Raw genomic sequence first — 576,716 nt, 5'->3', positions numbered from 1 at the left:
AGGTCTATGACTCTAAAAATAACCCACGCCACCTGCCATTCTTACTTCCCTAAATGAGTGAGGTTTTTAGTTTTTTTTTTCTTCTTCTTCTTTATTCTTTAAATGAAATAAGCCTGAAAACAACTGATATTATAGACACCAGATGGACAAACCTTGAAGGTAATGGTTCAGAGCAGGGGCTGGAGAATCATGAAGGCCTGGTAGAAATCTCACCTCCACTCCTCTCTATCTGAGGGAACCAAGGACAACCTACCCTCTCTATTCCTCAGTTTCCATTGCAAAATGGGACTAATGCTACCTCCCTACAACCATAATCCCCATTTTACTGATGAAACATTAACTTACCAGGACAGTATAAGTAGTCAGTGCTGGAAGCAGGTCTCAGATTCACTTTCCTACTTCTTAACCCTGCACCATATTGTTCCCTAAGTGTCGGCATACCCAGCACTCCATTCAAACCAGAACCTGGAAAGTCACCCTGGCCTCATCCTACTCCCTCATCCCTAGATCCACTCATGACTGAGTTCTGTCAACCCCACCCTCTCAATGTCCTCCAGACCCATTCCCTCCCCTAGAGTCCTTTTGTCTTAGCTTCTCTACCCGTCCCCTGCCTCCAGTTCACCTCAATGGAATTCTCTTTCTAAAACCCATCATAATAAATATAATCATAAACATGGCACTCTCTTAATAGTGTTCAGTGGCTTCCCATCATGTAATTGCTGGTTCTCAAACTTTACTGTGCATAAAAATCACCTGGAGAACAGGTTAAAATGCATATTTTGATTCAAAAAGCTGGAAGCAGGTTCAGGAATGGGCATGATTAACAAGCATTACAGGTGACTGCTACAAGTAATCAGTAGATTCTTGTCACTCAAAACTGCCCGTGGACCAGTGTCCTTAATATCACATGGCAGCTTGTTAGACAGTCTCTGGCTGGCCCTAAAGAGACCTACTGAGTCAGGACCTGAATTTTAACAAAATTCCCAGCTAATTCATATGTATGTTAAAGACACAGACCTCATTTTGATCTCAAGAATAAAATAGAAAATCTTTTCCATGGTATAGGAGGCTGGTCATAACTCATCATCTATTTATCCCTTTCCCCCTGATCTCTCTCTGTGATCTAAGTTTGACAAACTAAGGAAATTGAGGTACCAAAAAGCTCAAGAGACAACCCCTGTCTTCTCCATCTTGGTCATCCTAGAGCCTTGCACAGTCCCTACCACATAAGACAGGCTGCTTTATTGACACGTATTGAATCAAACTGAATGGGATCAATGTATATTTTAAAACACAGGTTTTTGAAATACAATATGACATTCTTGTTGTGGCTTTCATCCAGGGACATTAGAATTGGGATGAAAAAGAACGCATAGAGAAAAGACTGTCTATGTCAGGAGCCACATTTTATTCCTTCAAACATGGAACATGTCCTCCAGGGAGGTGGGTATTTAGTCCTGCCTGTGAGTCCTTGCTGTTCTTAGTTGATTAACTGCCTAAAGTCAAACCCATGTTCTCAATATTAAAGCACAACTCCCACCTTATTTTTGGTTTTGTTTAAGAAGAGCAAACTTTTGCCACAAAGATACAAGAACAGTAAATATTGATCTTCTTGACGGATGGTGCACCTCACGCCACAGGCCATTCAAGCATCTGCTCATTACCACCCAGCCCTCCCCTTTGTGGGGAAATAATGCCAAGTGGCCTCCTGTGCTATCGACTGCAGATCGCAAATATTTAAAAGAAATAAATTTCTCTGAGTGAAAGCACCTTTCTTTGTTCTCCAACCCCCTTTCCTCCCAAGTCATGTTGATTTTGGGGCTGTGCACACTGCCAGCACCTGTACTTTCAATTGTTTGCTTGCCAAGATCGCTGTGGTTTTCTTGCTTGGTTTTAGGGACCATTATAAGTACAGTAGCCAATGAAGGTGTGTTTTCTTTCTCTCTTGGCAATCTGTAAGGGAAGCATCAGCTTCAGGACACCTAGCAGCAACAGTAATTAGAGGGCACAGGAAGAGAGGAACAGAAATTGGAACTCCTCTATCTGAGTACTTGTCCCCTAAGATGATGAAAAGTGGACCACTGCCACAGACCAAAAAGAAAGGTCTGGATTTCCTCAACAGCCTTATTACCTGGTAGAAAGTTTTAAACTTGGTTTTGCTGCATTCTTTGAGCATGATGACTTGCAATAAGAAATAAGAACGGGATTTCAGCAAGCAGAAATTTGAATTGTGCTCGAGAATTGGCCACTCAGAATATTACTCCAAGGGTCTAAATACAAATATTGAATAAAACTTCTAGTTCTTCAACATAAAACATCACCCACCATTCAAATGGTCTGTGTAAAGCTTCAGCCCTTCCTCTTATCAGAAGCTGACATCTCATTCAAAGGAAGTGTTGCAGCCTCTACCACCACCCCTGGGGAGGGTATTTGTTACTTTTCATTCCCCACATTATCTTTATTCTACTTTTAGGGAACAACCATTTGGGGGTCCACACAACTCAAAATCTTGATCCATGTGGTTTAAGTGAGTGATTCCCCCGAACTTCAGGGATAAAGCAAATGCTCAGATCTGACACAGCACATGAACATGCTGTTGGCTGCAGGGATTGAAGTTCAGACCCAACGGAATATAATGAGATTTCACTGGGACGTCCGGGATCCAGGTTTGACAGTGAAAGACTGCAGAGTCTGGAGCTGCCGCGGCCATCTCGCAAACATAAGGCAAGCGTCTGCCGGCTCTGAATTACTTTTCTGGTAAGACAGCTGGAGTTGGGTGAGCTGTGCTATGTTGCTGATCTGCCTGGTTTCCAGAGATCTGTATATGATCTGTATCTGCAGTCTCAGGTCATGGAACATGGTTATTTTTCACTCTGGGTAAAACTGATCAGTTCTGATAAAGGATGGTATTGATCAGGAAGATGCCCACTTTACCTGTGTTGTCAACATTTCCTAACCAGCTGATCCAAAAAATCCTGGGTAATTTACTTATTCCAAAAGTGAAAAAGATGATACTTACTACAAACCCTTACAGCTAAAATAAAGAGGTATTTTGGTTTTGTCAATGTATGCGGCGAGCCATGGAGTAAGAGCTGAAACCAGCCTCCCTTTTTGCACTGAATGGTGAAGATATCCATGGAATCACGTAAGTGTGCTGAACTATATGAAAATCATGAAGCCACCTTCCATTTCTTATAAAACCTCCACAAATTATAAGAGATGTCAGAGGAAACATGAAAATACTCTTGGATAAATTTAACCTTAAAATGAAATTCAGACTTACACAAAACAGATTTGTACAAAGAGTCAAATATGTTTAGGAAAATAGTTCTGTGAAAATTACCAACTCTGGATGTAATAAAATTTATATTTTGAAATAATTTCTCAGAAATGCATCCCATAAAATACTCAATAGTTTTAATAACAGCTGCATCAGCAGAAGGAGTTTTCTGAAAATTAAAAAATTATCAAAAATGGTTTGTGATCTCGACTATCCATTTGTACGTAACAGTAGGGCACTAAAAGGCTGACTGCAGACTCTGGACCACTTCAGCAGGACTTGCTTATCACTGGACTTCACTGTGGCGTGAAGCAGTGAGCCTGCCCTTCCCGCAACAGATTCCTCAATGTCTGAACGTGAAGGGTTTTTTCTCTGGTTTCTCCAGAGAAGACTACTCCAAACAGCAGCCCAGGAAATATTTGCTTGGCTGATGGCATTCTGGGAACAGAATAGGAGAAAGGGCCACTATCTAAAATTTCAAGAAACCCATTTGGAGATCCTAATTCATCTCTGAGCCCAGTGCCCTGAGGTTGGGAGCTTCTCTAACTTAATTTTGCTGGAGAATAAATCCTTATCCTGACTCTACAGGGTAAGCCAAGAAAAATGGAGCTCTGTAACCAGACCATTACCAGCCCTTGGTTTTAGCCCTGGGCCTGGTCCCTGCTTTAGAAGATATGTGAAATTTTTGAGTTCCAGGTTTCTTGGGGGTAGAGTGAGTTGACTCACTTTTTCTTGTAGGACCCCTGTATAGACTTGCACTGGGAATCATTCCTTCTGAGAAGTGAGTGGCCACTTTTTAAGCAACTTGACAGCTTCCAAAAAAATGTTGAAATTGCTCACTTGACGCAACCTCCTTTGTCTTTGTTTTTCATCCTTGTGGGTGGATGCATTTAAGGCAGTGCTTCCCAATTCTTTCAAAGTCATGAGAGACAAAAAAGCATTTGTAGGGAACACTGGGGTAAATGGATGACACTATTCAAGGCCAAGGACTACTTATCTGACCTTACCTGCTATCCCAGCCCCACAGCACCACCAAAAGAACTGAATAGCTTAACATCTCTGCCTACCTGCAACTCAATTGTAGCACAACATTCGGGAGGCTCTGTTCTACTATTAATTTTGAGGGATTTAGGGAGACAGAGAGGAGATAAATAGGTGTAGTCAGTCTACCATGTTTAACAAGCTACCCCTCACTGCTCACTCCTCTATACTGTCCAGTTTAGATGATTTTCCCCCCTGTGGACAATCCATCTCATGGTCCTGGAGTATCCATGTAGCTCTTCTAAATGGCATCTCCTTGAGAGGTCTCACCAGGAACATCATTGGGGCCAACTACTTCTCTGTGATGTTCTCCCCGGAAGCAGTGAAGGTGATTTCTCTTACCCCAATCCCCCCACCCCAGGGCAAATATCTCGCTCCATAATGAGTCACTTAAGTCACAGGAGCCTGAACCCCAGACAGATTCAGCCTGGTCCCTGGTGATTGGAGGAAGAGGGGCATCTACCCAGCCAATGAAGTAGAACCACAGTGAAGGCAAAGGGAATAATGTAAAAGAAGCTAACGTGCAGCTTGGCAGGACAGCATAACATAGTACTCCAGACCACGGGATTTGGAATTAATAATACCTGAGCTGGAATCCTGCCTCCACTATTTACCAGATATGTGTTCCTAGGAAAATTATTCTATCTCTTTAAGCTTCAACATCCCTATCTGAAAAACAGGATTTCAGAGACATTCCCATTGCTATGAATGTTTAAGTGAGAAAGTAACTGCAAAGTGCCTCGCACAGAGGTGGTGAGGGAATGGGTGGAAAGAAAATATTGATGAAGGGTGAAAATGAAAAAGATAATGTCCACAAAGAAAGAAAGAGAGGGTCTTATAAAAAAAATTAAACACAGAATAAAAGGGACTGAGGCTACAGTTTACAAACACGCAGATACTTAGGCCCCCACCATCCACATAGAAACAGAACATAGATATAGATATATAACATATAAAACAGGATACATAAAAACATGCATTTATCAGTAGTATCTGAGGTCCTTCTATGTGACAGTGGTTCCAGGAAGTAGCTTCCTGATGTTGTTTTCCAGGAGAGGAACAAAGTTACTATCTCCAGTTAGTTATTAATTAGTCCTTCCAATGAGGTTGGGCATCCTCGTCTATTGTTAGTCCTCTTTTTACAAGACCAGAAATAAAAATACAACCAATCTCCCATCTTATCGTCTGTGTCACTCAGATGCCAGCCCATGTATTATTTTATGTAGCAAAAAGAGCCCAAGGTGAGTATTTAAGACTAATGCGTTGAGGGATGTATATGTGTGCAGGACCCAACCAGCACACACTTGTAACTATGTACCCTGAAGTGTCAAAGGGAAAAAAATGACTAAAGTGGGAGAAAACATAAAAGGTCAATGCCTTCTTGACAACTATGGGGGATATATGTTATTAAACCTACAGATGTTGCTTCTCAAGAAAATATAAACTCAAGTTCCTACCAGGGTCTCCTTACTGTTGGGGTTTAGCCTGTACTCGAACAAAGGAATCATAATTCAATTATCCAATGATTTATTACAAAACACTTTGCCCACACTGGCTATTTCGATGTGTAAACATCGGAGTATTACACTCCCTCTGTCCCAGGCTTCGCATTTCAGATTTCATTAGCCAATAAAGCCAGGTTTATTTATAATAAAGTTAAGCCCTTCAAACCACTGACCATGGAAACCAGATTTTGAAATAATTCAGATTTGTGTTTCTGTTCTTTCTAATTAAGGGTAATATCGGGAAGCACAGACAGTGGGTAGCATTGTTCGAGCACCATGGATTTAAGCAAGAAAATCTGATTATCAGCTCATGTCAGAAGCCAAGCGATAATGCAGCTCAGCATTTGTTTGGGTTTTTTCTTTGGCCAAAGATAATTACTGTTCGTGAGGCCTTACGTAAGTGTATCTAATATCTAAGGCCGTAAATTTATGAATAGCAAAGGCACACAATAGGCAAAGAAGAATTACTGTATTTATTATTTCTATGGCTTGTTCCACCATGATAATTTCATTATCTAGCAGTCAAACCTCTAAAATCAAAGTATAATTTCTTAAAGGACCAGAAGTTAAATATGCTGGCAAGATTTTCTGCCCAGTTTCCTCTGGTGAGAGTTATTTCTAACAAATTAGGAGTAGAACAGCCAGAACTTTAATAGGAAATTCACCAAAGGGGACTCAAGAGTTACGTACTGAGGTGACTGCACAAACAGATGCTACGCTTCTGCAGTGAGGTTTTTTTTTTTTCCATAAAATGTAATTTCTTCAACCTGCGCTGTTGATAATAAATGCAGTGCTTCCTACCAAACAACACCAAAAAACGTGAAAGTTGAAAAACACTTCTTGGCAAAGATGATCGTGTCAGAGTGAGTGTTGCTGAAATACAAACAACCCAAGTATGTATTACACAGAATAAATTCTGGGAACCCAGAAGGGAAAAATTTCTGGAACTAGGGGTTAGAAGTTTGATAAAATCAGATCTAATTATGAGGACGAGAAAAAGATCAAGTTGTGCAATTGCCAAAATAAGAATGCTGAGGTCCTCCAAAATATAAAGAAACAACTGCTTTTGGAAGAGAAAGCATGATTGTCCTTAATTGTAGATTTTCTTTTTAGGAATAAGTTGTATTATTTATGTACACTCATTATATTCCAGCAGTAACTAACACTTAATTATTGAGTACCTACTACAGTGCTCTAAACACTTTAGGCATGTTAACTCCTCAAAGCCTTATAGTAAAGTAACCCTATAAAATTGTTACTTTACTCTCCCCATTTTACAGAAGAGAAAACTGAGTCACAGAGAGGCTAAGTAACTTGCCCAGTTGGCTCCCACTACTCTAAACTTGATACAAAACTTTGTTAATTGTATCCATCCTCATAATTAGATTTGGCTTATATATCAAAACTTCTAACCTCTAGTTCAAGAAATTGTTCCCCTTTGGGTTCCCAGAATTCACTCTGTGTGATAGGTACTCAGGCTGCTTGTGTTCCAGCAATGCTCATTCTGACACCAATATGAAGCAAAAGGAAACGACCTATCAGGACCCATCAGACTAATCCCACTTCTGGCTCAGGCACCAACAACCAGCTCTCCAACCTTGGGCAAATCACTCAACTCAGTTGAATGGAAGTCAGATGGGAGCAACGTTCCCTTCCCTGTCTGTTTCCCACAGTCCCTGGGACAGGATGGAAAGTCTGAACGAGTTTTGAGAAGTGTGAAGAGTATACTGACAGGACAACGCCACTGGCGAAGGCTGGTAGCAGAGGGTGAAAGGTCCAAGGCAAAGCTCTTACAGTCTGAGTCTAGCACATTACCGTCATGACCCTGCTCTGCTCCTGAGCTCTTACTTGCAGCCGAGGTTTATTTGAGGGAGGGAAAAGAAAGGGGGAAGATCATCAGGGTAACAACAATGATGACAATGACAACAGGCACAACAGTAATAAACAAGTGCTCATCAGGACAAAGCAGCAGTGTGTGCTGTGGGTCACAGCACAGAGCCTGGAGCCAGACTGCCCAAGTTGGATCCTGGACCTACCGCTTGGGCAAGTTGCTTTGGTTTCCTCACCTGCAAAATGAGAGTAATAGTAGTTCCTATCCGGTAAGATATTTATGACAATTCAGTGACAATATTCATAGAGAAGAACATCCAGGTAGACACACACACACATATATACACACACATATATATACACACACATACATACACACACACACACACACACATTGGAGAGTTGTGAGTAGTAATATAACTAATCGTTTAGTGACAGGTGCCATCAACTCATTGGTTATTGTACTAGGAAGTTAAAAGATGGAATCACAGTTTTTCTTTGTTTCCACTTTTTGTCCTGATGAAAATGAGTGATTGTTTTCTACCTTGGCCAGAGAACGAGAGCAGGAACCTGTGTTTCACAATTTCTGTGGCTGATTTCATCTAGTTCTGTTTTTACACTTTAGTAACAAAAGGCTCTCTTGAGAACTGGAGAATCACCTTAGACTAGTGAGACTATAAAATTCCTAGAGGAAAACATAGGCAGCACACTCTCGGACATACATTACAGCAAGATATTTTTTGAACCAGCTCCTGGAGTAATGGAAATAAAAGAAAAAATAAACAAATGGATCTAATTAAACTTAAAAGCTTCAGCACAGCTAAGGATACCACCAACAAAACAAAAAGGCAACCTACAGAATGGGAGAAAATACTTGCAAATGATACAAATGACAAGGGACTAGTTTCCAAAATATACAAACAGCTTATACACCTTAATATCAAAAAACAAGCAACCCAATCCAAAAATGGGCAGAAAACCTAAACAAGCAATTTTCCAGTGAAGACATACAAATAGCCAACAGGTACATGAAAAAATGCTTGCCACTGCTAATTGTCAGACAAATGCAGATCAAAACTACAATGAGACATCACCTCACACCAGCCAGAATGGGCATCACTAAAAAATGATAGATGCTAGAGGGAGACTGTTCGTGGGAGTGTAAATTGGTGCAGCCACTATGGAGGACAGTATGTAGGTTCCTTAAAAAACTAAAAATAGACTTAACAAATGATCCAGCAATCCCACTCCTGGGCATATATCCAGGGAAAAATAAAATTCAAAAGGCACATGCACCTCAACGTTCATAGCAGTACTGTTTACAATAGCCAAGACATGGAAACAACCCAAATGTCCATCAACAAAAGACTGGATAAAGGAGATGTGGTATATTTATACAGTGGAATACTACTCAGCCAGAAAAAAGAATAAAATATAGCCATTTGCAGCAACATGGATGGACAAGGAGATCGTCATTCTAAGTGAAATGGGTCAGAAAGAGAAAGAAAAATGCCGTATGATATCACTTATATGTGGAATCTAAAAAATAGGACACAAATGAACTACTTATTATTTATAACTTAGATGATTGATTTCTTGAATATATATAAGCACATTTGACTGTCCTTTATGATTGTATTACTGCATTCTGTTGATTCTTATTTTGTGGTTGGCTTTATTCCTTTGATAACTATGTAAGTTTAAAAAGCTAAAGCTCTAATCTGTTCTTAAAAACAATGATCAGCACATATATGTAAACTAAAAAAAAAATCCCAATGGCATTTTTTGAAAAAATAGAAAAATTCATTCTAAAATTTTATGGATTCTCAAGGGAACTTAAGTAGCCAAAATAACCTTGAAAAAGAAGAACAAATTTGAAAGGTTCACACTTTAGAACATATTACATAGCTTAATAATCAAAACAGTGTGGTACTGGCATAAAGACAGACATATAGACTAATGGAATAGAATAGAGAGCCCAGAAATAAGCCCTTATATATATTGTCAAATGATCTTCAAAAAGAGTTCCAAGAGCACTCAATGGGGAAAGGACAGTCTCTAAAATCTGGTGTTGGAAAACTGGATATTCACAAGCAAAAGAATGAAGTTGGATCCTTATCCTGTACCATAGACCAAAATTCACTTTAAATGAACTAAAGAACTAACTATATGACTGAAAGCTGTAAAACTTCTAGAAGAAAGCATACAAAGAAATCTTCATGATATTAGATTTGGCAATCATTTCTTGGATATGACACCAAAGCATAGGCAAAAATAGACAAGACTACATCAAACTTAAAACTTCTGTGCATCAAAGAAGTAATCAACAGGGTAAAAGGCAACCTATGGAATGGAGAAAATATTAACAAATCATATATTTGATAAGAGGTTAATATCCAGAATTTGTAAAGAACTCTTACAATTCAATAACATTAAAACAAATGACCCAATTTTTTATTTGGGCAAATAGACATTGCCCAATTGAATAGATATTTCTCCAAAGATGATATACAAATGTCCAATAAGCATATGAAGAGATGCTAAACATTACTGATAATTAGACAAATACAAATCAAAGCCTCAAGAGATATTACATCAAACCCATTAGAATGGCTACTAATTAAAAAAAACTGAAAATAACAGGTGTTGGTAAAGATAGAGAGACATTAGAACCTTTGTGAACTATTCGTAGGATTATAAAATGCAATTGCTATTGAAACAGTATGGAAGTTCTTCATAAAATTAAAAATAGAACTACCATAGTATCTAGCATTTCTACTTCTGGATATAAATCCAAAAGAACTGAAATCAAGGTCTTAAAGAGAGATTTGCACATCCATGTTCATAGCAGCACTATTCATAATAACCAAGAGAAGGGAACAACCTGAATGTCCATCAACAAACGAATGGATAAACAAAATGTGTTATATATATAATGGAATATTATTTGGCCTTAAGAAAGGAGGAAATCCTGTCAATGCTACAATGTAGGTGAACGTTGAAGACATTATGCTAAGTGAAATAAACCAATCACAAGAAGACAAATACTGTATGATTCCACATACAGGAGGTATATAAAGTAGTCAAATTCATAGAAACAGAAAGTAGAATGGTGGTTACCAGGAGCAGGGGAGAGGAGGAAATGGGAAGTCATTGTTTAATGGGTATGGAGTTTCACTTTTGCAAGATGAATACATCTGGAGATCTGGTACACAACAATGTGAATATACTGAACACTGCTGAACTGTACACTCGAAGTGGTTGCGATGGTAAATATTATGTTATGTATTTTTACCACAACTAATAATGTAAAAATGAATAAGTAGAAGCTACTACAGAGGGGGTGGAAACTGAGCTGCCCAAAATGAATCCTGTGGCAATACACAGGTGCATGGGATGGAAAAGTAGATGAGACGGTGACTCACGCTCAGTGATGGAAGAAGCAGAGGACCAGGATCAGTGCCCAGGCACGGTGGTCCCTTCAGGCTCCTGCTGGGGGCATCACGGATGCACCAGTGAGGCACTGCCAGGGCTTCAGGGCAAATTCACCTGTACTGAATTTTATGTTTGCTCAGATTACTTTTTTTGATTGGTTCCCCAGGCATTAACTTTCCTCTGGCTTGTTTTTCTTGTTTTTACCATTTTGCTTTAAACTCTAGAAGGTTTTCCACAATTTTTTCTTGCAATCTTCTATTGAATCATTTACTGTCAGCAAGCATATTATTTGATTCCATGAATTCTTTCTGTTTGCTGGTTGCTTATTTTTTGAGGACACAGATGTTTCTTATTTTATGGATTTTCTCAGATTTTCCCAGAGGACACTAATTAGATTATATTTTTAGAGTGAAAATTTCCTTCTGGTTTCTGCATTATGCCTGTTTCCCGTGATGCCAGTATTTCTGTTGGATCTTCTGGCCCTTCTGTGCAGCTGGCTTTCCTTAAAATCTGGCAGTCCTTGATACGGTGGATAAAACCCTAGTTGGTGAATTTCCTCTCTCCTTGTGTAGATGTTCTTTTCTCATTAGAGAATTCTGGGCTTTGCTAAAGGCTGTGAGCTTGGTAGACATGGTCAAGGCATACGAACTGACTGGCTTCGCTGTAGGTGTGGGCGAGCTGCCTGGGGCTCTTCCAAATGTGAGAGTGAGAGGGCTTCGACCTAAGGCACCAATTCCCATACTAACAGTCCTAGTCCTCCCCTAAAAACTCTCACATTCCTTTTTTTTGTTTCTGTCCTGGAGAGAAAAACCTTGCCTGCAAATCACTCTTGTCTTCTCATCAATACCTAGCAGTGGAGTGACCTACCTGATTGGAGAGTTTGGAGAAAAAGAACTGAGCATTCCTGGCTTAGTGAACTCTCCTCCTTTATCTTTGGGTCCACAGAAAGCAGGTTGCTCCCCTATGCCTTTAGTCATGAGGTAAACTTATCGGGAAGTGTCTGTGGTCCCCCACCCCACGAGGGAAGTCGGCCACTTCCAGGAGCTGCCATGGTGGCTCAGGGAAGCCTGCTTTCTGGGGGGTCAGAAGAGAAAGTCCATTTTTGCCACACGCTTAAATCATATTCCTAACCTGCTGCTTTAATTTCTTTCAGCAAATGCCCCCATCTCTCTCACTAGTTCAAAGTTCATGCAAAGAAAAAAGGAGTGTTATGTATTGATTCTTTAGATCCCCAATAGGTACATTTGTCTGGGTTTTGTGTGTTTGCTTGTTTTTGCTTCTTTGTTTTATTTTGTTTGGTTTTATTTTTGTTTTTGTTTTCTGGTCCATTCAGTAACAAACCCATTCTTCGTTTTGTGGGGAGGAAATTCTCCACTGGGAGGCAGCACCCAGTAGAAACTGGAGGGGAAAAAACCCTGTGGTGTCTCCCCAACCACTGGCATCAGGCACATGTCTGAACGTCTGTTTCTTAACCTATAGGGATACTTTAGTTGCTGTTTTCCAAACCCAGCTCTCTAGATTCATACAGACACTATGGACCCCTAATGTCCTGCCTGCAATCTGAAAATGGAAAGGTCCTCCCTGATTCACTCCCCAGGTTTATTTTGAGGAATTAAACCACTCAGTGATTTAACTTTGATCTGCTCTTTGGTCTGTGCACTGTTCCCCTCCGAACAGCTTTCGTGCAATTATTTAGAAGCTGTTTTCTCCACAATCTTATATTTCTAAAGCTTGTTGAGGCAAGAAACATAACTGCTCCTTGGGACAGTTCTTCCACTTAAGAGAAACTTTGCTATTTCATTTATGAGAAAGACAAATGATATCACTAAATACATCTGTTTTTTTAAACTATAAAAATAATGAGTGCTCACTCTAAAAATCTTAAACAGTATAGAAGAGCATGCGACTTTTACCGCTCTCAAGAGGTAATTAACATTACAAAAATGTTCCAGTGTTGCTTTCAGAAAGTTTTGACACATATATATAGTGCCATTATACACACACACTTTTATTTTTACACAAGTGAGATCACAATGTAACCTAGATAAAGCTGTTTCCTCCTGGTCCACTTCAGTACGAGTGTCACAAGAAAGCAAGCCCAAGCCCTACATCCAAAAACGAGTTAGAAGCTAACTAAAATCTTTACATTGGTCATTCAAAACAAACAAACAAACCAGAAGTATTGCCTCGCATGGCAAATAGCAATGTGTTCTGAAATCTCTTCTCACCTCTTCCCCTTTTCCTTGAAGTCTCACACATCACAGCACAGTGACCTCTCTTCCACTCTCTTTCTCCCCTTTTTCTTGCTCTCACCCACTTTCTTCTCCCTACCAAAAAACATCCCCTCAAAACTCAATCCAAGATCCCCCCAGTCTTTCCCCGTTGTTCCTGCCTCTCCTGTATAATTTTTTTGTTTTATCCCTTAGGAGCTTCTGTCCATTCGAAAATTACTTGTCTTCCTAGGATTCTTTCTGTTCTTTTCTATACCCATTACTGGTTTAGCCCAACAGAACGTCAGCCATGGTGGGTGGGTCTAAGCAACACACGAGCGTCTCTCTTCCAAGGCCAGTGGAGAGGTCAAGATTATGAATACACACATGCACCTTGTCCTTGTCACAAAATGATACTCACTGTCTTCCATTTGCTGCTCCTACTTGTAAATTCACCCTGGCCATGTTTGCTCATCAACACACAGCATTTGGAATCATTCATTTTAAAAGGACATAGTATTTTACAGTATATTCTTAATAAAATATGCATGTAGCCAGTCCCTGCTGATAAATATATAGGTTGTTTCTCGATTTTTGGCTGTCACAAGGAATGCTGTAAGGAATTAGCCTTGTAAACCTATTTCTTTACACGTGAGGAAGTGTGATGTGCACTTGGCAAACACTGAATTGCGTCTCTCTGGCTTAGCTTCACATAACGTAATAACAATGAATACATATTCTTTAAATCTGAATGAATGAATGAGTGAGTGAGTGAATGAATGAGTGAAAAAGTTACCAAGTAACTGAGAGGGTGACAATTAAACCACAACCAAGGCAAATGATGTAGCAGTTAGACCTGTGTTATAGAATTTAACCTCTACTTAGCCACTCTTGAATTCAACTTTCCTCACCTGTACAATGGAGAAGTTGAAGGATTAGATGAGATAGTATCAAAAAGGTGCCTACCCCAGGGCAATGTAAGCTATTATTGTACTAAAATCATGCACGCCTGTAAACCATTCAAATACGTAGAGTTTGGGTGCTGTGAGCTTTTTGTGGACAGAAGTGCTTGAGAACCACAGTGCAGAAGAACTACCTCAAACCCTGGAGGGTGTCTCCACGACTCCAGTAGTTTGGGTAGTATTCACAGCACCACTGTGGGGATCGTTATTTGCCTTGATCTTCCAGTGACAACTTCAGACATTAATTTTGCAGGTACATATTTTCTTGTTCCTAAAAAAAAAACCTTACAATGACAGCTATGTAAACACTCTAAGCCTTAAGGAGTTTTTACATCATCTTAAGCAAAAGGTATTATTAAACAATTGCTTACATGCTAAATGATACCCAAAGAAAGCCAGTGGGAAGATCTTTGGAACCACATAGCCCTAAGTGTAAAGCCCAGCATTCATTCATTTATTTATTTGACACAAAATTTAAATGGCTTGAATGCCAGGCACCGTGTTCCTGTGGGTGAACAAATCTCCCACATTGTCACTTAAAAGAATTTAAGCCTTATCAAATGATTTAACTCTCTTTGTCTAGGGTGCAGTGCCACCTTTGTAAGACTCTCAGAAGGGTAATACATGTAAAGTGCACCGCAGTATTTAGTAAACGATGGTTTCTTCCTACTTTCCAACTAAGGGGTGAAGGTTGAAGGCAATCCACAAATATATTAACACACTCACAGAATTTAATGAAGGAAGCATTAACCCACAGGAGAATAAAGAGCAGAATAGCTACATCCCAAATTAAAGCTGGGAATTTCAGAGATCCTGGGACCTAGAACAGGCATATAGTAGATACTCAAAAATGTCTGTCGACTGAATTATTAATCAAGAATTCAAGTAAGGGGAGTCTCACATTTGACTGGAGGCATCTGGAAAACTAGAATTTTGAGCTACGTCCTTTCTGGGGTGCCAATCATTTCAGGTACAAATACTCATTAAAGTTTCAGGTCACCACTTTGTAGTTTATTTGCCCAGTCTTGAACTGCAGGTAGTTTCTTCTAATCTTCCATCATCTTCCAGAGATGGTTTGAAGGAACGGCCGAGTTAGGTGGATTTTATCAATATAGCTCTGTTGTGTTTTTTACTCTAAAGTATAATGTATAGACTAGCAAGTTAAGAAACACATATCACTGCCCAAAAAAATCCATTTTAAAATCTAAAGACTAAAAATTAACCAGTCACTTCATGTTTTTAGCAAACACACTTACCATTGTGTAGGGCTTTATTGTCCTCCCTAGTGAATAGAAGCTTTTAAAAATGTATACGCCTAGAACTGAATACCGTGTCAAATCTATTGGCACTGTGTGTTTAAACACCTGCATCTCATCATCGGCCCTTCATAATATTGTTAAACAATAATTATACTTATGATGAGTAATGAATCCAAATGTAATCTTCCTTGAGATGTGCTCGTTCCTGTGTTATAAGTAACCCATTAATAGTATATGAAAGCCACTCAGGTAAAACAGGATTCATAAATAAATTCATATAATACTCAACAACGTTTTTAAATGATTATAATAAACTGTAATGAGTTCACCTTCTGTATTAGAGAATTATGACCTTATTTTTCTGAGGATGATTGATTTCATCATTTTTGTTTACTAGGGTTCTAAATTTCACTTGCCTAATCAGATTTAAGCCAAAAAAAAGAGTTTTACTTTGAAAATTGACCAAGTTTAGTTTGATTTTTTTTCTCATATTGAAGTGAAAATGACTGCTTGAGATAAATGGTAAACTGGACTTTAAAACCAACGGAGATTATCATATTAAGTAAGTCATACAGAGAAAGACAAGTATATGACATCACTTATATACGGAATCTAAAAAGAAAAATGATACAAATTCTATCTACAAACCAGAAATAGATTCACAAACATAGAAAATAAACCATGGTTTATTGATACAAACTTAGCCCTCCTTTCTCATGACTCTAAGCCCTAAAACTCATCTGATCGATGTCACATCCACCATAAGTAAAGGAGGCTACTCGAACCCTGGTTAAGTACTCAAAGTCCCTGCCACTTACAATCTTCCTGAACCTGTCATTAATGTGAGCCTTTGATCCTCAGGCATCAAGTTTATCACAAGAGAGGGATAGCATAATCCAAAATATAGCAACTGCTCCTGCAGTGTGTGACTGCTTAAAAGACACTGAGTAGGCTGAAGTCACACCTTCTCTTTTCAACTATTTTTGCTGCAGCCATCATGAAGCAAACCAGCTTTGAAGGGGTTTGAACATTCACACACACTGGAGTGTTGACAGAGCCTCCAGGTGTCAGACCTGGGAGGGCATCCTGAGAACCAGGCCAGGCTGCCCAGACACCCCTCCTTCAGAACCCTGATCTCCTGGGGGAAATCCACACCTGCTAGCTCTTCTCTCACCTCCAAGAAGTCAGCAGGAATGGTCCTGTTAAATCCAAGTCATATCCAGCCACTCACAGCCCTCCAGTGGCTCCTCATCTCATACATAGTACAGGAAGCCTGGTAAACTGAACAGAATAGGGGCCCTCGTAACTGTAATTATTCTGGAACAACAAAGAGAGTAAACCTGGACTGTTAAGCAAACACAGGGTGTCCCTATACCTTCTCATACTTCATCTACTACTCACTCTACTCCAGCCCCTCTGCTATTCCTTCAATATCCCAGGCTTGTTATTGTCTCAGGACATTTGCACTTGCTACTGCCCCTGCCTGGAACACGCCTGCTCTTATATCTTCATGGTTTGGTCCTTCATCTCCTTCCCTCTTTACAAAATAGTATTATTAGTGTCCCAGGACCACCGTATATTAAAAGAGGGGAGTCCTTTGATTCCCCTCCCACACACACACACTTATCCCACTTGGGTTCTTTATCACTATCAAACTATCATACATTCTATTGATTTGTGTATTGTCTATCTTCCTTAGGGCCTCCAGACAATTGTGCAGGTTATCCTCAAGCCCACATTCCACTTGTGAAGCCTGACATAAGGGCTTGGGTTAATCAGCCTGGAGAAGGCAGACCCTTCCATCCATAATGGGTACCATTCTCCAATTTGTAAAAAGGTCTATAGATCCTAACAGTGGCCCTGGTCTCCCCCCACTTACAGAGGGATTATGCTTTCCTTCCCATCTCCATACAGCAAACCTCCCAGCCCAGAACTGTGGCACAGCATAGAGGATGGGTTAGGGGGTCAGGGTGAATTAAGAAGGAGTGCCAGGAAGACTACTGTAGATTCCCTTTTCCTTCTGTGTTTGGGAGTAGGGAATGAGATTTGGCTCTATGTGAAATGCCATACCAGTGTCAGATCCACCATGACTGTTCTCCATCCCAAGATAGATCTCAGGATCTGCCCTCCCCTGAGGAAGAAGCCCAGAGGAGAGGAGGAGGGAATGGATCTCTCCCTTCTAACACGCAAGTTCCAGGTGAATTCCTGCTTTATATTCTTTTTGCTACATATCTCTTTTTGAGGGTCTGGAAGCATTTGATGTCTTTCTTCTGAATTTTCTTAACTTGATTGTCAAAGGACCTGTATGCCAGCTCCATCCTTTCTCTTTCAAGAAATGAAAAACACAGCCCTTCCCTTGAGAGCCCTTCTATTTTCTACCCAATGTTCGTGTATTCATTCAACAAGCCATCCTACTAGTTTCAACAGAAGAGGTTGTCCTCAGGATAGGAAGACACAAAGGCAGGGAATTTGCCGAGGAATCCACTGTCCATGAAGATAAGGGGCCCAGAGAAGTCATGAGGCTCAGTCTAAAACCAGGCAGCATGTGCTGACCTCAGCTGCACTCCCAGGTGCTGTTTTCAAGTCTTCATGCATCTCAGATCTCTCTGGAGTCATACTGCTCCTTCTTGAAACACAGTCTTTAGAAATTCCTTTCATCATGATCTGTTGGTGGTGAAATATCTCAGTTTGCACTTATCTTAAAATATCTTTTGTTCATCCCCATCCTTGAAAGATCATTTTGCTAGTTACACAATGTTAGTTTACTCTCAACACACTAAAGATGTTATTTCACTGTCTTTGGCCTCCAGCATTGCTGATGGAAATTCCACTTCTGGTCCGATTTTCTTTCCTCTGTATGTGTCTTTTCTCTCCACTTTCTTACAATTGCATCCCCAGTATCTGGCACAAAATTTTTAATAGCACCACTTACAGAGCATTTACTATGTTCCACGCACAGTTGTAAGTGTTTTACATCATTTCATCTCTATTTTTATAGTTTTAATATACAAAACAGAAAATTTAACTTTGTAAGCATTTTTGAGTATATAATTTAGTGGCATTAAGTATATTCACAATATTGTGCAGTAGTCATCATCACTATTTCCAGAATTTTTTCATCATCCCAAACAGAAACTCTGTGTCCCTTAAGTGGTAACTCCCTTTTAGCCCCTTCCCTCAGTCCCAGGTAACCTCCATTCTACTTTCTGTCTCTATGAATTTGACTATTTTGGATACCATATATGAATGGAATCATACAATATTTTTTACCTAGAATGTTTCCAAGGTTTATCCATGTTATAGCAAATATCAAAACTTCATTCTTTTTATAGCTGAATAATATCCTATTATATGGATATACCACATTATGATTATTTGTTCATCCACTGATGACACTAGGTTGTTTCTACATTCTGGCTATTGTGATTAATGCTGCTATAAACACTGGCATACTCACATCTGTTTGAGTCTCTGATTTCAGCTCTTTGGGGTATACAACCACAGAGGTGACTACATTACTTTATATTCCCACTAGCAAGGCACAAGGGTTCCAATTTCTCCACGTCCTTGCCAAAACTTGTCCTTTTTTATTTTTTTAATAAAAGCTATCCTAGTGAGTGTAAAGAATTATCTTATTGTGGTTTTAATTTGCATTTCCCCAGTGGCTAATGATTTTGAGTATATTTTCATATGCTTGTTGGCCATTGGTATATATTCTTAGGACACATGTCTATTCAAGTCATTTTCCCATTTTTAATCCAATTATTTGTTTTTTGTTGTTGAGTTGTAGAGTTCGTTTTATGTTCTGGATATTAACCCCTTATCAGATATGATTTGAGAATACGTTCTCCCATTCTGTGGTTGTCTTTTCGCTGTCTTGATAGTGTACTTTGATGTACAAAAGTGTTTAATTTTGGTAAAGTCCAATCTATTATTTCTTTTATTACCCTGTGTCATATTTAAGAAATCACTGCCAAATCTATGGCAATGGTCAAAGATTTTTCTATATGAAGATTTTCCCCTATGTTTTCTTGTAAGAGTTTTAAGTTTTAGCTTTTACATTTAGGCTTTTGATCCACTCTGAGTTAATTTTTCATATCGTGTAGATCCAGTTTCATTCTTTGGCATATGAATATACAGTTCTCCCAGCAAAGTTTATTGAAAAGACTGTCTTTTCTCCATTGAATTGTCTTAACACCTTTGTCAAAAATCAACTGACCATACGTGTGAGAGTTTATTTTGGGGCTTTCAGTTATGGTCTATATGGTCAATATGTTTATCCTTATGACAGTACCATACTGTTTAGATAACTGAATCTTTGTAGTAAGTTTTAAAATCAGGAAGTGTGAGCCCTTCATATTTGTAACTCTTTTTCAAGATTGTTTTGGTTATTTGGGGTTCCTTGAGATTCCATGTGAATTTAGGATGAATTTTTCTATTTCTTAAAAAAATGGGATTTTGATAGGGATTTGCATTAAATTTGTAGGTCACTTTGAGTAGTATTACCACATTAGTAATGCCTAGTCTTCCAATCTGTGAACACAGGATGTCTTTGCATTTATTTAGGTCTCCTTTAATTTCCTTCATCATTGTTTTTAGTTTTCAACATACAAATCCTTCACTTCCTTGGTTAAATTTATTCATAAGTATTTTATCCTTTTTTATGCTATTGTAAATAGAATTATTTTCTCAATTTCCCTTCCAGATTGTACATTGCTAGTGTACAGAAATACAACTGATTTTTACATGTTGATTTTGTATGCTCAACTTTTCTGAGTGTGCTTATTAGCTCTTACTCATTTAGTCTTGAAATAAATCTGTGGATACTATCAATGCCCAGGCACTTGTATCAGGAGCCAGAGTCATAAATGAGTAACAAGTGAGGAAAGGGCAGGAAGCACTTTGCCAGGAGAAGAAACTCCAACTTCGAGTCTCTGGCACAGAAGTAGCTCCAGTGCAAGCTATGGCATCCCATTCTCAGTGGTGGGGGTGGAGGCAGGTGGTAGCAGGGATCACATCAGTTCTGCAGTGTCCTTTAGGCTGTTCTAAGAAGCCTACCCTTGGGTCTGGTTCCCTAACCCTCCAGATGATCCTGTGAACCACTCAGTTTTCTCTCATTCAATCCATTTACTGATCAGTCAACCAGAGTCAGCTTCTGTTGTCTGCAAATAAGAATCCTATTGATACTGTATCAACAACAGCACACACCACCATTCTCTTATCCAACGTTTTCTTTATATTATTTACCTCTACTGACCTATTTGTTTGTTATCTGGCTCTGACATGGGACTGAAAGCTCTATGAGGACAGGGTCTTTCATTTGTCCACTGCTGTATGACTAAAACAATGCCTGGTATGTGTACATTGCATTTAACACAATTTGTTGAATGAATGAAACATCTAACTCATTTAACCCTGACAACAACCCAGGTCTGTCAAAAGCCAAAACCTATGATGTTTATCCACAGCCTATGATGCCACTTCTGAAATATAACCCTTTCCAGATCTACACTCTATGATTCTAGGCAGAGCAAGTTCCTAGACATCAGCAGAGTCCCTAGAGGGACCTCCTCCAGGTGTGCAGATATGTGCCTTGTATCATTTCTGCAGGACACTGATTTGCCAGCTATCATCTGGGACAATTATTATTTTTCTTCCAAAGTGAATGGACATTCCTCTATTTTTCTTTCAGACTTTCATAATGGGTATCAGAAAAGCCAAACTTAAATGTCTGCAGAAGCACTGAGTTGAATATAAAAGTTGTCCCCAGCCCATCTCAGTCACAGCTGGATTACTCCCCTGCTGAAATCACAGAGACAGAGAATGAGCTCACCATCGTGGCATGCTGAGATGAAGACACTCCACCTTACAAATTACTTACTCAGAAAAGATCTGAAAAATGCCTTCCTCTCCAAATCTAACTCCTTTATACACCTGCTGAGAAAATGATGCTCTTTTCCAGAACACAAGTTCCATGACCTGCCCTACATTTACCTACTTCTTACAGCCCTCAGTTCACCCGCAGCACGGCTGCCTCCTGGTTCATTCTTTCAAACACCCATTTCAACACTTGCTGTGGAAAGGATGCATGCCAAGGTTACTACCTGTTTATGACGAACTCTCTTAAAGCTTTGTCTATGCTAAACCACCACAGCTTGTATGCAAACCTTGAGTGGCATATAACTTTACAATACATGTTTAATGTATGATCCCTGATTTGGCTATGATTTGAAACCTGGAACCAATTGAAAGCATACTTTCCAGAAAGCAGTGTATTTTTCTCCACAAATGTTGGCAATTGTGTCCCAACAATGCTGCCAGGAAAAGCTGTAGCAGAGCAAAGGGAAAGCAAGCACTGGAGAGGTGGAATTAGCACACCCACTGCTCATTGTGAGGTACAGATGGAATCCCCCCTTCCATCTCTGTGCCTTGAGGTGGGGCCCAACTACTGAGGCTGACTCCTCACCACAGCAGAGCAAATTTCATCCAGTGTGGGGCTGTGTGCTGGGAAAGACTGGTGGCAGCAGTGGTACTGATGTGGGAGCTTCAAGACCAAAGCAAGGTCATTCCAAGAACCAAAGCTAAACACAGCAATAGAAAAGGAGGACAGAGGCTCACCTGGGTATTTCCAGCACCTGAAGAATGCTCAGCTCATTCCTTCATTTATTCAACAAATACCAAGTTGATATTCAACAAATATCAAGCATCTACCCATGCACCAGATATCCTGCCGGGAGCTGAGAATCTGACCCAAAGTAAGACAGACAGCCTAGGTCCCACCCTTATGGAGCTCACATTTAGCACATAGCAGGCACTGAATCAACATTGCTGAATTAACCAATTGAGAAAATGACTGAATTGACACTTCTCTATTTTCTAGTATGGTATCTTCACCTGCCGCATTACAAGATAAAAAGAATGATGATTTCAAATGAGTTGCCAAAAAGTTGGTCAACTGTATAGCACAGAGAATTCTATTCAGTACCTTGTAACAGCCTATGATGAAAAATATGAAAAGGAATATATATACACACACACACATATACATATAAATGTATAACTGAACCAATATGCTGTATACCAGAAATTAACACAACCTTGTTAAGTCGACTATACTTCAATTAAAAAAAAGAAGTTGGCCAAGATATTTTAAATTTAGTAGGAAGACTTCTAAAGACTTTATATATATAAAGGCTTTATATCCACTATAATTAATGATAACTGTTGTGTATAGTGTTTCTTTACATATTAATTAAAGATAGTATGAAATCATGATTAGACTTGAAAAAATAATATTCACTTCCTTGTCTCATTTGTTTTTAAATTTGATGGGATATGTATTTTATAATATATTTATAATTTATAAATACATTAGGATATAGTTCATAACACTCTAATGGAGTTGTACATCTACATAAATAAATGTAAGTAGATTGCAGACAGGCACTCAATTTTTTTTTTCATTACTAGGAGTTTGCAATTAAAATTTGGACAGTGTTGTTTTACATCTTTAGACACAGACTAGCTGGTGAGTAATTCCAAATCAGATTACTTAGGAAAGCTCCAATCCCACCAAACCAGGTTTCACTAGTTCTGAGGCAAGTCGGGCTGTGATGTGAAAGAAGGGAGGGAGCGAAGTGCATTGCTGGGAGACAGAACGGGACGTGCAGAGGACAGAGGGAGGAGTGAAGGTGCTTGGAGAGCTGGAGCAGAGAGACTGCAGAGAAATGGATGAGTGACGAGGCCAGGAAAGGAGAGGGGCTCAGATTGCATAAGGTCTTAGAGCCATAATGAAGACTTTTGGATTTTATTGGAAGTTACATCAAAGCCCATTGGAAGTTTGTGAGTAGAAGAATGGTATGATCTATTCATATTTTTGGAAACATTACCAAGTCCTTCAATCCAGCTTTGACCTGGAATATATTTTCACCACCAATGGTCTGATTTGTCTGTCTGTGTCTCAAACGGCTGCAAACTGGGAAGGGAAAACAAAGGTATGTAGATTTATCCCCTAAGTGACACTATCTATCACACTGAACACATAATTCATTCTATGACTTAATTTACCCACACAGCATCAAGTTATTGAGATTTATCCTTGATGGTATGTGTAGTTTTAACTCATTCCTTTAAACTACTTGCAAGTCCCTTATAAATATGCCGCAATGTATTTATTTCCTCTCCTGTTAATGGACTAAGTATGTGTTTTAAGTTTTTCATTATCGAAAATCAGCACAACAAAAAACTTTCTTCTGTATGTTTCCTTGAGTACACGTAGTCTCTATATTTGTAACTGGTGGGAAATTGTTGGGTCAAAGGTGTTTGCATTCTACAGTTGTGGTAAATCATGAAAATGCTCTCCAAAGTGATTCTGCAGCAGTGCAAGACTGCTCATTTCTCTACACATTTGCCATCAGTTGTTGTTATAAGATTTTTTAAATTTATATCCACCAATGGATATAAGTAAGCCTGAACATCAATTAAAACATTTATCAGATAATCAGCTTTCCTCCTTGTGAATTGCCAGTTCATATCTTTTGCTGTTCTTCTACCCCGTAACTTATCTTTTTCTTACCAACTGGTATGAATTCTCTGTAAATTTTAGATGTCAATCCCTTGTTAATGTTTGCTTTCCAAATATCTATTGTTAATTCATCTTTTCCCTTTTGTTACAAATCTTGGTGAACAAAACGTTCTAATTTTAAAATTTATGAACATACTCTTAAAAGTTTGTGATTTATATTTCTTGTTTAAGAAAACCTTCCTAAGCATTAACATCAAAAAATATTTTTTATTTTCTTCTAAATGCTATTCCTTTCATGTATAGGTCTTAAAATCACCCAAAGTTTACTTTTCTATATGCTGTGAAGGAGGCATAAAACTTCACCTTTTTTCTTTAGGGATAGCCAGTTGTTTAAGGCACTGTACTAGAGAATTCTTCCTTTCCCCATCAGGGTCTAATGCCCCTTCTCACACATCAGATTTTATATATTCTATTCTGTTCCACTGTCCTATACTTGAGCCAATAGCTCACTGTCTCATTACTATAGCTTTATGAAAGTCTTGCTATCTAATACAAGTTCCCATACTTTGTTCTTCATAACGCTTTAAGTCCTTGACCTTCCATACAACTTGTAGGTTCAGCTCTTTAACCTCATCAAAAACACTATAATTATTTCTCATTTGTCAGCACAGAGTCTCTTCCTTTATTCAGGCCCTTCTTTATGTTCTTAAGTAGTGTTCTGTACTTTTCTTCATAAATGTCTTACAAATGTTTTGTTAGATTTAGTCTGAGCTAACTAATAGTTTTGGTTTCAATAATTTATAAGTTTTAATAATTTGGAGATAGTTTTCAAGGTAAATCATCAATATTGTCCTTTTCCCCCAATTCTTGTGGTTCTTCTTTTTTTTCCTTATATTTCATTGCTTTGTACCCCCAGGACACTATTGAACAGAAGCAACAATAGTAGACATTCTGGTTTTCCCTACTTTAATAGAAATGTGTTCAAAGGCTCACTCTTAAGTCTGATTCTTTTTTCTGTAAGATTTTTACACATTTTTTTTTCAGGTTAAGGAAGTTTCTTTCTATTCCCAGTTTTCTAAAATGTTTTGCTCTCCCATGAATTACTGTTGAAATGTTTATTGGGATGCTTGTATGATTTTACTCCCTTAATCTATTAATGTACATTTCATGAATTGATTTCTTTTATATTAAGCTATTCTTGCATCCCTAGAATAAGCCCTACTGGATTATGATGCATTTTATTGTCTACATTGCTGAATTTTATTTTGCTTGTAGTTAATTTAATATTTTCCATAAATGAAATTGATCCATAGTTTGTCCCACTTTATTCTCAGAGTTTTACTAACTTCAGAAAATGACTTCGGTAGCTTTTTCTCTTTCTCTATAGAAGGATTATCTGACATTCAAAGTTTTGCTAAAGCTCAGCTACAACACTCCCCAGGCATGCTATTTTTGAGGAAGTGAAAATTTCTGAATGTTGATTCAATAGTGTTTTTAATTTGTTCATATAAGTTACTCATAGTATTGACTCTTAATATTCTAAGTGTCCATTGTATTTGTAGTTACAATTCTTTTTTCATTCATAATGTTGTTTCTCCTTTATTTTTCTTAATCACCGTTGTTAGGCTTGACTATTTTATTCACTCCTTCCAATAATAAGCTTTTGGCTTTGTTGATTTTCACTAATTTCGCTATTTTTGTTTTCTATTTTGAAGATTTCTTATCTTAATATGATGAATTCCTTCTTTTTGCTTCCTTTGAATTTATTCTGTGTCTTGAATAATTCACCATGTTGAATGCTTAGCTCTTTAATTTTTGACCTTTATTTTTCTCTAATATGAGATTCAGGCATAAATTCACCTCCAGTAACCACATTAGGTGCATCTTTGTTGCTGTTTTTGTCATTTAATTCTGAGTATTTTTTTCCTTTTTATCATTAATTCTACTTTGACCCAGTAGTCAGTTTGAAGTAATTTTCTGGCAACTATACTTTGGATAATATTTTTGCTAATGATTTCTGTGGCAGAGATGTTTAGTCCCCTACCCCAACCTCCTCCATTCTCTTCATTCTTTATCAGAGAACCCTGAGTTTGAGGTCACAATGTGCCCAGGTAATGGACATTTCCCAGCCTCTCCTGCAGCTGGGTCTGATTGTAAGACCAAGTTCTGACTAATGAGATGTTAAGTATAAAGCGTTTCAAACTTAACATTCTCTCAACACAACTGTTAATGATCGCCACCAAAATCTATCCTCAAAGTCCCCACCAACTCCACCATTATCCATTCTAGTTGTTTTTTAAGCCAAAACCTTCTTGATTGCGTTTTTCTTCATACATCACATCCAATCCATTACCATGTCCTATCAGCTCTGTCTCCGAGATGTTTCTGAAATCTGACCACCTCCCACTCACTCAACTGCTATGAACCTAGTCTTAGCACCATCTTCCCTCATTGGAATATTCTAATAACTTTTTAAAGGGACTCAAGGCCTCTCAACTTCCCCCAAAATTCATCCTGCATAAGCAGCCAGTGAACCTCTTACAGAGTAAATCAGATCACTGCACCCCCTGCCATAAAATAAACTGTCGTACGGCCTCTGCCTTGCAACCAGAACAAAAGACAAACTCCTTTCATTGTCTGCCACTGGTCACCCAAGGCCCTGTTTGATCTGGCCCCTGTCCACTGCTCTGTCCAGTCCTGTGCTCTCCATTCCCGCTGCGCCTACCTTCTGTCAGTTCGCAGACCTGCAAAGCCCAGCCTGCCTCAGGATGCTCTTTCTGCTTGGAGCAGTCTGCCTCCTAGAACGTTCTGCCAACCAGAACTTTACTTGGGTGCTTCCTCACAGTTATGGACTTAAATGTCACCTCTTCAGAAAGGTCTTCCCGGGACACCCCACTCTAGCTAAAGCAGCAACCTCCTCACCACTCCCTGTCACCCTCAACCTCACTACCCCAATTTACCATCTTTACAACACTGCAGTTCTCATTAACTGCCATCACTTTTTTTTTTCCCTTATTTTCCACTATTTATTTTCCTCCCTATATGACAGGCTCCTAGAAGGCAAAGATTTTTTTCTTTTCAGTTGCTTTTGAAACAGCCCTCTGGCCACCACTGTTGGTCAGTTAATACAATATATAATGTCTAATATTGGAATATACACACACACCATATGATTTTGATGTATAATACATGGTCACATATTATATATGATGTCTAACATATAAAATATATTCTATATAATATATAATGTACCATGTATAATATACAATGTAAAATATATACTATGTAACAAAGTGTATAGTAGTAAATAAACTATAAACAATGACAATAATACAAAAGTCTCTCAAAGACACACATCTTAACATTTTTTAGTCCTACTTCTGTAACTCCACCAGCCATACAAACACACAGAGAAATAGACAGAAAGAAGAAGAAAGGGGGAAACATGAAAAAGGAGATGGGGGAAACATGAAAAAGAAGAAAGGGGGAAACATGAAAAAGGAGATAAAACCATTTGAAAGAGGATCCAGCTGATGCCAAGGAGTGGCAGGTACCCAAGTGGCACTCGTCTGTAAGTCTGAGAGGCATTATATGGCTGTAGCACAAGCTAATTAGCATCGTATGATTCTCACCATCACCTGCATCACTCTTGCCAAGTGAATGGACCTGTCGTCCCCCATCAAGAAGCATCGTGTTACTATATATAGAAAACCCTAAAAGGTCCACACAAAAGCTACTAGAGCTGATTGAAGAATTCAGCAAGGTAGCAGGTTACAAAATTAACATTCAAAAATCAGTTGCATTTCTTTACACTAACGATAAATCAACAGAAGAAGAAGGTAAAGAAACAATCCCCTTTAAAATAGCACCCAAAGTAATAAAATATCTGGGAATAAATCTAACCAAGGAGGTGAAAGAATTATACACAGAAAACTGTAAACCATTGATGAAGGAAATTAAAGAAGACTTTAAAAAATGGAAAGCTATTCCATGCTCTTGGATTGGAAGAATCAATATTGTTAAAATGGTCACACTGCCCAAGGCAATCTACAGATTTAATGCAATCCCTATCCAATTACCCAGGACATATTTCACAGAACTAGAAAAAATCATAATAAAATTCATATGGAACCATCAAAGACCTAGAATTGCCAAAGCATTACTGAAGAGAAAGAAAGAGGCTGGAGGAATAACTCTCCCAGACTTCAGACAATACTATAGAGCTACAGTCATCAAGACAGCATGGTATTGGTACCAAAACAGACATATAGACCAATGGAACAGAATAGAGAGCCCAGAAATGAACCCACAAACTTTTGGTCAACTCATCTTTGACAAAGGAGGCAAGAATATACATTGGAATAAAGACAGTCTCTTCAGCAAATGGTGTTGGGAAAACTGGACAGCAGCATGTAAAACAATGAAGCTAGAACACTCCCTTACACCATATACAAAAATCAACTCAAAATGGATTAAAGACTTAAACATAAGACAAGATACAATAAACCTCCTAGAGGAAAACATAGGCAAAACATTATCTGACATACATCTCAAAAATTTTCTCCTAGAAGAAATAAAAGCAAGAATAAACAAATGGGACCTAATGAAACTTACAAGCTTCTGCACAGCAAAGGAAACCAGAAATAAAACAAGAAGAAAACCTACAGAATGGGAGAAAATTTTTGCAAGTGAAACCGACAAAGGCTTGATCTCCAGAATATATAAGCAGCTCATACGACTCAATAAGAAAAAAATAAACAACCCAATCCAAAAATGGGCAGAAGACCTAAACAAGCAATTCTCCAAGGAAGACATACAAATGATCAAAAAGCACATGAAAAAATGCTCAATATCACTAATTATCAGAGAATTGCAAATCAAAACTACAATGAGGTATCACCTCACACCAGTCAGAATGGCCGTCATTCAAATTCCACAAATGACAAATGCTGGAGAGGCTGTGGAGAAAGGGGAACCCTCCTACACTGCTGGTGGGAATGCAGTTTGGTACAGCCACTATGGAAAACAGTGTGGAGATTCCTCAAAAGACTAGGAATAGACTTACCATATGACCCAGGAATCCCACTCCTGGGCTTGTATCCAGAAGGAAATCTACTTCAGGATGACACCTGCACCCCAATGTTCATAGCAGCACTATTTACAATAGCCAAAACATAGAAACAGCCTAAATGTCCATCAACAGGTGACTGGATAAAGAAGAGGTGGTATATTTATACAATGGAATACTACTCAGCCATAAAAACCAACAACATAACGCCATTTGCAGCAACATGGATGCTCCTGGAGAATGTCATTCTAAATGAAGTAAGCCAGAAAGAGAAAGAAAAATACCATATGAGATCGCTCATATGTGGAATCTAAACAAAAACAAAAACAAACAAACAAACAAAAACAAAGCGTAAATAAAGGACAGAAATAGACTCACGGACAGAGAATACAGACTTGTGGTTACCAGGGGGGTGGAGGGTGGGAAGGGATAGACTGGGATTTCAAAATTGTAGAACAGACTACACTGTATAGCACAGGGAAATATACACAAAATGTTATGATAACTCACAGAGAAAAAATTGTGACAATGAGTGTGTATATGTCCATGAATAACTGAAAAATTGTGCTGAACACTGGAATTTGACACAACATTGTAAAATGATTATAAATCAATAAAAAATGTTAAAAAAATAAATAAATAAAATAAAATAAATACCTTAATAGAAAAAAAAAAAAAAAAGAAGCATCAGCTTCTCAGGGCCTTCGTGTACGAATGGTGGAACAGCAGCAACAAGGGGACTTGGTTGGAGTCTGTTTCCTCCACAACACAATCCATGCTGGGAGTCATGGAATCCCTTAGTTGCAAGGATTCTTAAGAGATCAATTACTTGAAGTCCAAATGGAAAAATAACTAATGGAACAGTATATCATAGATGCCTTATTTAGACATATTTCGGGGCTTTAGTGATATAAGAACAGCTAGAAAACCAGGTCATCATTTTCATCTTCCCACAGTGGCCTTTTTCTTTCATCTTAACATGTGATTTTCTGCATCTCTTGATTTCTACTCTTGAATTCTATTTCCAGTCACCATATGCTACTTTTCAGTAAGCAGCAATCTGAAGCAATTCTGCCCACCAATTTTGGAAAGTCAAGACTATAGAAGAGAAAATGAGAAGTGCCCCCTCCCCGTGTGCTTGGGACTTTCTGATTTCATCAGTGTCACTGAGCTCTGTGGTCCTCTCTAAAGGACAGTGCCATTCTCTTCATGGTAAATAGGAAGGAAATGAAGGCAGTTAGAGCCCTTAGGATGTAAATTTCAGTGTTGGCTGAAAGATTCTTTTTTTCCAAATCCTGCTTCTTAAACAAAGCCCTGGTGGGACTAAACCTGGGAAGCTACCACAGCTCCATGACAACCGGATGGGCCAGCCATGGCGACCATCTCCATGTGCACATCACAATCATTCACAGACATGCATACGCGCTGCAGGATAAACATCCACTTCGGCTCTCACAAACAGGAGAGTATTAACAATCAGTGAGTAGAAAGGTGGGCAGGGGAAGAATATCACTAACACATCAGCCTTTCACTTGATGAACTCAATTGTTTGTTTTTATTGATTATACTAGGATGAAATTATTGTCCTCTTTTCTGTATACTGGGCCACATATAAGCACTGCCCTTCTATTCTTGCTCACCAGATTAATAATATATTTTTCCCAGTGTACATATCTGTGTGTAAAGGAGAAGAGGGAAGTATGATTCTCAAGCAGGGGTCCTAAAGTTCTTCTAGCATTCTCCTTATTTTGAAATTTAAAAAATAAATCTACCAGTTATAAATTTTTTAAAATGAGGGGGAAATCTTCTATTAAGCAACTGACCCCAAAATTACACAATGGACCCAGTCCTACACAGTCACACTCTGCTTACTCACATTTGCATGGGATATCCTTCTCTCCCACAGGGATGCACTTTTCACAATGGGAATATAGCAGGAGGACTTCTGAAAGATTTGAAACAAGGCATTTAGTATCACTTCAATAATTCTCACAAAGATGTATTTCCATTCCTGAGATGATCTGGGGGCAGATCCGAATCTAATTTCCTTCTTTTTTATGGAATATTACTCAGTCATAAAAAAGAATGAACTTCTTACATTTGTAGCAACATGGATGGACCTACAGAATATTACGCTTAATGAAACAAGTCCTACAGACAAAGGCAAATACTGTATGATATCACTTGTATGTGGGATCTAAAAAATAATACAAATGAATGTATATAGCAAAACAGAAATAGATTCACAGATATAGAAAACAAACTAGTGGTTACTATGAGAAGGGGGAGGGGTAAATTATGGGTAGGAGGTCAAGAAATACAACCTACTATGTATAAAATAGATAAGCAACAAGGATATACTGTATAGCATAGGGAATTATAGCCATCCGCTTGTAATAACTTTAAATGAAGTATAATCTGTAAACACACTGAATCACTGTGCTGTATAATATAGTATTGTAAATCAATTATTCTTCAATTTAAAAATTTTTCAAACAATGGCTGTTCATTCACTGAGTGCCTGATATTGTCAGGACACTGTCCCAGGTGCTAGGGGAAAAATAATAAGGCCAGACATATACAGTTCCTACCATCAAGAGTCCAGAGAAAGACACGGGTAGCAACTATAGAATTATACAAATAAACGTAAAATTTCAACTGTGACAAAAGTTACAAATGACAAAGACAAAGATTTTGAGAACACTGTGATATATTAGAATGAAATGGAATTAAACATTTATACTCTGAAAAGTGCCTTTGAGGTATCATTCACTGGAGTAAATGAAGTTTGTTTCTTTGTCCCACTGATGCTAAGCCAGGCTCCATGATTTGCTCTGACCAATGACATGTTCGCAGACATGACATGAGCAGAGGTTTCAAATGTATATGAAAAGTCTGGCTTTGAGACAGGAGGGAAGGGGGCAGGGCACAACCATTAAAAGAATGACACAGCAACTAGCACCAAGATGGCAAAAGATTCAACTCCCAGTAGAGCTTGAGTTTCATTATATGCTCACTGTAATACATTAACATGCTAAATGGCACTCCAACAGGTGCCATGACAGTTCCTAGGCTGGCCATAAAAGGTTAAAAAAAGTGGGTGATGGCCCAACTCCTGAGAATCCAAGCCGCTTCCCCAAAGTAGTTGGCATAATCCTACCATTTGTTAGCAAGTGAAGTTACCATTATCGAGCCCATAAAAACTAACAACCCCACACCCCACAGCCTCTCTCTCACTCACTCTCTCACCCTCAGAGATAGCCCAAGCTCTGTCTATGGAGTGTGTATCTCTCTTAGTAAATCTACCTTCAACCTACTATGGCTCGCTCTTGAATTCTTTCCTGCGTGAAGCCAAGGACCCTCACTTGATGGGGTGTGTCCCTGGGACTCGCCTGGGACCTGGGACATGGACACCCTCTCACGCCCCATTTTCCTGTATCAGCTTGACCTCTTGCATTTCTGTCTTAGAAAAAAAAATGCCCGAGGCAGCTACTGGTCCTAAAATGAAGAGACACATATAACAGACAAACCTAACCCACAGCCTCAAGCCAACCCAGCAGAGCCCAGCAGACTCATAGGCAATCCAAAGACTTCAGAAAAAGAATAAAAAATGAATACTGCTGGTGGAAAGCCACTGATTTTGAAATTGTTTGTTACACAGAACTATGAAAGAATCTTGACTGACTCAAATATATAATATATACAGTAGATCCATTCAGGGAGGACAGGAAAGGCACCCCTGAGGATGTGACAATGGTAGGGAGCCTTGTAATTTTACTTAAAATAGCAAACCTTAATAAGACAGCATCAGGATTTATTTTCATACTTTTGCTTTTCAATTTGATGGTTTTTATTTGTTTGCTTAGTCATGGTCCTCAAGGTCCCTGACTTTTTGTTGGTCAATATTTGCTAATATAGAGCCTCAACATTTATTAGCCTGGCTAGCCTGGTGTCAAGAAGGAGGGACCCCAGAAGGGCTATGACCAGGACTTGAGCATATGTCTACATACCTAAGAAACAATGTGAGTCCACTACTTTCTTTCCTTAAAGTGATCAGAATCCAAAGCAGGAGATAGTAATCAAAGAATCACACAAACAAAGGCAACATTTCAATGATAGTAAATGTTATGTAAAAGAGATCCATAGGGTCCAGGAATACGCAGAGACAGGTGTATGCATTATGTAGACTTGGCCAGAACTGGAAGAAGGGACAACTGGCATCTCTGAAATCAAAGCACCAAGACTGAAGGAAGGTGACAAGAGACATAGAAGGAAATTACAGGTGGAAGAAGAAAGGTAAAATTACTGGAATCTGGAGGAAACCACTGGGGGGCCTAAAACCTTTCAGAGCACTGAAATTGAGTGGTGCTGTAAATGTAGCACACTGGTACTGCCTGGCAGGCACAGCTGGGGGCACGTGGGCCACACCTCTTCATCTTCCCATGAAGTCGGGAAATGTGTCTTTTACACAGTTGAAAAGAGAAGCTACTTTTTACAAAGCAAAAGAAGAATCAGGGATTGGAGTTTTCTGATCCCTGACATCAGCTTTGTGGCGGGCACCTGGTAAGCATCCAGTCAATGTGTTTAAGGAATATAGATGGACTCTGCCAGGATCCTAAAAGGAGTCACACAGTATAAGAACTGAAAGGAATCCTAAATCACCAACATTCTCATTGAGCAGATGAGGAATCGGCTCAAGATCACACAAGCATATAATGACAAGCCAGTCATCAGATTTCAGAGTCTGGACTCCAAGGTCCACCCCATAACCCTATATCCAGTTATCAGCATACATGGTCTTCAAAAATCTAGCTATCAGGTTTGCTTGGAAAAGCAAGCCATGTCTTCAAGGAGGAGAAGGAGTCTCATTTACAAAGCAAGAATCACCAGATGGAGAGTCAGGCTCACCTCCAAAACCTGCATCTCAGTTCTCCTCAGTGGACTTCCTGCCACTTACTCCAACAATGTCACCTCACACATGTGCCTGTCTTTTGAGCAGGTAACCCTTGCCTAGCATGGTCAGCACCAAGCAGTGAACGCTGTCCTGAACCCAAAATGCTCTGACACATTTCTTATTTCACTGGGGATTTCTCAGCACCACTGCTCAGAGTTATGCTTGATGTGGATGGAACAACTGGATGATATCAGTCACAGAATGCAAGACCAACAATGCCCCCTAAGGTTGTTCAGTGAGTCACTCAAACATCTGTAAGCAGCAGTCTTGAGATTTCTGCTCTCCAAACAACAAGCCGTCATGGTAGGCAGTAGTCTGAGGGACTCATGTGCTTTCTGACTGTTTCATCTTAATAGGAGACGCTTTCTAAAGGGTAAAGGCTCCTGCAAGAAGAAAGAAGAATCAGGGTTGGGGTTATCTGACACCTTAGGAAAGCTCTATCTTGAACTTTTAAAGCAAGCATAGAATGCAGGTAGACTTTTTTTTTTGTAACAAAAAAGCTATTGTAATCAACAAGCAAAAAAAAAAAAGGCTTGAAAGAATAAAGTAGCTGGGATATTCATTGCCAGTCATTAACCTGATTTTCTGATGAATATGGCATTAGGCATTCATTAACAATCATTTGTGTTTATGTTGAACAGTGGATGTATAATGAAGGTTGGTAAATGAAAGCAAAATTAAACCAGGGAATTTTGGACACTTATAAAGCAAGTAACTTGTTTGGCAGTAATTACACATTGAAAGCTAAATCAAGTGCATTTAGAAAGCCACAAGAGTCGCCACATAAACCAGAGGTGCTTTGCTCTAAAATAATGGAAGAACCTCTCTTTCTTTCAAAATGAAAGAGAAAGGCAAAAGTATGGTGTAAATGACAAATAATGCCCAGGTCTAATGAAAAGAAATACGGTTCCAGCCCATTCGTAAGAGAAGAGGCAAGTTACTGAAAAATAGGACAGCTCAGCTAAATTAAAAAAAGAAAGAATTAAAAAAAAAAAAACCTTTTGTAACCACAATGATGTGAAAACAGGTGGTTTGTGGCCGAGAGTTCAAGTTTTTGTTCGTTTGTGCACACAGGCATGCACACATGTGCACACACACACAGGCTACATACTTGAACTACCTCTTAGATGTTGAAGAGTAAAAACTGAATCCACAATCAGGTCCTTGGCCAGCCGCTGCTGCATCCCAGTATGTAGTTACCAGGTCTCTGTCACCGACAATTCTGTAACTTGATTCTGTAAACCAGTGATTGACTACAGCCTTTTTCACTCAAGTCAGCACATGGCATGGACGTCGGTCGTGAAATGCATTCATGGGCTCCTTTGGAAAAGGAGGAGGGAGAGAAATGCGGTGGCAGGGAAAACGGAACTGGTGAGAGAGCAAAGGGAAGGCAACCCAACATTCCATGCAGCCCCAGCCTTTGTAAACAAAAACTTGGCTCCAAAAATACATTCAAAATCCAATGAAGCTTTCAAAATGAGAGGTGAATTTTTTTTTTCAGAATTTTCAATCCAACAACAGTCATCCAAGAAATATTACAGAGGTGCTGGTTGGGTGTATTTCTTTTATTGTTTTGCTTTCCTTGGGCTGCAGTAGGATGCCTGAGTCTTCAGATGAACCCAAAGGTCTGAGCAGGGAACAAAGTTTTCCAAACAAGAGTCTTGAGCATCCTCCTCAAGAAGGATTGAAGACCCACGAGCCCTCCCCACCCGACAAATAGCTCTGCAAACAGAGGCTGTCGGTGCTTGAGGGTTGGTAACCAAAAGAAAGGTTCCCAAGGGGACCCCGGAAAGGGCAGCTGGCTTTGTGGAAACATTTGCGAAGTGCTTGGGTATCCACTATGGTAAAAGCAAATACTTGCTTTGCCTCAGGATTGGAACAGAAAACAGAAACCAGGAGATGGCTTTTGAAATCCTTACACAGGTCATTTATCTGCGACCAAATAAAAAATCTGTTTGCCACGACAGGGTGTGTGAGTTTCTTTCGAGACATGCGGTCTTTTAAGATGATAAATATTTTATTTCCAAGCAGAGGATCAAGACATGAAGCTGAAAAACTCATTTCTAACTTGTTTGAAACCATTTTAAATATGTAGGTCATCTATCTAGTTCTAATCCAACATGGACTGTTTCACTTGAGATTTTTCTCGGTAAGAAAATTACTCCCTGATTTTGACCAAGAACTCATCAATATTTCATTCTCTTTGCAACAGTCTCAACACTGTTTTCTGAGTCTTCATAGACAAATACATTTATATATCAAGAAATTCAGGGAATACAGTATTCTTAAAGGCACCTGCTACCAATTCAGTACTTCTTACATTTTATAGTGCATTTGAATCACCAGGGAAACTAGTTAGAATGCAGAGCCTGATTCCGAAGGTCTGGAGTGGGGCCTGAGATTTAGCTATTATATAACCAGCTCCCAGTCAACACGCTGATTTCCATACAGCAATGTTGTGATCTACTGATCCTTGTAGTAGGCAGCTGGTTTTAAAATTTGTAAGATCAGGACTAGAGGTACAAGGAAGTCTTGGAAATAGATCAGCTCCTCTCCAAAAAGAAACCTGGAGAGTGTGACGGGCCAGAAATTAAGCAATAGAGGAATGAATGCCCATTAGAAATGAAATATAAAAGGGAAGTGGTGTCATCACTACTACTCTTTAATGTGCACTTCCCAGAGGCCAGAGCTCTTTGTCCCTTTCTCCAATTGTTGAAATCTAGACAATTCAGTTTACCAAATAATTACTGATGTGCCATGGGCTATGTTAGGCATCGAGGATGTAAAAACAAATGTTACAATCCCCACAATGCTCCCCCGGTATGGTTACAAGACAGCAGGATAAAAGGACGCATAAGGTACCAGGGGTTGCTCCTGACCCAGAGCTAAGGAGAAGAATGCTCACACGAATTAAAAGTTATCAGGAAACACTTCTTGGAAGAGATGCCAGCTGAGCTGAATATGGAAGCAAGAGCAAAAAAAAATATCCATTTGAAGAAGACTAAGTGTCCTGAGCAGAGGATCAGCATGGAAAAAAATGTCTAGACTGGCAAGACACAGGACATTCTGACCCCAAATAAAACAGTAGGTGTGTCCTGGCAGTAACTCCCTGAATCCTCTACCAAAGGACTCCTGAGAAGCAACTGGTTCTATCATAATTTTGCAGATGAGAAATCTGAAGCCCGGAGAATTCAGTGGCAGCCCAAGGCGAAATCACCAAATAAGTGGTGCAGTTGAGATTCTAGCATGAACCTGCCTAGTTGCAAAGCCTGTGTTAGTTCACTATGTTCTGGGTTCTGACCTAAGTATGTCAGTGTGACTGGACTGTGGGATGTGAGGCTGCGAGTGATCAGAGACTGATACTGCATTTTCCATAAGGATTCCAGCCTTGATTTTTCCTTCCCTCAACTAATATTTTGCTAAATAAACCAAAAAGTAATTCATACCAATCCTATGGTGCTTTAAGATTTTAACAGCCTTGGGTAGACACAGGCTGGCAAAGAATTGTGGACCCTTAAAACACTAATGATTCCACTCTTGATCGCATGCTTATCTATTGTCTTTTAAAAGGTCAAGATTTTGAAGAATAAGATAGGATAGCAAAGGCTGAGACTGGATCAAGGAAACTGTTGACAAAGCCACAGCTAGCCCTATGAAGCCTTTGGGCAAAGTACAAAAAACAAACAAGCAAAAAAGCCGCCCCTCTCTAGACAGATGCAGCCCCAAGACAGGGCTTGGTTTGAGCAGCAAATGAGTCTGAAGTTCAGCTTCCACTTACCCTCTCTGTCTGGAGCCCTTGTGCAGGGTACACCCTTCCAACCTGACATGGTGACCCTGATGCTGATAACTTCAGCTGGGGTACACAGCACATGGCACAGGGGTGGACACAAAAACTAGATTCCAGAAAGACAGTGAAGTGGAGACAAAAGCTGTGTAGTACACATGCTACTTTTAGGAGTTTAACCGTGAATAGAAAACAAGAGCTGAGACAGAAGCCAGACAGGGCAACAGGGTCAAGTGTTGACTTTTTTTGTCCCCCTAAATAATTAGAGAAACCTGGGAAAGCTTAGAAACAGAGGAAGGGGGTGTGGAGGTGAGGAAGAAGGCTTAACACACACAATAGTTAACTTTGAATTCAAAAGCATCAATTCCTTATTCTAATCCTCTCTTCAAGGAAAACAGAGTCATCTCAGGATTAAATGATTCTTTGAACTAAGAAGATGTAAACCTAATTCCCTCCAAAAACAAGCACTAAGACTCAGGCTTGAATAAAATAACTTATTCTTTCTGTGTGTCATGACTATAAAATTGATTCCTCAATTTCTAATGGTCAGCTGCTGATTTCAGAAGCCCAAGAGTAACAATAGGAAAATGGGTTTCTAATCCACTTATTTATGCAGTGATTGCTTTTTATTAAAGTGTAACTTATAGGCCAGCTTCTTATTTAACAATTAACAGACATAATAATAAACTGTCCATAACCCAAAACTGTATATTCTTTGTCAACACCTGTTGTAACAGTTTCCTGACACATAGCACTAAAAATAAATCTGCTGGCAGTTCTCTTCCTCTGCTGAGCAGTGAATCCAGGAGATGGACAAGCTGTATTTTGTGTGGCCAAATACTAGTCACCTCATTCTAAATCTATGATGAGAATTTTTATTTGAGTATAAGTAAAAGTAGTAAACGGTTTAAAATATGAGCCTAAACAGGAACAAGAAGAATTAGGGTTGTAGTTAGTCACATGTTTCATCTTTCATTGTCGTCACCATTTCAGAAGGCTCATTGAATTTTTAGGAACCTGCCAGTCTAGCCAAAAGAAATCACAAATCCTTAACTAACGTATGCTAACTTTTCTTTGAGGAACAAAAGAAGCATCTTTGTTTGTTCCTCACCAGCAAACACCAAGCCGTCTAAAAGGAGTCCTTTCAGTGGCAATGTTAGCAGGGAAATTCAATTGTATTTAATTAAGTTCTTCCCCCCAAAACTGCACACAGAAGCACCAAAGAGGTTATCAGAGGTCAGATGCCTGTCATGACTTTCTGACCCTCCCAAAATGCAAAATAAAAGATAATGGTATCCCTGCTGGTAAGATGGGCTTCCACATTTGTGTCTCTCCCTTTCTGCTTTAATTTAATAGCAATCAGCACAATATATCTGCTTTTTTCAGAACAATAGGACAGGCAGAAGTTAGATTTACAGCACGTCAAGGGGAAGGTGGGAGGCAAGAGAGGCTTACTATGGCTTTTAAGCTTCAATGAGAACATCACTTTGATACCCATAAAAAAAACTTGAAAATCTACTTAACATTCATTGTTGTCAGAAGTAAACATATGTGCACTCTCGAAATTTTGTATTCTAGAATTATTTCAAATTGTTAATTTTCTTATAGAGCCTTTTAAAAAGGATATTCAGATGAATAAGATTTCTTTCCTACCAAAAAATATATACATGATTATCTGTCCAAGCATTTAGGAGTGCCCTGACTTTTTAAATATTAGGTATTTAAGTAGCAATCCTTATTTTCCAAATTTCACAATTTTCACAAGTCTACTAATAACCTTATAATGAGCACATGTACTGAAATGGTCAGAAGTATTGAACCAGACAAAAGTTGCTTAACCAAAATGTTATCTACAGTCTTGAATGTCTAATTACAAATGAGCACCAGACATGGAATTTACTTCCTGAGACATTTGACGTTTTAGAAATTGCATCCTTAAGTGACACTGTGAGGAGAATCTTAGAATCAGAAGCCCAGAAGACATCGTAAGGATGACTGACTCCAACATCCCAGCTGATGTTTGAATGCCCTGGTAACACTCCACCCCACTGTCATCCAAGCTGCGGTTGGGTAATTCCACAAAGGCTTCAAACTCACTGTTACCTGCAGCCAACCCATTTCCAGAGAGACAACCCTTTAATGAGCAAAAACTGAAAACCAGATGAAAAAGAGCCTTAAATTTGAGGTCAAGAGCCCCAGATTTTAATCCTGGTCCTACAACCAAATTAGGATCTTGAGCAACTTATTTAATGTCTCTGTGCTTACGTGAAAAAGAAGGTAAAAATATCTGTATAAGCCTCTTTAAGTCAAGATCTTTGTCTTGAAATTTGTATGTTGTGAATTTTTTTCCTGCAGGGCTCTTAGATCAGGATAGAGAATCAGCTTCAACTTGAACACCAGCTCAGATCCATTGGTAGTGGCTACCTGGATGCTACATTTAAAAGGACATTGAGACTTCCAGGCTTCCTGGGAAAAAGCAGCATGACTGACTGCATGACCATCACAGGAACAAGCAAGTATCAGAGTAGAAGGGAAACACACGTCTGTATTTACCATCTTTGCTGTAGGTAATGCCTAGGAAAGAACTAGAAGAAGGACACTTGGGACTGTCCCAACTTTGTTCCAGCAAGAACAGCTGGGAGACAGGGATGGGTAAGGACACAGGAGTTATTTCCAGAGTGGTTCTGGTCTTGGGGATCAGAGCAGCCAAATCTCTGTGCTTTCAGCAAATTAGGTTAAAAGTAGAAGACACTGTATGTTCAGGTTCACTCACTCTCTTGAAAGTCAAGCACCAGGGTCAGGAGAAAGAGGGATCAGCATTGTCGAGCACGTCTCATCACCTCTGGAAAGTAGGTTGTGTTGGTCTCTAGTCAGATGAGAAACGCTGCCTGGAAGATTAGACGACAGTCCCAAGGACACTCAGCTACTAAACAACGGGGACTGGAATTCAGGTCTGTCCCCAAATGCCTCCAAATACACCCCAATAATTTTTTCTACTGTTCTAGTTGCCTTCAAAACAGGAGTACAGAAAAAAAGGCTATGCTGCAGTGGTTTCCATTCTCCCCTGTCCGTTCTAGTGCCATGCACACCTGCGAGTCACTTAGCTTCACCCATCATAGCAAGCCAACAGGCAGCTGATTAATTTGACATATATACATATATATATATGTATATATATATATAAACTAATTAATCTTTTATAGTAATAACACTATTCTAATAGGGTTATATATTTAATCCTATTAACCTTTCCTAATATGTGAAAGTTTTAAAAGAAATAAAGATCACAGAGGACTTGGTGTCAATTTTATTATGAAAAACTATACCAACCTATTCTTTCCAGAACCCTTTCTCTTTCTTCCATTTGCTATAGTATCATTGGGTATTATAAAATATAGTTATTATCCAAAAGTAAAAGCACAGGAAGTAAATTTGTAATAGGGACAATTAGAGAGAGAGAGACTTAAAACCGATCATTTGAATTCTGCACCCCATTCCTACTCTAAATATAAATCATAAGGAGCCCAGTGTTGTTTCCCTGGTAACACTGAGTGATGGATGCAGTGAGCACTTGCAACTAACTCCCGCACTCAGAGTTTGTAGACATAATTAAATAGACTCTGCATACACACAGGTGCCACATCTGGACTTGTTACCAAGGCAGCGCAACACCATCTGATACCCCGGCATTAAGCATATGTTCTGGAACTCTTCCTGCTAACTAACATTTTAACTGGGTCCAAAGTTTTAACCTTTGAATCAGCACAAGTGAAATGTCAGATTTCAGAATCGAAACGAGAAATACGTTGAACACCCGGCCCTTTTTTATTGAACAGCCTTTCAACTAAACACTAAGATAATTTTGCCTCACCTAAACAGTAATAACCAAATAGTATTGTAATACAAAGGCACACTGCAGTGTTTATGGGATGAACTGGAATAAAATTTGAGAGCAACTTGTCCCCCATATCAGAGAGTGAACTTGGATTTCCTTTTCACGTGGAAGGATGTGCTGTGCAAGGCGGTTAACACATGGGCTCTGGAGCCTGAGCTGCTGCATTCATCTCTTCCTCCCTCTGCTAAATAATAACAAGAGTAATCACTTATCAAACATGCACGTGTTTACCTGCCAGGCATCTTACACGTGTTAGCTCTTTTAACTGCAGTCCGATTACGTAGATATTAGAGATGTAGATATTACCACTTGAATTAGTAGTAAGTAAAATGTACAATGATATATATAAATAGGATCAAGTTAAAGTTGTATTTTGCAAATAAACCATTTTAACCATCGGAGGAAAAGCCAACCTTCTCCAAACATGAGAACAAAATATACAAGGACAGTGGAAACCTATGACTGTCAGTTTACCACCAAATGGGCCTTTTAAGGTGTAATGGAATTAAGTGAACGATGGTTGCATGATTCTGACCACAGAAAACATGCATAACAGAGCTGTGTGTTCTTGGTTACAGCCAAGACAGGACTGTGTGGCCAGCGATGAAGATGTCGTAGGGTACCAAGATGATACAGGTATAAAGGTGGCAATGGATATGCCCACTTTGGCCAAAGAGTTAAACAGCCCTGCGAGCTTCCCCTGAATGTGTGGCAGGGCTCCCCAAAGAAAAGTACCTCGTGGGAATCAAAAAAAAGCAATAAAGGAAGTAAACATTTAAAGGGGAGTAACTTGTTTGAACTGTCAATGTGAGCACGTGTGTGTGAACACTTCTAGGTATCAGAGACCTCTTTCTTTTCTTGTGGATTCTGGTCAAGTCAATGAAATTAATAAATCATATAACTACACTTCGCACCATCTCACCTGTCCATCCAACTACTCAACCCTCAAACTGCTACTGGGAGAAAGCCATAGCCTGACACACCAGAGCCCTACAAAAGGCAGCCTGCTCTTAATGGTCTCCCCTTCTCCCAGCACCGTCCAAGAGTGGGGGGCCTGCCAGAGGAGGCCCAGCCAAAGCAGCTCTTGCTTGCATTTTCTGGACAGTGACACAGGTCCTCCATCAGGTCAGCTCTGGCATCTGGTAAGAGGTGATGCCATGGGTTCTAATCCTCGACCCCTTGAATACAAAGCGCATGCCTCTCCCACCGCAATCCCCTAATGCTGTCCCACAGATCAGCCAATACAGCCTCCACCACCTGATAAGCATTTAGTAGCTGGAGCCCTCTGCTTCTTAATTTTTAAGACAGCTGCTGAATAATCTGCCAAATACCATGACAGTCTGCGACGCAGGCTTTACAATAACATATGCTTTCGGAGTTTCATTTGATTTTGAACAGAACTGAAAGTACTGAAAGTCAGGCTGCAAGATATTCCTAATGAGGGACAGAACACAATAGTCACCTTACGTGAAGAGCAATTATTTAACATGAATTCACGAATTGCTTCATGGTGTTTTCTTGTGGAGACGGGCACAGCTGCCACGCTGAGAAAGTGCCAAATTGTATGCATTTTCTCCCCCTGTATCCAGGAAGAGAACTCCTTTGCCTTCTTTTGCACCTCCTCATTCTCCTGACATGCGACAACATCAGTTAGCAGTGATGGCTGAGGCACCTTTGTCTGGGTTTCAAACTGTTTCTTACTGGCCTTTCCTCAACTGAATGTGTGTGCTGGTGTGGAGTGAGGTGTCATTTTGGTTGCTTGTCTTTATTATAATTAAAATGGATGTTATTCAATGGGGGCATCTGCATTTATATAAAATAATACAGACGTTGATTGAAAAGAAATGTAGAAAACAAGAGTTTTGACTCCCAGAGTTGTTCAGTTGACCTGAAGAAGTGAAGCCCTCAGAAACTGAGAAAGGAGCCGAGACTCAAAAAGTTTACTGCATTACAGGGGATGGGGAGACATGGGTGGCATGTGGCACTGGGCAGAGCTCAACATACTGGGAAAACAGGCACATTTTCTTGGGCGATCAGAAATCCAGTGGTAGCTAGAGAACATTTCTCTAACGAAGTTTTAGGTTGGTTGTTTTCAACAGGGCACCGCAGGAATGATACATTGCTAGGGACGAGACATTCCCTTGACACTGAAGAAATCATCAAAGCAGCACACTCCTCCAAAAGGAGTGAGTTTATTCACATCTGTGCTCTGTTTACTGCTGTACACAGGCAGTGAAAACAGAGATTGCTTCAGAAACAGCAAAGCTATTTTTGCCCTGAAGTAACAACTTAACACTCTATCTACTCAGTAAAAAAAGACTCTACTGGTCCATACTTTGCATGATTCTCATTTTGTTTTCTTTGAAATCGGGAACCTTGAGAATTGAACCGGAATTTTTCACCTCTATTTTAGCCTTTCATACCCCAAGCATTGGTTTCAAAGCAGGCTACATCACTAATGAGTCAAATACTTGTTTTCACAGTAGTTACACAAAAGATACTACAACCAGTATGTGTAAGACAAAGGAGTGGTTCTCATGTTGCTGTTATTTTACCAAGAGAAAGGGCCTCTTTTTCTCCTCGCTCTCAAACTTGGACTTTGATAACTGTGTCTTTCCCCTAAGCTTTCATATGTCACTACAACAAAAGCTATCTGAATGTTCTGCTTAAGAACTGTTCTTTTGAATGTACAAATCACCCTCCTCAATGTTTAGAAGAAAATCAGCATTGAGCATAAACCAAAAAGAGTAACATAAACGTAACTTCTTTCTTCTATTCCTGAAACACGACCAGTGCCTGAGTAGTTTTAATAGGAAAGTCCCCTAACTTAACTGTGGCCCCGTCCCTGTGTTGTAAGTGACCCAAATCAGAGTACACCTAATTATCTTGAAGCACTAACCGGTCTTCTCTGCTTCTTCTCTCTCTCTTATCCTTCTCCTCCAATCAATCTCCCAAATTGACCTGGATTGAGCTCCCTAAAGAATAGTTAATTTTATGCTATTTTCCCTGATCAGAAATCACCAAAAGTTCTCTACACTCCTTTGTATGAAATGTAAGAACTTCTGCTCCTTTATCCAAACCACCTCTCTAGCCAGAGCCACCAATCTCCCCCAGACAAATCTCAGCACCCATACCACGAACCTCACACTGTCCCGGCTGCACGGGATCATCATGTTCTGTCTTCTTCCTTGGCACTCTTCTCTTCTTATCCGTATCTGGCTCTCAGTTTTAATGATCTAAGAGACAGCTGGTAACCTTTAAGGACTTTGAGAAGAGAGATGTCCTGCTTATTTTTGAAGCCCTTCAGCAACTAAGAATGCCTTGTACTGGGGAGATGCTTACACAAGATTTACTGGGTAGATAAGTGGATGGATGGATGCACAGATAGGTAGGAGAAGAAATGTTTGGATTGATGGGTGGTTGAGAGGAAGATGAATGAATAGGTAAGTGGATAAAATGGATGGATGATTCAATGGCTGGATGAATGAACTACTGAAGTGTATCTTATTACACTAGATTCAAGTAGAGAAACAACAACTCAGTTGACACTAAAAAATTTCTGGAAAGGATCACCAGTTAAACTCCGATTCTAATCTAATTCAACTGCATTCACAAAGACATTTTTAAAGGCTAACATTGGGACTCAGTCCTACAGCCAAGACCTATTTAGAATAGCTGTTTATTTCTTGTGTGTGTGTGTGTGTGTGTATATATATATATTTTTATTGAAGTATAGTCATTTTACAATGTTGTGTCAATTTCTGGTGTACAGCACAATGCTTCAGTCATACACGAACATTTAATTTCATTTTCATTAGTTACTGCAAGATATTGAATATAGTTCCCTGTGCTATACAGTATGAACTTGTTTATCTATTTTATACATATATTACTATCTGCAAATCTCAAACTCTCAATTTATCTTTTCCCATCCCCTTCCCCCACTGGTAACCACAGTTTGTTTTCTATGTTTGTCGGTCTGTTTCTGTTTTTTAAATAAGTAAGTTTGTCTTTTTTTTAGATTCCACATATAAGTAATATATGGTATTTTTCTTTCTCTTCCTGGTTTACTTCACTTAGAATGACAGTCTCCAGGAACATCCATGTTGCTGCAAATGGCATTATTTTATTCTTTTTTTATAGTATTCTACTGTATAAATATACCACAACTTCTTTATCTAGTCATGTCAATGAACATTTTGGTTGTTTCCATGTCTTGGCTATTTATTGTAAATAGTGCTGCTATGAATATTGGGGTGCATGTATCTTTTTGAATTAAGGTTACTTCTGGATGTATGCCCAAAAATGGGATTGCTAGATCATATGGTAAGTCTATTTTTAGTTTTTTGAGGAATCTCCATACTGTTTTCCACAGTGGCTGCACCAAACTATATTCCTACCAGCAGTGTAGGGAGGCTTCCTTTTCTCTACACCCTCTCCAGCATTTATCATTTGTGGACTTTTGAATTATGGCCATTCTGGCTGGTGTGAGGTGATACTTCATTGTAGTTTTGATTTGCATTTCTCTGATAATTAGCGATCTTGAGCATTTTTTCATGTGTCATTGGCCATTTGTATGTCTTCATTGGAGAATTGCTTGTTTAGGGCTTCTGCCCATTTTTGGATTGAGTTGTTTACTTTTTTATTATTAAGTTGTATGAGCTGTTTATATATTCTGGAAGTTAAGCCCTTGTCAGTCTCGTCTTTTGCAAATATTTTCTCCCATTCCGTAGGTTGTCATTCTGTTTTGCTTATGATTTCCTTTGCTGTGCAAAAGCTTTTAAGTTTAATTAGGTCCCATTTGTTTATTTTTGCTTTTATTTCTATTGCCTGGGTAGACTGCCCTAGGAGAACACTGCTGAGATTTATGGCAGATAGTGTTTTCCCTATGTTTTCTTCGAAGAGGTTTATAGTGTCTTATCTTATGTTTAACTCTTTAAGCCATTTTGAGTTAATTTTTGTGCATGATGTGAGGGAGTATTCTAACTTCACTGATTTACATGCAGCTGTCCAATTTTCCCAACACCATTTGCTGAAGAGACTGTCTTTACTCCATTGTATGTTCTTGCCTCCTTTGTCAAAGATTAATTGATCAAAAGTTTGTGGGTTTATTTCTGGGCTCTCTATTCTATTCCATTGGTATATATGTGTGTTTTTGTACCAATACCATGCTGTTTTGATTACTGTAGCTCTGTAGTATTTTCTGGAGTCTGGGAGGGTTATTCCTCTAGTTTCATTCTTTTTCTTCACTATCGCTTTGGCAATTTTGGATCTTTTGGTGATTCCATATACATTTTAAGATTATTTGTTTTATTTCTGTGAAAAATGTCCTTGGTAATTTGATAGGGATTACATTAAATCTGTAGATTGCTTTGGGTAGTATGGCCATTTTAACAATATTAATTCTTCCAGTCAAAGAGCATGGGATATCTTTCCATTTATTTAAGTCACCTTTAATTTCCTTAGTCCATGTTTTGTAATTATAAGCCTTTTACTTCCTTGGTCAGATTTATTCCTAAGTTTTGGTTTTTTTTTTTTTTTTTTTTTTTTGGATGCAACTTTAAAAGGGATTGTTTCCTTACTTTCTTTTTCTGGTATTTCATTGTTAGTGTAGAGAAATGAAACTGATTTTTGTATGTTAATCTTGTATCCTGCTACCTTTCCAAATTCTTTTATCAGCTCTAGTAGTTTTTGTGTGGAGCCTTTAGGATTTTCTATATATAGTATCATGTCATCCTCAATATAATGACAATTTTACCTCTTCTTTTCCAATTTGGATCCCTTTTATTTCTTTTTCTTGTCTAATACTATGGCTAGGACTTCCAATACTATATTGAATAGAAGTGGTGAGAGTCGGCATCCTTGTCTTGTTCCAGATTTTAGGGGAAGGCTTTCAACTTTTTACTTTTGAGTATTTGCTGGTTATAGGTTTGTGATAAGCAGCTTTTATTATGTTGAGACATGTTCCCTCTATACCCACTTTGGTTAGAGTTTTTATCATAAATGGGTGTTGAATTTTATCCAATGTTTTTTCTGCATCTATTGAGATGATTATGTGATTTTTGCCCTTTTCCCTGTTTGATGTGGTGTATCCCATTGATTGATTTACATATGTTGAACCATAGAATAGCTGTTTACTTCTACAGCAAGCATGGGAATGGTATTTAAATTAATCTCAACCCAGATCTATTTCTAAAATACTACCTAACCAAATCTTCCAGTCACTGACTGGGAAAATATCTTGTTTTCTCAATAATCATCACATCTGAAAAATTCAGGTTTCTGGATCCATCAACATCTAGACACAGGTCTCTGAGATTTCAAAACAAGGACAAAGCCCGATACCAGCAGCCATATGCTTCTCCTAGTGTGCAGTCATCTCTGAAAACCTACAGATTCTTATATAATACACAGTGCTACCAAGATAACCTGAGCTCCAACCAGCAGCAGATTGCAAGCAGCTACTTGGATACAGTAAGATGGTCTGGCATAGACCAGTGTGTTTACTGCAATAAATGCTAACAATGAGTAGACAATTGCTAAGCAGGGCACAGGAAAACTGTCTTAATAAGCTCATTTTTCACACGCAAAAGTCCATTAAGTTTTTTGTTTTCTATTGTGTGTGTTTGGGGGCATGCTTTTGTTTGTTTGTTTGTTTGTTTTGGTAGCCATATTCTACAGCTTACTTATATTTTCTCAACTATCAACAAAAGTCTGGTGTCCTTTCCACACGTGCTTCCAGTTCTCTGAGGCAATCAGTGAATCAGAGAATTAAACAGGTGAGTCCCAAACAGTTACACTAGAAAAAGCCATCTAATGCAGTCCTGGGTTATCACGGGAAGCTTCCGAATAAAAATGCTGTCCAAACTTAGCCCTGAATGGAGGATGAGAAAGAAGGTAGCACATACAACAGACAGAAAGATGGTGCCATATTCAGAGAACTGCACGTAGTTTAGAGAGATGGCAGCAGAGGGAAGAAAGGAAGTTGAGTGGCAGATAAAAGCTGGAGAGGAAACAGGGTTTAGATGGCAAAGAGCCTTATAAATTTGTAAAGGAATTTGGAATTTGTTCTGGAGGCAATGGAGAGAGAGGTGTTAGGAGGTTTTAAGCCAAGGTGTGACTTTTCCAGCAAAGATACATTTTAGAAAGGTCACCTTGGCTCCGAGTTGGAGGTCATATGGGTTAAAATAGACCAGAAGCAGAGTGCTGACAGGGGACCACACCACTGACAGCAGTAAGGATCCCAGAAAAGTCCAAATGACCCCTGCCAGGAGTCCTCCAGGCTGGACTCCCAAACCCTCAATTCTGCTCAGTGCACACACCAGTCCTTCATGCCTGCCCGTGTCCATTCCTTTAAGTGAACTTGGGCTCTCCAATTTGGCCTTTGCACTTTCAGGGAAACTTAGCCAAGACCCACTCTTTGGTTCTTTCCATTCCTGGCCCTCTCTGGGGACACCTTGCTCTGCCTCCTGGGACCCAAACCTGCTATCAGTTCCCTCCAGTGTCCCCTGAGCAGAGGTTTTCTGCCACAAAAGTGAATTTGTACAGAGAGTTTTCTCCAACAGAAATTTCTATAATTATTATTAATTGTACAAAATTATACATATATATATATATATGTCATACAATACTGCATTTTTAGAATCCAAAGGAAATATAAGAAAGGGGGCAAATTGCACTGTTCTTCCCATGCATACCTTTTGCATGGTCGTTATCACCGTAAACATACACTTAGAGGCACAGAGGGAAAAATCCCCAGAGACTTAGAAGAAATGAGAAAAAGAGAGAAGGAAGAAAGAGAATGCAGAAGCGAGATAAAGAGACAAGAAGAGTGAGACCGAATAAATGTAAACTTAGAAATACTGCAGCAAATAAAATGTACTGCTAATCAACATGACCTGTGAGCCAGAAGTAGCAAAAAATCTAACTGAACAAAACTTGATGGAACTAATTTTACGCCATCTCAACACTGTTGCTGGAAAACCACTGTTCCAGTACACACCCTTGGCTCTAACTCACTCTAATAACCGAAGGGTGCAGTACTGCCTGAGGTCTACAAAAGCATTTCTGCAAAAGGTACAAATGAATTGCTAAAACTGTCATGATAACAGCCTTCCAGAAGGAATGATCAATTGCAAAATCCCTTCAGTCCCATTCTCTGGCCCCATACACCTGGTCCATTCATCTGCCAAAAAGGGCAATAAGGTGGTCAGAAATTATGCCATTTGTATCTGAAATATATTCATTGGAGCCAGAGGAATAAATTTATGTATAATGAAGTATTGCACTTGATTAGATTTGGTGTTGAATTATTAAATCATTTCTTAAATAAAGCAAAAAAAAAAAAACAGAGGTGTTGCTGTGAAGGGCAAGAATGGAACAAATCTGAGTGAAAGCTCTGTTTTTGAACAACCCCTTGTTCTATTCAAATCTCTTTAAATTCACTGAAATGAATTTGAGGCCGGTAAAGGTCATGACTCAAAAAAGAAAAACCCAAAATTGATTTAAAGGGGCTAATCAAGACGGAGATTTGCAGTACTTTCAAGAAACAACCTTCTGAAATGGAAGAGAATTGGCCAACAATTCCATTTACTGAGCCACATGTTAATATAACAGCATTTTATTGTTCAACAAAAGCAATATCCCAATTCATTCTCTTTCACAAGGTAACAACTCTGGTCTGTGAGTTGAGAAAATAAAATGATGAACTAGACACACGCCACAGAGGAAAAGTGTGGGGTAGGATTTGGAGCTTTTTACTGGATGCAGTACATTTCATTAGAGTTTCTGAGTCTCCCGCTGGGCTCTTATTTCTAAGCCTTTTGTGTGGGATTTTCCTTTTAAAATGATACCTCAATGCAAACGTCCACATTAGTGTAAGAAAGCACTTAGCACACGCCTAAGAAACCTGTAGAATGGTCATGGAAAGCACGGACATTTTTTAAAGCAAAAATAAAGGGAATAAAGTGGAATATTTTAGGACATCCTGGCAGGTGGGTATTTGGTGGTTATAAAACCTGCTCCAAAACAAGAAGGACTGTAACTGCAGCAAGAGAAAAAAGGACACTTGTTCCAATAATCCCAACAAAACTAAATTGCAGACCTGGGAACATTTTAAACACACACACACACACACACACACACACACACACACACACACACAACACCCTTCAAAAGGAAAATAAAACAATGCTCCCAAAATAGGCCCGATTACGTGGGTCACTGCATACTGTGTATTTCCCCTGTAGCATTTTATCGTGGTTACTGTTGCCAGGGGACACTTGATGTTCTCATTATATATGTTTGTCTTTCACATCAGAGCCAGGCTTTTCCTTTGGATGCTCCCAGAACTGTAACAAAAATAAAAATAAGGAATGGACTCCATTATTACACAAATACCTACAAAGCAGAGGGAGTGACCCCTGTGGGTCACCATGCTGTCCCTAGCAGCATTGATGCCCTTGCCCCAGGGGCCCCCAGCCTTTTGTCACCAGGTCAAAGCCAGGACCTCGGCTGAGTATCCTCTGTGAAGAATTAACAAGTGTGACAATTTGTGGGCCCTCCCCCCTCGGCCCCTGGTCCGGCCTGCCTGAATGCTGTAAATAGAGACATCTGGATAGAGCCCTTTCACTGCAGTAATTGAAAATGAACACGGATCAAGTTCTGGCCTGTTGTATTCATAAATCTTGAGGCTTAATTACATTAAAGGAAAATCTAGGGCCCAGCGCTATGGAAACTGCAGATTCTATCAGGCGTCTGAATCATGAATCTTTAAGATAAGTGGGTTTTCTCTCCCCACCCTACCCCCCAACTCTTTAGTAGGGCTGAATGGGAAATTTTCAAATCAAGCCTTCCAGTATTAATGCACCCAGAAAGTTCTGGGAAGATTTTGTGCTCCACGATTTGTACATGTGCTTCTGCTGCGGGCTCACTGGGTGACATGTGTGGCATCCCTCCGAGAGGATCAGCATTTTGAGGCTTACAATTAGGCACATTTCCATGAGTAATGATGATGGACTTGACAGATATTTAAACTATGTCTTTCCCCCAAGTTGAGCAGAAAGAGTGTGCATCTAGTTAAAAGTTAATGAGTTTCAAAAAAAGCATTACAGCAAGTGAACATTACAAACAAAGTCAAAACTCTCAGCATCCCTTTTAAAGAAACAAGTTGAAAAGTTGAAAATTATGTTCCTGCGTAATTCTACTGAAATATACATATATATGTAAAATATGAAATTTTGTATATGCTAAATATAAAAGTTCACTTAACTTTATTCACTGAGGATTCTGAAAGGAAGGGCATGGCACTGGTAGGTTTGTTTGGATTACGTTTTCGTTATCATTTTATGGATTGTATGACCTTTGGGCCACTTTGGCAAATGGATGGCTGGAAAGCACTGGCACTTAACTTAGTAGAAATACATCTACCCCACATGTGACTCCGGCTTGCCCTGCAGACAGTGCCTTTCCCGGTTTCTCACACACAGTGGGCACAAAATAAATGTTGTTGGGACGGGCTTCTAAATGAATCTACAAACTGAATCTGTATGTCTCAGGTCAGCTGGGATGATGGAACCTGTTACTGCGCCCTCTTTGTCTTCATTCCTTTGTGGTAGCCTCAAATAAGAAAAATCACTGAGTATAAAAACATGTGAAGGGCCGTGAGGACAATGGAATAGTAGCTATCATTTATCTAGAATCTGATCTTTCAATTGTGCTAGGGTCTCCATATACAGTCTCTCAAATGTTCATAATAATCCATCAAGTCACATATCATTATTTCCATTTTCTAGGTTGGGAAGCTGTGGCTCAGAGGAACTAGAAGCCCAAGACCACACAGCTAGGAGTGATGGAGTTGAAAATTAAAAGGCCATTTTGACCCTAGAGTCCAAGCTATAGCCACCAAAGTGCATTAATATCTAACCTTTTATGGTAACCTATCATTTATAAAACACTTTCCCAAATATGGTGGGCAGCATAATATTGTGGTAAAATGCTGAGCTCTGGGTTCAAATCCTGCATCCTACATTTAGTTGTAGAAATGCTTTATCCTTCTTTTCCTGTGTTCCAGGGTAACCAAATAGTTGATGAAAGAAAGTTCTTCTTTATAGGAATATTATAGCTAACAAATATAACAGGAGTGATAAAATTAGGCTTTGCCATCTTGTTATCCTTTAATGCAAAAATCAATCTATGCTGATTACCTTAATACTTAATTCTAAAATTATTAAAAATGGATGTTAAAATTATTAGTGAACGGTTGATGGGGAATTTGTAATGAAAGGATCATGCTGACACCATCTGTGTTCACTGATCAATCTTAAGATACCTAAAAATAGGATGGCTAGATACCTCACGATGTGATACAACAAGAAGGACATAGTACCAGCTTTGAACGATCCTCCCTAAAAAAACTGTACCAGTGTCAAACTGAATCTCTAGATCTAACTACCTACTTACAAAAATATAGGGGTTAGAATAACAAGTTAAAAGACACATCAATGAAGCAATCTGCAAAATCCAGAATGTGGGACATTTTACAAAGAAATGACCTACTTTCTCTAACAAAACAGTAGCACGGGTTGGGGAAAAGAGGAGAGAAAGAATGTCACAAAATTAAAGTGAACTTTAAAAAGGACACAAATGAACTTACTGACAAAACAGAAAGAGACTCACAGACAGAAAACAATCTTATGGTTATGGGGGGAAGGGAAGGAAGGAATAAACTGGGAGTTTGGGATTGGCAGATACAAACTACTATGTACAGAACAGATAAACAACAAGGTCCTACTGTACAGCACAGGGAATTATATTCAATGACTTGTAATAACTTGTAATGAAAAAGGATATGAAAAAGGATATGCATATATAGGTATAAGTGAATCACTGTGCTGTGGACCAGAAACTAATACAATATTGTAAATCAACTATACTGCAATAAAAAAAAATGGGGGAAAAGGAAAAAAATATGACAACATATGCAGAATGTCCAATTTGTTTGAATCTTGATTCAATCCTATCAAACCTAAAAGTGGCATTTTCGAGACAATCTGGGGGAGAGTAACGTGGACTAACATTCCACTGTGTTGATGAATGTTAAGTTTGTTATGTATAATAATAGCATGGTCTATATGTGCAAATATAGAGAGATGTAAATTTAGGTGTGGATATAGACACCCTTATCAATTAACAAGGCACACTGAAGAATTTGTGGATGAAATAGCATGATGCTCGAGGATTTCCATACTAACTCGATTCTCATAATGCTCCATGAAAGAGGGTAGATTTTGTTGTTGCTATTGTTTTTTAAGGTGAAGACACTGGGAGCTCAATTCTCTTGGTTAAGAGGTTTGCCAAGGTTACTCAGTCAGGAAGTGGCAGGACCTGCTTCTTTTAAGTCCTACTCGGGTGTGTATATTTCACTATAGATCCCCAACTACAAAATAAGGAATAAAGGTGTAAATTTTAAATTCACATTTATTCTTCTGCAATAACCTTGCTGGGTGTTTTATTTGCATTATCTCATTGACATTCACCACAAAACCAATGAGTGTGTGCTATTCGACCCATTTGGCAGATAAGCTCAAAGAAGTTATGTGATTTGCACAGAGTGGCCCAGGATTCCAACCCAGGTCTGTGTGACTCCACATCAAATGAGGAATGCAGGTCCTAGGCCTTAAGGTCAAATTAGTGTGGCAATCACCACACACCACAGCTTCCTTCTTTGTGAGCTGCAACCAGACGTGGAACAGAGAAACTTTTTTACGCTGAGCATCTGTTAGCCTCACATGTGTCCACAGAACACACCTTGAGAAGCACTCCATTACTCCATGTTACCAACATGGGAAATCTTACTATATTGCCAGCATTTTTGAATTTAAGAATATAGATGCATACTATTAAATGGGAAAGGAATAAACCCATCTATTTAGCAAGTAGTCAATTGTATGTGACCAGCATCATTTTTCACTGATAAGCAACTATCTTTACTCTGTCAAAAGCAATATTATTTCCTTCCAAGTGTTTAGGCTCCAAAGTATCATACTTTCTAAAAAGCTCATGAGGTCTAGGATCCCTTCCTTAACCCAAGATCATTTCCTAGAATAGTGAACAGAAGAGGGAGAGGAAATTCCCATTTTTCAAGATGCCCTCACATCTTGATGTCACTTAATACAAGTTGAAGGCTTTTGGCTAAGTTTTACCGAAATGTGTTTGCTAATTTTTTTTCTTCACATGTGAAACCTTTGATCTAAAACTTGATCATGAAAAGAAAAAGGAAAAGTGGGGCAATGACTTCAAACCAGGCTGTTTTAAGAAATGCTTTCTACACATAACCAAAAATGTATCACCTCTTCCTCCCCCATCTCTATGTCCCAGGTTTTCATATATCTCAGTACTCAGACATCCATGCAGACCTGCCACTTGGGAGCACCAGCTTCTGAGGCTGTGAGCAGCCCCTGATGGTGCCTCAGTCAGGTGTAAATATTGACGCCTATCATGGAAAAGTCCTCAGAAGCAATAGCTGTGGGGTGAGGGCTGGGCGCTATGTAAAGTACACCATCTTCAGGGTGTGCACAGCAGTATCCTTTATCTTTCAGGCCTGATACAATTTTCAGATGGGCAACTGTGAACTAGGAAAGTCTTCTCTAAAGAAAAACAGAAGCTTCTGTTGAGAAAGGCAGAAATGTCATTCCACTTTAAAGGAAATCCAATCATTAAAGATAAATTCTTCCCTCTCGAAAATCAAGAATCTGCATCGTAAATTTTAAAACTGCCACTCAAATTTTCACATGTTGATTTTCGTCCACTTTCACAACTTTCCTCTCACTTCTTTTCATATTATAAAATCTGGTGTATATCTATTCCCTAGATTTTTACAAGAAGATAATGCAGCCACTAGCCATAACAAATGTGCACACACACTGCCATTTCTTCAAAAAAGCAAAGAGGAAAGTGACTGATGGTCTCATATCTGCTTTTTCAGTCTCAGAGTCACTCAGGATGACAGCTGTGGGAGCAATGACGTTTGCGAGCACTGGACAGCACAGGGGGGGCAAGTCAACAGATTGCTGGTTTGGGCACCCAAGACCTTCAGCAGACTGAAGATAAGGTGGTTCCCCTTGGGAAGCCCTACTGTTGACATTCCACCCTGGTGGATGGTGCCCTAGACTGCTCCAACCCAGCTCCTCCCTGCTGGAATCTAAATCAGCCCTCCATTCAGCCAGTAACCGCATTTCCAGGTGAAAACTTTTCCATTCCCATCCTTATGTATACTGAATTTTCATTTCTTAACAAATCATCAAATCACAGTTTTCTGTGATTAGAACAATAAAGATCAATTTCTTGAATGAACAAATAAATTAAATACCTTCTGTGTGCCAGAGACTTTTCTATAGGCTTTCCATGTGTTACAAATGATATTTTTAAAAGAAAAAGAGAAATGAATTAAAGAATACTGGATATATTCAAGAGTGAAAAACAAATTTTTCATACTATTTGAAATGGAGATTGCCTTGGAAATTATATGTACACTGTTTCTCTCTCATATATATTTATATAATTATATATTTAATTATATATTTAGATTATATATAACATATAGTATAAATATATGGTATATATTATATTGAAAATTTACCTAATTATAGATGTTTGATTATATATTATAGTTATATACGTATAATTATCTATCTATATATAATTAGCACCTTCTCTCATATAATTTTTCATTCAACAAATATGTACTTACTGCCATGTAGATGCCATGAGGTGCTCTAGGTGCTGAGAACAGAGGAGTAAACAGGGCAGGTGTTAAACCTGCCTAAAAGGAGTTAGTCTGACGGAGAGAGCTGCCAAGAAAAGATGGGAGGCTGTAAAAAGAAACTGAAGTTTTGAGTTTGCAGGGTAGAGAGGAGGGGCTGGCTAGCAACTTCTGCACGTTAGAATGAGCTGACAGCACAAGGTTCATTTTTCAAATACGTAAGCAGAGGAGGTTAGGCATCACTGAATATTTTGTCAGGATAATTGGATTGCTCCTCTTGTTTCTATGACTAAGTAACAGGAGTCTATTTTATACAACAGAAAAAAAAGAACAACAGAAGCTAAAAGAGGAAGCTGGTACGTTACTGAGCACCTCAACTCTGCTAGAAGTTTCCACGTTCATTATTTTAGTCAATGCCCGCTAACCTTATCACTTTATAACCTTAATATCTTCTCTACTCTGCAAATAGAGAAGACCGACAAGCTCTGGAGTTTAGGTAATTTTCTCAAAACAACCCTGCTGGTGATGCAGAGTTGGGGTAAGAGTGAGGACTGCAGGAAATGGAAGAGCACAGGCCCCATCTAATCCTGAACCATATCAGAAATCTGGGTTTTTAACTGAAATCTCTTGATTTTTTTTAATTGGCAAAAATTCAAAAAAAAAACGTAACACATACACAGGCACACAAAATGCATCTGTAATTAAATGTTGATGTCCATTTGAAATCATCCATTAGGAACCCCTGCTCACCAACATTTTGCTCAGCTGAAATTACCCAGCTGACCTGGGGACAGAGATGCCATAAAGACCACTAAGGCAGCATAAGAAGAAGTCACATTAACTCCTACAGGGAAATACGGGCAGCCATAAAAAAAAGAATGAAATTTTGCCATCTGCAACAACATGGATGGACTTGGAGGGTATTATGCTAAATGAAATAAGTCAGACAGAGAAAGACAAATACTGTATGCTATCACTTATATGTGAAATCTAAAAAGTACAACAAACTAGTGAATATAACAAAAAAGAAACAGACTCTCAGATACAGAGAACAAACTAGTGATTACCAATGGGGAGAGGGAAGAGGTGAGGAAATATAGGGATAGGGGATTAAGAGGTACAAACTTTCAAGCATAGAATAAGCTACAAGGATAAATTGTATAACACGGGAGTATAGCCAATATTTTATAATAACTATAAATGGAGTATAACCTTTAAAAATTGTGAATCACTATACTGTACACCTGTAACTTATATAACATTGTACAGCAACTATATTTCAAGAAAGAAAGAAAGATGGGGAGAGAGAGACAGAGGAATGAAGGAAGGAAGGAAGGAAGGAAGGAAGGAAGGACGGACATCATGTTGAGTTGGCATCAGTCCAAGCTTATTCTCTTCAGTGGGTTAGAATGGGACAAAGAGATGCTACACACTTCATAGGCAATATCAAATTAAGGAGGTGTGGCTAAGTCCCTGAAATGTAAGACTGAAATGTCAATTACCTATTTACAGATTTAATGTTGCACATCTTTTTAACATTTTAGTATTTCCAAATCTGTGTATTTTACAATGTCAAACCAAAAACTCTTTATCTATGCCATTTCTCTTTTGCCTTTATTATATATGCCAAAGGTTTATTTTACTGTTCATTGCAGAAGTTTTGGTTTTATGGTTCAACTTTACTAATTTTTTGTTTCCCACTGGAATAATTTCTACTTTTATCTTCACTAACTGTAATTATTAGGGTTGACATTGTTATTCATTGGCTAGCTTCTTAAGTTGAAAGCTTGATCCTTTTTTTTTTAATAAAATGCCATTCAAAGCTACACATTTTTCCCTCGGTGATCATCAATAGGTTTCGACATAAGGGTTGTCATTCATTAATATCTCTTAGTTTATAACTTACAAATTAAAAATTTAGAGTAAAATTAGAAGCATTGTCTAAATTTCTATTGCATAATTTTTGTCATCAGTCAATGTGGCCTCTGATATTAAATTTCTGAAATTTTGTTGAGCATTCCTATGTTCCTTAAATACACAAGCATTAAGTACTTTGTAAATTTTCCAAATATGTTTTAAAATGCTGTTAACTATTTGTATTCATATATGCACACAAACACATATATGTATGCATATATTTGTCAGTTGTGACTCATATCCTCTAGGGACATACTCATTTCTGTTTACTTGATTCATTTATTTCTCTCCTGAATACCCATCTACATTTTATATTGGTCAGTTCCTCCTTATGGGTGTTTCAATTACACAAATAATGTACCAATTTTCTCCTCTATCAGTTTTTGGTGTGCACATACACACATATAGATTACGTTGGTTATCTTGTTATGTTGATTATAATACATCTTAAGTGACTGATCCTTTTATTAATATCCAAATTCTTCTCCTTCTCCTTTTAAATGTCTTTTGCACTGAAATCTGTTTTGTCTGAAATTAATAATTAGTACCCATGCTTCCTCTGTTATGTTACCAAATATATTCTTTTCTACCATTTAAATATTTTTGAAATGTATATATACGATATATAGAGAACATATATAGTCATGCATTAAATCAGCAGGCACACAATAAATACATGTGAATCACAATTCTCATTATAAATTTACCAATAATTTTGACACTTCTAGTCTGTTCCTTGCCGATCCCAGCTCATCTCCTATACCACCCACCCAAGGGAAAAACATTCTGTGAATTTAGTGTTTATCATTCTCTTGATGCTAAAAAAAAAAAAAAAAAAAAAGTCTTACCAAGTGTATCTATAACCCTTACAATATGTTGTTTGGTTCCACTTTGTGCTTTATGTTAGTGGACTAATACTTCATGTTCTTCCATGACTTGTTCTGTTTCAATCTCATGTAACATATTTTTAAGAATCATTAAATGTTGTTTTATGTGGCTGTAATTAATTCACTTTACTGTGATACAATATTCTGTTGTGTGAATATTTCACAATTTTTAATACATTTCCTTAAAGTGCATATCTGGACTCTTCCCAGTTCTTAGTTGTTTTGTTTGTTCACTTTTGCAATTACAAGCAATGCTACAATAAGCATTCATAAACATAATCTCCTCATATGTATGTGCAAGTTTCTCATCTAGGGCATATAGTTGGGAGTAGAACTGATGGGTCATAAAGTCTGCATATATTCAAACTTACCAGAGAATACAAAATTGTGTTTTTCAAACTCGTTGTAGAAATTTGTATTGTTTCTGATTGCTTCAGGTTCTCACCAACATTCTAAATCTTTTCCTTTCAGGGGGAGGTGGGAGAAGGGGGGGACCACTGTATTAGTTTGCTAGGACCGCCATAAAAAGTACCACAGAATGGGTGGCTTAAATAATAGGAATTTATTTTCCCAGTTCTGGAGGCTAGAAGTCCAAAATCAAGGTGTCAGCAGGGTTGAGTTTCTTCCGAGGCCTCTCTTGGCTTGCAGACCACTGTTTCTCGTGTCTTTGTATGGTCTTTCCTCTGTGCACACACATCCTGGATGTCTATGCATCCAAATTTTTTCTTCTTCTAAGTACACCAGTCAGACTGGATTAGGACCCAACCATATGACCTCTTTACCTTAATTTCCTCCTTGAAAGTCCTATCTCCAAATACAGTCACATTCTGAGGTACAAGGGGTCAGGATTTCAACGTATGATCTTGGGGGAACACAATTCAGCCCATAATGTTCAACTACTGCAATCTCATTTTGAACTTAATTTGCATTTTCTTGATTTACTGATGAGAATGGGCCCCTTCATATTCTGACTGGCCATTAACATAGGCCAGTAGGTAAAAATGCTTGTGCAAGTTTTTTGCCCACTTTTCTATTGTAGTGTTTGCTCTTTAAAATCAAATGCTTATAAAGAGTTACTTACATATCCTGGCTATTACTACTTAGATTCTGGATTATGTATATTGCAAATAAACTTCCCCCATTTTGCAGGTTATTTCATTTTCTTTACGGTGCCTAAATGAACAGAAAAATTTTACATGTATTTTGCTTATCAAGACTTTCCTTTTATGGCTAATACTGTTTTGTCTTCTTTATGAAAGTGTTCCCTAGCTCAGGGTCATGAAGGTGTTCTTCCATACTGTTTAAGTTTATAGGTTTGCCTTTTATATTTAGGTCTCTAATATGTCTGTAATTGATTCTTGTATATGAGTCAAATTTCTTTTTTTTCTCTAGGGATAATCAGTTGTCCCAGCATCATCTGTTGACAAGTCCATAGTTTCATTACCAAATGCAGTAATAATAATAACCATCCCAATCTGTTTTCCTTCTTTCTGGAACTCCTCCCTGCAGTTAGGACAGCACTTGAATACAACTATTATTAGTAATAGTTGTAGAAGTATAGGTATTAACATGTAAGTCTTTCTTGTCCTGTGTCATTAGCTCTCAGAGGGAAGGACTCTGTCTGTCTCATCTCTGCATCCTTCAGGCTGCACAGCAAAGAGGCTAGGTAGAGAACAGTGTAAAAGGAAGTCATGGAGACGTCCCTTTCAAGATGATGAACCGAGTACCTGCTGCAGTCTCCCACACCTACAAATGTTTCTTGAATTGACTTCATCTGAATTACTTGTATAAAGCTTATAGAGCAATGGCTCTTAAATTCCAGCTCCAGAGTGACATACATTTTACAAAAAGGTGGCATAAGCAGAAATGTCTATATTTATAACCCTTTCCAAATTTTAAGAGAGTACAAAAATGTGGCCCAAAACAATGTTTATTAAAGATGTCCTACCTTCAGATATAGAGAGCAAACTAGTGGTTACCTGTGGGGAGAGTGGAGGGAAGTAAGAGGTACAAACTATTACGTGTAACGTAAGGTGCAAGGACACCATACAGCACAGGGAATACAGCCGACGTTTTATAGTAACTAGAAGTGCAGGGTAAACTTTAAAAATTGTGAATCCCTGTATTGCACACCTGTAACTTATATAATATTGTACATCAATTATACTTCAATAAAAAATTTTTTTAATATCCTACCTTTTCTAGTCTCCTAGAAGTCTTCTGTACTCCTTCAGATAAGCTCTCATCTGCACCGGCCTGGTCTGCCACTTCCTCTGCTCCTCCCAACACTGAGAAGTGTCATCTCTCTACCACATGTTCCCTAAAGGTGTGAGGTTCCTCTTCTACTTTCACTGATTTTCCTCGTAAAAATAAACCCTTCTTTGTCCTTTTCTCTCCTTAGAGAGGAGAAGATGTGAGCCCACATGTTAATTTTGACCCTGTCAGGCTCAGAATTAGTATTTATGAGTTAAATTGGAGACATTTAAAACACTTACTTGTACAATATTCCTTCTTGCTCTATCCAGGATAATTTCACTTACTAAGAATCCCAGGCCTACATATTCTTCTTTGTCTGCTTGATGTTGGTTGTCAGTGATGTTTCTAGAACAGACCCCTTTGACTATGAAGGCTTTTGACATTTATAGGACACTTTCTGGAAACAAAAGGGGTTTTTCAAACCTTGTCAAAGGTCGGTATAAAGATCTTTCATCCCTGCCTTAGTTCACTAATGTTTGGACTCAAAACTCCAGTTTCAGAACTGCTATATTCATTATGCCAGGAAAAGTGGACTTTCAACTCAGTAGCCTCCATTCTTGTTATGCAAATAACAGAAACATAGCACACATGAGAAAAGAACCAAGAGCAAAACATAAAATAAGCATTTGGAAATTGAACATTGAGTATTTCCTCTGATGTCTGCTTGGTTACACAGTACAGCATACATTTTCATAAAAATCAATTGTAGCTTAAAGGCTGAGGTTTATCAGGAGACCTTTGAAATTTGGTTGTATTTTCCCTCTTCAATCTGAATCCACCCACACTCTTTCTTTTAGAAACTCCTCCCAATTCAAGGCTGTTTCTTACGTATTATTTTATCAGGTAAATTAACAATCTAGGAAAAATCTTTTATGCAGTCATTTGTTATTTATGTTTTCTTTGTCTGATTTTCAAAGTGAAATAATCTGCTTTGAAAAGTTCATCAGAATGATGAAAAGACTTTGCAAAGAGAGAGATTATCTGGTCCAACTATCTGGTCCTGAAAATGCAATTTCTAAAAAGCCTAAATAGTCCATGTGTAACACAGAGGGAAAGAACACCTGAGCCTGATGCTTCCTCTCCCATTTGTGACCTTCCCTCCATCAACTTGTTCACCCGTATGTACTGAAGAACTACTATCGATGCTCACAGAATCTCAGCCTCGTGGCTTTAAGTCACTAGGAACTTGTATTTATTTTCTACTGTGAAACTAATGCATATAATGACAGGGGAATGATTCTGGGAGTCTGCAGTTCTAAATGAATGTATAGATCAGACTGAATCTCTACATCATTTTCCCTCCCAAAAGGTCACTTTTAAAATAGTTGGTAAAAGAAGCCACTGGCAGGGGATATCCTGGTGTTTCTCTAAGGACATTCACTTTTCTCGTTTCAGTGTTTGTGCCCCAGAAATGGTTCCTACATCTGTGGCTTACAGGCACAGAAAAGATGAAGCCAGTGGTACCGTTGTGCTTGTGCAGCAGGAGGGCTGTAAGCTTCACCCAGCTGACCATCTCCCTGAAAGCAATGAGAAAATGACAGCGTGGCGCGAAGGCTGCTCTCCTGGCTGAAGCTATGGTTTCTTAACTACATTCCTTTCTGTAATCCCTCCAGTTGTCACAGCAATGTCTTACTCTGGTGTCAGTCAGGTCAGCTGAATGGGGATCTACATGTGTCTGTTTTTGAAATATTTTTAGTTCCCATACTTAGAAAAACATCTAGTTAAGTTGCCTAAATAGCTTGGTCTTTCAAGCTTTTAAATCAGTTGCCATGGTAACTGATGTTCCAGACAGAAACCCACAATTTTATATGAAACTACGTTTTCCTCAACTTGCCACAAGATTCACATTTACATGCTCTACCTTGGGAGGGGGGTGGGGGTGGGGGTCTGTAGGGTGGAAAAGGCACAAGGAAAATTCAACCTTTGTTTCCCTCTTACAGTATACTTTTTTTAAATAAAAAATTTCATGTTGCACTCAAAAAATTGGCCATAACATAATGGTATTTCATACCACTCTTGGTGTTCAATAAGATCTGAAAACATTAAATATTAGTCATAGTAACTAAGAAGGAGAAGGGGGGAAAAGCATTAGGCTCTGTTGCCTGTTCTCCAACTACACTTCAGATAAAATTAAAACTACACAACTCCATTGACTGGTCATCTTGAAACAAAGAACAAAAGCTTAATCACAGATCTAGACAGGGCAATTAAAGTCAAGACCACAGAAATCTAATTCTCCAAGCACATCCATGCATAATAACCACTTTTGGAAATGTGGTCTATACTGAAAAGCCTCTGTGTCTGTATAGATTCTGTAATTCTAAATTATGAGACATTTCACATAACGAAGACATTGTGGGTGGGGTAGGCAAATCCAATAAACCAAGGAAGGAGGCTTTTCCTTCTCTACAGACTCTGAAACTAGTAGGTTTCTAGCACCAGCTTGTAAGGAAAAAAAAAGGAAAAAGAAAGAAACCAGACAGTGCTTTTCCAAGAATTCACTGCAAAACTGCTCTCTGAAAAGGTCTGTGGCCAAGTAGTGAGAATATGATGGTTATGGAACAGAGAAGATCTGGGTTCAAACATCAGCTCTGCCTCTTATCACATGCGTGATGCTGGGCAGATTACTTTCTCTCTCTGAACCTTACCTCACCTTTGGGATAAATATATCTACCTGAAATGGATTTTCATTTAATAATCCAATGAGAGCCCAAATGGAAAACATCCAGTTTAGCAAGCTCTTAGTGAAACCTTTAGTTCATCCTTTTCTCTTTAACTATGTCCATCAGGAATCCTTGAGTTTAAAAGCAAGAAATTATCTTTCCCAGTGGCTCTTGCAACTTGATTATCTCATGTCTTGGATGGACCACAGGGCTCTCTGGAGCCACAGCTTACCCAAGATGCCATGTACAGCCCAAGGGCAAAGGCTCATGTTCTGCAGTGGAATCTCACCTAGTCAAGGAACTAGATGAGATCACCACGGGTCCCTCACCTTTTAAGAGAACTGATCCCTTTTTACACTTCCAACAGAAAGATTAGAATGATTTCAAGGTTAAGGTCAGATCCTCTGAGTAGGGAACATCACAACAGATTAGACATGCAAGATATTTATTTAAGGAAGTATCTGTGGGGGGGGAAATGGATAGGGACAAGTCTGACCCTGAGGGAAAGAGAGAGAAAAGGGAAGAAAGAAGTTCAAGCAGAAGCTTTCTAGACTGTCATGCAATCAAGTAAAGTGTATTCAGAACTTTAGGGAGTCCTCAAGCCAAAGTCATCCTTTGGAGAGGAATCTTATCCCTGAGGGTGGGCCTCCATAATCCTACCAAGCATGGCATCATGACAGATCTGAGAAGTGAATTCTTACAGCTGCCACAGCTTCCTAATTAGGTTTCACATTTTCTCCAGCTGTAGACACAGCCTTAAATTAAAACTTGGATGTTTCCAAAAGGATCACTTAGATATATAAAGCCAATCTCCCAATTAATAAGATAGTTATATGCACAAGCAGAAATGTGGATGACACTGCCTTCTGTCTGCCTGGAGCCCTTCCCATGGCTGGAAGACACTCTTTAATGGCTGAACCAACATCTACTACTAGGACCCTCATACTCCTGCCCTTCTCCATATCGGTGCTGTAAAGCCTTCCTCCTCAGCTACCTTCAGAGCTCCCTGTACCCTGATCCTCCTCCCTGGTTGCCATCCCATCTTTCTGAAAAGTTTAGACCAAAGTGGCTTAAGCCCAAAGACACAAAACTTATAAGGAGTGTAAGTTCATGCTTGCTGATATGATAGATCAATTCCCTAAGCTCAGTAGCTTCACATACTTCAAATTTATTTTTTGTATATCCAACAACCCATACACGTATGTAGCAGGCAGCTTTCGACACAATGAGTCAGGGATATCTGCTTGGTCAGGCCCTAGGGACTGAGGATCTTCTCTTCCAAACAGTGGACAGAAAATAATAGAATGTAGGAATCCCTGGGGGAGATTTTCATGGGCAAAGGCTGGACAGGGAATCTATCACTTCCATACATGTTTGTTGACAAGAACAAACTCCAGGGTTACATCCAGCTGCAAAGGAGGCTGGGAATTGTGGTCCAGCTGTACCCTCCAGAGCAAGAATAATAAGATCTGGTTAGCACCTAGCCATTTCTGGCTAAGAAGGGTCCAGTTCTGGGGCCTGAGAACTGGGTTCTCAGTTAACTGACTTACTATCTCTCTGTGCAGTGTGAGCTGTTTTAAAAGGTTTTGCTTTGAAAGGTTTGTGAAGTTGGCTTCAGCACCTAACCAAAAGACTGTGAACTGCTTGAAGGTTCAGCTTTAGACACTTATTAAATGGTTTTGGGTGGAAATTTTCTACAAGGAAAATGTATTTTGAGTTATAAAAAACCTACTTATAGACAGGCTTCAGTAAGAAAGTCCATCTGTAAATTTGGAGCTAAATGTGTGAGAATAAGTGTATATGTCAAATGTGAATTTGGGTATCAGATCACTGACAACTGGTTCCCATCCTCTAACAAGCTTAAATTCTTATCATCAGATGAGTGGATCAGAGACATGATAGGAAATGACTGTCTGAGATCATTTGGGGATTTTCTCGTGCAATATACAGTCTGTTGAAAACACCACTATGTTGATCTTTACCTCTGTGGTCTTTGGGACACAGCAGACTGACTAAAAATACTGTCTTCCATGAACTTCCAATGAAGCAACATGTTTTATGAGGATAAAATGCTTGGACCTCATTTATTGCATTATGGTGAGATTTTTACATTCTTACACATATGTAAATATGCCTTTCTGAACATATGCATGGAGAGAATGCAAAAGACTTCTGGCAATCTAGCCACTTAGACAATGAACAATAGTATCTTTTTTTAAAGCTGCATCAGAGCTTCCTCTTACTTTGAAGATGACAAATAGCTCTTCATAATCCCCTAACAACCTAATCCTGCATGGCATTGCCCATTTTAGAGGACAGACAATATCGTGTGCTTACAAATTAAAGTCAGGAAATTTTAGATCTGCTAAGAAGTTGAACAATACATTCCTGATTAAAGAAATATGCAAAGACTCCCTTCCAGATGCACTTTGCATTTATAAAATATTTCCATAACACTTACAGACACGTGGACATAAATGATATCATATTTGCCATGTCTGCATTTATGCTCATGAAACTGGATCAGATACCAGAGTGTGGTAGGAAGAGCTCTGATACAGGAGTCCAGAGACTTGAATTCTTGACTCAGCTCTGATTTACTAGCTGTGTAACCTTGAGAAAGTCATCTAACGTCTCTAGGCTTTGGTTCCCTCCTGTGTAAAGGCTTTGGTTCCCTCCTGTGTAAAACTGATATTTTGATCAAACGACTACACCCACAACCAGTATGCTATATATCTTTCAACTTTCTGAGTCTCCATTTCCACAAACAGAAAAACTCTTCATAAAACTATCTACCCCTTTTTCATGCTACGGGTCTCTCAAGGATCAGATGAAAAAACATATGGAAAAGAGCTTTGGAAATTAAAAAGAGCTATGAAAATGTAGGATGTTTTAAAGAAAAATAATCACATTCATATGTCCAAATCTTTTGCATGTTTATTTAGTCTGTACCTAAGGGTAGATACAGTGGAATTTAAGATTCAGCTATGGTGATCCATCTAAACGTCATGTAGAAACTGAAAGTTATTTCCATTTTTGACAAGCTGTGGAAGATAGACTAAAGTTCAGACAAAGAAACATTGTTCACAGCCAGAAAGTGAAGCATCCTCATGTCACAATATATAATCAGTTGCTGCTATTAAGCTGCCTTCTTTAGCAGCTCAAACTCAAATGTCCCCTAAAAGCCACACACAAAACATGTGCATACAAAGACTAAAACTACAGGACGGTAAACTCTTTATGTAAAAGTAAAGCAGTAATGCTGTTAAAAAACACATTAATTACTATGAGACAACTGGTATGGCATTTTTCACATAACTAGAACAAAGAACCCTAAAATCGGTGGAGAACCACAAAAAAAATTCCCAAATACACAAAGCAATCTTAGGAAAGAAGAACAAAGTTCAAGGTATTACATGCCCTGATTTCAAACTATAATACAAAGCTACAGTAATCAAAACAATGGTACTGGCAAAAAACATACACACAGATCAATGGAATACAATAAAGTGCCCACAAAGACATGCTTATATGGTCAACTAATCTACAACAATGGAAGAATATACAATGGGTAAAAGCCAGCCTCTTCAAAAAATGGGAAAACTGTAGAGCTACATACGAGGAAGGAAGGAAGGAAGGAAGGAAGGAAGGGAGGGAGGGAGGGAGGGAGGGAGGGAGGGAGGGAGGAAGGAAGGAAGGAAGGAAGGAAGGAAGGGAAGGAAGGAAGGAAGAAAGAAAGAAAGAAAGAAAGAAAGAAAGAAAGAAAGAAAGAAAGAAAGAAAGAAAGAAAGAAACTGGACCACTTTCTCACACTATATACAAAACAAACTCAAAACAGGTTAAAGACTTAAATGGAAGACCTAAAACCATAAAACTTCTGGAAGAAAACATAGGCAGTACGTTCTTTGACATCAGTCTTAGCAATATACTTTTGGATCTGAAATCTTAGGCAAGAGAAACAAAAGCAGAATGAAACAAATGGGACCACATCAAACTAAAAAAGCTTTTGCACAGTGAAGGAAACCATCAACAAAACAAAAAGGCAGCCTACTGAATGGGAGAAGATATTTGCAAACAACGTATCCAATGAAGGATTAATATCCAAAATATACAAAGAATTCATATAACTGAATATCAAAAAAAAATCTGATTTAAAAATGGGCAGAGGACCTGACCAGGCATTTTTCCAAAGAAGACATACAGATGGCCAACAGACACATGAAAAGATGCTCGACATCACTTATCATCAGGGAAATGCAAATCAAAAACCACAATGAGATATCATCTCACAACTGTCAGAATGGCTATAACAAATAACAATTGTTTGTGAAGATGCATAGAAAGGGGGAAGCCTTGTGCACTATTGGTGAGAATGTAAATTGGTGCAGCCACTTTGGAAAAACAGTATGGAGGCTCCTCAAATAAATCAAAAATAGAACTATTATATGATCCAGCAATTCCACTTCTGGATATTTACCTGAAGAAAATAAAAACACTAATTCAGAAAGATATAACACCCCAATGTTTATTGCTGCATCATTTACTATAGTCAAGATATGGAAGCAACCCAAGCATCCATTGATAGATGGATAAAACGGTGTGATATATATATATATATATATATATATATATATATATATATATATATATATATATATATATATACACAATGGCATATTTCTCAGTCATAAAAAAGAATGAAATCCTGCCATTTCCAACATAAATGGACCTAGAGGGTATTATGCTAAGTGAAATAAATCAGACAAAGACAAATACCATATGATCTCACTTATATGTGGAATATAAAAAACATAACAAACTAACAAAATGGAATGAAATCAGATTCATAGTTACAGAGAACAGACGGGTGGCTGCCAGACAGGAGTGGGTGGGGGAATGGGAAAAGTAGTTGAAGGGAATTAGGTACAGACTTCCAGTTAGAAAGTAAATAAGTCATGAGGATATATTATACAGCATAAGGAATATCATCAATAATACTGTAATAATTTTGTATGGGGACAGATGGTTACTAGACTTATCGTTACTAGACTTACTAGTAATCATTCATAATGTATTTAAATGTTAAATTACCACATTATAGACTTGAAACTAACATAATATTGTATATCGACTATACGTCAATAAAAACGAAACTAAAATAATGGAATTCTAACTCAGCCTCAAGGAGAAAAAATGTGTAGAAAAACAATTAATTCTCAAAAACGCAAAATAAATCATATGACATTTCAAAATGTTGCCCCATGTGGTAGGCTGCATTAACAGCCTGTTATTCACCCTTCCCTGTATCCACTCCCCTCTGACATACCATTTTGTCATAACTCCCACTCTGAATCTGGGCTCAGCCATGTGATTTGCTTTGGCTAATGAGATGCTAGCAAATACAAACACAAGCATAGCCTTTAAGGGGTCACACTTTTGGACTTGCCCACTCTTGCCCTCTGTCGTTACCATGAGGGTATGTCCAGGCTATGCTGCTGCAGGTCAAAAGACACATGGGCCAGAGCCAAGTCACCCAGTCAAGGCCATTCTAGATCAGCCAACAGCCAACCCTCAGTCAAAATCAGCAGAGTTGCCTCGCTGACTCACAGCTGACCAGATATGTGAGGGAGCCATGCTGAGATCAGCCAGACCAAGACCACATCAGATGAACCCCTCAAACACCCAAGCAAAATAAATATTTACTATGGTCAATCATTTGTTAAATATTAAATAAAATGATGTTAGGAAGTATTTTCCCTTTAAATGTATATCACTAATGAGATCCTATATATTTACTAGAATTTTATTTATAAAATTAAGTAGAATTTATTATTTACTAGAATTATGAAATATGCACATATAAACCTAATCATTATGTAACCACTGTATACTACAACCTGGAATAGCCATCACTGTATTATTGGGGAGGGTGGGGGTGGAGACACTCCCTAAAAGGAGATTTCTGCTAAATGATCTGATGTATACAAATTTCTGCACCACACAGTGCATTCCAAGACTGCGCTTCATCTCTGAATATAATCAGAGGAAGGCACTAACATCTCCAAGTCAAGCAGCTGGGATCACCATGGAGGATTTCTCCCTATTCTCCAAAGACACTGGCTTGTCCTGGCTGAGAAGTAAACGTGCTTTGCCCTTCTTCCCTCGGAAGGAGTAGTTATGGGGGCCCCCCTCCCATGATCAAGGGGCAAAGACTGGATTGAGAAAGCATCTTTCAGCACAGCTGCTCTTTTCTGCAACCAAGGGACCATAAGCCTGCAGAGTTCCAGTGGTAGGAGATCCACTGTATTTCCTTTGGGCCACTGCACCTCAATAAATGGCCTCTGTTCTAAGAGTCCAGATGTCAAAAGGACTTAAGCTCACCTGCCTTACTTGGGCAAGACCAAACATCTATTTTTGTGGATTTCTGTTTATTTGGGGGAGAACAGGGAAGATTGCTGTTTTTCTGTCTACTTTGCTGGTTTTCAAAGCATGTATTTAACCCACATGTGAGGTAAGCTATCTATACACAGATTAGAAAAAACCCAAGGAAAGCTAGATTTTTTTTTTCTACCTGGGCCTCTCGGACTGCCCTAGCCAGGTTCATCTATTTTAAAATGGAAACAATCTATACCAACAGCAAACTTTAATTAATAAAATCAAAATAGGTAAAGTTTCATACAATGTGCCTTAGAAAAATAAGTTATTTCTGAATGTGACTGCATTACAAGAACAAACCTCTCAACTGGTAATACAAGTTCAGCCTATAAATATTTATGTTGAATACTATTATTATTTAATAAACTTGCTAACCACCCTTCTGATTTTATTTAGCCTGCTTTTAAAGTTTAACTAGGCATAGTGTTCAAACAGAAAATGCTAGACTTCAAAGAGCTGTCAATGGATAAAGTATAGTATTCTTCCTCACAAAGGGGGCCTGCGCTTCTGAATCCCAAACTCAGCCTGTATGCAGTTTCTCAGGAATCACTGGGTTAAGAAAGGTATTTGTTGTCCAAGGAACTACAAACACAATGCATGTGATAGTTATATTCATAGTTTTGTTATGTCATTTTATTAACCAGAAGCTTGAACATCAGAATGCAAACTGCATACAAATTGTAACCTGCGGTTGCTTCCTGTATCAGACTTTTAAAGGTGAAATCCTCATTATTCTTAATTCAGACCTCTTTCACTCTTGACTGAGAGGCAATCTCAGTGTTTAACAGGAGGCAGCAATTTAGGAATTCCCTCCCATTTCAAGTGCCCACAGAACTGCGCCTGCCGTTTACAAAAGTTGTACATGAGCCTGGATACAAAACAAACTCTATGGGAAAAACAGGTCCAGTGAATTCACCCAAAGTGCAAATTACCTCGAGATTCAGTCTTTCCTTTTCTGCACAACTAACAAGTGAATCTTAGGAGTCTGGACAAAAAAAAATACCCCAGTGAAGTGAGCCTTTGAGAGACATTTGTGCTGATCATGACAGCATTTTCATGGTAATTTGTCAATGTCCTTGCAAAGCTGTGGTAATTTACTCCAGGAAAATCCAGCTAATAGCCTTGTAGAGTTGAGGCCTTCTTCAAGGAGGCCACATGCGTGCCAGCCTGCTGCCTAGTGCTTGCAGGTCCCCATAGCCACTCAAAGATCCCAAGCTAGCCTCTGTTCTGGCTGGACCCCTGGATCCTCCCTGCCTGCTTTCCCCATGGTCACAATCTCAAAGCCAGTGACAGGTATGGGAGGCCCAACTTGTATTAGGGGGAGTGGGGATTTGGGGAAGCATGGGGCAGAAGGCACAGTATCAATGGGAGTCAAACTTCGAGAGGCCTTAATCTGACAGCTTTCTCTTCCTGGGCAGTCTATGAGAAACAAGACCAAAAACAAAAACAATGTGTAGAAGGCATTTCCCTTTCTGATTATAAAGAAAATACATATTCAGTACAGATTTCGGAAGAACAGAAAGACCCCAAAAGAGATAAAATCATCAATAATTTTACCCAGATACCATGATTCAGTTCTTTCCAGTTTTTCTCTACATAGATTATAATTACTGCATGCAACATTATTCTGTATGAACACTTTTTTTGAAAATACAATTCTTGTAGCCATATATTATAATTCATTGTCTTTATGCACCTGTAAGTTACAGAATGGTCCTATATCTGGACAACATAATTGGCTTCAATTACTGTATACATAAACATAACATTGGAGCGACCATCTTTGTATAGAAATATTGGCCTCACACTCTCATTATTTTTCTAAGGTAGATTCTCAGAAGGGATGAGTGGTATCGACAGATACAGATGTTTCAGCATACTTGATACATAAAATCGAGTTAAACTGCTTTCCAGAAAAGCTACAGCAGTTTGACAGGACGTTCTGCAGCAAAATAAGAGTCTCACATTAATGTACTTTCACCAACGAGTTTTTAATCTGTGCTAATTAAAGATGGAAAGTCACTCTTGTAGTTCATGCATACAAAATGGCTTGGCTTGCTATAAAATTAACATATTTGGCCCATTTGGAAAGCCACAGAATCAGTCATTGGAAACTGAAAGTGACCTCAAAGAGCATATGATATACCGAAAGCGAAGGAGTTTGTCCCGGGTCATCCGACCCTCTAATGATGAATTCAGAACAAAAAAACCAAAAATTCTTCCAATTCCCAACCCAGTTCCTAAGTAGTAGGGATTTTCAGTAAAAATATAACCCATTTTAAAATGTGGAGAGAATAGAGGGACTGGGGAGACTTTTAACTGTTGTTTGGTAAATAAACATTTTCCCCAATAATTTTTCACATCTTTACAGCACTGTCCCAGGCTAGCACTCCTGCCACCCTCCAGTTCATAAATTATTACCTTCCATCTCTCAGAGGGGATCATTTGGGAGAAGAAGAGTCACAAATGCAAATACTTATTAGGATTCAGAATTAACCAGAGTAGTGTTATTAGGAAGCCCAGTCCATCCTTAAGATGTCTCAAGTGACAAACTAAAATCAAATACAAGTAAGTCCTCCCTGCCTCTCTGTACCTAATCCCAAATTGTCTGTGTCTCATGTATGCTGAGAACATGACAGCAAAGGCCACAACTGAAGACCTTCTTTGATATCTCCCTTCACATCTCAAACCTCCCTCTAATTTTTGCATTCAAACCTCTTCTCCATGTGACCCTGTTGTGGCTTTAGAATATAGCCACAAATTCTTCCTGATGAGAAGTCTGTGTCCCCTTCTTCTGAATCTGGATGGGCTTGTGACTGCTTCAACCAACAGAGTGCAAGAGAATTGATACTATGTGACTCACAGGCTTAGTGATAAAAGACTATGCAGCCTCCTTCTTGCCCCTGGGAACACCTGTTCTTCGAGCCACAAGCCATCAGGTAAGAAGTCTGACCACACTGAGCCCAGCATATGATAAGGAGGTCCACATCACGTGCAAAGTCCCCAGGTAGATGCCCTGACTGACAGTTCCAGATGAACCCAGACTACAAGTCAGCCCAGGCACCAGACATGTGAGTGAGGAAACCTCCAGACCATTCCAGTCCCCAACGATGTAAGTCAACTGCAGCCTTCAGGACTTCCCACTAACGCTCCACACGTTGTGGAGCAGAAGCAAGCCATCCCTGCTGTGCTCCAACTGGATTCCTGACTCTAACAATTCACAAGCATGATAAAATGATTGCTGCTTTGTTCACTCTGTTCACAGCATTCACTGTGCAACAATAAGTAGCTGGAATACCCCTCCTCCGTCCCATCCCACTGCATTACTGCTGTGGTCTGATTGCTTGTGTCCCCCACCCACCCACCCCTGGCCCCAGTTCATATATTAAAAATCCTAATGCCCAATATGTTGGTTTGAGGAGGTGAGGTCTTTGGGGCTGGTTAGGTCACAAGGACAGAGCCTCATGAACAGCATTACTGCTCTTATAAAAGAGGCCCCAGAGAGGTCCCCTTCCACCATGTGGGGACACAGCAAGAAGTCAGCAGTCAACAACCTGGAAGAGGGTCTTCACCAGAACCTGGCCATGATGGCACCCTCATCTCAGACCTTCAGCCTTTAGGACTGTGAGAAGTAAGTTTCTGTTGTTTACAAGCCTCTCAGTCTGTGGGACTCTGTTTAGCACCCCAAATGCACTAAGACAATTAGTCTCCATCTTTTCCTTCTGCAGCCCATAATCTATCAGTTTTCTCATCTTCCTTTCAAAAATCTCTGAGGATTGGATCAGGGCACTCATATCAATATTGAATATTAATATTTTTGCTGGTTGCACTGAAAAAGAGACTTGAAAGTCACCTGGGGTACATGGGACGACCTAGAAAAGGACTTTCCAGTTGACATTAAAATGTCCACGATGTTTTCTCTGCTCTTCACTACTTGTCATCTATTTCCTATCCCAGTTGCTGATGTCTATCCACATCCTGAATGTAAAGAATGTTCAGAAACTGTCATTACTCCATCAAGTAAAAGGTTAACAGATGTCAATGTGACTTAAAGTAATAAAATAAGCTACCGTTTGTTGAGTGCTGTGCTAAGAACTTTCTCCACATTATCTGAGCATCATAATTATATGTCTTATTAAACCCATTTTATTGAAGGGTAAACTACGGCTTAAATTAATTCAGCCAGGATTTGAATCCAGGGTCATAAGACCGCAAACCCAGTTCTTAACCACAACATCAATAGCTTTCAAGCCTTTTGGCCACATCACACAGTAAGAAATGCATCTCACATCATGGTCAATGAACACCCACACACATAACTGAAATAAAATTGTCAAGAAACAATAAATACCTTACCAGGTACATGGCACATTGCTCTTCTCTATTCTTTTTGGGCTAGCCCTCATTTTTCAAATGTAGTTAGTAATCCATTCGAGTGATTGCACTAGCTTCTGCTAACCAATCATAACACAGAGACTAAGAAAATCACTGCACCACCTTCTCCAATTTGACTTGAAATCATTACCCCAAGACCCTGTTCTACTTTTAAACTAAAGATTACTACCCACAGGGCTAAAAACAAAAAGTTTTAATACAATCTTTTTTTTTAATTAGAAACAAACCTTAAAATTTCTATCAACTTCGTCTCTTTTTAATGTGAAACTAGGTAACAGAAAGCCCTATTTGGTAAATTTAACAAAGAGTAAAATTGATCCCTCAGTTAACATACCTGCCTAGTTGCTGGACAGGATTCAAGATATAGAAAGATGTTCATCCTGAGTTTGCCCTACTTTACTCAAATACCTTCCTGGGAGAGCAGCTGGCCACAACCCCTACCAGACCCCATGGCATAGGACACATGGCTTCCCTTCCTCACTCCAGCTGTTTGGAACGTCAGTGGACTAGAGAATGGTGATGCATCGTGGCATGAGGAAATTGGCTGGGCCAATGTCAGCAATCAGAATGAGAATGATGGGGAAGGAACCCAAAGAATCAGGAGAGTAGACGCTAAAGGTCATGAGGCAGCACTGGGATTGGAGAGGCCACGCTGACCACGGACAAGCCACACAATAAAGAAACTGAAGAGGCCCCCCTGTAGGGAGAGGAGGATGGAGGGCACATGAAGAGAAGTGGGGAGAGGCTCTGCGCCCCTAGACAGAGTCAAAGAGAAGCTGGTCCCTCTAATGGCGGCAAGTCCCACTGGCTTTCTGGTTCCAACTCCAGTAGAATGTACACTCAACATAAAGGTCTTTCTTTCTGGAGATGTGAAAAGCTTTTAATTCTTTATAATCCAAAGGTCCTTAATCAAAATGAATTCCCCAAATATTCTCATAGCAAGAATCTAAGAGAAAGGCAGGGTGGGACAGACAGAGTCACAGATAAGAGACAACTTCATAGAGGACCATTCCTATGCATTTGCCTCTTGGAATATTAAAAATATTCATTACATGCCTTTTATTTGAATAATATAGTACTTTATAGTCCCCGAAAAAAGTTGATTACACATAATGATTACAAATAATAATTGTACCTGCTTCAAATTTTTGTTGTGGAGGTGAAATGAGAAAACACATGTAAAATCTTTAAACTAGTACCTCCGACATAGTAGATGCTCAATAAACAGGACTTGAGCCTATGATAATACTATGGCATGGGCAGGTGTTATATCTGATAGGTGAAGACACAGGCACTCAGAGAAACCCCAGCCCATGCTAAAGGTTACACAGCCAATAAGTGGTAACAAAGGTCTTTGGACTTGGTGTCATCCATAAATATTCCACAGACGTTTATAGAGTCCAGGATCAGTGCCAGGTTCACATCATATCCAGTGACTAGAACCGATGCAATTCGTGCATCCACCACACATATAGTGGAATGTTTCTTCCCCAAGTCTTACCACATTTGTAAAATACAGGCAACAACTAGATAGCTGTTCTTTTTTTATGTCCTGCAAATGGGATTAAATTAAGCCATAATAAAAAGACCAAGACCAGAAAGGCATGCATCTTCTGGTATCTAGAGAAATTAAAGTTGGTGCCTCCTCTGTGGCTGTGGCTGGCTGTACAGCTTCATAGAGCCACCGCACCATGGCGCTGGGCACACTGTACTGTATTTCTTTGCATCATTATCTGTCCCCATCCTTCCACCCAAGACTATCAGCTCCCTGAGGACAGGAACTATCCTCAGAGTAACAAGAGTAGGTGCTAAATAAATATTGCTTGATTTTAATTGAATAAGAGGGCTCTTATCATATCAGTGCAGGTGCCTTGATTTTTCTTAATACTCAAGTTGGTCCTCATTTTTAGTGTCACTGAGAAGTTTCTATTCCTTGGGTTTTTTAAAGTGTTTGTTTGTTTGTTTGTTTGTGTTTTTTCCTCCCAGGGTAGTTTTTCAGGTTAGGAAGTGCATGAGGCTCAATGAGACCTGGAGGAAGTACCCAGGAACTAAAATGGTTTCCACCACAACTACCAATAACAAATCAGTACATTTTCTAATTAATTATATATTTATTTATTAATACAATACACTATTTGTTTTATATATTAGAGAAACAGAGAGAGATCAAGAAAGATTTGTAAAATCTTAGTGTAGGACCCTTTGAAGTCTTCTATTAGAGGTAAATCCCATTCTAAAAGAACTAGGATAACTGCAAATATAAAGTCCATGGTGTTCAAAGAAATTGCGGTCAAGGAAAATTATCCACCAAAAAACAGACAGTTCTCACTTTTAAACCACTTTGAGTTGATTAAACCTTCCCCAAAGTGGGCTTATCTTCATTATTAGCATATTTCATTCCTATCAATTCAGAGTACAGCAATTTTGAGATCAAAATAGCTTCCCACTAAAGCCAGAGTTTACAAAATCAACAGTGCTAAATGTTAATGGATTCCAACCTCATGAATCAGGGGTATGGGAATGTGGCTAGACCATTTTGAAAGGTCATAAAAACTTCATAAATATCAAATACTGGGAATTAGCTATGAAGAGGTGAAGGTTTAGAGACCCTCAAGATAAACTTCCCAAAGTTAGGCTTCTCTCCTGGTTCGCCTAAGTCAATGGAGTCTCTGGGGAATACAGTAAATTTGAACTTTTGTGTGGCCTTTGTATTTGTATGTGTGTGTTTTAGCAAGCACCCTGGAATGGCAAAGGCTTCCTCGTCAGTGGAACCACGTAGGTTCAGAAAATGCCATCTTCCATTGAGAAAACAATTGTTTTCTATAGAGACAAGAAACAAATGCCTGTGACCCAGGTCACCCCGTCCCAGCAGGCTTTTGCTGCGGCTTCCTCTGAGCAAACACAACAAAGTCCGGGGCAGTCAATCCTGCTGCCCCACACTGGGCCCCTGCAGTTGTGCTCTGCTATTTACCCTTCCTATTAATCTGTCAATGTTCTAGTCAAACATGCAAAACAATATGGTAGGCGCATAGTTTGATTGACCATTGCTAAGTAACTTGGGCCAAAGATGAAGAAATGGAACTTCCAACCAACAAAATGTGAGGCCCAATTTGATTGTTAGAAAATGTTCAACAATACTGGCGCATGACAATTTTTCAGGGTGGCTGTGATTTAGCATCCCTCTCACCAGAAGAGAGTGGTCCCATTAATGACATTCAGTTCTAGAATCTAAATTCAAGTCATGTCACTGTTCCTATCATTGTGGGACAGGACTGTCTGGGTATTTTGTAGAGGAAGGTGTTCCATGTAAGATCCCATCATCCTGTTAATGAAGGGACTATTGGATTTGGTTTGGCACACAGGTAAGCCCCTAGCTAAGAAATGAAACAATCTTTGAACGAAAAACCATTGTCCTTTGATTCATTGATTGAAACCATTGATTCAACACTCCTTGAATGATAAAATGTTATAGGCTCCCCAACTCCAAAATGTAAAACAAATTATCAAACCTTTTGAGCAAATTTAGTAGCTTGTTTCCTCACTCCATTTTTCTCCTCTTCTGCTAGCCCAGAGTAAACTTCAGAATCCTTCTCAATACAAAGATCTAGTAGCCATTTCTAATCATCTGGAATTAGAACAAAAGATAGAGCCCTGGAGTCATTCTAGCCCTGGAGTCTCAAGTAAACAAATTCATTGGAATTTAAGATGAATAGATGATCAAGAACTGTCCAAGACATTTCCTGCTAGTGATACAGAGCATGAATTTCCCTGCTGTGTTTTTAGAAATCACGCACAATGGGACGAATAGGTAGAGCTAATAGATGAATCTGAGAGGCCAGGACATAGTACAACAAAGTAAAAGAAAATATGGATACTGAAGTCAGGCTGACTTGGGGCTCAAATTCCCCCCTTTACTATTTACTAGCCACTCAACCTCTGGCAAGTAAAGAAGTCTGTTCTAAGTTTTTTCATTTGTAAAATGGAGAGAACAAGACAGTATAATGTATAAATCAGCACTTTTTGACTCCTGTCCCTGGTCCATTGTTTCCAGCTATATACTTCTCCATAGACCTTATGCAGTTTTGGGTTCATATCCTTGCAGTTTTTGACCCAAGAGGAAAAGGAACCTTCTCTTCCCAGCTTGAGTTTAAAAATGGAGAAAAAGAATTCTGATTGGCTTAACTGAGGTTGTGTCACTCACTGGACTCCCCCGAGGGAGGCAGGCTCTGATTGGTCCACACTGGGTCACATGCCCATTCACAGCTAAGGTGCTGTGCCCAGTCCCCAGAACCACCTGGTGGGAGTAAATAGGAGTGATTTCCCAAAAGAGGTGCTAAGCTGAGGGGAATACTTTCCTAGGATAGACAAAACAGTAAATTTGGGCTCTATAACCACATGGAGTGGGAATAATAAGATAATACATGTTTAAACCCTTTAGGGCTTAGCAACTGGCACATAGTAAGTATTTCATAGATGGTAGCAAAGATTATGGTAATTATTATTATCATTATTATCATCAATCTCTAGTCTTAAAAGTTACAATCAATAGGAGGGGTAGTCACAGAAAGATACTTGATGCTTCACATTGAGTTCATCACTTCCTGATGTCAGTTTTAAATCTGGCTACTCAGATTATAGCACTCTCAGTGAAATAACTAAGTGCAATGCTCATACTTTTCATACTTCAATTAAAATTCAGCTCAAAAGTCAAATCATAAAGATTTCACTTTGGCCCAGATTGCTAAAGAAAATGTAATGCTAAAGGACACAATTAAGGATTTGATTGATTTGTGCATTTACTTCAGCTCCTATGTGCCAGGCACTGGGCTAGATGCTGGGTGACACAAGGGAGCAAAACTGACCAAGTCTCTGCCCTTAGGGAGCTTACTTTCCAGCAGGAGAGCCAGAGAGTAGTGAGAAGCACCATGGAGAAAAAACAAGCATGGTAAAAGGTTAAAAAGTACAGAATGGATTTTAAATAGAGGCAGGCTTTCTGAAAAGCAGCATCTGGGCAGAGATATGAATAAAGTAAAGGAGCCATGAAAATCCCTGGGGGATGGCATTCTACACTGAGGGAACAGTGAGTCCTGAGTCTGGAATGGAGCAGTGTGGCCAGAGCAGAGCGAGCAGGGTGAAGGGACAGGAAGTGATGGTAGACAGCTTACCCACCCTCCAAGTTGTCCATGTCCTGATGCCCAGACCCATGTTACCTTACATGGCCAAGGGACTTTGCAGACGTGATTAACTTAAAGACCTTGAGTTGAGGGCATTATCCTAGATTATCTAGGTGGGCCCAGTGTAATTACAGGGGCCCTTAAAAATTGAAGAGGGAGGTAGAAGAGGAGGTCAAAGGGATGCACTATGAGAAACAGTCAACCTGAGGTTGCTGGCTTTGAAGATGGATTAAAGGTGACAGGAGCCAAGGAAAGCAGGCAGTTCCAGTGTCTGGAAAAGTCAAGGAAACAGAACCTCCTCTAAAGTCTCCAGAAATGAATGCAACCCTGCCAAGACCTTGATTTTAATCCAATGAGACCCATGTCAGACTTATGATCTGCAGAACTGAAAAATAATAAATTTGTGTTGTTTTAAGCCACTAAGTTTGTGGTAATTTGATAAAGCAGCAATAGAAAACTAATACAGTATCATTCTTAAAATTACTAAACGTGATGTGTCAGTGAAAAGTCTCTGTCTTCCATTGAAAGCCTTGACTCATGCAACTTCTCAGGAATACCACCAGCTGCTTTAAAGTAAGGACATAAGTCCCACCCTAAGTGTCAGGAGTCACCTTATAAACACACAAAAGAATGGCAAAGGAAACTGGGGCTGTGTCTGCAGGTTTTCCTAGCAGAGATGTAATGTGTCCCCAGGGTGGCAAAAAATTTATTTTATGAAGGCATATAGAAATATGCTATAATTTACAATGATGTGGATAAATACAGAAACTAAGAGGACGTTCCAAAATATAAGACCAACAGCACTGAATCAAGTATCAAAATTATTGGCTGAAATGGAGCAAACCTACTGACCTAAAAAATATGTAAGAAATTGCATTATCGGAGTGGGGAAGGTATAGCTCAAATAGTAGAGCATATGCTTATTTAGCATGCACAAAGTCCTGGGTTCAATCCTCAGTGCCACCATTAAAAATAATAATTTAAATAAAGAAACCTAATTATCTTCCCCCAAGAAAAAACATTTTTTCAAAAGAAGATGCATTATCTCTCATACACTACCTGCATCCTAATTGCAAAGAGTCTGATTTGTAGCCAGTGAAAATGCTGCTTCTCCCATTGCTCCATACAAATCACGTTAGACATCCACCAGATGAGTTCAACTCCCTGTAAACGGTGGTTGGAGAAAGAAGAGCAGATTTACAATGCAACAATGCAGGGAAAAGGCATTTTTAAGATACTGAATCATCCTAACTATGAACATACTGCTTTCCAAGGTTTGGCAATAAAATTTTATACTTTTCTACATAAAGTTTTGACCATCTTTTGTTAAGATGTAATCCTAGGTAGTGCTGGGGGGTTTTGTTTGGTTGCTTTTGGTTGTTTTGCATTATAACTGGTATCTTTTTAAATTACATTTTTTTCTAACTATGTACAGAGTATAAAAATGTGATTTAATTTTATACATTGTTTTAAAACAGCAAGTTAGCTAGATTCTCATATTAATTTTGAAATATACATCTATAGATTATTTGGGATTTTGATGTGAATAATTGTACCACCTGCTAATAGTGTTCCTTCCTTTTAATTTTTTGTCTAATGCACTAGCTTACCTTTCTAAAATAGCACTAAACAGTTGTGGTGGTAGTGGGCATCCATGTTTTTCCCCCAAACGTATTTACTGTTCATACTACACTGAAGAAAATTAGGCTTGCTTGCACACTCCCCTGTGAATTCTAGGAATTACTAGGATTTGCACAGCATTCTAGGTAGAGAGGGGAAACCTAGAGAAATTGGAAAGCACTTCTGATAAACTGCTTTAAAAAGTCTCAAAATGACAAAACTAAACACACTATTACCGTAAGACCCAGCAACCGCGCTCCTTGGTATTCACCCAAAGGAGTTGAAAACATGTCCATACAAAAAAACCCTGCACATCAATGGATGCTTAAAGCAGCTTTATTCATAATTACCAAAACTTAGAAGCAGGCATCAATTACAACATTTGCTGCTTGTTGTTTATTTATTCTTTGTAGGTTGCTCTAAACAAGATTTCAAGTTAAACAAGTTCTATTTCTAGTTTGTAAAAGTTTTGGGGTTTTGGTGGGGGGATGTTTTTAATTAGGAAGAGATATGAATTCTATTGAATATCTTCTCTACATCTATCAATATGATCAAAATATGATCCCTTCTAATCTGTTAAAACCGATGTTACATTATTCAAATTTCCAATATTAAACCAACCAGGCATTCGTGGAATGAAAACAATTTGGTCATAATGTATTTTCTTTTTAGTATATTGCTGGATTTCATTTGCTAATATTTTGTTTAGTCTTATTTCTTCAATGATCATGATCGAAACTGACTTTTTCCCCTTTATAATGTTCTTGCCTTGCTTTGGTACCAAATTATTCAGGCCTCATTAAATGACTTGGAGAATATTCTCTTTCTCTAATTGCTGATAAAGTTTGTATAGGATTGAAATTAGCTGTTCCTTAAATATTTTAATGACTGTTTTGGTAAAACTATCTTACTCTGATGCTTCCTTTGTGGGAAAATTTTTAACTACTGATTCAATTTATCTAATGGTTATGGGGCTATTTATGTTTTCTATTTGTTTTGAGTCATTTTTTAATTGTGTTTTTCTAGGAAATTATTACTTTATTTTCCAGTTTTCTAAATTTGCCATTAAAGTTTATGCTATCCACTTACATTTTTAATTTATTCATATGAGTATCTGTTCCTGTTTTAATTCTTAATATATTTCTATTGCATTTCTCTCGTCTTTTTTGACAAATCTTGCCAAAGGCTTATAAATTTTATTAAGTCTTTTCAAAGAACCAACTTTTACCTTTGTTAATCCTTTTCATATGTTCTTTTGCTTATTTATTAGTTTTTATTGTATGCTTTTTTAATTATTGTTTTTCTTATACATTTTTGGAGTTTATTCTGCTGTTCTCAACTCACTGATACTCAGTTTTTGAAATATTTTATCCAGCATTATTGTTTTGTCAATTTAGAGTCATATAGGAGAATTAGTCTGCAAATCCCTTAGAAATAGAAAAATCCCCATTGTAGTTTCTAATTTATCTTTATTAATATTTTTAAATTATTAAATTTTGCACTTGTATTGAGCATCAATTAACTTACTCAACATGATCATTTTTCCATTGATTTTTCTCGGATTTTATTGGTGAGCAATAGGTTATCTGCAATGAGTGATCTTTTTCTTCTTTTCAACTAACTATTCTTATTTCTGCTTCATGTTCTATTTAATTTCCTAGAACATTCGGAATAATCTAAAATAATAGTAACACTGTAGGTATCCTTGTCTTATTTGCAATTTAAAAGTCCTCCAGTGTTTTTTATTCAGAACAATAATGACTCCTACATTAAGATGGGTTCTTTATATTAAATTAGTATCTGTCTCTAATTTATAAAAATTATACAAAGAATACTTGTATGTTATCAAAATGTCTAAATGTCTAGCATTTAAAAACATTCTCATATGATTCTTCTTGTCCAATCAACTATTGTGATATATTTGGTTCCCATAATTCCTAATGCTAAAATTACCCTCAAATAACTGGCACATTGTAAACTGACTATACTTCAATAAAAAAATACAGAAAAAAACCTATCATGAAAAAATATTTACTGGGTACATAAGATATGATGTTGATATTAACTATATATTTATATAAAATAATAAATTTTATGTACAGTGATGAATTCAATGTGTTCACAGGGATTTTAGGATACTGGCATCCATTATTCACAAGTAAAATATTTTGCTCACTTTGTTTTATTTCACTACCTTTGTCTAATTGGCTATCAAATGCATTTTTTAAATTTCACTAGTTTTTATGTCTGATAACAATTTCTGCAATGTGGAGCTCTAGTTCTTTAAAACATTGAAAGAACTTAACTTGTAAAACTGCCTGGCTTTGGAGCCTTTTTTGGAGTTAATTATTTGAAAGCATCTTTCATCTTTGTCATGACTACTGTTCTAGTTAGGTCTTCCATCTCTCTTTGAGTTAATTTCAACTATTTTTGCACATTAATATGATCATTTTGTTGAGGCTCTTAAATGTTTCATCATAAAATCCTACACAGTGGTTTCTTATATTTTAAATATATGTACTAAAGCAAGAGGAAACTGATTCATTCTTTCTATTTCCTTGAAATTATAGGTATAGTAGCTTCTGTTCCACTCCTCAGGAGAAAATATTTAAACAAACACATCTCCCCCCAAGAGGTAACTGGTGAGACTGGAGAAAGGCTTATATCTATTGAGCTAAATTTACCAGGAGTTACACTACTAAAAAGGTAATAAGGGTATATCTCTCACTCTGTTTTTATCTTGCTGCTTCTTCTGCCTTCCTGTGCCCAGACACAGCAGGCCTGGTTTCTACATGGCAAGTCCTGGTGTCTACATGACAAGAAGACCTCACAGACCTTGCAATAGGCCTGCCAATCACTATTTTATGTACTTAGCTTCTCCACTGTGACTTTTAAGTTCTCTTCAGTCAATTCAGATTGGAGAGAGTGGGAAATTCATTCTGGCTTAAGAGTCAAGCCTCAATCCCCAATTTATCTCTATCAGGGAGCCCTTTACTAAGAGAGTAATTTGGCCTACATTAGTACAGTTGCTCAGTCAATGCAAAACAGAGCTTTATTCTATGAAGCAGGACTCTGAAAAGGATGAAGAAATTATTCACTTTCCAAACATCATCCCTAACTTAATTAGACACACTTCTTCTCATTCTCAATTTTATTTCATTTATATTTTTTGATTTATATTTTTTCTTAAATCAACTTTCCAGCATTTTGCATGTCACTGTTATTTCACAGTCTAAAATAGGAAATTCAGTCTGTGTCAAAAGTGACTGTAAAGACCCCAACTGCACAACTTTACACATTTTCACTCTAATGTGACTCTTGGAACATGGCACCATTTCCTTAGAGAAACTTACTTCTCTCTGCCACTTTCTCTTCTCTCTAACCAGTAATTTCCTCCCCTTTGACTATGTTTCATACCTTCTGCTTATTCATGTCATTCATTTGATCATGATCTTTAATGGTTCTTTCTCCAGCTCATGACTTTTCAGTACCTCCTCTGATGCTCAGGATTTCCAGTTCAGATTCAGGAAGTAGGGAATCTTCCTAGCCCAGCTCATGCCTTCATGCCAAACCACATTACAGAGCCCAAGGAACCTAGGGAATGACTAGATCCTAGTGCCTGTAAAGTATCTGTCCCATCAAGTCTGTCCCTAAGCCTACCATCTTCAACTGACATCAACAATAGCTCCAAATTAACATGTTGAAACAGAAATCTCGATTCACATCCTTATTCAAACCCATCTCCCATCTTTGTTCTCATTTCCACCCCCATAATGTGACCACTCTCTGCCAGACCATCAGACCTACACCCTCTCCTTAGTTCCTCCTTTTCTCTCTTCCACTCACTCATGTGTTCCCATTCATCAAGTCTCATCATTCTTTGTCTAAAGTAGATCTCAAAGTCATCCATTCTCTTCATTTCCATCAACATTAGTTTAATCCAGGACACCATTATTTCTAATCTCTATTATTACAACAGCCTCCCAAGCAGGTCCCTAACCAGTCACTATACTCCCGACTCTTTCCATCATTCTCTCCATACTCCACACAGCAGCAGTAATGACCTTCTTAAAATATAAATTCAATCATGTAGCTCCTTCAGTAGCTCCCTATTTCTCTTAGAATCAAATAACAGTCTTTTCCCATGCCTGACACAGCTTTCCATGATCTGATCCTGGCTAATCTCTCCACCTTATCTCACAGTATGCTCCCCCAACTTACAGTGCTCCAGCCATACTACCTTCTTCCAGTGACCCAGGATCCTCAAAGCTCTTTCCTGCCCTAGGGCCTCTACACACACACACACACACACACACACACACACATACACACACACACGTCTGCTTGCTTGATCTTTCTTTTCTCCTTCACTTGCTTTAGATATCCAGTCTTCTCCAAGTGTCTCTACTTGGTCACCCTATCCAAAGGAATTTTCTCCCAACTTGTCATTCTTTATTTTATTGCCTTACTTTTTTTTGTTTGTTTGTTTGTTTGCCTTTCTTCCTAAATTATTGGGAAAGAAACTACAAAGAGCAGAGAAAAAGCAAAGCCAAAAAGGGAAGCAAAAAACTTTTTTCAAAAGAAAAATGGGGAAAAGGAAAGAAATTAAAAGGAAATAAGTGTAAAATTAGTAATCTTCCTGGAGAAAAAAGTTGATAGAATGTTTAGATAAATGCAAAGACTGTATGTGCCTCAAGTGAACATTCTAACCACTTTTTCCCTAAGTCTTCTGTAATAGTTTCTAACTTTCCTTCCTTCAAAATTTATGTAAGTTGATTTTCCTTGAATTCTGGCAACTATAATATTCTCTAGTTGGAGAATTTATCAAAATGAAGGCTCAGAATGAGTTAGAGGCATTTGAAAAAGTCATTATGAGCCACTAGAAAAGTCTAATGCTTCTTTTCTCATTGTAAGTTTGCATAGCAAGCATCCAAGACAAGTTTTAAAATAAAACAACCCTCTCTTAGGGCCCTGGGTACATGAGGCATCATTCCCCAACAATAGACTGACTCTCTCGCCTCCCTTTTTCCTTTGCAACGCCTCTTTGTAAATCACAGGTGTTTGTGGGCATAAAGCCCATCAGAAGTGAGTTTATTGTGAAGAGTTCTTTCTTTGCCACTTGTTCTGAACCTGTTCAGAAAGTGCTTCATGCCTTAGACCAAAGCTCCATAAAAATCAAGAAACAAGAAGTTTTCTGTACTCCTGCCCAACAGCCGCACTATGACATCGGTCCGACAGTTCTGTGACCCTGCATTGTCCCAATTTTATTCACTACCGTTTTTTTCTTTCTCCCTCCGTTCCTCTTTTTAAGCTTTTAGTGGCATTTTTTAATCTACTGTAAAATGAAAAGGAGGAGGATGGTTTTTTGTTGTTTTTTAAGCACCCTATGGTGGCAGCTAGAAAAAGCTATCTGCAGTTACTGTAGTAATCGTTTCAAAAAACACCTGCAAATCAAAGAAAGACACCGTAACACTGTCTTCAGATTTTTTTTCTTCCCCCTAAGTTCCTTCTTGGCCATTATAGAGTAGGCTTGGGAATGAATTTATGTGACAGCTATGAAGTTACTATTAAAATTGTGAATAGTGCCTAGCAGTTTTCATGCCCTTACTATAAGATCGCCTCAATTTGCCACACAGCAGTGAATAGGGTAAAGGGGAGGGGGGTGTCAAATGAATGGGAGGAGGAGGGTCTGTGAATGGGAGGGTTTCCCTTGAGGGAGCAGCACGGTAATCACAGGAGAAGAGTGATTTATTTTTGAAATTTCAGAAAGAAAGGCCTAAAAGTCCTGAAGCACGGGGCTGAGGGATGTGAGATAAATAATACCTCTGTATGCATTTAGCAAGTGTCAACGCCAACTCAAGAAGCAGGGACTGGGCGCGGGGTTGGGAGTGGGGGTTGAGATGGTAAATCCATTCCTCTGGTCCTCCAAGACTGAATATTAAATGCCAGCAGGGAGCAGATGTGGGTAGGGGCTGCAGAATGGGGGTAAGGGGCATGGAAGGAGGGGGTTAAGCGTTTATCTCAATGGAAATTAACCACTTGGAGAGAATTAGAAGTGAGCTGGAGCGGGCTGGGCGGGAGAGAATGTCTCTTCTGGTGCGGGCATTGGGGAAGGCATTCAGAAAAATGAGGTGAGCCGGGCTGCGAAGAGCAAGGCAGGGCGTGCCCTCCGTCGCCCCCGTGGCCCCGCCCCCGCTGGCACCCCCACTCCCCCCACCCAACCATTAGCATGCGAGCCGCAGCGGGCAGGCCAGGCGGGGGAGGGCGGCAGTGGGATCGCCGCGCGGGGCTCATTGTGGGCCGCGCTCGCCTCCGCTGGGGACCATCTGCTCGCTGTCAATGCATCACCTGCTCGTCTGGGCCGTCGCCGGGGCAACGGGGGGCGGGGGATTAAGGAGCGTGTGCGTCCCGGTTCCTGGCTGCGGCAGCAGCGGCGGGGGCGAGGGCGGGGCAGAGCGCTCCGCGGCCGCCCCCAGCCCCGGGACAGGTCCGCCGGGCTAAGGGGCCCGGCGACTACCGTGCCGGTCGCCGCGGATCGCGGCTGCCCCTCTGGCTTTGAAAAGGCACCAAAGCCGCCTTCACTCGCTGCGGTGGAGGGAAACCCGAGGAGGAGCAGAGAGCAAAATGACCCGCCCCTCGAGCCCACCCGGAGGGCGAGAACTGCGACCCCCGCGTCTACCTGGAGCTGCGTGGGCCAGGTCCCAGGCGCGCGGCCCGCAGCCTCCTGCAGGAGAGCTGGCCCTCACAGCCCGGGCCCTGGGGCTCGGCGCAGCGTGGTTCTGAGCGCCCGCAGTCACTGGGCAACCACAGTGGGGTCAGCATTGCGCGTAGAACCTCCCCAGCTCCTGCGTGCCATCCGAGTCGCAGATAATTTCCACACCTATCCGCTGACATTCTGATCTGCCGCCCATCGCCAAGACTAGAGAAGCCTTGGACATCAGAATATGAATGACACCTGCTCTTTGAGTTTATCCAACCGGGTTGATTTTCCACAGAGGGTGTAGTTCTGGGGATAAAAACCCCCGAAATCCTGAAATCCCCCTCCCACCTATTTCTCTTCCTTGCACTCCACGTAATTTTGAACGGAGAAGAGCAGTGAGTGATGCAGCCAACAGCAGGGGGCAGAGCTAGGCTGCAATGGGAGCGTGTCCACTTTGGGATTACATTTGATCTAAAGTCATGCTCTCTGGTTAGAAATTTCCAGGAAAATGTCTTCTGCCCTTGCCCATCTCCACCCCAGCCCCCAATTGGCCAAGGACACTAGCTGCATCAACAGAGGTTAGTCATATCTGTCAGAGGAGTCCATACCCCTAAACAAAGAGGGAAGAGTTAACGCCCCCACAGAAACTCCAAAGACTACACAGAACCAAGGAGTTGTTCAGCTTTAATAACAACTCATAATATATCTTTTTTTCTTTCTGGGCTGGTTAATTACATTTATTCCTTTCCAGAATAATAGAAGCCACCGAAAGTTGAGATTCACTGAGTTCCAGGCTGGACCCACTTTCCCGGCCCCGACCCTAGACCCACATCTAAAACATTTCCAGCCCAGTAAAGTCCCAGCTTGTTTCTAAAGATCTCTGAGTCAAGAAAGCCCCAATCTTTTCTTGTTAGATCTCATTCCAGGGTCTGGCAACTCTTGAGGAACCAACAGTCTTTCTTTGACTAACTTATTACTGAAACCCATTTTCTGCAGTTCTACTCTCTGAAGAAATGAAATCAGCCATTTGTTTTGAGGAAATTATTAAATTATCCATTAATCATCTCAAATTTTCTCCTTTTACTACATTTTTCTTTTCTTTAACAAAACCTTTAAAGTTACACCAAATCAAATTTGTGATACTGACCCTATGTGTCCTCTCCAACAAAAATCTCATAATCATCAAATAATTTCTCCCATACTTTTATGATTTCTAGATATGAGCTCCATGAATTGGACTAATTATATGACTAAAATGAAAATTTTTAAATTCACTATTATCATCACTTTAGTTTCCTCTCACTTAATGCAAGAGAAAAAAGTCAACTATAAAAATAGTAGCTATGTGCTCTGACATAAGAGATGAAGGGGGAAAAAAAGTGTGTAATGTATATATTTGCTCAAAAGATAAAGAAAATTTTACCCATCCAAAATTGCTTTTCTGATTTTCAAGAATTAACGTTGGGAGTTCTCAGAAAGCATGCTGATTCACAAGGAACTTCCAAATACAGTCATGGCATCATTCCCACTTAAAGGGGATGAGTGTGAGTCCAACCATCCTGTCTCTAGAAAACGTAACTGAAACCGAAAGACAGACTAGACCAAGACCGCTATAGACAGTGGCTGGGGATGCTCAAGGCATCTTCGAGCCCACTAACCTCCCAGAGGAGCAGCTTTCAACACCACGAACACCTCAAAATGCCCTTAATCCAGTCTATTCCCCCTCCTATAGCTACAGGCTTCACAGCAGAGATGAGACCTCTTCACCAATTCAACACAGTCTTTGAACACCTGTCACATGTAAGGCAAACTAGAGAAAGATCCTACCCTCATGGTGCTTACTGTTCAGTAAGGGCAAATAGATTTTTTTAACTCTTTAGTCATTTACCCAATAAAATTTTCCTGAGCACTGAATCAACAACTATAATGGGGGAGATATATTCACAAATAAGATATGGGTATCATCCTCAAAAAAAGAAAAATACCACACCAAAAATCATAGCCTAATGTAGTTAATTAGAAAATAATATCACCACAACAAAGTACCATGGAAATATAGAGGAGGCATCAGATGATTTTGTCTGGGTGGTGCCACAGAGAGTGTCATCAACTGGGCTGTGAAGAATTCATAGGAGTCCCCAGCCCCTAAAACAGGGCCTGGAAAGTAGCATATGCTCAACAAACAATTGTTAAATGAATGATGTATTTTCCAAGTGGTCAAAGGAAAGACATTCCAGGTAAAGAAATCACAGTATGAGCAAAGGCTCCAGGACATATTGTTTAAGGAATGATGAATGAGCAATTCACTGGGAGCAAAACAATACAAAGAAGAGGAAAGAGGAAGATGGAATGCTGGTGTGGAGGCATGTGGAGAAGGGAGTTAAATGTCAAGCCAAGAATGTGGACTTTGTCTTGAAGACCAATAGTTTTTCAAGAGCAGAATACTTGTCTTAAACAGAATCTTCCAAGAAACTCAAATATAATAAAACTGATCAAAATAGAACAGCCTACAAATGCTAAATGCTGGAGAGGTTGTGGAGAAAAGGGAACCCTCCTACACTGCTGGTGGGAATGTAGTTTTGTGCAGCCATTATGGAAAACAGTATGGAGATTCCTCAAAAAACTAAAAACAGACTTAGCATATGATCCAGCAGCCCCACTCCTGGGCATATATACAGAGGGAACTCTAATTAGAAAAGATACATGCACCACAATGTTCACAGCAGCAGTATATACAATAGTCAAGACATGGAAGCAACCTAAATGTCTATCAACAGATGACTGGATAAAGAAATTTTGGGATGTTTATACAATGGAATACTACTAGGCCATAAAAAAAGAATAAAATAATGCCATTTGCCGCAAAATGCACAGACCTGGAGATTGTCATTCTAAGTGAAGTAAGCCAGAAAGAGAAAGAAAAATACCATATGATATCACTCATATGTGAAATCTAAAAAAAAAGAAAGACAAAAAACAAGAGGACACAAATGAACTCATCTACAAAACAGAAACAGACTAACAGACATAGTAAACAATTTTATGGTTACACGGGGAAAGGGGGTGGGAAGGGATAAATTTGGGAGTTTGAGATTTGCAAATGTTAACCACTATATATAAAAATAGGTAACACATTTGTTCTGTATAGCACAGGGAACTTTATTCAATATCTTATAATAACATTTCATGAAAATGAATATATGTATACATATGCATGACTGGGACATTGTGCTGTACACCAGAAATTGACACATTGTAACTGACTGTACTTCAATTAAAAAAAAAAAAAACAAGGAAACAAAAAAAATAGACTGGCCTTAGTTGAAACAGGAATAGGGTCTGATACTCTGCTCCCTGGCTACAACCTCACCCTCTAGACACTCCTGGGGAACGCTACTATTCCCCTTGGGACCCTGTTTAAAAACCAGGGCCATGGGCAATGAGCTATCACTGAACACCATTAGACATGAGTGTGTGAGTCTGGGTGGGAAAGAGTCTAGGAAAGCAGTTAGGTTGCTACTGAGATTGTCCAGGCACAAAATAATGAGTATTTAAACTAGATCAGTGACACAGTGAAATGGAAAATAAAGAGATTTTGAAAATGGACTCCTTAATATGTGTGGTCTTTCTGCTTCAGGGAAAATAATTTCACCTGTAGTACATCTGAATTTGGATATTTTAAAATGATAATATATAACAAACTGTGCATCCTAACCGTTACTGTAGCCAACACATTCCCACACTTGCAAAAGTTTTGGAAACAAAACAAATTCCTTTGTAGTAACAGCTGAAAATGTGGCTCATATGTCAGAATATAGATTTTGGGATCCTAAGATGAACAAATGGAAGATTTGTAAATATAACCAAAAGAGGGCATAGATGAGAGATATCTAATGCTCCTTTAATTTAGTAATCAGAGGAACCAATTTCTAAGCAATGATCAAGGTTACAGAGCATGGTGACCCCTCCCTGCACCCCTTCAAATGTAAGCATTCAAGTGTTTTTCTTAAAAGCCACATAAAATTCATCACTGTTCACTTACATCTAGATACAATTACCCATTAAAAGCCCCTCATGGGTAGAAAGCTTGTGATTTAAGGAATCCACAACACTCTTGGACTGGCTAAAACAAAAATGTGTGTTCATGCAAATCAACTAATGGAAGAGAGGCAGCAAAGGGGAGCTGGGAAGCCAAAGAAATTCACAGGATGAAGATAGCTGGCATTTGGCCAAAAGTGAAAACTATAAATATTAATCAGATGAGAATCAGTGTCACTTTACTGCAAGAATGTTCTGTAATTAAAAGGGTGGGTATTGTGTTGTGCATGTTAGCACAATTGCCGCCAATAATATTGGATGCCAGCAGCTCCTGAGTGCTGGAGAGAACACGGATTCCTAAGGATGTCACCTAGCAGAAAGTTTACTACATAAGCATCAGCCATTTGCACCAAATTCAAATAATACCCTAAAATAAAGGGAGAAGAAATACCAGGGTTTCAAAATTGTGTTTCCATCTGTAAGAGAAAAGGCCAGGAAAGAAACACTTGTTGGGCACCTATGCCAGGCATTTACTATGCGCTTTCCGTACATCACTTAATCCTTACTTCAAACCTGCAGAAAAGGTGTCATAATCACATTTCAAAGACAACAGTTCCTACACTGGCATTGCAGTCCAGGGTGTGGCTGTGGGTGAGTGTGTCTGAAGTGGAGCAGAGGTGAAGTGGGGCTAACGTTGGTGAAGTTGCAAGATCTAACTTAAGAATGCTCAGTGGATCATCCACATAAGCGTCGAGTCTCCTGGGAAGCTGATAACCCTAGAGGGTTGGGAAGGGTGGGAGGGAGGCACCAAAGCTCTCATTTGGGGAAATCAACAGTAACTCAACTCAACTGTCACACAAAGGATGTTTGAGCAGTATACCAAGTGTGTCAAAGAAGAAGGGATTGTTGGAGATCAGAAGAGGAATGGCTGAAAGAGGCAAAGGGGGACAAAAGTATCTTGTTCCTTTCTTTCTTCTGTGTCTGGACGTGGATAAGTGAGCATGAACAGCTTCCACTCCAGAGGGTGCAAAGGAAGTCACTTTTTCACAGGAAAACAGTTTTAGTCAGGTCAGAAGTGGCGGGACCTTTGAATAAAGAAGCCAGGAATGCAGAAGAGTTCTGACTAGGTCACTCTCGTCCCCCTTGCCTACAGTCTAAATTCAAATCCTTAAAGGTTATTGAAGTCCTCCATGATATGACCTTGTCCAGTGGTGCCCTGGTTAATGTTTAACAATCATCTCTTTGGGAGTTTGAGAAAGTCCTGATTTGTAGCATTTGCCAGTTTCCCTGGTGTCAATACTCCTATCATGATTGATTTCAAGCTTCCAATGTGACATTAGTGAGGGCAGAGTTGGGAAAGATGTGCACAATCAGCTTTAATGAATCAGTGTTAGTTGACTCAAACACACCACTGCCCTTGACTATTTCATATTTTCCTGTCACTTCTTCCCACCCTGTATTCTTGTACTAAGAGAGGGCTGCTAATGTAGAAACTCGGCATTGCACAGCTCCAGTAGTGCCATGTTCATCACAGTCCTTGCTGATGTGTCTATGTAATATGACAGTTTTCCTTCAGATGACTGGACGCCTTTCCATACTTTTCACAAAGGCATCATTTGGTGGTTGTGCTGCTCAAAGATCACATACAAGTCACAAGCCAAATCCAGCCTACCAACATGAGGGGCTTAAAAATGTTTTTTTTTTTAACTACCTTGCCAACATTTAAACATAAGGAAAGAAAAACCCAAATTTCTAGGAACTCTTGGAAAAATCAGAGCAGGCTACATTATTAACATATGGAAAGTGCCAATGCCTACAGCAAGATCATCACTCAAAAGATGTCAGTATCCTTCAGTCCACCCTGGCTGATGTTTTATACTCCATAATTCATGCAATCCATGCTACCTGAACTCCACCTGCCTCTGCAGCTCCTCTCTCACCTTCTATCAGTTTCTAGAATAGTCTTTCTACCTCAACATCTTGTACCAGCCATTCTTCCTGAAACACTTCGCTCTCCACCCCTTTCACTTGGCCAACTCCTACTCAACCTTCCAGAGGCAGAGGGTACAGCTCAGTGGATAGAGTGCATGCCTAGCATTCATAAGGTCCTGGGTTCAATCCCCAGTACCTCCCAGCAAAAGTAAGTAAATAAATAAATCTAATTACCCCCTACCCCCGCCCAAAAAAAACCTATTCATCCTTTCATTCCAACTTAGACATAATCTCCACCATCAGTTCCCACCATGACTCCCTAATAGCCTCCAAATTGTTCATACGCATGCCCTGAGCCACAGAGCCCTCAGAGTGACGTTTTTAAACTGTAAATCATGGCACAGGGCAATTATGGTGAAACACAAACTCCTTAAAATGACCTTAAAAGAGCTCTGTGATGTGGACGCTCTCTTCATTCCGCAGCCACACTGCTTCCCTTTCTCCTTCACAAACACACCACAGTTATGCTCTTGTTCCTTCTGCCTGGAATTCTCCTTCCCAGGTCTTCATAGAGCCCACACCTTTGTGTCATTCAAGTCGAGCGCAAATCGACTGCACAGCCTCAGAGATGCCTTCCCCGGCCATCGGTGTAAAATAGCAGCCCTTCTCCCCACCAGCCTCCCTGCAACCACTATCACACCCCTTTGTGACATATCCTGGATTCCCCCGCCTCACCCCTATGCCTCCAAGCCAGAATTCCTGGTGGTGGGACTGTCAATCTGTACTCTATTAAGCTACCCTTGAGGATTCTGATGTGCACCAACTTAGGATGCCCGGGCTATAGCACAATGGGTGAGGAGAGAATAGTACACATGGTAAGGAGTGCCGTGGTTCATCGTCAGTGTTTTGTTCCTTCTGCGTTTTTGTAGTTCACTACTGCGGTGATAGTGTATGATACCGCAAACCTGCCATAATTTTGAAGCAATCAATTACTAGCAGTTCCCTGCCTGTTTATTAGTGATTCCTTAAAGCCTTAGACATCAAAATTCTAGAGAACCTGTTAGAAATAAAACTAAAAATTCCTCAAATCCCCATGAAGAACAGTTGTGATCATACTAATGAAAGGCTGAGTGAAGGATAGACACGTAGAGGTGAATCCAGCCAACTCACAGAATGAAAAAAAAAAAAAAGAACACAGACACATATTAAAAAGAAAGCTGGAATATTTATGGCTTAAGAATCGTTGGGAAAATAACGTCATGAAGAACTGTAAGATTAAAATCTTACTTAATGGTGATGAAAATACAAAGAATAAAGGAAAATAAATGGAAAGTGGCCACACAATCAGCAAAGGTTAATAAATCTTGTGAGAAGAGGGATTGTTTTCCAGCCAGGGTGAATCTGAGAATCATGGAGAAATTACTTCTCAGCAGCTTTGCAAGCTTTTGAATTTGTCTTGGCAAAATTGAAGCCATTTGGGATGTCATTTCCATGGTAGGCTTCCAATTTTTACACTTAAATTGGAAAAGTGTCCCAAGTCAAATGTGAAAGCCCACAACCAATAACTGGAAATGCAATTCAGTAAATACAAGACTGACAGTATTGCTGCTGTGCATACCCCTGCTAAGAAGAAATATCACTCATCTCCGAAACATCCCTCGTCTCCCCATTTGACAGAATCTCTCCTAGGACTTTTTTTTCCTGGAAATTACAGTTTTTTATATATATATAGATAGAGATATAATCTTCCCTTCTCCACTGTAAGTCCCTGTAGGGCAACATGATATAAAGTAATAAGCCTAAGCATTGGAGATAGAGACACCTGATGTCAAATCCTGGCATGGCCACTTGCCAACTACATGACCTTTCACAAATTATTTGACCTCTCCAAGTGTCAATTCCCTCCTCTATAAGAAGGGGGTCATCATTTAAGAAATAACCATAATAAATAATATTTATAAATGCTTATGTGCCAGGTAAGTGCTAAGTGTTCTAAGCGTTTGACATGCAATATTTTAGTCAATCCTCACAAGAACCCTTGGAGGTAGCTACAGTATTTTCCCCATTTTATATATGAGGCGAACTGAGGCTTAAGGATGTTAAATAACTTGCTCAAGGTCACACAGTCTACAAGGGATTGAGTTGCTAATTAAACATAGCCCATCGGATGCCAGAAAGACATAGCTCCTATAAAGCACTCGGCACAGCAGTTGTATGCTTAAGAGTGATCTTTTCACACCAGGGTTTCCTCATGCCCCTTTCCTTCTGTGCCATTTGGTAGGTAGGTATTAATCCTAAACTACCTTACGTTTCAGTCATGCAATGTTTGTTGCTAAAGAATTGGGAGGAGGGGATGGAAATATAAGAGTAAGTATATCAAGTATCTCACTCCTTCTGAAGTTAATCACCACCCAACCAAGAAGCTCAAGGAAGAACCATTTTCCCGGAACATTTCCAAATCTATCATTTTCAAAAGAAAAAAATAAATAAATCTCAGCCCCTCAGCCAAGACTGAACACAGATAGACAAGCCTTGAACATGCAATTTAAACAACAACCAAAAAAGCATCCCTGTATAAAATACAGATGATACTGCCAAAGAAAAGAAAATGGTAAATCAAAGTGGGTTTCCAAGCCTGAACCAATTTAGCATCACTTCTGAGCAGAGCAAGTACTGGATATTATACATTGGCAACACTGACCCTAACCAACTCACGTTTTTATTCTAAATTTCTGTTTTGAGCAGTACAACCCAGCTAGCTTTCAGAGGTCACACCCGTATACAGTATATAATAAATCCTAACAGAGAAGCTTTCTCTTTTCTTCCCTAAACACATAACAACAATTTCCATGACCTGTTTCATCTTAGACCTTTAGACTTTCTGAACCCAGGCAGTTCTCATATGGAGATATAGTTTTCTTTAAATCCCCCTGAAGCAACTTTTCATTTGTGATAAAATTATAGTATCACAATCCCACTCTGGGCTCCCTTCGTCTGTGCTGTCGGCTCAAGAGAAGCCAGGTCATAGGCATTCAAAACGTGAAATCAATAATGTGATGTTTTGCCCCTTCTCTAATGGCTGCAGCTTGATTCCTGGCCCATCCTTGATCCCAGTTGCACTTCTCACACAGCAATTCTCTTCCGTATCCTGTCTGTGCACATCAGGTCCAGCCTCCTCTTCTACCAGGAGACTGCACATTGTTGGATGTTCCCAAGCCAGTAAGTGCAAGATATTACCCGGCCACTTCAGAGAGTTGTCAAGGGTCCCTTCCATGAGGCCGGGGGACAGGACTGACCACCCTAGCTCTCAAGAGGCTCCCAGATGAAGCTCTAATTTTTAAAGCCCCCAAAGAAATGGAGGTGGATAGGAACACCTTTGAGAAGAGAACAGAATTTCATTCACCCAAGACACTAGTCTCATTATGACCTTCAGCTAGATCTGAGTGATGTTTAAAAAGTATAAATAAAAGAGCCCCAAAATAAATGTTACATATATTTAATGTATATTGAGTAGAATTATATTTTATATAATTCATATTATAATAGTATACATTTATATAACACATACATAATAAAATCATGTCTGTATATATAATATATGTGTGTATATATTCATATATATATATATGAAATATATCAAATATTGTCACACTATAAAAACACCTTTTAACCCTCACTTGGGGGTATAAAGTATTTCAAGATGGTTCACTCCATCACTCAACTCTCCTTTTTCTTCTTTCTCCTAAACTGACTCTCACACTTTCTAGAGACATATATAAATACATTCAATTACTCAAAAGAGCCAATGACATGTTAATGCATCTTCAAAACGTTAGTACAACTAAAAGCAGGCACAAGTAGACATCCATTCCTTGGCCTCCAAACTGGACAATAAAGTAACATCCTTGGTAAGATTGGTAATGCTCTGATGCCTTTCCAGCTACTGTTCTTTAAATATTTAAATGTCTTACACTCCTTTACATTACAATAAGTCTTTAAACGTATAAATATACTTTTTAAACTTAGATGTTTAAAGCCCTCACTTCACTGTATGACTTGGAAAGTTACACTCTTGCCTCAAATGTGCTTTAATCTACTCTGCAAAACAGAAGCCATGGAGGCACCCTGACTGGTCTCCTTTGACAGCAGTGTGGGAAATGAGTGCTCAGATTTAAGCCCGCTCCTTGGGAGTCCTGGCCCCTTCCCAAGTGGACTAGCCATATTTCCATTCATATCATTACCATCCTCTCCATGAAAGGAACCAAAATATCACTCAAACTTTGGGAACCTTTACAGATGGTTGCTGTTGGGGGTGAGGGAAAGCTAGTCTCAACAGCGTGGCAGACACCTATTGCTCTGTCTGCTCAGCATTCACTCCTGTTTCTTCAAGTAAGAGTTTGCTAATATTCCTTTGGGAAGCTTGTGTAGAATTGCCAAGGGACAACATCTCTCAGCTTCTGTCCTTGCCCCCCACTACCTCCTACCTATTTCCTGTAGAGCAACTATTTGATTGCTCCTCCACTCTCAGTTCATGTGTCCAGTGGGCACATGTCTCAGAAATGGCACAGGAACCAGTTCAGAGGACATATGACCCCAACCAGGCCAAGGAGAGTCAGGATGTTTGCATGAAGCTTAAGGAAACAGGAACTCTCTTTCCATGGAGCTTGGTAAGACAGTAGAGGAAAAACACTGGGCCACTTCCTGCTGTCATATGAAAAGGAGAATGAAGTCACAGGGAGGGAGACAGATCCAAAAAAGAAAATTCCTGAGGACAAGATTTCAACTTCATAACTGATGTAGCCATACCTAAAGCCAGTTATGACCCTGAATTTCAATTACATGAGCAAATACCTTCTCCTCCTTGCTTAAGCCTATCTGTATTAGGTTTTTGTTTTGTTTGTTTTGTTTTGTTTATCCTTTGCAACTGAAAAAGTCCTGATTATAAAATCGGGTTCTATCATCAGCCTTTCCCTCAATAACAATAACAAAAAAAAATTTTTTTTAAGGTTTTACCTTGAGATTAGGAAATGAGCTCTTCATCTGAGGATGGATGGTAGTTCATCACTGGATCTGGAGGACTCTAATTTGGGAAGAAACCAAAACCCATTTAAACTAACTTTATTAATAGAAAGAACCTTCAATCTTTTAACAAGCATTTACTGAGCACCACGTGCATGCTGGACGAATCACTGTGCCAGGCAGCATCTGCCTCCTGAGGCTTACACTCTGGCAGAGGAAACCAGCAAATAAGCAGGTAAGTACTGTGCCATGTGGTGACCCATGTTTTGGAGAAAAATAAAGCAGGATGAGGGGGATAGGGAATAGGGGAATGGGTTGATAGGAAAGGCTGCTCATCTGAGCAGAAACCAGAAGTATGAGAGGGACCCATACAGCTCCCAGAGGGAAAGGTGTTCCCAGCAGTGGGCAGGGCACATGCAAAAGCCCTGAGGTGGGAATTTCTGGGCAGGGCCAAGGAACGCCCAGGAGACTGGTGGGGCTGGGGCCAGTGAGGAAGGATCCAGAGGAGGGAAAATCAGAGTCAGGAGAGAGGCAAGATCCTAGAGGGCTCCCCAGGCATTGTAAGGACTTGACTTTGACGCTGAGTGAGGCGGGAACCATCAGAGGGTTTTGAAAACAGGAGAGATCCAATCTGACATCATTTAAGGGACCAAATAGTTGCTCTATAAGAAACAGGTAGGAGGTAGTGGGGGGCAAGGACAGAAGCTGAGAGATGTTGTCCCTTGGCAATTCTACACAAGTTTTTGGATGGAAATAGTATAAAAATCTGTAAATCCGAATAGTCTGTTGGAAGTCTACTGTATGCTCTAAAAGGAAGAACTGGGTACTATCGAAAACAACTGTCAATTATACCTGTAGAGAAAGAGTTGAAAACCATAGTGCATAAGTAATTATCATTTGAGTCCCTCATATTTCTAGACCAGTGGTCTTCAATCAGGGGACATTTGGCAGTATCTGGAGACCTTTGGAGCTGTGACGACTGACAGCAGGGAAGGAAGGGAGAGAGTACTCCTGTCTCGTGGATAGAGGCCAGGGAGGCTGCTAAACACGTACAATGCACAAACAGCTCCCCACAACAAAGAACCATCCATCCCTGAATATAAATAGAGCCGAGGTTGAAAAACCCACATCTAGAGAACGCAAAGACTCATTGTTCTTAGTTTTTGTGTGAGTGACTCTTAAACTTGCAATAAATATAAAATCAGAGAAGCACAAAATGAATTTGACTATTTTCCTCATTGGATGATCATTTGAAAGGCAAAGACTGTCATTGCTGTTTTACATTTAAGAACCACTAATTGGGGGAAAAAATGAATAGTGGCCTATGTTCTCGAATAGATCATCACAGGAAAAGTGACATAAGAATATTCCTAAGTTTACAATGGAAGAAAACTTAATTTTTAAAAATATGAAAATGTCATTGCAGGGAAACAAAAGTACCTGGCACAGATTTTGCTTTGGGGAGGAAAATGCCTTTGAAAACCCAACTCGTTGTATAATTAAGTGATAATGAATGCAGAGCTGTACTTTGTATTCCATTCCAGCACACTGGAGTTGAATCTGAGCTTGAAAAGCTAAATCCCTCAGTGTTCTGGCCCCTCATCAGTGAAGTGCAAATCAAGGCAGGCCTTTAACTGCTACAGAAAGGGTGGCTCCAAAAAAAGTGTGAACTACAAATATTATGTTTTCAAACTGCCTGCTTTCTAATGATATGCTAACTGTATTTAATAAAAAGAAATGTTTCATTGGAATAAGAAAGCAAACCATCATATGTGATGTTTTATGCACAATGGAGCAAGGATCTATTTTAAAAAAAAGAGAAAAAGGCTATTAATTTCCATTTTATATGGAGAATAGAAATACTTTCTGGATTTTTAACTTACGGATGACTTCGCTTAGAGAAAAATGAAGTAATATTTTATGTGTGCTCTAGCTAACATCATGTATAAGACATGTGTGAGAGTGTTGGAATGAGCTTTTTGCTTAGTTATAAACACACAATATAGTACAGTTAGTCAGTTCTTGGAAATTTGTTTAAAAGAAAGTTGGAGAAACTTTAATAAAGGACCTGCAAACATAAGAAATTTGCAACTTGATGAACTATTTCATATTCTTTCACTATAATTAAAGATCGTAATATACCGACCTGTGGATAGGTAATCATTCAAAGAAGCCACTATCATTTGATGTTTTTATCTTTATGTTTAAAAGACAAACAAAAAGAAAGTTGGAAGAGATGGCAATTTGGTTTTGTTTCTATACAAACTGGTATTTTCACAAAGAGAGACGATAAAAAAAAATTCCACATACAAAGAATTTAGGAGGTAAGCCTGACAGGTAGCCAAACAGACAACCTAATGCATATTCAAGTTCAAGTAGAGTTTTTTTAAATAGGTAAGCTTAAACACCGGAAGAGAAACAGGGCTCTACAACAGGAGGGTAAACAAATGACAAAGGCTGTGAGAATACATACTTATCAGTTTAACAACAACTGGTATCTACCAGATTTAGTAGAGAACCCAGGTTCTCACTTAACTTTGGAGCACGCCATGGGGCATGCTCCCTTGGAGGAGAACCAACCAGCCACAGGTCTGCTAAGGGGGCCAGGCCAGCAGGTAGACAAAGCTGCCCAGACCATGCTGTCCAATCAGTCCATTCCCTGCAGTGGTGACGTGATAACAGAAGGAAGAAGTTTGGGAAAACCAGGTTGGTGACACAGTAAGACAGATCCAATAGATGTTCCCCTTCTGTAAATATACATCCATCTAAGTCTGTCTGCTCGAGAACTTTCTGGATGAGACAAGCAAGTAGCTTCTTCTGCTGGCTCTGGTCAAGCCAGTAGAATTAATTAATGATGGAGCTGCATATGCACGCTGCCCTGCCTTCACTGCAAGTCGACATCCCTGAACCAACAGAACTGTGGACTGGGAAGCTGGCAGCCTGCAGCAAGAGATTCTGGTAGAAGCAGTCAAGGCCACAGCCCCGAGAGCAGGGTGTGAAGGAGGTCTTTGGGATGCCTTTGCTGATGCTGAACACGAAATGTAGTCAGCCTGAATGAAGTTCCAGAGTTGCACCATCCACCGATGGATGGCTTACAGATTAAACAGACCATTTCAGGTGAGTAGTTGGAGAGTTAGATGAGCTAAAACTTATTTTCTGATTAAAAGGTGCCCACAAGACAGCCCAGTGGCACAAGAGAGGCTGGTCACTGGGAAATGTATTACTTGAGCTATGTTTCGAATCATTGATTTTAATAAGGGTATCTTTTCTCTCAAACTGCATTATATATTTCTTACATTTCTCTGTTATCAATCTCCCATCCCTACCATTTAGCTTTTAAAGATAGTCTTTAGCAAGGCCCTGGTCAGAATAAAGAATAAAGAATAAATAGAGGACATTTTTAAAATTTGAAAGAAAATTCGTTGAAAATAATTTTAAATAGTTTCTTGTGAAAGAAGATGTAAAATAATGGTGTGTTTGTGGATTATACTTTCATATTTTTTCCTTTTTTATCATTATAAATCAGAAAGAAAAAAAATGTTTGAGCAATATTCCAAAGGCAATAGAAATACTTCAATGTCTTTGAAGGCCCAGCAGAAATTAGAACACTTCTGTCAGGATATAAAGGTTAAAGAAGCTGTGACTTACGAGAAAGATGCACAGATGTTTCTTAGGACTCTCCCAGTCATAAATCGGCTCACAGGCTTGCCGCAGTCCAATGCTGTATCCATCAGAGTTCTTAGTGACAAACAACAGAATCCACTTCAGCTGGTTCAGCAGAGAGGGGTTTATTAGAAGTTACATAAAGTAGCTCACAGAATCTTCGAGAGGAGCAAGGCTTTAGCACCAAAGCCATTTGGTCAGGAATCCCAGCCACTGCATGAGATTCTCTAGCAAATCGTCACTGCCACCTCTGTTCAGCATCCTTTGCTTGGGAACAGACACCAGAAGCTTGCACTGCTGCCCTAAATGAATTGGACACCACTGGCCCATCACACCCAGAAGACTGACCTTCCCCCGCGTGGGGCCAATTCCTCCCACTACTGTCCTCTGAATACAGTCTCGAGTCTAGTATAGAAGGGCTCAACTGACAGAACCTGTCACACACAGGCATCCCAGGTGCCAGAGAGCCCAGGGACATGGACTTACAAGGTGAGAAAGTATCAAAATGTACAGAGAATGTTCAAAGACAGCAGGCAACCGCAAATGACAGAAGTCCAATATGAATCCCAACCTACCTTTTTCATCCATAGTTCTCCTCCCCAAGCCCCTCGTCCTAGGCACCCTGATCTCTTCATTATTCCCTGTACATCCTACTTCCCAGCTTTACAATATGAGGCGTCTTTTAGTAGCTTACTCAAGAGTGCACAACTACAAAGAAGTAAAAATTTGGATTTGAACCCAAGTCTATTCTGACTAATCTAGAGTCTGCATCTCAGTCATGTGTTGAGAGTAAATTTAAAGCCTACCCTTCACACTGTCCCCAAGCACCAAGTTCTCTGTACTAGCTACTTAGTACCAGGTACTAAGCAGACAGTAATTTAATTCACTTCCACAGTTGCTGTTTTTTAATGCTTAGAATGGAGTCTTAGATCAGCCACCCAGAAATCATGTAATGTTGGGCAAATTACTTAACCCTCTGAGTCTGTTTCCTCATCCACAAAATGTAAATGATGAGTTTCTCAGAGTTGATGTGATGACATTTTTGGAAATGGGCCACAAGCCTGGGCTGGAAGAGACACACAATAACCATCAGGTCCACACATCAAGGAGCACAAGAATAGGCCTTAGGCTTTAATGGAGTGAGCAGGTGCCTAGCAAGGTCCCAGGAAGCCCTCCCAGCCCTCCCAGCCCTCACCCAGGTCTCCTCCCCACCACACACACAGACTGTTCACTGATGACTGAAGTCGGGGAGATGCTGGGATCCAGTCATGGGAAATGAGGTCGACGAGATCATGGGTTTGAATAACCCACTTTTAGAAACAGAAGTGAGGGTTAACAGGTCCCATTCTGAGAGCAGTTCTACAGGAAGAGGAGGGAAGAAGGGGAAGGATGCTGGACCGTCTAGGGGTGGCAGGAGATGGGTACCACAGAGGGCCAACCAGAAGTGAAAAGGGATGAGGCGGCCACCAGTGTGGAGAGTGAGCAGTGAATATCAAGGATCCACAAGACCCAGGATAGGGATCCCAGAAGACCAGAAAACTATGGATTCTGACATGCCTTTATTGCCCTATAAGGGGAACAAACTACCCACAACTCCTGGGCACAGGTAGTGCTAAGTAGAGGCTGGGGGAGCAGAAGAGATTTCACTCTATTTGGACCTCAGGGGCAGAGAGTTGAGTTCATCATCTCTGGCCTATGCAAACCCATCCTATGTGTACTCCCTGATATCCTATGTGTCACCTTACAATAAACACCCCTCCACAAGAACCCTCTATTTCTTCTGATCAAAAGCAAAACAACCAATAAAACCTAACTAAAATAGTGGCCTGAGCCAGGAATCCTTGAGAGAAAGAATGGGGCTTTCCCAAACCACACAGGCTCTTCCATCTCTCTCCGTCCTTGTGTGAATGCCCTTCATCTCTGCCACCACCAGGGAGACTCCTACGTATCCTTCAAGACACAGCTTCATTACTTATTGCCTTCTCTATGAAGCCTTCCCCCAGGACCACAGAGGAAATAGTCACTCCCTTCCCAGTTGCAAGAGGCTTTTATGCTTCCATCTGCTCCATGCTTGCCTGTCTCCCATTCTAAGCAGGAAACTCTTCATTTTACCATGTCATATTTCTCTATGTCCCATGGATTGTAGGCTATGACATGCACTGTGCTCCATTAAACTTTCTAACTCCAGTAGCAAACACAACATATGGTACAAAGACAATGCCCAACAGGCGCTGGTGGAGTGACCAGCACTGACCTCGGTTCTGTTTCCCTCTTTGTTGTGCCTTGTCTCATGGGTTGGGTATCTCTTGAGCTCCACCTCCCACTTTCTTGGTTCATTTTTGTTGACCCAGCCTTTGCTGTGGTGCCAGCTGTGTCCAGGAATTACATGGCAATCTTGTACATCATACACACTCACATCTCTCACATTTCTCCATCACATCCCCATCCAGCCATCTTGACACAAGAGCAAACATAAAAGAAAAAGGGAATGAACACCCCATGGGGCAACCCTTGACCATCAACCATCAGAAGATGGGAGCTGGTAAAAAAAAAATGTCCCACTCTTCTGTGTCTCAGGGGATTTCAAGGTGCCTTCTACACAGTTCTTCAAAGGTCCCAACTTGCGTTACAGTTGCCCTCATCAGTAACCAGCTAATAATTCACCCTTCCATTGGCTTTCCAACCTTCCCAATTTCACTGTCTCACCACCATCCTCCACATCCCTTACTTCCTGGACCACGTCACCTTTGATTTATTTGAAATACGTTATTCGCTGAGTACATGTATTTGTCACAATGGCTCTGGTTGTTTCCTGACAGGATGTCTTGTGATGAATGGCTGCTCAGGAGAAGGACGAACAGAAGTGCTATTCCCAGATCCATCAACAGATAGAACGTGGGTGAAAAGTAAGTGCCAAGAGAGTTGTAGGACATCTCCAGGAAATATTTCAGGGACACCTAGGATGGCACAGTGACGAGAAGCTCAGCACTGCAGTATCTGCATCTGGTTTTGATCAGTGTTGTTTCCTCCTGAGTCCAAGGAATGACAAAACACACCTGATCCAGTTGCTCAACTAACTTAACTACTGGATCTATTAGATTGGGGTTCTTGAGTCTTAAAGGAGCTATGTGGCAAATGCTCTTTGACCTAGCAATTCAGCTCCTTGAGGAGTTTATCTTAATGCATGCAAAGATTTGGCTGCAAAGATGTTCATCACAGTGTGATGATGGTGATGATGATAATGATGGAAGAACAAGCCTGGCACTAGTCTACACACTTCACATCTATTAACTCAGTTTATTTTCATAACAACCCCATCAGGTAAGTGCTATTATTGTTACCACTTTACAAATGAGGAAACTGAAACATCAGTTAATTAATTTCTCAATATCACACAGCCAGTAAAAGGCATGTGGCCTTGGCAGTCTGACCTTAGAGACTGCTCTCTTAACCATGCTACTTGCCAGATGCTGGGCACTCTAGTGTGTTTCATCTTTGAACTATGCAGAACTTTTCATTTTACACCTTATAGTCCTCAACAAAGAACGACAGAGAATCCATAATAATATTCTTGTAACAGAATTACCAAGGTACCTTTGAGAAGAAATAATATATTATCTTCAGGTAGAATAAAACGCAATTTGCTTTTTTTTTTCTTTTCAAGTATATTTAAGCTACTCTGGCTTCCTGGCTTGCAGTAGCCACCTTCGTGCTGTATGTTCACATGGTGGAGGGGCATATCAACACTTTCATGTCTCTTCTTCTAAGCGCACTAATTCCATTCTCAAGAGCGTCACACTCATGACCTAATCACCTCCCAAAAGCCCCACCTCTCCAACTACTACTGCATAAAGATTTAGGTCTTCAATATATGAATGTTAAGGGGACACAACATTCAGTCCATAGCAACAGGACTCAGAGAAGTTAAGAAATGTGTTCAAAGCTACATGCTAATGAGTGGTAGAGCCAAAATTCAAATGTTGTGAACCCCAAACTCAACATTCCTCCTAGCATGTATGTTTCTAAAAAAGATTATGAGAGTTTGTACCTTAAAAAAAATAAAGCACCAATGCAAACTAAATTTAATATTTCATCCCATGGTCTTATGAAGACCAATAAATGTCTATCCTCCAAGTACCTGAGAGTTTCCATGAAGGACATGACTTAAAAAGAGAGATGATTCATGTCCCTTACCTGCATCTCATCTCAACTAATCCCAATAAAAAGTAGCTTGAGATCCCAAACTTTGCATCCACTTATTTCACTCTTCTCTTTACCACTATTCATGGCCACAAATATTAAGTTCTAGTGAATCCCCCATGATTTCTTTTGCTAAACAAGGACATAACTCATAGGTGGATTTTCTCAGAATGTAAAATCTGTAATGCTAGATGTTGTTGATGTATTCATGGAAATGCTGTGATGACTTTCGCGGTTAATGAACTGTTTCAAATGTGCCTCAGTGCACCCTCCATTCTCGGGATATTCATTGCCAGGCAAACACTCCATTCTGGAACAATACCACCTCATAAACAAACCGCACTGAGTTAGCACCGTAACCCACGGGTCTGGGCTGGTGGCAGGAGACAGGCAGGGATGGGGGATTTGAGAATGTGAGCTCTACAGACTGTTCTCTACAGTGCTGAGTGGCATGAATTCTGCTCTTCAGAACCCTAGCAGCTGTAATAAGTGCATGTCCACTGAATATTCCAACCTGCAGTTTGCAAAAATCCAACTCCCTTTAGGATGTTTGGCTATTTCAGCGGTGGGGCAATAACAGCCCTCCACTTGGACACTAAAGTCCCATCTCTTTTAAACTTCTGCTTTCCACCCCCACCCTCACACACACCCTGAAAAGCTATTACCCAAATTTTCCTTCATGGTCACCTTTTGTCCTCATTCTTCATTTGATCGCATTACCCCTCTGACACTGTCAAAATTCTCCCCAGAGACCCAGAGAATGGGTCTTAGAAATGTATTTGTACAACCACCCTGTATTGGTTTTGCTGCAATCAGTATGCTGAGGGCAACAAGTTACTCAAAAGTGTATTACTGACTTGACTTTAGGCTTTGAAAGTACAAAGAAGGCTTCTCTTGACACAGCCAGTACAGACGCTGAAAATAATAAAGCCAGGGATGGGAAAATGTCTATCATCCTTTTCAGAGCTTCAGAAGGTAAACGGTGCCAGGCAATCCAAGTAATCGGGCCGTGTGTGCGCAGTTTTCCTGGAGGCCATTCCCTTCTGGAATCCAAACTGTCACCAGCACATGGAGGCCGGCTGACTTATGAAGGGTGGGATGTGGCGGGCGCGTCTGGTATTCTGCAAAGGCAGTGGTGTGCGTTGGGGGCCCCGGGCGTGCTGGCGACTCTGGGGTCTGCCAGGCTTTCACTCTCTCCAGATCGCCCCTGCCTCCCAGCGGGGGCGACCCAGGCTTGGAAGAGGTTAACTAGCACAAACAGCCATCATTTGTGCCGAGTGGGAAAGCCCCATGTGTTGCCCCAGCTTCTCTTTATGTGGCATGCGGGGTGGGTTTTCTCTGTTGTTCAGCCGCTTGGCACAAGGTAGGTACACAGCGTGCTTCTGCTTTAGGAACGGGAAGGGCCTGTCTCCAGGCGAGTGTGCGGGAGGCAGAGAAAGGAAGCCGTCGGAAACCCTCCCACTTCTAAACCCGGGGGAGGTGAGGGGTGAAGGGGGTCGGGAGAGAAGTTGGGGTGGGGTGGGGGGCGGTGCAGAATAGCTCTTTAGTGTGCGCTGAATAAATGCGTTCACCTCGACCTAATCGGTTCAAACGCTCTGTTTTCAGACCCCATCTGCTTATCTCAAGGAAAGTTTGGGGAGCAGCTCCCGTCCCATTGTGATCCCATCATTTTGCAAATCTATTCCCATTATCACAGATGTCAGCGGAGGAATCTGAGCTGTCGGGACCGCCAACCACGAAAAGGAGGGGCCCGGCGCGGAGGAGCCGACAAACAAAACAGACCACCACTCCCCGCCCCAATGTAAACAGGCCTGTTTGTCACAATATTTTCCCACATTGCCCAACAATTCCAGGGGACTTATTTTGAAAAGAAAAGGGAAAAAACATAATCACTGTAACACTGAAGAGGCAGAATACCTCAAGTTCATGTCCTCCAAGTGGAAGGATTTGTAGCCTATTCCAGAAATCATCTTTCTCTGGGACACAAAATTGACACTATGTTTATTTCCTACAGGAGAGTTTCTTGCTAAAGTTAAAAATGGTGCACTGGCTAACTCTTAGCCTGGGCAGCCATCGATGTAAAGAGTTTAAATTCTTTTTTTTTTCTTTTTTTTTTTTTTAAATAAACCTTGCCTCACCCCGGGTTGTGATTAGCAGGAGCCCTAACATTCTGCACATTGTAGGAAGAAGGGTACAGTTTCTTGCCAGCCCTGCCGTCCTGTCCAAACGTCAGGACAACCCCGTGGGATAACCCAGGAGGCTGCCTGTAGCAGGAGGGCATGGTTAAGGGCTGCTTACCTTGGGACTAGTTTGCCTAAACAGGGTCTCCCGTTATCAAAGGAAAAGCAAAGTTGGATTTTCAACTAGAAATACTGAGGGATCTAGGTTTCCCCACTGTGCACGATTTCAGTGGTTAGAGAGCCAAATTTTTCTCACTACATTTTAGGTTATAAGAATATTAACCTGGGAACTATTAAACATTAGCATTCATTAAAACTTACTAATTTCTGGACCCTGAGAGACTTCCTGAATTCCCACCCAATATCAAAGTCCACCCGTGATTTTGTTGGAAGACTGAAGCCCTCACCGTATCTGCAAACAAGCGCTTGAGTCAGTCACACCAGTTCTTTGTTGAAAAGAAGACAAATCCATAAAAAGCAATGGTTCCTTAAACGTTTGATTTTAATCAAAACTTTAGAAGCTACATTAGGAGGAACTGTGGGATTAATATCTTGACACAACTTCAGTTGTGACGTTTGATTGGCTTGTTTTTCTATTTTTAAGACCAAGTTATTAAGGCAGACTCCAGGGCTCAGACCCACCTGGGAAGCGTTACCCGCACGTCCCACAAACCGGCCTGTAGAGAGGAAGCCTGCACCCTCCAACCCCGTCCTGTGCTTCACAGCAACTCACTTCACTGCCATGGCAACATTCCAAGGCAGCCAGGCACACGCTAGCACTCCCATTTTGCACCTGCGGAAACTGAGGCCCTCGAAGAGCGAAGGTTTAAATATGTGTTTAAACCTCTACACCCTATGTGTGAAAAGCCCCAGCAATTTCCACACCCATCTGCATCATGGAGTACCAGACAGACAGAAAAGACACACACACACACACACACAAAACAGGTAAGAGGTGACTATTTATCAAGATAATAAAATATTTACAACAAAGTGAGAAAAAGCCTGATGCCAAAAGTGTATATAATATGATGCCAATTTGTTTTATAAATGGATTGATACCTAGGTTAGAAACATGTACCAAAACATTCCTGTGGTTGTCACTAAATGGTAGAGAATTTTACTTTCTTTTCCACAGTCACTTTGCATTTAAAACATTTTCTATCATAATTGTGTAAAATAGCTATTTTGTCTGTTGGGGGGGTGCAAAGTACATATTTGTTCTCAATGAGAGAAAATTTGACAGGAAGGGAAAATAGCTCTGTTTTATTTTGTTCAATTCTCCACGAACTCCTGACACAATGACACAGAAACTTCTTGACTTTCAGATCTACGACCTCCATGGCAAAATCAAAGATTGTCATCTGCCGTTTGACTGATATGCTTATTAAATTATCATTAGTATGTGTGACCTACTAACTATGTGACAGAATGCAGAAAAATGAGGACGACCGCTGTCACTGTTCCAGTGGTCTCCAGGCTTGCCAGCCTCCTCTTAACAACAGGGTGAGGCACGGCATTGAGTCTTCAAAGGGGCCACATCAAACCACTCTTGCCCCACAGGCAAGGTGAAGCACAGATCACAGGGACAACAGGGAATTGTGTGTCTGCTGGCAGGACTGGAACCAATGCCAACCAAACAGAAGCTCAACCTACAGTTCAGTCCCCAACAAGATGCGATTCCTTTCAGACTGACTCAACCAACAGAGTGAGCTTCTGAATATTCTCTGGCTGCATTTCATAACGCTAATGATGTAAATGAATATTTAGCCTCGGATATTAACTTGGAGCAACAACGCTGGTTATGTCCTCTAACTCAGTAATTACTGGGCTTATTGAATACGACTGGTGATTTGTCATTGCTGAAAATGGCAAATTCGTTTTGGGGAACTTGAATTTTCTTAAATTGTGCCTTCAGATTTCTAGTCAGGAATTCATTCTGACAGTGCAAAGTTTAATATTTGTAATAGCCCAGAAGATGATTTGGCTAATCTGATGTTCACTAGCTCAGTGTTTTCAACGGCTGCTGTCTTCTTCATTAGTGCTCTTTTCCACTGTGCTTTTTGGTCCTTATAGGTCTTAGTGAAGAAACATCCTCTCCCTGGTCCCCATTTTCTATGAAAAAGTCCCCTGGATGACCTCAGGATCAAGGTGAATAATAAAAATGTGGTGCCAGTGGTCTGGGGAACCAAAGCACATCCTGTACTTAGAATATTGAATGATTCTGAAGCTACTTTTTGAAAACAACATTTTCTGAGATGTTTACAACACATAGTTGAGGTGGAAATGTATGAAAGTGACATTTTTTGTAGGGCAAAAAGGCTCAAAGATCAGCAATTTGATTTTATTCAAGCACACAATACTTGTCAAGCTACAAATTTTCAAGTCATAGGATGAGATAATGATCCACTGAAACACATAAAATAGGCTAATATTCTACCACTCTCCTCAGTAAATGATAACCCTCCAACACTAGCACTTTATGGCCAGAGAGATGCTTTGCGTGGAGTCACGCCTAGGTCTGAACACTAGCCCAGCACCTGCTAACAGCAATGGTCACAGGCGAGTCTTAATCTCTCTAAGGCCTCAGTTTCCTAGTCAGCTTACTGGGGTTAATATAGGGTTACTGTGCAAATTAAATGAAGTATATTAAGTGCTTCACTTCATGCCTAGTCCCTTGCCTGGGCATAGAGTGAGCACTCAATACATTTAATTCTTTAATTCAATCAGCAAAAATGTATTAAGAACCTATTATCTCCAAAAACATCCTCATGGAGCTTCCATTCTGGGGGATGTTACTGTTTTATAAACATTATTTGGGGACTATTTAAAGATTCTTCTTGTACCAGAAATATCTGCCAGTCACCAGCCTTGAGATAGCGTTAAATTTCAAATAAATATCACAGCAATTATCCTGAGACTCTGTATACCAAACTTACATGCTCTGGAAGAGGAAAAAGGAGGAGAAGAGGAGAACTCATAATCACCATCATCTTTCTATTCCTAAAATTATGCTCCCAAATACTTGCCCAAATGTGACCCAGAGAATCCTTGACCCATTAGGAGAACCCTCAGCGTAGCTTCCCAGGTACTGCTCTAGCCTTAGCTAAGAAGAGCTGGACATGGAGCATCAGTTCCAAGTTTGTGTCACAAGTAGAACTGAGGGTGTTCATTCATTCATTCATTCCACAAACATTTACTTCACATATACTATGCTCTAGTCTCTGTCCCAGGGATAAAGCAATGGAAAGAAACTGTAGTCTCCCCTCAAGAAACTTTTAGTACAGCTAGAGAAAATGTCAAATCAGCAAGCAATTACAGTAAGCTGTAATAAATGGTATGAGACAAATTCTCCATAGCTCTCTCAAATTTCTGAATGTCTTATGAGCAGAAACATTAACTGCCCTTTTGTTCAGACTATCTTTTCAAGAATGTTTGCAGAGCAAACAGCCTGGGAAGATAGAAATAGTATTTCCCTCCAAAGAAAGGGCAAGGTTTTTTACCGTCCAGTATAATTAAGATAAAGGCTCTCCTTGGGGTGAATTTCAATCAGGTTTGCTTGCAACCCATTATAGAAGATTCAGGCTGTCTGAGTCCAGGGTTCCCCCCCTATAATACAACCCACTGCACGTGCTAGTGTCACCCAGCCCCCGTTACCTCACCCTGTGGAACCTGAACTCAGGGAACCAGTGCAAGAAAATGATGATATTCTGGCAGCTGCTGTTTCTGTGAGTGATCAGCCCTCCTTTGTCTTTGACCCAGGAGTCTTGCGTCCTCTGCCAGAAGTTAGGATACTGGGGCAGGCTAACATTTTAGAGAAACCTTCCCAGGAGTAGGGATTGAAAAGTCAAATCCTGAAGGCTTCGTAGAGTTCACTTATCAAAGGGGAAGGAAAGTTGCCTCAGATGGAAAGAATGGATGTGGATACTCTGTTTTCCTGAAAGCTCTAAATAGCTTTCCTGACCTTCACCCATCCCCACACCCAGCCCTTCAAACAGTTCTGTGAGCCTCCAATTCCCTGTAATCTTTCCCTCATTGCTTGAAATACCTATAGTGGTTTCTGTTTTCCTGGCCCAAACCTTACTGATACAAAGAGATTGGAGAAGCAAGAGAGGACAGGCCAGTTTATGGAATGAGGACATGGAGATAGTGGGTATGAGGATGGGATCCAGAGTTTGAGTGAAGGAGTCGGCGTCAAAGAGGTAGAGGAATCCTTCATTAATTATCTCTGAAGGGAAAGAAACAAGGATGAGCATGAATAAATCAAAGTGAAAGGACAGGGCACCAAAAGGTCTTTTCTGTCTCAGAAGCAATAATAATAATTGCTAACATGTATTGATCCCCTAGTACATGTCAAACAATGATCTAAGGACTGTCAATGTATTAGCTCCTTCAGTGTTCACCATGATGTAATAAGATACATGTAATGTATTAGCTCCTTCAGTGTTCACCATGATGTAATAAGATACGTGCAATTATTATATCTCCATATTACACAGTAGGGAACTGAGGTGCAGCCAGATTGAGTGCAGAGCCAGCATTTTAATTTGGGCAGTCCATCTCCAGACACATACACATAAAGAGAGAGAAATACAGGTATCGATACAGTTACACAGAACTGAATTTAAATTACCCTTGGTTCTTGTTTATTTATTACTTTAATAAGGAAAAATCACTTGTCTACCCATCACCCAATACATGAACTAGAATATGGACAAGTTACATTTACCTATGTGCTTCCCCAGTTCTGTTCTCCTGCCTCTCCCCATCTGAAATGATCATTACACTGAATCTTGTCATCATCACACCTTTACTTTTCTTTGTGTTATTGAACTATAGTTGATTTACAATATCATGTTAGTTTCAAGTATACAGCAAAGGGATTCAGTTATATACATATATTCTTTTCTATATATTTTATTCTATATGTATACAAAGGATATATATTCTTTTTCAGATTATTTTCCATTATAGGTTATGAGAAGATATTGAATAGAATTCCTGTGTTACACCTTTACTTCCTGAATATAGTATTAAGACATACATGTGCATTCATAAAAATTGTAGGATTAATTTTTCTTAACTTTAATAAAAAGGTGACATGCTAAACATAATCTGAAACAATTTTTCAGTTTATACTTCATTAAACATGAGATCATGTATATTCTTTTCACTTTTCCAACTCTTTTGTACTAATTATTGATAGTTTTATCTACTTCATCTATCGACTACTGAGGAAGACTTGTTAAAATCTCCCTAGTTTGCTGTTAGATTTGTCAGTTGTTCTTTGTAGTTAATTTTGGTTTTATGCATTTTGAGAGTGGGTTGCTAGGCAAAGGCATCTTCAAAAATTTTATATCTTTTTAATAAATTGAACCTTTTCTTATTATGTAGTAACCTTCATTATTCTCATAGTGTCCTTTGCCTTAAAGTCTAAAGTTATTAATATTGCTACACCAGCTTTCTTATGACTATCATTTACCAGCTGTAACATTTTCCATTATTCTAATTTTTCTGTATCTAATGTTTTAAATTTGTCTCTTTTAAACAGCATATGGCTATATTTCTCAAAGCCCAGTCTGACAATTTTTGTTTTTTAAGTGGAATATTTATAATTTTTAATTTTTTTGCAATGACAAATACACTTGGGTTTACTTTTACCAACTTATTTTGTACTTTCTTTTTAACCTCACTTTTGTGCTTAATTTTTCTTCTTTCTTGCCTTCTTTTGGATTGATTTTTTCTTATTCCACTGTCTCTTCTAATGATTTAGAATTTATCCTCAATCAGCCACTTCCAATTTGCACAGTATTGTTGTTCCATGTATTTAATTCTGTCTTGGCTCATCACCATCAGTGTATTATACAATTGACGTTTGTTTTGGATTTATACACAGATTTCCAACTTTTTCACTAGTCTCTCCTTCCTGCATCTAATAACCTTCCATCTGGGAATACTTTTATTATTCTTAAAGCATATCCTTTTAGAATTCTCCATAGTAAGAGTCTGTCGGTAGCAAACTTTCTCAGTTTTTATTCTTCCTGAAAATGTCTTTATTTCACCTTGACTATTAGATATTTTGCTGGGTTATACAAGGTTGACAGTTGTTTTCTCTGTACATTCACAAAATTCTGCTTTCTTCTGGCTTTCCTTGTTGCTGTTTAGAAGTCAGTTGTATTCAACTGCCATTCTTTTGTTTAGGTAGTCTTTTTTTTCTCATCAGTAATAGCTTTAAAAATATTATCTTTCTTTGGGGATTCTAAAGTTTGACTGTGAAGTTTCCAGGTATGTGTTTCTTATTATTTGGCCTGAATGAAATGGATTAGATTCCTAAACATGAAGACTGATGCTCTTCATTGGTTCTGAAAAACACTTAGCCATTATCTCTTCAAACATTTCCTCTCCCTCATATATCACTTTTCTTCTTTTGAGACCCCAAATATTAGACCATCTCACTCTGTCCTTGTGTCTCCTCTTTAAACTGTTTTTCATAGCTTTATTTCTTTGTGCTTCATCCTGGGTATTATCTTCAGATTTAGTATTCAAGTCATTAATTCTCTTTTTCATTATGTTTAATCTACTGTTAAAATCCATCCATTGATTATTTTATCTAGTACCAAGTTTCAAGGCAGACCATTTTCCTTGCTGTTCCCTACTGGTGGGGGGTGCTGGCAGCTTTATTTTGTTTACTCTTACATACTCAGCCTGTATGGGCTTATGGGATTCCAGCTATAGTGGGGGTCTCCCTTATGCTTCCCACTTTGGGTGGAATCTAGTTTTTCCCCTTTCTCCCATCCATGAGGTCATTACAATCAAAACCCAACTTCACCGGGGTTTCAGCAAGTGTCCTCAGAATTAAAGTGTCTTAGTAATCTGTTTACCTCTTTGGATTGGTTTCTTCCTAACAGATTGTAAATGCATTTTAGGATTTTTTTAAATTTTATTCTGCATTTGAGGATTTCACTGGGAGGGTAAGTCAGAGTGTATTATCTACTATTCTTCCAGAAATAAAAAACTTGTTGTTTTCAACTGGGAATAAGAACAGACACCAAATCTAGCATATATTCTAAGTTTTTTCCTGAGTGATTCAAGCAGATGTTGGATACACATGATGTGTGAAAAGCAAGTGGTAAGTAAACATGAAGAGTATAACACAATTTTTAATTAAAAATAAATTTTAAGTAAAAATAAATATTTTAAATCCTTCAAATATATATATATATATATATATATATATATATTTGCATATGTGTATGAGCACGGAGAAAGAAAGGGCTACACACAAATTGTTTTGATTAATTCAGAATGGCTAAGATAGGGTGTGAGAAAATAAGGGAAAATATCCAAGTCTTTAAAATATACAACAAAATATCTTCCAAATATGTAAAAATTAATAAGCCTAAGAACAAGGACTGAAAGGTAACATGGACAAATGTCTCAATGATGTAGACATTATTTTGGCCAACCATAAAGGGATTGACCAGATGATCTTGACATAATCCTTTGAAATGCCACTTAAGCAGTCCTGAATTAAAATGGACCCACAGAATTCTCTTCTCTTCCCCAGATTCAGTTCTGGACTACTTCCCTTGCCTTTTTCTATACTTAAATTCCAGACCATCCAGAGTACCCACCATGGCCTACTTGTGACCTTGTAATTATTTTGTCTGTTTACAATTTTGCCTTGATTCTTAAACTCAAAGCTCAATATTAATGAATTTCACTATGGCTTAGATTCTCCATCTGGATAGAGTGCCTCTGGATAGGTGTCCCTCTAGGGACAATTAGTATTTCTTGAGCACTTACTATGCGTCAGGCACTAAATACGTCTTACTGCACATTACTTTAATTGTCTTTACAACAACCCTGTGAGGAGAGGTGCAAATGCTGAAAGAAAGCATCCTAGGGAAATATGATTATTGAGGGAGATTAGCAAAGTCATTCTGAGAAGGTAATGATGAAGCTAAGTCCTAAAGAATGGGTAGGAGTCAGACCAGTGACTGCATATCCAAGAAACTGAATCCACGAAACTCAGCATGTAATGACTCCATACTAACCTTTTAACTGGCAAAGGAAACTATATAGATTTTTTTTAAGACCAAATTACAATTTTGCCCCTAAAGAGAAGCCAACACTTGAAGTCCCAATGAACTTGAGGTTTTGACCAAAGAGTGGTGTCAGTGCCCTGACTTCCTCTGGAAGGACCCAGGGCACATCTTCCCTAAGGGAATGATAAGATCAATTCTATTTCTAAATGACCACTGTTTTCCTGGTTGCTTTTAGGATCTTTGTAAGTTTGTTGTTTAGATGATGGGTTGAACAAAATAAACACTTGAGGGAAGGAATACTTCCCAGAGATCTTAAGGGATACAGGAGAATGGGGAAAAAAATGGAACAGTCACCTGATGGTGAGGTAGTACGGAACGGCAAGGTGTTTTGAAGGAGATCACGACAGGAGAAATGAAGAATGTTGAAGTTTGAAGCTACTACGTGTAATAAGTTATCATCTAGGTTTTCAGTGCTGTCCAATGTGTAGCTGCTAGCCACATACAGCTATTTAAACTTAAATTAAATTAAATTAAAGATTAAATTCCTCAGTCTCACTAGCCATATTTCAAGAGTTCAGTAGATATTTGTGGCCAACAGCTAGTACATTGGAAAGCTCAGATATAGAACATTTCTATTATTGTAGAAAGTTCTATTTGAAGTAAGAACGGTAGTTCAGAAAGGGACATCTCTCTCTAGTGCCCTAGTACACATTTACAGATACAATTTTCAGTGCAGGTTGTGATTGTCTAAAGTTAAATGTCTTATGTGGAAATTCTATCAACCTCAGTAAACATTTATTAAGCACCTTCTAGATACAAGACACTGAACCAACCACTTGGAGTGGAGGGAATTTTAAAAAAAAGCAAATTAGATACGGCCACCGTCTTCAAGAAGTTCATTACCTAGAGAGGAAGAAAGATATGCAACCTGCTTCAGGGGCTGGAAGAACTCAGGAAATTTTTCCTTAAGCACAACTTTTCCTAAAGCTGGAATTGCCAAAAGTACCACATTCCAAATTCCCCAATTTTAGTGTTCAAATGAAGGTTTCTGGACCTTTGGGGACAATGGAACAAGATTTGCACACTGTGAAAACAAAGGTCTCTAACAGAGAATCCAAGATCGAGACTTTTTAAAGCTTTCTCCCCTGCCCACTTTCAAGGTAGCATGAAACTTGTCAGGACAGTATCACCTGGTGCAGTGTAGTTTGCTGCTGTGTGATACTAAATTTTCACGTTCCTCCAAAGAAGGAATGTAAATAGGCTTGTCTCCACCTATTTCCTCATCTGTGAAATGAGCAAGCTGGATGAGACCATCCATTGCAGCCACAAAAAGACCATGTTCAAACGACTAATATTTATGTTCATCTGAAAATACGAGAAAGACGGTTTCACTAACCTGGACTGACACAAGGCCCTCACGTGAGGGCTGTGCCAGAAGGTCTGTGACACATAGAGTATATGAGGAATCCCGAGGGGAAAGCTAGAGCTCCACAGCCTGGCGGCCCTGCAGCCCTCTGCCTTGAACATATGGTGGCATTTTGCAGTTCAGGACCCAGTTTGTAGACTTAAATGCGACATTAACCAGATAATCAATTCTTCCAAGGGGGACAGGTAGTTAAAATTCTGCCAAAGAAAATGCAGACTGAAGATAATGCAAATGATCCAGCTATAGGTTAAACCACATGAAATTGCCGATATCTGCTCCGTTTTCACATAAGAAAAATGCAATTTAATGCCTGAAAACAACAAGGAAATGGCACTATTCCTGGTGCCAGCCAATCAGCCACATTATTAGGCAAAAACAATGACCATCTAATGAGACTTTACAGAATGTGAACTCAAAGGTGAAATTATCAAGATCATTTGAAATATGAACATATATTTACTCGCCTTAATTATGAACTTCCCTGTAAATATATACTCTGCCTTAAGATATTAACTAACAATAGAATGACGATATCAAAGTGGCTTATTTATTTCACCTTTACATCATTTTTAAATTCTCTTTGGTGGTACATTTTATAATGTATATAATATGTCAGTGTAACAGTACAGGTTGGGCTACACAATTAAAACCACATGGAAATGACTCCATGACCACCAACCACAGGGCCTCAGCAGGAACTCTGTTGGGGATGGCTTATGTTCTACTGCCATCTCGTGGCAAGCAAACTGGGAACATGCCTTTGGGAACAATGGGGAGAAATGGTTTGGACTAGTGAACTCCAAACTTCTGGGGATCTTAGAGCCCAAAGAAAAGAATCTCATGCATGTCACTGCCACAACACATGGAAAATTTCACAACCTAAACCAATCTTACATGGGGATCCTGCAACCTTAGCAGGTAACCTCACTTCTTTGGACCCCGCTTTCTTTATCTGTAACATTGACAGTTTTCTAACTCTGGATGAACAGCAGAAACACCTCCAGTTCTAAAATGTCTATGATATTTATCGTGTCATATGCCATATTTTTATTTTACTAGCTTCCAAATTATTTCTTTACTTTCATTCTTTACTCCATAAAGAGCTGTACAAACTCATAGTTGGTGCCTCTTTTCTGTTTCTGCCACATTATGTATGCATCTGTCTCTCACAGTACTTACTAGTTTTTTTGTTTGTTTTGGTGGAGGTGGTGGTTGGGTTTGGTTCAATTTTACTTTCTATTTTGATATACCTGTAGAGTCACAGGAAGGTGGGCGGGGGTGTACGGGGAGGACCTGTGCATACTTCTCAACCTCCACCAATGGTAACATTTTACAACTATCACACATGAGCAAAACCAGGAAACTGACTTTAGTGCAATCCACAGAATTTTATTCAAATTTCACCAGTTTTATATGCACTTATGTGTGTATGTGTGTGTGTGTGTGTGTGTGTGTGTGTGTGAGTTGTTTTTATGTAGTCTGTTATTTTAGAGTTTCTGGCTCCTAGTACACTGCCTGACAGATAGATGACTCTCCTATGTGGGTGAAGGGAGGCAGAGAGGAAGAAAGGAAAGAAGGATGAGGGGAAGGAAGGGAAGAAGGGACTCCTGTCAATTAATAAAGTAAATTAAGCAATCCATAAAGAAATAGCAGTGCTTAACTAAATTTTTCTGACATAACATGGTAGATTAATGTTAAAACCCAGCTTCTCACTCAGAATTTTCTTTTTCTACAAATATTAACTAACAGATCATTTGATAATCCAATCCGCAAGACAACCACGCAAATTACAGACTCTCTTGGCGCTTTCAGTGGCTGTTCAGGTGGCTAATAAGGCCCTAACATGCACCTTCTCTTGTTCTTTTCTTTTTTTTTAAGCCATTTCTAAAAATGCTGCTGAAGGCTTGTTTTGCTGTAGACAGCGACTTCACTCTGAAACTCAGTTTTTACATCTGAACAGTGGCAAGTGTCCCTCTCAGAAATGATATCCAAGTAATTCTGTGGTTCCAAGAGATCAGGCTTTCTTTTTAGAACTACTCTTTTTATTACATAAAGAATGTAATAAATATTTGCTTGTAACAAAAATGCCCCAAAAAAGTACTGAAAAAGAAAATCAAATCCCCTATAATCTCATCCACTGATGATACAGTATTAATATTTTTATTGGTTATCTTTGATATCAGTCCTTTCTATACCGGCATTTCATTTTATGTATATATGTGTGTATACACACACACACAAACACACACACACACACACACACACACACACACACACACGAATACCTACAGAAAAAGAATATATTTATTTAACTGGGAATCAAGCTGCACTTGGAAGTTCTGGGGCTCCAGGATCCCCAGAAGTTTTAAGCCGTGTGTCTCTATTTATCCTGAAGGTACTGCCTCAGATCATGAAAGTCTTCCAAGTATTTGTAGAGGATTCCCTGATTCTGACATATTGTTAATATATTTAATCCATTTCCATATTGTTATTTATTCCCCCCTTTTTTCCTATTATGAATAAACCTGATATGAACATGCTTGTATGATTATATAAGGTGTATTAATTTCTTTAAGACTCTTGATACAAGACTATACTGAATAATTATATTCCAAAAAGGTAGTTACAACTTACATTTTGCTAAGTACAAGTTCATACATTCATTACGCCTTTGCTAAAATAAATATTTTTAAAACTTTGCCTAAAATTTTATATATAGAAAATTCTCTCCTTGTTTTTACTTATATTTCTTTAATAGCTAATAAAGTCAAACTTCTGTGTGTTTATCAAATAACATCATATTTGTCAAATAGCATAATTTGTCAAATACCATGCTATTTGCAAATTCTCTGTTTTTTGCCTCACATTTCTATTAGGTTAGTATTTTCTTATTAATATCATATTAATATATACATTGTAAACATTTGTTACATTTGTTGTTCAATCTTTGCCCTTAATATTTATGACAACTATCTACAATTTTCTTAACATTTCTTTCATTTTCTTAGTCTCAAAAATCCATTCTCTAGAACTACTTAAATATTTATGTACATTTTTTTCTTTCACTTACGGTTTTATTTTTTATATTCAAATTTTAATACCCAAGAACTTATTATGGTATGAGGTGAGCTGCTATAGTTTTTTTTTTTTTCCAAACAGTTCCTCTTCTCAAGAATTTAGGAATCCATCTCTTGTTTCTTTCTGTCATTGTGGCCTGGAACGACACCAATGACCTTCCTGGGCCTCCAGCGGACAGCAGATTATGGGACTTCTCAGCCTCCGTAACTGCATGAGCCAATCCCTCACAATCAGTCTCCTTCTATATATCTATATAGATTCTGTTAGTTCTGTGCCTTCTCTGGAGAACGCGGACTAGTAAAGTAGAGAAGACAAATAATTGCCCTAGAGTGTGATCAGTGCCACAAAAGAGGGAAGTACTTGTTATAAGAGAAGAGTGAGAAGATGTCTCTACAGGGATCAGATGAGATTGGGGAAGGTATCACAGAAGACACAGTGCTCGAGGTAGGAATCCTGGGCATTCAGTACAAAATACTGGGTCCACTCACACCCTCAAAAATGTTGCTAGTTAGCACCTGGGTCTCGACCAGGGTTTCTCAACCTCAGCACTTCTGCTACTGGAGGCTGTGTAACTCCATGGTGGGTGCTGTCCTGTGCATCGCAAGGTGTTCAGCAGCATCCCCGGCCCCCACCCACTAGGTGCTAGTAGCACCTGCTCCCATACACAGCTATGACAACCAAACGTGTCTCCAGACCCTGCCAGACATCCCTAACGGTGGGGGGGGGGGCACAAAGCACCCCAGATTGACAACGACTCATCTAATCTCTCTCTTCACTTTCTGAGAGCAAAAATGAACATTTAGATAATGTAAGAAAGCACAGGACTCCCAGGCTTTGATTGCTAATCCCTCCTCCCTAGAAAGAGTATAAACAACTGCAGTCCTTAAAACAAAGAAAAGCTTCTTTAATCAACACAGCCTGCAAGGAAGAATTGCATGAAGGAAGGGTTGTCCCATACTCCTGAAAGATTCAGAAACAATTACAATATCAGCTCCTTCACCAGAAGCACAACATAAATAAAAAATGTCTGCACAAAATGTGTGTATCCATAGAAGAAATCCATTTTGTTGAGTTATTTGTAGCATCATGGTGTTCTACTACCAAAAGTTCGTTGGAAATTGATTTGGTCAGTGGTTCCTAAGCTCCCGTGCAGCTTTGGGAATCTGTTTTTGGTAAGTGCCCCCGGTGGCTCTTCTGATCAGGGAAATTTAAACAACACTGATCTAGGGCAGCCCTTCATTTCCCCAGAGGAGACAGCTGAACTGTAAGGAAGTGATTTTCCCAGGATCCCCCAGGTGGCAAGTGACAGACCCAGGACTCTGAGTCCAGAGCTCTTTCCCTAACACCAACCTGAGGCCAGCAGGTCAAATTCCTCAGGAAGAAGGCATAGAAAAGGGCTATCTCAGGTGGGGGTGGCAGGAGGGTTGAGACGTAAGTTAAGCAAATCACCTGTTTTTATGTAGGTTGGGGGTTGGCAAACTTTCCCTACAAAGGACCTGAGAGGAAAGAGTTTCGACTTTACAGGTCATGGGATCTCTGTCTCTTAGTGGATGTCGGTCAAAAGCAGTATAGACAATACGTAGACAAACGGGCATGTCTGGGTTCCCAAAAACACTGTGTTTATCAAAACATAGGGTACCACGGTTTTTGCACGCCTGATATAAATGACATTAGGCCAAGAAAGGAAAACACACACACATCAAGAGTAGCCTTGAAAGGAAAGGGAGGAAAAGGAATAGTAAGGAAGGAATGAACGGCTGAAGTCTGTCCAGTAGTCCAAGAATTGCAAAAAAAAAAAAAAAAAAGTTTGGTGCTACTCAGCTAAAGGTATCTTAAATGATCTTCAACAGGATAAAAAGTCAGTAATTGAGCAAACTAGATAAACTGCTAGCCTTCTTTGAGTTCTCCAGAAGGCAACCCTGAGACCAGGACTGAAGTGCAAACAGTCCATTGGGGAGGTAGTGGGAAATACCCTTAGGGAATTAGGGACATGAGACAGAGAAGGGCCATCAGGTACTGCTGGGCTCCTTTCAAGCTACCACCGTAGGCTTAACCCTGCTGGGAAACAGAAAAGTAGTGCAAAGCAGTGCTTCTCACACTTCAGTGGGCATCAGAATTACCTGGCAGGCTTCATAAACTATGAGTAGCTGGGTCCCACCCCTCAGAGATCCTAATTCAGTAGGTCTGTGGTGGGAGCCCAGGAATCAGCATTTTTAGCAAGCCCTCAGGACCTGCCAATGCTGCAGGTGGCGGGACCACACTTTGAGCAGCTCTGATGGAAAGCAGACTAGTAGCACTGACATCACCTGGGAGCAGGTTAGAACCATCCAATCTTAGGTCCCACCTCGAAGAGCAGAGCAGCCTTTGGCAAAGTGATGCAGGCAAGGGCCACTGGAAGTCAGCCCTCACCACTGAAGTAGTGAGGTCCAGAGATGTGGGTGGGGTACCAGCAGGAATTGCCACTTCCCTTGAAAGACACTAACACAGTGTCCTGTACTGCCCTGAGACACAGCATGTACTGGCAGGAAGAACGAAGCTTTGGAGTCAATCAGGTCTGAGTTCAAGCCTGTGTCACATATCAGAATGCTATGTTAGAGTTTACTTGACCTGAGTTTTTTTTTCCCCATGAAATAAAATGATAGATAGATAGATATCTCACATCTTCTTTATTCACTCATCAATGGACACAGGCTGTTCCCACAGCTTAGGTATAAATAATTCTGCAGTGAACATAGGGGTATGTGTGTATATATATATATATATATATATGTACACACATATATATATATACACACACACATATATATACATATCTTTTCAAGTTAGTGTTTTTGTTTTCTTCAGGTAAATATACAGGAGTAGACTTTGCTGGAACATGTGGTAGTTCTATTTTTAATTTTTGTGAGGAAACATCATACAGTTTTCCTTAGTGGCTGCATCAATTTACATTCCCACTAACAATGCACAAGGGTTTCCTTTATTCCACATCCTCACCAACACTTGTTTCTTGTCTTTTTGATGATAGCCATTCTGATTTTGTGTGTGTGATTTTGATTATTCATTGTAGTTTTGTGAAAAAATGCCATTGGTATTTTGATGTGGATTGCATTGAATCTGTAGATTGCCTTGGGCAGCACGAACATTCCAATATTAATTCTTCCAGTCCGTAAGCATGCTGTACCATTCCATTTAGTTGTGTCTTCTTCAATTTCTTTTATCAATGTCATCGTTTTCAGAGTACAGCTCTTTCACCTCCTTGGTTAAATTTATTCCTAGGTATTTTTTTTAATCATCAGTATATAAAAATGCAACCCACTTGGTATATTAATTTTGTATCCTGCAACATTACTGAATAAATTGCACTTAATTATGGTGTATGATCCTTTTAATGTATTATTAAACTGGTTTGCTAGTATTTTGTTAAGGACTTTTGCATCTATATTCACCAGTGATACTTGGTCTGTAATTTTCTCTCTTTTTTTTTTTTCTGGCATCTTTGTCTGGTTTTGGTGTCAGGGTGATCCTGTCTTTGTAGAACGAATTTGGAAGCATTCCTTCCTCTTCGATTTTTTGGATTAATTTGAGAAGGATAGGCATTTGCTAGAATTTACCTGTGAAGCTGTCTGGTCCTGGACTTTTGTTTGTTGTGAGTCTTTAAATTACTGATTTAATTTCATTACTAGTAATCAGTCTATTCAAATTTCTATTTCCTCATGATTCAGACTGTGTGTTTCTAGAAATTTATCAGTTTCTTCTAAGTTTTCCTATTTGTTGGTATATAATTTTTTCATAGTAGTTTCTTATGACCTTTTGTATTTTTGTGGTACAAGTTGTAACTTCTCTTTCATTCCTCATTTTATTTATTTGGGCCCTCTTTTTTTGATGAGTATGGCTAAAGTTTTATCAGTTTTGTTTATCTTTTCAAACAATCAGCTCTTAGTCTCATTGATCTTCTCAATTGCTTTTTAACCTCCATTTATTTCCACTCTGATTTTTATTATTTCCACTCTGATTTTTATTATTTCTCTTATTTTACTAACTCTAGGTTTTGTTTGTTCTTGTTTTTATAGTTCCTTTAGGTATAGAGCTAGATTGAGGTTTTTCTAGTTTCTTGAGCTAGGCCTGTATTGTTATAAACTTCCCTCTTAGAATTGTTTTTGCTGCATCCCATGGATTTTGGAAAGTTGTGTTTCCATTTTTTTGTCTCAAAATATATTTTATTTCCTCTTTCTTTGTTGACTAATTGACTGTTTAGTAGCATATTGTTTAGTCTTCACATGATTGGGATTTTTCCAGTTTTCTTCTTATAATTGATTCTCTAGTGTCATACCACTGTAGATGGAAAAGACACTTGATATGATTTAAATCTTCTTAAATTTATTGAAACTTGTTTTGTGGCCTAACATGTGATCTATCCTGGAGAATGTTTATGTGCATGTGAAAAGAATGTGTATGTTGCAGTTTGGGGATGGAATAGTCTGTATATATCTATTAAAACTACCCACTCTAATGTGTGATTTAAGACCAATGTTTCCTTATTGATTTTCTGTCTGGATGATCTATCCATTGATGTATGTCATGTATTAAAGTCCCTTTACTGTTGTATTATTGTCAATATCTCCCTAATGCCTATTAATATTTGCTTTACATATTTAGGTGCTCCTATGTTGAGTGCACAAATATTTACAAATGAGATATCTTCTTGTTGGATTGACCCCTTTATCATTATGCAATACTCTTCTTTGTCTTTTGTTACAATCATTGTTTTAAAGTCTATTTTATCTGATATAATATTGCTACTCGAGCTTTCTTTTTGTCTCCATGTGCATGGAATCTTTTTCCATCCCTTCACTTTACATCTGAAGTGAGTCTTTTATAGGCAGTATATAGGTAGGTCTTCTTTCTTTATCCATTCAGCCACTCTATGTCTTTTGATTGAAGAATCTCATTTAGCACCTAATCTCAAGCTGACTGGAAGCCAGACCCTTGGGTAGCCACTGTTGAAGTATGCATATATATAGAGTCCTGTGGGGCCACACTTGTAATGCCTGCTGGCCTCCATACCAGGAGATCTGGAGGTGTTTCCTAGATCACAGCTGCAAAAATTGAACCTCCTGATGAGGTTGTATTATCCTTTCTGGGGAGTCTCACTGCACTGTGCTAAGGTCAAGGCGGTGCACAAAGATAGTGTTTCCCTTCTTCTTTCATTCCCTGGGGGCACCTCCTTAGCCTTAGATGTGTGGAAAACATGAAGCCTGTCTCTCAAGGTGAAGCTGCAGGCTAATTAAATAGGATTTTTTTTCATTAAAAGACTGGGATTGTGTTTCAATCTGCTGTTAATGCAGTGCTTTGGGGATGATGACCTGCCAAGAATCATCTTCCTGAGTATTACAACCCCATGCTCAGAAAGGTCAGCCTCCTTGACCACAAAGTTCAAGCAATCAAGGGGTGTACCCTGGGTGGACTGCACATAACCACTGGCTTTAGCCAGGCACCTGGGGAGTCCAGCACATAGGACTGGCTCTCTTGCTTCAGAAAGGCATCAGGAAATGACTTGACTGCATGCACCCATGGGTTTCAGCAATGCAGCACTCTCAGAAGAGTGCCTTGTCTGCACATGTATAGGCTTTAACACCAGCCCCAGCTAGGGAGTTGGGGAATACTACAACCAACAGAGATTTCTGGCTTTAGCAAGGCAGCAGATTAATGCTGCAACTGCTCACCCACGTCAGAGCTCTCTCACCTGTGCTAGCAGGTTAGATGAGAACAGTGGTGTCCACCAGTGCCCCCATCTCCAGGGACCATCTCTACCATTTCCCTCCCATCCAGCCAATGCTTTTAGCTTCACAAAAGACTCTCCTTCATGTACTGTCTCGGCACTTTTCAGACTGCTGCTTTTAAGCTGGGTCTCTGGGTGAGTGAGACTGCAGACAAACCCTTGAAGAGTGAAGTCTCAGTTTTCTGTAGCACCTTGGGATCCTTGGCTATCAGCCTCATTGGTTTTCTAAGCCAGATGTTTTGAGGGCTCATCTCTCCAGTGTAGATTCCAGAGGACAGGGTCCCTGAAGTGGAATGCCAACCCCTCAGTCATCCAGGAGAAGCACCTGTCTGGTGAGATCCCCCTCTATCATGTGCCATCACATCAGGGGTGGGATTTTGGTGAGAGCACTTCTCTGATCTCCTACCTGTCTCAATATGGTCCTTTTGATCCTTTGTTGTGGAACAGGTGTTTAGTTAGTTCTCAGGTTCTTTTCAGAGGGAACTGATCCATATGTAGCTGTATATTTGTTGTATTCATGGGAGGGGGAAGTTCAGATTCATCCTGTGCCTCCATCTTGAACTGCCCCCCTCTAAGGTTTAGTCTTCATCTGTAAATGGGGATATTTAAATCTTCCTTGATTCCTTACTGTCAGGAACATCATAAGCACTCAAAAACAATATCTATTATTATCATTTTATTAATTCTGCCAAGCTATGAACCTCTCAACACTGAAATCACATAGACTGAAAATCAGGACTTAGTCATAATGAATATCTGGGGTAAGAACTCAGAAAACCATGAGTATTAGTCAGGTATCTCAAGGGAAACAGAATTAGCTAGATAAAGAGATATAAAAACAGGTTGATAGGGAGGGATTGGTTCATATGATTATCGAGGCTGAGAAGTCCCACAGTCTGTAAGCTGGAGGTATAGTCCCAGCTCAAACTGAAGGCCTAGGAACCAGGAGAGCTGATTGTGTGAGTCCCAGCCCAAGTTCAAAGGGCCCAAGAACCAGCACCACTGATGTCCAAGGGCAGGAGATAGATGTCCCAGCTCAAGTAGAAAGCAAATTTGCCCTTCCTCCACCTTTTTGTTCTATTCTAGCCCTTAACAGATTGGATGGTTCCCACCCACATTGGTGAGAGCGATTTACTCAGTCTATCAATTCAAATGCTAGTATCTTCCAGAAACATTCTCACAGAGATTTCCAGAAATAATATTTCACCAGCTATCTGGGCATCCCTTAGCCCAGTCAAGTTGACACATAAAGTTAACATCACACCAACCTCCAAGAGGTTAGTTTTGAGTGTTACTTTACCAGAGGCTTCCTCTTCTGCTGGGAAAGCGCCCACCTACATTTTGAGGAAGAGCAAAGGAGCAGTAGCCTAACGGAGTTAAACTGGTGTTGGAGAGGTTATGCAAACGCATCTTGAAAAATATGCATTACCTACCTGTAGGTGAGAACTTTTGGCCCATGTGAACATCAGAGAGTTTAAACTAACAAACCTCACAGGGTCTGTAGGAGGTTATACAGCAGCCTCCCAAAAGAAGTATCCATGTCCTAATCCTCAGAGCCTGTGAACGAGACCTTGTTTGGACAAAGAGTCTTTGCAGATGTAATTAATCTAATGGTCTTAAGACGAAATCATTCTTGATTATCCAGATGGGTCCTCAATCCAACGACAAGTGTTGTTCTAAGAGGCACAGGGAGGAGAGACAGGGAGATCAGAGGAGACAGCCAGGTAAAGATGGGGCAGAGATTGGAGTTATACAGCTATAAGCAGAGGAATGCCTGGAAGAAATAAAGAAGGAATCCCCCCACCCCACCCACAGCCTTCTTAGGGAGTGTGGCCTCAAGAACTAAGAGAAGATAAATTTGTATGGCTATAAGTTACCCAGTTGGTGGCAATCTGTTATGACAATCCTAGGAAACTAATACAGCATCCAAGAGCAAAAGAAACAGTATTTAATTCCAAGAAACCATCTCAATCCTCAAGCTTGCTCAATCAGATGTAATCACTTGGATAATACAATTACAGCAAGACAGTCAAAACACGAGGGGAAAAAATTATCCTAAAGTATTTCAAGCTTCAACTGAAGTTTGCAGATAATTTCCCAAAAGTATTGCCGTAACACATGAAAAATGTAGAATTTATCCTCAGGATGGACTTTGAACTTGCACAATAATTAAAGTCTTTTGTAACTTTCTACTGATTTAAGTAGCATTGGTCACTACTGTCCCCATTTTATAGATGAGAAACTAAAGGTTTCTACTTTGTCCACAATCACAGGCAAATTAGTGGCAGAGCAAAGATTATCCTTCTGGACTCCTAAGTGCTCTTGAAACTGAATTTATTACCTTCGGAGAAGAGGAGGCTGGAGGAGAAGAAAGAAGCTGAGGCCTTGGGTAAGGTGAGGCTCTGACACTCACCAGCTGAGCAACACAAGACAGGTCCATTAACCTTGCCAAGCCTCATGTCCTCCTCTATTAAATAGGAATATTCAAATCTATCCTAAAGCTTCAGTCCTTACTCTGGGGGTTATAGACTTCTAGGGGTCCTTGGATGAACTTCCAGACCCCATGAAACTGTAAGCAAAATTGAAGTTCAAGCTCATGCATACATTTTACTGGTGCTAGGAGGCATACATAGCTTTCATTAGACTCTCAGAGCAGTCTCTGACTCCAAACTGGTGAAGAACATCCAGGATCTGTTTGCATGGTCAGTCACCAACAGGACAAGGAATGGTTGTGTGCAGGTTCTGGAGTGTGACTGGCTTGGAATTCAGCTGAGCTATTACTAGTTATTTCCTGAAGTCTGTGGCTCAGTTTTCTCATCTTTAAAATGGGGGTGAAAGAGGAAAGGCCTCACGGAGTCACCGTGAGGATTCGACAAGATAATGCCTGTAAAGTGGACGGCATACGGCACCATCTCAATGAATGTTAGCTCCTGTCAGACAAGATGAGGTTACCAAAGGGGAAAGGGGTGGGGGGAGGGATAGATCAGGAGTTTGGGATTAACAGATACATACTAGCATATATAAAATAGATGAACAAGGACCTACTGTATAGCACAGGGAACTATAGTCAATATCTTGTAATAACCTAGAATAGAAAAGAATCTGAAAAAGTATGTATATATAACTAAATCACTTTGCTGTACACCTAAAACTAACACAACATTGTAAATCAATTATACTTTGAAAAAAAAAAAATGTTAGCTCCTGTCACTGTTCCCACAAGTTATCCAACATAGAAATCTGGGGGGTCATTGTGATCACCTTTCTCCCTCACCCACAGCGTTCAGTCAACAACTATGACTGATTTTCAGTCTGAAACTCCTCAATTCATTCACCTCATTTTCATCCCAAACTTCATTTCTTTAATGCAGGCCCCAGCCTGTCTTCCTTGCCCTTGAATCCTCCCTCCACTGGGGTGATCAGGAGGCATGAAAATTCTAACATGACTTAAGACCCTAAGACCTTGGCCTGAAGCAGGCTCCTCACACCGTGCTTCAATGGGGCCTCTTGAGTGGCCGTGGGGAGGTGAGGCCCCTGCCATCCTTACTTGAGCCAAGCAAGCCAAGTGCATGGGTTCTGTATGCTGGGCTTCCTTCCAGTGTGAAGAAAGGGCTGCACTGCTTAAAACTCACAAAACAAAGAGACAAAATAAAAGACAAAAACAAATAACCAAACCCACCCTCTTTTGAAAAATGGAATACAAGGCCCTAGACACTACTGTAGCATGGCCCCGCTGCATCTCTGCCTTTATCTTTATTTCCACATCACCCCCTACCGCCCACATCATTGATCTAGATGATCCAGGACAGTACTTTTCTAGTTTTCGGGCCTCAGGACCCCTTTCTACTTTTTTAAAAGTGTTGAACCTCAGGATTAGTTTCCTATTAATACTGAAATTACCACAAATTCAGTGCCTTTAAAGCAACATGAATTTATTATCTTATAGTTCTAGCCATCAGAAGTCCAAAATGGGCCAGCAGGGCTGCATTCTTTCTGAAGGCTCTAAAGCAAGTAATTATGGTGTGTTCTGATGCAGGAGATCCCTGAGTCAGGCTTTGCAAAACCAATTTATTAAACTAAAAGCCCCATTTTGCATTTTCTGATATAAATCTTAGCAATGCTCTCCTAGAGCAGTCTACCCAGGCAATAGAAATAAAAGTAAAAATAAACAAATGGGACCTAATTAAACTTATAAGCTTTTACACAGCAAAGGAAACCATAAGCAAAACAAAAAGACAACCTACAGAATGGGAGAAAATATTTGCAAAAGGTGAGACTGACAAGGGCTTAAGTTCCAGAATATAGAAACAGCTTCACACAACTTAATAACAAAACAACAAACAACCCAATCAAAAAATGGGCAGAAGACCTAAACAAGCAATTCTCCAATGAAGACATACCAATGGTCAAAAGGCACATGAAAAAAACATTCAATGTCGCTAATTATCAGAGAAATGCAAATCAAAACTACAGTGAGGTGTCACCTCACACCAGGCAGAATGGCCATCATTAAAAAGTCCGTAAGTGATAAATACTAGAGAGGGTATGGAGAAAAGGGAATCCTCCTACGCTGTTGGTGGGAATGTAGTTTGGTGCAGCCACTGTGGAAAACAGTATGGAGATTTCTCAAAAAACTAAAAATAGACTTACCATATGATCCAGCAATCCCACTCCTGGGCATATATCTGGAAGGAACTCTAATTCAAAAAGATACATGCACCCAGTGTTCATAGCAGCACTACATATAATAATAGCCAAGACATGGAAACAACCTCAATGTCCATCAACAGATGACTGGATAAAGAAGTTGTGATATATTTATACAATGGAATACTACTCAGCCATAAAAAATAATAAAATAATGGCATTTGCAGCAACATGGATGGACCTGGAGATTATCATTCTAAGTGAAGTAAGTCAGAAGGGAAAGAAAAGTACCATATGATATAACTTCTATGTGGAATCTAAAAAAAGACACAAATGAACTTATTTTCAAAACAGAAAGAGACTCACAGACACAGAAAACAAACTTATGGTTACTGGGAGAAAGGGGATGGGAAAGGATAAACTGGGACTTTGAGATTAGCAGATACTAACTAGTATATAAAAAATAGATAAACAAGTTTCTACTGTATAGCACAGGGAACTATATTCAATATCTTGTAGTAACCTATAACGAAAAAGAATATGAAAAGGAATGTATGTATGTATGTATATGTATGACTGAAACATTATGCTGTATACCAGAAGTTGACACAACATTATAAACTGATTATACCTCAATTTTTTTAAAATATGGGAGAAAAGCCCCCGTTTCGGGGAGTTCTAAGTACTTAATATTAATTTTCACCTTTTTCAACTTACCCAAGTATCTCACTGCCACTGATACTCAACTGCTGACACTAGAGTATCCGTCCCAAGTAGGGCTGCTGTATTCTCTCCCCTTTCTCACTCTGGCTGTTGGATGTACCAAAATCTTACACCTCAGAACTGACGCTAAAGTCATTAGATTTTCTGGCAGTTGGAATCTGGAAATGATTTCCATCTGTCAAGCATTTCCTGTGTACCCAGCATTGTTTTAGGCATCCTGTGCTTTATCTCCTTCAGTCTTCACCACAACACTTTGCCAGAGGAATGCTCATTTGTCCTCATTGGACCAGAGAAAGGGGACATTCAGAGGAGTCATGTGACTTTCCCGCTTATAGTGAGATCACAGGTTTCACTGATTTGGACAACAGAACCTGTTCACCACCACGCAGCTGACTGTCTCTACCAGCGTGACTCAATCCCACCACACTGGGCACCAACATGACTTCACTTGTTCAGAGATGTCTTGTCCAGGAAGGTGAAGACCCAAATCACTCTACTGTTTGTTCCAGGAACTTTCTGAAAATTTGCTATCCAAACTATAAACTCCTTACCTAGCCCACAGCGGGATGAACAGGCTCTTTCTCAGAACTCTCAACTGGGGCCATCAAACCACGGCTGACTCTTCAAAGCTCACTTCCAAACCTCACCACACAAATGTGCAGCAATCCCACAACGTTACATTTCAAAGTGTGTCCCTTCTCAGTCAAGCCCCTGTTTTGAAAGACCCACGTGAACCAGACCTCTAAAACACTATAAGTTCCCTGCCTTTGACACACCACTCCCTCTTCTGTGATGTTACTACCACTGGCAATGAAGTGGTCCCCCTGCAGCAATAAGCAAAGCATTTGCCTGATTAACAAGTTATTCTGACAGTCTCTTCTGAGAGTCAGCAGTCAATCCTTGGTTTCCACGTATCATCTGTGTGTTCCCAATGTGTATCTGTATTCTCTTCAGGTCCGTCAAGCAAGTAAACCTTCATAGGCACCTCGTCCAAAAAAGCAGTTAAGTCACTGACAACACATCTCTGGGAATCCTGCCTCCAGGTCAGTCTGGCTCTGGCCCAGCCCTAGAAGTGTATGTCCTAAACTAATCCCAGTTATCCTCTGGTCCCCTTGTCAATTTCCATAGTACACTACAGCCAGTTAGAATCTATCCAAGAAAAGATCCAGAATTGCCTCAGAGTTTCCCGTTACACTAAGAACAGAACTGGAATTTAAGGGCTGGGACAGAAATGAAATTCCCTGGGTCCGTATGTCAGTAAGTTTTCACTGCATAACAAATAACCACAATACTTCATTGTCTTACAACAGTAGGCATTTGCGTTTGAGCTCAGCTGGGGTCTGGCCTGGGGGCTCTCCTACCTGTTTCAACTCACACATCCACGAGTCGGCTGACTGACAGCTGATCTAGACTGGCTGAGGCTACTGGGGAGACTCAGCTCTGCTCTACAAGTCCCTCCCCCTCCAGCAGGCCACCCCTAGCATGGTGTCAGGGCCAAGGCAGAGAATCAGGAGATCAAGACCTAGTGTTCAGGGCAATTTCAGGCCTCTGTTTATGTCACATCTGCTAACATCCCATTGGCCAAGGCAAGTCTCAGGCCTGAGCTCGGAATCAAGCAGGGAGGGTACTACAGAGTTCCCTGGCAAAAGGCACAGGTATGACAGGTGAAGAGCAGGCACCAGATGGGGGCTTCTCCTCCAGACTTCCACCTCACAACACCTGCTTCTGTACAGCTCCCCATGAGTTTTAATCCCTGGGTTCTGATTTTATAAACAATTTGTATAACAAATCAGTACAAGAGAGCAGATCCTCTTGCATCGTTCAAGATTTCTTACTCCTGCCAAATGGGTTCCATATTGTTTTTGTCCCTTACTTACCACTTGTTTGTCCTCTCTACAAGAACCATAAGATATAAAAACACAGAACGGGGCCCTGCAGGGGGAAGACACACTGGCAGGAGTCTTCCTTAGCACATGTGATGTTATTCTCCCCTTCTAAGTCATTACCTTGGAGAGCACCCCTCTGATTTCCCCTAGCATGCCCCTAGCTCTTTCTCCCAACACTGGCTCCTCTCAAGTACGAGTTCTCTTCAACATGCCCTGTGGGATTCCAAGCTCACCCCTCACAACCCCCAGGCTACTAGACATCCTTTCACCCAAAGCAGGTGGACTCAGAATGGGAAAGGCCTGCTTCTCTAGAGGTAGGCTTGCCAGATAAAAGAGAAGCTTCCCAGTTAAATGTACATTTCACATAAACAACAATTAGTTTTTTAGTATAAGTACATCCTAAATATTGCGTGATATGAACTTATACTAAAAAAACTATTTGCTGTTTACCTGAAATTTATTTTTTAATTGAAATAGAGCTGATGTGCAGCATTATGTTAGTTTCAGGTGTACTGCATAGTGATTTGACATTTGTGTACATTGTGAAGTGATCACCATGATAAGTCTAGTAACCATCTGTCCCCATACAAATTTATTACCATGTTACTGACCATTATTTCCTATGCTGTATATTACACCCCTGTGGCTTATTTATTTTATAACTAGAGGTTTGTACCTCTTAATCCCCTTCACTTCTTTTGCCCAATTCCCCACTCACCTCCCCTCTGACAACCACCCATTTGTTCTCTGAGCCTGTTTTTGTTGAGTTTGTTCATCTGTTTTGTTTTCTATATTCTGCATGATCATATGGCATTTGTCTTCTCTGTCTGACTTGTTTCACTTAGCATCATGCAAAAGAATGAAACTGGATTACTTTCTCACACCATACACAAAAATAAACTCAAAATGGAAAAAAAAATACAAGACCTGAAACCATAAAATTCTTAGAAGAAAACATAGGCAGTGTGCTCTTTGATATCAGTCTTAGCAATAGTCTTTTAATCTGTCTCCTCAGGCAAAGCAAACAAAAGCAAAAATAAGCAAATGGGACTATATTAAACCTTTGCACAGTGAAGGAAACCATCAACAAAATGAAAAGGCAGCCTACTGAGTGGGAGAAGATATTTGCAAACAATATATCTTATAAGGGGTTAATCTCCAAAATATACAAAGAACTCAAATAACTCAACATCAAAAACAAAAACAACCCAATTAAAAAATGGATAGAGAACCTGAATATACATTTTTCCAGAGAATTTGTGCAGACGGCCAGCAGACACATGAAAAGATGCTCAGCATCACTGATCATCAGGGAAACGCAAGTCAAAACCACAATGGGAAATCACTTCATACCTGTCAGAATGGTTATTATCAAAAAGATAACAAATGACATGTGTTAGCCAGGATGTGGAGACAAGGAGAACCCTGGTGCACTGTTGGTGGGAAAGTAAACTGGTGCAGCCACTATGGAAAATATTATGAAGGTTCCTCAAAAAATTAAAAATAAAGCTACCATAAGAGCCAACAATCCAACTTCTGGGTATTTACTGGAAGGAAACAAAAAAATTTGAAAAGACATATGCACTCTACTGTTTACTGCAGCATTATTTACAATAGCCAAAATACGGAAGCAACCTAAGTGTTTATCAAGATGACTGGATGAAGAAGATGTAGTATATGTACATAACAGAATATTAGTTAGCCATAAAAAAGAATGGAACTTTGCCATTGGCAGCAACATGGATGAACCTAGGGAGTATTATGCTCAGTGAAATAAGTCAGACTGAGAAAGACAAATACCATATGATCTCACTTACATGTGGAAATTTTAATGTAACTGGGTGTCCTGTATTTTTATTTGCTAAATATGGCTACTGTAACCTGAGGAAAAATGAAAATACTCTTCATAAGAGAAGGAGAATGCACACTGGACTACACACACACACACACACAAAAGAAACAGATCCACTACTGAGAAAAATTGGTTTTAGTTCCATCTCACGTTCCCACTCCTATCCTGAGATTTACAGGCATTTTCAATCCACAGATCTCGCTAGGCATAGGGAGGTATGCTTTCTTTTCCTCTCCCATTCTGATTGCTCTGTGGCAATACATAAAACAATAAAGAATTTTTCCAAGGTTATTTACATGGAGCCATCACATTTTCGAACCAGGAGGGAATTTAAAAGGCATCTCTGTCAACCCCATTATGTGACAGATAAAGGTGCCAGGACCCAAACAGCTGAAAAGACTGATCCAAGGTTACACAGTTCTGTGGAACAGAACTGAGTCCCAAGTTCAGATTTTCTAAAACCTAGGTATTGTAATTTCCACTATTTCTCTGATAACCTTTGCCATAGCACCCAGAAAAAAAGTCATGTGGGACTGACACAGGAACACATTAAATTGAGTTGAGAGAGAAATCTTTCTCATCACACCTAATACAAGCTCTGTGCTCCCCTAGAAAGAGGCACTGCAGCCCAAAAGCAATTTGCTACCCTAGAAGCCAGGGATTTCCTCCAAACATGCACATGACCCAGGGCAACCCTAATTTGCAAAATCAAGGAGAATGTGACCTCTCAAATTCACACTCAGCATCCATCTTAGGTCTAGCCCACTTGGTTCAGCGTGCCTTCCGAGGCAGCCTGCCCAGCTCCTGTTCCTTTTGTTGACAGCAGTCGCACCAGCTGAGCAACTCTTTTGAGCTACACAGCAAAAAGATGCCAAAAGAGGCAGCTTTCAAGATCTAATCTACGGGTAAGACCACCCCTCCCCAGACCAGCGGGGTGGCTGTCAGCTGTCAGGAGCAGGGCCACATTCCAGGGTGGAGTGGCAGCCTGTGTGCCCTCTGCCCAGAGCCACCCCAGCTTGGCCTGATAAACGCCTGGCTCATCACAAGCAACATTCCTCCACAGAGCAGCTGCACTGAGGCTGTAACACGTCCCATTGTGCTGTCGATGTAATGGGGCCTCCTGGGCGCTGTGTTTGTAAATGACAATCATCATAAGGCTAAAGCCAAGGGGACACAAACCATCCTGTGTTCTGCCGTCTCAAAGCTTGCACCAAGAAAGGAAAATGTTTTTAATTCAAAAATAAAACGCAATCATAGTAAAATCCACATGACTGTCTGGAATTTATTAATTTATTAATTCTCCTCTAGTCCAAGCAAGTCGTTATAGCAACATGGTGAAGAACATAAGCTTTGGAGATGGAAACGAGCCCCACTCAATTCATACTTGCTCGATGGCACAAGTTGTTAAACCACATGGAGCTCCAATTTTCTCGGTTGTGAATGGATGTCAAAATTCTACCTTCCTCCCCTCCTGCTGGTGGGAATGTAAATTGGTGCAGCCATTATGGAGGACAGTATGGAGGTTCCTTAAAAAACTAAAAATAGAGTTACCATATGACACAGCAATCCCACTCCTGGGCATGTATCTGGAGAAAACTGTAATTTGAAAAGACACATGCACCCCAATGTTCATAGCAGCACTATATATAATAGCCAAGACATGAAAGCAACCTAAATGTCCATCGACAGCTGACTCGATTAAGAAGATGTGGTATATTTATGCAATGGAATATTATTCAGCCATAAAAAAGAATGAACTAATGCCATTTGCAGCAACATGGATGGACCTAGAGATTATCATACTAAGAGAAGTAAGTCAGAGAAAGACAAATATATGATATCACTTATATGTAGAATCTGAAACAAAAAAGATACAAAATCTATTTACAAGCCCAAAACAGACTCACATACCTAGAAAACAAACTATGGTTACCAAAGGGGAAAGGGCAGGGAGGGACAAATTAGGGGTTGGGTATTAACAGACTCATATTATATATATATAAAATAGATAAGCAACAAGGACCTACTGTATAGCACAGGGAACTGTATTCAATTTCTTGTAATAATATATAATGGAAAAAAATATATATATATATAATGGAAAAGAACCTGAAAAGAAAAAATATGTATGTATGCATATGTATAACTGAATTACTTTGCTGTATACCTGAAACTAACATTATAAATCAACTACACTTCAATAAAAAAAACTTTTTTTAATTCTACCTTCCACAAAGGGCTACTAGGAGGCTGAGGGAGATAATTCATGGATGACACTTAGCCTGACATCTAGTGTTTTATAAGATCTCAACAAGTATTTACACTATATATATACACACACACACATAAACATAAGTGTATATAATGTATCTCACCAAAATACACATGATATTGGAAAACAAGAGCCAAAAATAAGTATACGTGCATACGTATACATACCACTATCAACTAAACCTCCTCCTTACGACGTCTTGATCCCTTTCTCTACCAAATTAGAGAAAATGAATTACTATTCAAAAAGTGATCACAAAGTGACTACAAGCAATGATAAGTGCTGTGGTAACTGTCAGCTGTTACCGCTGTTGTTGTTGATTACATTGTTATTATTATGAACAAGAAATAAACTACAGAGCCCTGGAACTGGAACTCAACCTGACCCACTGATTAACTAATGGGTTTCTTTGCTCTACAGTTTTGGGAGACAAAGGAAGATGAACTCTTATAAAGGATGGAGATGGTCGATGGGTAGAATTAGCCTAGAGCAGGGGCCAAAAAACCACAAGGCAAATCCAGGCCACTGACTGCTTTGGTGAATAAAGTTTTATTGAAACACAGCCCCATTAGTTTATATATTGTCTACGGCTGCTTTTGCATTACAATGGAAGAGGTGAGTAGTTGCCAGAGAGATCTGATGATGTACAAAGCCTAAAATATTTACTCTCTGGCCCTTTACATAGAAAATTTGCTGACCCCTGGGCTAGAAAGAAGGGACCAGGCCTACAAGAGCATTTGGCATATAGTAGGTCATCAGTACATATATTTGTTGGGAAAAAATGAACTGAATAAATGAAAGGCAGGAAGCAGATGATCTATTGTTGGTCTTGACCTATGAAGGTCTTTGTGAAGTCACAACCACTTCATATTGATGTGTCAGCTCTATTCCCATACCGGGGAACTGCTTGAGCCATTGTTGGGAATGAAGAGGGCATAAATATCACTTGTAAATCAGACACAACAGTCCTGGGTCCCTGCCAGTGGGCTCCAAGTGTTCTACCCTCTATTAAAGCAGGAGGGGAGAGGAAGCTGGTAATAGCAGACAATTGAACTTACACTTAGATAACGTAGAGGACAGAGAGCAAAGGGGACAGACTCTGTAACAGGGCATTTTCTCTCTAGTTGTAGCAAAGGAAAAGGATGCAGCTGACTCCCAAACCTGCTAAACTCTACAGAGAGCAGTAAGCTAAGGAGACCTCGATATTCAGAGAGACCCACGAGCAAAGTCATTTTCAAAACAAAAACAACATAAAAACCTGAGTTTAGATTTGGCTAAGGCTTGGGCTGGACTCGATTATTTGGACACAATTGTCTGCTCAAACTTCTATTAAAGTTCCTAGCTGAAATGTGAGCACCAGGTCTTCCCCCTCCTCTGGAATAGGGGCTCTGCACAGGCCCAGGCTCACCTTTGATCTCTGTTTCCACCCACAGAGCTCAGCACCTTGCCCCGTGCAGAGGGGCCTCACCTGTGGGGCCTGAGCAACACCAGAGGAATGAAGAACTGAAGCAGGTCCTTGAAGAAGTGGTAGATCAGCTGTTCCAGAGGGCTGCTGGACAGTAAGATCAACCTCTGAGGACACCCTTGCTTAAGAGATCTGGAGTTGGACTTCTGGCTCCAGAGTTTGTCCCAAGATTTTGTCATTGGCTCAGCATCTCCCTCACCTTCAAGTATCCGTAACCTGAATTTCCTCGAGGAAACTACTCCTTCCCCATTCTCAGCCCTGTAGTTTACCTGCTGACCCCTTTCCCAATCCCAGGGATGGATCCTAATTTATTTATATATATCACATCCCTCTAGCCATGTTGGCAAGCTATTTTATAAGAAAAACACCAAAATCTCCATGGCTTTAATATAATAGGGGTTTATTTTTTGCTCATATGAATAGAGTCCTAATTGGTGGGTGACCTTCCTCCACGCAGTGCTTCAGGGACCCAGGCTCTTTATGTTTGGTTGATCAGCCCACCTTAACCACATGGCTCCAAGGTCACCCTGAGGGTCATCTCCACTCCATCAGCCAGAAAGGAAAGAAAAGTATCAGGATCACATCACTCTAGCCACCTGTATCAGCCAGAATTCTGTCATGCAGCCACATCTAACTAGGAAGGAGGTTGGGAAATGGAGTCTAGCTGTTTACACAAAGAGAAGTTCTATTTGGTAAACAGTGAGTTTGTCTCTGCCACAGATGCACTTGATCAGAGGCAATGAGGTATGAGAATAGGTTTTCTGGGAATTTGGGGGGAGGGGAAGATACTCTCCTTTCCCATTGCTTGGATGGAGGTAGGAGGAGTGTGCCTGAAATCCTGGGACTATTAAGCTGTCCCTGAGAACGGAGCCAGCCTGGAAAAAGCAGAGCGGAGACAAGGGTACTAAGTCATCATTTGAATCCCGAATCAAGCAATGCCTGAAGCCAAGTCTGTCTTTAGGCTTTTCACCTGTGAGAACCAATACACTCCTTTTTGGTTTAAGCAGTTTGATTTGGATTTTCTTTCACTTGCTACTAAAATTATCTAAGTTTTACCATTATTGTTGGCTATCAACAGACTCTGCCTCTTCTTCTCAGTTCTGGGGAAGGCAAAGAGGCAGCAAAAATAGAGGTTAAGAGTTCAGAATCTGTAGCCAACTGCCTGGATTTGAACCCCAAACTTGCCCTTGGGCACATTACATCTTTGTGCCTCAGTGACCTCACCAATAAATGACAGGTAACAGTACATACCTCGTAACACTGAAGATTCGTGAGGTATTTTATGTGAATGTTGAGAATACATGATAATGCTTGATAAGACTGTTATAAGACTTGGATTATTACGTGGCGATGTGCCAGACCTCTGCTGTTCCCTTTGCCCTCACCTCCAAAAAGCCATCACCCTCCCAGCTATCTGATGCTTCCCCCAGCCTCTCCCCTCCTTCTCTCTTCCCTCCACAGCCCTCTCTTCCCCACCCTCACCTCTCCTACTCTCTTAATTGGCATGGATTGGGGGGGGGGGGATTATTTTACCACCCCAAACAGATCCCACTAGCTCACCCTGCATGAAATAGACTCTCTGGACCCTACAGGTGTCATATATTAGTAACTAGTGATACACAGAAGCCAAAACTATCAAAGATAAAAATCTGTATGTGACTGAAAATCCTTCCTTGGAAGGTGGCAGGAAGGGACCCAAGTACAAAGTTCAAAATGCCACTTTTACTCTTCAAACGTAAGGGACATGAACTGCTTCATGAACCAGAGGCGACAGTTTATTTTCTCAAGTTATTTGAGAGCTTTATTCTACATGAAATCTAGGAACTCTTTCTAGAAGATTCCACCCCACCCCATCTCCCCCTAGTGCACAAACACCAGGGGATTGCACCGTCCTAAATTGCGGCTCACAGGGCTCCCACATCCAGACCTGGAGAAGATTGGCGTCTCGGGACCTGTCATTGCGCCGTGCCGCCACACGGGGTCACTGTTAAAGACCGAGGCAGCCGCGGCGCGCTCCCCGCCCCGACTGTCCTGAACTGACTCCCGAGGGAAGTATGTCCTCACCCCTGTTTCAAGTGCAGCAAACGGGCCTGCGGCGCTGCCCGAATTACCGCTTTTAGGGATCGGCTCTTTCAGTTCACACGCCGAGCCGCCTTCTAGAACATCAGCTAACTCCAAGCTCGCAGAATCAGGATCCCTTCTAGCATCGTTCTCAAGGACAGAGTCTCCTTCCGCCGTTTCCAATACAACTCAACTATTTTTTCAAAGCGGTCACATTACGCCTCTTTTCTTTCTGAGACCTTCCTGCGTGGCTCCCAGGTGCCGTGCGTTTAGAAGGGGAACTGCCCGCTGGGATTCCAGGAGACACCTCCCTCATGACAGAAACGGGCACCCGACACATTTAAAACCAGGGAGCGCATCCTGCGAAGGGACAAAGTCGGTCTCTTGCAGACTCCTCTTGGGCAGGAAGGGAAGCGCCAAGGAAGGGAACTTGAGTTACGTGCAGGTCCACCTCTGCCCCTCAACCTCGCCAGGGTTTTTGTGGGCTCTCACTTTAAGAGATTGCTTGCCCTGCGTCTCCTTCCGTTATTTTTATTAAATCTACATGACACGGAAGAAAACATAAATGTTGTGTTTATCTTGGCTAAAATCCTTTTGACTCTCCTTTTTGGACCGTTTTGGATTGTGGACTATCGCGGGGTGGCTCATATGCCTTTAGAGCAGACCCACAAGGGACCACAAAGTAAGCTACGACTGAAGGACATGAGATTTTTTTTAACTTTTGCTTTTTTACCTAATCTGCATCCCAAAGCATGTAGCGATTTTTTCATTATAATGTTTTCAGTAACCTCGATGCATACAAAATTTAATCATTAAAATATACACTGTAATATAACAAATGCTAGTAGTGGGTGTGTTTTTTAAGAACAAGATTAATAAATCAGATCTTTGGTTTTTCAACTACCCGAGGTTTCTTTTACTTGTTTTCCCTTCACCTTCTCCTCTGTCTTCCTCATTGTCTCACACTTTTGCCCTCTTGATATTTCAATTTTTCGCTCCCATGACTGTTGGCCATATCCAACTGAAATGTTTTAATCAATGTATTTACTGAATAAAATGTAATATTCCCTGTTCTTTAAGAAATAGCTTTAGTGAAACTTATTTTCCTATGTCCAAGACACAAACATACTAAATTATGAAAATGTTAAGGGCTAAAACTATAAGAAGCTTTCTGAAAAAAAACATAGGGGAAAAGTTTCATGACTGATTTTGCAATGATTTGTTGGGTATTACCCAAAGCAGAGCCAACAAGAGAAAAAAAAAGACAAATTGGACTTCATCAAAATTTAAAACCATCTGTGCCTCAACGGACACTATCAACAGAGTGAAAAGGCTACCTATGGAATTGGGAGAAAATGTTTTTAAGTTGTATATACGACAAGGGATTAATATCCAGAATATGTAAAAAGCTACAACTAGAATCAACCCCCCAAAAAACAACTGGATTTAAAAGTAAAGGACTTGCACAGACATTTCTCTACACAAATGTTCAATAAGCACATAAAGAGATGTTCAACATCATTAATCATTAGGAAAATGCAAATCAAAATCACAATGAGATACCACTTCACACCCATTAGGATGGTTTCTATGAAAAATTTAAAAATAACAAGTATTGGCAAGGATGTGGAGAAACTGAAACACTTGCGCGTGCTCTGGGAAATACAAAATGGTATACAGCTGCTGTGGAAAACAGTATAGTAGCTCCTGAAAAAATTAAATGGAATTACCAGATGACCCAACAGTAGGAGGAGGTCATCCAGAGGATGTTGACCACTCAGTGACCTGGGAGCTGGACCTTGGAGATCGGAAGCTGCTCACCCTCTCCCCTGTCCTTGGAAAGTGCATTCCGCTTGCCTTCCCAGAACTCGAAGCTGCCCCAAGGACACAGCCTTGAGATAGCAAGATGTTGCCGAGACAATCTGGACAGTATAAGTGACTGAACCCTGTTAAGGCTTCTATATAAACTTTTAAGATTCTGGCAGGCAGGCGTAGAGATCTATTCATCTTGCAGCCTCTGTGACAAGCCTCATAGGTAAGTTCCCATGCTTATTAAAACTGCCACTTACCAATCTGGCATGATCTGCCTCTTTCTTTGGTCTCTCTTTGCCCTTCATGTACAGAGGCGGGTTTCAGATTACACCTGCAGAAGCTCTCGAAGTTATGAGTCTACACCAACAGTTCGACTCTCAAGAATGTGAGAGGATTTTGATCTAAAATGGACCCGGAGGACACAAAATGGAGAATCTCACGCATGTGTCCTTGGAAGACGAGAACTTGAGAACTGAGACTGATTTCCAAGAGACTGACCAGTCAACATCCGCCAAGAATCTCTCCCCATCTTCAAGCCACCAAACTCGCTGCTTGGACTCTGGCTGGACTCCCCACTCTTTGCACTCTTTGCTGGTAAATACAACCCGCCCCAAATCCTCAACAGACTCACCTGTGGCTTGTACAGCATGCATTTCCCGAATTGCAATTCCTCTGCTATTCCTGAAAAAACAATTTCTGCTCATTTGAGCTTGCCTCAGTTTACCTCTTTATTTAAGTTGATAGATGTATATCCAAAAGAATTGACAACAGGGACTCAAACAGGTATCTGTAGACCCATTATTCTTCACAATAGCCAACAATCAACCCAAGTGCCCATCAGAGGATGAATCGATAAACAGAATGTGCTATCTACATACAATGGATAATTATTCAGCCTTAAAAAGGAAGGAATCTCTGTCACATTCTTCTACAGGGAAGAACCTCGAAGACATTCTGTTCAGTGAAATAATCCAGACACAAAAGGACAAGTATTGTGATTCCATTTATATTCAGCCCCTAGAAGAGTCAAATTCACAGAGGCAGATAGTAGGATGGTAGTTGCCAGGGGCTGGGGGATGGAGGGAAGGGGGAATTAATATTTAATGGGTATGGAGTTTTGCTTTAGGTTGAAATGAGGAAAAAGTTCTGGAGATGAATAATGATGCCCAGGCCTCCCTCTCTGGAAGTCCAGGCTTATTTATTCATTTGTTCCTTAACATCTCCAATTGGATATCTAATAGTCATCTTAAACGTACAATATCCAAAACTGAATTCCTCAATAGTCCCTTGCAAAATCCTGCTTTACTCACCGCACCCCCCACCCTGCCTCAGAGCATAGCAACTTTAATCTTTGAATTTCTCAGGCCAAAAACATCGGAGTCATCCTTGACTCCTTCCTTTCTCACTCACCATCCCCATGCAAACTACTGACAAGTTTTGCTGGCCCTCTTTGTGAAACAGATCAAGAATCTGACTCCTTCCTCACCACTTCCATGCTCTCACCATGGTTCTAGCCTGGTTTGTTGCAATAGCCTGTTGAGAAGTCCTTTCACTTACTCCTCCAAGGTCTGTTAGCACAGCAGCTGGGATGATGGTTTCCCAATAAAAGCCAGATCACATCTTTCCTCTACTCAGAACCCTCCAATATTTCCCAGAATCCTCACCAAGGCTCTTTACCATCCATCTCCCATTACCACTCCCACCGAAGGGCCTTTGCTCTTTCTGTTCCCTCTGCTGGAAATACTTCTCTTGGATGCCACTCAGCAAATCCCCTCGCCAACTTTGAGACTTTCTCGTATTTCACCTCTGCAGGAAGGATTACCTTGACTGCCCTACTCAGCCTGCCTCTCCTCGCTCTCCAAACCTCTTCACTCAGCCCTGCCATCTCTGTCTTAAAATTCTTAACAATTTTTTTCACAAAGGGCCCTGCATTTTTGTTTTGCACTAGGCCCTGCAAGTTATGTAGCCAGCCTTCCTTAAAGATCTCCACTTGCCTCTGTCTTTTTGATTTGTAAAACAAGGAAAATAATAGTAACTTTCCCATAAGAATTTTGAGAGGATTAGATAATACATGTCAAGTACCTGGCACATTAATGCTTATAAATTCATTCAACATAATCTACTGTTTATTGACTGGAGATCAGACACTGTTCTGGGCAGTGGAGGAATGCCTAGGAAAAATTGCTCTCACAGAACTTGCATTCCAGGGTGGGAAGAAAGCCAGTAACAAACAAGATACTATCATATGGGATAAGCACCACGTGGAGAACTAAAACGGGGTGTGTGATGGTGGCTGGAGGACCACATTTGCTTACGTGATCGGGGCAGCTTCTCTCTGAAGTGACATTTAAGTGAGAACTGATGGCAAGAAAAAAAAAATCAACTGTGCAAAAATCAGAGGGGAGAGCATTCCAGACAGGGGGAAAGAGCCAAAGATGGAAACTAACTTGAGGTGTGGGAGACACAGTAGAGAGGGAGGATGGGATCTGAGTGCCTTAGGGAGTGCTTCAGGATGAGGCCAGAGAGGAGACCAGAGCCCACATCAGGTGGTACCCAGAGCCACAGAGACGAGTTGGTGCTTGGTTAAAAGTGTGACGGCAAATCATTCAAGAGTTTTAGGCTGGGAACACGTGGTCTCATTCGTATGTTTAAAAAGTAACTCTGCTGTTTGAAAAACAGTTTTGGGGGGCAAAGGTGGAAGGAGGGAAGTCAAGCAGAACACTACGATGTTACTATAATAATAAGCAAGAGATGATGGTGGCTTGAATCAAGGTGATGGTAGTAGGGATGGAGATAGTGGTCAGATTCTTGACAGGATTCTTCCCAAAGGGGGAATCAATAGGATTTGCTGGTGCTACTGGTGGAGGAAAAGAAAAGAAACAAAAATGACTCGAGCAACTGGGTGGATAAACGTTCAGGATGATAAAGTAAATACCAAAAAGCATTATGTAAATACCAGACAACTACTACCAGCTATTAATTAGTTGATTCATAATTAATCCTAATTAAGAATTAGGATGTTATCCGGAAATAACAGCTTAACCAGAAAGGTGCCCTGAGGATGATGAGTGCCCAGGAAAGGTTGGTTGATGGAATGAATGAACTGGGTAGGAGGGAGATTGCGGATAGGGAGGTAGAGAGAGAAGCAAATAGAAACTGTGCCTACTTGACAATTTTGCCTAAAGCAGGACCTGCTGACTGGTCTCCACAAAAAGGAAAAACAAAATCACAAAAAAAGAAAGTTCGCTGCATGGAAAGATTTAACCTAACAAAGGAAAAGGAAAGGGCCAGGAGGACAGGAATACATGTGTTTGGATACATCCCCTGCTTGGGAGAGCTGACTCCTGAAAGGGCCAGGATCTGATGAGTATGCAGGAAACCCTTTTGCCCTGTCAGTTCCTAGTAACAACCGGGTGCATTCATTTACTCCCTCAAAGCACGACAAAGAGGAACCAGGACGGGTGTTCAGGGCCAGGTGAAGGCATGGACGTTTATTTATCCGTTTGTTCAGCAGAATGGAGAGGCAATGCTGTGACCCTGGGGTATGTGCTACCTGGACACACAGCATTTCAACAAAACTGACAGTCTCTTGAACCCTGGTATCTTATAATCACAAGAATAAACCTTCCTGTAAATTCAGCCCCTGAGGAATAGTAATGGACTAAGAGGGTGCCTCTCAATGAAGATTAAAGTTTAAAATATTTTCTAATCATAATTAGTGCTAGCCAAGTACATGTAGGGCACACTAGGTGAAGTTGCCAGTATTAGTCCATTTTTGACCTAAAAGAGTGGCATTTCATATAGCTCATCCTGATATTTGCCTCTGTAAGCTGATGAGATAGTTTAGGCAAAATACCACCATGACAATAAATATTTGCCTAATTATATCCCCACTCCCCTCTCCTCAAAATCCTTGAATGCTTCTTTTTCCTTTGAGAAAGTAATGTTGAGGGATTTAAGCAATTACAGATTACTTGGAGGAGAAAGTAATTTACCTATATTCCCATGAGATGCAGCCAGAATTCAAGTCAAGCACCAAACATGTTCAAGACTTAAAGAAATTTGGAGGGAGAGATATCTCCTCAGGGTGAGAAATGTGAAAAGAAATACTTCACAATCCTGTAAATGTGGAGAAGCAGAGTGAATACCCTGTCATCCAACCCCCTTGTTTTATCGTAGAAGCTAAAGGGCTTGCTCAAGGTCAGGGTGAGTGGCCTGGGGCAGGACTGGAACAGGATCCTTGTATGTACTGAACCAACCCTCTTTTCTTAACCAATACTCATAACATATGGTAAAAGTCTGGGACTTTGTGGATGAAAACCACTTTGTTTGTAAGAAATACAAAGCTATTTAACCCAAGTTACAAGCATTTGATTTCCCAGATATTCAAGTAATAATCCAACAGAGTAAGATGTGGAAAAACTCACCAAGACACAGGACATTTTAGAATAACTCCTTCAGAGGAGGATGCGATAGCAGAGCTGAGTGTGGCATCAGGAGCAGAAATAACTGACTTGGGCTCAGGGAATGTAAAGAAAGAAGAGTATGTTTAATAACGGTTTTCAGGGGTGTGGTACTTTACTTGAATTATCCAGCCTGTTTATCTCTGCAGCTGAGAAACTTTCACTTCCGGGAGTTATTCTGCCAGGTAACTGCACTGAGTGCTCACTCATGTTAAGCACTCCTTCAGATGTTTGAGATACATCAGTTTAGTAAACAGACAATAGTCCCTGCCCTAAATGAGCATATATTTAAATCAGGGAGATAGGCAGCAAACAATAAACATAACAGAGAATTGTATGGTGATGTGGAAAGTGATATGTGCAGGGGAAAAGAAAGAGATCAGGGTAAGAAGAAACAGGAGGGCTGGGGTGGGAGTTTTCAGCAGAGTAGTCTGCACAGGTCTCAGGAGAGGGTGGATTTGAACAAGGGCTGGAAGGAAATGGAGTTAATCAAATGGCTCTTTAGGAAAAGATCGTTCCAGGCCTAGACTAAGTCACTAAGGTAGAGGCGTGCCTGGCAGATGTGTGCTTCATCATGTGCCCTGTAGAGCTTGTGTGATACCTGTTCCTGGAGCATGGCTAAGTCCTTCATACACAAGAGGAAGCCTCCATCCATTCAATTTGTCCATGTCATGCTATGCCATGGACAACAAGACCAGTAGATCATGCAATGGACCATTGGAAATTGGTGACAATTTCGATTCTGGCCCAAGTGTGCCTGGGGTTGTATGCATCTCAACCATATTCTTTATATTTTCTCTTCAGAACTTCTGTGGTCATGGCCTTGTCTCATGTGACAACAAACAGGACTCAATTCAGTTCAGCATTTTAATGATCAAATTAGATGAACCACAGATAATCCATTCATTAGCTTAAGCATCAGATACCAGAATGGTGGTCTATCTTAAGAGGCAAAGCATATTATTAGAGGAGGATTACCTGGCATCTACTAGCTCATGCTAACTTACTGACACTGAACAAATCCCTCAACTCCTTTATACCTCCATTTTCACATCTACCAAATCAAGACAGTACATTTTTCCCAGTCTTATTTCACAAGGTTGTAATAAAGTTTAACCAAGATAAGTGCAAAAGTATGATAAAAGTTATAATGCACAATGCAAGGTGACTTACCCACTCCCATGTCCTCAGAGCCCAGTACAGTGCTTGACATTCCATAAATGTCTGTTGAATGAATGAATAAGTGTGAGGGCAACCAAAAAAAAAATTAATCATCCTATTAGATGTGACTTATGTCTACACATCAAGGTATGTGGGAGTATTTGGGACAACTAGCTACCTAAATCAGGCCAAATAAAATAATATTTACACTTGAAGACTTTCTATACAGAACTTATTTCAAAATGTGATATTAAACTATAGACTACTCCCAGTTTAGCTTGTTAAGTCCTTTGACTTAGAAAAGTGAAAGATATTTTTATCCAAAGCAGGGAAGAAAGAAGGGCAAAGAAAAAAAGAATTCAGTATTTCTCAGCAGATGGGTACAAGAAAGAGTTTTTTAAAAAATCAAGAGGAATCTGGCTTTCTTTCTAACAATTTCTATATGTGGAGTTAAATAGCTGTTGAATTGTTTCATTATTGCACTAACACGTGAAAGAGAGAAGAAAATATTTTGTACTCTGGCCAAGATGTTTCACATGCCAAGAATTCTACCCAGTAAGAGTAAGTACACACACAAAAATATCCAGCAGAATCAACAGCAAGCCATTCACCTAATAAAATTGGGTTTCACTGAAAATGCCTACTCAGTATTAAATCCACGAGCTAAGGCAAAAAAATACATCTCTTCTCCTGGGAGACTACCTTTAATACTACTTGACATTGTGAACTGAGATTTTTAAAGTCTGCTTTGTTAGTTCTGTTGGCTCCACCTAGGCCAGAATTTAAATTTTATTAAGGACTACATTAGGCTTAGAGGGGTCTGAGTAGGGGGTGAGAGGCATTTCCAAATAGTTCCCACTGATTTTGAGACCACCAGTAATCATTAGTTAAATCCATTTCACTTATAACCTACCTTCACGGTACTTTTAACTGGGGCTACAAAAGACTCACCTGTCCTCCAAGCCGCAGATACCCTAAATAATAAGAAGTTCGCCCTGGTTGTTTTCCATCAACTTGGAGTCAGCTGCCTCTAGTATGAGCTAAACTGGATAAGACCGGATAGGACCGCCAACCCTCCAATTGGGCATGCGCGAGCGTCCACCTCGTGACCTTTCCTGCGTGCAGAAGCTGCGTAGCTGAGTTACACCTGCGCAGAAGGACGATTATTACACTTTTCTCCAATCACGTTTCCCCACGCCCGCCACGCCCTGCCACGCCCGCCACGCCCGCCAGGGCTCAGATTACCTTGCTGCTTTAGGCGTTATCCTATAAACACCCGGGGCCCGTTGCCTTCCAAGAGGTGGAGTTGAGGTTTGTTCCCCGGTTTTCTTGCTTGGTTGCCTTGCGAATAAACTTTTTTTTTTTTCCCTGCAAAACTCAGCATCTCAGCATTTTGGCTTGCTGTGGGTCGGGCAAAATGAACCTGGTTCGGTAACGACTTCTCATATCGGAAGTTTTCAGGGGTTTATTGTTTTCCCTTTTCTATGTGTTTACTTCCCAAAGTACCGCTTTTAATTTGGGAAAATTCTAGGACTTCTGGGATTTGTTGAAACTACATGAAGCAAATTTTTCAATTTTCTAGATAGCTGCTCAGGAAAAACCAACACCTAGCTGGTGTTCTGAGATCTTTTCTTCAGTCTAGCAGAAACTGCAGAAGAAATCTTAACCCGAAAACTAACCTCAGATCCCCGTTTCTAGCCTTTCTCTCTTTAAACAGGTTTGTTCTACTTCAGAAGCATAGGCTCTAACCCTGTTGGCATCTTACAAGGTCTGCAAAGGAGGTGAGTATCAATCGAGGAGGACATGAGGAAGCAGTGAGAGGGAAGAGGAAAGCCATTCCAAGGTCATAGTAACTGCCAACAGCACGGGAGGGGTTATTGCAGTGAACAAACCACCTGCAAATGTTGTTGATTAAAAACTTGTCTTAAAAGAACTTTGAATGGTTATAGACAATACCTGAAGAGAAATACGGACCACAGTAAAGAAAATGGTATCTCAGCCCATGAGGGACACACAGATCAGCAAAATTGGCTTAACGCACGACAGAGGAAATCCAGACCCTCCTCACAGCTACACTGCACTAAGAGTAGAGATTTGTGTAGCTGTTGTATATGACATTAGCATAGTTTAATGATATAATGGTTAAGAATGAGCACCCATGATGTGCTAGGCACATTTTAGACACATGTTCATTGCAGCTGCATTGCGGGGAGGCAGAGGTAGGGATTTGGAATAACTTGAAGGACCTTTGTTCATAGTAATCAAACAAGTCTAACAGAAATTTATAGAACTATTAAATTTCTAAACAAAGACATGTTTAAAAATGTGTTTCTAATGCAAATAATTGATAAAGTGTATGAACAGGTCCTGGACCACAGAATCCCCATGGCCTCTGGTAAGCTAGCTTATGCATCCTACCAATTTAAAAATAATCAACCTGCTAAAGTCTAGAAAGGGCAATAGAACATAGATCTGGAGGTGCTGAGGTTAGTTTGCAAAGGGAAAGTATCTCGTGGCCTAAAAATTTTGGAAATTACTGCTTTAAGCAAAGTTGAACTGTTTTTGTTTGGTTATGTTCCCTAATATTTTACTACAGGACTTCTCAGAACCTTTAATGAGCTAATAAGTATAGTCAATTCATAAGAAAGAGACATTAGAGACAAGGTTTTTCCAAATTATCTACTAGAATTCTTCCCCAGCAGCCCCTGCAGCATCTTCCACAGCTATTTAGGAAGTGCAAATAGGGGTTCACTTTTTTCCCCCAGGAATCTAACCCATTCCAAGGCCCAGATATCATCCATGTTCTTCAGAGAGAAAAGAATCAGCTTCCAACTTCTTTCACTTGTGTATTAGTTAAGGTAACACAGCTGCTATAACAGATAAGCCTCAAAGTCTCATTGACTCCACAGAATAATTTTCCCTTAAGCAACGGTCATCCATGAAAGTGGAATCACCTAGGAAGCTTAGAAAAATAGTACTTCTGTGCCTCACACCCCAGATGTTCTGACTCATTGTTCTGGAGTAGGGCAGACATTGGAAAAAATTTTTAAGCTCCTCCAAGATTCCAAATCAGATTGAAATCCACTGAACCAAAGGATTATAAGAATTTAATCATCTGGCATCTTCTCATTCAGGCCTCTGGGTTAGCCTCTGAAAAACATATCTGTACTAGAAGCTTCTTAGGTTATTGGTCAATGTTATGTAATGTTTCAAAAATTCAAAGAGAAAGATGTTTCAGAGAAAGGATTATTTAACCAAAGCAAGCCACTGTAACTGCATGAGTCTCCCAGTGTCATGAGATGTACCCTTATAATCCTGTCTTGTTGATAAGCCCAGACTTCATCCCTTGTGGTGCTCGGCCTGACACTTTTCCATCATGTCAATGGGGCCAGAGAGCCACCTGCTACTTACTAAATATTGTTTAGGGTAGTGAAGGTAGTGGTTAACAGTACTGGCTCTGGAGCCCTCCAGTTTAAAAACTAGATTCCCCACCTACTAGCTGTGTGACCTTAGAAAAGTTGCCTAACCTCTCTGATGCAGTTTCTGCATCTATAAAATGGGGAAAACAATCCTATTTCACCAAGCATTATGAGAATTATGCAAGTTAATCCATGGAGAAGTCTAGAATAGTGACTAGCACATAGTAAGTTTTCAACAAAGGTTAGCTATTGTTATTTTTCTTATTTTCAAATGTAAGTCTCTGCTCTAGGCTGCCGAGAGTACAGAGAAGATGAAGGCTAGCCCACCCCCTCCTCAAGATATGCACAATTGGATATGAGACAGATAAACATTACCAGCGAATAATGATAGATGTGACTTTTGTAGCATGGTGTGCTGCGGGGGGGGGGGGGTCCTCCAAGGAGTAGAATAGGAAGCCTTCCTGGAAGAGGTGCTATTAGATCTGAGCTTTGAAGGGTAGGACAGGAATCCTTCCTGGAAGAGGTGCCATTAGATCCAAGCCTTGAAGGATAAGGTAAGACCTTTAGACTGTTATTTGCTGGTGAAGTGACCTGGAAGAGGGCAAAGGATGAGTTGAAAACCCAACTATTAGCATCTGCAAAGAAACATTTCTTTGTGGTAGGGTTTGCCACCACCCTCCTCCAAGTCATGACCCAGGCATTCTACAACATCCTCTCCCTGTGTGGAATTATGCCCATTCCTGGGCATGCTCACATATACTGCTGGATGGCAAGCTTGGACCTTTGCTTTCAGAGAAAGAGGCCTGTGCTTTTCCTTGGTATGGTTGTGTAAATGTTGGCAGGGCCTGGGTCCGGGGGTAGGCAGGACCAGAGGCGGGATGGGCAGAGCACTGGGAGGCAGGAGCTTTTTCTTGGGAGTTTCACAAGGCACAAAAATTCCAGACCGTGCCTCAGCCTCTTCAGGATATCCTGTCATTCAGTGAGCACATGTATACGGTTGAGAGTGGCCAATTTCACCACGACCCCTAGGTGGGCCATTTTTCCTGTCTAGAGGCAGCTCTCACATATCATCTGCCTCAGTCTAGGAAAAGAAGGGGAAAAGATTTAAAAGCAAACACTGAAATGAGAAAGAATTCACTGGTAATTCATCAAACTAAGTTAAAGTAGCTAAATAGTTCTGACAGGTGCCTGACGTGGAGAAGGAGAAAATATTTCCTCACCATGCTACAAAATTTTATGCTCTTCTTTTTCGGATTGGTGGTACAAAATCTCTGTTCCCCGCCTGAAACTACGGAGCAGGTAAGATGAAACTTGCATTTAAAAAAAAAAAAAATGTGTTAATTTTCATGATTGTGTTCAAAAGCTTTTTGCTTTCCTATGCTGTCATGGGCAAAGAGCTATCTGGGCTTCACAAAATAAAGCAAGCTTGTGGGAGTAGGGTCCTAATGGTGATCTGTCTGAAGATGGCCCAGTGGTTTCTATTCCTGTGTTAAAACGCCAATGCTGGGATGTCTGATTTAGTGCTAACTTTCCTCTATCCGTTGCGGATTTTGCTATGCCTTTTTTTTTTTTTTTTTTTGGTGTGTTTTAATAGTCTCATCACTCTGAATACCTCCTGCTGCATCACTGTAAATGTAGAAAACAACAATGGCTGTAGAGCAGAGTGGGGAGACACTCTAGGGAATTCCAGGTTGGGTGATGCCTGACTGAGAAACACCGTGTTACAAAGTGCAGGAGGAATTCACCCCTCTACCTACCACAAGCCATAGTAAGAGCGCCAGGTGCAGCCGAATCGGTAGCCCTTGTCAAGTACACCAGCACACCTGCCTGTCCAGCAGGCTCACATGAGTTGTCATCATGGAGCAAGTTCAGTACCAGCTCAGCAGCAAGTCCAGACTAAAGGACGGTAGGTGAGCAGCAATGTGGGTAGTTTATTTAAAACGCATTTCACAGTGTAGGATTTCTGCCCCACTAGTACTAACATGTAGGTATGATTCTGCATCTGTGCCAGGCCAGTTTTTATCAATGCTAGTTTTACTCCAGTTGGCTGTCCTCCGATAATGTTTTTCACTAAAACTTTGGAAGATGGTATAACAATTAACTGCTCCTGCTCTGAGGTTAGATAGGGGTGAGTCTAAACTGGGGCTTTTCCTTAACAGCTATCTCTGAGGACCAGTCACTGGGCTCCACAGTCCCTCTGAGCTTCAGTTTCTCCCCTCCCGGTGCTCCACAAACAGCAGTAATCCTCATCCTTATCATCACCACTGAGTGCTCGCTCTAGTACAGAAGTCAGGCCTTGACTGATGTTTAGAGCTGAGTTTACTTTTCAAGTGAGACTGTATGAGAGAGACACTGAGCTGTCCCATTTGAAAAGGATAATTTTAAAGGTCAAGGGGATTTCCTGAAAGGAGAGAATTCTGACCTAAGAAAGAAAACACAAAGCAATGTCACTCCATATACATATCCAAATGGGAAATCCTGCTTTTAAAAAAGGTAGAGGTGCCCTGACCATTACAGGGAGTTAATTCAAATTCTATCTAAGAATGGCTTTTATTATATCACAAATAACATTCCAGTGCTATTTTGATTCATAACGATCACCCAATGAAAACTGCCAGAAAAGACAGATTTTATTTTCTACATACCACACTGTACAGGGTGCAGGGAAGAGCAATAGCTGACCAAGGAATCAGAAGGCCACTAACTTACAGGTGACCTTGGGCAAGTCACCAAACCTCCCCTCACCTCAGTTTTCTCCCCCTAAAATGAGGATAATGGAAAAAAAATAAGGAATTCATTCGAGATTGTGCACTTAGCAAGATACAGAGCTTGATTCCAAGCTCAGGTCTTTTTGAGTCCCAAGTTCAATGTTTCTTCATGATGCAAAGCTGCTGCTTGGTGGGAGAGGAAGGAAACTTGGGAGAAAAATCCATGAAGGATCAGTGCCAGCATCATGAACAGAGGGATCCCAAGACAAGGCCAAAGTGTGTCTGCATTATTCATTTTAGCAGCTAATTCTCTGCTACCTGATGTTGCTAAGTGACTATTTCTAGTGTGTCTGTGTGATTTCCCACCAGTCATTCATTCAATCAGCAAATATTTACTAAGTACTACTATGTGCTAGACACTATTCCAAGTACTTAGGGAAATGCAGTGGACAAGACAGAAGATCGCTGCCCTCATGCCCACATTCTAACTGGATTGTAATCAAAAGATTGCAAACATCTTTGGAGCAGGAACTGTATGTTCCATGGCATTTAGCACCCAGACTAGACTATTCCTATGGAATCAATGCTGAAAGAATATTCCTGAGACCTAATGACCTATGAGCAATTGATGTCAAACAACCTGTTTACAGTTTACCAATTTGAAAAGTGTACCCTGCAGTAGACCTCAGGTTTCCCATTTGGATATGTGTAGTGACGTGACCTTACTTTGCTGGACTTCAGAGTTTGGACCAGTATGGCAAACAGGTGTTACGAGCAGCTCCTTTCCTCAGCCCACCCCCCACAGACATTGCTTGTTGATCCCAGCACTCTTTGCAGATAATTTGGAAAGATGCACCAGTCATTGCCAGTCAGCCTCATTGCCATCCCTGTCGTTTCATTGGTGTGAAGCCAATGGAGAAGTTTAGTCAATTCAGGCTCTGCTAATGGGACTTGATTTCTTTTTTTAATGTTTTCACAGGCAAAAAGATGTGATAAGAAGTCTCTCCTTACAATTAGGACTGAGTGCCAATCCTGCTCACTCAACTTTGGAATTAAGTGCCCAGATGGTTACACCAAGATTACCAATGGCACCGTAGGGATCCGAGACTGCAGGTACTCATTATGAGAAGATATGTGTGCTACTCAAAGGATTGTGAATCCAAATTGAAACTTCTCAACTCTAAAACTACAAAGCATTTCCATGGTTTTCTCTTACGCTAAGGTCACATTGAGCCCAAACTTCAATAACTCACAACTATGACCTTGAGCCTACAAAATATATTATGATTCACATTTTAATACAAAATTGATTACTTTGCATTGCACAAAAATACTCTCCCTTCATCTTCCCCTTTATTTTGAAAAATCTGGGTTTTGTTTCTTTTGGTTCTAGTCCAAGCATGTTAAAAAGCCTCGGATCTGATAGTCACCTTACTAACTAGCTATGCACCCTGATGCTAATTAGAACCCGAATTAAGGAGACAAATGAATTACAGCTTTGCATTTTATGTGAGTTGTTGCATTCTTGAAGATCTCTTATGATTCAAAGCTCTCATAGTATAAGGCTAATCCTTGCAGAGGGTAACAAGCAGTTCTGCCCACCAGCTCGTGGGTTCAACTATGCAGCTCAAATGCAAACACAATTTTTAACTTGCTTAGTCTAATTTAAGAATTAGACAGTACTCAATAACTTTGTTTTTAATTCGGAGATGGAAGATTAGAAGACGCGTATAAGATGAAAATTTAAATACTGCTATATCACACTATTTTAAATTCACATTTGCTTCATGCAACTGCATGGTATTTTAAAACCCAAAATTATCATTTTTAATAGAAGTTTCCCATCCATTAACTGGACTGTAATTAGGAACCACATGCAGCAGTTGGCCACTCAGTTACACATATTTGCAACCAGATTCTCTGAGAAAGTGCATCAGAAAGCTTTAGGGTTCAAGGTTAAAATTATATAGGGACTTTACTGAGAACTTTTTTATACTGCTTTCTTGTTTTCACAGCCAGGTAGGCACTTGGTTATGTGTCCCCCACCCCACTGTGCCCCTTCCAACACACACACACAGGATAAGATAATTGCCCTCATGCTGTTTGTTTTAGAATTGAAGACTTTGATCTGTTATTCAATGATGCTGAAATAAACCCAAGACTGTTTCTCGATGGGACATTTGGTTCTGTCTTTGGCTCTCCCTTAACTTTTGTTTGTGAAGAGATGCCCCTGCCTGTATGCTCAACCTTTCAAAGCAATCATCAACTCTATCTCCAGCTCGACTGCCCATAAAGCCAGCAGCCCTGCAGTTAATCAGCTACATTCCAGGGACTGGTTTAGGAGTACAAACCTGAACTTACCATCTCACTCTTCTTAACAGCCTGATTGAAAAATGATATTCTTGGAGGAATGGCTCTAGATACACTGGAGCCAAATCCTGGAATAAGCCATCCATACAGAGATCCTTATAAATAGAAAAGGGTTTAACCTCCATAGAATAGCTATTCCAGAATTTTTCCTCAGCTGGTGCAAAAATTGTTCTAAGGAACTTATTGTATCTTGAGGAAACCATGACAAATATTGCTCACTACTTCATAGCACTTCTCACAGAAATTTTCTCTCTATGGTATCTGCCAAAAAAAAAAAAATGCACAAATCCTGAACAGTTTATTTTAAATGTACAGATACTGTGCATCACATAACTCTTGATCTTTCCCTTCTTGCATCGGCTGCTAGGACACTCATTGGCAAGTTTGAAGCCCATCTCTAGCATGTACCTAACATCATTTCTTTCATCTACTAACTTCACTTCTAACGTTTTAGGTATTTCACCATTATTTTCATTGTTCCCTGGTTTTTTTCCATCCATTTCTTACAGTTAAAGGTGATTCATGACTAAGCTTTATTTTTACCTAGAAGACAAAATGTGTCCTATCTATGCATTTTTTAATTATAGGCAAGTATAAAGACCTAAATAAAAATCTGGGGCAACCTCACTGCCCAGAGTTAACTGCATTGCTCTAATCATGTGTTAACATCTCTTTACCCTCCAAGGTACACCTTTGAGGTAAGAACATACTCGCTGTCTCTCCCTGGATGCCGCCATATCTGCAGGAAGGACTATCTCCAGCCTCAGTGCTGTCCCGGCCACTGGGGCCCAGACTGCATGGGTAAGTGGCACAACACTTTTCCTAACTTTAATATTTGCTTCTCAGTGTCTCATTTTACAGAAAATTGAAAGGAAGGAGGCCTGATAAGAGAATGTTAACATCTTTTTCAGCTGAAATTTCCATTTCAGTCTATGTGTAGAAAATCTTTCTTCCCTGTCAGCTTTTATATAGATATCTGCTTTCTTCCATTTAGAGATCTATCTTTAAGAGAATTCCTTTACAAGTCAGAAAAAGGGACAATTGAAAGGATATCTATTTTTATTTTTTAAAAAAAAAAGGTTATTGACAATAGAGAGGAAGAATGCTGGGCTATTGCAACCCCAATACAATTTTCGTTAAGAAGACACTTTATTACAATATCTCAGAGACTGTAGTTCCTGTTTGGCAAACAGAATAATCATTAGCTCTTCTAAAAATTTAAGTCTTAGGATGCAACATCAAACTCTATAATGACTAGGTTCCAATGTAAGAAAAACCACTATCCAAATCTCAGTCAGTGATATAGACTCCTGTGGTCAAGTGTAGTATTTGTTAGCTGAAACTGAACGTCTATCATGGTTAAAGATGTTAACAGTCAAGTAGTGACTAAGTCCTTGACATGACATGCAAGTAATGTCAGAGCCACCCACCCTTTTTTTTTTTTTGACAGTGAAAATCGGGCATTTTAATTCATGAATTTACCATTTGTGTTCCATCTTCTACGATGTAATGCAAATATCTCCTTAAGGATCTACTTAAAGAGATTTGTTCTCTTTGGCTTTGTTTTTTCTCATTAAAATAATATAAGCACATTATACACAGCTTGGAAACTTTAGAAAGGTATAAAGAAAGAAAAAAATAGCAACTAGTATTCTGTCACACAGAGGAAATTCTAAGTAGTTTGGCTGATTTCCTTGGTCTTTTTTTTTTTTTTTTCTCCCCATATGGCTTCTAAATAGTTGAGCTCATATTACATGCATAACGTTCCCTCCTCTTTTTTAAACTACTGATTAAATGAATAATAGCTTCCATTTACTCCAAATGGCTGACATTAGGTACTAGAGAAGTAGTTGGCCTATATAATCTGAATTAATTCTTAAATCTTGAGTTAGACATTTTAACCCCATTTTGCCTATGAGGAATCAGCTTTGAGTGTTATCTCTTGCCTGCCTCCTTTGGGGTGGTAAGTGATGAAGCAAGTTCAAGTTCAGGGCTGCCTGGCACCAAAGCCTTCTCTCTTTCTATGCTGTCCCACTGCCTGAAGCAGAACTTGTCAAAAGGAAAAAAGAGAGATGTCCCCAATGTGTTTCTAATTTCTCTTTTTTTTTCTATAAATATTTTTTTATTTTATTTTTCCCATGTTTTTCTTTAATTGAAGTATAGTTGATGTACAATAGTATGTTACAAGTATACAATACAATATAGTGATTCACAATTTTTAAAGATTATGCTCCCTTTATAGTTATAAAATGCTGGCTATACTCCCTGTATTGTACAGTATATCCTTGTGGCTATCCTTGTAGCTTATTTTAAACCTAATAGTTTGTATCTCCTACCCCTATCTGGCCCCTTCCCCATTCCCTCTCCCCACTGGTAACCACTAATTTGTTCTCTGCATCTGTGAGGTTGCTTCTTTTTTTGTTGCATTCACTAGTTTGTTGTATTTTTTTAAATTCTACATATAAGTGACATCATACTGTAGTCATCTTTCTCTGACTTATTTCATTTAGTATAATATCCTCCAAGTTCATCCATGTTGTTGCAAATGGCAAAATTTCATTCTTTTTTATGTCTGAGTAGTATTCCATTGTATGTATGTATGTGTGTGTGTGTGTGTGTGTGTGTGTGTGTGTATACACACACACATGCATATATATGTTTTCTTTATCTGGTCACCTGTTGATGGACCCTTAGGTTGCTTCCATATCTTGTAAATAATGCTGCTATGAACATTAGGGTGTATATATCTTTTTGAATTAGTGTTTATGTTTTTTTCGATTATATATCCAGTAGTGGAATTGCTGAATTATATGGTAGCTCTATTTTTAGTTTTTTGAGGAATCTCCATACTGTTTTCCACAATGGCCGCACCAATTCACATTCCCACCAATAGTATAGGAGGGTTCCCTTTTCTCCACATCCTCGCCAAAATTTGTTATTTGTGTTCTTTTGATAATAGCCATTCTGATATGTATGAGGTGTGAGGTGGTATCTCATTGTGGTTTTGATTTGCATTTCCCTGATGATTAGTGACATTGAGCATGCTAATTTCTCTTTTGATTGGTAGGTCCCTTCAGCCCTCCCAGTCAATGCCTGAATCATTCTCCTTACCCTGGAAAGGTCAAGGTTTGGACCTTAGGATACCCTCTTTATAAACTGCTCTCCTCTGTTTCACCCCAGCATGTCAGCACTGTGTGTTTCTGAGTTTTTCAAATCAGAATCAAGCAAATAGCCTAGACTTCCAGATTTCAAGAACTTGTTTTTTAGCACCAAATAGGGTCATGGTCACATCTAGTTCACGTAGCCATCCTGATTAAATTAATTTGCTGTTCTCTTTCTAACCCACGAAAGCTAATGTGATTCTAAGCTAATTAATCAGACACACCACAGGGAAAGAAAAGGCTTTGTCTAAGATGCAGTAGCGAAGATTAGCAGGTCTAACATAATGACAGACCACAGCCCAGAAAGCAAAAGAACATTGAGTCAGCTACCAGAAAGTTTTAGATTTGAGCCTATTTCCACCATCACTGGTTTGGGCAAATGACTTGCCTCTTCTCCCCCAGTCTTTCTAGCTGTCAAATGTAGAGGTAAAAAGTCTTACTTTACAAAACTCTAGTAGGGATTTTAAAACATCCATACAGAGGAAAGTACCTGGCAGAGTCTATGACACAAAGAAGTCACTTTGTAAACATTTTAGAGATAAATGAATGAGCAAAACAGGCAAAACAGACTTCTGATAATGAAAGGCAAATAAAATGACTCCCTTTCTCTGGGCCCTTTTTAAATAGCAGGTAGGTAATTAAACAGACCCAGCCAACAGGATTCAGTATCTTCTGTGGGTTTCATGTATCCCACTGGGCTATGCGAAAACTGGCAATACTCAAACACCCACAGTCAAAGGAGTCTGAAGGCTCCACTGAATGTTCCTCCTTTCCCTGTGATCAGTCTCAAGGCCAGAGCAGCCAAATGTGAAAACCAGGACATTTCTTTCTGCTGTCTTCTCACTGGGGCAAAAGGGCACTTCCCCTTAACTTTGTCTTCCAAACATACGAAATGTCTCAAAAGGCTTCCTTCCTTTGGCTCAGGAAAGAGATAAGTTCTCTACGTGGCTGTGTATTTCACCTTTCCCAGTTTGTGGTGATGACAAGCAAGATCTTGACAATCCCTTCACACTTCTGCCAAGATAAGACCATTTCAGAGCTGCTGACATGTGTGCATCCTTCTTTTTGAGGAAGCACAAGCCTTCCTCAATAGCCTTCTTTCCAAGGCAAGCGTGGCACCCACTTCCACAGGTACATTCACACTCATCACCTCTGGTTGCCTTTTAAAATTATTTTAATAGTACCTTATTCAAATTTAGAAAATGCTATAATCGATTCTGAAAACTTAGACAACATAGGAAAACACAGTGAAAAAAAAGACTCATCATCTTCCAAAATTAGGAATATGGCACGAATTCTCACCTGGGGGAAAATATGTCCTTGTGACATAAGGAAGGTGGGTCTACCCACATGTAACTTGCTTCTCCCTCGTTAAAACTTGCACTGCTTTATCAAATCTGTGTATGGGAGTCTCTTCTCACTAGCGCAAAAACATATTTTTACCTTGAAACTTAATCACATTTGAACACCCAATAATCTATTGAGAGGAAAGAGGTTTTTTGATTTGAACATCCCAGCTCTTTTTTATCCCACTGTGAACATGAATGGATTTGCCCAGAAACTCTGAGTAATGGAAAAATATTGTGGGCATAGGGTTGCACAGAAACTCAGCTATGGCCAAAGCAGTCCAATTATTTCAAAGGGAAGTGGTCTTGATTCTTTGTGAGGTCAATGTCATCAAATTATGCACGGTTTTTTTTTGTATCGAGTTATTTGCATCTTCAGACCTCTTTCTGTTTCCTGTTATATGTTCCCTGCCATTTGCTGCACAGGTTGCAAATAATGGACTATGTGGATTTGAAACCACTCTGTTAGGCATGCCCTTTTAGCTCTGAGTGACTAACACTGAGTTCACATGAGGATCCTATTTCACATCAGTTTCTCAGGCCGACCATTCCAGCTGGAGCTATAAATGGAATATTTACCATTTATAAAAACCAGGACATATTCTCTGCCTAGCACTATACATCAAGCTTTTAAACAAAAGTAGTGGCATGAGTGGCCACCTCTGGAGTTCCTCCAGAGATAAAGTTACAGGGAGGTCCCTGGCCTCTTGCTGGGCAGGAAGTTCATTATCTTCCTTTAAAGAACAGAATAGCTGATGATTTGCTGACAGCTTGTCATGGGTACGCCTTCTGCGTGAGCAAAGTCACAATGCAAGAGACCACCAGAGTAGCAGCGAGCAAAGGGAAATGTGATAATGACTGAAAATAGCCTTATCACTGCTTGGCCCTCCACAAGGCCTCAGTAATGTGCCCTTAGAGCACACTCTGTAATAGTTCTTTCAAGCGTTGACTGCTGAGAATGTGATTTTTACCATCTCTTTTCCTTAATGGGGGCCTGAGGTGATAGAAAATGATTTGAGAAACAGGAAGAAGTTTTCCACTTTTACCCTAAAAAATTTTATTTTAGAAGGGAACAAGTTGTGTTCATAAATTGGTAAACTTAAAGCGTTTGATTTAGGACATAAAATGTGGACTCTGTATACTCTCACACACCTGCTATCTTTTTTCCAAAGTTCCTTCCAGGGTTGGCCAACTCCTAAAAATCAAGCATTTTTTGAGACATTCTATATGCTACACATAGTCACTTCCATAATAAGCCACTCCCTACCCCAAGGGTCTCACCAATTGATGAAGGCGAGGGACACAAAAGCAGATAAGGAAAAGCAATCATGCCTGAGAGTCCAGGTGAGGGCCCTGGGGCTTTGAGGGGGTTTGCAGCTCAACCAAAGAGAGCAGCTCAGAAGTGCAGAGCAGACTAGGAAACGAGCTGTCTCACTGCAGAGCCCCAGCTCCCATCCACTGCTGTCTCCTTACCCAAATGCCTGCTATGTTGGCAAGTCAACTGCTGGGAAGGCAGCCTGCCCCCCCCCCCCCCCACTAGCCTGCTGCTGGGAAATCTTGCTTCCACCATTACCTGAGTGCCTGTCACTGCCTGGAGTTGATTCCATGAACTGAGTTCCCCCTAGTTCCCACACATGCAGAGAGGCAGTGTGGCTTTACAATAAGATTATCAACTCTGAAGTTAGCCTGCCTGGCTTCCATTCCCAGCTTTACCCCCTTCTCCTTCGGAGACCTTCCAAGTGACTTACCCTCCCTGTAGGGCTGCCAGATTTAGCAAATACCAATAGAGGACCCCTTGTTAAATCAATTGCAGATAAACAACAAATTGCATACAATACTTGGGACACACTTATTCTAAAAAATTATCCATTGTTTATCTGCAGTTGAAATTGAACTGGCATCCTATATTTTATCTGGGAAACTGATCCTTCAGCCTCAGTTTTCTCATTTATAAAATGGAGATGGTGATGCTAACATGTCTACCTCCAAAGGTGATGCTGGGAGTTAAGTGAGCTGGTACATATAAAGTCCCTAGGATGTGCCTAGCAGATGTAGGCATTCAGAATATGCTAGTTATCTTTTCTGTCTTTTATGGTTCTCAGATTAGTGGCTGGCCTCTTTATTTCAGGAGGTGTGTTTTGGTTTGATTTTCTATTCTAAGGTACTGATCTGTGTACTTTGGCTTAGTGGTTAAGCACTCAATCTTGAATCAAGCCTGATTGTAATGCCAGTTCCAACACTTACTAACCATGTAATCTCCAAGTTACTTACCTCTGTGAGCTTCAGTTTTCTTATCTATAACCTGGGGAGAAAGAGGAGGAAAAGGATGATAACATTCTATACACCTGTTGCAAGAATGAGACCATGTGTATAAAGTACTTAGCAATTAAATGCTTAACAAATTCTATTCATCTATTATTGAGCGATAACTATTTTCCTGCTCACATTTTATGTGGCTTATGGTCCCTTGAGTTTATTATTTTTCTTCCCACCATTGTCATCCTTTCTGTGGAACCCATGAATCACCCTGATGTCTCAGGTCAAAGGAAAGGCCTGCCCTTCAGGAATGTGGGCACAGTAGGTGGCTTTGTCTACGCAAGCTGCTGTAACAGAACACTGTTAACAACAGATGTCTATTTCCCATAGTTCTGAGGGCTGGGAAGTCCAAGATCAAGGAGCCAGCAGATTTGATGAGGGCCTTCTCCCTGGCTTGCAGGCAGCCTCCTTCTCTCTGTGTCCTTGCGTGGCAGAGTGGGAGCTCTCGTCCCTCTTTCTCTTTTTATAAGGGTACTAATCCAATCATGGGATCCTCACTCTCATGATCTCATTTAAACCTGATGATCTCCCAGAGGCCTCACCTCCAGATGTCATCACGTGGGAGGTTAGGTCTTTAACCTACGAAGTTGGAGGGCACAGATATTCATTTTGCCCTTTATCCCTCTGAGTCACAAGCCACTGGCAGAGAGGGCTGACCAGGATGACAAATGTGCTACAGAGAAAGCCTCGTGTCCCCTGCAGAATATGTGATGTTGAGGCTCAGGAAGACCCCAGGAGACAGCAAATTCCCAACTAGCAGATGCCCTCACCCTTAGCGCAGCCATAAGCAGACACTTGATGGGCCCTGAATGGAGCAGCTGCTCATTTCCGAGAAGGAGGCATTGGGGCCCCTCTTCAGAAATAAGCCGGCAGCACAGAGGCTGCCTCAGCGGCCCCTTCCTGTCCACAGCAAGAGGCACACGGGCCCCTCTCTGCCCCGACTAAACCTCCTTCCCTTTCTTGTGAAGACACAGAGAAAACATTACCAGCTTTGAAGATAATTGTAGGCAATTAATGAATGTTGAATTAATTAATTAAATGAATAGCTGGTAAAAACATTTATGCCATGTAAAATAATTATAAGCAATCCATACACAGAAGCCCAACTACAGCCTTTAAGGTCAGATGGGACGGGGTGGGAATCATTCTCTCTGACCTAATGGCCGTGTAACCTCATTACCCATCCTCTGCCTCAGTATCCTTGTAGATAAAATGCTGCAAATAACCACTTTCCAGGGTGAAGATTCACAGTTCAGAGCTGTAAAGATTAAATACACTGAGATAATACACATAATGCGCTTGGCATTCCACCCTGGTCCTAGGCTGCTAATAACAAGAAGAAGAAGAAACAAGGATAAACACAAAAAGGAAACATGGTCAAGTTGGTCTTTCTTAGACCAACCTCTGGCCCAGTGGCTTGCTAAATGGTTCTCTGGAGCTGAAGAAATGCTTCCTGGACATTGATTTTCTTACAACTACACTAAAGTATTCAAATGAAAAGATTTAGAGACTGAAGGTAGGAGATTGTAAACGCACTATGTGTTTAAAAATAGCCCTTTCTGATTCTAGTGCCTTGGTTTGTTTTCCTTTCCAGTGAGTATAAACTATAGTAAGGACACCTCTGAGATCTAAATAGAAATAAAGATTCATTAATTAATTTTAGGGACATTGTTTGAAATCTATCATTAAGGCATGTGATCTGCTTATGGATTTTTTCTTTTTTTTTGTTTTTTAACATTTTTTATTGATTTATAATCATTTTACAGTGTTGTGTCAAATTCCAATGTAGAGCACAATTTTTCAGTTATACATGAACATATATATGCTTATGGATTTTTTCATTTACTCCCAAGTCATAAATTATATGCAGTAAAATTCGCCCTTTTTTGGTACACGGTTCTATGAGCTTTGACAAACCTCAGTAGTTGTGTGACAAGCACCATGATTAAGATGGAGAACAGTTAGGTCATCCTCCAAATTTCCTTTGTGGTCAAGTCCTCCCCCAACTCCTAATCTTTGGCAAATACTGATCTATTTTCTGTGCCTCTAATTGTGCCTTTATGTTGTATAATTGAAATCATAGTGTAAGTACCTCTGTGAGACTGGCTTCTCTCACTTAGCATGATGCTTTCGAGGTTTGTCCATGTTGTTATGAATATCAGCAGTTCGTTCCTTTATAATATTTCATAGTCTGCTGTTAGATGTCTCTACTCAAGTTTATCTCTTTACCAGCTAAAAGATATTTGGGCTTCCAGTTCTGTGCAACTAAGGATAAAGCTGATGTGAACATTCATGTACAGGTTTTCATGTGAGTGTAAGTTTTCATTTCACTTGAGTAAATACTTGGAAGTGGGAGTCCTGGATTGTACATTGAATGTATTTTAACCTTATATGAAACTTTGAAACTGTTTTCAAAAATGTCTGCATCATCTTTTTTCATGCCTACCAACAATGTATGAAAGTTCCAATTGCTTGGTAGCAATTAGTGTAATCAGATTTTTTTTTTCTTTTAGCTATTCTCATAGGTGCATGGTGAGTGGCATTTCACTGCAGCCCATTTTAATTTGCATGATTCATGTGTTTATTTGCTATTCGTATATTGTTCAGGTTGTTTTCTTACTATTGAGAGTTCTTTATAAACAGTTGAGAATACATGTCCTTGATTTGATACGTGAATCAAATATTTGTAAATATTTTCTCACAGTCTGTGGCTTGTCTTTTCACTCTCAACTGCCTTTTGAAGAGCAAACATTCTTAATTTTAGTGAGGCCAAATATTTCCGTTATTCTTTTGTAGATATTGCTTTTGAATCATATCTAGAACTCTTTGCCTAACCTAATGTCACAAAGATTTTCTTCTGTACTTTCTTCTAGCAGCTTTATAGTTTTAGGCATTATTTTTAGGTCTCACCATCAAGCTAATTTTTGTATGTGACTCGGTGTGGATCAAGATTCATTTCTTTACATTCAGGTCCAATTCCAGTCTCATTTCATGAAAAGACTGTGCTTTCTCCATTGAGTTGCCCTTGGATCATTGTAGAAAATAAATTGACAGTTGATTTGTGGGTCTATTTCTGGACTCTATTCTGTTCCAATTGATCTGTATGCCTGTCCCTTCACACTGACAGTACCACACTATCACGATTACTGTAGCTTTATAGTAAGTCTTGAAATCGGGTAGTCTAAGTCCTCCAACTTGGTCATTTTCAAAATGATCTTGGTTAATCTAGTTCTTTAGCTTTACACTCTGCGAGGGGCATTTCATGGCTTCTGTTCCTGGCAAAGAGAACCTTAGGAATCTGCCCCTTCCAGGTGATTAGAAACAGCTAGTCCAGTGAATCACCCTTAAGGGACCTCTTGCCTAAATTTTTAAAAAGAAAGGATTGCTGATTATCCCCTGCAGAAAAAGGAGGCCCAGACTTTCTGGACACAGTGTCACAGTCTTGGGAGCTAGGATGGGGAAAATCTCCCCAATTCCTCTGTGATCAGCCTGTAGCTAGAATCTGGCTGTATTTACAATAGATGACTCTGCCCCATTTTCTGCTCTGTATGTTATTACAAGGCATGAGCCCAGTGGAGGGGACACCCAGAGGATGATAGAGTTGACTCTACCTCAAAGACAGGGTCCAGGAGAGTAACTCTGAGGGTAGGAAAGGCATAGGCCAGGTGTGACAGGGAGGGCACTCTGGGGCAGCATGTGGTGGTCTTCTGGGGCTGGACAGAATGGATGGGAGGGGAGTTGGCTCAGTGCATGGAGGAGACCATTTGGTGGAATATGAGTGTGGGAGCCTGGGACTCTGGCATCATTGCTGGCAAAAGTGAAAATGCCTGGGAGAGCACTTCTGCAAGGTGGCACTGATGGGCAGCACTCTCGGTGTAGAGGAGGCCAGGTGCACTTCTGAGCCAGCCCAGGAGGCAAGCTGGGGTCATCCAGAGAGCAGGTTGCAACCTAACTCCAGGGAGAGGCACAAGGTCAAGAGAGGGAAATGGTGATGGAGCTGTCATTTCTACAGTGGTTCTGCCCAGAGTCAGGCCTGACCCCCAAAATACCATCTTCTTCCAAGAAGGGCCTCATATCAAAAGGAAATGGGAGAAGAACTATTTGATAGCCCATGATCTCAGGAAACCCTCTCTTGGCTCCCCTTGCTTGGTATTGTGAACTCAGGTGGTTCAGTTGGTTTTCAGATGAGCTTCAAAGGCATATCTGGTACCTGCTTGATTAGACCCTCTCCCTCCTCTTCATCCTTGCCTCCTACTGCTTTTTTTAAGATAAAGAACACACTCTTTAACCAGGCCCTTCCTTAATGATCTAGTTGTTGCCCTGCTGAGAGCAGATCTAAGTGACCTGGTCTCTGCAGGATTAGTAGTTTGGGGTCAGTCTTGGTGACCTCCAGTAGGTGGAGTGATCAGAGCTCTAGGTTTCTTCCCTGGACAACCTCTATCACAGTCTGTAAACCAGTATTTACCTGATTGTCTGTCAATCCATGACTCTTTCCACATGGGACTGGCAGGACCGTGGAAATAGAGACCAGGTCTGTGTGCTCACCTTGTACACTCAGGACTTTCTGTGGTCCTGATTCAAACAAGTGCCCAATAATTTCTCTCCTGAGTGTTGTTACCTATTACATTGCCAATCTGAAAGAACAGAAACTGGAGAGGTTGCAGAGAAGCCACTCCAACAATAACCACCACCACTTATTGGGCACCTAATATTTCCAGTCCCTACCACAACCTGCCAGGAAGACAACTGAGCCAAGTCTCAGAGCCAGGCATTGATTTTCTCAAAGGGATACAGCTAGCAAAGAGTTGGGCTGGAGTTCGAACATTCTGCTTGCAAAGTCTGGGCTTTCTCATGACACCACTGCATCCTGTGTAGCCACTGCCCTAGCTGGTGAGAGCAGCCCAAACCAATGAACTGGTTTTCAAGATGATTTGCAAGCAGTAGCTACTTGTGCGTCTTCTCCTTTGCTCACCTCATGGACATACCTGTTATTGGTGCTGCGACTCTGGTACAGAGCAGTCCTGGATGAGTGAAGAGCTCAGCAATGACAGTGTAGCCGACTCTGGAGCACCTGCCAGGGTTTGAAGCCACGCTTGGCCACTGTTGTGGCAAGAAAGACCACAGGTTCAAACTGTGTGATGTGGACCCTGGAGCTAAGATTCTGCACGCAGGAAAGAAACAGAGGAGCCAGAAAGAACACAGTCTACAGGTGTGCATCTTGACCTTCTCACCTTCCCGTTCCTGCCAGTTATAAATGTTCTTTTAAAGAACTAGCCTCTTAACTCAGGTGAGCCATCAGGGTCTCCTTGGTAGAACTGCTGCTCCCCGAGGTTAGACGTCTCTTTTTCCAAGAACTGCTTTTTCATTTTCTACGGATGCTGATTTCTTGGAGGATATATGAGCAGAGCAAGCTTGTGGCCCAGGAGAGCTTTGGACAAGGTCTTTGTCAATAGGGGTAGAGGAGGAGGAAGGGCAGGAAGGTGGAGACATCCAGTAGAGCAAGGGTAAGTGAGTCTGTCATTATCCTTGCTGGCTGGATGACCTTGGGCAAGTCTCTCTGCTACTCTGTGCATCGGTTTGCTCATCTGGAAAATGGAACTAAAAATAGGACTAAACTTCAGGGTATCGCTTTGAATTCTTCATTATTACCTAGAACTCCATATCATTATTTTGTGGAAGGCATTTGCCTTACTAACTTTAATTTGGGGTAACATTTGATCCTGCCTCAGTCATCCTGCCTCACAATTCATGGCCAGTGCATGATTTCTGCTTAGTGTTTGCTAGTCCAGATCCCTCATTTTAACAGTCAAAACTCACCCAAATTGGCTTTAAATCCATTCAACTAGCACTCCAAGTGTAGAACAGCAAATATAAAAAGTTAACATTTTTCCATCCTCATTATATCAGTACCTGAGCATCTATTACTTACCATTATTTTAAATCTTGTATTTGTTGGACATTTAATATCTAGCTAGCTAAATGTCCCTCCACCCCAACATGTAATATAATGCTTGGCATGTAGTACATACTCCCTGAATGTATAGTGAATGACTGTGAAATCCTCTAATAAATGTCTGTAAAAGCTCTGATTCAGGGTTTCACAGCCCAGAAGTGCAAAATGCATGCTTGTGTGGAATCTAAATTCCTTTGCTTTGCATACAAAGCACTTCATTAATTGGCCCCAACCATCCTACTATTCCTCATCAACTACCACTTTTCCTATACCCCAGCTTCCAAGTTCCAGCCTCACCAAACTTCCTATCATTCCCTTTTACAACTCTCAGACTTTGTACTTGCCCTTCCATTTTAAGCATAACCAACTCCTACTGAACCCTTAAAACCCCAGCTTTAGTGACTCCTCTTGGGGGATGTCTCCCCAAAAAAGCATAAGTAGCTCCCTTCCCTGGGCTCCCTCAATACCCTGTCTAGCACACTGATTAAGAAGCCTGGTTTTGAAGTCATGCTAAGGGCTGAGCTAAATTCCCAGCTTTGCAACTTATAACGTGTAAGACCTTGGGTGAGTTCTGTGACCTCTCTGAACCTGTCTCGTCATTTGCCAACCAGCACCAATAGCAACCTCTGAGAGTTGTAATGGGAATGTTCTAATGAGATGGTTGTGAAGTGTATAGAAAATGCTCAAGAAATGGTAGTCTGATGCATCCTAGTGGAGCCGCTGACTGCATTGTGATTCACTTGCCTCCCCTGTGTAAGCCTAGATGACACCAGCAGGGTCTTCAGTTATTTCTCATCCCTTGCAACTAGCACACTACGTGGCACGCAGTAGATAGTTAATGCATCCTTGCAGAAAGCTTGCAAGCTGTCACCAACGAGTGAATTTACCCTTTGATCTTAGAGTGCCCCGGAGGAGCGAGGTCCCCCTGCAGCGGCAGGGGCAGTTGTGCTGAAGGCATGGATGGAAACGGAAGCTGCTCCTGCCAAGTGAGTTCAAAAATGTCTTCTCCTCCCTGACTCTGTTCTTTGTCCTTATGTGTTGTCCCTCTACACACACTGGGTAGAGACTCCCAAAAGTAGCGATATTAGTAAGAAGAGTATGTCGTCTACAACAAAATGACCTCTTAGAGGCTGTGGACCTTGAGTGAGTCAGTTAACTGCTCAGCTTTAAGCGTATCCACCTGTAAAATGGGTTTGATAATAATACCTATGCAGTTACACTTGTTGAAAAAGTGAGATGAGATCATATATTAAAAATACTTTGTGAAACGATGCCGGACTATAGAAATTGTGTCATTGTTACTGTTAAAAATCACCACGATTAGCAGACTAGTCTTTGGTGCTGTCCTCAACCCCCATACTCAAGCACTGGGCCTGCCAATTAAGGAATTTCTTTGTAATCCCATGAAAGAGACTCTTTGCAAGCTTCAAGCCTTAGATGATTAAAATACAAAGAAATCCTTCTGAAGAGGATGGAGCACAACTGTCTTCAGAAATGCAAAACAGAGAGAGTTTGCATTTCACCCTTGGGTGAAATTAGATATGGCTGTTAGTACTTGCTCCCTGTTTATATCCTCTGACTGACAAAGCAGCTTGCTTCTGAAGGGCTCCAGACTCTTAGTAAAAACTGATGCAGGGATGAATGTCCAAATTATAACACAAAAACAGCCAAGAAAGAGAAAGAAGGAGCTTCAGGATGGGCACAGAGGGAAGACACATTTGAGAACAAATGCTGCCCAGGCTGTCAGGTACAAATGCGAGGGCTTCCCGGGTAGCGGATATCACCTGGGTCTAATGTCATATCCCTGGGTATTCCGCAGGAGGGGTTTGGTGGAACAGCCTGTGAAGCCTGTGCTGATGACAACTTATTTGGACCCAGCTGTTCAGCAGGTATGTCTGATTTTTGTGTAATCAAATGGATTTGTAAAGGTTGAAAGTCAGACATGGTTTATATAGCTCAAGACCCCAGAAAGAAAGTTCTTTGAGGGGAAAAGCATGAAACATTTACATGTAACAAATCTACACAGGCAAAGCAAAGAGCTGACAACAAATCTGGTAAAATGCAGTCTTTGAAAGGAGAAATAGCCTTTCTGTGGTTTTCACACTTACCAGAAATGCTGTCTGGCAAACTCAGGGGTGTGGAATTCCCTCTCTCCAGGCTCCCAACATCCACCCGTTCCTTAACTGTTCAGCTTCTCCCTCATGTCCTTCCAAACCCTGGTCTCAGCACTGATCTTCTCCCCAGGGGCCTCTCCTTCCCCAACAGGTCCCACCACATTCTAATCTGTCCTTGCCTTTTGGGAATTCACAAGTAAGTACCTGAGGTGATCAGAGGTTTTTGGTTCCATTTTGCAGATTAAACAAACCAACCAACCTGACACAGGCTTATCCAGATTTTTGTTTTTAGTTCAACTCAGAAGTAGACCCTGAAACAAGGATTCTAGTACAAATAGCAAGTTTGAGAGGTGACCCAGGGAAACAGTAAGAAAATGGCACAGAAGAAGTAAAGGGTGTATTATCAAGCCAGAAACCATGTGGATGACCGAGCTTAATCCCCTGGGGAACTCTGGAGCCCATGTAGAACACTCACCATGGGGTTATCTTACCTGAGGGGAGAGGGAGCCGTGGCAGAATAATGGCCCACAAAATGTCCACATTCTACTCCCATGGACCTAGGAATATGTTGCCTTCCATGGCAAGAGAGAATTAAAGTAACAGGTGGAATTAAGTTTGCTAATCATCTGACCTTCCAATAAGGAGAGTACCCAGGATTATCCAAGTGACCCAATGTAAACTCAAAGGTCCTTAAATGTGAAGGCATTAGGCAGAGGCAGAAGATGCAGTGTCAGAGTGATGAGATGGGAGAAAGATGGAAGTCCTTACTGGCTTTGAAGATGGAAGGAGGCCACAAGAAAAGCAACATAGTCAGCTTCTAGAGGTCAGAAGAGGCAGTAAAAGGGATTCTCCGTCCAGTAATGAACACAGCCACCAGCACCTTGGTCTTGGTAAAGTAATGTTGGATTTCTGACCTCTAGAAATGTAAGACCAAAATTGGTGTTGTTTTAAGATGCTAGGTTTGTGGCAATTTGTTACTGCAGCAATGGGAAACTAACACATGCAGTCATCCCAGGGAGTTGTTCATTTCCTGGTACTTCCAGTCCCCAATGAGCACCTAAGCGAAGCAGCCTTCCTATGAAGTGTTTACAGGCTACTGGAAGTAGCTGAATGCATGGGATTGGTAGGGGCTTGAGAACATGGACATGATGGGGACAGTGTCTGCCAGATACACAGTCTCCCAAAAAGGGTAGGTGAGGTGTCCTTTCTCCAGCACCACTTCAGATCTGGCTTTCATGGAAGAATCACATTTGGTAGGCGCTGCATTGATTCAAATATTTTTTGCAAGAAAAACACGCACACACAGACATCCTACCCACCTAAGTTTGCACACTCTGTAATAGGTTTCACCCATAACAGCAAAGACATTATCTCATTCTAATCCATGGGGTCCTTGATGGCAGATGCTGTTATGCCTCTTTATCTCCAGTACCTGCCACAGTGCTGCCTGCACGGTAGACGCACACTACACTTTTGTTGGCTGGATGAATACATGAGTGAATGAGTGAATGATCTAATTCACTCCAGCCCTATCGTCCTAACCTAGAAGCATGGTATTGGGAGGCACTGTGTAGACGTGGTTAGAGCTCCAGCTCTACACTCAGACTGGGTTTCAGCCACAGGGCTGCTACAGATTGTGGGAACCCTAAGTTTACTGAGCACACGCTCTGTCTGTCTTCATCTGTAATAACAGAAATAATACTGCCTCCTTTAGAATTACTATGAAGACCTAATGAGGTAATCAGTGCACAACGAATGTTAGCAATTATTATTGTTATTATTAATACTTGTTATTCCTTAGTATCCCCCAATCTTAGGTTTTTCTTCATTCACCACTTTATGAAAGATTATTTCAAAAGAGTGTTAGCAAAAGCAAATTTAAAACAAATGTTAGTATTCTAAGTGTTTTTAACATTATACATTGTGTTAAAGGACAGTAAACTAAAATATAATTAATTGTTCATAAAGAACATCTCTCTCATATTGGCCCTTCCCTACCGTAATACTAGAATTTAAGTCACATTTTAAATAAATATTGAAATGGGGAGGGAAGATAGCATCCAACATTGCTTACTTACTAAGAAAGAATCTGCAGGTAATTGCAGATGAAAATTTAGAAAGATGAGCTCGTGTTGCCCCCAAGAAACTGATGTTGGTTGCCAATGAGCACAGATGTACTTGGAAATTCCAAACATTTCTAAATAAAGTGGCCTCCCTTCACATTTGTTTGTGCCATGGAGAAAGGGCAAGTGAAAGGCCGAGAGATGTTTTGGAAACCTAAATTTTTAAGTTAAGAAAATTGGAGACCTAAACTGAGGCTTGGGAGAAAAAGTTCCCAGTTCTAGGCTCCAACAGAACTTTGTGAGATGATGGAATGTCCTATAGTGCACCATGTAACATGGCAGCCACTATGTACATGTGGCCACTGAGCATCTGAAATGTGGCTTGTCCAAATGAGAAACTGAATTTTAAATTTTAGTTTGTTACTTACTTTAAACTTAAATAGCCCCACGTGGCTAGTGGCTACCGTATTGGATAGCACAGCTGTAGAACACAGTGGCTAAGAGAGAGCAGGCTTCAAGTCAGACTGGCCTGAGTTTTAAACCAAGCCCAGTTGCTGTGTGACCTGGGGCAAGCTATTAACATCTCTAAGCCCTCTTCATCTATAAAACAGGAATAATAGTATTCCTTGTGGGTCTGACTCATAGCAAAACTCCTAGCAGCAAGTCAAAAGCACTCAAGGGAAGCAAGTATTAAGCGAGGATAAAAGTTAAGTGAACGTTCATTCACCTGTGAAGGAATGATGGCTCAGTGATGGCTGGTCACTTCCCATTGGCAAAAACTAGGGGAACTTGGAAGCCTTTTCAGCCGGGCATCCACTGGGTGCCAGTGTTGTTTCACCCAGGAAGGCTCTGGTTGTTCGTGGTGGCAATTCTGTAAGTAGGACAACACTATGGGTTGCAGTTATTTTTAACACTGACTTTAACCTGCTGCTGGAGCATTCTCCCACCTGACTCTTGATTCCTTTAGAGATGATTTAGTGCTGCATTGGCCAAGGCCAATGGTTCATCTCAGCTGCCAAGGCCCTGGCCCACTTGGTGCCTCGCACCCAGAGAGGGCAAAAGGCAAAGCCCATTTTCTCAAACATGACCCCAAATCAATCCCACAATCATGTCTTGTTAATAACAGTAGCTAGCTTTTGCTGAGTTCCTCCTGGGCACCAGGCAGTGCACGAGGCTTGGCATGTAGAATCTCCTTGGGACAATTCTGCAAGCTGGGTTCCTCGTTTTATGGGTGAAGAAGCAGAGAGGTTACTCAAGGTCACGCAGCCATTACGGGGACAGAGGCAGGATTTGACCCCAAGTGTCTGACTTCAGAACCTGGTCACCCAACCACTGCACCCTTCAGCCCCTGGTGGGCATCCATCCACCATGCATTAGATGGGTAATGGGCATCCAAAGGGGAGAGATTAGGTCCCCACCCCAAGGAGCTGGAAACTGGGTGACAAATATGATCCAGTGTGCACAGCACACATAGGATGCTACATGAGCACGAGAGAGGGCAGCTCACTCTGCCAAGGGGCACGGCACAGGGGGCTTTATGCTCTGTCCCTCTGACCTGGATGGACCTGGCTTTGGCCACTTTGAAGTCATACATCCCAAGTTTCACATATCTCTGGAGATTTGCTGAGGCTGCTTCAACAAATACCCGGGGCTCTTTAAATGACATTTGGGAATCCCTCTGCCACTCACGTCTCCTTCCCAAGGACACTTTCTTGGCAGTGCTTGGTGGCCCTGCAATGTATTTCAGAGGCTCCCAGAAGCTCTCCATGCCAGATCAGTTAATCCAGTACAGAGGCTGTGCTGGAAGACAGGACACAGGGAGAGGCTCGTGCCTGGGAGGGAAGCTTAGCGGGAGGATAGCCCTTGCAGTTAGCATCTAAGCTGGGAACAGGGGCCTAGCCACAGTCGACTGCCTGCTCCCACTCCCTCAGCCTCTTCCTTGGTTGCATGACAACACTTAGGACACCCACGGTCATTGTATCTCTTAGAATCTGGCTGCCCCACTACACTGTAAGCAACTTGAATTTAGGTATCGTGAATAACTCATTTGTATACCTAATCCAGTGCCTGCCATTAGGTAGGGGCTGGGTAGATATTTTTCAGTCGAGTTAAATTGAGCCTTCTCTGCTGAGCACATTTGGAACTTGACTGTTTCAAAAGCTACAGCCACAGGTGGCTGTCGAAGTGCTTTGTTAACATAGAAACAACAGCAGATCAGTTTCTGAAGGGAGGATGAAAATTGCAAATCCACTTGAATTCAGTTATTTAAGTGAGGACTGGAGCTATTTTTCATTGTAACGTTGGAGAGGGCTTTGTTCGCCAAACAGAGGAATTTAGATTTCATTTGGTTAGCCATTGGGAGTCTCTGAGACATTTGAGGGGAAGATCATCTTGATGCCATTACTGATCAGAGGAACCTCAGCGCATGCGATACGCCTAGTGTGCCTTATATACATTATCGCATGTAACTGTATAGAAATCCCAAGGGATAGGCATCATTATTCATTATAGATAAATGAATTGAAGCTCATAAAAGGAAACAGAAGCCAAGATTCAAACTAGGGTCTCTAGGACTTCAAGCCCATAATCTTCCCCCTTCATCACGCAGAATCTCAGTAAACACTGCCTGAAAACAGTGTCCTTCCAGAATCTTCAGAAGACGTTTATATCAGGTAATGAAGAAGCCCCATTTTCTGTCTACAGTGTGCACCTGTGTGCATGGCGTGTGCCGCAGTGGAATTGATGGTGACGGGACCTGTGAGTGCTACTCTGCATACACCGGCCCCAATTGTGACAAACGTGAGTACTTCTAGTTTCCTTAATGCCGCACTCAACCAGTGCACTTGTATGCATTTCAGTTGTGTATTCACATACTGGGGCTGTACATGGGTGAGGTGCCATCAGATGTTTTGCTGGAAGCTTTGCAAAAATTGAAAGGAGAAGGGGGGAACAGAGAGGAGGGGGAAGGGGAGAAGCGAGGGGAAGAAAGGATAATATAGAGGACTGAAAGTCACAGAAGATTTGGGAACAATGCAGTGACATGGCTTCAGTTATATTTTAGAAAGGTCAAGCTGGTGGCAGTACGAGGGCATGATGGAGAGGAAGACATTGGGGCTGGGAAACCAGTTGTCACTGCAATGAGTTAGCCACCTGGTAAGGGAGATGAGGTATGTTCTCAATTACAGGTCTCAAAAACAGCATATTAACAGGAAATGGAGGCTCAGCAAGGCAAAATGACTCACCAAAGTCCACAAAATAGTAAATGGGAGAGCTGGGACTCAGTTCATTGGCTTTCCTCACACGGTCTATCACACTGAGTTCAATCAAGAGATAGAAACCACAGGGTGATTGCAACAAGAGAAGTTTAATGTAAAGAATTAGTAAGCTATGATAGGAGAGCGGTTATAAAAATGCCAAGTGAAGTTTGGGGCCAGTGGAGCATAACAAAGGACAGACAAAGTTGGAAGGGGATGGCTGCCCCCAAGGCTGGGTTCAGATCTTGTTGGAGAAAGGTGGTGTGGCAGCCCACTTAATAGAGGAGAGGTTTGTTGGTTTGTCCAAGTCACCAAGGGGGCACAGTGACCTAGCAGGCAGGCTACAACCCTCTAGGGCACAGATTAGCTGATGCTGAGGGGCAAGAGCACAGAGGGAGCTGGGGCACTGTGGATGCTAAATCTGGAACCTACAGTGTCTGTGTATGGGGAGGGCTGTTGGAAGGAGGACACTGGGTCCAGGCCAAGGATGCAAGGTTACTAATGGACTGTGCACTCTTAAGTGCACAGGTTTGGCAAAACATCACTGTGTCCTCACACACCCACACCACTGACAGACCATGCAGCAGCAGTAGCAAACACAGCAGAAGCACAACAGAGCCAGGAAGAGGCTCCCCTTCCTCCTGCAGCGGCCCTCCAACACCCTCTACTGGCCAACCGTAACATCACTATAAAGGAGAAATGTTCAGAGTCCTGCACATTATCACAGAGCAGGTGCGGAAGGGTGAATTGGAGCTTCACTGTTAAGAAATTGGACATTCTGCCTGTAACAGTAGCCTAATTTATCCTCCTGGTCTGTAAAGTGAAGGGATTACACAAGGTTCAAATTTCACAAATTCAGACTCACTTTATTCAAAGTCACTGAGGAGCTATGAGTAGTGGTAGTAAGGAGGGTGAATGAAAAAGGAGACAGACATGCAAACACCAATCTGGATCAACAGCAGAATGAAACTCAGGTGGAGAGGACAACCTCTTCAGACCTCAGTCAGCCTCATTCCCCGGCCACTCCTGTCACCGCCAAATGGATTCAGGAGCAAAACAAAACAAAAAACTTCTTAATAAGATAGGAGACCCACTCAGAAGCCAGAAGCCAGCCTAATGGAGAACATGGATAAATTTGCCTCCAAAAGACAAAATAATTCTGTTGAGTCAAAAGATAACCAGTAGACTGGGACAAAAATACTTGGCAATCCACATGGCAGAAATGTTTTTATAATAATATAAAGTCCATGAACCCACTTTTAAAATTGGCCAAGGAGCAGCTAATTCTCAGGAGAAGAAATGAAGACTGCCACCACCAAGCATAGAAAAGGTGCTTAACCCCACGAGGAATCACAGGAAAGCAAATTAAAACCATAATGAAGTAGCATTTTGGAGTTTGGGAAGTTTTGGTTTGGTTGTGGTTTTTTGCCTGCTAGTTACACAGATTGAAAAGCTAGATAATATCTGTCTGTAAGTGAGAAAAATTACAGTCCTGTCCATGGGGATATGAATTGCTATAACCTGTGAGGGAAATGTATCTATTAAATGTTAAGGGAGGCTCAGCATTTGCTGCTGCAGCCCCAATTATAGGAATTTACCTGGAGTAGGTAAGAATATATGTACAGAGAAATTCTTGATAGTATTGTCTGTAAGAACAAAACAAGCTGGGAACAACTTGAATGTCCATCAGTAAGAGGTGTTGAGTAAAGAGTGGTATATCCTGTTCTAGTTGGAAGAATGCTAGCTGCTGAAAGAAATCAACACAAAAATCCAAGGACTGAACACTGTTGTTCCAAAACTGCCCTAAGATATCCCAAAGTACCCTCATTGACCTCACAGGGCTGCTATGGGATATTTTAAATATTTGAGGGAAACAGTGATACATCTGTAGAATATGGTACAAAATGCTAACGAGTTAGTACACAATTTCAACATTAGGTAGCACTTTTTTTTTTTCGATGACATATCTTTACAAAGCTGCATTTCCAGTGGTTGCTGTGATGAAAAGCAATTCAGGTACAAAAATAATTTTGACTGGACCAAGGGTGGTGGTTTCCAATCTGATTCCAAGGTTTAAGAAGTTGTGAAGCCTCCAGCAAGCTCACAGTTCCCCTTAATAAGTAAATGTGGTTGTTCAAGAATGAAATAAAGTACGTTTCTACTAATCCCATTACTTTTCAAATGGCTACTAGGGTATCATGACATAGTTACTGGATTCTTTGGTTCTAACGACTAAATAAATGGACCTAGTAGATAATTTCTTTTGGACTGGGGCATCTTGAAAAAAAAATTGAGACACTTAAATTACCTGAGAATTTGGGGAATCTCTGGCTTAACACAGCAGAGGTGTACTTCTTACTCGTGTAACAATCTGGTGCGGGTGTTCCTGGCTGACACCAGCTTCCCACCAAGTGGAAGTCCTAAGGTTTGGCACCTCCATGTGGATGATCCTCCCTTGAGTCCGAGAGGAAAGATTTTCAGCAAGTCTCACCACTGAACCCTTCAGCAACTTCGCCACCATATAGTGACCAAGACCCTGTCCTTTCCAGTGACATCTGGATCTCAGCTCTAGAGGGAGGAGGACTGACTCTTATCTTAACCCTAGGGTAGTGGTTGCTCTTTATTTTTCTTCTGTTCCTTCATTCTTTAGAATTTTTTTTAACTCACAGGGGCCAATTCCCTGTCATTCCAAATCGCTGTTCATGATTCTTTACACTAGAACTCTCCCTGTTCAAATTCAAATAACTGTGTGGTTTCGTCTCTTGCCTGGGCCCTAACTAATATATAGCCTATTATTTTTTAAAAAAAGAAAAAGAAAACCCTTAGTTTCCCTATACCTGGGGCTCCTCTTCTGCAATGACCTCCGCTGCCTGCTCAGGTCTCAATCTGGCCCTCTTTACATTGCGCCCAGGGAGCTGGAGCTGGAGGAACTGGTACAAAAGTGCCAGCCCTCTGGCCACTGCTCCTGATGTGAGTGATGAACTCTCCTTTACCTCTGACCCAGGCATCTCGTATCTCCTAGCAGCGCCTGTGACATTGTTTCAGCCCAGCTTGTTGGCTTTGCAAGTTGGCTAATACGTCAGACACTACAGTTTTTAACAGCCATCTTAAGCCCCATCTATATTATAAAATATAGTGGTTATTAGAGATTAAAGTACATCCATAAATACCTCCATAATAATATTGTTAAATTAAATCAAGTTCCTACAGATTTTAACTGGATTCCATTTTGTGTTAAAAAAAAAGATCTTGTACATAAATGTATTATATTGGTTGTTGACACTGGTTATTTTGAGAGTGGGATGGGAGAGTGAGAATAAAAAGACAGCTAATTTTTGCTTTACCCAGTCTGTATTTGTTGAATTGTTACAGTGAAACTTTTTACTTTTTTAATAATAGGAAATACTACGTTTGTTGAGTTTTGTAGAACTGGTTGTTCTACTAATGCAGTTACCTCCACCATCTTCCTTTGCAGCCATCCCTGAATGTGCAACCTTGCTCTGCCCAGAAAATTCCAGATGCTCCCCTTCCAGCGAAGATGAAACGAAACTAGAATGCAAATGCCTCCCCGATTACAAAAGTGATGGCAGATACTGCGAGCGTGAGTACACCTTAGATCCTGCTGGTTTATTCATTAAAATACTTAGATTACTCAACAGAAAAAAAACAAAACAAAACAAAACTCACAAGCTTCCTAATATTAACACAATGACCATGTCTGTTTCTCTCCATGAAGCTGAATGAAATCTATAAAAATTTCTAAACAAAGTGCTCATCATGTGGTGGCTCTTCAATAAATGTCAGTTTCTCTGGTTATCAGAGCATGTATGTAGGTTTTTACACATTTTTGTTTTATATCACCCAAATCAATGTTAAGGTGAGATGTAATTCCTTCCTTCCTCCCTTTCACATTCATTCACTTCAGGAGGTTGTGTATTGGTTGTGAACATGATATTGGAGCCAGACTGCCTGGGAGTAAATCCCAGATCTGCTGGTTATTAACTACATGATCTTGGACAAATTCTTTAACTTGCCTTTGCTTCCATTTATGAAATGGGGATAATAGTGGTAACTACCTTAGAGGAGTGAGGATTTACTGAGTTCATGTGTGGCAAATGCTTAGAACAGGATCCAGGACACATAAATTCTATAAACATCAGTGCTTTCTCTCATGCTGTTTTATATTTAAATCCATACATAGCAAGACATAATAATATCTCAACCCAGTATTTGTGGTTATAATTTCTGATGGCTGTGTACAAGTCTGGTAGGTGTGGGTGATCAGGTAGGGTAAGACACAGTGTTTCTTTCTCTCTCTCCTGAAACTTGAATTGCCTTTGTGGCTTTGATGGGCTATAATTTGCAGTCCCTTCACAGTAGGTTCTCCTTCCCTGAGTGTGATAATTGCCCTTTTTTTTGGTCATTGCTTCTCAAGCCATCAATCCATGTTTGCAAAATATCTGCCACCCTCACGCTCGGTGCACATACCTGGGACCAAATCGGCACAGCTGCACATGCCAAGAAGGCTACCGCGGGGACGGCCAAGTGTGCTTACCCGTGGACCCCTGCCAGGTGAACTTCGGGAACTGCCCTACAGCGTCTACAGTGTGCAGATATGATGGGCCTGGACAGGTGAGCTAAGGGTGCCTTAGAACCAAAAATACTCTGTCCCAAAGGGGAGATAAGATGCCAGGCAGCACGGACAGATTTATTCAGAGCAGTGAAGATATTCTGGAGTGAGACACATGTGATTCTTTAAATCACATCATGACCTTGACCGGTAAAATTCAGCCTGATCAGGAGACCTTTGCTGTGGAGTCCAGGTGAAAGAGCCCTCTCCCCCAGTATCTCACTCACCCACCAAAAATTCCATGAGTCCCAACTGCATCCATAACTGCTTGTCAAGTGTCCAGCGGAGGGAAATACATCCGTGCAGAAGGCTGCTGCTGCCTTGGGAGGAGGAAAGTCTTCAGCACTTGACCAGACAGAGTCATGGGTCCCTGGTAGTCTAGTCAGCACCCATGGGAACGCTCCTGGAGTTCACTGCAGAGAATCCACCTGATCTCGTCTCCAAGAAAAACAGTACATCATATGACATTTCTCCTATTAATTTCTGAGGCAGGTTTGAAAGAAATTCAAAGGGCTGCCTTCCCATCCTCTAAGTGAGGTCCCTTATGGGAAAAGTCATGTTACACCATGAAATGAGGTCCCAGGACCTTGGGAGTGAGGTAAAAAATATACTTTGTCCCTTAAAAAAATAGGTCGCAGGGCATATTTTTAAGTCCTAGAAAGCCTCCACTGTTCACACAAAAGCAGTGCATTCATTATCAAAAGAGGGTTCCTTAACCTGACGTGATTAACACGTTAGACCTGATCGATTATTCTTTGTTGTAGGGGGTGTTCTGTATGTTATAGGATGTTTAGCAGCATCCCTGGCCTCTCGTGGCACTGTCCCCCTCTCCTATCATGACAATCAAAAGTGTCTCCAGACACTGCTCAGTGTCCATTAAGCATCACGGTTGAAAATCACTCTTCTGGAGAAATAATACCTCCCATCTGGACCTCAGTCTTCTCTCACATGTAGACATTCTAGAATCAGGAGGTGTGGTGCCAGGGAGGCCCCAGGTCAGCAAACAAGAAAACTGAAAAGGTGGACTACCAATAAGGTATATGAGTTTCCAAACAGACAAGATGTAAACATGATTTCCAATTCTAGATAAGTTCACAAATTTTAATTTTAGATCACTTTAGATCTCCCCAAGTTAATTTTTTGTGGCAGAATAAAGATGCGAGTTTAAGAAGAATGTCAGGCTGACTAACAAGAGCCCTCTTTTTCCCTTCCTATCTGCTGAAGTCACACTGCGAGTGCAAGGAACATTACCGCAACTTCGTACCTGGGGTGGGGTGCAGTATGACCGACGTCTGTGAATCTCACAACCCCTGTCACAGGAATGCAGGCTGCACCACCATTGCACCAGGCCAAACCAAGTAAGTCTTTGCAGTTCCACCACCATCCTTCCAAGTGGCGGCCAGTCAATGCTGAAAGTTCTTGAAGGGCAGGAAATGCATCTTATTCAGCCTTGCAACCTTCCTCACCCCCACATAGCACAGTGCAAGGAACAAAGTAGGGGGAACTCTATACATCTTTGTAGAATCAATGAATCATTCAATAATTGCTTCCTTTATAATTGACCTTGCCTGAAAGCATGGTGTTAAGTGGCCAGAGCATGGGGAAAGGAAACCACTGTCGCTGGGAAAACAAATGTCTGTTATGATTACAGGGGTTTGACCTCTGTAATGTATATGCCTGTTTCCTCATCTATGACATACTGCTTGTTAGTGGTGCAAAACAAGACCTGGGGAAAGTGAATGCATACTAGGCGGTGTTTCCTGGATTCCAGGTTTCAAAAGAAGGGATTTACCATGAGTGAAAATATTTATGTGACAATTCCTGAGGCAGAGGCAGCTTGCATGGTGGGAAGATGGTATTCAGAGTTTAAAGACTTGGGTTTGAGTCTTAGTACAGGTATCTGTCAGATTCATGACCTTGAGAAAGTGACTCCATCCCTCTGGCCTCAGTTTCTTCATGATTCAAACGAGTACAGTGAAGTCTACTTCATACTGCTGTGGTGAGGACTCATCAGAGAATGTTCCTGAAAGTGCTCTACAGATGTGTTACGTTTTTATTAGTGGGTGGACCAAGGCTGGAACCCAAGTCTTTTGGCTCCCAAATCAAGGCTTCCATCTCAATGCCGCTTTCCTTGTCACAGCATCTACAAAGAACCTATTCTGCTGTTACGCGCTGTGCGTCTGCCTTAGCCCAGCCAAGTCGGAAAATGGTCTCACCAAGTCTCAGACTTTGGACCAAGATTTCAAATTTAAAAAAAGATTTTTTAATTAGGGGGAAGGGTATAGCTCAGTGGTAGAGCACATGCTTAGCATGCACAAAGTCCTGGGTTCAATCCCCAGTACCTCCATTTAAAAAAACAAAAAGAAAAAAAAATTGTTGAAAAACAACAATAACAACAAAATGTATGTCTCGTATATTCCATTCAGCACTGAGGCCATTAAAATACAATTCTCCTGTATCGTTAGGAAAGACAAGTCAAGTCTCTTTACACAAAACAGATCATTGTCTTCATAACAACTTAGGGAACTTTTAGAGAGAGACATAAAAAGTAACGTATAAAAGTTAATTGTCTTGCTGTTAACTTCAAATGAAACTTACATAATTTAGAGTTGGATTGATTTCCAACAATGACTATTATATCACTTCCAAGGATTACCAGCCTCCCTCTTTGCCTTCTTAAATACACTGTCTTGAGCACAGTACTTATAGAGGAGGTTGATGTTTAAGTAGGAAACTGTTATTTGATTGCATTAAGTAAGCTATTGCTTCATGGTTGGATCTACTGTAGTGATTCCTTATAACAAGGTTTCTCAGTCCCGGCGTGGTTGGCCTTTGGGGCCAGATCACTCTTTGTTGTAGGATCTCTCCTGTGCATTGTAGGATGGTCAGCAGCATGCCTGGCCTCTACCCACTAGATTCCAGTAGCACCTTCACCCCAACCGTGACAACCAAAAATGTCTCCAGACGTTGCCCAGTGTCCCCTAGGGGGCAAAATTGCCCCTGGTTGAGAGCAACTGCTCTGTAAAAGCCTTGAAAGCTGAACCCGTAAATGATCTCCCAATCATTGGTCTTTCTGGGAAACTTACATGCATCCTTCTATAATTAGCGTAAATGTCACTTTCTCCTAGAACCTGTTCCATACTTCTCCAGGCAGAGTTAGTCCCTCCATACCCCCTCTCATCCTGTTCAATCTTCTGTCACGGTGCTTCCTATGGAATGTAAATCATCTGTTTATGGACATGTCCTGCTCCATCCCAGCCCCTCCTTATTACCGTTGTTGTTACCATCACCGTCTCCATCATCATCATCATCTGCCAAGTGTTGAGCTTTTTCTATGTGTCTGTCACTGTGCCAGCTGTTTTTCATGCATTGTCTCTTCCAACAACAACCCTAAAGGTATTGGTAAACCCATTTCATAGATGAGGAGACTGGAATTCAAAGAGGTTAAGTGGCCTTATCATGTTGCCATAAATTATTTGTTTCAGGTCTTTCTCCAGTATGTGAGATGCTAAAAGTGAAGAGTATCTGTTATCATCCTTTTTATAGGCCTCTTATGTAGCTCAGTTCCTAGAATTAAGCAGGTATTTAGAAAATAATCAACTCAACAATGAGGCACTGACCCAAGTGCTGGGTGGGATAGAATGAGAAATAAGATGAGATACAGGTTCTACGAGAGCTTCCCAGCGAGCAGAAGGGACAACACATCAGGAGGTCATTTTGGTGAGAAGGGTTGTGGTGGAGGTGCCGACAGAATGCTCCTGTCGGGGTTGAGTGAGGAGGTCAAATAAGGCTGCCTAGAGCAGGTCACATGGCCAGAGGAGTGCACAGCAATCTAGAAAAAATCAGTTTGGTGTTGCTGGAATTTGCAAGGAAGGAGACATAAGTGAGAACCCCCCACTTTGAAGCCTTGCACGTATGCTAAGCCCTTACACTGTATCCTGTAGACAAAAGGGATTCCTGAGAGTCTTAAGCACACGTCAGATTTCTCTTTGGGAGAGACCATTCAGGGCTTGTGTGATAGACTGATCTGAGGGGAGGAAAACTAAGGGCAGAAAAACCAGTTAGGGAGTCATCGCAGCGATCCAAGCAAGGGGTGAGGAGACCCTAAAACATTTGTTCAACCAACTTGTTGAAAATATATCTGTTTGCAATGGGACTGGTTTAGAAACACAAGTGAATTAGTGAGTGTAGAATTGTTCTTTGGAATCTTCTCCTAAACATGAGCCCTGCTTGTAGTATGCATGACCACAGCATCCCTTCATCTCTCCTCTCTGAAATGCTTTCCTCCTGTCTCATGTTTGGTTCTTCACTTATCTCCAGGGTGCTGGTGAATGTCACCTTCCTAAGCATCTTGCCAGTTTCAGCCAGCTGTCAACCAGTCTTTTCCAGGTAGCTGTGGTTTGACAGGCGCCAGGGCTTACCGATTCGTAAGAGTTAATGATTAAATTTTCAGGAATTTCGTCGACTGATTAGTGTCATGGTAGTTTGTAATTGGCCAAGGTGGGAATATGAGCCATGGAAGTTGGCAAATACTGCAAATTAGGGCTATTTTTCCCCCCTGATTCTTTAACATCTACCAGCACATCACTGCTAGTGCATCTTAACTACCTCTTTAACACTCTTTGTCTTTTATGAACCTAAACTATTACATAGGATTCTGTTGTTTTCATTGTTTGTATAGTTCTTTTAACTCAGTTACTACTTATTTTACAACTATTAAGTAGCTACTGTGGACCAAGCCCTGTACCAGATCTTGAGGTTATAAGAATGAATGAATACACACACAGCCCTTGTCCTCATACTTCTCAAATTAGATGGGGAAGCAACTCTTAATCAAATAACCACACAGGTTGGGATAAAATTACAACCGGGACCGGTGCTGCAGAGAAGAGCTACAGGGTCCCGTGAGCTACAAGCACACCAAGGGGGGCCCGATCTAGTGTTGGAGAGGGTGGAAAATCAAGGAAGGTTTCCCTAAAGAGGGGACAGTTAAGCAGAGATCTCAGGAAGGAAGGGGAGGAATCTTCCAAGCAGATCCATGGCTCTGAATCTTTGCTTGAGGCTGGCTGCAGCAGTTTATGCTGACTCAGTGGTTCTGCAGTGGGAGCCGAGACCGAACATGTGCAGTAAGTGCTCCGAGGGCTTCTGATATACATGGTCTCTTGCTCATACTTTGAAAAAGTACTGAGACAAAGAGCATATGGAGATATCCAGTGTTCACATATACACATGTCATTTATTGAATATCCATTTCTTTGGGGCTGCTCTGTGTCGGGCACTGCACTGGGCATGTTCACTGGGTTTGTGCCTCTCCTCTCCTGGCCTTGTTCCATTCCGCTCTGGGCAGCGTTTTTCCCATCTGCACAATGAGGGATTTGGACTGTGTGATCTCAACATTCTGTATGGCTTTGAGACCCTGAAAATGTGCTCTCACTCTCTCTGTAGATGCACTTGCAGGAAAGGTTACACAGGCGATGGCTCAACGTGTTACGGAAACATCATGGAGCGACTCAGAGAATTAAACACTGAACCCAGAGGAAAATGGCAAGGAAGGTTGACCTCTTTCATCTCGCTCCTGGGTATGCAGCCACGGGTGCAGACTTCCACAGAGAGGGCTGCCCTCTTACAGGCAAGGGCATCAGCAAGACACAATCATTCAGAAAGGGGTGTGCAGGCTAGGCAAGTTTTGTCTCTGGGGATCAGCCCTTTGAGAAGGGGCCGTGCAGATGGGAGGAAAAGGACAGGCAGCTGTTCCAAGGAGACAGGACTTAGTGCCAAGAGATCCACCAGTGCAACAGCTGAGGATAGGGTTCTGGGCAGAGAAGTGCTCTGCATGGGTCAGTGCTGTGTTTTCAGCATAAATCTTAATGTGTATCCAACACAGATGTCCTGCTCTTTGCAAGACACCCCGCAGGGGATCAGGCATTACTGGCATGCCTCAGGGCTCTCCTGCCTTCTTCTACGTGCTGTTAAAATAGCAAGTGAGAGCAGACAGGGGTGACAATGTCCTTCACAGGCTGGACCCTCGAAGGTTTCCCTAGACAAATTCCAGTCACCCTTTCATCTGCCTAATTTATGAGATGCTGGGATACATTGCCTCTTGTGTGATAGCACAGAGCCCATCCAGCTGTCTCATCCTCACAAGGGGCATGGAAACAAGACCAGCTACAAAACTTGCAGGGCCCATTGCAAAATGAAAAAGGCAAGAGTCCTTTGTTCAGAAATGATTAAGCATTTCATAAAGGCCACAGCAGAGTGTTAAACCAAGCGTGAGGCTCTTCTGGCCTTCGATGGAGCAAAGGCTGCATCTTTGCTCACGGAGGTGGTGACAGCTTGGAAAGTTGGGCACAGGGGCAGGGACTGTCTGAGGATTTTGTCACATGACCCTCACGGAACCTCTCATCCCAGGGTATCTTTGAGCTAAGACTGTGGCTGCAGGGGGAAATCACACAGTTGTGAGGGATGTTTGGGGGCCATATGTCATGGTGCCTCATGTTCTTAGCTTCCCTGTTTGCTGAGGCTTGCACATAGCAGTTACAACAGAGAAGCTTGGGAGTCAGAGGATCTAAATGGACCACAAGGGCCATTGCTTGATTTTGCTCCTCATGTACCACTGACCGATTTGGTGTTTTCTTTCTTTGTGTATTTTGACTCCTAAGACAAAGTATATGCCTGGCCACTAAGTAACCTGGGAACGTTTACCATGCTGTTGCCAACAGACAAGGGACTGAAAGGATTCAATGTAAGTATTTAAAATAACATTATTTATTTTATGAATAGGGACTAATGCAAAAAATAAAAAACCTTAGTAGACAGTATCCTCTTTATTTAAAGTGGGAAACTCCCATTAAAAATAAACCTACTGATGATAAGGATGGCAAATTTTTGTAAATGTTTTTTAGCAAAATATAACATCCTTACAGATAGTATACAGACTGTAAGTCCACAACTCAATGAACTGTCACAAAGTGCATGTACTTGTGTATCTGGCAAGACCATTTCTAGCTCCTTACAACACCCCCAGGGTCCCCTTCCGGTCACTACCCCTCACGGGTTTAGTAGTCTTAGCCTCAGTAGTCTTCATTGTGAGCAGATATTGTCCAAGATAATGTCAGCCAATAGAAATGAAATACATATGCCCAGTGGAGGTGTCCCATCATGATGGTATCAGTGCAATAATTAGATTTAGTTTAATGTAGGTGGTAGACACATTGCTTTGTATGTAATTGGTTTATCTAAATCCAAGATATTTTGTGATCATAATTTTTGCTGCATTAAATTAACACCCAGTAAGTTTCAGACTGTCTCACCCTAATAGGCCACTACCATTCATCTGTCCAAGACTAATCTGTCATTAATCTTCAGAGATGCATTCACATCTCTCCTGTTAAGAAGGAGAACTGATAAGTATTGAAGGCTTCTGGGCTGGACACCTTGCCTGTGGTCTCTTGATTAATATACAGATTGAATTTACACAGAGTTAAAAAAAAGTTTCTGTTGATGACAATAGAATATTGACACAATGTAGATTTGGTCTGATGGATTTCAAAAATCTTAATTTTGCTATTCAAAACTCCATCGGTCCACTCTACCGGCTCTTTTCACGTAACTTCATATTTCATTCCCATCTGCTTCCTGGGCTTGAGATGATTGATTCCTCAGCACCCGCTACCTTCCTTAGTCCTCCTGGTCCCAGCGTTCTGCTCTCCCCAGGATGACCTGTCCCCTGCTAGAGCACCTCCCGTGGTTTGCGAGTACACTGTGCCTCATGTCCCACTCCCCAGATTTCTGCCCACTTTAAGGCCTTGTCATCTGTGCTCCAGGAAAGCCATCTGTGTCCCAAAGAGCCCAAACTCAACTTAGGATGTACTAGCTTTGATGTCTTTGATGCTGAACAAGTCATGAATCACGAACCTCATTTTCCCTGTCAAATGATGGCAGACACAGAAGGAACCAGCTTTCTTTTCTCAGATTAAAGAGCTGTTGATGGATAACGAAGCTGCTCAGTACTTTGTGAAACTCCACATAATTGCTGGGCAGATGAACACTGAGCAAATGAGTAACACAGACACATTCTACACCTTGACTGGAAAGGCAGGGGAAATCTTCAGTGGTGATAAGGTAAGGGTTTCTGACTTTCCCTCCCATGAGTCAGTGGCCACAGCAGGCTCTCTCTTGGTGTCGCGGGTTGTGAAAGGTTATGAAGCACTTCTTTGCTCCTTTGTCAGAGCACTTGCCTATGTAGGGAAAAGTGGAGAGAGCAACATGGGACAGGGTCAGGTAGGCGGGGGCGGACTGTTACGGAAGGGGGATTATAAAGTGATTCTGCTACAGTCTGAATTAGTTTTCAAGGCAACCATCATTCAGCTGCCAGCCAGCAGGAAAGAGGAATTTTACAGTAAACCTGTTTCCTGGAAGCATCAGCACAAAAGCCACATCAGCACTCCTTGTAGGAAAGGAAATGGATTGTTTATGCATCCTCCCCAACTCAACATTCCATCTCTCCTAATGCCATGAATTCTGTTTTGTTTTTAAATAAAACTGTCTTCCTCTTCTTCCTCAAATTAACTCTTTTTAAGACTTTACGGGGCTGAAGGGCACATAATCAACAGAATGGGAGAGAGTGGGAGGGCTATACTGTTGCATTTCACCAAATATCAGTAGTTGATAGATTAATGAGTACTTACCACGTGCAAAGTACTGGGGTAAATCTGCATTTATAGTATATAAAGCTCACAACAACTCGTGAAGGTTTTTCCTGTGGGAAAACAGAGGTCACAAAGTAAGGACCAGAGCCAGGATTCAAAAGCAGATCTGCCTGCTGGAGAGGCTATGGAGAAAAGGGAACCCTCCTTCACTGCTGGTGGGAATGCAGTTTGGTTCAGCCACTGTGGAAAACAGTATGGAGATTCCTCAAAAGACTAGGAATAGACTTACCATATGACCCAGGAATCCCGCTCCTGGGCATACATTCAGAAGGAACCCTACTTCAGGATGACACCTGCACCCCAATGTTCATAGCAGCACTATTTACAATAGCCAAGACATGGAAATGGCCTAAATGTCCATCAACAGACGACTGGATAAAGAAGATGTGGTATATTTATACAATGGAATACTACTCAGCCATAAAAACCGACAACATAACGCCATTTGCAGCAACGTGGATGCTCTTGGAGAATGTCATTCTAAGTGAAATAAGCCAGAAAGAGAAAGAAAAATACCATATGAGATCGCTCATATGTGGAATCTGAAAAAAAAAAAAAAGCATAAATACAAAACAGAAATAGACTCACAGACATAGAATATAAACTTGTGATTGCCAAGGGGGCAGGGGGTGGGAAGAGATAGACTGGGATTTCAAAATTGTAGAATAGATAAACAATATTATACTGTATAGCACAGGGAAATATATACAAGATCTTGTAGTAGCTCACAGAGAAAAAAATGTGACAATGAATATATATACATGTTCATGTATAACTGAAAAATTGTGCTCTACACTGGAATTTGACACGACATTGTAAAATTATAAATCAATAAAAAAAAAAAAGTTAAAAAAAAAAAAAAAAGCAGGTCTGCCTGATCCCAAAGCCTGTATCCTTAACCACTGTGTTGTACTGTGTGTGAGGATGAATAGATGGACAGAGGAAGAGGTGGCTTCCTTTCTTACAAGGACATGCATTCATTCATTTATCTGTTTATTCAACAAATATTTTCTATTGTGTGACTTTTCTGTATAAAACACTGAAGTAGGTGATAAATTTACAATAAATTGAATAGTGTTTGGCCTTTCTGTAGCTTGCAGTCTATTGGGAGAGACTTATGCCTGATTCACATTTAGCAATCACTGATAGTCGGTAGTGATTTCATCTGTTATCTCATTTGATTGTAATGAAAGGCCTGTGAACTCAATTGAGCAGATAGTATCATTGTCCCTGTTTTAGGTTAAGTGACTTATCTAAGATTACATGGCCAATACATGGCAGAACCCAAGGATTCAGGACTTCTAAGCCAGTGCTCCATTTTTCAAGGGCACACATTAACTTGGTTTTGTTTTTCCTTGGTGTTTTAGGACAATCAACTAAAGCTTAAACTCTATGGAGGCAAAAAGAAGGTAAAAATTATACAGGGGAACATAGTCGCTTCCAACGGGCTCCTGCACATTCTCGACAGAGCCATGGACAGGGTGGCACCCACATTTGAGAGCAATACTGAGGTGAGATATTTCAGTGAAAATGCGGTCAACTCAAATCCATCCTCCTCTGTCCCCCACAGAGAGTCACGCCCAAGAAGAAAACACATGCTGGCACTATGTGCTCGTCTTTCATTTGTCCTAGGTCTCCAACCATAGGGAAGACAGGATAATTTCTGTTTTCAGTAGAATTCTGGGCACCTCTGCACAGAGAAAGAAAAGCATGCAGTAGGGTTAGGAAGGATGTTGATGACGTGACCTCTTTTATAGCCACACCTGACAACTCAGACCAGTGCCTAGTTGTCAAGAAAATTTCTCCCTCATGCTTTATGGAAGAGGGCAGTCCTCACTGCAAGAAAGTTCATTCCGTCTGCTCTGTTTGAGGGCCAAAGACTATATCAGAACATGCAGATCTCAGCTACTGTTTAAATAATGGCAGGAAACTTCTGTACAATGTCTTGTGGTCCACCAGTTCCTTTTATTGCTCTCTACACATACGTGTAAACTCAGTCATCAGTCTTTTAATATTAGCATGTTTATTTCCTAAACCATGTTTTTTTAATGATTTTTAAGCAAAGTATCTCTTTTTAGCAAACCATAATGACAATGCTACAACCAAGATACAGCAAGTTCAGATCTTTGTTAGAGGTATGTACTGTTCCTGAAAAATGTTTTATGTCTAAGCCTTTATAAAACTGGCAGGCAGAGGTACTGATTATATATATGTTACTTCAGATAGCTTCAGATAGAAATTTTCATTTCTCCAATGCAGGAAACCAATGTGGGACATGTCTTAGATGAGGATGCTGTTGGTGGCCCACACACCATTTTTGTTCCAAGTAATGAAGCACTGAATAATATGAAGGATGGCACTCTCGATTATCTCCTTTCTTCAGAGGTATTGTACCCTACTTACTCTAATTGTGTCCTATCAGCATCACTCCTTCAGTCTGTGTCCATATAGTCTTTTCTAAACTAGGGATGACAAATAAGTAGCACATGTATCACCACCTTCCCTTCCACAACCAAGGCAGACATCATTAATCAATCACAGTACTCTGGAACTAAGCCTAGATGTGGCTCCGATCTCTTCAGTAGAGTTCCAAGCAGCTATAAGGCCAGTCAATCAGACTGGGCACAGGAAATAAAATCTACTTGCAACCCCAGATCTAAATGGTGGGCTTGATTTGTCTGGGCTCTTCTAATATTTCCCAACAGCAAAATCACTGTCTTAAGTGTCCTACAACTCTAAAACCATCCAGAAAACGAAGCCTAACATAGGCCGTTCTGGGCCAGGTCTAAGCTAAACTTAAAAGGAATAAAAGTTAGTTTTAGGCACTCCAGACTTTCCTTTCTGTAGCTTTCATCTGTCTCCACAATAACCCTCTCCTTGTATACCATTAGACTTCAATTCTCTCACATTCTTCTTGAGGAAGGAGATTTTGTATTCCTTCACACTAGGGTATAAATGACTGAAACCATTTAATGTGTTTCCTCTCCCAAAAATAACAAACTTAAACTGAAAAGGATAGCTAATTATGGGTTTTGTTTTGTTTTGTTTTTTCATTAGAAACTCAAATAGTGGAACTGGCCACAAGCTTTCTTCCAGCACCCTGAGGTCATGCCACCATCTTGGCAATGAGGCAAGACTGCCTATGACCTCATGTAGACCAGTATGGATTATACAGAATTGGGAGTCTGAATCTCTTAGAGTGGGATTCCCAAACTTTAGTATACATAAGAATTACGCATGGAGCTTGTTAAGCACACAGATTCCAGAAGCTCATTCCAAACATTCTGACTTAATGGTACTGGAATGAGGCCTGAAGATAGACATTTTGGTAAGCACCAACTTTCTAACTCAGCGATCCCAGGTCATGCTGCTTTTGACACTCAGAAACGTTTCCTAAATGATTTAGAGGTTCACATGGATCATCCCTTTCTAGAATACCTTCAGGCACCTACAAGGATATCTTTCATTCAGAATACTTGGGATTAAAAATTTAGGTATCGAGGAGATAAGTCAGAAGGTAATCTCTTACACTACAGATCGATTTTATTAAAAGATTTGCTACAGGTTTCCATTTAAAAAGCCAGATCTCCCAGTGCTTTTAAAATAGGATGTTATTTTACAAATATGATTCACATTCAAGGTTCCTGAAACCTAGTTATTGCAGAAAAAGTAGTATTCCTCTCTTCTGAACTCACACTCACAATTTTAAAGCCAAAGAAGTAGTGTTGCTCCCCTAGGAAATCATTAAGATTCTGAGGTTATATGGCCTCTCTGAGCATATAGATTCTAATTTGATTCAGGTATTTTAAAAATGATAACAAAGGACTTCTCAACAGATTACTAGAAGAGTAGTTTGGGAATGCCATGTTTCTTTCCAGTGTATCTTTGCTTCTCCCTGAAGCGAAATTTCAGTACTGAACCATCCCATCCCTGCAAAGACCGTGGCTGCTGACTACAAGCCCCAGTTTATGACTTCATTACTGAACTAGATAGAAATCAAAGCAGAGGGAGCAACAGACTCACAAAGACCTTGCAAGTAAAATGGAACAAAGGGAGGTGAATTTACAGAGTTCAAGGTCATAGTCACAATTTGGTCGAAAAACTCCCTTTCTGTCTCTGGCACCAAAAGGCTCGGTTTTTGTTGTTGTTGTTTGTTTTCACCTAAAACAGCAGGTAGGAAGTGAGTGTCCTCAGTGGAAAGAATGCACTACACTGAAAGGCTTATCAACAGCCGCACCTGTGAGCTCATCCTGTTGATCTGAGCGGTACTGGATTAAGTCTAACTGAATGATGGCCCCTGGCCAGAGAAGGTGGCAGGCACATGCAGTGGCAGAGGGATGCTGATCAATTCCTTTATCCCTTTCATTCTTCTGTTTCTTAGAAAAAGGATCCAACACCAGTTAATTCTTGAGGCTTTAGAAGTGGATTATCCTGTTGATAAAGTCTTTGCTAGAGAATCAGAGGGCTGGAAGGAGTCCATATCAAGCTGACTACAGGGGCTAAGTGGCTTGCTTAGCAGAAGCAGAACCAGCGTTAAACTCAGGTTCCCAAGGTCCAGCTCGGTGTCCTTCCCAGGACTCCTCCCCTCATCCTTTTAACTTACTGGCACAAATATTTATGCAGGGCCTGCCATGTGCCCCATACTATGCTGAGTGGGGACACAATGATTAATAAGGCAGACAGACCCAGTTCCTGCCTTCTAGGAGTTTGCAGTCTACTTTGATCTGACATTTTCCAGTGGTTCACAGTTTTTCCCACCCCTTCTGCCATTGAGCATCCAAGGTTATAATGGCATTGGTTCTACCTGCACGTCCTTACTTCTGGGTACCATAAAGGAGCTGCAAAGAGGAGTTAATGCACAGAGACTAAGTGACTTGCTCAAGGTGACCTAGTAACAGAACCAGGGCTTCAGATAGCATCACTTCCAGGGCTGGCCACCTGGCAGTCAACTTCAGTGTTCTGATTGGTAACCCTGCCCTGCACATAATGCCATTGACTTATAGTCATGGGGCCTTAACAATTTGTTGTCCACACCAGGACACTTTTAAGATGAATGGGGCTTCCAGGATGATAGGAATAAACCAGGGTTGTACTTGACAAACTAGGATATGTGGTCACTGTTTGCAGGTAATTCCCTGGGCTTGGGGACCAACGCCAAATGCAGAGAAGGGTCTGGTTGAAAGGGACTCAGTTTTGGCAGGGCTTTCTTTCAGCCTGGGACTTCGTGCTGTTGGAACACGTCCTTAGAATGGCCAGTCTCTTGGAGGTTATTATTATCTCGATTTGTGATCCTTTACCTTTCCAAGACAAAGCGCCTATGGCTATGCCACTTAAGTAGCAGAACTTAAGGGCTTCGCAGCTCGTGAGCCCCAGTTCTGACTCAACTGGGAGACTGCAGACACGCTGCAGCAGACCCCGCTGCTTCTTTCCACAAAGAGGGTGGTCCTTGTACTCCACCCCGATAGCTTCTCTCCAAGGCTCCCCTGTGGGTTCCCATCCTGCTTCAAGTCCCAAGACTTTGTTTTTCCCTCCACTGCTGCTTCAGTTTTCTGAAGCATGAGAAATCTGGGAAAGGACCTTGAAGGAGAGATGAGCGTGTACCATGAGAATGCAGGAGAAAAGATCCTGGCCAGATACTCCAAACAAGGACTGACTGCATAGTCCTAAATAACCAGTACATGGTCTGACGAGCACACGGTTATTTATAGACAGAGTGAAACAGAATCATAAACTGAGGCTGTCTTAGAAAATCCAGGATGTAGCCTTAGCCATTCAGAGAGGTGTGGAGCAGAGACCAAGAGCCTGCGTTAATTCTTCGGCTTCTATCTTCAGTTAATGTCATGACCTTGGACATGGCTTTAAAACTCAGTGTTATCACACATAAAATGAGTCAATAGCATCCCTAGCTCACAGGGTTGTTGGAGGATTAAAAGAGATGGGCATACAGTGTTTTCCAAACATCTCCTGGCACAAAGTAAAAATTCAGTGAATGTTAGCTATTTGGAGGATGGGGTTTTTCTCACTCTGGACTTCCAATAAGGAGATTAGGGGTCACTTATTTTCCTTGGCTAAGTGTCCAGAGTCATTTGAGGAAGTTTGCATAAGAGAGGGAAATCAGTCTTTTCCTCAATGACTGAAGAAGTATTTTGATTTCTTTGCAGGGATCTCGGAAACTTCTGGAACTCGTCAGATACCACATTGTCCCATTTACCCAGGTCAGCCTCAGTTTCCTGCCCTATTTTTTCCCCTGCTTTCAAGGTATCTGAAATGTGCTAGAGAATGTGTGACAGTTGTTCCTTATCTGTAGCTTCGAGCACAAGCTTAGCAGTAAATGAGCCCAATATCAAAGAAATCTTCAAGGCCACAAAAACTCATGACATCAAAGCTCCCATCATTCATTTCATAAGCTTTCAGACCATTTTTTTTCCGGGGGGACTTTGTGTGTTGCTGTCTGTCACTTGTCCTCTTGTCCTTGCAGCTTGAAGTGGCCACCCTCATTTCAACCCCTCACATTAGGAGCATGGCCAACCAGATTATACAGTTTAACACAACCGACAACGTAAGTGAAAATTCTACCACTGGTGTCATTGCTCATATGCATTTTTTCCTCTGCTTGTGATTGGGTTACCCGACCTTGACACTCACCTACAGGTTTAAAATCTTTGATTATTTCATTCCTTTGTTATGTCTTTCAGCAAATATTTGCTGAGCAACTACATGTGTGAGACCCTGAACTAGAAGCTGAGGATAAAGCAGTGAAAAAGACAGGCTTGCATCCCAGCAAGGAAAACAGACTTTAAACAACTACTTAGCGACCAGTTAATTATTTAATTACAATAATAAGAAGTGCCACCAAGAGGAAGTTAAGAGGGCTGTGAGAGCTCACAGCAGGAGGAGACTGAGCAAGTCTGGGGATCTAGAAGTCCTCATTCAGGAGATGATGCTTTGGCCAAGCTTCAGAGGATAAGTAGATTGAACTTGTGCAGAGATGAGTAGGAGAGGGTTCTAGACAAAAGAGAGAGCAAGTGCAAAGGCCCTGAGATGGGAGGGAACATGACTTACTTAAGAAACTCAAAGAAGGCAATACTATTTAGCTAACTCCCCAGAGTTGTAATATCAACAGAAATCTGGCAGCATAGAGATTATATCTCCTGTTGATTCACTGTTAATAGTGGTGACAGTGCCCCCTCATCCTTTGAACAAATTTCTATTGAGTGCCAAGTATGTGCCAGACACCATTGTAGGTCCTGAAGGTAGATCAGTGAGCAAACAGACTGAAGTCCCTGGTTGCACAGAACTTTCATTCTAGTAAATAGGAGGATAGACAATAAAACAAATAAGTAAAATAAATCATATATTAGAGAGTAGTAAGTGCTAAAGTAAAAAATAGCCAAGCAAGGCAGTGGAATAGGAAGTGGGTATGGGGGCTGATGTCTGAGATAAAGGTCTGAGAGATCCTCACAGAGAAGAAAATATACGAACAAAGACCTGATGGAAATGAAGGAGCAAGCAATGTAACTACCTGGGGAAAGAGCATTCCAGGGAGTGGCGAAAGCTTAGCGGTAGAGCACATGCTTAGCATGCACGAGGTCCTGGGTTCAAGTCTCAGTACTTCCATTTAAACAAAACAAGCAGAGAACATTCCAGAGAGAGGAAACGGCAACTGCAAAGGCAGGAAGCAGAGAGCGTGCTGACCTGGTTGAGGCACAGCAAGGGCCTCGTGGCCAGAACAGAGGAGAAAAGGGGGAGAGAGGCGAGGAGGTCAGGGTGATAAGAAGGAGAAGCAGAGGTGTGGTCAAGTCACATGTGGCCAAGAACTCAGGGCAAGGATGTTGCCTCTTACTTTGAATGAGAGAAAAAGCCATTAGAGGATTTTGAGCAGTGGAATGGCATGATCAGTTGTGCGTTTGGGGAGACTGGTTAGGGGACAATTGCAATAACTCAGAGTGATGGTGACTGGTGGGGGGAGGGGCAACATGGGGTGAAGGAATAGGAGAGGAGGTATAAACTGTTGGGTGTAAGATAAGCTAAAAGGATGTATTGGACAACATGGGAAATATAGCCAATATTTTGTAACAACTATAATTGGAAAGTAACCTTTAAAAATTGTATAAAAATTTTTTAATTAAAAAAAAAAGAATGTTGGTGACTCAGAGCAGGGTAGTAGCAGAGACATGGTAAGAAGTGGTTGAATTCTAAATATATTTTAAGTAGATCAACAGAATTTGCTGATGGATTGGATAGGGAGTGAAGAGACAGGAAGCCAAAGGTGACTCTTGAGCTTCTGACTGGGGCCACCAGAAGGATGGAGCTGCCATTGACACTGCAGGTGGAAGAGGTCTGGGGGCAGAGCAGAGCTCGGAATTCTCTGCTAATTTGTTCATCTTCTGCTCCCTCCCCTACAACATAAGCAGGAACTTGTATGGGGTTGTTCACTGATGTCTCCCCAGGAACTAATGTAGAGTCTAACATGAGGCCAATAAATGTATGTGGGATCCCCATTTCCCCACAGAGAGGTAAAACCATTTGCCCAAGGTCTCATAGCAATATATATCACTGAGCTAGAATAGTTACACCTGTTCCCTGGACTGGCACCTGTAAGGATATCCTTGCCTGGAATCAGTCAAGAATTCAATCAACAGATTTATCTTTCCCTGTCAGCCAAGCCCTTCTAATAGCAATCTTCCACTCAGGCGAAGGTTCAGTGAAGTTGAAGCCTCTTTTAAGAGGTCGCCATCATTCAGATCTGCCTGGGGCTTGGCTGGCGTTCCCACTGTGCAGAAAGATGAAACATGTCATTGCTTCCTTTCAGGGACGAATTCTAGCAAATGATGTGGCAATGGAAGAAATTGAGGTTGTTGCCAAAAATGGTCGAATTTACACACTGACTGGGGTCCTCATTCCTCCTTCCATTGTCCCAATCCTGCCCCACCGATGTGATGAAGCAAAGAGAGAACTGAAATTGGTAAGAAAACTAGGAAAATAAATAAGGACACTGGAGAGCCCCTGCAGAGCAGACGCTACTCTCCTCATTTCTGAGGGAGCTGAGTTTCACCACAGGAGCCTGCTTCTGAAGGCATTTCTCCCTTCTTGAAGAGGCTGGGGGGCCTGAGGTCCTGTCTCATCAGATGTGAACCCAAGTTCCTGGGGGAGTTTCCACATTGATAGATGCTACCCTGGTATATCAGTTTCTAGAGCTGCCAATATAAGTTATCACAAACTAAGTGGCTTAAAGCACCAAAAATTTATCTGCTCACTGTTGTGGAGGCCAGAAGTCCAAAACCAAGGTCTCATGTTTCCACTGCAGCTTTTTGGCTCAGCCACTTTTCATCGGAGCACCCCAAATTTCAACAAGCTTTCAAACAACCTGGAACAGAGCAACCCTGAAACAAGGCAGAGAGTTAGGACCACCCTCGTCCCTCCACAGACTTCCCTCCCTTAACCCGAACGGCAGCTGCTTGGGGTGAACAAGTCTAATTACTGACTCCTATTGAGTCTTTTCTGCAAGTTGTTCAAGAACTTACTCCCCGTCTTCCCAAGCAATCAAGATGTGGGTTGGAGCTGCATCACAAAGAATTTTAATTAAATAAGGAAAAGGACTTCCCAATAGCTGCCTTAGAATGAAGTCTTTTACTGTTTTCTCTGGGTTTAAAGTCAAATGAGTCTGCTCTGTGTGGTTTACAGTGATTTTTGATTAGGCCTATTAAAAGTATAAATGCATTGTCTGGAAAATACGGAGGGCCAGTAAACAACGGGAGCAGATGGTACCTTCTAGAAGCCTCAGTTTTCACCAGGCTGAACCCATAGCAGCCTTTGGGCATGTATGTTTGGATTTTAGAGGCTTAATTAATAACAGTCTGTACTAGTTAACATCCCTGCAGGAAACAGAATTTATCCCAATGGTTCACACAAAGAGACTTGAATGAAGAAGCTACTACAGCGGGGGCGGGCAGGGCTGAGGATACAAGCAAGTGATGCTGGGGCATCCAAGAAGAGGCAATGGCAGGAAACCATTACCACCACAGTCAAGGGTGGAGAGGGGTTGGAGTTATCTGAGCCCAGTGAGAGTGGGAGGAATGGAAAAAGAGATATCCATCAGGAGCTGCAGGGATGGTGCCCGAGCAGAGAGGGAGCAGGGAAGAAACACCTTGACCTTGCTCTCCTCCTACCCACCAGTATCCTGCTGGTGCCTCACATTGGCCAGGTGGGAACTGGTGAGGGAGCCCAAGAGACCAACCTTCAAGGTTTAGCTGCTGGAGCACAGAGCCCAGTGGAGAAGGTCAGAGAATGGATCTGGAGAGATTTGGAGAAACACACTCCTTCCTTCCTCCTGAACTCAGAACTGATGGAGGAAGAAGCCCAGGAGACTGAAAGGCAGAGATTCAGTGTTCAGCCTCGTTACTGCTAAGTGAATTGGAGAACAGGGACTTAAGTGTGTAGCTAGCGCTAATACTTCCTCCCTGGCACAGGTGAGCAACTGTAGTGTATTCTCAAGGGAAGATGCCTCTCTACACAGCAGAGGGTCAACCAGAAGCCTGTGGCTAGTCTGACCCTGAAAGAGGATGAAGAAGGGGCTGCTCTGAGCAGGCTTGGCTCCTTCTAAACCGCCCCTCCACCTCACAGGGACTTCACTCCATCTCTCTGGGGAGGAGGCAGCAGGGGGCGGGGAGAGAGGCCAAGAGGGTTATGCTAGTGGAGCCCCCTTCACAGGGAGGAGCATGAACCAGACAGGGGGTCTGTGCTCCCTCTTATAGCAACGCCTGTACTAACCCATGGTCCGTCCTTCTAGGGCACTTGTGTGAGCTGTTCCCTTGTGTATTTGAGCAAATGTCCTGCCAACTCCGAGCCCACGGTGAGTGTGACAGCTTCTGGGAACCACACATCTCCCGAGCAACCCCACTGGTGTGGTTTCTCATCCTTTCTACCTTCCTTCTTAAAAGATACTCACTCTAACTGGGATAATATCAGGTTAGCTCTTAGCCTCCAATCTACGGGGGGAGGTAAAAGACAACCCACTGATCTGTATTTGAATCCTTGCGCGTTTATCCAAGGTAAGTTGCTTGACATTTTTACTCTAATTTTCTTACCTGCAAATAATAGCAACAGCAGGATTAGCATAGATAAAAACCCAAGCACAATGCCTAAATCAAATAGCCACTCAGTGAACATTGCCTCTCTACTTTCCCTCTTAAGTAAAACCCAGTGTTTATGTGAGAGAGGGAACACTTGACCTCCACCCTGTTGGGGTCTCTGGCTGATCCTGAGAATTAAGTTGACATAAGACAAATTAACAGGAGAAAAACATACAGATTTTTACACGTACACAGGAGCCTCTCTTGGAGAATGAAGACCCAGAGAAATAGCAAAACCCAAGTGTGTATGTAGTAGATTGAACAAAGACAGATAACTGTGGAAAAGTAACTAAAGTGTTTAGGGAAGTGATGGTGTGTTGACTAAACTGACTGATCATCATTTCACAATATACACCTACATCAAATCATTATCACCGTGTTGTACGTCTTAAACTTACAGTGTTACCTCTGTAAGTTTCATCTAAGATGAAATTACATCAGTAAAGCTGAAAAAAGTAAAAATTAAAATGTACAGGGAAGGTAAATTTCCTATATTCTTCTAAAGGAAGAAAAGAGTTATTTTAACAAGGTCTGTTTGTACAGATTTTTCTCTGCTTCAGCTCCTGTCTCTGGTGACAAGATGTCTCTTTTCTCTTGGTACAGGGAGGGCACCTTTCACATGGGGGTTTTACGCCCTGTTTTCAGAAAGAAAAGGGGAGCTCAGAGTGTTACGGGTTTTTTTGTATCTGTATTTTTCAAGTGCCTTTACTCAAAATAATCCATATGCCTGGGGCGGGGGTAAGGGATATTCTGCTGCCCTTCATTCGTATCTGCTCTTCCCAAGCATCATTCTGGAGAGAAATATAAGACATACCAAGAAAGTGACCCTAGGGACCATCAAAACCTTGTCAAGTTTGAATTCTGAGCACATCTGTTGAGAATTACAGGGCTGGTTCAGGGGGCATACAATGAGTAAGATTTTGTTTTATTTTGTTCTTGTCTTGAGAAGCTCTAATCTAAAAAAGAACAGACTGTTGTACAACAATCCGTAACTCATATGCCGAGTAAGTACTCCACTGGTAGCAAAAGCAAAATGTTCTCAGATAAAATAGATGATAGAAATTTCTGCCTCTAACTTCGTCCTAAGAAAGAACTTCCCAGATAGAAAGTTCATTCTGCACTAGAATAGATCACATGGGAAGGTGATGAGCTCTTTAATTCAGTCCTATTGTGGAGCATTTCATAAAGAAAAGCATGAAAATGAAACAAGCACAGGTGTTCCAATACTTATTTTGCGCAATGAAGCCACCCGCCTGAGCCCTGCAGGATGCTGTCAGCTAGGGGATGCAGAGAGGGAGGAGGCAAGAGGAGAACATGGAGACTAGCACCAGTCGTTGCTGTGTGCCAGACATTGTCCTGAATGCTTCATGCGTCAAATCTCTGAAGGAGACACGTTATCATTATAACCACAGTGTAATCTGGAAACTGAGGTGAGGAAATATAAAATCCCTCACACAAGGTTCGCCTGGTACCCGGCAGACCGTGATCCTACATCGCCTCAACCCAAGGGAGGAGGTGGAGGGAGAAAGGAAAGAAAGAATTGAGACACATGGGTCAGGGCCAAGACAGCTCCCAAACTGACCCTCCCAGGCTCCCATGGTCTATACTTGGTTAATTCTCCTGAAGCCAACAAGAGGGTTGAATATTCCTTCCTCAGTGACCTCAGAATTCCTTTATACATCTAAGGTTTTAGGATTTCACTGCCTGTGAAGCATTTTCATTGCTCTCTTCTTGAGTAAGAGCCTAAGACGAAGGGGTGCCTCAGCATCAACTTGCATCTAACATGAAATTTGAGCCGGGGACCAAATGTTCAGGATGAAACTTGAGATCAGCATTATTGTCCCATTTCACAGGTAGGGCAGCTGAGCCCCACAGAGGCTACATGACTTGCCCCTGAGATCCTAAAGTTAGTAGACGTTAGGACCCATTCTCTCGATCTGCCACTTACTAGCAGTATTCCTCTGAAAACTGATTTAACATGTCTGGGCCTCCGTTTCCTCACCTGTAAAAAAAGGAATAAGAAATATCCACATGGAATTGAAGATTGATGGCCTCATATGAGTGCTGTGTCTGGCCCCAGTAGGTTCTCAGTAAATGGTAGTTATCAATAATTGGGCATCAGGGATTAGAGAATGGAAGGAAATCTGCCTCTCCCCCGACACCACACCTTAAAGAAAAACTCAGACTATTGCTCTTTTGTTTGGTGGATCTTTCCACAAAGTAGAGAAAACTCTCTACTAGCTCCAGAATTTCTATATAGGAGGAGGTTAGGGATGACTACTAATTGGAGGGGGAGGCTAAGCCAGTCCTGGAGTGAACAGGACCCTGTTCCCTGATCAGTGAGCAGTGTCTGCCATGGCCTGAGGGGAGGGAGGGAGACATGTGCCCTATGTCATGTAAACCCTGCTCTGTGTTCTTCCAACAAGGACACGGGGCCTAACGAGGGTGTGCTGTGTGCTCTAGTGCTCTCTCCTGGCTCTGATGACAGAACGGAAGTAGACTGTCTAGTATGTACAGAAGCCCGGTCATGCCCAGAGGACCCCAGGATGCAGACTGCAATGCCTTTTCTCCTCGGCTTTCTTCCAGACACTCTTCACACACAAGTGCGTCTACACGGGCAGAACCAGAAGCCTGAAGAGCGGCTGTGCCAGATACTGTAACGCCACCGTGAAGGTGAGGCATGTGCGTGGCCAGGGTCCTCATCCAGGCCACCAGGTCCCAAACAGAAGCCAGCAGGCTGGGCAGCTCTTGGGCCCCAGAGTCCGTGTGGTCACAGGTTGCCTGTGGGGCCTTGGCAGTGTCTTCCTGCCGGGGGCTCCTCTGCCTGGCAGCCAGGTCACCCCTCCCTGTGTCCATCCATCCCATGGTTCCCTATTGCTCTTAGTATAGAGCTCACCCTCTGCAGTGTCTCCAGCTGGTCTCTTGCCCTCATGCCCACCTCAGAGTGTACTCCTTGGCCATTCCCTACTTGGAATTTTCTTCCAGGTTTGCTGGGGGCTGATTCATCTTTCAAGTCTCCATACAGCTGTCACCGCCTCAAGTGGCCTCCCCATCTCCCCTGCCTCTGCCCCCACGTTTGTCTTCCCAGCACTTACCACTCTCAGAAATCTTCGTATTTTTGTCTAGTTCATTGTCTCTTCCCTGACTAGACAGAACACAGGCTCCATGGGCACAAGCCTTTGTCTGTCTTGCTTTCATGGTCCCACAGCTGGCTGCCGGGGTCGGCCCTCAGGAGATCTGTGGTGAGCAGCAGGCTGCGCACAGCCCTGCCGGCGTCTGCAGAGGAGAAGTCACGCTTGTGAGGGAGGGAGGGGGCTGATGCTGTTTATGATCATAATGGGAGGTGGAATGTCTTTCCTTTGAGGAACTGGCACTCTGCTTGGGATTTCAAAAGGTGACATGTGTTTTGTTTCTCAGATACCAAAGTGCTGCAAAGGCTTCTATGGGCCCGACTGCAACCAGTGTCCAGGAGGCTTCTCAGACCCGTGCTCCGGGAACGGACAGGTGATAAGGACTGAGGCTTTTCCACCAATGCCAAAGTTGACCTGTTTAAGTTGAAAAAATAATTTAAAACCACTAAACCAAGAAATGATACACTGCCAATCACTGATCCCAAGGAGTGAAAGAAACAGATCAGTTGCTAAAAGAGCAGAAGGTGTTTGCAGGAGAAGGAGTCTTGCCTGGTGGAGTGGCAGGGGGCTGGGTGTCCAGTGATGTTGCTTCTGATTTCCCTTCCTAGTGCTGACTGCATGACCTTGAGCAACTCAGCAAGGCTCCCACATTCCTCCTATGGGAGATAGCAGGGTTGGCCTGCATTGATCTCCAAGATTTTTTTAGGGGCCAAAATTTTGATTCTTTAAAAAAGAAAAAAATAAAACTGCTCAGTGAATGCTTTTTTTTTTTTAACCCATCTGCAAAACCTAGTGAAGTCTAAGGGCCAAAACTTAACTGTCCCAGCTTGGAGGCCAGAGCTAAACAAACAATGGTAAAAGTGGCTGTAATTCCTAGAGGAAATTGTAGATCTGCACATTTAAGAAATCCACATTGAAAATATGCCTCTTTCAAGGGGAAGGAAAAACTGTGTGACCACCAGGTGGGGACACCACACAGGCAAGGGGAACAGAGCGAAGCTGGTACAAATTAACTACTGTAGCAGGTGGTCAGGTCAGGACCCATGCCCAATTCTGATGTATGTCAATCAATACAAATCTACCCTTGAAATAGCCAAGGGACCTGCGGGGCAAGATGCTCACACTGAAGAGAGAAACACTGCAGCTTGGAGTCCCAGAGCCTGAGCACGTGAGCATCTGGAGAGAAAGGTGGCCTTCATTTTGAAGGCCAGTGGCTGATCAGGCCATCCCTTAAGCATTGTTTAGACATTTTAGTTCACCATTGTGACCCCCGCCCCCATGACTTCCTGTAAAGCTCTGAATCCTGGCTCAGGACCCCCGTATGTCACTGTCTTAGCTTCCTACCTGATGCCCATGACTCCATTTTCCACAAGGGGTCCCAAAGAGTCATTTAAGGCAGAATTAAATTTGAGGCAAAGAAGCAGGCCAGGAAAGGAAAGCATCTGGGACTCCTTTCCAGGGCCTGTGTTGGCCTAATGGACAGGTCCCGTCCTTTGCTCACAGTGCGCTGACGGCCACGACGGCAACGGGACTTGCATCTGCCAGGAGGGCTTCCAAGGCTCCCAGTGTCAGTTCTGCTCGGACCCCGATAAATACGGACCTCAGTGTGACAAAAGTAAGTGTCGCTTTCCAGACCCACCTTCTGCTGCTTAGTGGAGGTCCCTGTAGCAAGCCGGCGGGGCAGGCCTGCATCGGGTGCCCCTCAGCTTGGTGGATGCGCTCATCACCAGGCGTTTCTTAAGCACTTGGGTCCCAGATGGGAGCACGTGTCACACTGCTGGGCCCCACTCATAGAGTTTGTGCCACAGCAGACCTGGGTGGTAGCTGAGGATTTGCATTTCTAACAAGTCCCCTGGGGTGCCTACGCTGCTGGCCCAGACCATGCTTTGAAAACCAGTCCCATAAGGTTTCCCCACATACCTGAAGTGAGCATGGGTTCTATACCAAGAAACAGACTCACTCCCCATCTTTCAAGCAGTCCTTTTCCATCAGCTCCTCCCTTTGTAAAATGTGTGACCTTGGGCTGGTTACTACACCTCCCTAGGCCTCAATTTCCTCATCTATAAAATGGGGTAACAGTAGTAACTACCCCCTAAGGTTAATACAAGTTTTAAGTGGAAAGCACTTGCCTAGAACAGCGCCAGTCACCTAGTATGTGCTCCCAGTATGCTGGCCGCTGTCACTATTATTTTTACTGTTGCTATTATTCTAAGTTCAGTGACATAAATGTCAAGAAGCTCATAGAACATGTAGAAAGTTCCACAACACTAGGCCCTGAAAAACATGCAGTTATATAATCTTAGAAAATACATTATGTTCTTAAAAATAACATCGTGTGAATGTTTAAGTGTTTCGATAGACATATACATCTGTTTCTTTATCTAAGCTTAGAATTTGATAGGAAAAAAAAATTAATAGATCAGAGCTTGCTGTAGAGTCAGACCAACCTGGAGTTAAATTCCTACTCTGCAAGTTACTGGCTGTATGACCTTAGAAAGTCTCTCATTGAAACTCAGTTTCCCCATTTATAGAATGAAGACAATACTGGTACCCACTTCACAGGCTGTTGATTAAGTTAGATTATAATTTAGAACTTTAGCCCAGAGAAGACACCTAGCAAGTAATCAGTAAATGAAGTCATTCTGATTACTATCACTGCTAACTCCTCTCATAACACACCATGCCTCTCCTCTCTGACTTCGTCTGATCTGCACAACTACCTCTCAAGACAGATGGGACACCAGAGCCCAGCAGAATCAAGGCTGCCGATCCTAGTCCAGTGCGCTTTTCACCAAATAAGGTTTCCCAGGAAAAAAAAAATAGGGGTTTATTCCAAAGCCGGATGACATTGGCATTTTTGCGAGGCCAGAGTGCCACGGCGAGGGCCAGAGAGGTAGGCTTCCTGCTCCAGCACCTCTGGTCTGGGTCTGGGGCTGCCCACGTCTCATGCAGGGGATCCTCTGCTTTGTTCTGGGGTCGTCTTCCTTGCAAACTGACTTGCTTTAAAGTCTATGAAAGGTCTTTTTTGTTTTAAATCTAGCTGTGCTTTTCCAGCCCCACCCTCCCTCACTGTTTCTCTTTCCTGGATGTTGGCTCCAAGCCCCCCACCCCACTAATTCCTCTCTTGTCAGCTCTTTCTGGGGCAAAACCAGATTCTGTTGTTTCCAGTCATACTCTAGCCCCCAACTCCTTACCACCTGCCTTTGAAAATCTCCAGAGTGTTGTTTTTACTCCTGTGTACAGAGGAACCTGCCTCTGATAAGCTGGCTCACGTTGCAGTTTTTAAATACTTGTAATCAAAAGCAAAGTTAGCAGCTGAAGTTTGAGATGGTTAACAGGCCGGTGGAAATGCCAGTGTTACTTGTGGTCACTAACAAAAAGGAATTTGAAGGCCTGAGTTCAAGTCCCTGTTTGGGAACTTACCAGTTTGACAAGTTAGGCAATTTGCTTCACCTCTCTGGGCCTCAGTTTCCTACTCTGGAAAATGGGGGTGATAAAAGAACCTTCCTCTGAGGCTGGTGACTGTTAATAAGAGGATAGAAGTTAAAGGCTGGCCCAAGGCTAGAGCAAGGTCAGTGTGCAGATACTGGCCATGGGTTATCACTGGTTTGCTGTGTTATAGTGAAGAACAAGTATGTAAGCCACACAACAGAGGCTGTGCTGGCAGGAGAAATCACTTCTGTTTATTCCAGAATGTCTTCATGAAAAGGTGAGAAGTTTCCAGACTAAACTCTCCTACCACGAAGTAGATGAAAATTGAGCCCCTTGGCCTCCTTCACACCACCACAAGCCACCCTCGCCCCTGCACCCCACGTACAGACCTGTGAAGCAGCCCAGAGACCAAGCTCTTCTCACTGAGGGTTGTCCCCAACACACGGGGAAAGGTGCTGAGATATAGCGTCCAGAGCCTTCCCGGGCTCAGCTCCAGATTATCCTCTGACAGGAGTGAATAGGGGGGAGGACCCTGTCCTCCATGACTCCTGAGCCCCACTGCTGAGCTTGTCCCCCATGCCCTGAATGTCCCTCGTCCTTCCCTTTCAGAATGTCTGTGCATTTTTGGAACCTGTGACAACAGGATTGACAGTGACGGGACCTGCCTCGCCGGCACTTGCAGGGGCGGCTCCACTGGGAGGTTCTGCCACAAGCAGACCTCAGCCTGCGGGCCCTACATGCAGTTCTGTCACATTCACGCCACCTGTGAATTCAGCAATGGGACAGCAAGGTAGGCTTTTGGGGATGGGGGGGTGCCGCCCTTAACCACCCATGGCCACTTTGTTACCTATAGACAGACCTAACCCATATCTGTAGTCTTTGTCAATTGAGGCTGCCAACGTGGCTTTTGTGGAGAAAACTTCAGACTGAGCTGGGGCCAAGTTGCATCACTCCCTGCTTTGAGACATACCAGCTGTGTGACCTTGGGCAGTTACTGAACCTCTCTGAGCCTCACTCTCCTCATCAGTACAGTAAAGACAATGCTGCCTACCTAGCAGGGCAGTAATGGAGATTAGAAAAACTGAATACCAATGTACCCAGCACCGGGGCAAGCACATCATAGGTATTCAGTCGTGGAAACTACAATTATTATCATCACTCACGTGAAGGAAATGAAAGTTTGCCCGCCAACTTTCCAACTGTTTAAAAGTGGCTTTACCTTCAAGGCCATGAATAATAACTGCCCTGTTAAAGGCATCTTACAGGAAATTGGGTCTCTGCTCCCTGGATCGCCATTTGTTTTCTTAATCCTGTCTAACATATGCAGTGGGCTTGGAGGGGAAATGTCAGAGGAGATTTTCTTCTCTAGAAATATCTAGTTCAAAGGCAGTAACCATGCAAAAAAAAAAAAAATCCTGGGAAATGCAGGTAAACATGTGGAATTCTTGGCCTTATTTTTGCAGCACTTTTCTTAATGTGTCATTCCCTGCTTATTTGCTTACCTGTTCAAGGTCTGTCTCCCCCTCTGGTCTGCAGGTGGCATGCAGCAGAGACTGACTGTGCCCTTCTGTGGTGGTACAATAGAAATGCATCTTCCCAGGGAGTTAGTATATACATCAGTGCATAAGGCAAAGTCACAGGTCGTCAAAATTGCCCTTAAAACCTCTTAGATCACCCACAAAGGACTATCAACAAGGGTCTTATTTACTATATAAACTTAAGTAAATCATTGTTGGAACAGAGCAGTCTGTTTCTTCATTTGGGGACCAGCTGAAGTACTTAGTTCCTCTAGGATTCTTGATACATGAAAAATAATTTTATTTAGATTTTTGTGAAGCCCACATGACTGAATTTCCAGTGAGAGTGACGTGGGATTATGATGGAACCACAGGGTGTCCCCGCACAGTCACAAGGCACTCAGTAAATATTGGTTGAATGAGCCTGCAGACTCTGTGGGCGCATGGCATCAGGCACCTGAGAATGTTGGGCTCTGAAAAGAAGACATCTGAGGGACCAGAAAAGGGACAGAGGGGAGGTCTCACTTGATTGGCACATTCAAATAGTTAGAAAACTTGCACAAAACAGTAGAGTCGTTCTCTGCTGAACCAAAGATAGTAACGTGAGGTATAAAGGGCAACCCAACAAGAGCAGAGAAGCCACCTGATGTCCAGCCCTAGAAGATGCAGGTGGGAGCAAGGGCCCTGCTGACCGCTCCTCATGTGTTAGCTCATCACGATGTACCACAGCTGCAGGAAGGAGACATTAGACCCATTTTCCAGATGAGGAAACAGTCTCCCAGAGGTTAAGGAACTCACCCAGGTCACACAGCTGCTAAGAGACAGGGACTAGATTCTCACCCACGTGTTTCTGACCGCAGAGCCAGACGTGCCTGTGACCACCATGGCACCTGGTTCCCGCAACGAGGGCAAAACATCCAGCCACCTGTCCATGAACCCATTCATCCCTAGCTGGCTGGTCTTGGGAGGGAGGGGTCTCGGTGCTTGCATTTCTGGGGCTGACTTTGTGTACTCACTGTTCTTTGCAGGTGTGTTTGCAAAGCAGGATATGAAGGGGACGGAATCCTCTGTTCAGAGATGGACCCTTGTTTGGGATTAACCTCGGGGGGCTGTAGCCGAAATGTGAGTGTTGGTCTTTTGTTTCCAAACTGCCAGGTATTTTAGGGAATCCTGAACCCTTCTGAAGTGTCAGGTGACTTTTCACCACATGAGGCACATTTGCTTCAACCCTGTGTCTTAAAGGCGGCGCCAGGTGCCTTCTGTGAGCCTCCGCTCCCTAAATCCACATGTCTGAGGGAAGTGGTGGGTCCACGTTTACAAAGGCCTTGGGCTTTCAGAAGCACAGCCTGAGAGTCAGATACTGGAGATCATTAGTAATAAACTTTTGGTTCAGACGTTACGGCTTACAGGCAGCTTGAATGTGCATGATCTCATTTGATCCTCTCACCTCCCAAAGAAGCAGATGTTTAATCCTATTTTACCAATTAGAAAACTGAGGCTCAGGATGTTAAGTGACTTGCCCTGAGTTCTTTTAGTGTCAGGTATAGCCCAAACCTACCTTTGCTTTCACTAATGTCTTTTAAATGCCACCACCACCACCTGGCCAAGGTCACCTCCGTTCCTTACTCAGCTTAATAGCTGCTCTCCCTGCTACTTCTCTTGCCTATACTCACAGCCAGAGTGGCTTGAAATGGATCAGGTCATGTTTCCCCCATGCTGAAACCCCTTCTGGAACTCCCCCTGGCTCTGAGAATGAAATCAGATGCACGTGCCTTGCCCTGCCCACCAGACCCCCCCCCCCTCATCCTTGGGCCAGCCCCACCCATGCAGTCTCATCTCAACAACTTATCTTGCATTTCACTCCCTACCAACCTGTCCTGCAGCCTCCCACTGTGATCATCCTGAGAGGCCTGGAGCTAGCACAGTTAGGAGCTTGGGCTTCAGCATCATCTAGACCTGGGTTCATGCCTTCTTGTAGCTGTGTGAACTTGGGCAAGTTACTTAACTCCTTTGAGCCTCAGTTTCCTTACCTGTAAAATAGAAATAATAAGAGTACCATCCTCAGGATGATGGCTTAACACCTACACAACATTAAGTACAGTCCCTGGATCAGTAAATGTCAGTAATGTTAGTGGTGGTGGCCAGTAGCTGGCCAGCAACAAGCAAATTTGCTCTTAAAATCACCTCCCCTCGTTTCCCATTGATCTCAATGCAATTGTGCATTTTAATCCCTTCCATTGCATTCCATGCAAATTTATGTTTCTATAATGTGCTTCTGGAACCCTTTTTTTGCATTTGGAATCATGTGGCTGGATTAAGGTTTCAGAAGTTACACTGCTTCTTTCCTGCTGCAGGCAGAATGCATCAGAACTGGCAGGGGGACCCACACCTGCGTGTGCCATCAGGGGTGGACCGGGGATGGAAGAGATTGCTCAGAGATCAACAACTGCCTTCTGCCCCGAGCTGGCGGCTGCCACCGCAACGCAACCTGCCTGTACATCGGCCCCGGGCAGGTAGGTGCACCGAGGTGGAGAGCACAGAGGAAGCAGGAATGCTGCAGTGACTTCTCCCCTCTAGACACAGAAGTGCTTTGGCTAGAACTTACTGCAGCTTTTTTTATCATTTGTAGTAATGGGAAGGGGTTAATTGTCATAGCAAACCTCTGACATTGCTACTATTTTTTTTTCACCTTTTGACCCCATTCACCCTCATCCCTGCCTCTGGCAACCACCAATCTGCTCTCTGCATCTATAAGCTTGATTTTGTTTGTTTGTTTTTAGATTCCCCATATAAGTGAGGTTATATAGTATTTGTCTTTCTCTGACCTCATTCTCTTAACATATTGCCCTCAAGGTCCATCCATGTTGTTGCCAATGGCAAGATTTCATTCTTTTTATGACTGAATAATATTCTAATGCATATATCCACCACATCTTCTTTATCCACTCATCTGTTGATGAGCACTTAGGTTGCTTCCACATCTTGGCTATTGTAAATAATGCTGTGATGAACATGGGAGTGCATATATCTTTTCAAGTTACTGTTTTTATTTTCTTCAGATAAGTACCCAGAAGCAGAATAGCTGGATCACATGGTAGTTCTATTATTAGTTTTTTCAGGAACCTGTATACTATTTTCCATAAGGGTTGTACCAATTTACATTCACACCAACAGTGCACAGGTGTTCCCTTTTCTCTACATCCTTCCCAAAACATTTCGTGCCTTTTTGATGATTGCCATTCTAACAGGTGTGGGGTGATATCGCATTGTGGTTTTGATTTGCATTTCCCTGATGATTAGTGATGTTGAGCATCTTTTCATGTACCTGTTGGTTATATGTATGTCTTTGGAAAAGTGTCTATTCAGATCTTCTGCCTATTTTTAAAGTTGGACTGTTTGGTTTTGTGCTGTGAGTTGTGGGTCCTTTATGTATTTTGGATATTAACCCCTTATCATATACATGATTTATAAGTATTTTCTCCCATTCCTTAGGTTGCCTTTTATTTTGTTGATGGTTTCCTTTGCTATACAGAAGCTTTTCAGTTTGATGTAGTCCCACTTGTTTGTTTCTGCTTTTGTTGCCACTTAGGTACTATTATTATTCCATCTTATAAAAGAGGAAATTGAGGCATGGAGAGGCTAAATACTTCACTTGTATTGCACAGAACCCAAGTCATGATGTGAGATTCACCAGTCTGGAGTCAGACTGTCTCCAGAACTGCCCTCTTGGTCACCACCCTTGACCACACTCTATATTTCTGTGCCACTCTACCATTTGTTGATCACTTTCACTTAACCTCATTTAAAGGAGACTGAGGCAGAGAACACTTTCTAAGGAATTAATGAGCTCCAGAGGAGGTGATGACAGCTGTATTAGGATTGTAGCCATGTAAAAGTCCTAATCATGAAAGAACTCCCTGCATTCTTATGTCTCGCCAAGCATTTGGCCAACAATTCCATTAATTTTTGACTCACCTGAGTTGCCAGCTTGCATTTGAGAAAGAAAAACAATTTCTTGGTCCAGTGTTAGTTTGCTAAGGCTGCTGTCAACAAAGTGTCACCATCTGGGTGTCATGGAACCACACAGCACTGTATCGTCTCACAGTACTGAAAGCTAGAGGTCCAAGCTCAAGTGTCAGCAGGTTTGGTTCCTTCTAAGGGCTGTGATGACACATCTGTTCCATGCCTCTCTCCCAGCTCTGGGTGGTTTGCTGACAGTCCTGGGCATTCTTTGGCTTATGCATGCATCACCCTGATCTCTGCCTTCATGTTTGCACAACATTCTCCCTGTGTGTATGTCTGTGTCCAAATCTTCCCTTTTTATCAGGACACCAGTCATATTGGATTAGGGACCCACCCTACTGCAGTTTGACCTTAACTTATTACATGTTAACAATCCTATTTCCAAATAAGGTCACGTTCTGAGGTACTGGGGGTCAGGACTTCAGCATGTGAAAGAGATGGGCACAATTCAACCCGTAATAGCATCTATTCCCTCTCTGCTCTAACTTCCTTTCTGCAGACAAATTTGAAAAGCCTTCTGATGGGGGAGATGGAGGAAGAGCAAGGCCTTTTATATAGTGTTATATGAGAAATAAAACAGACCACATCTAGGATTGCCCTTAGTAGTTACCAGTTAGCTTGAAAACTTGTAGATATTCCAAATAGGCACAAATTCTAATTACCATGAATACTTACCTTAAAAGACAGACCAGGTTTGGGTTAGTATGGCAGGAAGTTGTCAAGGTTGCGGGTGCAGGGAGGTGCTACCCCATCCAAGTAGAGAAGATTAAACATCCTGGTTTATAAGGTCTTGCCCTCCCACATAAAGATGTATACATGTGCTTCAGTATGCATGTATTTGTATATAAGATACCCAATTTACCTTATAAGGCATACATAGCAAATAATACTTATACTCTTAAAGATAAAAATTCATAAATAGAAGTTCTGTTCACTTTTTCCCACAACTTAATGGGTTGTCTTATATCACTTGGATCCACTCTCTAGACCAGTCCCTCAGTAATCCTCCTCCAATCAAATGCTCCTGCTTTCCCACCTCTGTTCATGTCTCTGACAAATGCCCTCAGCTTGCATGAATTCCCCACTCCTCCTGCCCTCTGTCAGGGTCCAGCCATGTCCCACTTCCCAGAAGAACATGCCCAGCTCATCCCCGCCTCCTCTGAAAAGGCGCATCCTTTCAGAGATTTTTCCATCATTCTTCCTCATCACAGAAGCATCTCATGTTCCAGTTCATCCATAAGACTTACAACAACTCTTGTTTTCCAGTGTTTCTTAACATTGGACTCTTCTTATTTACTTTGTATGCTTTGTCTTCCTCTCCTGAGTGAAAACAGCTTAAAGGTTCATCACTGTTTCTGTAATAGTTACTCAATTCCTTTGTTATCTGTTGAAGAGATTACTCCTTTCTAAATTATGTTTTGCATTTCAAAATAATGTTTAATAATGGAAGACATTTTGGAAAATAAAAAAGTAGAGAAAAAATTTAAACCATTCGCAGTGTCCCCCACAATTACCATTTGATATATTTTTTCCTTCTGCTCTTTTTCATACATAAGTTCTTATTTGCTGCTACATTGTTGCAGTTCACTGCAGTTTTGTTTGGTTCCTATACTATACTTAGCACAAACATTTCCCCATTTTGTCATATAACCCATCATCATCATCATATTTAATAGCTGCATGACCAAGGCCACTGCTTCTGGGGTGTAGTTTGTGATCCACATGAAGGACCCAGCCTGTGGGGCAAGCAGGGCCAGAAACCCAGCCTGCACCCTGCTCACCAAGGTATGTACCCCAGAAGGAGGACGTTTTTGTTGTGTGATGTTAACGTCTACCTGCTGAGCCACATGCCATGGGTTGTCCATGGCATCTCAACATGAATTGAGGTGGTTCCTTACTCAGATTTGTTTGCTCAGAGGGGATGCCTGTTCTAAATTACACAATGCACCTTATAGACTCGCAGTGGTCCTGTGCTTGGATCTCCACCAAGTGGATGCCCCATGACTTACTTAATCTTCCCCTCTTAGATGGATGGGCCAGTTTTTAAATGTGATGCTCTTTAGGGTCTAAGTTCTCTCTGAGACAAATCCCCATATGGCCCCTCTAGGGTAATGAATTCAAAAATTAAGTACCGAGGAAACTATCAGACTGGGAAATGCAATGTAGGATGTGGAGACCAGTAGCTTTGGAATCCGAAGTGTAACAAAAGAAAGACATTAACGGTGTTCTCTGCAAGGAACAAACAGCTATGTTTTCCATAGTTCATTTCTCAGTGCCATGTGAGGGCAAGACATGGAAGGCAGTCATTTTCAATAATCCCTTTGACTTTGCTCTTGGAATTACAGAATGAGTGTGAGTGCAAGAAAGGATTTCGAGGCAATGGGATTGACTGTGAACCAATAACTTCATGTTTGGAACAAACTGGGAAATGTCATCCACTGGTGAGTTACTTGAGTTTTTTTTCAGCCCTAAAAAAAAAAATACTTAGAAGGATGGGCTATTTTAACTCTGGGCTTAACAATGAACAAAACCTCTCTTACCCGCAAAGGGAATCCCTAAGCAGAATGTGAATAATTATTGCAACTTTTTCACCCCATTCCAAAGCTGGGAAGAATCAACATACAATTGCCAGATAAAATACTAGATTTCCAGGTAAATCTGTATTTCAGATAAATGACAATCCTTCAGCACAAGTTTGTCCCAAATATTACACAGGACAAATTTATACTAAAAATTATTCATAACATATCTAAAATTCATATTTAACCTGGTATTTTTATTTGCTAAATCTGGCGATTCTAAATCAACTGGATGGTTTAAAGGGTAACTAGACTCCCATTGTGAATGTCACGGCACAGTTTTACCCAAGGTATTGCCCATTCAAGGGTAGATTGAGCCTTGTGTCTAAATTGTGGAGGAGCTGGTCATGTCCATGTATGTAAAGGAACACCGTTAAGCATGCAGCATCAGAACCAGTGAAGACGACACCTTACTCACAGCGCTCCTGGTTATAGGTAACAGGATCCACGCAAATCAACTTAAGCAAAAAGGGAATTTGTTGGATGTACACCTTCCCCCACCCCAGCATAGCTCCATTGGCAGGAATTACAACGACCTCCCAAGGGCTTAGAATCCAGATCAAGGCAGCTTCTTCCCTCAATCCTCTGAGAACATGTAACTTCTCACTTTACTTCTCCCTGTGCTTTTACTTTCTTTCTATCTGCCTCTCTGTCTCCCAACTTTAAATGCCGTTCTGTGCATCTTGGGACACGTGACTCCTTGTTCTTAGAGGGACATCAACCCCCACTACCAGTGATGCCCACTAACTTACCGGCAGCCCATGTCCCAGTTCCAACTCATAGGAGAAAGAATCTGACCAGCCCAGCTGGGTCCAGGTGTCCACATAGCCTGTCAGTGATGGCCAGGGGATGGGGTGGCATATGAACAGGACTTCCAGGCCCACCCCTCGTATGTGTTGGGGGCAGTAATTTTCAAAGAAAAGTGGGGGCACATGCTCCTAAAGTATCTGTCATCCAAGAATCAGGCAGGAGAGTACTTCATAAAGCTGAAAAAGCTCCAACACTCTTGCTTCATTTAAGCCTAACCAAGCCCTGACATTCCAAATGTGAGAGGAATTATTACAACTTTCACTTCTTTCCGAAGTGTGGAAGAACCAACATAGAGTTGTCAGATAAAGTGCAGGCCACCCAGTTACATTTGAGTTTCAGATTACAGTGAATCCTTTTCCAGCACAAGTGTGCCCCCAAATATTCCATGAGACATACTCATACAAAAACCTCTTCATTCATCTGAAATTCACATTAACTGGTGTCCTGATTTCTGCTTGCTAAATATGGCAGGAATGAAAAGAAAGAATTTAATTGTGATTACGTAAGAGCTGCACTAAACCTGCAGACAGGACTGCCAGTTAACCTCCACCATCTTTCAGCCCCGAATTTGCAGCTCTCACTGTAGACGGACCCTGAGGCCTCACGGATGTACCTCATATCTAATGCTTTAGTTAGGAAAGCAAACCATACCTTTCATCTTCTTTGTATCAGGCAACCTGTCAGTTTACTTCTTCTGGCGTCTGGAGCTGTGTTTGCCAAGAGGGCTATGAAGGAGACGGCCTTCTTTGCTATGGAAATGCTGCAGTGGTAAGTCCTCTGAGTGGAACTCCAGTATAGAATAATAAAGGCAAAACTCTTTCAGTTAAAAAAAAAAAAAAGCTCTTAGTTAGGATGCTGTTAAAGTGCTCTACCAATCATTTGCTCCAGGAGACTATCTGAAAAAAAGCTGTAAATGGCCTTTGTGCGCTGTGGGTCACAAATTTTCTACAGGTTGAAGGAAAGTAACCTTTATTTTGAAAGTAACCTTTATTCTGTGTACCAAGCAGTCTTGGCTTTCCTTTCTTTCCATTCTGCCTCTTTCCAGTCCCACGTTTCCCAAATAAGCAAATAACTGGCACCTCCTGAGCTCTCTGAGTGATCTTGTCTGGGTTGTGTGGCCACTATAGGTACCCAGGCACCCCGGGTTACCCCGTCTGTGTGTGTGTGTGTGCGCATACATCTTCTGTGTACCAGGCATCTTACTAAGTCCTTAACATGCAAAACCTCATTTAAACCTCAGCCCAACCCTCTGGGCTGTGCTATTATTATGCCCATTTTATAGAGGAGGAAACTGAGAGCTAAGCAGACTTCACCCAAGGTTACTCAGCTGTCTATGTGCAGAGCCCGAGCACTTGGTGGCCAGGATGTTCGTCAGCAGAGCACGTGTCCCACCCAGTTGTCTGTCTCCCCACTGTCACCTGGGACTGTCAGCTCTCGATGACAGGTCTTGGTCTGGCTTCCTACTTCACTGCTACTGTTTATAAAGATGTGTTGAAATGAGAGATGAAATAAATTGGTGATTTTTCTCATTGCTTACTTTTTGTTCAACTCACTGGAGTTTGGTTCCTGCCCCTCCTCTCAATGGCAACCACTAGCCTAACAATCCCAGGACAACCCCTGCCCTCATGTGCTCCTTGGTGGCTGCAGCCCCTGACCTTGGCCTCCCTGCCTGTCAGAGTCCTCCCCACCCTTCACCACGCACCGTTTTTTCTACTCATCCCATCCAGCCCATCTCCTGACACCCAGACCATGGAGCGTGCGCCAAACATTCTCTCTGAAATGTCCAGGCCACATTTCCTAAAACCCTAAAACCCTGCTTTCACGGGGTCCCTCTCTTGCAACAGAAAAAAGGTAAAGTCCAAACTGTCAGTCTGGTGCTCCAACATCTTCACAGGAACTCAACTCACTTTCCTCCCAACCATCTTGGCTGAGCTGTCACCTGCCCAGCTCAGAGCTGGCTCCATTCCCCTCCCCGCCAGCCTCAGGTCTTTCTACCCAGCTGTACCCTCCTCTCCTTTAAAGCAGCCCCGTGAAGGGATTTACCAAGTGTCTCAGCTCTTGTACTCATCCATTTACTAACTTATTTACTTTCCTGTTGTTGTTGAAAAATAGTTGATTTACAATGTTGTGTTAGCTTCTGGTGTGCACATAGTGATTCAGTTACACATATATACTGTGTATATTTATATTCTTTTTCATTCTAGGTTATTACAATATATTGAATATAGGTCCCTGTGCTATACAGTTGGGCCTTGTTATTTATCTGTTTTACATGTAGTAGTTAGTATCTGCTAATCCTAAACTCCTGATTTATCCCTCCTCCTCTTTCCCCTTTGGTAACCATAAGTTAGTTTTCTATGTCTGTGAGTCTGTTTTTGTTCTGTAAATAAGTTCATCTGTGTCCATTTTTAGATTCTACATATAAGAGATATCATATGGTTTTTTTCTTTCTCTTTCTGCCTTACTTCACTTAGAGTGACGATCTCCAGGTCCATCCATGTTACAGTAAATGGCATTATTTCATTTCATGGCTGAATAGTATTCGATTGTGTAAATATACCACATCTTCTTGTCATCTGTCAATGGACATTTAGGTTGTTTCCATGTCTTGGCTATTGTAAATAGTGCTGCTGTGAACATTGGGTGCATGTATCTTTTTGAATTAGAGTTTTCTCCGGGTATTAATTGACTTTTTAACCAGTATTTACTAACTTACTCAGTAACCTCAACTACTCCCAAAAAGGAATTGAAACAGCTCTGAGATTTATTGCCTTTTGGTAAATTTGCACATAATAATTGTTACTGCCATTTTCATGGTGTTTAATAGTTTTACAAATGTTTTTATTTACATTAATGAATGTAATACTCATAATCCCAGGAGCAAGGCATCATCATTTTCATTTTTCAGGTGAGCACTTGGGTTCTCAGAGATTTTAAGTGACTTTCCTAAAATCACACAGCTGGTAAATGGCAGACCCAGGAATTGAACCCAGTCTTTTTTAACTCAAAGTCTAGAGCTTTGTTTACTCTATCACCCCTTCAGACATCACTGATCTACTGGCACTGTTGGCTATCTTTTCGAATATTAACTTCCCCAAAATAACCATAAATTGCATGAGATCAGGGGCCATCTTTTCTTTTTCATATCTGATATCCTCCTTCACTCCAACCTGGTGCCAGCTGTGGTGGTTCAATATATATGTTCATTAATAAATCCCATGATGGATAAATTTAAAATATCAGTGGCTGATACTTACTGAGCATGTCATGCACTCCAGCCTCTATTTTGAGCACTTTAAAAACATTAACTCCTCTAATTTCCACCTCAGCCCTATCAGTTGGAGCTTTTATCATCCCCATTTTACAGCTGGGAACCATGAAACCCAGAGAGATTAAGTAACTTGCCTGAAGAACTAGGAAATGGCTGAACTAGAAAGGAAACCCAGGTGGTTTAGGCTGAGTCCCAAGCCCTTGCTCAACACTGGCTCTGAGAGCAGGCAGTTTACCGAGCTCTGTGACCCTCTGTAGGGTTGGATGGCCATGGTCTTACAACCTAAATTCTAATTTGGAAGAACTTCAAGTTGTTGTTTGTTTCGCTTGAAGTTTCTGGAATTATTTCCTTACCTTGAATATAGAGGCTAATTCGAGCCATTAAGCAGGAAGTAAATGCATGGGTCTGGCTACGTGGGGATTCATCTGGCCCGGGGACCGTTCATGTTGGCGGGAGGCTGGCAGGGAAGACAAGCTGTTCCTGGGGAGGCTAAGTGCGGCTGCCCCGAGATGTGCTGTGGTTATACTTCTCACTGATCCTCCTCTGTGTTCTTTCCTCTCTTCTCCCTCCCTTGCACTAAATGAATAAGGAATTGTCCTTCCTCTCTGCAGCAGCTGTATTTAACGAGTGGATAAATGTGAGTACCTTTGTTGGAATTAGTTAGGATTGGGAATGTATGTCATTTTAGAAATTTGGAATGCATATTATAGAAAACGCAGCTGGTGAGGGGAAGGGCACATGTCTAAAGCAGTGGTTCTCAGCCCTGACTCCACTTTAGAACCCTTTGGAACACATTGTTTTCAATGGCCGTGCCTAGGTTCCTACCCCTAGACCCTCTGATGTGATTGAGCAGAGGTTTGACCCAGGTATCAGTGTATTTTAAAACTTTACCAGCTGGTTCTAACACACAACCAGGGCTAAGAACTTCTGGCCTAGGATAAGCTGGGGGAGCCAATTCTTCAATTAATCCAAATATACAAGGATAGCTCATTCACCACAGAGGTCTTTTTTAAAAATCAGCGTAGTTCATCATCATAATTCACCAAGTTAGATTTGGGATTCATAGTTGTAATACTATAATATTTCATGTGTGTTTCGCTCTCAGCCCAATGTGTCCAGAGGAACTCTTCCCTCTCCCTTGGAGAGTTCTGTAACAAAGAATCCAGTCCCCACCCTCCCCAATTGTCTGAATCTCTGTCATCTTTGCCCAAGTGACCCCAGGTGGCAGGTTCAGCCAGCCATCATGACAGATGGTTTGTCCCCTTCAAGAAGACAGGTGCCCAGATATGTGGTGTCTGGCCAGCACCCACTCCAGGACAGCTTCCTGTTGCTTCTGTGTGGGACCTCTCTGACCCCACCACAAGGAAGAGCAGGGAGGGTCCTGTTTTGTGTGCTGATTTCCATATGAGCTGACCCCACACGCATCAGCTTGCTCAGTGGTGTGCTGGACCCAGTTCATTCTAGCTCATGAGAGCACGTCTTTCCCAGCCCCACTCTCAACACTGTCGTGGTGGTACTTGATCAGCCATGGTGGGAGTACTTACACCACAGGAATCAGTGAAACTACAAACCAGTTGCTAAGTATAAGCCCATCACTTCTTTTACCCAGAACTAGCTGTGGGTGAGTAGATAAAGTTTGATTTCAGGCCTCCAGTCTCTGTTTTATGCGGAAACTGTTCTGTAATCATCTATCATCCTTATTCCAAAAGCATCCAAAGATTCTCAAGATTCTCTGCACATATGCACACATACATATGCACACACATGCATGATTCTATCAAAACTGTTCTCTGCCTTTTCATTTAGACTAAAGGGTAAATGATAATGACTCGAAGTGTGACCTGATCAGGAAAATTTGCCTTTTGACAAGGTTCACACATTTAAATAAAAGGAGTGAGTCTCAGAAGGGAGAATGAGGCATCAGCCGGTAGGTGGGATGCATTTGGGAAAGGGGTCCCTGGGACCTTTCCAGTATCTGTGAAACTGTATCACATGGGAAATTATCATCTCTGTGTTGTCAGCCCTATTTGTCCTCTAACATGAGTCAGGCCACTTTGTTTTCCTTCTGTGATTCAGAATGCTTCCCTCCAACCCATGCTATCAGCTGCCTCAAACCTCACTGTCCTGGTGCCTTCCCAGCAAGCTATTGAGGACATGGACCAAGATGAGAAAGCCTTTTGGTTGACCAAGAGCAACATTCCCACCCTAATAAAGTAGGCATCATGTATTTTATTTCTCATGGTAACTTAATGGCATCAATGTGAATGAAGTTCAGTGGAAGGAAGCCACGTGGTCCTTCAGGTCTGTGGGACTGAACATATTCTAGGATCTTTCACCTCCGTCCCCCATTATGGAAGCAGTCAATTTTATTGACAGCCAGCTCTGTGCTAACTGCTTTACAGACAACTTAGTGAATCCTCCCAACCACCCCATGAAATAGATATTATAATTATTCCCATTTTACAGATGTGGAAACTGAGGCACAGGGTAATTAACTCACCCAAGGTGCCATGGCTGATCATTGCAGGGGGAGATTTTGAATCTGGTGTTCTGGCTTCAGAACCTATTCTCTTAATTCAAAATGCCACTGCCTCAAGCACTGATATCTCACGAGAGCCCTCATGGACTGTTGTTTTAGATACCACACGCTACTAGGCACATACGGAGTGGCAGACCTGCAGGCCTTGTCACCTTTGGACATGCTGGCAACGTCTTTGCAGGGCAACTTCCTCCACTTGGCAAAGTCAGATGGGGTAAGAGACCACCATATTTTTTTTTGTTTTGTGGAAACGTGACCTATGTTCACATTGTACTTTTAAATTTTTTCTGTTATGGACATTTCCAAACCTGAGCAAAAATAGACCTAGAATAAAACCTCCATGTAGGTATCAACAATTATCAACATGGGAAAAAAATGAAATAAAAAGAAGAGGAATAGATCAAACAGAGGCCCCTTTACCTGTATAAATATGGAAGAATATGTAAAGAATTTTGATTGTTCCAACACAAATCTAGAGTGACTTTTAAAAATCTGTATCCCCAGATAACTTGTATACAGAAATTTTAAAGTTCACAAATAAAATTAGAAACCGGAGACTTTGAAAATAAAAAAAAAAAACAATATCAACATGTATTGATACACACACACACAGTTACTCTGTAGCAGGGATCCTATAAAATCTGGCTCTCTGCCCACTGGTTGGCCACAGGCTCTTCATGACAGACCACAGACTGATCCAGAAAGGCAAATCTTTCAGTTCTTCTGGGTGAAAGCTGTGCAGTTTCACAACGTTGATTTTTGTGGTTTCCTCTCCTCTTCTCCCACCACTGCCCTTTATTTGAAATTCCTCCAGGAACCCTGGGTGCAGAGGGGGACTTGCATCACCCTGAACATTGTGGTTGGGAGCTGGTTACTGGCAACCTTCTAACTAAGTTGTTACAGATTACTACAGTTTCATATTAAGTTAGAGTCGGTCAACATATATCCTTTGAACACCTACTATGCGCCAGGAACTGATCTGAGTGCTGGAGACAGGACAATGCACAAGGAGGAGCAGGGTACAGAAGCTCACCTTGTGGCACTTACTTCAGTGTGTCAGGGACTTGGATTCGGTCTTCCGGGAGGAAGCTGGCTGCCCTGCTGCATGTGGTGGTGTTTCACAGCTCCTTCTCTGAATCTCACAAGATGAAAATGAAGACTGCTGGGAAGGGAGAACTGCCACTTCAGTGGAGCATGTGCCACAGTCAGAATGTTTTAGAATTGCTGCTCTGAAGCATTTCTGCCTTCCTCCTCATCAGTGATGGCGCTGTGAAAAGGCTTGATGCCTAGACTTACCCAAATGTATGTGCTTTATCAGAGCATTCCTTTTAGAAAGCGGAAAAGAGTTACATACAGTTGCAGGGACTTGTGACATCTTATGATCATTCTAGAGCATCGCATACATATATCAGACAATGGCTGGTTTTCCACTGGTGTTTTAAATCATTGATTCTATTAGCAAGCATTAACCGAACACCCACCCTGGTCAGGCTCATCCCAACTTCTGTAGTTTCAAAGGTAAGTCAACCAAGACCTCTGACCTGGAGGAGCTAACCGTCAAAGACACAGTTGTAATGAGTCCTTTTTTTTTTTAATTCTTATTTTTTATTGAAGCATAGTTGATTTACAATGTTAGTTTCAGGTGTACAGCCAAGCGATTCAGTTATACATATATGTACATTTTTTTTTCGGATTTGTCCCATTACATCTTATAATGAGTCTTTTATTATGCCTGATATAAATGTCCCCTGTAACCAAAAGAGATGGGCAAGGTGGCCAGGAATGTTTGCTTCAGAGCTTCTGCTGATGTGCTCAGGGTGAGGCAAGTCCCCTCTGCACCCAGGGTTCCCAGGAGGAATTCCAAACAAAGGGCAGTGGTGGGAGAAGAGGAGAGGAGACCAGAGAGAGTGGAGCCCAGTTTTGTCATGGTTGGTGGGTGGCTGTGCGAGTGGGCAGGTTAGGTGTTCTTAGCTCCATTCCCTCATGTAATTAATATTCCTGAAAAGTCAGTAACTGTCTGTATTAGTTTGCTAATGCTGCTATAACAAAGAATGACAGACTGGGTGGCTTAAACAGCAGAAATTTTTGTCTCACCATTCTGAAGGCTGGAAGGCCAAGGACAAGGTGTGGGCAGGGTTGGTTGGGTCTGAAGGCTGTGGGGGCAGCAGCTTTCCCAGGCTCTCATCTTGCCTTGTAAGTGGCTGTCCTCGTATTCACAGGGTGTTCTCCCACAGAGCTGTCTGTGTCCACATGTCCTCTTCTTATAAGGACACCAGTTTTACAGGACTAGGGCTCACCCTGCTGACCTCATTTTAACTTGATGGCCTCTGTAAAGCCCTTGTTTCAAATAAGGTCCCATTCTGAGGCTCTAGTGGTTAGGGCCCCAACATATGAAGCCGGGGGACACAATTCAACCCACAACACTATCTACAGTGTTTTTCCAACTGCAGGGTCACCTTAGTGAGCCTCAGCCACCACTTTTTTTAATGAGGTAGAGTGAAGTGGAAGAGAATCAATGACCAGGTATCTCCCACATGGTGGAGGAAAGTATTGTTTCATTTCAATTTTGTATGTGTATGTGTGTGTAATGTCAAATGGCTCACAATTTTAAAATATTTCTGTGTGTCATGGTCCAAAAGTGTGACGGTCACTACTGCTCAAAAAGTGGAACACCCAGAAATAATTTCAGTCCCTAGGTATGCCCTATAAGAACTCACCTTCCCACTGTGGTTTGCATTTACAGAACATCACAATTGAGGGAGCGTCCGTCATTGATGGTGACAACGCAGCCACAAACGGAGTGATACACATCATCAACAAGGTACAGAATCACACCCTCCCACACAGATAGCCCGTCCCCTCCCTGTGTTACTTATCCTCCTGCACAGCATCTTTTGGGGGAAGAAATACTCAGCCTCAATATAAAAGTAACCTGTATTATACTTTATTACTTTTATTTTAAAACCATTTAGAGGCTCTACTCAGTAAGACTCAGTTACTGTTTACTTAGCCTGTATCCTCCAATGGGTCCTATTTAAAGTGTGGCCACATGCATTATATTACTTATTTATGAGAACATCTTACAAGAACCTTAGTATAGGGAAGTCATACATCCTGATGGGATATAATCAAGAACTAGAGGAGAGGTCGCTGGTTATGCATCACTTCTCCTCTCCCCCATCTGCATTAGTGTGCCCTAGAAAAAAATGGGAAAGGGTAGAAAAAGTATTGAGAAATTTGTAAATTTCTTCTAAGATGTGATTCAATAGTATGCAAAGGTATGAAATAGGATAAAAGTTTAATGGGAAGTGAGATTTTAAACTACCCTATAATTTTCAGTTACTATATTAAGATCTTCATTTAAAATTAAAGGAGAATTTAGGATAAATTGGGAAATTCTGAAAAGTGGAAGAATAAAAAAGATAATTAACTAATTTCATTTTAAATAAAATTATTCTCACTTGGCACTTATATACTCACTTTTTTAAGTTACAGAAAACATTAACTATTTCTGTCCAGAAAAGAGGCTTTTTGTAAGACTTCTGAGTGCAATACTTTGTAAAGACATTGCGATTCTCTTGTCTTACCGAAAGGCTCTAGAGAATACAACACTTTTTTGAGTAAGTTATATGTCACTTGCAGGGAACTATGCTGGGCTTATAGCTTCATTTATCAAAAGGCAACAATCCTTATCAGTACTTTTCTCCTCCAATACTGGCTTTCCAAAATACTAAAAAAAAAATAAATTAAAAAAAAAAGCTTTTTTTTTTTCCTTTTTCAATCTAAAAAAAAAACTTTTTAGAAAAAACATAAAGTTATGTTTTCTTCTTCTTACATTTACATTTTTGATGATCACAACCTCATTAGTAAAATGGTACCTCAACCCATCTCCTATACGGAGCGTTACTATCACGGGAGCCAGCCCCAGACCCATCTCCTCCAGGAAGCCTTCCCTGATCCCCACAGCCCCTATCACCAAGGTTGACATAGTGCCAAGAGGGTAAGTTCTAGGATCATACAGAATGTGGGTTCAGGCACAGCTGTGTAACTTCGGGCAAGTTACATAAGTTCTCTGAACCTCATTTTTCTTCCCCTGTGAGGATGAAACAACACCTTCTCTCTGAATGTCTACTGCCTAGTGAGACCTCAGTAAATGTTGTTTTTATTCCCTCTTCCTTCCTCTGAAATCCTGTGGGATTTCTTGATCTGGAACTCATTTGGCTGGCATAACTGTGCTCGTTTGGACAGTTGCTCTTTATGGACTGGGTGGTGAGCCCCTGTATGATGGCATGTCCTAGAGGGGTGGAGCCGCATCTTCTCCGAGTCCCTCAGCAGCATTACCACCTCGCCTTGTGTACGGTAATATTGGAACGATTGACAGCCTGCTAGGGCCAGGCATTGTGCCAAGTACCATGCATCGCATTATCTCATTTGATTTTTACAACAGCCCTAATAAAGTACGTGCCATTCTCCTCACTTCTCAACTGAGGGTCCTCTTGGTTAAGTAACTGGATTGAGGAAGAAGTTTATGTGAACACAGAGATTCATGGATGTGTGTCAACTGCTCTGGGTTGCACTGGCTCCCTAAGCAACTCCTTCTGTACCTGTCCATTGGACATTGTGTTCACCCTCATCAGGGCCACCATGAACAGTTGTGCGGGGTTTGCCCTGCCTAGAGGTGTCTGGTCTAAGGGTGGTGTGGGGCTGAAGTCCAACCCACTTCATTCCCCAAGCTACACACCCCTGTTTGGTCTTGCAAACTATCAGAGAAAAGGGTATGATTTGTAAATTTTCAGAGACCCTCATAATCGCATATTGTGATGTGACTTGAACCTGTGTGTTGGAGAGCAGCAAATCCTACCAACATAGGCTAACAGAATTTTGGGGTTTTCTCTCCCAGGTCCTAGTTCCCCAGAGAGGTCTAACTGGCTCCTTACCAAACCTGCTAACACGGCTGGACCAGATGCCTGACTATTCCATCTTCCGGGGCTACATCATTGCAAGTATCATGTTCTCTGCATGGCCCTCTGCTCAGGTTACCTGGGAACGGGAGTCCCTCACACAGTCCTGCCTCTTTCCTTCACAGCAATACAACCTGGCAAGTGTGATCGAGGCTGCTGACGCTTACACAGTGTTTGCTCCAAACAATGATGCCATTGAGAGTTACATTCAGGAGAAGAAGGTCGCAACTCTGGTAGGTATTAGCAACAATACCCTGGGAAATTATTTCCTAGAAATTCAAACACGTAACATTTTTCAGTCGATCAACCATGTACATTTTACTCTTTCATCAAAACTTCTTTGTCAAATCCAGATATTTAACATAAACTTGTGCAGAGACTCTGTGTACGCAAACCTTCCCCAGGCTAGAGCTGCTCATATATTTAGTTCGTACCCCTGGAAGCACACACTCAGGCTGTATACACAAGGAGGCAGGTGTCCCAGGGACCTAGAAGCATCTTCATGGCTGCCCCTCCTCCCGTCCCTGGCTTCTCCCTGGTCTCGCGCAGCAAGCTGTCAGCAGCTGGGACCTAGTGGGAGTGGACTGTCTCTGTCGTCCTCCTATTCTGCCCTTCTCTATCTTCCCTGGTTCCTAACATCTGGGGGTAAACGTCAAAATTTATCAAAGGATTTTGTGAAATAATAAAAAGCTCAGTCCTGCCACTCTGGTTCAGAACCCTTGGAGGGATCTCCATTTTCTGAATGACTAAGTCTAAACTACCTCCCCAGGTACTTAGGGCCTCCAAAGCTCGCCATAATTACCTTCTATTCAGTGCTGACTCCAGAATTTCCATTTAGAAGGATCCCAGGGGTTGTCCCACCCCTAGCCCATAGTGAGAGGACAAGTTTCAAACTGTGTTTGCACAGCTCTATTTAGGGTGACTGAGATGAGGATGCTAAAAAGATGTGGGCTGATACTTGAAGTCCCCCTAAGCCACCCTTGGGCTCACTGATGTCTCCCACCCATTCTCTGCAGAAACCATATGGTCTAACCAGAGTGATATATAGACCCTAAAGAAGGCAAAGGTGTGTTTGGTGCCTTTGCTCCTATGTACACACACATGCACACACATATAGACACACACACCCTCAGGAAGGCTGCCCTTCCTCCTCCTCCACCTCCTGACTCCTCCCTACCCATTCTTCCAGTCCAGTCTCACCTCCTCCGGGAAGCAGGCTCTAGACACTGGAGCTGCAGACAGTCTCTCCTGACTCTGACTTCAGACTGTTGGTACACCTTTCAGCACGTAGACACCCTGGTGTAAGGAATTGTCTTTTCAGCTGGGTGGGTCTTAGCTCTCTAATTAGATTACAAGTCTTTGAAGGGAGGAACGGTCTCTTCGATTTCTGTAACTGGCATGTTGAACAAGCAGAACTCCTGGGATGGAATTGAAAATCGTCTTTACTGTGTCTCCCCATCCCTTTGAACCTGTTCTGTGGGGAATATTCTTTTCCTGCCCTGGGATAAAACCTCAGGCAATCCCACAGTCTTTCTGTTTCCCCCAAAAGTTGCAAACACACTCTCACTTAAGTTAAAAAAAAAAAATCCAGCTCCTTGTATTAGTCAACATTTTGAATTAGATTTAAAATTAAATCTTCTTCCCTCACTGTTCCATGCTCAGGCTTTATCCAGACAGTAAACTAGAGGGGGCTTGGTCCTTGAATCGATCAGGGTCCATCAGGAGACAGAAAATGTACCAGGGAGAGTTTAATATTATGAATTGTTTATTGGGTATAAAGCTATATAAGTATAGTTGAAAGGTTAAAAAAAAAGAGATATCACGGAACCATCTATGACCCCAAAGGCTGGGAGATCAGAGGGAAGAGGTCAGGATAACTAAAGCTTAGAAACATAGGGGAGCCCCCAAGGAGCTGTAACTCAGACCTCAGAGGACGGGGTGCCATTCAGCTGGTGTCTCTGACCTTGGAGGAGGGTCCAAGACCCAGGCCTCTAGGATGGGGCATTGCCCAGCGAGTGCTGGCATCTTGGAAGAGGGAGGGACATGATAAATCCAGTCTGGGAGTGACAGGCATCAGCTACCACTGCCTTGGTGAAGAAGTAGGCTGGGGGATGCCCATAGGACCAGAAAGCACAGAGGAAGCAGAAATCCTGCTCCCCACTTCTGCTCCAATGGGCCTCACAGTCTCCTCTAGCACTTAGCGCTGGCAGAACCTAGCAGGAGCACTGGCAAATGGGGAGGGCAGACTGTGGTCCCAGCCCCAGCCGCAGAAACGAGGTAAAGGGTAGCTTGGAGCTGAGAGACAGTAACTTAATTTACCTTCTCTCTTTCCCCATGAGATGAGGCTTCTAGTCCCTTTCCTGATCTCACTGAACTCAGTTTTAGCCTCACCAGGTTTGCAGTGGAGGGGCAGGACCTGTTAGTGATCAGGAGTAGACATTAAGAGGGTAGGAAGGTTGTTACCTCACTGGTACCATCTTGAGATGCCATTGCTCTCTGGGCCTGGTAAGTGTCTCAAAGCTCCCTCGCTCGCTCTCTCTCTCAGGTTCTTTGGAGGCCACCACCATCCCTGGTGGTCTCATACTGTACCTGAGTGCCTGCATCTGTTCCTTCAGCCACTTATTTCCTTTCTTCTGGGGAGGCCTGTCTGCCCTCCTAGACAGCCATCTATAGGATAAGACCTAAGGCACCAGCTGTCTCAGACACAGCCACCCATCTGGTCCATGCACGCCCTCATCCCAGGTCAATGCTGGGGCTGCAGGGCTGTCCCAGGGTGGTGACAGCCTTCCTGCTCCACTGGGGATCAACCCACCGGGAGTCCCTGGCCCAAGACTGCTCAGGCCTGAGCAAGACCCCACAGACCACCCTCTCTGCAGGGGACACAGCTCTAGCCCTTGGCATCATCCCATCAACCCTCCTCTCATGACCCCTGAGATGAAAGGCAGGATGGGGTGGAGACTCTTCACAGCAGTTCTCACCAGAGAAACCAACTTTAAAATCCTGTCCTCGGTCTGGGTTTTAGGGTCACATAATTAGTTCTTCACCATCCGACATGGAAAGTTTGCGAGTCCTGCAAGGTGCTCTGTCTCAGGTTTAGTATTTATTATCCATTGTGCCCTGATGCCTCAGTCAGAACTTCCAGATCAACTGGCTACTGCTCTTGCAACCCCCACAGTGCCCAGCACAGCGGCGTAGCCCAGCTAGTGCCCGGGGCCTGGCCTGTGGTTGACTTTCTATCCTATGTGTCGTCCAGGAGGAGGATGTACTCAGGTACCACGTGGTCTTGGAGGAGAAACTGCTGAAGAATGACCTGCATAATGGCATGCACCGGAACACTATGCTGGGCTCCTCCTACCCGCTCGGCTTCTTCCTCCGGAACGACCAGGTGCGGTCCTCTCCCTGAAACCGGGCGTGGGTGTCTCCCGTCATTTGCACTCACTTCTGAATCGGGCACTCCCACCAGCACTTCTTAAGCCTTGTCAAGGGAAGATAGTTGTCTGTGTCTCGCTGGAAAGCACTGACTCAGCCAGGCCGTGAGGCTCCCCCCAACTCCCCCTGTCGCCAGCCCCCGGATAATCAGTGTGGCCCGACAGATGGCAGAAATGGATCCCAGCAGTCACAGGTGCCCTTCTCATACCAATTCCCAGCAAACCGACAGACAGTCCCCTAGCAGTCTCCCAGATGGACGGGAGCCTGGCAGCAAAGGTTACCTCCCAGGAAGTGCCATTGACTCCAGGGTCTGAGGAGAATGACATACAAACGACCCAACAGCCAGATGGATGAATGTTGTTCTCTCTGCTTTATACATTTGACACCACGTCAATGCAGCACAGACTGCAGTCCTAGGGCCAAACGACCCCCACACCTGTACGCCAGCACTTCTCTCACACGGCCGCTTAGCGCTTAAGATGTTCAGAACCCATAAAAAGGAAGTAGGGAGATTATATAAAAGTCTATTTAATTATTTCAGACATCATGTGGGAGGATCAATCTATGAAAACCCAACAAGAAACAATGTAAATCTAGTAAATTCTTATAAGAAAAATTAATAAAAACTGTTTAATGTAAACTAAATGCTAGATGAAAGTGAATAAAATTTAATTACACATTTTCAAGCAATAATATTCTTTATAAAAATGCAGTTTAAAAACCAATTTTCTCAGTGGTATCGTCATTGAATCACAAGTAAATTTTGTGTACAGTTTTTTTTTAACATGCTTGAGTTAAAAATAAGTCTGGTTCTTCATTACTTAGGGAATAATCTAACTCCAAATATTTTCCTCTGATGCCTGCAAATATCTTACCTATTGTGTCATAATTTTGAGAAGATCCTTTTAAATACATTTTATTATTTTTCCAGGTAAGGCAGGTTTTTGTTTATAAAGATCTTACATTTTTGTTTTGTTTTTATGTGTATCATCTTTAATTTCACCATGTAGAAATGAATATTCCCATGCAGATACTTGAATCAATTTCAATTCTATCATGTTTATTTTCCATTTGTTTGGAAAGCCTTTGATCTAGAGTTTGTTGGTTTTTTTTTTTTTTTTAACAACAGAGGCTTTATCTTACAATAGACAAGTAGTTCAAAGTTACAATATACAGACGACAATAGAAGTTTAGCTTTTACTGATACTCATTTACTCTCTCTTAGGACAATGGAGATATAGAAAAATGCTCTCTAAATGAGTGGACTTGTGTTCAGTTCAAACTTTTAATGCAGCTCGTAATTCTCCAGATACATCTTGCAATAAGAACAATTCAGACTTTTTTTTTAATGCCAAGTTAATAGTATTACTGCATCAGAAGTTCTGCTATTTTGATATTTTGAAATAGCTCAGCATATTGGAATTCTACAGATTTGTGTTGCACTTACCATTTGACACCAGGAATGGCTCCCTGCTTCTTGTCCAAATCTACACAGACCCTGGACCCTTCTGTGGACCTGAGCCATGATTTATCCCAACATCCAATGGAAGTTCATTTGACTCCAAGTAAATCATAAGGGACTTTAACATTCAGTGGAAGTTCAAGTTTAAAACACTTAGGAAGAGTCACTTTAATCTTGATGCAGTGGGGAGTTTGGGGGATGTTGTTAATTATTTTTAAACCCTTGTTAGATATAAACTTGACATCGGTTTAGTACCATAAAGAATACCCCTGTCTCCCAACCTCAGCCCTGGCTGCACCTACACATGCACACACAGCCCCAATTTTTCAAAGAACCATATGTTTTCAGTTATATTAGTTACATTAATGAATTAGTGGCTTTAATAATTTTGCATTAAGCAATCATTAAGACATCCTCCCACGAAAAATCAAAACAAAACAAATTACAACTCAAAGTTGATTTTGAGTTAGCAGCATTTAGATACTGACTTAGTCCCTGTGTCTTGGATGCTTACAGACACAATAGGTAGAGACAATACAAACATACCATGAACCTCAAAGAAGCCCGAAGGGAAACATGGGGTAATTGTGACCTCTGAGCAGTCTCCACACACAGGAAAATGATGCGAGCTGGTGGAACACTTTTTACAAACCCTGAAACACTTCAATATGCTAGTTATTTTTATTCTGATGTAACAATCACTTCACCTTACTGAGTGGTGCTTGCCAGTTAACCAAGAAGTAGAGAGATGCTGAAAGGACACTGAGTTTCATTCTCCACGTCTTGGTTTTGGGAGGCTTCCACACCTCCAGGACCGCCAGTGACCAGCGCCGTCAAGCACATCCATGGAGCCATTTTTCCAAGGGCACTCACATCATGATCATGAGTCAGAATTTCTTAACAAAAACCAATCATCTGAAGGAGAGAGAGAAACCTTAGAGATTACCTGGAACAATCTCTTCCTTTTGCAAAAGAGGAAATTGAGATTCAGAGAGGAAAAGCAGCTGGCGCAAGCTCACACAGCTAGAAGGCGCCAGATGCAGGGCTGTTACTCAGACTCCCTTCTCCTGGGCCAGAGCTCTTCCCACTGCAGTATGCCACCTTCCAGGTGAATACTAGAGTACCTCCTAGGCTGTTGTCATACTGATACCCATCCCCATCTTCCCTATTTCCCTTAAAATGACTATAAGAAAAACTTAGAATTAATCCTCTTGTTCACAGCTCTACGTAAATGAGGCCCCGATAAACTACACCAATGCAGCCACTGACAAGGGAGTGATCCATGGCTTGGGGAAAGTTCTGGAAATTCAGAAGAACAGATGTGATATTAATGACACAACTGTCATCCGAGTAAGTTATAGCCAAGGCCAATGATGCAACTGAAGAGTGCTGGCTTCTTGTTTTATAATTTTGAAAGCACAGGACTCATGTCATAGAGTGTCATAGGGTGAATATCCTTGAAAGCTGAGGTGTGTATTCAGCCGTGGCTCTGCAAAAATAAGTGAGACTAGTGCCCTGCATGTCTGGGAAAGGCTGCCCGCAGGGCTGTGTTGAGCAGGATTCTGAAGCTGTGGTCTTCCTCGAAGGAAAGTATGCCAGGCCTGGCAGGAAGGGGGCACGGTGCACCCATGGAAGGTTTTAGCCAAGCCTAGTCTAGTTGGAGTGAAAAGATGGAAATGGATCCTTTCAGTATAATACAGGATGCAGTAATGGAGACTTTTATCTCCATGGGATAGTGTAGGATCTTTCAGTGACATTTATTGGGCACTGTTTACATGCCAAGCACTGCTCTAAGCATTTTACGAGTATTAACCCATATAGTCCTCACAACACCCTACAGAGAAGGTACTATTACTATACCCATTTTGCAGATGGGGAAAATGAGCCACAGAGAAGTTAAGTAACATACCCAGGATCACAGAGCTAGCAAGTGTCAGAGAAGGAGTTTAAGTTCAGGCAGTCTGGCCCCAAAGCCAGAACTGTGAATGACCACACTCTCCCGTCCCATAGGTGCCAAGCTAAGAACTAGTCACATTGGCTTCCCCCTGTTTTAGGAGCAGGTCACACTCGAAAATGTCTGTCATTCTCATCTTGTGCTCTTTGTTTTATAATAGTGTATGTTATCTCCACGCTGAACCCTCAGCTGGACCATGTGCTCCCAAGGCTGAGCACTGTGTGTGATGCATCATTTACTCTCAGAATCTGGCCCGATTCACTAAAAAGTGGGTTTTCAGTAAATGAGGATTGTTGTTAAAGGGATTAGGACTTAAATGAGAGAAGACCTTGACAGATTACAGGATTATTAGCATCAGAAGTATATAGTGGAAGGGGAGGAGGGAACAATTAGGAGTTTGGGATTAGCAGATACAAACTGCTATATATAAAATGAACAACAAAGTCCTACTGTATAGCACAGGGAACTATATTCAATATCTTATAATAACCTATATTGAAAAAGAATATGAAAAAGAATATTTGTGTGTATAGATATGTATGACTGAATCACTATGCTGTACAATGTAAATCGGCTATACTTCAGATTTTTACAAAAGTGTATAGTGAAGACAGCAACGTGCCAACATCCAGGACTGGGAGTAGTTGAAGTGCTTGTCTCAAAGGACATTAAAAGAATTGATCAGATGGGCTTCTGATTTTCAATTCTATACCTTAAAACCTTCAGCTTGGAGGTCTGGAAAATATTTACAGCCTTGTTTGGAATAATGATAATAACTATGAAATGTTCACTTTGCCTCTGTTTTAACAAGGGAAAGTGTGGGAAGTGTCCTCAGCCAATCTGCCCATTTGGAACTAAACCACTAGTAAGTATTTTGCCTGCTTCAATGTAATAGTTTACAGATCCCAGGGAGGTCCAAATTAGAAAATAAATCTCAAGCATATCTCATTTCTTTGCCCTCATTCCTTCACTGGGTTTTAATTTAATTTTACTTTCTATATTGTATGCATCTTTCTGAAGTCTTGAATCCATTTTTTTGGACCAAAGTAAAATTTTCATTAATAAATAAACAGAAACAGCATTCATTTCAACCAATGCACACGCAGGAAGGGATTTTTCACCCTCTATGTCTTTCATATCTCAGTAGCCAGTTGAGCACTGGAGCAGGAGATCTTATCAGAGGAGGCAGACTTCACATCCACACCATATTCAGCCAGGATGAATTCCACCAGCCTGACTCCCTTTTACAGTGGAAGTTACAACTAACTTGCTCTAAGAAACACGTGACAGACTTGGGGGGAGGTATATGTCTTTGAATTAATTACCCAAGAATAGTGTTTTTTGTAGCTATTTATTGTGAAAGCTACTTCTTTTACATGAATTTACTGGACGATGCCCCAACCATTACAAAGAATAAACGCTCACGCACCCTCCACAGCATGACAGTAATTTACAACAGTAAAAACACTGTCTCTCACTTGAGTTTTCATTTAATCTTGAATATTGTGAGTCTTTGTAAACAGCCTTAATCTTTTCTGAGGCCAAGGCAGAATATCAATCAATCAATCAATAGAAACCAAGCCTCAGCTCAATCAATGTGTGGTGTTAGAAGGACATTTTTATCAGGTTTACACTAGGATTCTATCTGGCTTGAGTTCATCTTCTAGAGAAAAGTTCTTTTTACAGATTACCCCCCAAAGGTATAATTATCTTATATTTTGCCACCTGGTGTTCTGGCAGCCAACATTGTGTTTTGTGTTTTCTGTCTTATGAAGCAACTCCAAGAAGCCAGCCCCCTCCCTTCCCAGAACATTAGCTAACATCAGTTAGTGAGACAGCCCCCTCCCTTCCCAGAACATTAGCTAACATCAGTTAGCGAGACAGCAATGTATCACCCACCTACTTGCTTTTAGAAACTGAAAAACTTTTTCCTAACTGAGGAATATAATAAATAATATAATCATTCTTATTTCACAGGGTGAAGAGACAAGGAGATGTCTGTATACCATTTATTTCATGGGCAAGCGATCCCTGTTCATTGGGTGCCAGCCAAAATGTGTGAAAACTGTCATCGTGAGTATAATGATTTAGTCAGCCTTGTAATTATTGCGGCAGCATTGAGAAATTTAATGTTGTACTTTGCAAAGTGCCTTTGCCCGTATCCTTTCTGCCATCTCCTCTTCTTCCTCCTCATTATCTTCATTACCATTGTCATTCAAAGTAGCAGTAGTGGTAGCACTGAAAGTCAGGACAGCTCTCTAAGTCAGCACATTGGTGAAAGCTGCAGTATTCCATTGCGTGATGAGGAGATCGAGGGACTGAGAGGCTAAGAGGATTTCCCTGTTCTTACAGCAGGGTGAAATGCCCTGTGTGCATGCTTGTAAGCAAAAGAGAAAAGAAATGGGCAACTCCTTAAGGAAAGAGAACATGCATTTAGAAAGTGGGACCCCAGAGCTAGGTACCTCTGAGCTGTTGCTTTGCAATCTGCAGGAAAATTCCTTATGACATCCTGCCCTTCTTTCCCAGATTAGACATAGCCCCTGCTTACCATATAGAGGCAAGGTGGTTTGGCTCTTAAGGTGTGGATCTTGGGGCTGACAGGAGATTTTGCCTGTTAATCCACTCAAGGATAAAGGCAGGCTCCCAGAGCTACCTAGGGGGATGACAGACAGTAAACAAGGAAGTAAACAAGGGTTTTATTTCAAATCAAGGTGAGATCCATGAAAGTAACGTTCTTTAGGTTGAGGGGAATCTAAAGGAATGTTTCTCCAAAGAAGCTGAGATCTGGAGAGGGAGAAGGAATTAGCCTGTTAAGCACAGGGAAGAGAGTCCCAGGAAGAAGGGGAGCTGTATGAAGACCCAAACAGCTGGACGTGTTCAGGGCTGGAGGACCAGTGTGGCAGGAACCTGGTGAGCAGTGAAGCCTTCCTTGATGGGAGACATAGGCAGGCTCATGCCATATAATACCGGGGAGACCATTTGCTTTTGAGAGGTGTAGCAATTATGAGGATGACTATGCTTTAGATAGATACTACCAAGTTGAGAATTCCTTTAAATAAAAATGGAGTATTCGTGGAAGCATTTTTAAATAGGCCATCTAGCATCGTGCTAAACAGGATCTTCGTTAAATACACTTACACATATTAAGATTATGGACCAAGTGGATGTTGCTAGTATCTCTGGGAAATGAGAATATTTTTTATACCTTGCTGTATCGAGTAAATCTTTTATAACTAGTATTTACTGATTTTTAATCAGAAACGCAATAAAACCTGGTTTTCCTTTTGAAAGAAAAAAAAAAAAAAAGAACAAAGGCAGGCCCAAGGGCTTCCCTGAACTACAAGAAAGTCATTCACAGAATGTCAGAGGGCTCACCCACCTGGGCCTCCCACCTTCAGCACCAGATGAAATAACATACAACGCAAAGGGTCCGAGTTTGGGGACGGCGAGGGCCCCTCTGGCATTTCTTGGCTTACTCTTTACTTTGTTCCTGCTGCCTCTCCTTTCTCACTTTTCTTCATCCTCTACTCCTGCTTGCCTTTTTCCTTCCCCTCCTTCCCACCTCCTCGGCAGAAGCCTCCATGCTGTTCCTGGCACCCTTGGGAATTGCATAGCCTCACCTGGTTCTCAGGGGACTCTGTCCCCGGTCCTCACAATCCCCTCCATGTGGGGTCAAAGCTACAGGCACACATCTAGTCCCACCTGCTGGAGTTGTGCACCTCAGCTGGATGAAACCAGAGGGTGGAAGGGTAGCCCTGTCCCAGTCCAGCCCGGTCCTTCCGTTCCAGACGAGAGAATGCTGTGCGGGCTACTTTGGCCCCCAGTGCCAGCCCTGCCCAGGGAGAGCTGAGAACGTCTGCTTTGGGAACGGGATCTGCTTGGATGGAATCAATGGCACGGGCGTGTGTGAGTGTGGAGAGGGCTTCAACGGGACGGCCTGCGAGACCTGCGCGGAGGGCAAGTACGGCATCCACTGCGACCAAGGTGTGATCCCTCGCCCCACCCACCCAGGCGGGCTCCCACAACCAGCCAGATGTGCAGGAGAAAAGAGTGACTCTGCATGCGCTCCCTAACCGCTGGCCTCCAGGGAAGGCTGGGATCCCCTGTTATCACATGAATCACAGGAGCTTCTGTGTTGTGTAATCTGCATTGGCAGGGATTCCACACAGTTTCAGCCACTAACCTGGACCTGCCAACCCACCCACATTTCTGCATTTGCCTGCCTGCACTGGTCCTCATGGGTATACTCTCAGTTTTGGACATCACTCGATAGTTTGAAAAGCAGCTCTGTGCACATTAATTCATCTAATACACACAGAAACTGTATATACTTGAGTAGTCTGATCTCTGTTTTACAGATGAGGATCTTAAGGCAAAGAGGTTGAATGGCTTCCCCCAGGGTCACACCTGATGAAATGTGAATGCATGCTTGCTTCACTCAAAGCCTTGTTCTTGAATCATGTTCTTTGCATGAAGATCAATCTGTTGATTCATCCTCAGCCAGCCACATGCTCTAAGTTTGTTTTCACAAAAATCGTGATCTAGTTTAGCTGAGTCATCTGCATTCTCTCATCCTGACTTTTTTGTGCCCAGGGACAAACACCTATGAGAGGGTTGACTTGGGAGAAGGGGTTTCGTAATCCATGAGAAAACAAAGTATTTTTTCTACCTTATAGTAAAAACCATACCATTAACCTGGCTATCACTGTTTTCTCATTAGTTAGTCAAAGCCAGACAAAGTCAGTATGTAACTGAATCATTGTAATCAGGCCCTATATTATATAATTGGCATTGTAGTGCTGATTTTTTCTATGTTATATGGAAGAATTATCTACCTACACTTATGCAGGATTTCCTCACCTAGGATCCATAGATGACCCTCACAGGGTCCAGCAAACCCCCAAGGCTGAATGCTTTTTCCTAAGGAAGGTGTCCTTCGCTTTCACTCATGACACTGCTGAGTAACAAAAATCAGCATTTCTGTGTTGAAGAAGGCAGTGCCATGCCGGGTTTATAGAAACTACTAGACATTTTTCTGAAGTCTACTCTTAGGGAACAAACATGGTTCCATCCCCAGGGGTCCCACATAACCTCAGCCAAGGATACAATCACACTGCTTGGGTCATTGCCCCACAGTGCTATATGTTCCCCAAGTGGTGGTTTTGGTTGAAGCATGACCTGGTTCACATATTAGCCCTCTCTATTCTGCCTCCTATGCCCCTGCCCTTCCTGAGAATCCAGCCCTCCCAGTAACAACAGCGACCACCTGGGAGCAGATTGAAGAATTAAGTGCACCAAAGTGAACCTTTGTATTAAGTGATAAATGAGTTGTTGAACACAGGTCAGAAGTCTGACAATGTGTGGGTGTTTTTCCATTTAGCATGTACTTGTGTCCATGGGAGATGCAATCAAGGACCCTCCGGGGATGGCTCCTGTGACTGTGACGTGGGCTGGCGAGGAGTGAAATGTGATAGTGGTAAGAGCCAGCCTTTCGACACTTACGATCTGTTCTTAGCCTCCCTTCTCAGCAGCTACATATTCTTCCTCTAAAATAGAAATGACATCCTTATGTCTTCCTTTGGCAATAAAGTAATTCCTGCTTGCAGCAAAAAAGTTTATAAAATAGAAGCAGAAAGAAGAAAACAAAAATTACTCATACTCCCAAGACAGGGAAAAAACTAGTCTTAGTGTTTTGTTTTAGCCTTGCAACCTTTTTCTAGGCATATAGATGTGTGCGTGGGGCTGTATTCTACACAGTTTTGTAACCTACTTTTTCGCTTCACAATATAAAATCAATATCTTTCCATGTGAATAAAAATAGAGAAATATTTTTTCTTAATTTCTGCATAATATCCCATTATCTGACTACCATACTGCTTAAAATCAATTTTCTGCTATCGCAAACAGTGCTGCAATGAGCATCATATATACGTGTATGTGTGTGTGTGTGTGTGTGTATAAATATACATGTATATATTTGTATTTGTCTTATTAAATAATTTTGTTAAATTCCTTCAGATGGGATTTCTGAGTTAGAAGTTTGCACTTTGGGGGAAAAGTTTGCTGCTTATTGCCAAGTTTTCCAAAGATTATATCAATTTGTTTTTTCACCATTGGGGTCTGAGCAGGCCCATTTCCCCCACCCCCACTTCTCTGATGGTTCCTAATGTGCTCCAGGTTAGAGTGATGAGAAGGAAGAGAGTTTTAGGCTGAAAGGAACTCCTGGAATAGTACAAAGAAGTGGGAAAGCTCTGCACATTTACAGAATCCAAAGACTGCAGAGTGAGAGGAATATAGGGAAAAAGAGGGAAGTCAGATGAGGACAGGCTAGAGGTATAGGTGAGAGTCAGATCCCCAAAGGCTAAGGATGGTGGACCTTCTGCTAAAGCCAACGAAAAGCCTGTCAAGGGTTTTGAACAGGGCAGCAATCTGATCTGATCTGTTCTGCATTTTAGAAACATCATTCTGACACTAGTTGGAGAGAGTACCGTCTGGAAGCAGGTATCAGAGTCCCCCTCTTCCGGAGTAGGGGCTGGGGATGAGTCTCAGATGCCTGCCAGCCCAATGAGGGCTCCAGGGATGTGGGGTTGTCAGAGGGAGTGCTTTTGCCCAAAGCTCAAGGTGATGCTAAAATCAAGGGAACACAGATTTGACTGAAACACTCAAGTCAGAGATGCAAATGGCCCCAAGACAAGGAGACATTCTGGAGCAGATATCAAATGCTGGGGTGCAGAGCCAGGGTTTAAGAGGGCCTGGGAAAGGGGATTAGGAAGCAATGGGCTCACATAAACAGGAAGACAGCCTGGGAGAATCCCTAGAATAGATCAACGCATCAGTGACAGCCAGGGATAATCTGGAATAATGTATCATAAATTACCCTTGGCTATCATTTATATGCTGATAAAAGCATGGTGCATGGGAGAACCAACCACATTTAAAGGGACAGGGAACAGCCTGGAGGCTGTGACAGGTTTTCAGGAGGCAGTTAATCAGTCTGAACTAACACAGTGGCCTGACCATGGCAGGGAAAATGAAGGCACTTCATTGTCAGATGAAGTAGAATCAGGAGCACATGGCGACTGGAGCTGCAGAAGAAAGGAAGAGGGAGGGAGGGGTCAACTGTGTGGATGGTGGATCGATTTAGGAAGAGAAAGTTGGGAGGTAGTGCTGTTTGGGGGTGGTTGGGTTTGAGGTGCCAGAGAACATCTGGGTGGAGATGCCCAGGAGGTGTTAGCTCATTCATTCATTCATACATCAGGTACTTGCTGAGCTGGCATTCATCAGAGGCTGGCGGTACACTAAGGACTCTGCACTGAGCAGGGTGTGGTCCCTGCCCCAGTAGTTTGGAGTCTGGGGAAGATGCTGACAGGTCCCAAATGCTGTCGCTGTACAGCAGGCAGTTGGATTTGTGGGTGTAAGACTCAGGAGTGAGGTTGAGGCTAGAGATATAAATGTCAGTAAGGAGACAGACATGTATAACTTTGCACCATGAAGGGGAAGAAAGCAGGGCCAAGGACAGGCCACCAGACTGCCTCCCCTTCCTGTTTTCTCTATTGTGAAAGCAGACCCCAGCCCGCCCCCAGCTGCTCACCCTCTCAGCCTCCCCCTCCCTCTCCCTACTACCAGATGTAAATTATTCCAGCCCTCCGCACCCCCACTCCTGCTGCTCCCCTCACCAGTAGCCTTGTGATCCATCTCTTCCACCTGTCCTATTTCCCTCCATTCCAAACTCCATGTTGCTGCCAGACAGAACTTTCTAAAACATAGGCATCTTAGTCCGTTATGGCTGCTATAACAGAGGACCACAGACAGGGTGGCTTATAAACAATGGGAAGTCATTTCTTACAGTTCTGAGGCTAGAAGTCTGAGATCAGGGTGCCAGTGTGGCTGGATTCTGGTGAGGTCTCTTCTGGGTTGCAGACAGTCATGTTCTCATGTTCTGGCAGGAGTGATAAGGGCACTCTCCAGGGTCCCTTTTCTAAGGGCACTAATCCCATTTGTGAGGACTCCACCCTCGTGATCTAATCACCTATCTAAGTCCCCAGCTCCTAATACCAGCACATGCAGTTTCAACAGATGGATTGGGGGGTGAAGGGGTGGAACACAACCATTTGGACTATAGCAGTATTGTTTTCCACCCTCTCCCCAGGACTTGACAACCTGCTATGAGTCTTCATTGCCTCCAGGAGAAATACCTTAGCAGGGTGCAGTACAAAGCAATTCACCAGCTGGCACTCACCCAGTTTTCTAGCCTGGTCTCCAGTGCACACCCTGTACTAGGAGCTTCTGCTCTAGTAATGGAAGTAAATGTTCAGTTGTGTTCCAGAAATTGTGGTATAGGAGTGCAAAGCAAAGTGCTTCTAGACCAGACTAGACAAACTTGTCCACTTACAAACTCAGTCCCAAGCCATGTCAGACATCACTAATTAATCATTGCACTCCTCCGTCTGAGGCCAGCCTAGGGCCACCAACTCCATCCTTCTCAAAAGAGTGTATTACATAGTTACTATCAATTAACTGAAGTTGGCTCACAGGTTTAGAGCAGGTTTCAGAGAGGAGAATCTAAAAAATGACTGGAATTTCAGAGACAGAGAATGGAGAGAGGTTTCCAGTTTCAAGGACTAGCACACATAAAAGCAGAGAATTGCTTTGCACCTACTCTAGCCCATTGGAGCCTGTAAATGTTCCCTCTGACACAAAACAGACCACTTTTGCAGCCAGGTCTCTGTTTTTGGACTTGCTCTGCAACTTGGCCAGACCTAATATTTCTTTTTCAAAAGCTCTTAGCCTGAGCAACCTGTCCAAAGGGTGCTTTTTCCTCATCTCTTAACTATTTCTTTCTGGATCCTTCCCTGCCAGGAAGTATCCATTAGCTGGGCATCCAAGAGCAAGAACCTAATGCTGCTCCAGGAAACTTAGGAATTAATTCAGCAGATAGGTAGTGAATACTTGCTGTATGCCAGGCTCTGAGCTATTTCTGCACATGTAAAAAAATTTTTTTCATATTATAATTAGGTGTTTGCTTATTTGTATCACTTCATAACAAAATGATGACAGACTAGAAAGGAAAAAGAACATAGAAAGTATAAATAAAATAGAAAATCAAGCCCGAGAATGGGTGGTGCATCCTCACCACCTAGCATGGGTCCTGGTACACAGAGGACACTCCATCGGACATTTGACCTACACATTTGGTTCTGAGCTTCCTGGAAGCCCAGGTTAAAAAAGGTTGACGTGGTCACATACATAGTTTTACATAGTTCACATGATGCATGACCTTCTGAGGAAGTAAATCTTTTTCTAGCACCAAGTACTAAAAGAAAGCTCTCTAGTGGGGTTTAGTAAAGGAGGGCTGACACACTACCTGGTTCTCTTTCTCAGAGATCACAAAAGACGACTGCAAGGGGACCTGCCACACCAGCGCCAAGTAGGTACCTTCTGGGCCCCCTTTGGGGGTGATGCAAAGGGGATTTTTTCCTGAGTGTCCACTCAGGCCCTGTCCTTAAGGGAGTTGTTTCCTGAGACCATTTCTGAGGATTTATGGTATATTTAAGTACGAAATGAATAATAAGGCCACTGTCAGCTTGCTAGATCCAGGCTTTTGAGCAAGTTGCCACCTGAATTGCCTGGCATGTTGGCCAAGTACCAATTGTTACTCAAGCTCAAGCCAGAAGGACTCTCTCACAGAAGCACAGGGAGCCCAGTGGGCCTTAATTTTATCAAACCTTACTCGTGATTCACAGCCTAGCCTTATTTCTTTATACTTCAACTGCGTACTCCTGACTCCCAGAGAGGCTTAGTGGACTAATTAATTATGAGCCCAGCAGCTGGAGTTAGACCTGAATTCAGATCAGCCTCTGTTATGTCCATAGACTGCATGACCTTGAGTCAAGTATTTAATGCCTCTAAGCCTTGGCTGCTTCATCTGTAAAATGGGAATAATGATAATACCTACTTGTTAGGGCTATGGGGTATTGTGTGGGTTACATGAAGGAATGTGTGAAGCACAGCTCAGAGCACATAGGAAGCTCTCTAAAGATGGGTAACTACTGTCCTTACACTTGGGCAGGTGCCCACCTACAAACACACGCTCTGCATTTTGCCTGATCGATGACTGCAGCTTTAGCTGCCCTTGGCGGGGCTGTGCTAGGTATAGATTCTCCTCCTAAGCCTTCAGTGAGACCTGTGAGTGCGTCCCAGGGGCAGGAGCTGGGATGCTGGGGATGATGGGGTATTGTGAGCCCCATGGTGGGGTGGGGTGCATTTTTGTACAAACACCACCTGCCCTTTATCATTGCAGCTGCCTTCTCAATCCGGATGGCACAACCTCATGTAAATGCGCAGCAGGGTTCCAAGGGAACGGGACAGTCTGCACAGGCAAGTGAAGAAGGAATTTGCTGGGAGAAGTGTAGCGTGAGCTGTTGAGAGATCTGTGCTCCTGCAGGCTGCATGGGCAGCTGCTGCCAACAGTTGATACGAAACTGGATGTAGCAGGGCAGCTGCTGGTCTTTCCATTGTTTGGGTCAGCTTTTATTTCTTTCAACGTTTGTAGTTTCCAGATTGTAAGTTTTATACTTTGTTAAATGTATTCCACAGCATTTTATTCTTTTTGATGCTATTGCACTGGGAATTGTTTTCTTAATTTCATTTTCAGTTTGCTTGTTGCTGCTGTATAGAAATACAATTGATTTTTGTCTGTTGATCCTAAATCTTGCAACCTTGTTGAACTTGTGTATTAGTTCTAATTGTTTTTAGTGGATTCCTCAGGATTTTCCATGGCAAGATCATATCGTCTGCAAATAGAAATTGTTTTACTTCTTTTTCAACCTGGATGCCTTTTATCTCTTTCTTGCCTAATTGCCCTGGCCAGAACCTTTAGTGCAGTGTAGAACAGAAGTGGCAAGAGCAGGCATCCTTGTCTTATTCTTGATCCTGGGAGAAAGCATTTGGTCTTTCACCATTAAGTATGATTTTAGCTGTGGATTTTTCACAAATGTCCTTTATCAGGTGAAGGAAGTTCCCTTCTACTCCTAGTCTGTTGAGTGTTCTTATGATTAATGGTCTTGAACTTTGTCAAATGCTTTTGCTCCCTCTATAGAGATGATTATGTTTTTGTCTCTAATTCTGTTGATTTACTATATTACATTAATGATTTGGGGATATTAAATCACCTTGTGTTCCTGATAAATCCCACTTGGTTATGGTGTATAATCCTATTTATATATTGCTTAGTTTGATTTGCAAGTATTTTCTTGAGCATTTTGCATCTATATCCATAAAGGATATTAGTCTGTAGTTTGCTTGTAATGGCTTTGTCTGGTTTTGGTATCAGGATAATATTGGTCTCAGAATAAACTGGGAAATCTTCCCTTCTCTTCCACTTGTTAGAAGAGTTAGTGAAATTTTGGTATTTATTCTTCGTTAAGTATTTGGTATAATTCACCAATGGAGACATCTGGTGCTTTGCATTCTTTTGAATTGTCCATATTTAATCCAATCCCTGCCATTTTGAAATATCTTCCATTTCTCAATGATTCAAGTAAAAATGCATCAATTTTTCCCCCTCTTCCCCCATCCTGTGCTCTGAATCATCTCTCTCTTCTGTAGCGATCAATGCCTGTGAGATCAGCAATGGAGGCTGCTCTGCCAAGGCTGTCTGTAAAAGAACCACCCCAGGAAGACGGGTGTGTGTGTGCAAGGCAGGCTATGCCGGCGATGGCATCGTGTGCCGAGGTAAGGACCATCCCTCACCCGTCAAGAGCCGTGATTTAAGAGTAGGAGCCCTGTTAAATGATCCTAATACTTGGGCGCTTATTATTAGGACATGTCACTGCTGGGATCATTGTCTGGGTGCGAAGGTTGGAAGGTGTGGAAATGTGATGTGTGATGGTGTGTGATATCCAAAAATCACTTTGAAAGGAAAGAAAGGGGAAACTTTTTCCAATTAATTACGGTGGTGACTGAACTTCTAAGTATTTATTTAGTTCTTCTTTTATACAAGTAGCACATTTTCACTAGAAAAATTACAGAATACATATATACTGGGGAGGGGGGTTCTGGAAATACCACTCACCTATTGTTTTATCTCATTTTGCTATATATACATACGTATTTTTTTTAAACAAAAAATTGTATCTCATGCTGCGTAGTGTTTACTGTGCTTAGCAACATAAAAGAACAACTCTACCTAAAAACGTGTACTTCCAGATCATGATTTTAATGGCTATATACTGTTCTAATGTAAAGATATGCCATAGTAAGTTATCTGAATTATAACTTTCTGGTTGTGAAAAAAAATTTACACAGATGTGCAAGAATAGTACAAAAAAAGACCACTTGCTCTTCACCCAGATTCCCTTACTGTTAACTTTTTGCCTCATTTGCTTTTATCATTTTCTGTCTTTAATATGTATATATACACACATTTTTCCTAACTATTTGGGAGTAAGCCATACATATATATGTGTGTGTATGTGTGTGTGTGTGTGTGTATCTCACATTCCCTTTATCCTTAAGTACTTGAGTGTATTTGAGAATAAGGATAGATTCTTACATAACCACAGCACAGTTATCAACTTCAGGAAATTTATTATTGGTATAATAGTTTTATCTAATTACCATTTGCATTCTAATTTTGTCAGTTGACCCAATAATGTCCTTTTTTGACAGTTTTTCCTCCAGTGCAGGATCCAGTTTGGGGCTGGCTGTTGCATTTAGATGCCATGCCTCTTTAGTTTCCCTAAATCTGGGGTGGTTCCTCAGCCTTATTTTGTCCTTTATGATGCTGATGTCTTAGAATAGTATAGTCCACACCCCAATTTGTTTTTATTGAAGCACAGTCAGTTGCGATGTGTCAGTTTCTGGTGCACAGCACAGTGTCTCAATCATGAATATACATACATATTTTCATTTTCATATTCTTCGCCCCAATTTTTTTTGATAGCATGTCCTTCATTCTGAGTTTGTCTGATGTTTTTTTTTTCATGATTACACCCAGATTTTGCATTCCAAGTCACATGAATGATACTGCACCCTTCCCAGGCTGTCACACTGGAGGCTCGGGATTTCCAGGTGCCTCCGTGTGTAGTGTGAAGTTTGACCATTGGTCAAGGTGCTGTCTGATTTCTCCACTGTACAGTTACTTTTTTCCTTTTAGCTACTAATAAAGAGTCAGCCAGGAGGCACTTTAATAGCAAGCCAACATCCTGCTCCTCATCAAAATATCCTCTTAAATTTAGTATCTACTGATGAATCTTCTCTGAACCAATTACATTGTGATGTTACAAATGCTTTTTTTTTAATTCCTACATATCTTCATTCATAGCATGTTGGATTGGACTCCAAAATTCTATTCAAGTCCTTAACTGCAAAAACGTATTTTCATTCAGTAGAGGGACAGAGTCAAGCCCGCAGACATGCTTCTGCTGACACAGTCTTGTCCCAGATGAGTCGATTTTGAGAAACCATATCTGGTACCCACCTGTCAGGTTATTTCTGCTTCAGAGTTGTCAGAAAACTGAATCACACCTGACATCTGCTCCCCTCGGTCAGTTAGCCATCCTGGCTGGTCCCTCAAGATGTCTTTATTTGAAAATGAGGTTTGGTTCTCATGCCACGTGTTGGCTTTTTGTTTTAAAGAGATCAACCCATGTTTGGAGAACAATGGTGGTTGTCACAAGTACGCAGAGTGCACGCAGACGGGACCCAACCAGGTGAGCTCTGCCTCCCCGGGGACCTCAGCTTTCCTAAGAGCAAATTCCTGGGTGTTTAGACCCAGGCCTGAGGGAGAGGAGCTGAGAACAGACCTCTAGGGAACACCAGCATGAAATCAATACATTAGAGGAAATTATGGAAGAATTCCCCTAGAGGCTATTCTTTGGGAATGAAGAGAAATGGCAGGAAGGGGAGGCAGGGGGTAGATGGGGGTGCGGGACAAAAGGTTCTTAGGAGAAGGGACTTCCCTAGAGTGAGGAGAAGTGGGCATCTGCAAATACCACATGGTTCTAGAAGCCCCGAGGCCTCCAGCAATATCTCGTTCCTTTCAGCTTTCTGATGCCCAGAATCTTACAATTTTTCTTTGGCTTGAGGCTCTGAAATGTGTGCAGCACAGCAGCAGATAATGTTTTTTAAGCTGCTGTCATATATTCCCTTGTTGTGGAAAAACGTGTTACAGCTCAGTTGTGACAGCAACCTGGATCCAGGTGAGAAGACCAAGCAGCACTCGGATAGTTGGAGAACTCAGGTTTATTACTCCAGCAGGCCCAAAGGAGTTAACACTCCAAGCTCTGGACTCTGTCTGTAGGTCTACACAGGCCTTTATAGGCTGCCAGTTTTACACTTTGCAACATCATATGCAAATAAAGTATAACAAGTTGACCAATCAGGAACAAGCTTTGTAGAAATAGACCAATCAGGAGTGAGAGAAATAACTAATCAGGAGTGAGCTCCATGCAAATACAGTACTACAAATGGACCAATCATAAGTTAGGGAAGTGGACCAATCCGAAGTGAGAGTAATAACCAATCAGGAGTGAAGGAAATAACCAATCAGAAGTGAGCTCAGGGAGCCAATAGAATTTTAGGGGTAAGCAAGCTGTTTCAGAGGGGAAAAGTGAGATAGAGCCTCTGGGCCAGGGAACCGGATGGTGCGGGCAGGAGAGTAGTGGCTCTGCTTGGGGGCCCTGCCGGTTTTTTTATGGGGCTTCCCGCCTCACCCTAACTGTGGCCCTTGCAGCGCCTCCCTGGGGAGCATGTCTGGGGAGGTGGGAGACACGTGAGGGCTTCAGCACAAGGGAGGGAGAGCTCGAGGGGTGAAAAGACTCAGGTGGGGAAGCTGGAGGCTCAGGGACCCAGGCTTTGCCTCCCTCACTCTCTGTCATGTTGTGAACAAGCAGGAAATTACAAACATCAGAAACTGGGTGATGATGTAAAGCTCCCAGTGAATGTTCTGTTGACTTTGTTGAGCCATTCGGAGACCTCAGTGCCAGGTCTCTGGACAGCAAGTACCTAAGGAGTGCTCCCCCCCCCCCAAAAAAATGTGTTTTGAAATAATTGTCTCTATGTGTTTACAGACACAGTCATGGGGAAAACCAGAACAGTTGATGTTGGGCTAACTTATACAGATTTGGGGGTTCAGGAGAGTCCTTACTGCAAAGTGCATATGCAGTGGGGGAAACCTGTAAGCTTTCTGGTGCTCAGAGCCTCTAGATTTGGAAGGCAGTGGGTTGGAGTCAATCTCTGAGACAGGACCTTAACCCAGAAAGGACAGCTAGTGGGTGTCCTGTGGGCGACTTGGTAAAGGGTTGAGCAGATATCTGGACCCATAACGAAGGGAGAGGAAGTGGAAACCTGTCGCTTGGCCCTGGCTGACCCTGCCCTGCCCACAAGCTCAGGTTCTTACAGGTAGACATCAGAGCAGAGCCACGGCTTCTGTGTAGGGGGCTTTGGTGTGGGTTAGAAAAACCGCCCCTTGGGTGGACACATCAGGAGCAGGTGCCCCTTATCTGGGCACCTGGCTTGGTGACTAGAGCATAGCTGGGTTTCAGCCCTGCTCATCCTCACGCCCAGGTGGTCCTGAGTAGAGTGCATGTGATGCAGGGGTGAACTAGACAGTCCCCAGCTTCTTCCAGACAGTGTTCCCTCCTTCAACGTGAAGCCCCCCCACTCACTTTCTCAGCCAAACAGTGGGTTTTTTGATTGTTTTCATGGCTGATTCAGCTCCAAAGCCGCCTCCTAGCTTCTCAGAGCACTGGGGCCTCTGGGCTGAGCACAGGCGGAGTGGGAGTGGACCATGGCTTAGCTTCCTTGCACCTGGACCTTTACCAACCAAAGAGAGAAAAGAGGTGGGTGCACAAGAAGGCAAGGGACCAAATAAGGTGACCAAGTTAAAAAATAAAATTAAGTCCCTTGGCAGCAAATGTGGGGTGTGTAGGTGAACCCAGTGCGAGTGTAAAGCGGGCCTAATGTGCTAAAATAAGATAACGATTCTCAGTTCTAGAGCAGGTATTACCAATACCAAATAGAGGACCTTCTAACATGAGTTACAGAGTTACCATTGTAGAATTCCAGCAGGAGAGCCAGCAGAATGTATCTGTGAAATGACTCATTTTCCTCTCCTCCTGGACAGGCCGTCTGTAACTGTTTATTGAAATACACTGGAGACGGGAAGGTCTGCACACTCATCGACGTCTGCTTAACTGTGAGTGCTCCCTTCACCGCGTCTAGCGTGTGGGGTGTTGAGGTGGCCTCTGGCAGAGCTGCTTCTGGGCCACTTCTCCCTCACATCCCAGTTGCAATGTTGGAGAAACTCCAGTCTCTGCCTTCAGGTGGCCCTCACCTCTGTGTCTGTCTTCTCTTCTAGTGAGTACATTTACCAACCTAAGTTCCCCCAGGTTAGCCTAGGATGATCTCATCTTGAGATCCTTAATTGCATCAGCAAAGACTCTTTCTCTAAACAAGGTGACATTCACAGATACCAGGGCTTATGACTTGGACCTTTAGGGGCTGGGTGGGCACAATTCTACCTACCACAGACCAGGAGGAGTTCAGGTCCCTGACCAAGACCACAGCTCAAGCACACGGTGTGGCCCACATCTGTCTGACTCAGAGGCTGGGCCCTTGACCACTTCTTGTGGTGCTGGTTCCTCCCACAAGGCACTGGTCCCCAGCAGAGGCCGTGTCCACACACCTTCCTTCCTTGTTCATGTCACTGCCCGCCCCGAGCCTCCTGCTGTGAGTACAAAGACGACACAGACACCCCAGAAGTAAAGCCCTTCCTCTTCAAGTGAGGTCCCTACCATCCCCCGTGTTGTCTCCCAGGTTTCTCAGGGGAATGTATCCCGTGTGACATGTCTGTGTAGGAAGAACGAGGAAGAAGCTACAGGGCAGGGAGCTGTGGTGGAGAGCTGAGGAGAGAGGTGAAGGTGGGAAGCATCTTCTCCAGAGAGAAATGAAATGTCCTGGAAGAGTAGAGAAGCGTTGATGTTTGTGTGCAGAACTTTGAAGGGGTCCAGACAGCACACAATCATGAATTTCTCCAGCAATGCTCCGCCGGTCAGGGTGAGCCCAGGGGCTGCAGAGTCTAGCCCAGGTGGGCTGAGGGGAGAAAGGAGCGAGGTGGGGTTTGCAGTGTGCTGCCCGCTGTCTGGGCTGTGCTGAGACAGAGGGCAAGGAGGTGAGCAGGACTGTGGGTGAGAAAGGAGGAGGTGGCCCAGAGGGAGGGGAGGTCCCTGCAGGTCAAAGGAGATTGGAGCCACAGTGTTATAAAAGGTGAGTGGAAAGGATAGAAATTGGTGGTCAGAGAGAGCAGGAGGCTTGAAATAGAGCTTTCAGGAGCAGTCCACTTTAATGTGGAACCAAGTCAAGGATGGGTAAGGAGGTGATGACAGGGATAGAGCAGGGGTAGGTTGGCAGGGAATAGGGGCAGGTGCAGAAGACGTCAGAGACAGAGATGTTGGTGCCACCAAGGATGACAACAGGCATGGAGAGAAAGCCAGTGATCCAGGCGCACTGCGCAGACAGAGGAAGAGGAATGGGAGCGTATAGATTCCACGTGCTCTGAGGGAGCTGGCATTTGTAGAAGACGAGGGAATAGAAGTGGTTGGAAGGGACGATGTGCAGTAAGAAAGATGCTATCCCAGCCCCAGCCACGAAGTGCAGGGTAAGGGAGGAAGAGCTTCGCTTGAGGGGCGTAGGGGAGCAGCAGTTTGCAGCAGATGGGCACCTCTTAAGTAAGAGGCAAAGAGGGCTTTCTGGGGACAGGAGGAGACAGTGGGAGTTTGCTACCTGTGAGTCTCAGAAGGCACAAGGTAGGGCCTGTGAGGGCAGGAAGGGTGGGATATGAGGTCAGATCAAAAGTGTATAGAGCAACATGCTGGGGAGAGTCCGAGCAGTGGGAGGGAACCCTGGCCGCCTGAACCCCCGCTTTGACTGAGATGAACTGGACGGTGGGACAGAGGGGATTCATCCTGATGGTCTTAGAGCAGGCTGGGCATCGAGACAGTAAAATCTAGGGTATTTAGCTGCAACATCCAGGGCCCCTAGGAGATGGTTAATGGTTGTGCAGGACTCAGCTTTTTTGCACAGCTAACTGAGCTGCGTCAGCTTGAGGCAGGAATCTGGTGCAGTAAGTCTCTCCTGGGCCGAAATACCATGTTCCATCAATACTTTTGGAGTTGGGGCTGGGAAGGAGGGGAGACTGTACAACTGGCCTTTAAGACTGCTGACCTCCTTCTCTGCTCAACCCCACTGGATTCCTTTTTCCTGAGCTTTATATCCTTTCCCCACTCAGGAACTTGGCTTAGGCTACAGAGCCCTTCTCGGTGTTCTGGTGGGTGTTGGCTTTGAACTATACTTTGCTTTGTTTATATTTTAGGGCTCTGCTCCATCTCCCACAGTTTATAAACTTTCTGCAGATGGTAACAAAGTTCTGCTTTATACTGACTGCCTTCTAGATGATGACTGTTGCCTTTGCTATGTTGGGATTAGAGTTTAGCCTAAAGCTGGGAAATGTCCAACGAGATTGGTGCCTTACTAGCTAACTCCCAGGTGCCAAGACATTCCCCATTTGGCAGCTCTGGGCTGATCTGTATGGGGCTGGAGATCTTCTGGGATGGACCTGCCATCTCAGGATACGGGCATACCTTGGAGATATTGTAGGTTTGGTTCCAGACCATTGAAATAAAGCGAGTATCGCAGTAAAACAAGTCACAAGAATTTTTTGGTTTCCCAGTGCATATAAAAGTTATGTTTACACTATATTGTGGTCTATTAAGTGTACAATAACATAATGTCTTAAAAACATATATACCTTAATTTAAAAAATACTTTATTGCTAAAAAAAAATTGCTAACCATCATCGGACAATGCAGGGTTGCCACAAACTTCCAATTTATAAAAAAACACAATATCTGCACAGCGCAGTGAAATGAGGTATGCCCGTGTAAGGCTGAGTGAGTCAGATGGCCCTTACAATTGTAAGGAATTGGGGAAGGGCAAATAATGCAAACCAGCCAAGCAGAGAGTGAGACCAAAAGTAAACTTCAGTACAGAATTGCTTTGTGAACATTGGCAGAGCTGGAAACGAACTGGTCTGACTCCTACCCCCCCACTCCTTGGGAATTTTACCAGAAAAACGGCGGCTGTAGTGAATTTGCTGTCTGCAGTCACACTGGACAAGGCGAAAGGACGTGTACTTGCAAACCCAACTACGTCGGGGATGGGTTTACCTGCCGTGGCAACATTCATCAGGTAACGCGAGGCATTTTTCAGTAAAGTAAACTCCACTTTCCTCCCTGTGCAGAATCCAGGAAGCTAAGGAATGTGCAAGAGTTCTCTTATGCACAGAACTCTAGAAAAATGCGAAAGACTGCTTTCATATAAATCAGCAACGAAAAGAAATGTTATCTACCCATGGGAATTCACTTGACCTGGAACGCAGTGATTCCAATCAACAGTTCTAGAGTCAGAAACATCGGGGTTTGAATTCAGGTGTGCCAATTAGTAATGTGACTTTGGGCAGATTACATCACCTCTTGGTGCATCAGTTTTCCAGCCTGTAAAAGAAAATAATAATGGTACCAACCCCAGCAGGTTGTTATAAGGTTTAAATGAGATGATGTGTCTCAGGCACAGAGCACACAGAAACTCGGAGGCATTATCATGATGTGGATTGTTGTTGGAGTGTGTGTTTGCATGACTGCCCATGAGAATCTGTACTGGACGTAGAGGATGAGGCATCGTGATACTTGTTGATTTCTCCTATTAGAAAGTGAACATTGTGTTATTTGGTTTAAAGAAGAACTTAGAGCATACTGGCTGATCAAATACTCTTGTTACTAGAGAAACTAAATCTACCATAAACTTGTAACTGATAATTGATTTTTTTTTTTAATATTTGAACTACTAAAAATTCTCTTAAAGCTCAGGTGCTTCTGGAAATGGCTGAACCTTTCTGTGGTAAATCAGATGGTGACTCCAGCAAGGTTTTGGAACTCACAGTATGTCCCTGTAGTCATTCTGAACATCAGTTTTAAGCCTATAAATGGGGCTTGAAATTAGCCCAGATTTCCAGCTGAAATCATGGTAGATACTCTAGATCTTAGAGACATCTTCATGCGGTAACCCTGCATTGTTCTTGTGTATAATTCCCAGGCATTAAGTGAACCTTCCCTGTCTTTGTTTCCAGGAGCTTCCCAAGAACCCAAAAACGTCACAATATTATTTCCAGTTGCTGGTAAGAATGTGTGTGTCTGTCTAGCTAGAAGAGTTGGGTCTCAAGCCAGATAGGAGATAAATCTGTAACCCCCGGAGTAGGTGAGGGTAGAAGACAGCCTGGGAGCCTTGATTTCTGAAACAGTCTCTGTGTTGGTCATTTGTGCACATCTCAGGCCTCAGGTAAGCAGCATAGCAGAGTGGCATAAATGCTGCTCTGTTCTGCTGTACACGTGAGAATGTAGTATATGAAACACTGCTTTCAGACAGTGGACGCAAGAAGCATTACTGGGGCCATCGGCTAACTCTTTGGGTGAACATATTAAGTTGGATCTTTCTGCACCTCATACATCTGAATAAGTTCCAGAGATGATACTGAAGAATAAAAAAGTCCAGAAGAATAAAATCATAAACTCTAGAAGGAAATATAAGTAACCGTAGGCTCTTAGCATTGGCAAGAAGACAATTGGAACAGTTAAGTAAATCATCTTATTACTTGTATTTGTATTATTGTCCCAATCATGTAAAACCCATAGTATGTGGAAGAGACACTGGAAAAAAATTTATCTGGAAATAATGGGTTTCTCTGAGGTGTGGGTTATTTTCTTTATGCTGTATTTTTAAATCTTTAATACAGTCAGCATAATGTTATTTTTATAACCAGATAAAAATAAACATTATTTCAATGACAAAAAATCTGAATGAATTTGAATCTGACTAAATAAACCCAGATGTCCCTATCCGGTTTTCACTCCCTCTGCCACTATGTGCTCTCTCTGCTGTTTGTTTGAGCCCCTGCCTGTATTAAGTATGTCAATCTGACCCTCCCCCTCTTTCCACAGGAGCATTCTGTACAAGACCTGATTGGCCCAGGCCCTTTCACTGTTCTTGCACCTTTATCTGCAGCCTTTGATGAGGAACCCAGGGTAAGCATGAAGTGAGAGGCATGTGGAAGAGGTTTGGGACTGGAACACAGTCTTTGGGCATCACCCTGAACCAGCACTAGAGACGTTTCTGGGCAGAAGATTTAGGATCAGTTGGAGCAGACCAGCAATGGAAGGGGCTGCCTCTCAGCATAGGAACCTCTGTCAGGGGAAGCGAATTAGTGGGTTTGGGGTAACCACTGGCCAGAGACTTTCTAAAGGACATTCCTGAATAGGGTAGGAGGTTGGAAAAGAACAACAATTCTTAAAATAATTCTAGCATCATGTAGACCCCACTCCCCGAAAAAGGAATGAAGAGGAATATTGGATTAACAGTATATGAATAGGTTCTTTTCATGCAGGACTTATCAGAGCCTTTACCATCTAACATTCACTCCGACTCTTCATGCTGGATTATTCATTAATATATAATAATGTAGCAAACATTTATTGAATGTGCCAGACATTGTTTCTAGTGCCTGGCTTAGATTAACTCGTTTAGTCTTCATGACAACCCTGTGAGCTGAATGCTATTATCATCCCCATTTTACAGTTGAAGACGTTAAGAAAAGTAACTTCCCCCAGGTCACATGACTTGCAAAATGTGGAGCAAGGACTCAAACATGACTCCAGAACCTGTATTCCTAACCACTGCACATGCTGCTTCTCTCTACATTTATTTTGGACACTAGTAAAGCAGGAACACAAAAATTTTTGAAAAACTTTGACATCTGATGTTTTTTAAAAAGCATCAAAAGAGTTATCATGAAATATTGATAACTTTGTGGGCTTTCTTATGACACTGACTTTGTGGTTAATGTTTTTGTTTTGACCTACAAGTGAAGAAGCATGGTGGTCTCTTCCATACTAAAGTTATAAATCAGCCCAGGCACCCCTGCAAGAGAGGGGCATACTGTGCGGTGTCATCCAGCATTTTGCACAAGAAAACACTTTTTTCAAGTAGCAGCTCGCAGGACTTGGGTGGGGTCCTTGACATGTGTGCTGTGAAATGCTGGACCAGAGGGACTCCAGGTTCCTTCCATGCTGAGATCCTACAGTGGAAGCAGAAGAGGAGCTATAACCACTTTCTCCCTCTTGCCTATACAGTCTCCATCCTGTGTCCCTGACTCCAAGCCAACCCTGACTGCCTGCTCCCCAGGGTCTGGGTGGGGACAGACGTGCGGGAGGGAGTCTGGAGGAGGGGACAGCAAAAGGAAAAGTTGGAGCAGAAGGCTTCTGGCTCTGGGTACAACCCTCTGACCTATTACAGGTTAAAGCCTGGGACGAACAGGGGCTAATGGCCCAGGTTCTTCGGTATCATGTAATTGCCTGCCACCAGCTGCTTCTGGAAAACCTGAAACTGACCCCAAATGCTACTTCTCTCCAAGGGGAGTCAATTGCTATCTCTGTCTCTCAGGTAAGAGAGGCCACTTCAGACTCCCCTCTTCCTTAGAGTGATAATAATGATAACGACTAATGCATGTGGAGGGATTTCTCTGTGCCGGGTACTAGCCTAAGTATCTGATGTGCACTAACTGATTCAATCCTCAAAATAATCCCATAATATACTGTTATTTTTCTCCAATTTGCAAATTAGGAAACTGCGCTCAGAGAGGTTTAGTAACTTGTCCACGGTCGCACAGCAAGTAAATATTAGAGCTCAAATTTTGAAACTCAGGGGGCAAAGCAGCTGCAGGTGGTCAGCAGAACAGCAGCATTGGTCAGAAGCTGAAGGGGGATGAAAGTTTTTGATCAAAGCCACTTGATCATGCTCATCTCCCTCCCCACAAAGAGAAACCAATGGTGTCTGTAGAATTCATTGCATAGGGGAAATACATGCAGTGGGGTCAAAAAGCAGAGGGGTGGTGGGTGGTGTGGAGAACACATGTGAAAAAGAAGCCAATTTGGATCTGCTTGCTGTTTCATTTTTGAGAATCATGGTGAAATGACTGTTTTGGTTGATTATTTGCTATTAACTTCTCCGTGAAAATGACATTCTTTTCTGTTTTCTTTTTATAATCATCATTAAAAATGTGCTCAAGTAACTTGGATCTTCAGAATTTGCCCACAGCTCCACTTAAACATTTACCCTCATGATGATTTAACATGACGGCAGGGCATTCTGAAGGAAGTGATTTTTGTGTCTATTTCTCTTTGTGCTTATTTCTTTTTTCCTTTTTTGGTTAATTTCAGGACACAGTGTTTATAAATAACAAAGCTAAGATCATATCCAGTGACATCATCAGTACCAACGGAATCATCCACATCATAGACAAACTGCTGTCTCCCCAAAACTTGCTTATCACCCCTAAAGATGCTTCTGGAAGGATTCTGGTGGGTACTCACTGTTAGACTCAGCACAGAGTGACTCATAGTACCCATAACTGATTATCTCAATTCTGATTCTGAGGCATTGTTCCAAGACATTTTAATTTTACTGCTTCAGTCTCAAGCTACTATTAAAAGCTTAGTGAATGTTATTCTTAGTAAGAAGTAAGTAGGTAAAAGTCTATTTTAAATAGTCAAGTGGATTTTTATAAGTTTTTCTTCAGTGTCCACAAAGGCAGGTGGTCTTGGATAGATTTGGAAGGTGCAGAAATTACATAGATGGATGATAGATAGATAGGAAGGGAGGAAGAAAGATCTGATGGATAGATTGATGATAGATGATGGATAGATAGACAGGTGATAGATAAATGATAGATAGACAATTATCACTAAAACTAAATCGGGGGTAAAACACCTCAATTGACAGAAAAGACAGTTTCAACTTTGTTGTTATTTATTAGCATTGGGTTCTTAGCTGGAGACAACAGAATCCACTCTATCTCACTTAAAGAAAAAGGAGTTTAAGATATTATGTATATCACCAAATCTCTTGGAAAGCTAGAGAGCCTAATTCAGATTCTGCACAGCTGGGAATAAAATAAAGCAGCCTGGGGATACCCGCAAAGGAAGGACCCCTGACTTCACCACAGGGCTGCTCTGTGCCAGCTCTGCCAGTGCTGCCTGTCTCCATCACCTAGGACATCAGGGTCTGGACACCAGATGTCTCCACCCTTGTGCTTGTCAGGAGATCTGATATCCCTGCTGGCAGCCACTGCCACCTCATGTTGTTTCTTTCCACCAGTGTCTTGCACAAGCCCTTCTGCTTGGGGGATCCCATATCGCATATGGGGCTCTAGCTGCAGGGCAGTCTGGGAAAATGCAGAGTTTAGCCACCCAACTTCTGTAAAGCAGAAAGACTCGGGTACAAGGGAACTGGGGTGGGTTCTGACAAGCCAGTCTACAGCACCTGCCACGTTATCTTCCTCTCATTTGAGTGACCAAGCTTCTGTGAAAGTGCTTTGTGGGCTGTATAAGGAACAGCTTCATTCCTATTCTTATTATCTTTGCAGCAAAATCTTACGACAGTGGCAATAAACCATGGCTACATCAAATTTAGCAACTTAATACAGGTAAAAACCTAGAAGAAACGTTGCTTCAGGGGAATGTATATCTCAAGGGTTATAACCTACCTAAAGAGGCTTATTTTTTGACAGGTTTTTTGTTTGTTGTGTGGTTTTGTTTGTTTCACTAGCCAGCTGTTGTGGGATCTTTAAGGAAGTCCTAACTTTCTGGATAACAGTCATTCTCTGCCTCTCCGTTCCCAAAATCTTGCATGGCTTATTCCTTGGCTGAGTTAGGAATTGAAGTATTTGAGGCCAGAGCTAGGGAAAGGAATTAGTATGTGCCAGTTCCTGAACTAGGTGCTTCATACCTGGAATTATCACCCCCACAACAGAGATGGGGTAGCCAAAAGGCAGACCTGGGGAATCTCTGCCCATGAGACAGGCAGAAATTGTACCTAAAATCACATCCTTCTTGCTTCAGAGACAGCTCCCACAAATTGAGTAGAGAAACTTCCTGTTAAAACAGAGATTCCAGAGGAGAATCAGGGAGGAGCAGGGTCCTCCAAGGCCCCCCTCTCCTCCATGTATCACAAGCAGTAGGGAAATTTTCTTAGGAAAATTACAAGAAAAAAATGTATATGATGCACCCAGGCTGTAGAAAGTTCTCAAAATGATTCTTCCCCATTCATCTGGCTTTTTTTTTTTTACGTCTTTGTGATCTCAAAATCTTCTAAATATACAGGAGTATCTTAATATTGTATAGGTTTCACTTTTTAAATGAAATATGAAAAAAAAGATGCCAAGTGGGCCTTCCAGAAATTAAAATACTTGCTTTCTGAGAAAATGAGGATCAGAACGGCTGGAGTGTGATGAGCCTCGAGTTTCGAGCTGTGTCACCCTTGAACCAGCCAGAGTCCCAGTGAGCCCTGGGGTGGGCCTGGAGGGGACCCCTGACTGGCTGGTGTTGGTCCTCCGAGAGACTCTGTACCTCTTGGCTGGACTGTACCTGTGCATGTGACCGGTTCCCTGCATTTCAGGACACGGGCTTGCTGAGCGTTATCACTGACCCAATCCACACTCCAGTCACTCTCTTCTGGCCTAGCGACCAAGCCCTCCAAGCCCTACCTCCTGAACAACAGGCTTTCCTGTTCAACGAGGACAACAAGGACAAGTTGAAGGAGTATTTGAAGTTCCACTGTGATTCGAGATTCCAAGGTATTTTGTTTTCGCACAAACGTGAGATGCAGGGATGCCCCGGGGTGATGGTATCCAGGAATTGTCGGTGTGTCTCCACCTCCCAGCACCAAGGAGGCCTGACCATCCCTGTCCCGCTGTGCCCTCCTCTGACTGGCTGTGGTGAACTGGCCCCTGCAGCTTAGCATATCTGGTTCTGTTTCTCCCACCTGCCATCGGTTTTTTTTCTTGGTTTTGTCCTAACTTTAACCGACACCCAAGAGCATTCTTCCCCTCTTTTTACTTAGAAGGGATACAGTCCAGCCCATAACAGCACCCTATGCCATTTCCCACGGGCTGCATACACCAACACAGCATCCTCCATGGACTGCCAAGTATAGATGGGTACGGACGGGTGATTGACACCAGCTGGAAGAGACTTTCCCCACAGAAAAAACTTCCACTTTCCTAGAGACCCCATGGTTATTCTTCCTTTTGATTACATCTACTGTCATTTTAAAGCTGGAATTAATAGGACTCTTAGAGGAACTTGTATCTGGATTTGGTTTGATGGCAGAGCGCCTTTGGGCCCTTCTTCAGCCCAGACTTGGGGTATTCATGTGGCGCCATCACTCCTACAGATTTTGGCCGTGGATCTCCCCAGATCTGCTACCTGGAAGACCCTGCAAGGCTCTGAGCTGAGTGTGAAGTGTGGAGCTGGCAGTGACATCGTGAGTGTTGTCACCACGTGGGGGTTGGGAGCATATTAACGCACTCCCCAGCCACTGCCCCTTCAAGGAGATGTTCAGTTTTTTCCACATTGAGGAGAAGCTCTTTTCTCTCATTGCCTTCATCGCTATTTCCCCTGAGTAAGTGGATATGAAAAGCCTGATAAATCCTGGCTAGCCCAAACCCTTACCAGGTATCAGCCCCATTGCACTTGTGGAGAGCAGCTTTGGATTGATTTTTTTAGAACTTATTTTCCAGTGTGAGACCCTTACCTGAAGCAAGAAAGTACACTGTCATTCCTTTCCCTTCCTTCCCAGCCCCACTGCAGCCTCACCTCCAGCCCTCTCTCAGCAGTCAGAGCCAGCTCTGGGCTATACCCACCTAGATCAACCCACAGAGAGAAAGTTTGTGATTTTCACCTTCCTTGGCTAGTTCCTGAACAACATTACCTTCCTGTAATTCCATGTGATGAATGGGTCTGATGGGATAATAGTAGCTACATCCTGGGGTTGTTGTGAGGATTAAAAGAATTTGCGCAGATAAAGCACGTAGGACATTACTTGGCACATAATACATACTGAGTGTTTGAGATATCAATATAGACATTGATATCGATATTTATCAGTTCTTTCTGACTAGCAGGTGCTGGTCACATTACATGACCTGGAAAAAGGAGTCTGAGGATTGCTGACTGTTCTCTCCCTCCCTCTCTCTCTGTCTTCCTCCCATTCCCCCTTCTCTCACAGGGCGAGCTCTTCCTGAATGGCCAAACTTGTAGAATTGTGCAGCGGGAGCTTTTATTTGACCTGGGTGTGGCCTATGGCATCGACTGTCTTCTAATTGATCCCACCCTGGGGGGCCGCTGTGACGCTTTTACAGCTTTCGATGTCTCGGTCAGTCTTAAAAATGCTACTCTAGTAAGAGAACCTTGGGCCAGTGAACAGCCCTCATGATCCAGCGTGGACCCTACTGTGAAGCCACTGAGGACTGGTCCTCAGTGAACACAGGACCCGAGCGATCAGAGAACCACAGGACAGCATTCTTTGGGTTCAGAATCAACAGGCATCTACTTCATCCTAGACAAGCCTCACACTATCTCATTTATCCACCCCTTCCCCAATCCATTCATTCCCTCGCGATTAAGGAAACAGTTGATGGAGACAATCTATGTGCCAGCTTTCTGCCAGTCACTTTTAAACCCATCTGTCCATTCAGTCACTCGTTTATTCATTCAACAAACATTTTTTGAGCTTCTGACAGATTAAACTGTTTGAAACTGCCATTTTGACAGGGTATAACTATAAAAATAGCAGTTTCATATGGTTCAATCTAATATATGTCACCCATACCTCCAGTCATGTGCTCACTCATTAATACTTGTTGCACTTCTGTCCTGGGGCCTGCACAATGTGAGGCTTTTGCACATTTCACACTCATTCCTCCATCCAGTACCACTTACTGAGTATGACCTTTGAGCCTGCTATTTGGCTCAATGCTCACATTACCCTTACAATTATCTGATAATAGAAGTAGCTATCATCAACTCTATTATGTAGATTTGGAAACTTGAGTCTCAAAGAGGTGAAGTGACTTACTCAGCAAAGTCTGTCACCAGTTGATTTTAGTACCTGGCAACTTATAGGCATTCACTAAACATCCCAAATTATTAGGATGCCAGTCAGCCAAAGTAGGAGGTGAAAAAACAGTTGTTCTTTCTGCTGCAGAGGTCGTGGCCTTCTTAACTTCCAAAGTACATATACACACATTTTTTCCAGTTGAGCGTTTTCCCTCACCAATCCCCTGAAGATCAAACCGCACCGAGAATTACCATCCCTATTTTATAGATCAGAAAACTGAGAATCAAAGAATGTGATTGGCTAAATTATCACAGTGGATATGTAACAGAACTGAACGTGCACCCACGTTTCCCATGACCACCGCATCATGTGCCTGTGTGACCCTGTCCTGCTCCACCTCCATCTAACAGGGAAATTTTCATCTCAGAGAACTAACCCCAGGAGTTGAGGTACAAGACAGACCTTTGGAATTCTCCATGGCAAAATTGCAGGTGTTTGCTTTTATGTTCCTGATTGTGGCCAGAATCTTAATCAAGATTAATTAAGTTTGAGATCAGCTAATCAAGGCATTAACCAGGGTCATTTTCTTGTGTTTCTTAATACTCTTGACTTACAAGTGCTTCTTTTCTTGCGTACTAGGGGAATTGTGGGAGCTGTGTCAATACGCCCAGCTGCCCCACGTGGACCAAACCAAAGGTAATTATGCACACAGTGATAATGTTTGGAGAGCGGTAGGTTTGTTTCCCTATCAGACCCCAGTCTTCTGTTCGGGGTGAGTATGTATGCATAAGCGTGCATCTGTGGGTATGTTATAACTCTGTGTAACCGTAATTTATGTCTGTCTGTCAACAATCAGGCCAAGGGGTTGAGATGAACATTCTTATCCCAGGCAACCTGTCAACCCACTATCCGTCTTCTAGGAACAGTCTAGAAAATCATGGGATTATGGGCCTAGACAGGGTGGCAAAGAAAATTATAATTATAAAAAATAATAGTTGCATTTTGTTGGCTGCTATGTCCCTGGCTCTGTGCTGGACCCTTTATTTATACATTATCCCTATTCCTCATTATAATACTCATAGGAAGCTATATTACCTCCACTTATGAAAAATGAGTCTCAGAGAGGGTAGGCAGGCAGCCCAAGGCCACACAGCTAGTAAGAAGCAAAGCTAAGATTACAGCCCAAAATGCAACATAAGAGTGATGGTTTAGCCAATGAAATTTGGAGTCCAAGGATATGGGGTCAAATTCTAATGGGTGATCTTTGGCAAGTTACTTAACCTATACGTTTTTGCCTCCATAAAATGGAGCTAATAACAATTCTGTTTGTGGTAATTAGAAAAAGTAAGTTTTAAAATGTGGGTATTTATTCCAAAGCCAGTTTCTTTCTGCTCTACTCTACTAGTAACCCCTCTAACAAAACAGAACAAAATGTAACTCTGTACCTTCTCCTCTGATGATCTTGGCACCTTGCCACAGAACCCTCCCCTGACAGAAAGCTGCTTCTTCCCCACCTCCTCCCCAGGCAGCCAGACCTTTTGCAAACAGCTCTAAGGGTCAGAAAGTCCTTCCTCTTAAGACTGGAGAGAAATCTTTCTGTTGACCAGCTCTGCCCCCTGCCCCATTCATTTGCCACCCTACGCCCCTAAGAATTCCCCATCCAGGGGTCATGGCCCTTGAGTCCCACTTTCGACTTGGGCAGTACCCGAGATCCTCCACTGGAGGCAGACTAGAGCCCACGAGCCCAAGTATGGGTGGTGGAAGGCAGAGGGATGATTTGATCTCTTCCTTTAGGGCAAGAAGCAGAAGTGTCTGTACGACTTGCCCTACAGGAGGAACCTGGAAGGCTGCAAGCAGCAGTGCACCCTGGTGATACAGCTCCCCAAGTGCTGCAAGGGCTACTTCTGGCCAGACTGTCAGGGTGAGGGCACCTCTTACTGCCTCGCAATTCTGAAAGGATTGTACAATCACTGTGGAGCATCTAGAAGTATTGAAAGTATAAAGTGTGTGTGTGTGTGTGTGTGTGTGTGTGTGGTTGGGGAGGGGAAGGCGGTACATCGTGCCTAATGACTCCGGTTGTGTAGTTTCTTTCTCCTTTTTTTTCATTACCATGTTTTGTTTTTTACAGAGTTGATTCTATCGTGCAAAGATTGTAAATTGTGTACCATGCTTTTGTGCTTAACAATATAGCATTAGACTTTTCCCTATAGTGCTAAAAACACCATATTTCCCTGCTGATGCCAGTCCATGACAGTGCTAAGCACTCTAGTTTAAATGCATCTAATTGAATTCTGCCTTGGCAGGTGCTATACCAATATGATATGTGTGAGCCTTTATTTCCTGGGGGGAGAGGGGACCTGCTATAGGATGTGTAACATCACCTTCCCTCCCTTCAGAGGAGGGCTCCTGAAACCCCTGGTTCTTGACACAACTTCTAGCCAATAATGCAGCAGCAACAGCATCACAGATACCGTGGCACTTCCCGTCTGCCATGCATTAAGCAAGCACATTTACTGAGTGCTACTTCGCATGTATGGTAATACATTTAAACCTCAAAACAACCCCTAAGAAGTAGTTCCATTGTCATGCCCATTTCACAGGTAAGGAAATGGAGGCACAGACTGGATAAGAAGCAAAGCCCAAGGTCTCACATTGTGTCTCCAGAAGCCATGGTTTTAAGTACCATGCATACTTCATCACAGTCCAGCTGAGAAAAATCTGGGCTGGGAGTCCGTACAATCACTCAGCCTCCATTCCACTCCTTATCACTAAAGGGTAGACCATTCACAAGTCAGTGCCATCCCTTGTATTTGTTTGGTTTAGTGCTTCATACTCTCAAACGCTCTGTTACAGTACTTCATTTGATCCTCATAGTCACAATGTGGTACAGGCCCACTGGGCACCAGGTCCTCCCCCTCCCCCCCCTCCCCCCCCTCCTCCCCCCCTCCTCCCCGAGAACTGAAGATCAGAGCAAGTTGCTCAGCCCAGGTCAACACAAATCCAGGTCTCCTGACCCCTAAGTACAATGCACAGTGCAGTGTAACGCCCTGACAATCCTATCAGATACGTCTACATTCACTTCCCATAGGCCAGTGGCTTGCCCTAAACATCCAGTGACACTATGTGGGTGTGTCCCCAGGGCCACGGGCCCCTGGGCTAATGGAGTGGAAACCCACAGCTGCGGACGGGCTAGCAGCATGTTCACAAAGGTGCTGAGCTGCTCTGGGTCTGGGGAGACTTGAGTCGCTGCTGTTTTATCTCTTCCAGCCTGCCCTGGAGGACCAGATACCCCGTGTAATAACCGGGGTGTCTGCCTCGATTACTACTCAGCCACGGGACAGTGTAAATGCAACAACGGCTTCAACGGGACAGCGTGTGAGCTGTGTTGGCCAGGGAGATTCGGGCCTGATTGTCAGCGTACGTGGCACCCACTCCCCTGTGCTTTTGCCCGTCATTCGGCTTGTGTGCTCCCTGTCCTCATCCACACCATCTGCCTGACCTGGAAGCATCCTTCCCCTTTTTCCTGGCCACCCACCTCCCATCTGCCTGCCCTCACATGCTTGTTTCCTCTTTGGATATACTCCCAGTTTCCATCCACTGAAAGAGCTTCATCTCTAGAAGTGAAACTCACATCCCTGGCAGCCACTAAGGTAAGCTGTGGCCGGCCAACACTCACTCATTCAGTTGTTCAGCTACCATGTATATACCGAGTCCTTACTAACAGTGATAGCTAACGTGTATGGAGTGCCTACTATGTGCCAGGCAGGTATGTTGTACCATTTAATCCTCACAAGAACCCTTTGAGGTAGGGACTGTTATCATCCCCACTTAGCAAATGAGGAAACTGAGGCTCTAAGAGGCTAAGTGACTTGCTCAAAAGCCAGGAACTATTCTAAGTGATAGGGATACAGTGTGGGGAGGGAGGCAAAATCCCTGCTCTCAAGAAGTGTACATTCAAAGGGAGGAAACAAAAATGACATAAACAAAAATAGACATAAAGGTACAAAGAAAAAGCAGCAGGTGAAAGGGAACAGGAAGGAAAGGAGGCACTGTTCTAGAAGCCATCTCACGAAATATTTGAGTAGAGACCTCACAGAGGTGAGGGGGCTGGGCAAGGGGATATCAGCATCTCTGTCCAGTCGAATTTCAGTGATGCTGGAAATGTGCTATAATTCTGCCATCAGGAATGGTAGCCACTAGCCACATGTGGATGTTGAGTACTCAAAATCTATGACTAAGGAACTGATTTTTTAAAATTAGTTTACTTTTAAATAGCCACGTGTGGTGCGAACCTGCTCTACTGGACAGTGCAGACTAGAGGACTGGCTTTCCTGGAAGAGAGATGTGCAAGTGCAGAGGCCCTGAGGCAGGAGTGGGTTTGGCAGGCAAGGAACAACAAAGATGGCTGAGCAGAGTGAGCAAAGAGGAAGAGAGGGAGGAAATGAAATCTGCAGGTCACTAGAGGCCAGATAACACATGAGCTTCTTGGCAGAGACAAGTCTTCCAGCATCTAGTCTAAGTGTGATGGCAGCCAGTGGAGGATTGTGAATGGAGCGGTGTCCTGAGGAGATTAGAAAGGACCACCCCAGCTGCCTTGTGGGGGGTACACTGTGGGGCAGCACAAGCAGAAGCAGCGGCAACTTTGGGGTGAGAGTTGGGGTGCCTTGGGCCAGGGTGTTGGTGCTGGAGGTGGCAAGCGGCGTGAGGGTTGGTACACGTCTTGAAGGTTTTACTGTTAAATAGATTTCTCTGTTAGGAGACTTGGATAAGGATTCCCTCCCCCTTTTATTCTAGTACATACTCCATGACACCCTCTGCTCCTGTGTTACAACACGCAGCGTATTTATAATATTCTATTGCCAGTTACTCCTAGGCTGTAAGCTCCACGAGAAAAGGCACCTGGGTCTAAAGTTTCCCCTGTAATCTCGTTGCCTAGTAGTGCCTGCATCATGATAGCCACTGAGTATGTTATTTTTTTTAAAGAATAATGAATAATGAATGAATGAATGAGTGACTGTCACATCAGCATAGTGCCTCCCATGCTGGCAACGCAGCCAGTGGGTGTCCAGTGAGCTGACTGATTGGATTTCAGTCCCTGATCTCTGATCACACTCCAACTTGCTTTCCAGCCTGTGGCTGCTCGGACCACGGACACTGCGATGACGGGATCACGGGCTCCGGGCAGTGCAGTCTGTGAATTGGGGTGGACGGGCCGCCTCTGTGACAAGCAGACAGGTCTGTCGTGGGAGTAGGTCAGTCACCGGCAACCCCGTGCTACCACAGACCCTGCCAGGAGCACCCAACTGGGGGTGGGGGGTCTGAGCAACACCTGGAAAAAACCAACAAAGCAGAGGTTCCCTTTTCCATAAGGAAAATACAACGCCCCAGGCCCCAGGAGGACTGGTGACTTGAAGGAAACTTGATGAAAAGATTTAACTCAAGCTCATGAAACCAGCACACAATCCTATCAATCATGGAAAGTCCCACCTCAAGCAGAGGATACAGGATTGGGCAGGAATGATCTCCGGGGATCATGGTCATGGTCCGGGCCCAGATGTGTGCAGACACGGAGGTGGAGGGTTTCACAGAAAACGCACAGTTCTGTGGAGTCCAGGGTCTGAACTCTGACTCCGCTCCTTACTAGACAAACGCCCTCAGCTGAGCCACCCTCCTGAGTCCTGATGCGCTCGTCCCTGAAAAGAGCCTTTGCTCTGTTTGTAGGAGAGGATTGTTATGAGGGTTGGGGTCATATTTTTGAAGCGCCCAGCACTCAGTAGCTGCCATTGTCAATCATCCATCCACTGTCGTCGTCATGACCTTGATCCTCGTGGAGATGTCAGTTTTCTGAGGCCTCCCTAAAACCCCAAGCCCTATGTTCCTGTCAAAGGTCTGAGGTGTGAAGGATGAATTAGCCCATGTGCATCACTGTGACTTCATCTTCCCCGAGGGCAGAAGGGCAGGACCAAGCTCTTCCTCTGGGCGTCAGCAACCTGATGTTCCAGAATTCCATCAGTCCCCTAACTTCAGTTCTTCCTCCTCCTCACCCCGCCCCTCCCCCCCACCCCATGGCTTCATGCTGCCTCTTGATAACTGCAGTCCCTTCCAATCACCAAAGCTCCAGACTTCTCCCACGCTTAGCAGAGTCCTCAGAAGGCCGTGGAATTTCTCCTCCAATTTAATTAACCACCTCCTTCTGGAACCCCATATTCTTTGGTCAAAGAGCTAATCTGCCAGATTCAGCCTTGCTAGCAAATTTTGAGGTATAAAGTTTTAATTGGTTCCCCTAAAGGTAACATTATTCACATTTTAATCTGGATAATGTTCCAGAGAGAGTGTCTAGATACAAAGGAATGATTCTGGAATCTCAGAATCTCCAGGCTGGGAGGGACCTGAGCAAATCACCCCATCCTCCTGCTGTGAGGGGTCACTTTTGAAACACAGTGACAGGCCAGATCGAGTCTGGGGAAGACGCCTTAGGTGGGGCCCAACACCTCACACCACAGTGCAGGATGAATGGTGGCCTCTTTCTTTACAGTTTTGCCCCCAGTGTGCACACCTCCTTGTTCTGCTCATGCCACCTGTAAGGAAAACAACACGTGTGAGTGTAACCTGAATTATGAAGGGGACGGAATAACGTGTACAGGTAGGTCCCGTTGGTGCATGTGCGAGAGAGCAGCGAGGGGCCTTCTGCTCCGTCCCGGCCCTTCTGCTTCCTGCCTGGGCTGCTTTGGCAATACCTCCCCTCTTTGCGACTCAGTTTCCTCAGTGGGTTTGCTCATCCCTGACCGGCCCACTTCCCAGGGCATGGTGCTGAAATTGCTTTGCAAACTGTGATGCACTTTGTTTTATAATATGTTTATAACTTCACAGACAACTCAGTCTTCAAAAATTCAGAAAATACAATACTTTAAAAACAACAGTTAAACCTACATATACTCTCAGCACTTGGTGAGAACCACTTTGAACACTGCAATGTCTCTGTCATTAGTAGTGAGAATATGGGTTCAGCTACAGAGACCCAAATGAACACTGGCATAAACAAAGCAGATGTTTAGATGTTCATTTCTGTCTCATGTAGCAGTTTGGATGGAGGGATCCAGGGCTAACCTAGGGTTTCGCTCTGAGAGGTCATCTAGGGGCCCAGACTCCTGTCTTGTTGCTTTGCCGTCACTCACTTGCCTGGCCCGAGGTGGCCACTATCATAAGCATATCCCAGGCCGCAGGATGGAGAGGAAGTAGGCAGACCTCCTTCCCTTTAAGGACACACCTAGAAGTGGCTAAAGTCCTTTCTGCTCTGATCCCATTGGCTGGAACCTCATTATTGGTCACACAGGGAGCCTGGGAAATGTACTCTTCAGTTGGGCAACCACGAGCCCGCTAAGACTCTGCTTCTATGGAGAAAGGAAACAATAGGTTCAGGGAGAGCTCCCCATCTCAGACACGTGGACTCACTCATTTTTTCACTCAATATTCACATAGAGATGCAGAGCTTCCTTCCAGAAATGAGACCACGTTGTGCCTGCTGCTCTGAATCTGCCACAAGGCAGTGCAGAGGTGGGCCAGCAGCAGTGGTGGCGAAGACCCATGCTACTTCTGCTCCACCATTCTTGGGGTGAGGCCTTTTGTCCTCATGTTCCTCCTCTCTGGGTCTCAAGCAGCTGCCACGACTCCAGCCAGGAAATCAGGCGGGAGAAATCTGAGGGCTTTTCAGCTACTCCAGAGGCTAGAGCTAATCTCTTATTATGTTGAAATTTGGGGGGTTGTGAAAACAAAGGTCCTTTAGAAGCAGCACAACACAGTGGGGAAATTACGGGCTTTGGAGTCAACCCAACCTGGGTTTAAATCCCAGCCCCACCACCAGCTGGAGCTGGTTTGCCTTTGTCAAGTTCAGTTTGTTCATCTGTAGAGTGAGGGTAATGATGTCTGTCTCACAAGGTGCTCAGTAGTGCACTAACTCTCCACACACAAAACACTGTCCTAACATTAAAGACCTGAACTCATTCAGAAAGCTACCAAAATGGAACCTAGAGGTATGTGACAAGGGAGGGCAGAGGTGGACAGAGGTCACCAGGCCTGGTCTATGAGGGTACTAGCCATAGGACACTAGTGTTGGCGAAGGCCAGCACAGAGGCCACCGGGGATGGGAAGGGAAGGGCATGTTGGGACCCATTTTCTCCCCCCACATCACTGGTCCTGGGGAGACCCACATCCCTGATCTGAAGCCCCCTTTACACAGATGGTGGTTCACTGAGCCCCCCTCTTCTGCTCTTGCAGTTGTGGATTTCTGCAAACAGAACAATGGGGGGTGTGCGAAGGTCGCCAAGTGCTCCCAGAAGGGCACAGAGGTCTCTTGTAGCTGTCAGAAGGGCTACCAGGGGGACGGCCACAGTTGCACGGAGATAGACCTTTGTGCGGACGGCCTCAACGGCAGGTGTCATGAGCACGCCACCTGCCAGATGACTGGCCCGGTGAGTCTCTCCTCTCCAAGGAAGTGGGGAGCAGCTATGGTGCCTCGCTCATCCTTGCTTCTCCACTCTGGCCTCTTCTAAGCTTTCTTCCCGCCTGAGTCTATTTCTTGTTAAGTCAGCAGGCTAAATGCAAAGTGGTATCTTAAGCAGAAAAAGACCTTACTGGAAAAAGTGGTGAAATCCACAGAAAGTCTCATTCAGTTGATAGTAAGGCATCAACACTTAATTTTTTAGTTTTGACCATGAACTCTGGTTGTGTAAGATGTTAACATTCAGGAGAACTGGGTGGAGAATATATGGGGACTCTCTCTGCTATCTTTGCAACTTTTCTATAAATCTAAAATTATTCAAAATAAAATGCTTATTAAAACAAAAACATTGGTGAGAAGTGGCAGGAGAAGTGCTGTCTGCACACTCACTCAGGTCTTTCTAGAGTGGAATCTGTGCCCTGTGGCCCCATGTCTCTGGGGGGAAGAGAAGACGATGATGTCCATTACGGTTATAAACTTGAACTTAGGGTCAGGTGGCCTTTGAGTCTTGAATCCTGGACTGATGCACTGGGTGTTTTGGGTCTGGTTGCTTAATCTCTCTGAGCCTTATTTTCCTTATTCACAAAGTGGGCCTGATAATACAGACCTCATAGAATTGTTGTGGTGATTAAATGAGATCATTTATTGGTTCAACAAATGTTCGTCAAGCACCTGCTATGTGCTGTTACAGGTGCCAGGGATGTAGCAGTCAAGAGCTTACATATGAATAGAGGGGGAAGGCAACGCCCAGTACAGAAAGGAATGCACAAGATACTTCTAGAGAATGCCAAGAGTCAGGAAGAACAAAAATCAGGCCAATAGAAGGGACTGGAGTCAGGGAGGGTCTCTCCGAGGAAGTGGCATTTGATCTGAGATGTAAAGGAGGATAAGCCTGTACAAAAACAAGCTGGAGCAGCAACTCAGTGACCAGCAGACAGGAAAGGCATGCTTCTTGGTCCTTCTGAGCCTCTCCTACCCCGGAGGGCGACCTGCAGAGCACGTGGGGATCTGGGGACTTAGAGAGGGGCTTTTCCTTCTTTCCCACCCTCCCTGCAGGGCAAGCACAAGTGTAAATGTAAAGCTCACTACGTGGGAGACGGGCTGGACTGTGAGCCAGAGCAGCTGCCCCTTGACCGCTGCCTACAGGACAACTGGGCAGTGCCACGCCAACGCCGACTGTGTCGACCTCCACTTCCAAGGTCAGTGTTGCCCAACACATCTGCCCTTCTGGCTTGGGGCAGGGACTGCTGCAAGAGCAAAAGGCAAAAATACTTAAAACCGGGACCAAGCTGCCCGTGCATTGCCCTGGAGCCAGTGGAGGCAGTGGGCCCCTGCAGTCGAGGGGTGAGGGGTGAGGGGTGAGGGGCGGGGGAAACTCAGAACTGGACTCTGAGCTTAGAACCCAGAGGGAGCTCCAACGTCAGCTATCATAGATTTTCCTGGCACTTGCTCTTCCCCGGTTGCTTGGTAACACTTGCAGTTGAATTGAATCGGAACCGAATCTGAGGAGCACAGTTTAGGGCACTAAATAACAAAGAGCAAGCGCCTGCCACCAGCAGAAGCAATTTCTTAGCAGTTGTTTTAATAATAGCACATTGATTGGCATACATTCCGTTCACTTCCAAGGATGATTTGAGTGGCTTATCATACACCCACAGGTATAATAAAACTAAGAATTATACCACACAATAAAGTAAAGCCCAAGAGAAGGGCAGAGCTGCAGGTGGTAGGGCATCTTGAAACCTGACGGAGGAAGACCATGGAGGACCCACAAATGCAGTTCTGAGCCAGGACAAAGGAGGACTTCAGTTGGTCAGAAGGCAATTCAGGGCACCGAGCATTATGGACAATCAGAACTTATTGGCTGTCTTTGGCTAGGCTGAGTTTGTTTAGCAGACATGGTAATTTTATTATTTTTTATTATTTTTTTAATTGAAATATGTTGATTTACAATGTTGTGTTCCTGGTGTACAGCATAGTGATTCACTCATGCATATACGTATACATTGTTTTTCCTGTTGTTTCATTATAGGCTATTACAAGCTATTGAAATAGTTCCCTGTGCTATACAGTAGGACCTTGCTGGTTATCTGTTTTATATATAGTAGTTTACATCTGCTACTCTCAAACTTCCAATTTACCCCTACACCTCCCCCATTTCCCCGTAACCGTAAATTTGTTTTCTGTGTCTTTGAGTCTGTTTCTGTTTTGTGAATAAGTTCATTTGTCTCATTTTTTTTAGATTCCACATGTAAGTGATACATGGTATTTGTCTTTCTCCATCTGACTGACTTCACTTAGTATGATAATCTCTAGGTCCATCCATGTTGCTGTAAATGACATTATATTAATTTTTATGTCTGAATAGTATTCCATTGTTTTATATATAGATATATATCTCACATCTTCTTTATCCAGTCATCTGTTGATGGACATTTAGGCTGTTTCCATGTCTTGGCTATTGTAAATAGTGCTGCTGTGAACACTGGGGTGCAGGTGTCTTTTCAAATTGGAGTTTTCTCCAGATGTATGCCCAGGAGTGGGATTGTTGGATCATAGGGTAAGTCTTTTTTTAAGGAATCTCCACACTGTTTTCCATGGTGGCTGCACAGACATGGTGATTTCAGTGAGGCGGTCTGTATACATCTCGATGATAACTATTTGACACCTGCTACTTACTGGCCTAGTCTGTCCAGGTGGCTGCAACACAGACTGTGTGGCTTAGGAATGTCAGGAGTTTCTCACAGCTCTGGAGGCTGGAAGCCCGAGATCAGGGTGCCAGCCTGGTCGGGCTCTGATGAGGACTGTCTTCCGGGTGGCAGACACCAACTTCTTGTGTCCTCACACAGTGGAAGGAACAAGGGAGCTCGCTGGGTCCTGTTCATAAGGGCTCTGCCCATTCGTGGTGGCTCCAACCTCGTGACCTACTTACCTCCCAAAGGCCTGCCTCCTGATATCATCACATTGGTGGGGGTTGGGATTTCAACACACAAGTTGAGGGGGGAAACACAAATATTCAGTCCATAACATGATGTCCTAAGACACCTCAAATCCATTTGAGGGATGAAGCAGGATATATAAACAGGGAAAATACATTGGATATATGACTATATGTGACACTGTCTCTTCTTGGAAGAAGATTCCCAGTGTAGTTGAGGAAATTTTTTTAATTCATAAGGCCAAGGGGAAAAAAGTACTAAGACAGAAGACAGCAATTTATCTCATGCTGTTGGTGCAGCTGAAGTGAGAGAGCGAAACTAGTCAGAGAAAACTTGAAGGCAGGGACTCAAAACAGATGTTTGTACACCCATGTTCACAGCAGCAGCATTCTCAACAGCCAAAGGGTGGAAACAACTGAATCCAACAAACGAGTGGACAAAGCATAGCATATCTGTACGGCGGGGTATCATTCAGCCTATGAAAGGGAGGAAATTCTGACACATGCTACTGCATGAATGAACCCCGAACACGTTATGCTACGTGAAAGAAGCCAGACCCAGGACAGATACTGTACCACTCCACACGTTTAAGGTACCTGTAAGAGGCAAACTCAGAGACTGAAAAAAGAACAGAGGTTACTAGGGGCTGGGGAGAGGGAGTCATTCTTTAATGTGTACAAAGTTTCTGTTTGGGCTGATGTCTTTTATGTATGGCCCAGATTTCTACAGTGAGCACATGCTACTTTCATAGATAGAAAAGAAACAAGTATTTTAAAGGATAGGCTTCCACACATCTCGAAGGGGAGAGGCATCCCAGGAAACCCTGGGATACAACTGGCTTTCCACTTTGAAAGTCCTCCGATGGAGGCGCTGCCAAACGGGGTCTGACCTGGGTGCTCCCTTTCCTTCCCTTCCAGATACCACTGTAGGAGTGTTCCACCTGCGCTCCCCACTGGGCCAGTACAAGCTGACCTTTGACAAAGCCAAAGAGGCCTGTGCCAAGGAAGCTGCCACCATTGCAACCTACAACCAGCTCTCCTACGCCCAGAAGGTGGGTCCCCAGTGAGTGGGCACCATGCAGGCAGGGTCTTCAGGGGAGGAGGTGCAGCTTCCTCTTACAACAGGGGAGGCTGAGGCTGTTGCCTTCCTGGAGAGGAGTGCAGGGAGCTCCAGGAGCAGTAACAGTTTGTCATGTCCATTGGGCGTCTGCTGTGTGTCAGGCACAGTGTGGGGTGTGTCACTGACGTTACTGTCCTTTCTTACATCCCTGGAGGTGGGTGTTCCTACTGCCATTTTACACACAGGGCGACTGAGGCTCTGAAAGGGAATGTGCCCTAAGTCATTGCCCTAACCAAGACGTGGCAGATCCAGTGTTGAAATGTACCCTGACTCCCAAAGTCTGTTCTCAGTTATGACGTTCAACCACCAAGGCAGAGGCACAAGCTGGGAGTGTGCACCTCTCGGCTGGAAACCAGAAAGAGATGGACAACTGCAAGCCCAGGATCTCCCTGAACCCACAGAGCAGTTGAGTGTCTCCGGAATAGCTCAGGCTCTCTGTGTCTGGAGGGGCTGTGAAGGGAGTCAGTGGGAATGGTCCCAGCTCTCAGCCACCAGCAGGTAGGGAATGGAGCTCTGGCCTGGGCTACTTTCTTGGCCTCTAAAGCCAGAGCCTTGCCCATTTGTTACCTGCCAGTGATTGCTTGCTGGGAATAGGGGCGATCACTGCCTACCAGTGTAATTCTACAGCTCCGACTTCCATCACAGCCAGACCTTCAGACCTGAAATTTCTTTACCAAGGAGCAAAAGCCTTTCGTGCCAGGACCCAGCAACTGGGAGGGTCGGAATTTTTCTCTCCTGCTGGCTGGTTGTATGGCCTGGAACAGGCCATTGAAACCTCCGTCCTATCTGGCATGTTTGTATAGCACTAAAGGTAATACAGCACAGTGACTGGCACACAGTAGGAACTCAGTTTTTAAGATTAAGAGCTCTGGAGTAGACTGTATGGGTTTGAATCTCAGCTCTGCTATTTGCTGGCTATATGACTTTGAGCAAGTTCCTTAACCCCTCTTTGCCTCAATTTTCTCAATTGTATGGTAGAGTTTTTTTTTTTAATGTTTCTATCTCAAAGGGTTGATGTGTTAGAGGTGTTGATACATGAAAAGCCCTTGCAACAGAACCCTGCCCCAGAATAAGCTCTCAGTAAGTGTCACAGTGAGGGTGGCAATGGTGATATCTGATGATGGTGCTGATGGTGCTGATGGTAGCAAAGACTGTGATGATGATGGGGAGGATTATGATGGTTATGATGATATTGGTTACAATGGTAATGATGAGGATGGTGTCTTGGCGATGATGTTGAGGATTATGATGGTAGTGATGATAGTGATGGTGATGGTAATAATAGTGTGGTAATGATGGTAAGGATGGTGATGATGATCAATTGGAGTTCTATTAAACCATCAGCAGAAGAATTTGCACCCAAGGGTAAATAACTGACAGCAAATCCTTTCTCAAGAGCAAAAGGAAGAGAAGAGAGTGTGAAGGACTTGGGCACCTAAAAGAAAGACACCACTTTCATCCATCCAGTGGTTCAGTCAACAGAATCTGGTGAACACCTACTGTGTTCCACGCACAGGGATATGATGGGCAAGATGAGCCATAACCCCGAATTCCATGGAGTTTACAGTCTGATGGGGGAATCAGACATTTGCCAAAGAACCTCACAACAAATGTGAAGTTACAGCTGACCCATGTCCATGTCTGTCCCCACAGGCCAAGTACCACCTCTGCTCAGCAGGCTGGCTGGACAGTGGGCGAGTAGCCTACCCCACATCCTACGCCTCCCAGAGCTGTGGCTCTGGGGTTGTTGGGATAGTGGACTACGGGACGAGAAGCAACAAGAATGAAATGTGGGATGTCTTCTGCTACCGGATGAAAGGTAACGGCCCCAACTCCACGTCAGATTCCAGGCTGTGCGGCTGCTGAGCGGTCCTCAGCCTGGCCAGCCAGTCTCCAAGGGTGAGACGGGGCAGCCCAGGCCCCTGCCTCACTGGCGTGGGACCTGGTGTGCTCCTGCCTTCCAGATGTGAACTGCACCTGCAAGGTGGGCTACGTGGGAGATGGCTTCTCATGCAGTGGGAATCTGTTGCAGGTCCTGATGTCCTTCCCCTCACTCACAAACTTCCTGACGGTATGTACCACATCTGCTTGCTTTCACCCGGGGGAGGAGGGGATGCCTCAGAGCAGGTATTAGAGGTGAGTCCTTGAAAGAAGGCAGAGAGGGGCTCACAATCGCGGTTAAGAGCATGGACGCTGAACTGCATTGCCTGAATTTGAAGCTGGGGCTTCCCCCTTACTTGTTGCATCACCTTGAATGAATTACTTTCCCCTCTGAGCCTCAGTTTCCTCCTCTGTAAAATGGGGATGATGATAGCACCCAACTCACAGGGTCATTTTGATAAATAGATGAGTTCATATTTGTAAAGTACTTAGACCTGTAGCCAGCAGATAGAAAACTCTGTGTTGGTGCTGGCTAGGTGGTCTTATCTCTGTTGACAACTATAGTAGCTGAACAGTCCGATCTGCGGGAATGAGCTGCTCGTTGTCTTCACAGACAGGGTCGGGCACAGTTAGCTAAGTGGTGATCACCCAGTGAGCCAAATGATCAACATAGAGTCAGCTTGCATTTTACACTGCACATAAAGTCACTTTAATATTCCATAAGTCATGTCCAATGAAGAGAAAGCCCCAATTGGAGAAAGAATTGGTGTTGACTGAGCAAAGAACTGAGCTAATAATAACAACAAGAATAAGAATAGCTAACATTTCTTGAGCATTTCCTTTGCACTAGCTGTTTCACAGCACTTTTCACACTCACTCAGTCCACAGAACATAAGCTCCATGAGGGATCGGATGCTCTCTGCCTTGTGCTAGCATACAGTAGGTGCTCAACAAATACTTGTTAGAAGGAATAAATCCTTATGCAACCTGCTGAAGTCACTTCTGCTGTTATTCCCATTTTGTAGATAAGGAAACTGAGGCTTAGCAATGTCAGGGACACAGCGAAGGAGGGGAGACCGAGCATAAGTATGGGGCTTACAGGATCAGGGCAGAAGCTAGACTAAGGACCCCAAAGTGGTGAGTCTTTGTCCACAGACCAAAGTAGCCACCCAACTGGTCTAAAAATCAGGGTTACTGTAAATACTCTAAAGAACTTAAGAGTATCTACACCCAAACCAGTGTTTCTGCTGCATGGGAGCTTGGCTTGTGACAGCAGTGTCAGAACAAAACCCACTGGCCGTGTGCCCTTCAGCAAAGTAATGAACTTCTCTGGGCATCAGCAGTCCTGTATGCCCAAGGATAAAGTTGAACTGGGTAGTGTGATTTCTTAAAATTTGTTCCATGAGTATTTACTGAGCACTTTCAGTGTGCTTTAAGATGTGTCAATGAACAAAACAGACAAACAACAGAATAAACAAGTAAACAGTATTAAATGCTAGGTGATCTATACCATGGGGGGAAAAGGAGAGCGGTGGGGAGGGGAAGCACCGGGTTCCCATTTTGCACAGAGTGATGAGGGAAGGCCTCAGTGAGAAGGTAACATTTGAGTCATGTGTGAACAGAGGAGAGGGAGTTGGCCATGCAGATTCAGAGGAAGAATATTCCAGGTGGAAGGAATAGCCAAGCAAAGGCTGACAGGCAGGAGCGTGCTGGGCAAGCTGGCGGAACATCCAGGAGGCCCGTGTGGCCAGAGACTCGGGAGCGAGAGGACAGCTGGGCGTGGGCTCAGAGGAGCAGCAGCGCCAGACGGTTTGGGCCTGACGGGCCATTGTAAGGACTTTGGCTTTTCCTCTGAGTGAAGTGGGGGCCCTTGCAGGGTTTTGACAAGAGGAAACTCAAGATTTCACTTCACATTTTAAAGAACTGTGCAGCCTACCATGTTGAGAATGGTCTGTGATGTGGCTGTGACTTGGGACAGTAGGGTTCATTAAGGAAAGGAAAAATCCTAAGGCTTTCCCAAGGAGCAGTCAGGAAAAAGAGCAGATGCATGGCAGCCTGAGTTAGGGCTCCCATCAGGGATACTCCCAGAGGAGTGATGCCACCCTCTCCCTGCCACCCCGGTGCCTGCACCCCAGGGCTGACCCATCTGACCACCTCCGTCCTCTCCCCAGGAAGTGCTGGCCTATTCCAACAGCTCAGCCAGAGGCCGAGCGTTTCTGAAACATCTGACTGACCTGTCAATCCGAAGCACCCTCTTTGTGCCACAGAACAGCGGGCTGGGGGAAAATGAGGTGAGTTGGGTTCCTGGTGTCTGTGCCTCAGACTAGTGCTTCTAGATAGTATCAGTTATCTACCACCACAGTAATACCACAATAATGCACTGCCGCAGAGTGCAGGGGCTACACATTTATTTGGCTTACACATCTGCAGATCAGCTGGCGGTTCTTCTGGGCTTGGCCCGGCATGCTCACATGTCTGAGCTGGGCTGGCCTGGCTGGGGCTCTGCTCCACAGGGCTCTCCTCCTCTAGCAGGCTAGCCTGGGCATGTTCCTACAACGATGGCGGAAAGTGGTGAGAGCAAGCCCAGGCCTGCCAGCACTTTTCAAGCCCCTGTCCCGTCATTTGTTATGCCACTGCCCCAGCAGGTCACATGGTTGAGCCCCAAGTCAGAGGAGGCGGCCCTCAGACTTACATGGCAAAGGGCAAGGATACAGGGAGGGGTGAAGAACCAGGGCCACTGATGCAACTGATCCACATCAAATTTCTTCCTGTCACGGCACACACAGGAGCTCGCAGTGTTTGTTCAGCACCCCCACAAGCTCTGACAGCCCCAGGAGCTACCCCTCCTCAGGGCTGAGAGGAGCAATCCCTCTGCTCACATGTTACCCACTCAAGACCCGCTCTTCCCAGGACACCACTGGGAAGCTCTACTTAGACCATAAAAATGACTTTCAAAGTGGAGGCAGAAAAGGCAGGTCCTTGAGAGGTGATTTTTTTTTCAGTGTCATTCTTATTGTTAAAAAGAAAAAATACTGCTTGGCCTTTAAAGACCGTTCTTGTGTCTCTCCCTTCCTCTCAGACTCTGTCTGGGCAGGACATCGAGCACCACCTCTCCAATGTCAGCATCTTTTTTTACAATGACCTTGTCAACGGCACCATCCTGAACACCAGGCTGGGAAGCCGGCTGCTCATCACCTCCAGCCAGGACCAGCACCAAGTGGTATGAAAAGTCTTCTGGGCTAACTGGGAGGACTGGAGATAACACATGGAAAGCTCCTAGCAGACAGTAGGTGCTTAATAGATAGAAACTCAAAATGTGAAAGTAAACGCTAAACCTACAATCAGGGGATGGTATTAGCTGTGCACCCTAACACATCGCACTGACCGTTAGGCAGCCCCTAGCCCTTGGGAAATAAGCCATTAATGACCTCCAGCCTCAGAAGCTGGTAATGAGGAACTGTAAGTGAAACTATTTTAAAACAGTCTGATTCTAGGCCTTTATTTCTGTCAGATTGTCAGCCTATCCTAGGTCTTAACACGTGAGCCTTGAAGTCAAATGACCCTAGTATGAAATCCTGTTCTGCCACTTGCTAGCTCTGGAAACTCAGAGAAGTCATCCAGCCTCTTTGTGTCCTCATTTCCTCCTCTGAAAAATAGGGATGACGACAGTCATGGTGGCGGTGGCGGTGATGGTGGTAGTAACAGTGACATTATTTTTGATGATGATAATGGTGGTGGGGATGGCAGGGATGATGATGGCAGTTGTGTTATTAGAAGTGGTGGTAGTGGTGGTGGTAATGTGACCATGACAACCACAATGATCAAATCATAGGCTTTTATGGAGATTCAGTGAGATTCAAGGCTTGTGATGTGGAGTAACAGGGCCTGTCATATAGCAAGGGCTAAATGAATGTTTTTAATTTTTACCTAATAAATGATCTTTGTTAATGAAGATCAGTAGTTTAGACCACTGCTTCTCAAACTTTAACAGGCACTTGAATCACCTGCAGGTTTGCTAAAATGCACCTTGTAATTCAGCAGGTGCTTTGTGGGACCAGGTTCTGCATTTCTAATGATCTCTCAGGTGACTGCCCACACAAGCCAGTGGCTCACAAGATTAGCAAGGAATTACATCACTTAAAATCCCTTTCTAACAGTGTGGTGTGATGTTCCCAGCAGTGGATCTGGAGTCCAGAGGCATGGGGTTTGCCACTTACGACCTGGGTGATCTTGGACACACTGTTTTCCTTTTGAACCCTCATCTGTTAAACAAGGGGCAGGACAGAAGGACCCCTTAGGTTCTCTGCAGCTCTTAGATCAGCTTGTTGGCCCAAGGGCTACTAATGTGTTCCGAGCTGTCCGGACAGTGAACAGCTGTGAGGATTGGCCTAAAACTCAGGCTCCAGGACCTTGGGGAAATGGAACAACTTTCCTCCATGAAGGGGTTGCCTACATGGAGAAAAAGAGTCAGATGGTCAGAGATCCCCACCAGCCCTCTTTTCATTTCCCTAGGAGACCAGGTTTGTCAATGGAAGAGCCATTCTGCAGTGGGACATCTTTGCCTCCAATGGGATCATTCATGTCATTTCCAGGCCTTTAAAAGCACCTTCCACCCCAGTGGTAAGTATCCAGGGGTCCTGGTGAGGGGCCAGGAGGAGCCCCAATGTTCACCCGCCATGAAGCAAACTACTACTGGAAGCCAGGTCCACCCCCTCCCTCCTCTTGAATACTGGAGGAGCCTTTCCATCTGTGGCATCTGACCTCAGGGATGCCTGGCCCTGCTATATCCCACCCCTGCTCCAGTGCATTAGCAACAGAACACCTGTCATCATCAGTATTTGTTGAACGAAAGGGGCAGGCTGGGCCAATGGAGAAACCACTGGAAGGGGAGAGAGCAATCCTGAGCCCCTCCACTTCATAACCGTGTGACCTTAGACAAGTCCCAGAACGTCACCAAGCCATTTTTCTCATCTGCAAAACAGGTCAGAATGCCTTCCTCCCTGAGTTCTTGGGGGACTACTGAGTTAATGTAAAATAATGAAGATGGTCTCCGGCACATAGTATATGCTGTATGAGAGTTGGTTGCTGGTGGTAGTGTTAGTATTCTTTGTTCTGAAAGTGTGAGCGAGAGATGAGCACAGTTGGCTGCTGAGCGGTTCCACAGCACAGGGGTTGAGCACAGAAGCTCCAAAGCCAGGCTGTGTGATCTTGGGCAAGTGCTTAGCCTCTCTGTGTCTCCACTCCCCCATATAAAAATGGAAACAATAAAAACTGCCCTTATCTCTTTGTGTTACTATGCATTTAAGTGGATTATTTCATGTAAGGGAGCTTAGAACAGACCCTGGAAGTAGTAAGGGCTAGATGTATGTTTTTATCCCAACTGGCACCAGGATGCCTCAAGCCAGCAAGGATGGGGCAGGCTCCAGAAAGTAAACCTCTTTGGGGAAGTCACTAGTTTTGAGTACCAACCCCTCTCCTTTCTATGTTCAGGCTTCAAGCCACACTGGCTTGGGAACAGGGGTCTCCTTTGCCATCATCCTGGTCATTGGAGCCATCATTTTGGCAGCATATTCTTACTTGCGACTAAACCGGAGAACAACTGGCTTCCAGCGTTTTGAGGTAAGACAGGGGAAAAGGGGAACCTGGTGATGAGGGTCCTCTCTGAAATGCAGCTCCTGGCTCTGGGCTACTGTACCAGCTGAGTGGCTGCTTCAGAGAGCTGGCCAGCACTTGGATGCTCGGCACATACTTCCTGTCTCCTGGGTGGGGTCTGTACCCGAGATGAACAGCAGCAGCAGCTCCAAGGCCCTCTTCCTGGCAGGTGGGGTGTGGTGAGGACTGCGGTGGTGGCCAGTAGCCCTTTGTACCAGGGGTTTGGCTTGGAGGCCGTTCACCTGGGAGGAGTCACAAGACAAACACCCAGCATGATTGATTTGGGCTTCCAGTCTGACTCTAAGAGTGGGGGAACAGGGTGGGGGACCTGCAAAGCCAGAGGCCTCACGCCAAAGCCTGCATAACGCATTTGGCCCTATCTGAACCGATGAGCCCACATCCAGGTCAGCGGGTCTTGGCTGACCATGGGGTGACCCTGCAGAGGCACTGGGGCCCGGGTTCGGCAGCAGCACAGCAGCCGAGCACCCTCCCTTCTGTGCTTCCTACTCCTCCCTAGCCCACCCTCTCCTGCTGCTGCCTCTCCCAGACATGTCTGGTGGAGATGTACAGAGCCTCAAGCAGTATGTCACTGCCTTCTGGCAGATAACCTGCAAATTCCTAAGCACCATGTACATGTGATCTAGAAGAGATCGCATTGAGCAAAAGTGCACATGCTGTACGATGCCTTTCATATTAAGTTCAAGGACAGGCAAAACCACTCCTGGTGATCAAAGTCAGAAGAGCAGTTACCTACATGGGACTGCATATGGTGGTCAAGGAGCATGAGGGCACTTTTTCCAGGGGGATGGAAATGCTATATGCTGATCACACCGGGGTGGACATATTAAGAAGTCATTGGGCAGAACACTTAAGACTGGTGCATGATATTATATGTAAATCAGATCCCAATAAAATAAAAAGGATAAGCTCCCGGAGGTGGGGGCAGGGCTTGCTTTACCTGCCAACTTGGATGAGATGCTCTGCTCCCACCTTGGGGACATCGTGGTGCTCAGCCCTGCACTTGTCTTTCTGAGCAGTCGGATGAGGATATTGACGTTGCAGCTCTTGGCAAGCAGCAGCCTGAGGATATCTCGAACCCCATGTACGAGAGCACGACTTCGGCAACCCCAGAACCTTCCTACAACCCCTTCACGGTGAGTTTGCATTTTTATCTAGGAACAGGTTCAGTCAGGGTGCAAGGGAATGATGTCTTTTAGCAAATCTCAGTGGAAACCTTTGTATCAAGAAATCTCACTTCTAGAACGTGTCTCCAGGCAGCAAGCCTAAAAATGAGTGACACAAGCTGGGTGAAACTGTGCGGTTGTTCAATGCTCCTGCGCTCTTTGGGGTGGATGGCATCCAACAGAGGTAGAAGAGAATTAGGGATTGCCCAGCCCCAACCTCGTGACCAGGTGAGAGGTCACAAGGAGAAGAAATCTGGGGCTGAATTCTGCCACAAACATCGATGAGGTAGCAGGTGCAAAGTAGGACATACAACTGCTTTAACTTGTATCCACACTGTTGCCCAGGATTCCACCGCATTTAGTCAGAGCTGCTTCTTGCTTTAGGAGCTACGTTTCTTTGATGAGGTCTTTATGTTTTGCTCTGGTCTTCCAGGAAAGGACCATTTATTTGTTTCTAGAGTTAGTGACCCTTGGGCTTAGATGGAGCCTCCACTGGGGTGAGGAGGAGGACCCCGTGGCAGGGCAGGCACCTATTGACACTGAATGTGGAAGATACACCCTGCCTGTCATTTAGTACCAGGTCTGGACTGAGAAGCTGGACGTGAGATAATAGAAAATACACAGTGGTCTCTGCCCAGGTTCCTGGCACAGAGCTCCCAAAACCCTTAGAATTTCCTAAGTGATAAGAACACCAGGAGCATCTTTTGTTCTAATGGGGAGATTCTGGGTGGGCTCCCTGAGTGTCTCCTGGTCACCAGAAAGGCCAAGCCATTACTATCCTGTGGTTCTCAGTGCCTGTGGTAGCAGATTTCATGTTTGCAACAGACTAAAAATTAACTGGATCATAAATCCTGTTTTGTTTTTTAATCAAACCCAGGTAACAGTTTCCAGTCCAGATGGCAAGGGCAAGTTCAGCTAAACTGCATTTACTGATAGTCTGCTTCTGTAAGCATCGTTATGTTGAAATCAACCTCATTTAAAAAGCAGGGGGGTAGGAAATGACACATCCAGTTCAAGGCTCTCCATGCCTTCCCAGCTTTCTGACCTCTTCTCAGGGCTCCATCAGCACTGTGCATGAAAGACTCATCTGAGGCAGGTCACAGTATCCTAGATGCAGGATTCAGCTAAAGCCTTCTAATTGGACCAGATGGCAAACGTGTTCCAGTCACAGGAATCCTAAGCTGAGAGTGCCAGCCCAAAATGTGCTAGATTCTTATGCTTTTGATATGAAAGGTGCAGGTGTTGCTTTCAGACTGTCTGGAGCCACCCTAGACCTCTTGAATAGCCGTTATGCTAATTAACAAAGCTTTGGTGCTGATCAGAGCCAAAGACAGTGAGAAGGGTCGGGGTGGCTGCCTCTAGAGCGTGGCTTCTGGTTAGACCTTCTCAAATGCTCGGGCGTCTCTCCCAGTTAGTATGAATTTTCAAACTGAAAGGACCCTTTCGTAGTCATAGGAAAAGCCACCTTTAGTAAGGTACTTTTACCTTAATGTTGTGTCTGATTTAATCCTTGCACCTCCCCGTCAAGTAAATATCATCAGGACCCTTTACAGATGAGGAAATTACAGCAAAGTTGAAAAGACTTGTCCGGGGCCACACACCTTCAAACAGCAGCGACTGCACCCAGAATGGGGGCCCCAACCTCCATACCGCCCCACCGCCCAGCGTGAGACACGGGACAGCAGCAGACAGAAGCCACACATGTAGTTCACAGGGCACTCGGGGAAGAACTGTGTTTTAGGCTATAGGGAAGGAAAAGGTTTTCCTCAGCTCTCATAGGATGCTGGGCTGAGTCTGAAAAGTAAACTGACCGAGACAGACACAAGAGAAAATATTCATCTTACTGAATGTTGACATGTACGTGGGAGTCTTCACGAGAGAACACAGACCCCAAGAGGTGACCAGAGCAGGAAGCTTTTGTACCTTTTAGACAATAAATTTAAGAATTGACAAGCGAAAGAGGTTTGGGCCTAGGGGTACTGACTAGTGAAGAAATAACTAGGAAGATAACAGTTAGTTAACAAGGTTGGTACAGATTTCCTGGCCCCCGAACTCCCCACCTCTGGTGCTAAGTGTCCTCTTTCCTCCTGGTACAGGGAGGGCACCTTGCCCGTAGGAATGTTATTACCTGTTTTAGGGAGGAAGGGCAAGGGGGCAGCGTGGGTCAGAGTGACCTTCCTGCTTCTGCCATTTTTTAAAAATTCCTTCAGCTGAAGATATTTAATGCACCAAGGTGTCATATTTGAGGGTAGCGCATCCAAACTCCACCAAGGCCTCAGACCAGTAGCCAAAAAGAACGCGAATCGTGGCAGGATTCCCAAGCAGAACGTCCTGGCCTCTGCGCATTTCACAGACCTCTCTTTTCAGGACCCTGATGACCAGCCGCTGGGGAGCAGTGACCCCCTTGGGGCGCTGTGAGGCCGGACCTGCCCCCACCCGATGGCACCGCGGCCCTCTGGGCCCCTAGAACCTGAGGGGCTCTCAGCTGTGAATCCTCAGCCCGGCGCCTACTGGGAGCGTAAGATCCTTTAACATTTCACAGTGTGAAACCCTCAAGCCATACCTCACCTTTTGGGTTGATCCTGGAGATTATTTTGTTCCTGTGGGTGAGAGACCGTGTGTTAAGTCCACCCACCAACCAGGAGGTCTGCTCCCCTCTCTGACCCTCTGCTGTCCTTCTTTCAAGTGGCTCTTACCACTTCCCACCCCCCAACTCTAGCGGCCCTGTCTTACTTCCCTGTTAGACTGCAAGCTCCTGAGGGCAAGACCTTCCCTCGTTCGTCTTTGTATCTCTGCACCCAGCACAGGGTCTGGCCCGTGAAATGTGCTCAACTATTGGTTATGGAACAGAAATAAAGTCAGTGGAACAAATTCAGTGTTTTGGGAAACAAAACTACTGTTCACCGCCAGAGGGGTCAAACGTTGACGGTAAGGTCAGCTTACCAGGGCCTTTTCAAATCACCAACATCTGCCTTTTAAGTGCCTCTTTCTTAATTCTGTTTTGTTTGCTTGTCTGTGCATTTAAGACAGGAGAACCACAATGGGACACCACTTCACATCCCCTAGGTTGGTTACCATCAAAGGCAGACAATAGCAAGTACTGGCGAGGATACAGGAAAACCGGAGCCCTACTTCTCTGTGGGTAGGATTGTAAAATGGTGCCACCACAGCATGGCGGGTCTTCTAAAAGCTAGACATACAGCTACCATACGATCCAGAAATTCCACTCCTAGGGATAGACCCGAGAGAAATGAAACAATGTCCAGACAAAAACTTACAGATGTAGGTTCACAGCAGCATTACTCATAACGGCCAAAATGTCAAAACCACTCCAAATGTCCACCACTTACAGATGCATAACCAAAGCGTCTGTCCATACAGTGAAGTATCACTCACCTTACAAGGGACGGAAGGACTGATACCTGCAACATCATGGATGAACCTTGCAAACATGCTCAGTGAAAGCAGCCAGACACAAAAGACCATGTACTGTATGATTCCATTTATATGAAATGTCCAGAATAGGCAAATTCATAGAGACCAAAAGATTAGTGGCTGCCAGGGAGGAACTGGGGAAGGGCAGAATGGAGTTACTGCTAAGAGACACGAGGCTTCTTTTAGGTGATAAAAATGTTCTGGAACTTTACATTGGTGATGTGTAGGGCCAGTTCTCCACTGTGCAGGACTCCCCAAGCAAGGCAGGATGCCCACCACACCCTCAAAAGGCCCGCAGGGGCCTCTGCATCACTGACAGCTGGGCACCCTCCAGCCCGCCCACCACCATTTCCAAACTGTCCCCAGGGGTGCACTGGCCAGGCTTGGGAGTCCCTGCTGCGGACAGAGGAGTGAAAGGCTGAGTGGAGCACATCTCAGCCTCTCCTCTCTGTCACTCTCATGGCCCAAATAACTTTGCTCCACATCATCAGAGTTTCTGCTCCCCCAAGTCCAAAGTTCTAGAAGCCTGAGTCTCATAAGTTTCCTCACCACTCCAGGAAAGGAAGGAAGCCCAGTTTCAGGCAGAAGAACAACTTACCACCTCCGCTCAGATGACGTGCCACGATGGCAGCAATACCAGGTTTCCAGGAAATTGCTCCCCAGAAGGAAGGCGGACAGATTCACTAGAGAGCCCACCCACGCCACCACCGCAGGCACAAAAAGGCGAGCGACTCAGAGGAGGGCCAGCAGGCCACCCGCAGGAGAAGTGAATGAGATGACATTCCTGGCACAGTGAGAGGTCAAGGATTAAGTTTAAACACACACACAATTAAACAGTTAAAATAGCTCTTCAAAATATTCACAGATTTATCCAAAACCCAGCAGTCACTTGACATCAAAACATGCACTCCTAATTCAGTATTATTTTCCCTTCAAACGCTTCCAGTTTCCAACTTACCTGGTAATTTGACTGCAAACAGGTCACTGTCTTCCTCCTTGTTCTCGAAGAAGGAACTGTCTGTGAGGGATGGAAGTTCCAGGTGGGTTACTGGCTGCCCGCCTAAGACCACGTTCACACCAGTTTTCTGTCCGTGGCTTAACTTCACGGTCTTCAAGCTCTGAAAACAGGCGGCAGTGCTTTGCTGGGGGTGTGGGGACGAGGGCAGTGAGGAGTACACCATAAATCTTTTGCTGCCTCCTCTCAGGGATGTGCATTTTGGGGTGCATTAGAATGTGGTATTTTGCCACTAAAGCACATAAAACAGATGACTTAAAATAAACTGGACAATTCAAAATTTTATTTGGCAATAAGTTCAACGTCGTATGACATAAAATCAACAATTAGAATAAATAGCAAATTCACATTCAGAATAAATAGCAAGTCTACCTAATTTGCATTCATTGTGTCTGAAATTAAACGATCTGTCATTCTACTAAATAATTAGAAAACGGTTTCCTAGGAGTTGAAGCCTGCAGTATAGAAAAGTACAGAGCACAGTTGTGGGTCGGGTTCCCCAGAAAGCAAACACAGATATGGAGGTTCTCATGCAGGACGTTTTCAGGGGATTGTTCTTGGGATCAACACCTGGGAAGGGGAGCAGGGGTGAAAAGGGAAGGAAGCCAGGCCGGTGGGGCAGGAGCTGGGCGGCAGTACAGACACGAGGAGGCCCCAGCTGCGCACCTGCCCCCCAGCTCTGGGGCTGGATGGGCCTTTGAGGCTCCAGGAAGGGAGCCGGGCCACACGCTCGCCCGAGGCAGGACTTTTCAGCAAGGGAAGCTCCCACAGAGGATGGGCAGCTGCAGACTGTGAGCCAGCAGTCAGGAGAGTAAGTCCTTGGGTCCTGAAGGGGATCCTGGGCAGCCAAGCCCACCACACACTACAAGCACAATCACAGACTACTGCGATGAGAGGTATATTCAGTGAGTGCCGAGCCTGGCAGCTCAATTACACAACGAGAGTCATGCCATGTGCTGGAAACACAGTACTTTACCACTGGCCACATGAGGAAATATGCCCAGAGAGGAGCTCATGGGGGAATCTGGCACACTTGCCTACGGACCTCCTAGCTGCACCTGACCGTGAGCGGGTTTGTCTGCACGCCTCCAGCAAGGTGACCTTGCCCCTGCCACCAACACATCCATCAGAGCAGGGGCCAGCACACCGTGCACGGCCCAAGGGCCAAATCCAGACTGCAGGTGGTTCTCATAGACCAAGCTGTAATGGAACACAGGCGTGCCCAGTCGTACAGGAAGGGCCACAGAAGAGGCCCACAAAGTAGACAGTATTTATTGTCTGGCCCTTTATAGAAAAAGCTTGTTGGGCCCTGCATTAGAGAAATTTCACTCTTTCTTTTCCTTAACCCATCAGGGTATTAAAAGTTAGCTGAACTTGGGACCAACCTCCCATATGCTAACAGAAAAAAAGGAGGTTGGGAGGAAATTGGTACTAAAGGAAATCAGTATTAAGCAGGCAAACCATAGGCTTCCTAACACTTGAATAGAGCAATCAAGGGACTGTGCCTCTGGCCAAATTTACTCTGAGAGCATATTTGAGACAAGGGCCCCAGAGTGGGTCTTTGGCAGCTCATGAACATTCTGCAGAGTGGAAACCAATTCCAGTATTTACCGCACACACTACTGCTTCAAAGGCCTTTGGGGAGGAAAAGAAAGGGAAAGCGATTTAGTTCACCCAAAGCTAAATTAGCTCGGAGGAAAAATTATTTTTCATTTCTCCTTTGCAGTAATTAAGAGGACCAGTGCATTCAGAGCAACAAGAAATTCGGTCTGAAATGTGCCTGAATCAGAAACAGGTGGTTTATGTTACGTGGCTTCAAGGGAGCTGAAGAGAATTTTAAAAAGGAAAAAGAAGGCCATATACGTTAGGAGGAAAGTGGGAGCTGTAAGCCAAACTCCTAAAATATTTTAAAAGCCAGATTTTATCTACAGAAGCAACTCTGGAAAAACCAGCTGTGCAGGTCCCCTCCAGAACAACCTGCTACAGGTACGGTGAGCCTCGCTCAACCGTCACACCTGGCAGGGACTGCCCCGGACCATGAATTTTTGTTCACGTCATTCTGAGAAAATCTGTCTAATGGATGCTAAAAAGAGAAAATACTTTTCAGAGTGCAAACTAATTTTATTCTGTGCACTTCCCAAATCGATGTTTTACATGGTAGAGAATAGACTCCCTTCCTCTGTAACCAATACACATTCATCAGCTTGCACCCCAGGGAACGCACCAGAAAGAACAAAACACAGTGCAGCCTGCTGAATCCCAGCCGAGTCATGACAGTGGCAAGTTAAAATCGATCCCAACTGAGCATAGACAAGGAGCAGGCCTGTCCTTCCTACAGAGACGGCTGCCCAGATCTGTGCGCCCGCCCCGGCATGGGCTTGCAGCCCGCCAGGCGTACGCTCGGTGGGCTCTGCTCAGACAGAGGCCAGGTGCTGCTGCCCGGCAGATCTCAACACCGCCATGTTCAACAGCCTAGAGACTGAAACCTTAATTGGTAGTAAATCATAAAATTCACTTTTCATACCCAGAAAATGTATTTCTTCCCCTAGGCTTGGGTCACCTAACCTAGACATACATAAAAGCGGGTTTTAAAAATAGTTGTACTTCATTCTGGAGTAAACAAAACACTCTATAACTGGCACATAAGAGCCATCCAATGAATACTTGATGAGATAAAAACTAAGACAAAGTTTTAAAATAACACTTAACTTCCTTACTCAGCTTCTCAAAAGCAGAAACTATCAGCCAAAGGTACCAGCACATCCTTGGAGAACCCCAACACCAAGCGGTTCTGGGCATCTACCTGTACCCCTTCAATGCCAGCCTCCAACACTCTGATGCTCAGAAGTCCCAGGTACTGACAAACAGCGAACCAAATGCCTACTGCATTCCGAGAAAGGAATGGACTAACTGTGTTTATAATAAAATTTAGAAGAAAAAAAGGGGCTAATTGGGCCTAGGAGGTCTAGAGTCCCCTTCACTATTTTAAACATATTGAAAACATCACAAGTACACGCCAATTACAACAGGCAGCATGAGAGCATGCTACAGAACCCATCTAATTTCTGCATCCAGGCAGGTAGCCTGGGAAGGCCAAGCCAGCATCTCATCAACAACTGGCTCCCATACATGAAAAAATTAAAAATACTGAATAAGCAAGTACTCTCTCCACAAGCCCCTCCTGTCCCAGCATCCCTTCGGTTTAAGGATGCATGTCACTTGCCTTGTTCTCGGAAAGAAATGAGAACACTCAGTAGCTAGGTCATTGCCAGCTGTTTCTCTTAGCTTCAATGGTCTTGATCCTCTCCCACATTAAACACAGACACCTAAAGAAAACCACCCAAACTCCCAAAACAGCCACACAAACGTGGCAGGAAAGCAGTCTAAGGGGAGGAGGGGGTGGGAGATGGTAAGCAGTGAGGCCACCTCCCTCCCCTCCTGCTGGATTCAAGCCCCTTTCCTTGGCTGACCAGTCAGGACAGAGACAGGCACCTGCTCACTGCCCTCCAGACAAGGAGGGTTTCTGGAAATGCACACGTTCGCGACAAGACACACACCTGGTGGGGGTCACGGCATGGCGCCTCTGTACAAGGACATTTTCTGGTTTCATTTTTCTCCAGTAAGCACATTCAACCAACACTTGGGGGAGTGAGGGTTCAGGTGTAACGGGCGCCTGGGAGATCCACTGCAGATGCACTGGCTATTCTCACCTGTTTGTTTCTCGCTGCCTTATTCAACCAACCTGTTCTGTTGTCTGGAAATTTAACCAGAAGCTCTTTTCTCCTCACCCTTCTCTTCTGGGAAAATGAAAGACTGCTCGTCACTTGGGGCACCATTTGTCCCTCCCCTGCACAGGGCAGGACACAGGAAACGGGTGCGGAGGACAACCAAAGCCAAGGACTTGCGACTTCTCTCATTCTTTCTCACATCAGGCTTCCGGGGAGGCCAAGTCTGCTTTCAGGTGACGCACCAGAGCACTGAAGCCGTGGAACCAAGGGATTCAGGGAGCGGCTGCTGTCCAGGGCCCGTCCCTGCCGCTGACTGCCGTGTGTGCCACCGCGGGGCTCACGGATACCCAGCATTCTGCCAGCAGTTCACCCCGGCACCACCTGTGAACGTCCAGTGCATTCTTGGTGCAAGAGTCAAGAGGAGTTTCACAACATCACCTGCTGGAATACAGAGGGGGCATGGAGAAGCCCCGCTCCCAGGAAGGCTGGCATGGGCTACAGGACCTCGGTAAACAAGGCCGATCTCCGAGGGTCAACAGGAAGCAGCTGCCGTCCCCACGTGTCCAGGAGGGCAGCCCCAAGAGCTACGCGCTTCCGTCTTCACGAGTGGGGGTACTGTCCATAATGTATAAAAGAAACATCACAAGGCATACCTTATGGTTTCTGAGAGGGACACTCACTCAGATCCACGCCAAGTCTTCCCAGTGTAGGGCCATTGCTGGTTCCAGCCTTGTTTCTTTCTGGGCCGGGGCGGGCCCCTGGCTACTTAGCCTGGGCCTCCTGTAGGAGGGGGAGCCTGGAGAAGGGGGGCTGGGCGGCCCAGGCGGGGAGCTCATGCTGCAGCGGGGTCCTCCGGGGGTAGAACGTGTGGCTGACGTCATAGTTGAGGAGGCAGCTCAGGGACGCCATGTAGATGTCAGCAAATCGTGACAGGCGTCTCAGGAAGTACGTCGGGTTCTGGTCTGTGCGGAACAAGCTTCCAAACTGGGCATTGAAGAAGCCTTTGGTCATTTCTCTGAAGCAGCAAAAGAAGCAACAGAGGATGATTCCAAAAAGGTCTGTCTTTTAAGTTACTGAAATCCACATCGCCGTTTCTTATTTATAGGACTCAAATTAGCCTAGAGCAGCCCCGACTTCTAATTGGGAAAACCAGTCTGTCTGTCCATCCATCAAAACAACTCTGACCACATTCCCCACACAGGCCAGCTGGAGACGGCACTGCTGGAGGCTCCCCTAAATGTGCAACCCCACCATTTCCCAAACACAAAGGGTGCGGGAGCTTCTGAAGGTCCACAGACATGCAGAATGTTCTCAGAGTCTCCAAACGCCCCTTGTCTGCAGAATGGGATCAAGGCCCCGTTTTTATGAGGTTATAGAGAGAAGTAAGAGAAATTAAAAAGCATATTGCAAACTTGAAAGTACTTTATGTCTAAGAGATTAAGGCATAGTTTATAGAGATGAAAATACATCTCCACCATCCATTACAGGGCTTCAAACGCCTCCTCAGAGCTTGGGTTACAGGCAGATACCTGTAATCTTGCAAGGCTGTTCACTCCACCCCAGGCTCTAAGGCCCTCAATACCCGCCTCTGTGCATAAATCCACACCCCATCACACATTCACAGGATATGCACACCATCCAGTCTGGTAGCTGGGACCCCTACACAGAGACCGTTCCAGCAGAATGGATAAACACCTATTTGACTGTTAGTAAATCAGTTATAAACACAGCAGAAAACATAATCTTTTATACAAATGTGTGATAAAAGCTACTAGTCTGTCTTCATAAGGTGACAGATGCTACAAGTAGAAGAAAATTAAAAGACCTCAATTAAGTCTGCAGGTGGAGCAACATAAATGGCTTTTAAACTTTTACTGAAAAATCTCATTGAGATGTGAGGTTGTTAGAGATTTGAATTCAAAACAAAATCTCTGACAGGTGAAATAAATCCATTCTCTAATAGTGTGAGGTCCCTGGAGTGTAGGGCTCAGATTTGGCCTTCAGCGGGGAGGGGCCCAGAGTCTAACAGATCATATGCCCATCACCCTCTCACCAATATTTTTATACCCACATGAGAGCAACAACCATGTCAGAATAAGCTCCCAAGAGACACACTGAGAGGGAGAGGGAGGACTGATTCAATACAGCAGAGGCTTCCGCAGCCCCGGGGGATGGACTCTGCTCCCTCTGCACGCACATCGCCCACGTCAGGTGGCCATCTTCTGCTTAGAGGCCAGAACCCAGGCAGTCAGCGCTACTTCCAGACCTTAACACAGCTGCGCCCGTGGCGGGGGAGGGAGGGGACACGGCAGCCACAAGAGCAGAAACAGTCACGTCCACAGTGTCCACAGACACAGCATCCTCTGAGGGATGCACGCCTGTCCACGCGGCCTCTGATGAATAACCGTTCCCTCAGATGCACACCCACTGAACTCCCCTGACAGCAGAAGGGCTTTCTGCGCCAATAAACACAGTGATGCTGATGCACACACGCTCCTGAAACAGCCGTGGCTACAAATAAGCACCGGGGTGGTAGGAGCCCCAAGAGTTCACTGTGGTTCAGAGCTGCCTCCAGTGCTGCCCGCATTACCAACAACTGGGCCACCAGCCACCCAAACGGGAAAGTTAAGTGGCCTGGGAGGAGGGAAGGGAGAGAGGTGTGAGGGGCTCACCGCTGCCTCGAAGAGATGACATTCATCACTAATGGCAGACGGCTGGGTCTGGGTACTGGGGGTCACAGTGACCCCTGGCAGCTAAAACCGGCTGTTCTGAGTCAGCCTCAGGCAGGCCCTGGGGAAGGTGTGCGGCTGAGTGAGCGCAGCCTGGGGCCCGATTCGTGATATTCGAAACAGGCCACTCTTACCTCATCTCCTTCCTCTCCTTCTTCCACTCCTGCAAAACCAGCTGGGACTCCGCGTCTCTGTGAACCTGCAGGACACAAGCTAGTTATTGAGCCGGTTCTCGTTGTGAATAAACTCACCCGGCCGTGAGAATTTTTTAACGGGCAGCTTTTCTTGGAGGAATTTTAGTCAACCCTGAGACAGACACTTGCATGAAATAAAACATTTTCAAACTTCCCAGCTGCAAACTGCCCTTAATCAAATTAACATGGAATATTATGAAGCTATTAAGTAAGGCCCCTATAAACTCAAGATATTAAAGTGTTATTAAAGGCTGTGTATAATGCATATGTATCCACATAAAATACACATGTATATTGTGTGTGTAATGTATCCATCACATGCATGCAACACCCATATAAACATACTTAATACATTCCTATTATACAAGTAAACATGTATACACATTAAAATGGCAGTTAAGTGGAAACAGCCAGTATAACAGCACACCCACGAACTACAAAAATGTAAAAATATGTGCATGTATTTGGAAACTAACATGGAAATTTTTCTTTAATTTGTGCAAGAGTAGTAGAATTATAATTGGCTTTAATTTTTTTCCCTTAGTATTATATTAACTTTTAAAGTGTTTAAAAGGGAAAACAGTTGTTTTTGTAAAACACAAGAAGGCAGAGCACCTCAACCAGATGGAAAAGCAGAGAATTTTCTGGGTGGGCTGAAATGAGAGCAAAAGGCAAAGAGAAAATGACCACTGCCCAGCCCTAACCAATGGAATCCCTCAAGTCTGTCTCCAAGGCTCTTGTGACTAAACAGGAACTCTGGCCAGAGTCAGAGGTGCACATGACCGCAGGGGGACAGGTGGGGCTCCCCGCAATTCGCGGTCACAGGAGCAGCCTCAGATCCTGGAGGAAAATACCAAACAGGCAGACCATCTGCTTCGATGAGGCAGCCAAGGCCCCTCTGTTGATCACATCTGCCCAGATCAAGGGATTGACTGAGTCACCCGCTTAGGGTCTCGGCCACCAGACAAAACCCTGAGCTTGTAACGTGGAGTTCCTGCCCGGCGCCGCTGCCTACCCCACCAGGAAGCAGCCACCACTGCGCGACCCCCGGCTGTGTGTTACCAGAGCACCCGAAGACTGACCGGCCCAGCACTGCTGCGGACGCTGATGTAGGTTCTAGGAACATGTTTCAGTTAACTTCCACACTTTAACAAATTACTCGCTACAGAATTTAGGCTTACAAAGTATGTGACTAGATCAAAGCTCTGTAGGATGCCACAAGGAACTGATTCATATCTGTAGATACACACATACACACAAGCACACACACATATACAAGCACATACACACGCGTATGCACATACACACATACAGCTGTGCACACACACACATACACACATATGCGTATTTATATTCAGCACCTACCATGTGGCAAGCACAGTGCTAGATGCTGAAGACACGAGAGCAGACAGACAGAGGCCCAGGTGAGTGAGGGCAGAGCCAGGGAACCAGACCACGAAAACACGATGTGCTACTGCCCAGAATGCGCTCCAAATGACACTGCTGGCCCCAAAAAGAGCACACCCAACCTCAGGAGACAAATCTCTCTCCTCAGAGAATAGTCTATGTGCTCTAAAAGGGGAGAGTTCTAGGAACATGTGACACAGGATCACTGGAATAATGTAGAGCTTTCCAGGCAAACATGGGGGCAGGAGAATGGGAAGGAAACGGAGAGGACAGTGAGAAATGACACTCATCTGGATATTTTTTAAAGTATCAGCCACCCTCCTCTGTGTCCTAGTGAACCCACCCGGACAGCCTGCCATAAAGTGGCCAAAGCCGAGGCGATACGGCACAGAGGTGGGGGTTCTGGGGCCGGTCGTCCCGGTTTGCGGCCCAGCACCACCCCTTACTATGAGCAAGATGGTTTCTCTCTGTGCCTCAGGCTCTTTGTCTGTAAAATGGGGATGATGCCACTGCCCACTTCAAAGAGTTGTTGTGAGAATGAAACGAACGTAAAGCCCCTGGTGCCTGGACCATAGTAAGCTCTTGTTTCTAAATAGCTTGATTCTGCTGTTCACTAACTTTTCTGGAACAGTTACTTACCTCTCAGCCACAGTTTCCACTCCTATAAAATGGGACAGCAATGTCAATGTCAACTCCCTTATCTTCCTTCCCTAACCACACACCTTACAGAATTAACTCTATAAGTCACAGAAATCTTTCCAGCACTTCTATTCTCTAAAACACACACCCCTTATTCACTGAACTTTTTATACAGGTCAGAGAGAGGAAGACAAAAAAACAAAACACTAAACAAAAACCGTCCTCAAAGCTAAAATGCAGTGACATCATCTACACGCAGGTTGCATTTCTGTATCTGACAGCTGCCCACATCACAGAGACCGCACCCAAGGCAAGAGGTCCGGCTACCCTCGAGCTCTTGAAACTGCACAGCCAGGAAACACGTCAGTGCAGCGCTTAACAGCACAGACTTGGGCACCACACAGCCCAGGTTCACGTTCTTGCTTTGTCATTTTATGACCCAGGACACATTACCTAACCTCTTAAATACCCCGTTTCCTTCTTCTAAAGCGGCCTAAGCTACCCACACAGGACAGCCGGGACGATGAGTGAACGATGCGGAGCAAGCACTCAGCACAACGCCCGGCGCGTAACGAGTAACCATCAGTACTGCCGCGACCTATGCACAGACTCGAAACTACATTAACCCAGAACTGATGCCTTTTATTTTTAGACAATTATTTCACCAACAAGCACAGTAAGGGAAACAGAACCAGTCCTCGCCAGAGATGAGCCAAAGAGCACTGGAGCCAGAATGCACTGGAAGCAAGGCCTGGGGGACGTGCAGGGCCCCATGTTCTGGAATGTGTGCGCCCTGGAGGAAGGACCTGGCCTGCCACTCCCCACAGCCCTGCCTGAGCTCGCTGCCAGCTGGGCCAGGCAAGACAGCTCCCTGCCCATTTCCAAAGCAGGCTGGCAGGCCGTGGGCAGCAGGCCACGGCCAGAGGCTGCAGGTGTGTCAGCCAAGAGGGCAGCCATCCACGCCCCTTATCCTAAAAGAGTCGGCACGCACGCTGAGACGGCCGTGGGCCAGGCCAGCAGAACCAGCGAGATGCCCCATGAGATAGGGGAGAAGGTCCCAGCTGCAACCAGGGGCAGCTGCCACAGGCCAGGAGATCACCACCAGAACAACATTCCTCACTAACTGCCCCCAACAGTCTATACAACTGACAGAAAAAACTGCCACAGAACTCCAGTGAACCAGCAAACTGCAGGTATTATCTTCAAAATCAGATGGAGGCTGTACACGAGGATCTTGACTCTTACCTTGAGACTCTTTCCAGTAAGCTGTGGTGCCCAGCCTGAAGTGTTGATCCCATTTTACAGATGGGGAAACTGAGACCCAGAATGGAGCAGTCCCACAGCAAGTTAAAGGCAGAAGCAGGATTGGACCCAAACACTGACAGAGGTTCTCAAATCCCACTACCCACAGAATCTCCCGATGGGCTTCAGTGGGGAAGTGAGGACACTGCATTTCAACAGACACGGGGACATAAGCAAACACTCGTGCTGACACGGGCCCCACAAAGCTCTTTCTCTAGACGGCTTTGTTGGGGAAGGGGGAGACATTTTTAAAGTTCTCTTCAGGGAAAATGGCAGAACTCTTTCAGGGGCAAAATAACCCCAGTAGTTATTCTACAGGATGACTTATACCTCATAGCTTAGAACCACAATTAAACCACAATTAAAATAACTGTGACCAGTGGACTAATCTCAAGCTTAAAGGAAAAAGTAGGAGAGAAAAAAATCCCAAACCTGCATCTGCTCCAATAACCCGGTCAGGGTTTGCAGCCAGGTCATAGTTTGAACATACTGCTCTGTGTTCATGATTTTGAGCTCAGATCTTAATTCTGGGATAATTGCACCAGTTCGCCAGCCGTGCTTCAGAGTCAAGTCCTGATTGCAAAGATCACAAAAAGTCAACATTAATCTCAACAGAACTTAAACCATTTCACTACCTTTCCCAGATGCAACAGGCATTCATTGGATTACTCTTTAATTGTAATGGTTAGTTATTAACCAAGCTGAATTCAACAAATTACATCTAACTAAAGCCAATTTAGCCCCAGGCTTTGACCATTTCACCCTAAGAAAGTTTCTGTAACAGAAATAACTGCTATGAATCCCAGCCCCTACAGAAACACAGGATCTGGCATCGTTAACCATAGTCTGTAAAACTACATTAGGTCAGGGACAGAAAAAAGCTCAGCTGAGATGTTCCTGAAGGTCTTCACTCAGTTCGTCCACAGAGCGCTGGGGGACACCCACTGCGTGCCAGGCCTTGTGAGTTATGGGGAACCACAGAATCTCAGACTTGGAATGGTCACACAATGTCAACATACATGATCGTGTTTTCATTCCAAACATGGCAATCCCACGATTTGACAATAGGCCAGTATACCCAATATCAGTGATGTCCCAGGAAATCTAAGCTATACAATCATCATACTAAATGGTCATTAATGTTCTCACTTGGCAAACATTTACCAAATATTACAACTTGCCAGGCCCTGGCCAAATACTGAGGATAAAATAGTGAACAAAACTAACAAATCCCTGCTCTCATGGGAAATACAGACAAAAAATAAGCAAGTAAATACACAGTGCAGGTGGTGATAAACACAATGGACAAAAATCCAGCAGAATAAGAGGGAAAGGAGTTACCATTTTATACAGCGTGGTTAGGAAGACCAGGCTGATAAAGAGAGATGGGATTAGAGACCTGAAGGGAAGGAAAGTAAAAGTATGCAAATACATGGGAGGAGAAAAATTTTGGCTGGAAAAACAGCAAGTACAAAGGCCCTGGGGCAGGAACATGCTGGGAGTGGGATGGGTTAAGAAATAGCAAGGCCCAGGGGTTGGGGGGGGCAGAGTAGGAGAGAGGGCAGAGGCAGGAGGTGCCTTCAGAGGGAGGCTGGGGAAAGAGATCAAGCAGAGCCTTGAGGACAGCTGTAAGAAATTAAGCTTTTACTCTGAGGGAGAAAGGGATGTTTTTAAGAAAAGAGATTTTAAGGGTTTTAAGGAGAAGACTGGTATATGGTTTACTATTTTGAAAGTTCACTCTGGCTACTCACCTCAAGCTAGAATCCCGGCTCTGTAAGTCCTAAGAGTGTCTACCTTCTCCAGTGGTTGAATTTCTTTAAACCTTTCAATAGTTCTCTCTGTCCTATAATATATGAAACCCTACACACAGCACACTCTTTTAAATAGTCCCAATGGTGGCAAACTTTTGAAGGTGGACCTTATTTCTGAAAATAAGTACAAAGTCCTCTGGAGCATTCCTAAGACTAAAGTACATGGTAATAAATTAATAATAATAAAACTCATTTTCTCCTTTGCCCCAAACCGGCTCTCAAATCTATTCCAAAGAGGGCACCAAAATGCATTTTGAGAAACAGCAGCAACACTGAATGTAGCAACATTCCTAAGGTCATCCCCTTGAAGGGTAACAATCTTCACTGTCCACATAATTTCTGACAAGTTGATGAATTAGTCTTACCACTTTAAAACAGTGGTTTCCAAACTTTAGCATGGCATCCAACTATATGCTGTCTACAAGACACTTATTTTAGATCTAAGGACACACACAAGCTGAAAGTGAAAAGATTAGAAAAGAAATTCCACGCACAGAGTAACCAAAAGAAAACAGAGGTGGCTATACTGATATCAGACGAAACAGATTTTAGGTCAAAAACTTACAAGACACAAAGAATGACATTATACAATGATAAAGGGGTCAGTTCACCAAAACTATATAACAACTATATGTGCACCGAACAGCAGAGTTCCAAAATATATGAAGCAAACATTAACAGAACTGAAGGGAGAATAGACTGCTCTACGGTAACAGCAGGAGACTTCAATACCCACTTTATATAGTGAATAAAACCACCAGACAGAAGATCAAACGGGAAGTACAGGACTCAAGCAACACTAAAACCCAATCAGACCTAACAGACACAGAGAACTCCACCGAACAAAAGCAGGATACACATTTTTCTCAAGTGCTCACAGAACATTCTCCAGGATAGACTGTATGTTAGGCCACAAAACAAGTCTTAATTTTAAAAGACTAAAATCATACAAAGTATCTTTTCTGATCACTAGGAATGAAACTAGACATCAACAGCTGAAGAAAAAACCGAAAAATTCAGAAACGTGGAACTTAAACACCACATTCTTAAACAACCAGTGGGTCAAAGAAGAAATTAGGAAATACCTTGAGACAAATTAAAGTGCAAACACAACCTACCCAAACTTCTGGGATGCAACAAAAGCAGTGCTAAGAGGGAAATTTATAGGTACACCAACAATAAAAATAGAAGAAAGCTCTCAAATCAAAAACTTAACTTTATACTTCAAAGGATCTAGAAAAAGAGGAATAAACTAAACTGAAAGCTAGCAGGACAAAGGAAATAACAGAGACCAGAGCAGAGATAAATAAAATAGAGAATACAAAAACAACAAAGAAAATCAACAAAACCAACAGTTGGTTCTTCAAAAAGATCAACAAAATTAAGCTTGACTAAGAAAAAAAGAAGACTCAAATTATTAAAATCAGAAATGTAAGTGGTGACACTACCAATTCGACAGAAATAAAAAGGATTACTAAAGAAAAGTACTGTGAACTATTGTATGCTAACAGCCTGGATAAAATAGATGAAATGGAAAAATTCTCATGAACACACAACCTACCAAGACTAAATCATGAAGAAACAGAAAATCTGAACAGACCTCTAACTAGTAAGGAGATTGAATCAGCAAGCAAAACCTTTCCATCAATGAAATGCTGAGGACCAGATGGCTTCACCAATGAACTCTACCAAACATATAAAGAAGAATTAACACCAATCCTTCTCAAAGTCTTCCAAAAACTAAAGAAGGAGGAACACTTCCTAACTCATCCTATGAGGCCAGCATTACCTGATATCAAACGTAAGTGTGAAAGACTGCTGAGAAAAGACAGCTCGACCCCACCCCGAGAGCTCCTCAGCAGGTCTGGGGTGAGGCTGACCATTTGCGTTTCCAACTAGTTCCCAGGTGATGCTGATGTCACCGGGACCGCACTTGACGAACTACTGCTTTGTGAGCACTTCTCACAGTGCTAAGACCTGTATGTGCGTGTCACCTCAGGGCCACGTACCCATGTGCCTCAAGGGTGGCACACAGTGAGCCACCCCCTCAGAGCCTGCAGACCACACAGCAAGAGGTCAATGCTTGTGATGTTGCATTGCCTGGCTGGACTCTGGGGGTGCCAACATCCTAAGAGGAGCACTTTATATTCCTACTTTACTACGCACTTTTGTATACATTACCTTATTTCACTCTCCTTACAAACGAGGACATCAGGGCTTGAGGGAGGTGCCCAAGGTCACAGAGATAATGACCAGCAGAGATGGGATGAAAACCTCAGTTTCCTAAGTCTGAGCCCACGATTCCTCCCACTAGGCCTCCAGCCACTGGACAGACAGGATTTTGCGGCGTGTGTGCCAGAGTCCCCTGGGAAGAAGGTCACTAGACACAGGCACTGGGATCGCCCTCTACCTCCACCACCTTTGCAAATTCGGGCTCCGTGGCCCTCAGAGGGGCTCGGGCACGTGTGCTCTGGCCGACAGTCAGCAGAACCAGAGGAACACAGACGTGCACAGATGGGGCAGGTCCTGTGTGCACCAAAATTCTCGGAAATATCAACAGTGGAGTCTGACAGCCAGACACAACCTGACCCCTGTCACTCCCGTGACACTGAGCTTCACTCAGACTTTGCGAGACGTGTCCTGTGCAAGCTTGCTTGGAATCATTTACAAACATAAATTCGTTCCATAAGGAACCAAGTGTGGTTAGAAATGTGACTAACTCAATCTTGCTCCAGTTACAGACTAAATCATAATTCAAGTCCTGAGACACTCGTCATTCCAAGGGGCATGAAAAGCCTTGTTTTCACATAATAGCTATTTCCTGGAAATGCCATTTTGTGCTCTTTCAAAATGACTGGCTGGAAAAACCCTGAATGATGTTTATGAGCTTTTATGGTGCATTTGTATGTTTCTGAAGCTTAATAATAAAAGGAAAAGGAAAGAACATTGGCATTATTTCTTACCATTACTCAAATGGAAAGATTTTTTTTTCTGATAAACTCAGTAAATTGCTAATGTCACCATTTCCAAAAAAGTTTATCTTTTTCATGACTGATCAGTAAAATATGAGACATTAAAAAAAAAAAAAGTGGCCCACTCCTTGGCTTTTTTGAAAGCATGAAAATGGTCTTAAACAAAAGATAATTTCCTAATAAGTGGGCCTAACAGTATCTGTCCCCAGTAAAGAAACAGGAAGAGAAGTTCCTCACCGCCAGGTCACTGTATATATGGTCACCAAAATACAAGACTTTAGATCCCCTCCATCCAGTAAGCTTCAAAAATTCATATAAATTGCCCTGCAATAACAGAAAAAATATAGGTATATGATAGTAAGACAGAGACTTGTATAATCCATGGCCCAGAACATCTACTTTTTTAAACTTAAAAAAAAAAAAAAGGTTTTTGCTTTTAATTTCAAATATCAAAATATTAACATAAAAAACACCTTTATGTGAAATATTTCAGACCTTTCTTCTAAGTCAAATGTCCTTTTCAAAAAGAATTCATACTATATATACCTCTTTGTAACTAACTTTTTTTTACATTTAACATTCTGTGACCATGTCAATATTCACCTGCTACCTAAATTTAGCAGCTGAGAACCACCATGATTCATTTTACCAATTCTCTGATGTTGGACACTTACCTGGTTATCTATTTTGTAACTTCATGATAAATATTCTTACAGCAAAGTTTTAGCTACATCTTAATAATTTTGTGAGGCTCACTTCCCAGAAGTGGAGTGGCTGTATCAAAGCTGATCTTTCAAGGCTAAGAAAGAACACTTTGTGCCAAATCCAGAAATGTATCAGTATTAAAAAAAAAATTGTACAGTATTGAATAGTACTGTTTTCTATAATTTTATGTTATAAATATTACACAAATATAACAATTTTTAAAGAATGAGATAAAAAAAACAGTAACTTCAGTAACACAATAATGGTCCGCAATTCAATCATTTACTCAAACAATGAGAGCATTCTATGATACCAAAATATATCAAAACTGAACATAAAACACAACTATCAGGAAATTATTACTAATTTGAATGAAATGCCATGTGATCAAATGCTTCTAAAGAGAAATTTTCAAGGCTTACTACTGGCATCTTAAATTTTATATCTTATGGAAAAAATGCATTGAATTTTGTTTTTAAAAACTGTTCCATTCTGAGTTAATTCAGACAAAGCCCACTGAAAATACATTGACTTAAGCTTAAATTCCGCCACCAAGCTATAACCAGTCAGTTCCGGCAGAGCACTGAGAACCACACCTGGCACAGCACTGAGAACCACGCCTGGCACACAGACAGCCTCAGCCAACGCCAGCTGTTACCATCGTAACTGATCACCGAGCACAGCGACAAAAGGACAGATTGGTCATGAGATACCTGTTTGTAAATCTGGCCTTTCTGCAACTTGTGGATTTTATCCCAGAGTAAGACGCCTTTCTCATTCACCTTTCGGAAAGGTCTACCAACAGAAACAGGAAACATTAAGACATGCAGGAGCTGTGCAGGCTGTGGGCTGTATGAGAAACTACACAGTTACCCCCCAAAAACGGAAAGGAGCATCACAAACCAAAACCAAAACCAAAACCCTGCCACCCGTTCCCTGGCCTAATGCAATACACCCCAAACTGTGGACCCCGCTATACAAAGGAGTTTAGTGAAAAAAGAACTCCAGGGTCAAATAAATTTGGAAAACACTACGCACTATACATGTCCCTCTTTAAAAGTTACTGATGGTTCCAAAAAGCCTGCTTATAAAGAAACTTCCTTTAACCCAGAGTTCCCAAGCTGGTTTGACCATGCACAAAAAAAGCTTATGGAAATAAAGCTTAGTACATTTATCTAGCTTTGCACTTGAAATTCAAGCATTCTAGATATAAACCACATCAGAGAACCGGGCATTTTATTTTACGATGGGGTGTAAGACTAAAGGCCTCGTTTCTCACCCTGGAGGTACTAATCCAAAAAAACAAGGTTTGTTTGTCCTTTTTCATTTTAAGGCAACATTTATTTGGATTGCATTTCTGGTTAGAAAAATACAAACTCACTGCAAAAAATTCTGGAAAATACAGAAAAATAAGATGAAGAAAAGGAAAATCACCCATAATTCCAGTACCCAGGTAGAAACACCATTTCCGTGGCTTTCAGTCTTTATGTATCTGTTATCTTTCTCTTTTCTATGAATTAAAATGAGGATCAGTTGTGACATATATCTTCTTTCCTCCAATGCTGTGAGCAACTTCCCCTGTGATTAGGGGGTCTTCATACATCACTTTTTACAGTCATAAAACAATTCCGTTGCATTTTTTTTCAAATACCATACTCTTAATAACTGCATAATATCCCCTCATTAGGAAGTTCCTTTAAGTTGTCTCCACCCTTCATCATTATAAATAACACCAGGATGAACACAGGTGGAGGATTCTTAACCCAGGCACCTCGAGTGAGGGAGAGAGCTGTGCTGGGACCCCCGGGGAAAATAATCTAGGACACTGCTCTGCCACTGTTACAAACATGACAAAGTGGAGGAGGTTGTGGTGAAAGGAGAGATGTGGCCCTTCCCCTGACCACCCCCTGGAATCTAACAAGAAAACGCAGCAGAGCGTTTTATCAGTGACCAAGCAGCAAGCCAGTGTTCACAGCTGGTTTTGATCAACACTCTAGCTTTCCCTGCATTCTCTTGAATTCTCAGTCTCTGCACACAGTTCTTGGGTTTGCCTCCTCTTCCAGGAGTAACTGTGACACTTGGAAAAGTGGAATTTAGCATCACAAGAGGAATTTAGCCCACTCAACACTAACTACAAGGCACCAAATTATGATGCTTTTAATCACCTAGCAAAGAGGAGGGGAAAGCTGCATGACTACCAACTGCAAAATAGAGAAATGAGAGGCAAAAGCGTTTCAAAAGCAGGCCATTATTAAACAAATACGAATTATTCTTATAATTCTAGTGCAGTAACTCTCAATACTATTGACATTTGGCGGGGATGAACTCTTGGTGAACTGGTCTGTCCCACAGGTTAAAAGACATTTTAGGACCCCTGACCCCAAGTCACTGTACGCTAAGAGCACACCCAGTTACCATCACAACCCAAACTTCCCCATTCCTCTATTTCCCAAGGCTACTATGGCAGAAAGACTTCATCAAAGTTTTGGAGAGTACTTGATGCAAAACCTGTGTTGCAGAGAAGTTTTGCAAAATCCAACCGCAATCGTCAATGAACCATTCAGAGCTCTATTTAAAGAGATACGCACGGGGGGGGGGGGGGTGCTTGTTGCTGTTGTTTTGTTATGCTTCACAGTGTGTCTGCATCATGAGATCTAATTTACTGTGTTGGTAATTAAGTTTGGATTTTTCATTGCTGTCGATCGTTTTCTTAAAGCTGAACTCCCTGAAGCAGCCTGTGTTGAATTACACCATTTCAATAGGCACAAGCTGTCTGCTATGTACTAATCCCACCTTCCTTGCAATTACTTGCTCGAAGGGTTAAAAATCAAAAGCTATAATGTTAGGTGCTTGTGATTTTCCAGTTGGATTTCATCTAGACAAATAAGTATTCACAGCAGCAAATGAAGAAAATCTAGACCCTAGAAAGACAGACACTTACCTCCGCTTATCATTAAAGAAGTTTGGCTTCTCGGCCTGCACAATGACCACATCAAACAGGTCCCTCCAGTCTTTTCCAACAATATACCTCATCCCTTTGTCCCTAGAACAACATGCCAGCCGGTTAGTCTAAGGTTAAAGGGGTTAACCATTCTTGTGACTTTTTCTTCCAAATTTCTAGCTTCTAAAATACACAGAATATAGGAAGTGAGCCCGAAGCCAGTAAGTAAACGCAGAAGAACTTACACAAAGCTGCTGGGGCTATTGGTGATGAGAAACATCTTCTTGCCGTGATCAGCCAGCTTGGCCAACACCGCGCGGGTCTGCTCGGCATAGCAGACGTACTTATCTAAGAGCAAGAGAAAAATGAACACTCAGATCCAGGGTGAAATCAGTCCGTGTGCAAGTGCTTCCTAAGTGGGGCAGGCGGGTCCAGCACCGTCTGCGGCAGCTGGGGGAAGAAAAGCCTTCAGGAACTTGATTCAGAGCGGTGTATTGGTACCCAGTGCATCCGTAACCAAGACCCTGTTCTCCTTACTCTAAGTGGAAAAACCTAAGTGGCTGCAGCTGCCAGCTCCTCTCCTTTTGAGTTGGGATTATGTCAAGTTCTGAGACAAAGGGGAGGGAGACAACTGAGATACAAGGATGCAAAGTCCTTGCACTGTACTCAGAAGAGGTCCTGCAGCCCCTGCTCAGCGCGTGGAGTGAGAGTAAAATGCCTGCAGGATGACCCAGCAAAGGGAAAGGCTGGTCTTCACGATAACGTCGGGTACATACCAATGTCTGCTTCGATTGCCCTGTACATGATTCCTTTGATGTGCACGTCCCGAATTGCATCCTGTCAAGAGAGACATTTTCAATCAGTCAGAGAACAGCTAAGATCGCCTGAGTGCAAGTGAAACGGCATTTGGGATAACGTCTGTCGGCTGAAGGCAGACAATCTGAGCACTAAATGAAATCCAAATTCCGGTCCATTTATCAGAGGCAGCCCCTTGGGAAGAAACTTAAGTTTCCATGGTGATAGCAGCAGTTTCCAAAGCAACTTTCAAGAGTCACTTAGAGGAGAATTGGTGTGAACAATTCTGAAAAGAGCCCCACAGGATAAACAGTAATTTATATGCAGTATCACAAACAAATGATTCCAGGTCATGCGGACAAAGGGAATTATTGCTCTTTGCATCTTTGCACCCTTCTCTAGACCCCAACAGCAGGTTCTGTGATCTAGAAAAAGAGGCAGAGGCCAATGATGGGAGCCTCCTCTCACTGCTACCAGAGAGGCAAGGAACTGTTAAGGAGCTTTCAAGTCAGGCTGAGATGCGGTCCAGCTGGCAGACGCAGGGAAGTGCCCAGGGATGCAGCAGCCAGACGCCTGGCAGATATCAGAGCACAGCCCCTCTCAGGTGGCTCTGAGAAGGCGGGAACTCCTGGAGGCCCAAGGAAACTTTCTGGCGCCTGTAGCAAAGGACAGGGCTGCAGGAAAATCTGGGCCATAAGCCTTCAGAAATTAGCAGAAGCTTACTGTCAGGAATGAGCACCTTTGCACTGGAAGCTCACCCTCCATTACCTGCCAGCACAGGCCTGTTTCAACTTCACATCAGCAGAAGGCAGAGGTTAAGAGCAAGCCAGAGCCCAACTTTCAGGTCTGGAATCCAAGCTCTGCTCTGTACTAGCTTGTATGCTCTTGGGCAAGTTACTCAACCTCTCTGTGCCTCAATTTCTTTATCTGTGTAAAATGAGCATGACACTACCTCAGGGCATGATTGTGAGAATTTCATTAGTTAGTATGGATAAACGATTCAGAAAAGTTGTGCCAGGAACACAGGAAACTACATGAGTTCGCTATTAGTGGTAATAATACTTAAAGTAAAAACTGAACTTTCTAGGAAACGTCTTTCCTCATGAATGCAAAGGGTTATTACATAACTACAAGTGATTCTTAGAGACGAAGTATTTGTGTGAGCAAAAAGAACAGAAACTAAATATTTAAATAGAGTTCAAATAACAACAGACTGATATTGAGAAACTATAATTCATCCTATATCTTCCTAAAACCCATGATTCAGGGCAGTCAATATTTAAAATGAGTCTTAAATACATAATAAAAACATTGTAGTTTGTAAATATGGATCTTTTTATATTACATGTAAATAGATGCTTAAATATATATATATATTAGAAATAAATGAGAATATCCACAAACACATGTGAACATGAATGCAAATTTTAAAACATACACAAAGTTGTATAAGTGGTGTGTGTATATATGCACATGGAAATTCAGATGACAGTACAAGTAACCTCTTCTTTTAACAACAAATTTGACTGATGTCCAGTTCTCCTAACATAACACAGCATCACGACCCCCACTGTCGACCCCACCTTGACATCTTTGTACAGGTGAACAGGCTCGTAGTCAATGTTGTTCTTGAGAAAGTACTCGTTCACACAGGACAGCAGGGTCATCTCGGGCAGGGAGAAGATGTCCATGAACTGCTTCATGGTATTCCCATGAGAACTCTGCGGGCAGGGCGGGACACGTCAGCACCAGAGGCAACTCCGCAGCAGGTGGAGGTGGCGACTGAACCTGCACCCGGGGTGCTGGTTGTCAACCCGGCTCCCTCCCCCAAGAATGGGAAAATTCTAGCAATAAAAAGCTAACAGTGTTCGCCTTGTTTCTTGTCATTCACGGCAGAGCTGACTCTCTCCAGGCATAGCTGAAATAGCCAAGCCCTGACTCTCCCCAGAGTCTAACCACCCTTCGTTTCCACACTCCTCCATCCCACTTCCAGACCACACTCTTTCATCAAGCACAGAGGAAAGCTGGCACATTGATTCTTGGACATGGAATGGCATAAAAAGCCACTGAACTCTCCTGAATGTGAGCCCTCCACAGACAGCCCACATGGGAGCTTAGAAAAGAGTCTTTCTCTGAATGCCTTCGACTTACACTGAGTTTACCAGCTGACTAGGCATCTTCCTTGCTATCTGACAATGCAAACAAGACAGCACATCTAATAGGATAAGAAACAAAAATTCTGAGAGCAAAGAGGACCACAGAATTTAGAAAGGGAGAGTATAGCACAGGGAAATATATACGAGATCTTATGGTAGCTCACAGTGAAAAAAAATGTGACAATGAATATATATATGTTCATGTATAACTGAAAAATTGCGCTCTAAACTGGAATTTGACACAACATTGTAAAATGACTATAACACAATAAAAAGATGTTTAAAAAAAAAATTAGAAAGGGAGAGGTTTCCCTGAGGCACAGGGTACCTGCCGCCCTTAATCTCAGGAGAGGCGACAGCTGCCAAGCTGACGACCCCCAGTGACTTAATCCAGAAGGTGGAGACACACCAAGGGAGGTGGCAGCAAACGGGTGGGTCTGATGAAGGTGTGAGAAGCCTTCATCAGTTAGGGACAAAGGGCTGCAAAACAAGCACTTTCATGAATGAACCCAGAGGCGACCAACAGACTAATTTCTCCCAAATCGAGGGTCTCTCAAAACACAGTCCCAAATTCTCTTGTCAATTCCCTATGAGCAGCCAGAGAGTCAAGCAGTTCAAGATCCAAAAGCTCCCAGGCCAAGTTTTGAGAAGGAAAAAGACAGGCTGCTTTAAATAAATAAGTAACGTCTCAGTACCTTTCCGTAGAAGTCGCTCATCTGCTCCAGAGGCACGTGGGAGCCCTCGTACATCTCAATGACTTCTTCATCGGGGACCACACTCAGGCCTCTGGGAAAACCACAGGCGGGGCGGTTAGCGTCAACCAGAGAGAGCAATGGTGAGACTTCCAGCAACGGCTGGGATTTCTCAACTGGGGTGCGAGACACTGTTGTCACAAGGAGGTGGGATGTGCCACCATGGTACCTGCTACGAATAGCAGGTGAGGTGCTGCTATGATGATTACTACCATTCTGCGGGTAAGCCAAGCAGGGGAAAGGGTAGCTGATGCCGCGCGGCACCTGCCGGTGCAGACAGGAAGGCCACACAGTCATTCACGTCACTCTCGGCAGTCCTTGGAGGGAGCCACTATCATTCTTCCCATTTTCCAGCAGAAGCAACCGAGGCACAGAAAGGTCATGACCTTGCCTGCGGTCACCGAAGCAGAAAGTGGTGGGTCAGGACTGGATCCCAGGCCTCCTGGCTCTTCAAAATCCCCACATCACACTGTCTCCTTCCGCAAGGTGCAAGGCCTCCTAACGCCTTGCCTTGGGTGGGTTTTTGAGGGGTTTTTTTTGATGTTTTTAATACATCAGGGAGAGAAAGGCTTTTTCTGTCTCCATCATCCTCCTGCTTCTGACACTCTACTCTAAGGTCAGTAATGAGGTAGAAAAGGTCATGCACCAGGCTCAGGTGGACTAAACCCCGTGACGCAGGCAGGACGCCTGCCACCGCCTCTGGGATGAATGGCCGCACGTGCATGGAAGGCCAGTTTCCCCGTCCGTAAGGAGTCAGGGTAACATCCACCACCTGCCTGCCTCCAGGAGCTGCAGCAGAATCCACAGCAGAACCTGCAAATGAATCCAGCTCCTCCACACACAGGGAAAAAAAGAAGGCTGGAGTCTGAGTGGCCTGGCTTCTACCCTTGCCTCTGCCACCAGCGCTGTGAGCAGGTACTTCCACCTGGACCTTGACGGTCTCGGATTTCCTCACCTGGAACCGCCCCTCTAGAATCTTATGAAGGGAGATGTCTGTTCCCCCACTCACTTCTCTAGAGGAGAAGGCACCTAAGAAACAGGCACCAGGGGTGAGGGAACCACAAAACGAATAGTGGGAACACCATGCTGTACTACGGCAGGACTGTAAATAATACAAACAGGCTGCTTATACAAAATCTCTTGGCCAAGATTAAAATACATATAAAATAAAATTTATGTTTGACACGTAGCTTTAATGAAAGTATCATTTCAGCCTTCTCCTTCTCCACCCTTATCTTACTTTGAAAACTATCTAAGGGGATTCACTGAGGTTTTGCCCCCGACCTTGATTAACCTGTAACAACTACTGGCCTTTGAAAACAACACAGCACTGAACTTCCCTTTGTCTCTGCTCCAGAAATCAGACACCAAGACTAAACCAGATCATTCAAGACAGTGACCTTGGAAAAAAGCTCTTGCTACAGTAGCAGCAGTCAGGGGTGAACACCCCTACGACTCTAACCCTTAGAAAGAGGATATAAAAATCAAAGGGATTCTGCTGGGTGAGTTACTTTTCTGCCCCCAGACTAGGCACTGCCTAGTCCTTGGGAAGCCATGCTACCTCTAAGACATATCCACAGGCACGTGGCCACAAGAGCTGCGTCGTTAAGACCGAAGTAAACAAATGTCAGCAGCTCAAGAGACACGGTGAGCTCAGTGGGTCACAGTCAGCTGAATTCTGCAAGAGGCTGTGCCCACAGCACACGGAACTGCTAGAGACAGGCTCGGGCAGACAACGCATCTGAATGCAGCCTCAACCAGCGCTGAAATCAAAACAAAAATTATCTTACACGACCCTGTGTGCTTATGAGGGATAGCACTAAGCAGGCTGGCCATCACCTCCAGAGCCGAGAGCCCTCCAGAGAGCTCCCTTACGGTCTGGGCACACGTCCATCGTCTCCTGGGTCACTCTGCAAGGCGCTTACTGATGAGTTTACTTGGGTGGCTTCCCACCTACACCCCAAGTTCCTTGAGGACATCCGTACAAGCCAAAGCATTAGCATCTAACATGGTAATAGGCCTGATAAATACTCTTGAAAGAGGGAAGAATGGGTAAATGAATGAATGATTCACAGATACAAACACTGCAACCCTCCCCCATCCCTAAACAGTCAGTGGGTTTTGAAACTCAAAGCCACTTGGTTACTTTGGGTGAATCAAATTTACCTCCTCTTACTCTTACCTGTAAACAGTTCCTAGCTGGATGTAATGAAAAGCATCGATCTTCATCAACACCGCCTTCAAAGACATAAGCACATCCACAGATAAATAATGCACAACAATTCGCATATTTAATGAGAATTCCAGGTGTCACTGTAAATCCTACCAACATTAAGTTGTCGTAAACAAAGAAGCTCACTGTATGATTCTGAAAGGTTTGCTTGCTGATTTAAGAACTGTGCAACTCATTAAGGAAATGGCTTGTCTGCAAAAAAAAGATATGACAACCAGCTCCTCCTCAAAACATCAAAAATGGCTACTGGGAATAAGCCGTATTTCCCAGGGGCTAAACGCCTTCATGCTCTTCCAGTACAGTCTCTCAAAAAAGACTTCACCCAAAGATGTTTTGGATAATTTAGTTCTGCAGCCCCAAAGAACATAATTTAAAATCCATTACATGTTCAGCAAGGAAAAGCACCAGAGTACATTTTATTCCCAAACAAGTGAAACTGTAGAAAAACATGAGAATCAAACCTACCCGCTGCACGTCATAATGAAGTCCACGAATTGCAAAGTTTGGGTCATACTCATACTTCCTGATTTCCACGGGATACTAGGAAGGAAGAAAGGAAGGAACACGTTGCAGCTAACGATGTACTAAGTTCAAGACAGCGTCCACATCTGGCCCTTGTATGAAGGCCGAGGTGGCTGGTGCACTCTGATGGAAGCTGGGGTCAGAAGGGACAGACCACAGCTCGCCCCTCTACTTCCAGACCAAGTGCCTCCTGGCCGCAGAGCCCTCCCTCCTGCCCACCCCACTCCTTGTTTATCTGCCCCTGCACAGGTGAGGCCTCACCCCCCCAACTTTTCCAGCCTTAACTGCCCCCTGCCCTCAGCAATCAGTACAGCCTCCCTCCCACTCAGGTCTAGAGACACCCTCTCTCAGTGCATGGCTCCCAGTTACAGCTCCAAGGCTGTTTCAGAACACAGCTTGGCTTCCCCGCTATTTTCTAGTCCTGTCCCTCTTCCTACACAAAAATCCCAGCCTCCTCCTTATTCACTGCAGCAGGCATCAAAGTCCTTCCCTTTCTCCCCAAATCCCAGAATTAGAACACCAGTAACCCACTGATAGCACCAGTGTACCGAGCTGCACAGCAGGACCCACCAAGCCCATTTTACAGATGGGACACCAGAGGCTCCAGACGAAACAACCTGGCCTGGGCCACACAGCGCGGGTGCAGTGGGGCAGGCAGTCAGGTCCCCCCACCCCCCTCTGTCCTCAGAGCACAGACCTGAGGACAGAACATCCACTCCTGAGTCTGGGGAGGCTGCATCCCCGGGATCTTCCAGTCACGATGTAAACTGCTCACCTAAAATCCTAGACAACTAACCACTGATGCAGGAAACCTCTCCGTGTGGCTGCCCTGCTAACTCCTCAGGCACGGCCAGGGTCACGTGTGTGCCAGAACACTTCCTGGGCCCACCAGGCTGAACCACACGCAGCAAGTTTTCAAGCTAAGCTGCAGGAAGCACTGAGTCAAATGTCACATTTGGGCTCTTTTATCTATCACCTGCCATGTGTGCCAAGAAATCATTCAGTGCTATTTTCACTCCTGGGTACTTCCAAGAATTCTGCACACTGTGGATGGTCCTGCATTTTTACCAACATACATCACACACACACACCACCAACACACAGCACCACAGTCCTGTTTCCTTGAGTGAGGTTAAGGAACTTCCCACCTCTAGAATCTCCTTTTAAACTCAGGAGTGATGAATAAGGGGTAGGACAGGAGGAAGAAATTTAAAATGAGGCGCGAGAGAGAGGCATTCTGCCTGAGCCATGGCCACGTGCCACATACTGTCCCAGGTGCATTACGGGACTTTACTTCCTGCTCACAACAGCAACACGAAGCCGAATGATCACAGGAGTCGAGTCGAGGAATTTGCCTGGGCTCACAAAGATAAATAATGGTCGGGTCAGTACTTGAGCCCAGGTCCATATCACACCCACATCCACCTCTAACCACCCTGTAATTAATTCTGAACACATCCCGAGCCCCACACAACATGCTCTTCGCTTCTGCGACAGCAGGTGCTGAGTTTGCGGGAAGGATTCCCAGGCACCGGGGAGCTGGCTGGTTCAGCTGAGAGACGGGGCGTGAATACGAGGAACAGCACCCATCTCTGCACGGGGACCGCTAGGAAGTCTGGCAGCTCCTTTCCAAACAAGGCTCATCCGGACTCCCCAGCAGGACACAGATGACACAAGGAGATATGGCCCCGCTCCCACTCACGTACCCTGCCTGTCACTCTCCCTGTGTGTTCTCAGGGGGCCACTCCTGACGGATCCACCATGTTTTTCAAACAGTCCAGAGACTAGAGAGGACGACCCGGAGAACTGACAGAAGCAGCCAGAAGAGCCTTGACAGGACAAAGTGGTGATGAAGAAACAGGCGCCGGTGCTGAAGGACCAGGTGTCAAATTCTAGTCCTACCATGTGCTGGCCAGGTGATCTTGGGCAAGGTCATCTGTCTCTCTGAGCCCCGGTTTTCTCATCTCCAAAGTAAGGACAACAAGAGCCCTAACGATGTGGACGCTGAGAGGATTAAGGCAAAAGACGCACCCGAGGAGTCGGGCAGCGCCCAGCACACGGCAAACGCCCCACAAGGCCGAGCTGCTCTGCTGGACCGGGAACTGGGAGGCCTGGGCTTTGGACCCACTCTCCCGCCTTTGCTCCTCCCCTGGTGGGCTTCGTGAGAGTCACTGAACCTCCAGGCCTCTTCCTTCATATGGAAAGTAAAATGGTCGGACTGGAGTGATTTCTATGCACCACTCCCGCCCGTAAGTTGTGATTCTCCATCACACACCCAGTCCTCATGATGGCCCCTTCCCAGCGCGCACACACGGCAACTCTGGTCGGAATACCGCCAACAGCACCATCCGGTCAAGGAAGCCACAGGCTCCCACATCAGCCAGGAGGTAACATGTGTCTCCAATGACCTATGGCTAGACTTTCTGGACTCCTCATAGTTTAGAAACTTCCCACCAGCCAGAAGAACATGACTCACCCAATGTGTCACGAAAATACCAGTGTCTCTAAAAGCAGGAAGAAATATAAACAATAAAAGACCTTTACTCGGGATTTGTATTAAAAATCTGATTTAGGCGTAGTCTGGTTTCCTTCAGTACCTGGATCTGTTCCAGTTCCAAGTGCAATCTGGACAGGCTAGTGTGTGTAGGCAAAGAAAAATCAAGGTTTCTCCCTTAAATTGCTACAGACATGTTCTTTACAGCTTCAAGCAAAGTTAATACTTAAATACTGCAGAGAACCAAGGAATTCCCCGAGAATTCTGCAGCTTGGCCACATGGCCCCTTCCCAGATAACTACAGAGCTCTGGATAGAGCTCGTAACCTCTACATTACAACACTGCCCGTGAGTTCCCAGGGGCCAGATGCCTGTAAATATATCCATTTTTCAGAGGTCTCAGCTGGACATTGAAAGTAACCTAAATTATGACTCTAACTAGAGGCAGGTCAGAAGGGTATAAAAACAAAGCTCTCCAAAACCCACACAAAATATGAAGCCAGGGCAAAATGGCCTGCATCAGAGTGGCAAGTCCCCAAGAACGATACTCTAACTCATGGTGGAACGCAATGAATATGTCAAGTATTTACTGAGCATGTACTTGTGACCAGGCCTGGGCACATGGCAGTGAACAAAACTGACACTGTCTCTACCCCTAAGAAGTCCCATTCTATGGTGGGCAGGCCAACCATAAAGAAATAAACATGTGGTACAGTGGCACACAGTGACAAGTCCTACAGAAAGAATGCAGCACAGGGGTCCAGAGAGCTGGAAAAAAAAAAGAGGAGCAAGGCTTCGGGCTGCCCGGAGCCAGGCGGGATGTTCCACACCAGAGGAACTGGCAAGTGCACGGGCCGGAAGGCAGGAGCATGCACGGCGGTTCACGGAGAACAAGGCGGCTGGTGTGGCCGGAGCAGAGCGAGGGCAGGTGGCAGGAGGCTGGGAGACCGGAGCACAGGAGGCCATCTACGTCACCCAGGTGTGATGGGAAGGCCGGAGGGGGCTCTGGGTCCAGGAGTGAGATGACTCATGTTTAAATAAAGGTTCCCTGTTGCTGCCAAATGGAGAATGGATGAAGGGGCAAGAAGAGAAGCCAGGGGACCAGCCAGGAGGCTCCTGCACCATCAGTGGCAGGTGATGGTGGCTTGGAGCAGGGTGGTGGCAGCAGGGGAGGTGAGAAGTGGATGGAGACAGGACACATTTCGAATGAGTGAAAAGAGAGCTCGCAGCTGTGCAGTGACTTCCCCCCCAGAAAGTCCAGCACAGACAGGAAGAAAAGCCTAACCTCACAGTGGAGAGACCTGGCGAACACCACCTCTGCCAGATGATCACGGCCAGCATTGTGGGGGAAAGCCGGGCCAGGGGTTGCACCCTTGGTACCACGTGGTGACGATGACACCCCACGTCGGTGCTCCTCCTCCCCAAGTCCACAACCCCAGCCTCAACATGAGAGAACATCAGAAGAATCCCAAGAAAGCAGCAGCCTAAGAAGCACCCAACTAGTTAGTACTCCTCAAACCTATCAAGCGTGCCAAAAATAAGGAGCTTGTGAGAAACTCTCACAGCCCAGAGAAGCCCAAGGAGACAGGACATCTAAGTGCAGTGTGATGTCCGGGATGGGATCCTGGAAACAGACATTAGGTTAAAAACTAAAAAAACCTGAATCAAGTACAGGCTTTAGGCAGTAACAATTTATTAATATTGGTCCTTCAGTGGTGATAAAGGCACCACAGTAATGTAAAATGTTACCATTCGGGGAAACCAGGCGTGGGGTATACTCTCTGCATTACCTTCGCAACTTCTCTGTAAACCTGACCCTCTTCTAAAAGGAAAGGTTTATTTTAAAAAAGAGAGAAAGAATCCGTAGCATTTGCTGAGAGATCAGAGGTAGAACAGAGGAGAGCGGGAAGGGTCAGAGCTGGTTGCTAGGCTTTGGATTTGAAAACCTGGGTGAACATCAGTGCCCACTAACAATTAGGAACGCTGATGAGTGTGAGAATCCAGGCGATAAAATCAAGAACTCCCCTAACACCCCCTTTCTACCCCTTGCTAGACGTATGAAGTGAATACACAGATACAGTTATTACCCGATACTTATTTCCATTTTTGTAAACACTTGTTCTTGTGGAAAAAAAAAGAGAAAGGGTAATTATGAAGGGGTTGGAACTTTTACATTTCCTTTTGGGGAAGATGCTAAATTGGAAACTTACTGCTCTATTACTGTGCATCTCAAAAGCAGATGCCTTTCATCTCTACAAGTACTTGCAGTCTTTGGCAGGAAAAAATGGCACTAGACTCAATGCTTCCAACAGCGTCTTGGAAGAATTATTTTCAAATCCAAAACAAGAGAAAAATCGCATAAGCATAATTGCTTCCATTTATATGCCTGATATAATTAGTGTTATGACATATTTCTTTCATCAAAGCAACAGACATAATGGGAATGAAATTTCAATGACCTTAAATATAGAAGCTTTTCTAATCATAGAGATTGCACCTTTTTTCCATCTATTTCAACTCTTTCCTCCCAAATTTCATAAACTTTTCATCTTCATGAATATTTTATCTTCATATGAATAATAAACCCATAGGGTAGGAAGAAAAGGTGTTATTAATCCCACAAGCGGCAACGCAATTAAAGGAGAAAGCATCTCTGCCATGGAAATAGACAAATCTAAGTCAAATCCTGGTTCTGCCTCCTACTGGGCTTGTGGCCTTGACCTACCAGCTGAACTCCATAAGCCTCAGTTTGCTCAGCTATAAAACAGACAATATCTATTTGCAGGGTTGCCACACAGATTAGAAATAATAGTAGCAATAGCTAACATTTTGAGTGTCTTCTACATGCCAGGCAATTCACATAAATTAACTCCTTTAATTATCACAATAACATTGTCAGAAAAGTACTATTACTGTGCCCATTTCACGGAGGAAGAAACCGAGGCCCAGAGCCATCAGGTCAGTTGCTCAAGACTACCTAAGAAATAAGAGGTGAAAGCCAGGACTCAAACACCTGCAGTCAGGCCCTAGAACCTGAGCTTTTGGCACCGAGCAGACAACCAACCTACGGTGCTATTAGTACAATAAGCTTCATTTTACAAGTGATTGTCAGTCACAGCAAATGCTGCCAACAACCTGGGACTAGAATGCCAGCACGAGTGACACACCCCTTCAGCTGACGCTCTGGGGGGAGATGGGGTACACCGGCGTACAGGAGAGCAAGGGCAGGACCACCTCACTCTTCCTAACTGTTTCCACCCTCAAAGTCCAGGGGAAAGACTGTGTGTTGCCTGGAAGAGAAGAGGCTCTTGAACACAAATGGACAAGCGCAGCTGGATGGCAAGCGGCTAGATGGGTTTACCTCTTATAAAGCGGTCATAACTAAAGAAAGTTTGGTGGCTGAAGGCAATGTTATTTTTGGCAAATTTCTGCATTTTTGAATAAGGACAAATGAGTTTCTTATTAAATCCACTGATAACCAAAAGCTGAGGGGATCAGGAGATAATACTGCATCAAACAGTGAGGATCAAAACTTGTGAAACTTTAGCAGCATTAATAAAAGAATGACACCCAGAACCAGGGAGATGATGGTTTCCCTCTCATCTAAACTAGTCAGACCCCACCTTCAGGAACATCTTCAGTCCAAAGCCTCACATTTGAGAGGGATAAGCCAGAGCACACACAAAGGAAGGTGACCAAGACAATGAAAAGACTAGGAGAGAGGCCGAATGAGGACCGTTGGAAAAACCAGGAATGATCCAACTGGGGAAAGAGAAGTCTTAGAGCGCATAACAGCTGGTCCATATAATACCCAGCCAGTAGCTCAAATAGTCAAGTATAAAACATCAGTTTCCATGATTTAGGTTTCTAGGTGACAACTGCCCCCTTGCCCACCCGCACTGATAAACTCCTTCAAGATTCCTCTGAAATATCACCCTCTTCTTGCTTCCTCAATTCCCCCAGGCAGAGAAAGTTGTTCCAACCATCCTCTGCACACATAGAGCTCTCTGTTCAGATGTCCATGAGGCCTCCAGCAGGTGGCTTCATAATTTACCTGCCTATAGGGTGGAGTCCCCCCTGGACTGTTGGTTCTCCAAGGCCAGCACCTGTGTCCTACTCACCTCCATCCTCCCTGCCTCTGCTCTAGGGCTCAGCACAGAGGAAGCACTCAGTAAAGGGTGAAGGAATGTGTGAAGGAATAAATGAAGAAAAGAGAAGGTATCAGTAGTAAAAGCTGCATGAGGGCAGAACTGTTCAGCCCATGGAAGAATCTCCCCACATCAGAGCACCGCTTGGAGTGATGCCCTCTGGTCACACATCTCAGGACTCCTGTCGGCGGCACTCAAAGGGCACTGGTCCAGGTGACCTCTGAGGAGGCGTCTCATCCTAGTTCCTGGGATACGTACTCAAATTAGACTAGGAAAAACCATGTTTGGTTTTGAGTGTTTCTTTTTTTTACCTCCTTATTATAAGCTCTCAATAATACTACACATCAGAAGATATTAGAATATTCTTTAACTAAGAACACAATTCAGCTCAGTGATGAGGGTAAAATACTGCCTATGTCTTGAAGAATTCTACCAGAACTCAGCAGGCTGCCACTTCACCTGGCTTTGGGAGAAATCATGTCACTGCTCTGTGAGAAAGACAAACGTCAAAAGCTGAATCTCCTCTAACAAGTACACTGGGACAGGTCTTTTGTCAAAGAGACATCTAAAGTTTTTTTTAAACAACTATCTTCCAGGTACAAAGTTTCAGTTAGACAAGATAAGTAAGTTTTGGAGACCTACTATAGAGCCTTGTACCTATAGCTAATAATATCATACTGTATGCTTAAACTTTGATTAAGTGGGTAGATCTTATGTTAAGCGTTCTTACTATACACACACACATCATCCACACAAATAACAATAATGATAATAAAAGAGGCAGGGGGAACCTTTGGGAGGTGATGGATAGTTTATGACCTTGATGGTGGTAATGGTTTCATATACTTGTCCCCAAACTCGCTGAGTTATATACATTAAATATGTACAGCTTTTCACATGTTAACCATACCTCACCAAAGTGTTATTTTAAAAAACTACCTTCCAGATAGAGTCATTTGGAATGGAACCAAATCTACTCATTCATTCAGCAACACTTTACTAAGCGACGCCTACTGCGCCAGGCAGGCGCCAGGTCAGCCCAAGGCTGGTCCCCAAACGCCGACAGGGGTGGGGGGACTGTGCCGTCCCCGCGCTCTTACCCGGTGTTCGTTGATGAGAAGGTCCCGAGCAGCATTAAATATCAGTGTGTGGAGGTGCTTTGAATAAAACACCAAGGTGTAATCATAATCAAAGCCGTAGATTTCAATGTCCGACAGGCTCATCTCATTGTTTGAGAAGATGGCATCTGGATTCAACAAGTTACTCATAATCGAAGGAACTAATTCTAGAAGTAAAGGGAAAAAATACATTATACCACATGACAAATAAAGGTTAGTATGATTCCTGAAAAAAATGAGTAAAGTGCAAGAGTGATGAGCTCTATCTACCTTGACAACACTGTGCAAAATGAAAGACGCCAGTCACAAAGGACTACGTGTTGTATCATTTGGTTTATATGCAATGTCTAGAATAAGCAAATCCATAGAGATGTAAAGTAGACTGATGGTTGCCTAGAACTGGGGGGGACAGGGAGAAACGGAGTGACTGCTAAGGGGCACAGAATTTCTTTTTGAGGTGACGAAAATGTTCTAAAATTGATTAGTGATGGTTGAACAGCTATTCTGAATAATAAAAACCACTGGGAAACTTTAAAGGGGTAAAGATATACACATACAATATCTTAATAAAAATATATTTTATTTATATGTTACAAAAAATATATTTGCTTTGACATCATAAAGATTTGTTTTGTTTAAGAAAGAATACATGCCAGTTACAGATTTTAGAAGATAAACACGTAGATAATTAAATTTAAATATCACCCATCATGTCATCACCTAGGAAAAAAACTATTAACATTCTATGTGTTTACTGCCAATAATGTACTATGTATATAGTGTACACGGTTGACTTCACACTGTATATACAGCTTTGTATGACACTCTAAATATAATGATCTACCATAATGTATTCTATCATTATATACTTTCTGAGGATATGACTTTAAACCATTCTATAAAATTCTGGTATATAATAGGTACATCAATCTGTAACCTACTCTACGTTACCCATTTAGGTTTTTTCCTATTTAAAAAAAAACACTGCAATAAGTATCTTCAGATATCAGTCTTTGTCTTTCAGATTATTTCCTTCAGATGGTTTATAAGAAGCGTGACTAATCCCAGCACACCGTCCAATGTTAGTTTGAGTTTCTTTTTTGAGTTCTATTTATAAGGATTGCTATTTCATGAATTTTATTTTTTTTTCCTTGGAGGTTTTCCAAAACTCATTCTACCTTACAACTTCCATGAGTCCACTGGACTCTTTCAAAACTCTAAGATGCAGTACAGGATGTTAGTGATCTTATTTTCCCAACATCTTGAAACATTTTGCTATTTTATCACTGCAGAAATTATTTCATCGTTACCTATCAATTATTCCCACCTATGATAAAAAAAAAAAAAAGGCTAAGTTAAGAAAGCAGGAGAATGACAGAAGATTGCCCAAGAGCTTAACAACAGTGAAATAAATCATCAGTGCACTGCTCTTCAGTTTCCTCACTGCACTGCCCAAATACATCATTTTCAGGAGGGCATTTAAAGAAGTCTGAAGATACCATTCTTGCAGTCATATTTTTACTTTCATGGAACATAGTTGAAAATTTGTAACTTTCTATTTTCCACCCATAATGGCAAAAAGCATAAAACTGACAGAATAAATTTCACAATTACTAGATGAGTCAGAAGATGAATGCAAAGAGAGAGAAAGCAGCTCACTAGAGTCTAGTATCCAGAGAAATTGATCACATGAGAGAAATCTCAGACTATGGGTCTTCAATGACCATATTATCCCAGATGAAAATTAGAATCAAAGAGGGCACAATATATTTCTAAAGAGAAAAAGGAAATACGATATTCTCATCCAGTCATTGCACAGGAAGTCATTTAACACAAAGAACCTCATCATGCAGCATTTTGTGACAAGAACACAGACCTTCCCATTTTGATAAAAGGATATGTGACAGCATTCTTTCACCTTTTATGATGTTTAGGTACCAAAATTGACCCAAAACAGCTCATCAGTAGACAAATGCTGAAGGCAGTCAAAACCACCAACACACACACACACACACACACACACACACACACACACACAAAGTGAGCTGTCCATATCTTACTACTAATATTGAACTGTCTCTATTTTACTACTCTTTACATTACTAAGGACACCTCCTGGCTCCATCGTCAGAGCTAATGTTTATTAAGCCCTGGCTACGCACTACGTGCTCAGAAGTACTTTGTATCACCCCGTTCGATCCTCACGACAACCTAATGAGGCAAATGCTCTATTATCCCCATTTTAGGTATGAGGATGCTAGAGGCACACGGAAATGATGTAATTTGCTGAAGGACACACAACCACTAACTGGCAGAGCTGGGATTTGAACCTGGGAAGTCTGGCTTCAGAATCTATGCTCTTAACAGTCCTCCTGAGGATTATGGGAATGAACAAGCATTTCAGAAGGGTGCGGTTATTTTCTAAATAAAAGGGAGTCAATCCTTCCACATTCCAACACTTAACAGAGTCTACAGGGCTTCTCCTTCCCTCCTGCCCACTTCTCTCTCACTAGGCCCACATTAGCCACTTCTAAGGGGCCACCTGACATATTCCAAAAGTACTACATCTCACAGGGTGACAGCTCCAGGCAGAGGACTGTGCCAGCCACAACGAGGTGTTCTGAGCGTTTCAGAAGGCTCCTTACAGCTCTGGAGCATGGATCCGTTTGAGAAGTTCACAGAGGCCATGAAGAATCCTCTCCCCTCCCCAAAATATACATACAAATTTTGAAGAAAACTTCAGGGAGGTTGACCCCTGAAACCTATTCATAGTCAGCAGGCAAGATGCCATGTTACACTAACTTAAAACCAAGCCTTTACATCCCCACACAGAACGTCCAGAGGAGGCAAATGTATGCATGTATGTATGAATGAATGAATGAATTTCTCTCTCCCACTGACAACCTAGGTATGACTTGAGTCCACTGAAAATCCAAATAGTTGAGATTCACCAAATATTCCATTTCACTAGTTTCTTTCTGTCAAAATCAATGAGATAATAACCTTGGCTTTCATTTGTTTGTTTTGCAAACAACCTCCATCTGAGAATAGGAAATACAGCAGCATTCTAAGAAACTTGAAGGCAGACAGTCACAAGAACTAGCCATGAGGAAGGAAGAACCCGGCAGTCCTGAGCTCTTCAGCACCCACCACCGAAGTCCTTGGGGCCTTACATCATCAATGGGCCAATGCGGATGATGTCATTGTCCAGACAGGACCACAGAGCATTGTCCGTATGAAGTAAGCAAGGCAGGATCACTTACAGGGTGACCAAAAGCTCCACTTTCACAGATGACCTTTCCAAGCGAAGCTCTCACAAGCTGTTCACATGAGAACTTCCATTTAGAAACAGTGCTGGCAATCAAGTGTATCTCCCTTTCTGCTATCTGAGAATATGCGAAGCCCTCAAGGAAACATGACCCTGAAGGCACATGGTGCTAACAGTCAGCACATCTCCAAAAGCTGCCCAGGAATTAATACCCCACTGGAATGAAAGCTCAAGGTGTATCTATCACATGAACATCACTACCGGAAAGCTCAGATGTTTAATTTGTCATCACTCAAAATACACACGAGGAACACCAGCAGCTTAAAAGGATCTCGGCACCCCATGCAACCACTTTAAAAAAGTGCTAAGGATAAAAGCAAGTCATTACAAGGCAAAAGAAAAGAATGCCAACCACTCAGAGAGAGAAACGGTCTGTCTAAACCATGGACTCTAGAGTGTAAACAGAAGGGCCCTTGACCAGTCAGTTACATACTGACCCAAAGCAGAGACAAGAGTGGGTTCGAATGTGGAGAGCAATTCCTTTTGCGCCTAATGGATGATGACAGCAAGACTACACAAGGAGGACAGAGACGCGGAGAGACAGCTCTGCTGCTCTACCCAAAGCTCTGACCAGAGCCGGGCTGCAGGGCAGCCACCCTGAGCCGGGAGGTGCACGCCCTCCCTGGGACAGCGTGGCAGACTGGGCACCACGGCACACACACCAGCGTCCGGTCACCCACCTGCTTACCCCACGGAGTGCTGGGGACCAGGCGGAGACCACTCACAGAAATAATCTGGAAGCATTCTGGGGTTTTGTGTTTATTTCTCTTGTGGTAGGTAAAACATGCAAAACATAAAATTTACCATCTTGACCATTTTAAGTGTACGGTGCAGTGGCATTAAAGTTATTCACATTGCTGTGTCACGGTCATCACCATCCATCTCCAGAATGCTTTTCATCTTGCAAAACTGCAACTCTGTACCCAATAAACACTAGCTCCCCATTCCCTTTCCACCAGCCCCTGGCAACCATCATTCTACTTTCTGTCTCTATGAATCTGACTCATACAAGGAGAATCATACAGTACTGGTCTTTTATGAATGGTTTTATTTAGCACAATGTCTTCAGGGTTCACCCAAGTTGCAGCATATGCCAGAATTTCCTTCCTTTTTAAGACTAAATAATATTCCATTGTATGTATATCCACACTTGGTTTACCCACTCACCTGTGATGACATATGGATACCTGGGTTGCTTTCACCTGTGGGCTCCTGTGAGCGACGCTGCTAAGCACGTGGGTGAGCCCCTCTCCCACTTCTTCGGGGCACACACCCAGGAGTGGGATTCCTGGGTCATACGCTAACCTGATTTTTAATTCTTTGAGGACCCACCATACTGTTTTCTATAGCTGCTGCACCACTTTCTGTTCTTTGGGGCTTTTTTCTTTTTTTCTTTTTTTGTGAGGTCGCCACAGAACTCCTTCCTTGCCTTAATTTTATCTTTACTACCGACAGAGACTATGAATGAAATCAGAACTTAGGTATGGAAGTCAGATAGTTTCCACTTATTTAAGGAAAGATTTTTAGACCATGTAAAGCTCTGAGTTTGGGAAATACAACTCTTGCCAAATACTTCATGCCCCATAATGTTCAGAAAAGCACAACTCTCCCTTAATGAAGGCCTGAAGCCTCAAAGAGCAGCGTGTGGGGACAGTGCTGGTAGAAATCCACGGCCTGGATCGTGTCGAGGAATATTCCTAACGTCCTCAGAAAGGCAACATGACTGTCACTCAGCCCCTGGGGACACAGCACTGGGAAGCTCTAAAGGAACACATCCCTTGCTTGCAGCACTGCCCCAGGAGCAAGTCAGACAAAGACAGGAGGGGCGAGAGGGATGGGCCCGACCAACCGGGGGCCTCGGGGAGCCTGTGGTAAACGGTGACTGTGCGCACCAGCTGCTCACCTTCTCTCCTTCCCGGCACCCACGAAGGATTACAACTCTCCCTTCACCCCCACTCCGGCTCAGACTGTGGGCCGAAGTGACACGCGTCACCTCCAGACCAAACCAGAGCACACTCCCTTTCCCTGCGGTGTCTGTCACAGAAACCTGTGCTATGGGGACACCGCAACATGGAGAAGCCTGGAAGGCTAGGCCACCACACAGAGGGCAACTGCCCCGGAGAGCTGCCTGAGGCCCCAGCAGACTTTGCATGAGTGAGAAATAAACTGTGGTATAGTTGCTATACTAAGCCACTGAGATGGGGGGTGGGGGTGGGCTGGCACTGCCGCATAACCTAGCCTAACCTGACTGATACTCCTTCTGCTTCTCCAGTGTGCTGAACTTCTCTGGGAGACCTCTCCTCCCCAAAACTCAGACTGTACAGTCCTGGGGAAGTTCCATCCCTAACTCCAGGAGGAGAGCACGTGACACAGACTTGGCCGGAGAGAACCCCTGAATTCCCTCACCAACCCAGGTCAGTCTGGGGGTGGGCACGTGCCACCCTCCCGATAATCACCACCACATGTCCCTGCAGCCACAGTGAACTGGTGAGTCCAATCAAGGAAATGTATGGATTTGTAGGAGAATTTCAAGGAGGAGACATTCTTTTCTTCTAAACTTGGACCTAAGAGGATACAAATCTGGAGACATGAGGGGCCACCTCTAAGAACCTGAAAAAGAGGCTGTGGGGAAGAGAGCAAGGTTAAGAGACAGAGAGAAGCCACCCAGCGACACCATCTGAACTTGGGTCAAGTCCTGCCGGAAGCTGGTACCACTTCTGGGTCTCTCAACTGCACAAGTCCATAACATTTCTTTTAAATTTTTTGCTTAAATTAAATCAGTTTGACTTGGGTTTTCTATTTTTATTGCTTGCAGCTAAAGGACTCCTAACTAAAATGAACTAAAGGTTCATTTCAAGGATATCCAACCACTCAAAATTCTTACTGTCTACAAATTTCAACTTTTAACATGCATCAAAGGCAGTCCCCACTTAGACTCTATTCTATCTTCTCAATGTTAAATTCTCCTTCATATGCCCTAATTTCAACAAGACGGGCAATGTGCTACTCTGTGTTCTTCAGAATATACTGTAGTTGAATAATGACGAATAAAAGTCGATTGGAATATTCTCTTTCCTTGTTTAAGTAAATAAACACTGCTTAGCTATGTGGAAGGAATGTAAGTATAACTGAATCGCTTTGCTATACACTTGAAACTAATATTGTAAATCAACTACACTTCAATAGAAAATAAAATTTAAATAAAAGCATAGAATAAATCACAAAAGAAAAATATCAACAGGTTTATAATATAAAAATTCTAAACATCTGTGTATCAAAAACTCATGAATTTTGGAGGGAAGAGTTATATTAGACAAAGGATAAACAGCAAAAGTTTAATATCCTTAACATTAAAAAAAAGCCATACAAATCCAACAAATAAAAAGATAAAGGCTATATCTCACAAGAAAGGAAATTAAATGGATAAAAAAAATAAATGTTCAACCATTCTAATTATTTTTTAAAAAGTAAATTAAAACAATTAGACAGTTAAGAGTAGCTTTCGCTGAAAGGTGGGAGTACAAATGGTTTTACTGGCTTTACTTCACTTACATTTTTTTCTATGATAAGCATGTGTCACTTGGCTAAGAAGCCATTTTTCTCCTGAGACTGCAGTGGTATTTTTGTTGCTATTGTTGTTATTTGTAAGAGGCTTTTTAGGGGGTGGGGTTTCCCCCCTTTCTGTTGTTAATGGCAGAACACAGAGCTGGTGCTGCTGTTGGGACCGGGCAGCTCTTGGCTGTTTAAGAGTACAAATCAGTTTTGACGTTTCTGTAGAGCAGGTTGGCCATAGGAAACAAGGGCCTTTTAAAAATATTCATGCCTTTTGACCTAGTAATTCTCCTAGGAATGTATACTAAGGAAATATTCAGAGATGTGGATAAAGATTTATATACAAAGATTTCACTACAGTTATATTAAAAAGCAAAACCTGGGGGACAACCTACTCCAACTGGATGCCCAAACACATCTCAGATATGTGAACTCAGGGACCAAACATGGTAAAAGGAAAATGATCAAATGGAAAAGCTGGAATGCACCTGAAAATCCTTGAAGTTCAATTTTTTGAACTTAATCCCAGAGACATTAAGATGACATTTTTCTTTATTTAACTAGCTAGAATTTTTCTTTTCGGCATATGCCCTAGACTTCAAGCTCTTGTCCTAGATAAAAAAGAATATGAAGGTACGAAGCCCCTGAAGAAGAAAAGAGGAGAAAAATGGGGAAAAGAAACTTTTTTTCCCAGAGAATTTCAGAGCTTCAAAAACAGAATAAAAGCCTCCATTTTTCCCCATCTACAGTCAGTCCTCCATATCTGTGGTTTACACATCCACATCTACAAATTTAACCAACTGCAGACTGAAAATATTTTTTAAAAATAGATTTTCCATAAAGTTCCAAAAAGCAAAGCTTGAATTTGCCGCATACAAGCAACTATTTATACAGCACTTACACTGTATTTACAGTTATTTACACAGCATTTACATTTATTAAGTACTGTAAGTAATCTAGAGATGACTTAAAGGGTACAGGAGGATGTGCTTAGGTTAGATGCAAACACTACACCATTTTACATAAATGACTTGAGCATCCGGTGTTCTCGGGCTCCTGGAGCCAATCCCCTGCAGACCAAGGAATGCCTGTACCAATCACCACCAACCCTTCTGTGAATCTTCCCAGCACTCAGTGGACCAACATGCATTTTAGTGGCTAGGAAGTATGTGCATGTGCTGTGTGCCAGGCACCGTACAAAGCGATGCACATGGACCCCACTTAACATGAGACACCAGTTACTATCCACCTTTACAGGAGGAAAATGAAGATGAGGCAAGCCTACCAGCTCGGGGTCACCTTCCTTTGCTCAAAGCATGTTTCTATGTTCCTACATCAACAAAAGTTAGAGCAGATTTTAAATATTTATTTCCCCTAATTTGACCAAATCTTAACTCCTGTTTCTATTTCATAATATTCATGTATTTCATATTGATGAAATATTCATGTATTTCATGAATATTCATAAATATTCAAAATACTTTATGAACTAGTTCATATTTACTTAACATGGCTTCAAATTCTCTTTTTAAAGTCAATATGGATAAGTTTCAATACATAGACTGAAAACAATATTTCAAAATTTCTTTTAAAAGTATACCTATAGACTGAAAATACATGAGAAAATAAAAGTGTAAGGACCTTTTGTTTCTAAGGTAAAGCAGTGTTTGCATCTCCCCCACTGTTTCCACAAGTGAACTCAAGGCTCCATATCTAAGTTTTAAACCCTTAAACTGCTCATCTAAAACTGCCAATTCAAACAACAACAACAACAACAAAGACAACCCCCACTACAGATGATTTTCTCTTAGCAAACTGCACCCCATTACAACTTTCTTCTGTCAAGTAAGACCCGGGCAAAGTCCAGTCACTTACTGCTACTGATAATTCCACATTCTCTGAAAAAAACGTGAATTTGCTCTGGTGCAACTGACATGCTAAGGAGCAATCTGACCATAACACAGGTTTCACATGTATCTTTAGAATGTTGTTTGGTGCCAACAAGTGTTACTTGATGTGATTGTGTCCACTTAATATCCTTTCAGCTGATAATTAGTTACAGTCAGGGAAATAAAATTGAGTAGCAAGTGTGACTTAGAATCAAACAATTCATAAGAGCATGCTACTGTTAGACCTTAGAGATTTTAAAACAACTATTTTTAGCCAGAAACTGTTTTCTCCAGTATCTCCAAGAACGATTCACTTGTAAATCACTTTTACAACAGCCCAATAAAAGATGCCAAGGTGAAACAAAGTGTCCTAGGCATCCTTTTCCCTACAAAGTGAACGTCTATGGGGCTACCTGCCCAGCAACCCCAACCCTTAGATAAGAAATGACCTTTCCCCATGGGTAAACACACACATTCTGGGCTCTTCCAGGACTCCACCCGACCTTCCCACCACAGCTGTTTCAGACGAGAACACCGGACTTGCACTGGGCCACCTCCAGTGTCCCACCTCCACGGGTGGGGACCAGCCTCAAGCCAGGCTAAATCGTAGCCCTTCCCTTATTTCTTTGTCTTTACGATGTAAGATTTATTCACATACAAATGATATATAATAAATTGCACATAGAGCATACAGGTGGATGAGGTTTGACATACACACACACCTATGAAGCCATCCTCAAAATAAAGACACTGAGCACATCTAACATCTCCAAATAGTTCCTCACAATTCTTTGAATCCCACCCGTCTCCGTCCCTCCATCCCTGCCCATCCCCACGCAACTGCTGTTCTTTGGGTCAGAATCATTTACATTTTATAGAATTTTATATAAACGGGATCATACAACAAGCAATATTTTTGTAAGTTGGTCTTCCCACTCACTAAAGTCTCAGGAATTTTTTCAGTAAGCACTTACTGCACACCCACTATGTGCCAGACACTGTACAGGACATTGTGCAAGGATTACGAAAAAAATAAGTAATAAAGCACAGGCCCTGCAGTGAGCAACATCACAAGCAGTGGGCGAGATCAAGAAACACTACACCACCAGGTGGGCGTGCCCCCAGAGGGGGACAATTCAGAAGTCACTTTATTGCATCTATTCATCTCAAAAGCAGCTTTCACTTTTCCATTACTTTAGATATTTTGCACCCTCTCCAGGGAAAAGCAATCCATGACAAATAGAATTACTCATCTGAATAATTAATAATACAGATGACATTTATACTACTCCAGCTAGAAGTTAAAATTATCTCTCTTATTACTTTGTAAGTAATAGCTGTAATTCTGACGGCTCCACAGAAATCCATCATACTTCCTAAAGTTCCAAAAATAAAATTATATGCAATTACATTTGAAATAAAATTATATGTAGTAATGGTTTAATGATAACCTAATCTTTAAGTCATTTAATAAAGAAACAAACAACTGCTCAAGAGACGTACATTTGTTTCAAGGGAAAAAATCTTAGAAAATTTAGTCACATCAAAGGATCAAGTACTAGGCAAACTATCAAGAAATCTTCATCAAATATCATAGAAGAATATTATGAAAAACTATATGGAGCCAAAATGGATAACCTAGAGGAGATGGACAAATTTCTGGAAACACACAGTCCACCAAGACTGAACCAAGAAGAAACTGACCACCTTAACAAACTGATCACTAGAAATGAAATCGAATCAGCAATAAAAAACTTCCCTACAAATAAAAGTCCAGGACCGGACGGCTTCACTGGGGAATTCTACCAAACATGCAAAGAACTCATATTAGTCCTTCTGAAACTCTTCCAGAAGACTGAGAAGGAGGGCATACTTCCAAACTCATTCTATGAAGCCACCATCACCCTGATACCAAAACCAGGCAAAGACACTACAAAAAAAGAGAATTATAGGCCAATATCACTGATGAACATAGATGCAAAAATCCTCACCAAAATATTAACAAATAGAATCCAACAGCACATAAAAAAGATTATATACACCATGACCAAGTGGCGTTCATCCCAGGGACACAAGGGTGGTTCAACATACACAAATCAATCAATGTAATACATCACATCAACAAGAGAAAGGACAAAAACCACATGATCTCAATCGATGCAGAAAAAGAATCTGATAAAATTCAATACCCATTTATGATAAAAAAAACTCTCACCAAAGTGGGTATAGAGGGAAACATATCTCAAATCATAAAAGCTATATATGACAAACCTACAGCCAGCATAGTACTCAATGGTGAAAAACTCAAGTTTCCCACTAAAATCTGGGACAAGACAAGGATGCCTACTATCACCACTCCTATTCAACATAGTCTTGGAAGTCCTAGCCACAGCAATCAGGCAAGAGAGAAATAAAAGGGATCCAAATTGGAAAAGAAGAGGTAAAAGTGTCACTATATGCCCACAACATGTTACTATATATAGAAAACCCTATAAGGTCCACACAAAAACTACTAGAGCTGATTGAAGAATTCAGCAAGGTAGCAGGTTACAAAATTAACGTTCAAAAATCAGTTGCATTTCTTTACACTAATGATGAATCAACAGAAAAAGAAAGTAAAGAAACAATCCCCTTTAAAATAGCATCCAAAGTAATAAAATACCTAGGAATAAATCTAACCAAGGAGGTGAAAGACTTATACACAGAAAACTATAAACCATTGATGAACGAAATTAAAGACGACTTTAAAAAATGGAAAGATATCCCATGCTCTTGGAATGGAAGAATCAATATTGTTAAAACAGTCACACTGCCCAAGGCAATCTACAGACTTAATGCAATCCCTATCAAATTACCCAGAACATATTTCACAGAACTAGAACAAATCATAATAAAATTTATATGGAACCATCAAAGACCTAGAATTGCCAAAGCATTACTGAAGAAAAGAAAGAGGCTGGAGGAATAACTCTCCCAGACTCCAGACAATACTACAGAGCTACAGCCATCAAGACAGCATGGTATTGGTACAAAAACAGACATATAGATCAATGGAACAGAATAGAGAGCCCAGAAATGAACCCACAAACTTTTGGTCAACTAATCTTCGACAAAGGAGGCAAGAACGTACAATGGAATAAAGACAGTCTCTTCAGCAAATGGTGTTGGGAAAACTGGACAGCAGCATGTAAAGCAATGAAACTAGAACACTCCCTTACACCATACACAAAAATAAACTCAAAATGGATCAAAGACTTAAACATAAGACAAAATACAATAAACCTCCTAAGAGAAAATATAGGCAAAACATTATCTGACATACATCTCAAAAATTTTCTCCTAGAACAGTCTACTCAAGCAATAGAAATAAAAGCAAGAATAAACAAATGGGACCTAATGAAACTTACAAGCTTCTGCACAGCAAAGGAAACCATAGGTCAAACAAAAAGACAACCTATGGAATGGGAGGAAATTTTTGCAAATGAAATCAACAAAGGCTTGATCTCCAGAATATATAAGCACCTCATACGACTTAATAAGAAAAAAACAAACAACCCAATCCAAAAATGGGCAGAAGACCTAAACAAGCAATTCTCCAAGGAAGACATACAAATGATCAATAGGCACATGAAAAAATGCTCAATATCACTAATTATCAGAGAAATGCAAATCAAAACTACAATGAGGTATCACCTCACACCAGTCAGAATGGCCATCATTCAAAAATCCACAAATGACAAATGCTGGAGAGGCTGTGGAGAAAAGGGAACCTTCCTACACTGCTGGTGGGAATGTTGTTTGGTGCAGCCACTGTGGAAAACAGTATGGAGATACCTCAAAAGACTAGAAATAGACTTACCATATGACCCAGGAATCCTGCTCCTAGGTGTATATCCAGAAGGAACCCTACTCCAAAATGACACCTGCACCCCAATGTTCATAGCAGCACTATTTACAATAGCCAAGACATGGAAACAGCCTAAATGTCCATCAACAGATGACTGGATAAAGATGTGGTATATTTATACCATGGAATACTATTCAGCCATAAAAACCGACAACATAACGCCATTTGCAGCAACATGGATGCTCCTGGAGAATGTCATTCTAAGTGAAGTAAGCCAGAAAGAGAAAGAAAAATATCATATGAGATCACTCATATGTGGAATCTAAAATTAAAAACAAAGAAACAAACAAAACATAAATACAAAACAGAAATAGACATAGAACACAAACTTGTGGTTGCTAAGGGGGCGGGGGGTAGGAAGGGATAGACTGGGATTTCAAAATGTAGAATAGATAAACAAGATTATACTGTATAGCAAAGGGAAATATATATAAGATCTTATGGTAGCTCACAGAGAAAAAAATGTGACAATGAATATATATATGTTCATGTATAACTGAAAAATTGTGTTCCACACTGGAATTTGACACAACATTGTAAAATGATTATAAATCAATAAAAAATGTTTAAAAAAAATTCTTCATCAAAGTATAGAGGAAGTAGAAAAGAATAAATATGCCTTCCATATGCTATGCATGGGGCACCTCTCATTCGTTATCTCAATTAACGACATGAGAGCTCCATGAGATAAATACTGCTGCCCCCAGTTTGCAGATAAGAAAATAAAGCTGAGAAGTTAAGTAACTGGCCCAAAGTTGCACGATTAACAAACAATAAAATATAAGTCGAAGGCCTGGCAGAGCACTCAGCACACAGTACGTGCTCCATAAATGTCGATCCCTTCTCCTTTTTTCTACTCATCCATTCAATGAATATTCCTCCCAGATCAGCATCATCTGGAAACTCACCCCCACACATGGCTCTTGCAGGGAATCTCAGATCAAACCTATTTTTTATAATAATACTTAAATGTGGTAAGCAGAATAGTGGCTTTCAAAGACCTCTACATCCAAACCCCTGGAAGCTATGAATGTGTGTTACCCAACATGACAAGGGGGAATTAAGGCTGCAGACAAAATTAGGGCTATTTATCAGTAACTCTGAGATAAAGAATATCCTGGATTGTCCTGTTGGACCCCATGTAATCACAAGGGTCCTTACGTGAAGGCAGACAGTCTCAGTGTCAAAGTGATGTGATGTGGGAAAGACGGACAGCCACTGCTGGCTTTGAAACTGGAAGGGGCCATAAACCAGAGAAATGAGGGAAGCCTCTAGAGACTGGAAGGGCAAGGAAAACTCCTCCACTAGCTGTCCTGCCAACACCTTGATTTTAGCCCAGTGAGACCCGTTTCAGACTGCTGACCCCTAGAGCTGTAAGATAATAAATCCGTGCTCTTTTAAGTCACTAATCTGTGGTGCTTTGGTACAGGACAGATAAGAATTTAATACAGAGATTGGCTGTCTTTTTCACTCCTGTTCTCTCTCCAATGTACAGGGGAGCTTCCTGGAGGCTACGTGACGTCTGATAGTGCAGAAAAATGAACGCCGAATCAGATCTGAGAAGCTGTCTTCTATCAATCCAGACATTACGAAGTTTTGCAAAATTGTGAAACCATCACATTCTTTTGGTTTTATTTTGGAAAATAGTCACTTTTCATAAAAAGTATGTCACTTATGTTAACAAGGAACAGATGTATTGCTGTTATTTTAAATTAATCAATAAGTGCATATTTTTTAAATCTCTCGGTTTTGACTTCTAATACTCACCACCAGTATAACCTATATAAACAAAAGCTTTGGGATCTTCAATAATTTTAAGTGTGTAAAAGAGATCTGAGAGCAAGAACTTTGAAAACTGTAACCCTAGCTATACGCCTGCTTGTTCACTAACAGCTAAAGTAACCAGCACATTGATGGTGCTCAAAAAATACTTGTTAAATAAATGGATACTCAAACAACATTCTGATATTCTGGTATTAATCATGTTTTTCAAGTAGATTTTCCTGCTCCAAAGAGAGCAGAAAAAAAACACTCCAATCTACTTGGAGAGTTACATTTCTAAATACAAATTAAAAATTTATCCAGGTTTACATAACAGTATCTTGTAAGTTCACTTACTATAAAACAATTCCTCAGAACCCTAGCAAACCGAAAGACGAGTTTCTCAATGTTAAGGTCCAACCCATTATAGGACAAAAATTTCCTAAAGAGTCCAGCCTGAGCAATCAGCTAGCCTCCCTCTGCACCATCTCAACTACATAACATGCAGTACCTAACTTTGAAAAGGAGTTTAAAAAAAAAAAAGAAAAAAAAAAAAGAGGTGAAAGACTTATACATGGAGAACTATAAAACACTAATTAAGGAAATTAAAAGTGATTTAAAGAAATGAAAAGGGATTCCTTCTTCCAGCAGAGGACTGGACTCCATGACCTCTAGGGGCCCCTGAGGTTCTCTCCTATTTTAGGAATTTCTTTTCCTATCTGAAAATCTCAAAATTATTGTGTGGCATGTTTCTCCCTTAAGGCCTTTTGCTGTTTTATTTCCTGTGGCCACAGAATTACCAATATCACACACCTAAACAAAAAAAAAAAAAATGATTTCTAAAGAATGTGTCATGACACCCACGTCCCCACCATGCAGCTTAGCAGTTACACCCTGTAAGCCCTCACCTGCATTCTCCTCCTGCCAAGGAGGTAACCACCTCCCCAGTGTTGGTGTTTATCATTCTTCCTGCATTTCTTTACTTTGACCACATACATGTGTATCCCTACAAGTGATCTATAGCATCTTTTACGTGTTTTCAAATCTTTTACAATCGGTTTACGTCTGCAACTTGCTTTTTTTCCCACTCAGTATTATTTTTGCAAGAATCATCCATGTTGATACATAAGCAGAGCTTTAGTTCAGGAGTCAACATACACTTTCTACCAAGGACCAGTCAGTAAGCGTGGTGGGCTGTACAACATGGTCTCTGTTGCACCTGCTCAACTGATGTCACAGCACAGAAGGACACAAAATATACATACATGGAAATAGACGGATGAGGTTCTGTTCCAACAAAACTTAATAAAACAGACAGGAGGCTAGATCCGGCCCATGAACAGTAATTTATGACTCTTGCTATATAATCATCATTTCCTTTCAATGCCATTTCAGCAGCTGTCTGATATTCATACCTGCTGATATTCTTTGGTTAGCATTTGCCCAAGACATCATCTCCCATTCCATTAACTTCAACCTTTTCTACCTCTTTGTTCTGGAGTGTATCTCTTATTAACCGCATCTAGCTAGACTGTGTTTCTTATATCTGATCTGATGATCTTTTAATCTGAGTTTATCATGATCACTGATCTGTTTGGAATTATTTCCACCATCATCTTTTATGGTATTTCCTGCTTTTTTCTATTTTTCACCTCCTCGCCTGCTCTCCTTCCGACTGATTCCTATATGGTCAATATGTTTAGATTTACTCAAACTCCTACCAATTTCTTTCAAATTCTTCCTTTGGGCCTGGGTCAAAGGTCTATTCATCCAGGAAGAATGTGCATTTGCTTCTGTCAGGAAACCCAGGATGCTATCACCCTGGGACCACTTCTGGTTCACTTCTCATCTTGAGATTACAGAAGCAGACCATGCAAGCAGAATAAATTCAAGCCCAAACCCCTGTGAGAACTAGCCTACGATTACAAGGTCATGGGGAGACTTCTTCCAACCTCCCCAATCTTACAGGAAAAAGTCTAGAGCAGAGACCAAGAGTGACACACTGTCCTGTTGTCCCTGCATGGAAGGCAGCCCTCTGTAGGTCCCAGATATACAGGGTAGTCTCAGACTGTGTGTGTGTGGCCCCTCCCAGGAGGCAGCAGGCACCGCCAATAAGACCCAGCAAATGCTCCCAAGACCATAGAGCCTTCAGGGCTGCTCACCAGTCTTGATTTTTAGTCCCTGAGATTTCTCTTCAGTTTCTCAGAGCTCAGCTACACATGCAAATAATGTCTGTATTTTTCATCCACACGTAGAGTGTCCTTAACAAAAAGGTTTCCTGACTATCTACCAAACTGCTGGAAGCCAAAATCCAAAAGAACTTTAAAATACAGAGCATGTCTGTGTTTCCACATGTCTTCAAGAGTTCAACAAAGTACTGGTTTCCAAACCCAGCGTTACTGAGTGTTGTAAAACGCAGCCTGTAGAAGCCTGTAAAAATACAGATTCCTAGGCCCTGGCTCCATGCCTCATGAACCAAAATCTCCAGAGTTAGGGCCTCAAAATCACTTTTAAACAAGCTCCCAGGTGATTCCGACGTGCTCAAGTTTCAGAACTCTCGAAAAAATATATACTTTTAATTCTACTTACCTTCAAAGACTGGCAACAAAATCATCTTTTAATCTCCTTTCTGTATCTCCTTTCACTTCCTCTTTATGCTACTCAGGATACACAGCAAAAGAGGAAAAAAATTCTAGATTTCAACCTCTCACTCTCTGCCGGTAGGTCACCCCACAACCTCCACAGCAGTTACAGAAAACCTCAAACATGCCATTATTCCAGACAGACTGCTGGATGTTACATGCAAATTTTGATCTCGAAAACAGTCCGCATGCTGAGTTCTGCCTCCATAAGCACCCCAACCCAGTCAGTCATTCACACTTTTCTTGCAGGATAACAAAGGGAATAAAGGAGCTCCGAGTTCACCAGATAAGACAGACGCTCCTGAATTATATCCAAAATAGTCTGTGTGTGCTGTGTGTGTGCCTGTGTTATGTATAATGATGCAAATGTTTGTGTTTTTCTAAAAACAGAATACACAGCTTTCTCCAGATTCTCAAAGGGTCCCTATTACTCTCTCTGCTGCACAGAAAAAGCACATTTCTGGTTATACAGTTAAGTATCTTTGGGCATTATTAATATACATTCTTATTATACATATTCTTAGAACCTCCCGAAGTATTCTTCAGAATCTCTGTTTTGAGCTATTACCTCAAAAAAAGGGGCTCCATGGTCAAATTTCTTTGGGAAGTACCATGCCTACATCCTCCCTCTCAGAGAGTCGTGTATTTTACTAGCTCTAATAAGCCTATCTGTAAAGAAGCTTCTTTAACATATATTTTCCATATTTCTTTAACCAAATCTCTCACAAGATAGAACACAGTCCTGAGAAACGCTAGTCTAATTCTTAAATTATCTCACAGGTATCCCTCGGACTGAGGGAAGGGTTTGCATCTTACCCTTATTCTCTGCACACTACGTTGTGTACACACAGCCCTTACTGAACATCAGTCGAGAACTCTAAGTAAATCCGTCACCACCCTATAAAAGCTGTTTCTAACAATTCGCACTAAACCCCATACTTCCTTCCACAACTCAATTTACTTCAGAGCTCCAGCCAAGGAGTCAAATGTTCTAAAAGGACCAGGCTCTGAGACGACTTCTGAAGTGGGGGGAATCCACCAGGCTACCCAAGTGTGTGACTGGAGCAACTTCTCCTGAAGAGACAGGAATGTTCCACTCTGCATGTAACAGGACAGGATGATTATCTGATGAGCACACAGGGAAGGCCAGGGATTAAGTGCAAAGAAGATGTGCACAAAGATAAAGCACAACAGAGAATACAGACCCCACACAAATACATCCAGCCCTTAAAATTATAATCACTCACTGTCCCAGCCAAGAGGAGCCCGAGGAGACATGACAACTAAGTAAATGCAGTGCGCTATTCTGGATGGGATCCAGGAGTAGAAAAGACACCAGGTTAAAAACTAAGGAATTCTGAATTAAATATGGGCTTTGGTTAATACTGACACTTGTTATCAATATTGGTTAATTGTGACAAATGTATCTAAAGGGTTCTGTATCCAATTCCAAAGTGAGTTCTTCCCCACATAGACAATTCCTGGACACAGCAGGGTGTCCTTCGATACAATTCAATTCTGACACCTCCTGGGAAGAGCATCAGACCCTACAGGTTAAGGGCTTGGTCCTACAAGACTGTCCCCAGCCCAACTTCAATTTCAAGTCCAGGTTGTCACCTGTGCCTCTGACAGACCGGCTACAGATTGCAGGTTCCAATAACCCCCTCCTCAGGTTCAATTAATTTACTAGAGTGGCTCACAGAACTCAGAGAAACACTTCACTTTCTAGATCACGAGTTTACCATAAAAGGAGGTAACTCAGGAACAGCCAGAAGAAATGCATAAAGCAAGGAGTTTCCGTGTCCTCCCAGGGCGCACCACTCTCCCAGAATCAATCTCCACATGTTCAGAAGATTGGAAGCACTTGGAACCCCACCCTTCTGGGTTTTTACGGAGGCATTTATAGGACCTTCATCACACAGGCATTTATGAAGCCCCCATTACGCAAGCAATGATTAAATCATTGGTGGCTGGCAACTGATTCCATCTCCAGCCCCTCTCCACACTCCAGAGCGGGTTGGGGTGCGAAGACACAAAGTTCTAACTCTCTAATCAAAAGATTGGGTCTCCAGCACCCAGGCCCCAACCTTTGGTTGCCTAGGGCTACTCCAAAAGTCACCTAATTAACATAACCAAAGACACTCTATCCATCTTAGGAAATTCTAAGGGTCTCAGGATCTCTGTGCCATATTTCTTATTGTAAATCACTACCACCATCCCATCATCACGTGGGAGGTTAGTAATAGGAGAAATTGCATATAGGGTTTATAGAAGAATGCAATTTTCCTGAAATCTAAAAATGATCTAAAAAATACAATTTTTTTAAGTTTTAAAAAGTTAAAAAAAAAAAAAAAGGTGGAAGAGAAAGGGTAAAACAAAGAGTAAAAATCATCTCTTGCCTGAGCTGGCTTCCTTCTGGTAGCCTCTTCAAAGAGAAAACACCTGAACGGATTGTTTGGTTTAAGGCAAGAGATAAAACACCAGAAAGCAATTATCAGGGAGATTACAAAATTCTTTTGTTCTCTTGTAAACTGGGGGGAAAATTAAAACTGTATGTTTTGGTATGAATATCAGTATTTCTTCTGAGCTCTCACTCCTACAGACACAGTTCGAGGGTCAGCCTCCAGCCTCCGAGAGCCTTTCTGCATCCCCAGCACTTCCCAGCAGTGATCTGCTCTGGTGTCAGCATCCCCGTCTCCAGTCCCAGGGGCTGATGTTTATCTACCCTAAGCTGAACTGTCACTTCTCTGTTTAGCCACCTCCCTCCCCATCTGGTCAACTGGGGTCTCACGCTTGGCAGGGGCAGGTGCTCAACGACTGTGGGCCCTTCCTTCTCAGACACATCCATCTGTGAATCAACAGCCTTCAAGCCTGCTGCAAGGTGCTTCATAAATGCTTGGTGAACGAATGCAAGTTGGGCATGTGTACTCACATAGACTTCAGCTAAAGGACGGTAGGGGTGGTGCAGCCCCAGGCAGGGTGGAGGAGGAAAGTCCCTGTGTTCTCAGGGGTGAAACAGGAACCACGTGGGTAAGTGCTGGGGGCGTGAAGATGGCATGGGGTACCCCGAATACTGATTCACAGACATGCAACACTTGAAAAGGCTCACACAGTTAGTCCAGTGGCTTCATTCTACAGAGAGAACCCAAAGCCTCGAGAGGCTAGGTGGCTTATTCAAAAGCCACATATGGTGCTGCCCTAAGCTAAAGGAGACCCAGACCCTAGAGCTAACTACCCCATCTCCACTGCTTACTAAGCCTGTCTAAGACCGGAAGAGTTATTTAATAACCAGCCACAATAGCTACTAGCAGCTGAGCACCTGTGCCTGGCGCCAAGCCCACACTAGAAATCCTCACTTCATCCCCACATTACAGTTGAGAAAACTGAGGTCAGAGACAAAAGCAACTTGCCACCAAAGTCGCAGTGCTAATAAGTTCAAAATCTCTCTCAAGCTGTCCTACTCCAAGACCCCTCTGGCATTATCCCACACCAAAGCCCAACTCGGGCCCAAAGCTGATCTTTATTACCCAACCCTTCAGCTGTCTCATCTGCCAGGCACTATTCTAAACACCTTTCGTGGATGGACTCACTCAGTCCTTGCCACAACCCCACGACGCTGGTACCACAAGCATCCATCTGCATTTTACAGATGAGGATACTGGGGCTTTGTGACATCCCCAGAGTCTCACAAACTGCAGCAGCAAATCTGGCCCATAAAATTGAAATGGCAAAAATTTTGCCTGTAAACTAAACACACAATTACCATTCAGCCAAGCAATGGCATTCAGGGAAATGAAAAAACATGTTCACACAAAACCTGTACACAAATGTTTATAGCAGCTTTATTTGTAACGGTCAAAAACTGGGGAGCAACCAAGACGTCCTTCCACAAGTGAAGTATGATTGATCATTTCACTGTGGTTAAACAGTGGTTAAACTTTGATATATATGAGCCATGGAATACTAAGCAATAGAAAGGAATGCACTATTGATATACAATGCATGCAACAATTTGGATAAATCTCCAGGAAATCATGCCAGTTCCAATAAAGCCAATTCCAAAAGGTCACATATTGTATGAGTCCATACATATAACATTTTGAAGTGACAAAACCTGGAGAACAGATAGTGCCCCAGGACTCAGGGAGAGCATCAGGAAGGAGGTGGTTGTGGTTATAAAGATAATATGAGGAGTCTTTGCAGTGAATTGTTCAGTATCTTGACTGTGGTGCTGGACACACAAACCAACATGTAATAAAACTGTACAGAGCTAAACACACACATAAGTAAAACCAGGGGATTCTGAGTAAGATCTGTGGGTTGTGCCAATGTCAGTATACTGTTTGTGATACTGTACTACTGCTTTCCAAAATGCTGCCATTGAGAGAAACTGGTAAAAGGTTATGCTGTACCTCCCTGTATCAATTCTTACAACTGCATGTCATACAATTATCTCAATTTAAAATTTCATCTAAAAAAAAAAGGCTTGCCAGCCCAAAAGCTGAGCTAGATGATCTTTTACATTTCTTTCACCTGAGATCTGCAATTCCCAAAGTCTCCAAAGCCAATCCTCTTGCCACCACACAGTACTTCAAACACCGATGCAAAGTTTAACTCTGAGCAACAGAAAACTACGACACCAACCCCTATTTCACAGAATTCTGCACAGCTAGCCATTTTGAGTTCCCTTAGAAAATTATTCCAATTACCGAAAATAAGCCTCCTGCATTCTTTCATTAAACTGACTTCTGGTCAAAAGATGGAAAATGTGATTCTACAGGATGTTCTCTCCACCAAATAGTCTCTCCCTATCTCTCTGTGCCATCCCCTCCCCCCAAATAAAGTCTGTGTGAAAATTTCTGTTCTAAATCTTCCCTGAAAGAAGCAGCACCAATGAATTATCACTGGCTCTTTACTCCAGTTCCCAAATGGCCAGCTGCTACCGCAAGGCAATGAGGAAATAAGATAATGGGTTAGGGGCTGAGACAGACCCCAGGTCAAGCTGTGACCTTGGCCAGGTTCCTTAAACTTGAGTCTGGCTTCTCTTACTCATAGGATGGGGATGTGGCACCTCTTTCATAGGTATGGGGAAGAATTCAGGGAGACAATTTATGTGTCTGACATTAGTATTTACTCGGTGCTCTTTCGTCCCTCTCCGTTTCCCTTACCAACAACCAAAACAAGCTGATTTTATGTTCATCTGGCCACAAAGCGATCACTCCCTGGAATCCCTTCCGCGCTGAGGTTAGTGGATAACTCGGAACACTCCCAAAATGGACCCATCCTATTCCAAGCACAGCAAATCCTACCCTATCCCCTAAGACAAAGAAGGAAAATAAATCAGCCTCCAAACGCTGCCACCTGCCCCGCAGCCGGAATCCAAGGTAACCCGCCGCCTGCCGGACTCCGGCTGTTACTATTATATCGCTCATTAATAACAATACCTAACGGTGCGTGGGGGTGACCATCTCCCAAACGATGTCTGTGGAACCCTCGGGAGAGCCTAAATCTCATCCAATTCAGATTTCTGGCTAAAAATCTCAAGAATTTACAAAACGGCTTTCCCGATAGGAGAAAAGCAAGAGTTGTAAAGTTTCTGGAGGCGCATTTTTCTGCGTTTCCCGGAATCGCACTGCAGAGGCGATGCCGCCCGCGGTTGGGGTTGAGGACCACCGAGGGTCACGATGGGGGCGGGGGGAGCGGCTCTGGAGGTCACCAGCGGACCCGCGTGGGTCCGACGGTGCCGCCTTCCCCGCTGACCGCGTGGCAGGGGGCCTGGTGCCCCAGTCCGGGGGGAGGAGACCCCCAAGTACTGGAGGTTCAGGGTGGGGGGCGCCGCCGCACTCACCGTCCGTGCTCCTCTTCGCCTCCCGGTAGCGCTCCCACAGGTAGTGCTTCATGCCCGGGGCGGTCCCAGGTGCTGTGCACAAGGGCCGCGCGGAAGCCGCGCGCGACCGGCCCCGGGCCGCAGTTTCGCAGCCGCCCCGCAGGGCCGCCGCCGCCGCCCTCGCACCGGCCCCACGAGCCGCCGCCGCCGCCGCCGCCGCCGCCGCCGCCGCCGCCGCCGCCGCCGTGGCCATGCCTGCCACCGCCCCGCTGCGAGTGGCAGCGCCAGGGCCGGTGCTCTGCCCGCGCTCTGCCCGCGCTCTGCCCGGTGGGCGGGCGGGTCCCTGCGTCGGAGCACGTGGCGGCGCGGCCCGCCCCTCCGGCCGCCGCGGGGGCGGGGCCTGGCCCGCCCCGAGTATGGGCGGGGCCGCGGGAGCCAAGAGAGGAGTCTGCAGCAACCGCTTCTTGACCGTGTGACTGTGCGAAAGCGAACGTCTCATGGAATAAAATGACTCCTCGCGGGCCCTGGTCCACGAGACATGACTCCGGCGCCGCCCGCCGAGCTCCACAGCACATTCCTCCGGCAGCCTGTGACTGCCCCCCAACTCTGGCTGCACGGACAGTGTGCTTCTGGCCCCACCTCCAGGAATTGACCTCTCCACACTAATGGCCTCTGACGTCTGGACCTCCCCTGGATCGCGGGGGCGGGTCTAGGACGTCCCCGCCCCACGCCGCCCCTATCTTGGATCCTTCTAGTCCCACCGGTGAGCGGGCAGCTGGACCCGGCGTCCACACGTGGGCTGATATGCCTGAAGGGCACCCCCATTGCACAGCCTGGAAGGCCAGTGCCCTCCCGAGATTTCTGCCTCGAGAGGAAGGTCTCTGGGGACAGCACTCCGCCTGCTCCTGCCCATAGTGCACCTTTCTTCTTTCAGACCTGCGAGGCTGCACCGGTGCGGTGCATTGTGGTCCCACCAAAGCCAAATAAACAGTAAACGTCACCACGCGACATTTCTGTGTGGACTGAGTCAGACTTAGCTCCTGCAGGAAAGGTCTGATGCGGCCCACCCAGAACCTTTGCCAGTGCACCTCAAGGACTTGCCAAGCTACCCAGTGGTTAGGGTTGAGCAGAGGCCGAAGTGCAAATAACCCTCAAGGCTGACACTCTGCCTGGGAAACTACGCTGCCATGTGTGAAACAGGTGGAGCACGATTTAAGACTAATCAGCCAAAGCATTAGTGTACGCTTAAGTTGTGGGCTGGAGGGGTCCGGAGATGTTTTCATGGGGAAAGGTGGCCTCGGGATTTGACCATGACAGACAACAGCTACTATTTATTGAAAGCTTGCTGTGTGCGTTTTCTCAGACAATCCTTTCAGTAATCCTGAAAAGTAGGCACCACAGTTTCTCCCATTTTACAAATAATGAAACTAAGACTAAGAGAAATAAAATAGCAGTCTTAAAGTCACACAGCTGAGCCCATTTTTCCATTTGGATTCCTAATGTAGTAGATAGGATTTGGTTGGGTGATGAGGAAGAAGGAAGCCAAGAAGTAATCCTTAACAGTGAATAGGTAATATCTTACAGATCACTGATAAAATGAAAGGCAATTAAACTGTTTACAACTGATATCAAATCCATGGACTCTAATACTTTAAAATTACTTTATGGTTTTAGTTTATTCCAATTTATATCTTTTTCTTATTCATGCTACCTAAAAAAGATTTGATGATAGCAAATGCAAGTTTTGTTTATATGAGCATTAATAAGTTCATAGATACACAATAGCAATATAAAATAACACGATTAGAACTTTAATAACATTGGTTCAGTGTACTTTTAGATAAGGAACCCTGTGAGATCAGCATTTTTCTACCTACCATAGAAATGTGAATCACTTAAAAATTGTTCTTTTTAGCTACAATCTGTTACAATATTTTAAGGGGCTAAAAAAAATAAAATCCCCAGAACTTGATCATCACCACTCCTAAGAGTTTTACAAGAAAATATCTCGTCAGAGTTCTAAATAAAGACAAGTAGAAAAAAATTACAGACACAAAAGAGCCCATGATAATTTTTATTCTTTCTTAGTATCATTTGAGGTCTTCATCAGTTTTGTTTCAAACTGAGATCTTCTCTGAGAAAAACACTTCTGAGAAATTGAACTGTAATCTAGGCTATGAAAAAGCCACTTTTCTGAGATGATCTCAGATACAGATTCCCAGGGGCTATTTGTGCTAAGAGACTCTAGCGGGAGATGCTGGTAAATTGTGGTAATTTGGCCTTTTTCACTTCCACTTTTAGCTGACAAAATCCTTTGCCATGAAAGCTTTACTATGCCATCCGTTTTACCCAAAGATAAAATCTAAGAGGAATAATCTTTCTTTTTCTTTGTTGCTTCTTTTTCTGGGTGATTCCGTATTTTAACATTACTTTGTCTCTTCTGTCGGGTCTTTTCCTCAGGAAAAATGGAAATAATGGGTCTCAAGACCTTTTTCCCTCTTCCAGATGCACATTTTGATTTATCTGAAATTGTATGAAGTGCCTTTTAGCTCCCTGCAGCTTATCTGCATCTGGGCACATTGCAGAGCTCACTGTGTTAGAATTCTGAGCGCTATGGTAGTTTAATTTAAGTAAGTGCTCCCATAATGAGGCACCATTCCTAAGACCCTCAGAATATTGCTGGCTCATGAATTGAGGCCAACATCTCCTACCCCGGATACGCTCAATTTCCCTTAGGAGGCTGAAAAAGATCAAAAGTTGCCAAGAGGTCATTTATATAACATGAATAGCCTGCAGCATATATATATATATTTGAGACATAAAACAGAAACTTACTGCAGGATTCCATGGATCGATGAATGAGAAGATGTCAGGTAGGTTGCCCTTAAATCAAGTGACCTGTACAAATAGTCCACAGCCTCCATCATAACTTGATGACAGGAGTCACTTATCAACAATTGACCTGCTGGATATTTGAAAATAAGAATATTAGAATTTTTAAAGGACTTCTGGCTTCACACATTTAAAAAAGAAAGATGAAAATATAAAAGGCAGCATTGGAACATCACCTATTGCAGTATTCCTGCCAAAGATGTTTAACCTGAGTCTAATTATCAGAAAACAATCAGATACAAATTGAAGGACATTGGGGCAGGAAGGGTAGGGCAGAACCTGACGTAGGCTCTTCAAAAATGGCAGTGTCATGAAAGGCAAAATAAGCCTACTTAAATGTTCTAGACCAAAGGAGGCAACCAAGTGCGCTGGAAGAGCCTCAACAGGACTCTGGATCCAAAAGTAAACACCTGGAAAGAACATTTACTAGGACACCTGGGGATATTTGCATGTGGATTGTACATTAATCGTCTTTCATAATGGGTAAACTTCCTGAGTTTGATCATTGTACTGTGGTTATGTAGGGGAATGTCCTTGTTCTCATATGATACATGCTGAAATATTTAGAGATAGAAGTGTCCTATCTACAATTTTCAAATAGTCAAAAAAAAAACCTATATATGTGTGTGTGTGTGTGTGTGTGTGTGTATACACACATGTATATATATGTATATGAATCTGTTGTGTTTGTGTGTGAAATTGAACTGTAATCTGGGCTATGAAAAAGCCACTTTTCTGTGATGAGCTCAGATGGATTTCCAGGGATTATTTATGCTAAGAGACCCTAGCAGGGGATGCTGGTAAATTGTGGTAATTTGGCCTTTGGTAATTTGGTTTGAAAGAGAGAAAGAACACAAATGTGACCAAAATGTTAACAACTGGTGACTATAGAGGAAAGGTACACAGGTGTCCATAATATAACACCAGGTGCCATTGTCAACAATGCAATTCTCTAAAATATATGAAAAGTGAAAAAAAAATATTACAGTCAACTTATAAGTGGTACTCGTTTAATTCATTTTACCCACTTATAAGGCTGCTTTTAAGGGGCTGAATTTAGACCATTGATTATAAACATAATGGAAGGCTGGTGCATGTAGAGAGTAATCTGGGTATGTGATAAGAGACTGCTGGGTATTTAAGGTTTAAAAAAAAAAAACTTGACAGATGACCCAACCAGCATCCCCAAATTAATATTAATAATAAAAACTGCAATTATGTAAGTAATTACCATCTATCAGGCCTGTGTAATCCTGTAAGGTATAAACTATCATCACTTGTCTCTGTCTTTGTAATTTGTTCTTTTTAATAAGACATACATCCACATGGTTCAAAAATGAAAATGGATAAAGACATGAAGTAAAAAGTATCCTCCCATCCTAGTACCTATCTGTGCCGTCTTCTCCTAAAACAAGTGCCCTTTCAGACAATTTTTTGTGCATGTCCATTGACTTTTAAAAACGGGAAACCCGAAGGAGGTTAAGTAACTTGCTCCAGTTTGTGGTGGAACGATCTTGGGTCGCGTCACCCACAAGCCCTTGTCCTTGACTGCTACACTAGGCTGCTTCTTTCCCTGTGCTGGGTTGTCCTGAGTGTCCACCATGGCTTCTATCTGCAGAGATGTTCTCTCTGAGCTCCATTTCATGGGTCATGTCCCAGATCTCATATTGCCCGCAGGTTGTGCTGAAAATCTGATAGGGATTTTCAGCTGTTGGCTCTGCTTAGCAATCTATGGCTGTTTTCCTTCTTTTTGAATTATTTCCATGACTCCCTATGAGGTTCCCAGTTGCCCCAGTCGAGCTCAGCAGAAGGCACTTGTGAAATACCCTGCTCAGGATGGCCACGTTGCATTGGCCTCAACAGGCTTTAAAAAGTAAAGTGGAGAATAGAGCCAGAATGTCTCATGTGGTGGCTGAGCAAGAACTCATTCTGAGATCCTCTGGATGCTGATAACCAGATCCCACAGACTGTTCATCCTGCCTGAGGCCCTTTAAGAGGTTCTGACTTGCTGGGGGATTAAGATGTCACACACACCCGCTGCTGGTGGCCCTGACACACACCACTGCATGCTTGTGCCCCCTACTCCTTGTTGGCCACCACATTGGCTCCTTAGGTCCCTTTACTCTCATGACCCCTTCTGGACCTGTACCTATAGCTTTGACCTCATAACTTTCTTGAACACAATCTGATTATCTCTTTCTAGCAGCAAATATAGTAGTTGTCGGGAAAAGACATGGGGCCAACCCCAGTCCACGCCATCCTCCCTCAGGCTCGGGACTACCTGGGCCGTACTATCCAGCCTGGTCAGTTCTTTCAGCTGAGGCAAGAGGAAAGACCTGGATGGGTTCATTCAAATTAAAGCGAGGAGCCTCCTCCCACTTCAAATCTTCATTCCAGATGAGGAAGGAACTTAACACTTAATTGTAGACTCTGTTTGTAGTTTTAAATACAGCATCTCATTAAATCCTCAGGATAACCGTATAGGTAGAGATTCCTATCCTCTTTTGGTTGATAAGAAAATTGAGACTCAGAGAGTTTATGTCCATAAGCCAGAAAATAGCAGAACTGGGATTTAACTCCAGGTGCCTAGATCCTAGGACCGTAACTTCCAGAAGTGGAAAAAGAGAACACCATTCTCCCTTTTGCATTGGTTCCTTAAGAGATTTTCCATGGAATAGGAACCATCAGTTACCTTTTCCATTTTGTACATCTGGACAGCCACATTCACCTTAAGTCTGATAGAGTTTGAACTGGGGGTGGGAATGAGGAGAGGTCACACTAACTTGCTTGAAAATCTGTTCTCAGATTTTAAATGGTACATTTTCCTATTCCCCCCCAACCCCCTTTTTTTTTTCAGTGCTTAGGATTAAAAATAAAGTGGTATCTTTATTATTTCCTCTGGAAAAAGAAAGATATTTTATCAAAGATAGTCCTCTGTCCTCTTAAGTAATCTAAAGTACAACTTTTTTTAGTCTTTATTCTACTGAAATTTAAGCCTATTACTCTTGCTTCATATAATATTTACTGTTACCTAATGGGTAGATTTTTACAATGCCAGTCCTGTGTTTACTTCCTCCCCAGACCCACACCTGTAATTCAGGTGGTTGTCACCAGGTATCAAGGAAAATCACAGGTGTTGGTGGAGAGCCTCAGGAAGTTTCTCTGAATGAGCCCAGACTCTGCGGACACTGCCCAACAGATAATGAGCTTCCCCACTGTGCTGGGTTAAAAAGTGGAGACAATTACAGGCTGTCCTCTCCAGCCAGGAGACAGGCTGAAAATGTGTCATGAGATAGGGGAATATGCAGTATTTACAGGTTCTTTGTTGAAAGTTTCTTTTTGTTTGATAAGTATGCTATGTCTAAAGTTTCCTTGTCAGGAGTCTTTCAGTTTGAGAAATTGAACTTGTTGGCTCATTCTTTCAATAACTGTCTGTTTATAAACAGATTGGGGAGGGAGATAGCTGTTCATCACTGTCCCAAAAGAAGCAAAAGGTTACAACTGGATATCTCCTTTGGCCTTTGATTTCTACCCTAAAGAAAACAATAAAAACCAGGGGGAATGGCTTTTTACTCCATTGCCTCCACTGAGACCACTGGCTATTCTGCTCAGAGGGACTGGCTGCAGATGGCAGGCAGCCAGCTCTGTCTTCTGCCCCCAGTGCGGCAGGAGCTCACTCGACCAACTCAAGGGGCTGAGCCTCTGCAGAGGCCTTTTTTTGGGCAGAGGGAACAGATTCATCGTTCTCTTACACAGGCCTTTGTCCCTACCATTCCACCTAAATTGATGGTTCCCCATGATCATTTGTTGCTAAATGCAATGGTCTGTTCTCCATCTGGTGGTCAGTTCTCAGCCCTTTCCTTTCTTGGCTTGCATGATTTTACTGATTCTCAGCCTACTTCTAGAGTTATTCTTCATCTTTTGCTACAACTCTTTCCTCTGCTCACCCCTTACAGCATTCTCCCAAGTTCTGTCTCCTGCCATCTTCTTGTCTTGTATTCTTCTTGGCTGTTTGAACTGTTCTACAGGGTTGGGCCACCAATTGTACACTAAGGACTCTCAAATATTCTTCTCCAGCTCAGTCTTCTAGCTACTAAGCATATATTCTTCTGCCTACTGAGTGTCTCCACTTAGGTGAGAAATTCAAACTCAACACGCCCCCAGTTAGCTCATCATGGTTCCCACCCCAACCACTTAACGTGTGCTTCCTACCTTGGAATCCACCCTGTTGCCCTGGCCTTGGGTATAGCCATAAACTGAGGAATGCCTCTGACTCATCCCTTTCCCCCACCTTCCATACTCAGTCAAGCACCAAACCCCGTTGGATTTAACTACTAACTCGCAAATACTACCCCTTTCTCTCTATTTCTGCTGTCCCTATCTTAGTTAACACAGGAGAGTCTCCAGTCTCCCCTCAACCAATTCCATCCTCTATTCAGCCACGAGAGTGTTGTATCCAAAATACAAATCTACCTGTGACCCTCCGTGCTAGAAATCCTACAGCATCTCCAATGCCGAACTCTTTAACGTGGTAGACAAGATTTTCCATGCCCTAAATCTTGCTGATTTGTCCAACATCAGCTCCCAAGCCTCCCCATTCCAGAGGTTCCACCACCCTGATTCACTCTTTCTGGCCTTTGCTCATGCTAGTCTTTTTGCTTGAAGTGCTCTTCCTCACGTTCTTCACCAGACAAACACCTGCCAGGACACACAGCCAGCTCACTTTCTCTGGAATGTCTTACTTGTTGCCCCTTTCCGGTGCTTCCCCACACCCTCTGCCCACGTCTGTCACTGCACATATCACAGTAGATCTCAGTTCTTTTTTATGTGCTTATCTTCCCAACAAGACCACAAACTCCGGGAGCCCACAAACAGTAGAGTGAGTGCAGGATTTAGGGTCAGAGGACTGGATTCCAGATCCTAAATCTACCACTTAGTCTCGGTCTTTCTGAGCCTCAGTGATTCCCATATTTAATTGATAGAATTGAGGTAAGTCATATGGCATATCTGCTATTTCCTCAGCTTGAAAATAGCTGGGTACTGTAGACAAAAACAAACAAACAAACAAACATTGCCTGCCATTTCAGTAAAAAAAAAAGAATGTTGCCCACGCATTGAGCCATTGGCCACTGCAGCCGCCCTGGATGATGTTCCCCGAAGAAAATTCAGGAGGGAGAAAAACAGGATACTGGCCCTAGATAGTCAAGACACATATTAAAGGAATAATTTCAATGAGCCCGGTCTCTTCTACCTACCTATACATAGAAAAGCCCTAAATTCACTAACTTGAGAAGTCAGTTTTTGTAATTAGCAGTAATCTTTTGACATTCAACTACATGGTTTGTTTTTTGGTTTGTTTTGTTTCAGCAAAAACTCCTATATATCCTGGCTCCTCCGTTACTTCTTTGAAACAGTTCCTCAGAGCTATCAGAAAGGCTGTATCCGGGGATATATAGTCCTCAATAATGTCCCCAAAATAAAACTTAATCCTTAACTTTTAGGTTATGCTTTTTCCTTTTTTCAGTCGACAGTCATTTCGAGTCCCTTCCAGGCTTAAAAGTTTTCTAAGCTTATGAGGGCTATTTGACATTCCTGCAACCAAGAGCATTTACAAATTTATAACCTATTAAAAAGTATTAAACATACACAACAAGTGAAAAGGAAGCTCTGCTAACAGACAGAGTTGGATTGCTCAGTTAACCAGGGCCCTCTCTTTCCTCTGCAGAACTTTCCACCTGATGCCCAGGGCAAACTAAATGCCTGCAGCTACCACACTCATCTCCCCACTGTGCTGGCATGCTTCTGTTCCTAACCATTGGGTTCTAGCCTGACCAAGAGTCAAATGGTTTCGTTTAGTCTAATTTTGGTCATTAAATTAAGTATATACAAACTGATATAAGAGTGCAAGGAAAAAGTTGTTTTCTATGAAAAATAGGCTGAATGCTTTGGAATTCTTTCAAATGATGAGTGGACAAGAAAACGGTAAAAGACTGACGGGGAGGCAGAAGGATCTTGTCCAGAAGCATCACAATTGTCTAAGTTCTTGCCCTACAGACATCAAAACTAGAAAGTGGGTGATGCATTTTGAAAAAGTTGACATCTAATTCCAATCAGAAGATTCATTAAAAAAAAAAAGACCTTGACTCTAAATGTTAAAGTTCAGGTAAAGGGTTACATTTACATGTTGAGGTTAAAATTAAAATGTAAAGTTTGTATCACTTACCTGACTTTGTGGATTAAGGGACCTCCTGCCACAGACAGGAGGACTCTGGGTAAATCAAGCATTTAAAAAAAAAGACTGACTCACCCACTGAAAGTCACCCACTTGAGCCTTTGTTTAATTTCTTCCTTCTAAATGTGACTGAGATGCTTGGCGTTTCTTCTGTAAAAGAATCCCAGGGAGAGGGAAGTATCATAACGTTCACCTACCATACTTCATCCAAAATAAACACTTCAGTATAGAACACTCAGCTTGACATCGTGGAATATGAGAAACCATATTTCTGTTTTTTCCTCCCACTGAAATGACTTCTCAATAGGCGGATTTAAACACTTATCAGGGAAGGAGAACAAAAAAAATTGGACTGTTCCAGAGGCAGCATGGAACATAAATCACAAAAACCCTCTTTTTATATCAGGATTAGTACTAAAATCTCTATAGTTTTGTTAGGTTAAGATTTGATTTTGAAGCTGGATTGAAGTTGAGAGGAGAAGAGCTGCAAAGGAAATATTGAATCGAAAGAGATCTCATTTTTTATTAAGTGCCTCACAAAAATGTGATCAGAAGAAACAAACTTTAAGACTATCTCCCTCTCACAAATCCATCATTTTAATACATATTTACCATAATCTCCTGCAAAAAAAAATGTTGTGAGTATAACCAAAATCTGAATGATCATTACTGGAAGCCCACTATTTTCATGCCCCTTGGAAGATGACACCTTTCCCCTATTGCAATAGTCCCGAATAAAACCTGTTTTTAATGCTTTAAGGTGTAGTAAAAATTTGTTGAATGAATTTATAAACAAATGACTGTAATTAAGATTAAAATACCCTTAATAATCAATACTTGCTTTTCTAAAGTGGAAGGGTAAATCTGAACCAGCAAAGACATTTCCTCCATCCTACATTCATTCACTCAGCAACGTTTTATGGAGCACCTACTATGTGCCAGCCACTGTTCTAGGAGCTGGGCATACAATGGTGGAGAAGACAGATCAAGTCCCTTCTTTTAACAAGAAAGCATGTTTTTAAAAAAATGAATACACAAATACATAATTTTAGGTAGTGCCAAGTGCTATGAAAAAAAAGAGAGTTGAGTGAAGAGGTAATGAGGATGGGGGTTAATTTTACACAGGATGGACAGGGAATTCACTTCACCCCAAAATTGTAGACAGAATTTAGACAGCCTTGATGAGTTCTAAATAATTCTAAACAGTTTCCAAAAAAAATCTTCTAAATAGAATAAGCCCATCAGAGGATCACTGCAGCCTTCAGTCTTAAACCTCCACTTGCCCACAGGCAGGACTGCCTTCAAATCAGTGCACCGCCCAGGTTCTCCCACCACTGCCTGTTTTCTTACTTCTTCACTTATTGTCTCACCCTTTCTCATAGCCCTTCTGACAGCTCCTGGTCAGTCTCTTTCACATCTTTGTTTATTCCTACCTTTGTCCATGCAGATCCCCTGCCCAGACATGCCCTCTTCTCTGCCAATTCACACCCTCCATCTTCCTTAAGCGTCCCTCCAAAGAGGCTCTCCCTGGGAAACCTCCGGCTACTGGTCACTGCCTCCCTTAAAAGTAGACATGGAGTAGTAACCCTGCAGAGGGCCTCCCAGAGTGCTACACCCTTATGTCACATATGGGGCCCAGAGACACACCTGGGCCAGAGCACGTGTGACTTGGCAAAGGTCACATAACTGATTACAGCCAGGCTAAAACTAAAACCCAGTTCAATCTCCTCCAACCAGGCTATGCTTTAAATCTTTCATGTGCTCTATATTTTATTGTAGGTTTGTTTTGCCTCCTAACAAAATAAGAATTTGCTCAAAGGCAGAAGTTGTCTTCTTTTGTTTTTGTACCCCCCAGCTACAAAACCTAGGGCAGTGCTTCCAGCACAGGGAATCTAGTTCCCATCTATGTGCTTGTCTGTTACCACATTCAGAAAAGATCAAGACAGATTGTCATTTGAATTGAAATGGCCATATGGCATTCATAAAGTTCATCTTGAGGGACCTCGGGGACCATTTCAAAGTGGTAAGCAGCCCATGCAGACCACACAAGGGAGACAAACTGCAGACAAAGGAAGCAGTTTCCTACAAGAGCCTCCAATCCAGAGTCACAAACACAGATGCAAACAATGACTTGCAATTGAGCTGCCACTCACACAGGCAGCTTTATGCTGAATGCTCCAGGGGGAGCTCCAAGGTAGGAGGCTTGTCTGTCTTAACACAGTGAATGACTCTCCCAGACCACCCCAGATCTACAAACTAGTCAGGTTAAGATAACACATCCTTACGATTCTGTCATGCATTACAGTGTATAAAGCACTTAAACCCTTACTGAGTAGATGCAGTGTAAGCTTCACATCCCATAGTCCTTTTTCTTCCTCAGTGCAGCAATACATAGTGTAGACTTTTAAGAGGATGGCTTTGATGACCAGTGCTTGGTAATGCTTTCACTACAGAGGCCCCAAGACTTCCTTAAAAATGACTAACGATCAGTCCCAACTCCATGTTGCTGTAGCTCCCTTCACAGTGCGTGGAGTCCACGCGGGCACACTCCATCTAGAGAGACATTTTCCATCACAGGCAGGTAAAGGGGATCATGACACGTCACCCCGAAGCAGGCCACACTGACATGAGGATTACTATGAGCTGAGGCATTTGAGTTCCTGAAACCCCTTCTGTGCCTAATAGCAGAGCCTCCCTCAAAGGATTCAAGTGTTATAAATCCCCTCCCTGGGAGGACAGGGAGCCAGCACCACACCCAGACACTGTCACAAACTATCATATCATCTTTTCTCCTAAGGGCCTATCTATCCTTCCAAAAAGTCACGTGCTTCTCCATGAACACCTGTCCTCCCCCTCCCTTTCCCCTGCTGAGTTAGTATCCAGACCCCAAGTTCAAGCCGCCCCTTGGTGTTGCTCCTCACTAAGTAAGTGTGAAGCACATGCTAATAAACCTCTGTTTGGTTTTTCTCTTGTTAATCAGTCTTTTCTTAGGCTAACTTTATAGGGCCCCAGCAGGACAACCGAGGAGGAGGGGGGGTGATTTTTTTTTCTCCCCAACAGTTTTGGTGACAAAAGTGGGAATTCCATCATCAAGGACACCTTGCTTGGTCCAGAAGCTGCAGTTAAGAGATCCTGGGCCTCAGACAAAAAGCCACAGAAGATCAAACTTCTTGCCAAAGTCAGCCTCCGGGATTTCTGCCCACAGGGTCAGGTGGAATGAGGGTGGTGAAAGGCTGTCTTTTCAATTTAATTTTCAGGCTCAGCAAGGGACCCCAAGAGGACAGAGGACAAGTTTTTCCATCCCTATGCAGGAAAACTGAAAACATTTCTTACATGTTGAGGAATACTGACCCGGAGGTCTCCATAAACGTAGCCTACTTCCCCTGACACGCTCGTCCTCCTGCGCTGACGTCCTAGCCCCACATGGCTCTGGCAGCCACGTCGCACACCGACGCCTGGGCCGTGCTTGTTACTCTCCCGCCACAGCCCTTACAGCTGTCTACAGCACTTGCATTTACTATAGCGTTCGCATTTTGAAGATAGCCGTCAGCTCTCACCACCATGGGCTGAAACAAAAGCACAAGCATCCTGCCTTGACAGCTGCACTAACCATCCACAATGTTCCTGTGAGCCTGGAGCGGGCCTTCTGTTACAGGAACCAGCGTCAATCACCAGCAGGACAGAAAAGCAATAAAGCGGTGGCAAGAAGGTGCTTCTTACAGAAAAATACTTGATCATAACCACTTCGAAAATTGACTGCAAAATTGAACTGTACCACAAAGACTTCTTTAAGAAGTCACAACACACTGCCGTGGCCGTTACAGATGCCTTCTTACTGGAAAAAAAATGAATATGTTACACTTGCATCATGTATTAGACAATTCACCAGAACTGGTAACAAAAAATTAATATGAAGCAACCAGATCAGGGGTACTAGTTCCTTTTCCATAAATGTTCTCTAGATTTGCATCTGCGTTTTCTGTTTATAAACAAAATCTTTCATGCATTTAGCCTGGAAACGCTTACTGAAAATAAATGTACACGTGTACACACACAAACACACTCCTAAATCTAGAGTGAAAATGGAAAATACCTTTTCCCCGCAGTTATCAAGTATTTTAAACCTTTTTCCTCAGCAAATAACTAGGCTGAAAGCAATTATGTTTCATTGTAAAAAGGACAACAAGCATACATGCTGGAAAGAGTGGTTGCTTTGGGTCAGGATTTCTCAGCCTTGGCACTACTGACATTTAGGGATGGACAATTTTCTCCTGTGAGGAGGGGGTGCTTTCCTGGACATTGTTAGGTGTTTGGTAGACTCCCAGGTCTCCACCCCCACCCCCAGCCATCATAATCAAATGTTTCTCCAGACTTTTTGTCCTGAGGGCCAAAATCATCCTGGGTTGAAAACAACTCTTTGAGGTTGAAGTAGATTATGCCCTATGGCAATGAGACTTCAGGAACCCTTACCGGGTTTTTTTCCCCCAAATTTTTCTAGTTGTGGTATTTACAAAAAATGACATTTCTAGGTAGCCTACTGGAAGAAATAAACAAAGCTGCCCAAGGGCTGAGAGCTCTCTGTTTGACACATTGGGTGGGAACCCAGTTACTGGAGGCGCAAAGGTTGGGAAGTGGTGTCCGTGGGAATCATGTCCCTGACTGTCCCCACCCCACCTTCCAGCTGAAGCCTGTCTCTGGCTCATGGATCAAGCATTACTTGCAATCTTCAATTCTCATCAATTCCCGAGCTTGGCAGCAACGCTCCGGGCAAATGACAGAACCCATTGTAGGGCTGCTATTTGCAGAACAAGCTATTGGGCTGCTGAGAACTGAGGCAGTGAAAGGTGAGGTCCTGTCACCTTGGTCCTTGGAAATAGCACAGCCTTGAAAGCAGAACCTTCTCTCAGGAGGCCTCTGAGCGCTTCAGGGGTGACCCTGCAGCACCGCCCTTAAAACATGAGTAAATTCCACCTGGCTGGGATAGTGCCAAGGACAAAGAGACTCAATAGTCGCTAGAAGCCACAGGTAATAATATCGACATTCTGGTGGAAGAAACGCAGAGAAAGTATCGGAACTCACCCCATGAAGGGGAGCAAAAGAATCACAGCAGAAGCAACAAGAGACACCGGCGGGCCCAACCCCATCCCTCCTGGTAAGATTTAAGGCCAAATTTTTAATTTCAACTTGTAAGTTTTATTTCAAGTTTTAAATGTTTCTCTTTAATCAGAAAATGCCTACAAACCCCTGGGCCAGATCTGGGACACTGAGTTCTATGCCCTACAAGTAAAACCAAAAGCAGGCCTATGTGAAAAACCATCTTGCTATTTCTGGTTACGTGTTACTTTCGTATCACAGGAATAGGAAAGAATGAAAATGCTCTTCTATACAAACAGCATCTTAAAACAGAGTTGGAAGGAAGAAGGGAACCTACACTGATGGGACAGGGGTGTGGTTGGGCGTGGTGCTCTGCCTACGGAAGAATGAGAAATGGGATGGAAAAGACTTCTTAAAATTATCTTCCTGTTATGGACTGAAGTTTGTATCACCCCTAAAACTCTTCTGTTGAAACCCTAACCCCCAAGATGATGGTACCAGGAGGTAGGGCCTTTGAGAGGTGATAAGGCCATGAAGGTGGAGCCCTCTTGAATGGGATTAATGCCCTTACAAGTGAGAACCCAGAGAGCTCCCAGCCCCTTTCCTCCACCATGTGAGACACAGTGAGAAAACCACTGTCTTTAAACCAGGAGATGGGCCCTCCCCAGACACTGGCACCTTGACCTTGGACTTCCCAGCCTCAGAACTGTGAGAAATAAAATTCTGTTGTTTCAGCCACCCAGTCTACGGTATTCTGTTATAGCAGCCCGAACAGACTAAGACGCTTACTTAATGAGGGAAGATAAACAAGCAGCAAAAAAAGTTGAATGTACATGGAATAGGAGTCGCTTGCTTCAAAAATGAAGATTGTTTTTAAAATAAGCAAAGTATGCAGGTGAAACAGAGAAAAGTCATCTGCTTCTAATAGAAATACATCAAAGCAGTTACCTAATTTATACAAGGTATCGCTTAGGCTGAAGCTCAGCTCCTTCCAGGCGAGGGAGGAATTGGCCAGAGTGCCTGCATTTTCCTTTATTTTTATCACTTGTTTGTAATATTCAATTGCTTGCTTCCTTTGGAATCTAGAAAAGAGAAATTTAGTTAAAGTTTTGCATCAAAGAAGCATGGCATTCATTTATTTATTCAACAAACATTCACTGAATGCTGCTAGGGCTCAGGTGCAAAGATGGATAGGACTAATCCTTGTCCTTGGAGAATTCCCCGAGGTAGGAGGGGAGGCTGGAGAGTGAAGTGGAGGACCGACCACTCATGAAGGGCATTGAGTGCAAACCCCAGAGTTCTGACTTTAATACTGAAGGGTTTTCCTTAGGAGAATGATGTGATCCAATTTGCATTTTAGAAAGTTCACCCGGGTGCAAGTGCAGAGGATAAACTGAAGCGGGAGAGGCTATAGGTGGGGAGATCAGTTAGTCTAGGGAAGAATGATGAGGGTCTGAGCTAATGCAGTGGCTACAGATGTAAAAGGAGACCTGCTAAGTCTTGGCATTACATTGAATGTTGTGGTTCCAGTGCTGGGAGCGCTGGGCTTCCACACATGCAGTTGAATGACGAGATTTGGGGCTGGAGCTCTGAAATCAGACTCCCCGGGTGCTAATCCTGGCTCTACCACTTAAAAGCTCGGCAAGCATCCTAATCTCCTAAACCTCGGTTTTTTCATGTTCAAAATGAGGATAACAATTTTGCCTTAAGGATTAAACAACAACAACAACAAAAAACGTATGGATTGGATTTAGAATGGTGACTGATAATAAATATCATAACCATATCATGTATTGTTAAGATGATGCCATGGTTGGGGAGGGTATAGTTCAGTGGTAGAATGCCTGCTTATTGTGCAAAAGGTCCTGGGTTCAATTCCCAGTACTTCCATTAAAAATAATAATAATTTTTAAATAATTAAATAAACCTAATTATCTCCCCCCAAAACAAAAACAAACAAAAGCAAAAACAGAAAAAAAAAAAAGATGATGTGATGGTGTTTGCACTGGGAGAGACAGGAGGAAATGTATTTTGTCAGGGAGAGGGGTGGATGTTCTCATTCTTGGAACGTTGACTCTGAACCGCCCGAATACCTTGAATACCCACACAGAGACGCCCCATAGGCAGGCGGGGCACATGTGTGCAGCTGATGAGAGAAGCCTGAGAAGGCGACGAAGACGAGAAGCCATCACCTCAGAGAATGATGACTGAAGCCCTAGGCACCGGCGAGGTTGGGGCACTGAGGCTAAGATGAGCAGGGAGTCCAAGAACTGAATGCAAGAGAACACCACTGTTTGGAAAAGAGTCAGGGAGAGAAAGAGGAAACTCACGAAAGAAACTGAGAAGGCATAATCAGAGAAGACAGCCACAATGGAGTATCTGGGACGCCAGGAGAGTATGGTTTCAGGAAGGGAGCCATCGGCAGTGTCGCATTCTCCAGTAGGAGAGGACCAGTAAGACCAAAGTGCAAAGAGACACGGTTAGGATGGTGTTCATAGGAGGAGCTGAAGTGGAGCTGACGTCGAATGAGGTCAGTGGGAAGTGAGGCAGCAGAGAGACACGTCTGTGGGGGAGACACTGACGACAGGACAGCTGCTGATGAATGGATACGAAGTTGAGAAAGAGCGATGACATTTATTTCACTGAGAACATACCACTGTTCCTCTTAAGACAGTTTGTTGGTTCTTTTCTGTCCCGGGGAGAGGGAGGGAGGTTTACTTTTACTTTTGCAACTTGACCTCATGTATCCATCCCTACCTATCCCCACTCTCCAAAGCCCTCAGGATCCCCTCGGATTGTTTCTGGAGTGCATGAGAGCTGTCTGAGGGCCCCTGGCCACCAGGACAAAGGATTGCCACAGGTTTGAGAGGTGAGGTGAATTGCACAGCAAAATAGCTCCTGGTCTCAACCAGCGTGGAGGATGTGGTCACCTCAGGACAAACTTTAACAAGGAAAAAGTCTTCCCTGGTCTTTCAGAAGTTGACTGTTGACAGTGAGGTCTGAGGAAAAGGCATCCGCGTACAGTCAGGTCCTCTGACATAGAGGCCACGTTGTGGAACGAACGGCTGCAAGATTGTGTCTCGTGAGTCACACCCTGCCGGCTCTGGATTTGTGGAGGGGCAGCCAGGGCCCAGAGATGACTCAGTCAGTGGGCTGTGTGTTTAGATTTCTCTCTTACAAGGCAATGGTTCTACTGTCAAGCTTTCTGCTCCCCTAAAGAAAGTCCTGTTCTCTGCTCACAGTGCTGGTCTTAAGAGGAACAAAGGGAGGTTTATATGGCGTCAAGGGCCTCAAAAATTACCTTCTGGGGAGCAAAGTAATCACACTAAGAACTCAATTTACCAGCTCTGCCAGTGCGCCAGGCATTCTGCTTAGCACTGTAAACACAGGCGCTCCAGTCCTCACAGTCACCCTGTGAGGAAGATACCATTACCGCACTCATTCTCCCAGCCAGGACATGAATGAGATGCCAACATGTTAAGTATGTGCCCAGGTTCTCACTGTTACCAAGTGGCAGTAACAAAATTTGAACCCAGGCCATTGGACCCCAGAGCCCACCATCTCGGCACTATATAGCACCAGTAATTTTACCCTTAGATGCTCCTTTATTTGGGTGACTCTTTTAAAGGTACATATTCTTGGAAAGGTTTGATATTGATCTGCAGTTAAGTGTTAGAAATGATCCACATCACGTTCTTCCTGGGAGCAAAAGCCGGAAGAGGTCACCTTCCCGATGAGAGGAAAGTTCTCTCAAGGACAGTGGAAAGCAGAAAGTGAAGGGCAGTACGGGGAGCAGGGGGGGAAGGGAGAGGAGCTGCAAAAGTAAAGCCTCACAACCTTAGAGTCTCACCTAGAGCGTCCCCGGCCCTTCAGGCAGCTGAACTGGCTGTGAAAGGCTGCAGGCCAGGCCCAAGGAAGGGGGTGGTGGACTCTCTGTGTGTGTGGACCCACAGAGAACCTTCTCCCATAGCAACCCATCAAGAGAAGCAGGCGAGCTTGGCAGACCCAACACTGATGCAATCCGGAGGGTAATACCTACAACCATCTTTAAAACGCAGGCGCTGACAAGAGTCCCTCCTTTACCAAACTCTCCTCAGGTTCTTCTGAGCAATTTTCAACTATTCCTCAACTTTTGGACATCCGTGTTCATCTCTGCATTGTCCAATTTCAGCAAGAATCTGGCTAAGTCAGTTTATCCATCCTTGGTATCTGATCACCCTTCATACCTACTCCGATTGCCCAACCCCCACCCCCCAGGTGATGTCTGATCACCCTGGCCTGCCTTCAGCAAGAAGCCTGTTAGGTCCGTTTAGCCAGAATCCCCGCAGACCCCTGATGTTTCCTCTTAGTAATTTTCCATCCACTCACCCCCACACCTCGCCTTTCCTTATATTCGGACCTGAGTCCAATCTGTCTCTCCCACCGCAGACCCCACTGCCGTGGTCCCTACACCTAACACGAGGGCCTGAATAAAGTCTGTCTTACCTTTCTTTAACAAGTGTCACAAATACCTTTTTCTTTAACAGCTTTAGCAATGCTTTGTGCAGGAGGCTGAGAAAAGCCCCACGTATAGCAAGAGAGCGAGAGGACTTCCCCAGCGAGGAGCAGGGGCAGGAAAGCACGGCCGAGGCACTGCAGGCTCGGGCCTAGGTCTTGCAGAAGACAGACCAGTGGGGTGTGCACTGCAGACACACGCTCCACAGAGGCCTGAAGTACGTACATCTTCCTCACACAACCTGTGATGCTGAGAGACACTCACGAAGGTGTCGTACTCCTTTGTCACTTTCCTCCTGCCAAAACCTCTACACAGCTTGTGGGCCAAGAGCTCCTGTCAAATATATTATGTTCGGTGTCCTGACAGATAGATCAGGACAGAACTTGCAGGCATGGTGAGTCCCTCCAGTATCTGGACAAGGCTGCAGCCAAAAAGTAAGATGCCCCGATAAGTGACCCCCAATCTCCCTGCCACTGGTGGGGTTTTTTGGGGGAGGGTGGGGGGTGGGGAAACGAGACACCCTACTTGAAACATTTCCTAAAACTAACCTTTCACTATGTCTCAGTGGAAAAAATTGTAAATCTGCTAAAAATTCCAGAATTTCTCTAACTAGGATGCTTTTCTCACCAAACTTCTCCTGATATTTAAGCATTCTTGAAATTTCATTTTTGCAAGAGAAGCATTTCCAGCAGCAAATCTGAAAATAAAATGCTTGTGTGCTACTTACAGGGCACTATACATGTTGGCACCTTCATGGTACTATCGAAAGTAATTCTCATAAACATCCTTTTTCTATACAGGAAGATACAAAACAGCAGAGCAGTTTATATTAGCAGAGATTCAAGACCTTCAAAGTGATTTATAAGATGCATGTACATCTTTAGAAGAAACTCAGGCACTATTCCCAACCTCAGCACTGCTGACATTGGGGGCTGGACAGTTTGTTGTGGAGGGTCCTGTGCAGTAGGTAATGTTTAGCATCATCCCTGACCCCTCCCCACTGCATGCCAATAGCAAAGCCCCTAGGTACCATAGGCAAACATATCTCCAGACATCACCAGAAGTCCCATGGGGGGAAGAGTGTCCCCGCTTGAGAACCACTGGACCAAAGAACGGAAAGGCTAAAATTCAGCATTTCTTAACCCTATCAGTGAGGCAGGAAATGGATGAATGAGTACGGGTTAAGTATAGTAATCATAACAATAACAGTGAGTACAAAAAACAAAAAATTTTCAAGAAGAAAGTACTTGTTTACATCAGAACACCTTCTGTGTATTTCATGGTAGCCTGGTTGCAAAGGTTGTTGTCCAGTAAGCTGGAAATTTCAGCAGCACATGGTAAAATGTGATTTTCTTTCAAGTACTCATCAGATGTTGACTTGGCCAGGTTGCTCAGCACTCTGCCTGGAGGGAATAAACGTTGGCAAAGAAGAGGACGCTCAAGGCTTTTTTTCCACCGAAGAATTAAGACATCAGTAGGCAGAGCATTTAGTGTCATTTCTTCATCACTGCCCAAAGCTGGGTTTTTTCTTAGAAAATCAGTTACTGACCTACATTGCGTGGGAGTTGGTTTTCATATGACAAATTTGTGTGTGTACCACAGTTACAGGGCCAAGGAGCTAAGACAATAGATTGAAACCAAATTCAAGTCTGCTTTGCAAATGAATGGGGTCAGAAACAGAGTGAGAATACCGCTGTAGTGAAACCAGCTGTCACTGTGGTAGCTGAGCCCTGCAGAGGGCAGCCAGTACAGTCTTGCAACGAGAAACAATAAAATGATACAGCCTTACAACAGGAGACATGTGAATAAGCCCCATAAACCTAATTAGCAAATTATGGGCTGTACCTGGATACACACCGCCTTGGGAATGTATCCTTCTCAAAGGCCTAACATTTCGCTAGTTTATTGAGACTTAGATATCCTAACGGTAGCAAGTGTTTTCTAAACCATACTTTGTTACGTGAAGAGAAAAAACCATAATGATGATCCCAGAAGGCACTATTAGAGTATTGCTGGTAGTAAACAAAGCAGATTTAACTACCTGTGCCATGGAATTCCATCTTGGTTATAAAGGATTACATTAAATTATCAAAAAGCATCTTTCCCACCATCAGTAGCATCCATTCATTACCTAGTGCCCACTGCACTGCCCCCCGACTCCCATCCAGAGCCTCATGCCTTGCATCTGGACATCAGGGATGGCCAGCCACGTACCTGATCTCCCTACGTCCACACTTACCCACCACACAATCCATTCTCTATACAGCAGCAAACGTGATCTGAAATAGAGATCAGGTGATGTCATCCCCAGCCCAATTTACAAAAGGCTTCCCCTCGCACTGAAAATAAAATCCAAATGCCTCCCGAGGCCCTGCAGGATCTGAGCCCAGCTGCCTCCTGTCCTTTGCTTACAAAGGCTTCTTTCCACTGCTAGGATACGCCAAGCCCTTTCGCACCTCAGGCTCTGAATGTGCTGTTCCCTCTGCCAGGACTGGCCCCTCCTCACACCATATGTAGCTCCTGTATCTGTCAAGTCTCAGCTTAAATGTCCCCTCCTGGGAGGCCCCCTGACCATCCTTTTGCAAGTGGTCCCTCCCTGGCTTATGCTCTTCCTCCATCTCTTTGTGTCTCTGCCTGCGTTTAGCACAACCTGTAATTATTGCATTTGTCAGCTTCCTTGTGTGTTGTGGGTCACCTCCCTTAGTAGGCAGCATTGGCGACTCTGTCCTGTCCACCCTGCGGGACGCAGCACAGTGCCTGATACGCAGCAGGTGCTCAGTAAACAGTCTTTGAATGTGTGAGCCTTGGTCAGCCTGGAATCCTCGCCCCGCCCCCTTGATATGTCTGCCTGGGCCCTGAATCCCCACCTGACCCTTGTCAGGAGACCGGAAATAGTGTGCTCCCATCAAAGCTGTTGCTAATGACATTTATCTACCTCTGATCCTCTCTGTTCACCCAGACTCCACTCCACCTGCTGGTTTTGCATTTGGAGAACCACCCTTGTCTGTACCAAGCCAAGGTCTGCCAAACTCCTTGGAACTCTGCACTTTGGCCTGCCCAGCTGGCGCTAGAGGACCAGTCCCAGAACCTACAGAAGTGTCCCTGGTTCCCACAGTGGCTTCTTCTGCTCGCCAAGGCCCCAGCATGTCCATGACCAGCCCTGCATTAGGACGATGACTTGGAAGCTAGACTCTCTGTATGGAGGGTTAGGGCTTCATATGTACCAACACTAGAAGAGATTCTGCACAGCAGGGAGTTATGCGGACAGGCGTTAGGATCAGGTGAACCTGGCTTGGACTCCCAGCTCCAGACGTGCTAGTTGTGGGTGCTGACATAGTTTATTTAATCTCTCTGACCTTCAGTTTCCTCATCTGTCGGGGGGGGGGTAACAATAACACACCATATGAGGTGTCTCTCACAGTAAAAGACATTGCGAGTATAAAGGGCCTTGTACATAGTAAGTGTATGGCGAATGATAACTGTGACAATAAAAGTGGATTTATAGATGGAATGTATAAGGAGCTTGCCCAAGATGACCTTTGATCTCATAGCCATGGTGGTGGACTGTAAAAACAGCTGTAATTCTCCACGCCAAGCTGTACCCAACTCTCCTTTGCAATGCCACTCTCCACCTCCTCCCATCCAGAGGTCAGAGTCTCTTTCTCCACCCTCAAATGGAGCCTAGTTACTTGTTTTGACCAATCGAATGCAGCGGAAGGGGGTGTTATGTCAGTTCTGAGCCTAGGCGTAACCTTCTGCTCTCTCTCTTGGAATTCTGTGAGCCACCAAGTGAACAGGCCTGGGCTATCTTCCTGAAAGAGGAGGAACACGTGCCCAGCCTCCTCAGTCACCCAGCCAGACAACCACCAGACATCTGAGTGGAGCCCTCTTAGACCAGCCAGCCCCACTGGCCCTGCCAGCTGGTCACAGATGCCTGCATGAGCCCGTCCCAAATCTGCTGAGCCCTCCCCGGACCAGGGAGATCCCCTAGCCAGCCTGTAGACCCATGGGCAATAATAAGTGGCTGTTGGTTTTAATCTGTTGAGTTTTGGGGTGGTTTGTCATGCAACGAAAGCTAATTGATACAGCCATTTAAATATGAAGAAGGCTAGTGTCCTTAATTTAGTCTTAGTGTAAATCAGTGGGTCAAAAATGCTTAGTAGCTGCATTTACTGAACATTCTTTGTCTCTGTTCTATTAGTGGTACCAGAGCAGACTCGGGCATCAGATGTCGGAGAATAAAATAACGGCTGCACTCATGAGCCCTTAACTACGTGCCAGGCCCCGTTCTGTGTGCTTTATGGTCCCCCAAGAACGCTTGTAGTCTCACAACAATGTGCAATGTAGACACTATTTTTACTTCTCTCTTACAAACATGAAGACTGTGACGCAGAAAGGCTGTCACGTGTCTGAATGCAAAGAGCCAGTAAGCGGAGAGGCAGGATTTGAACCCAGAAAGTCTGGCCTCGGAGTCAAGCTCTGAATGCCCCCCTAACTGCTCAAAGCCTCCTTTTTGGAGGCACATCGCAACAGCCTTCAACATTCTGAAAGGGTGGTCTGTCACAGGAGGAGTGCTCACGGTCAACCTTCTCACATCTGCCAGCCCACCAAAAACATCAAGCTAACAAAACACACATATCCATTTCCCGTTCTTCATGGGTGGGAACAGGAGTCTGGCTCTGAAACACAGAGGTCATGCCCCTTCACATGCCCACCATACCTTTTTGCTTCACTAAGGCCTGGCTGTCTTTTAAGTCGCTGGGTGAAAATTCCATCAGGTTTGACCACGCTCTCTGGAAATACTGGAGCCCTTCCTGAGTCATCCGTATCTCAAGACGGAGCTCTCCGACTGCATTCTGGACTTTGAAAAGCACTTCCATCATGGACTGACTCTATACAAAATGAAAGAGAACGCTCTCTCGATGGGACACAGCACTACCTCAGGCACAGCTACCAGACACCTGCCCAAGAAAGGTTCATTTCATAATGGTCTTGCAAAAGATTGCATGCTGTATAGCATTTCTCTGAGAATTCTAAATACTTATAAAATAATGGTTATGGTGAAACATTTATTGAGAGACACTGCAAACTAAAAATAAATTTTGGAAACTGTTTTTCACAGGTTATTAGTTAATGACAATAAAACTTTTTGAAGACAAGAGTAACATGACGATGTCTTGCATCTGGTAAAGTTCCCTGAGGAGGTTATTATCTAAAATCCAAATGAACACCTAAAAGCACTGTCTATGTGGCCCCTGAATTCAAGTGTGGCTAGAGATCTGCTAGCTTAACGTTTTACACATTTTTGCTTAGAGACTTGGATTTCAATTTCCTTTCCTGGTTTAGCATACTAATTTCAAAGGTGCTTAAACTTCATTACCTTAAAAACCTTATCAATGCATAAGAATACACTAGTTGGTTATACACTTTTAAATGTCCAGTGCAAGAAATGAGAGCTAGTGACGAGGTGTCTTACAATTACTATCTCATCTCAGAAAACTTAAATATTAACAAGCATGCATGTGAACATGTTTGGTAACTAATAAAGCTTATTCAATGGACACCATTACCATCATCATTGGTCATGTAATACTTGACGTGGTACCGAACTTTTGCCCAGGACAGGACCGACTGAGCCTGGCTCCCTGGTGTGAACTCTTTCTGCTCTCCTGCACCTACTGAAAGCGCTCTTCCATGTCAAACTGACCTTCCGCTTGAGCCAGAGCTTTCCAATAAGTGTCCTGCAAACAGGTTACACCTACTCTGAGACACTGATCTCAGTCCGGGAGGCAGCTGGGTGTGGTGTGGAATCCCTGGGCCCATAGGCCTTTCACAGCTCACAGGTGTCTTTAAAAGTGCCCCCTTCCCAGCAGTTATCCCAGACCTCACCCCGAGTACTCACCCTGCCTATCTCCACTGCGAGATGGCCTCTGTCTAGACTTCCCGGAAACCAAACCTACTCTGAAAGATTACCTTCTGATGTTGGTTAGGATCGTGATTAGCTTCAAGTAACAGAAAACCCAAATTAACACTGGGTGATTTCTCTCTCGTGCAAAAGTCAGGAAGTGGGTGGCCCAGGGCTATAGACACAATGTCAGAGGCTCTGGTTCTTTTATCTTGTTTTGAACCTTGTCTGACCTCCATTCCCAAGGATAACTCTTGGTCTAAAATGGCTGTTCCACCTCCAGCCATCACATTCACAATCCAACCAGTAGGAAAGGATGAAAGAGAAGAGGGAGGGCACACCCTTCACTTCGTGGAAGCTTCTCAGACGTTAGCCACATCACCTCCATCTACATCCCATCAGCCAAAACTTAGGCATGAGCTCAGATCTGGCTTCATGGAAAGTGGGGGGCTCTAGTCTTCTTTCCAAACAGTCACTACTTACCATGAAAGGGGTAACAGATACTGGGAAAGCACGGTCTCTGGTACACCTCACTTACCCTTTCCTTTAAATTTAAAATTGGTAGTGTTCTCACCCATTTTCTTCCCTTCTGCTTATCCCAAAGAAAGAGATGCCCAAACTCCTTACCAAGGATCCACCCCTTCCCAATCTTAGAGTCCTGTCTTCCTCACAGAGTCCCCACCAGCATCTCCAACCTGCCCCTCTCCCTGGCTCGTTTCCTGCTCCACACAAACACATAGATCCTGGCTCGAACCTGACCTGAACCTGACACTATCCTGACTTTTCTTCTTTCTCCTTTTATTGACACATTTCTCAAACAGGTACCAACACATGCACTTCTCTGTTTCATTATCACACACTCACCTCTTAAAGCCCTGCAGTTTGGCTCCTCCTACACACACTCCCTTCCATCTCAGGGGTTACCACTGACCTCCGCTCACCAGACCCAGGAGCCTCCTTTCAGTCCCCATCTGTCCAGACCTCTAGGCAGCAATCGATGCTGTTAGCCCCTCCCTCCTTGATTTAGGGAAACTAGGACATCCTGATTCTATTCTAATCTCTCACTTCTGTACAAGCTCTTTTCCTTCCCTCGTTTTCAGGGGAAGTAATTTCCCAATAATCAGTTCTAGCTGTCATTCAGAGATCCTGTTTCCTCTTGTGGCTTCAGCATCATATGTAGGTAGATGTTTCCCCGCTCTGTCTCCAGAGTCTCAGTCCTGCATTTCCCTACCTGGCTGGATACTCCACTTGGATGTTTTTCCTGAGTTGCAAATTCAGCAGTTTAAATGTTAAAAATTCATCAGCCTCCCTCCAACTCCAGCTTCCTCTTTGAATTTCCCCACTTCCATCAATCAGACTCAAATCCTCAGGGATGCCTTGCTTTCTCCCCATATCACTGCCATGTTTCCAGTCAGTCTGAGTGGGACAGAATCCCCTTTAATGGGGAGGCTGACAGCTCCCAACCCACCACTGGGCCATAGTGGTCCTTCCACACTTGAGTCTCATTGCTGGAAATACTAATCGACATGTCAAATGCAATCATATAGTGTCAGCTTCCTCTTTACAAAGACACATCTTTTATTCTCCTCTTACTCCAGACTATCTGCTTCTTGAGGGCAGAGCCCACCACCAAGATCCAAGCATTGAGCTTTGTGCTCCGTGGGTATTCAGTAAATAATGGTCGATATGCACAGTGATTGTGAAGCATGGATACACTTTCATTTTTAGGTCACGGTCTGAGCTGACCACCAACTATGGAGCTAACCTCCTGCCATGCGTGACCTCAGTGAATATTTACAGGAACCCCAGGAAATAGGGATTATCATTCCTCTATTTCAGGTGGGAAAACTGAGGCTTGACAGTGTAAATTAAATCACCCAAGCTCACATAGCTATCAAGTAGGAGAACAAGACTGTCCAGCCGGACCGGCCTGTCTCTAGCGCTCTGCTCTGCACACTGTCTTAACAAGTGAGCCTCTGATGCACAAACAGAGGCCCCTTCACAAAAGTATCCTTGGGTCTTCCTGCTGCCTGGCGCACCTGCTGTGAAATACAGAGAGTCATGAGACTTACTTTTTTTCAACAAGCATACTACTTTAAATCCGGGACTCCCAGCCTCAGCGCTGTTGACTCCTGTGCCATATAACATTTGATGTGGGGGCTGCCCTGTGCAGTATAGGATGTTTCCAGCATCCCTGGCCTCTGCCGACTAGATGCCACTAGCAACCTCCCCCCACCCCAAGTTGAGACAAACCAAAATGTCCCTCTAACATTGCTAAATGTTCCTTGAGAAACAAAATTGCCTCCCAGTTGAAAACCACTGCAACGAAAATTTAAATAACCTAATCTGAAGAAATTGTAAAAGTGGTTTGGTGCAGAAAGCATACAGCATGAACAACAAGCTCTTTCCCCTCAAGAGCATTAGGCACATAGTTCAAAGGCGTTGTTATTGCCCAAAATAGCGTTAGAACTTCTCTTTTGGCAGTGCCTTCAGAGCCCAAAGAAAATTCTTTTAATAGTCTCCATGGTGGCTAGCCCCAAAGAACTGTGGCAAAAATATTTTGAGAATAAATAAAATCATAAGATTGGTACCTCCAGGAGTGCTCTGAAGTGGGAATCCTCTCTAACGGCCCAGTTTGCGCACACCTCCTGCGCAGCCACCTTCTCCCTTCACCCCACCGGCCCCACAGGGTACGCTTCATCACTGACGGAGACGTTGGCAGTGACTTCAAGCTAGACTTGGAGCTTCATGAGGGCAGAAACTGTGCTGAGAGAATGAGTGAATGGCTGAGTAAGTGATGAATGAATGAACGCAAGAATGACTGAGTGGATGGCTGCGATCAGGCGCTCAGTGATTACCTAACAAATGCTTGGTGCTTCCTAGAGACACACATCAGTGATGGAAATCTGGACCCCTTGGGTGCAGGGGGAAATTCCACAATCAAAATAAGATATCAGAGAGTCACTGGGCTCTAGGAAGATGAAAGAGAGGTCAAAATAGTTTAAATCAAACTCCTATTATTTCTACTTTATAACTCACCGGCAGTAATAACACAATGGCTGAGGCTTTCAATATGTGCCACTCGTTGTGTGAAGTGCCCTGTGCACCTCCTCACGTCACCCTGTTAACAGCCCCATGAGAGACAGACATCAGAATCCTCAACAATGAGAACTCACTGAGTCAGAGGTTCAAATTCTTGCCAAAGGCTCACAGCAGTCAGTGCCAAAGCACTTTAAATCTGGGTCAGCCTGTAAATAGCCCAGGCCCCATGCACTGCTCCACACTACCTTCTAAGGACACAGAGTATTTGCGAATTCAAACTGATTCATTGATTCATTCATCACACTTATTAAGGACCCAAGGGTTGCCATGAAGGATACAAAAAATGGTAAATGAGCATATTCTCTGCCATAAAGGGACATGCAAATCTTGAGTCTTGCAAATCTCTTTAGACAGAATTCTTTCTAGAAAGATCTATGCTGATGGGGCAGAGACAGAGTCTTACAAAAATCTGAAGGTTTTTGTTTTACAACAAAAACAGCTTTGTCTTGGATTATACTAGGTCCACAAACTCTACTGAAACTGGGAAAAATGCATGATTTTTTAAAGGGTAGTTAAATGCCATCCTAAGAATAGTTACAGTTATATGTTAAGAGTGAAAGTTTCATTGTATTCAACAATCCCAAAAGTTCATATTTCAAAAAAATGTTTATATTTCAGGAAAGTAAGATAATCTGTCAACCTTTCCCAACATCTTTATGAAAATTATAACCAAGTCTTCAACCAGTCTGTGTTAGTTTACTTCACTCCACAACTCTCTTTCCCATTTTGTTTTATGAACATTCTTTTCCCCCAAAATGACATCTACTGATATTCAGTCATTCAGTCATAACCCCCGTCTACTTACTGCTCGTCATCTCTAATACACAGATTGGGGCATGGATTAAAGTCAAAGCTTCCTCACTGATGGACATAAGCAATGATTGTTTACTATTCATTATGCATTAGTTCCTCTGCTTGTGGACTAAATTACTCATTAACAAAGGTAAATGATATCTGAAAATACCTTACACAAATTGAATAACGTGTGAAGGATTTAAAATTATTTCCCAATGTACCTGCACTAACATGTTCTCAACAGTCAAGAAAAACTCTTCTGCTTCACTGGTCTTTTCCAGAAGCTTCAGAAATCTCGCAATTAAAAACACTCATCGGCATTTGTCCGCTGCGGTAACCTCAAAAAGCCTGCACTCCAGCACTAGAATGGAAAGAAAAGTAAATAATCCTAAAGTGTATTTGGAAAGAAACAAAGAGTGTCCTATCACTTCATCTTGATACAGGAGTTAAATATTAAATATATTACCTATACTTCACTGTTTCTCTCTTAAGGGATCAACACTTTGCTTTTATTAAACTTTACATATATTACCAAGTATCTTAAACTACAACATGAAATTAACTCTAAGACTTTTAAATAATCTTGGTATGTAAATGTTGAAAACCAGAGAGTCAAAAAAAAAAAAGAGTATTTCTATACTCAATCCCTATATTGCTGTAATTTATATTAGGGGGTGATTTTCAGGCAAGACATAAAAGGTATTTAAATTTCTTACACAGTTCTGCCCTCTGTAGCAACTGTCTTGAATTACTGGCTTTAAGAGAAAGAATAAAATGTTAAAAGAACAAAACAGGGAGCATTTTTACGTGTGTGTGTGTGTGTGTGTGTGTGTGTGTGTGTGTGTGTAGTTATACCTTACCATACACAAATGAAAATATATAGAATTTTTGAACTTGAAGACTCAAATACATGGTACCTCAAAGTCATCATTTCCAGAATTTCTCTTTCCAAACATTCCAGTATCTACACATCTACATTTGTCCATTTGTTACGTTTCAAACAGTTACACCTACTATGCCCGACACAAATATCTTCCCTGTTCCTCATCTGTCCCTTTATGCATGCTGTAGGCTACCCAGACCTTGGACACCCTCCTGCTTTCTTTCTGCCGACTTTCCATGGATCACCATTCATGAATGGAAGAAATGTTTATTGAGCATCGATATGTCAGGCAGCATTCCAGGCTCTGAACACCAAGCACAGCAGAGAAGGGTGCAGCCCCCAGATCAGGGAGGCTGCTGGGAGCCTCTGAACCATAGCTACGGTGCCTCAGGTTGGAGAGCAAGATCTAAACAGAGCTGGGAGGGAGCGTGCTGAAGGTCAGAGTCCAACATGTGTGTCCACAGTGGCCGTCTGAGCAAAGAGGCCTGAGGTGTGTAAGAGAACTGAGGGGGTCGAACCAAGCAATGGGCTACCCTAAGAACCAGATGCAGCTGCTCAGAGCACGCGAACAAGGGCAATCTGGACACACAGCCAAGGAATGGGCTCCTGCCCAGAGGTGGGGCTTTTGCACATTCCAAGGGGAATACTGAGTCCAGATTCCTGTCAAGAGCTCAGGTTTGGACGGATGGTGTCCACCACCAAGGGGCCATTCAGCACCCACACCATGCCTGTGCTGTTCCAGGCACCAGGGATGCAGCAGTGAACACGAGAGGCAGGGTCCTGCTCTCAAGGAGCTTATTTTCTAGCAGCTGGGAGGGTGGGAGGCAGGGGCGAGGGGAGCAGAGGTGGACAATTTTTTTAAGAAAGGAAACAAGACAAAGTCGGGTAGCAGGAAGAGCTATGCAAAGAAATAAAACACACAGACAGGACAGAGAATGACTACATACAATGTTGGATTGGGGAGGCCACCCTGAGAGAGAAGCACTTGGGCTGAGACCTAAACAACCAGGAAAGAGCCGGTACTGCAATGAGCGGGAAGAACATTCCTGGCAGAGGGAACAGCTGGCACCAAGGCTCAAAGGCAAAGTGTACTCATACATGTTCCTACGGTTTTCTTAATATAAAATTTCACTTTCTTATATTTAACTCTAATCCCTCTGGAATTTATTTTGGTGTAATGTTTCAGGTAACTTCAATAACTTTACCAAATAGTACATCATTACCACTATTTATTCCATAGTGCATCTAATTTGAAAAGCTTCTATCATTTACTAATTTCTTATACCTGTACCTGGGTCTGTCTGAGCTTTCTATTTTGTTCCTCTGAGCTATTTTTGCTCCCAGCAGTACTTTTTAAATTATTATTATTGCGTCATAATATGTGTAAATAACTTGACATTCAAATTGCCCTCGTTATCTGAAACTCTTATTGTCACATAGTTTTTTTCTCAAAGAACCCTGGAATCATTCTGAAAATTTAGAAATGTTTTCATCCCTTTGGGATTCCAGTTAGAATTGTCTGTGTCTAGCAATCAACTGGAGAAGAACTGATAGCTTTACAACACTTAGTTGCCCATCCTGGAATACAGTATGTAGCCCTACGTGCTGCAATTTTATTTTCTGTAATTCTCAGTATTTTTTCAAATAAAAATAAAGCTTCTGCACATTTCTTGTTAAATCTATTCTTAGATATTTCATATTTTCTGTGGCCATAGCAAATTGTATCTTCTATTCTCTTAATTTTTCTGTAGGGCTGTTTTTTTTTACTTTTTAATGAAACACTTCGTCCCATTTATCCAAAATACTTAGAAGTTCTGAAGGTATCAAGGGCAAAGCTTCATACATTAGTCATGAAAAGCTGGTATTGTCCCATTTACTGCAACCTTCTGACAAGATCCTGTAATGTAATGCATTTACCCTTTGCCCCAGTAAGAAAGCCTGCTCCTTAAACACAAGATGGTTCTCCCCACCCTACAATGTCCACCACTGGGAAGTGGTCAAGATGGAGGCACGCTGGGGCCCAGTTTTCTACCACATCTTCCTCTCACCTTTGACACAGTCCAAAAATGCGACTGCAGCCACATCTTCACCTTGATGTGACCCAGGGCTCCAGCCAAAAACAAGAGTATCATGTTGATAAACAGATGGAAAGATATACCATGTTTTTGGATGGGAAGAATCAATATTGTTAAAGTAGCCTTAATACCCAAGGCAATATACAGGTTCAATGCAATCCCTATCAAAGTACCAATGACATTTTTCACAGAGCTGGAACAAAAAATGTTGAAGTTTGTATGGAAACACAAAAGACCCCAAATAGCAAAAACAGTCTTGAAAGGAGGAATCATGCTCCCTGACTTCAGGCTATATTACAAATCTACAGTAATGAAAACAATATGGCACAAAAACAGATCAATGGAACAGGACAGAAAGTCCAGAAATAAACCCATGAACTTATGGTCAATTAATCTTCAACAAAGGAGGCAAGAATATACAGTGCTGAGAAAACTGGACAGCTACCTGTAAAAGACTGAAATTAGAACGTTCTCTAATACCATATACAAAAATAAACTCAAAATAGGTTAAAGACCTAAACATAAGACCAGATACTATAGAACTCCTGGCGGAAAATATAGGCAGAACATTCATTGATATAAATCACAGCAATATTTTTGAACCAGCTCCTAGAGTAATGGAAGTAAAAGCAAAAATAAACAAATTGGACCTAATTAAACTCAAAAGCTTTTGCACAGCTAAGGATACCATCAACAAAACAAAAAAACAACCTACAGAATGGGAGAAAATATTTGCAAATGATGTGACTGACAAGGAACTAATTTCCAAAATATACAAACAGCTCATACAGCTTTATATCAAAAAAACGAAGTAACCCAATCAAAAGATGGGCAGAAGACCTATATAGACATCTCTCCAAAGAAGACATCCAAATGGCCAACAAGCACATGAAAAGATGCTCAGCATCACTAATTGTTAGAGAAATGCAAATCAAAACTACAATGACCTATCATCTCACATCAGTCAGAATGGCCATCATTAAAAAGTCCACAAATGATAAATGCTAGAGACAGTGTGGGGGAAAAGGAACCCTCCTACACTGTTGGTGGGAATGTAATTTGGTGCAGCCACTGTGGAGGACAGTATGGAAGTTCCTTAAAAAGCTAAAAATAAACTTACCACATGATCCAGAAATCCCACTCCTGGGCATTTATCCAGAGAAAACTATAATTCAAAAAGATACATGCACCCCAATGTTCACAGCAGCACTATTTACAACAGCCAGGACATGGAAACAACCTAAATTTCCATCGACAGGTGACTGGATAAAGAAGATGTGGTATATTTATACAATGGAATACTACTCAGCCATAAAAAGAACAAAATAATGTCATTTGCAGCAACATGGATGGACCTGGAGATCGTCATTCTAAGTGAAGCCAGAAAGAGAAAGAAAAACACCATATGATATCATTTATATGTGGAATCTTTAAAAAAGACACAAATGAACTTATTTACAGAAACAGACTTATAGACATAGAGAACAGATTTATGGCTACCCGGGGGTGAAGAGGGTGGGAAGGGATAAATTGGGAGTTAGAAATTTGCACCTCTTGAGTGATGGAAATGTTAGCTATCTTGATTGTGATAATGGTTTCGTAAGTGTAAACAGCTATCAAAATTAATCAAATCGTACATCTGAAATATGTGTAGTTTACTCTACAGAAATTATACCACAATAAAATGTTTTTTTTAAAAAGAGTATCATGTCAAAGAGAATCTATAAAAACTGACCCGACCATAAAAGTTATCTTCTTGACTCAAAGACCTCTCTAGTGGCCTATCAGAGATGCAGCTTCCCCAGCCCAGCGCTGCTGGGTAGGAAGGCAAGTCAGGAAGCACCGGGGAGAAGCGAGTCCCAAACACAGAATTGCTCACCATTCCATCAATCCAAGAAGTTAGGCATGTTGTTCTCATCACAGCCACCAGAGGGAGCCAAACCACACCAGAAGGAGAACTAAGACGCTGGGCGTCCACGCCTTCCTTACCAGAGCAACAGCCTGGAGGAGCCAGGGGAGAGAGAGTCTCTTCCACTTTCACTCCTCAATCAAACGAATGACACTGGGCACCCTTAGATAACTCTCCATTTTAAAGGAATCTTCCAGAAACAGGTAGAAATCAAAAGTATAAGTAGACTATTTACCTTTCAGAACAGAATGGAGATAATGAAGAATGAGCCTCAAAAAGATAATTCCTTTTTTGTGGGGGGTAAATAGGTCTATTTATTTAATTAATTTATTTATTATTTTAATAAAGGTACTGGGAATTGAACCCAGGATCCCGTGCATGCTAAGCATGCACTCTACCCCTGAGCTATACCCTCCCCAACAAAAAGAGAATTCTTAATCACCTCCGGGATGGGAAGGGAGGCAGGCACTGTGGTTGGGAGGATGCTCTGGTGGTCCCCAGGAGTCAGGGCTTTCTTTCTACTTGAAATGTGCTTATCTGGAAAGCTCCCCTCCACCCACCTGGCCCTCCGCTCTTAAAGTCACTTCTCCCTGCTAGTGGATTTGGGGAAAGGAATTTCTGTCTTATATCCACTTCCCAACTGAGCCAGTCCTGCTTATCCAGTGACTCCTGGCTCCACCTGTGCTCTAGGCCCTAAACTCCTGTGCCTGCCTGGGCCCCTCATCCCACCTGGGCTTGTGCTTCCGGAAGGTGGTGGCTTCCTGAGGCTACTTGTCGTGCCCTGACCCACACTGCCTTAAATGTGGAACATGATGGAGTCTCCCTCGTGCTCCTGAACAACTTGTAACAGGGGCATCGGAGGAGGGTTTCAACACAGCACAGAGAAGAAAATCATTTAAAATGGAATATTAGACATTTAATAAAGTGCATTTAATTGATGTCCAACCTCACTTTGGAAATTTCTAACTCTTTAGTTTCCTCCAACCTCTCTAACCCCACCTTCTTGTCTCCTTGCTGCATCCTCTTCCTCTGCTCACCCTCAGAGCTTTGTCCTAGGGCTGCCTCTCTTCTTCCTGTCCCTGGATGCTCTCATTCCCTCTCCTGGCTTCAATCCCCACCATATGCATGTACCCCTGGCCCGGCTCTCTTTCTCTGAGCCCAGAGAATATCTCCTCCCGGCATTCCACAGTCATTCCAAACTCAACACGGCTTCCATCTCCTAAAGCTGCTCCTTTGGGCATGTTTCCTGCTTTGGTGGATGGTAATGTCACCCACCTAATCGATCCAGTCAGAACCACGGGAGTCACCTTTGACAGCTCCATCTCCTGGACACCCCTGATGAGCAAATCCTGTGGATTCTAAGTCCCAACCTTCCCCTGTGTCCCCATTGCCACCCCTTCATTGGAGCCAATACTGCCTGTCATCTGCTGCCAGCAGATGTCCGGGAAGCCATGCTTGTACCTTTTCATTTCATTCTTCACACCACACCCAGAATGACCTTTTAAAACCAAACCTGTCACCATCTTGCTTAAATCCTTGATGGCTTCCTACCGCTCTTAGGATCAGTGCCAGGGCCTTAGCTTGACCTTCCGTACTTAGACTCCTGCCTCTGCAGCCGTGGGACTCCCCCCTCGCCCACCCTCTCCTGTGCCCATACTGGCCTTTCTCAGTCCTTTGGGCTTACCACTCTCCCTCTCAACTCTGGCTCTCCAACCACGCTGCTCCCTCTGCCCTTCATCTGATTAGCTCTCACTCATCCTCCAAGTCTCAGATGAAATGTCATTACTACGGGTGATGCCCATGGTTCCCGAGACCAGGCCACACCTCCCCGATCCAGGCTCTGTGCCACCCCACGTACCACTCCTCTCAGCCAAACGGCAACACAGCTGCTTATCTTTTACAACCCACCATACGCTCCACGCAGGCAGGAACCATGTTTGTCCTATCCATCGCTCTATCCCTGGCATCCAGCACCCTGCTTGGTACAACGCAGGCACTCAGTAAATTCTGCTGAATTAACTCAGAGGAGTGGCAGCATTTGCCCAGACCTCTTAGTAAAGAGGGCAGCTCTCCTGAGAGCACAGACCATAAAACAGGATTTCTGGAAAAACTCTTTGAAAGACTATTCCAGTTAAGGGACTTTCCTTCAGCAGCACCCAGACTGTCGCAGGGCTACATGAGGCTGTAAAACCATGGCAGAAAAAGAAATGTTTGAGGAGACCCAGCCAGCCAGCCAGGCCACTGCAACGCCTTCTATGGCCATTACGCAGGATTCCTGCTATAACTAAGCCTTGTTCTGATGAATCTAAGACATCTTCTTATTGCACAGGTGACGAGTACTTGGCCTTGGGGAAGATGACAAAGAGGGGTCATCTCAAATTTACCAGTGACATTGCCTGTCTTCAGAAATCATTGGTTCCAGTTATGGGGAGGAAGACGCAGCAGCAAGGGTTGCTGGATCAACCAGATGACGTGTGGAAAGAGAACAGCAACACCCTGGCCACTCTATATCCAGCAAAATGGACGGCGGGAACGTCACGGCTCACGGTTCCTGAGAGTGTGCATCTCCTCCTCATCTTCTGTCTTTGATCTTGGCCACTGTGAGCAGATAGGCCCCGCAGCATCATATCCAGCCTCTGATAAGACATTCCAGTAGTGGATGAGGCGCAGCCTCGTCCAGAAGCTCAGGCTTTGGGTCTTTGATATGAAGTCTGTGATACTTGTAACACAATGTATTGTTGGTGGTCATTTTAGCATTTTATGCCTTGACAATAGCTATTCAGTTTACCACATCCCATTAGCCTCTTCATAAACTTCTTCTTCGCTAACATGACTTTAGAAGGTCGTCAAATAAATACTGAGTCTGTCACTCTTCCGCAGTGGAAAGCCCATGCCACTCCTCTGTCCCAGAGGCCCCTCCTCTGAGCAGCCTCCCTGAATCTGCAAGCTCCTCCCTCTTGCTATCTGAGCTAGGTCTGTGTCGTTGCTCTAGTGAAGCATTTACCACCGTGGATAGCAACTCTGGCTCCACCATTCCCCACTAGATGGCAGGCACCTAAGGCTTGGGGCCATACCTCATTCACTCCTGCATCCCCAGGGCCCAGAACAGGGCAGGAGACAGAGTAGGTCAAGAAGAGATGTTTTTCTGAATGAATGCACAAGAGACAAGACGGAGGGGGAAGGAAGGGCAGGGAGAGAGGAGGGGGAGAAGAAAAGGAAAAAGGGAAGGAAAAAGGGAAGGAGGCAGGAGTCTCTACTAGGAGAACATGGCCACTCCTGTATCCCTGCACAAATGCAAGTTCTCCTCTCTCCAGAAGGCCTCTTGACTTTGAGAGGACTCTGTGGGGAGTCAGGAAAGGAAAAGAACACTCTGCAGAGCCAGATGATCCAACGGAACTACCTGGGGATCCATTGGCCATTGAAGCCGATGCCAAATGATGGTCCCCATCCAAATGAATGAACTGAATGGATGTGTCTTGTTCAAGGGAACCACGGGTACCTAAATGCAGCACTCAGCAAAAGGAAAAGCAAAATCTGCCAACACGATATAAAAATGATGAGACTGACCTAGGACTTGAGAGAAAGCTGCACAGATCCTCCCAGCAGCCGCTCATCTTCATGTGCCAAGGCAGTTCCTCATACACTCTCTGGAAAGCCGTTTGCCGTTGGAAGAATCTGATCAAGATTCGGTGGAAATGTGTTTTCTTTTGATTCATGGGGTCCTGAGAGGCATATGCACCGATTTCTCTGACGGGAGTGATTACACCTATTTAAAAATCAGTTACAGCTGAATGCATCTGACTTTTTAGTCTATGGAAACACTATAGCAAACAGACAACAGCTCCGTGGCCATAGAGACAATAAAGTCAAGGTAGCTTGAAAAAAAACCCAGAAATATTAAAAATGTATCTTTTTTACCAGTAAAATAAAATTTTATTTTGTAGTTATTTCCAAAGTTGACAGAGAAAAAAATGTATCTTCTTATAAGGCAGTCTGAATTTACCAAAGAATTAATTACAGCTATGATCACTGACCTATATTTTGAGAAACTTGTGAGCATGTTGATTTTTCATGTTAAGTCCTCTCCTTCCCCCAAGGAAATGTTTGTAACCTACTTTTCCGTTTCAAATTTACACCACGGTTACTGCTTAAATAAGCACTTTGAAACAGTTGAGGGCAAGCATTTTGGAGAAGTTAATCATCTGCCTGCATCTCATATGGGGCAAGGGGGAGCCGAGGAAATTGATGGTTTCGACTGAAATAAAATCACACAACGTGAAAGTTGTGGGTTAAGTTTTATTTGGGGCAAAATGAGGACTATAGCCCAGGAGACAGCATCCCAGAAAGCTCTGAGAAACTGTTCCAAGGAGGCAGGGGACAACTCAGTATTACATGTGATTTCAGTGAAGGGGTTTGTAATGTGCAGTCAAGCACACACCTAGGCAGAGGCTTGCTGCCAGTCGTGAGTAGCAGTTGTCACCGTTGATGAATTTAGTGTTTTTCTAGATAGGAGGAGACACAAGAATCTGGGCTCATAAAATCTTCTCCTGAAATTATCTAACTGTCTGAAGGCCTGTTCAGCCAGTTTTCCCACAGCACAGAGCGCCTCATTCCTGACCTCCATCGTGAACTCCTTTCAGGGCATGCTGGAGGTCAGTGGCTGCAGCAGCTTATGATTTAATCCACGCAGAGTTAGATGGCAAGTACCAATGTGTTCCAATCCTTGTAGAGGCAGAAGGCAAGTGCTGATTTTTAGTTAGCAATGGCGAATTGGATGTTGGAGCCAAGATTACTATATGGGATTTCCAAGAGACATGGAAAGAGACATGGTTCCAGTAGATCACACTATCCAGAAACCAGCTTATCAGAAACAAAAGGGTTTGGTTTAACTCAGTCTTGGTGATATATATCCTTGAAAAGTGAAATAGAAGTTTGTTTCTTTTTAAAGGGGTTTCTTTTTTAATTTTACTGAAGTATAGTTGATTTATAATGTTGTGTTAGTTTCTGGTGTACGCCAAAGTGATTCAGTTTTATATATATATATATATATATTTAATATTTTAATATTTTCATTTTAGGGTATTACAAGTATTTTTAATTTCCTGCTTGACACTTTTTCTTGCAAGATGAATGGGATGCACAGCTGGATAACACACCAAGCCCAGCTCTTCATAAGAACAGTAACAAAAAGAGAGTACACTGTTCAAATTACCATTCTGCATTTCTGCTCAAATGGTTTGCAGGTCATCTGCCCATTTGGAGAGATGCCGTGCTAGCTGGTCTGAAGTGTGCAGATTTGCCCAGATGGCATGTGTGGTGCCTGAGACCCCAGGAAAAAAAAGACAAGTCCCCACCCCTGCTATGTGTGGTAAAGGCATTTTGGTGGGCAGTAAAATTGGGAAAGTGGGGTGGAGAATGAGAGAAAAAGAGAACTGGGACAAACATCACCTTGAGTCCAAGATGTGGAGGGTTAAATGCAATGCTTAAAGGGTAAAAAAACATTTTCATATCAAACACTGCATTTACTTTTTATCTTTTTAGAAAATAACTTCTTGAAGAGGATATGGAAAACCCTGTGGTGGTTAATTTTACATGTTCATTGCCTGCTCAAAATTCTCTCTGGGTGTGTCTGTGAGGGTGTATCTGGAAGAGATTAGCATTTGAGCATTAGCATTGGCCGACTGAATAAAAAAGATTGCCAGCCCTCACCAAAGCAAGTGGGCTGAGGGCCTGAAGAGAAAAAAAAAAAAAAAAGGCAGAGGACATTTGCTCTCTACTCAAGCTGGAACATTTATCTCCTCCTGTCCTTAGACAGCAACACTCTGGTTCTCAGACTTTCAGCCTCAGACTGGGACTTACACCACTGACTTCTCTGGTTCTCAGGGCTTTGGACTTGGACTAGAACTGTATGCACTACGGGCTTTCTTGGGCTTCCAGCTTGCAAGTGGTAGATCCCAGGACTCCTCAGTCTTCATAATTGCGTGAGCCAACCCCTCATATAAATCTCTTTCTATAAACCTCTCTCTCTCTCTCTCTTCCCCCTATTGGTTCTGTTTCTCTGGAGAACCCTGGCTAATAAAATCCCCCTATGACAAATAAAATCTACTTAAAATCAGAGCGACCAAGTGGCTTGTCCCTGGCCAGCACATGACCTGTAAGTGTAGAAGCAGGAGTCAGACTTTCTGTCTTAATTCCAGTGCTCCTGCACTTACACGTGGGGTGTGAGGAGTGGCTCGGGCACGGCATCATCTGTGCACACAAAGCTCAGCACAGTTCTCATGGACAGACTTACTGACCCTAATATAGTGCTATTACCTCTCATGACAGGCAAGACTAGGCCGTGGGGACAAACAACCCCCAAATCTCAGTGTCTTAAAATAACCGAGGTGTATCATGTTCATCACATGCTGGCCAGACCTCCAAATCCAGGTCTCCTCACTCCCGGACTGATGGGGCAGCCATCACCCTGAAAGACACCACCTTGAATGCTACCGTGTTAGTCACCACTCACAACTCATTGGACAGAGTCAAAAGGCACCACCCAACAAGGGAACAGAGTATTAATTTCAAAGGGAAGAAGCATGCAGATGAATGTGGCTAAGAGACCAGTGTGCCTCAAAATGACTGATATGACATCTGGACAAAAGATGTCAAAGGTAGCCCTTAACCAAAAAATGTCACAGAAGCCTTGAAGTCCTCTAGCCCTAGCTTTGGCATCTTTTTCATTCTTGTGAGATGGGCTCACTTCTCATGCCCAGGCCACGTGGAAGTGAATTACCGTATTTACAATTCCTGCTGCCTCTAGCAAGGACTGGGATTCACAACTTGATTCTGCAGCATGGATTTTTTTTTTCTGACAATAGTGAATAATGCCAGCAGCATTTTATCTGGGGGCTCACAGTACAGAGAAAAGGTGCAACATGAACTCAGAATTTTAATAGCCACAGGGACCCTTTAGTCCCTGCACCTCCAAGAGTGTGATTGTTCTTTGACAAGTGGAGAAACTGAGTGCAGTGCAAACCATCATAGACCAAGTGAACAGAAGAGCGAACATTATATCTAAGAACGTTCTCATTCCTCACCCTGTTCTTCTCTGCATTATTTAAGAGGTGGTGGGAATGATTGTGATGTGGGAGGGAAATAGTAAAAAGGATTTATCCTTAAAAAAAAAAAAAGAAGTAAAAGGGAACATAGTAAACTTACAAGGACATTTGCACAGAGTTTAGATTCTCCCCAGAGGCTATGATTTAAAGATTTTTAAAGTCCTTAGACCTGAAGTCCTCTGTGTAAGTAACTGTCAGAGAGAGTTCTGTTTCCAGGTTGGGTGCCTGTGATTGTCATTTCTCTGATTCAGACCTGCAGTCATTTTCAGAAAGGGGTAAGAATTTGATTTTAGAACTAGAGCAGAGACTTCCAATTCCTACCCAATATCCATTTCCTTCATCTTTGTTAGTGACAGATCCCCACCTTGGTTTAGGGAAGCAACACACCCAGGTGAAACCTCTAGTCCCCAAATTCCCTTGTAACTAGCTGTGGCCAAAAGATGAAATTCTAGGTCAAAGAGACATAAGTGGAAATGTTGGTAGAAAACTTCTGGGAAAACTCCTTAAAAGGAAGTGCAAGCCCTTCTTCCTCTCTTCTTCCTTCTTCTTGCCTGAAATGTGATGGCTGGAGCACCAGCAGCCATGCTATTTCCAGTAGTCATGAACATGAGATAACCTTGAGAATGCAAACCAGTGGAGCAGACATAGAAGGAGATGGGTCCCAGATGACTTTGTGGAACCAACAGAGCAGCCCTGGAGTGTCAACCTCCAGAAGTCTTTCATATGAGAGAATAAACCCTGGGATATTGAGCACTTGAAGTCAAGTCTCCATTATAGCCAAGTATAAGTCTTACTTACATAACCATTTTAATACATGTTAATAGACTCATTACTACTTGAGAAATCCCAGCTACAAGCTTTCCCTTGGATGGGCCTCTCACCTCCCCTTAACCAGCACGTGTCTGCACAGAGTCACGCCTTACCAAGAAGCTTGGCTCCACAGCACTTTGCAGGGATTGGTGCCAAAAGTACAGGAGGCTGTCAGGCTCCTCCTGGACCCACTGTTTGGTGGCATTGCAGAAAGCAGCCCAGTGCGACGTGGTCACTTTGTAATGGTCCTTGTAGCCCAGCATGTCCAGAAGCTGGATTATCTCATCTACTCAGCCAAACGACAAAGTGAGGCGCTCAACAAGCACACGGTGTCGGCCACCCAACTGTCCAGCCCTGTGCAGACAACAGAATGACGATGACAACAACGGAGAGCTCACATGTGCCAGGCAGCATTCGAGATGTTTTATATGACTAACCAATTATTTCTTTCAGTCATCCTATAGGTAGATCATATTACTGCTCTTGCCTCACAAATGAGAAAACGAAGCACAGAGAAGTTAAATGACTCACCCCAGGTCACACAGAAATCAGTGCAGAATTGGGATTTGGAATGCAGACAGCCTGGTTTCAGAACCCATACTCTTAACTGTTATCACCTACATTGTCACAACATCCACGTCACTTGTGCTTACAAACTAGCAAGCTTGCCGATTATTACACTGAGCATTTCTGCTGAACGTTTTTACTAAGATTTCCAAACATCCAATTTGCACAGATGGGTGTGAGTGGGTTTCCTGTATGACGGCTGTCCTGCCTCACCTTCACAGGCACCATATGAACCAGCTACTCATTACTCACCCAGCACTTAGGTGTCTCCACCGTAGCTGGATTTCCCACTGGCTTTATGATCAACCAACTCTAAAGAGATGCTTAAGACCACAGAGAGAAATGGCAGCAAGGTCTCCCATTCTAAATGGATTTCTTATGCTAGGATTGGGCAATGAGCCCCAAATACTTACAACCTTCAAGCAGAGGCAGCTGTTCAGACCCAGCTATACAAGCTTCCTCTGAGGTTTACCCCAGTTTAACCAAGCTCTTCCTGTACCTGTGGTTGAGCCTGAGTGGGGCAGCGCTGGGAGCAGGAAAATCACCTGGAAAAGGAGCAGTCCCTGGGAGGGGAGGACCTGGGCTTCCCTGCACAGTCCTGGAGATGTGGGGATAGCCAAGGGCATGGCCATGGGAGTTTTTGCCTGAGTGATTCTTTATGGGGCACAGAGACCTTGTTTCCACCTCCTTGCAGGTGGGGGAGGACATACTAAATTTGAGGTTAATTTTCTTTGAAGAAATGTAAACTCTCAAGCAAAAAACGGGACAGAACACTATGTTGCAGGACCAAACAATGTGTCTTTCATTCCTAGTATTCTCTGCTTCTCTCTCCATACACTCACTTCCCCATCCCTGCTCCATTTTAAATTCACTGCCCTTAAGAGATGGTTGTTACAGCAGAAATGAAGAGAGAAAAATTCAAGTTTCAAGAGACTTTTGAAGCTCGTCATTAGCAGAGCCAACGGCTTTTGAGAACAACTTTGACTCTCATAAGCCTGATTGTTGCGTATCAGAAGACAAATTCCTAGACAACTCCTGAAAAAACATTTTTTTCACCACAAATAACAGACTCAGACAATTACAGGATGATATAAAGAGAACGTTTTCTTTTCCACCCAGGAAGTAAAGCGATTTTGCTGAACTGAGAAAGGTGGAGGAGTGAGTTGAGAAAAGAGCAATGAAGATGCTCAAGTGGGTTTCTGAAAAAGGGCCTATGTCCTCCCCCAAACCCAAGCGAGCTTGGGGCCGGGAGACATCGACCTCCAGATGCACCCGGGGGCCCAACAGTAGGCAGGACCTGAGCTTGGCTTCCCACTGGAAGCCTGGAAGGCAGCAGCTTTGCAGATTTTGCAATGCCACCAGGAAGAGAAATGGCGGTGGGGACAACAAGGGGGACCTCTAGGGCCTGGGCCTCCAAGTGGCGCAGTGAGAGGTGACATTCTCTATGGGGAATGGGGAATGCCTACAGGGCTGTGGGCTCAAAAAGAGTGCAGAAGTTAACTGAGGGATGCACGTTAGGATGAAGGAATGTGGCAGCAGATGGTGGCATAGATGGAACAACCCAAGAACAGATGGGAACACAGGCATCCTAGAGGATGCCAAAAATGGGGAGCATCAGTGTCTGTGGACCATCTGGGGCCATGACCACCTCAGTGGAAGCTAGCAGGGACAGATGACAACCAAGGACACCCAGCACCAAGGCCCTCAGATCTAAGCTCAACCCAACAGGGACACAGCAAGGACACAAATCCTCACTTGACTGAAAGAAATCCCAAATCGACTGAAAACAAACTACACTGATGAGATTAACCTGGATTAACCTAGTTTCCATCATCAGTGGGACTGTAGGCTCAAAAGAGAGATTAAAATTAATTCTAGAAATAACGAAGGCTCATTTCTTAGATCCCTAAGAAATGTGACTGCAATTTGTGCCTAAAACATTTCCTGTTACAGTCAACACACAGAGTTCCCCAGGTACAGGGTTGCCAGATTTAGCAAATAAAAATATAGAGCATCCAACTAAATCTGAATTTCAGATAAACAAGAAATTAATTTTTGGTTTAAGGATGTCCCATGCAATATTTGGGATATATTTATACAAAAAATTATCTGTTATTTATCTGTAGTTTAATATCTGAGATACGCATGCTAAAAGATTACTTGTCATTTACTGAAATTCAGATTTAACTGGGCATCTTGTACTTTCTCTGACAATCATTTCTCTAGGCCCTCCTCCCTGGGGTGGGGTCCACCACACATCTTTCTCCCTGCGGACTTGTACCAGGTAGTCAATACTAGCCAAAGCCTACCTTCTTCTAAAGCCACAGTGTCTGAATTTGCCTTTTTTTGTTTAAAAGTCCAACTATAGTCTTCAATCCAGCGTTTCAGAATCAATTCCCAGAGCTCCTGAACAGAGGCCACTCCCAAGTACTGCTTCAGACACTGAAACTCGTTTCAGTAGATTCTGCATTCTCTCAATTCGTTTGCCAAGATTGTGAGTTTTAAAGGACTCAAGTTTGTTTTTTTCCTCAAAGTATGTCTGCTCTGTCGGAAGGGATCTTTGTGGGGAAGGGAGAGACACTGTCTAAAGATGTATAGTTTCACCTCTTCATCTCCGGTGCTAACGAGTTCCACCATCCTCACATCGGGGCGGGCACACAGCAACTTGTAGGACCGGCTGGAGGAGATGGTGCCCATGATAAATTTGCAACGAGGAGACAGCGAGCCTGGCAGCCAAAAGTCTCTTGCCTGATGGAGAGAGTCAAAGACAATTGAAAACTTTATCGACTTTAAAGATACTTTGCGGATGGTTTTTAAACTTAGAGTAGGTGGAATATAGGGAGTAAGTATACGGTAAGTGTTGGGGTTACAGTTAGCAGCTTGGATTGTAAGCAACACGGTGGTAAGAACCAACCAGTTCACACTTCGTAGAACCATACTGATTGACATACTTATCCGTCATGAATGTGACAGTACAAATGTGGACTAGAGGCTCCTACAAGCAGGTACTTGAACGAAATCATCACCAAAGAATGACCTACAGTGATAGACAGAGTAAAACTAAGAGAGAGCAAATCGAAACATTCAACTGAAAACAAAGACACTGTTTTAGGCTGGAGAACTGTCACTCTGGGCAGCAATCCCATCACAAGTTAAATGGTTTTATTTTGAATAAAATAGATACCTAGTAAGCTCTCTCTAGATTCCTTTCACAGCCTCTCCCAGCCCTCCATGCTAACAGCAGCAGCTACCATAGTCCGACTGCCTAGGCCGAGCCACGCACTGCATTGTGGATTGTCAGGTACTAACTGTATTAGTTATGTATTTTTATTTTCTGTATCTTACATTATTTTGACATCTCTTGGGGGGCCTTACAGATCTGGAGACAGACTACTTCTCCTAAGCTGATTCCTAGGACACACTAGCCAATCCACGGCCACACCCAACCCCCACCTTCTTATCTAACTCTCACTCACTATGCCAGTACTTGCCCTGCCCTAAATCATCTACCTCAGGGCCAGGTACCAGACAACTAGGGAGAGCCCCTGTGCCCCAAAGCCCACCGGAGTTATTCACCAAGGGTCCGGCTCCAGAGGCAGGCTCCCAACCACTGCACTGATGCCTCTGGTCCCCCCTCCTCCTGCAGAGCTCCGCTTCTGGCCCTTCTTCCAGGAAGCCTTCCCCTAAGGCAACATGACTTCATTAGAGGCCCTCCCAACACTACCTACTGATCCTTGGCAGCACTCATCACAGTTGTAATTTTATACTTATTTGTGTGATGATATTAATATCTGCCATTCCCTGCTAGAGTGAAAGCTCCATTTTCTTTGCAGGGACCACATCTGTCTCTGCTTACAGCAATTTTCTCATAGTAAGTGATTGACAATTATTTGTTGAATGTATGGAGGTTATCATGTATTAGATTAAAAAGCAGTTTACAAAATAGTATGACATGTTACTTCATTTATATAAGCACATATATGTGTATATAGATATCTACAAGGAAAAAGAAAGCTTAACAGTAGTCAGGCTGTGAGTATATCTAATTTTCTGTTTTATTCTTCTTTATCATATTTTGTGTGAGAAATATACATTACATACATGATGTATAATTCTGCATGTATAAATTCCAGAGAAAATGCTTCACAAAGTAAGGGCTGATACTAAGAGATATTAGAGGTTTGTTCCACTGATCCTTTATCACTTCAAACAGGAGAAAAACTAAAGAAAGCAATCCATCAATGGGATTTGGTATGTGCAAAATCAGTGTAGATAAGGCAGGTCAAAATAAACAACATAAAAAACATAGTAGGGGCCCAGTAAATGCCTGCTCCAAGTATAAAATAGGGGGGCAGAACCACACAGGAATAAAGGCCACCGTCTCTAGAACCAGGCTGCCCACGTCTGAACTCCGAGTCCAGCACCATCTTAGGACCTTCACCAAGCCATCTAGCATCTCCAGCTTCAGTCCCTCTGGGTGAACAGGGGGAAGATCACAGTCTCTCTTTTACAGGGTTATTGTGAGAATTAAATGTTAATATTTCTAAAGTTCCTAGAATGGTGCCTGTCCCATTGTAAGTATTATATAAGTATTTGTTCAACAAAATATTCAGCAGTAACTACAAGCAATGCTGGCTGTCACTGTAGATATACAATGCCATGGAAAGGTGTTATGTACATCCTAAATAATGGGGGTTTCTTTTATTAAATAGTAACAAAATGGGTATTATTTTAAAAAGAGATTACCTTCTGTCCTGAAATCCCATAAATGCCAACCAATTCTTCAGTTTCATCTAGTGCAAGTATACATGGCTTTAAACTGCTGGAAGCAATGAACACTTCTACAACAAGTGAAAAGGCCAAGACATTTGAGTCTTCGTCGAGAATACCAGTTTCAAGCTGAGTACCTACAGTTCAGAAATGTGCTCAAATTAGGTGAAAATGTTCCCATTATTGCTAAAATATGTTAACGGGCTGGGGAAGCAGAAGGGATTGGGAACACTGACTGAGTGCTACTCACAGCTGTACAGCTGACACATATATTGTATATGTGTGATTAGCAGCCTCAGAATATTCACCCCAAAAGGGGTAATGACTTTTCCCACCAGATGCCTCTCATCCTGTTTTCAGGATTTTATATAAAAAAATTTTGTATGAACCAAAACATTACTCTCATTTTCCAAAATGCAAAAATTGATCATGTTACAAAGAGTTGGATGGGAAGAAAGAGAAGTCAGGCTATGTGATCTGTGAAGTTTCTGCATCTCCTTAATAACAGGTGCCTGTTAGGGGTCACGGCCACCACCCTGGGTCGGTGGTCTTACAGTGCATACATACAGCATCTCCCACCCACTGCCCAGTTTCTTTGGCTCTAGCCCATATTAAATCTAACATATATGATCCTAGATTACTCTACTCACAGTATTGGAACTCAGCCCTCAGATTCTGGAAATTACAAGGGAGAATTACGTTATGAACCAGCAGAAGGAAAAAGAAAGTAATCTGAGAGGACCAACTTGCAGACTACGATTAAGTGACACAGTTGCAGCAACCCAAGATTGTAATCAACTACCTAATATTCTCAGAGCATTTTAGTACATGCAACTTCTGTCTTGCTTTTATTTTTCAAAAGCAGTATTTTCTGTAGAAATTTAGGCATGTTAGGATCTAGAAAATCAAGTTATGCAAAGAAGCTTTAATGGATTACGTATCTCAGAGGCATGAAGATTCTGTCAAAGTCATCAAGAATAATTATGTTTAACAAATATTTATTGGTTGCCTGATATGTACAAGGTTCTGTGCTAGATGCCTGGGAGATAGAGGAGATAAAATTATCTATAATATAAAGTCAAGGAGTTAAGGGGAGTGGAAGTGGGTTCTGAACACAAATAATTATATTTCAAGGCCAAATATGAGTCTGAAGGCTACAGGAGTTTGAGGCAGATTCATCACAATAAAGAAAAGCTTCATAGAGAAGACATTTGGGGTGAGCCTTGGAGAATGCACAGACAGAGCTGAGGGCAAGGGCCTATCAAACAAGATGAGGCACAAGTGAAGGCCTGGAGGTAGGAAAGCCCACGGACATTCGAAAACCAGTTGTTTAGGAAAGTGGTACTCAACAGGGGTGTTCAGGGATTCCAGACTTCCAGCAGCACAGGACAGTCACACACAGTGATGCTCTTTCCCTGGGGTCTACCTGACTTTCAAATGTTCTGTCAGATAGTCCACAGAAACGGGGTTGGGGGGGTACTTTATAATTACTAACCAAGAAACCAACTCCATTGTACACGTAAATGCAAAGTACTTCTCACATGGGTTTAAAACATGTTGAATCCTCTAAGAATGCAACTACCATGTAAACTGACGGAAGATTATACATTGTTTCATCTAAAATGATACCAAGATTTGTTCACCATTTCAGAAAATCACAACCCTGAGAGCAATATTGCTGGTGATGTTTGTACCTCGAAATACAACACACTCACGTCAGTCTAGGCCATAGCAATTGCTTTCATCCACGAAGAGGTAGGCACTGGCCTTCTCCACTGAGTCTTCTGTTGGAATCACATCTGAGCATTTACATGTTGAAATCATATTATTTTTATAATAAATCATTTTATCTTTGTCTTTTGTATTATAGTAGCAGGTCATATTGATATTTTTATTGAGGTATAATTGACATATAACATTATATCAGTTTCAGGTGTACAACCTAGTGATTCAACATTTATATTCATTGGGAAATTGTCACCACATCCATCACCATACATAGTTACAAACATCTTTTTCTTACGATGAGAACTTTTAAGATCCATTCTCTTAGTAATTTTCAAACAGGCACTACAACACAATTAACTATAGTCACCACACTTTACATGACATCTCCAGGACTTATAATTGTTGTACTGATTTTTAAAGATATTTTTGTATCAGAAAATGCCCATAAAATCAATGACTTGAAAGCTCTATATAAATGTAAGACACTAAGAAGGAGAAGATATAAAAAAAGAGTTTGAGCTTGTGCCACACAGTAAAAAATATTTTTCAATGATGGTAAGAGAAAAATTAATCTTTTAAAAAATATTTTTATTGAAGTATAGTCAGTTTACAATATTGTGTCAATTTCTGGTGTACAATACTTCAGTCATATAGGAACAAATATTCATTTTCATATTCCTTTTTATATAAGCTACTACAAGATACTGAATATAGTTACCTGTGCTATACAGTATAAACTTGTTTATCTATTTTATATATAGTAGTTAATATCTGCAAATCTCGAACTCCCAATTTATCCCTTCCGAACCTCTCCTCCCCCCACCCCCACCCCGGTAACCATAAGTTTGTTTTCTATGTCTGTGAGTTTGTCTCTATTTTGTAAATGTTTGCTTTTTTTTTTTTTTTTTTTTAAGATTCCACATATAAGTGATATCATATGGTATTTTCCTCTTTCTGGCTTACTTCACTTAGTAAGACAATCTCCAGTTCCATCCATGTTACTGCAAATAGCATGATTTTATTATTTTTTATGGCTGAGTGGTATTCCTATTGTATATATATACCACATCTTCTTTATCCAGTCATCTGTTGATGGACATTTAGGTCGTTTCCATGTCTTGGCTATTGTAAATAGTGCTGCTGTGAACATTGAGGTGCATGTATCTTTTTGAATTAAGGTTCCCTCTGGATACATGTCCAGGAGTGGGATTGTTGGATCATATATTGTTTCTTTTTGGTCTTTTGAGGACTCCATACTGTTTTCCATAATGGCTGCACCAAACTACATTCCCACCAACAGTGCAGGAGGGTTCCCTTTTCCTCACATCCTCTCCAGCATTTATTGTTTGTGGACCTTTGAATGATGGCCATTCTGACTGGTGTGAGGTGATACCTCATTGTAGTTTTGATTCGCATTTCTCTGATAATTAGCGATACTGAGCATTTTTTCATGTGCCTATTGGCCATTTGTATGTCTTTATTGGAGAATTTCTTGTTTAGGTCTTCTGCCCATTTTTGGATTGGGTTGTTTGTTTTTTTCTTATTAAGTTGTACGAGCTGTTTGTATATTCTGGAAATTAAGCCCTTGTCAATCTCATCTTTTGCAAATATTTTCTCCCATTCTGTAGGTTGTCTTTTGTTTTGCTTATGGATTCCTCTGCTGTGCAAAAGCTTGTAAGTTTAATTAGGTCCCATTTGTTTATTTTTGCTTTTGTTTCCATTGCTTGGGTAGACTGCCCTAGGAGAACACTGCTGAGATTTATGTTGGATAATGTTTTGCCTAGGTGAGAAAAATTAATCTTGATACTACATCCTTTGAGGCTTTTTCTTAAATCTTGAAAATATGGACAATGTTGAGATTCCAGGCCTCACTGACAGAATTTTAGAACAGAAGGGGTTCTTGGAGGTCATCCAGTCTCATCCAAACCCCTCATGTTACAGATGAGGACACTGAGGCCTGGACAGGTGAAGGGCCTTGAACACACAGATCATCAGGAGCCTTGGAATCATTTACTTTTCCTAACCGTTTTTCTTCAAATAACAAGCAATCATGTAAAGACTACTCCATTTGAATTTTCAAGCTGTGTAGTTCATTAGCAGTCATGTATGGATGGCATGGATTGACCATCTCTTTCACAAGGCTGGTGTAGAAGTTAAATGGCCAAATGGAGGCAAATGAACCTCAAAAAGTACACACAGCCTGACAATCATAATATCACCAATAATCAGCAAAAAAAGGGGGGGGTGAGTATAGCTCAGTGGTAGAGCACATGAGGTCCTGGTAGCATACATGAGGTCCTGGGTTCAATCCCCAGTACCTACATTTAAAAAAAAATCAATATTTAAGAAAAAACTTTAAAATATAATCAGCAAATATATAATCTAAGGAAAAAAAATACTCAAGGATGATGCTTGTGGATTTATATCCTTGTATATGAAGGAAAGCATCTGGTTAGTGTTTATAAAATCATTCTTTGGGTAATTAGAATTATTTTCCCTTAAAATGATGTTGAAGGTAAAGTCAGCGTTACTAATATTGGGAAATGACCCTAAATATTTCTCTTTATTCTGATAGGACCAAATTATCCCTACTAGATGACAACAGCCTTTCACCTAATTTACATCTCAAGTGTTTACTCAGTGGGGCTAAGTAGACTTATGGGGAGAGAAAAACACTAACTGATACAATTCCATGATATTTTGTAACAAAATGGCTTAGTGGTTGACTAACTTTTTCACTTTGGGGTGGTATTGTCTCTCATGATTCAACACAGATTTACTGAGAACCTTCAATGTGTCAGGCTGTGTCAGGAGTAAGCGTGACAAGAGCCAAATAAAATAGACAGGGTCCCTGCACTCACAGGACCATAGAGGGAGACAATAAAATGTATAATGACAGGACCATGCGTGAGTCACCTGAGGGCCCAGGAAGGCAAGCGCAGTACTGGCAGGGAGACACCCACGTAAACTAGAACACACTGGGACTGGGGCTATCCTTGTCACCTGGCCAGAGTTGGGGGTGAGGGAGAGAGGCAGCCATCAGCCCCCCTTCTGGAGAGGGTGACCTTTAAACAGGGCCTTAATGGATGAGAAGGAATTCTCTGACCTGAGAAAAGGGAGGGGCATTCCAGAAGGGAACTGAGTGAACAGACATGGAGGGAAGATGTGACTGGCTTTTCCAAGGAGGCCATCTCCTTGGAGTAAAGGGCAAGAGATGAGGTTGGAGAAGTAAGCTGGGCCCAGGGTGCGAGGCTAGGCAAGTATAGCTGAGGATTCCTGCCAGTATTCCCACCTGTCCCACATCACTGACTTGAGTGCAGACTTTTCTTGATAACCGATGCTGGGAGAGGACCCCTGATGGAAATCATCCAAAAGGGAGAAGTGTCCCTCTTTGGGCTCAAAGGGGCAAGAGAGTGCAGTAATGAGGACTCAGGCTTTGAACTCAACAAAGAACAGAGTCTGATCTCCCCGCTCTGCCCACATGCTGCTGTGTGACCCAGCCATCCTGAGCCTCGGTCTTCTTATCTGGGACGATAATGCTATTGAGGACTCGCTGAGAGCATTAAATGAGATGTCAATATTTTATGGTATGGGACACTTGACAGTACAGTAAACTTCACTGACTAGCATTTTTCCTCTTAAAAATTAAGAGCCTGGCTATGGACTATATATATAGCATGGCTTGCAATGTTATGCCTGCGTGATAATTTAGAATGGGAAATTTACACTTTGCTCTCCAAAAGCTTAGTTGGAATTTTTTTTCTTGATCTGGTTTGTGTAATGCAGAATAATGATGTTAGTTTTATAGCCTCATAGATCCTCACATTTATGTATTTTTATTTTCATATGGTTCAGTAATACTACTTTCAATTATTAAATAGGCTGTTTTATCAAACACAGTTGAGTTGGCTCTAATTATTGAATTGTCCGTGCACTGCCTGTAGAAAGCTTTTTTAATCTATTGTGTGAAAGCAGAACGGGTAACTATTACACAGAAATCTAATAGTGCTATTATTTCAAGAAAGACCTCTTGGGAAAAAAATGAGATGCTGATGAAGCCCTTAGCACAGCACTTGGCACTCAGAAAACTTTTAATAAATGGAACTCCTTGTGAGGCAGGGCTACCACCAGGGTCGGGGTAGCAGAGCGAGGAAACATGGAAGTCGGAACAGGGAAGTCAGAAAGGCAGGGGTGCTACCCGCCTGTGAAGCCTGTCGCTGGAGGGCATCAGCAGGGCAGGCGAGGGCGTGGGAATGGCGAGAGCTGGTCACGGGCAGGCGGTCAGCTCTCCTCTGCTAGATCCATTTATTCTGGTGCGCAGAGGAGAGGAGCAGAAGTGTTAGCTTTACACGGAGGCGTTTTGGTGTCTCCACTGGGGAGGACCCCGGGCTCACGGCCCACGCAGGAGATGCAGCTGCGGACAGTTGAGACGGGCACAGGAAAATGCTCTCTGCTAAGAAGCTGACTCTGCTTTTGACCTCTCAAACCCAGCTGTGCTCTCAGCAGCAGCTCCTCCTCCTCTGCCCACATCCACCTCCCCCAAGGTGAAACCCAGCTTCCCTGCCGACCTGGGGCCAGCCAGCCATGCTCTCCTCAGCTTCCTCCTGGGCTGCAGTATAGCTACAGCTGCAAACTCCCTTGCGTTGCCGTCCTTGCCGCCCTAGTCTAACTAATGAATAGGAGTTTCTTGTTTCCCTCTGTAGACCCCTATTCCTGCCTCTTTCTCCAGCTCAGTGAGGGATAAGAACAGCAACAATAATAATAATGGCAACTGTGTGCCAGGTACTCTTTTAAGTTTTTTACATGTATTATCTGTTAACCTTCATACGGTGTCATGGAGGTACTGTTAATCCTGTCCCCACTTTAAAGATGAGAAACTGAGGCACAGATTGCTCAAGTAAACTGTCAGAGATCACACAGCTAATAAGTAGTGGAGCCAGAACTGAAAATGCAGACAGGCCAAGTCCAGAACCACAGCCCGTCCCCTCCTCCTCCTGCTATTAACAAGGAGAGGGATCACCTAGCTGTCAAGTTCTCACAAGCCGTTCCTGAATTTATTCTGTTTCGTCAGCTTAAATATGTTTGGAAGAAAGCAGCTGTTTTTATTAGGAGCTTTCAGCACCTAAAAAAGACTCATTAAAATAATAATTCACTTTGGGAATAAAATCATAATTGGGCATGTGCAACTGAATTTGTATCATTAGCCTGGCCAGACTGAACACCACTGGGACATGCCTGAGTGGGATTAGTCACTTTCTTTTAGAACCTGTCACACCTGCTGCTACTGATTTTTTTAAAGGATTTTTTTTTTTATTGAAGTATAGTTGATTTACAATGCTGTGTTAGTTTCTGGTATACAGCATAGTGATTCAGTTATACGAATATATTTTCTTTTTTATTATGTGTTATAAGATATTAAATGTAGTTCCCTGTGCTCTACAGAAGGACCTTGTTGTTTGCTGCTATTGATTTTGATATTACCCACTTTATATATGCTTTGGGAAATGCAACCATTGAGAACTCAGCCCACATGTTCACTTTATTTACTCACAGGCAACCCCCCTCCCCAACACACACAGAAGGAAGCTCAAATATCTGTCCGTTCATAAAGAGATGATATACATCAAAACTCACCCGGGCCCCACACATTCACTCAATACCCAGAGGCACACATGGGTTCAAGCCCCAGGTGAGAAGGGATGAATTCCCAAAAGCAGGCAGTCAGACACATACAAACATTTAAAAACACAGAAGCCACCTAATAATAATAATAATAATATCTAATATTTATTGGTGCTTAACATATGCCAAGCACTTAAGTGACTTTTTTATACTTTATTTCTCAACTACCTATAAGACGTGCTTTTTTTTCTTATTATCCACATTTTACAAATGGGAAAACTGAGCCACAGAGAGTTAAAATAACTTGCCCAAGGTCATACAGCTAAGAAATGGTAGGGCTCCCCAACTGCTCCTAGGAAAGAAGTAGATCCCACAGGATTGTTCTCTCCCCATACATACCTTGTACCTTAAACACCTCATGTCCAAAGCAGAACTCTTGATTCCCCTCAAAGCCTGCTGCCCCACCCCACCAATGTTGTCCCACTTCAGTGTACAGCCCTCACCGTCCATCTAGTTTCCTTAAGCCAAAGACCAGAAGGCATCCTCAGTCCCTCCCTTTCCTTCACTGGCTCATTCAATTCCTCAGCAAATTCTCAATCCATCCAGAGCCCTCCCCTTCTGCTGCTACTGCCCTCCTCCAAGCCACCACCTCTTGCTTGGACCATTGCGATAGCCTCTAACAAGTGTCACCGCCTCCGTGCTTACTTCTCCACCTCTATTTTCCACACATTAGACCGATTTTGATCTTTGAAAAATATCAATCAAATCACATCAGTCCCTGCTTAAAATCCTCCACTGGACTCCCTCTGCACTCAGTAGGATCCAAGGAAGGAAGGAAGGAAGGAAGGAAGGAAGGAAGGAAGGAAGGAAGGAAGGAGGACTGAATTCTGTGAAGGGAAGAGGTGAGTAGATAGGTAGGTGAGACAACACAGGGTTTAGACTGGAACAAGAGAAAAATGACCCAAAATGAGCAAAAGACAGAATGATTACTTTCTAACAAAATTTTCCTGAATGAAGGTAACAGTTTGATTCTATTACCATAGTTTCTGGACTGTAATTCTGTGGTGAAGTAATGTATCATGGACATAATGTCACTGCTCTCACAGGTGCTGCCCACAAAATGAGGGATCATCATGTTCAGATGTTTCTTTCTGAAATAGCTCACCCAGCTGGCAATCAGAGTGGACTTCCCACAACCACGTTCCCCAGATAAGAGCAGAATAGACTTGTAAGTTGGAAGAGGATTTATTCTGAAAAATAAAGGAGGGGAATGTAGTCAAGAGTAATTACAAAGGAAGGGAGGGAGGGAAATTTTTCCTGCAGACATTTGTCTCTAAGAGAGGTGAAATTCTAGTCTCTTAACTGTGACCCCAGTTGGCTCCAAACAAACCATTTGCCCTCTGGGCTTAGGCTTTGTCCTGTGTAAAATTAGGAGAGTGGAAAGATGGTAACCTTGGAAGGCTCTTCCAGCTGCCACAGACTCTAGGGTCCAACATGAACCTGGGGTTACATCAAGAGCCCAACCTGCCCAAAGGCCCAGAAGGGAGACTCTACCTCAGACTCACCAGGAGAGAAGAAAAAACTGAGACACTCATGTGCCAAGGATGCCCAGCAATCCTAATGGCCGTGACGTTAGAGAATCAACAAAATGACCGTAACTGTCAGTGGCTCAGAAGTAGCCTGCTGCTCTACGGGGGTGTCATGGCTTATAGTAATGCAGAAATATGATTTCTGTGAACTGGTGTAAGCACAGTATACCCTTTCCCATTGCTTACTTTAGTGAAAAGCTTCTGGAAATGCAGAGGATTCCCAGGTCCATAAGTGTCACTGCATTTAGAGTCTAGCCCTATTCCTCACACATACATAATTTAATAAACATGTGTCTACTGATTTTACATTGATGGAAGTCCCAGGTAGTTACCAGGCTTATCCTAATCACTCCTGGATAGTTAGTGACTGGCATAGTACCTGATCGTGAATTGCTGATTGACTGAATGAAATAAATAAACCTGACATTCAGGTTCAGCAAAGCAAGAGGATCAGCCTGAAAATCCATTAAAATAGAAAACCTAAAGCAGGATCATTAAATAGTAGTTATTCCATAAGAATTCCGTCTCCATTGATATGAGTTAGGAATCAATGCCCTATTGCTTTAGTCATTTCACCATCAAATTAGAACGGATTTGATTTTATGTCCCATTTCCACCTTTGCCCTCTTTCAGTCTATCCTCAGCCAAGCCGCCAGAGTGAGCTTGTCAAATACGTCATATAGGTCATTGCTCTGCTTAAAAGCAGTAAAAGCCCAAGTCCTTACAATGATGCAAGAGACCAACGAAGACCCACACACACACCCTCCTTTAATCCATTACATCTCCAACCTCACCACTGCCACCCTCCCAACAGCTCTGACTTCCTTCCAGCTGCCTGCCATTCCTCCAGCCTCGCGACCTCTGTATTTGCGGTTCCTTCTGTCTAGAATGCTCTCCCAACTCATATTTGCATAGCTTGCTCCCTCATCTACTCCCAGCAGTTATCCAAATGCCATGTTCTCTCCTACCCGATAGCCTATTCCCTTTCAAGCTTTCACTGTGCTCCACAGCACTTAAAGGCATCTAACCTACTACATATTTTCCATATCATGTTGGTTGCCTGTCTCATTAGTGTAAGCTCCACAGAGGCAGGATCCTTGTCTCTTTTGTCTCAGCTGTATCCCCTGTGTCTAGAACACTTCTTAGCACTTAGCAGGTAAAATCAATGAAGGAAAAATACCAATATAACACACCTACATAATTAAGCTAGGGTCTTAATGACTTCTTTTCAAGAACAAATAGAAAATGAAAACATTGCCAAGCAATCTGTGGCTCCCTTCAAAAGAGAAAGAGAAAAAAAGAATGCTATTGGTCTAGGTGGTTGGTTATTAAGACAATGCTTTGAACTTCAAAAGAATACCTTTTTCTGTTACTTGCACACACCATTCAGGAACTTATAGTGCAAAGCACTGTTTCCAGATGGCAAAGCCCTGTTTCCACACAGCTAAGCTCAAAGGACTTAATTGCTGTGTTTTCACTGGACACAATTGGCATTGTTTAATTGCAATAAAATTCCAGACCATTTTCAAGAACCCAGAAAGAAACTCCAGACCTATTAGGGAACATTTTCCTGGTTCCCCTCTTCTCTCATCCCCCCACAGCCCCTAACTTATGTTTGTATCTCTATGGGTTTGCCTATTCAAACCTAAGATAGCCTATATATTTCACACTCTTCTAGTTTTAAAAACATTGACTGAGCACCATGTTGTTTTAACCCAATAAATTATGTTCTTCTTAGCATGGGTTCCCAGAACCACAAGAATACTGGTAGATCTGTACCTGGTGGTGGATGCTGACACTGGGGCAGAGATGGTGGAGGACAGCCCTGAGCCATCCCAGCCACTGTGGGTTTATTTCCAATCCCCAACTCTACCAGAATAAATGAGATCTGTGGTAAGAACTGGAGGATGAAGATGGAAAAAATACAATGATCCCAAGAACCTCCTATTTCTAAGGTTGATATTGGGAAGGACCACAGATAAACCTAGTTCTTTCTTCACAGCCCTGCCTCTTCATGCCTGTGGGTGGTGAACACAGTACATCACCCCCCAGAGAGGGGAAAGATATGGGGGTCTGAATGCAGAAGAACTGGACAAAACAGTGAAGGAGTGCAAACTTTGGGTAAGGTAACTCGATTCCTTACACACAAACACAAATAATGATATGGCCCATGGTAAGCATTTAATAAGTGTCAGCTGAATATCTTAATGTAATTAATAATGAGCTGATGATGTATGTGGAAATTCTTTGTAAAATATACAGTTCCGTACAGATGCATTATTCTTATTTCCTAATCCAATTTCTTCTCAAAATCATTCCATCACTGTCAAGAATTACTTAGACCAACTTTGATCTTGGGGAGAAAAAAAGAAGGCAAGCCCTCTGCCCTCCAGGGCTTACAATCTTCTTGAGGATACTGGAAAAAATAGTGAAATAGTCAGGAAAACTTGGCAGTTTCAAAGTGATATCTGATAAGGAAATTTTAACTCAGGGGTGGCTTTTAGGGAGCCTCTCTTGCAGGAAGGGGTGCACAGGAAGGGAAGACATTCCAAATTTGGGGGATCATATTCACTGAAGGCAGGTTGTTTTGCTTGGTATTTCTTGACATCTGACATGAGAACACAGTCTAACCTGGAACCTGCTGCAGTGTTGTTAACATCAAATTTCACATCCTTTAAGGCAAATCTTTCCAAGATTGCAAAGGTTCTATTTGACTCCTTGGAAATGACAAACACTTCCTCGTACTTTTCAGTGAACTCTTCATGATAAAAACGTTCAAAGTTGTGCTTGTAGTCTTTACAGACAAAGAGAGATGTTTCACTGTCTTAGATTTGCAGTTTCCATTACACTCGGTTATTGTAAATGCCCAAGAAAGTACCTCCCCTTCTGTATCTGTATCACCTTCTTTCCATGTTAGTGCCATATTTCATGGCCCATTCTAAAATCTAATGAAAGGAAACTAGGCAAGCAATTTAATCTTCTTAATGCTATTCATACATGAAATCCTACTTAGGATTCCAAGTTATTTCATGACCTCAGAATGATGAGGGTAAAAAAAAAAAATTGCATTTGCTACACTTGTCCTTTCATCTTTTTAGATTTTTAGGTAAGTATGAAGTTCCCTAATTGAATCTCGTGGCATATGTGTGTGTTTCTAAGCATTGCAATGGTTTGGAGAGCGGGGTGTGTTTCCAGGATAAGATGCCATAATACAATGACAACCATGGGTACAGTTGCAACTCTGCCATTTTGTCCCTTAAACACTCAGGTAAAATAAGTGGCAAGGCCAGACAACTGGATCTCTGAGATTCCTTCCAGTTTCAATTTACTGTGGTACTAAACTCATTGCCTAATTAAAGTCAGGGTGTTCTGGACGGCCAAAATATCCTCCTGTCTCTGGTGACACCTATATCTCCCCGTTTTGGGGGGTTTGTTGTTTTTTCTAATGGGGTAGGGAAGGAAAATGAACATCAGATAGTTTAACCTGGTAAGATCACAGGGTAAGGCTGCCCTGTGATTCAGGTTAGGGCCAGAATAGAGCTGGACCAACAGATCAGGCTAGGTCAGCCTCAAATTTCAAGATCTTAGACAACAGACTTAGAGATGATCCCACTTGAACCTCTCCCACTAGTCTTAGGTATCTCCAAGGACCTCAGAAGTGCTTCTAAAAGTCAGGAGTATGAACTGACAGCTCTACATTGCCTTATGATAACCATTAGCTACCCAAATGGCTGATTGCTACCCCAGCTGTGAGATTTTGGAACTACCTAGGTGATAAAGGTTATTGAAGATCCAAAAGAAAAATAATTTAGCCCTTCTTTCTGAAGTTTTTTTAAAATAATAATCCATACTGTCTCTAATGCAGACATGTAGTCCATATATTATATATCCAAAACTAAAGTCTAACACAAGCTAATCTTTCAATAATAACCAAAATCAAAGACTAAAGAGAATATTTTGGAGAAATGATCTGTCTCTAACCCAAATACACAGAAAGGCTTGATCCTTGAACATGTTAGTAAATTTTAATCAATGGATGCAGTTCAGATTGAGATCAGTCAAAGAATACCACTATTAACCATATTTCAGGCTTTAGCCAAATATATACTATATTTTCTCAGGACTCATTTTTTGTTATTTATTCTCATTAGCTTACTATGTGTCAGGCACTGTTTTTACGTGCTTTACATGCATTATTACTCTCAAAGTGATTATTGTTAACCCATTATATAGAAGAAGAAAGCTAGGCTTACCAATATGTCATTTTCTCAAGGTCACATAGTTAGGAACTGAAAAATCTGGGCTCTGAGAACATATCTGTCCTTAGATATTCTAAAACTCCAAGCCTGTAGCAAATATTCAAGATATTCTGGGACTGCTCAATATCCATTCATCCTACCTTAATTTCAGTAACAATCCCAGATTATTTTTGGGGATCCCACCTCGTCCCAACTTTCAGTTCATGTTACTGTGGTGGATATGACTTCCTCTAGGCTCCAGAGGTGTGATACAACGCAGGATTAGCCAATCAGAGCATCACACTCTCTTGGCTCCAGTGATTGAGTCATATACAAGTTTATGGTCCAAGTCTGGCTAATCAGAGACAGAAAGACTCAGTGCCAGGGCTTCGAGCCATGTCTGCAGAACTTGAACCTGGAGCTGCTATAGCCATTTTCCTTCCATAATGGAGGAACCAAGGAGTTGAGGTAACATCAGGACAGCAGAACCACGCAGAAAAACAATGAGAAACCAGGGCCTGGTAACATCATTTGAACCACAATATAAAGTCTGACCTGAAAGTTATATTAACTTATATATCCCCTTTTTGTTGAAGCCAGTTTGAGTCATTTGCAACTCAAAGAGTAATGATTGATACAATATTCTTTTCTAGGACTCCAAAATGATTTGGCTTGTAGGCAGAGTTTTGTTTGACCAGCACAGGTGGGATTTCATGCCCCACCAGAAACAATGAATGTGAATGATTTTTGGTGGGTCAACTCCCTCCCGTTCAGTTGACCACAGATCCATCTGCTCCCTATCATATTACAAGGACTATGCCTGCCTAGTCCCTGAAAGCATTTGAGAATGCACCACCTGCATTTTGCATTCCCACATTAATTGGACCCTTAAAATAGTAATTCATAGTCTTTTTGGGGTCACTGAACCTTTTGAGTCTGATCAAAGACAGAGGCCAGCTTCCCATTTCCCAAAACACACATATGCATGTAAACATCCTATTTTTCATATAATTTGAAGGGCGCCATAGATCCCTCCCAAAGTCTGTCCAGGTAAAGAATCTCTGCCCTGTTCTGATATTTTCTTCCCTTTTTAATCCATACATATTCACGAGACACTATTTTCAAAATAAACGTAATCATTTCATTTAGAGGCAAGATGATGTCAGGTGATACTTCTCAAACTTCCATGCATGCAACTCATCTGGTCTTTATTAAAATGCAAATTCTAATTCACTAGACCTGGACTGCATTTCCAGCAAGTTCCTAGGTGATGCCAAGCCTACTGGTCCATAGATTACTCTTTCAGTAGTAAGGATGAAGGCAAAAGAGCATGGATTTTGGAGTCAAAAGGACCTGGGTTCAGTCCTGGAACGATCTCTCACTGATGATGTGACATTAGATTAAGTCACTTAATTGCTATACAGCAGCTTTCATTTGTTTATCTGTGAAATAGGAATTACAGCACTTACCTTGCAGGGCTAAACCTTGAAGATTACATGTGACAAGACACAAAAAGGACTTGACGATTAAGAAAAGTTCTCTTCCCTTTAGATCAGAGTTTCTCAACCTTGGCATTATTGACATTTGGGGTTGGAAAACTCCTTATTATGGGGGGGCAGTCTGTGCAATGTAGGATGTTTAGCCATATCCCTCACCTCCACCTGTTAGATGCCAGAAGCATACCCCCAACTGTGGCACCAAAAATATCTTCAAACGTGGCCAAAAGTCCCTTGGGGCCAAAAATCAGCCCTGGTTGAGAACCTCTGCTCTGGATCTACATGTTAGCTGCCAGATATTTTATCTTCTCAGAGCTCCTTGACTTCCTAAATCATATTCCATAACTCACTATTTGCTCTTATTCTCAGTTTCAAAAATCTTCAAATGAAGAAGTGCATGTTACAAGCATATGGTAACCATTTTAAATGCTTCAGGAATATTTTCAGTCATTTAAAATTTTCTTTCACAAGAAGACATACAGAACACTTGAGCCTATGACAACAGACAGCTATCTCCATATGTACTCACCTATATTTTCCATCATTAAAGTGGCTGGTGAAAGTGTTTCTATCACAACCGACCAGTCCTGGAGAGCCAGCTCACCCAACTCATGGAGATCTCTATAAAATCTGACAGGGAGCCCTTTGCTAATAATCTTGGCCTTAAGCTTCCCCATCTTTAATTTTAACTCGTCGTTTGTCAGAAAACCTGAGGATATTATCTCCTCCTTTTCCTCATCCAAAGTCTTCAGCAGCATGATTTCTGTCTTAAAGTAAAAATACTGAAATTGAGGCTCATTCAGAAATGCTGCTTGGATGATCTCTAATTCCATCAGACTGCAGTTGGCATTCTCCAGGACCCAAGGATAACTGTTTTTTGCAGCAACATAGAGATTCTGTTCCACTATGGATAAAGTTGACAAGTCAGTTGCCTCGGAGAACAGGACTGGCGAGTAGTCAGGGACAAAGTCCCCATATGTCTGACCCAGCAAGTAGATAAAAAAGGGAAAGCAGCTGTTCATGTAGTCGAGACAGAGCTTCAGACGTTGCAAGTGGAGACAAAAATGCTGTCTAAACAGGCTGGAGGGTAAGGGTGCCTGGGCCTTCAACGCTGACCACCTCAGGTCCACAGCTTTGAAGTACGTGCCCCAGGAATTGCAGAGTTCATTCAGCTGAGGGAAGATGTAGTTTGCCAAAAAGTTTCTCTCTTCTTGAAAATCATTCAGAGTCGAGCAGAGGTAAGGCTGAACGGGTTTCTGGGGCTGTAAAAGGAATTGGGCATTCCTGTCTACATTCTCATTTGCCTTCTGGCTCATTTCACTTTGCTCAGAGATGACATCACCCTTAAAACAAAACAATTTTCATCCTGGTGCAGCCACTGACCTCTACTGCTTCTGGGACTTCCTCCTAATTATGTCTGCTATAAACAGACTGGAATCCTTGTCCAAAATTTCTTCCCTATAGATATTTGAAGGTGAGTGATGCCAACCAAGGGACAGATCAGAGTTGAAAAACAATCTAGTTTAAGTAAGGACTGAAAAAGAAAAAAACACATTCTTTTTAGGATTACAGGAAGTCCACATCTCCCCGGTTTCCCCAAAGCTTTTGCTGAAGAGCTGAGAACCACAGATGGTGAACAGGCACTGGACACAAGGCCCTCCCTCTTTTCCTCAGCCCCCCATTCCACCTTCCCAGTGTTCCTTCAGCCACCTGCTACTTCTGCCTCCCTGTGAATTTGGAAACTAGGCAAGGGGACTTGCTGAGAGTGTGAAAAGGAAGACTAATGCAGGAAAGGAGCCTAATAAATCTAGGAGCAGAATAAGCCAAGGCCCATGACTGTGACTGGAAGCAAAACTGAAAATAGGTACGAAGTTGAAGTCAGGACAAGAGGAACAAATCAAAATATAATAAGACCCAAGACCAGTAATGCACCTGCCATCTGAGAGGCAAGGAAGTTTGGATCTAAGAACTTGATGGAGTTCTGTGATTATTTTTATCTTAAGCTGTGCAAGCTCATACAACATTCCATTCACCTACACGTGCTGGGAATTCAGTTCCACTGAGCTAGTGGAAAAACACATGCCCTGCAACAATGAGGTAGATATGTTTGCATCTTGTTCAGAAGCAAAAAATCAAATGGAAACTACGTAGTTTTATGAACTTTATCTTAGATGCAACTCATTTCTGTATCAGATGTTGCTTTTTTGATTCTGTTTGTTGCTTTCATCTATGGAGAAACATACCACGTTGTCATGAATAGGGCAATTTTTCATCAAGAGCACCTGACAAGAATATAATGATGCAGTACCTTTTTAAAAAGTGTTAACCCTTTTGCATTTCACTGTCACAATAATCCTATGATAGATAGATAATATCACCACCCTACTTTATTGCTGAAGAAACAAAAGTTCAGACGGGATAAGCAACGCATCCAAAGTCACTTGGCTAGTAAGTGAAGAGCCAGGATCTGAACACAGGTCAGCCTGACTCTAGAACACGTACATTCTACTACCTCCATATCATAGAGATAAGACCCTAGGTCTTGAAGATACCGCAAGTCAACAGGTAGGAAACACAAAGCAGTACATGACATTACAATAAATAGGTGACAGTTTGAAAAAATTAATTCAAACCATAATCTCACACCACTGTACCAAAAATAAAATCCAGAAGATGACAGAATAGGTATCATGGGCACTTTATTAATGGACTTTTCACCTATCATGTAGAAGGTGAGAATTAGATTATCAGCCCTTGAAAATATCCACTTTCTCCTATTCCCAAGTGATCAGAGGTAATTTCTATCTTGGTCTATTTCATGTCCCCAACACTTAGTATAAGGACTGGCTCAAAGTAGGTGATAGGTGAATATTTGCTTAATGAAAGAATTTAATATAATTTTTAAATGAAAATAAAACATAATTAAATATTTATCAAACTTGGAAAGGACTTCTAAAACTTATAAGCTGTAGAAGAAATCACAAAAGAGAAGATGGACAGATAATAATTACATTTTTAAAAGACTTAACGGCAAACAACAGACTGTAAAAAATATTTGCCACAAATAAATTTATCTTTATTCTAAGAAAAATACTGACATCCTAGTAGACACATAAGCAAAAGATACAAATAAATAAAAAGAAAAATAACAAGCACAGTAATACACATAAAAGCATATTTACCTTTTCTAGAATTCAAGGAAATTTAAAAGTAAGAAATAATATAGTTTTTTTTAAGTATAGTTTTCTAAATATTGGCACAACTTATATCTCACATATAGCTATGGAATTTTAAATTGGTAATTTTGGAAAGCTATATCTGGAGAGTAAATGGCAATATACTTCAAAATATATTAAAGTGCTTTTAAATTTTGACTCAATGATTCTACTTTCTGGGAATCATTCCAAGGAACTATTCAAAAGAGTGAAAAACTAGAACCATTAAGATCTTCATTGCATTGTTTATGATAAAAAAAAAATAATAAAAGAAAGAAAGCAAACTAAATGGTCTCCATGAAAGATATAATTAAGAGGATAAAAGCATAGCCACTGATGGCAGGTGGTATACATATTAAAAAAACACTTATGGACTTCTGCTTTGAGCCATGATAAAATAACAGGGAACAGACCTACCTACCCTCTTCAAAAAACCAGAAAACTGGACAAAATATATGAATTACCTATTTTCAGATATTATACATCAGGCAGCACAGAAGTGTGATCCCTGAGAGAAGTAAACTAGAGGAGTTATATTATTATCAGAAAAAGGAGACTTTAGAACAAGTGTCACTAGGAATAGAAAGTGACATTACATAATGACAAAGTAGTCAATCCACCAAGAAGACATAATAGTTCTAAGTGTATATGTACCTAACAACAGAGCTGCAAAATACACAAAGCAACACTGGTAGAAATGAAAGGAGAAACAGATAAATCCTTAATATGGTTAGAGATTTCAACATTCCTCTCTTAGTGATTGATTAAGTAGACAGATAATCAGCAAAGAAATAGAAGATCTGAAACAACTGATTTTTGAACATTCTACCCAATAATAGCAGAAAACAGATTCTTCTCATCTGCACACATAATACCAAGATATACTGTGTTCTAGGCCAGGGGTCAACAAGCTACAACCTAAAGGCTAAGACCCAGCTATTGCCTGTTTTTATAAAGAACATTTCCTTGGAACACAGCCACTTCTATTCATATTAAATATTTCATATTACAACAGCAGAGTTGAGTTGTGACAGAGATCATGTGGCCCACAAAGCCGGAAAGATTTTCTATCTGGCCCTTTAAGTAACAAGTTTGCTGACCTCAATTCTAGGCCTTAAACCAAAACTCAACAAATCAGAAAGAACTGAAATCATATAAAGTATGTTCTCTAACTACATACAGTTAAATTTGAAACTGATAGCAGAAAGATACCTGAAAAATTCACAAATTTTAGAAATTAAATATTACATTTCCAAATAACTCATGGGACGAAGAGGAAGGCAAAAAAAAATTGAAAGGTGACAGAAAGCAGATCATTAGTTGCCTGGTAGAGGGTGAGAAGGAAAAAACTGGGAAGGATCACAAGGGAACTCTTTAGGGCAAGAGGAAAGTTTTATATCATAATCATAGTGATAGTGAGGGGTAGTTATTCATCAAAACCTACCACCTGAACACTTAAAATGGGTGCATTTTATTATATGTAAAGTAGACCAAAATTAAGCTGATTTTTTTAAAGCTGAGAACTTCACAGCAAGAGGAAAAGGTTTATAAGAAAGACTTAACGAAAAAGGAAAAAAGTAAGTATAAATCATAATAACAACAGTGGTAATAAAACATGGCTAAATACGGGAAACAGCACATACAGAGGTGAAAGGTCCTGACTAGAGACACTATGTGAGATAATAAATGTTTATTGTTTTAAACTACATGATTTTGGGGTAATCTGTTATGCAGCAATAGCTAGTGCACAGGGTATGGCACCAGACTCAAGTTCTCCATCTATTTTATACCCTTCAATAAGATTTTATAGTTTTCTTCATGTTGGAGCTATATCTTCCCTGACAAGTTTATTCCTAAGCATTTTATGGTTTTTGTCTTTAATATGAAAGAAATTTAAAATTTTCCCATTTCTATGTTTTTTGCAAGACTAGAGCAAGTCCATTGACGTTTATACATTTCTTATAGTCAAAAAAAATTTCCCCCTAACTAGAGTCTCTGGGATATGTAATAAATTCACCAGTAAGAAGGAATCTCAAAATAAAAGACCTCAACTTTTCTAAAATTAATGCCAATTACTTCCTTTTCTGTCTTAGTGTTAAACCCTCCTAAACAGCATGGGGCAATACTGATAATAGCGGGCATCTCTGTCTGGTTCCTGCTTCCTACTGAAATGAGTTTTAGTGAGTTTTTGTTTAAATTAATAGTTTAATAGTTGCTAAACAATACAAATTTTATTATAGAAACCAGAAATAGACTCACAGACAGAGAAAACAAACTACAGTTACCAAAGGGGTAAAGGGAAGAGAGATAAATTAGGAATTTGGGATTAACAGATACACATTACAATATACAAATTAGATAAACAACAAGGACCTACTGTATAGCACAGGGAACTATATTCAATTTCTTATAATAACACATAATGGAAAAGAATCTGAAAAAAATGTATATGTATGTATAACTGAGTCGCTTTGCTGTACACCTAAAACTAACATTGTAAATCAACACTTCAATAAAAAATTAAAAATTTTAAAAGTTGCTATTAGTTTTTTGATTGAAGTAAAATTTACATATGACAAAATTCACTCTTTTTGAAGTATATAGTTTGGGTTTTACCCACCACAAAATCAAAATCAAGAGATTTCTGTCACCCCAAAAAGTTCCCTCTCATTCTTACAGTCTTTCTTTTATATCCCTGCTTCAGTTTAGAGACACATGCACTTAAGATGCAACTGCACTATTACTACTGGTTCAAGCTCTGCACAGAGACCGTATCAATATTGCTCACCCCTGTATTGCCGGCACCTTGCGTAATACCTGGCACATACCAGGTCCTGAACACATGCTGAATGAATGAATGAATGAATGAACCAATCAACCAACCAACAAATTCACCTTGGTGCTCAGCCCCTTTCCTCAGTGCTCTCTGATGCCAACTGCTTTCCTGCCTTGATCTCCCTAACTCCTCACTGCTGGACTATACCTGTCTACCAGATAAGCTCTCTATCCTTCCTAACAGCATCCCTTTGCCTGTTTGATTTTTTTCTCTAAGTTCAACTACAAAGGCAGGTCTCATGGGGCTACCTCTGCTCAAGAAAAAGCTTAACAACAACAAAAACAAAAACAGCAAAGGGAGCTGTTTCCAGTAGTGTTCCTGGACATAGAGTATCAAAAGGGAAAAACTAAAATTAGGAAGCAAGGGGGTCGATCCAAAGGTCGGGAGGTTAATAACAGTCTGGAGTGTAAGTTCTGGAGGAGCTTAACCAAGACAGGAGCTGTGTATCAATAACGGGTCAAAAGTCAGAAGAGGTGGAGACTACAGGGGAGAAAGAGTGAGGCTAGGAACTGAGTAAGCTGCCCACTCCTTTTACAGGGTGCACAGCCAGGGATCCTGTCTTAAAAGGGCAGAGTTGAGCCCGAGAACAGCCAGCCATCTTTTTCTACCAGTCTATTGTCTTGTGTTCTGCCTGCCTCATACATTCCCACCATCATCTGCAGAAACATCTAGCTACAAGCAATGGATCTATTTTGGAGGGCTTGTCTGATTCTCAGTTCCCTCCAGGTGCAGCACAAACTACCCACCACTGACCAGTTAAGATGGAATCTGCAGTTTCAGAACTGGTTGCTTACTTGTTCGGAACTAGAGAAAAAGGTGAAGAAATTTTGTGAAATGCAGAAAAGTGAAGGAACTCATCTTTTTCTAAAAACAAAAAATAAGAATTAAAACATACAAAAATGCAATTACTTGACATTCCTTAATGAATTTCACACCGTAGAAAACTCAAAAAAATAAAGATGCAAGAACAGAAGCATAACAAAAGCTTTGTAAGCTACCCTTTGGTTACTAATAAATACAGGTAATTTGGACAGATGTAAATAAGGCATCACCACAATGAGTAAACGCCAACCACAGAATTAATACTGGCAAACCTAAATAGGGAAGCTATAAATATATGTGATAGACTGTCACTGAAAAGCTTGTCTTCAGGAATTCCGATGATTATCTGAAAACGAATTCGAAGTTCAATTAACCTGTAGGAAGCAGTAAGGAAGGCAGTGTCTCTGTTGGAAATGAGGTGAGGGTTGGGGTTGGGGGCGGCGGGTGGGGGTGGTGAGGATGAGGTAAACACTAGGTTAAAGAGACATTGAAAATATTTCCAAAGGTGCAAGCTTAGTATGAGGGACTTCCCTCACAGGAAAGACACCTGGTGTTGCACGTGTCTTTCTGTATTTCTATGAAGTTACAAAGCTGCACTCCCCCTCTCATTTGCAGCCCCACAGGTTTTGCTTTCAAATATCTGCAGGTGTATCCTCCTACACCCGTCAAATTGAGAAGTTTTTTTTCCCCTGTGCTACACTGCTCTCCACCTGACGTACAGCAGGAACTCTGGGGCCACTGGGTCACAGCACAGCCTTTGAACTTCATGAAGGAGTCGCGGGTATTAAAGTTGCTCGTAATTTCCCTCGAAGAGAAGAGGGGGAAAGCCCCACTACCTTCCTCCGTAAACCGAATCAGGCCTGCAGACTCCGGCCGCGAAAAGCGCAGAGGCTGTAAGTGCTCCTGCTGGCCAAGTGACACAAGAGAAGCCAGATTCGGAAAGGCGCGTTCACGAACCGGAGGCGGGGCCCAGACTCAGAGGCCGACTCCCAGAACACAGAGCGGCCTCGGCCAAGGCGTGGCAGCTTTCTAGGTCCCCTTCTGAAGACTATGTACACTGGAGACACTGGAATAGCTACAAACCTCTACAGCAATGGGGACGAGACGAACATTCTAAACCACGCAGCGCAGAGTTGCCCCAGAGACAAGCTGGGAAAGTGCGGAAAGGCCAAACTACGCAGCTGACCAAGGACTACAATTCCCAGCACTCACTGCAGTGTTCCCCCTAATAAGTTGCATGCCGGGAACTGTAGTTCCTCACTACCTCCATCGAAAAGCTCTCTAGGGGATTTTGGACCTCTCATGTGTCTCTTTTCTGAGAAGCACTGCCAATAAAAAGTTGACTGCGAGAAGTCGCGCTGGAATCATCTAAAGTGACCTCACGCGTGGACAGGTAAGGCGAAGAACGCGTTGCCATGGCTACCGCTTGCCCTTGTGACGCAATAAATGCGTTCTAAGATCCGGAAGTGGTTCCACGCGACCTCTCCACAAGGAGGGATAAGTTCTGCGCTGACGTTCATTGGAAGGTTTCCCTTAGAGGCGACAGCATCCCAGGCAAAGGGGCGGTCCTGCGTGAGAGGGGACCGCGGAACCATTTGATTGGAGAAAACGGGCTAGGACTGGCCAATCGGAAGGAGCCACGCTTCGGGCATTGGGCACCGGACCTGGACAGCTCTGATTGGTGGGCTGCGGTCCCCCCAGCGAGTCCCCATTGGGTGCAGGAGGTGCGTGGTGCGGCACGATTGGTGGGTTCGTGTTTCCCGTCCCCCGCCCGCGAGAAGTGGGGGTGAAAAGCCGCCGGACCTGCTTGCGGGTAGTGGGCGGATCGCACGGCTTGAGGTGTGAGGATCCGAGCTCAGTGGTGGGAGGGTGGAGGCGGCTCCTGCGAACAGAAGGGACTTGAGACTCTCACCGCCGCGCGACATGAAGGCCCTGTGGGTGCTGGGCCTCTGCTGCGTTTTGCTGACCTTCGGTGAGTGATCCTAGAGGAGCGGACACCCTCCCTCCTCAAACGCGGCCTCTTCTCGAAGGTTCTGGGGACGTTGAGCCTGGGAGAGAGTAACGGCCTGCGCTGGGACGACAGGGTGATCATCGATTTTCCTCGAAAGAGGTTCAGGGGATTTCGATTACTCTATCGTTCCTCTGAAAAGAGGAAAGGAGAACGGAGTCGTTTAAATCCCTTACATATCTCCTAGTATCCGCTCCTACAGGTCTCAACCTCCTCCTCGGTCTCGCGGCCCCCGCATTGAGATACCGCTTCCGGAAAACTTTTGTCAGATGCGGCAACCTTTGGCCATCTCAGTTTGGGGACCCCCGCCCCCAGGCTTCCGATTCCTAGCCAACGCGAGTTTCATTTCTTAGGTACCGGGCTGTGCAGCATGGGGCCCTGGGGCAGAGGGCCAGGGGTGTCAGCGTGTTCGACTCACTTTTTACTCGAGCTTCTTAACGTCTTCAAATCTCTTAACGTCTCTTCCCTTTCTCAGGCCCCTGGGCCCAATTTCAGTTCCTCTCTCTAGAGGTTGCACGAATCCTATTTGTATTCTGACCTGTGATACTGAAGGCCTCAGTTTTGGCATGGTCAGTTTGGAGGCCTGCGCGCAGCACGTGTGAATATAAAAGGGGCCTGGTTATCAAATCTGAACAGTTTTTGAAGGATCCCAGCGCCATCCCCTTAGAAGTGATGGCTGCCTCGGTATTTCAGAATCTATTGGGGGACTTAAGTATCTGAACTTAGATAAGAAATATGCTGACATGGGTTTACATGGATATTTAAACCAGTGGGTGCTTTCTTCTTTCCCCACCTCTCATATTTACCGACTGAATTTTGCAACCCCTACCCTTGACCTCTTTGATCATGTTTCTTCTGAGAAGTACATGAAGCAACGATGTTTAAGAGTTTTCTGACGTTAAACCTTCCTTCAGGGTCAGTCCGAGCTGAGGATGAAGTCGATGTGGATGGTACAGTGGAAGAAGATTTGGGTAAAAGTAGAGAAGGCTCCAGGACAGATGATGAAGTAGTACAGAGGTTTGTGTTCTTCTGAAACTACACACATAAGCCCTTGGGAACCCTGGAATACTGTAGCTTCTTTTGTATCTCTTCTTCAGAGGTGCAGATGATGTTTAAGCCTCCAAATTGAAATATGTAAAAAACAGAGAAAACATTAGGTGTAACAAGTGTGTGCACACATAGATCTCCTAATTTGCTTGTAAGAATGGCTGGTCAAAATGGAATGAATTCCTTTGAAAACTGTTTTTATAACTAGATTTTTGTCAGTTGAGCAGTGTTTTCATTCGGCCTCTTAGGACATTAAATTTTGGAGACTTGTGGAAGCCAGAGTTTACCAGGCAGAGGGACAGCCCCATGTGAGGGAACAGAAGGGTGACTTTGGTTTTTTAGTAAGGGGAGATTGGGTTCATTTTTCTGACAATTTTAAGCACAGAGTATTTCCAGCTTGGTGTTAAAGGTAACCTACTACTGTGGTAAAATAATAATGAGATGGTAGAGTAGTAATATTTTATTAAGGTTTCCATTTTACCCATTAACCCTTAAGAAACCACGGTGGTCTCATCACAGATTTGTATTTTTGGAGGGAACTAAGCAATGCATATTAGTTTATCAAATTTATTTCCTTAGAGAGGAAGAAGCTATTCAGTTGGATGGATTAAATGCATCCCAAATAAGAGAACTTAGAGAGAAATCAGAAAAGTTTGCCTTCCAAGCTGAAGTTAACAGAATGATGAAACTTATCATCAATTCATTGTATAAAAACAAAGAGGTAAGCAACATGATTATCATACTGTTATTTTGCTTCTGTATGCTAGCATACTTGTTTACTTTCATAGTAAATGTGCTTAGACAGTAATTCCAGGCAAGTAGTTGGTGAAGTTTAAAAACTCATTATGTGCAAGAATGGCTACTAGATACCTATTTGTGTGTGCTTTGGTGGGGGTGGAGGATGATATTTCCCCTATTTTCTTTTTCCCTTTACCCTCTAATTATGTTAATGGCCTGCAAATAGTTGTGAGTCTCAAAGGCAGTCACAAACTAAGGCTCACATATTGCAAACATATACATCACTAGGAGGAAAATAGAACATTACTGCTCTTACCAGTGCAGGTGTCCCTTATAGTTGCTTTGTGTAAAGAGCTGTACCTCCTTTTACCAAGAGAGTAAAGCCACCTCTGTACCATAAGAAGTCTAGTTCTTAAAGAGTGCTTTTTCAGAGTACAGAGGATAAATAAAGTAAGTTAGACATTAAATTTTATGTCTCATATATCTTGAGGTTAATCTAAGTGTGTGTTAAATCTGGCTTCCATTTAGATTTTCCTGAGAGAACTGATTTCAAATGCTTCTGACGCTTTAGATAAGATAAGGCTGATATCACTGACTGATGAAAATGCTCTTGCTGGAAATGAGGAATTAACAGTCAAAATTAAGGTAAGCTTAGAACAATTTTCTTTTAAAGTAGAAATAATCCTTAGAAATAGAGAATCCATATCAGTCAAGATAGGCTAGGTTATGAGGCAGTAACAATTAATTCCCAAGTGTTACGGACTTAAATCAGTGGTCAGCAGAGTATGGCCTGGGGTCAAATCCAACCTGCTGCCTGATTTTATAAATAAAGTTTTATTGGAACATAGCCATGCCTGTTTGTGTATTATCTGTGACAGATTTTGAGAGAGACCGTATGGCCTGTAAAGCCTAAAATACTCTCTGGCCCTTTTCCATAAAAAGTTTGCCAACCCCTGGCTTAAATCATTAATCACAGGCTGCCTGTGGCCTTTGGTTTGCATCATCCTCACTCTAGGACACAGGCTGATTGAGCAGCCGCCATCTGGAGTGTAGCTGGTTGCCATGGTGCAGAGAAAGCTTGGAGGGTCTCACATCAATTAAAGGCTCCAGCCTGAAAGCCACACTCCTGACTCCTTCTTGCAACTAGTGACATGGCCTTATCCAACCGTAAGTGGAGGAAGTATGTGCCTTCTGTATTTCTGGAAGGCAGAGGGCGGGGAGTATTTAGTGAATGAACATTGATCACAGATTCCAAAGACAGAAGTCATTCAAGTTTTGAACCCTTTTATTTTCAATCAAAGATACAGGCAAAACATAAAATTTTATTTTTCTTTAATTTTTTTTTGTAAATAACTTGTTTTGTTTCGGTCTGTCTCTGCTCTTCAACTTTTAGACCAGTATCTGTCCTCTTTATGTTGATACTTGATCAAATACACTGAACTTAAAAATTATTCTCTATAAAGAAAGATGCTTGTACTTTAGATGTGCACTTTCTGAAAAGGCCATAACATACTGTATGGAGGAAAATAACTCAGTTTTGTTTTCTGTATTGGAATTGATGTGACCCAAAGCTTAGTAGTTTCTCAACCAGTATTTATTTTTTCGTATTTACTTTACATACCATGAGTATTAAGCATAACTATCTTGTTCTTATCTTGGTTTTAGTGTGACAAGGAGAAGAACCTGCTCCATGTCACAGACACTGGTGTAGGAATGACCCGGGAAGAGTTGGTTAAGAACCTTGGTACCATAGCCAAATCTGGGACAAGCGAGTTTTTAAACAAAATGACTGAGGCACAAGAAGATGGCCAGTCAACTTCGGAATTGATCGGCCAGTTTGGTGTCGGTTTCTATTCTGCCTTCCTTGTAGCAGATAAGGTTATTGTCACATCGAAACACAACAACGACACCCAGCACATCTGGGAGTCCGACTCCAATGAATTTTCTGTAATTGCTGACCCCAGAGGAAACACTCTAGGACGGGGAACGACAATTACGTGAGTATTACTTATTCCTAATCAGAATGATTCCTAATGAAAATTAATAGTTGTAGTGAGAATCTTGACTCTCCAGTTCTGATTCTGAGCGAACTGCTTATCCTGGGCCTTAATTTCTTTGCCTGTAAAATGAGGAAATTGAACAGTTCTCATTACCTGAAGAAATACTCAGAGGACCAGACCCAGAATTATGATGACTGCTATCCAGGGAGGGCGTAAAGTAGGAAGGGTTGGCTCTTCCAGGGAGAGGGCAAATTGAAGGCCTCACAGAGAGGTTGCTTGGTCCAGGTTTTCCAGGTAAGCAAGACTTAGAAACGTAGTGTCAGTCTGTGAAGTATCATGGATAAAGGCATGGAGGCACAGCATGTTTACAGGGTGAAAGGAATTCCTTTCAGATGGTGGCAGTTACTGCCAGAATTTTTAATTAACTTTTCTAAGATTTTCTGAAGGTGGTGTGGAGCATGGCAGGACTGGATAAGAAGAGACTCTGGGTAACTGTTGAATAGAATCAAGATAGTAACCAGAGTTGGGGGCAGCTTGGAGAGATCAGGTACAGATAAAAGGACTCAAAGTTATGAAAGTTCTTTGGAAGAAAATGTCTTATTGAAGGATAGTTATAAGTTACTGAATTTGAAATGGAATTTGTTTTAAGCCAGTAACTTGTTGGTGTAGATAGGTGGATCTTCGGCCCAGTATCTCCTGGTGCTTATAGCACCGTGAAGTGTGAAGTGGACAGGGCGACAGGGCGGCTTTCTGCCTCTCCACGGCCACCCCCACCCCCCCCATCTTAGAGATGAGGAAATTCTAATTTAGAAGTCAGTTTCCCAGTTCTGCCAAGTGAAAATGTGCCTACAGCCTCAATATTTTTCTTAATTTTGTTTAAAATTTTCTCAACATTAAGGATTTTTAAATATTCAAGTAGAAAACAAGCATATATATCATTTTGACCAATTTTCATCTCAGAAGACATTTCTTGTCTACATTGTCACAGATGTTCCTTTAATGAAAACTAATTAGATAACTGCATTTTAGTACTTTCACTAATTTACTGTTCCAAATTTACCTTTCTCTACCTTTGTTGTTAACATTCACATCTCCTGACCTCTTTAGCAGGCATCGGTAATAGTTATACCCTAGTGCCCTCTGTGTTAGGTGGTAGAAGAATACAGGTAAATCACATCTTAACTAAAAAGAGAGAGAAAACAATGTCCCAGGAGGTGCTGATGTCTTAGGTTGCTAAGAGACAGGTGAGGTATCTAGATGTAAGCTCCATGAGAGCAGACACTTTGTTGACTACTCCATTCCTGTAGCCTAACGCTTGACTGGCAGATGTTTGTGTGAATGAATAAGGGTCATCAGGATGGTTTAATGCAGTAGCGTGGATCCCTCAATGAAACCGTACAACAGGTTCTCCTTTCTTTGGGCAAAATTGCATTTTTTCTCCAACCCCTTTTTGGCCACCATTCACTCACCAGATAGTCATTTGCGTGCCTCTTACCTGCTAGGGTTTAGGCAGTGGAGAATAAGACAGGTGCTGTCCCTGCTTTCACATGGCTCATTCTACTAAGGAAGAAAAACATGAAATAATTGCAGAGTGGCAAATGCCAGAAAGAAAGCTAGAGGCCACTTCCCTTGTTAGGTCTTTCTGAAATGGTGATAAGTTAGGTTCAGATATTCTAGGCAGCCAGCATGGCATGTTGGAAGTTCCAGAGGCAAGAGGCCCATTTGAGAAACTGCAAGTCTGGAGTGGCTAAAGGGAAAAGCAGTGGGAAGGCAAGGAAATGACACGGTCCAGATCTTGCCCTACATACATAAGACTTCATCTTATATTTGTCCAATAAAGTAGAAGCCATCAGGCAATTTAGTTTCCTACCTGCTTCTTCTATTTGTACTCCTAAATTAGCCACCACTGTACCCATCTGAGAGATTTTTGTGAGGATTAAGTGAGATGATGAAATTAGCATCCTGTAAATGCTATGTGATAAAATTGCTTCTGTTCCTCCTAATACCATGAGGAAGTGTTCACAATTCTCTCTACAGCTAGTCTCTGTTTCTCATCTGTTGTCTTTCATGCTGTCTCCTCAGAGACTAAGCATAAATTAATTCCTACCGCATCTTTTAAAGTCAGCCTTTCCCGAGTACCTTCCTCTTTCCCATCGAAGTGTAATGTGTTGGAGTCAGTCTGGGAGGAGAGGCAGGTATGCCATGCCTGCTTTCTAAGCTGTCAGGCACACACTCATTTTCTCTCCCCTCTACAGTTGAGCCTCTCAAAAAAGCACACTTGCCTTTGCTGTTACTTCACCTTCTGTTCACACCTTAGCCCACTGTATTTTGACTTTATCTACCACCTTTCCATGAAATAAGTTACCAGTAATCCTAGTTGCTAAATCCAGTGGATTCAGATTTATTTTAATTGGCATTGCTCCCAGCAATAGATTCTCCTTTTTTCATAGTTTTCCTTTTGTGTTTTCTACAGTTTGCTTTCTACTGCTCACTCCTTAAAACAATCCACTCAGTACCTAGCTTCTGTGACCCTGCATATCTATTTTTAATTTTCTTTGCCTATTTCTTAAATATTGATGTTTTCTTTCTTCAGAAGTTGAGTTTCAGCCCTTTCTCTTTATCATGTGTTCCTTGTACAGTCTTAACCATGGTCATGGATTCAGGTTCCAGCTCCTCCTCAGGGTTCTCTAATCTATATTCTTAGTCTAGACCAGGAGTCAGCACACTTTTTCTTAAAGGGCCAGCTAGTAAATGGTTTAAGCTTGTAGATCTGTCAGATGTCACAACTCCTAATCTACCTTGAAAGCAGCTGTAAACAATATATGATGAGGTTGTATCCCAATAAAATTTCTTATGGGTACTAGCCAGAGTTTGCCAACCCCTGGTCTAGATCTCTGCTGGGCTCTGTGCTCATGTGTCTAATTGCCTCTTAAACACCTCTAAGATGTCTAACCATCAGCTTCAATTTGCATCCAAAACTGATACAACTCTCCACCAAATCCACCAACCCTGGACCACTAATATGTATGCACCAAGACCAGCGATTTAGTCACCTCAGTAGGCTGTGTCATCATGTACTATCTACTCGTTGGCAAGTGCTGTTGAACTATAAGCTTTTTGAGGCAGGGAGGGAACCATGGATACAACATTCCCCATATTTACTGGGAGCAAAAACATCAAGATATGGGCTATGTTGTGATTTTGGTATTGTAGTTATCTAAGCCAGTGCTGTCCAGGAGAACTCACTCTGGTAGAAATGTCCTACTGCTGCTCTGTCCAGTCTGGCAGCCACTAGCCACATGTGACTGTCAACTTGGAATGTGACAGTGCAACCAAAGAACTGACTTTGACTTTTATCTGAAGTCACAAGTGACTAGTGACTGCTGTTTTGGATAATGTGGATATAAACAATAGTTCAGATTAATTTTCTATCTATTTTTAAGGTACTTTTTTTTAGGGGTTTGCTGTCTACAATAATCATTTGATTTCTAGAGTAGGTATCAGAGTACATATGATTCCACTTTTCTCCACAATATTTTAGTGATTTCCCACCTTGAGCTATCTTAAGATTTCAATTCTTCAAATGAAAAAAAAAACCCAACACATTCAGATTGTTGGGAACATTTTCATTTTCTACTTGGAACTAAAGTTACTTTCCCCTTGAAGTGCAAGGAAGATTCTTCCTTTCACCATACTCATATTTGGTATATTTAGCTCACAAACCTTTACTGGTAATGAGTTCTTCATATGAAAAATGGGGACATTGTGGGTTATATACAGAACTGCTATTAGTGTCATGTAGGTATTTAGACAAATTTACAATCAGATCTTTTAAACCATGTCTCTCTAAACGTCTTATTTTCCTTACAGCCTTGTTTTAAAAGAAGAAGCATCTGATTACCTTGAATTGGATACAATTAAAAATCTCGTGAAAAAATATTCACAGTTCATAAACTTTCCTATTTATGTATGGAGCAGCAAGGTAAAACTATATGAATAAAATAAATATTACTTTGGCATATATTTAAGTACTTAACACTCAAAGAATCAAGGTTAAATGTGGTTCTTTCAGTACAGGATACTCTCAGGGTTTTCTTACTGAGGACCAACTTTTTGAGCTGTAATTTTGTTTCATATTCTGTAGATGAAATCAGCATTATTAAATGAATTTAACCATAATTCTACTTTAATAGACTGAAACTGTTGAGGAACCCATGGAAGAAGAAGAAGCAGCAAAGGAAGAAAAAGAAGAATCAGATGATGAAGCTGCAGTAGAAGAAGAAGAAGAAGAAAAGAAACCGAAAACTAAAAAAGTAAGTCTGGTTCATTTTCCTACTTAAAATATTATTTAGGATTTGTTAGAGAAAACAGAAAACCCAAGTATGCATCGAGTTTTCGAGGTAAGCTTCAGTCCATAGCGGTCTTTTTTTAAGTAGTGAGTCCGTAGGCCCAACTTTTTAAAACGAAGGACTCTGTGCGTGTGTGTGTGTGTTTTCTCTCTAAAGTTTTAAGTAGCAAATGCAGGTCGTTTTTATGAACAGTTTTCTGACTTCTATATATTACCCAGGACTGGTAGCTTATGATATGTTTTGAATTTTAAAATCTTAAAAAGCTTTTTTGCATTTTCTTTTGTCATATAAGTATTAATATAAAATTAGTTCTCTGGCCTGCTCAGGTAGCAGAGAAGATAGAAGGAATGGTGGTGGGTTTTGAGGATTATTTATTATAAGATGTTGGATTTCTGTAAGTCATGAAATAGGAATATATAATATGTGTATCCTTCTAACATCAGCAGGTATTTTCAAGAAATAACATTTTAGCTAGTTAAAAAATAACTTGAAAAAACCTTAATTGGATTTTTATCCATTATAATGATGACCATTTGCCTTTATTGTATTAAATATCAGTCTTAAGTGTTGCGAGAGATACTATTTTGAAAATTTTTGATCCAATTGGCAGGAATCATACTATAATAGAAGTTCCGTTTGGCACTTCATATATTAATTTATTTTGAAATATTCTAAAGCTATGGTTACCACTAGTATAAGTATTGATACCACCAGTATAACTGCTAGGAAAGACTAAATAAATACTGTAACTTCAGGTTGAAAAAACTGTCTGGGACTGGGAACTTATGAATGATATCAAACCAATATGGCAGAGACCATCAAAAGAAGTAGAAGATGATGAATACAAAGCTTTCTACAAATCATTTTCAAAGGTAAATATTACTTTAGAATAATATGACCATGAAACATTATTAAGTCAAATATGTTTAAAAGTTTTATAACTATTTCAACACAACTGGTTTTCTTTTTAACCCTGTATATTTTATAGTATGGATAAAAAAATTTTGTTCTGAGAAGGAATCTGTAGGCTTCACCAGATCGCATAGGGGTCTGTGCTACAAAAAAAGATTAAGAATTACCTACATAGGTAGATGCTTGATTTCCACTACAGGACCTGTAGGACATAAAGTTATTATTATGAATGATGATTATTCTTTATTATAATAGCCAGGTTATTGAGTGGCTTTTAACATAAACTTAAAGAGCTTGTTTACAACATCAAACGTCTATTTTGAGGTCATATGCTTAGGAATAATTACTTAATCTGTTTCCTTGCCTGGTTTTTTTTCCTTCTTTTACTGCTCTCTTGTAACTCTTAGGATCCAAAACTAGCATTGACTAAATTGTTTGAAGTTAATATTTTCCCAAACAGCATTTTGTACAAAGTAGAACAGTTTAATGGACATAGCATGGCTAAATGAAACTTAATATTCTTTGATTGTATGTTCTTTACTCTTTATTCCATATGTTGATTTGTTACTTAACCACTTTTATTTTCCTTACATGAACATCCAGCCATCTTTTAAGCTTTACCTCTAAAAACTTTCCCTTAGTTCTGTCTCTACTTTTATACATATGAACTCTGAAGTCCTAATGTATATAAAAGGTACTTTCATCTAGGGCAGCTATATTAGAAATATAGTGAGAACAATGTATAATTTTAAGTCTTTTTGAAGCCACATTTTTTTTTAAAGTTCAAACAGGTGAAGGTTAGCTTTTAATAATGTTTTATTTAACCCAGCATACCCAATAGTATTGTTTCCACATGTAACCAGTATAAAAAATTAATAGAGTTGTTTTCTTTTTGTTTTTATTATTTGGTTGGGTGTTTGTTTTTGTACTGTGTCTTCAGAGTCTGGTGTGTATTTTACATTCACAAGCACATTTCAGGTGGACTAGCTACATCTCACGTGCTCAGGAGCCACATGTGGATACAGTAATGGCTATTGCAGAAATTTCTGTTCTTATGCTTTGTAGCTGTTTACTTAACATACCTCTTTTTATCAGCTGCTGCAGTCCAAATTTCATGGAAGAAGTCTGTTCCTGAGTACTTTTTCGGTTGAACAATACACTCGGGGGGTGTTGTATATTATTTTGTCATTTGGACAGGATGGTGGTTTTTCTGTCTTGCTCTCTCACATGTGTGGAACCTAGAATCATCCATTCTTCCTCAAGTTTAGGAAGTAGAATAGTATTATTGACAGTCATCATCAAAACAACCATGGTCAGTCAGTTAGAACAGTCAGAAGTGCAACCAGTCATTCTACCCCACTCCCCCTTTTTGGTAAGGCAGCTCTTTTGTTAGTTAAATGTTAAACTGAATGTGTACCAAGGGATAAATTGCTTAGCCTTTGCATTGCCTTCCTCCTGTGTCTTGTTAATGACTAAGATAACAACTTTCTAGGAAAGTGATGACCCCATGGCATATATCCACTTTACTGCTGAAGGAGAAGTTACCTTCAAATCAATTTTATTCGTACCTACATCAGCTCCACGTGGTCTGTTTGATGAATATGGATCCAAGAAGAGCGATTACATTAAGGTGAGTTTTTAAATAATATAAATTGAGTTTAAAATTTGAAAGTAAAATTTCTAGAAAGTAACCTTTTCTTTTTTGGTCTCCTAGCTATATGTGCGCCGAGTGTTCATCACAGACGACTTCCATGATATGATGCCCAAGTACCTTAATTTTGTCAAGGGTGTTGTAAGTATCTGGAGATTATTGGTTGGGGGGCGGTCTGGAAGGGATCTTTTGATTTATTTGATTGGTTAGTTTTGTTTTTCCCTAGTTTCTATTGCTCACTGAACTGTCTTTTGCCATCTGAAGGTGGACTCAGATGATCTCCCCTTGAATGTTTCCCGTGAGACTCTTCAGCAACATAAACTGCTTAAGGTGAGTCTGGGAAGAGACTGGCCACTTTGCTTTTTGATTGGGCTTCAGAGGACAGGCTGTATTAGTGGAGTCACCAGGTTTTGAGACTAGTCCTTGGCTCTTCTAATGAAGAACTTAATTTTACTCTGGAATGATCAAATCCTTAGAATCTGATTCTTTTTACAACATTTTATAATAAAAATTTTTGAACATACAGAAAAGTTGAAAGAATTTGTGTGGTGAAAACCCATATACCCACTACCTGGTCTAAAGTTAGAAGATAAACATTAAAGCAATCTTGTGACTGTTTCCACTGACAACTTAAGTTTCTGCTCAGTCTCATACAGGAATGCTCACTGTTCCTACCCCTTAGTAAATGCCAACGTCGTCGTATCTTTCACTACTGCTCCCCTGCTACCTTACATATTGTAGGTTCTCAAAAGTTTGAGATAAAGTTCTCTAATCAGTTATTCTTTAATTTTGTTAGGTGATTAGAAAGAAGCTTGTCCGTAAAACTCTGGACATGATCAAGAAGATTGCTGATGAGAAATACAATGATACTTTTTGGAAAGAATTTGGTACAAACATCAAGCTTGGTGTGATTGAAGACCACTCAAATCGGACACGTCTTGCTAAACTTCTCAGATTCCAGTCTTCTCATCATCCAAGTGATATTACTAGTCTAGACCAATACGTGGAAAGAATGAAGGAGAAGCAGGACAAAATCTACTTCATGGCTGGGTCCAGCAGAAAAGAGGTGAGGTGAACTTGACCTAGTTCTGGTATGCAGCTGGGGATTTATAGCCAGCTCTTGAGGGAAAAAAAGGAAAACTTAATTGTAATTATAAGCTGAAGTAGTTGAGGCCTAGTCAGTCACTGGCAGGAAAAAAGTCATTTGTATTCTCTGCACCTCTTAATTCTCCACTTGTAAGATGGGGTTGCTAGTGTACACACACACCCCCACACCCACACCCCTACTAGGAAGAACAGGTATACCAAGGCCGGCTTGGAAATTTTTGTACTTCTCTTAATTTTATAGGCTGAATCTTCTCCATTTGTTGAGCGACTTCTGAAAAAGGGCTATGAAGTGATCTATCTCACAGAACCTGTGGACGAATACTGCATTCAGGCTCTTCCTGAGTTTGATGGGAAGAGGTTCCAGAATGTTGCCAAGGAAGGAGTGAAGTTTGATGAAAGTGAGAAAAGTAAGGAGAGTCGTGAAGCAATTGAGAAAGAATTTGAGCCTCTGCTCAGTTGGATGAAAGATAAAGCCCTCAAGGACAAGGTACTCCAGAAATTAGAAGTAGTGAACATTTTAGCAGCTACATTTTAAAAAATTGTTTGTCAGCAAATTAAGCTTTACAACTGGTTACTTTTGTAACCATTAAAAGTTGTACAGAATAACACTTAATGTTGTGGTTAAATTATTGGGAGGACAAACTTCAAGTTTACGAACTACAATGAATTAAAAGGATAGTAGCGATTATTCTGTAGGTGGGTATTATTTTTGAAAGTTTTCTTTGACTTAATATTGCTTTTGTAATAGTTTAAATTTTTACAGGTTAAATTCAAGTTTTATGTTTTTAAAAGTTGATGTTTATTTTTTTCTGACTGAAAAAATCAGATTATTAAATGACAGTTTCCTAGAAATCTGAATGAGAGGTACTTTTATGATCTGCCTGTTTATGCTCTTAAGTGAGGAGTCTTTAAGGAGTTGACGTGCAATTACTTACTGGCCTTAACTATTGATATTTATATATACCTAACTTTTGCTTTCTTATTCTAAGATTGAAAAGGCTGTGGTATCTCAGCGCCTGACAGAGTCTCCTTGTGCTCTTGTCGCCAGCCAGTACGGGTGGTCTGGCAACATGGAGAGAATCATGAAAGCTCAAGCATACCAAACGGGCAAGGACATCTCTACAAAGTAAGCACCCTGGCGAAAGTCCCTGCCAGCATGGTAGCTCTTGTCCAGCCTCCTTTACATAATGCCAGCTTCTGTACAAAGAACTGATGCGGTTCAAGTGTCTACCACTGCCTACTACTGTTTACAAAGGGATTCCTCCTACGTTAGATTGCTAAAGAAAAGGTCTTGGACTTGGGATTTATTTTATAGTAGTTTATATACAGATGGAAATTTTCTTAATCTGTTACACATATTGTCTTTAAGTATTAGATTGTATGCTTGCCTTGGTATCTGGACTTCTTTTACATTTTTAGATAATGGTTACAGATGAAGGTAATGACAATTATATTTCTCAAATGAGTTAAATACTTTTTAACTACCTCTCCCAACGCCAACCTGTATGCTCCATGAAGTAAAGGGTAAAGGATGCTCAAGTTAACAAGTATTTGAACTTGAGGGCTAAGTACTAGAGGTACACTAGGTCTTCAGTACCCTTTATTTAAAAAATAAATATATATATATTTCAAGTTTATATTTTAATATAACAGCAATGGCTTTGAAAATGACTTCTTTGTTGCTTTTATTCTCTTCTACCTGGAATATCTCCGTACAGCTACCTAATCATCATACTTTTTTTTCCCCCAGGCCTAGCTTAAGAGTTCTTCTCATAATTGTAGTTTCTATCACCACAATCCCAAAACTCCATTTAAAAATACATCTGTAATATACTTCATAATGAACATGACTCATCAGTGTGTAATATTTATAAAATAAAATGCTGAAATGCTGTCTTACATGTCTTGTCCCCTGACTAGATGATAATGTCAGGTGGAAAACGGGTTTCTGCTTATATCCCACTGTGACACTATAGTGGCCATTTAAGTAATGTCCATATATTTCAGTCATTTATTAATAGAAAGTTACCTTCTAAACATCTGAGCACCTACTGTGTGTGTATACTGGTGCTCTAAAGTAGACGTCGCTGCTGTCCTTTGTGACATTCAGACTAGTCAGGATGGTCATAATCCTCTAAGCCCTGCATGTATAGCAGGTCTATCAAGATAATAGGGAGAGCTGGTCCTCCTCTCTGTCCTTGGCATGTAGCTGTAGGAGGGAGAACAGTCACAACTGACGGTAGAATGCTAAAGATGAGGAAGGTATACTCAGAATGCATTGGGAACTGAGCTCAGAGGAAAGAAGCAATTTTTCTCAGAACCATATAGGTTAAGGCAGCACAAAGAAGGTGTGATTTGAGCAGCACCCAGAGGCTGCCTAGAAGTTGCAGAACTATGGGAGACACAGCTGCAGTTAAGATAGTGAACACATTTAGAGGGATAAACAAGACATTAACTCAGTTCATCCACTCAACAAAGGCCCTGGGATTCATTAGTAAATAAAAGATTTCTCTTTATTATCCTCTTTCATCTAACCATGCACATTTCCCTTTAAAAGCGAAAGCCTGATGTAACAATATATAATCATGTCTTAATTTTTCGAAGAATTGTTCTCTGTAATTATGAAAGTTAGTAACAATATGGGAAATGTATGGACCTTAAAATTTGGTATATTTGTTAATGTTCATTTTTACTTCTTAACAGTTATTATGCCAGCCAGAAGAAAACATTTGAAATTAACCCCAGACATCCACTGATCAGAGACATGCTTCGACGAGTTAAGGTGAGCACTGTCACAGCCATACTCCTTTGTCTTTTAATTTGAACACTTTGGACCCTTTAATATTAATCAAGTGTGACATCTTCCATTTCAGGAAGATGAAGATGATAAAACAGTTTCGGATCTTGCTGTAGTTTTGTTTGAAACAGCAACACTGCGGTCAGGATACCTTTTACCAGACACTAAAGCGTATGGAGATAGAATAGAAAGAATGCTTCGTCTCAGCTTAAACATTGATCCTGATGCAAAGGTTTGAAATAATTTATTGAATGTTTGAATCCCCAGCGTCACACACTATGCTAGAAATTGAGAAATTCCCTTTTACTTCCTTTTTTTCGGTCTGTCTCCCTTTGTTAGCTTGACTGCTAACTCTAATTAGAGGATTTACTCTGCAGCTCTGGATAAACAGGAGTGAAGTTAAATACGATCTTACACATTTAAGTGAGCAAAGTGAAAATAGATCCAAAGCATCTGATGCGTTAATGGGCTCGTAAATGTTGCCCTTAGGTGGAAGAAGAACCCGAAGAAGAACCTGAAGAAACAGCAGAGGACACCACAGAAGACACAGAGCAAGATGATGAGGAAGAAGTGGATGCAGGAATGGATGAAGAAGAACGAGAAACAGCAGAGGTAGAGCAAACCACCAATGGGACTTGCATTTTTAGTTCCTGCAAATTTAAGACTGTTACTGAAGTCAGATTTACAGAAATCTGCCAAGAGATAGGCATATGATATCAAATTCAAAAGCTGGAGCAAATCACTTTTTTCTTTAAATTGTGTTTTATTCCTAGTTTAGCCATCCATTCTTGAGATGCTTTTAAACAGATGTTCCTTAGCTCATGGTGCTTCCATGTTCTTTGTGCTTCTGCCCTAACTATAAGTACGTTAGAGGATATTTTAAGTTTTTGATTGTTTGTGTTCAGGCACTACTGGTCTTGGTGGGTTCTAAGTTATTTTGCAGATTAGCAAAGTGAGGTTCTAGCCTACAGCTCAAGTAATGGAACCGGGCTGAGCCCATTTCAGTTGTTTTTTCCGTACATGAACCTTCTGTGAGCTAAGGTTTACTGTGCTAGTTTTTAATGTCTTCTGATTTTTCTGTTTTCACAGAAATCTACAGCTGAAAAAGATGAACTGTAAATTATACTGTCACCATTTGGATCCCGTGTGGAGAAGGAATGTGAAATTTAAGTCATTTCTTTTGGGAGAGACTTGTTTTGGATGCTCCCTGCCAGCCCCCTTCTCCCCTGCACTGTAAAACGTTGGGATTGTGGGTCACAGGAAGACGTGGGTTTTTTTAGTTGAATTTTTTTTAACATTCCTCATGAATGTAAATTTGTACTATTTAACTGACTATTCTTGGTGTAAAATCTTGTCATGTGTATAAAAATAAAAAAGATCCCAAATACTCAGTGTCTTGCCTATCTTCATTATTCATTTTAGAACTACCTGATAATTTTTTTCTTCCAGTTTTGTTGTAATAATTGACCTTCAGCACTGTTCAAGGTGTAAAGCATAATGACTTGACTTGCATACATCATGAAATGATTACCACAATAAGTAGTGAACATCTGCCATCTCATATAGACATAAAATAAAAGAAAATATATATATGTATGTTTTTTTAAATCATGTGTCTTGGATATTCCTCCTTACAAAAGAAATTCATACTTAAAAATGGTTTGTTTTTGTTTTTTAGTTATTTTTAAAAATCACCCATAGAAGGAAGAGATACTCTTCCTTACATGAGAATTTCAAATAGTACCTGTAGATGCTTCCCCTTCTAGGAGGTGGAACTTAATCCTCCTTTCCTTTTTGAATGTAGGCTGGATTTGATGACTGTCTAGAAGGGGAAAACAGTGGCTATAGCAGAGAAATCTGGCAGATGCTACCTTAATAACCAAGTGATCAAGGTTAGTATTACCAGTGATGTTACGTACCCCCTGATGTGATGAGGAGGGTACTTCACCCTGGTGTTCTTTTTAAAAAACTCATAACCTCAACCTAGAGTATGTGAAGAGTACTCTTCAAGTTTTTCAAGGTCAAAACCAAAGAGAGTCCCAGACTGGAGGAGACTGGAGACACAGCAACTAATTGCAATGCTGGTAACCTGGGTTAAAGCTTGTGAAATCCATTCTGAGGTATAGCTCACTGGTTTCTTAGCTCTGGCATATGTAATATGGTCAAGTAAGATGACAGCGTTTATGGGATCAGGGATACAGGAATTCTGCTGACTTTGCAGTTTCCCTGTAAGTCTAAATTTATTGCAAAATCAAAAGGCTATCTTAAAAGTCAGCTATAATCCTACCACAGATAAAACTATAGATACTGAGTGAGGATCCTCATTGAGCTGTTGTTTACTTTGTTTTGAAATGTGTTATTTATGGGAGAAACAGTTTCTCTAATTTCACTAATAGCCATCTGAAATGGGGTTTCTGCGTTTTTTTTTAAATGGCTAGGGAGAGAAAATCTTAGTTGCATATTCAAAGGTCATGGTATGTAATAAAGTTCTATGGAACCTAATTTTAAGTACTATAGAGTTGTCGGGCACTTCAAAATTTTCTTGATAATTTAGGACCCTTTCTGGGCATCTCATAATTTTTGTTCACTATGTACTTCCTATCCCTCCCCACCAAACTCTAGGATTAGGTTGTAATAATCCCTTTGAAACTTCTAGATATCTACCCTACTTGACTGTGTGTCTTTTTAACAATCTGTGCTGCTGCTTTTCCCTTTTAAGAGAATGGGAGCTCATTCATAGAGAAACATGCTATTAATTAAGGTACAGTTTCCTTTCATGATCCAGTGTTATTAGTTATTAACTAGCTATTGTAGCATTCGTTTCCAATTTTTTGGCCACTGTAAATGACTACTTTTAATGAAAATTGTTACTATATAAAAGTTAAAGCTATTGGGTTGCATTAAACTTGTGACATCCATCTAAAACTTTTGCTGCTCAGAATCTTCCAGTTACAAATTCTAAATTTCCACTGTTACCATGAGGGAGCATAAAAAGCATCATACTCCCTCAGGTTGTGGTCAAAACAAGCAGCTATTCCACACACACCTTACACCGTCACTGTTTAACCGGTCTGATTTAATTAGCAAACAGGTTGCAACTGGTCTATCTTGGACTTTTTCCCCCCACAGCTTCATTAAGGAATAATATTGGACTACTTTTAATATTTGGTTTTTGTTACAGATTTGGTTCCCCAGGAAGCACTGAGATGGAGTTCCATATGGAGGCTGCTTATTAAGGAGTGCCCATGAATCCACCTGTGGAAGGAAGAGAAATGGAACTGAGCAGAAGGAGAAGCTGAGCTGTAATGCAGGTACAAATAGCCTGTCAACCTTGAGGGAAGCTGAGCTAAAATGAGTCCCCTCAGAGTGGCCCAGTATGTCTGCATTGTGCTGAGTGGGCTGGACGCATAGCTCTAAGCAAGGCTGTGCTAGCTGAGGCCGTCCCCACAGGAGCTGGCAACTGAAGGAAGCTCAATGATAAGCACTCAGCCCTAGGGTGACATGCCTTTCCTTGGGAATCCAGATGCTACATTTCCACACCCACCACAATGTTTATTTTTCACAGTGAGGCTCAACTTTAAAAAAAGAAAAGAAATACACATCTTGGTTAAAATTACTTAGAATTAACATTTACTGAAATGATGGCATTTTTACTTTTGGTGCATTTTTATTTTAATAGCTATAAAGTTAATTTTTCACCTTCATGAAGGTGGGTTCAAATCAATAGCCAGACCACTCTACTTGTAAAAGGAAGGTATAGGGATGCTTTTATAGTATGGTCCACTGCATTCATCCATGGTATGAGGGTCCTCTCCTTGTGCACAAGCTAACCTCAAGGGGCAGGTCCTTTCTTCAAGCAAAGGGTGAACAGTGTCCCCAAGCCTTCATTCTGGAAAGTAATAAAGGGTTCCTCACTGGTATCTACAAAATGTGTATCAAAGCTCACCTATTTGGTGTTCATGTACTAAAGTTAATGGAGAACTAGAATTAGTAAATGTCCATTTAACAAGAAGAAAAACTCCACCTTCCAAATTCAATTGATAAAATTAGTTTGGAGTTAAAAAACAATGTTATTGTTGATTTATAGTAAATCAAGTACCCTTCCTGAAGCCTTTGAGAATTCCAACTCCTCGAGGAAGTTAGGCAACTGGATGAGAATTACTGAATTAATGCTTAAGAAAACATTTTTTAATTCTTTTAATTTAAAAGTCAAAATTTTTCTAGTTTGATATAAAGTCCTTGCAATGACAGCTGTGGCAAGCTTCACCATTTGTGAAGTATACAATTTTTTTCATGAAAAAAGTATACAGTTAATGGCAACTATGGAATTTGATCCAGAGAAGGTAAGTCTCATGCATAAGGTCACAATAAATTAAGTTTCAGCAAACAGCAATCAGTCTGAACTAAAAATTCCATCTTCTACCTCAGAATCCCAGGCCTTTTCCCCCTAGGGTGGGCTACAGCTCAGCTGTCACTAACAAAACTGAAGATCCACTTTGTGCTGGGAGCATGTGATAAGGTACCAAATGACATGCAGTGGAAAAGAAAAATCTTGATTATGAGGTTGGAAATAAACCATTTTGTTTAGTTGCTTTATACTGTTAAACTGAAAGGGGCATTGACTGTGGAGAATAAAACAAAAGCATTTTGTTTGCATTTAGGAATTTAGTATTTAAGATTTTAACACTGACCCTAAAGATCAATGTCATGTAGCAATTTGCTAACTGGCTAAGAAGTAATAGGCTTAGACATGATCTTTAAGAATGCAGAATTCCGAAAAACTTCTTTTGGAAAAATAGCCCTGAATACAAAGCTGAGTGCTTTATAAATTACTCTTGTCCTGCTTTTATAAACTCAGCAAAGGGCTAAAACGTTTGTATTAGTTTCCCAGGGCTGCTTTATGGTTATCCAAGTACCACTGTAACTAGATGGCTTAAAACAATAGAAATTTATTCTCACAGTTCTGGAGGCCAAAAGTCTGAAGTCCAGGTGTTGGCAGCGCCATGCTCTGAGACTCTCGGGAGAACCCTTCCTTGCCTCTTCCTAGCTTCTGGTGGTGACCACTGGCTTGTGGCTGCTCACTCCAATCTTTGCCTCTGTTGTCATCTGGCATTCTCCCTGTGTGTCTGTCTTTCCGTGGCATATTCCTCTTCTTATAAAAAGACACCATTTACACTGGATTAGGGTTCAGCCTAGTGACCTTATCTTTACTTAGCTACATTTGAAAAAACCCTATTTCCAAATACACATTCACAGGTACCAGGAGTTAGGACTTTAAGATCTTTTGGAGGGATACAGTTCAACTCATAATAATACTCATTTATCAGTTATTTTAAAATATATTTTATAAGAAATTAAATGCCAAAATGGTTTCTCAAATTAGGGGTAAAGAACTTGTCACAGTCCAAGTCACAATTGTTAATTTTGTTACATACACAATTCCAAAAGAAATTCAAATTTAAATATTTCAACTGAATTCAGTTTAGTATAAATAGTACTTTCCAATATTTAGAGAAATATTAACTTCACACCATAAGCATTCATGGTCAATGTCACTTTTACTATAGTTAATTTATAATTCCCCTTCGCTGTTATAGTCAAGCTTATTCAGAGAAATAAACCAGAATCATAAGGGCAGGAGACACTGCAAATAGTCTATCTCATATGATCTTCAAGACTAAGTATCAGACCACATTCAGGAAGCTGATATATAAGCTTTGGCAGTTTTTAAGAAACACTGGTCAAACCATAATTAAATCTCAATATGGATTAGTGAACATCTACTGAGCACCTCCTCTTGCAGTTAGCATTGTACTAGTTGCTTAAAAACAAGGAATTTGACTCATTAAATTTTTTAAATATGTATTTAATTCTCATAATATTATTCACAAAGTTCTTGGCAGAGTTGGATTTTGAGGTTCATGCTGTCTCTTTTTCAGTCCCAAAAGCTCTGTTTTGAGTTCTCCAGGCTTTGGTGGAATTTCAGGTATTGTCTATTAAAACAAAAACAAAAACAAAAACACACAAAAAAATAGATACCAGTGCTTTCTTTGACTATAATTAAATGTGACTTGAAAAACATCGAAGTAAAAAGTTAAAAAGAACAAAAAGTCCTCTGATACTCAATGATACATCTTTACTATGAGAACCCACAGCTGATCTAAGTCCCTTTCTAGCCCTATATTTATATGCCTCTATTATCCAGGCTATACCTTAAGTACTAGAGGAGTCAAAGAGGGAAACTTTGCATCAATATTAATGGACAACAAACCTACAGCCAGCATAATACTCAACAGTGAAAAGCTGAAAGCCTTCCACTAAAATCTGGAACAAGACAAAGAAATTAAAGATGACTTAAAGAAATGGAAAGATATCCCATACTCTTGGACTGGAAGAATTAATATTGTTAAAATGGCCATACTACCCAAAGCAATCTACAGATTTAATGCAATCCCTATCAAATTACCCAAGACATTTTTCACAAAAGTAGAACAAATAATCCTAAAATGTATATGGAAAAAGACCCAGAATTACCAAAGCAATATTGAAGAAAAAGAACGAGGCTGGAGGAATAACCCTCCCAGACTTCAGACAATACTACAGAGCTACAGTAATCAAACAGCATGGTACTGGCACAAAAACAGACATATGGATCAATGGAACAGAACAGAGAGTCATAAATAAACCCACAGACTTAACAGTCAATCTTCGACAAAAGAGGCAAGAAAATACAATAGAAAAAAGACAGTCTCTTTAGAGTGGCATTGGGAAAACCGGACAGTCGCATGTAAATTAATGAAGTTAGAACACACAGATCACAAATTTGAATAAGGGTTTCCTCACTGGAAAATTCATTCCTGCGCTATCCTGACTCTCCACCATGTGCCTGGCACAGAAGACAGTTACTAGGAATAAACTCATTTATTCAACAACATTAAGTGCCTATTACGTGGAAAGCATAAAGCTGTGGGCAAAAAAATACAAAACTGCCTTCAAAAAGGTGATCAGGAAAAGCCTGAGAAGGTGACCTTTTTTTTTTTTTTTAATTTGTAACAGCTTTAGTGAGATATAATTCACATACCATACCATTCATCTATTTAAATATTCAAGGGCTTTTGGTATACTCACAAAGTTGCACATCCATCACTACAATAAATTTTAGAACATTTTCATCACCCCAAAAAGAAACCCTAAACCCATTAGTCACCCCCATTTCCATACAATACCCTCCCCCACCACCCTGATCACCAAGCCACTGCCGTGTCTCCATAGACTTGCCTACTCTAGACATTTCATATAAAGGGTATCAAACAATATGTGGTCTTTTATGACTGGTGTCTTTCATTTAGCAGATTTCCAAAGTTCATCCATGTGGTCACATATATCAATATTTCATGCCCTTTTAGGACCAAATAATATTTCATTATAGGACATACCATATTTTATTTGTATAAATAAATATTTTATTTTATTGATTCTATTTATTATTCATCAGTTGATGGATATTTGGATTGTTTCCACTTTTTGGCTCTAATGAATAATACTTCTATGGACATTCATGTACAGGTTTTTGTGCAGATGTTTGTTTTCATTTATCTCGGGTATAACCTTAGAAGTGGAATTGCTGGGTCATATGGTCACTCTATGTTTGAGGAACTTCCAGATTGTTTTCCATAGAAGCTGTACCATTTTACATCCCTAACACCACTGTACGAGGGTTCTAATTTCTCCACATCCTCACCAATACTTGTCATTCACTGTTTTTTTTTTTAATTATAGCCATCATAGTGGTTATAAAGTGGTACCTTATTGTGGTTTTGATTTGCATTTCCCTGAGGGCTAATGATGCTGAGCATCTTTTCATGTGCTTATTTTCTAAAAAGGTGACTTCTGAACAAAAGACATGGAGGGGGATGAGAAAGCAGCCATAGAACTATCAGGAGTGTTTCAGGCAGATGGAACCACAGAAGTGGAAAACCTAAGGCAGCAATGTGCCCTTGTGTTCAAGGAAAAGCAAGGTGGTCAGCACAGCTGGTCCAAGTACTCAGCGAGGGGTTAGGAAGAGACAAGGACAGAGGGGAAAAGGGGCTGCAGAGATGGGAAGTCACTGGAGGGTTTTGAGCAGAAGAGTGACACGACCTGACTTAAGTAAAAAGATGGTGGTTTTGTTGAGAAGAGGCTGTCAGGGTGCAAGTGTGGAAGGCAGGAGATAGGACTGGAAGCTACGGCAATAACTGTGGGAGAGATGACCGACAGTGGCTTGAACTGAGTGGTAGCAATGGAGGTGGTGAAAAGTGGTGAGATTCTGGATATGCTTTCCAGATTAAGCCAGAGAGACTTGCTGTTACGTGCAGTATGAGAGGAGTTAAAGATGACTCCCAGGTTTTGGCCTAAACAACTAGAAGAATGGAGTCACCACCTACTGGGACAGAGCAGACTTCCAAAGAAGAGCAGGCGGAAAGCCAGGAGCCCAGCTGTAAACGTGTTCACCCACTGCACACCCAAGTGGAATTGTCAAGTGTGCAATTAATAACTCAACTGTACACTCACGGGAGAGGTCGAGGCTGAAGGTATAATTTTAGTATACAAGAAATAACTTATGCTTTGAGATAAGACGGGTTCACGGAAGTGAATACAGACAGAGAAAAAAAGTCAAGTACTGAGCCCTGAGGCCCACCAATGTTGGGAGATAAGGAGATGAAGAGGAAATAGCAAAGACTAAGAAACAGTGACCAAAGAGACAGAAGAAACAGGAGTGGAGCCCACAAGCCAATAGAAGTGTGAAAGGAGAGAATATTCCACTGTGTCGATAGATGCTGACGGGTTCAACGACAAAGTCTGCTAAAAAAGACCACAGGATTTAACAACATGGAGGTTGCTGGTGACCTTTAGAGGCATTTCAGTAAGTATCACATGCCTCCATCTCCCAACCTTCATGTGGCCTGTTCTCTCCTCCCTCTACACAGCCCCTCATACTGGCACTACCAAAATTCTTCTCATTGCCCAAGGCTCAAGTGACAAGGAAGATGACATGATTCCCTCCCACAATGCCTTTCCCACCACTGTTCACCCATCTCTGATCAGAATTAACCCAAAGGCCCCATATCATAATGATTTAGAGGCATATCTGTAGCCATCGGCTATCAGCTTATACTGTAAGGTCCCTGAGGAAAGGGACCACATCTTAATCTCCACCTTATTTCTTACAATGCTATGAGAATATCCCTCATAGCAAGAAGCAGTCAAAAAATGTGCTGAATGAAAAAAATCAACAGACTTTGCTCTAGACTCTTACAAGCTCATAAGATTAGAGAAATAAAATCTTTACCCAAATTACTTTACACAAAACTGCAAGATTATTCTGGCATAATTCCAATTATATCAGAAAACATCAATAGCTTTTCAATGCCTAAAGTTCAAAACCTTTGTCCTGGGCTCATTTTATTCTTTTTTTTCCCCCCCTAACAGTTAATTAATCCTACAGAAACACAATAGTTTAGGAAAGGATGTGGGGTTTGGGGATGTGGGGATGCTGGGTTAGGGTAATAGCAGAAGTAGGAAGGTAAAAGATATGCTGCCTAGCACCATTCTCATTTTGAAGTGAAAATGACTTTCTAAAAAGTTCAGTGATAGGAAATGAAATAAAAGCTAGAGTAACTTGTCTGATGATTTCCTCTCTTAAAACCAGTCCTAGGATTTGATATTCCAATCCCTTCACTTCATACAAAGAATGTAGCTTGTTTCATGTTCGTTAAACAGTGGAAACTAATTAATTTAGAAGGGCTATTTTTCCCTTAAGTTACAAAAGCAAAATTTATGCGACGTCACAAAGCCCTATAAAATATAATATCATGTTTCCAGTTTCTACAAAGTATTCTTAACCACCTACTTACGCACAAACACAGGCACACATTTGTAGTTAACCTGAATTGCCAGTATATAGTATAAAGCTAAATGACAATTTGACTTCGATTAAAAAAAAGATGGCACTTCTTATTTACATACTAACTATAAAATCAATTTTTAAAAGACTAGTCAGTGTTTGTTATAAATAGTTACCAATGTCAGCAGAGTTTCTAAGTAGCAGTTTGTGTGTACATGGGTATGTCTGGAGACAACCAAAAATAAGCGCTTTAAAATGAGTCCATAGACTGTGTCCTTTGACCTACTATGTCTCCAATAATAAGTACATTATAAATTAAGGAAAATAGAACAAGTAAAGTAATGAAAAAGTAAAAGGAAGCGCAAAAGGGAAGCTCCAGCAAAAAGCACACTCTATTCCAGGATAGAGCATCTGCTTTGAGTCTGCCTCCTCTCCTACTCTGATGAGCTGTTCTGGATAACTAGAAAAAAGTGCCCTTAAAGCTTCTCCCTTAAGACAGCACTGAGCACAAGCCCTAGGAAGCCCTCAGGGTCTCCTGTGAGACCTTCTAGCTGTATGGACTAAAAGACTCCTGCAAAGGCCTGTGGCTCTTACAACAGCAACAGTAATTACTGGAACAGTACCAATAGACATAGGTGAAGAACATAAATTCCTTAAATGTTAGTAAAGCTTACAGCCTCCTCCACACAGCCAGCCAGCATGGCCTGCAAGTCCCTACAGAGGTGCCCTACTGTCGATGCCACCACCTAATCAGGATGAGGTGGTCTAAGACACTCTGGTGTGCCCTTTCTGGAGATTCTGGCTTCATGCTGCCTTCCCCCAAGGTCCAGGTAGCTGCTGGTAACAACCCTTGCACATTCTCGCTTATGAGATGGGCGAACGAAAGGTCAGTTTCCTGGGGTCAAATCAGAGGCATTCCTTTCTTGGTAAAGCCTGTCTGATGTCTACTCCTGAACAAGCTAGAGACCAAACTGCATTTCTGTGGAAGGTTCTTACCTCTTCTTATCTCCACTATGTACCCTTGATGCTTCCCTAGAATTCAAGAGAAGCAGTCTAAAGTGGCAGGAAAGAGCTACGGCAGCATTGTTTGTACAAAAACTAGATGCCACCTAAACGTCAATAAGGAATTGATTAAATAATATATGGAATATCCATATCATGAAATACTATTAAAATGACCAGAAAGAAAACAGGCTATTAATATAAACAGATCTATTTATTTGGATGTTAACCAAACAAGCAAGTTGCAGCGAAATGTGTAGAACTCCTATTTACATGGGAAAAACACCCCCCACAAATTCTGTGTGTGTGTGTGTCTATTCAACAACAGTAAAAATCTGGAAGGATACACCAGCCAACAAATGGCAGTTGGGAGCAGAAGGGAGCAGACTGGAGAAAGGGAGTCATCAGTGGGGGATTTTCACTTTTACTCCACATGCTTGAATTCAATTTGGATGTTTTACAAGGGTGTTGTATCATTTTATTAATGGGGTCAAAAAAGGGAAACACTAAACAGAAAGCTTGGGCTTCAAATCCTCATTAAGCTATGTAACTTCAGGAAATCACCCACATCCTTCTGAACCTATTTCCTCATCTGAAAGCAAGAATAAACACCTCCAAAACTGTAGTACTAATTCACTGAAATTAGAAACAAACAAATGGCTGGTTCTCTGTAGTGTTACCTGTCCAGAGACCAGACAGAAACGACTGTTCCCTACACTGTGCTCCAAACCACTCTATATATTCATGGCAATCGCACAACACCCAGCACATTCTTGTAGTTATTTGCACTGTTTCCTTACATCCACCTCCCCAATGCCATAACTCCTCCAAAGAACCTCTAATTCCAAGTTCCAGTTTAGGGAGTGCTTATCAAAATTAATCTAAATTTCTCTCTTTTGAATGCCTATATTCACTCATTCTTCATTCAACAAATACTTATTGATCATCTACTACAATCTAAGCTCTTTTCATGGTGACTTAGATACAACAGCGAACCACTCGGGGAAAGTCCCTTCCTGGAGGTTACATTCTAGTGGAGGAAACAAAAGAACAAGTAAAAAGACAAATGAATAAAATAATTGCAAATTGTGACAAGTTCCAAGGGAAAGCAAGGACTAGGACAGAACAGCAGAGGAGGAATCCTTTAGGAGCTGTCCAAAGGCCCCTCACTGCTGGAGGAGACATTTGAGCAGACACTTGAAATTTTGAAGAAAAAAGTCAAGCCAAGATCTGAGAGAAGCATTCCAAGAAGAGAAGCATGACCTTGAGGTGGGGACAGGCTTGATGAGATTGCGAAACATCAAGGAAGCAGGTTGCAACAGAGGTGAACAAAGGGCAAAAGGTGGAAGATAAAATTCAGTAGGAGGTAGACCGTGTAAAACCTTAAAAACGTGTAACACTGTGTAAGAGCAGGGCATGCATTCCTCTAAATGCAGTTGGATGCCATCCCAAGGCTTTAGAACCCGGGGAGACGTGCTCCTAATTTTAAGAGTACTTTGGCTTCTTTGAGAATGGAGTGGTCCAGGAGTGAGGCACGAGGACCCTCCTGCACTCACCAGGTCCGGCTGATAGTACCTGTGCACCGCTTGGGCGCCGGCGCACATGGCCAGGAGGCTGGCGGCGAACATTTTCAGGTAGGAGGTCCAGGACACGCCCGCAGGCATGGTCGGCAGGCTGGACTGGAAGGGAAAGCGGGCGGTGTTAGAAGGTGCCCAGGTCCGGGCTAAGCTGTGCGGGGAAACAAGCCCCTAAGCAGCGCAGGGGCGGAGTCAGAACACCTGGGTCCTCTTTTGCGAAACGAGGGCGCCGAGCGTACGAACGCCCTTTGAAGGCGGAAGACCAGCCTTCGTTGGGTTCTTAGTGTGCGGGCTCGGCCTTCGGAGTTTAAAGACAGCACCAGCGGAGCGAGAGGAAGGGCGCACCGGACGGTTTCCCGCACCTCGTCAACTCTGGGAGGAAGGGGACTGCAGACCGCACTGCCTGGCCTAGAGGCGCGCCCCGGGGAAGACTGTACCGCAGGCTGTACCGGCGCTGGGCAGCGGGTCAGAAGACGGAGGAACGGCGCTCGGTAAACCGAGCCGGCAGCCGACCGGACAGACCGGAAGTGCAGGGGATGCTGTCCGCGTCGGACCGGAAATGGGGATGTCACTGCGGCGCGGATACGTGACCCGGGGAAGTGGGGCTTTGATCCAGAGCTGGAGTCTTTTCTTTCTTTTTTTTCTTTTTGAACAAATTCCCAGAACTTTCCCGGCCCCAGGCTTTCTGCACCCTCATCACGCTCCCTCTAGTTGGATTTTCCTGGCAGATGTTGAGTCTCGGGTCGGCTCTGGCTGTATTCTTCCATTATTTGTCCTTTCGCACGCATAAAGGAAGTTACTCACGTTTACCGCCTTTTAGGAGCGGGTGGAGACTAGCACACTGAGCCGGCCCGCTGGTGCTTAGGTGAGGGCACTGTGGAGTGAGGTTAAAAACACTCTTGGTCGTAGTGCCCAGCGCGTCCTTTTATAACCTGAAACAGAGCCACACCCAGACAGATATGACCTTGTGCTGTGGTGCTACTGGAAAAGAAGAATGAAATCGACATTATTTAATCTACGCGTTTTTAAGATTGTGCTTTGATTATGGATTGCTTTTTGTTTAGCCAAAGGTTAATGCAGGACAGTTTTGAAGAATTAATCTTGTATGTATAAAGTGTATCATGGTACATTCACATTTTTAAACAGTTTTCTGGAGGTACATTTGACATTCAGTAAACTGCACGTATTTTAAGTATACAGTTGGATGAAGTCTGACATATCTTACACCTGTGAAACCATTACAATCAAGATTATGAACTCCTCACCCTTAAGTTTCTTTGCGTCCCTTTTTAATTCCTCCCACACAGCCTCATTCCCTAAGCAACTTTTGATCGTTTTCTGTCACTACAGATTAGTTTGCATTTTCCAGCATGTTAAAGAAATTGAGTCATACAGTATGTACTATTTTTGGTCTGGCTTATTTCATGCAGCACAATTATTTTGAGATTGTGCACATTGTTGTATGTATCAGTAGTTCACTTTTGCTGAGTATGCTTATACCACAGCTGGCTTATCCACTCACCTTTAGTGGACATTTTGATTGTTTCCAGTTTTTGGCTAATGCAAATACAACTACTATGAACAGTGAAGAGAAGCAGAAAGACGTGTATACAGGTCAATGAATACATGCTTCCATTTCATTTGGGTACATTCCTAGGAGTAGAATGGCTGTAGCATATGGTAGGTATATATCAAACTTTTAAATAAATTGCCAAACTGTTTTCCAAACTAGTTGTACAACTGTACATTCCCACCAGCAGTATTAGAGTTCTAGTTTCTCCACATCTTAACACTTTGATCAGTCTTTTTAATTTTAGCCATCCTAATAGGTGGATGGCATATCATGACTAATCATGTTGAGAATTGTGTTTATATTTTCTTTGGTAAAGTATCTACTCAATTCCTTTACACATTTTTAATTGTTTTTTTTTAATGTGTTTCGAATTTTCTTTACATATTATGGGTATGGATACAAGTCCTTTATCAGATAGATTTGATCTACAAATATTTTCTCCTGGTCTATAACTTCTTTTTCTTAAAAATCTTTTGAAGAGCAGAAGTTTTTAATTTTAATGAAGTCCAGTTTTCATTTTTCTCTTTTGTGAGTCATGCTTTGGTGTTATACCTAAGAAATCTAACCCAGGGTCACAGATTCTCTTGGTTTTTCTTCTAGAAGTTTTATAGATATAGGTCTTACGGTTAAGTTTGTGATCTATTTTGAGCTAAACTTTTTGTATGGTATGAGGTGTGAGTCCAAGTTTTGTTTTGTTTGCAGCTGGCTATCCAATTGTTCAAAAAACTTATGCTTTTGTTGAAAAAATTATGCTTTCTCCACTGAATTGCCTTTGTACCTTTGTGGAAATCTGCTGATTGTCTATATGTTATGTATCTATTTCTAGACTTTATTATTTTCCATTGATGTATTTTTATCTATCAAAATGCCAATACTACATTGTTTTAATTACTGTAGCCTTATAATCAGGTAGTGTTGGTCCTCCAATTTTTTTTTCTTTTTTTTTTTGTTATATTCACTAGCTCTATTTTTTAGGTTCCACATATAAGTGATAGCATACTATTATTTCTTTTTAAAGAGTTGTTTTGGCTATTCTAGATCTTTGCATTTCCATATGACTTTTAGAATCATCTTGTCAATTTCTACAAAAAGTCTACTGGGATTTTGATTGCCATAATATTCAATCTATTCAATCTACAGACATCTTGACAATATTCTGGTGCATTTATCTCTCTACTTTTTTAGTTCTTAATATATCTTAGTAATCTTTTGTAGTTTTCAGGAAATATCAAGTTTATCCCTAAGTATTTCATATTTTTTGATGCTATTGTGAATGGTGTTTTTTCTGATTTGTTGGTAGTATATAGAATACAACTGATTTTTTATCTTGCAACTTTGCTAAACTTATTCTAGTACTTTTTTTGTAGGTTTCATAAGATTCTCTACATTAAACCATAAAGTAAACTGAATAAATACAGTAACTTTTTTATAGACATCATCTATCAAGCTGAGGAAGTTCCCTTCTGTTCCTAGATTGCTTAAAGTTTTTATCAGAAATGGATGTTGGATTTCATGGAATCCTTAATCTGTACTATTGAGGTAATCATACGGATTTTTGAAAAAACCATATGCCTGAATGCCATCTACTATATAGACTTCAAACTTTGGTATTTTTACATAACCAAAGTAAAGCAAAGAACAGTTTATGTAAAAAGCCATTTTACAATCACCCTCATTTTACAGATTAGGAAACTGAGGCCCAGTATGATACAGTGCCCAGGACCCACAGGTTTTTTTATTCCGAAGTCTCTTCTCTCCCCTACACCCCAGTAATTACTTGATAATTAATGCAAATTGCTCTTTCTAGTCAGAATAAAACGTTGGGTGGAAAGGCCGGGATAGTTCTGGAAAGCATAACCGCCTACCTACACAGTGACCACAGAGGACATCAGACAGACAAACAGACACACACACACACGCGGGCGCGCGCGCGCCCGCCTACACACACACACCACCGAAAAGTCGGGGCCCACAAAAGCTTACGTCAGCGAAGCACTCCCCCTCCCAGCCTTTTTGTCCTCCACCCTTCCCGAAAGGCCAAGTGGCCAGCAGAACCAACGAGGGAAGCGCGAACGTGATTGGACTGTCCTGTGTCACGTGACGACAGTGACGCCCGCAAGGCGTGAGATTTAGCTCAGAGTAGACGGAAGTAGGGCGCCGAGGGTGGGACTGGCATGGGGGGTAGGGGTAGGGGAACCTAGAAGCTTGGGGGAGGAGCTTGAGGGCCATCCGCTGTCCCAGTTCTGCCAGCAATCGTGTCCAAGTGACTGGTTATTATCGTGCCGCCGTGGGTGCGCCGCGGTATTGCAGAGGCCAGTCGCTCGCTTCCCTGGCAGGAGCAGCCGCGCCCGCCAGCAGGGAATGGAAGCGGAAAACACCGGCAGGTAAGGCCGGGGCGGGGCGCCGCCCCTCCCCTCGCGGCCCCTCGCGGCGGGGCCGGCCGCGGACGCGCGCACGCACGCACGCACGCACGTACGTAGGGGGTCTTTAAGGTCTTTAAGGCCGCGGCCCGAGTACAAAGGCCGGGGTCGCGCGTGCGTATTGGCTGCCCGGTCCGGCTATTCCTTATCCCGGCGGCTCGAACCTGGTGCCACCTGCCTCCGGGCCCCTCCTCAGCCCTTCCCAGCACCTAACTGGCTTTGAAATGCAGTAAGCAGCCAGCAGTCTCCGGTTAGTATTTCTTTCTGGTTGCCATTCTTAGCTGCATTTCTCTTCTCTCTCCATTATCATGCCGAGCTGTAAAGGTGGAATATCACACCTATCACTCCAGGAGTTTCTATTTTAGAGTTGCTGTGGCTTCCTTCCCCAAAAGTTTACGCCAGGGGCTCAAGGTAGATAACATTGCCATACCAGAGCTCTTGAATTCTGGGACTATGAGTAACAATCCCAAGAAGTCATCTAAAATTGTGTTCTGGTGGTCTTAGGGACGATCATAAGAATTTACTTGTAATATGTCCTTTAGGGAGTTAGATACGTGGAGAGTTTTGCAAAAGCAGAGACTTCGCAATTTGAATTCCTGACGGAAAGCCATATGAAAAACTGAATATGGTAACAGAGTCTTTAAAAAGAAAAAATAAATGGTTTACTTTCGAATACTATACTGTTAGACCTAATGAAGAATTATCCTGACTGTGGCTGTTGGGCCCTGAACTTGGGTGAGACGCTAAGTTTCTCTACCCTGTTCATGTCTGTAAAATAGGGCGTCTCTGGAATCCAGTTGTGACATGCTGTGAATCAGTGTTATGTGGAAGGGGCATGCTTAAGTAATTAACATGAATTGTCTTAGGGTTTAGGGAAGGAGATATATGTAAGTGAAGTTCAGACTTACCCTGACGTTGTGGATCAAATTCTGAAATAAAGTATTCCACTTCTTTCCCTGAAAAACTTAACTAGTAAAATGAATTCACCAGGACTTGTGGAAATCGCTGTCACTTTTGTGATCTTCAGATTGGAATTGAAACCTGGGTAAAGCCTACCATCAAATAAATTACAGTCATCCCTCGGTATCCGTGGAAGATTTGTTCCAGGACCCTCACGGATACTGAAATCCATGGATGCTTAAGGGCCCTTATGTAAAATGGGCAGAGTCCAGCTAGTAAATGGCAGAGCTGAAATTTGAACCCAGGCAGTATAGCTTCAGAGCCCACCTCCCTAATATCTGTGCCATACCTCTGCATTTTGTGGGCAAGATGAGGATTGACTGGTGGCAGTCCTATTAGGTGACATCAGAACTACTTTACTACTGGGAGAATCAAGGACAGGCTGAAGAGAGGTCTGTACTGATTTGCCATGTAGTCATACCCCAACTTTTCAGTTTTAACAGCTTTAAAGTGCTGATGGCATGCTGATAAAATAGTTGAGTGACTCAACTCTGAGGGGTTTGTGAAATTGATAGATTGAATCAGAATCCAAGTCAGTCCCAACTGGCTACAATGTGAATCATCTTTTACCAAAAAACGGCACAGTCCTGTGCTTAGGTGTAGAAAAATCAATGATACAAGTGTGAGATGAAGGAGAGGCCATAAAAGGACAGTTTTCATTTGATGATAAATGCAATATGAATCAACAGTATAATGTGAGTGCCAGTAAAGTTAATGTAATGGTTCTGTAATATGTCTCCCAAATGCTCAGTTTCAGGATGATGAAGGCTAAGGAGTATTTTTATTTTTATTTTCTTTTATTCTGAGCACCACATAAATGACCAAATAGTGAGGAAACTTGAAATGATGCTATATGAAGAATAGTTAAATGAACTGGGGGTTCTGGCTCATTCTAAATTTTTGTGTTTACAGTTTCTAGTAGACTGTGTACACTTAAGTATCCAGTGATGCATGATGAATGCACACACTTCCACTTAGCAATATTGAATGTAGACTTTAAATAGTTATGATGGTATTCCATCATAGTTTATGTAACTAGTCCTTTTTAGTTAAGCATTTGGGTTACTTAGCATTGATTGTTATTTTGTAAGCATTCAGTGTTATATATGCTTATTTAAATGAAAGTTGCTGTAGAGTGAATGTGTCTTTCCAAAATTCATATTGAAACCTAACCCCCAATGTGGATGTTTGGCGGTGGGGCCTTTGGGAGGTGATTAGGACATGAGGGCTGAGCCCTCCTACATGGCATTAGTGCCTTTATAAAAGAGATCCCAGAGAGATCCCTCACCCCTTCCGCCATGTGAGGACAGAGTAATGCAGCAGCCTAAAATGGACCAGAAAGCAGGCGCTCACCAGACACTAAGTCTGCCGGCACTTTGCACTTGAACTTTCCAACCTCCAAAACTGTGAGAAATAAATATTTGTTGTTTATAAACCACTCAGTCAACAGTGTTTTGTATAGCAACCTGAACAGACTAAGACAATGTATTTAGAAAAAAGAAACTTACATCTTTAAAGTAGTGGAAAATAACTGGGGATTAAAGTTGGAATTGTTCATCTTTGAGAAGCCTTAAAGAGTTAGTTTTTTGAAATACAGCAAAATCTGAATTAACTGGACTCCTTAGTCAACTCTGTGTGTGTGTATGTGTGCACGTGCAGGTGTGCACACTCATGTATGTTTTGAAAAAGTCAGTCAGAAAATACGCAGTTCATCAATTTCAGACGGCTGTAAAAACCAGTCCTTGACAGCTACATGTGAAAAAATGAAATTAGAACATTCTTTAACACCATATACAAAGAGAACTCAAAAGGAGTTAAAGATTTAAATATAAGACCAAATACTGTAAAACTTCTAGAGGAAAACATAGGCAGAACACTCTTTAACATAAATTGCAGCAATATTATTTTCGATCCATCTCTGAGAGTAATGGAAATAAAAGCAAAAATAAGCAAATGGAACCTAATTAAACTTAAAAACTTTCCCACAGCAAGGGAAACCATAAATAAAATGAAAAGACACCTTACAGAAAAGGAGAAAATATTTGCAAATGATGAGACCAATAAGGGATTAATTTCCAAAATATGCAAATAGCTCATACAGCTTAATATAAAAAAAAAAAACCCTAAACAGTCAAAAAATGTGCAGAAGACCTAAATAGACATTTCTGCAAAGACATACAGATTTGCCAACTTACATATTTTTAAGTTTGGATTTTTATGAATTGCTCAAAAATGGGACAGATCTGTGAAACTCTGAGAGCAGTAACAAGAAACACAGAGAGTGGTACGTTGCCTTCCTGACAGTGCAACAGACTAAGAACAGACCTTCCTGGATTCTTTTGGCCACTTATGTACTGTGACCACATGTGTTTACTCATATATTCAAGCTGAACGGGGGTGTTACCATCTCAGAAGATGCCACTGACTATAATCAAAAGTTACAGTGCATCTTACTAGAATTTCTTACTAGTTACTAGAAGGTGACTGCACGAGATCTCTCGAGTAACCTAGCTATAGCCAACTCCTCAGAGTATCTAAATCATAAACACTGAACAGCCAGTGTTTTGACAATTTATCAAAAAACGCCATGAAAAAGTGCTTTTTATTAAAGTGTGGAAACAGAAGGACACTGGACTTTGTGCCAGGCACAGTTTAAGCCTTTTTCATTTTTCCACCCATCTTCTAGTCCTTGTCTACATATTTTCTCCACGTGCAGCCTTAGCTCACAATGCTATTTTGTATTCTTTTCCACATTAAAATATAAACATTTGCTGTGTTTTTACATATCAATAAATTAATTTTCTGTAGCTGCACAGAATTCTCACAATAATTTAGTACTATTGTTTACTAAATCATTGTATTGTCTTTTTTATAATTTGAAAACAATATACTTAAAGAAATAAAATGCTTAAGATATAGTTTAATATCTTTCTCACTAGTTCTTCACCTTTTCTGTACCATCTTACCCTTAAAGATAGCTTGAAGCTAAAGTGCTTCTCCGGTGGTTTGTCCACAGATATCTTTGAGTATCAAATATTCTAGCCTAGTCACCCACAGGTGGTCTGTTACCCTGTGTCTGCTTGGGCCATTTAAGTTTATCCTGGGAAATGTGTTAGTTTGCCATTTTATTAAGATATGATTTACATACTGTAAAGCTCACCCATTTAAAGTGGACTTGTTTGCCTTTTTAACCTCTATTTTCTTTCTCCACACATCACAGAAAAAGAAAACTATTAAGTAGAGTAGCTTGCCACAGAAAACATGGCTTTTTTTCTCTCCAAATGGTAAATGATTCTTATCCATTTTATTTCCTAGTGTTTTTCTTCCTTCTGCATATTCAGTATCATTATTTGGCATTAGTTGTAACTCAAGTTTCATAAAATACATGTTTGCTTCCCTAGCTTTGTACTGATAGCAACAGCTTGAGGTAGTGGTTTACAGTAATCAAAAATATTTTGTTAGCGGTTTTCTGTGAAGGCCTGTGTTCTTTACACTGAACAGAACACTTTGAACAGAGTTTAATTCAGGTTCAGAAGAGTGGTTTAGCGTGGCATTTTCCATAAATTCACAGATATTTATAAAAGATCCATTTCTAGTCCTCACTTAGTGGCAAAAAACCAGCAACAATTAAAAAACAGATCTGATGAGTAAATGAGTAAATGAGTAAACAGGCAAATAAACCAAAAGAGAACTCTAAGTTAGATTGGACGGGGGTGGGAAGAGGGAGATGATGATCAAAGGGCACAAATTTCGAGTAATAAGATGAACACGTTCTGGGGGGTCTAAGTACAGCATGGTGATTATGGCTAATATTACTGAAGGATATACTTGAAAGTTGGGAAGAGAATAGATCTTAAATGCTCTTACCACAAAAACGGTAATTAGGTACTGTGATGGAGATGTTAGCTAAGGCAATGGTGGTAATCATTTTGCAGTATTTGTGTATCAAATCAACACTGTTGTATGCCTTAAACTTACACAATGTTACATGTCAACTGTATCTCAATAAAGCTGGGGGAAAAAAGGGTTAGATTTAGATTGCAGGGACTCTTTGTGACCAGAGCATTGAAGGTACGAACGCAATTTATTTTTGTGGCTATTTCAACCCTGTATGAGCTGGTGGGCCTTTCAAGTCTTTCTAGGAGAAAAATTCCCACGGTCTCATTTCAGGGAAAGTGCAGGCTGACCTGACAGGACTGGTAAGTTTTATTGATGACACATCTTGTCATTAAACAGTGTGAGTAAATTATAGTTGGTTAGTAGGCACTCACTAAAGGTTGGGTGAATGTGTACGTATGGGAATAGATCTTCCTCTTCTCTTTTCCCTGTTGTTAGCTCTAAATTAACACTACAGTCTGGTTACAAGTATTTGGATCCTGAGAATTTTTTAGAGCTGATCATTTAAACTTAACTTGGATAATTTGTCCTCTTTTTTTTATACTTAATTGTACTTTCAGCTACTCCCTTCAGCAAACTCAAGCTTTTTACACATTTCCACTCCAACAAGTGATGGCGGAAGTTCCTAATGTGACAGTTATGAATGAACAAGAAATACCAGCAGACGTTCCAGCCCCAGCTCCTGCTCAGGAACCCATACCAGGTAGTTTTCACCCACATAACTTAGAAAATTAGCCATTGCCTTAGCCAACTTACTTAAGAAAGGGTTTCATGATGAATTTTAGCTCTCTTTTTGTGTTAAAAAATTTAATCTGCTTTTTAAATACTTAGTGTGTGCCAGGCACTGTAACAGGTTTTAGAGAGTGAAAGAATGTAGATCTTGCCCTCAAATGTCTTATAATATAGTAGGAGAAAATTAAAACATGTGACTCCTCAGCATGCTAAGTGGTGAGAAGGTGCACAGGATGCTCTAGGAGCTCATGGGGCTGGCACCTGACTTGGACTGAGGCTCAGAGGAAGCTTCCCAGAGCTCTGAAAGTCAAAGGTGAGGGAGTAGCACGTGAAGGGTGGTTTGGGGAAAATTTCAGGCCGAGGGTGCAGCGTGCACCAAAACACAGGCATGGAGAAGCAGGACATCATTGGAGTCTGGGGTATAACAAAGAAATGGTGAGAGATGAGGCTGGATAGGAGGCAGTTGAGGCTTGTTGTTTCAACTAATGAATGAATCTTGAAGGCAATAGGAAGCTGATGAGAGGGTGACTTAAATAGGTTGACATTTTACTATTATGGATATAGTAGAGTTATATAATATGTATCTAATTTTATATATATATAAATATATAGTATGAATACACACACACACACACACACACACACACACACACACACACACACACACACTATACTATAAAATAGTATTGTAGAGAGCAAGACAGAACTTGGAGGCAAGGCCATGACTAATGGATTTCATGTGGGGGAATGAGGGAGAAAGAGGAGCCTAGAAGTAACTCCCAGGCAGTTGGATGAAGGAGATACCATTCACCAAGACAGAGAATCAGAAAAGAGGAGAATAGGTTTGGGGGTTGGGGTGGAGAGGGTAGCAGTTTTCTCTAATGTAGCAGTATGGAATGAGAAATGTGCTCAGAGTTTCATTTTACGATTGCAGGGACACATCTCACTCCACTACGTTGGAGATACCGTCTGCCCTTGACTCTCCTCTGTGTTTCTGGGCAGGGAGCACTAGGACTTTTCCTGGCCACAAAGCCAGTGGAGGTGGATCTCTTGGCACAGGGAGTGGCTAAAGCAGTGTGAGGTAGAAGGAAGGATGGGAGACTCAGTTGAGTAAATGCAAATAGTAGTAGGGTGGTATAGGGGCCCAAGAAGGAAAGAGATTTTTAAAGAATTACAGGTAACAAAACCGAGGCTTCCTGTTGGGTACTTTCATGTCATTGGTTCTTGTCCAGGGGTAGTTTTTCCCCAAGGAGCATGTGGCATTGCCTGGAGATAATTTTGATTGTCATGACGGGCAGGTGCTAGGGTGTCTAGTGGGTAGAGGCCAAGCTTGCTGTTACACATTCTTTAATGTACAGGACAGGCCCCCGCAAACCACAGTTATCCAGCCTAAAATGTCAGTAATGCCAAGGTTGAGAAACTGCTTGAGGCCTTGAGATCAGAGCTATAGTCTTATCTTTTGAAAAATACTGCCAGCCCAGAGATTTCATCCCCAGCATTTCTGAATTCACCTCTTCGTCTGTGTGGGGAACAGAATATACACTCAGTCTCTAAAACGAGCCCACAAGCCATTTGAGGTTTTCTTCTGCTGCAAATTATGGAGAAATTGAGTTAAAATGTTTCCCTTCCTCCCTGTTTTTCTGTTTATTCTTGCATTTGTTTACTTAACTATCTATGTATTTACATTCAGAATTCTTATAAAATGGTACACAGATACTTGTATCCCTGGGGAGGCTAAGATGCCAGACAAGATTGTGTGGAAAATCAATCTATGATTGTTACGGACATTTCTTCCCAAGAACTTGCGTGCTAGCCCAGGAAGGAAGGTGGGCCACATGAAGCCAGTTCTAGGGTGAAGGAAGGGGGCGATATTGCAGAGGAGACTGATGTTGGGAAATAGAAGAGGAAGGTAAAAAAGAATGTTAATAGGGTGACTTTCCTGGGAAAGCTACATAAAATTTGTAAGTTAAGATTTTCTGCATCTACATCCTGGAAATCATTGTGTTTCAGAGACTCCAAAAGGAAGGAAAAGAAAACCCAGAACAACAGAACCAAAAAAACCAGTGGAACCCAAAAAACCGGCTGAGGCCAAAAAGTCTGGCAAGTCCACAAAATCAAAAGAGAAGCAAGAGAAAATTACAGACACGTTTAAAGTGAAAAGAAAAGTAGACCGCTTCAATGGTGTTTCGGAAGCTGAACTTTTGACCAAGACTCTCCCAGACATTTTGACCTTCAATCTGGACATTGTGATTGTAAGGATTTTTGTCCTGGTTTGGCTTTATAAATAGCATTGGTAGATTAACTTTAAACATGTCCTTACAAATAGCATTTTGCTGGAAAGAACCATTTCTAAGAATCCTTTTGGGAGTAAATGGTATAACCTTCTTGAGGTTGTATTAAATGGATGTGTTAAGAGGGTGGACTCCAGAGCAGGGCTGTCTGGTTTCAGATCCTGCCACGTGAGTATGACCATGGACAAGCCTTAACATTCCTAAACACCAGTTTCTTCATTGGTTAAGTAGGGGTGATAGTAAGATGGAGGTGGATCCCCTGGCATAGGGATTGCAATTAAATGAAATAATCCATGTGAATCACTTAAGTTGTATGACATCTGTGGGTTCTCTGTAAGTGATAACACCTTTCTTTCTTTCTTTCTTTCGTTCTTTCTTTCTTTCTGTTCTTTTGTTCTTTCTCTTTCTTTTGTTCTTTCTTTCTGTATGATTGGTTTACAATGTTGTGTTAGTTTTGGGTGTATAGCAAAGTGATTCAGTTATGATATGTATCGATGTGTGTGTGTGTGTATATATATATATGTGTATTCTTTTTCTTAATTCTTTTCCATTCCAGATTATTACAAGAAATTGAATACGGTTCCCTATACTATACAGTAAATCCTTGTTTATCTATTTTGTATATGGTAGTATGTATCTGTTAATCCCATAATCCTAATTTATCCCTCCCACGCTTCCCTTTTGGTAACCATAAATTTGTTTTCTATGTCTGTAAGTCTGTTTTTGTTTTGTAATTAAATAAGTTCATTTGTACTATTTTTTAGATTCCACATATACATGCTACCATGTATTTGTCTTTCTCTGTCTGACTTCCTTCACTTAGTATGATAATCTCTAGGTCCATGATAACACTGAATTTGAACTTTGATTTTTGTCAGTAACTGTAAGAAACATCAGCTTGTAAACAACTGTGTAGATGATGTGGAATAAGCTGCTTGTTGGGAGCTGAGAAGCAGACTTGTGGCCGGACACAGGCTCAGATTGATTGATTGCTCCAGGACCTCTCTCTTTGCAGCCCAGCTGGGGGTGAGGGTACTGGGGATATGAGGAAGTCAAACTGGTTTTTAAAAACAACAGCAAAACTGTTAATATAAAGGAAATCTCTTTCCTCAAAATGGAATACTTTGTTCAGGTCAAGAGTAGATAATTGATAAAGATATTGCTTAAAATGCTGGATTAAATTTTTATCAATGTAATTTTGTCCATCACTTCTCCACAGAAGCCCTAAGGCTTAAACCTACTTTTCAAGGCTAAAACGTATAAACATGTTGTTTTGTAGATTGGCATAAACCCAGGACTAATGGCTGCTTACAAAGGGCATCATTACCCTGGACCTGGAAACCATTTTTGTAAGTGACTACCTTTGTTATATTTTACTTTTAAACTAGTTATCTTTGTTAATAGTTTGGGTTTTGTTTTTTAAACCAAATTTTGTTCTAAAAAGAGACTGTATGTTTGAGTAAATACACATACATCTTTTCTGTGTGTGCATACACAAAAATAAAAGGTTTAGAATGATCTGGGACTGTTAACATTTTGGCATGTAAGAGTGGAGGAGCATGAAAAGGAGTACTTTCTTTTTCGTTTGAATTGTTCTTAATGAGTTTCACTACCTTTTTTAAATTTTTTTTTTCAGTTGTTATCTACAGACATAGTAACAATGGTACATCATTGTGCCAGTGCAGACAGAATCCTTACTCTCCAGCTTTCTACTAATCTTATTTCCTAGGAGAAATGAAATGCATTGGCAAATAAGTTGTAATAGCTAAGAAATGCTCTGATTGGGGACATTCTCCACAGATACTTTGTATCCTGCAGGAAATAGTATTAAAGACCTTCATACTTACAGAGTGAGCTTTAAGATCAATCTCCCTGCTGCTGTATTGTCCTATATATAGATCATCTTATCTAACACTGCCTAATAGAACAAGGCATGCAGTAGACAATCAGGAAATACTACTTGGTTATCTAAGAGCAACATTAAAAATTTTTAGGACAAATGATAGTAATGTGGTTTTGGAACCAATAACATATTATCTCTATTAAAGTGTTTGAATGTTCTCAGTCCATTGGTGTATGAGGTATCTGTTTGAGGTATCCCAGGGGCAGGTAGTGGTACTTCCAGTTACTAAAAAGCAAAACAGTTTCAGAGTTTCGTACCCTGACTAGCTGTGTACTCAACAAGCATTTACCTTGACCTCCTGTAAAAAGGAGAAAAGTAATAATAGTATCTCATAAGATAGTTATGATGATTTAATGAGATAATCCATGTGAAGGACTTAGCATAGTATCTAGCATATAGTAACTGCTTGACACAGTAGTTGACTTATGGTATAATTTTTAAAATATCCTAAATTTTTTTTTTTTTTTAATTTCAAGAATAGACTGTAGACAACCACATTAATTCATGGGGCAGAAAAACCTTTGGCCTTTTACAGAAATAAACTGAACTCTCTTTTTCACAGGGAAGTGTCTATTTATGTCAGGGCTGAGTGAGGTCCAGCTGAGTCACATGGATGATCACACTTTACCAGGGAAGTATGGTATTGGATTTACCAATATGGTGGAAAGGACAACACCAGGCAGCAAGGATCTCTCCAGGTGATTACATAACATTTATTTTTACAGTTGGAACCTTGACCATGATGTTGCCTCATGTACCCCAGGAACATCCTGTGGCTCTGGTTCAAGCTGAGCTTAACAAATGTGCGATTTGATCTTTTATTGAAAGCTATCTGAATTTAGCATATTATAAATATTGCCATATTTATGTTTTGACTACTTTTTAATTCAATTTTAGTAAAGAATTTCGTGAAGGAGGACGTATTCTAGTGCAGAAATTACAGAAATATCAGCCGCGAATAGCAGTGTTTAATGGAAAATGTAAGATTTACTTTTAAATTTTATCTTTTTTCTTTGCTAACATTATGGGCAATGTAAATATGTCTGTATTTCATTTTAGGTATTTATGAAATTTTTAGTAAGGAAGTTTTTGGAGTAAAGGTTAAGAATTTAGAATTTGGACTTCAACCCCATAAGATCCCAGACACAGAAACTGTAAGTCCTTACAATTACATTTGTAAATCAACTAAATATGAATTTTTTTCTAGCTAGTGTCCCGTTTTATTTGTCCTATCCATTGTAATTTATACCATTAAAAAACACTGTATTTTATTGAATAATATCTATATATCAACTTGAACTAAAAGTTGCAAGTTAATTCAGATAGTGTTACAGTTTTATTAGAAAAGAAACATTTATCAAATAAATATCTTTATGATGTTATGTTATTTGGCTAAAATATTGAGAGGAACTGGTTCACATGCTATATTCAAGATATATTTAATGGCATATTCTTGTCAAATGCAAGTGGGTTAGCCCGTATTCATATGTGAAACAAGTTAATATAGACATGAGCCTGATTAGTGAAATTGCTAATCACTCCCTTTTTATATATCTCAGCCCAGTCTCATTTTAGAGCAATATAAACAGCACAGCCCAGTTGTAGACAGGCATCTGGCCAACCTGACTGGCATTTGGTACTATTATCTTTATACATAAAGGCATGATGAAATAACACATTGGTTTTCAAACTCTATAATTTCTGTGGAGTCTCTTCTGGTATTTCGTCTAAATTTTGCTTCTTAAATAGTTTTGAATTTTGTTTACAACTTCTAAAATAAAAATACACATGCACAGACTTCTGTGTTATAGATAATATTTTAAATGATGAGAAGCCAGTGTGCCAACAAGTTGTTGTGGAGACCTCAGAATAAAGTTTCTGCCATCGATATATATTTTAACTTATTTTAAAATCTCTTCTTTTTTTTTAAGTTGAAGGAAAAGTTTATTAGGGGTATGCTGCCACAGATGACAGCAGGCCACACAGACTAGAAGGTGCCTGTGTGAGCCAAAACTTCTTCTGTTTTTAACTTCTTATGAATAAGTGATTGATAAAGTAGGTTGTAGCACTGGTCTTTCTTTAAATTGAGGCCTACCCTTGTCTACTTGGGTGAAACTATACGGAAGGGTTCACCACTTCCTATAGATCACTACATTATTGTCCCTTCAGTGCCAGATGAGGAGGCTCAGGTACATCTCCTGGATATGTGATCATAGCTATGCAATAATAAGTGACCTTGAATCATATCCAGACAGGTAGTTTCAGCTCTTACAATGATCTGTTAGTGCATTTATCTTAATAAATTTATTCCTTATCTTGAAATATTCACACATATTGATGATATTAATGATTCAGCTTTGAAAAAAATACTTTTTCAAGTTTATGGATCACTTTAATTGAAGGATATCTTGAGATTTGAAAATGTGCTATTACAAAACTTGGTAGCATTTGCACCTACATATTTTTATGAATCAGGATTTTCTAAATACTGTATAAACAAAGCAAAATAAGTGAATAATGGTTTGGGTTTTTTCTGTAATACATAGTTTGGAGACCAATTTAAAAATTGCAACAGAAACAGACTCACAGACATGGTAAAGAGGGGAAAGGAGGTGGGAAGGGATAAATTGGGAATTCGAGATTTGCAAATACTAACTACCGTACATAAAATAGATAAAAAACAAATTTCTTCTGTATATCACAGGGAATTATATCCAATACCTTATATTAACCTATAATGAAAAATAATATTAAAAAAAGTATGTATATGTATGACTGAAACATTATGCTGTACACCAGAAATTGACACATTGTAAACTGATTATATTTCAATTTTTAAAAATTACCAAAAGAAAATGCAACTCTAAAGTTCATAATTCAGCAGCCTCACTCTTTTATTGATAAGATATATGTCCTTACATATTTTGTTATGCTCTATGAAGGATAGTTTGTCTCCATTATCCAAAATGGTATATGCAAATGTATTTCTTCCTAGCGATTCCACTTCTAGGAATTTATCCAACAGATGAACTCATACATATTTGAAATTAAATATGTACAAAGTTTTTCACTACAACTTGTAATATTAAAAGATTGGAAACTAAATGGCAACAGGTGACTGGTTAAATAAGTTGTGGAAGTACTACACAGCTACGAAAAAGGAAGCTGTAACTCTGATATAGATATCTGATACAGAATTATCTCTGAGATACAGTTGTTGAGTAAAAAAAGCAAAGTGCACAACAGGGGATACAGAGTGTGCTTTTTAAAGGGGCGAGGGAGAGTACATGTATCAGACACTTGATTGTATATTCATGGAGTACCTCTGGAACTTGCCCTTGGTAAAGAGAGCTAGGTGGATAGAAACAGAATTAGGAGGGAAGACTTTTTGTTGTATACTTATATGCCCTTTTTGTATGAATACTGGGGGATAAAAGCCTCATTGTTTTTGGTTTGTTGACTTCGTCATAAGTAAATATTACAAATTTGAATTTCAGCACAACTACTGTTAATTGATTTTGATATACTGATATGTGATAAGTATCAAGTTATTAACCCAAAGATAAATTTTCTGATGTCAATATGAGTGGATTCAATAGAATTGTAAGATTTTTGTAACTGTAAGATTTTATGATTCTAGCTCTGCTATGTTATGCCATCATCCAGTGCGAGATGTGCACAGTTTCCTCGAGCCCAGGATAAAGTTCATTACTACATTAAGCTGAAGGACTTAAGAGATCAGTTGAAAGGCATTGAACGAAACACAGATGTTCAAGAGGTGCAATATACCTTTGACCTACAGCTAGCCCAAGGTATGTTGCCATTATCACTCCTGTCATGTATATATATGTTACAGAAAGCATGTTGTGGATTTAAACGCAGGAGAAAACAAAACAATTTCATTTGCAGCCATAGTGCTCTGATAACAGATGTTAGTCACTGCTAAAATCTCCATTTACCAAGGACTTCCAGTCTATTCCTACAGATATTGAGGAGCTAAGAAACATTATGGCTCACCTAAAATTAAACCTAATAGGTTTTTACAGTTCTTATGAGTTAATTTGGTATATGTTACAAAGAGTTTAAAGCAAAAGCTGTATCTCAGTATATGTGAAATTCAAGAAAAAGATTTGTTCATGATAATTTCTGAATAAAGCTTTTTCCAAAATTGGTATACAAGTCAGTTTTAAATCCCTTTTACCCTCCTCACAGAGGATGCAAAGAAGATGGCTGTGAAAGAAGAAAAATACGATCCGGGTTATGAAGCAGCATATGGTGGTGCCTATGGTGAATATCCGTGCAATAGTGAACCTTGCAGCTTCCTTGCAAATGGGCTGAGTATGTCTCTTCCATCTGTTTGTTCCTTTCAAAGACTTGGTTTTTAGAGAGAACAAATCACTGATGAATGGGAATGAAAATATAAAAATCTATTTAGTGACTTAGAGTGAAAATTTGATGGTTATTTGCTGTTTAACTATATAAGCTTTTACAGCTCATTTTCTTTAAGCCACTGACTCTAAGTCATCTTGGTACATTTTCCTCCTTGAATAACAAATGAGGATTTATCAGTCCTATGTCTTAAAACAGAACAGAAACTTTTAATTGTATTCAGGAAGCTTGCTTAACTATTTTAATATCAGTTCTCCTTCACTGGACTGTTAAAATTTCCTAATTTGATCATTTAAAGCTTTTAAATAGAATAAACTAACATTCTCCCCCCCCCCCCTCGACACCCAGCCCCCCACCCAGCAGCTGACAATGGAGAATCAACTTTCAATGACATTCCAAATGGGCACTGAATGACCCAGTCGTTTACAGACCGGATTCCTTCCTTTAATAATCACTGGGGACGCAAGAACAGGAAGAAGGAAACCATGCTTAAGAATGGTGCTTCTCAGCCCTGCTTAAATGCTGCAGTTTTAATGCAGCTGTCAAGAAATGGCCCTCAGTTTGCTAACTGAAGTATTTTATTCGTATTTTACTATGGTGATGTAATCATGGTACAGCAGAATCAACTGTACAAATCTTAAGTAGTTTGGAAAGAAAAGGTAGGGTTTTTTGTATATGAGTTTTTGTATTTGAATTAACCATCATTCCAGCTTTTTATAAACTATATTTCATTTACGAAGAAATTGATTTTCTTTTAGGAGTCACTTTTAATCTATAATTAATTTAAAATGCAACAGTCTGAATATTTATATTTGATTACTGTGCATAACCCTTGATACACCATTATCCCTTTTGTGCCTAAGAAAGGCATGCTAATAGTAAGAATTACCATTGGCGAAGAGGCACATATGTTGATTTTCATCTATGAGGTTAACCCTCAGTGGAGTCATTCATTTGGTAGTTTTTAGCCACATTTAATGGGCTTCCTGAGTTGTATTCACACTCAGACCTCCTTGCTTTATCAGTGGCAAGCGTATGTGAGAGTTGCCTGGTAGTAGAAATGTATGTACAGCCTTGCAGCAGCAAGGCTGACCTGGCCTTACCCGTCAGGGCAGTGAGCCCTGGCTTTGGCCCTCTCACCCCCATGTGCTAACCCTCTAGTAGGCAGAAACTATTCTGCTGGTATGGTAAGTTTTAGAGACTGCAGAAGACCTTTCACATTTTCTTACTTCATCTGTGTTTTACTTGAGAGACATACATTTGATAGGGAAGGAACTGAATATCTCAATATCTATCACCATTCTAATTTTATCCTCCTTCACTTTAAGCATGTAACATGGAAGTGATGAGAAATGAACTTTCAGGTTGAATAACAAGATGCTGTAGATGTTTGATAATCTTATTTAAACTGGTGCTTTATGTACATGAGATGTACTAAAATAAATAATGTAGGATTTTTCTTGCTAGGTAAATCAAATAAGCCAGTCATTTAAAAAAATTCGTTCTCTGCATCATTGCTATTTGTTACTGTGGACTAAGTGAACCTCATGGCAAGGTTAGTTTGAAGTAATGTACCTTTGTGATTTTCTAATGCATTTTTCCATGGTGCTACAAATAGTCCAGACTACTAGGCCTGGTAGATATTAAAGCTGGGTATTCAGAAATGCCGTTTGCATTTACTCCTGATCACTTCTGAATATTCTGATTTCATACCTACCCAGGGAGCATGCTGTTTTTCAATATGAAAATATTTATTAGGTTTTGGGATTTTTTTTCTAAAAGGTTTTACGGCCTGTTCTTTTTATAATAAGAGAAACAAATTCTTGTTGTGAATCTTAACAGACTTTTTAACTGTGGCTATGATGGATTTTATTTTTCCTTTAGTCTAGGTCAAGCTTTGTAAAAGTCACTGATGTTATTTAAATCATGTACTGTACTGCTGTTTACATGGATGTTTTATGCGGGTGCTTTGAAGTGCCTTGCATCAGGGATTAGGAACAATTTAATTATTTTTTCATGGGATTATGTAAAGCATGTAACTAGGTAGTGCTCTGGTTTTTAACAACTATAGCCTTACAGTAGATTTTTTTTTTGAGTGGAGAAAATCCCCTTTAAACTACAGTGGACACTCACTAGAGAATGGGTTTGAGGAATTTTCCAAACATACAATAATGGTGTTTTTCATTAAATACAACAGATGAATAATAAATGTTGATATATCCTATAAGTGACAATATGAGGCTTTTTCATTAAATAATATTGAAAAAGTTTTTAAATTCATTTGAAAGTCTGATGGGTTTTACAATAAAAAATAATAAGAATGGTTATCCTTAAGTTGCAGCGTTTTCTGTAGCAAGACTTACTGGTGTTCCTTCCCCTTGTCAACCTGAGATCAGTTTACTTTCTATTAACATACAGAATAATGTATAAATATAAATGATGAAAATCATTAAAAATCTATGAATATTTTATTTTTTTCAGGCATTTATGCTTTAAATGTACATGAATCTATAAAAATCTACAAAACACAAGATTGGCAATTGGCAACCTGTTTAAAAATATCTACATGTGAAAAATATATTTAGAAACGTTTTTAATTTGTGGATATAACTCATTCAGAGTTAAGCAAATTGTTGAAATCTACATGGGTTTAATTCCTTACAGTAATACATTTCACTCACATAATCCTTTATAATTGCCACTTGTACTTAAGGAAGTAAATCAGAATCTCTATGATCCAAGGTACTATTTGCACAAAGTGGGTTTTTTTTTTAAATTGTGGATCATATGTATCAAAGGTACTGTTCAGAAAGAACAGTGTTATAGTAGGCTACAAATGGACAATTGCATATATTTATAGAGGAAGTATTTAGAATGTCAAGTTATATCAGCTGTTGGGGTGATTGAGTTTAAATATCCCTGCAGGGTCAGGCACGAACCAGCTCTCCCATAGGTCATTGTGAACACTGGGGAAATCCCAAGGTTTATGTCTTCCGTTCCAGTGGAGTAGTTTTGCTTCCTGCAGAAAATGCTCCGAATATCTGGTATCTGGATTCCAGCCTTCATTGTGTTTAGAGGAAAATAAGAGGCTTGTTAGAAAATAAAAATTTTATATTAAAAATAGAATACAAGTTTATTATAAAAAAAGAAATTGGACAAATTAAAGGGTATACAATGAAGAATTTACCATCTACCCTAAATCTCCAAAATAACCACTGTTAAAGAGTTTCTCATGAAATTCTTCCCAGTAATGTTCTACCTATACACCAGTTATGTGTGTGTGGATTTTTTTTTTTCACCTTGCCTTTTAAAATTACTGTCTTGGGAAGCTTTCCACAGCAGCACATGTGAATTTACTGAATCAATTTTTTTAAGTGCTTAATCATTTAGTTTATAGCTTTTTTTAAATTGAGTTACAGTACTGAATCATTTGTAATGACTACAAAGAATGGATATATGATTACTTAGTAAGTTCCTTATTAAGGATATTTAGGCTGTTTCTATGCCTTCACAAGCAAAAAGAGTGCTACAATGAATAGTCTAGGTGACAGACCATCTGCAGGATTGTTCTGAGAGCTGGAAGTAATGTTCACCTCTATCACCAGAGCCTAGCCCAGCGCGTGGCAGTGTATGGGCACCTAGTAAATTTAAGTCCGCAATCCATTGTCTCTAATTATAAAATAATCAATCCCCAAATGTCTGAAAACATAAAGATTTGTAATAACTTCCTCAGCAGCAAGATCTGGAACCCACCCAGGGTACTGCATAACATAAGCGTGTGCACACCTTACATTTTTAAACTTCAAAACCTTTCTAAATTTCTAAACAAATCCACTCCAGTGGTTTTGGCTAACAGACTGTGGCCATGTGTTTGAACAAATGTGAATGTCTTCTGTGCCAGGCTGTTCCGAGCAATTTACACGTATTAGGTAACTTATTCCTTATAAAAACTTATTCTACTAGCTTCAGTTTACAAGTGAAGAAACTAAGGCACAGAGAGCTTGAGTAACTTGCCCGAAATCATAGATAATAGCAGAGCTGAGATTCCAGTCCACACCCCAGAGCCCACACTCCTGTAGTGAAGAGTGAATAAAAGACCTGAGGGACTCACATAGTACACATCAGTAAACAACTCGTTTTTAAAAGACAGTTTGCAAGCTATCCAGAGTCATCATGAACTGTTATGCTAATTCACTTGGTTTTGTCCACTGTAGGCTGTTGCAAGAGGGCAACAAAGGCATTTTAAAAGTTTTGATAGTGAAAGTTCTATCTTAACAATAGTTAATGTTTATCAAGGACATACATATGCTAAGCATGAGGCTAACTGCTTTTCAGGAATTCCGAGAAACACACCTCCCAGGTCATTTTTATAGGCTGCATTTGCAGAATCTGAGCAAGGAGGGTTAAACAATGTGTCCAAGGTGACCTCCAAGGTCACCTGGAGGATCTAATTGAGGAAGCTGCTGCAGTAGCACACTCTCCTCACCTTGGTGCTCCCTGGTGTTCTTCTAAAACACTTACCCAGGTGCCTTATGTGCCACAGGGGGTTGATGGTGGAGTACTTCCCGTGAAACACAATCAGCATCGGGGAGGTGGCCACCCCTCCTCCCAGGGAGCTGCTGTACAGATTCTCCCTAAGAAATAGAAAAGTCCCACAGACTCAGGGGAAGCAGAAGCTAATAATTTTAAAAGGTGTAAGTCTCTCACTATATAATAAGACTATGGTCTTTCATTTTTCTCCAACTTTATATTTTGAAAATTCTCAACTCTACACTAAATTGTAAGAAGTATAGGATGAACTCCCATATACTTCACCTCAATTCAGTGTTAAAATTTTGCTGTTTTACTTCTCAGGCTTTTTTATGGCAAATAGAAGGTCAAATTCTGATCCTACATTTAGAATAACCTTACTCACAAGTTCAAGGTTATGGTAGTATTAAAATATCCAGATAAAAAAGATGGACAGGAAATACAATGACGCAGTAGTAGTGGCTGTGTTAGAGCTATTTTCACTTTCTCATAAAACTTCGATAATGGAAAATGATAAATTAAAAAATTCAATCTTAAAAAAGTTGACTTTATAAAATAATTCTTAAAATCTGTGTAAGAAGGAGAAACTTGACTAAGATAAATGATTTTCAGTTGAAAAGGTTCACTAGAATTCTGGGAGAAGATTTAAAATCACGTTATTAAACAATTTATTAGAAAAATGTTTGTATAAAAGAGAATCCACAGGATCTCACTTCCTCTGGGATATCATTTGAGAATAGATTTTTCATCCACTGCCTTCTTTTTTCTCAATAGTGCTTCTGTAAGAAAATCTGACCTCAGATGTCTGTGAAATATTTCTAACCTTTAAGCTATGCATAGAAAATTAATGGAATAATTTTGTTCCCAAGCATGGAAAAAATGGTAGAGTCTGCACATACTCCACATTTTTTTGCATCCATTTCTCCAGTTGCTTGGTGATGCGCTGGTGCTTCCATTCTGTCATGTTGGCAACAATCACACCAGGATTGAAAGAGCAAGTGCTGGGGCTTATGCCCAGGTCTTTTATGGTCTTCTTCCGGTAGTCCAGATAGCCCATATATGTATTCTGTAAAGGAACGGGGTATGCATGCTTTTGACCAGCGAATCTTGTTTCTGGAAAATAGTCACTTTCTTGAAACCTCTGTGTGTATCCCTGGGTTTCCTCCTATGTCACTGGCCACTTCCTGGAGTCCTTTTCCAGTTTTCTCTTTTGTTTCCCCAACCTCTAAAAGCTGAGTGCCGCTAGTCTCATTTCCAGCACCTGTTCCTGTCCGGAGCGTGAATTCCCTAGACAGCCTCATCTAGTCCCATGGCTCTAAATCTATTCATGCAGACAGCCCTGACCTCTCCTCTGGATTTCCAACTCCACTGCATCTGCCAACTCAGTGTCTCCTTCTGGATGCTTAATAAAGGCAGCTCTACTTACATCCCAAAACTGATCCCAATCCTATTCCACACCTGCTTTCCCACAACCAGCCCTGCATCAGTTAGAGGCAACTCCATCCTTCCAGTTAGAAAACCTAGGGTCCTTAGGTCATCCTAGACCCTTTCTCCTCCCTCACCTTTCATCCAAATCTCTGCAAATCCTGTCAGTCCCATCTTCCAAAATATACTCAGAAACCAGCCACTCCTCAGTGTCTCCACTGCTTCCTTCTTGGTCCAGACCATAATTACCACTCTCTGGATTTCTATAAGCCCCTCCCAAGCTGTGTCCCTGCCTCCACCCTTCTCAACCCCATGCTGTCTCAGTGTTGCTCATCTGCTCAAGGCCCCTCAGTGACTTCCCGCTCATTCAGAGTAAAAGCCAGCCTTCCTAGAATGCCTGCCATGCCCTGCACCATCTGCCCACCCCATTACCTCTCTAACTTCTGTTCTCCCCCTTGAGCCCTCTGCCACACTGACCTCCGTGTTCCCTTAACACACCAAACACACCCCTGCCGCGACACCTCTGCAGTTGCTCTTACCCCTTCTGGAATGCGTTTCCCCTAACTACCTGCTTAGGTAGCTCCCTCCGTTCTTTCTGGTGCAGGTTCAGTGGTACCATCTCAGTGGAGCCTTCCCTGATCACCCAATTGAGTGAAGCACCACCAAGTCCTTTGAGTTTTAAGCTATTGCCAGTAGTGCCCTGGCAAGTGATATTGCTAGAATTATTTGGGTTTAAGGCTAAGCATAGTGGGGTATCTAATCCCAGTATGGACCTTAGCTATCGTGCATTCAGAGACAGTTAGGGTCACTTTCATGGCTCATTTTTATTTTGGCTGTTGCTTTTTACAGCTTAGCTAAAACTTAACTCTATTTTTTATCGTTCTTGAATGCTCTTTGGGCTGAGTTTCTATTAGTTTGGGTTAATCGTATGACCGCAGTGGCTGGCATGAAATTTACCAACCCTAAATAACGTAACTTAGTCAAACTTTTGTTTATGGCTTAATTTTTATCACTGTTGTCTCCCATAGGAGTGTGGCTAAACAAGGCATTATTAAGTAGCTTTGTGTACTTGATACCAGCTCCTTTTAATCTTTCATGATTCAGAGGGCATTTCATTGGGATGCAGATACTTGCATGTGTAATTTTATTAAAAACTAATAGAATGGCTGGGATCAAACCTATGGGTTTATGGAGCTGTAACTCATCTAGAGTTTACAAACTCCAACCCCACTTCCACCCTGATCCTCTGTTCAATATTTTGTTTACACACTGTCTCTTCCCAATAGAAGGTAAACTACACAAAGGCAGGGATTTTAGTTTTGTTGACTGTGTTACTAGTGCCTAAAATAGTGTCAGGCACGTAGTAAGCCCTAAATGGGTGGTACTGAGTGAATGTAGAGTGAGGCAGACACATCGTTCCACCTACATAGGCTGCCACAGTCCACCTCATGTGATGCTCGAGTATGACATGGACTGTTGTAATAGGTCAACTTGAGCATGTTTCCATGTGTGGGTGCTGCTCTAAGAACGTTACACACACTACCTCGTTAACTGCATGCAATAATTTTACATGTATTAACCAATTTAATTCTTGAGTAACCTGAGAGTGAAGTACTATTATTACCTCTATCTGACAAATGAGGGAGAAAATGACTGGTTAAGTAACTTGACCAAGGTCACAAAGCTACTAAGTGATGAAGCCAAGCTTTTGACAGTCAGGTCTGGCCCCAGGGCCTCAGCCTTAAAGTGTGTCATATCTTAAATGTGACACATACAAAATTATTTCCTGAAACTTTTTTTGAAGAAGAGCACTTGATTCTGAATAGCATCTTGTATTCTAAAGCCTTTTTTTTGGTTTCAGTATTGCATATAGGTTCAACTTTCTTCATTTCTATCAGGGTAAGGAACTCCTTACCTTTGAACAAAATTAATATTTTCCTCTACTGAAAGGGGCAGGGGAGGGAGGAGAAGCAATGGTCAAAACTGAAAGTAGAACCAAAGTTTCAGTGAGTCTCTTTTACAGAATACACTATCTCTGACCTAGAGTGTGGTTATAAGCGACCTACATAACATTTCTGGAGCATTTACCGGACACTTTGACATCATGTTATTTCATCACAACTCACAAAAACATAACAAAATAGATACTATTCTTGCTATGTTTCAGATAAGGGAAGTGGGACCTGCAGGGTTAAGTAACTTGCTCCAGAGTCAGTGAGGAGCAGGGCCGGGATGGGAATCAGAAACCAGGCCCTGTGCTGTTTGTCTCCCCGCTGTCCAGACTGTCTGGCTTCTCCAAGGTGTGGATGGCACTCATTCTGAGGTGCAGGGAAGAGATGGGAGAGAGGGTAGGGTCTCCAAGACGTGCTCACCTGCAGCCCCACAAGTCTGTGTATGTCCTGAGAGGCAGGCAAGTCGCAGTCATCTGAGAAAGCTGCTGCATGGCCCAGGGCCAAGGTGGTGTCGTACAATTCTTGGATGTCCCCTGAATTTGGAAACACCAGGAGTTACAATATTACAGCATTCATTTTAGGGCTAGATAGAGCATTAGAGCTTAAACAATCCTCGATTTTGCTGTGGGGGGAAAGTACATGGTCCCTGATTTCAAGTGGTTTGGCAATTTGCCTGATAAGAATAGCTCATGTCAATTTTAAAAGGCACTTGATAAAAGCTCAGATCAGCAGTGGTCAAATTTCTTTATTTTTGTTGCTCTGTAGGTACCACACTAATGCTCATCTTATCTGCATGTGGGCAACATTTAAACACCAAAACTTAGCTTGTTTCTAAGAATGTCATCAGTGAGGCTTTATCCCCCTATGTTTTAGGGGTGCAGAGAAAGGAAAGGCTACAAGCTAGCTAGTTCTTACAGACTTTGACAATCAGAGAGTTGCTCTCAAAAAGTCAACTGGATTGTCCTGGAGAGTGAGTATCAACCCTTGTTTTCAAAATATTCTCCAAGTTACAACAACACTGTACTCCCAACTTGAATAAGCAGTCAAAATCACTGGGTGAGAATGAAGAGAGAGTCATTCCACTTATCAGCTGCTCCTTTTCGGAGTGTTCTTGGCAGTCGATGAGCATACCTTGTACGATTATGTCATCGTCCAAATAGATGACTTTCTCATGTTGGTGGATAAGCAGAGGGAGATAAAATCGAACAAAATTCAGCTGTTAAAACAACAAAAGAAGTGATGGTGGGGAAGAGGCACAAGGCTCAGTGTCTAATAGGGGTGCTGGAGGGCCGGTTTTGACTGTGACCTCAGCTTAGCTCTGGGTTTGAAGGAGAATAAAACAGAGGCTGCAAAGAGGCCTCATCAGAGCTTCCTGGTGCCCAATTTCCCTGGGCCCTGGGACTGAAACCAGCACTGGTCAGTGGTTCTTCAAGATCCAAACCCCCCACTGCTAAGACTGTCACCACCTTCACCCTCTGTGAACTGCTGCTGGGGGCGTCACAGAGGCTATCACTATTTTATACCACAAAATGCCTGCCTTCCTCTGTCCACGGTAATCTGATCTCTGTCAACTAAAACAGCCTTAAACACACACACACACACACACACACACACACGCACGCGCGCGCGCATTGTCCCCACCACAAGCTCAACCTCTTAGCAACTTGGGCCAGAGAAAAGCCAGAGAAGCATGGGCTGAGGATGGGGATCTTAATGCTTTAATAGTCACAATACTGTATAATCCAAAGTCCCAACTCAGCTAGAATGCTTGATAATAAATATCTGGAACAGGGAAAAGATCACGTCATTAGATGAAGGGCTTCAAATTTAGTCAATGTTCAAGGATGGATTTAAGTAACAATCATACATAGAAGGTGGCTTCATTTTCTGTAAACCTGCCATCAAAAATACCACTCTGTGCAGGAGAGGGTCCCTTTTGTAAAGAATTCTTGCAGTAAAACACCTTAAGATTCCCAATGCTAGGGGTAAAGTTGGTGTCTCCTGAAAATATCAGCCGATTCTACAAAGTATGTAATCAATCCATCATGTTACCGCCTTTCCTTAGCTGCTGGACTACTCTGAGCTAAATGCAACGTCCAGTCACTGTGCACACAAATGCCTGTGGGCGGGGAGTATTTTTTTCCTGGCCTCACTACTTGGCCTCCCCCACCCCCCCTCCCCAGGCATATTCACACACTTAAATGCATCCTACATTCTCTTATGCTTCATTTCTTCTTTCATTGCTTCATTATGTTTATGTAAACCATCTTAAATCCTTTCTGAAGCAGGTGGCTTATAAATTATAAATAAGCAGAATCTGGTGGAGATCCAACACTGGGAGGCTTCAAAAACATTCCGTCTGCATCCCAGTGGCGGGCGCTCCACAATGAACAACGGTCTCACCAAGAACGTTTCCCCAACTTGCGCGATCCCTACTCACAGGCTGGAGCAGTTCCGGTCTCGAGGAGTCTGGTCTGATCTTCCCTTTGAGGACCATAGGGTTGAATTCCACAATTTTAAAGTTTATTTCTCTCAGTTTAGAATGTTCAATCCATTTTCTAGAGAAATGACCAAAACAACAATAACAACAACAAATATAAAAAAACTCCTCTAGCACACAACTCCAACCTTTCCTCAATTTGCCTATTGCCTCAGGATCAATCTGTTGTCTCCTTAGAAAGTTAAAAATAAAATGTGTGTAACCTTAGTAGAATTTAGTCTGTAAATCTTTCTGATTTTTTTCCTCATCTGGTTTGGCTTCAAATCTCCTTTTTTTTTTTTCCATTCACATAACTCTTTCCACAAAGGAAATGAAGCAAAATAGTAATAACCAAATATCTCTCCAGATCCACATAATCTCCACAGGAAACTGGAAGAACAAAAAGTGTCCCTTCTTTCTTCTAAAGCAGCGTCTGTGACTGCCTGTACGCTCTCCACCATAGGCTAACAGCTCTGTAATGAAGCAGGACGTTCTGAACCTGCCACTTCGGAATCATGTTTGCTCTGCTGTTTTGACCCCAATGATGATTTGCATTTACCATTGCCTCTTTGTCTCTCAATCTTCTGTCCTCACTCCTCACCTTTCCCTCCTCCTCCTCTCTACCCTCTTATCTTATGTTTTCTCAGCCTTGCAGAACTTCTGATTATTTTTTATCCAATTCATCATCAGATTCTTGGTAGAAATCATCTCAAAATTAAATTTCCAATTTTATTTTCATGCGCCACACATTTTAAAGCCACACATGGTAGCGTTTAGGTTGATTAAAAATCAACAAAAGAATTCAGTCTTCCAAACTAAATTTAGATCTTTAAAATCCAAACCATAAAAAATCAGTCATTTATACAATATTGTAGGTCAATTATATCTCAATAGAGCTAGGGAGGAAAAACAGTCTCATCAACAAGAAAAAGAGACAGCCAACAGAAAAATAAGCAAGACACTTGTCCAAATGGGAATTAGGACCAAAAAAAAAGTGTTCAATCTCATTAGAAATAAAGGAACATCAAATTAAAACCACTATTCGATACCCCCAGACACCCATCAGATTGGCAAAGTTAAGAAGACTGCCCATGCCAGGTGTTGGTGTGGTGGTTACAGGGTGTGTTTACTTTGGGAGGATCACTAAGCTGTACATGGGATTTATACAATTTCCTGTTTCTGTATTATACTTCAAAGAAAAGAGTTGTAAAAATATTTTAAAACAGGGTGGTGGATGAGACAACCAAGAACTAGGAAACAGTCCCTGTTCAAACGTCCTGAAGTCCTGCAGCTCATGCCTCTTGTTCAAGTACAAACCTTCACTCATATTACACACCATTCTTTTGGGTTTGGTTATCTGGTTTTCATACCCACAGATAATTAAAGGGCTGTTAATAGCAGGCTACGTGAACAATCTGCAACAATAATGATAAGGCTGGGAAACGAGACAGACAAACCCACAGCGGCCAAGGACCATTTAGATTAGGAGCGAATGTCTTTCATATCTCAGTACCTCCTAATGGTGCTGTTACCAAAATAGCCAATGATGAAAGTCGTACATAAATACCTTGAAATACCTTGAACTTCCCTTCATCACTGCTTTCTCCACTTCCTCCATCCTCCCTAGAGACAGTCTCTGTTAATGTTCAGAGATCTTTCTGGGTCTTTTTCTTTACAGAAACACATATATGTACATGGACATATTTATAGTTTGGGGGGTTAGATTTTCATTGTTACAGACTGAATGTTGTGTCCCTGACATCGTATGTTGAAACCTAATTCCCAATGGGATGGTACTTGGAGGTGTAGCTTTTAGGGGGTGATTAGGTCATGAATGTGGAGCACTCATGAATGGGATTAGTGCCCTTATAAAAGAGGCCCTAGTGAACTCCCTTACCCCTTCCGCCGTGTGAGAACACAGCGAGAAGGCAGCCCACTGTGAACCAGGAAGTGGGCTCTTACCAGACATGGAACTGCTGGCATCTAGATCTCCCCAGCTTCCAGAATTTGAGAAATAAAATTCCCTTGTTGATAAGCCAAGCCACCTAGACTGTGGCATTCTGTTACAGCAGCCCAAATGGATTAAGACATTCATAAAGTGGATCATACTATATGAGGTGTACTGCAACTTGGATTTTCCACTTAATAATATTCCTCGGGGATCACCTATGCTTGCTTTCTTTTTAATAGCTTGTATTGTATTCCATAGTTCATTTAAATATTCTTCCATTGATGGACCTTTGAGCACTTTGCACTTTTTTTTTTTTTTTTACCATTTCACATAATACTGAAATTAATACTGTTGTACATAGATTTTGGTAATATGTAACAGAATTTCTGTAGCGTGGATTCCCCCAGCAGGGGAACATGGAATGTCTTTTCACATTTGCTGGCCGTTCATAGTTTCTCTTCTGTGAATTATCTGTATTCTGTGCTCATTTTTCTACTATATGCTTGTATTTTAAAAAAAAATTGGTAAGAATTCTATATACATTTTGGGTGGTAATCCTCTGTCTATAATACATGTTGAAAATATCTTGCCTAATCTGTTGTGTGATCAATTTCACCTATAGTGTTTTTAAACATTTAAAACTTCTTAAAGGTTAGCAGTCAAATCTGTCAGTTTTTCCCTTATGATTTTGGGCTCAGGGAGTCACTCTCCATACCAAAATTATACAATTATCCCCATTTTAATAATACATTTAGAATTTTATTTTCTGTTTATCTCTTCTAAATCCAACTCCAATTTATGTTTTAGTGTGGTGTGTGATAGGAAAGTGATCACTTTGCAATTCAAAAATAATAATTAGTGATGATTTAGAGCCATGTTAAAATGATTATAGTATATTAATAGTCTCTCAGGTTAAGAAAGCAGAGAAAAGAGAAACCATTTTAGAAATAAAGACTTTTATATAAAATGCTTGAGGACTGGGGTGCCTTCATTCACTGGGCAATTCATTTCTGCAGAATGCCTGGTGCAGACTGCCCTACCAGGCTAATGAGGCTTTGCTGAAATTTCCTTAGCTAGGCAACACATTTATCAGGCCATCAAGTAAACCTCAGGCCATTCCCTCATTAATTTGAATGACATCTATCAAACCAAAGAAAGAAGAGAATCCACTTAAGGAAAATCTTTAAGGAAGATTAAAAGAAAGTAGAATAGCCAAGACAGGGAAGCAACCTAAATGCGTATCGACAGATGACTAGATAAAGAAGTTGTGGTAGATTTGTACAATGGAAAACACCCAGCCATAAAAAAGAATAAAATAATGCCCTTTGCAGCAACATGGATGGAACTGGAGATCGTCATACTAAGTAAGTCAGAAAGAGAAAGAAAAATACCATATGATATCACTTATATGTGGAATCTAAAAAAGGGCAGAAATGAATTTATTTACAAAACAGAAACAGACTCACAGACTTAAAAAGCCAACTTATGGTTACCAGGGGAGACAGAGGATGAGGAGGGATAAATTGGGAGTTTGGGATTCACACAAACTAACTACTATATAAAAAACAGATAAACAACAAGGACCTACTACACAGAACAGGGAACTATACTCAGTACCTCATAATATAGCCTATAATGAAAAAGAATATGAAAAGGAATATATATATACATATATATAACTGAACCACTATGCTGTACACCAGAAATTAACACAACATTGTAAATCAACCATACTTCAATTTAAAAAAAAGTAAGAAAACCCCAAAGTCTACAGCACACAAATTACCGTATTCGGGACAGAGTGTTCCGGAGTCCAACTACATAGAACAAAATGTTGGCGTCGGTGTTGCTGTAGATGCTGTTGATGGCAGCCATAGCAGCACCCATCCTCCCTGCTGCTGCACAAATCACCACGGGGATCTCATCTTCCATTTCCTCAGCAGCCTCAGAGTCATCACCTGGAAACATCAAAATCAGTGTCCTGGAACATGAAGGCATTTCACTACAGCAGAGCCAGTCTAACTTGCCTTCCACACTCCTGGGAGAAGACAGCAGAGTGTGGAAGAGACTGCCAACTGTTCTCCAACATCCAGTTCTTCTTCTCTTAGAAACAGAACATTGGGACTTTAGCTGGCACACAGCCAACCAAATATCCATAGAATATTCTTTCCGACTCCCTTGCAGCCTCTTTGTGATCAAGTTCTGACCAAAGGGATGCTTGTGCCAGTGTATGTGCAACTACTGGGTTTGCCTTTAAAAGGAATTTGCTTGCCCTCCCCTTTTCTTTTCCCCCTTCCCATTGGCTGGATTATGTTTTAACAAGCCCTCCGTGTGATTCTTGTATGTGCTGAGGTTTGAGTAGCGCTGATCATTCTAGAACACAACTGATAAGCTGATGCTGGGTGGATGTTCTATAAGCAGGTCCTTGGAAGCTGACTAAATTTTCACTTGTCTCTGAAGCCAGCTATTGAGAGGATACAAACTGTGTTCCTAGGTATCTCCTCTTGATGGACCACATGCCTGCTTACTTGCTTCATTCCTTTTTAAAAAAATTTTTATTGTGGTAAAATACACAGCAAAAATTTACCATCATAACCATTTTCAAGTGTACAGTTCAGTGGTCCTAAGTACATTCACAGTCGTACACAGCCGTCACCATCATCCAGCCCCATAACTTTTCATCTTGTGAAACTGAAACTCTATACCCATTAAACAAGAGCTCCCATTTCCCCTCCCCTCCCAGACCCTGGAAACCATCATTATATGTCCTGTCTTTATGAATTTGACTACTCTAAGTATCTCATATTAATGGAATCATACAGTATTTATGTTTTTACGACTGGCTTGTATCACTTGGCATACCTGTTTCATTCCTGAGCACAGTCCCCTTATGAACTTTCTTATACAGAATCCCACAGAGGGTCACAATCAGAAGGAACAGCAACACCTGATTAACTGGAATAAAAACAGAAACACGTTCAAGTATAAATTATCAAACTGAAATTGTGGAAAAGTCTGGAACAGCCAGTGTGAGTAGATCCCCCCTTATCCCAACACACCCAGGAGTAGAGACCTAGCACCTTTCTCTAAGCAGAGAGCATGTGGAATAAAGAGTTCACCTGTGAGACTACTGATGCCCAAGGATACATAGATGTAGTTTAAGAAGGATCCAGGGCTAAACCCAGGTAGTCTTCATGGTGGAGGCTACAACCTTGATGACTACATGATGCTGTTTTTGGAGCCACTTTCTGTGCATGAATGCTTTGCTTTATATAATATCCAACACTCATATAACACATATGACAAGCCAGTACTTATTATGAGTACATGTTCTTAGCCATTATAACACAGCTACTTCTCAGTTAATTCAACAAGTGGTCAAGGATGACATACAGAAAATTCTTGCCCTGAGGAAGAGGTTAGAAGACCCCAACACCTCCTCTAGTTGTAAGCCTCCAGGGCCATCCATTCCAGAACAGTGACACTTGCCCTTGGAATCTACTGAGAAGTAGAGTGGTGTAGGCAGTATTCTCCTATTGAGGGAAGCACATACCACTGGTTGTTCACGGGATGGTTTATGAGGCTCATGTTCATAGCATTAAGTAACATTAAATCACAGTATGAGAAATCAGATACAGGCAGGCAACAAAAGCCACCTAGAATTGAATAACAGTATCCTAATTATATATATTTGTACAATAAACTTCTTTTTATTTTATTTTTTTAAACATTTTTTATTGATTTATAGTCATTTTACAATGTTGTGTCAAATTCCAGTGTAGATCACAACTTTTCAGTTATACATGAACATACATATATTCATTGTCATATTTTTTTCGCTGTGAGCTACCACAAGATCTTGTATATATTTCCCTGTGCTATACAGTATAATCTTGTTTATCTATTCTGCATAAGCCTATCAGTATCTACAAATTTTGAAATCCCAGTCTGTCCCTTCCCACCCCCCGTCCCCTTGACAACCACAAGTTTTTATTCTATGTCTATGAGTCTGTTTCTGTTTTGTATTTATGTTTTTTTGTTTTTGTTTTTGTTTTAGATTCCACATATGAGCAATCTCATATGGTATTTTTCTTTCTCTTTCTGGCTTACTTCACTTAGAATGACATTCTCCAGGGACATCCATGTTGCTGCAAATGGCGAATAACCTTCTTTTTATGATAGTGATAACTGCTATTCTATTTACAGAAAGGAAATATACTTTATATTACAAAATACACTTATAATTTAAAAATAAGTCAAGTCAGTCATACACAGGACAGAAGGAACACAGATGATGAAAAATTGAGAAGATGGTACATTGCCATATGTGGTGCACAAATGCCTGCAGTTTGGTAAACACTGGTAGAAAGGGAAGGGGCTGGAATTTGAAGCCAGACTCAAATCTCACTTTTACCACCTCCTAGCTGTGTGGCCTTGGACAGGTTACTTATCCTCTCTGAGCCTCAGTTTGCTCATCTGCTAAACGAAGATTGTAATAATAATTATGACCTTTCAGGGGTGTTTTGAGAGTTAACAAAGGCAATGTGGGCCCAATAAAGCCTTTAAAATTGTTAAGCATTATTATTTACTATTTTTGTGCATCAAGATATTTATACTTGTTGACCTCATACTGATCTATTTTCTGGCCCCAAGGCCTTTGTCTTCACATCTGTAAAAGTAAGGAGTTGGGCAGTCTCCACAGATGCTGTGTTCTGAGGCTCAATGGTTCTACCGTCCTGACATGTATCTCCCCTCTGCCTTTCTGGGTTGTCAGATTCAGCCTGAGACAACCAGATACCAGACTCAGTTTAAAATAAAACTACACAGAAGCAGAAGACAAGGGACAAAGTTCTATAGTTTATCAATACAACTGATTAACATTCACTTCCCACAGCCAGTTCGGGGAAGCAGCCCAATGTCTATTACCATCTGACCCTTTTTTAGTAAAAGTATGTCCCATGCAATATTTGGGATATACCTAATACTAAAAAATTATTCATAGTTTACTAGAAATTCAAATCTAACTGAATGTAGCAGATGTCTTTTGATCTGCTACATTAGGCTCCTCTACCCTGAGGGTAATAGTAATACAGTTAGGTTATTATTTGTCCCCTAGATTCACAAACAACTGGATATAAAATCAGATGCAAATCCAGATTTTGATGGGGTCTGAAGATGACATAACTTGAGATGATTCTTTAAGAATAAGAACACAAAATTACAAATGCTAAATGAGACAGAAACATGAATATTTATTTACAATGAAAAAATAAATCATATTTACAACTCTTATGGAAGCATCTGACTCCTCTCACGAAAAATTCACTCTGAACAAAACACTTAACAACTTTCTATGGGAATCATCCTAATGTGCCAATGCCAAGAACTGTCTGTGGGAAAACTATCCATGAAGAGCAAAGAAGATCTGAAAAAAACCCCAAGACCCAGCATCAAAACAATCCTCCAAAATGTCTATTTTTAATCGTAATTTTCAAAAGTTTATAATCTTACTTTTTCGTAATAAAGCCATGTGTGTTCACGTGGATAAAAACTGTGACCTGTGGATAAAGAATAAAATTATGTTTAAAAGAGAATCAACCCAAAAGTCATAATACAATTACTAAGGACGATGCCTTTGACCATTTGATACGTGGCCAATTTTACAATTATTCTTAACTTTCTGAATCTAGAGTTTTGGTAACTAGATAGTTCTTGAATGTAGAGCTCACCATTTCAAATTGATTTCTCCAGCTGTACAAAGCACACAAAGGCCCCCAAAGGGTCATCTTTTGCCTTCTCTAGAAACAGCCCTGTCAACCCTCTGGGTTAGTTGATCAGATGGCACTAACTGGAGGAAATGTCACACAAGAAGGGTTCCTTGATCTAAAATACCAATCCCTTGCCTTTTTTCCTGCTATCATAACTTCATTCCTTTGATAAGGAAGCTTCTACATCTTTAGGAATCCCTTGTGAAAATAAAACCACCCTGAGAAGGGCACAGCTTACATTCCATTCAATCATCCATTTGGTAAATATTTATTGAGATCCTACTAAAAGCCCAGCACTGTGCTATGCACTGGGGATGCACCAATGAACAAATCAGTTCCCAGTCCCTATCTCCATGGAGCTGTTTTCAGTGGGGAGAACAGACATTAAAATGTAAGCAATAAAATAATTAGATTATGGTAAGTGATACGAAGGAAACAGCAGAGATGTTGGGACAAAGGTGAACAGAGATAGAAAGGTATCTTAAAGAGACATCAGGAAAAGCCTCACTGAAGAGACAGCATTCAATCAGAAGAAAGAGCAGGAGCCAGTGGAGAGAACGCAGAAAAGCATCCCAGGCAAAGGGAGCAGCAAGTGCAAAGGCCCTGAGGCTGAGGATTCTAAGTACCGCAGTAAGTTCAATGTGGCTGGAACACAGTAGACTAAGGGAGAGACTGGCTGGAGGAGGTAGAGACAAACTGCGGTGTCTCCAAGGAGTAAAGGAGCATGGATTTTATTTTAAATGCATGTAACCTCCTCCATCAGCCTTTGTCTTCATTTAAGTAACAACTGCAATGTAATATGGAAACATCTGATTTCTACTGATGATGAAGTCACAGGTACCACCATTACTTCTGTGATTTGTTGCCACAATTGAAGGAAATGCTCAAATTCAATTAGAGGTTAGTAAAAATCAAGATGTGATTTTTTTCTTATCGAAGTGCATGAGAAAATGAAATGTATCCGTCGATGTCTGGAGTGCCTGTGCACCCTACGTTAAAGATCAGAATCCTGGGGGTAGGTTGATTCAACTTACATCTGGGTTATGATGGCATAGAAAAGTGATGTTTTACCATCTGGAAAAACTGCTGCTTTGGGAAGATCTGCCACGTTTGTGCTGTGGCTTTTCACAGCCCCAGGCCTCTGGTGTGATTCCTCAGGGGACTGAACTACACAATGAACAACTGGTCCCACACAAATAGTGAGAGAGGAGCAGGCTGACTCTCAAGGTGACTGCCAGGGGTGAGGAGCACAAATGGAAAAGAAAGCCCTCACAGGAAGGCTGGAGAGATGCCAGAGACAGAATTGGGGTAAGATTTTCCTGTTTTGTATTGCTATCCACTGCCGGAAGTGATTAAAATACCCATATTTCACAACTTTATGCAGACCAGGTTGAAAAGCCGTTCTTCTTCTATATTAAACATTAAAAAAATAAGAAAAGGGTCCAGGACACAAAACGGAGGGGGACTTGTCACTTGATATTCTTACAGGACTTATACTGGACGTATTTAGTAACCAGTATGGCTCTCAGCATCAATCAACTGAAACAGGGATGACTGATGTCCCACGAGTGTGTTCTGACTAGTAAACAGCAGCCTTGGTGCCCACAGAATGTCAAGTCATGTGCATGTATTATCTATTCAAACAAATAAACCGTTGAGCACAGGAGATTCTAAACACACACACACACACACACACACACACACACGGCACATTATATTCTGATAAGCAACAAGAGTTACTGTCACACCATCAGCCATTCTCATCTTCTACCAGACCAACTTTTTACCTTTTTTGCCCGAGACAAAGTCAGAGCAAACTCCAAGAGGCCTACCAACTAGACGTGTCCCAGGAACATCTCTCCACGGAGGAGGCCCACTACTTCGTCAGAGAATAAAGAACTGGCCTCATGACAACTATTTTTCTGCCAAGACATCTGATACATGTTGACAAGGTAATTTCCTCTTAGTGTCCTGTATTTCCATAAATTTCTTATTGTGAACTTCTATAATTAGAAAGTGCTTTAATGTTTCATTCCAATTTCAGGGCATCCAAAGGGAGACTTCTGATTTATCAAAGAGTTTGAATGTAGAGAATGATGTGTATCCCAAAGAAGGTTTTAGATTCTCTCCTCCACCTTCTACAAGAAGAATTATAAATCTGGATAGCAAGCAGTAGCAAAAAGTAAGTTATATTATCAAATAAAGATTCAGCAATGTTCTCAAAGTAGCACCAGGCTTAAGGAGGCAAGAAAAGGGCTGATATGACATGAAAAAGTTTCAACCAAACATTTCCCCAAATTCAAATCTTTCACAATATTCTGCAGTATTCAATTAGTGCTCTGAAAATCCAAGAGAGCTAACAAACTGTCTGTTCTCAAAATGTATCTGTTATAGCTGTTACCTGGTTGTTGTCCCAGCTTATAATTTATCCATATGCCTATCACAATACCTTATATATTTATTAGAAGAAGCAGTGGGCATTAAGAGAAGGATAGGAAAATTGGGCAAGTTTAATGACAAAATGAAGTTTAACCATTACAAACGAATTTTAGGTTACAAAATTCATTTTAGTTTGGAAATCTAAAATTAAATTTTTTCACATATTCATTCACTTCTTTGAGGCATTTTGACAATCACCCCAGGAGCAGGAAACCGATTTCTTTTATCTTTAAAAAAAAAAAGTTAATTTGCCATTAATAATAATCTGTCTTGAGAACTCAAAGTTTATTTTAAAATTAAATTGATCCTTCTTAATTGCAGTCCTTCAAAGGTACTTCTCAACTTGACTTCTGACCAGAGGCAGCAGTTAGCAAACAGAGAAAAATAACCTTTAGAAATTAGCAACATGACAGAGACAGCCCAGAGGATGCAATCAGGAAAGGCAGCATATCATAGTACCCCAGGGTCTCTTTATGAACCAAAGTGTTGGAGAACGTGTTGGCAGTGATCTAGGGAAATTCTTCAACCGGGACTTGATTCAAGCCTTTAACTCATTGTAAACAACCAGCTACAATGTCCCTTTCATTTTCCCAGGATATAGACTGCATACCCAGGAGCTCTGAGCGCATCTGCAATGGCCCTTCTCCTTTTCCCCTCCTGCACTTGGGAAAGAATTGAGTCAAAAAGTAAGTAATGTTATGGTCCTTCTGAGATTGGTTTCAGGTACTTTTTTGTCCCTTTGCTATTTTAGATGATACGCATTCAGCTAACTTTTGGGGGTGATGCCAGCCTAGAATGGTCTTTGGCCACATGTCTGCTCCCTTCCAAAGACTATCTAGTACTACAGGAGAGAATGAGGGGAAGACCGGGAGGCTCTGAGCTCCAAGTCTCAGAGGCCAGTTCCTCCCTGGAGATCCCAGTCAGCCACGCCAATAAATTCCTCTCTTTTCCTTAAACTGCTTTGAAATGAGGTTCAATTTCTTGAAAACAAGAGTCCTTACAAATACATTCCTTATGGCCAGAATGGTGTGCACATATAGGGAAAAGTTTGCACAGGGCTAGGTAATAATAATAGCTACCATTTATTGATAGCTTAATTTGCATTCAGCTCTATGCTGACCATTTAGGTACCTTATCTTCTTTAATTCTTACAACAAACACCTTTCAAATGGATATACTACTATCTCAATTTTTCAAATGAGGAAATTGCAGCTCAGAGAGGATCAGTAATTTGCTCAAAATCACACAGCTAGTAAATGGGAGAGCAAGGATTTGATGTTAGGGCTCTCAGATTTCAAAACTGATGCTCTTTAACCACAAGGTTCTGGAGCTCTTGAAGGGCCAATCTGGCTACCCCAGAGGCAGGTGAGGTGGGCTGCAGGTAATAGATGTCACTGTATGCTGATGAAATTTCACAACTCCTGGGGAAGCTGCTCTCCCCTCTAGTACTTGGTTACTCTAACTGCTGAGATCATGCCAGAATCAGAGAAATGTAAGTGCTGCCTCATCTGAGAAGGAGGCTCATCTCTGCCCTGCCCAGCAGGTTGCCAACCCTAAAGTCTCTTTAAGATAATATAAGATGCTCCAGGAAGCAAATATGGCACATGGAGTTGTAAGGTACAGCAGTGGTGAGCCAGGAGTGAAATTCCTAAAGCAGATTCTTGTAGGTAACCTCCTAAGGCGCTTTTAGAATACAAGGCAAAGAGGAGTCCTTGAGAAGCATGCACTTCTAACAGAGAGCCTGTTTTACCTCCTTTTTCTTTTTTTAAATTTGAAACCGTATAAAGATTCAGCATGCCTGACTGGCATCCTTCTCATCCTCTTCACAATTTCATCTCACCTCTGATGGTGGCACTTCCTCTTAAAGCGGCTGTAAATTGGTGTTTCCAGCACTTGCAGCCAAAAGCATTCTGATGGATTGAGTAGGTGCACAAGAAACACCTGCAGCTTCTAGATGGGAGCTGATTGTGTGGATCTGGTAGAGGGATCAGGGCTGGAAAGGGGTAGAATAGTGATGGAGGAAGGCGGGGATGAGAGCTGGAGGGAATGGCTGCAGGATATCTTAAGAACACACAGAATAAGAAGCGGAGATGTGGGGCCGAGGGCAACTGGACCGTCTAGAGCAGAGTCAGGAAGAGCATCTTCTGGGTTAACGTGGTTCTGGCCTGCGAGGAAATGCACCACAGGACTCACTGCTGTGAGGGCAAGGCCTGGGCCCATGAGAGGTGCAGACCACCTGCCGGCTCTCTCCTGTGCACGTGGCCTGTGGGGCTCCACGCTCACCTGCTTCCCCACCACCTTTGTGACTGTTCACCTCAGTCTCTTTGGCTGCTGCCCCTTCTCTGGAACTTCTAAATGGCATAACACTTCAGGACTCAGTTCTTGATTTCTCTTCTCTCTCTAAACTCTCTCCTTACTAGGTCTCCTTCTGTCTCATGGCGTAAAACACCATTTCAATGCCAACAACTCCCGAATTACTGTCTCCAACCCAGATCTCTCATGTGGACTCCAGACTCCTAAAGCCAACTGTCCACTTAGTGTCTCCACTTGAAGGCATCATTTGTCCAAAACTGAGCTCCTGACATTTTCCCCCAAACAGGCACCTCCTATCATCTTCCCTGACTCAGTTAATGGCAACCCCATTTTTCTAACTGCTTTGGCAAAAATAAACTTGGTGTTATCCTTGACCCCTCTCTGTTTCATTTCCTACAGATGAACTGACAACAAACCTTGTCAGCTCCACCTTCAACACATATCCAGAATTTTCGCCACCTGTACAGCCTCTACCCTGGCCTGATCACCATCATCCTTTGCCTGGATGATTCTGCCTGTCTCCTTTTAGCTGACTTTCAACAAAGCAGTCAGAGAGAGCCTGTTAAGACAGGAGTCAGAGTATGTTGTTTTCTGTTCAGAATTCCCCAAGGCCTCCCTATTTCTCTCAGAGTAAAAGCCAAAGTCCTTTTTGTGTCCTACAAGATCTCGCCCGATCACACTGGCCTCCCTGCCAGACATTCTCCTGCCTCAGAGCCTTTTACACTTGTTCCCTTCCCCTGGAATGCTGTTCCCTTCACCTGGAACAGTCCCACCAGATATCTATGTGGCTCGCTCCTTCACTTCCCTGGACTCAGTCAAAACCCCCTAGCCCCAGCAATACATCTACTACTTTTCCTCAGCAATGACCACCACCCCACATACTGCCCATTTCTCTGGTTTTCCTGTACCCTCCCAGTGATAGACTATAAGCTCCATGAAGGCAGGGAATTTTGTCTGTTTTGTTCATTGCCAAATAGCCAGCACAAGTACCTGGAGATAGAAACCCTCAAAAATATTTACAGACTAGAGGGATGAACACGTGACCTTCTCCTCCAGGAAGCTGCACAAGCACCTCAAACCTCATCTGTTCACAACTGAAATCAGCACCTGCCCCACAGAAATCCCTCTTCAGTGTTCTCTGAGCATCCTCTTCAGTTGCTTCCTCCCAGCCCCTCATCCAGTCAGTCACTGATTCACACAGTTTCTCCTCCTAAGTGTTTCCTTTTTAACTTTTTTTAATTGAAGTATAGTTATTTCAGGTATACAGCAAAGTGATTCAGTTATACATATATGTATCCATTCTTTTTCAGATTCTCCATTATAGGTTATTACAGGATATTGAATATAGTTCCCTGTGCTATACAGTAGGTCCGTGTGTGTGTGTGTGTGTGTGTGTGTGTGTGTGTGTGTGTGTGTGTGTGTGTATGTTAATCCCAAATTCCTTATTTATCCCTCCCCTCCTTTCCCCTTTGGTAATCATACGTTTGTTTCCTATGTCTGTGAGTCTGTTTCTGGTTTGTAAATAAATTCATTTTTATCTTTTTTTTTTTTTTTTTTTTTTTTTAGATTCCACGTATAAGTGATATCATATGATATTTGTCTTTCTCTGTCTGACTTCCTTCACTTAATGTGATCATCTTTAGGTCCATCTAAGTGTTTGTTAATCCACCTCCTTTCTACCTTGCCTCATCTCATTCAATAACGTCCCACATGGCCTTCCTGCCTCTAGGATTCAAATTCCCCCATTATTCCAACATTGTTTTCTATAGTTTGGTTGTCATAGCTTTAGTTTCTTTTACTCTTGATCAGTCCCACCCTACCCACACTGCCTTTTTATTTTTCATGAAAATTTTTTGGAAGAACACAAGCCAATTGTCTTGTAGAATTCTAATGACTGATTTAAAACACTACTCTGAGTGTCCTTTTCCCCTCTAAAGCCCTTCACTGGGAAATCCAGTACCAAAAGGTTAAGGCTGGAGCTTAAGATTCCCATGGGCCCTCTGGGCCATGCCTTCTGTCCAAGCTCTACTGCTTGAAGGTTCGTCTCCAGCCCTCCGCTGTCCTCCACACCCAAGACTATGCTTTTCTTGTCTCTGGACTTCAGTTTAAGCAGTCCCCTCTGCCTGGGATGTCCTTTCCCCTGCTCTTTCCCCAGCAAATTGCTCCTTGTGCTTTAAGGACTCCTCCTCCTCCTTCAGGAAGCCTTACGTAACTACCTTGCCTGGGTTCTCCTCTGATCTCCACTGCGATGCCTATCCCCGCACTCAAAACACTGGGTTCTAATATGGCTGTGGCTGTCTCTTCCACTAAACCATGAGATGACAGAGGACAGGGACTGTGGCTTGCCCACCCTGTGTGCCTCAATAAATGTGTGTGGAATGAATGACGGAGAAACAGGAGAGAGGGAGAAAGGGCTCCTGTTGCTCTGTTCTTCAATCCCAGGAAAAAAGGGGTCAGCATACCTTCAATAAGGAAGAAAGCCAGAAGGAGGGGAAAGCCAGGTTGATGGTCCCACTCCAGGAATGAAGACAGAGGGCTCTGTTTTCTTATTGGCCTTTCTCTTAACATAACAACAAGGAGAATTGTGTCCCCTGCACCTCTGTAAGCTTTCCTAGGCTGAATGATTTCTGTGTTGTGCTTTTCCTGTAATAAATAATCAAGCCTTTAGCATTAAGAGCCCATAGGCCTAGGGAGGAGGGTATAGCCCAGTGGTAGAGCACATGCTTAGCATGCACAAGGTCCTGGATTCAATCCCCAGTACCTCCATTTAAATAAATAAATAAACCTAATTACCCCCCTGAAAAAAATTAAATAAACTAAAACTAAAATAAAATATTTTTTAAAAAGAGCCCATAGGAGCTGGGGGAGGGGGGGCTCACCTAGCAGCCAGTGTTGGAAAGAGGAAATCCCTAAGCAGGGCAACGGATGGAGGGAGCCTCAAAGAGGAGTGGTCCTAAGGCCTGTGACTGGAAGAAAAGGAGAGCTTAGAGAGTTGGTCTGGACCAGAGAAGTGTCCGCTAGGTTTTAAAAAAGGCCCCTGAAGACCTTGCATGAGGAGCTGTTTTACCAAATGCCAAAGAGTTTGGGCCTGTGCCCAAATCTGGAAAGAATGTCTTAAGACCTGGCAGCGGCTAAGGGAATTAGCTCTGCCTTGGAAGAAAAGACAAAAGTGGGAAGGACTCCAGAAAAGTATTCTAAAAATCAGCCCCTAAGATTTATTTTACATGCCAACTCTAATCAGTTGGTAGGAGCTTTCAGTACTGCTAAACTGAGAAGGAGTCGAAAACCACCACCAGACTCGAAAGAAAGAAAGATAGGAAGGAAGAAAGAAAGAAAGAAAGAAATGTAATTGTAATTGATTAATCATGTCTGCCATGGGATCAGGTAAGGAGGAACAAGAAAGAACCTGGGAATTCAAAGGAAGATAAAAGAGAGGGCTCCCAAAAAGTACCGTTGAATGACTTAAATCTGGAAATATGGGGTTTGCCACTGGACAGAATTGACTTTGAAACCTTGTTCTGCCTCATTTCTTACTGTGTAATCTTGGGCAATTTACAAAACCCGATCTGTAAAATGGGATTGTTCTGCAGATTAAATTAAATGCTATATTACAATGATAATAGGAAACACTTACACTGTAACTTCTATGAGCCATTTTTCTAAGAACTTTATATATATATATAAATTAATTAATTTGATATGCACAACAAACCTATCAGATTATTATCCCCAATATACTGATGAAGAAACTGAAGTTCAGAAAGGTTAAAAGACCTGCCAAGAGTGACACACCTAGTGAGTGGCAGAGGCAGAATGCACACCCAGGCAGTCTGGCTCTGAGATCATGCTCTTGATCACCCTACAAGCTACTATAGCCACCTACTTTCCACTGCTGATTGTTCTCATGATGGTCAAGCAACTGACAGAAGCTCTATGATTTCACATAACTCTGTAAGACTTGCAGCCTGAAGTTCACACATGCGTAACACACATTTAATAGAGCACTTCATCTTCAACCAGGCAGGAGAGAGTCATGAACAGGACAGGAGCATAGGGTCACTTGACAATAAGAGAAAGAAGAACAAAACCAGGACTCAGGAATTTAGCCTCCAACAAAACACCTCTGGCCTTTTTACTTTTTGCTCTAGCATGGAAAAGGCTTACTCCAGATTCACTAGAATACACAGGACAGGGAAGCTGAGGGAGGGTGTCTTCTGTTTGTGGAGGATCCATCTTGCTTTCTCCTGTGTGGGACTGAGGTGTTCTTTCACAACATGGCTGTAGACCAGGTGTCAACTAACCATGGCCAACTCCTGCACCAAAGGTTTTTATAAACAAAGTTTTGTAGGAACATAGCCAGGCTTATTCTTTGATGTTTTTTCCATGGTCATATCTACTCTACTTCAGCAGATCTGAATTGTTGCAATGAAGACCATATGGCCTGCAAAGCCATGTATCTGGCCCTTTGTAGGAAATGTTTGCTGATCCCTGCTGTTCACCTTAGGCCAGACTTTCTACATATCAATATGGCACACATGATCAATTCTCTGTTCTTAACTAGGGAAGGAAGAAGATGTCCTCTTGGGTGTTTGCCAGGGAAGATATGAAGTAGGATGTCCATAAGAAGAAACAGTATGAAAATAGACGTGGCCAAAATAGGATATTGCAGAGTGATATCATATGTTAATCTGTGTGATGTGATAACATGGCTCGATAACATGGCTCAGGGGTCAACTGGGAACCACTGGGTTAAACAAACAAGCAGATTTTGCTTCTGCGGGACTTCTCAGGACCTTTAAAAAGCCATCAAGCCTTGAGAGGGCTGCGAGAGAGACAGGGCTTAGAGAATGTCTTTTGTCTATGGAGCTATCTTCTTCAGAACATTCTTTGACAAATGCTGAAACAAAAGAAGTCTTTAGAATCATGCTCCCTGGGAACCAGGAATGAAAACTGTGAGCGCTATGGCTGCATGAGCATGCTTTTTCTCGACAAGGAAAGAGGCAGAACAGAGAAGAACTAAAGAGTAGAAAAAAGAAAGAGGTGTGTGAAGAGGAGAAGGAAGGAAGCAGGGCCCTGGAGAGACAACTTGTAAGGATGTGAGGAACACTTACACAATTGGACTGTCGGAGGGAACAGCATGTCAAAAGCTGGGCTGGATGTGTGGTCACTTTCACCATTACTATTGTCATCGTCCGCACCACCAGAGAAGCTTACCTTCCCTGAGGGTCTGACTACTTGGCAGATCCTGCATTATATCCTTTAGACACATGATGTCACTTAATTCCCATTTTACAGATGAGGATGTAGAGTCACAGACAAGTTAAATAACTTACCCAGAGTCAAAGCTTATAAAGATTATAAGTGGCAGTGCATAAATTCACCTTTGTGAGTTGGACCCCAGAGCCCATGTTCCCAGCACTGCCCTGCCCTACTTCTAGCTGAGTAAGATGGAGTCCTGGCATTCCATTGCACGACACACAAAGGATATTGTATACAAATGCAACACCAAAACATTCCGAGGAAAAGACAAAACAAATAAAACAATGCCACTTGGGATATTTGGCTGCACAGGGCCAAACAGCTAGAGGACCGCCTTTTTTTTGCAGCACATTCAGATGTTTAAGTATCATATTTTCTTCCCCTCTGTCTTTTTACTTTTAAACTATCCCCTCTTAACTTAAGTCATAAGTTATATATCAGGCTGTATCAGGCTTATCCAGTGTATTACACTTGCTCATAAAGTGAACATAAGAAGACATTTTTGAATGTTAAAAAGCATTTTCAACCCAAACACTATGACTACTGTATTTACAATAAGCTTCATTTAGATTTCATACAACTGCCAGTTCTTTTTGGGGGAATTGGGGCCCTCAGAACAGCTACCTAGGACAGATTCCGAAAACATGAATCACAGCTCAATTAAATATTTCATGGCTCAGAAACATGCCTGCGTTAAATGCTCACATTTATCCAGTCTGAGCTAACCGCTGATTTCCATACTTAAAATATGATGAAAATAGAAAATCACACTACCTGGGGGTTGGGGGAGGGGAGAAATGATCCCAGGTCTGGAAAAGCAATCCAGGATGTGAAAAATTTGCGCATTGAGTATTCTGGATTTGCTACAAGGGGAAAAAAAAAAAGATGGTTCCACTGACATGCTACAAAAATCAGCTGTGGGCTCCTGAAGGCAGTTTGTGTGGGACTGACCACCTCTGATTTACTTTCTTGAGTCTATAGCAAATAAAGGACAGCTGCAGGCGGGCCAGAGTGAAATAGAAAGGCTGTCACACTGTTGTAAATTTCTGTTTACCTGGTAAGCGGTGAGGGCACGTCTCTGGGCTCCTTGGTCCAGAAGAGCTGCAGGGCAGAGCGTTCAAATCGTGGCTGCTGCCCTTCACGCTGCTCCAGCTGCTTCTAAGATCCCATTGGAAATCCCAAAGGGCTGGAGAGCCTCAAGGCCAATATTACGTTTCCAAAAGTCTTTCTCCCCCACCAGACCCTCCCCCCCACCTTGCTTGCGTCGACTTTGGAGCGGCTCAGGTTTCTTCCACCCCTGCTCCAAGCAGCTGGGAATCCAGGCGTTATGCTGGCCAAGTGAGGCGGCCCCTGAAACCACTTCCAGATGTGCTTGGCAGGCGGGCTCCAAAGGGCCAGACTTCCTCTTGCGTCCTCCTCTGGCAGCCTGCAAATCATTTCGAAAACAAGGCTGCTCTGGAAGAAAAGATTCAAAACTGGAGAAAAGCAAATTCTTGGAGGGTGTATTTCTATCACACGTTGGGTCCAGGTAAACTTTGAAAGAGCAGAAGTGAAAAAAATTAAGTTCATACTGATTTTAAGAAAATCTTCATGGCCACTAGCTTCTCCTGAAATGCCCTAGTCATTAAAATGCTGTTGTCCCCAAATCACAATCCACGTAAGAGCCATTGTCTCATTCTACCAAGGCAGTGATAGAGGTTTCAAGATGGTGTGTTTTGTGCCTGAACGTGGAAAGGAATCACGCGGAGAATCAACCCCACCCAGCTCTGGGCTGTTCTGTGTCTCTGCCATTGATTCTCAGAAACCCAGGAAATGGTGCCAGCACCCTGCCAGGGATCATGAAATTTATTCCTGCAACAGCCTCTCTCCCTAGATCCTATAAGGAAATGAGTTTGCCTCTACTCACTGCCACCTTCTAAAGTGGTACTCCCCAAAAGAAATACAATGCAAACCACATTGTAATTTAAAGTTAGATAGGAGTCACTTTAAGTACAAAGAGGTAAATTAATTTTAATGATATATATTTTATTTAAACCAATATATATAAAAATAATATTTCAACATGTAATCAATATAAAACATTATTAACAAGACATTTTATACTTTTTTTGGTACGAACTCTTTAAAATCTGGCATATACTTTACACTTGCAGCACATCTCAATTTCAACACTAAATTTCATCAGGAACAATTGATATGTATTTAGGTTTCATAAAATTTGCATTTTAAAAAGTAGATTCGCATACTCAAGTTGCTCCAAACATTCTGCAATTTTCCAATAACCGAACTGCAAGTCAGTTTTACAATTCAGTTTAAACTGATTAAGTAAAACATAAAATTCAGTTCCTCAGTGGCACTAGGCACACTTTAAGTTCTCACAGCCAGTGTGGCTAGTGGGTGTGGCTAGTGGCTCCTGTACTGAACAGTGCGGCTCTGAAGAATCTGGTGGAAGTTTTTCAGACTTGAACTTGGAGGGTGGGAGTATCCCGAACAGCTTCCATTTGTATAGAACTTTGAACACCGACAAGGAATTTTTTCACATCTTTTATTGTGTTTTATTCGCACAATATTCCCATTAGGTAAGTCGAGAAGATGTTTTTGCCCCAATTTGCAAAGGAGCACATGGAGGCTTTGAGCAAGTTAGTGATGAAGCCAGGACTGGAATTCCTGTTTGGTGCTTTAAAACTGTTTCTTACCTCAGGCGAGTCTCAAATACTAGGATTTTTGGCCGCAACTCTAGGGTTAAATTGTATCCACTGTTATATCTTCGCTTGGTCATCCTTCAGCATTCAGGCACTGTATAGAATTACTGGAAGCTCTAGCAGCATTCTTATATACTCCCATCCTAAAGCCCTCACACCATTCAGCACGTATGTCATTTTTATTTGGAGCAGACTCGACATTACGCTATTCCTCTTCTCCCTTGGCTCCCAGTGAGCTGTTTTAAATCACAACTCTACTCAGTTTTTTAGCTAACAGACATGGCTGTAAAATGTTTCTCTTTGGTTGTGGCAAAGATACATTTTATACATTGATTACATGCAGGAAGTCAGAAGGTTTGGTGGCAGCACAGGGTACTGTGCACTAAGTATTCCTGCACCAGTCCTCACTGTACCCACATAAGCAAAAATAGCAACGTTTCCTGGCTCAGGGCTTGACACTGCCCTTCCAGAATTATGTGCTGTCAGGAGCAACGGGACAGTCCCTCAGACATGTCCCAAGGCACCATGTTGGAAAGCACTCTAAACTGACTCCTGCCAGTCCAGTTTCCTTGAAAGATTGGGTTTTCTCCTCCTTTGCATCTCTCATCCACTTAGCAGAATGACTGACCCAGGGTAAGAGCTGGTAAATAAGGAAGTTCAGAGGGTATGACAATCAAAGCACACCAGAAGGGGACTTAGAATTGAAATAATAAAGACGTTGTTTTCATAGATCCCACTTGCTATTCATATTAACTTCCATATGGACCGAAATCTCTCTGTCATTGCTCTTTGTACACATTCTCCCTGACCCCCTACTGTCTCCAACTCCAGATTCTCCTGTATTTCTGCTGGGCCATGTACTGAGGATGCAAGAGGCTTATTTCTATGACTTTGATTCCTACTTTAGATGCACAGATTCTCTCCCCTGGAGAAGAAATGAAACCAGAAAGAGACACAGGATAAAAGGGGCACTCTGGTAAGTGCAGTGGCTATTGGCATGGGCTCTGAGAAAGACAGACAGACAGACCTAGGTGTTAGCTCATATGTTATACTTACACACTACTGAAAATCTCACCTTCAGTTTCCTCATCTGTAAAGTGGGGCAGCCTCTTGGGGATTAAAAGACATCATGCACATAAAGCACTCGGTAAGGGCTCTGTACATGGAAGTTATTATTATTGTTGTTGCATGAAGACATCCCAAGGTATGAACTAGACAAAGAAATTGTAACAGTAAGTTACTGGTAACTTCTTTTTAAAAAGTCCAAGTGAGTTATATGATGTTGCAAACACTGCTGGTAGCCTATTTAATAACCTCTCTGCTCCTTCCCTTCAAATAGAAACACTTTTTCATTTGAGGTAGCAAATGCCCAGTTAAAAATACCTTCTCAGAGGGTCTGCAGCTAGAGTGGCATGTGAGTAGAAGTCGGCTGTCTGCGACTTCCTAGAAAGCTGTTGTTTTCCTGGCAAAGAGCTGTTGGTGCCTTTTGCCCTTTCCGCCTGTCTGAAATCCAACGCGAATGCCTGGAGGTAGAGTAGCCATCTCGCAGCTCTGTGGATAAAAGGCCCACACTGTGTGGCTGCATATGGCTACACGGGCTGTGTGCAGGGACTACAGTGTAAAATCAGTTAGGGTCCTGGCAGGACGCAGATGGCTCACTCCAATGGGCTGATGGTGGAGACTGAAAAAAGGCACCATCCGGAAAGGTGTAGTCAGTACTAGGGAAACACGATTAAGAGATGGTGCAGTATCCTGGGGTTAGTAACTGCAGGGGGCTATTACCACTTCCAGTCCTGAGGACAAGAGTATGGAGTGGTTACCAGGACTGGGAGACAGTAGCTGCATGGACAAGTCCGCCTAACAGGAGCAGCCTCTGCTGACCCCCACAAAAGGGACGGGGGTTCTTACTCCAACCTTATAATCTCCTGTTGGTGGTGCTTCCCATTGGCCAAACCCAACTGGAAGTCAGACAGCAGGAGAGCTCACGTGATGTAATACATCTAGGTCAGCTTCAGGGCACTGAACAAGTTAAAGAAGAGGAGGGAATAGATCCGAATAAGCCAAAGGAAATTATCCTTGTACAATGTGGCTAGGGTTCTCTGGCATTGTGTGATTCAGCAGCCCTGCACATGTTAATGTTAAGGAGGGCAGAGCAAGGACATAGGAAAAACCCAAGTCCCTGGTGGCACTGGGAGTCACCACAGCAGCCCTGAACTGACCACTTTTGGAACATCTTACGTGAGGAAAGTAAACCTGGATGTGGCTAAGTCACTGTGGTCGGGTTTCAGTGATACGCCCAAATGCAGTCCTATGTGAACTATACGCATTTTTGATTTGTAGTAGCAGTAGTCAACACAACGTATGTCTGAATCATTATTATTCCATTTTATTTCTTATTAGTTGAAAGTCAAACGTTCAGCATTTCTTACCCAATGGGCCTGCCTTGGCTGAGTGTACTACCTTGTAGATAAAGTCTTAGATAAAATCTCCTAAGGCTGATGAATGTGACTGGAAGGGAAGGAAGCAGCATTATGTGGCAGCAGTGAATCACTGCACTGGGTCAGGCTGATAAGCCTCTACTTATTGCCTTGATCAACTAGGGCTGGGCTCCAAGATCACCCACACAGGGCAGGAAATCCTAATACAGGAGTCTCAATTCCCTTTCTTTGTCTCGTAGGGCTCAATGACAGGTCATCTTCTTGTTCGAAGCTGAGGTGCTCTGGCTCTTCCCTGGAGCCCCTGAGGTCCAGCAATTACTCCTGCACCTGACTCTCTGCACTTGGGGTCCCTTTCTCCCAGATGACATGACTGGTTTCCTTCCTTGACTCTTGCACCAGTTCCTTGCTCTGGTAACTTGTATAGGCTCTACCTGGCTTGGAGTCCTGCCTGGCTCTTGCCAGCTACCCTCTCCACACCTTGGCCACAGCTCTAGCCATGGCCGGAGCCCGGCGATCTGGGAACAGACCTCTCAGACACCATCTGCTCTCTTCATCTCGGGAACGGTGCCTGCCTAGGCTCTCTGCTGTTGTGCTCTGCCCACCTGCTGGCACTCCTCAAAACCCCTTCTTAGACTGCTGCCAATAACCCCTTGGCCCAAGTCCTCAACTGAGATTAAGGTATCCCTTGGACAAGGCGATTTACACTCTTGGCTGAAAACACAGCACTGTCTGCCACCTCTCAGCTCCAGTCCCTCCCTCTCAGACTGACTCCCCAGTGGCCTATAGCTTAGGAGGAGCAGAAACAGTAGTAATATAATGAAAATGATGACAATTATAGAAGTAAAACAATCTACTACTTACTAAATGCTAACTACATGCCGGGCAATGCATAAGCAAAGCCCAGTACTTTTGTGTTTTTTTTGCCTTTTGTGCACAGAATCAGAACAAATTTCAGTTACCACAGTTTAGTTTAGTAACATCAGTTCCCCAACAATACAGTTCAAATCTGTTACCATAGTATATCAACTATGAGTAACTAGATAGTTACAAACTTCACTGCCGGGTTTTCAGTCCACAAACTGACTAAGCAGATAACAGATCCACATCATGATCAGGGATCAATCGTGTCACTTCTCTGACTGTCTGTGTTTGGTCACTGGATAGCTGTTACTCAGCTTATGTACAGACAGAAGAGCATGTCGTTGTGTTGTTTCCTTAATTCCTGGTGATAAACCCATGTGATATTTACAAAAATAGATAATAGAACTGGCCAACAAAGATAAAAGTATAGCATTGGGGATCTGAATAAGAAGATGCCACAGCAGGAGGTGCAGACTAGATGTCTAACCTGGGAACTCACAAGGATCCCTGTAAATGCCAATAAAGGATAAAAACATGCTGGAAAAAAAAAAAGAGAAAAGTGTAGCAAAGGAACGAAAAGTGACAATGGTGGGAGTGAAGTTCAAATCAAAAATAAACGGAGGTAGAGAAGAAACAGCTGGCAGTGGGACGACACTGTCACTATTCAACTCTAGCTATACAGCCAGAGAAATCTAGGAAAGGTGACTTTCTGAACATAAATAAGGAAAGTGGTTGTGATGAGAAGGATGAAGATGCTCCAGAGGAAGTGACATGGGCAAAAAATTCACATTAAAGCAACTCTCAAAGATATTTCACGATGTTGAAAGTGCAAAGGATAAACTATGGGAAGCTGATCCAAACTCAGAAAGGAGCATGACAATTTGCCAAGGCACATAACAGAGGCTCACTCCTTGAAGGAAGTTTTGTGACAAGAAGATAAGCACTCAGATACTCTTCGTGAGTTGTATTAAAAAACAAAACAAAACAAAATCCTAAATATTTAATTTTCTATGCTTCCAATGTTTTAAATTACAGTATAACAAATAAATATTAGGTCTACTATTTTTTTTCATTTCTTAATATATTTAAAACCAACAGTCTATATTCAATGTCTTATAATAAACTATAATGAAAAAGAATCTAAAAAGAATGTGTATGTATAACTGAATCGCTTTGCTGTACACCTGAAACTAACATTGTAAATCAACTACACTTCAATAAAAAATAAAATTAAAAAAAAACAACAGTAAGAGAGTTTTAAATATATTAACAAAACATTTTAATGATTGCAAACAGAACAGCAGCAATTTTCTGATTGAGAATTAAGATCGCGTCACAGGGTTTCAACTTTCATGGTCATTTTCATAGAACAGCACTCCCATGCAAAGCAAGGACTGCCTATACTTTACATACATGATCTCATTTGATCTTCAAAATAACCCTAAGAAATAGATGCTATTATCAGCCCCATTTTATAGACAAAGAATCTGAGGCTCAAAGGAAATAAATAATTGGACCAAGACCACATAGCTCATAAATGGCTATGCATACTGAATTCTAAATCGCATGGTCTGAACCCCAAGGCTATACTGTGAGCCCAGGTATGTACTGATGGGTGTTTGATATGTGGGGACAGGAGTAAACGAGAGAAAGAGGTGAGAGATGAAGGTACCTTCTCTAATATAACTTCCAGGGGCTAGAGCAGCATTGTCCAATAGAGGTTTCTGTTTTCTATTATATTTTTATAGAAGATAAATATTTATGTAATCTATAATATAGAAATAGAATATATTGAACCCTAGTACACATGTAAATCTACACGTACCTCTGAATCCATCCTTTCTTGATCCTCCAGGATCCTGCTCCATTAAATTTCAACTCTCCCTGAAGCAGGCCTACTTGATTAACTCAACCAACTCTCATTTTCAACCTTCTCCCTTGCTTGCTTCTCATTAGTGAGGCTGAAAACAAACAAACAAACAAACAAACAAACAAACAAACACTTTCCTGGACTCCTATCACCACCTGCCTGCAAGATGACCTCTTGTTTTCCTCTGTAACAGAACCTTGACAATTAGCTAGCTGGGCACTTGGTCATTCTAAATAAAAACCACATTTCTCAAACTTCCTTCAACTGGTTGTGGCCTTCTGACTAAATATTGGCTTATGAGATGTAAGAAATAATAGGTACAATTCCAAAATGTGTTCTGGAGAGAGGAACATTCCCTTACTCTTTCCTGCTGGCTAAAATGCAGATACAGTAGCTAGAGCTGGGGTAGCCATCTTGTGTCATGCGCTGGAAAGAGGAATTCCAATCCACAAAGCCTACAAATGCTTGAAGACTTGGCGAAACAGACCTGCCACTTTGGCTTTAGATGGTCGCTTCCAAAATTCATTTACCTGAAAGAAATATAAACTTTTAAAGCCATTATTATCTTGGTACTTCATCTCTAGAGCTAATGTAACCTTAATACACCAACTGTCCGATTCTGACCAGCAAAACCTAAGGGCAAGTGTGCTGGGTGTCTTCTGGGGAAAATGCTTTTCCTCCCTGTAAAAGGAGAGTTCTATTTCCCCATCCTGCCCATCTTCCTGCTTCATGCCTTTGGGCGTGTTTGTGTGAGGATACAATGTCCAGAGCTGCAACAGCTTTCTTTCGACCACAAAGGAAGGGTCAAGAGAAATTCAGAGTCACTAATTGGAACCCTGACACCACTGAATTGCTGAACTAACTCTGGACCTACCTACTTTAAATTTATTTTGCAAGATAATTAAGAGCCTTACAATCTAGCCACTTTGTGTTGGATATTCTGCTACTCATGACAGAAAGCGTTTCCAAATGAAATATTGTCCTGCTCTGATCTAAATGTTTGTGTCCACCCCCGACCAAATTTGTATGTTGAAATCCTCCCCAACAATGTGATGGTGTTAGGAGGTAGGGCCTCTGGTATTTTGGTGCTTAGGTCATGCGAGTGGAGCCCTCATGAACGGGATTAGTGCCCTAACAAAAGAGAACCTAGGGAGCTGCCTCATCCCTTCCACCAGGTAAGGAAACAGCCAGAAGTCAGTGGTCTGCAACCTGTAAGAGGGTCTTCATCAGAACCCAACTATGCTGGGACTCTCATCTTGGACTCCCAGCCTCCAGAGCTGTGATAAATAAATGTATGTGGGTTATTAGCTGCTTAGTCTGTAGCTAATAACAGCAGCTAATAATTACAGCAGCCCAGACTAAGACATCTCTATTCCTCCTTCAGTCTTACCTTTTCAACTGGATCTTTCTTCTGGGCCCTCAGTCAAGCTCAAGTCTCATCCATGAACAATAGTAGGAACAGCTTGTCCTGTACCCATTTTTCTTCTCCAGCCACTGTTCTTTCTTTCCTTTCGTGGGCGAGTCTCTGTAAAAAGTAGACTACACATGTTATCTGTGCTGCCTTGCTTGTTGTTCATTCTTCGATCTTCTGTGGCTTCCCTCCTCCCACTCCTCTGAGTATTTTAATCTAGGCCATTAATAACCTCCTAGTTTGCAAATCCAGCAGACACTGCTTCTTCTTCTTATCTGACCTCTTTATGGCTTTTGGCTGTGATAACCACTTCCTCTCTGTGAAAGCTCCTTCACTCAGGGCTTCTTTGACATTGATCTCACCTAGTTCCCTTTTGACTGCTCTGGCTATTCGTTCCCCATTTCGTTCATGAGTGCCTCCTTCTGTCTTTGCCTCTTAAATACTGGCTTCTTCAGGGCGCTATTCTGCCTCCCTCTTCTCTGCCCTTTCTCCACTCTCCTCCTAGGTGGTAACTTCCATTCCAAAGTTTCAAAGATTGAAGGTAGCTTTCTTAAGAATTGGGGACCTATTTTAGACTCCTCACTTAAGCAAAGTTGAATCAAAGCTGCTCTGGTAAAATATCTTTCCTATTGGATTAAGCATCTTGTCATGGATCAAACTGTGTCCCCCCAAAAGACATGCTGAATCTTAATGCCCAATACCTGTGAATGTGACTTTATTTGAACATAAGGTGTTTGCAGGTGTAATCAAATTAAGATGAGGTTCTAGGATGGGCCCTAATCCAATGTGACTGCTGAACTTAGAAGAGAAACAAACACACAGGGACTACGCCATGTGATGACTGAAGCAGAGGTTGGAGTGATGCAGCTACAAAGAAGGTCTAGGATTGATGGTCACCACCTTAAGCTAGAAAGAGGCAAGGAAGCATCCTCCCCTACAGGTTTCAGAGGGTTATGTCCCTGCTGACACCTTTTTTGAATTTCTAGCCTCTAGAACTAAAGGTGAGACAACAAATTTCTGTAGTTTTAAGCCATCAGTTTTGTGATACTTTGTTACAGCAGTCCAAGAAAACAAATACAGACTTTCACCACTGTGCTGAAGCTCCTGATCTAAGCAGCCAGTTATAACTTGTAATCTCTTTCGCTTAATAATTTGCCTTCATCTTTTCCTTGGTTCAGAGGTTTTCAGCCTTTCGAATACCATGCACCAGTTTTGCTTTGTTTTTTAATTTGAATATCAACACTGGGGTTGCAACTTTTAATTCTGTCATTGGTCTTTTGCTATAGGACATCAAAAAAAAAAAAAAAAGGTACGGGGAGAGTATAGTTCAGTGTTAGAGTGCATGCTTAGCACGCATGAAGTCCTGGGTTCAATCCCCAGTACCTCCAATAAAACAAACAACAACCATCTACTTACAGCCTCATTCATAAAAGTTAAGACATTTTAACACTAAACTCTCAGAATAAAGCCGAGTTCTTTAAATATTTTAAGTTTTATGAAAAACTCATTATTCTATACCAACTTTTCCAGTGTTGTTTCAGATACATAAAAATTTTATAACCAAAATATTTAAGAGCCCATGTTATGTATATGACCAAGAAAAATATCAATACACACATGCTCACAGCCTTCTTTGTTCCCAGTCATCTTCCCATTCCCTTTCCAAATTCTCTCTGACCATATTATGAAATTGGGGCGTTAATCAGTGAGAGTAAGAACTTGAGGAGCAGGAGCTGGAAAGAATAGTAAGAATTTCTTTTAAAAAGGGAGAGAATTACCTCTCAAAAGGAAGTTTAGATGAATGAGAAGGTGGGAGAGGCATGCTTGGGTTTGAGAGAGTTAGGGGAGGGGGGATGAGCTAGGCACATGAGAGAAATTGAAAACAGTAAGATGGAGAAAAATAAACTTTAGAAAACTTGGTCTACATTATGTGTATTTGGTCTTTGATACCTTCTTCAGAGAGTGAGATAGGGATTTAAATTGTTTTCTTTTTTTCTTTTCCTTTTCCTGCTGGACTTGTAACTCTTGAGTGTGATTCTGTGTAGGACCAGATCATAAGGCAGCACGGGTTACTTAAGACTGATCAGAGTAAGTATGCTCTAGTGGTTAGAGGCTGGGGCTCTGGAATCAGAAATTCTACGTTTGAATCCTGACCCAATCCTTTTCTGCTGTGTGCCCGTGAGAGTATTACTTTACTTTTCCGTGCCTCATTTCCCCATCCACGAAAGGGAGATAAAAGTACCCACTTCACTGGATCGTTGGGAGAAACATAAAATTAAGGTAAGGAGGAAACTGCTTGCCAATGAAAGACCCTCAAAGGTTAGAGAGTAATAAAACAGAAATCTATATATAATCTCCCACCTGCCTAAACAAAACAACTTTCGCGGCTCACCGTTCCTAAACTTCTTGTCATGGCACCCCGCCCCCAACCTGATCTGCCCTATTTGCCTTTGCAGGCTTAGCGCCAATCTTCCCTCGGGTGTTCTTAGCGGCTGCGGGCACTCAGCGCTCGCGGCAGCTCGGTCGTGGTCCAGACTCCCTCCCTCCCTCCCGCCCTCCCGCCCGCCTAGGCGGGCATCCTTAACGCCTCCGCGCCTCGGGGCTCACGTCACCCCCTATGCAGAGACAGACTTCCTTCTCCTCTCCCCGCGCTCCTGGCACTTCAAAACCTCTACGTGAGCTTTTCTCCCGCTGTTATCATTGTTCACAGGGTTTGACTCGCCCGCACGCCCTAGATGCTCAATTAAAGTGGTCTTAAAGGAAAACGCTGTACCTTTTCCCGCAAATACAAAACGGGGGGCTCTGGGTGGGGAGGGGAGACTTGGTCGGTAAGCAATGTCCTTCCACCCTTAAATCCGTTGCCCCGAGTGCCGGGGCCAGCCACGTCGCCCAGGGGTCTGGGCGGGGGCGGGGCTCCCTCGCCAGGACTCCTCTGCTCTACGCGGACCTCCAGACTTGCCCTGGACGCCGGCGGTCACGGGGCCGTCGCGCACCACGCAGCACCCCCAACCCCCGCGCACAGCTGGAGACGGGTCCCCGCCCTTCCCCCGGAGCGGCGGCGCCGGAGCGGGCGCGGTGCATTGTGGGCAGAGGGGCGGGGGTTGGGAAGATGGCGGCTCCCAGCCTCCTCAACTGGAGGCGAGTTTCCTCCTTCACGGGGCCGGTCCCCCGCGCCCGGCACGGACACCGGGCGGTGGCCATCCGGGAGTTGATGATCATCTTTGGAGGGGGCAACGAGGGCATCGCGGACGAGCTGCACGTCTACAACACGGGTAGGCGCGGCGACGGTTCTTCGGCCCCGCCTGTGGGAGCCGCGGAGGGGGAGGGGAGGCGAGGCGGTGGCCGCGGCCCTGACAGCTGTCACCGCCGGGTCACTGCCTCCACTGGCGGGTGGCGGGGAGCGCGGCTCGGCCGGGCGGCCCCGTTCCCGCAGTGTCCTGGGCGGGAGCTCCATTTCCCCGGGATCCGCGGGGCAGAACTGGCCCTGAGCGGGGCGCGCCGGCCCTCGGGCAGGCGGTCCCGGACCCCCCCGCTCCGGCCCTGCTGGCGGACGTAGGCTAGAGAGACTGTTTCCACCCTCCTGGGCCTCTTCCCCAAGTCTCGCCCACTCCGGGGCCCCGAAATCCCGCCCCTGTCAAAAACCAAGTCCAAACCAAAGCTCTTCTGGGCCTTTCCTGTCTTTGCCTTCCTTCCTTCCTTCCGTGGGAGGAAGAGAATATAGTGGGAATGAGGAGGAAAAGCGAGAGGCCTTCTAGTACTTAAACCACAAATACAACCCGGTATCTGGCAGGTGCAGTCAAGATTTTTACCCCATTGGTAGCCCTCTTAACTGACGGCGAAGTGGTTCATGGGTGAGACCCGCGCCTGTCTTTGCATGACTGAGTGTGTGTGCCCAAGCTCATCAGTGCAGCGCTCGCTCGGAAAGAGTACTGTCAGCTTGAGTGCCGCTGCAAATCAGCAATGCCCCCAGCCAGGGAAGCCCTGCTTTTGAGTACCTCCGTGGAATAGAAAGGAGGTTGGGATTTCATTTTTTTTCACTTATAAATGCTCCAGCTATCATGAGAAAGCTGTTTGCTTGGTGTAAGTTTAATTAATGAATTTTGGGTCTATGTCATGATCAGTAACTTTTCTTTGACCAAACAACTTAATCTTAGTGTCATTTAAAAATTAATAAAATGGTGATGTAGAGGGAATTTTATTTTTTCACCTTCTCCTCCTCCTGACACCCCAGCATAAAAAGTTTAAAAGTTAGTTAATAATTTAGTGTCATGTAAAAACCTTGGCTTTGGAATAAGTTAGACCTGGTTTGAATTTTGCTTTGCCAGTTGCCCAGAATCAGCGCTAAAGTTAGTAAACCTAGGTGTCAGATTTTTCGCTTGTAGACTGGAGAGGATGATACTCACCAAGTAGGATTTTTGTGAGAAATTAAATTATATAGATCGGGGTTTTTCAACAGCAGCACTATCAACACTTGAAAGGGAGACTTCTTTGTTGTAGGGGGCTGCACTGTATTCACAAAGATGTTTGACAGCATCCCTAGCATCTACCCACCAGTTTCCAGTAGCTTCCCCCCCCCCCCCACCAGATATGACACCAAAATTTTTTTGTTTGTCCCTTGGGGCAAAATTATTCCCAATAACCACTGATATAGATGATACATATAAAAGTACATACTTATAGTTTGTTATAACTGTTTTTTATAATTGGTTTTAATTTTATTTTGGCAACTAGTTACAAATCAGTGGTTCCTACCAGCTGTTAGAGGAGACATCCCTCCAGGCTGCGCTGCCCATGGATTTGTCTGTGATGGTACCAGAATATTAGTGTTTGGGGGAATGGTTGAATATGGAAGATACAGCAATGAGTTATATGAGTTACAAGTAAGTGTCTTTCAAGTTTATTATCTCAAGCTGAAGCTTTATTAACGATTGTGTTCATAATTCTTTGAAATTCTTTGCAAAATATTTCATTAACATACTTAAAATAGTGTGAGCTTCACATTTTATAGCATCAAAGAAAACTTTTTTTAGCCAAAGTTTCTAATGTAAGTCTTTTTCCAGTATCCAGTGCAACATTTGTAACGTTAAGATACCTGTTACTTAGCATCAATTGTACGTGTTATATGTTTGGCCTTTTGTATCTTAGTGCAGTGTTTTTCAACTTTAGCCCGCAGCAGAAGCACCTGGAGGGTTTGTGAAAACACAGATTGCTGGCCCCTGCCCTCAGAGTTTCTGAATCAAGATTCTCTGTAGTAGGGCCTCACAACTTGCGTCTCACCAAATTCCCACCTAATGCTCTTGGTCTCCAGACCATCCTTTGAAAACTTCTGTCTTAGTTATAGAAATTGTTACCCTCACATTAATAATCACTTTTTTTTTCTTTTCTGGCAAAACATACAAAAGGGGTAACAATTTCAAATAGCCTTTCTGAATTTGACTCTCTAATAAACCAGACTCAGAGACTTCTGTGACAGCTCTGAACTTTTATTCCTGAACTGTGCATATATTCCTGGGGCTATAATCATGAGGGTATCTGGTAGTTGGCAGACGTAGGTGGATTATGTCTATTTACAAGCAGTTCATTTAAAATTTTTTAAAAAATAGTTTCAGATAATCTTTATTGCTTATTTAAAGGTTAAAATAAATACCATTCATGGATTACCTAATTTCAAAAAGTGAGAGTACATAAATTACATTTAATCTTAAAGCTGTAAATAATGTTGAATTTTTCATTTCAACAAATATTTTAGAACTGCTAGTGTTTATTTTTATAAGCTTAGCTTGCCATTGTGGAAAGCTGTGAATATGAATGACTAGACTGAATTTCTATTGCAACATTCATTTTGATTCCAGAAGTTATCTGCTTACTTGTCATTTGTCCCCAAAGTACCTTTTTGAAACCTGACTGGATTCGGATTAAAATGTATTGGTATGATGTTACACTATTGACTATATAGGAATACTTTCCTGATTTTGTCTGAGTTTATTTATGCTCTTTTTTAGGCAAGTCGTTGGTTATGGAAAAAAGTGAAACCCCATCCCCCTTCTTCTGGTTTACCTCCTTGTCCTCGGCTTGGACATAGCTTCTCTTTATATGGTAACAAATGCTATTTGTTTGGTGGCTTAGCAAATGAAAGTGAAGATTCAAACAATAATGTTCCCAGGTATGCCGACATTTTTTCAGACCAAATGTTTATTTTATGATTTAGATTAAGAATGTTTTATTTCCCACATTTAATTATTAAAAGGGATGAAGCTTAGTCGTTTGCATTTAAACCTAACAGTGAATAAATTTGTTTCCATTTGTGTTTTTCTTAGTCCTAAAATATATCTGTTTTCAAAATTATGCCTTTTCTAATCAGAAATCATCTTATTAAGTTGTTATTAATATAACTGCTTGTAGCAGTATATTTGTAGATGTTAAGCCATAAAGTAATTTAGTTGTCGTAAGTGGTAATGAAAAGTAACATGGTTATTTTCAAATTAGATTTCTCTGGGAATTTGGTGACAAAAATCTGACTATAAATGAAGGCCAATATGTTTCTTATGTAGGAAGCTGTTAGAGTGTCTTACACATGCTAATAATTTTTGAACCAATCCTCTCCCAGTTTTTGCAAACAGAATTAATCACTGCCTCCTTTCTTTTTGTATAGTGTTTTGATCACATGGTCATTATAGGATGTGAGATTTGGAGATTTAGTGTCTAAAAGGCTCTTTTCTAATTCATTGCTTACCGTGTATGTCCTTTAAAGGAAGTAATCTAAGCCTGTTTTCCTTCACTGTGAAATGGGAGTGATTAAATACCTACTTTTCAGTGCCACTGTGACCGCTAAATAAGATCATTGGCATAATTTTAAAAGCACTTTCAAGTTACCATCAACATCAGTAGTTATCATCACCACAATGTCTTTTTACCAATGTTAGATTCATTAGTTTGATACCAGAATCTTAGCTTTTTTTCCCCTCAAACTTTAAAAAATAACATATAGTAAAACATCATGGAAAATTTGGAAACTGTAGAAAAGGAAAAAAAATTATCCCATCACATGAATCCAGATACTTTTAGCACATCTTTTTTCAATTTTCCATTTAACAGATTTTTTTAGATACAGACTCATAAAATTCAAGAAATTAGAAAGTATACAAAGTTATTTCTCTTAGTATCACTGTTCTCAACATAGGCAAACACACATAATTCAACTCCATGTGTATCTTCTGGGACCTTTTTCATGTAACACATTATATTAATCAGCTTTCAGTTGTGTTAAGGGCAAACTTCTCAAGTTTATGCTGCTTGAGGGAGCAACTAGATACATGTGATGCTTTTTAAAGCCTCTTATTAAAGCTAGCAAGTTCATTTCTCTTGACATTCCATTGGTCAAAGCAAGCCATAAGGCTAAGACCTGAGTCGATGATGCAAGGATGTTTATTGTGGTTGTTAGGAGAGGAGAGTGGGGAACATTAATCTGATCCTACACAGACATGTATTTTCCTTTATAAAAGTGGGATCATTCTTTTTGCTTTATGACTTTGGATGTTTACTTGTTTGGTTTTTTGTTTGTTTGCTTTTACCTTTAACAGTATATGTTGGAGATCTTTACATGAAAGTAGATATGGATTGACCTTATTTTTTTTTAAAGGCTGAAAAGTAGTCAGTTATGCAAATTATTTAACCATTCCTCTACAGATGGACATTTAAATATTTCCATTATTTTGCTATTACAGTTTTTGCACATGTATTAATATTTTTTATAGGATTGATACTTATATAAGTGGAATTGAGAGGGTGGTCAAAGGGTACATTTAAGTTTGTTAGGTACTCCTGAAACAACCTCCAAAGAGACAGCTATTTTATATTCCCAATAGTGGTGTATAAGAGTGCCTACACCCTTGGCAATACTGAATCGTCTCACTCTTCTTAGTTTTTCCTAACACAATCAATGAAATACATTTCATGGGATTATTTTGATTTATTTATTTATTTTTAAACTAGGAATGAGCTTGATTAACAATGCTTTTGGACATTTACAATTCCTTTTCTGAAATTGTTCAAATCTTTATTTTTCTTTTTTAAAAAGAATTGAAGTATAAATTATATACCATTAAATTCATCCTTTTAATATGTACAATTCAATGATTTTTAGCAATTTACAGTGTTGTGTAACCATTACCACAATCCAGTTTAAGAACATTTCCATCAATCCAAAAAGAAACTTCTTACTCATTTGCAGTCAGTGCCTATTCCCATCATGATTCCTGGACAACTGCCAGTCTACTTTCTGTCTCCATAGGTTAACCTTTTCTGAACATTCCATATAAATGTGATTTTCTGCATTTATCTTCTTTCACTTAGCATAATGTTCTTGAGGTTCAGCCATGTTGTAGCATATGTCAAATATCTCTTCCTTTTTATTGCTGAGTTGTGTTGATACATCACATTTTGTCTATCTGTTCATCAGTTGACAGACATTTGGATTGTTTCTAGTTTTTGGCTTTTATGAATAATGCTGCTTTGATAATTTGCATACAAAAGTCTTTGTATATATATGTATTCATTTTTCTTGGTTAGTAGTAGCAATTCTACTAGTAGAATTGCTGGGTCATATAGTAAATTTAGGTTTAATTTCTTAAGCACTAAGACTGTTTTCTGAAGTGACTACCATCTTACATTCGCAATGTATGAGTGTTTCAAATTTTCTACATCCTTGCTAACACTTGTTACCATCTATCTTTTTTGATTGTGGCCAGCCTAGTGGGTATAAGGTGGTGTCTCGTTGTGGTTTTAATTTGCATTTCCCTAATGACTAATGATGCTGAGCATCTTTTCATAGGCTTTTTAGCCACTTGTATATGTTATTTGGTGAAATTTCTTTTTTCTTTTCTTTTTTCTTTTTTTTGGTGCTCAGTAAAGGTTTATTACGTTAAAAATACATCATCGGACATCAGGCACTCAGGTCAGACCTGTGTCTTTGGTGAAATTTCTATTCAAATCTTTGTTCATTTTAAAGTTAAGTTGTTTGTATTCGTATTATTGAATTGTAAGAGTTCTTTATATATTCTAGATGCAAGTTTGCTTTTTAAAAAATCAGATACATGATTTGCAAATATTTTCTTCCAGTCTGTAGCCTGTCGTTTCATTTTCTTAATGGTATCTTTTGAAGCATAAAGTTTTTACTTTTGGTAAGTTCTGTTTATCCATTTTTTCTCTTATGGATTATGCTTTTAGCATCCTTTTTAAGAATTCTTTGCCAGTCTCAAGGTTATGAAGATTTGTTCCTCTGTTTTCTCCTTAGAGTTCTATAGTTTTAGCTCTTACATTTTTTATCTGTGATTCATTTTGAGGTAATTCTTATGCCTGGGGTAAAGTGAGTATCTAATAAATTCATCTTTTTACATGTGGCTATCCAGTTGTCCCAATACTGTTTGTTAAAAAGATTATCCTTTTCCCACTGTATTGCTTTGGCATCTTTGTTGAAAATCAGTTCGCCATAAATGCAAGGGTTTATTTCTGGACTCTCAATTCTTTTCCACTGATCTGTATATCTGGCCTTATGCCAGTACCATACTGTCTTGATTATGATACCTTTGTAGTAAGTTTTGAAATAGGAAGATGTTAAGTTCTCAAATTTTATTATCTTTTTCAAGAGTGTTTTGTCTGTACACTTACCTAGCAGGGGAGATACCATGATCACAAAGGTGGTTTTCCCAGGGCAAGGATTATCCATTGCACTTCAGATGTGCTGACCCCTGCAATTTCCCCAAATGTGGGAGACTGGACTGTATAATTTGTGGTAGTGGGAGAAGGAAAAAAAAAAAAAGAGTGTTTTGTCTATCCTGAATCCTTCGCATTTCTGGGTAAATTGTAGGATCAGCTTGCCAATTTCTGCGAAAAGTTCTGCTGGGATTTTGATAGGGATAGTGTTGAATATATAGATCAATTTGTGGAAAGTTACTGTCTTATTGAGTCTTCCAGCAATATTTTGAGGTTTTCAATGTACAAATCTTGCTCTTATTTTGTTAAATTTATTGCTAAGTTTTTATTCTTTTGAATGACATTGTGAATAGACTTGTTTTCTTAATTTCATTTTTGAATTGTTCATTGCTAGGATGTAGAAATACAGTTTGTCTTTGTAGATTGATCTTGTATCCTGTAACCTTGCTGAATTTATTTATTATTTCTGATCATATTTTCATGGATTTCAGTTTTTATTTTTATTATTGATTCTTAGGAGTTCTGTCTATATTTTATGTTCCAAATATTTTTTCCAAGTCTTCTGTTTGCCTCCCCCCTCCCCCTGCTTTTTAAGGATTTTCATTTTTGTTTCATCAAGTTTGGCAATATATTTTTTTAATGGCTTTCTGGCTTTATATCTTGCTTATTAGGAAATCTCTTCTATCCCAACACTATGAAAATAATTTTTCTATATTTTCTTCTAGTACCTTCACAGCTTTGTTTTTTTGTTTAAAATATTAATACATTTGGAATATATTTTTGTGACTAGTGTAAGGCTCTTTGCTTTTTCTTCAGAATGGGTTTTCAGTTCTCCCACCACCATTTATTTAATAAGCCATCCACCCCCTACACTTTAGAAATCCCATCTCTGTCATATCTGAATTTTCATATAAATGGGTCTTTTTCTAGGTTCTTTAGACCAGGGGTACAAACTACATTATGTAGGCAAAAATCTGGCCTGCTGCCTGTTTCTGCTAGTTAAGTTTCGTTGGAACACAGCCATGTCATTCATTTACATATTGTCTATGGCTGCTTTCGTATTAAAAGAGCAGAATTGAGTAGTTGTGACAGAATTTATGGCCTGTAAAGCCTAAAATATTTACTCTGTGATTCTTTACAGAAGGTTTGTCAACTCTTGTTCTACACTCTATTCTGTTTCATTAATATATTTACCTTTCTATCATCAATTATGATGTTTGCTATAGACTTCTAGCATATGCCTTTAGTCAGATTAAGGAAGTTTTCTTTCTTTAAAATTTATATATATATATATATTTTTGTTGTTGAATTATACTTACTGTACAATATTATATGTTACAGGTGTACAATGTAGTGATTCACAATTTTTAAAGGTTATATTCCACTTATAGTTATTGTAAAATATTGGCTATATTCCCCATGTTGTACAGTATATCCTTATAGCTTATTTTGTACCTAATAGTTTGTATCTCTTAATCCCTTACTCTTATATTACTGCCCTCCTTCCTTCCCTCTCCCCACTGGTAACCACTAGTTTGTTCTCTATATCTGTGAGTCTGCTTTTTTGTTATATTTACTAGTTTGTTATATATTTTTTTAATTCCACATATATAAGGAAGTTTTCTTAAATCTATAGTTTGCTAATTCATTTTTTTCTCTTTTTTTGACCAAAAATGGATGTTGAAATAGTTCTAATTCATTTCAGGTATGGAAATGAGCTTACTATTTCTTTCCTTTAACCCATTAATTTTGTGAATTATTATGATTAGGTTCTGGAATATGAGCTACCTTTTAATTCCTAGTTAAACCCCACTTTATTACGTTAGTGTTATTTTCACACTTTACTGAGTTTACCCTGCTAACATTTACTCATACTATATATAGTTATTTGTTTGTCTACATTGTCTTTATTTCGGGAAGTGAAATATTATTCTCATCTGACTTGAGTGTCAGGATTATGTTACCTCCGGGAGCATAATCAAGGTTATGCTCTGAGATTATGGGAAATTCTCCATCTTTCATTATGCTTAAATAACATTATTTCTTGAATATTTAGTAGAAATTTCCCATAATTGTCTGGTATTGGTATAATTTAGGAGTTTTGACTGCCTTTTCAATATCTCTTATAGTTACTGATCTGTTTACATTTTCTCCCTTTTCTTGAGTCATTTTGGTAATTTATATTTTCCTTGAAAAATCATCTACCTCTAGATTTTTAAATTTATTGAGAAAAACTATAAGACAATTCTCTGTATATCTTTAAAATCTCTGTGTAGTTTTATCTCTTTTCTCATTCTTAAATATATGTATTGTTTTTTCTTTTTTCTAACAGATTTGCTAGTGGTTTGTTATTTTATTGGTGTTTCCAATGAACCATTTTTAGTTTTATTAATGATCTGTTTTTCTTTTTTATTTCCTTAACTCTATTTCACGTCTCTAAATTTTTCCTTTTTCCTAACTTCTTTTAAACTTCTAATAGGTTGAATGCTTTTTCTAACTTTTTTTTCTAAGCTTTTTCTAACTTCTCATAATCTGAATGCTTATTAGTTTATTTATTTTAGTAGTGTTTCCTAATAAATGCTACACATTTTCTTCTGTTTACAGCTTGGACATATTTTATAGGTTTTGATATATAGTGCTCTTCTTGTCATTAATTTCTCTTTTCTCTTTAATCCAAAGGTAATTTGGCATAATTCTCTAAAATTTCCAAATGGAAAGTTTTGTTATTATTGTTAATATCTAGTTTTATTATACTGAGGTCAAAAATTGTAGTCTATTGGGTTTCTCCTTTATAGTAATTGTTTTTGTGGTCTTTTTCACAGTCAGTTTTTATAATTATTCCATAAATGTTCATAAAGATTGTGAGTTCTTGATTGGGTACAAGTTTATTAAGTCAGTGTTTTAAATCATTACTCAAAAAGCTTTTTTATTTTATGGATCTAGGTCATATCAACTTCTGAATGATGTGTTAAAATCTCCCAGTGTGATTGTGAATTTGTGTTTTGTTCCCTGTGTGTCTGATTTCAACCTGTGTATATTATTTTGTTATAGACTTATCTTTTGTAAATAGGACTAACAATTAGCCAGTATAAATTGGTATAGCATACTGGCTGGCATTCATTTTGATCTGTTTAAGTCTATGCCATATCACTTGTTAAATAGTTTTAATATCATCCTTGCTATTAATAGCTTATAGCTGGGTTCCAAGTTCTTTTATTTTGTTTCCCCTGCATACTCCCTACCCCTAAGAGACTTTGTCTTATAGTAAGGAAGTTTTTTCCTGCCCTTGTAATTTTATGTCTTCCATCTACTCTTCTTGCTATTGCTTCCCCACACCCATATTCTTGCATTTGCTAGATTTGTAAAAATTGTGATGAGGTTGAATATTTACGTGTATATGTGTGTTTACATATCTTTTATGTATGTGTATACTCACACATTTAGATAATTTGTATTTCCTGTTCTGTGAGCTGTCTATCTGTATCCTTTTATCTATGTTGTATGATTTATCATTATCTTGGTTTTGTAGGAACTCTTTATATTAAGAAAAATTGATCTCTTTCTGTGATGTGTACCAAATTTGTTTTTAGTTTGTCTTTTCTCCTGACATTGTTTATATAGCATTTTTTTCCTAACCATCTTATTTCCATAGACGATGCTTTGCTTTTTTTTCCCTCTCCTTCCTTTTTCTTGATTTATTGTTTTTCTTTGATTCTTTCTTTCCTTTGAATGATTTGAAAATTACACATGCTGATTCTGTGCTTCTTTTAGTTGCCTGGAAATTATCACACACATTTAAACTGAAGATGCTTTGTCATCTTTGGGAATAGATTACTATGTTTGCCTTTAGCCTTTTTTTGCTTACCCCCTTTTTACATGTGTTTCATACAGTCGTGGATCTTATTCCAGATTACAATAATGTTAAGAAATTAATTTTTGTCAGCCTTTCTTAGTGATTATTCAGACCTCACAGCTACAGTTATCAACATCAATTTAAATTTAATTATAAATTACTATTTTCTTTGCATTACCATTTCTTTTATTCAATGTATTCTTTCTTGGATTTCTTTTTATTTTTCCCAGATGATCTAGAATCATTTTTCCCCCAAACAATTACATGGCTAAGCTTTGAAGTTTTATATATTCTAAATATGTTTAATTTTGCCTTCATACTTGAATAATAATTTGATTACTCAATTCATTAAGGAATAGATTCCTATAAAAGCCATTTTGGTCAAAACATCCATGTCACAGATGAGACATTTAATGCCTATTTCTAAAGTGAAAAAGCTATGTAGGGCATTGCTATGACATTATAGAATGAAAATTTTAAAAGAAAAAAAGAGTTGCAAAGCAACATTGGTAGTATCCCTCATTTATACAAATGTGGATATCCATAGAAATAGGTCTGAAAGGGTATTTACTAACTATTGTCAATAGTGATTGTTCTGGTTATCTAGTACCATGTAATAAACTGCCCCAAAAGTTAGTGATGCACACTAGCAACCATTTTGTTATGCTCATGGATTCTGTGCACTGGGAATTCATGAAGTACACAGCAGCGATGGCTAGGCCATCAGATGAGAAGGCTTGAATGCTCACTCTCATGTCTGATGCCTCAACTGAGATGGCTGGAGGATGAACTCAGCTGGAATTGTCATCCTGTGTGCCCACACATGGCCTCTCCAGATGGTGGTTTTGTGATAGTTGGACTTAAATGGTGGTTTGGGATTTCTGTGAGGAGGCATTCTATAGGAAAGCTGTATTGGCCTTCTGTGACTGAGCCCCAGTAGTCACATAGTGTCATTTCATCATACTCTGTTAGTCAAAGCAGTCACAGCCTGCCCAGTATCAAGGAGAGGGGACATAGACCCTAGCTTCTGATGAGAAGAGTGTCAGAAAATTTGTGGCTATATTTTGAAACCATCATGGTATTGTCATGGATAACAGTGTTGGCTAAATGATGGCAGGAATTTTTAAAATTTCTTCTGTTGTGTACTGATCCCCACAAGAGTGCCTGGTGCACAGTAGTGTTTGATAAATATATGTTGAATGAGTAAGATATGGGATTTCTGTTCTCCTAATGCGTTTCTATACTACCTGCATTTTTCACAGGAAGCATACATTATCTTTATAAATAGAAACTAAAAGTAAATAAAAGGTTTAGACCATGTTAATGTTTTAATTTCTTTCATTACATCCTAGATACTTAAATGATTTCTATGAGTTGGAGCTACAGCATGGTTCTGGTGTTGTGGGTTGGAGCATACCAGTGACTAAAGGGATTGTGCCTTCTCCCAGAGAATCCCACACAGCTGTTATATATTGCAAAAGAGATTCTGGAAGTCCTAAAATGTATGTTTTTGGTGGAATGTGTGGTGCTCGCCTGGATGACCTATGGCAACTTGACTTAGGTAAGCTTCAGTTGATTCAGGCTTAGGAACTGGTTATGACTGATAAAGGCAAATATAAAAATTGCTTTGAAAAATATTTTTGATTACAGTATTTATTGAGTTGTACTTAGATTTGATATGAATGGTTGCTGATCAGTCAGGTTGAACAAATAAATGTTTGATTTATGACAGTAACTCTCCTGTGCTCCCTATAAGTAGGGTCACCGTATGTTCTGGCTTGCCTTGGATGGTCCTGATTTATGCTTAATTACTGTCCCATGTAATTATCAGTAGCACCTCCTTTCACTTTGTAGAGTGTTCCAGATGAGGATGGTCGAATTTATGTGGTTACTCTGCCTAGAGGAAATGTGTGTGGCATTAGTAATACTGCTGCTGGCCAGTGAAAACCCTTGCGTAGCTCTTTTAAAGGGATCCTAGGAATGGATGATTGGAGAGTACGAGTGCTCTCACTTATGACTGTCTTCTACACAATGTGTTCTTACTTCAAATGTTAAAATCCCTGATCTTCGTTTTGATTCAAAACCGGTGACACCCTAGGTGCACCTCTCCATTGCATATACTATCATTCAAGTGTAAATAGATTTCTGAGATTGGCAGTTTATGTCAGCTGGAGATGTTTATTTTAAGATGAAATTAAGTAATGGTTTTGAAACATTTTTGCTTCCTTTTGGTAAGTTCTCTTTTTTTTTTTTAATTCTACAAATTGAGGTAATTTGCTGTTATTACATTAAGTTGCTCATATACTTATTTTTACTTTTAGAAACTATGGCATGGTCAAAACCAGAAACTAAAGGGACAGTGCCACTTCCACGAAGTCTTCATACAGCCAGCATTATAGGAAACAAGTATGGTATTTTTTTGGTTTTTGGTCTTACTTTTTTTTTTTCTTTTTAACAAGCTTAAGAAAGATACATACAAAAAAGAGTGATGCTACAAGTTTCTTGAAAATGATTTAATAACGTTTGATTGTGCTTACTGAAACTAAAATAATGTGCCCACAGAAGCTATAGTGCTTACTGTGCCATTTTCTTACCACGCTGCCTCTTTTACCTCTTTACGTTCCTTACTCTGCAGAGAGTAAGTGTTAACATAGTGTAAGCAAAGTGTTATCAAACTGATCTATCCTCCATCGACAGGTTTGACACACCAGCTCTTTCTTTTCACATATTTTTGGTAGTGCTTGATTTGTACTCAGGTATATATTTAGAATGTATGCTCAATGATTATATTTTGAGTTACAATCATTATGATATTATAGTTACAGAGTTGTGGATAGAATGTGGAGTCTGTAACCAGATTGTTAGAATTCACATCTCAGCTTTGATTCTTTGTCCTGTCTGTTCTGGGGCAAGGAAACTTAATTTCCTCAAGTATAAAATGTGGATGATAGTAAAACCTCCTTTACAAGGTTGTCATGAGGATTGAATGGATTAATACATATAAAATGCTTCAAACAGTGCATAGTATGTAAAGCACTCCATAAAGGTTAGCTGTTACTATTATCAACAAGTTCCCTTTTTTGTGCAACATTGGGCCAGGAGTAGGGTTACTGTTTAAATAGAATTTAAGTAAGGAATTTACCTGTGTAGGGACTTCATGTTAAAAGTAATGTTTCGGAAACAATTACTTGTAATTTAGAACCTCATTAATTTCTCTTAAAAATAGCTGTAAACAAAGTCTAATAAGATGTATTTTTTTAAAACAGCAGAATCCTTTTTATAAAAGGTGGTTGTCCATTGGAACTCTCATGTATAAAAGAGGTAAAACACAGAGCTGCTCTGATTGGCTTGAGGCCACATGGCCCTAATCTCCACCTCAGGAGCCTTCTTCAGCAGCCATTAGGCATATCTCAAAACCCCTAGGGCCCCAAGGGACATAGTTTAAAGTTTTTCATTTGAAGATACCAGTGACCAGAGTTACATGAAATTAAATCCTCTTTGGTTAGTGTACACATACAATTCTTAATTTGACTTTGGATGTCACAGATCCCTTGAGTATCTTTCTGACTGAGGTAGCCTTAGTATATTGCATACAATATTGCTTTTCAAATGTATTATAATTGAAATATTTCCCACTTTAAGTGGGAAATAATTTTGCCAGAGAGAAATAATTTTGGTTCTTGTATTGCTTCATAAAATTTTAAACTCTTGAAAGAAGATCACTTTATTCATTATCTTATTTCCATCATTGTGACAGTGATAAGTGAGTTAATAGTCCTAAAGCTTTCAGTCAACAACAAAAAAATTTGTCTATTCTTAGCATTTTAAATCTAAAAAGTAAAATTAAAGCTTTATGAAACAATCAGCTACGTTATGTTTCCTTTTTTTTTTTGCTGTTCAGGATGTACATCTTTGGTGGATGGGTTCCACATAAGGGGGAAAATATTGAGACTTCACCTCATGATTGTGAATGGAGATGTACCAGTTCATTTTCTTACCTAAATCTGGGTGAGTCTTTTAAGAGCTACTTATTAAAATAGCATTTATTAAAAAAATAATTTTTGTTATTTTGTCATTTAAGAAAAATAGATTAGTCATGGATATTTCTATTTAGACACAGCAGAGTGGACTACCCTAGTATCAGATTCTCAGGAAGATAAAAAAAATTCAAGACCAAGACCAAGAGCTGGACACTGTGCTGTTGCAATTGGCACTCGATTGTATTTTTGGAGTGGAAGAGATGGCTACAAAAAAGCACTGAATAGTCAGGTTTGCTGCAAGGATCTTTGGTATCTTGATACTGGTAGGTAAGAGTATTTAACAAATACAGTTTTTCCTTTAGATAAATAAATACTTGAATAAACGCCTGTCTTTTAAAACTACTTTAATGCTATTGCCTCTCTTTTTCATAATTAAAAATGAATGGAAGAAATAGTATATGTAGATACTTCTCACTCCAGGAGAGTTTCTTAACTTCCCTCTCCTTGAGTTTAGAATGGATTTAATGACTCCCTTCCAAAGAATAGAGTATGGAAAAGGAGAATGGAAAAGGAGAACTAGTAGCTTTACAGTATAGAAACCTGGCAAACATCACCTTAACTAATCAAGTTCAGTATCGCCAGTGACAAGTCATGTTGATATCATTTACCCCTACCTTCCATATCATGTGATAAGAAGAAATTTCACTTCTGTGGTGCTCTTCCCCAAAATCCATAACACTGTTCTAACTATGAGAACATATCAGACAGACCCAAATTGAGAGACATTCTAGACATTCTACAGAATATGTGAACAGTACTCTTAAAAAGTTTCAAAGTGATGAAAAACAAGGAAAGACTGAGAAGTAGTCACAGATTGGAGGAGATGTGATGACCAAGTGCAACGTGATAAATCAGATCAAATCCTAGAACAAAAAAGACATTACTTGAAAAACTGATGAAATCTGATTGTCTGTGATTTAGTTAATAAATAGTATTACTCCAGTATTAATTTCTTAGTTTTAACAAATGTGTTAGCATTAGGGGATACTGAAGGAAGGGTATATGGGAACTCTGTAATTTTTCTGTAAATCTAAAATTATTCCAAAATAAATTTAAACAAAACTATTATAACACCAAAAAAAATTTTCATATGGAACTTATATCTATAGAGTTTAAATTGTTTTTAAAGCACAATAGTAAGTTATTTATTAGTTTGAAGGAGAGGGGTGTCATGATCTAATGTACATTTTGAAATAATCACTGCACTTGTGTGGAAAATAAATTGTGGAAGGCAAGGAAGAACACACAGAGACAAAAAGAGGCTTTTGCAATAGTCAAAGAAGTTTTCCACTCTTGTGTTGACAGTGGAGATGGGGAGAAATGGATAAATTCAGACATATTGTTGGAGTTCTTGTACACAGAACTGACTGATGAATTGGGTGTGGCAGATGACAGAAAGAGGAATGAAGAATGAATTTTTTAGCTTGAATAATTTGGTGCTATTTCCACTTACTGAGATGGGAAAGACTGCAGAGAAAACAGGCTTGTGGAGAAAATTAAAAGTTCCATTTAAACCCTGATAAGTTTGAAATAAGATCAAGTAGGCAGTCAAAGGAATAAAGAAGTCTGAAAGTCAGTAGGGAAATCAGATGTGGAGGTGTAATATATATTGTTATATGAGAAAAGGGGATTATCAAATGTCTATGATTCCAGTTTTTCTTTTAAGTATAAACAGAAAAATCTAGGATACACTGTGTACCAAAGTATTATCTAAGAGGTAAGATTGTATACTCTCATGAAGTTTTTCTCTCTTACCTGTATTTTCTACAGTAGCTTGCATTGCTTTTATAATGTAGAAGTTTAATTTTAAAATTAAGATAATTGAAAAAATAATAAAAGAAACAATAAGATAAGTGTTTTCTGTAGAAGAAGTACATACTCACAAATAGGGAAAAAAAATAGAAAATTCAACTTACTGAAGCTTTGAAATTGGGAATTATTAACTGAAGTCCAAGGATAAACTTCAATCTCTGAGATTAGAAGAAAAATGTGCACTTACAAATTTTTCTCAGTAGCAAATATGTCTAACCAGATTCTCTAAGAGATCTGTGACTTTTAAAAGGTTGAAAATCATGGCTCTGAATGGCCAGTTTTTCCATTAAAGGCTGTAGACACAAATATCTATTGAAAAGTAATTATGGTCACTATCATAAAGGCAAAATTTATGTTTTGCTTTTCCTCTTGTTAAATTGGCATCAGTTTGGATGGGTTGAGGGGGAGAAGGGTTCTTTATCTTGCCTTTTTTCACTCTTAGTTAAGTTTTGTGCATTTGCTAACATTTAAAAGAGTAATATATTTCCATAAGGCTTTAAAAAAATTTTTTTTTAATTGAAGTATAGTCAGTTACAATGTGTCAGCTTCTAGTGTAGAGCACAATGTCCCAGTCATGCATTTACATACATATATTTTCATATTCTTTTTCATTAAAGGTTATTACAAGATACTGAATATAGTTCCTTGTGCTATACAGAAGAAATTTTTAAAATCTATGTTTTTATATATCATAAGACTTTTTAATGAAAAGTAGTGGTCTTTTGCTCCCACTTTCCTCCTGTTTTCCTTGCTTCACAAGTATGTGCTTTCAGCTCTGTTAAACAGTTCTTATGATATTTACTTCCATACCTCCATATAACATGAATTTATTACTTTGACTTTTATTAGTTTAGGCATGATATGCCACTTTCTACTGTGGGACTTAAGGATTTCTCTCTTCTTCTCACAGCTCTTCACCTCTCCTATGTACCTTCCCTATCCCCATTCTCTAAATATGAGTACACCTTAATTTTGTTAGATGAATGTTCAGTGTTCATATTATGACCATATAAACGCTGTTCACAGGTGTGCCATGTAGAATACTGTGAATAGCTTCCTTGCACAATTTTTTATTTGCCATGGATTAATAAACCTCACTTTGATTTCGGTTTGCGTATACTTACCACTAATTCAATCTGTGCTTTTTTATTTGTTTAAATCTTTCATTATGGTGAGATGCATCAGATATTCTATCACATTTCCTCATCTTGAAGAAATTTCTCCTCCTTCAGTCTGGGATGTTTGCCTTCCACAAGTCGAGTACACTTACCATCTTGGAGTCTCTCTTCATCATCTTTCTGAGGATATCTTTTGCCTCTCACCTGTGCTGGACTCCCTGTTTCCTGGATCTCATATTTTCCCTTTCTTAGTTTACTCCCTTATTATTTATAGAACACACCCCAGGAAAAGGATACATAAGTGATAAATTTATTTTGAGATCTTGCATTATGTGAAAATTTATTTAGTCTTCCTACTAAATTAAAGTTTGCATGGATATTGAATTCTATATTAGAAGTCCTTGTCCTTCAGAATTTTTTTTGAAAGTTGTTATATTGTATTCAAGCCTGTAGTGTTTTTCTTGAGAAATCTAAACCACTTCTAATTTTTGTTCCTTTTAAATATGACCTTTCCCCTCATATCTGACAGCTTTTAAGATTTTTTCTTTGTCCTCCTATTCTTAAATTTTGTGATGATGTGTCTTGTTGTGTGTCTATTTTTAATCTATTGTGTTGAGTACTCAGTGGGTCCTCTCAGTCTAGAAACTCATGTTCTTCAATTGTGGGAATTTTCTTGATTTATTTTGCTGATTTGCACCCTTCTGTTTTCTCTATTCTCGTTTCATGTAACTTCTATTATCTGGGTGGTATACCTCCTGGACTTGTCTTCTTCTTGTCTGCTTTTGTTCAGGTGTGGTTTGCCTTACTTTAGGAAATACAAATAAACTAGATTGTGAATGGGATCATGGAGGAATTCACGTCTGAATAGTTGAAGGAACTAGGCTTAATTATCCCTTTTAGGGATAATTTTAACTCATCAGACTTTCTGTAAAGGCCCAGAGAGTAAATATTTTAAGCTTTGTGGGCCATATGGTGTCTGTTACAACTACTCAGCTCTACTGTTGTACATAAAAGCAATCATAGACAATACATAAACAGATGATCATAGCTGTGTTTCAATAAAACTTTATTTGCAAAAACAGGCACAGACTGGATCTGGCCCATGAGCCACCATTTGCTGACTCCTACTCTAAAAGATACAAAGAGGTAGATATTAGACTTGTTATATAAAGATTAGATTATAGCTTATAGATTTCAACTCATTAAAAGAATGAATTTTCTTATATAACTTATCCAAAGATGTAATGTACTGCCTGGGGATTTGTGAGTTCCCTGATTTGGTAGATAAACAAAAAGAAGACAGGGATATTGTAAAATAATCTTAGGTCCTTTTTTCCAGTTCTGAAAGTCTGTGATTGTTATTTGTTTTAGAAATGTTGGTAATATTTTATGCCAAAATAATTACATGTTTTGGGTAGTACGAGTTTTAATAAGAGAGTATTAACTTCAAAGAAATTATGTTTTTCCAAAATACCATGTCCAAATCATCTTTGCTAACATTAATAGTACTTCTAATATTTATGCTGTTGGATAAAAATTGACTCATAAAATTAAAAACTTGTAAAGAAGATAAAATAATGTAGCTATAACTATAACGTACTTAGTTTTCCCCTTCTAGGATTAAACTTTTTTTTTTAATTTGATGACTCAGCTTGGAACTGGACTATTTTGTTTGGAGATTTATTTGTATAAGGAATTAAGTAAATAAAATCAGAACACCAAATTATTTTCATTTGATCTACTATAGCTATGTTTATCTGAGTAAATTTTCTCCCTCTTAGTAAACAGATGAAGTATTCATTGCTGATGTTTTTAGAACTCCAGGTCCATACAAGCTATGTAGGTAACCTGTTGATATATTTGAAACTTAAATATATAATACCAATATTGTTCTTTAGAGAAACCGCCAGCACCATCACAAGTACAGCTGATCAAAGCCACTACCAACTCTTTTCACGTCAAGTGGGATGAAGTGCCTACAGTGGAGGGCTATCTTTTGCAGTTGAATACAGACTTGCCGTACCAAGCTGCATCATCAGATTCTTCAGCTCCGCCAAATATGCAAGGTAACATAGTTTTCACACTTAAACGTTGTATGCTCATATGCTTAAAAAAAAAGATAATGTAGAAAAACCCTGTGATTAGGCCTGGTTTAAGAAATTTTATGCTCTGATGTTTCCTGCCCAGCAAATCAAATGTATGTTATGTTTCAACTCTAAAACTTGACTATCTTACCGTTATAATGTAGTAGAACACATAGACATGTAGGGTAGAGTATTTTTTCTGTAGTTAATTTTGATGTACTTTCTTAATTTGACAAGCTACTTGACTTCAGGAGATGGTTTTAATTAGCTTTCATAAGTATTTCAGCTGTTTTCAAAAGTATTTTTAATTAACAGGCATTTGGAAAGTAAAGCAAATTTAGTTTTACATGTTCTTCCAAAAAGGATTTCAGCCAACTATTAAGCAGACTATTAAAAAAACAGATAAACTTTGATTAAGATACTATTTTTTAAACCTTTAATATATAACTTTTAAAAATATTTGATTGTAATGTATTTTCTTAAAGCTAATTTAGAGCGTATCAATCTGAACTTTCCCATTCCTACAGGAGTCAGGATGGACCCTCACAGACAAGGCAGTAATAGCATCGTTCCTAACAGTGTAAGTTAAAAAAATGGGTAATGGTAAATGAATGTTTATGATTACAGTCCCAATTTTTATTAGTATTTTTAGTATATTACCCTAGGACAGGGGTTCTCAACCCTAGCTGTATATCAGAATCACCTTTGAGATTAAAAAACAAACACAGATTCCCAAGCCTTTCCCTAGATCTAGAAAAGGAGACTCTTTAAGGTGATGCCCAGGTTAACTCTGCTTTTAAGGAAAGCTCCATAGATCATTGTGACAGTAGCCTGAATTAAGGACCCCTGACCAGGAAATTGAAGTCTCATTACACACAGTATCAGAGGCTAATACACGCATGTGTGCACACACACTCACACACACACACGCTGTATATATATGCATATATATATTTTTAAACAAATTTAGATGATATTGCAAGGTTTATAATGAGGAGCAGAGTTTCCTACTCTGTTCTTGATTCTGCCTCCCTAGAAACAAATACTTTTTTTTTTTTTATAACTACTTTTAAATATTTCAGTTTTCTTCTGGTATCTCCTTTTGTGCCGTTAAATCCTTGTGCTGCTGCTTCTTGATGTTCCAGTTTTAGAATAGTTGTTTTCAATAATGAATAATGAAGATTTGATGATCTCTTAAAATACTGCCATTTCTTCCCCTTCCCAAATCCTTTAAATATTTTTAGTTTAATCATTATTTGATGTTTACATTGTGATGGTAATGTATTCATAGCTGAGCTATGTAGTATGCTGTGAGCATTGTTTCTTTTTCATACAATTTTTTGTTTTTCCTGGCATTGTTAACTGCATCACTTTTTCATTTGCTTGGTTTTCTTTTTGCCTGTTATTAATTCATTCTCAGATTCTCCAATAAAATAATAAAACTCCTCTCAAAATACTCAAACATATAAGGTAGTTTCTTTTTCACCCCACCCCCCGCCCCTGGAAACATCCCTCTGAGTCTTGATGCTCTAGTTTACACTGATTCTTCTCTAGGTCTGCTACAGAGCTGTCATCTCAGAACTTCCGTTTGTTCCATATTGGCAGTTTCTTTTATCTTTTTTCTGTGTTAAAAGCCCATGCTTCTTGATCTCATTTCATTCTCTTTCTTAGGGTTCTCCAGTAGTTTTCTGAGAAATGATTTATAAAAGGTAAACTTTTTGAGATCTTGCATTTCGGAAGATGCCTTTTCTCTGTTCACGTTTGATTGGTAGTTTGGCTGAGTTATAGAATTCTGTGTTGGAAATGTTTCCCTCAGAAATTTAAAGGCATTTTCCTACTGTCTTTTAGTATGCAGTGTTGCTGTTGAGAAGTCTGATGCCACTTGGATTCCTGATCACTTATATGTGGCCTAATTTTTTTGTTTTTATCCCCAGTCTTCCAAAATTTCAACAGTTGTGTATTTTAGAGTATGTGTCTTTGGCTCATTCACTGTGCTGTGCACTCAGTGGGCCACGCCATTCTAGAAATTCATGGCTTTCGTTACTGATTATTTCTTCCCTCCATTTTGTCTGTCTGTTTTTCAGTAACTTCTGTTTATTGAATGATGGTCCTCTTGAACTAATCCTCTGATTTTACTTTTTATTTCCTATTTCCTGTTGTCCTGTTTTGCTTTCTGTAAAGTTTCCTCATTTATATTATAAATGTTCTATACAACTTTTAAATATATTCAAATACATTTTTAATTTCTACAAGTCTGCTTTTATTCATTTCTTTTATAGAATCTCATCCTTGCTTCATAAATATATCTTCCCTTATGTCTTCAAGAAGTTATGGTTTTTTAAAAAAATTGGAGTTATATTTTGCTGTCAGCAATATTTCTTTTTTTCATGCTCATTTTTTAAAAAATGTGTCTTGGCCTTGGACATTCATGTTAAAGCAGATGTCTAGTGATGCTTGGCTGTCATGTTTAAACACTTCATGTTTTAAGTGAGGCATTAAAAAAGTAGCTTGAAAGATGTCTTAGTCCATTTGGCCTGCTGTAACAAAATATCATAGCCTGGTTGGTTTATAAACAATAGAAATTCACTTCCTACATTTCTGGAGGCTGGAAGTCTGAAATCAGGGTGCCTGCATGGTCGAGTTCTGGAGAGGAACCTCTTCAGAGTTGCAGACTGTTGATTTCTCACTGTATCCTCACATGGTGGAAGGGACAGAGGGTCTTTCTTGGTCCACTTTTACAAAGGCACTAATCACAGCCCAGGGGCCCTACCTCCTAATACCATCACGTTGGAGGTAGGTTTCATTGTATAAATTTGTGTCAGACACAAACATTCAGACCATAGTAATTCTCTGCATATGGGCATGCATGATTAGGAGACCTTAATGAGGGTTATTTGGTGGGGGGCCACAAATGTCAGTATCTTTTCCCTTGGACCAGTGGCTTTCCTGTGAAAATTCTCCAGCCTCTTGCCTAAGGGTTCTAAGCCTGGCTGTCAGTATTTTGGGAGTTTAATGTGAGCAGGCAGTGTCTGCTCAGCATACAGACTTTCATTTAATCCTCACTTTCAGTATGGGTGCCTCCCCTCCATACTCACCAGAGACACCATACCACAGTCCAAAGCCTCCCATTTCAGTCTTTCTACCTGTCTCCCTTCTTCAGTTAGAATGCGGGAGTGGAACCTGTCTGCCACTGTACGCTGGAAAGGCATAGCTGAGGCCACAGCACTGTTTACATAGTCTTCCATATGATGGTCCTCTGGTGTTTACTTGCACTCTGCACCTTGGCCTCCAATTCTCAAGTCTTTCTGGGCTCTTCAACACAAATGGTTTACCTCTTAGTGACTTTCCACCTACAGCATCTTGGCTTTCAGCTTTTTCTGCTTTATAAAAGCACACTTCAGTTTTATACTTCACTTTATTGTGCTTCCCAGATAGTGTATCATGGAGACTTTGCAGTGAAATGAACTTAGGTTTAGAGTCTAGCTCTGCTACTTACTAGCTGCCTGACCGTGGGTATATTTGTTAAGATCTCTAAGTCTCATTTTTTCCATCTATAAGCTAGGGGTGATATTACCCAGTTTATAAAATTCTTGTGAAGATTAAATGAAATACAGGCTTTGTAAACATGTAGCACGATGCTTGTCACTTGGTACCTGGCTATCATCATCATCATTTGTTAACAGCAGCACAGTCACCATCAGTTAGATGGGAAGTACAGGGCGTGTATGACCAAGTATCCTTAGAGCCCTGAGAGATTATAACTGACATTAAAGGTGGAGACAGAAAAGTGACAACAGGTAACTAAAAAGGGGCAGCAATATTGGGGTATTTGAATAAAGCCAGATCACTTTTATCGTTCAGTAGACCTATGGGTATTGCTGTATAATAACTGATATTCAGATTGATAACTTGAATTACCAAAAAGTTTAAATGTGTTTATTATAGTGTCTTTCAGGAGACAAAGAGAAATGTAATTAGGAAGGTTTCTATCTAAAATGTTTAATGGTGAAGAATATTGATGTGTGTATATATTAAATCTTGACGTCTATATGAAAACAGTCATACAGAATAATTTATGTTTGAAAGTTCATTATAACTGAGATTTTTCTTTCAGGAATTGTAAGATCTAGGTATCCATGTCTGATCTTGTCAAGAAAATTTGACCAAAATGTTAAACTCAGCAGCTTTGTTGTTGTTGCTCATGTTACATATGTATTTACTTGAATACTAACTACTACTTATAAAAGCGTAGATTTTTTTTCTTCCCTCAAAATAACTGTTCCTTTTCCCCTCAGAACTGGTCTTTTGAGAATGGAGATTAAATGAAAAGAAATTTTCTTAAACAATTATAAAATTTAAAGAATAATCCTATACAAATTAAACATATAATTTAAACTGTTTTATATTTTGGTAAATTTATTTTCAAAAACATTTAAGTTGTAAATTATTTTGCTTGTTTTTTTACATGTATTTCTATGTAATTGAACATTGCTTGCTACAATAAACCATTTTATTTCTTGTAGATCAGTGATACAATGAACAGTGCAAAATCTGAGCATACTGCTATGAAAGGAGCTTCGGTGAAAAACAAACCAGATCTCAAAGCATCAACTGATTCTAATGCCATTTTACATTCATCTTTGGCAACTAATGCTTCTAATCATAATAGTTGTGTTGTGGATATGCTAAGGAAAAATGAAGGTATAAAGACAGCATTTTAAATAAAGCTAAAGCTTTTTATAATAAATGGTAGGGAATTTTAGAGTCTTTGAAAAAGTAAATGTTACATGGTTTTGATCCATTTTCAAAATAAAATATATACTTATCATATTGACCCTAATTAGAATGATGTCACGATACTAAGCAAGAACTTACCCGAATGGTAATGATTAGTTATTAGGCGTAGAGTTCTGATGAGACAAGCTCCTGTATAACTTTTGAGGTTGGGCAGTGTGTTCAGTGTCACTGTTCTATTACTCTGTTGTCCTGACGCTTATAATTATCTGAAATTATTTATTTTGGGCCAGATTTTGTCTACCTTGTTCATGTCTATTTCCCTAGCACCCAGATCCATGCCTGGTAAATAGTATTCACTTAATAAATATTTGTTTAACTGGATTATCCTCAGAAAGATAGTTCATTTGTGAGAACTGTTGATTAGCCCATTGAATTCATAGGACAGCGTATAATTTGGTGATCCTTATATTTAAAATAATTTAATTTGAGTATTCTGATGCTGTCCGAAATATATTGTGTTGCCTCTGATTTCAGTATCTAAAATTATTTTATAAATCTCATTCTGATATTTTCCTAGTACAGGAATATGTGACTTTATTTTTAATTTGAAAAAATTGTGATAGTTGATTAAAAAGTTAATTCCTCTTCAGTGAATAACAAGATAATTTTTTATTTCTATTTTTCTTTATGAGTCCATGGTAGATAAAAATATTCAAGCAAAATAATTTCCTGTAATTTTTCTGATTTCATTACTTGTGGAAGAGGAGAGCACTTTTGTTTTGTTTATTTTCTGATGTGAGGGAATCATTTGGTCAAAATTATAAAAGCTTGGTCTTGACCTCAATCTAAATTTTTTTTTTAATAATGATTTTCTGTGTCTATCTTATAAAGAAGTTTATACTCATGAAAACAGATGCAAGCTTTCAGAATCTCAATGCACTTGAAATCCTACTTGTAAGGCAGTTTGGTTAAAATTAACATTAGGCAAATGGGGAAGCAAGAGTGGTTGTACAATGACAGTATCTGGCACATTATAGACATTTAAGTGTGTGACTGAATGGCTACCCAGTCTCAAGTTAACAAGAGGAGATCGGGCGTTTTCTCTGTAGGTTAGAGTAGCTGGTATATTTCAAAGGGAAAGTGTGACATGATTAGTTTTTGTTTGGTTTTTGTTTCAGAAAGGGCATTCTAGTCTCACCAGCAGGAAGAACTATAGTAGGAAATGATTGGGTGACTTGTTAGGAGGTTCTTTAAGGACTCCAAGAGATGCATAAAGACTAAAGCAGTGGGTGGGATGGAGAGGAGAGAATACATAAGTTCAGAGACTTTTAGAAAGTAGCACCTATTAGCCTTAGAAAGTGGGTGAATATGAGAAGTAAAAATGAGTTGAACATGATTCCCAGTTTTCTGGATTGGACACTCATTGCAGGATGATACTCCTCATCAGGATAGGAAAAATAGGAGCAAGAGCAGATTTGGAAGAAAGATAGGTTCAACTTTGAGCTTACTGTTTTTGAGGCCCTTGAGGAACATATTGGTAAAGATTTCTAGTGGGCAGTTAGATACTTAGATCTGGAGTCTAGAAGGCAGTTCTTGGCTGGAAGTATAAATTTAGAAGTTAATAGGATCTGAAATACAGCCTCCATAAGACCAGGGACCTTGCCTGACTTGTTCAGTTCTCAGGACCAGGCTCCATGCCTGGGACATATGTATTTGAGAGATGTATGATTTGTGAATGGTAGTTAAGGCACCAGGAAAATATGTAAAGGGAGAAAAGAAAGGGCTTAGAAATACCTGGATTTAAAGAGTCATTTGAAGAAGAGAAGCCAGCTAAAGAGACTGAAAAGGGGTTCCAAGAAGGTTAGGGAAAAAAACAAAAAGACTGATATATTTTTTTTACCTCCGTAGTGGGCATCACCATTTATGCCTATACATTGATTGTGTATGCATGTTGTCTCTACTAAATGACTGTTAAGTTCATGAGGTATGAACCATGCCTGCTTTGTCTCACCACTATAAAAATGTCTAGTAGATAGTAAGTCTTTAATATTGTGGAATATGAGTCATAGACAGAAATAGCTTCAAAAAGGGGTCTGTGGTCAGCATTGTTTACATTGTAGAAAGGTGAAGTCAATGAAAATTGAAAAGTATCCCTTAGAAATCATTGATGTTTTTCAGAGCTATTTCATTAGAGTGTGCTAGAAATCAAAATTGGGAAGTCAGGGGAGTCTACAGAGACTGTTCTAAAGCAAACTAGCAAGGGGGAATGGTAACTAAAGAAGATTGTAGGGTCAAGGAAGATGCATGCTTGAGAGATTTGATAATGAGACTTGATAATGTTTGTTAGACTGAGGGCCAAAACTACTGAAGAATTTGAAAACCCTGAAGAAAAAGGAATGATTGATAAAAGAGGGTCCACACAGACATAGAAAACAAACTTACGGTTACCAGGGAGGGGAAGGGAGTGGGAAGAGATAAATTGGGACTTTGAGATTTACAGATACTAACATATATAAAATAGATAAACAACAAGTTTATTCTATATAACACAGGGAATTATACTCAATATCTTGTAGTAACTTGTGGTGAAAAAGAATATGAAAACAAATATATGTATGTTCATGTATGACTGAAGCATTGTGCTATATACACCAGAAATTGACACAACATTGTAAAGTGACTGTACTTCAATAAAAAAAAAATATATATATATATATATATGCACACACACACACAATAAAGGAACCTAAAAAATAAATTTTTTTAATTAAAAAAAAAAAGATAAAAGAGGTTCCCAAAATATGGGAGAAGGAATGGGACCAGGAGCACAAGAGGATAGATTAAACTTCCTTAGGAGAAAGGTCAGCTCGTCTTATGAAATGGAAGAGAAGACAGGGGATGGGCACAATCATAAATACATTTCTAGTTTAGGACAAGAGAAGGCAGAAAACTGATGACATTCATGCCAGATAACCTGTATTTTTTCCCCCTAAAATGGGAAGAAAGGCCATTTGATCTATGATTTATTAGAATTCAAGAACAAAGATTCAGTGTTTAGAATGGAAGAAGGAGCTGAGAAGTTGGACATCCATTATGGATATATTGATTGCACTTTATTTTTCTAAATATTTTATGCCCAACAGTTAATTCATATAAATGACATTTGCAGTGCTCTTGTTTATTATTTTAAAATTGAAAATGCCAAGAATTGTATGAAAAGAACTATAAGATACAACAATTACTTGCAGATACTATGTTAATAATTGATCTTTTCCCTTTAATTTTAGGTCCTCACACTTCAGCAAATATAGGTGTTCTAAGTAGTTGCCTGGATTTAAGAACAGTAATCCCTGAAACTTCTGTATCCAGTACTGTTTCCAGCGCACAAACTATGGTAACCCAGCAGACCATTAAAACTGAATCATCCAGTACAAATGGGGCAGTTGTTAAAGATGAAACTTCACTAACAACATTCAGTACCAAATCTGAAGGTTTGAAATGTGTTTCACATACTGTATTTTGAACCATTTTTGTATATAAATTCATCAAACGTATTTGTTTTAGATGGGAATTGCATTTCATCTTGGATTGAATCAAATGTAAACAGATAAAGCATTTCAGTTGAAATCATTATATAATATATTCTCTGCTACCTTCCATAAAATAGTTAAATTAGCACACACTAAAATACAATCAGAATGTATCTTTCCTACTGTGAATTTATTCAGCAATTTTTTTTCCTTAGAAATGATTAGTTCTATACTGTGGGGTAACAATTCTCCTAGCTTCATTGATTTCTGATTTTGTAAATTCTCATTTTATTCTTTTGCAACAGGAATTGTGTTTCATTTTTGGTAAACATTCTCTGAAGTTCCAGCTAGTCATCAAACCCTTGAAAAATGAGCTTTGTGAACTAGTTCAAGTTAGAGAGTCCACATTTCTAATTATTGTGATTTTCTCCCTCTGGCTATTTTTTGTATATTTATAAATTATATTTTAATGTGTCTGGTAAGTGATTATGTAAATCTTATCTGATGAATTATTTAATTTCTAGTTGATGAAACATGTGCACTGCCTGCAACTAAGATCAGCCGTGTAGAGTCACATGCTGCAGCGATGCCATTTTCTGTAAGTATATGACCTGAAGATGATATGTGTTTACAGATGGCTAAACATGCTTTAAATGCTGAGCAACTTCAACATGAATTCAGGAAAAGGCTCTTGGGTGTACTCTAGTAATGACTTGACATAGACTGAGAAATGAAGGGTTAAATAGGAAAATGTTCACAGTGTAATGTTAAGTGACAAAAGCTGGATGAAAAGTTGTATATATACTGTGTCCTCAATTTCATTAAAAACACACAGAGTGCATACATTCATGCTTCGCATGAGTCCACACACATCTACACTACAATGCTTAGATGGCTTTCTTCAGGTTGTGGGGCCACACATAATTTTTACTTTCTTTATGCTTTCAATATTTTTCTATTATAAAATGTGCTACTTTTATAATCAGAAGTGTGTCTATGTATGTGTAAATTACATTAATGGTTTAAAGAGTAAAAGGACATGTTTTGGAACATAAAACTTGAATGACTTTATTGCTAGCTGCTTAATAGGGGAACAGCAGAAGATTGCAGTATTGAGGTAGACATACCTGTAGAGTATCCCAATAATCTCTGACGTTGGGTGGTTGTGTGGAAGGCCAGAATCAGTCTGCTTGGTACCAAACTTAAAATACTAGGAATGTGCCTCACAAATATACTAAGATTTTCTTAATTTGATAAATACAAGGATAATATGTATGATCTGTGTATTTTTAATTGATTTTTAAATTATCAGTCATTTCAACTTCACTGCTATGAGCAAGAGTTTTTGACCTAAAATTTACCTTTTAGAATCTTCAAGAATAGTCTATAATTTTAGTTTTCATTCAATCATGATTTTTATGGATTTGGTCATATATTTACCTTCATCAGCTTTCACCTTTCCAGAATGTTAAGTCTTACTGTTCTTAGATTCTTCTCAGAGAATTACTAAAATGAACTTTTTCCCTCTTAAATCTATTTTGCAGTGCATCGGCTAGAATGGTATCTGTTATTTCAGTTGGAGCCAGTTGTTTTATAAAAGTTGTTGAAGAGAGTTTTTACAACTTTAAAAATGAAAACAAGTTTAAAGCTATTCCTTTTTTAAAAGAACCTTAGACTCTTCTAGCTAGCTTACTTTGTCATGTGTGATAGCCTAAATGACAAATAAATGTGAATTATAAGCATGTACCTCTGCTGTTATATATTTAAGACAGAAATAAATAACTGAAGTGCACATTTGTTTTGAGCTTCTGGAAACTGTCTCATTTATAAAGAAGATGGCTTAAAAAGGTTAGTTCCAGGGATAAGTATAATTCACTTATCACTAAAAGTAGCTTAAGGTAGAGGAAGTTTATTTGTCTTAAAGCAAAGGTAAAAATGTAAAACTGTTTAATCTACTCCTCTTTAGTATATACTAAATTATATTTAAATTGCATTTTAGTTTTGAACATTTTTTCTCCTTTTAGGTTTGGAGAATCACAGGTATTTCAAGTACAAAGATCACTGAATTTCTGCTAGTTGTTTTTGAATCTAGAAATAAGCCAGCTTGGAATGAATTTTTCCTTATTTGCTCCGTTTGGAGCAAGTTGTAATGTCACACTAAAGGGATTATTACATTTTCTGAGAGATTCTCTGAAATGACAATGTTCTATAAAACAGCTGGCATTTTAACATATCACTGATTGGAAAGCATGCTAACTCCAACTAGGTTGATAGTATAGAGAGCTACTGACTTGGAGAATGCCTGTCACTCCCTATGTTTGAATTGGCATCCCTTTTTCACTTGTCAGTTGACCTAATCTGTTAAGAGTTTATTTACTTATGAGCTATTAATGTTGTGGTGTTTACCCATATACCTACTTATAGATCACTGCATGGACTTATTAAATCTTGAGATTTCTTGTATGTTCAATAAGAATCTTCATACACATTTTTCCTTCTCTGAAATTAGAAAGAGACTCCTTCAAATCCAGTGACTACACTGAAAGCAGGAGAACGACAGTGGTGTGATGTAGGAATTTTTAAAAATAATACAGCTTTGGTGAGCCAGTTTTATCTGCTGCCAAAAGGGAAGCAAAGCATCTCAAAGGTACCTATTAATATATTTTCTACACTGCTAGTTATAAGCCTCAAGAATGAGATTTTTAAAATAATCCAGATTCAGGTCACTTGAATGAGTGAAATTGGGATCTGTTCACAGTTTGTAATTGAGAATTCTATATATCTAGTTATCTTGTATTCTTTTTAAAGCTCTTTTTATAGAATAAATCATAAGCAGTTTACTTTAAAAATCTTATACAATCACTGAGCTGGATTTTCAGTCATAAATAATATAGTCTGGTCAGTACAGATGAAGATTTTTTTTAAATAGTTCTAATTTTGTTACCTGGTGTGTTTAGAGAATAGAACATTTTTTCTTACTGAGAACTTTTTTTCTTCCTAACTTCACAATTTAAAAAATTTAAAAGCCCCTATGCTATTAAAAACAATCTAATTTTCCTTAATTTTGAAGCCCCTTAAAGAGGACCTCATATATATGAGACATTGGCCCTCTAAGAATTATGAAGTAGATAACAGCTCCAAAGCATACTGAACTAATTTTTTTTCTGAAATGGGGGGTTTTAGAGAGGGAGTTGCCAAAGAAATATATTCTGAATCTTCCAAAGATCTTACAAATGGAGAATATGTCATTTATCATTATATTTTAGTTTCTTTAATATTACTGCTGGTGTCCCTCTTTTTCATATTGAATTCTAATTCTTGACAAAAATAGACATCCTGGTTAACAATTTGTTAGCATTATGCCTAACAAAATTTCTGGCTATAGTTTGATTTCACATATATGGAAATACCCATATCTAAGGGCCTAGTAGCTATCTGTTTTTCCCAAAAGTAAAAAAAAAACTGTAAAAGCCAGTGAACTTGGGTTTGAATCATTAGTTCCAGCACTCAACAGTGTGACCTTGGACAAATCACTTGTTTAACCTTTCCTGCGACTCGGTTTCCTCATGTGTGAAATGGAGATAACCTAACTCCCTTAAAAATGGAATGATACATAGATACTGACAGGCATATGCAGAATAGATAAACAAGATTTTACTGTATAGCACAGGGAAATATATACAAGATCTTGTGGTAGCTCACAGCGAAAAAGAAGTGACAATTTATGTATGTTCATGTATAACTGAAAAATTATGCTCTACACTGGGATTTGACACAACATTGTAAAATGACTATAACTCAATAAAAAATGTTTTAAAAAAAAAGAATGATACATTGGTGCTACCTATCTCACAGAGATGTAGTGAAACTTAGGGAGAATATGTAAAAATTATTAGCAAGTTGTAGATGTTATTATCTTCCTACCAAGAGCATGAAATTCAGTTATTTAATTTAACATTTATTTAGCATCGGCTGAATATTAATTTTTAAAATGCTCCGTACTACATGCTAGTTGCTCCTTTTCTATTAAACTTGCTTGCCCATGTCCAAAGGGTGTTTTTCCTGGCTAGCCCATTTGACAGTAAATCTTTTGAGATTTCTATCTCTATACTCTTCATGTGCAGAATATCCTTATATTTCTTTTCATAACCAGTGATTCTTGACTGGAAAGGCACTTTTCCTCTGGATAAGAATCACCAGTTTATGGGCTTGGTTATTTTTGTATTGGAGGATTCATTCCATGTATGAAAGAGGAAAATAAATAATGTGAACTACAACCCTGAAATAGAATTCATTCTTTAAAAGTTTTGTTGTTTAATGAAAAAATAATTAATTGCATCTTTTCTTTGACTTTTGCATATATTATATTTTAGATAGGAAATGCAGACGTACCTGACTACAGTTTACTTAAGAAACAAGATCTTGTTCCAGGCACAGGATATAGATTCAGGGTTGCTGCCATCAATGGTTGTGGAATAGGCCCTTTCAGCAAAATCAGTGAATTTAAAACTTGTATTCCCGGTTTCCCTGGAGCTCCTTCTGCAGTCAGGATTTCAAAGGTAAGACATTAGGTCAAGACTTAACGATTTATACACCAGAAGCTAACACAACATGGTAAATCGACCCTACTTCAATAATAAAGACTTAATGGTTTAAATTATTGAAACTTTGTACGTGAAGTAAAACTACCAGTTTAGAGATTTTTGACAGTGTCTGATGAAATGAGCGATAACTAAAAGGGGTGGATTAATAGTTTTGTAAGTATTTGTTGCTAATCATTCGTGATATTTTTAAGGACCAAAATTTCAAGCATAATTACAACATCCAAATTACAAAAAGTCAGTAAAATTTGTGTATGCAGCTTAATATTAACTTTATTCTTGTTGCTATGGAACCAAAAAGTTTGTGCTAGAGAATTTTAAGAGAACACATGAAATTAGATTATATTTTATCCTAAGGTCCTACCTCTATTTAGAGAAGAGAAGTCTACTTTCAGGTAACTATCTTCTTTGGGATAGTATAGGAAGACATTTAAGTCTAGCAGTGTTTTTTAAAAGGCATAAATTAAACAGTGTAGATCCAATTAGGGTAGGTTTTTAAAAATCAGCAATAAAAGTTCTAACACCTAATGCAGTTACTTCAGTGAAAAGCATCTTGTGTTCTAAAGATAGACTCAACATAATAAGTGATATTAGAGAAAACTTTAGAACATTTACCTGTTTGTTTTTTTTTTTTCCCCACCTCTCTTCAAGAATGTTGAGGGTATCCATCTTTCCTGGGAACCTCCCACTTCACCTTCTGGAAATATTTTGGAATATTCAGCGTACTTGGCTATCCGCACAGCACAAATACAAGATAATCCAAGTCAGCTTGTGTTTATGAGGATTTATTGTGGTCTTAAGACATCATGTGTAGTGACCGCTGGGCAGCTTGCAAATGCACATATCGATTATACATCCAGGCCTGCCATTGTGTTCAGGATATCAGCAAAGAATGAGAAGGGGTATGGACCAGCAACACAAGTTCGATGGCTTCAAGGTAACAATAAAAAAGCACCTTTAAATTGAATTTTTTTTTTTTTTACTGAAGCTATTGTGATTATTATTTATTAGTAACTGGTTATGAAGATTTGTCATTTAAAAGAGTGTTCTCTGACTGTATTTCTCGTAGTTATGAATTTGAGTTTGTAAGTTGTTATTAAAATGTATTTGCTCAATTCTAGATCCAAATAAAAATAGAAAAGAAGCAAAGCCTCTCTGAAAATTAGTATATGGATTCTTCCTTACAGTTATAGCTCTTTTATAAAGGAAAATAGTAAAATTAAGATGCAAGCTAGAAGGCTTTATTACCCCAATATCTTTTATAAAGGCCATGTAACTCAGTCATCCTAGAGTTATTGAGATGATTCTAGTAACTGGCTGTTGTACACTGTGCTGTCTTATATAGTAAATGTTCTCTACATTGTAAAGGCCCTGTCTTTGAGTATTCCCTCTAACTTTGTTCTATTCAATGAGCAGTGGTCCTCTAACAACTATCTTCTAGTAGATAATATTTGTGATACTAATTTTAGTAGCCATTTGATTCATTTCTTTGTTTATATACAGTTAGCACAGGGCTTAAATTTAAAAAAGAAAGAGGCAAGTTCAGAAGCTCTGCTTTTGAACTTTTGTCATTTTCCAAGAATCATGGCAAAATACAAAAAGATTAATGGGTTTTCTTGATTTATACCAGGTTGATATGTTGAAGTATATTGAATTTTGGCCAAAGCACTTAACTTATCTGGCCCTCATTTTCCTCGTTGTTAGATGAGACCGTTAAAAGAATTTACCTGTAAGGTCCCTATCAGCACTGAAATTCTGTATTTTCGTCAGAACTGAAGTATATCCCTAAACATTTCAACATCTGTCTTAATGGATCTAACTTTACTTTTGCAGAAATTTAAACATTCATAATTTAAAATTCAGAATTAAAGTATATGTCCTCCTTATTGCAGAAAGAAAGAAGCACCTTAACAGGACACAAGTTTTGAAATAGTGTTTTAAACATTTGTAAGATTTTTGTAAATGCTCTAAATGTTTTATTTTTGCATTGTTTTTACCTCGAAATTGTATAAACTTTTTTACAACTGAAATAGAAGCATTAGACAGCTTACTCAGGTTCCATTACAACCTTAAGGATGAGTATATAGGCATTATGGATACTCTGCTACAGGTAACTTGTTTCAAACCTTTTAGGAATTTCATGGTTCCACTGCCTATTCGAATCTGAAATGAACATACAGAGCAATAATTCCAGAAAAGATATTTCAAACTCAGAGCTGCAATAACTGCAGGGCACAGGTCTATCTTTTTTATACTATGTAACCTTATGCCAGTTTAGGTTGACTGAGTAGCTGTGTCCTCAAACTTCATGTATAATACTCCCAGCAAAGATGGATTTAATTGTGCAGAATTGATATGTATGTATGTTCCAGTTACTAATTTAAAGTGTATAGAATATTTTAATATATAATTTTTGTAAAGAACTGGGATTTTTATACTACAGTATTTGTAATTAATGTCTCACTAATTAAGTTTCTCTTGAAGAAAATATGCAGACTGTTAGACACGTAATGAGTGATTTCCAAACTCTAAAGGTAAAATAAATGCACTACTATGGTGTTGTTAGAATACCTTTTTTTGTGGCTGTATGAATCTATAATCTTTAAATGTGTATTTTACAAACAATGTTTACAAGGAGCTTCTCTGGTTTATTATCCCAGCACCTACCTTGGTGAGAGCTTCATTCTGCTTTTGTTTAACTCATATGCTTTGCTTTTGGCATATGCTTGCTTTTTGCACTAGTAGGATTTTAACTTACCTCATTATTATGTTTGTAATCATCTGTATAGCTTCCATAATATGTCTGATATAGGCTAAAGAAGTACTTAACCAAAGTTAAAATAAATGGTAAGCAATTTTGCACATATTAAATGCTAGGGTTTGTTGTGTATATGTGTGTGTTTAGTTATAAAAAAAGAGTAAGAATGGAGAGTTATAGTTTGTTTCAAGCTCGATTATTTGAATGGTCTGTTTGCTTCATTAGGAAAAGGTCTGACTTTTAACCCCTTATTCTCTGCATTAATTAACAGTTTGCATCTTGAAGCACTTCTCTTAATTACAAGGAATAAGTTGACTTTAAGCAAAGAATAGAATATTTGTTTGAGCGTATACATTTATACCTGATTAGTATTTTGTTTAGTTAACTTTGCTTAAATGCCTCTAGTGTTCTAGACCAGGAGGTGACAATGAACCTGTGGTTCTAAAATATGTCTTATTTTCTAGAGAGAAAGACAGTCTTTCAATACCAAGATATTTGTTAAAATGTTTTTACTTTAAGAATTAGCCAATTCTTTACCATTTTCTGGCATTTGTACATTAAGTACTAGTCACATTTATCTCTCTGATAAATGATTGGTGACTGAAAGATGCCATTGAGAAATCTCTGTGGCTTTGACATTAATAGTTAATAAGAGAACTTTGAGCTATGAGTTTATGAATAGAATGGATTGGGGTAAATAACAAGAAAAGTACATTTACCTTCTTACGATTTGCACATTTTTCTAAGTGAAGATTCCTTTGAGTAGCAGTGGGCTATATAACATGCAGATATCTTTCATAAGAGGATTTACACAGAACCAAATTACTTTATTTACTCCTCCCTGCTGGATAAGCAACTCAGATGTACAAGCCTTTGTGCCACAGTCCTCTTCCTGGACTCTGCAGCTTTGGTTCACATATGTAGTAAAAAGATTTTGATGTTGCATGCTCTTAGAATTAAGTTTTCTAAAATATTGCATTGGCTTCATTTTAGTTTAGTAAACTGTTTGGCAGCTTAACTAGAAATAGAATATTATAAACTCATTTTTATTGCATTTTAAAAAAATGGAAATAATCTGATTGCATGTATGAGGCTCCCTGCCATATAACCCAGTTACATAAATATAATCATCTGTAAGAGGGTGAAACTGTTGATCCATTATTTCAAAGACTTATAGACTAGCAGCAGTTTGTTCTGGTTAGAGATACAGTCTACTATAACTGAAGATATTTTCGTTTTTAAAAATTGCAGCACTTGTAGCATAAAAATAATTTGTAACATTGGATATGAAGAGATTATTAATATTTAAAATTAATGTAGTCATCTGGTCATAAATGAAATAGATTACAAAATAGACTTGGTCTTTGACCATTTAAGGTATAATCGACAGTTAACGTTTTCATGACTGATTTTAGGCAGTTTTATGTATTGTGTACCAATGATATATAAAATAAAGCACCTTTTATACTATAACCAATTACAACTATTATTTATTTTGAACTACATGGAAGAAAAACTAGTGATGGCAGAGGAACTCTGTAGAAATGTTGATTTTATAGCAATCACTTAAAATAATATAGGCAGTCTCATAAAGAATGGATTGTGTCTAAAAACTTGTTTACAAGTTAGTGGATTGTGTTTGGGAGTCATTTTCTGATAGAAATATAAAGCTTATCTAACCTTTATTGCAGCTGACCTAGTATGTTTGAAAGTAAAAAGGCAAATGGCTCCAAGAAAGAGACTTAAACTTGTTGTCACCTTTTTTTGATCTCCTTTTAATTTATGCTTTTCACCCATTTTAGTTCATAGCAGCCTGGCTTCTGTCCATCAGAGTGGCTGTAGCAAAGGTTAGGGATAACTTCTCATTTCCCAAATCTGGTGAATTCTTTCATTGTACTTATTAATCTTGTCATTTGAAACTTTTAACCACTCCCTTGACAGTTTCACATTTTTCTAGGTTCTGTCATACTGTGCTCTCTATGTTTTTTTATGCATCTCCTCTGTCTGCAGTCCCCTTTAACCCACTCACCTGTCTCCATTCGTATTTTCAAGATTAGGTAAATTGCCGACCTGATGAAGCCTTTCCTGACATACTCTATTTCCAGGTAGATTTGACTCCTTTTTCTTGTGCCCCCACTGTCCTTTGTTAAGTCTTCTGTCATAGCAGCTGAAAAGCTGTTGTGCCCTTACTTGTTAGCATTGTTCCTCCTCTTCTGACAGATGGTAGGTCTTTGAGACGGAGACTGAGTCTTTATATCTCTTTCATATCAACCCTTTATTCTGGTACTTAAATATTTTAGCAAATGATTAAAGAAAATTGTCACCTTTACACCTCTCTCCATATTCTCGCTCCCCTTCTAAAATTGGGTCAAAATGGGAGGGAGTCTTTGAAAAGGAAAGAGATTTGAGCAGATTTAATAAGCCTCTGGAGGAAACACAAACCCCAGCTTTGTGTTACCCTACCCTGCTGTTACTTAGGTTCCTAAGAGAAGTCCTGGGATAAATAAGGGATATGTCACATATTTACTAGGCTAAAAGGGATTTAATATGGGTGTGTTTAGATTGCAAGAGGAAGTCTTTGATCTAAAAAGATCTGAGCATTTAGTGAGATTGGTGGGCATTGGTAGATAATGATTTTTAACATTGGATGATCAGGAAAATGAGCTAAAAATATTTCCAAAGTCAGTCTCTCTGATTTCCCTATGGGAAAGCCATGGGCAGTTGTCTAACATTCGAAAAAACTACCTACCTATTTAATATGTTGTAAGCATGGGGAGCTGCTGGAGGACGCAGAACACCAGCATTAGAACCACACTGGAGTCTTATGTGTCAAGTCAGGTCACTCTTGTCACCTCTAAGCTTATAGGACAAAGGACTCTTACATTACTGGAAAACAAGATGATATTGGCACACCTTTCTTCCTAGTTTTCCAGTTACAGTTGGGAGTCCTTATACTTATATATTTCTATAACTCAGATAAAGTCCTTTTTATAATTTAAATCATGCCTGGAAAAACATGAACTACCATATTCTGGGGAGAAACAATAAATTCTATAAACTGAATGATGAAAGAAAAAGCTATACTGGCCTCCTTATTGAAAATAGATTTTGATATCTTATTAGTATTAATTTGCTTCTTTCCTGTCCTCTGGAGAACTAAAATCAGGAACATGTCCACTTGTGGGACTGTTCATCTCAGCAAGGTCATCAAACTGAGTGCAGGTTTCTTTTGTTTCATATTTGGTGTCTTGGATAAGTTGAATCGGGCAAGGGCCTCATACTTTAAGGTCATCAGATTCACAATCTGACTACCACTCCTGCCAGAGCCTCAAATTCGAGTCTTGAGAATTCAGGGTTATAAAGTCTTTGGCTTTGTATAGAGAGAAGACTAGGAAACCATAGCTTTGAGGCTGTGGAGGAACTATTTCCTGACTTGATTTTGTTGGTTCAAAACAAGTTTTTTTCAGAGTCCTCAGAGATGATGGGGAATTTACATATATTCCCTGAAGATAAAAGTGCAAGAAGTAGGAATTGGTGGCATATCAGATATGAAAGCTATAGCAGACAAGGAAATGGCTCTCCATTCTACCCATTCCCCTTTCCTCCTCTCCTTGCCACCCAGAGACAAGAAGCTAAAGGATTCCTCATTCCTCAGCATGAGAATTGGGGAAGGCCCAAGGAGAACCGTTTATGTCTGAGCATGTACAGGGTAAAAATAAAAGGTAGCAGCCAGTGTTTGTTTTGGAACATAAAGTAACTCTGTCTACTAGTAAGGCATGGTCCAACAAATGTCCAACTCTGACCAAGAGGATTATCCATTCCTCCGCCTCTCTGGAGAGAAAGAGTGGGAGTTTCCTAAGAGCTTGAGAAAGTTTCTCTCCTAATTTCTGTTTCTTATTGGAGAAGGAGGAAAAAGCTACAGGCATAATAATTACATCCATTTTAACACAGTTTTGGGTGTGCCACTTAAGGCAGCATAGCATGTTAAGAGAGTGGGCAGAGAGCTCTGGTGGTCCAAGCAACTACTTGATCTGAATCATCCTGCTACCAGTTGCAGTATAGCACCCCCTGGTGGCATTGTCCATTCCAGCTTACATGTGGGTAAGATTTGGGGTCTTGTAGCATTGGATTTTGAAAACAGCTACAGAAATGTCAGGAAATTTCTGAATGTCTGGAACTCAGTTGAGGAAATTGGACCTGAAGATACACTTTCTGTTTCTCCGTTTCCTGGGAATGTGTTGCCAACCATTTGCTGCTGGGCCTGGTCTACCTCTTGTACCAACTCCTAACCCAAGATAATAACTTTAGCCTGTCTTCTGTGGGTACAAGGGATGGATCCAGTGTTTCAAGATCTTTTTTTTTTTCCAAATTTCTAAATTGTATACCAAAATTCATAGCTAGTCCCCTAATCAGGAGAAATTGCACCTTAACTGCGCCTTGTTTAGTCTGCAAAATGGCACTGCCAGTGATGACATGATTGGCAAAGACATGATTGCAAAATTGTTCTGACATTTGTGTGACCAACCTGGCACCTGTAATTGATCAATGTGGAAAAACAGTCAATAGCCACCATACACTTTCAGTATTTTTAGATTGCTTAACACATAAATGTACTATTAGGAGAATGTGCCAAAGGGAATTTGTACTTTTGAAAGTCAACAGAATTCAGTAAAGAGGCAGTCTTTGGCAGTTTATTTTGAGATTTGCATCACCTATTATTTTATTCTCTGCTTTATACAAATAATTATACCCAGTAAACCAAGTAACCAATTAACCAGAATCATGCCAGTGACTCTGAACCAACTTGGCAGAGCAGTACTATAATACTGCCATCTCGTTGGATCCTGACTCTCTGGGAACCTAGTTAACTTCTGTGAAGAATAGCTCATATTCATTCCTTTTTTCATATTGTTATGTATTTCTTCCTCACCAGTTACCATTATTGGCTGACTTTCAATGCAGAGCAGTGGCTGAAATATCAGATGTTCTCTCTCTTTGTTGATGAAATTATATATTACATAACCTAGAATCTGTTTTCTTTTAAAATGTTGAGAAAAAATGATCATGCATGTACTCAGTCTTCACCTCAAGAGCTAGAATGCCCTCAGATGCTTTGAATTCCTCCCTTTGTCTTCCTTCTACACGCACCACATGAGGTAAACATTTTTCTGGATTTTCTGTTAATAATTCCCATGTTTTTATTTGTGGTTCTACCATCTATGTATGTATCCCTAATAATATATTGTTTAGATTTACCTGTTTTTGAACTTCTGTGTAAATGCTATCATGCTGTATGTATTCTGTGACTTTTTTCTGACATTGTTTTTGAGATTCCCATCCATGTTTATACATGTAACTGTATTTCATTTGCTTTCACTGCTGTATAGTATTCCATTGTATGACTATACTGCAATTTATTTATCTGTTCTTCTGTTCATGGAGATTCGGATTGCTTTCTGTTTTGGGCTTTTCTGAACGATGCTGCTATGAACATTCTGCAAATTATAGTGTAAGCTCCATGTGGGCAGGGATTTTGTCTGTTTTGTCTAATTTTGTCTGTTTAAATATTCATAATGTCTAGAAAAATGCTGGCACATGGTAGATGCTTAATAAATATTTGAGGAGTGAGTAGATTCTTGTACATGTCTCCTGGTGCACGTGTGCAAGCGTTCCTCTAGGGCAATTGTTTTCAAACTGTGGCCCCGGGAGCCTTGAGGGTCCCTGAGACTCTTTTAGGGGAGTCTGTGTGGGCAGAACTATTTTCATAAGAATACTAAGGCATTATTTGTCCTTTTCACTCTCATTTCTCACGTTTAAATATTTTCCAGATATATGACATCATCACTCTGATAGCTCATCAAGTGTGTACCAGTGTATTTTTGTTTTGAAAATGTCTTTTAATTTTTAATATGGTAAATATTGATAAATATAACCCATGTGAACAACAGTTCTTTGAGGTCCTCAATAACTTTTAAGGATGTAAAGAGGTTCTGAGACCAAAAATTTGAGAATTGATGCTCTAAGAAGTGGGTTTTACTTGGTCATGCTTAACTGTTTTTTAAAACATTTATATCAGTACGCTCCCACTGGCAGTGGTTGAGTGTCATTGTTCCATATCCTAGTGAACACTTAATCTTGACTATCTTATTTGCCAATTGGATGGTGATTATATAGTATCTTACTGTGGGTTTAATTTGTATTCTCTGATTGATAATGAAATTGTTTTTTCGTATATGAACGTGTTTCCTCTTCTGTGAAGTACCTATTTGTGTCTTTTGACCATTTTTCTATTGGATGTGTGTCTTTTTTTCATTGATTCATATGATTTCTTTATATATTCTGGATACCAATCCTTTGTCAGTTAAACATGTTATATGTATTTTCTCCCAGTTTGTGTATTATCTTTTGTAATTGTACTGAATCTGTTGATTAGCTTGGAGATAATTGATATCTTTTCAATAAGTCTTCCTAGCCAAAAACATTGTGTATTTCTCCATTTGATTTTCTTTTACTATCTCTCAATAAACTTTAATAATTTTTGTCCATAAAGGCCTTAACGTCTTATATTAGTTTTCTTCCTAGGAGTTTTATATATTTTTAATGCTGTGATAAATTTTTAAAAATTACACTTTCTATTCTAAGTGGTTGCTGCTGATTATAGACACATTGTTGCTATGTGTTGATTTTGGATCCAGTAACCTTGCTAAATTTTTATTCTAATAATGTATCTAGATTTCTTTTTGAGTTTTTTATATAATCGCATCATCTGAAATAGTGGAAGTCTTCTTCCTTTCTGATCCTTGTACCTTTAAAAAATTTCTTCTTACATTTCTGTATTTGCTAGGACATGTAGTACAATGTTGGAAAGAACTGATAGTGAACATCTTTGCTTTAGCTTCAACTTAAAGGGAAGGCTTTCGACATTTCAGTTAGTTTCCCCCCCCCCCCCCATAAATGGTCCTTTATCAGGTTCAGGAGACTCTCTTCTATTTCTAGTTTGCTAATAGTTTTTTATGAATGAATGTTGAATTGTTCAATGCTTTTTTTCTCATCTATTTAAATGGTTGAATTGTTTTCTCTTTTAATATTAGTGTATTAGATTTTGATAGTTAACTTTTTAATACTGAACTGATCTAATTCTTAGGATAAACCGAATTTGGCCATGGTGTATGTGTATTTTAATACATTGTTGGACTCAATTTGCCAATATTTATTTAGGATTTTTGCTTCTATGTTCCAGAGTGAAGTCAGCTCACAATTTTCCTTTTTTGTCCTGTCATCTGGTTTCAGTATCAAGGTTACATTACCCTTATTAAATGAGTTTTTCAATTTTCTGGAAGGTTGGAACTAGTCTTTAAAGCCATTTGGTCATTAAGAGAAGATTTTAAACTACTGATTCATTTCTTTAAAGGTTGTAGCATCATTAGGATTTTATATTCTTGAGTCAGTTTTGTTAAATTTAGTAAGTTCTAGGGATTTCTCCACTTCATCTAGCTTAAAATTTTTTAACATGAAGTTATTTGTATTACCTTTATATCATTTTAGTTTCCACAGCATCTGTAGTTATGATTCTTTTTCATTCCTTTTAGTTTATTTGTGCCTTTTCATTTTTTTAATTGTTAATCCTTCCAGAGGTTTGACTGTTTAGCCCGTTAGTTATTTTAAAAGTATGTTTTCAAGTGCTTAGGGGTGGATTGTAGTTGTCTTAATCTGTATTTCTAAGATCATTTTGCCAGAGAACCTGAGCTGTAGGATTTTAATTATCTGAAATTTGAGGCTAGCTTTATGACTTATCCTGTGATCAGTTTTTACACGTACCCCACGTGTACCTGGTGAGTAGGGAATCTCCAGTTGTTGAGTATGGTGTCCGTTAGCTCAGACTTTGTTAGTTGTGCTGTGCGGATCTTCTCCTCACTGATTCACCTCAGACTTGATTCCTTATTTACTAAAGAGGCTCAAGATCTCATTATGGTAAGTAGATTTCTCAATTTCTCTTGAAGTTGTATTTGCTTCTTCTTTTGGCTTTATTTTTAGTTGCATACCAATTTAGAATTTTTCTGTCTTCCTTGGTGAACTGAACTTTCTATATAATTATGTAACGACTCTTTCTATGAGTGCTTGTTGCTTTCATCTTTTTGGCTTTTTATTTACTATAGCAATATTTTGGTTAGTGTTTATCGGAATAGCTTAGATATTTCTTTGGCCTCATATTTTAAGTGTGCAAGAGACACAGTTAAAATATAAGGCCACAGAAAAAAATATGGATAGTTTAGTATGTTTATATCTATTGTGATTACAGTTGTGATTTGGACTTGTTTTTAGGTCCTCATTGTATCACCTCTTTTAAAATTTTTGTCCATTCCTCCCTTCTTGCCTTATCTTTCATTTCTCATTTTCTTCTTTGTTTTTCCCTTCCTTTGTTGGGTTTTTATTTTTAATTATTATGATTTTTTCCTATGAGTTATGTTTGGTTTACAAAAGTACTTGTTTGTTCTGTGTAATCTTTTGCTCCTTATTCATATTTTCTATGCTTCTATTCCTTTATACATCACTAATTTTTCTTGTGTTGCTACCAATATTCTTTGTGGGCAAATCTACTGTGTGTTGTATAAATTGTTTTTTATTGGCGGTGCCATTTCCCCTTGTTTTGTGATATCTTAAACTTATTTTCCTCAGAAAAATAGGAGTTATTTGAAGTATGGAATGAAATTCAGATCCTTAAGAGAATTTGTTGCTCTACAAAACACCAACCTGAGATCACTTTATCAGCTGGAACGTTCTGTGATTTCAGATCACAAACATTGAGAGCTAGCCAGTGATTATGAACTTGAGGGTGATGGCAATTTATCCTCTTCCACCGAGCACCAAAATTGAGACAGGCAAGGTTCCTTGCTGCCCACTTCACTTCTCTGTGGTGGCCTGACTATACTCCAGCCTAAGTGAGCCTCAAGCTTCATGTCCAGTCCCCCCACTACTGGTAGCTTCTGGTCTCCAGAGTTCAACAGAGCCGTCTGGGGAAAAGCAGGCTTTGGTGCTAGCTTACCTCATAGGTTTCCTGTTTCCACTTCACTTTCAGAGTTTTGCAGATGTCTTACACTTTCATGTGAACTCAGTGATACGTTTTAAAAGATACTTTATGTTATTTAATATTAATTTACATTGTTTCTTACATCTTGTTCAACATTTGGTTTTTTAAAGCAGGACTTACTGAGGGTATCTAGACTGCCTTATTCTTAGAAAGTCTAAATTAAAATTTGCCCTTGATGTGAGTAGGAAACATAACAGTTTGTAGTCTACACAGAATTATCGGATGCCTAGTTCTCTCCTTTGTACTTTCCTGAAAGACAGCACATTTATGGTATGGGGCTGCGACTTGCAAGGTTGGAAATGTACAGAAAACCTTTTTAAGTAACATTCTTTCTCCACAGTAAGGAATGGTTCCACCATTTCCTTAAATGGCTGTTAGCCCAAATATTACTTGTGTTCTTTGATTAGTGATGGCATTGGTCCAAAAAAAAGGATTTGAATTTGGTTTCTTGTAAACCTAGTATTGGACGTTAGATATGCATGAATGGGCCTTCTTGGCACACCTGTCCTGGTTGAAGGGCACTGTCTACTTGTGACTTGTCTTTGCCTAGCAGCTTGTTTTCAACCAATTACCCAGTGTTTAAGGTTCAGAAGTATCTTTCATTCAGATGTATTCTGAAATTGAGCCCTGTAAATCAGGTGCAAAATACACAAAACTGTTACTGTTTGCTCTTAGAGGATACTCAAGAAAGACCTAAATTATACCTTTTTACAAGAGGCAAAAGTTTACACTAGTGTCAGAATCTTCTCATCTTAGGTATTTTTGTGGAAGATGGAGGAACTACCTATCAACAACTTGTTATTTCCTCCCCTAAAACTAATACAGAGCCAGCACATATTCTACTGACTTTATTTGGCATGCCTGCTGGCATTAACCTTGGCAAAGGAGTTCTTACAATACATTACCTTGCACAGGCATCTATTTAATATGCAAAAGGAAATTGTCTCTGGAGTTGGGAAAGCTGGAACCTTATCATTAGGCAAGCTTACATCTTGAAAGGTGATGCCCAGAAGCCAGAGATATGAATGCACCCCAGTGTCACCTGTGGCCCATGATTTGAAAGGATTCTGCCTTATGGTTTTAAAATCCTTAAAATCAGGTATAAAAAGCAGCACATCTTGAAAGAAATATCCAAGGGGCTATAGCAGCCAGCATGTAGGCTGTTACAAATCTACTCAGTTTTGGGTGGTGCTATTTTCTGTTTTTGGTGATTAGTACAGAGTTTTTATAAGTCTTAAAGGCCTTCCTGATGAAGTTTAAGCTGAGACCTGAAGGATGAGCGGGACTTAGCCAGGCAGAGGAAGAGAAAGAACGTTGTAGGCAGAGGGAAGTATATGTGTTTAAAGCCACGGCACGGTGGGTGGGAAGAGGCAAAGAACATGGTACCAGGAGCCAAGAGACCAGGGTGGCTGGAGCAGGATGAGCCAGAGGAAGCTAAACTTGGTGAAGTTAAGCAAAGTAATATTTCCAGCCCTAAAAGGAGCCATAAATTAAAGCTAAATATTTTTTGGACAGTATAGCACAGCTCCTTGAAAACAAAATTAGAAGGGTTCTATTTTTTTTATTCCTTAGCACGCTATATGACTCAGTATGTTTAATATATAAATTGTCTAATGCAGGCAGACCAAAAATATACACTTAAAATAGACAAGTTTTGGTATAGATCTTACCCAGTATCACTTATTTGAGTAATGTATTTTATCACATAAAACAACAAATATTGTCTTGTTTTGGACTGCTGATAAAATAACCTTCCCTAAGAGGAAATACATTTTCAAAAAAACTCTTGCATTGCAAGATTTCATTCTTGGCAAATGGTAGAAACTATTTTTTTCATTTTTCATGCCTAACTGATACTGCTGTGAAATCCTTTTAGTGGGCCTTCGTGGAGTTAACTGGTATTCCTTTAACCCAGTAAGGCAATCTGGAAAACAGGCAAAAAGGCATGTTTTTGAAGAAAGGAAAATACTGCATTGATACTACCCTCTAAGAGGAAAAGAAATACAAATAGCTTAAAACGTCATCATACCCAAGTATATGACATTAGGAAGGTAGCAAAAAAATTCCCTCTGGACTAAAGCATCTCCGCTATAATGAGTTAGTGAGGGGATAGATAAAAGCTACTTAAGTCCCTTCTTCTATATATGACTTGGTAGTTACTGAAGCCCATTTCTCTCTTAGATACTCATAAAGCAACATGTACAAAATTATTTCTTAAAAAAAAAAAAACTCTTTAGGTTAATGTAGGAGCTTATATACTGAAGAGGTTCCAGGGAGGAAGAAAGTGTAACATTCAATTCCATGCAACTTAGCCAACACTGCCTCTCATGTGCATAAAAGGAGACTATGGATCTGACACATGCAGAATGCCAATGTTCTTTCCAAGTTTCAAGCTCATTTAACCCAAAGTTGACCTAATTTTACCTACTCTATAGTTTTAGTACTACCACTGGATTATTAAATTTAGAATTTTATCTTGACATATAATGATACAAAACTTTAAGTTCTCTAATTTCTTTTGTTGTTTGTTTGTGTTTTGGGGGGAGGGTAATTAGATTTATTTATTAAAAAAATTTTTTTAAACGGGGGTCCTGGGGATTGAAACCAGGACCTCATGCATGCTAAACATGCACTCTACACTCTACCACTGAGCTATACACCCCCCTAATTCCTTTTTTTTAATCTTGATTCTTAAATATAGCCCAATCTTTAAACTTTGGAGAAAGAATCTGATAACCAAAGACCAAGTGCTTTTATCAGTTATATAATGACATACTGCCTGGATCAAACGGAAGATATTTCAAAAATACATTTATATATGTATCAAAAGCCTTAAATTTTTGCTTATCTGTTAAACCAACAATTCTAAGAATCTATTTGAAGGAAACACTCATGAATGTACACAAGATTCAGTGAAGTGTTGTTTATAACTGTGAAAAGATGTATATAGTCAAAATGTCCAATAGAGGATTAAATAAATTATGTTTCAGCCATACAACAGAATAATAAACAAATAAAAATAGAAGACTGTATAATGACCTGGGAAAAATGTTCACAATATATTGTTAAGTGAAAAAAGCAGAATACAAAACAGTATGCAAGTATGAGCCCATTTTTATAAAAATATACATATTTAGCAAAGTAAAAGGACAAATGATATTTACCAAAATATTAACATTGGCTGTCGTAACATAGTAGGATGATGGTTGATTTTGCTTAACCACCCTTTTTTGCCTATTTGAATTTTCTGTGATGAAGATTATTTTTTAAATGGGAAGGTAGTGAGGGAGTTACTAACTTCAGATTATCCCAATTGTGTCCCCAAAAGTTCCTTCTGGCAAAGTAAATGTTTCTGTTCAGCCTATAGCTGGGAAATTGTTTCTCCCTCATAAATTTGAATGTCCTTCCAGGATGACATTCACTTAAGGTGCCTTTTAGGCAAACTATACAAGAGCAATTGTTGATTTAAAAAAACCCCAAATATTCACATTAATTACCACCAAAAAAAAAAGTGAGAAGATACAAATCCTCACTTTAAAAAAGGAACAACCCAAGTACATACTACTAAATTATACAGAGTTATGTTATCTAAGTTTAGTTTATTGCAAAGATCAAGACAGCACACTAGAAGTTGGCGGCTTCTCTTTCACACCATTCGGAGCACTCACTCTGCTCATTTCATTCACTCACCCATGCAGAAAAGGTCTGTGCACACACAATGATGTCTGACGTTTCTTGGTTCCCATAGTATAATAGGAAACTTGACATTTCAATTAGAAAGGTAAAATGAGGACCCTTACCACCAGACTATAAAATTCCTCTTCTGGAAGAGGATACTATATAGGTTTTGAAGATAAGCTTTGGGAAAACCATATACCAAATGAAAGGGGCACCATTTCAAGAGCACTAGAACTACATTAAACTTATTAATGAATTCCAACACTCAATAATTTAACTCAAAAACAAATCTAGTCTTAACAAAAGCTCCAATGAATTAAAACTATCTTAACAGGCATAATGAACAGTGTAAACACTGTTAATGGGCACCAAGTTGAATAGGGCAGACAATATTTGCTTCTGCATTCACACTTAATTTCTCAATTACATTTTTTTAAAAATGGTGTTGCTTAAACTATGAATGTTTTACAAAAAATTAATTTTAATAAATATGGCAAATGCTAAAAATCTAGCTAGGTTATCATGCAAGATATTATATAACCAAGACAAACTAAAATTTATAATAAAGGCAACTTGCATTCAAAATGAACTCTACCCTTATATTTTATTAAAAGGGCAAACATGAATTAACCCAGCTGCTTACTTGAATTACAAAAGTAACATGATTCAATATGAAAATAAGAAACTGTCTACAAATCTCTGACAGTAATAAATTGCAATATACAATGCATACAGGAGTCATACAGAGCAACAAACTCTTGTACAAAACAAAAATATTTTAATACCTTTAAAATCCAAATTTTTCTTTAAAATCATTCATGAAAAAGATTCTCAAGTCAGAATTAACACCTCAATTAGTCAAGCATTGGGAAGCTACATTACAGCTATTTAATGTACAAAGAGACATCTTTTCACCAGTCATTTCCTTCTAATGTCTCTGTTCTGGAATCATACACTTTTTCTACGCTCTCCATTCCATCATTTCTTCGGATCATGAAAACTGAATTTGTTGAACACCAGAAATCTAAGATTTGAAAGTTCAAATTGAGTAGAATTAAGGAAAAAATAGTTTAAAGCAATATATTATAGACATTCAAAGAATAAAAATAATAGACAATGAAAACCAAGTCTAGTTCCCAACCCAAATCTCCATTCACTCTACCTAAGGGAACTACTTTACTAACTTCTTGTGTATCTTTATAAAAATATTCTATGCAAATACAGTTGTCTCTTCAATATCCATGGGGGATTGGTTTAAAAATGCTCTGTGTATACCAAAATGTGCAGATGCTCAAGTCCCTTTGTTGGCCCTCTGTGTCCTCAGGTTCTGCATCCATCAATTCCACAGCTAAAGATTCAACTACAGATTGAAAACAGCACATGATCCGTTGTCGGCTGAATCCATGGGTGTGGAACCCAGGATACAAAGCACAGACTATATGAACATCTGTGTACATATTTTTAACTGTAAGAGAATACTGTACACAGTTATATTTTAAGAAAACAATTTTAACACCCTTCTTTATCAGATTCTTAATAATAACAGTTAACTACCTGTGATTTTTAAAGAAAAATCAATGAATATAATTTTTTTAAAGAATTTAAATACAAAGAAGGTACTTTACCTGTTGATATGATGTTGTGTAAACCATAACATTTTGTTGCTGACCATCTGCAGTTATTAAGCCAGCTGGTAACTGGTTAGCTAAAAGACAAAAAAAAAAAAAAAAAAAAAGTTAAAGCAGGAAAAGCATCTGCTTTCTTGGCCTAAACCTTAAGGTTGTGTCATTTTTTTCATTTTAAAAAAAGCTCCCTAAAAAGCACCTTTTTTTCCCTATAGCATTTTCTGATTTTCTGAATCTTCATTTCTCTAAAGTGTACTTTATAGTTATTGCCCATGTGCAGAAAAGATTGGATGGAATTTCTGATTCATAAGTAGACCTACACTATAAGGCTGGGCTGGGAGCAAGCCTTACATATCTAAGCAGCATATATTTTAAATATGAGAAATATATATACATATAAATTTTATAAGAAATACCACCATAGACCTTTTATTTCACCAATATGACTTAATTTTTAAGAAATCTTCAATTCAAATTTATTTAAATCCCAAGATTTTATATTATAAACAACAATTTTCAATATTTCTATCTTGTGTGAATCTTAAACCAAAAACTAGGACTACTGAAGTCAGTCTGAACTATTGGTAAAAGATTATAATCTGTGCAGAATTAAAATTTCTATGCTTATCCTTCACCGACTTCAAATATAAGGGCAGGAACTAGTAAGAGTTATTCAAAATAGTGCTATATCAAAACACTCAGTGCTTAAAAAAACAAAAACACAGTGCTACTATTCCAAAAGTTCCACTACTGACATATAGTATTAATCACTTCCAACAATCTACATGATGTGTAAGAACAATTCAGTTGTATACATGTAGCGTAACACTGCTTACTGAATGCCTCCTCCGTAAGCTCTTCACTTAGTCCATCCGTAGCTGTGACTGCTCCACCAATTCCTTTCTCTCCTTTCATAGCCTGGGGAAGGAAAATTAAAAAAGTAATCACTGGTATTCAGTAAAAAAAAAACTCCAATAACAGAAGACATGTTTCCTAAATGAGAATACTTATTTCCTAAAATTAGGAGCTCTTATTATTACAAAAGAAAGTACTTATTAACACTTCTGGTTAATAACACAGAAAGAGGCACTTCAAAATGCTAACTTTTTATATAAGTAGTCATCACAGGTTAGTAATGTTAATAATGACCTAGAAAATCTAAAATACTTATGAGTAAAAGTAAATTATTCTAATTCCACACAACATCAAAAAGAAAACAGAAGTCTACTTACAGATGTAGTCTGCAGAATACTATAATCAGCTATAAATCTACACGTGATCCAAGTTATCATTTAACTATATATACACATACATATGTATACACAAACATATACATATATACATTTAACTATATACATCAGCCAACTACGCAGTGCTGTAGTATCCAGTCTGTAGTTTAAAATTCCTAAATCAAAATTACAGTTTGGATCAAAGAACTACTAGTTTCTGTCTATGCTAAGGTTCTAACGATGCTGAAGATTTGGAAAAGTTCTGTAAAGAACTTACACATTCTCTTCCTACTTTAATCACTCTGTGCAGATATCACTAATTGAATGAGATTCCAACACTATTCCAACACTAAAGATATTATGAAAATATTTTGAAAGCAATGTGAATGTGACACCCAAATTGGAGTGTGGAAATAAGTATGCTGATCTCAACTCATTTTCACAAAATTCATACCACAGGCAAAGAAAAACCAAATAGGAAATGTAGAAAAATTCAATCAATAATAAGAATAGGACATAATTATAATTCCCTTTTCCTTATTTAAAAGGCCCCAAGCTTTGAGATGCTATCTCTTTAAATTAATAACAATAACAGCATGCGCTAACATTATCGAACACTCACTAAATGCCAAGCTAAGTGCTGTATGTGGGTTATTTTACTTAGTCCTCTCAATAACTGTGAGGTAGGTACTATTATATGCCTCACTTTACAGACCAGGAAACCAATGCCAAAAGTACTTAAATAATCTGCTCAGGGTCACAGAGTTCAGCATCCAGGTGGTCTGAATCCAGAATCCATGCTCTTAATCATTAACTATGCTGTCATGAGTAATTGAGAAAAAAGAAAGGACTTACTATTTAATATTTAAGCACAGTAATATAAGTGATTACATACTTCTGAGAAATGAGTAATACATTTAAAAAGTTAAAGTAAACAGAGTACCTCATTTTCTTAAAAGCATAATGGAAGACACTTTACTTACCTCTCTGAACTTCTGAAGGTATAACTTCAGAGGTTCTACATAACTGTCGAAGCCTAAGGTAGACATGGCAAAGAGAATATCTTCTCCATTGATTGTCTTCCGTTTCTCTTGATGGCATCTTTCACTTGCTTCAGATGTAATAAAGCTGATGAACTCACTTACACATTCTTGAACACATTCTTTGGCATCTTTTGCAATCTGAAGAGAAAAATCGTAAGTAAATCTGCAGGGAATATAACCATCACCTTCCTAACAACCTGCAAAAATAAAAGACTATTCAGAATAATAAATTTCAATTTATTACAGTTAACCTTTAATCTTTAATATATATGCTAATAACACAGACACAACATGTGCTATCAAAATTCCAACTCTCAGAGTCAGAGTAAAAACTCAAATATAAGTAAGAGAAGACCTGACAACTATTCACAGAAAACAGATAGACTTTAGGTGTAAAAGCAACCACTGGATGTCCCTACCACCCCAAAAGATAAAACTCTTACTAACCAAGTGCCCTAAGAAAATCAATCCTGTCATGTCTGGAGTGTACTGTGGGCTAGACTTAGGTACCACTTCTCTGCCCTGGCATTTCCCCCAAAGAGGACACCAGAAAATTTTTAAAAACAAACTACACACTGAATTCATGTAAAACTTACAAGGGAGTGACATTTTTATTAATGAAGATACAAAGTGTCAGGTACAGGTTTTGAGTTTACAAAAAAAAAAAAAAAAAAAAAAAGCCTACCAAAAGCAGCATACACCTGCCATCTCATTATAAAAACAATTCTCTTCCTAGGGTTCTAGGGTTTGAAAGTGAAATTCTAGTGGATTACATCATGCAATTCCAAAGCCACTTCTAACAGGAATGACAAAAATCCTTGCTGAAACCTACAGTGTTTCACCTCAAAGCCTATTTTACATCCTGGAGAAAAGTCACAAGAGTTGCATAAATGCAGTCAAGCAAGATGATATAAGGAGAGCTGTATTCATAACTAGATTTTCTAGCAGCTACACTAAAAAAAAACCAGGTGAAATTGTTTTTAATAATATAGTTTGCTTAACCTAATAAATCGAAAATATTATTTAAGCACAGAATCAATTTAAAAATTGAGATATCTTAAATACTGTCAATCAACTAACTATAAACTTCATTTTTTTTTTTTTAAATTGAGATTTTTTTTCCCCATACTAAGCCTTCAAATTCTGGGGTGTGTTTTACATTTACAGTACATTTTAATTCAGACTGGCCAGCATCTCAAGAGCTTGATATCCACATGTGGCTAGTGGCCACAGTACCAGGCAGCACAGGCCCGGCCCAGGAAGCAACATCAGCACTTGTGCTTCTTCCCTTAAAACATTAGGAGGACCTCTCAGGTGATATATTTTAATAATGTATTTCTTTGTAAGCTTTATTACTTTCCTAAGTATTTTCTGAGCTATAATAAAGTGAGAGAAAAGCTTATTATGCAATATAAAACAACATAAAGTATGGATTTTAGTTCAGACCAAGTGATAAGTAGAGTGACAATGAGTTCTTAAAACCTATTAATACTGTTTATACAGCTATCTCATAAGACAAAACTATTTTTAAAAATCATGCCAGCTGAATTTAAATGTACGTTAATATTTATAACTATATACAGTTTCCAAGTATAAGGATTTTAGGGAAAAATCCTCACTACATCCATATCAGGCTAACATGACCCAATTTTGCTACAACATTATGGAAGTTACAACTTCATATGCCCAAACCTGTCAGTTCTGACAATGCACCTATTTTTAAAGTAATTCTTAATTCTGTTTTATCTGCTTCCAGTAAGGTGGGGAGAGGGGAGCACTGGAGGACATGAGAGAACTGAAACTGGAACACTGCTCAGTAACTAGGTATGTAGAATGGGAATATCTATTTAGCTGAAAGGCTGAATGACTGAAATCAATAGCTAATTATTTTCATGAATTACATTTTCATGTAGTTTTACACCCCCCCGCTTCCCTATCCCCAAGGGAAAAAAAAAACCTAGTCAAATTTCTCCTCTGCATTACCTTTCCCGTTTGAGGTATGGCATTTTTCATTATCCTTGCAACATTTGCAATTGGAAGATATATATCTTGTTCTCTAAAACTTTCTTTTGAACCGTTTGTGTCTTCATGATCATTCATGCTGTCCTCAGTATCTAAAATAAAAATAGCAGTTTAAAGTTTCTCATAATTTGTACTTCAAGATAGAGAAGACTACCTGAAACAATCTAAGAATCATTCTGGTTTATTTCCTAGTCATTTTTAGAGGTTTGGATAGCTGTTTTCACAGTTTTCTTAGGGCCGTAACTAAACCTCTTAATTTCAAACCCACTGCCTAGAATACTTTTATTCTCAACTCTGCCTACTAAATCCTACTTACCCATTCTCCAAAAAGCTCAAATCCATCTCCATAGCACCTTCAGAATTGATCTCTCCTTTCACAAAATATCACAAGTGCTTCTTTGTGTGTTTTCTCTGACATACTTTATGATTCTTATTTCTCATTCCCCCTCTTAGATTTCTACTTGAGGCCAGGGATCAGCTTTGTGTCCTTCCTAGAACTTGGTATAGCACCTTCAACATAGAAGGTGCTCATAAATATCTGTTACATAACTTAGCTATAAGAGACTACACTGAACTATGGCTCCAGGCAAACTGCTAGATTAAGAGGCTGTATGTTTACCCAAAGCCAAGTTTATAAAGAATGGAAAAACTGGACTTGACCATTACTGACCCAGTAATAGTTTTTGAGCAAAGCTATAGCAGTAATCCAATGTTCTTCTGTAAGTAAACTTCTCACTCTTTATTAAATAAAAAGGTACTTAAGCTGACTCAATTTACACTTTCATATGCTTAAAATGATGTTATCAAAGTTAACTTCAGTACCTGTTTTAGGATGAATAATCACCCACCACCCAGCTGCCTTCTACAAAAATGTATCTTACAGTTTTTTAATCTTACACATCATAATGCCACAAAGTAAATTATTTCTGATAGGTCAATATAATACTGACATTCTAGTACCTGACATAGTTCAAACTCAATAATGAATAAAAAACAAAAATAAGTCTATTCATAATACTAGAAACATAACAGCTGGCCACCTACCCTCTAAAAACTATTCAATTTACTGTATCAATTGAATTAGAATTTGCTATATTTAATGCTTAAATAGGAAATTAGTAACAAAAAATTTTTTAAAGTGTACCAGCTTTAAAAAGGCATACTTTTAAAGAATTCTTTTCTAGAACCCATCATTCTTTTGAAAACTACTTTTAATAAAAAATAGCACAGTATACCTTTTTAGACTATCACTGAACTGTGACACAAGATCACTAATTTTACTGTAAAGACAAAAGTAACCTAAAACATCACATCAATAACATTTCTAATTTGTTTCTACTTGTGAATTTTTTTCTGTGGCTTTCTTACCATCATGAGGCTGTATAACGTAATGACTTCCTCCAATATAGTCTGCAGAAATTCCTAGTTGAGAAGCATCTGTTGTAGAGCTGTCACCATCCATCTGTGAGGAAAAAAGGTTTTCAATACTCTTCAGTTAAACTTGTCTAAAAATTATATAATAGAGTCAATGCTCATAAACTGTCCTAGGATGGATCAATTACATTTTTCATAGCCTTAAGCTTACTAAAAGAAAACATGTATATTTCCTGATTTGGAAACCTTTTGATAACTTGCCAGTGATTCAGGAGTCTCCTATCCACCCTCCATAAGTGATAAGCCTAAGACCAACAGGGAAACAAAACAAGGAAATGAATCTAAAACACACAGCTCTATCTTTTCAATTGCATAATCCTCAAATATCATAGAGGTACCCTGACTTACAACCTAATTTATCCCTGGAATCACAAGTAAAGCCAAAATCAGCTTAGTAGTCCCCTGGAAGTCACCTATATCTACCACCTTCAGCTCTCCTGCTAAAACCTGATATTCCTATGCAAACTCCTTTGCTCTTGCTGCAAACTTTCTTTACTGTCTCACAGAAGTTCCACAATAGACAATGTTTTGGTACAAACTGTTGTTTGGTATAAGAAGCATATGGATTCCTTGCACAGTTCTGTACCCATGCAACCGAAAAGTACACCCACATTTTGCACAAGCTCATCAACTCTTCCCCCCTCTCTCAAACTTTTGAGTCTTTAAAGGAAAAAGAAAAGGAGGGGTCAGGGAGATTAGAGATCTGCATATAAAGATAGGAAAATGAAAACCACACACAAAAAAAGATAGGAATATGATAACCACAAAAATGACCATCTTAAAAGAAGTCTGCTTAATTTTGCTCAGAGGTAAATGAATTCTAAGAGGGAAAATCTGGGGGAAAAGAAAATTGAACCATCAGCCCTGAACTGTCTCTATTTCATTTTACCAACATGGCAAATCCTGGAAGTCTTTCTGTTTTGCAAATAATACTATTCAAAACAATAAGGGACTGACTATTTGTGGATGGAAAAATTCTGAATGCATTACCTGGATAAAAAGTATAGCAAAAATTAAGTGCAATTTTTACATGCTTTCAGGCCAAGTCAAAAAGAGACACTTGATCCTAAATGTTTATCAAGGCCTAGGACACAGCACAAACAATGTTATTAATTGCAATATTTGAATCCTTATGTAACACGTCTTCTTCTCCATCTCTGTTGGTTTAATCTAATACTAAAATACCAAGCTAACGTCCAAGTCTTCAATAATAACGGCGTTTCTTTGATGCATCTATTGACTGTGTTATCAAACTGTAAATAAAGCTACATTTCCATAATTTATATAGCTGTTTTAAAGGAGCAGAGAATAGAATTCATCTACCTTTAATAATCTGTGAAAGTACAGGGTACCTATTTATTGATGCTTTTTAGTAGCCTCTAAGGGGAGGTAAACAACTGTCTGTGAGTTCTGATTTTGACTCTCCTATTGATTCCAGAAAACAAATGTCCCTACTGGTCAAAAGTTATTTCTATATAAAATGGAAATAACAATTTTGCCTTTCCCATCTTAAACAGCTAATATATAAATAAGTATGAAATATTACCCAAATATAAAATGCTATTTTGATCCTAAAATGCTAAAAAGATACCAGTAGAGTAGTCTTTAATAGATATGATGATGGATTTATTAGCCATGAAAGAGAGCTCAATTAGGATGGTTGTGAATTGATCAGTTTTCAGAATGCCCTAGGGGAGATGAAGATGCAGGAGACAGGACTGAGGTGGTTGTCTGAGAGCCTACATCTGGAAACAAATCTAATTTGTTTTTTTGGGAAGGGGAGAGGGGTCAGTAACAAATCCTTTGCTATGTCTACAGGATAGCCTGAGTCTTTTTTAAATTAGCTGATGAGCAGGACACTGTTTAAATAACCATGATCTGAGAGATTAATCAATTTACAAATACAACATAAAAAAGTATTAAAGGCAAATGATTTAAATCACATTATCCTGTCATGCACTGGAATTAGCAGCAAGATTATCATTGGGATTAATAGCATTAATCTCTAAACTTCAGTCTTCTAAAAAATATTTCTGAAAGTATTTCCTAGAGTTGTCAGAATTAAATAAAGAATAGAAACCTGCTAAGGACAATGTTTGGCACACAGTGTACTCAGGAGATGTCAGAGATCTTGTCCTCTCTCCTTTGAAAATAAGCCGCACATCATCTGCTTAGCTGTATGTGTCTTTGGTGCTCTGCAAGTTTTAGCTTTTTTGTCATCTCATTGCACTTTGTCTTCCTCTCCTTTACCTTTCTACCATTAAACTCCTGCCGCATACTTCAATCCCAGTGTTCCTCCATCCTCCAGAACTCTTTCTGATTTATGCAACTCTGCAAACCAAATATTAATGTTCCCATCTTTGAATCCCCAAGGCTCTTAGAATCCTCCATTCAACAAATTAGCCTCATCTTTGATGCTTACAACATGCTAGCTACTCTCCTATATATATAACGATGGGGAAAAACTTGCTAGAGCTATCCCAAAGGTTTTTTTCTAGGTCTAAAACTTATATAAAAATTTACAAAGTAGATTATAGATTGTAACTAAGCCAGTCAATAAATATTTACCAATATTTGCACTTAGTAAGCACTCACTATTTATCAGGTCCGTGCTATGTGCTGACAGCATCACAGGTCAACAACAAAGACAAGGTCTCTGTCCTCATCTTGCAGAGAAGACAAATGTTACGTAAAATGGGGACAGGCGAAAGGGGTGGTGAGCACAGCCTTAGTATTTCCAGGGCACAGGCTCTGGAATCAGATCACCTGGTTTGAATTCCCTGCTACTTACTGGCAACCGAGATGAAACTAGGACTTACCATGTTAAGACATAGCGTAGTACAACAGGAGTACTCACTAAATGTTATATATAGCTATTAAATAATTACAAATAATTAGTTGCTAGTGCTAAGGAAAACAAAGATGTTTTGTTACAGGCTTTAGGAGTTTATCCCGTAAAGGACTCACTAGTCTAAAGAGTCAAGGGAAGGCTATCTTAAGGAAATGACATGTAAGCTGAGACTTGAAAGATGAATAGCAATCAGGCAAAGAAAGAGGGGAAAGAATGTCCCTGGCAAAGGAAACAGAAATAGTCCTGGTGGATTGGAATGAGCTAAGTAGAGGGCCGGATGAAGAAGTACCTTGTGGACAAGAGTAAATAAAAGAAGAGTTTTAGCAGAAGAGTGCAAATCAGATTTCTTTTTTAAAAGATCACTTTGGCTGACAATCCAGTGCAGGATATGAACTGGAGGGGAGCAAGAAGGGGGGCAAAAGGCCAATAAGGACCATAATGCTGCATTTAGGGCATGTGTTCAGGCCAGATGATGAACATTCCCAGTATCTGGTCCAGAACAACAGCACTAGAGATCAGGAGAAGCAGAGAGACTACAGAGCTTTTTCACTGGTAAAATCAACAGACTTGGTGACTGACTCAACAGGAGCTAGAGGAAGAACCAAGGATAACACTGGGATTCTTACAGCTGGGCAGACAGATGGCTCTCCCCAGAGAATACAAACGGGAACAGGAGTGTTGAGCGATGCAAAGAGCCTAGATGAAGTTGGTGACCAGGAATGTTTAGTGGGACCAATATGTCCAGTTGTGATACTTACAAGGCCTGATATAAGAACAGAGAAGCTTAAGTGCTGGATTCCATCCAGACAACAAAGAGGGAAGAGCACATAGGATAATGATGGGAATGGGTAAAATGATGAATCATTAGCTCCAAGGGAACTGATAAATATGGACAGAGTAGTTAAATCCCATTAATTTTTTGACTTTTCTAATTATTTAAACTAATAATACTGTTTTCTAAAATATTATGTGAAGTAAATGGTCAGCTGACTAAGCTAATAAATTTCACTCTAACTTTTTTGATGTAGCAATATTTTAACTATACTTGTTTGTATAGTTTTAACAAAAACAATTTGTTGCACAAACCCAGTAAATAGTGACCCCTTTAATATGTTTAGCATTTATTGAACACTTTCTAAATATCTCATGCAATGCTCATGACCCCACGAAGCAGGTGAGAAAATTGAGGTTATATGAGGCTAATGATTTGCCAAAGGTGGCACACTAAATGGGACTGAAGTCCAGAGTCTCAGATCCAAGTACTTTACAGTGTTTGTTCCTGACAGTTTTTCAAATAGTCCTTAAGCGTAAATCTGTAATTTTTCCCCTCTAAATTCTGAATCTACTGATTGTATATTGAAAACATAAGGACAGTATTTGCGAAATGGTAAGAAATGCACCTGATTTCAGGTTAGTCTTACCAGAAGGCTTGACTAGGAGCACTGGCTTAGGACAGACTACCTGGGTTTGAAGTTTGGCTCCGACGTCTAGCTGTGTATCTTCACTTACCATCCTTTCTGTGTTTCAACTTGCCCATTTTTAAAATGAAGTTGCTATGAGAAGTGAAGTTGTGTAAGAAGCACTTAGCACGTGCATGATACACAGTAAGAACTCAGCAAATTTAACCTAGTATTATCACTGTCCCTTCAAATACAATTCTCATTATTCTTCCCAGGTGTAAAGTGTCCTCTCTCACAAAACCCCTTTCACCTGTTCTCTCGAGCAATTCCTTTTTATCTCTCTTTGAAGATAAGAAATAATACAAAGATTCCTTTTTATCTCTCTTTTAAGATAAGAAATAATACAAAGATTCCTCATCTGTAATACCAGCTTCTTCATTCTTCCTTAAACATGCTTAGTCTCCCTAATTAAACACACTTTAGTGCATACAGACATATAAAACCTTAGGTCTGCTCCACACCCTGTCTGGTTATCATTCTCACCCTGACAGTCCTTACATACCTCTTCATTTCCTATGTAGACTCCAAAACATATGCTCCCACCCCAACATGATACTGAAACTGCTCTCAAAATTTGCCAATGATCTTGCCTTCATCCTACTTGACTGTTCTTTGTAGTGCTGGCCACTGCTGACTCCACAGTGATGCCTGGAATTCTTTTCTTCCTGGTTTCCAAAGCAATATTCTTTCCTTCCCACTTCCTAACTGTTAGTTTTATCCAACAATCATTTTCTTTCTTTCTTCCCTTTACTTTCTTAATAAAATCATTAAATGTCACTTCTATGCTCATAAATCCTACATCTACAGCCCTATCTTGACTGCCACTCAAGCAAGTGATGCCTGTAAAATATGTCTGCTATGCCACCACTGCAAACTTAAGTTACTGGAAAATGAAATTCACTTTCTCCATCCCCTGCAAGGAGGCAATGGATAAGAGCTCCTTTTGAACTACTGCAATTCTATTAAGAATAATGCCATCTCTGAACTCTTCCTGGCTAATTATACCAGTGTCATCTTAAGTTCCCCCCCTCCTCCAAGTTCTACCTAATCTATAACCTGTTTTAAAACGTTTTCCGGATATGCCCTTCCTTTTCTATCTCCACTGGATTAATACCCAACCCACCTGGGTACATATTGTTTTAAGACTAAACTCGCTGAAACATTGTTTCTATAGCTCTTGAACCTATAATGGTTCTAAAAGTCTTCCCATCAGATCCAAACCTAGTTTTCATGGCTTTACATGAGTAGTCCCCCTATTTAACCTAAATAAACTGGTTTCCAACTCTTATCTTCAAGGCTGATTTAAAAAAAAAAGGAAAAAAAACTTTTGCTTTATTTAGGGGTCACCAGGTACAGTTCTTTTGTTTTAGGAGTCAGGCAATCATGTCTCAAAGAAGTCGTGACATGCGTGACATCACAGATAGAGTAGCAGATTCAGAACCAAGTATCCAGACAGGCCAAGTGGCATCTCTTCACTAGATTATCCTATGAAATCCCCACCTAGACCATGCAGATCTACTTCTCAACCACTAAACATAAGTCACACACTCCTGCCTTCAGCTTTTGCTTTTGGTGATACCCTCCACCTATCCAACCTTATACACCCTTCAAGGACTTAGTTCAAGCCCTATGGCTCCCTCCATAACATTCCCAACTACCCAGGCCAACCCCATCTCTCTTCTTTTCACTTGTGTTACCCTTAGAACCAGCATTTTCCACACATAACTCTCCTCTAAGTATCCAATTTGACTAAAGCCCTACCAGCTCAACAGACAGCCTCTTGAGAGCTGGGACAACACTCAGGGGCCCCGAGGAAACACTTAATACATGCAAGTCACTAAAAAGAGGGAATCTCCAATCAGGAAGCTCCAATATAAATCAGTTATAATTTTGTTTCCCACTAATTACTGTTCAAGCCTGATTAACAACCCAGGGTAAAACATACTTACTGTCATGAAATACTGTGTGAACCGTGTTGTCAGTGGGACTCAAGAACACCTGTCTAAGAAGGGGTCTAATCCTTCCTTGCCCAATTTCAACCTAGAAGACAAACATCTATTAGTAGCCAAAAAGCAAAGCCTATAGGCTTTCTTCCTAGCAAGATTTAAAAAAGCATGAATAATTTTACCTACACTATTTTTATTTAATGGAGTACATGGTTACAAAATGGTGCAAAAAGCAAGCACCCAATAAATGCTGAATTGGAAGACATATTTTGGAGAACTTACAAAAAAGTTAATGCCATCGGGGGGAGGTACTGCTTTTCCAACATAACCCTATATTTAGTCATGTTCATCATAAATATTCATCACAACACATCAAATTATGTAAAATGCAAGAGACCAAAAATTACATATCTAAACTATTTAAAATATCAACACCAAGACACAAGCACCCCACTTACCAACTTAATTTTTTGGTGATGGTTTCCTTAATGTTTTAGAGTGAGATTTAGGGTCCAAAAGCTCAAAAGGGGAGACAAATGTATTTCAGAATACACTGTTTTTAAATTAAATATCTCAGATTGTAGTGGGAAGAAGATACATGTGGTCCAGAGAACATCCAGAGAACACCACCACAATCATGTAAGACCTGTATTTATCATTTTAAAGCACCACCATTTTGGACTAAAACGGCATCTCAATAGCACTTCATTCTCACTATAAGGCATAAACAGCTGAATAAATTGGCATCAGTTACAATGGTACAATTTCCATTTCTCATTTGCTCTTTTCCTTTTTTTCAAGTGAAACAAGGGGGGAGTAAAAACGTTATCTTTTCAGTGTTAATTTTTAAAAGAAAAATTACTGATATGCATTCAAGGATGAAGCCTAGTGAACAGCTGAAAAAACTGTAACCACTGAATTGAATTTTTAAATGCCATTACAAGGGTCCAGCCGGCAAAGACTGGCTGACATTGTCTACTGTGCTATAATCTTAAAAGCAATTTCTAATTTCATTCCAAATATTGTCATCTTTCTAACCCCAAAGCTGCCCAGAAAATTCCTTCCTTGTAGCTATAACTGTTATTTTCTAAAGGGTGTCTCTGGGGAAAAAAATCCTCAGAACCCTTAAAATATAGGAACTATATATATTTATGTATTTTTGCTGGGGGGGGGGGGCGGCGGGGAGTGCCACACTTCACAATCATTCACCCAAGTAGTTGAGTCAGTATGTATTTAGATTCTATATATTAAAGAAAAACACTATCACCTCATATGGCATGTATTTTCTTAAAGGCAGGTTATGATATATGTGAAAACTCAAGGGAATGCATACATCTGTTTAATGTTTAAAGAAATGCAAATTTGTATCCAAGAAAAGCAGCAGACCCTTCCTCCACCCTCCATTCTTTGGCATCCACAACCAGAGTTTTGCATCAATATAATCCTTAAATTAAACTACAGGAGCAGCGCAAGGAGGGAACAATTGCCTTTTAAGGAATTTTGGCTAAACTTTCAATACTTTACAGATAGAACCCCTATTTGTTAATGCCACTTATATTGATCAGTTTACCTCATCACTTTATGTTGTTGATTAGTTTCCATATAAGAGCCGAAACTAACCCTATGAACTGTGGAATCCATGCAGGTTTGTGGGATGCTATTTTTTAAGGTCATACGCTACCTAACCTTGCTTAAATCTTGTTAGAGTACTTCGGGCAAGAACACGACTTGTGGGTGCTCTGTAATTCTTTGTTCTCCGAGACTACTACTCCTAAAGCCCGGTATATCTTCCCCGCCTCCCACCGAAGATTAAAACCTTAGTCTAATCCAGACGGCTTCCTTCCCACCTTCAGGGCAAGTCCAGGGACCGCAAGCCGCCAGATGGCTGCATTCTTTTCGTGTAAACCAGACTGCGGGGAAACCAAATCCATTCCTTCCTCCCGGGGACCTCGCTTCCTCCCCATGAAGGTGCGCGGGCTGGACCCGGCCCCACAGACCGCCGGGCCGACCTGTCAGTCTCGCCCGTGCGGCGCGGACGCCCCTGGCGCGCATCCCCCCGACTCGCCCGGCCCAGGCCCCTGGGCCTGCGCCCAACGCCCGCCGCCCGCACGCCGCGCGGCACCCGGGGTGCCGGGGCAGACAAAGCGTTCTGGCCCCGCCATGCCCCCGCGGGCGGGCGGAAGGGGGGCGCTCCCCGGGGACCCCCGCGCCGCGACCAGGCCGGGGGACAGGATCCGGGCCGGGGGTCCGGGCGGCGTCCCCCCGCCTGGCTCTCCGCACAAAATGGAGCCGGCCGGGGTGCCGCCGAGAGAGGAGCCCGACGGTGCCCCGGCGCCCCCTCCTCGGCCTAGGGCCCGGAGCTCGGCGGTGGCGGGCAGGAGGCGGCCTGGCCCGCGTCCCGCCGCTCCTCGGCCCGACGCACAAAGAGCCGCGCCGCGGCCCCGCGCCCGCTCCCCGGCCGGGCCCGCAGCGGGAGCGGCCTCGCAAGCGCCAGCGCGGCCCCGGCCCCGGCCCGGGCGGGAGGGCGGGCGGGAGGGAGGCAAGTGCCCCCGGCCGCGGCGGCGTTGGCGGCGGGGACGGCGCCGGGAGGAGACGGACATTTCATTCGAGCTAAAGTGGAGTCGGTTTAGGAGCGATCATTGGCCGAAGCGAGACACAAACCTCCAATGCAGCCCTGGTTGGCTCCCGTCTCCAATCGGCTGTTTGGTTGGACAGAAAATGGCTGCGAAGGAACCAGTCCCAGCGCGGAGCTCCGCTTCCAGGACTCAGCCTCCCCTCCCTCCGCCGCAGGCCGCTTCCCTCGGCGCGACACCCTCCCTCCGCGCCTCCCGCGCGCCCGCCCGGCCCCGCCCCGCCCCGGCCCCAGCCACGCCCCAGGCCACGCCCGGTGCGCCGAGCGGCCGCAGCTGCGCGCGCCTGCAGAGCGGGCTGCGGTGGGCGCCGGGCAGTCTTTGCGCCGCGGCAGGAGCGGGCCGGCGGCCTCCTTGCTCTGCAGGGGCTTCGTGCTGCCGGGCCCCGGGCGTGATGCTGCTAAGGTCAGTGAGGGCTTGCGTCCCGAGGTGTTTTTCCCGGGCCTTTCGAAGCGTAGTTACTCAGCCCTCCCTCTCTTTTCAATTCCTTCCTCCCCTTCCACGTGAAAGTGCCTCACCCGCCTGTGTGCAGCCTTCCTGCGCCTCGATTTTTAAGAAGGGGAAACCAAGGGCAGAAGCCGCCGGCCAGGGCGACACCCGAGCTACAGGTTGATTTGAACGACGGTTGCCACCTGGAACGCTTTCAGTACCTCGTGTTTGCCTTGTGTCCCTGTTGACGTTGCCACATGCACAAAGCTCCCTCTCACTCGATCACTGAAGTCGGCTGTTCGTTTTTCACATTTCACCTACAGATAAATCCTCTCTTCAGGTTTAACAAGCTGGTCAGTCTAGCCAGCCTTCACCCCAGCTTAAAATGTTGCATATCCTGTCCCCCACCCCCATAATATTTGCAACAAGATACGTGTCTTTTCCCAACTAGATGACATTTGGGCTGCAAGAATCCATGGCCCGTTCTTGCCTCAGTGCAGCCAAGCTCCCTCGCTGTTTTGCCTGACTGCAGGCTGGATCAGACTTCTCTCGGCTGTGACCATCACAAACGGGCGGTGAGCCAGGCATCACTCACGGCAAAGAGGGCAGGATTTTTGCAGCCGGAGCCGGGAATCGGGTTTCTTTTACTTTCACTAAACAAGTGGCCCGGTGCCACATTAAACTTTACAGCTTTAATTAGTGAAAAATATATAGACATGATTTATTTATTAAGCTCCTACTGTTTCTCTGCATGTTTTCACATTTCCGAAGCAAATAAGGAAGCAAAGACAAAAGAAAGCCTCAAAATTATTCCAAGAGGATTAACTAGCAATGCCACCGTGGGATCAGACAACCTGATTTGAATTTGAGTGAGAGCCCCTCCTCTCACTGGCTTGTGACCCTGGCCAAATTTCTTTACCTCTCAGTGATAGTTTTCTCACCTCTAGAATGGGAGTAATACTAGCTACTTCTAAGGATTGTTTAGAATTCACTTACAGTAAATGCACATAGAAAGCCCTAAATGGGGAGGGTGATAGCTCAGTGGTAGAGTGCATGCTTAGCAGATCCTGGGTTCAATCCCCAGTACCTCCATTAAAGAAAAAGGAAAAGCCCTAAAAAAAGTTGGCTAATTAACTTAAGATCTTTGTATCATATGAAAATCAAACTCTTAAACTGTTATTTATTTGCTAAAAAGGAGTAAAGTTGGCCTGCATTTAACGCCTCCCTTTCTCTGTGATTACCCATAAAGTGGAGTTTTAGGAGTGAAATGATGTATTCAAAGGCAGGGTATGTAAAGAAGGAAGTAGTAGAATTGGGAGAAGTATGAGTGGATGATGAACCAAAAGATGCAAAGATGACTGACGATTTTTCCTGAGTTAATACAGTATTATTTCAGTGCCATTGATCTAATCTACATGCTTGTTTCAGAGTCAACAGAAAAGATTGTTTAGTTGCTGCTGTCTACCAGACACTGTGCTAGGAGCTCCAGGGCTATAAAGGTGAATAAAGCACTCTCCTTACCCTGGGAGCTAACTGTGGGAGACAGGGGACCCAGTCCACACGCCCTCTGCAGTTGAATCCCAGGCCAACCTGCCTTGACAACCTGTGTTCCCTGTGCCTTTAATACCTGTATTCAGGAAGCCCCCAATAAACGGTAACCATTTTTCATGATCACATGGTGAGAGAGAGAGATGTGGATCACAACTTAAAGTCTCAGAAAAGACATCATCTAGACTAACCCAGACTTTGTGTTAAAGGTCAGGGGATAGGTGATATCTTTTTTCCTTCCCTAATCTATACACCACAGCTGCCCTTTAATTTATACCACCATATATACGAGTTATAATTTGGCAAACATTAAAACAGAATCCCTGGCACAATGAAAACTTCTCAGTTGGATTTCACTTTATTACTTTAATGAGGCCTCGTAAGTTCCCCTGATGACAGTGTGTATTATTGTATTGTCTCACTTTCCAACTTCCTGCTCCTCTCTTGCCCCTGTCCTCTCCATCCATTCTCTGCACTGAAGGCCTGGAAGGATCGGGCTTCGGCTTCCCTCTCCCACCTAAGCTGTGCCTCTCACCCAACACCCCACCCTCACCACCTTCTAGACACGCTGGCCTCAGCTCTGCTACACACTCCCACCCACATACACACGTAGGCTCTGGCCTTAAGGTCTTAAGGCTCTTTTTCATCTTTGAGGTCTTCTTACCTCTTCAAGGAGGCTTTTCCTGGGGGTGGTGGGGTTGCTCAAGTGATTGAGCACATTCTTAGCATGAATGAGATCCAAGGTTCAATCCCCAGTACCTCCATTTAAAAAGAAAAAGGGGAGAGGGGAAAAGAGGCTTTTCCTGACCCCTCCTAAAGTAACCCCACCCGGGAACTCTATAATGTCATCCAGTCGTATCATAATAAATATTGTTATGTTCACTCCAGTGTACTTAGCCTACTTGGATTATCTTGGGTTTTGGTTGTCTATCAATATATCTAAAACAAGAACACTTCTCATTACGTCCCCTCCACCAGAGCGACTGCAGGGACCTCCCACCTTGTGTCCCTGCTTCCACCCTGGTCTACACAGCAGGCAGAGTGATCCTCTGAAATTGTCAGTCAGACCTTTGGTTCAGAAACCCTCCGGTACTTCCTCATTTTCCTCACAGCAAAAGACAAGAGACTTGACAGTGGCTTCTGCAAGCAAAGAGTAACAAGTCTGTTTATTCCAAGTTGAGCAAAGAAAAAGACTAATAGTTCTTTGGCCATAAAACAAGCAACCACCAGAAACTATTTGAATCAATCAACGACAGCCTCCCAGTCAGGGACATCCCCTTGCTTCAGAAAGTTAGCCAGCCAGCAATAGCAACGCTCCAGTGACCTGCTTCCTTAGCTAAAGGTCAGGCCATCTCTCAGCAGTCCACCTTCTAAAAGTGTGTACCTATTTTATATATAGTAAAATTTGTATCTGCTAATCTCAAACTCCTAATTTATCGCTCCCTCATCCCCTTTCCCCTTTGGTCACTGCAAGTTTGTTTTTATGTCTGTGAGTGTTTCTGTTTTGTAAATAAGTTCATTTGTATAACTTTTTAGATACCACACATAACTGATATCATATGGTGTTTCTCTTTCTCTGTCTGACTTGCTTCACTTAGAATGATAATCTCCAGGTCCATCCATGTTGCTGCAAATGTCGATGTACATTTAAGTTGCTTCCATGTCTTGGCTACTGTAAATAGTGCTGCTATAAACATTGAGGTACATGTATCTTTTTGAATTAGAGTTTGCTCTGGATATATGCTCAGGAGTGGGATTGCTGGATCATAGGATAACTCTTATTTTTAGTTTTTTAAGGAATCTCTATCCTGTTTTCCATAGTGGCTGCACCAAACTACATTCTACTAACAGTGTAGGAGGGTTTCTTTTTCTCCACATCCTTTCCAGCATTTATTGCTTTATTATGCCAGCATTTATTATTTATAGACTTTCTGATGGTGGCCATTCTGACCAGTGTGAGGTGTTACCTCACTGTAGTTTTGATTTGCATTTCTCTGATAAATAGTGATGTTGAGCATCTTTTTATGTGTATGGCCTTCTGTGTGTCTTTGAAGAAGATATTTAGGTCTTCTGCCCATTTTTTGATTGGTTGTTTGGTTTTTTGTTATTGAGTTGTGTGAACTGTGTTGTGTGAAACATTTCTTGATGAGATCTCATGGTGGAGATAGAGAAATGGAAAGTAGTGGATAGATCGGTAATGTATTTTGGAAGCAGAACATTTTGGTGTCAAAAAAGAATAGTGAAGAACTAGTTTTCTCTGGGGTGGTTGGCTTGGGTAGCTTTGGTGAAGGGCTCTAGAGAGAGACTGCTTGGTACAAAGTCCCGGTGTAAGCAACCACCAGCTGAATGACCTTGGGTGCACAGGCTACATAATCTCTGTGCACCCCAGTCTCCTTACCTGAAGCGATTTCCTCATCCATTTTGAAGATAACAACCTAGCTCTTAAGGATGTTGGGAGGTAAGAACTAACATAAAGAGCTTAGAAGAGAGCCTGACACGTTGAAGAATAGCCAAAATTGTTAGCCATTATAGTTGTTGTTATAATTGTTGAGATGGGGGATGACTTGAAAAAGAAATCAAAATTAAGAATGACAGTGAGTACTTAGTAAGTGATGGTTATTAATATTTCTTTATTACAGTGGAATCTTGCCATCATTAAAGGTTATCTAGTTTACCCAGTTATGGGAGTAATTTATATGCTATGTGACCATTAACTCCCATGTCGCTGTGGATTAGAGTTGCCTGGGGGAAGGAATAAAAGGGCAGTAAATTTTAATAGGGATGCTAGGAAGTGGTCCTACTAGAGAGCTGTGATGAGGCAGGCTGAGCCCTGGAGGGGAAGGAACTACTGAGGGGAGAACCTGGAGGAGAGGAAATGGGAGGCCACAGACCTTCTTCCCACCACTCAGTCCAGAACAGCTCCTAAGGATGTTCAGTGGCCCTAAACACCAAAAAGACTATGATGCCATGTCTCCCATATGTAATTCAGGATAAAAAGTGTACCTCACTGCAAAATACATGGACAGAAGTCCCACAGAGTTTTAGCTTTCTCCAAAATGAGTACTCTGATATGTTTTTCAATGTCAAATTCTTTCCCCCAAAATGTTTCCCCCCTCATTTTCTGATACCCTTGCTTTGCCTGGTCCCTAAGCACATTCTTGGTTTGCATAAAAGTTAATGCCACCTGGGAAGTTTGGGCAACTGACCTCTCACCCATTGCCATTTGCCTGGCTGATGTTTACAAATCCTTCAGAATTTACTTTAGATATCACCCCCTCCAGGAAGCCCTCCTGATTCTCTTAAGTCCAAACCTTAGAATTATATCCATCTTGTTCACTGAAGCACAACCTCCTGTAGAATGTAGAGTCTGTGAGAGCCAGACCATATCCATCTTATTCATCACTGTGCACTAGAACAGTGCCTGGCTCAAAGCTGAATGAAAGTTTACCAAATGAACAAGTTATCAGATGGGGGACACCCCCCCCAACTCCCTCACCGCGAACAAGTCCCTGGACAAAGATAACAGGCCAGCTCTATGGAGGTTACCATGACCTGACACCAAGGCCCTTGAATTTCCCCTGCCTCAGAGTCAGAGAGCCTCCCTCCACCATGCCTTTGACCTGACCCTGATTGAGTTCAGTGAGAACCCAATCCAGTCAAGGGATACAAAATTATAAGCACAGACTGAATTTACACAACTTTATTTTCTGAGCCTAGAGTGATAACATTTTTTAAAAGACATTTATGACCTCACTCTGGGAGGTTGCTGAATTTTATGAAAAGTAAAGAGAAGAATGCCTAGCAAATTCTCCCAACTTAATTATCTCCCACCTTAATTATCCTTGTGAAATTCAGTGTTCCCAACTGGAAAGACTCCTCCCACTTTTGTTTGCTTATAATCAAAGTCACATTTTCATTCGCAGAATTGCTAAGAAATTCTTAAGACCTTCTAACTCAAAAGTTACAAACTCCTACTCAGCCAGTGTGGACTTTGGAGGCAGCACATGTATTTTTATTTCACTTGTATAAGGTTTGGAGTCGGGAGGGAGGAATGTAAGTACTTTGGGGGTGACGGCTTCTTTCACTTGCCCCAGGCCCCAGAACCCCTGGCTTCTACCAGGCTATTTCTCACATTTATGTGACCTGCCTGACCTCTGAAGGCTGATCGGAGTTTTGGCGACTGATGTTGATTCCACCTCCAGCCTATCCCAAATAAGAACCCTTAGCCAGGGCTGCAAACTTGACACCAAGGAGAGCAAGTGTCCGCCTCTCTCTGGCGTCAAAACTGGAGGAGCTGGCCTGGTGGCTGCTGGCTGCCTGGCCCCTAGCCTTGCAGAGAAAGCAAACACACACACACAGAGAAGCAGGGGAGGGTCTCCACAGAGTTCTAGTCTCTGATTCTCCATTTTGTCTACTTTTTGTCAACTTAGTACTAGTTGGGTTTTTGTCCCTTGAAGTTAAGTCCTGAGTAACACATCCTGTGTCTAGTACAGTCCCAGACATAATAACTACAGAGGGAAGGGAATTTTGTTCACTGTGACGCTGCTGGCCATCTCCTTTCATCTGAGTTGATATATGTGCCCCCTCTCCAGCATCCCAGGTGATGTGCAGTGCAAAAGATCATTACAACGCTTATAACTAGGGAGATAGTATCCGAGAGAGAGCCAGGGAGGAGGGGAAGTACAGAGAGACACACAAAAAGAGGAGTCAGAAAAGGGAGACAGTCCGAACTAGACTTTCATTTTTTAAATTTTCGACTGAAGAACATGTCTTTGTGGCACCAGAATCGAACTTTAATGGGCCTAGCGTGATTATTTGGGAAACTATTAGGTAGACTCTCTACCTTATTACCCTACACTAAATTGATTCCAGATGTCCTATTCATGACCCTCTCCTCTGACATCTACCCTGCTGCTCCCCAAAACAGGGCAAGAGTCAGATGCCCCCATTTGTCCCATAGATCACTCTGAGGATCTTAGCACTGTAATCATGGCAGGCATTTTTTTTTAATGCTATATCAATACAGTTAGTAGAGCAGACATCACCTGTGAATACAGCACATCTCTCTGCCCAGCAAGGCTTTCCACCCTTCTTCCAGTAACATCTCTCTTCCCTGCCTCTAGCCATGTGATCTTCCCCCTCTCCAGCCATGTGGTCCACATCAGGTTATGTGGATACTTGACTCATGCTCAGCAGATCATAGTACCTACCTCCACAGCTGCGGTAATTAGCTTGAGGAGTGGGCATGTGACCCAAATCAGGACAGGCCTTTCATGGGGTTTTAAAATCTAGCTCTAGAGGAAGAAGCAGCAAAGAACTTTCCTTTCCTCTTAGATGGTGAAGCCATGATGTGACTGAGAGTTCTCAACAGGCACCTTCCTTGAAGTATAGAAAATACTTGTCCACATAGGAAAAGAAATGCAGAGAGAGAAAGAGAGAATATGAGTTCAGTTTCTGAAATCCCTGAAATGCCCTGTTGTGCTTTCCTGAGGCTGAATTGTCACACTTCACTTCTGAGAACTACTCCGGTATCCAATAAATCACTCCGTCTTCTTTCCCTTTACAATATCTTGAATTCAGTTTCTTTTGCTTGCAAACAAAGGGTCCCAATCAATATATAAATTGTCTGGGATCTATTTTGGATTTGCCTGAGGAGCATTTAGAGAACCCAAATGAAAATCCTGTAGATTGGGAACAAACTTTCAGAATCAACAGTCTTAAAGAGAGCGGTAGAAAAGAACAAGAGAGAAAAAAGCTCCAAATCTGAACATATTTTGTAGCTCCTTATGATAATAATAGCTATCATTACCTAGAAGGTAAGGGGTAGCTGCATTTACAGGTGAGACAACTGGTCCAGCAAAGCTGAATAGGTAGTAATTGACAGGCTTTGAACTCAGGTCCCTGCGATTTCCAAGTTTAATCTTCATTTCACCAGATTAGGGTATGTTCCTGGCATGAAAAGCAAAACTTCCTGTAACCTAACATATTTTCAGGAAAATATTTGAAATCAAAAATTTGCAGCTGGAAATTCCTGCCCCAAATCCCTTCTTAGTGGTTAGTCAGCCACACATGCTTTCTTTCTTGGACATCTATAGGAATTAAAGCAGAGTCCACTGACTCATTCCTTCCCGGTGCACTGAAAGAAGTCCAGATTGCTTATCGGTCAGAAGCCAGAACTGGGGAAAGGCCATTCAAACAGATACATCAAAAGTCTATCTGGAAAAAAAAAATAGTCTATCTGAAGGCAAAATGATGAAAGAATTCTTAAGTGTCTAAGGCAGGGTTTGGCAAACTCTGGCCTCCAGGCCCGCTGCCTGTAATTGTAAATAAAGTTGTATTGGAACACAGCCACACAATCACTTATGTATTGTCATGGCTGCTTTCCCACTACAATGGTAGTTGAGTAGCTATGATGCAAAACTTAAAATATTTACCATCTGTCCCTTTAAGAAAAAGTTTGTTGACCTCTGGTGATGGGCAGTGCTCCAACATAAGAAGTCAGGAGGCTGTGCCACAGTTTTTAGGCCACTTCTGCTCCAAGCTGAATTGCCCCTGGGATCTGCCCATCAGAGAACACCCTACTCAGCCAACAGCCTTACCACACCTAAATCAGCAGTACATGGGGTTCCCACCCCCACCTTCCCCGTTCCTACCCTCCTATTCACCTTAGTTTTTATTTCATTTTGATTTTCCTGGTCCAGAAACAACTCATACATCTTTCCTGTGCCTCCTGCCCGCTAAATCACTTACTCACCTCTGCCCAGCCCTGTTTCCACCACTATCTTCCAGCTGAGGGACTCAAGCTCTCTCCCTGAGTTTGGCCACTGGGGAAGGAAATCAAAGGGAGGAAGATAGTGGGGTTGGGGTATTTATTTCCCTGGTTCCTTTCCTGCTGGAAGCAGTGGGTTTGCTCTACCAAAGGCCATAGTCCTTTTGGGCTGCCCTCTACATTCGGCTCCTCTCCATAGATTCTGAGACTCTTCCCTCCCATTGCTCCTTCATTCCTTATGGTTTCCTGCTCTTGCTAATGCCAGGGAACCGCACGACCTGTCAGTTGACAAACCCTGCTCACATCTTTGGCCATCTGTACGTCTTCTTTGGAAAAATATCTATTCAGACCCTTTCCCCATTTTTCAGTTGGGTTATTTATTTTTTTTAGTGTTGGGTTCCAAGAGTTCCTTATATATTCTGGTTATAAATTCCTTATTAGATGTCTGTTTTGCAAATATCTTCTCCCATTCTATAGGTTGTCTTTTCAGTTTCTTGATAGTGTCCTTTGAAGCACAAAAGCTTTTCATTTTAGTAAAATACAATTATCTATTTTTCACTTTTGTCTCTAGTGCTTTTGGTGTTATATACTTTAAGCTTTGTCTAACCCAAGATTCCAAAAATTTGCTCTTATATTTTCTTCTAAGAATAGCTTTTACATTTAGATCTGTGATCAATTTTGAGTTAATTTTTATGCATGATATAAGGAAAGAATCCAACTTTATTCTTTTACATGTAGATAGTTAGCTGTTCCAGCATCATTTGTTGAAAAGAGTACTATTTCCCCATTAAATCATCTTGGCACCCTTATTGAAAATCAATTTACCATGAATCTGAAGGTTTATTTCTGGACTGTTGATCTATATGTCTTTCTTCATACCAATATCACACTGACTTAGTAACACATTTTTGATGTATTTTGCAAAGGTATCAATTCACAGTGGACTGAAAAAGAAAAACTTTGTTTTTGGGTTTTTTTTTTTTCCAACACCAACAAGCAACTTTCCAATATCAGCTGAGTGTTCTACAATTTAGTTCAATTCTGACAATATCTTCCTGGAAATAGCTTCATATCCTTCAATAGTCAAGGGCTCAGGCCTCCAAGATCCCCACCTTGCTTCAAGACACCAATCGCAAGTCCAGGTTTCACCTGTGCTTCTGACCATGGGCTATAGATTGGAGGTTCCAACGATCCCCTCCTTGGATTCAATTAATTTGCTGGAGTAGCTCATAGAACTCAGAAGCATTTACTTATGTTTACTAGCTTATTGTAAAGAACATCACAAGGAAACAGATGAGCAACTAAATGAAAAGATGCATAGGGCAAGGTGAATGGGGAGGGCTGGGAGCTTCCATGCCCTCTCCAGTGCACTACTCTCCCCAAATCTCCAATTGTTGGCCCACCCAGAAGCTCTTTGAACCCTATTCTGTTGAGTTTTTAATGGAGGCTTCATTATATAGGCATGATTGAATGAATCATTGGCCATCGTTGATTGAACTCAGTTTCCAGCCCCTTTCCCCTCTCTGCAGTGGTGGGTGAGAGGTAGGGAGGGGAGAAGATTGAGAGTTCCAACCCTCTAAACACTCCCCTGGCAACCAGCCCCCATTCTTAGGGGCTTTCCAAAAGTCGCCCCATTGACATACACTCAGGTATAGTTGTAAAGGGGTTGTTATGAATATTAAGACACCTTTATCCTCTTATTAGGAGATTCTAGGAGTTTTAGGAAGACCAAATTGCTGGAGAACACAGTGGGCCGTGTCACGGGTGGTAAAAGAATTTACCAAAGACAAAGGCAAGTTTAAGAAACAAAGGAAAAGTTTAATAGGTACGCTGCTAACAGCGGGCCACACAGATGGGAGGTGCCTGTGTGAGCGCCAAGGGTGAACGCGCAGTGTCATTTATTAGGCAAGGGGCTGTGCACACCAGGGGTAGGGGACTGCGTGATCTGCTCGTGCACAGGTGCCTGACTGGTTACGAGTGAGGTAAGACTTGCCTGGGCTATTCTAAGTAATAGGATTTATGACTCTGGAAAGGGCAGGCTGTGTAGTGAAGCCTGTCCTCCTGGGTTATTGTGGGACTAGCCGTTTC

At 41.4% G+C, this 576,716-nt stretch overlaps 9 protein-coding genes, 2 long non-coding RNA genes, 1 other non-coding gene and 1 pseudogene across 37 annotated transcripts; 7 read left to right on the top strand and 6 right to left on the bottom strand.

Annotated features, from left to right (window-relative positions):
* Positions 1 to 78,359: 78,359 nt before the first annotated feature.
* Positions 78,360 to 99,606, bottom strand: LOC116667693. The gene is made up of 3 exons (XR_004324681.1): positions 99,539 to 99,606; positions 81,295 to 81,399; positions 78,360 to 78,686 (listed from the first exon to the last, which is right to left on the bottom strand). It is a non-coding gene; the product is annotated as an uncharacterized LOC116667693 (long non-coding RNA).
* Positions 99,607 to 154,519: 54,913 nt separating this feature from the next.
* STAB2 (stabilin 2) lies at positions 154,520 to 288,707 on the top strand. Its single transcript, XM_032493456.1, is given in 72 exon segments — positions 154,520 to 154,978; positions 157,367 to 157,500; positions 159,443 to 159,558; positions 172,434 to 172,519; positions 173,353 to 173,422; positions 178,414 to 178,509; positions 182,440 to 182,565; positions 183,400 to 183,596; positions 184,819 to 184,952; positions 189,040 to 189,173; positions 190,254 to 190,336; positions 191,566 to 191,715; positions 193,670 to 193,813; positions 194,381 to 194,437; positions 194,562 to 194,687; positions 198,464 to 198,517; positions 198,781 to 198,861; positions 201,115 to 201,267; positions 203,092 to 203,154; positions 206,021 to 206,107; positions 206,852 to 206,938; positions 208,069 to 208,180; positions 210,607 to 210,787; positions 212,543 to 212,636; positions 213,869 to 214,027; positions 217,883 to 217,978; positions 219,599 to 219,694; positions 222,787 to 222,834; positions 224,274 to 224,410; positions 224,836 to 224,950; positions 227,480 to 227,557; positions 229,637 to 229,735; positions 229,823 to 229,930; positions 232,951 to 233,082; positions 235,810 to 235,938; positions 237,354 to 237,407; positions 238,520 to 238,615; positions 240,331 to 240,526; positions 241,923 to 242,018; positions 245,924 to 245,969; positions 246,843 to 246,919; positions 248,150 to 248,275; positions 250,181 to 250,254; positions 252,669 to 252,740; positions 255,671 to 255,790; positions 256,728 to 256,775; positions 257,596 to 257,679; positions 258,947 to 259,093; positions 259,870 to 260,010; positions 261,075 to 261,134; positions 262,106 to 262,264; positions 262,266 to 262,283; positions 262,883 to 262,972; positions 263,717 to 263,863; positions 265,187 to 265,243; positions 266,342 to 266,468; positions 267,815 to 267,964; positions 269,677 to 269,735; positions 269,737 to 269,782; positions 271,083 to 271,190; positions 272,822 to 273,015; positions 274,101 to 274,196; positions 274,198 to 274,243; positions 276,901 to 277,034; positions 278,756 to 278,921; positions 279,067 to 279,173; positions 281,155 to 281,274; positions 282,063 to 282,203; positions 283,496 to 283,603; positions 284,474 to 284,602; positions 285,673 to 285,789; positions 288,187 to 288,707. Coding segments are annotated over 72 exon segments (7,647 nt in total). The 5' UTR covers positions 154,520 to 154,900; the 3' UTR covers positions 288,238 to 288,707.
* Positions 288,708 to 290,530: 1,823 nt separating this feature from the next.
* Positions 290,531 to 346,499, bottom strand: NT5DC3 (5'-nucleotidase domain containing 3). Its single transcript, XM_032493459.1, has 14 exons — positions 345,842 to 346,499; positions 322,897 to 323,081; positions 315,099 to 315,173; positions 314,583 to 314,638; positions 312,344 to 312,434; positions 311,076 to 311,213; positions 309,474 to 309,534; positions 308,943 to 309,045; positions 308,698 to 308,799; positions 306,470 to 306,551; positions 305,289 to 305,375; positions 300,701 to 300,841; positions 296,861 to 296,925; positions 290,531 to 295,012 (listed from the first exon to the last, which is right to left on the bottom strand). The coding sequence occupies exons 1-14, from the start codon at positions 346,317 to 346,319 to the stop codon at positions 294,760 to 294,762; spliced, it is 1,917 nt and encodes a 638-aa protein (XP_032349350.1). The 5' UTR covers positions 346,320 to 346,499; the 3' UTR covers positions 290,531 to 294,759.
* Positions 346,500 to 347,888: 1,389 nt separating this feature from the next.
* On the bottom strand, positions 347,889 to 414,890 carry LOC102520006 (putative tetratricopeptide repeat protein 41). Its single transcript, XM_032493490.1, is given in 21 exon segments — positions 347,889 to 348,358; positions 348,361 to 348,560; positions 348,656 to 348,785; positions 360,987 to 361,120; positions 365,082 to 365,166; positions 365,169 to 365,230; positions 365,789 to 365,936; positions 369,254 to 369,425; positions 374,557 to 374,696; positions 377,822 to 377,838; positions 381,749 to 381,818; positions 381,821 to 381,921; positions 382,770 to 382,989; positions 387,252 to 387,402; positions 387,405 to 387,469; positions 389,992 to 390,430; positions 392,429 to 392,589; positions 400,841 to 401,067; positions 404,011 to 404,185; positions 407,655 to 408,659; positions 413,971 to 414,890. Coding segments are annotated over 20 exon segments (3,948 nt in total). The 5' UTR covers positions 408,442 to 408,659; positions 413,971 to 414,890; the 3' UTR covers positions 347,889 to 347,894.
* On the top strand, positions 361,857 to 361,928 carry TRNAN-AUU. The gene has a single exon. It is a non-coding gene; the product is annotated as a tRNA-Asn (tRNA).
* On the top strand, positions 370,219 to 377,325 carry LOC116667692. Its single transcript, XR_004324680.1, has 3 exons — positions 370,219 to 370,229; positions 375,889 to 375,893; positions 377,243 to 377,325. It is a non-coding gene; the product is annotated as an uncharacterized LOC116667692 (long non-coding RNA).
* An 866-nt stretch (positions 414,891 to 415,756) lies between the features above and the next one.
* On the top strand, positions 415,757 to 431,996 carry HSP90B1 (heat shock protein 90 beta family member 1). Its single transcript, XM_006193691.3, has 18 exons — positions 415,757 to 415,970; positions 416,921 to 417,023; positions 417,633 to 417,774; positions 418,320 to 418,436; positions 419,457 to 419,788; positions 423,662 to 423,773; positions 423,985 to 424,104; positions 424,896 to 425,012; positions 426,545 to 426,682; positions 426,767 to 426,844; positions 426,968 to 427,033; positions 427,500 to 427,769; positions 428,052 to 428,297; positions 428,800 to 428,936; positions 430,514 to 430,592; positions 430,684 to 430,839; positions 431,097 to 431,219; positions 431,697 to 431,996. Exons 1-18 carry the CDS (start codon positions 415,922 to 415,924, stop codon positions 431,724 to 431,726), a joined length of 2,415 nt encoding a protein of 804 aa, XP_006193753.1. The 5' UTR covers positions 415,757 to 415,921; the 3' UTR covers positions 431,727 to 431,996.
* C12H12orf73 (chromosome 12 C12orf73 homolog) lies at positions 421,329 to 446,752 on the bottom strand. 13 transcript variants are annotated; one of them, XM_032493480.1, is made up of 5 exons: positions 446,626 to 446,752; positions 443,874 to 444,001; positions 443,049 to 443,171; positions 435,567 to 435,759; positions 433,669 to 433,862 (listed from the first exon to the last, which is right to left on the bottom strand). In XM_032493480.1, the coding sequence occupies exons 3-5, from the start codon at positions 443,154 to 443,156 to the stop codon at positions 433,840 to 433,842; spliced, it is 324 nt and encodes a 107-aa protein (XP_032349371.1). In that variant the 5' UTR covers positions 443,157 to 443,171; positions 443,874 to 444,001; positions 446,626 to 446,752; the 3' UTR covers positions 433,669 to 433,839. The 13 variants fall into 13 exon arrangements, with proteins under 13 accessions (XP_032349374.1, XP_032349371.1, XP_032349370.1 ...); XM_032493483.1 differs by lacking the exons at positions 433,669 to 433,862; positions 443,874 to 444,001; positions 446,626 to 446,752 and adding exons at positions 421,329 to 421,351; positions 443,432 to 443,836; XM_032493479.1 differs by lacking the exons at positions 443,874 to 444,001; positions 446,626 to 446,752 and adding an exon at positions 443,415 to 443,859.
* Positions 446,753 to 446,803: 51 nt separating this feature from the next.
* Positions 446,804 to 494,863, top strand: TDG (thymine DNA glycosylase). Of its 5 annotated transcripts, XR_004324679.1 has the most exons (14): positions 446,804 to 447,026; positions 452,480 to 452,622; positions 454,662 to 454,903; positions 456,222 to 456,291; positions 457,408 to 457,543; positions 457,743 to 457,825; positions 457,905 to 457,999; positions 460,486 to 460,657; positions 461,058 to 461,183; positions 480,471 to 481,291; positions 481,384 to 481,521; positions 482,373 to 482,464; positions 492,960 to 493,028; positions 494,730 to 494,863. XR_004324679.1 is itself a non-coding variant. In XM_032493464.1 (10 exons), exons 1-10 carry the CDS (start codon positions 447,004 to 447,006, stop codon positions 476,524 to 476,526), a joined length of 1,137 nt encoding a protein of 378 aa, XP_032349355.1. In that variant the 5' UTR covers positions 446,804 to 447,003; the 3' UTR covers positions 476,527 to 476,784. The 5 variants fall into 5 exon arrangements, 3 of the variants coding, with proteins under 3 accessions (XP_032349355.1, XP_032349356.1, XP_032349354.1); XR_004324678.1 differs by lacking the exons at positions 492,960 to 493,028; positions 494,730 to 494,863 and adding an exon at positions 484,491 to 484,657; XM_032493464.1 differs by lacking the exons at positions 480,471 to 481,291; positions 481,384 to 481,521; positions 482,373 to 482,464; positions 492,960 to 493,028; positions 494,730 to 494,863 and adding an exon at positions 476,480 to 476,784.
* On the bottom strand, positions 463,503 to 501,672 carry GLT8D2 (glycosyltransferase 8 domain containing 2). Of its 4 annotated transcripts, none has more exons than XM_032493466.1 (14): positions 501,406 to 501,672; positions 498,612 to 498,746; positions 497,177 to 497,751; positions 493,128 to 493,263; positions 490,405 to 490,883; positions 479,083 to 479,129; positions 476,434 to 476,526; positions 475,358 to 475,529; positions 471,582 to 471,699; positions 470,273 to 470,357; positions 469,562 to 469,674; positions 466,664 to 466,830; positions 465,756 to 465,868; positions 463,503 to 464,294 (listed from the first exon to the last, which is right to left on the bottom strand). In XM_032493466.1, the coding sequence occupies exons 6-14, from the start codon at positions 479,099 to 479,101 to the stop codon at positions 464,122 to 464,124; spliced, it is 1,053 nt and encodes a 350-aa protein (XP_032349357.1). In that variant the 5' UTR covers positions 479,102 to 479,129; positions 490,405 to 490,883; positions 493,128 to 493,263; positions 497,177 to 497,751; positions 498,612 to 498,746; positions 501,406 to 501,672; the 3' UTR covers positions 463,503 to 464,121. The 4 variants fall into 4 exon arrangements, with proteins under 4 accessions (XP_032349357.1, XP_032349361.1, XP_032349358.1 ...); XM_032493470.1 differs by having other exon boundaries at positions 497,177 to 497,312; XM_032493467.1 differs by having other exon boundaries at positions 490,405 to 490,805; positions 497,177 to 498,746.
* A 30-nt stretch (positions 501,673 to 501,702) lies between these two features.
* On the top strand, positions 501,703 to 543,421 carry HCFC2 (host cell factor C2). 2 transcript variants are annotated; one of them, XM_032493457.1, is made up of 15 exons: positions 501,704 to 501,904; positions 503,364 to 503,512; positions 504,635 to 504,795; positions 513,549 to 513,757; positions 514,518 to 514,602; positions 516,098 to 516,204; positions 516,311 to 516,499; positions 521,065 to 521,232; positions 521,778 to 521,830; positions 525,774 to 525,951; positions 529,275 to 529,478; positions 530,042 to 530,115; positions 532,027 to 532,164; positions 533,891 to 534,076; positions 534,770 to 543,421. In XM_032493457.1, the coding sequence occupies exons 1-15, from the start codon at positions 501,742 to 501,744 to the stop codon at positions 535,082 to 535,084; spliced, it is 2,379 nt and encodes a 792-aa protein (XP_032349348.1). In that variant the 5' UTR covers positions 501,704 to 501,741; the 3' UTR covers positions 535,085 to 543,421. The 2 variants fall into 2 exon arrangements, with proteins under 2 accessions (XP_032349349.1, XP_032349348.1); XM_032493458.1 differs by lacking the exons at positions 533,891 to 534,076; positions 534,770 to 543,421 and having other exon boundaries at positions 501,703 to 501,904; positions 529,275 to 529,381.
* Positions 508,291 to 508,469, top strand: LOC116667843 (annotated as a pseudogene).
* Positions 543,422 to 549,472: 6,051 nt separating the features above from the next.
* Positions 549,473 to 566,050, bottom strand: NFYB (nuclear transcription factor Y subunit beta). 6 transcript variants are annotated; one of them, XM_032493471.1, is made up of 8 exons: positions 565,914 to 566,050; positions 563,256 to 563,346; positions 556,930 to 557,023; positions 555,523 to 555,653; positions 553,480 to 553,677; positions 552,104 to 552,185; positions 551,268 to 551,347; positions 549,473 to 550,666 (listed from the first exon to the last, which is right to left on the bottom strand). In XM_032493471.1, exons 2-8 carry the CDS (start codon positions 563,259 to 563,261, stop codon positions 550,634 to 550,636), a joined length of 624 nt encoding a protein of 207 aa, XP_032349362.1. In that variant the 5' UTR covers positions 563,262 to 563,346; positions 565,914 to 566,050; the 3' UTR covers positions 549,473 to 550,633. The 6 variants fall into 6 exon arrangements, with proteins under 6 accessions (XP_032349362.1, XP_032349364.1, XP_014422337.2 ...); XM_032493473.1 differs by lacking the exon at positions 565,914 to 566,050 and adding an exon at positions 565,069 to 565,753; XM_014566851.2 differs by lacking the exon at positions 565,914 to 566,050 and adding an exon at positions 565,100 to 565,752.
* Positions 566,051 to 576,716: the final 10,666 nt, after the last annotated feature.

This window comes from Camelus ferus, chromosome 12, assembly GCF_009834535.1.
Source record: "Camelus ferus isolate YT-003-E chromosome 12, BCGSAC_Cfer_1.0, whole genome shotgun sequence".
Lineage (NCBI taxonomy): Eukaryota > Metazoa > Chordata > Mammalia > Artiodactyla > Camelidae > Camelus > Camelus ferus.
This window is presented reverse-complemented; position numbering and strand designations above follow the sequence as displayed.

Bases quoted from the DNA above. Each gene is read 5' to 3' on its own strand.
- NT5DC3 (XM_032493459.1), bottom strand. From the start codon at position 346,319: ATGAGACGTTCGCTTTCGCACAGTCACACGGTCAAGAAGCGGTTGCTG. The intron at 311,214-312,343 runs GTACTGAGACGT...CCCTGCCCGCAG, and splicing joins TGAGCGACTTCTACGGAAAG to AGTTCTCATGGGAATACCAT. The intron at 306,552-308,697 runs GTAAGTGTCTGT...TTCTGTTGGTAG, and splicing joins TTCTTTAATGATAAGCGGAG to ACCTTTCCGAAAGGTGAATG.
- HSP90B1 (XM_006193691.3), top strand. From the start codon at position 415,922: ATGAAGGCCCTGTGGGTGCTGGGCCTCTGCTGCGTTTTGCTGACCTTC. The intron at 415,971-416,920 runs GTGAGTGATCCT...ACCTTCCTTCAG, and splicing joins CTGCGTTTTGCTGACCTTCG to GGTCAGTCCGAGCTGAGGAT. The intron at 430,840-431,096 runs GTTTGAAATAAT...TGTTGCCCTTAG, and splicing joins ACATTGATCCTGATGCAAAG to GTGGAAGAAGAACCCGAAGA.
- C12H12orf73 (XM_032493480.1), bottom strand. From the start codon at position 443,156: ATGCCTGCGGGCGTGTCCTGGACCTCCTACCTGAAAATGTTCGCCGCC. The intron at 435,760-443,048 runs GTGAGTGCAGGA...TCTTTTTATAAG, and splicing joins GGTACTATCAGCCGGACCTG to AAGAGGAATATGCCACGGAA. The intron at 433,863-435,566 runs GTGAGAATAAAT...TTCCTTCCACAG, and splicing joins GACTTTTGGCCTCCAGAACT to GTGGATTCATGGGCACTCCT.
- TDG (XM_032493463.1), top strand. From the start codon at position 447,004: ATGGAAGCGGAAAACACCGGCAG. The intron at 456,292-457,407 runs GTAAGTGACTAC...TCTTTTTCACAG, and splicing joins TGGACCTGGAAACCATTTTT to GGAAGTGTCTATTTATGTCA. The intron at 457,826-457,904 runs GTAAGATTTACT...ATTTCATTTTAG, and splicing joins AGCAGTGTTTAATGGAAAAT to GTATTTATGAAATTTTTAGT.
- GLT8D2 (XM_032493467.1), bottom strand. The intron at 471,700-475,357 runs GTAATTTGTGTG...TCATTTCTCTAG, and splicing joins AACACTCTGTCCCGAATACG to AAAATGGATTGAACATTCTA. The intron at 464,295-465,755 runs GTAAGTGTTTTA...AACACAATGAAG, and splicing joins GTGGCACATAAGGCACCTGG to GCTGGAATCCAGATACCAGA.
- HCFC2 (XM_032493457.1), top strand. From the start codon at position 501,742: ATGGCGGCTCCCAGCCTCCTCAACTGGAGGCGAGTTTCCTCCTTCACG. The intron at 501,905-503,363 runs GTAGGCGCGGCG...TTTGGCAACTAG, and splicing joins GCTGCACGTCTACAACACGG to TTACAAATCAGTGGTTCCTA. The intron at 529,479-530,041 runs GTTTGAAATGTG...TTTAATTTCTAG, and splicing joins ATTCAGTACCAAATCTGAAG to TTGATGAAACATGTGCACTG.
- NFYB (XM_032493471.1), bottom strand. The intron at 555,654-556,929 runs GTAAGAAAGCCA...TTTTTATTTTAG, and splicing joins CGTTATACAGCCTCATGATG to ATACTGAGGACAGCATGAAT. The intron at 553,678-555,522 runs GTAATGCAGAGG...TTTTCTCTTCAG, and splicing joins CCATACCTCAAACGGGAAAG to ATTGCAAAAGATGCCAAAGA.